Source organism: Sphaeramia orbicularis, chromosome 5 (assembly GCF_902148855.1).
Source record: "Sphaeramia orbicularis chromosome 5, fSphaOr1.1, whole genome shotgun sequence".
In the NCBI taxonomy this organism is placed as follows: Eukaryota; Metazoa; Chordata; class Actinopteri; order Kurtiformes; family Apogonidae; genus Sphaeramia; species Sphaeramia orbicularis.
In genome coordinates this window covers 13379354-13956069 of record NC_043961.1, presented here as the reverse complement: position 1 = coordinate 13956069, position 576716 = coordinate 13379354, and the positions used below count along the sequence as shown (strand labels likewise).

The window sequence follows — 576716 nt, the reverse complement described above, 5'->3', positions numbered from 1 at the left end:
ACATTGTTTGTATACTCTATTTCATTCAATAAAGATTTAATTAAGAAAAAATAAATTTCTGTGGGTTCATCACATGATACCATCACAGATTTGAGGTCAGAGCAGTGCCTTGCATTGTGGGCTGCTCACGAAAACGACACGCTGACTTCTGTTGTCTTTTGTAGTTTTACCCAAAAATCGAAATTGAAATCGAAAATCGAGTTTTTAGAGGAAAAAATCGGGATTTTTTTTTTTTTTTTTGCCAAAATTGTGCTGCCCTATTATTATTATTACTGAATGTTTTCGGAGATGCTTGAAATGCAAATTGATTCATGGGCCTGCGTGTTATCTTAGCTAAGTTGCCGTTTGTTGATCCACGGTTAAGACGAAACTGTGACAGTTCCAACATGGTCAGGGTTAGGATTAGTGGTTATGGATATGTTAACGGGAGATCTTGGCGTACATTGACACGCAATCAAATGGCCTTGAATAACACGCAAAATTATGAAAATGCGCAGATATAGCTCACCAAATGCCCTAGGAACTGGTGTGACAAACACAATTTAATGAGATCAGTCTGGACAGTTCTGACCTTGTTTGTCAGATTCTAAACAGATCTTTAGTTCAGCTACTGACAATACAAATAGTCTAGAAAACTGAGGTGATTTGTGGTTTTACGGTGGCTGTTTTCAGTCTGAAAACAGAACGAAGCTAACAGAGGTAAACTAACAGAGCTATAATGTAAACTATCAGTTAATGCAGCACATGAAGATTATAAGACAGTGTTATTTTGAGCGACTGTTAAAATTAGCATCTGAATTTTAGTTTGAAGAAGAAAGTTTACCTAAGATACTTAATGAGCTTTACACTTTATTCACTGATTGATACAGTCTGTGGATACATAGCGTTGATTCATAGGTGGTTTTGGTCCTAAGTGGGTTCTGGTTCCAGACTTTCACCTCAAACTCATAATCAATGCTACATGAAACCACCTCAAATATATATGGTACCAATATACAGTTCTGATAAATGATCTAAAATGAATAGTGTAAATAAAATAATGTCATTTTGTTCTGTTGGTAGCATTTTTTAACACCCAGGAATCTGGGGCTCTGTAAAGCAGGGGTGTGGGGGGGGCTGAACATGACAAATTCATGGGGCCCATAGAGCAGTGGAGGTGGTCCAGTGGATACAGGTTAGAAGTTGTGAAAATTTCGTGTAAGATCCGCTGGAAAATAGAGGTGTAGAAGCCAAGACTCAAACGTTGAAAGCATGTTAAGTTTCACTTTCACTTCACACCAGCGTTAATTACATTAGTTATGGACCACCACCCCACCCCCTGCTCCGACAAATCCATATGATACTGAATTTTCTAAAGGGCCCACATCGTTTAGCTTTCATGGAGTCCACAATTGCTAGTGGCGCCTAAGCTAGGAATACACCAACAACCTACTAGAAGGTTATGTGTTTGGTTAGACTGTTAAAATAAGTGTCTGACATTTAGATTTAAGAAGAAAACGTATTTATGCCATAATACAGATATGTGGAAACAATAGACTTTTTTTTATTTTTTTCACTCAAGTGTTTTTTTTTAAATTTTATAACCACATAGTCACCAAAAACAACAAAAAATGAACAAACAAAACTTGCTTGGGTACACAACACGACACTACATTCGCATTATTAAGTCCTTCCACCATTCCGGGTTCGGTAATCAGTCCATTTATTCCATTTTTTGTCAGTTTGTGCTTCTTGTAGTCGCAGTTTGTGAGTTATTTTTTCCGTTGTATATATATTCCTTCAGTAATTGTGATCCACTGGTCCTTTGTTGGTGGTTCTGTCTTTCTCCAGTTCCTTGTAAACGAAACAATGGACTTTATACTTCATTCAGTGACTGATGCATAGAGTTGATTTGTCAGTGCTTCACTTTCTCAGATCCTCGATGTTCAAATAGATTTACGGGCCTGTGTGAACGGTCGAAGGCTTTGTGTTTTCTGTTCATTTCGCCGTCCATCTCTGCAGTTTTACATTGAGATGAAGACTTTGGCAAACAGCGCCGTCTCTCACACTTTTCCAGCCGACTAAAGGGGTGTATTTGTTTGGCCGTGGCCTTTCCCCCGCTGGCAAACACTGCTGCTGTCACCGAGGGTTCCTGAACCTCGCTGAGCTCTGAATACAGACAGGCCTGCCGATCGGAACAGCTCAGTCAGCACTTATTCCTGCAGCGCAAAGAGACTCTGTCCCTGAGGCTCCAACCCCCACCCCCACCCCCACCCCCACATCCTACTAACCCCCCTTCTTCCACCTCCTCCTCACCCCCAAGTATTCTCTAATAGCACTCCACTTGATGTGTGAGAAGCGCAGCTTGTGGTAGACCACAAAGCATTGAATCATTGTTTGCTGATAAAACACTCAACACAGTGAATGCGTACAGGGAGTCCATCTCCAGAGTGCCAGCAATGACTGCAGATGAGACACAGTAGCCTACGCCGGTCGATTTCATTACAGGCAGATATAATGGCAACGTGTTTACTAGAGAGATGGCAACTTTACCGGATACAATTTCCCAGGCTTCATTTCATATTCCTTAAGCCACCACTGGCGGGGGGTTATCAGCAAATAGGATTGGAGAGGATTTGGGTTCATGACTATAAAAGGATAATCGTGCGGCTTCTGTAAGACGTCTCTGGGAGTGGCTCAGGTTTTAGTAATTGGACTGGCCCTCTGAAAGAGATGTGCAAATATGAGAGGTGAATGTTTGATGCATCACTCTTATTTCTCCCTTGCTTCGTGAAAGAAACGGTAGTCGGTAGTCTCTGCTGCTCTGAGGTAAATAAAGCTTTAAAGCAAAAAAATACAAAAAAAAAAAAAGCTAGCTAGGACCGTATTTCATTTTACTACATCATTATGGACAAAAGAAATTCAGCTTCATGGTTAAAAAGAAGGAGAAAAAAAAAAATGCAATGCAACACCAGGCTCCCAGACTATCATGGTGATGAGGGAGAAGGGGGTTCAACAATTACCTATCAACAAGAGATGTGCACTCAGATAAAAATAGCATACAATACACGCCAAGCTTGTTCTGCTGACTGAGAACCTACAGGCAAAACAGGCTGAAGTGAAGACTGTCAAATTAAGCACCAAATTATGCATTAGACAGCAAAGGCATGGCTGGTGACTGGTGCGCTGTAGAGCAGCACAGGTGCTCCATGAGCCGAGGTTGGAAGGTTGTCTGCTGCTGTAATGGAGCCTGACAACTCAAAAGAGAAAGAGGAAGAGAAAAGTAAATCTTTGTACCTTTCACATCCTGCACGCCGGTAAATGAGCTTAGTTCACTGTTTCCAGCCACTGCACTGTTTGGCTTTTTTCACAGATACGGACGGGAAGGATACGAGTTAAGGCTGAACTCTGATTTACTGCTCACATCTGACTATTTTTGTTTTGTTTTTTCAAATTATTCCTTTAACCCTGTAAAGCCTGAACCATTAAATCATTGACAGAAAATTCCAGTTCTCTGAAACTGGAGCCTGGAAGAACCACCCCCCCCCCCCCCCCCCCCCCAAAAAAAAAAAAAAAATGTGTTTAACCCTTTCATGCATACTGGTCTCTACAGTGGACAGTTATTGTACAGATGTTCTCTTGTATATTCACAGGTTTTGTTGTTTTAGTTCCATATCAGCCAACACAGTGAACACTATGCACCATCCCAAACACTGCAATTCATACCATTACTGCAATTTTGCTGTTCTTGATTAACCTGATCTGCAGTAACATGTTTTAGTGTAAATCAGTTGCTAATTGCAATTAGACTATAAGAAAAACAGTTTTCTTACACATTTTTTGGCATATTATCTCCATGAAGTGATCAACATCTAGACATATCAGATTAGCTGCATTGAAAATGTTTTATTTCATAACTGTCACACAGTACATCACCTTCTGATATACATGTTTCTTTGTTTCATGGTTTTTTTTAACTCCACGAAAAATACGTTAATTAAAAAAATTTCAATCGCATTGTTTTTTTCATGCCTACAGAGGAATAAAAACAATCAGTCTAAAAAATCTTGACTAAGGTTCTCATAATTCATGCATGAAAGGGTTAAATATCAATTTCCATGTATAAGTTTCAATTTTGTATCATATTTGATACACCGGGTCTCACTGCTCAAATATTATTATTTTTGAACAAACCAACAAATTGGTAATTCCTTTTCAAAATTCCCAAAGTTCTTCCTCCTTCCTCATTAATGACAGTCTTGTAGTGTCACTGGAAAGGCCTCTGTTGAACAAATTCCTCCCCCTGGTGGATTATCTGTGTATTGCATGCATCTAATTGTACACATCAGGGTTTTTTTAAGAAAAAAAATATCACACTGATCCTGTAGAGGGCTTCAAAACTCATGAATCAAATATGATACATTTGGCATTACAGGGTTAGATGGGGCCAATATCTGATTGCATTATACTGAACTGAATCATGTCCACAAGAGCAGAGGAGTTCAGTGTTCAGATCATTCAGAACAGCACTAGCTAGTATTAGCCTAGAGATGTGTTGACTAATGTCAACTAGGGCTGGGCGATAAAACGATAACAATGTACATCACGAAATAACTTTTCCTCAATAGAAATATGAGACATTCTTGATACAATTTTGATACAATTCATTCGTCCATGCTTTGACAGACATAAGAACAGCCAATCGTAATTAAGTAGCACTGCACCAAACCAATTACACTAGAGTCATGTCAAGTTAGGTTGACCCACACAGCACAGGTGTAAGAGCAGCTGCAGCACACACGCTAATGTTTGGGCTGCAGCAGGAGATCATGAGTGATAATAATAATGATAATAATAATAATAATAATAATAATGATAATGATAATAATAATAATAATAATACGAATAATGATAATAATAATAATGATGATGATGATAATAATGATGATAATAAGAATAATAATAGCTTTATTTATATAGTACCTTTTAAAAACGAAGTTTCCAAAGTGTTTTGACAGACGAAGCAGAAGGGCACAACAGCAGGATACAAGATGCAAGTAAAGACACTAAAACAGAAGCAACACAATGAAAGAGATATGTACAGCAAACGCAAAAACACGACACTTTGAATAAATTAAGTGAATTGGAGTAAAGAGGGCAGGGATAACGTAACATGATGCTGTCAAATCAATACAAAAATGAAGAAACGAGATAAAACAACATCACGTATGAGAATATAAATTAATAACCAAACAAGATAAAATTCAAATTAAAAAAATTAAGATTAAAAAGGGGACAGACATCACATGAAGGCAAGTCTATAAAAATGTTTTTTAAGAAGTGATTTAGAAGAGTGTTCCCCTGGGGAGAAATTATGACAAAGAACTCGGGCGACCAGGTTACTGAAAAGTAGGGTGTGAACCGTTTCGGACGTACATGTGGAAAGCTTATATAATGCGTACAGATAACACGCCAATAATTAAAAGTGGCGTTTATATTTACACGAATCATGATATCACGATGACATTTGGGAGGTTGATGCTGCATCAATGACTTCAGAAGCACATCTTTAAGTTGAAACCAGTAGGGTTTTCCAGGTATGATGTATGATATAATGACATACAGATACAGTCTACTCTCGTTATACCGCCAACTTCTGTTCACGGCCAAATTGGCGGTATAGCGAAAATGGCGTTACAACAGGTTGCGTCCATAATGTGCATGTCTTTACTATATGATGTCTGTGCTGCCTCCGTTAACCCGTTCTAATTGCGTTTCTAAATAAATCTTGATTCTGTTATGTTGTAAGGGATCATTTAAAGTGGGGAAACATTTTAAGCATTATTATACCGTGTCGGGAAATGACACCCCATCATCTTGAGGCTTTGGCTTAATCCCACGTCCTCTTCCCGACATCCTGACCTACTGAGTGTTCTGCGATAAATGAACGGTGGCCGTTCCATAGACCTACTCGTACCTTGTCGCGATCAGCGTCTGGCGCGTTTGTTTCAGTGCATTGTTAAAATTTATGTGTACTCGATGGCAATCACGCTGGCGGTATAACGGTCGGGAAATCAATGGTATAAGTGTTGTTTGTGCATGGAACTGGGCTGGCGGATGGCGATAGGCGGAAATGGCGGTAGCTAATGGAATAATGCATTGGGGATTTTTGTGCAATGGTTTGGGTCGGCGGTGAGCGAAAATGGCGGTATAACGGCGGGCAGTTTAACGAGAGTAGACTGTATCTGAATCATCGTATAATACTGACAGGGTGGGGAAGCAAAATTTACAATATTTTGAGGCAGGGATTGAAAGACAGTGTATGACCAATTAGTTTATTGAAAGTCATGAGAATTTATTTGCCACAAGAAAATTGACATAATAGAAAATGTTTTTATTCTATGTGTCCTCCTTCTTTCTCAATAACTGCCTTCACACGCTTCCTGAAACTTGCGCAAGTGTTCCTCAAATATTCGGGTGACACTCCAACTATTTTTGAAATCTCCTTTGGTGTGACGAGTGCATTCAGCAAATCACACACTCTTTGACGTTTGCTTTCCTGATTACTCATATGGGCAAAAGTTTCTGAAAAGGTATGGATAATAGTGTTAGGTATGATTATGACATCAATATATGTTTGGTTTCAAAACAATTGACGTAGTGCCTGCTGAGAAAAAAACAACTAAATGTTCATTGTAAATTTTGCTTCCCCATCCTGTAAAACCATACAAAATAATCAACAAAATGGGAAAAAAAAAAAAGATCAAAAAATTGAACAAAAAACAAACAATATTGACAAATGAAAAAAAAGAACAAAATTATCCAAAAATTGAACAAAAACGAACAATATAAATCAACAAATTAAAACTAAAAAATGAACAAAATCATCAACAAAATGAAAAAATAAAAACAAAAAAGAACTAAATTATCCAAAAATTTAACAAAAAACTAACAAAGTAATCAACAAAATGAAAAAAAAAAAACAAAACAAAAAACAAAATTGTACCAAAATGTAACAAAAAACATAAAACAATCAACAATACGACGAGTGCATTCAGCAAATCACACACTCTTTGACGTTTGCTTTCCTGATTACTCATATGGGCAAAAGTTTCTGAAAAGGTATGGATAATAGTGTTAGGTATGATTATGACATCAATATATGTTTGGTTTCAAAACAATTGACGTAGTGCCTGCTGAGAAAAAAACAACTAAATGTTCATTGTAAATTTTGCTTCCCCATCCTGTAAAACCATACAAAATAATCAACAAAATGGGAAAAAAAAAAAAGATCAAAAAATTGAACAAAAAACAAACAATATTGACAAATGAAAAAAAAGAACAAAATTATCCAAAAATTGAACAAAAACGAACAATATAAATCAACAAATTAAAACTAAAAATGAACAAAATCATCAACAAAATGAAAAAATAAAAACAAAAAAAAACTAAATTATCCAAAAATTTAACAAAAAACTAACAAAGTAATCAACAAAATGAAAAAAAAAAAACAAAACAAAAAACAAAATTGTACCAAAATGTAACAAAAAAACATAAAACAATCAACAATACGACGAGTGCATTCAGCAAATCACACACTCTTTGACGTTTGCTTTCCTGATTACTCATATGGGCAAAAGTTTCTGAAAAGGTATGGATAATAGTGTTAGGTATGATTATGACATCAATATATGTTTGGTTTCAAAACAATTGACGTAGTGCCTGCTGAGAAAAAAACAACTAAATGTTCATTGTAAATTTTGCTTCCCCATCCTGTAAAACCATACAAAATAATCAACAAAATGGGAAAAAAAAAAAGATCAAAAAATTGAACAAAAAACAAACAATATTGACAAATGAAAAAAAAGAACAAAATTATCCAAAAATTGAACAAAAACGAACAATATAAATCAACAAATTAAAACTAAAAAATGAACAAAATCATCAACAAAATGAAAAAATAAAAACAAAAAAAGAACTAAATTATCCAAAAATTTAACAAAAAACTAACAAAGTAATCAACAAAATGAAAAAAAAAAAAACAAAACAAAAAACAAAATTGTACCAAAATGTAACAAAAAAACATAAAACAATCAACAATACGACGAGTGCATTCAGCAAATCACACACTCTTTGACGTTTGCTTTCCTGATTACTCATATGGGCAAAAGTTTCTGAAAAGGTCTGGATAATAGTGTTAGGTATGATTATGACATCAATATATGTTTGGTTTCAAAACAATTGACGTAGTGCCTGCTGAGAAAAAACAACTAAATGTTCATTGTAAATTTTGCTTCCCCATCCTGTAAAACCATACAAAATAATCAACAAAATGGGAAAAAAAAAGATCAAAAAATTGAACAAAAAACAAACAATATTGACAAATGAAAAAAAAGAACAAAATTATCCAAAAATTGAACAAAAACGAACAATATAAATCAACAAATTAAAACTAAAAAATGAACAAAATCAACAAAATGAAAAAATAAAAACAAAAAAAGAACTAAATTATCCAAAAATTTAACAAAAAACTAACAAAGTAATCAACAAAATGAAAAAAAAAAACCAAAACAAAAAACAAAATTGTACCAAAATGTAACAAAAAAACATAAAACAATCAACAATACGACGAGTGCATTCAGCAAATCACACACTCTTTGACGTTTGCTTTCCTGATTACTCATATGGGCAAAAGTTTCTGAAAAGGTCTGGATAATAGTGTTAGGTATGATTATGACATCAATATATGTTTGGTTTCAAAACAATTGACGTAGTGCCTGCTGAGAAAAAAACAACTAAATGTTCATTGTAAATTTTGCTTCCCCATCCTGTAAAACCATACAAAATAATCAACAAAATGGGAAAAAAAAAGATCAAAAAATTGAACAAAAAACAAACAATATAAATCAACAAATTAAAACTAAAAAATGAACAAAATCAACAAAATGAAAAAATAAAAACAAAAAAAGAACTAAATTATCCAAAAATTTAACAAAAAACTAACAAAGTAATCAACAAAATGAAAAAAAAAAAACAAAACAAAAAACAAAATTGTACCAAAATGTAACAAAAAAACATAAAACAATCAACAATACGACGAGTGCATTCAGCAAATCACACACTCTTTGACGTTTGCTTTCCTGATTACTCATATGGGCAAAAGTTTCTGAAAAGGTATGGATAATAGTGTTAGGTATGATTATGACATCAATATATATTTGGTTTCAAAACAATTGACGTAGTGCCTGCTGAGAAAAAACAACTAAATGTTCATTGTAAATTTTGCTTCCCCACCCTGTATTATATCTAAATGAAATCATAAAATGCACATAGAAAAAGTCCAGTTACTCTGGTCCATAACCGTCACAATATCCCTTTTTGTCCAAATCATGCAGACTGTGGTTTACATGTTTTTTTCCACACAATAGAAGTGAAATGACAGGAAGCGTTTATTTAAACCAGGCACAAACCTCACAACAGTACTCAACACTGAGTTTGACATCCAGCATTTCAATGTTGACAGCATTTTCCCCGCTGGCAAACAAGCGCTGTACAGTAATGTTAGAGCGCTTTTCTGATTTCAGGAGGAAAATGTTGTTGATTTTCCAGCACTGAAAGGTGTTTTTGTCTGACGACGTGCCCACCTGCCTTGGCCCGGTTGCCTGGTTGCAGTCAGGCATGTCAGACTCAGGCTGCTACCAGCGATGCCCATAGATTTGATTGTCAGAAGAGACGGCGGAAATTCAAACAAAAGTTTTAAAAAAAAGCCTAAATGCATACGATGGAATGAAAAGAGTCTGTATATATGTGGAGACGGCCGTTTGGAAGACTTCCACTTACATCTGCTTTTAGCTGCGCTTTGTCTCTGAGATAAATCTGCCAAAAGATGTAAAGCAGTAGAATTAAAGTCAAGTACAGATCATCGTCTTCACTGCACACACTTGTTAACGCGTAGCGTGTAACGTGGTTGCTCCGAGAATAAGTCCGGATTCTTTTCGGTCTCATTTTTAGAAATTTATTTTTGACTTGATCTGACCACAAACTAAAACTCAGCTGAGGATCCACACACCAAGCAGGAAAATGGATCCACACATTCTAACGCACATCACTTTTATAATCCTTGTAAACTGATCTGCAAACTATGGGCTGACCCCCTTGTGCTAGGTGGGTTGGGTCACAGAAAATGGGCGGGGCTTACCTGACTGAAGCAGGGGTGTCAGACTCAGTCTAGTTCAGGGGCCACATTCAGCTAAGTTCACCTGAAGTGGGTCCAACCAGTCAAATAACAACATAATAATATTATATTTCCTTATCGTATTTCCTTCCTTCCTTCCTTCCTTCCTATTTCCTTCCTTTCTTCGTATTCCCTTCCTTCCTTCCCTCCTATTTCTGTCGTGCCTTTCTTCCTATTTCTTTCTATTTCCTTCCATCATATTTCCTTCCTTCCTTTCTGCCTATTTCCTTCCTTTCTTCCTTCGAATTTCCTTCCTTCCTTTGTATTTCCCTCCTTCCTTCCTATGTCCTCCCTTCCTTCATATTTCCTTCCTTCGTATTTCCCTCCTTCCTTCCTATTTCCTTCCTTTCTTCATATTTCCTTCCTTTGTTTTTCTTTCCTTCCTATCTCCTTCCTTCCTATTTTATTGCTTCCTTTGTATTTCCCTCCTTCCTTCATATTTCCTTCCTTCCTTCCTTTCTTCCTATTTCTTTCCTTCCTTCCTTCCTTCAAATTTCCTTCCCTCCTATTTCCTTCTTTCCTTTCTTCCTATTGCTTTCCTTCCTTCCTTCCTTCCTTCCTATTTCCTTGCTTCCTTTGTATTTCCCTCCTTCCTTCCTTCCTTCCTTCCTATTTCTTTCCTTCCTTCGTATTTCCTTCTTTTCTTCGTATTTCCTTCCTTCCCTCCTATTTCCTTCCTTCCTTTCTTCCTATTGCTTTCCTTCCTTCCTTCCTATTTCCTTGCTTCCTTTGTATTTCCCTCCTTCCTTCCTTTCTTCCTATTGCTTTCCTTCCTTCGTATTTCCTTCCTTCCTTCCTTCGAATTTCCTTCCTTTCTTCCTATTTCCTTCCTTCCTTTCTTGCTATTTCTTTCCTTCCTTCCTATTTCCTTCCTTCCTTCCTTCCTTCCCTCCTATTTCCTTCCTTCCTTTCTTCCTATTGCTTTCCTTCCTTCCTTCCTTCCTTTGGTGTGGTACACCTTGAATATGTCACCAGTTCATTGCAGGGCGCCTGTTTTTAATCGACACGCTTGTAAATGACTGTTCTAACAGCCTAATTTGATTCTGACATCAGTCCCATTAATGGTATTTATTATTCTCCTTAAAACAAAACCGTCCGTCAAAGTATCACAGCTTGTCAAACTCAGTGCAGCCAGTTTTTACCCCTTCCTTTTTAGCACACTGAAATACAATATTATCCTTAAAAAACCATTTAGAAGTGTCATAATGTTCCACCTTTTGATGTTAATGACTGGGAATTACACTGTTTAAGAAGCAAATGTGGTAAAAGAGACAGAGGAGGGAGATTTGAAGAACAACCAAATATTCACCATAAATACGTAGTTTTTCAGTTCAACAGTGGTTTAACTGTCAAATATCAACCTCGCCTACACTGGTATGTCTGTTTTTAGTCAAAATACATGAGTTAATTTGGCAGCCCTTTGTAGATAATAAGTAAGTAGGCAGCCCCTGTGTTGTTTTTTTTTTAATTTTTTTTACTGTGTGTGTACATGTGAGTGCAGGCATAGTGTTCTTGTTCTGACATCACATATATTGGATACTGTCATGACATTGTATAATGCCATTTTTATATTGTCATTGTTCTCATTTCAATAAAAAAGAGTTTAACCCTTTAATGCATACTGGTCACTGCAGTGGAAAGCTATTCTTCTCTTGTTAAATTCATGGGTTTTGTTGTTTTAGTTTCATATCATCCAACACAGTGGACACTTCTGCACCATCCCATACACTGCAATTCATACCATTACTGTAACTTTGCTGTTCTTGATAAACCTGATCTGCAGTCATATGTTTTAGTGTAAATCAATTGTTAATTGTTATTAGACTGTAATTAAGTTTTCTTAAGCAAAAAGCTGTTTTTTGGGGGTTTTTTTTGCATATCATTTCTTTGAAGAGAGTAATAACTAGTATTAGAGTATGTTAAAATGTGACAAAACATCAGATTAGCTATGTGAGAAATGTTATTATTTCATAGTTTTCACACAGTATATTGCTTTCTGATGATGGGTTTTAAATACATGTTGCTTTGCTTCAAAAATTAAACGCATGGTGTTTAGCTGAGTGAACATTTGTGTAACTCCATGAAAAATAGGTTCATTTAAAAAAAAAAAAAAAATTGCATTGTTTTTTCATGCCTAAAGAGGAATAAAAGCCATCAGGAAAAAAAAAAATGACTAAGTTTCTCATAATTCCCACATGAAAGGGTTAAAAAAAAAAAAAAAAAGCATACAGCTGTTTATACATGTTTGCATACACTCAAATGTCCCCACATGCTGAACATCAATTGAAATAAAATACTTGTCCAGAAAAATAAAAATAAAAAATACGTAAGTTACTCCTTCAGCTGAATCACATTTTATTTCCTACCTCTATATTAAAAACTATGTCTTTTAATTAGAGCTGTCAAAATTAACACAGATTAATCTATCATCATGATTAATCTGGTTAAAAATATTAATGCAGTTAACCCATCTGCAACACAGAATGACTCTGAACGTCTCTGGAAACACATTTCGGGTAATTTGTCCAAGTAGGGTTAGTGTCGAGCATGCGCAAATGGTCCGTTGATCCAGTAGTGACAGGCAGCAGAACCAACCCATAAAGATGGAAGATGTTAAACAGTACGTTGGCCCTCAGGATGGAAATATGAGGACAAAAAAACCAAGACGGAACAGTTGTTTACAGTTGTTTTGTTGAAACTGTTGAAGGTGTTTAACCCTTTCATGCATAGTGGTCACTACAGTGGACAGCTATTCTCCAGCTGTTCTCTTGTATATTCATGGGTTTTATTGTTTTAGTTCCATACCAGCCAACACAGTGGACACTTATGCATCATCCCATACAGTGTATTTCATACCGTTACTGTAACTATGCTGTTCTTGATAAACCTGATCTGCAGTGACATGTTTTAGTGTAAATCAACAAACAAAACAGTTTTTTTTTTTTTTTTTTGCAAATTATCTCCATGAAATGAAAAATAACTAGTATTAGAGTATGTTAAAATGTAGGAAAACATCTGATTAGCAACATTAAAAATGTTTTTATTGCATACTTTTCTGTATCGCTTTCTGACATTAGGTTTTAAATACATGTTTCTTTGTTTGAAAAATTAAATGCATGGGGTCCGGCTGAGTGGACAGTTTTGAAACTCCTTCCAAAAATAAATAAATAAATAAATAAATCACATGTTTTTTTCATGCCTATACAGCAATAAAAACACACAAATATTGTGACCAAGGTTCTCATAATTGCATGAAAGGGTTAATGAACACATTAAATGCATATGACATGGGGGCTAAAAATTCAAACCAGATGTAGACTAATGTTATGGAGCAAGTTTGGAAGCACTTTGGGTCTATTTTAAAAATAAATACTTACTGTGATAAAAAGAGAAACAATTTTTCAGATAAAACACATTTTTATATTATTTTGCATTATATTTAAGACAAAAATCTGTATGTAACACGATAAAAAGGACACGAAAATTACACGCTACTTTTTTTTTTTTTTTAAATATCTTTTTATTCTCTCACAGGTACATTTTGGGAATTGAACCAATTATGCAAGGCAGAGTGTTTCACAAAAATGACCGCTGTTGCAAAATGATTCATGATTTATTTGTGTTTAAATGGGCAGGTTCTGCGTGTAATGCAAGTGGACACGATAGGTTGCGTACAAAACCTGGAATGAGACCGAGATTCATAAAAAAACCCATGTCTGGATTAGAAAAACCACTAGGATTGACAAATTTAACACAGTGTCTTTATTTATGGTGGTATAGAAGACCATTTACAGCCACGTTTTCCAAATCTAATGCACCGACACATAGGTAGCTTTTCATGTCCCAATTTTGGCCCCAATATTTGATTAAAAATGTATTAATTTTGGGATGGTTCAGAGCAAGAGTATGATTTTTTTTTGCTTTGATCCGAGGTCATCATTAGGTACATCCTGTGGGGAAATATGTCAAAATTTCTCTTTTATTAATGGGTCTGAAAAGCTGGAAAAGTGCCAGATACCAAAATGTACCCAGTTTCATAGAAGCAACCATATATATTCCCTTTTTTTTTTTTTTTTTTTTTAAATCTGTTTGCTCATACAAAATGAATCATGATTAATATACAATAAAAATGAACCATATTTAATTATGATTAATCGAAATTAATCCCCAGTAACCCTGTGATTAATCTGATTACAAATTTTAATCGTTCGACAGCCCTACTTTCAATTCCAGCAGCTCTACTGATTGATCTCCATCTTGCCCTAAAGAGTCTTCAATCTGCCTTTTGCTGATCTCAAAGCAGCAGCAGCTCCTCTCAGTGTGATAAATGACCTGCTGTTGGTAACTAAGGTGAAAAATCCTGTTTTAGTTCTCTCAGATCTCAGTGCAGGTTTTGACACGGACAATCACTCACTGCTGCTTTTGTGGTTGGCGTCTCAGCCGTTGCTTTAGGCAGCTTCAGTTGGATCTGCAGCCTTGAACTTTGATGCTTCTGGAAGGTTCAGGTCATCGCCGTGGTCTCCTTCGTGGATGTACGCCGGGTTCACTTACACAGTAACTCGCAACGTTATCACATTTAACTCTTTTTACAGTCTTTATAGTAACTGGACGGTTTTTACAGGGATATAAAACATTTGTGTTTAGTGTTTGTGCTGGATGGAAAGAGCAAGAAAGAAGCAGTGAAAGAGAAAAAGCTAAATGTTAGATCCTGATTCTGTAAAAGATGATACTTTGCGAAAATGTTCTAGAGCAGGGGTGTCGAACTCATTTTCTTTCAGGTTCCACATTCAGTGCAATTTGATCTCCAGTCTGTCAGACCAGTAAAATAATAACACAATAACCTATAAATCATGTCATCTCCAAACGTATCTCTCTGGTTTAAAGTGAAAAATAGTAAAAATTTATTCTGAAAATATTTATGTCTACGAATTATCATTTTAAAAAATTTTAATAACATGAACGACCTGACATTTTTTCTGAAATTAACCTTTTCATGCATGAATTATGAGAACCTTAATCAAGATTTTTTTTCCTGAGTGTTTTTATTCCTCTTTAGGCATGAAAAAAACAATGTGATTGAGTTTTTTTTTTTTTTTTTTTTTTTTTTTTTTTATGAACCTATTTTTCATGGAGTTACAAAAATGTCCACTCAGCTGAACACCATGCGTTTAATTTTTGAAGCAAAGAAACATGTATTTACTGTCATACAGTGTGAAAACTTTGAAATAAATGTTTTTTTAATGTTGCTAATCTGATGTTTTCTCACATTTTAACATACTATAATAGCAGTTATTACTCACTCAAATAATACGCAAAAAACAACAAAACACAACAACTTAAAAAAACAAACAAACTGTTAATTACAGTCTAATAACAACTAGCAATTGATTTACACTCAAATATGTTGCTGCAGATCAGGTTTATCAAGAACAGGAATGTTAAAGTAATAGTATGAATTGCAGTCTATTATGGGATGGTGCATAAGTACCCACTGTGTTGGTTGATATGCAAGTAAAACAACAACATCCATGAATATACAAGAGAACAGCTGTAGAATAACTGTCCACTGTAGTGACCACTGTGCATGAAAGGGTTAAAGAAAAATAAGTGCAATTTTAACAATATTTGGCCTCAGTTTATCATTTACACATGTGCATTACAACATACAGATCGCAGTCAATCAGATTTTTTTGCTTGAATTACGCAAAAAAAAAAAAAAAAAAAAATCTGCCAATGAAACAAGTGAAAATTATCTTGGTAAGATTTCTTGAAATAAGATTTTCAAGATCTATTGTTTAAAAATAAGTTCTTATATTTCACTGAAAAGTTACTCTTTAGGTGATTATGTCTTATTGTAAGTGTGATGAGATATTTTGACTAGAAATGAGAAAAATACACTTGGTAAAATTTGGATTTTTTCCAGTGTGAGTGTTTCAAATAAAATTATCATAGTGTTAATCTGTGGACTGGACCGTAATAGATGCTTCTATGTCTACTTACACTGGGTTACAAAAAAATGTTTTTTGCAAGTTGTCTCTGGTTTTTTCAACTGAATTAGGACCATTTTGCACCGCTAAATCCAAAAATGACATCTGTTTTTCTCAATCAGGTCAAGTTTTTTTTGCTAATTTGATTTTGAAAAATTTGATCTTCTCACAAAATATAATAATTAATACCAAAATAAGATTGGTAAGCACACTTAATGAAACTTGTGACTTGATTCCTGTTAGGTACAATGGTGTATTCACCACAGATGTAGCAGAATACGTCAGGCTTATTTTTGCAAGATCTTCCAGTCGAAGCCATTTCATTCACCTGTAATATTAAAAAAAACCATTAATCATAAATTGGCAAAAGTAACATCTTCAGAACTCGTTTATTGCAAGAAATATGAAAGAATTTTGTATCATATGATGTGAAAATGCCCACAAATGTAAGCAAAAATGTTAAAAAGCCAATATGTAGCATAGTTCAGAAAGTTGACCTGATTGAGCAAAATTAATGTGATTTTTGGATTCAGCACACCAAAATGATCCTAAATCAGCTCAAAAAACTTAAACAATAAATTTGTTGTTGACCAGTTCTATTGATTAAGTAGGACAGAAACCGGCCAACACCGCCACACCAAGAGATCAATTCCACCAGAAAATCCTGCAGAGGCAAGAAAAAGTATGCAAACCCATTAAAATTTCCCACTTTTCTGCATGAAATGGCCATAAAATGTGATCTGACCTGCATCTAATTCACCAGTATAGACGAACAGAATGTGCTTAACCTAATATCACACAGATATTCTTATAATATTTGATGTCTTTATTGAACACACCCATTAAACAGTCACACTCCTGCTGGAAATTAAAAACTGGTTGAACCTTCTCTGGCAGCAATAACCTTAAGTCTTGTTTTTGGTAGCTGCTGATCAGATATGCACAATGCCCAGGGACATTTTGGATCATTTTTGTTTGTGATATTAGGTTAATAACACTCTGTTTGTCTATACTGGTGAATTAGATGCAGATCAGATCCCATTTTATGACCAATTCATGCATAAACTGGGAAATTTTAAAGGATTCTTATACTTTTTCCTGCGACTGTATGTGTGTATTTTTAAGTTTTGTCTCTCAGACTGAACTATGCACTAAGTCAGGGGTGTCAAACTCATTTTAGTTCAGGGGCCACATTAAGCCCAAATTGATCTCAAGTGGGCCGGACCAGTAAAACAATAGCATAATAACCTGTAAATAATGACAACTCCAATTTTTTTCTCTTTGTTTTAGTGCTGTCAAAATTAAATCATGAAAATATGTACATTTACAAACTATCCAAACAAAAATGATGTGAATAACCTAAAAAAAAACTTAGATTTGTCGAGGAAAAATAAGTGCAATTTTAACAATATTACACCTCAACTTCCCGTTTATATATGTGTATTATCGGCTGGATCTACAAAAGGCACACAATATTTAATAACAGGAAGTATAATGTTAAAATTGTACGTACAAAATTTCAGGTTTTTCCCATTTTATTGTTGTTTGTAAATGTTAATATTTTCAGAATTTAATGTAAGTTTTTACACTAAAACAAAGAGAAAATTATGGAGTTGTCATTATTCATAGGTGTAATGTAATATTATGTTTTTCACAATAACCTAAGAAAACTTGGAGTCATTATTTATCGGTTATTATGCTATTATTTTAGTTGAGATCACATTGTCCTGTAATTGGAACCTGAACTAAAACAAGTTCAACATCCTTGATTGTTAATATCTGAAATGTAATTTTTGCAAATTCATCCCACGGGCCGGACTGGAACCTTTGGCGGGCGGATTTGGTCCCCGGGCCACATGTTTGACACCTGTGCACTAAGTGAAAAGAGCAGAAAGAGGACAGAGCTATAGAATGTAGTCACTTTGTTCTTATATTGTTCAACCCACGCTGCATGGTGTTGTTATTTATTAGAAATGTCTTGAACACAGTAAAACAAGAGAAAAAAAGGAAGGATAAGGCAGAAGGTGGGATCTCTGCAGATAAATACACTGTAAAACACTGACAGAGGGTTACATGTGATGACTGATGATTATTATTGCCAGAGTCTAGTTGGTAGTTGTAAACATTTTCATCGCATAATTTTTCTTTTTTCGCTCTAAAACACAGGTGTCAAACATGAGGCCCGTGGGCCAAAACCGGCCCTCCAAAAGTTCCAATCTGGCCCACGGCATGATTTTATGGAGTGTAAAAATTACACTGAGGATATGAACAGTCAAGGGTGTTGAACTGGTTTTAGCCCAATGTGATCTAAAGTAAAATAACAGTCTAATAACCTTTACAATAAAATGTGAACCTGAAAATTAAGAACAATTTTAACAATATTCTGTCTGTTACTAAATGTTTTGTGGATTTGTAGATCCGATTTGTAAGTTGTGTTAATAAGCTGACACATAATATTGTAGACCTTATTTTAGTTCCACATTTCAGACTTCAAAATTTCAACAATATTATGTTTGTGTAACATTGTGTGTAATGCATATGTACAAGTGATAAGTTGAGGCATAATATTGTTCAAATTTAGCTTATATTTCTTAAGAAATTACATTTTTTTCTGGTTATTCACAACTTTTTGGTGAAAAGATAGTTTGTAAATGTAAATATTTTCATGATTTAATGTTTTTATTGCACTAAAATGAAGAGAAAAACTTGGAGTTGTCATTATTTATAGGTTTTTATGCTATTATTTTAATGGTTTGACCCGCTTGAGGTCAAATTGGGCTAAATGTGACCCCTGAACTAAAATGAGTTTGACACCCCTGCTTTAAAACAAAGAAGAAAGTTTGGAGTTGACATTATTTATATATTATTATGTTAGGGTTTCACTGGTCCGGCCCACTTCAGATCAAATTTAGCTGAATGTAGCCCCTGAACTAAAATGAGTTTGACACCCCTGGTTTATAACATATTATTAAATATACCAATGAACATCATATCTGCTACAGATGGTTGAAAAACCTCATCAGCTGTTAAAATATCATAATAAATAAATAAATATATGCACATATTGAGAACTGTTCAAATAAAACTTATTTTTTTGTTTAAAAAGGATATATCACATATCTGTGCTTTGCAGAAAACTATGCATGAATTGCAGGTTCTACTCAGATTCCCCAAAGCCCACCGTCAAATATTTATGAAATAAATATTCAAAAATATTCCTAAATATTTTAAGGAAGGCTTTGGGGTGTGTCTACAAAAATTCCATCATCCATAGAAAACTCAGAGTAGAACCTTTAACCGCCAACAACAAATGTTCCCATGTGTAAACCAGATATACAGATAATATCAGAGATAAAGGACTGAAACTGTCACTGACAATTCTCACAATTAATGAAGTAGTTTTTTTATAATAGAAAATGTAAGAAAATGATGAGAGATCACAGTCATTCATCAATTACATGATATTCAATGAAAGTGTCACAAAGGAAAAAAGAGACCAAAAATAATACTCACACATATGACTCTTCAAAAATTATATTGATGAAGAGCACAAATATTCAGTCGTCTCTGCTCTACACCACACGAGCATTTTTTTTTTACCTCCTATTGTTAAATAGAAAAAGAATAATGAAGTGAAATAACTCCTGGCTTGGAAATCGTTGTATGACAATGACAATAAACACTAAATACCACTGTAATTACAGCAATCATAATGATGATAACAATAACAATGATAATAGTAATAACAATAATTAAGATAATGACAATGGAAATAATAATGATAATAATAATAACTAATAGAATCTTAACATTAATTTAAAGCTTGTAGGACTTTCTTTCCTTTTGATCTGAAGTGTTATCAAGATGAACAATTGTCATGAAAAATGTCAAATTAATATTTCAAGTTTAAAGACTGGGTTTTTTTTTTTTTAGGAACCCAGATGTTTACTTGCAGTTGAAAATGATTATTTATGGTTAGAATGTAGATGTAGAACATAATATTAGAACAAACTATTATAATGGCAAAAAAAAAAAAACTTATAATGGCAACCCCCCCCCCCCCCCCCCCCCAAACAAAACAAAACAAAACAAAACAAAAACAGCATTAAGCATTATCAAAATCTGAAGCATAGCATATTGTTAAGCAATAATGAAAAGTAAACAAAAGTATTCCTGAAGATGAAATGAATTTTTTATTTCAGTGATAATTAATGCAACGTAGAATTCTATTTTGACGTGTCATTAGGGTAGTGGTGCAGTGGCGTGATGGTTAGCACTTCATCCTCTCAGCAGACGGTTTCCCATTTCCCCCACCATTAAAAACAGGTAAATACAGGTTAATTCTCATATAAGACTGTGATTAAGGTACCGATGAAGTTCTGGAGTTGGTCCCTGAACGCCTTCCATGGCAGATTACTGCTCCTTATGTGTGCTATGTGCTGATACTAGGCTAATCGTTAGCCTCATGGCATAATTACCTAAGGCAATGTCTCCCAACCTTTTTGGGCCACGGCACATATTTAACATAAGAAAAATCACAAGGCACACCACCAAACAAAAATGTCACAAAAGTATATTTATTGAAATATAATGCAAATCTAGTCTCTGTTTACTTACTCAGTGTGAAATCTGGGCCTTTTTAGTTGAACACAAAGCTGATATTCTTGCAGGAATTGAAGAAAGATACACATGAAGATCTTCCTCAGCAGCTCGGAGTCTCTCCTTTTTTCATCTTTATATCAGTCATCCTTGAAAAGTCCACCTCACATAGATACAGTAGGTTCTGGAGAAAGGGAACAGAAATGAAATAGTGTTGTGTGCCAGACTGGGGAACTCTTTGGCAGCAGTCACCGGACACTTTCTTGGGGGGGCGGCAATTTTCCCTTGACCCTGAAATTGCACGAATATGACTTACCTAATGGAAAAGTGACAATTTTGGCAAAACTCATTTTCCGATTAAAAGTTTTTGCGCTGGCAAGAGGTGGTTTTTCAGGCATAGCGCAAATGGTATATCACACAAAACTGCGATGGAAAGACTTTTTTCCACAACTAGAGTTATGTGAATTAAAAAAAAAAAAAGACGGATGTTGACGAACGTTACAAGTGAAGAAGAGTTTTGACATGACATGGTATGTGTGGACACACCAGGAAACCCAATCATTTTTTAATTTAGTATGGGATAGAGGGGTGATATATAATACAAATGAATATATCTGTAAATCAACACCATATTTATGTTCATCGCCATGTTTATGGAATGATTTCTTGTGTCATCTCACGATAATAAACAAATCATCGTATTTGTGATTTAATAGAAAAAACGACATTTAGTTAATATCGGTAAAGTTTTGTGTAGATGTCCGATGGAAAAGCCACTATTGTCGTGGGCATTTGAAAGAGAAAGCTGAGAGGGGTGTATCAGCAATGCCTCGGACGGACCCCCCAGCTTATGGATTGAGGTCCGTCGTATAATAGTATAATAGAGGCATATCTGCTCCACCCCAACCCGATCTGCGAGTCCCATGGGTAACCTGCCGATCAGCACATCGCTAGTGAGGGGGGCTTTATCAACAGATCAACTGGTTCACTTTCACTTTGCAAAGGGAAACTGTTGTTGTAGAATGGATCATTGGCGCGTGCAATTGTATGTATTTATATCACGCCGCCAATCAGGTGAAACTGGATAATCTTCCACAGCACACCTGATGATTTCTGGCTGGTAGGGAAACACTGACCTAAGGCATATTTTTTCCAGCTCATGGCCAATGATGCAAAATTAAGCAGCAGTGTTAAGAGAGTAAAGTCACAGATATCACAATTTGAGCAAAAATATGACTTGGATAATTATGCTGCGTTCCAGGCCGGTTTTTGAGCCCGTAAGTCACAACTTCTAACCTCGTCTCACGATTTCGTAGCGTTCCAGGCAAGTCACACCAAACTGCCTGAGCGCAAAGAAGTATGGTAGTTAGATGTAAACAAACCAGCATGGTAAGTTATGCTCATTTCCAATCATTTCTATCACCAAAGGTGCTTGTTCTTTGCTTATTTGAGGGAAACAGAGGAGTAAAAATGGCGCATAAGGCAAGAGAAGCTGTTCTACCTGTTTTGTTATTTGGATATTTGGATATGTATTTGGTATTCATTTATTCTTGCGCTCAATGGACTGAAAACTAGCTAACGCTGGAGTAGTTGCTGATTATGCAGAACATTTGCGGATAAAACAAGTCAGAGCAATACCTTGTTTTGATAAACAAAAACACCGCATCCGTGGGGGCTGCCATTGTTGTTTCATGGGCTACGTGATGTCAGAGCTCGGAACTGGGAGTACATCGACTTAGTACAAGTTAACGGATGGGAATTTCGGGGTTTGACTGCCATTCCAGTGCATTTTCACCAGTAGAGGGTTGGAAAATCAGGAGTTACAGGTGGCCTGGAATGCGGCATTATACTGTGAAGCTAACATAATGCTAATGCTAGGTACCGTGTGTTAGGATGGATTTGGAGAATGTAGAGACTGATTTTCCCTACGGGGATGATAAAATGAATTAACCTTAACCTTATTATGGTCTCGTAGCCCAGCCTCCTGTTAGCAATGAAACACCTGAAGTCAATGTGTCCCAAAACTTTTGTGCATATACCGTATGTAAAACTGCATTATGCGTTTGTGCACAAGAAACAAAACAAAAGGTTATATTTCATTTAATATTATCATTTAAAAAAAGCCTTTGAGCCCTTATCAGAAAGTACTTAACCTTCATTTTAATTATGAAACATTTGGATGTTAGGCATTTAATCGGAAGTTTTTATTTCTTTAACTAATGGAAAAAAATTTTATGCAGATTTAGAAGCTCAAGTCTTAAGCACATTGGCATTGTGCAAATTTGCAAAAGGAGAGAGAAGAAAATCCTGCAAAAAAAAAAAAAAAAAATGACTTCCTTCCCTAGTTATTATTCTTTGTGATTCCTGAGGACAGTGGAAAACAATTCAATCCAAGGGAGAATTGAGTGGGTCTGTGGGTTCTTTCCACATTTATTTATGAGCACTCCAAAGAACTTAACAATGTGCTCTATTGAATATAAAAATGTGAGCCTCTCATTAAAATGTTTACACTAAAAGTCACTGCAAACTCTGTTGAAGAACAATCCTGTGAGCTTCAGATGTTATCAGCAGTCGGTTCAACGGTTTCCAGTCATTGTGTCTTTGCTTGTGTAGGAACTGACATTGCAGAGAGCGAGAAAGCCGTTCTGTATTTATCGAAAAACCCCGCCTTCGTGCTCCAATCAATACTCGGATTTATGAGCGAGTCTGTGACATATTTTCACTCTCACCTCTAGGCTGGGAGGTAAGGGCATTTTAATTGGCGAAATCTATTCCAGTGATTAGACATAATTCACATTGGGTATTGTTTAATTCACTTGTAATTAAAGAGCCGAATAAAGAGACAGGGCTGTTTTAATTAATAAACTCTCAGATCCCTCACATGTAGATAAAATCAGAGCCACATTTTTCCATTTATAATCCATAGACGTAAGTGAGATACCGCAACTTGTCCTAATGGCGATAACATTTATTCTGACGAGACACGAAGCCTTTGGACCTGAGATCATGCGCGATACTGTCAAGTGAGATGATTGGATATCAGTCACATAATGAAATTGTCTATGTGGTTAATTAAAATTAGACAAATGTACTATTATGCTGCAATCTAGACACAGATCCTGCCCCCCCCCCCCCCTTTACAAGCTGGTATGTACATGAATTTTAATGCAAAGGCTAAACCTGTGCAGATGGAGCGCTATCGGATCGACTGGGCCAACGCTGGAGGTGGTGCAGCTCACGCCGTAATTAGATCTCAGCAAGGTGTAAATGCAGTCTATGCTGTGGGAGAATATTTTGTTGAAATACCTATTTGTCCAGATCGCAGTAAAGGTCATACATCTCCTCATCTTCCTGGATTCCCATCAACAACCTGCACATAAAACCTTCCCAGTAAAGGGGAGAATAGAACCCAAATAGTATAGTTTGTTGGACACTTGAGGAAACGTTCTAGATGAGGTTCTCATGATTAGCTTAATGCCACTTGTAGCTTGTCAAATTTCTCCTTTTGGCACTGATTACCTTTATATAATAGCTTTACAAATCCTTCAGGGGGATTTGGACAGTGACCCACCCCTCTTGTCAACACACAATACCTCCCAACGACCCTACCCCCAGGGACACGCCCTCTCTACGACCCTAACACTTAAGGTCATTAGCATATGGGTTAACACCTACACAGACTACTCCCCCTGCAGGTTGATAAGTCCAGTTTCGGCTGCTGATCTGGCATTTTATAGAAGACCGGATCGTATTTAGTGACTATGGGGCCGTTTACACGGCGTCGGATTCAGTCGACTCCGGGAAGATTTCATCGCGGATTAGCCTTCTGTTAACATGGAAACGGTGCCTAGAGTGCCTGAATCCGGAAACTTTTGATACCAGGGTCCAGGGTGGAACGTTATCGATACGCTCCGCATTTCAGCTCCGTGTTAACGCGAGTTGGAGCGTTCCGGGGTAAAATATGACGTCACCGCATGCGCGCGCAGCCAAGAACCGCCAGTTAACCCACTCCAGGCCAGTTGGTGGCGGTAATGCGCCTCCAAGCTGGCCGGTTTCAGAACAACATACGTGCTGCTAACTGTGCTCAGCTCGTCTGTCCAGACAAAGAAGTCCTGCGTCTTTGTACGACCACTCGCCATTGTTGTTTGTAAATAGTGTTGTCCGCCTCTTCTTCTCCTCATTTAAAGGCTGTCTAAACCGGAAATCGTTTGTGCGCAGGCATGTGTTTTACCGCCACTGTTTTACTACAGCTCTACATCGCCAGCTACTGGTCTGGCATGGCCACTACAGCGTATTCAGCCGTCCTCGCGGACTCATGTTAACGCAGATCGTTATCATAGCGGCTTCGTCTTAACGCGGAATGATTTTATAACGCAAAGGAGAAATCTTTGCGGAGTGTTGCCGTGTAAATGTACCCTATATCTGATCTGGGCCCAGTTCTGGGAGGGTAAACAAATATTCTGTCCCCTCAAATTAAAGTTTCTGAAGGTAGGGAAAAGGAACATGAGCTGCAAAACAGCGGGAGGTTTAGAGGAATTAGTAAAGTGTCTATAAGTTTCACTTTCACTTTAACCCATTCATGCATGAATTATGAGAACCTTAATCAAGATTTTTTTTTTTTTTCCTGAGTGTTTTTATTCCTTTTAGGCATGAAAAAAACAATGTCACTGAAATTTTTTATAAACCTATTTTTCATGGAGTTACAAAAATGTGTTTAACCCTTTCATGCATGAATTATGAGAACCTTAATCAACATTTATTTCCTGAGTGTTTTTATTCCTTTTTAGGCATGAAAAAAACAATGCAAATGAAAATTTTCTTTTGAACCTGTTTTCATGGAGTTCCAAAAGTGTCTGCTTGACACCACGCGTTTAATTTTTGAAGCAAAAAAACATGGATTTATTGATATATCGTGTGAAAACTATGAAATAAAACATTTTTAATGCTGCTAATCTGCTGTTTTCTCACATTTTAACAAACTCAAATACTAGTCATTACTCACTTCATGGAAATAATAGGCAAAAAAACTCCAACTTTTTTGTTAAAAAAAAACAGTTAATTGTCGTTTAGTAACAATAACAAGCAATTGATTTTTTTTTTTTTTTTTTTTTTAGTTCAAATATGCAACAAGACAAAGTAATCTTACTTAGTCTTTAGAAATAAAACAGGTAGTAAGAAGTCATGGAAGAAAACAAAAAAACAAAACTTATACATGTGCATGACTTCATTTGCACATTCGAAAAGGAGTGGGAGGAAGTCTAATTTATTTAATCCCACCCCTTCAACACTCAAACATGTTACTGCAGATCCAGTTTATCTAGAACAGCAAAGTTACACTAATGGTATGAATTACAGTGTATGGGATGATGGATAAGTCTCCACCGTGTCGGCTGATATGGAGCTAAAACAACAAAATCCATAAATATACAAGAGAAGAGCTTTGAATAGCTGTCCACTGCAGTGACCAGTATGCATGAAAGAGTTAATATTTGAAGCAAAGAAACATGCATTTACTGACAAACTGTGTGAAAACTATGAAGTAAAAAAAAATTAATGCTGCTAATCTGATGTTTTCTCACATTTTAACAAACTAAAATACTTGTTATTACTCAGATACTATGCAAAAAAAACTTCTTGTTTTTAAAAAAAAATAGCTGTTAATTACAGTCTAATAACAATTAGCAGTTGATTTACACTCAAACATGTTACTGCAGATCAGGTTTATCTAGAACAGCAAAGTTACAGTAATGCTATGAATTGTAATATTTGGGATGATGCATAAGCGTCCACTGTGTTGATTGATATGCAAGTAGAACAACAAAATCCATGAATACATAAGAGAACAGCTGTAGAATAGCTGTCCACTGTAGTGACCACTATGCATGAAAGGGTTAAGGTCTGGTAGTGATGCACAGGTCGGGTTTTTTTCAACCTTTTGTGGATTTATTTGACCCAACCCAACCTGCCCCACAAATAAACTGACATCTTTTGACCCGCCCCAACCTGCGAGTAACCTGCTGATCTGCGCATCACTAACGTATGGCATGGAACGCACCCCCATATAAAACCTGGACGGACCTGTCCATAGAAGCACTGCAGCAGTGGCAAAAATACGGCCCGCGGGCCAAAACCGGCCCACCAAAGGTTCTAATTTGTCCCACAGTATGAATTTGGAAAGTGCAAAAATTCTACTAAAGTTATTAAGAATCAAAGGTGTTATCCTTGTTTTAGTTCAGGTTCCACATTCAGCCCAGTTGTGATCTCAAGCTGGGGCACTGATAAGGCGGGGGGGGGGACATGACAAATTCATGGGGCCCAGTATTTGATGGGGGTCCAGTGGATACAGGTTAGAAGTTGTGAAAATTTGTGTAAGATCCACTGTATAAAAGAGGTATAGAAGTGGAAGGTGAATGTTGAAAGCATGTTAATTTTCAGTTTTTTCTTCACGCCTAAGTGACGGTGTTTATGGACTGCACCCCCACCCCACCCCACCACAGTCAATTACTTTAGGGTCCACAATGATTACACTTTCATGGGGCCCATAATTGGAAGCGGCGCCCCTCATCTCAAGTAAAATAATAGCATAATAACCTATAAATAATGACCCCAAATTTAAATCAAAATTTCATTGTAAAAAGTCGGTATCGGATCGGCACCGGATCGAATCGGCACCAGATCAAATTGGCAATACAAATACTAAAAAAAAAAATCAGATCAGAGGCAAAAAAAAATCCAGATCGGGACATCACTAGTTCTTTACTACTGAAGAAGTCTTTTGAATGAGGGCCGAAATGTTTTTAAAGGAGCTAAACCAGTCCAGGTCAACCAAGAAGAACTACCAAGAAGAACCATAACCTGGGCAAATGAGAACCTACACAGACAAATCCGATAATGGACTGAAGCATCTAAACCAGGGTTTTTCAATTATCGCATTTCTGAAGTGTATGTAAAGGCATTGAATCTGATTATTACAATGATCTGATTACTCCCAGTTATCGGACTTTGATGGTCATGTAAACAGGCTCAGTGATAATTCTGCCGGTAACTCTAGACACATGTTCCAGGTGTAAACACACACCAGGCTTTGGGGTCTTTGGATAAAAACCCTGAGGCTGAAGCTGTTTGAATGGAGTCCTATGGGAGAAGTGGATCTGTTTCTTCAACAAATGGTTCCATAACAATCAGATGACCTCTGTGGTGACCTTTAACATCTAATCCGTACACTAGCAGATTATGACACCACCTGATAAGAACCAAAGTGAGGAAAACTATTGATTTGTGAGATAAGTGACAGTTTTTGGCAAAGGGGAAGAAGAATGTCTGCATTAGTGCGAACAGGGCAGGAATCAGGTGATATGCAGTGGAAACGTGATGTTCTCAGTGTGATTCTCTGTAAATTCAGATGTATTTTCACTCACTCTAAACTCATGTGCACTCTATTTGTTTGCACCACCTTGAGCTTTGACTGTGATGCATTTGCTGTGGTATTGTTTATGCCATTCAATGCTAATACAATGTCATAGTAGATGGGTAATATTTATTTCTGTCCGTATTTGCATTCATTGTCGCTCAAGGTCTTCTATTGAAGGACTGCTGTGTAAAGTCTTCACCATCACATCCCATAGATTCTCAATGAGGTTCAGATCTGGACTCCATGTGTTAAATGGATCTGATGCTGACAAATTGTAGGTGTTTTTTTTATATCTTGGAACATGAGGGTGTCATCCGCAAAGAAAATCTCCACTGATGTTCAGACCTGGTCATTCAGTTTATTCAGGTTCAGCTCATTTTATGGACACAAAACATTACTGAACCTAGACCAGACCTACTGATCCAACCCCAGATCATAACTCCGCCCCCACAGGCTTGGACTGTAGGCACTAGGCATGATGGGTAATCACTTCATCCACCTCTGGAACAGGGTCAGTCTGGACTCATCAGACCACATGACCTTTAGCCACTGAAACACTAGTCAAGCTTTATTTTCTCTATAAACTGAAAGTTGTTTAAGAAACGAGAAGCTCCTCAATGCATCAGTTACAGGGTTAATGATCTGAAACATATCAATCACTGCAGTAATTATCCAAAGGAAGGATGTAAACAATTTGCTTCGTGGTTTGCATGTAGTCTATTTAATTCCAGTTTGCAGTTGCAGTTAATTCAAATTTAGGCACAAAATCTTTTAAGGTTGTAAATTTTATGTGTTCTTAAGTGTACGTCCACAGTGTTTAGCCTATTTATTGATTTTATTTATTTATTTAACCATTATTTTATCATGTAGGTCAATTGAGAATCAGTTCTTATTAACAATGACAACCTGGCCAAGAGGCAGCATAGTGTTAATGATAATGTTAATGATAGCGTTCATCATTATTCCATCATATATAACCTCAGCTGATTCCATCTAACATTTGTCGCTGTCTCATTCTGTTCTTAGGGTTGTTTTTTTATGTGTTATGTATTTATTCCTCATGAATTTTTAGTCATAATTTATTATTTTTTCATTAGTCTTATGTATTCAGTAGTTAATTTTCCACTGACCCTCAAATTGCGCGAATATAACTTGCACATAACAATTTGCCTAGCGGCAATTTCACTAAAACCATCTTTTTTGATTAAAAGTTTTTGTGCTGGCAAGAGGTGGTTTTTTGGGTGTAGTGAAATTGATATATCATGCAAAACTGCAATGGAAAGACCTTTTTCCGCAACTAGAGTTACATGAATAAAAAAAAAAAAAATGGACGTTGACAATGATGACCTGGTCAAGAGGCAGCATAGTGTTAATGATAGTTTTTATCATTATTCCATCATATATAACCTCAGCTGATTCCTTCTAAGGTTTGTCACTGTTTGTTTCTGCTAGGGTTGTTTTTATGAATTTTTTGTGTGTTATGTATTTATTCCTTTTTAGGTTTTTGTCATAATTTATTTTTATGTTAATCTTATGCATTCGTTCCTTAGACATTTTTCTATTGACCCTCAAATTGCGCAAATGTAACTTGCGCATAAAAATTTGCCCACTGGAAAAATGACAATTTTCAATTAAAAGTTTTTGCGCTGGCCAGAGGTGGTTTTTCAGGCCTAGCGAAATTGGTATATCACCCAAAACTGCAATGGAAAGACCTTTTTCCGCAACTAGAGTCACATGGATAAAAAAAACCCCAAAAAACGGATGTTGACAATGATGACCTGGTCAAGAGGCAGCATAGTGTTAATGATAGTTTTTATCATTATTCCATCATATATAACCTCAGCTGATTCCTTCTAAGGTTTGTCACTATTTCTTTCAGCTAGGGTTGTTTTTATGAATTTTTTGTGTGTTATGTATTTATTCCTTTTTAGGTTTTTGTCATAATTTATTTTTATATTAATCTTATGCATTCATTCATTAGTCACTTTTCTATTGACCCTCAAATTGCGCAAATGTAACTTGCGCATAAAAATTTGCCTACTGGAAAAATGACAGTTTTCAATTAAAAGTTTTTGCGCTAGCCAGAGGTGGTTTTTCGGGCGTAGCAAAACTGGTATATCACGCAAAACTGCAATGGAAAGACCTTTTTCCGCAACTAGAGTCACATGAATAAAAAAACAAACAAACAAAAAAAAAAAACGGATGTTGACAATGATGACCTGGTCAAGAGGAAGCGTAGTATTAATGATAGTGTTAATGATAGTTTTCATCGTTATTCCATCATATATAACCTCAGCTGATTCCTTCTAAGGTTTGTCACTATTTCTTTCAGCTAGGGTTGTTTTTATGAATTTTTTGTGTGTTATGTATTTATTCCTTTTTAGGTTTTTGTCATAATTTATTTTTATATTAATCTTATGCATTCGTTCCTTAGTCATTTTTCTATTGACCCTCAAATTGCGCAAATGTAACTTGCGCATAAAGATGTGCCTACTGGAAAAATGACAATTTTCAATTAAAAGTTTTTGGGCTGGCCAGAGGTGGTTTTTAGGGTCTAGCGAAATTGGTATATCACGCAAAACTGCAATGGAAAGACCTTTTTCTGCAACTAGAGTAACATAAATAATAATTTTTTTTAAAAATACGGATGTTGACGGACGTCACATGCGAAGAAGAAGAGTTTTAAAAGAAACATGGTGCAGTATGTGTGGACACACCAGGAAACTGAATAATTTTTTAAATTTAGTACAAGATAGAGGGATAATATATAATAATAATAATGAATATATCTGTAAATCAACACAAAATTTACGTTCGTTGCCATGTTTATGGAATGACTTTTCGTGTCATCTCGTGATGATAAATAAACAAATCATCGCATTTGTAATTTAATGGAAAAACCGACATTACACACTTCTGTTTTTTCGACATTTCGTAAATATGGGTCAAATTTTGCACGTGTCCAATGGAAAAGCCACTAGTGTTGATTATGTTTTAGCTCGGTAGATTTTGGTCTAATCATAATTTATTTTAGGTTATTTTGGTTATTAGGGTTGTTTTATGAATTTTTTATGTGCTATGTATTTATTCCTTATTACATTTCAGTCGTCATTTATTTTCTTTTTATCTTAATCTTGTGCACTTATTGTTGATTATGGTTTAACTCAGTAGTTTTTAGTCGAATCATATTTTTTTCAATATATTGTTCTGAACTGGTGCAATGTGCTGCATTTGCACTCATAGACTTGTTCGCCCTCTGTTTTATATGTGGATAATTGTACTGTCTGCACATATTGTTCTGCAGAAGCTCCTCACTGGGTTAAAAAAACTGAAACACATTAATCCCTGCGGTAAATATCCAGCAGAAGGATCCGAACTATTGGCTGAGGTTAAATCCATGTTGTGACTATTTTCATGCAGTCTAGTTATAGTTGGTTAGTTACGGTGCTGTCTTATTTTGACTCTAATCATCAGTGATCTCCTCACTCTAACCAGGTTGTTTTCCTCCTAAATTTACCCGAACTTTAAGCACGACACACACTATCTCATTTTAGAGCATTCCCTCTGCTGTCACAATCCAGTAGCTGTGTCTGAATGTTTCTGCTGGAGTAAACAAGACCCTAATTTGCTCAAACCTTCCGAGTATTTTTACCCACGTAGAGACGATTACACCGAGGGCAGACATAACAATAAGTTATTAATACCGAGTGTAAATGCAGCCTGTGTTCTTATCCGTCTAATGTATCCAGATACAGATTGTGCGATAATACTGTGGATAAATGGCAATCTGCCTAAGTAAACACAAAAATGAGAAAAACATGCAAACGAAGAAAACTGGGAACACAAAGCCATTAGCAGCCGCTGCGGAATCAGACGAATCTCAGTTGATTTATATTTATGTGCTTTTTAAAAAGTCCTGACAGCATTCTGTGCACGTTAAATACAATTTTACTTTGAAATAGAGGGAATCAGAGCAATATCATCATTGTCCCTGATCTTATCACAGAAACAGCTCCGTTATGAGCCTTCACTGATTTATATTTATGTGATTCTCAAATGCTTCTGACTGTGTCCTTAAAACACAAGCTGGAACTGTACTTCAGAGAAAAGCAGAAGAGATTTGCCATTACCTTTGAAAATTGATTTTTTTTTTTTTTTTTTCCTCTTTTGGCTGTAAATAATTTAATATGAGATAAGCCTCTGGGTTTGAGGCAGGTCTCGATATCCCTCCTGCCTGAAGAAATGCTGCTCATTTCGCCCCATCGCAGCAACAAAGCTTCTCCAGACACTGATGGCGGTCACATTAAAATGCTCGGGGAGGTTTTAAATCTAGCAAGTCTGGGGGAAAAAAAACACTAAATCAATCTGTTGATGATTAACTACTAAACATTTTCTATTGCGCTGAAGTGAGCAATGGGCGCCCGGCAAAAGAACTTGTTTGTTAATCCATTCTCTCCGCTGAAAAGAAACCTTTTATATTACAAAGACAGATCATGCAAAGTCGATTTTTATTGTTTAGGCAGCTATTGTATATGTTATTTTTCCTTGAAGCACCATCGCAAATTGTGTTTGCCAGATGAATCGAGCCGGTTTCTCGGATAAATGAGGTAGGGCACGGTTATTAGGTGGCCGTGACCTATTAATTGTGTTACTCAACGGAATTGACTATCCATGTTAAAGTAATACCTTTCATTACATCATCATTGCTGATTTAAATGATTACTGTCAACACGGTCAAGCCTTTTTCCTCCAACTACTGCATCTCTATTAGGTCTATGTAATACTCCAGGGAATGCCTTTTCTAATCGCATGTATCACCGGCGGCAGCACAAATTTGTCATGCAAGGAGAAGCATAAGCCCACTGTTCAGGCATTATGCTGCCAGCTCCGGCATGCATTAGCAGGACCGCTATTCCATAAATATTAGCTTTGCTGCACATTTTCGGCTCGAGTGATTCTGTACATATTAAGAGGTGACAAACAGATGGGATGCGAGTCAAAAAAGAGGTCGGCTTTGGGTTGTCAAATCAATTGCGGGAGAAGTTATAATGCCGCCTTTGCTAAATGATCCCTTAATCAAACACAGAAACGGAATCTTTTCTGTTTTGAGCATCTGAAGGGAAGAATTCAATCCGTCACAAAAGCTGCATATTATCCTCAATAAGCAAGCTGCGGTGGATAATTTGAAATCAGATTTCTTCGAATTACTGCAGCAGGTTTGTTAGAATTAAAATTGCGTTTGGTTGTTGTATTGTTAGAACTTTGGCAAGTCGAATCTGAAGTTGTAGTAATAATAATAATCATAATAATAGTAACAATAGCAGCAACTGTGTGTACTTTTCAAGCTACGATGATAAAAATGTTTTGTAGAGGAAAAGAAATAAAGGCCAATTACACGTATCTCAGGAACACCTGCAGTACAAAACACACCCAAACAACTTTAAACACAAAGATAAAAATCCATTAAAAAAAAAGTGCCTAAAAGATATAAAAGCAAATTCTAGCAGAGAGGCGTGATAACATGACAAAGCTCTAGTGTGTAGCAACAAAACAACTATTAGTCAGAAAAGGCAAGTCAATAAAAATGTGTTTTGAAGCCATGTGTAAAAGCACAAACAGTTCCAACAGACTGAATACTCGCCTCGCGCCTCATCAACATATGACTTCAACCTGAGAAATAAAAAAAAAAGGCCGTCAGCCCTGGATGTAACCTGAAGTAAAATGTTCAACAAACCCTTTACCCATTCCGTGCAAAGTCTAATGCGTAACTTTAAAGTGGTAATATTTTCTAAGCGACTAGGTGATGTGGGAATAAATGTGGAAATATGTGATCCAGCTGCAGAATTTTACCCAAAATACAAAGCCTTGAATGTGGAATCAGATTAGTGTGAAGTTACAATGAGGGAAAAGATATAAAAGCATAAACCGTTCATTAAAAAAAAAAAACATCAGTGTTCCGTTGGAGAGAAGTCGTCTGATGTTGGAAGTGTTCCGTGGTTTGGTGAAATCATGCCTGAATGAATTAATTTCAGTTTTTATTTGGACTGAAAATGACAAATAACGCCTCAGTTACCAAACCCTACATAAAGAGCAGTAATAATGAGAAATGCACTAGAGAGGGGATACAAAGAAACAAAGCAGCTCCATTTTGGTTTCACAATCTCAACTTACCTCAATGCTAGAGATCGGTACCATTCACTAATGCTCTGGAATAGTGGTAAAGTAATTTGGGTTGTTTGTCCAGTTCTAAAAAGGAGTGATATTTTGCTTTTTTAAATGGAATTATGCATTTTCAGACATTTCCCTGTGGTCTACATAAACTGTAAATGCTCTGCTTGGGTCTGAATTCTTCATTAACCGTTTCATGCATAAATTATGAGAACCTTAACCAAGATTTTTTTTTTCTTCAGTGCTTTCATTCGTCTTTAGGCATAACAAAAAGAAAAAAAAAAGATTTTTCTATGAACCTGTTTTTCATGGAGTTACAAAAATGTCCTCTCAGCTGGACACCATGCGTTTAATTTTAGAAGCAAAGAAACATGTATTTACTGATTTACTGTGAGAAAACTATGCAATAAAAACATTTTTAATGCTGCTAAACCTGATATTTTCTCACATTTTAACATACCTTGTTGAGCCGCATTATGTAATAAATTCCTATTATGTAATAAAAGTTCAAAATGTAATAAGAATGTCACGTCATCTTGTAATAAAGCCACATTATGTAATAAACTGACGCATTTTGTAATAAACTACCTCAGTGCATTATGTAGTAAATTTTTTTTCGCATTATGTAGTAAGTTATTACAGTTTGAGAACTTTATGACAAAATGCACTTGACACATTTTTATTTTCAGGAAAATGTAATGTGCTAAATTAATCTTTAAACTGTGTGGTTAAAGTTCTGATTACATTACCTGTAGCTCCTGTGACTAATTTCTTCTAAATTGCTCTGAAATTATATTAATTTGGATTGTTATTACAAAATGAACCATGTTATTACATTTTTAAAAAAATAAAAATGTGTCAAGTGTATTTTGTAATAAATTTTTCAAATTGTAATAACTTACTGCATAATGTGAAAAAATTTACTATATAATGCGTTGACGTAGTTTATTACAAAATTTGTCAGTTTATTACGTAATGTGGCTTTATTTCAAGATGATGTGACATTCGTATTACATTTTGAACTTTTATTACATAATGGGAATTTATTACATAATGTGGCTCAACATACCTGCATGGAGATAATATGCAAAAAAAACAACTTTTATTAAAAAAACAAACAAACAAAAAAAAAACCCTGTTAATTGCAGTCTAATAACAATTAGCATTAGCATGTAAATTTGCATAAACAGTAAAGTTACAGTAAGCGTAAGCGTCCACTGTTTCAGCCGATATGGAACTAAAACAACAAATTCTTTATTCTGCTATTTTGGTTTTAATTATTCTTCTGTTTGGTCCACTGCGGTTGTTTTAAAGTGCTTTACAAATAAAGTTGGATTGGATAAATATGCATGATCCCTATTAAATAAACCAATAAATAATACAAAATAAATAGATAGAACAACTGTCCACTGTGTTGACCACTATGCATGAAAGGGTTAATTCAACTCCACAGGTCCATCTTCAACCCTATTTCTGAGTAATGACACCAGAAAGGTTGTTTTGAGTGCTGGCCCTTTAAATGCACATGACCCCACCCCCTCCAGGTTGTTGACTGTGCTGCTCAGTCCCGTTCAGCCACTTGTGTTCGTTAATACCACCACCAACTGAACATTTTAAGTAATTGGTGTTAAGTTTGGACATATTTTCAGTTTTTACTACAACTGCTGCTAAAAAATTGGTAAAAAATTTGTGACTCCTAGGATTTAGGAAAACTTGTATCGACCAAGTCAAGAGTGAGCTTTTCTCCAACCAAAAATTATTAAATTTGCACTTCCTCATGCTTATTTTTTGCTTGCAAGCCACCCCTTAAAGGAGTGATATTTTGCTTTTTTAAATGGAATTCTGCATTTTCAAACATTTCCCTGTGGTCGACATAAACTGTAAATGCTCTGCTTGGGTCTGAATTCTTCATTAATTCAACTCCACAGGTCCATCTTCAACCCTATTTCTGAAGAATGACACCAGAAAGGTGGTTTTGAGCGCTGGCCCTTTAAATGCACATGAGCCACTTCAGGCCCCGCCCCCTCCAGGTTGTTGGCTGTGCTGCTCTGTCCCATTCAACCAACAACTGAACATTTTAGGTAATCGGCTCAAAGTTTGGACATCTTTTTGGCATGGACTACAACCGCTGCTGCTGATAAACAATTATATCGTACTCTGAGAAATGTTCGTCGGAAGTCTTGACCTTTTATGTGCAAATGTCGTGATGTAACAAATTAAGAAGGAATTCAAACAGGTTGTAGAAATCCACTCGATTTTTGCCGGAATGAATATAAAGATAGTTTTGCAGCACCTGGAGGGTTCAAATTCAAACTTTATGAACTATTAGGGTCCAAATACACAAATAAATGAACCAAAGACTAATAAAAGTGGGTTTAGCAAAATATGACCCCTTTAAATGAATCACGTTAGTCTTCTGAAGCACTAAGAACAGGATGCAAAATGGTGGCGAGAGAGAAGAACATGAGGAAGTGCATCACATGACTGAAATGACTATAAATTTCTAGCCTGGTCAGCCATCCATCTTTCCCAATGAGAAATCCATCTGGATTCGTGGGGCTTGAATCCAAATATGAAGGCGGGACTAACAAACGCCGAGTAAACCAATCACAAATGAGACGCATGTGGTGTTATTATGCAATAAGCAGATCCCTAATGTCAACCAAAAACCCAGCATGTTTCCATCACATCGTGCGGTGGTGGTGGTGGTTGAGTAGAAACTTTGGTGAATGATTACTGTCACTTCTGTCAGAGAAAGTTGAGAACACAGGATGCAATCTGTAATTCAGTCCTTATTTTTGAATCAAGTAAACAACTGACAAGAGCTGAAAAGAGATTTACGGACTTGGAACTGACTTTGACTTGCGACAAAAAGAAGTTGGTGCATATGACGCATTGCGAAATACCCAGATTTGTGATTGGTCAGAATAGAATAGATAGTGCAAATTTTCCAGCGACTGGTCAAATTCCAGACTGTTTCCTCAGTAGTGAATACGCTGAGAAAACCAGATGGCTGACCAGGCTAATAAATCACTATAAAAAGACTATAAAATGACATCCAGTTCTGTGTAAAAGTCCAATTCCAACATTCTGTTTGTTGGTTTATTCCAGTTCTAATGTCCACACATATGCATGTGTCTCTGTATTTAGATCCAATCTGACATATGTGAAGTATGAACAGCAGAGAAAACTACACTTTCAGGGTGAAAAAACAGCGTCTATAAACCAAAGTGGTCATATTTACTGTGACCTCCCTTTGTTTTTGACATGCCTTTAACCCTTTTGTTCAGACAATATGAGATTTATGCCATTAATTTTGTGATGTTTTATACCAGCGAGAAACTGAACTAAAATGATTACAAAATTAAATAATAATCAACATGAAGCAAAAATGACCAAAATAATCAATTAAAAGAACAAAAATAATAAACAAAAGTTGGTTTATTACAGTTCTAATGTCCACACATATGCATCTATCTGTATTTAGATCCAACCTGATATATGTGAAGTATGAACAGTAGGAAAAACTACAGTTTCGGGGTAAAAACTGTTTCTATAACACTGGGTTACAAAAAAATGTTTTTTGCAAGTTGTCTAGGTTTTTTCAACTGAATTAGGACCATTTTGCACCGCTAAATCCAAAAATGACATCTGTTTTTCTCAATCAGGTCAGGTTTTTTTGCTAATTTGATTTTGAAAAATTTGATCTTCTCACAAAATATAATAATTAATACCAAAATAAGATTGGTAAGCACACTTTATGAAACTTGTGACTTGATTCCTGTTAGGTACAATGGTGTATTCACCGCAGATGTAGCAGAATACGTCAGGCTTATTTTTGCAAGATCTTCCAGTCGAAGCCATTTCATTCACCTGTAATATTAAAAAAAAACATTAATCATAAATTGGCAAAAGTAAAATCTTCAGAACTCGTTTATTGCAAGAAATATGAAAGAATTTTGTATCATATGATGTGAAAATGCCCATAAATATAAGCAAAAATGTTAAAAAGCCAATGTGTAGCATAGTTCAGAAAGTTGACCTGATTGAGCAAAATTTATGTGATTTTTGGATTCAGGACACCAAAATGATCCTAAATCAGCTCAAAAAACTTAAACAATAAATTTGTTGTTGACCAGTGTAATATTTCATAGCTATAATCAGTCTTTTTACCACCCAATGTAAGATCTTTTTTTTTCTTACACCCAAAAAATCATGGGGGTTAGTCGGAATTAAAGGAGTGATATTTTGCTTTTTTTTTTTTTTTTTTTTTTAATAGAATTATGAGGAAGTCGTCTGATGTTGGAAATGTTCTGTGGTTTGGTGAAATCAATCCTGAATGAATGAATTTCTGTTTTTATTTGGACTGAAGAAACAAAGCAGCACCAGTTTGGTTTCTCAATCTCAAACTGCACTACAAAGAAAAAGTTAAGGATATTTTTAATTTTTCGGCAATTTTTTTCAGTTGGGATTCTTGCATACACTCTTGCACTTTTTTACTTTTTTAGTGTGAACTGAATTGAAACACATTTTTTTAATGACCAGACATAGTTTTATTTACAAATGTCAAAAATAGCCAAAAAAAAAAGACCAAAAAAAGGAAATATTCTTAACTTTTTTTTTGTAGTGTACCTCAATGCTAGAGATCGGAACCATCCACTAATGCTCTGGAATAGTGGTAAAATAATTTGGGATGTTTGTCCAGCTCTTTAAAGAAGTGATATTTTGCTTTTTGCTTTTTTTTTTTTTTTTTTTTAATGGAACGGAGCTAACAGAGCTAAGCTAACAGAGCTATAATGTAAACTATCAGCTGATGCAGCACGTGAAGATTATAAGACAGTGTTATTTTGAGCGACTGTTAAAATAAGCGTCTGAGATTTAGTTTGAAGAAGGAAACTTAATGATGCCTAATGAGCTTTATACTTTATTCAGTGACTGATACAGTCTGTGGATACAGTGTTGATTCTTTTGTTGGTTTTGATCCTAAGTGTGTTCTGGTACCAGACTTTCACTTAAAACTCAATATCAGTGCTACATAAAACCACTTTAAAGTTGTGATATTTTGCTTTTTTACATGTAATTATGTATTTTTAAACATTTCCCTGTGGTCTACATAAACTGTAAATGCTCTGCTTAGGTCTGAATTCTTCATTAATTCAACTCCACAGGTCCATCTTCAACCCTATTTCTGAGTAATGACACCAGAAAGGTGGTTTTGAGCACTGGCCCTTTAAATGCACATGACCCCACCCCTTTCCAGGTTGTTGACCGTGCTTTCTGTCCAGTTCAGTTACTTCAGTTCATGAATACAACAAACAACTGAAGATTTTAGGTCAGGGTCAAAACACGGTACTCGAAATCTCTCTGACGGGACATTTTCGAGACAATTTGACAGATTAGTGTTACTAAATGACCCACATTTTTACTTTTAAATTAATTTTTGCTTTAGTTAGACCATAAGGGATTATTCAAAACAAGAAGCTACTTTATATTGAAATAAATGTTGGAATGGCAATCAACTGAAGTTCACTTTCTTACGGAATATTACTGTGTTTTGACCCACAATCAGCTCAAATTTTGTACATATTTACAGTTTTTACTACAACCGCTGCTGCTGATAAACAATTACGGTGTACTCGGAGAAATGTTTGTTGGAAGTCTTGACCTTATATGCAAATGTTGTGACATAACTAGTTATAAAACATAACAAATTAAGAAGGAATTGAAACAGGTTGTAGAAATCCACTTGATTTTTGAACATTTTAGGTAATCAGTTCAAGGTTTGGACATATTTTCAGTATGGACTACAACCTCTGCTGCTGCTAAACAATTATGTCGTACTCTGATAAATGTTCGTCAGAAGTCTTGACATTACATGTGCAAATGTCGTGATGTAACAAATTAAGAAGGAATTAAAACGGGTTGTAGAAATCCCATAATTTTTTTGCCAAAATGAATATAAAGGTAGCTTTGCAGCACCTGGAGGGTTCAAATTCAAACTTTATGATCTATTAGGGTCCAAATACACAGATAAATGAACCAAAGACTAAAAAAAGTGGGTTTAGCAAAATATGACCCCTTTAAAACTAGATACAGCAAAAACTGTTGAATAACTACAACATATTTGCAGAAATCAGACATTTTGAGTGTTTGTTGCAGATTTATCCTTGGACCACAGCACACATTCTTACATGAATAGTTTCTCCTTGGTGCCGTGGTTACGATACACACCATTTTACAGTCTCCATCCACACTAGGATTTTGGCAAAGTTTCAGAAATGATCTCTAAATATTCTAACACTCTTGAGAGATGTATCACATGACAGGAGTAGGTGGCAAAGGCTGCTTGGCACAGGAACGATCACAAATTGCTCAAATAACAGCCAACCTGCTGTGAATGTAATCAGTAGCATCATGTAAAAAGCAGCTAAACAAAAGCAGAACACAAGAACTAACTGCTGCAGTTGAATTAACCACTGGTTTGTAAATGGATCTATGGCTGGATTTCAGCAACAATGTCTTTCTTGTTTCCAAAAATGTGAGGTTGAATCGGGGAAGGATATGGGTGCTGGGTGATGGGTCCAATCAGATGTAAATCAGGGTTCCCACGGGGTCCTAAAAAGTCTTGAATTTACAAATCTGCATTTAATATCTTAAGAAAAGTCTTTAAAAGATATTACGTTTTATATTGTAGGTCTTAAGTTATGATGTTGCTGTAAACTTGTTCACTGTGTTTTGTTTAAATGTGTTTGTTAAATGTCCAAGAAAGTAACATTAGTTGATTCACTTCCACCCGTTCCAACCCGACAATTTACATCGAAATTAGGAACCAATTATCGCACAGATGATCACAGAACATTAAGCCCAACACACGTGCAACCATTAGTCCCGTGCACGTCGCCCAAGAAAGCTGATTTCAGGAACTTTAAAGGGGTCATATTTATCTAAACCCACTTTTATTAGTCTTTGGTTCATTTATTTGTGTATTTGGACCCTAACAGTTCATAAAGTTTAAATTTGAACCCTCCAGGTGCTGCAAAGCTATCTTTATATTCATTTTGGCAAAAATCGAGTGGATTTCTACATCCTGTTTTAATTCCTTCTTAATTTGTTAAGTTTTCTAACTAGTTACGTCACGACATTTGCACATATACGGGCAAGATTTCTGACGAACATTTCTCGGAGTACACCATAACTGTTTATCAGCAGCAGCGGTTGTAGTCCATACTGAAAATATGTCCAAACTTTGAGGCGATTACCTAAAATGTTCAGTTGTTGGTTGAACGGGACAGAGCAGCACAGCCAACAACCTGGAGGGGGTGGGGCATGAAGTGGCTCATGTGCATTTAAAGGGCCAGCGCTTAAAACCACCTTTCTGGTGTCATTACTCAGAAATAGGGTTGAAGATGGACCTGTGGAGTTGAATTCATGAAGAATTCAGACCCAAGCAGAGCATTTACAGTTTATGTAGACCACAGGGAAATGTTTGAAAATGCAGAATTCCATTTAAAAAAGCAAAATATCACTCCTTTAAGGGATGGCTTGCAAGCAAAAAGTAAGCATGAGGAAGTGCGAATTTAATAATGTTTGGTTGGAGAAAAGCTCACTCTTGACTTGGTTGATATGAGTTTTCCTAAATCCTAGGAGTCACAAATTTTTACCAGTATGGCCATGAAATAGGCTGTGAAATGGGCATTAAATTCTGTTCCTAGTCTTAAAAAGACATACATTTATCTTGTAGAAACCAGTAGAAACCTTGGTAAATGCAGGTATACAGGGTGCGATTTGTTGGGGGGATCAGCCCCCTCCCCTCTGGTTTTTACATCCCTACTTCTGCTCAATGAATTTCATCCTCGTGGGGGATAGCCAAGCAATTGAAATAACAGGCAGGTTATGACAGTTTTCTTACATCTATATCCTACATTCCTGGCACTAACGTTCACCTGAACCGAACTGTCGGCAGTCTCAGAATTCGCAACATCCTCATGCACTGGGGCACCAGAAAGGGGGGGTAAATGTGACAAATTCATGGGGCCCAGCATTTGTGTGTCCAGTGGATACAGGTTAGAAGTTGTGAAAATTTCATGTAAGCTCTGCTGTATAATAGAAGCATAGATCCCAAGAGCTGGATGTTTAAAGTATGTAAAATTTCACTTTCATTTCACACCAGCGTTAGTTATGTTAGTTATGGACCGTACCCCCACATATATAACTGCTCCCCCCCCCCCCCTTTTTTTTTTGACAAATCGCACCCTGCAGGTATATATGACATCATTACGGTTTTGTCTGTCCACATTCTAATGCAGCCCTAGAGTTTCAACACTAAAACACGATCAGCTGTTTTTCCAAAAGTCTCCTTTTTCAGGAGTTTAAATATGCAGGAGTAATGTTGACGCTGGGGGGAAATTCATCTAAAGCTATTAGTTTTAAAGCAACAGTATAAACAGTATATTAGTGTGGACAAAGCCTGAAATGTGGGGTTTGTACATTAACACTGGTGTTCTAAATTACTAATGTCATTTTACTGTGAAGGAGCAGAAAATTCATTATGTAGGTTGATACAAATTTCGGAAATTATAGTAATGATAGCATTTGTTTCTTTTTTAAAGTGAGTTTTTCTGTATTTTCTGTGTGTGCTCTGATTTACTACTGGATCACTTTGAGGCTCATACACAGTGTGAAAGAGGATAAATGAGGTAAATATTGTGTTCCGGCTGTTGTGGTAGAAGAGTTTTAATAGTTTTAAAAGGAAAAAATGCAAATCCTTTCTAGAACCTTTATGCACTCCAGACATGATTCAAGATTAGAGAATGTTTATTGTCATTAAGTGCTCATAACGAAATTTTTCTTAGAGGTAGTTCTCGGCTAGATGCAATAAAAAGAGAAAATATAACAAAAACACTCAAGAATATGTAGAGACACTAAAAAAATAGTGCATCAAGACTTTGTACAATGTAAAAGAAAGAAACGTAAAATACAGTATGTACAGTCCTGTGAAACATGGACACAGGGGAAAACAGTACCCTCATCTCCTTTAATGCATGGAATAAATTTGTGTTTTGAGTCATTCTGCAGAAAAAAGTGTGATTAAACAATAAGTCAAAGAACTGTTTGTGGCTGGTCGCTGTTTATGCAGGACCAAATAACTTCTGGCTATTTGTGGCAGCTCACTGCTCCTAATGTGTGTGGACTATGTGCTAATGCTAATTGCTAATGCTAGGCACTGTGTGGGTATTAGGATGGGTAAAATCAGTGCTGTAGTCCAGGGTATACTGCGATATACGAAGTATACCTACTTATTTTTCAGTCAGCATTGCGTATACCCACTTCTAATTCCCCCTGATGTGCACCATTCAGTTGTATCTGAGCCAAATTGCCCATGTTTTCCCCTTGGATGGTGCCGCCCTACTCTGCCTCTAATTAGCTAGTACTTGGTACCTTCACTGATTAGATTGGCTAACTTTAGGCATGAGGACTGATGAGCCAATCAGAGGCAAAGTAGAGCGGTGCCAAGGAAAATATTGCCAACTTTGCGCCAGAGCCAGTGCTCTGCTTAGCGCTGTTTACCTCTGGAACCTGATTGGACACCTCAGATGCCAGTGCCACCCCAGTTGATTGACAGGTCACTGCACGTCTCGTTGAAAGATGCACGATTACAGGAAATGCAAACAAGAAAGGCAGAATAAATGTCTTTCAAATGAGCAACACATACTGAGAGAACCTGCTTCCATGGAATACATAATTCTGAGGAAAGTTTTAAGGTGGTTTCAGAATGAGTCACTGTTTTAATCTACTGACCATATGACTGCATATTTAGAGAAGAAATATTGTCGCCATTAGTTCAACTATGTGAGTAGGCTAACATTATGAAAGGTTACTGTTATCCTATGTTTGTCTCATGTTCTCTCAATACATTTACCTTCATGCAGCTGCTTGTGTGACCAGTAAAACCTACAAACTGCTCCTGATCAAGTCATGATAATTTTATAATAGTGAGCAAATACTACTGATGGATTTTTGGGCAAACTAAATAGTGCAGTCTGACATGTCACACAATATCAAATATGCCAGATAGTGAAACCAGCAGCAGTTTTAATTTTAGAAAATGTTGAAAGTAATGTGATTCATATTGATCACTTATCAGTTTTGAATTAAATGTGAGACAAGTGAACATTGTGCCAAAGGTGAAAAAGTCAGGTGTTCCTCATATATCTCAAGGGTGAAGTTGACCTTTTATATATCAGATATAAAATGTCATCACTACTGGACATGAGTGTGAATTTGAATTCTAGATTTATGACCAGAAATGTATTTTATTAAGTCACGGGCAACCTTGACCTTTGGTTTATCAAGTAGGACTGAACATTGTGCCAAAGAAGCTAATGAGGCTTAGGACACACTGACAGTGAAATTTTGCAGAGTTAAATTTCATGACTAAAATTAGAAAGAACAGAAAGAGAGTGAAAACCTCAGGCAGATAAGTAACAAGTAACATACAGTACATACAGCAAGCAACTGTGGGCCCCGTGAAAGGTAAATGTTGTGGGCCTTTTATAAAATTCAATATCTTGTCAGTTTGTTGGAGTGGGGCGTGGGGTAGGGCGGTATGTACGTGGGAAAGGGGCAGCAGTTATATACGTGGGGGTGTGGTCAGGGGCGCTGCTACCAGTTATGGGCCCCATGCAAGCATAACACTGGTCAACAACAAATTTATTGTTTAAGTTTTTTGAGCTGATTTAGGATCATTTTGGTGTGCTGAATCCAAAAATCACATTAATTTTGCTCAATCAGGTCAACTTTCTGAACTATGCTACATATTGGCTTTTTAACATTTTTGCTTACATTTATGGGCATTTTCACATCATATGATACAAAATTCTTTCATATTTCTTGCAATAAATGAGTTCTGAAGATTTTACTTTTGCCAATTTATGATTAATGGTTTTTTTAATATTACAGGTGAATGAAATGGCTTCGACTAGAAGATCTTGCAAAAATAAGCCCGATGTATTCTGCTACATCTGCGGTGAATACACCATTGTACCTAACAGGAATCCTGTTAGAAAATAATTTTTTTTCTCTTAAAACCTATTTTGGGTGAGAACTATATAAAAAATCAACTGATAAAGTCACAAAAATGTAATCAATTTTGTGAGAAGATCAAATTTTTCAAAATCAAATTAGCAAAAAAACCTGACCTGATTGAGAAAAACAGATGTTATTTTTGGATTTAGCGGTGCAAAACGGTCCGAATTCAGTTGAAAAAACCTAGACAACTTGCAAAAAACATTTTTTTGTAACCCAGTGTAATCATTGTGGACCTTACAGAAATTGCCTATCTTATCAATCTGGCGAAGCTGGGGGGTATGTACGTGGAGGTGCGGTTCATAAACAATGTCACTTACGATACTGTGAAGACGAAACTTAACATGCTTAACCTTCGTCTCCTGACTTCTACACCTCTCTTACACAGCAGATCATACACAAAATTTTCACAACTTCTATCTCCACTGGGCCCCTCCACTGCTCTATGGGCCCCCCACAATTACTGGACTCCATGAATTTTTCATGTTTACACCCCCTTATCGGCACCCAAGTGTGCGGTCCATAACTAACGTAACTAACGCTGGCGTGAAGGGAACGTGATCCTTAACATGCTTTCAACGTCCAACTCTCGGCTTCTATTCTATTATACAGCGGATCTTAGAGGAAATTTTCACAACTTCTAACCTATATCCACTGGACCCCCTCCACTGCTCTATGAGCCCCCCAGAAATGCTGGGCCCCATGAACCTTAATGTTAGGCAGATCTATGACCATAACTCGGATCACTTGTACAACCCAGTTATACAATTTTTTACATAATTGCCAAAAATCAGTTATTGCATTCTGGAGGATAATTGTCTAAATATACCTTTGAGACCTAGATTTGATTATTACATTGGACAGAAGTCTGGGGACCAAATCTTGAGAACATCCACCATAGATACCAAGGTCTACAGACTAAAGATGCCAGTCTGGTCCATGTAATTGATGACAAGATAATAATTAACCTCTGTCTAATTAACTGTATCCTTCCTCCTGATCTTGCAGAGCACTCTCCTGATGTTAGTCTTATGTTTGAGAAGACTGGATTTCTGGATCATATTTGGTGAGTTTAGTTATGTTTACTTTTGGTTTTGATGTTGGAGAAGAAAAGAGATTAAAAAAAAAAAACATAAAAAAATACAAGGTGTGTTTGGTCCATGATTCAGCTTCATGACTATAGAGCTGCTGTAAATGGACCTTGACTGTTGTAACGCCTCAAACTGTCACTTCTCCCAAGAAAATGACCATTTCGTCAATGTAAGATCTAATTATGTGGTTTAATTTGCTGGTCTATGGATAAGATGTTGAAGATAATAACAGTGGTCGACTGATTGTGTTAGAACCAATAGTTTCTCTCATAAACCAGGACGTGGTTATGCCTGGGAGTTTGCGTATTTAGTCAGAAAGTCATGTGAGCATGACCTCTGACCCATCAACAGCAAACTTCTTTTTGGCACTAGATCTGTACACAACACATGTGTTTGGTTAATTAATGAGCGTTGTGGTTTACAGATGATGAACGACCTCTATTTTTGCAGCAATGTGAGGTCACTTCCCAGTCTAGGACCTTTTCTGGCTGTCATTCTTCATCTCTTGCCAACCTTTCCTGTTCCTTCCAACACTTTTCTTTTTCAAAAATCTGAAAAAAAAAACCCAGATTAATGTTGACAATGGACATCTGTAGGAATGTAGAGAACTTCCAGATCTTAACTTTTGACCTTGAGTGGCCAAAATGTTACCATCTGTTGTCGCACACATATAAAAAAAACAACCATCACCAACATCAGACAAACTGATGTTCAGGATGATTTGTCAAATACTATAGACGTTGAACTGCAATAGACGAAAGATTGTAAAAACTTCATCTCCTTGGCAGAGGTAAAAATACGTCATGTAGAGAAATAATTGTTGAAGGTCACACGACCCTTTGAAAGAAAATCGATGACATCAGATAGGAGGGTCTAGGTGAATTTGCACAAATGACCTGACAGTTCACGGCCTCTGGGCATGTTTTCAGCAGCTCTTTTTACCATTTCTGTGGAAATCTCTGAATTTCAGTTGCACATCCTCAAAAAGTACAGATGTTAAACATAATACAAGGACCAGGCAGTACATTTCTGAGGTGCATTTCTCCACAAATATACTTAAGGGTGGTGAACGCGGTCAGATGTTGTTTTTGTTAGACTTCAATGCCAACTCCTATTTGTTAGCATCCTCTGAATCAAAGATTGAGGCTGTTTTTATCCAACTGATATGGGTCTTAGTTTGTCACATTTCACAAGCTGCTCAGTGTTTTTATTTTAGTCTGTTGTTGCTGCTGTAAATGTGGCAAGGAATAGCAAAAGGAATAACATAGTGATACATAAATCAGGCAAGAATAGACTGAGTTCTTTAAGTGTACGTCAACAGTTGACACTGTAATGAAGTGAAGAAAAAAACTAGATATTAATGGTGTCAGCAATGTGACGGACTTGTCAGCATTACAAGAGTTGTTTCGGCAACATCTTTTACAGCTCCTTTGATAAAAAGCTACATAAAATCAACCATTTACAAATGACAACAGACATTAGCTTGTCTTATTATTCATTGTGTTCTGCGTTGTGGGCTGCACACTTAGTTTCATTGTGTTCCCATTGCACTGTATGGACTCATGCAAATTCATAATATATCAGTGTAATTCACAGAAAACAGATGGAAATTCCAATAACGTTTTTCAATGTCAGGTCTGTACAAGTCAAATCCAGAAATTAACATTCAGAACACAGTCCAGGTTGGAGTCAAGCCAGCAGGATGCATATAGAAGAAAAGACTCCAGGAGGTAGACAAGTTCCTCAAATCTCACACTGGTGTCATTAAAAGCAGTATTATCTACCAAATGCAGACTCCATGGACCCTTTGACTTGTCAAATTAAGAAAAGCGTATGTGGAAAAAATAAAATTAACCAAGACTCGAATGTCCTAGGTCAGGGATTCATAGCACACAATGGCACCCCTACCTTGAGCTAGCAATAATGCTTCCATTGTGTACATACAGTGTGTTACCACCGGTAGTTCAACCATCCTAATGATGAATAATAGTATAGCGGACTTTTAATTTTAACTTTTTTTTTTTTATCCCACAGAGTTTTCATTTCACATTCTCTCCAGCTGAACTTGACCAACTTGAGTCGGGTCTGTTTTTATATCATGTAGCCACAAAACATTGCTCCGAAAGATCTTTGCCCTTTTGCTCATTTGGAATTCATTCATCATATTGTATGGCATTCTGTGTTGGAATAGCTTTTCTTTTTTTAGTTCACCGCTTATCAGCATAAGCTATGACCTGTTGTGAAAACATTGTGTCTGGTGTTGTCTTTGTTAGCTATTTCTTCATCTTCTCTGACGAAACTATTGGTCGGATTCATTTCAAATTTTATATGTATCTTCCTTGGGACAATGTCTACAAAGTTTTGAGAAATGTTGAATTTTTGAAACATTAAAAATTTGCCTCTACTTATAATGGGCCATATTTTGATGGCTTATAACATGTAGATGGTTAGAGATATCAATATAGTTACTATTGAACACTGATAGGAAGTCATTTATGGACTTAGATTTAATTAGTTGGGTACTCCTCCACCTTGCAACCTTGCAAATTCAACTTGTTATTGATTCTTGATAGAACATGCTAGTGAGATATAGCGACATTGGTCCTATTCTCTTTTTTTTTTTTTTCTCAGGCAAAAATGTTGTTGCTGAAAAAATTATTAGACCATCAAAAATCATGAAAAACAATGTTATACAATCCAATACTAACTCCTGTGTGTATCATGTGACTAAAACAGACAGAAAAGAAAACATGGAATGTCTAAAAGCACTGTTTTTGTCAGTACAATGCCATAGATATTGATGTAAGAACTGAAGTGATTTGGTTATGGTGATTTTGGAAAACATGGAAAATGGATAGATATCAGCTCTGAAATTAAACAATTTTGAGCTATTTTTGTTGTTATCATTATATTTGTCCAAACAAATGTACCTTTAGTTGTACCAGGTATTGAAATGAACAAGAAACTAAAGAAAACAAGGGGTGGTCTAATAATTCTTTCCCCGACTGCAGGCTAATTCCTGTAGTTGTATGTCAAATCTGTGGCTAATGGGCGCAGAATTCCTCATCAACCACTAACCGGATCAGGTGGTCAGTGAACATGGTACCACGCTGACAACAGTGTCATATCTGTGAATGTCTTTAAATATTCATTTTATCGTGTGATACAGAGCAAAGAGACAGTTCATCTCCAACACAGACCCCTGCTGCTTTGGTTTCACGTCCGCTCTGACTCTGACTTTTTTTTTTTTTTTCTCCATCTTTAGTTTAGACAGACCGGAGGCTATCTCAGGCCTGTTTTCTTTTATTATGTGGGTCACAACATTCTGATATAGGAACTTCTTGTTGTTCTAGAACACGGGTGTCAAACCACTCCCCCAAATGGTCCAGTCCAGCCTGCAAGATGAATTTGACGCTAACAACATTAAACATCAAGGGTGTCAAACTCATTTAAGTTCCTGATGTGATCGTAACTAAAATAATAGCATATTAACTTATAAGTGATGTCAAACCCAAATTTTGTCCTTGGTTGAATGTGAAAAACGTCAAATGATGATTATGAATATAATTACATTTTTCACTCTAAAATGTGAGCAACCTGAAATTTTCGGGGGAAAAAAATGCTATTTTAAAAATATTCTGCCTCTTATTAAATGTTTTGTGTATTTGTAGATCCACTATGAGCTCCAGGTTGTCAATAACAAGCCGAGACATAATGTTGTTGAAATTGCAATCATTTTTTTGTGTACATTTCAGGTTGTACGTAGTAGTTAAAGTTATTCACATAATTAACATATTTTCTCATTATGTAATTTTACTTGTTTTTCACTCTAAAACAATTATTATTTATTGGTTACTATGCCTATTATTTCACTGGTCCAGCCCACATCAGATCACGTTGGACTGTATGTGGCCCCTAATGTAAAATGAGTGACACCCCTGTTGTAGAACCACTTTTTTAGCTGTTGAATTACAAAGACCTGATATGAGATTAGGCACCAGCTTCAAACTAGAGTGGGAAGGGTCTCAGTTGAAAAAGATATTACAGTGAACCCTCTAAGAATGTGATTAATTTTCAAATCTATCACCTATTAATAGGAGAGTTTGCACAATTCAACAAGAAATGTTCAACCTGATTCAGGATAAGTCACCCTTTGGAGAATACACAGATCAATGAAATGGTTTCCTTAAACAAATGCAATGGTTCACATAGTTGAGAAGGCCTTGGTTGGAACCCACTTCATTTCATTAGCTCCGATAGATCATAGAGCCGATTGTGAAGGCGCTGTGTCCGGCGTCATCTTTTTCATTTTCGTCTTCATTAGCAGTCTCTTCAAACATCTTCTCCAGCGAAACTTCTGGTTGGATTCATTGTAAATGTCATAGTTGACTTCCTTGGGACAAAGTGTTTGTTTACAGTTATGAGAATTTTTGAATTTTTGACATATTTTTGAAATACTGAACATTTGCATTTACTTATAACAGTCCATATTTTGATGGCTTATAACATGTATATAGTTACAGATATCAGTATAGTTACTATCGAGCACTAATAGAAAGTCATATGTGGTTGTTCATTTCCGTTTCTGGTCAGTTTCAGTTCCTTTGACCTTGAGCGACCTTAAAGGGTCAAAATAATGGGTCACCAATGTCTAGATTTCAACAATCTTCTCCGCAAACTATTTGTCGGATTCATTTCAAATATCTTATGTAGCTTCCTTGGGACAATGTCTACAAAAGTTGTTCACAGTTTTGAGAAATTTGGATTTGTGCATTTCTGACAAATACTTGAAATATTAAAAGAATGCCTTTACTTATAGTGATCCATATTTTGATGATTAAAAACATGTAAATGGTTACAGATATCAGTATAGTGACTATTGATCACTGATAGAAGTCATATTTGGACTTTGATTGAATTAGTTGAGTTCTCCTCCAGTGAAAGTACCACCCACTTCTACTGGGAGATTGATCTCCTGCATCAAAAGACCACAGGACTCTAACATAGAGACAGAACCTGACAACCTCACAAATTCAAGTTGGTATTGATTCTTGGTAGAACATGCTGTTGAGATACAGGGCCACTGGTCCCATTTTATTTAGATGTGTTTTTTTGGGGGGGTTTTTTGCTTTGCCTTCCAGTCATTTCAGTTCATCGTCATTTCATATTCTGATGAAAATCACCAGCAGATGTCCGACTGATAAATATATAAACTAGTGGGAGGTGTGAAGGCCTGAGCTTGGGTTCTGTCACCACAGATGTATCCTCATTCAGTCTCAGGGACCTGTTTTTGGCAGAGGTTGAATGGTGCTTGGAGGGTTTTGGGAGTAGGAGTTCTTAAGTCTCAGATGAGAGTCAGAGAGAGAGGGAGAGAGAGAGAGGGAGAGAGGAGAGCTCATATCACTGTGCTGGCAATTAATCCTTGTGAGCTGAGCCTCCACATATACAGTGCACTGCTCCTGTGTTGTACCCTCTAATTTACAGGCTGAGAGACAGCAGGTGTTCAGGACAAAGTAAACAGAGGGGAAGTTGGAGGGAGGGATCGTTCGACCTGTTCCAGTCTGCTATTATGTGCCTCCCTGCTGGACTGAAAACAAGGAGGCACTTCTCTTGGTATGCAAAACCTGTTTAGCCTTCCCTGTCTAAGTATTAGGCCGGGGCCCAAGGTCACGCATCCAGGGTATAGGCTTCGTAAATGTTGTTCTACCCCCGAGGCGTCAGCCAGCAAGAAAATTAACACACACTTTGTGTTTTTAGTGTGTTCCTGTGGGAGAAATGGCCGCCTGCCACAGTCATCCTGACTTGATCTCGGCAGCTGAACACTCCATTATTCAAAACAACAGTTTACCCTCTCCCCAAAGTTCTTTTGCGGTGTAAATAACCTTTTGTCTAATTTAAAGCTCTGTGTGTAAACCTGGCACAGTAACAGTACCATTAATACATGGTTGAAATTCTAGTTCCTCTTTACAGGCAAGTGTGAGCTGCTTTGTAATTGCACTTCTTTGTGAATTATGAAACCCCAAATGGTAGCATTTTTAAATATCTGTCGAAGAACTTTTTTTTTTTTTTTTTTTTTTTTTTCAGTGCAAATTTGCACAGTTGGAAAAGACAACTTCCAAAGCTTTGTAAAGCATGATGAATTTGACCAGTTACCACAAAGCATAAAGTACTGTTGCAGCTGATAGAGGCGACTGTCCCTTTACGACTGTGGGTGTTGGGTAAAATACAGTTTTAGGCCTAATAAATGTCCATACTTCATACACCTTGAATAACACCAGAGATGATCAGTGTAATAGTTTAACAAAATCTGAACTATCTACATCATAATGGAACCATAGAGACAACATTTTCAGGATGTTTAGTCTGGACCAAAGTCAGGGATGTAACCGTTTCTAAGGCCTTACCAGTCAACATCTGAACCTTCATGCAAATTACATTAAAAACTGATTAAAAACATTAACGCCCATAATACCATTTAATTATATTGTTCTTTTGAACCTTTTCTGCACTTCAGTAGCTGGGTTTCCATTACAGTTTTCATCAAAATAAAAGTGATATTTCTATAATTTCGACAAAATACTTGTAGGTGTTTCCATTGAAGTGTTTGGCTTCTGATGTGTAATTCTACTAAAGTCCCATCCGACATGCCCTAATTCTCGTAAAATACTGTATAGTTCTTGCAAGATGCTCGTTTAAGGAAGATGGATGCCCTGAGTTTCCTTCCAAAGCTCCACGATGTTAGCACCGTAGTATTGGTTCATCTACTGCTATTACAGTGAGTGTCTTAAACAAAAGAAGAAGGGAACGTAGAATCGTTCCAAGGTAAACTCGTTAATTCAGGCAGTGGCCACGCAAAATGGATTCTGGGAGAGAATTGTACATTAGGAATTAACCAACGAGTTGTGGATCCAGAATTTCCCAATGACCTGGGCAGCGTTTAATGAACTGTGTGATGCTATTGAACCTCTCATGGAACCAGACTTGTCCTGCCCTCAGGAAGCAGTTCCTCCACTAAAGCCAGTGTCCATTGTCCTGTACAAACTGCAACCACCTGTTATGAGTACAGGGTCATAGGGGAGACCTTTGGCCTGAGCAAAACCACTGTGACCAGATGGGTGAAAATGCACAAAATATGTTTCCATTACTCTTTTACACTATACTTCTATATCGAAACATCTCAAAAACCACCTCATGAAAGCATAAACATTTTTTTTGGGACCTTTGACAGTTTTTGCAACATTTCAGTGTTTCCATTACCAGTTTTCAATTGTTCATTTCTGAGGGTAATGGAAACCCAGCTAGTAACAATGCGATGGTTATATCTCCACGTAACACCCATGACAGGCCACACAAAGGTATGTTTTATTTTTACAAGTCAAGCCTTTTCATTATGACTAGTCTTTAAAGGTTCATGAGGATTATTTGAAGTGTTGATATGTGAGATGTTGTCCGATATATCCCATTATAAACCGATAAAGACCCAAACATCCTCCGTTGACCAAAACCATCTACTGATGGACAATGTTCAACAAGAAAAGCACTCAGAGCGCGCAGACCTCCGCCAAGACAGATCTGCCTCCAGTGCGTGTGTGTTTGTTGTTGGTAAGATAACTCAAAAAGTTATGGACGGATTATCATGAAATTTTCAGGAAATGTCAATAGTGGCACAAGGAAGAAATGATTAAATTTTGGTGATGATTGGGCCTAGAGGTCATTTCTTCCTTGTGCCAGTAGCAAGGAACTTAAAATCATAAAAGACAGACATATTGAGAAACATACAGAAAATGGCACAAGGCAAGCCCCCCCCCCCCCCCCGATTGGGCCCACCCCCAATCACCACCAAAATTTAATCATTTCTTCCTTGTGCCAGTATCAACATTTCCTGAAAATTTCCTGAAAATCCATCCATAACTTTTTGAGGTATCTTGCAAACAAACAAACAAGCACGCACACAAAGCAAAGCGATCACAATACCTCCTGGTGGAAGTAATAACTGTTGATCAACTAAACCTATCAATACATGTAAATAATTGGTATAAAATACAGTTTGTCATCTTTTCATGGTCATCAGATATGACCCATTTGGACGTTCAGAGGCTCTGTAGTTACCATGGAAACACTGTCATCTTCTACAACATTGATTCACCAGTAAAACCCATGGAGTTGGATCCATGACGGTAGATGGAGACAATTGTTTTTGTGTTCAGTTATTGATATCTTTGCTGAAAAAGTCACTTATTTCAGTTTTCTCTGTTTCTGATAGAACCTTCAACTTTACTATGAGCTTTTAACATTTACATGATAATTAAATTAAATATAGGAAAATATCTGATTTTCACTGGGGAAAAAAATCAAAATAAAGGAGCTAATTTTATAATAAATGGTGGTAAGTCACATAAGAAATGTTAAATAGAGTGATAAATTCATTTTGGAACTTACACAAAAGTAGCACTGGGTCTTTATGGGTTTAAGTGTAACGTCTACAGTTGATGGTGGTTTTGGAGAAGCACACAGAAGTACCAGCATGGAAGTGAAGGAATGTGCAGGTGTAGATGAGGAAAGCATGACAAAAGCAGCAATTTAACCTTCCAGGACGCAGGCGTTGCTGGTCTTTTGTTGCCTTTATTGGTAACTAACACTTTCAATAATGCAGTGGTTGAAAAAGCAATGGACTGAATGGAGAGCGCAAGCACCCACTGTGTGGAAAAAAGCCATGAAATAGAAAAATAAAACATTATTGGATTATTTTTTAAAGTGATTTTGTTCTAAAATACACATAAACTTTCCCACACCATGGGAATGATCCCAAAGGAAACATGCTTCCTCCTTTGTCTTTCCTTCTTGAGAACGCTTCCTCAAAGTCCAGGATCCTTCTTTCATGGTCACTTCCTTCCGTGATGCTTCCTTCATAGGCAAGGCACCAGTCCTCGCTTCTTACCTTTCAATGCATTCGTGAAGGGAACAGTCTCAAGATCAGAAAAGCCCCCACCCCCACCCCCTGTTCAGTGGCTTAGTAACATATTGACCCACATGACAGTAGCATTTATTACAAAACCAATAAACACATTTACAAGGGGAAGAATAAAGGTGAAGCAGTGTGTATGTTCTGCTACAACACGGAGCAAAATGAGCTGAACTTTACCTCAAATTTACAGTTCAGTGAAAAAGTCATGCATTTTATAGACTCTATATTGAGATAAAACCAGGATATTTGAGAAATATATTGACGGCATTAAATAGATGGAAATCACAAGAAACCGTGTTCATCTCCCTCTGCACGTCTTGAATTCTTTTGTGCAGAACATATGAGATTTACTGCATTAATCTGCTGTTTTATGCCAGGTTTCATTCAACCCTTTTTCTCCTATTGAAGACATTTCTTTTTGCACATAAAGAATTCCTGCATTTTTGTTGATATTTTTTTTAAATGGGTAATCTAAGATATACATTTTATGAGTTCATTTCAAAAGTGCAAAAAACAACAAAGCTAAAGGTGACCTCAGACTTTTCATAGAACTGTAGATATTTCAAACCAAATTGAAAATATTTTGTTATGATTGAATACTTAATTCCTTCTTATTGCCCTGTTTGACTTCATGCTATTTACATCAGGAGTACTGTACCTTCTTTGAATCATTTTAAGAAGTATTTCATTTCATTACTCTCTTTTATTATGATTATATATATTCTGTACGTTCCTCAATATGTCTGTCTTTTATGATTTTAAGTTCCTTGTGCCTTTTGACCCTGCCTCCTGCAGAGGAGGCAAGGGGTATTGTTTGGTTCAGTTTGCTTGTTTCTTTGTTAACACTCTGGCAGCAAAACTATTGATTGAATTCATACCAAATTGGGTTTATAAATTGCCAGTGACCCGGAATAGATGTGATTACATTTTGGGAAAAGTAGGTCAAAGTTCCAATTTTTTTATGAATTAAAAAAATTCCAAAAAAAAAAAGAAATCCTTTTTTTTTATACTGGCTGAAATTTCAAATGTCTATAAAAACATCAATTTTGATTCAATTTACTTCAAACTTGGCACATATATAGAGGCAATTAATATGCTGACATCAGTACACGCATAGACATGATGACATCAGCTGGATCGATGCCAAAATAAGATACAATACGTGCGAGGGGCGGGGTTTATTGTGCCTGGCACCACTTGTTTTATTTATTTATTTATTTGTAATGGCTGGAACCTGTCAGAAACTTGTAGAGATGTGTGTATATGTGCTTTTCCCAGAGTTTTGTCTCTCAGGCAGAAATTCAGAAATCCATCTAAAAGTAAAGAGCAGCTTTGTTTTTTTTTTTGTTTCACCTGCACTGAGTTCACAACCCTGAGAAACATCCCAAACACAGCAAAACAAGAACAAAATACAAAGGGCAGTGTCTGTAAATGCCCCACCATATACTTTATTAATTATTATTGAATATTGATTATTAATGGATTTGTTTTTTTTTTTGTTTTTTTTTTAAAGGAAAATGTTCTGAAAAATGATCTAAAGAGTTGAATAGCTTTTGAACCACTAATACTATCAATTCATGCAAATAATTCAGATAAAAATACATTATCAAGTCATTTCACTGTAATGTTTAACCATCAAAGACCTAAACAGCCACCAGTGACCAACAGCATCCACTGAGCCATAGCATTTAATAACTTCTAAACCAATAATCCTATCAATCCATGTAAATAATTGGTGTAAAATACAGTTTGTCATCTTTTCATGGTCATCAGATATGACCCATTTGGACGTTCAGAGGCTCTGTAGTAACCATGGAAACACCGTCATCTTCTACAACATTGATTCACCAGTAAAACCCATGGAGTTTGATAAATGAGGCTTCTTTCATGCTCAATTAAAGATATGTTTTTCTAAAAAATACACTTTTTCTTTAATTTTCTCTATTTTGATAGAAAAACTTATGAATTAACTCTGTGCTTTTATGAACATCAAGATTCAGTCATCCATTAATTTTCTGAAACCGCTTAATCCTCGAGAGGGTCGCAGGGTGAACATGAACAAAATCAGTAAATTAAAGATGTGAAAACACTTGATTTTCACTAAAAAGCAAGTGCAGAGGATAAAATTGTAATAAATTACATAACCCATAAAGACCCAAACAGCCACCGGCGACCAAAACCATCTACTGATCTAAAATATTTAATAACTTCTGAACCAATAAACCTATCAATACATGTAAAGAATTGGTATAAAATACAGTTTGTCATCTTTTCATGGTCATCAGATATGACCCATTTGGACGTTCAGAAGCTCTGTAGTTACCGTGGAAACACTGTCATCTTCTACAACATTGATTCACCAGTAAAACCCATGGAGTTGGATCAATGACAGTGGATGCAGACACTGGGTTTATGTTCAGTTAGTGGTAGATTTTGCTGAAAAAGTCACTTTTTCTTCAGTGTTCTTTCAGGCGACCCCATTTGAATTCCAGGTGACCCCATGAGGGGTTGCAACCCCAGGGTTCAAAAACACTGCCCTAACCCTAACCCTAACTGCTAATCATGCTAATCATACTAATCGCTAACTGCTAACTCTGAACCTAACTGCTAATCGTGCTAGCCGTTAATCGCGGTAATTGCATGTTATTTTACGCAGCATAAATATACACGCTGAAAGCTTATAATGCGTACAAATAACACGCCAATTAAAAGTGGTATGTTATCTGTATGTAATTCATGATATCGCATTGCTTTTGTGGTCGTTGTGGATGAGGCACTTTATTTTCTCAGATGGTAAAGCTGCCCATTCTTCTCGGTAAAACACCTTCAGTTCCTTTAAGATTTTGGGTTCTCTTATATGAACTGCATGTTTGAGACCTCCCCAAAGTGGCTCAATGACACTGAGGTCAGGACACTGAGATGAACACTCTTTCACCTTAATTTTTTTCTACTATACACTCTCCTTGCAGTCAAAACATCTTCCATGGTCAGTAGGGCTGGACTGGACTGGACTGGACTGGACTGAACTGAAAGGACAGAATGACCCACTGGAGTCTCTTTACCTTTGCATACACATTCCACAAGTACATATCACATACATGCATCTTCTCTACCCCAACCATCATCACGTCTGCTGTCTGCCTTTAATGTTCATACTGTCCCCCAATTTCCTTTCAAATCCATGAAAAAATTCCAGCATGTGTCCACCACTGTACTGTGTGAAAACTGTATGATGTCTTATATTTGTGCTTTGCATTATCTTCTGTTCTTCACTGCAATTTTTCGAAGAAAAGGGTTTGTGGCAGCGCTCTAGTAGGAGCAGCGGCCCGATGTCCCTAATCATTGAACTCAGTTTCGCTTGATGTACTTTGTACTGTCAAATGACAATAAAGGCAGTTCTATTCTATTCTATTCTATTCTATTCTATTCTATTCTATTCTATAGCCAGTGACAGGTGGACTTGGCCTTGTGTTTTGGGTCATTGTCATGTTGGAACATCCAAGACAGTTCCATGTGCAGTTACAACAAAAATTGCTTCTCAAATATGTTTAATTTAAGTCTGTGTTATTGTATCTTTTTGCCTCATGTACCTGATGTGCTGATACTGTCTAAATTCTACACTGTCTGTATCTATGGAATTACCTTAGGTCGTTCTTAAAGCAAGGGTTAGGCTTTTAGCATAGGCAGAAATAGGGATTATTTTCATAATAAATTGTACTGTTTTGCGTATTGTCTTGGGCCCCCGTTTATAAGCTCTGGACAGCTTCTGGGATTACCCTTTTTACAAAATCATATCTTGCTGGAAATTATGAATATAACTTGTGTACATATTTTAAATGATTTGTTAATAAATGTGAACTGATGTGCGTTCTGTCAGGGATGTAAACTTAAGAGCACAACTGTACATGATCAGTGACTTAAATTTAGGAAAACAGGCAAGGCAAGGCAGATTTATTTGTATAACACAATTCATACACAGGGCAATTCACAGTGCTTTACAAAAATGGTAAAGAGACAGATTAAAAATACACAATTACAATTAAAACATAATCAATAAAACATAAATAATAATCAATTAAAACAAAGTAAAAGAGAAGAGTGCAGATGGAACCCTTTCAGTTGTTCTATGCACAGTTGAACACAACTGTTTTCAGCCTGGACTTAAACATTGTCACAGTAGAGGCCTGTCTGACGTCATCAGGAAGACTGTTCCCGAGTTTAGCTGCAGCTTCACCCTGTTTAGTCCTGACTCTGGGCACCAGCAAAAGACCTGTACCTGAGGTTCTCAGGGTCCGAGATGGTTCATATGGGACCAACATGTCACAGATGTACTTAGGTGCTAGACCATGGACAGACTTGTGGACCAGCAGAGCTCTTTTAAAGTCTATTCTCTGAGCCACAGGAAGCCAGTGCACAGATCTGAGCACAGGACAAATATGGTCGTACTTCCTGGTTGTAGTCAGGACTCAAGCAGCAGCGTTCTGGATGTACTGCAGCTGTTTTACAGCTCATTTACAGAGTCCAGTGAGAAGGCCATTACAGTAGTCTAACCTTCCATCCATCCATTATCTTCCGCTTATCCGGGGCCGGGTCGTGGGGGTAACAGTCGAAGCAGGGATGCCCAGACTTCCCTCTCCCCAGACTCCTCCTCCAGCTCTTCCGGGGGTACCCCGAGGCGTTCCCAGGCCAGCCGAGAGACATAGTCTCTCCAACGTGTCCTGGGTCTTCCCCGAGGTCTCCTCCCGGTGGGACATGCCCGGAACACCTCCCCAGGGAGGCGTCCAGGAGGCATCCGAAGCAGATGCCCGAGCCACCTCAGCTGGCCCCTCTCGATGTGGAGGAGCAGCGGCTCTACTCCGAGCTCCTCCCTGGTGACTGAGCTCCTCACCCTATCCCTAAGGGTGCGCCCAGCCACCCTGCGGAGGAAACTCATTTCGACCGCTTGTATCCGGGATCTTGTCCTTTCAGTCATGACCCAAAGCTCATGACCATAGGTGAGGGTAGGAACGTAGACTGACCGGTAAATCAAGAGCTTTGCCTCTCGGCTCAGCTCCTTCTTCACCACAACCGACCGGTACAGCGACTGCATCACTGCAGCTGCTGCACCGATCCGTCTGTCAATCTGATGCTCCATCCTTCCCTCACTCGTAGTCCTGTAACCTGCTAGAGATAAATGCATGGATAAGTCTGTCTAAGTCTGGTTTAGACAGTAAACCTTTGATTCTGGCAATGTTTTTAAGATGGTAAAATACATGGTTGTCACTGAAACAACACAAAATACAGAGGATAATATTCTAATAAATAGAGATAAATCCCTGAAAAAAGGTTACATCAATAGAAAAATTAATTTGGGAAGAGCCACAAAAGCAGCATTAGGTCTTTTTATGGGTTGAATTTATTTTGGAAATCACCACAAAAATGGTTTTAAATCCTTAAGGGTGAAATAATGGGATAAAATTCTTTCCCAAAGTGCTGTTTAATGGGAAAGTAAAGTGGTGAAAACATCCCAAATGTAGCGCACACTTAAATTGATATTGATGTCCTTTACATTGGCCTGTTTTAAGTGGCTACTATACCCCCGCTCTGCTTCTGTGCCAGTACTCTTTTCTGTTTTCCAAAGTGGGGTCATGTGGATGACCATCCACTGCAGGTTTTTTACCGAATATTGACAACTACCTCACACAACCCCACTCCGAAAAATCAGACCTAACATTTTAATGTGTAAAACCTATCGCACCCCACTTTATTTTAAAACACGCTGAACTGGAGGAAATCTAGAACATTAAAGCCCATTTACTGGATGCGTCGTCTACTTCGGCTTGGTCGTACACGGAGCAGAGCGCTGGTGTTGCAGCCTCACTTAGAGTAGCAGCGTAATTAGCATACTGTCAGATGTCATCCCGTCGGCCTCCAGACTCGCTGCAATGACCTTTAGCACTGTTTGAACTTTCTCTCACTGTTAAATATACATATTCTACATTGCTGCATGCACATTTCTTCCGACACACTTTGGCTGACATTTCATGCGATTGCTCAGACGTCCATGTGACATTTTTTTTTCTTCTTCTTTATCTTATTTCAGGAAACATACCAGCCTTTGTTGGCATTTCCTCTCCAAGATGCAGTACAAGTGTTTGTTAGCATTTGAGGATTTATTACAGGGATGAGAATTTTACCTTTATATACATTTACAATTTCCAAGTGTTTATATATGTGCGCCCATATTAACCTTATACCACATAATTATACATACAAATAATATTTTTGCACGCTTATTTTTGTATATTTCTTTTACTTATCATATTGATAATATTTGTGTAATTCATAATGCACAAATTGCTGTTCTGTTTTTAAGAGTGTTTTAATGTGTATATTTGACTTATATATGTAAAGATAGATAGATAGATAGATAGATAGATAGATAGATAGATAGATAGATAGATAGATAGATAGATAGATAGATAGATAGATAGATAGATAGATAGATAGATAGATAGATAGATAGATAGATAGATAGATAGATGACCAAAAAAAACCACCTGTTTATGTGTGGAGTGGCTTTAAAAATATCACAAGGGCAGTAATTGGAATCACACACTGTGCACCATGTTCTGCAAACATCATATGGTACATGGTGTTTCCTACAGTAGAACAGAGTGACATTCATGAAAATGAACCGTGTTCTGCAGAGTTCCATGAGCACCAGGTTTATCAGTGACACAACCATCATTTAGAAGCTGTTTACGGATGATAATGTTTATGGATGTTAAGGTGTACGGATGTTAATGTTTATGGTTGTTAATGTTATGTTTAATGTTGGAATATTAATGAAACTGTTGAATTTGATCATAGGAATGCCAGCTGCTAATCTGGTTAGCTCCTGTGCTCATTTCAATGTGTCACTAAGGATGTAACGATATGAAAATTTCATATCACGGTTATTGTGACCAACATTATCACAGTTATCATTATTATCGTGATATTGTTGAAATTGTGCTCAAAATGTTCAAAAAGTACTTACACACACTGAAATAATTTAACCGAGTTGTATTTTGAAAAATAAATTAATTAATTTAATTAAATAATAGCCACAACATACTTTCTGTTGGTAGAAACATTAAAATATTAACATGTAAACAATCAAATATACAAATGTGCATTAAAGATGTCACCTTATGGCCACTGTTTGACCATTTTCCATATCAAGTTTGAGTTGTTTTAGTTTCTCTTTCATAGATAGATAGATAGATAGATAGATAGATAGATAGATAGATAGATAGATAGATAGATAGAACTGGAAAAAAATATATAGTATTGATTTTTTTTTTTCTTCTTGTATTTTTCTCTTTTATTGAAAAGCACAGGTTATCACATGACCCTCAATTACAATCTGACAAAAAAGGTAAAAAATAATACATATTAAAATAATATAATTATTGTAGTATAAGATTGTATTGACTAGTCTGGTTGACTAGATAGATAGATAGATAGATAGATAGATAGATAGATAGATAGATAGATAGATAGATAGATAGATGTACTTTATTAATTTCCCCAAGGGGAAATTCAAAATAAAAAATACGGTCATCACTCCACAAAAACAGTCATCCACATTAACAATCAATAAATAAATAAATGCAGAATATAAGTACTAAGAATAAATTAGATTAAAAAGAAAGTAGAATTAATTATTATTGTGTTTTCTACCTATCACATAAAAGTATAAAAACATTAAAAAAAAAACAACATAAAATCCCCCCGAGGACAGAAGTGTTCTATACTCAATATTGATATATATTTTTGTCTATTAATTTTTTTTTTTTTTTTTTTTTATACTTGCACAGAGCATCTGTAACACAAACAATTTCCCCTTGGATTAATAAAGTATTCTGAGTGTGATTTAGACTGACCCACTATGGTGATGTAAACACTAGATAGAACATCCACCTCCACTAAAAACGCATGGACCATACAAGCCTAAAAATCCACATTTTGCTTTCGTGTAGTGTTTGACTGGAGATGTCAAATCGTATCATAAAGCACCAAGAATGCTTTCCAGACCAGCAGCTCTTTTTCTTGTCCACTCAACAATAGCCTCATTGTCATTTCCATCCATTGATGTGGAGGCCACTGACTGTCCAAAGGGATCTTCAGTAAGCTATGACCAGAACAATGGCTGAATGGGAGCATGGGGTTCAGCCAGACTATGGGGGCTACAGGCCCGAGCAGTGTCGAAGAGGCTGTAGCAGATGGTATGAATAGGTTTATAAATGCTTGAGTAGGCTGTCAAAATGATGCGATCTGGCATTTAACTATTTGTGATGTATAGAAGGAAAAATATGATGTGATAACCAAGGACAGGGCGATCTATTCTGTGGCACTGAGCAGGAAAAAGCCGACCTAAAAGTGTGGATTTGTTGGGAATAATGGCTTTTACAGCGCTCTCAGATAAAGCATCTCATTTAGTAGATGTCGTAAGTTGTGATCAGTGGAGACTTGTGTACATTTTTTTCTTCCCGGAGATGCCTTTGAGATATGAAACCCCTGCCAGAATGCGCTCTCAAGGATCTGCACGCCTCCTCTTAAGCAAACATTTGCATTCGCCACACATCTGTTAGTGTATCAAATTGTGCAAAGTGCACTTCTCGAAAAAGGGGGGAAAAAAAAAGAAAAAAAAAAAGAAAAACTGTCAAGGTTGATTTTCCAGCACAAGGCTGTAAAACACTACTTTGACCTCAGTCCACTTAAAATAAAGTTCAACCAGACCATCCATTTACGAAGTAAGCCGAGCACTCTTGTCTGCTTCCAGCGCCTGGAATTTATCAATTATCATCTCATAAGAGCTTGTGCTAACATGCCTTTTCAATATAAATTGAAGCATTATGGATATTAAAATTCATGTTTAATGAGTTGATACTTTATGCGGCTACAGTGTAATATTTTGTGTTCAATGCAAATTAAGGAAATAATACATTTCAAGGTCATTTAAATGCAACATTCAATTAATGTGGGTTGTATGACAGCGGAATATTAAATTTCCTCCCACTGCAGGGTGTTTTTAAGCACTAGAGATGACATATTGTAAAAAATGACAGGGTTACTGTTTACTTGGATGACCTCGACAAAAAAAAAAAAATGTTATAGTTGTGGTGTCCGAAGCTTTAGCGCTTGTCCTTTTGTCTGAGTTAATTGGGTGTCACGGCCCCTAGACAACAGATTTGTCGTTTTTTTAGACAAACGCTTCATCTGGAGCATGATTTGGGTTGTGCCGCCTGAGCGGTGACATGGCCTCGACTGGTGTGTCAGCGTCTAAGCGGCCCCGCATCCCCTCCGGCGCTGCCAAACCCCCGAACACGCACAAAATTCATCCCACAAAGCAGCTGCACCTTTTACCCAGCCGTCACTCTGTCGAATACCCAATAGCCAGACTGAGACTTAAAGTAGTTTCTGGGCTCTTAAACCCACAGAGAGGCATTCAAATCAGGTGTGTGTATACGCTATGAATATGAACACAGAGAGTGACTGAGGAGGAGTAGATGAAAAACAGAGCCGTAGATAGTGATGAAATGGAACCTGGAGAGGACGGGCTTCGGAAATGCCGTCGGAGCATCTGAGAAATGTTTGCGAGGGGCTCAACAGAAGCCGATAAATATGAATTAAATGAAAGTGAACTCCCACGGTGCAATGTGTCATCGTGTTTATAGAAAATGGAGTGATGCGCCTTAAAGAAAAGTGTCTCTCCACATGCATTCTCAAGGACTGGACCATTTTGCAGTGTTTTGGATTGCTTACCGAAAGGAAACTGTCAAAATACAGACAAATATAAAAGACTATGATGGTTTGTATTGGTGCTGACATAAGTTTGAAATAAAGAATAGCTCGTGGCAATGAAAAGTGTCGTTGTAAATCTTTGTGTAAGTCATACAAACGGTTTTCCGCTCTGAACAACACCCACTTCAGCTTCTCAGTTTTCATTCACAGCTCAAGGATTAGACGACATGTAGTGGTTCTGACAGAAAAACACAGTTTCACAACAGGCAGCGAAGTTGGAATCCAAAACTTAAAGCTATACCGTATGATGTGGCATTTTTACACTTTTCTTTTGTCATCTTAAAATGCTCCCAATAAGTGTGTGTCAAACTAAAATGTAAAAGAAATCCACCAGGTATTGAAACTCAAAAATGTTTAATTCTCATATATTTCTGATAAAAGTCTGACCAATCATTGTAGTCGGTCCGAATAAAATAATTGGCCGAACCTGTCTGAGCCTCCTGTCAATCATCCATTACGGCCGTCCAGCATCCGATCCATTATCACCGTCTCACATCCGATATGTGTCCCTCTGAATCTGACGCTTCACTGGCGCTGCTTCTCCTGTCACTGACCACAGTCTACTGTCTAGGATGTGTTTGGATAGAACTGACATGCACATGTGGAAGGGAAGAAACGGATTTATGAACAGAAACGACAGCTGAGGGGCACAAACGGGAGTCTGATGAATGAAGGATGGAGATAAAAGTCCGGAAGTCAGCTGTACTGGACTGAACAGGTCTGCATAAAGCTCAGCTTTTATGACGGTGGGACTCATACAGGTACATGTACATGGTGTCACACATGTAAGATGATGTAGGATGATAATTGTATGGACTATGAAACTTCAAATGTCCACGGAAAATTCACGGAGGCCGCGTGTTCACAGTGCGCGCGCCCATCCCCTGGGCACTGCAGTGAAGACACTGACCCAGTACTGCACAGACCAGGTCTACTGATGGAACAGGAGCCGCGGGCCCATGGCAGGTGGATGATTCATCTGATTACTGAGGGAGGGGTCTGCGGACACGCCAAAACGGACCGGACGTCCGCCTCTGCTTCCTCCTCCGTTTCCATCGCGCATCAGATGAGAGGAGGAGAGAGGAGGAGGAGCCTCAGTGCTCAGGCAGAGGGAAGTGGGCGGGGCTTTGGAGGGAGGTGGGTTGTTCATGTTCAAACTTTTACTAAGTGCTGTGAGAAATGCCACATCGGTAGGTATAGCTTTAAAGGACAAACTCATTCTTAATAGTGAGATTATTCTGATTCAAGTACCGACAATGTATGACACTGGTCTACTTTTTTTGGGTTTTTTTTTTTAATTATCTGCCTCAGAGATTAAATGTCACGTATTTTAATGAGATTAACAGGAAAACAAATGACAAAAGTGCTGTTTGCTGATGTTTTCAAGGTTTATGATAAAGTGTTATTACACATATATATTGGTTGTACATTTATGGGTCTGATCAAGTGGTAACACGTGAACATATTTTGTCATGTAAGCAGAGTAACTTATACGCATGTATTATACATATTTGAGTAGGTATTTATAAGCACTTTAACACTATGTACAACAAAATTTGGGGAGATACAATTTTTAGGTGAAAAATGTCAAATTACTGCTCGGTAACATGTGGACTTGAAATGGACATGGATTTTTTAAGCTTTATGCAGACATTCAAAACATGCGATTCCCAACAGAAATTGATATCAAGTAGAACAAAACCTTTTAATATATTGTGTTCAACAATGCAGAAAATAAATTTGGAGTAAAATAATGAGAAGTCTCTGTTTTATTAACATGAGAATGTGGTAACACGTGGACAGGTTGCCATAGTAACACATGGACGACTCTTTACTTTATGCATCACCCAAAATATTAATTGTAGTTTCTTAACACTACCTGACATGACAATATATGGGGAACAATTGTTTTGTTACGGTTCTATTGTTTCTGGAAAAAACTTAATTTGAAAATAAAGTATTTTCTATTTACTTATAAAATGTGCCCTAATTCTGTCCTGGGTTTTAACTATTTAATAATAAAAAAGGAAACATCACAAAACACTTAAAAGGTCATGAAAATTAACAGAGATTTAGCAATTCAATTATGCATCCACCTTAATTATTGATAGGGCTGTGTATCGGCAAGAATCTGACAACACGATACAGATCGCAATACTAGGATCACGATACGATATATCACGATATATTACAATACTGTTAAAAAAGGCTATTTTTTGTGGTTTTCTTTCTTTTTTAAAAGAGTATATCCTGGAAAAATGGAATTACACCAGAAATATGTACAAATACTAAACCCATTTTTATTTGATCCCAACAGGATCTAATGCTATATCACAAAATGTTCCTGTGTTCAAACTCAATTATGTTTTACAGACAATACAGTTTAAGATCCTATTCTAATGTTCATATTCTATTAGTTCAGAACTAACATCAGAACATTATTGTTGTGCAATCCCAACAAAGGAACTAACATTATTTAATAAAAGAGTGTTAAATAATAACAAATAAAATATAAACAAAAAAGAAAAACAAAACAAAAATGGACATCCACAATATCTGCATTTGAATAAATACCTAAACATATCGATACAGTACTTTTTAATATCGATACTGTATTGTGAAATGAAATATTGCGATATACTGCAGAACTGATATTTTCTTACACCCCTAATTATTGAAATGTTATTGATACAGGTGAAACTGGCCCTGTATTTACTTGGTATTGGATCGATACCAAAATATGCAGTATCGCACACCACTACTTTTTCAATGTAACCAGTGTATGAATTTACGAACTTCATCATTCAAAATTTTAATTTCTCAAAGTGATAGACAGTCTTTTGCTTGTTTTTTTTGTTAATTTAATGTAGCCTATAGCAGAAGGTTCGGAACTTCTCCTGTACTGTGTAACTGTGTATTTTAAAAAGGATAACAGTTCCATAAAATAGAGATCTTTAGCTAAAAAAATGAGCCCACTTGATAAATGATGAGTGCAAAAAATTACTTTTTCATGTTGATGTTCACTTTCACTTGATCGGACCCTTATACAATAGATTTAGAAATCTCCCACTAGACAGAACCTGTAAAATGAATGTATTATAATGTGCAGACAGTGTTTTGAAGTAGATATAGTAGATCTGAGACTAATATTTCTTTTTGAGTTAAACCCATTCTCTCATTAATTCTTGATATTCACATTTTGACCCCAGGCTGTATCTTGGAAACTGTAGCCAACCAGCATTTTTGACTGGATTTTTCATTATCAGTGACTCACATGTGATAAAATTGCACAAATTTTATTCTGGAAGCATTTTACTTGTAGACCAGTGTTATTTTATTATCCACAAATCCTATGGACAGACTATCACCAGCATCTGTGTTGTAGTCCTTCACTCATAAACTCAACACTCGGCCGCATCATCGCACTTGGTGACATGTTTCTTCCAACAAAATCTAAAAACAATTTTACCATTTGACACTTAACCCTTCATAGGGCACTCATTGAAAAACTCTGAAATTCCAAATGTCAACCTTAGTGTGTTATTGGACATCGTCATCTACCTCCTCGTCAGTTGCCATGACAACAGTCTCTCTCCTATTACCATAAAACATCCCAGCAGCACTTGCTAAAAAGTAAACACATGCAATAAAACAACTGTTATAAGGTCATAAACGGACAAAAATAACTCATATTCACTGTTTACAGCTTCAAAATTTCTATAAAATCTCTCTGAATCACTGCATATTGTTATAAAAACCAACATGCTTCTGGACCTCACTGAAGCACAGGATTGACCCTGTACTTAATGTTTGCGGAAATTACCAAAAATAGTCACTTGCTCGATAAAGGGTTAACCTGTTTAATCCCACTGGCAACAATTGCTCTATGGTTATTTAACTGTTTTAAGAGACTGTGAAATACAGTAATTGCATTGTTGTCATTGTCAGTTCCTTCCAGTTTGCATTGCCACAGTATGTCTATATATTTAATAAAGTTCTGAACACACTTGTGACTAGGGACGGGTACCAAATTCAGTACTTTTATTGGTACCAAGCAGTGGTGTAGCGGTCCCTAAAGAAGTGGGAATACTCACAATTTTTGCCTTTTTAGCTTACCAGCCGACAGGCCGGAAGCTATTGTCGTCATGAGATGTCCGGCGGCGTCATCAGTGTCTGTCGTCCGTTACAAAAATTTCAATCGTCTTCTTCTCCGAAACTACAATTCCGATTGACTTCAAACTTGGTATACAGCTTCTTTATGATGATGTCAACAAAAGTTAGTGAAATTATTTGGATCTGGATCTGATTCTGGATCTGGTGCGACTTTGAAAAATTTCCCTGTTATAAGAGATAGGAAGTGGATCGATGCAATAACTCAGTAAATATAAATGATATCCAGTGTAAATTTCTACAGTCCAGCCCTGATGGGGAGATGACCAAAACATAATGGCCACATGCTGATCAGGATCTTCTTCTGGATCCGGGAACTTACGGAAAATTTAACATGGGCTCTTATGGGGAAAAAATTTCAATCGTCTTTTTCTCCCAAACTCCAGTTCTGATTGACTTCAAACTTGGTATACAGCTTCTTTATGATGATGTCAACACAAGGTATTGAAATTATTTCAATCCAGATCTGATTCTGGATTTGGTGTGACTTTGACAAATTTTCCCATTATAACAGATAGGAAGTGAATTGATCCAATAAATCAGTAAGTATCAATGATATCAAGTTGGAATTTGAATTTTTTTACAGATCTGATTGGAATATGACCAAAACATGGACTATTTCTGTAATATAATAAATACACAGAACTGGGTGATAATAAATGGCATTTGGATACATTTCCCAAAGCTTTTAATTTGGCCGGTAACCTACAGGGCCGTTGGTCCTTTTTTTTTTTTTTTTTTGATGCCACCTCTTCTTCCCCTTTGATGCTGGCTGTAGGTGAGGAGCCGCCGGCCGCTGCAGGTGCATTGATGGTGCCTGGCGCCGGAGTCATAGCCTTTGGGCCTTTCCAATATTGTACACTCCTCAGCCTTCAGGTGTAGATTAGGTTTGACTAAGTGTTTCCAGGTCGAAACATGGTCGCCGCATGACGACAATAGCTTACGGCCTGTCGGCCGGTAAGCCAAAAAGCCATTAACATTTTTTTTAAAGGAGGTAAAAATGGACAGAATAAATAAGTGTAGGTATTGAATTTAAAGTGTATATGTAAGTTTATGTACAATAGCAGTGGTAGACTTACATATACATTTTATATTCGATTATAGTTTATTCTTCATTCTGTATTTGTTGTGGTTGAATGCTAAAATTAGGAACAAATGTATTGTTTGATTCTTGTATTAAGTTAGTGATAAAGGTGTAAATGCACTTGAGGGGTAGGATTAAATAAGTTTATACATCTTTCTTCTCCTTTTCGACTATGCAAAATTCAGACTTGCACGTACTTGAAGATAGATTCTGTTAATTTAAATGTCATTTTGTTTTTGTCTTATTTTGCTTTGTTTTGTTTTATTTTGTTTCTTTCCATGTTCGAAATAAATTAATAAATAAAATGAGATAGACCACACTTCCAGATGCTGTTTGCTGTCGTCTGTCAAGTGTTAAAGTGCAAAGGTTTATAAGCATTTGACAAAAACACAAAGTCAATAACAGGAAAGGTCAATTGTTACATAAGTGGATGGTTTTACGTTTCACATACGCATGCATCGTCTTTTACAGTAAACGTATATTGACCTCCACAGGTGGTACGTTAAATTCAAAACCTTAACATTTTTGAAATTTCCTCTGCCATTAGAATTCACTATAAAGACTGATGGCTTTTGACAAGGAAATGGAAAAGTAAAACAGAACTTACACCAGCAACTTGTATAACAATCGACCTTCCCTGCTATTGACTTAGTGCTTTTGTCAAATACTTAAAAAACATCACACTTCAACACTTGACAGACGACAGCAAGCAACATCTGGAAGTGTGGTCTGTCTCATATTTGTGAAAATATACTTGCTTTAACTCCGATTGAGTGATTTCTGTGTATTCATTCAAATTGTGTTCAGAGTGCTAGAAAGCTTCAATGACAACAATGAGCCGGCATTGGACATTAGAAAATCTATTTTAATTTGTATTATTGTGTGGACATACTTCTCTGGCTACATTTAAAGGAATGATATTTTACTTTTTTAAATGGAATTATGCATTTTCAAACATTTCCCTGTTGTCTACATAAACTGTAAATGTTCTACTTGGGTCTGAATTCTTCATTAATTCAACTCCACAGGTCCATCTTCAACCCAATTTCTGAGTAATGACACCAGAAAGGTGGTTTCGAGCACTGGCCCTTTAAATGCACATGACTCCGCCCCCTCCAGGTTATTGGCTGTGCTGCTCTGTCCCGTTCAACCAACAACTGAACATTTTAGGTAATCTGCTTGAAGTTTGGACATATTTTCAGTATGGACTACAACCGCTGCTGATGATAAAGAATTATATCGTACTCTGAGAAATGTTCGTCGGAAGTCTTGACCTTATATGTGCAAATGTCGTGATGTAACTAGTTATAGACGCAACAAATTAAGAAAGAATTAAAACAGGTTGTAGAAATCCACTCGATTTTTACCAAATTGAATATAAAGATAGCTTTGCGTCTCAAAGAGGAAGGATTTAATTGGCATCCACAGGGTAAACAGGCATACTGACAGAATATTGGCATCTGAATACAAGTTGCATATGGCGACAGGTGTTTTTATAGTTTCTTCAGAGTTGTATATGCTACATAAGTTGCAGATAAGTCCATGGCTGAGTTGACGCAGCTGTGTTCTGAAAGGGCATTGACCCAATTTGCACAGTACTTGGTGTTATGTAGATTAGATGTATGCAGAACCCAGTGGCGGCTGCTTGTCCTTCAGACAGGGGAAGCTCATTGTCGGCTTACATAAAAAAAATTGTCAGGTTATTTAAACATAAATTCAGCCTTCCGTTCCTTTTTGAGAAAATGCTCAGTGACCTTATTGCACCAAGTAGGCGTCTTTTCCAGGGACTGGACCAGTGTCCTCTGAATGTCCAGCAGAGGTAGGCTGCTCAGACGGCCTTGGCCCATTGTGTAGCGAGTGTAAGACTTCAGCCTTTTTAAACAAGAGATGCTCCATTCACTCCGACCTAGCCGACAGTTTGATTGATTTAACTATCTACAAAACGACACTAAACTCGAACAAGAAATGATTAAATTATGGAACTGAAACAAGAAAACGCTGAAATTATGTTAAATTGAAACAAGGAAGTACAATGAGTGTGTTTTATTTACAGTGCAAGAAATGAACGAGTAATTTCGTAGTGATTTCTCTCCCCATTTCACAGCAGAATGTGTGACGGTATTAAACTGAACTGTGTCAGTGAAGGAGCAGATCTCAAAACAGCTGTCAATCAAACGGGATTCAGCCTTTCGACTGATCCTCCAATCAGCACGTGGGATTTGGGTGTCCAGCCCAGCCGAGCTCCGCCCACAGCTCCATTCACACCCAGAGACGCCTGGCGTCTGGGGGTGGGACAACATTGTGGTATTTATCCAATTACCGTCCAGTTTTGAGGCAATGAAAAAAAGTGTTCCACTCAGTCCCATTGAAGCCCAGAGACGCCCGGCGTCTACGGACAAATACACTAAGCAGAGATCGAATGAGAAAACAGCGCAACGGGAATGTATGAGAAGTGAACAACATCAAGTCTGCTGATTTGTGATAAAGCTGATTCTGAACGAACTCGTCTGTGAGATGAATGTGTTCTAACATATTTGTAGTCAATGAAATGTCAACACAACCGAACAGATTTAACCATTTCATTTTCGTAATTTTAGGGGAAGCCAGGCTTCCCTTGCAGTCTGTGAGAAATCGCCACTGGCAGAACCTCAGATTATCTGTCACAGCTTGTATGAACTTTATACAGAGTATGAGTGTGTCCGAAGGTCACATGTAGTATAATATGGCTAAATAATGACATAATAAAAGCATAGATCCACACACCTGGAGGGTTCAGATTCAAACTTTATAAACTATTAGGGTCCAAATACACAAATAAATGAACCAAAGACTAATAAAAGTGGGCTTAGCAAAATATGACCCCTTTAAAGTCATATTTTCTTCTGTTACTGTAGTTTTACTCTAGTTTTATCGACACAGTTATTATGAAAATGTTTTATTCTTGTTTTAATTGCATCTGTTCTTGCCTTTTGTTTTGTCTGCTGGCATGGGTCACTTTGTTTGAAACAGAAAAATTATTTCCAGGGCATTGTAAATGTGTGCAGCAAAACTGTTGACACACCTCTAAACAATCAACTTGAACAAAGCCCGATCAATCCCAATTTTAGTTGCAGATACAGCCTACCGTAATGCAAAACAAACAGGTTGAGAAAGTGACTTACTCCCGCTGCTATCAGCCTGAATGACACAGTGTAATTTGGAATTGTGTCAGTATTTGTTGGCTGATGGCTGATGTTGGTTGCTGTTTATTTATTTACTGCTGACTGTGAAACAAATTGCTCCTTGGGGGACAGTAAAGATCCCTTGAATTACATTTTCTCAGTCCAGATAACAAACCTTAGTTCACTGTAGCTTATCTTTCACCAATGTCAGACAAAAATATTAAACAAAACATCTTTACGAGAACATCCAGCAGTGATCCTCAGGCCCTGCAGAGACTGTGGCAACATCCGTCAAGTGGACTGCTCTAATGTAAGATTTATTTATTTATATATATTTAACCAGGAAGTTCCATTACGATTAGAAATCGCTTTTGCAAGGGAGACCTGGCCAAGGTAGCAGCCATATAAAGTCAAAACTATATAAAACACATACATGATACACAATGAACAATTAACCCTTTAACGCCAAATGTGTAATATTTCATACATGAGTTTTGAAGCCCTCTACATGATCAGTGTGATTTTTTTTATCTTGGAAAACCTGATGTATACAATTAGATACATGCAATACACAGATAAGCCACAAGGGGGGATGAATTCTTTCACCAGAGGCCTTTCCAGTGACACTACGAGACTGTCATTAATGAGGAAGGAAGTAGAACTTTGACAATTTTGAAAAGGAATTACCAAATTCTTAGACATGTTTGTGTTATATTATGTTTTTGTTTGTTCAAAAATAATAATATTTGAGTAGTGAGACCCGATGTATCAGATATGATACAAAATTGTAGAAGTTGACATTTTGTTTTAAGGTTCAAAGGGAATATTTTTTCACTATTTGGTCAAAATGGACAAACTATGTTAAATTTGTAATGGATATGAACTGAATACATCGGTAATGTGAAAACATTTTTATGGTATACATTTCTGTTCAGGTTAATGTAAACATACACACCTTCATGTGTTTTTATCTTTTGATGAAGTAGCGGAGTACACCCTCTCCTCCAGCCCACTTTTCTTTATTTTTTTATTTGTTCTATATTCGACTAAAAATCTTGGATTAGCATTTTCTTTCAAATTCAAATTTGATGTGTGGATATTGAATTGTACCCATAATGGAAGTTTTGTATAATTTGCTTTTCCATATAAACAAAGGATGAAAAAAAAAAAAGATAAAAAATTGAAACTCATACATGGAAATTGATATTTAAATTTATTTATTTTTTGGTTGTTCAGAAGGACCAGTAAAGGCTCCGGTTTCAAAGAACTGGAATTTTCTGTCATTGATTTAATGGTTCAGGCTTTACAGGGTTAAACAGAACAACTATTCAGCCACAATGGCCTAAAGAAAAACACTGACATTCCTAATTCACAGCATTCTCCATGATACTTTTAAAATCATTAACAGAGATGAATGTTTGTAGTTTAAGGGCCTGATTTATTAAAGGTTTGTGCATGTAAAAACGTGTGCAAACTTAACTGCACTTGCAAAAACATGTTGAAGCTTAGCTACTAACAGCATGCACTGATTTTTCAAATGGGCAAAATAGCTCGTGCGACCCATTTAGTGTGTTTGCCTTCATGAATATGCAAAATATGGACCAGAACGGGCAAAATTATTGGGAGGTGCAAATATTTATTTAGCACGTGGAATGTGATTTACCAAACCTGAAACTGGTTGCGGTGGCTGATTTTGCTTCTATATTTAGCACATCTGAAAGGCAGGTTTGAACTGGCACAGCTCCGCATAAAACTGGCTGCAGTTGATGTGGCGAGGAGGCGGCATAGGCATAACCAACGGCAACGCAGAGAAGCAATCTGTTCAGCTCGTGTCAACATTTATGGAATGACAGAAGGAAAAATTATTGAGACGTATAGTGTACCCAACAATGCCATTTTAGAACTTCTAGATGAACTAAGGGATGATTTGGGTCCAGTCGTAAGGAGGAGTCATGCAATACCTTCTATGACCAAACTCCTCAGAATCTTACATTTCCTTGCGTCTGGATCATTCCAGCGTACTGTTGCCATTAGCGTATCCCAGTGCAGTTTTTCCACCGTGCTGTCTCCATGACGACAACCAGTAGCGCATGCAAAGTCTTCATTTAAATAGGGTGGTCTCCAAGACTTTGCACCTGTTGTCATTTGCGCAGGCAATGTTAGTGTGCATTTTTTAGTAAGAAGTAAGCAAATTTACACCCGTTATTTGCGATCTTTAGAAATCAGGCCTTAAGACTTTTTTGAAGATTATTCCATGACCGTGGTGCATGGTGGGAAAATGTTGTTTTGCCAAAGTCTGTCAGAACTCGAGGAACAATCAAGAGCAGTCGCTTGGAGGTATGTAGATGGAAACTACTAGTGCAAACAGAACGAAGGGTACTGAGGGATTCTGGGAGTTTACCCAGCAGAGCATCATAGATGAACATAAACCAGTGTCATGTACAAATAATAGATAGATAGATAGATAGATAGATGGGTAGATGGATAGATAGATAGATAGATAGATAGATAGATAGATAGATAGATAGATAGATAGATAGATAGATAGATAGATAGATAGATAGATAGATAGATAGATAGATAGACAGAGAGAGAGAGAGAGAGAGAGAGAGAGAGAGATAGGTAGATAGATGGGGAGAGAGAGAGATAGAGAGAGATAGATGGGTAGATAGATAGAAAGAGAGATAGATAGAGAGAGAGAGAGATGGGTAGATAGAGAGAGAGAGATGGGTAGATAGATGGGTAGATAGATAGATAGATAGATAGATAGATAGATAGATAGATAGATAGATAGATAGACTTTATTGATCCCAAAACCAGGAAATTGTAGTGCAGCATGACAGACAGCAAAAATAGAATATAAGATCAACATAGAATAAATAAATAAAAGAATAAATAAAGACCAAACACACTATATAGAATAAATTAAAAGTATATATATTTTTTACAAAATGGTAGAAAAACTGTAACGTGCAACAGTAAACTGCAAAAAAAAACTAGCCCTCTGATAAATGAATTACCTACAATAGATGTGAATACACTCGAGATGAATTAAGATCTGATTGCTCAAACCATATTCAGGTATTCTGAGGGTGAATTAGCTTGCATTCTATTAGCAGTGTGAACACAAACGTGTGCTGGGTCACGCTAAAGGACTGCCTACTCAACAGATGTCCGTGACATATTCTGTTGCATTCAGTCCATTCAAATCAGATCACTTTATTTGTCCCGGAGGAAAAGGGTCCTTATAAATAAAAAGAAAAAAAAACATGCACCAAAGAGCCTCTAAAGAGAAAATCATGTCGATAAAGCCCAGAAGGAGTGCAGAGAGCAGGTGTAGGCCAAAACAACAGCTCCAAGACCCTTTAGAGGAGGTGGCTTTGGTACGCCTCCAAATGAACTCTGGAGTAGTTGCTTTGTGATGGGAATGCGATCCAACCTCAATCCAATCAGATCCGACCAAAAGTAGAAGGTGAACTCTGCGAGTTTGAGCTGAGTGCTGCTCCAGCCAGGTGCACTTTGCAAACTGTAGCAGCTTGTGTTGCAGTGGAAGACGCCAGCTGGAACCTGTTTGACTCACAGAAGTCTGTAGTAGTTAGAACGCCAGACTTTTCTTCCTGTATTTTATTTCTTGTTCCCACTCCACACAGATATTTAACCAATGAGCAGAATCATTGTTCTAATGTGGTTTCTAGTCATGGATTTTGGTTTGTTTGGACTGTTTATTATATACACTATATGGACAAAAGTATGTGGACACGTTGAATTGCGGTGTTTTTGTTTTTTTCTAACGGGTGCATTGGTTAGTTTGGTTTAAATTATCTTTGCTGCTAAAGTGCTTCAGAGATGGTTTTTACTTAATTTCTCTCAACATTGATTAGATTTTTTTTAATCCATGACTATGATTTTAAATGTTTTACCTCTAAATTTCTAAAATATTTTTCGTGCTCTGACTGTAAATAATAATTTTCCACCACAACTAACCATCTACTTTCTTCACATCTCACTGAGGAAGAAAAATCTCTCATTAAACTTTAAGGAAATATTGATGTTTCTAAACTATATGGACAAAAATATTGGTACACATCATGTCTACAGCTGTAAGACGTCCTGTTCATGATGATTTGAGATAAAAACAGCAATAACACTGGTCTACAAGGAAAATGCTTCCAGAATAAAAGTAATGAAATTTTACCACATGAGAGTCACTGATAAAGAAAAATCAAGTCAAAAATGCTGGTTGGCTGAACTTTCCAAGATACAGCCTTGGGTCAAAATGTGAAATTCAAGAATTAACGAGATAATGGGTTTGACTCAAAAGGAGTATTTGTCTCAGAGCTACAACATCTACTTCAAAACACTGTCTGCACATTAGAATACATTCACTTTACAGGTTCTATTTAGTGGAAGATTTATAAAACTATTATATAAATGTACATAAACCAATATATATGTGTAATAACACTTAATCATATACCCTGAAAACATCAGCAAACCGGCACTTTTGTCATTTATTTTCCAATAAATCTTATTAAAATACGAAACATTTAGCACATTTAATCATTTCTAAAAAAAAAATGTAGACCAGTGTAATTCACCATCTCTGAGGCATTTTGGAAGCAAAGCCAACAATTTAAATTAGTGTTGTCAAACAATTAAAATTTGTAATCAGATTAATCACAGGGTTGCTGTGGATTAATTTCAATTAATCATGATTAAATATCATGATTTTTAGTCTATATTAATCACGTTTTATTTGGCATGAGCATGCAGACTCAAGATAGAAGGGAATATATATGTACTTAATGTGTTTATTAAACACCTTCAACAGTTTCAACAAAACAACTTGAAACAACTGTTCTGTCTTGGGGTTTTTTTGTCCTCATACTTCCATCCAGAGGACCAACGTGCTGTTTAGTGTCTTCCGTTTTTTTTGGGTTGGTTTTGCTGCCTGTCACTACCAGATTAACTGCCCATTTGTTCATGTGTGACGTTAACTCTACTTGGACAAACTGCCCGAAATGTGTTGGCAGAGACGTTCAGAGTCATTCTGCACTGCAGATGGGTTAATTGTGTTAAACTTTTTAATCAAATTAGCCATGATGATGGATTAATCTGCGTTAACGTGTTTATTTTGACAGCCCTCATTTAAACCAAATTAACCAATGCAATCAATCAATTAAAGTTTATTTGTATAGCACTTTACAGCAACACGAAGACCAAAGTGCTTTACATCTAAAAGCATGAGTAAATTTTAAGATAGAAACAGTTTAGTCGAATACCATAAATATGCATAAAAGAATAAGACACAACACAGTGATAAAAAAGACCACAGATTAAAACCTAATTGCATCTCAGTGCTAAGGGTTAAAAGCCGGTCTAAACAGGTGAGTCTTTAACCTGGACTTGAATTGAGGCAGGTCAGTGAGGACTCACAAGTCAGGAGGCAGTGAGTTCCATAGTTCTGGAGCTGCAACAGCAAATGCACAATCACCCCATTGTTTATATCGGTACCTGGGGACATTCAGAACCATCTGAGAGGACGATCAGAGGGCTCTTCTGGGATGGTAAACTGTTAAAATGTCAGATAAATATGGAGACCATTTAAAGCATTAAAAATCAACATTAAAAATTTTAAATCAATGCGATGGCGGACTGGGAGCCAGTGGAGAGAAGAGCAGATGGGGGTGATGGGGTTGTATCTGGAGGAGTTGGTCAAGAAATGCAATGCAATGATATTTATCCCATTATAAAACTATATTATGACATTTGTTGTAATTGTTTTGTGTCCCAGACCCCTGTTAGAAAAGAAACACCTGAATTTAGTGTGTCCACATACTTTTGTCCATATAGTGCAGGGGTGTCAAACTCATTTTAGTTGAGGGGCCACATACAGCCTAATATGATGTAAAGTGGGCCGGACCAGGAAAATAATATAAATAACAGGATAAGAACTTATAAATAATATCAACTCCAAAGTTTTCTCTGTTTTTGAGTGAAGAAAGTAAAATTCCGTAATGAAAATGTTTACATCTACGACCTGTACTTGAGCATAACATGAACAAATATGAACCTGGAAATTCTTAAGAAAAATAAGTGCAATCTTAACAATATTATGCCTTAGTTTATCATTTATACATAGGCATTACAACTTACAGATCACAGTGGATCTACTACAAATACACAAAACATTTAGTAACAGGCAGAATATTGGTACAATTCCACATGCTTCTCTTAAGACATTTCAGGTTATTCATATTTGTTCCAAGGTTATTATCGTTAACGATAACTAACGAAATGACGAAAACTAGAATTGAACAAACATTTTCGTTAACTGAAATAAATAAAAACGATAATTAAAATAAAAAAAACAATAACTAACTGAAACGGTATTGTGTGCTTACAAAACTAACTAAAACGTATAAAAGTTATGGATAAAATTCCCTTCGTTTTTGTTTTTGTCAGTGTCGGATTGATACGAAATCGATTTATTTCGCTCTAGCAATTTTAGCTAGCGGCACCATACAACATTTCACGGTCCGTCACTTGTGGTTTCCAGTCGTCTTCTGGTCCCCTCTCTACCTGGAAACATGAGGACTAAAGTTAGGAGAAAGCAGCAGAGTCCTGTCTGGGATTTATTTGAATATGACGGAGAAGAAGAGAAAAGATACGACAAAACTAAAATTAATGCTGAAAGTAAACTAAAACTAAGCATTTAGAAAAAAAATGAAAACTAACAAAACTAGCAAACCTGCTCTAAAAACGAATTAAAGCAAACTGAATTAGAGAAAAAAAAGTCAAAACTAAATAAAACTAAACTATAATGAAAAATCCAAAACTATTAGAACCTTGATTTGTTCAGGTTATTCATGTTTTGCTTGTAAAAGGCTAGTCTGTAAATGTAAACATTTTTGTGTACTTTTTTTTTTTGCAGTTTTAATTACACTGGTCTACAATTTTTTAGAAATTATTTGCTTCAGACATTAAATGTGCTAAGTGTTACGTATTTTAATAAGATTAATTGGAAAATAAATGACAAAAGTGCCGAATTGCTGATGTTTTCAAGGTATATGATTAAGTGTTATTACACATATATACAGGGTGGGGAAGCAAAATTTACAATATTTTGAGGCAGGGATTGAAAGACAGTGTATGACCAATTAGTTTATTGAAAGTCATGAGAATTTATTTGCCACAAGAAAATTTCCATAATAGAAAATGTTTTTATTCTATGTGTCCTCCTTCTTTCTCAATAACTGCCTTCACACGCTTCCTGAAACTTGTGCAAGTGTTCCTCAAATATTCGGGTGACAGCTTCTCCCGTTCTTCTTTAATAGTATCTTCCAGACTTTCTCGTAATAGTTTTGCTCATAGTCATTCTCTTCTTTCCATTATAAACAGTCTTTATGGACACTCCAACTATTTTTGAAATCTCCTTTGGTGTGACAAGTGCATTCAGCAAATCACACACTCTTTGACGTTTGCTTTCCTGATTACTCATATGGACAAAAGTTTGTGAAAAGGTATGGATAATAGTGTTAGGTATGATTATGACATCAATATATGTGTGGTTTCAAAACAATTGACGAAGTGCCTGCTGAGAAAAAACAACTAAATGTTCATTGTAAATTTTGCTTCCCCACCCTGTACCCATGTACATTTATATAATAGTTTTATAAATCTTCCACTAAATAGAACCTGTAAAGTGAATGTATTCTAATGTGCAGACAGTGTTTTGAAGTAGATCTTGTAGCTCTGAGACAAATATTCCTTTTGAGTCAAACCCATTCTCTCGTTAATTCTTGAATTTCACATTTTGACCCAAGGCTGTATCTTGGAAAGTTCAGCCAACCAGCATTTTTGACTTGATTTTTCTTTATCAGTGACTCTCATGTGGTAAAATTTTATTACTTTTATTCTGGAAGCATTTTCCTTGCAGACCAGTGTTATTCATAGGTTATTATGATAGTATTTTACTGGTCTGACCCACTTTAGGTTGAACTGACCTAAAATTATTTGGACATCCTTGATTGTAAATATCTTAAGTGTAATTTCTACATTTCACAAATTCATCGTACAGGCCAGATTGGACTGTTTGTGGGGCCGGTTTTGGCCCCCGGGCCGTATGTTTGACACCTGTGATATAGTGTATAAAAATAAATCAACCAAGAGGAAATTGCTCGGAATTGAAAAATGAGCAAATGAACACCCAATGATCAGAATTTCACACATTAAAAACAGGTCCGTGTAGGTTAATCCTCTAAGTCTCCGAAAGCCTTCAGAGAACCTCCAAGCACATGTATAAAACAGCCTGAGAATCCAATGTGAAGGTACAGTGTGTCCGACTGGTGTGCATTTCCACGGCTTATTCTCTGTGACACAAAATGCTAAAAAATCCCTGACCCTAATTAACTTCAGTTAAATGAGGAATGAAATTAATCATAAGGCATGAAATTGAAGCTAAATGTTCTGTCCGTATATATATTCTCAAGACAATGACGCCAACTTTTGTTTTATTTTCCTTTTCAGCTACGACTTTTCCAACCGAAATACCCATTTGCTGGTTCAGCTTTAAATAGTTTTGTTATGCTTTATTGTGTCACACTCGTGGCAAGAGTGCTTAGTGTCCCCTTTTATTCACTACGGAAATGTTTCCAATTAGATTTCAAATGCCATCGCAACTCTTGTCTCCCCAGGCATTATGTGAATAGAAGTCTCGCAGGGCTGCAGATATTATATCTCATTACTGACAGTGCTGGTCACCTGGGACTCCAATCAGAATATCTGAACACTTAAGCAATTGGCTTCTCTTACAGCCTCGGTGAGATTGATTGGGTTTGGGCTCCCTGAGCACCACTATAATGTCAAACACATAATGCATCATCCAGACAAGGAAACATTCAATCTTTTGCTATAATTCAGCTAATGATTTTTTTTTTTTTTTATCCAAGCAGGATGCAAACAGGAATAGCAAAGGAAGTTTAATTTGCAGATGGTTTCCTAATTTGGATAATCATATCATATGTGAATAGGATAGATGTGGGGTAGCAGCAGACCAGAACCGTCGAAAGAAAAGGAGCGACATGGGGTAAGGGAGTTAATGATCTGAAAGGAGGAACTAAAATCCCAACTGGAGCTTAATACCCCGGATTAGTTATCTGATTATAATTTAAAAAGGCGCTCAGTATTCTTTAATGGGATGGAATTTTAAAGGGTGTCCAGAACGCTGCATCGCCAATCGTTGCCATAAATGGTGATAGTTAAAGGGAGTACAGAAGGTTGGCAGAGGGCAGGCTGGTTGGTTTGTGTTTGTCCAAGCCGTCTGTGGAAACCGAAGCCATATTATCTCGGTTACAGCCTGTTCTGTTTCTATCGCCGTCTCTCACCAGAGAGGGGAGAAAAAAAAAAAACAACCAACTCTAAGTGCATGCTAAAAATTGTACACTTTTCTCTTCTTCGCTTTCCATTCGTAGCTGATGTAGACCCGACTTTTGCACTTGAACGGTCAGTTTGGTCGGTGTTTGATTTCTAAATGTGAGTTTAGTTGATGTCAGTGGTTTCCGACCTTTCTGGCTTTTGACCCTTTTAAAGCGACGCAGTTACGACCTCGTGTTGCAGGTTACACCGAGTCGGAAGAGCTTGATCCAGACAGTGGTACCTCCTTATATAGATAGTTTTAACAGTATTATAAAAGTTAACTGTCAAACATTTCACTTTATGAATATAAAGCCCCCCCATCGAGATTTACTCTGGTAAATTGAATTTTATTTTGATTTTTCCATCTTTTGACACTTGTGATTTATCGTCTTCTGTTGGGTTTGGTCTGGGCGTCTTTTTTTTTTAATTGAATAAAATAAGAAGATACTTTGGCTTAGCGTCTTAGCGTCACTTGTTCCATTGGCAGATTTTTTTTTTGCTTAATTAAATTTTTTTTTTTGCTTAATTCAAGCAAAAAATCTGCCAATGGAACAAGTGAAAATGATCTTGGTATCTTTCTTTAAATAAGACTTTCAAGATCTGTTGTCTAAAAAGAAGTTCTTATACTGTATCTCACTGAAAAGTTACTCTGTAGGTGATTATGTCTTATTTTAAGTGTGATGAGATATTTGGACTAGAATGAGAAAAATGCACTTGGTAGGATTTAGATTTTTGCAGCGTATATTTAAAGGTTATTATATCAAAACAGAAAAAACTGAAGAAAATGTGACTTTTTCAGTAAAATCTATCATTTACTGAACATAAAAACAACTGTCTCCAACCTCTGTCATTAATCCAACGCCATGGGTTTTACTCGTGAATCAATGTTGTAGAAGATGACGGTGTTCCCACGGTAACTACGGAGCCTCTGAACGTCCAAATGGGTCATATGTGATGACCATGAAAAGATGACAAACTGTATTTTACACCAATTATTTACATGGATTGATAGGACTAATGGATGAACAGTTATTAAACAGTTTAGATCAGTAGATGTTTTGGGTTAAATGAGGCAAAAAAACAAAACAAAACCCGGCATTATCTACTTTTTATTTTGTAATATTTTCCACAGATTTGTCTATTTATTGGCTTTTGTAATAAATTTGTTAAATTATAGAGAGACTTTTATGGACACCCTGTAGATCAGATATTGTCACGGAAACAAATTCTGTAAAAATAGCTGTGAATTTTTGGAAAGAGCTGAATTATGCATTTAGAGCTGATATAATCTGGTTTTAATGAAGCACTTAATGAAACACAGTAGTTGGCAAAGTGCAAAAAACAACAAATGAACCAGTCTTTCTAGTGTTTCTTTTACATCGTGTGCAATATTCAGCCTCAAATCATACCCAACTACTTAAGTTAAAGCTAACATCTATAACTTGAATATATGTCTATATTTTTAACCTTTATTTAACCAGGAAAAAAAGATCCCACTGATATTAAAAACCTCTTTTCCAAGGGAGTCCTGACCAAGAGGCAGTGTGAAGTACAACACACAATTACAAGATACACTTACAACGCACTCTAACTTTAAAAGTAAATTAAAAATGCTTTGTTTGCTAACTGTGTTCGTCGTTCAAATTAACTGTGTGTTGTGAACACGCCTCCTCTGGTCCTTTCTGTGAACCTCGCTGCCGTTTTCTAACTTTGATCACAGAAAAAAACTCCATTTCATTCCTTTTAAATAACTCTCTGATAACATTGAAAATGCCATAGAGTGACATGTCGAGCACCAAACCCTGACAGGTCTAGAAAAAGTAGCTAGCGTAGGGTCAATTGCCTATTAACATATGTGTCGATTAAGTTTTAGTACAGCAAGCGGAATATATCATAGGCGTTATTCATAACCAAGCATTATGTTCAAAAACCTTTCATGCATTCAGAGGACTCGTCACTGTAGAGGAATGCAAAATATCTCAATTATTGTATGTGGTTGTCTAAAATGTCACACATTCCACAGTTCTCAATATACATCGTCCCTTTAAAGCCTCATCCACAACTGGCAAAAAAAAAAAAAAAAAAATCAGATTAAACGCCACATGCTCCAGCGTAATGCAACAGCAGCCTCCATTCTGAAGGCAATTTCCAACCTTCATTCTGACAAATAATGCAAATGGTTGAAAAAACATATATTGTATCGTGTTCATGGCCGCAGTTTATGCAAAACCATTCTGAAAGAACACGAAGGAGTGAAACGCGTACTGAGATTTCTGAACTTTTCATCACCTTTAAGTGATAAAATAAGTGTGATATTTCCTTCATCTGAACCCAAAACTTTATAATTCAACCACAGACAGGATGCAGGAGGCAGACTCTAAATAGTGTTGGGTAAATCATTTTTTGGCAGATGCTGTTTGTACTTGTGAGTCCATAGCCAACTGTGCTATTTACACCTGGGTGTTACATACTGTTGGATGATATTTGCACCTGAATACAAAGCCTCCGCTCAGAAAGTTTTCCTGACCTCTGGGTTCTACATATTATAGTTGTGATGTGGTTTTGTTCCATACTCTGCACCAGGGTGCCATTTGTCAAAAAAAACAGATGGAGGGGGCAGTTATATGCATGGGGGTGCAGTCCATAACGAACTTAATTAACACTGGCATGAAACAAAAATGAAACTTTACATACCCCACCCCCCCACCCCCTCTTTACAGTGCCCCAGTGCATGGAGATGTTGGCGAATTGGCGAACATCTGGGCGAATTCTGGGACTGCCGACAGTTCGGTTCATGGGGGTGCAGTCCATAACGAACTTAATTAACAGTGGCATGAAACAACAATGAAACTTTACATACCCCCCCCACCCCACCCCCTCTTTACAGTGCCCCAGTGCATGGAGATGTTGGCGAATTCTGGGACTGCCGACAGTTCGGTTCAGGTGAACGTTAGTGCTAATAATGTAGGATATGGGTGGAAGACGACTGTCACAACCTGCCTGTTATTTACATTGGTTGGTTGCCCCCCCGAGGATGAAATTCATTGAACAGAAGTAGGGATGTAAAAACCAGAGAGGGGGGCTGATCCCCCCCCCCCAAAAAAAAAAATTGCACCCTGCTCTGCACAACAACCAAAGGTTTTTGTTTTTTGTTTGTTTTTTTATATTGGCATTGTCTTTCAGATGTGGTTTACTTCCTGATTATACTTTTTCCCATAACCTTTATTTAACCCTTTCATACATGAATTATGAGAACCTTAACCAAGATTTATTTTTCCTAAGTGTTTTTATTCCTCTTCAGGCATGAAAAAAAAAACAACAAAAAAACAATGCGATTGAAATTTTTTATGACCCTATTTTTCATGGAGTTGCAAAAATGTCCACTCAGCTGGACACCATGCATTTAATTTTTGAAGCAAAGAAACATGTATTTACTGATACATTTGTGAAACTATGAAATAGTTTTTTTTTTACATGCTGCTAATCTGATGTTTTGTCACATTTTAATATACTAATATTAGTTATTACTCACGTTATGGAGATAATATGCAAAAAATTCAAACTTTTTAGGAAAAATGGTTAATTACAGTCTAATAACAATAACAAGCAATTCATTTACACTCAAACATGTTAGTGCAGATCAACTTTATCAACAACAGCAAAGTTACAGTGATGGCATGAATTGCAGTCTGTGGGGATGATGTATAGGCGTCCTCTGTGTTGACTGATATGCAACTAAAATAATAAAATCCATGAATATACAAGAGAACAGCTGGAGAATAACTGTCCACTGTAGTGACCTCTATGCATGAAAGGGTTAAGCAACACCAAGTGACAAGGAAACTTATGTGCAATAATATACAATATTTACATTAAGTCATCATTATAAAAAAATCAAATATAAAATAAATGTATTATTATAATGTGGGGGGAGGGAGGAGGTTGGGGGTTAGGAACCCAAACCAACTATTTTTATTACCCAAATATCACCAAAACGTTCTAATGTTCAAAACTAGCAAAGGAGCTTTGGTGTCTGGAAACAACCGGAATAGAGAACTTTCATTAATGAAGACCATGTTATTTACGCCGCAAAAATCCAAATCTTACCAAGTGTATTTTTCTCATTTCTAGTCAAAATATCTCATCACACTTAAAATAAGACATAATCACCTAAAGAGTAACTTTTCAGTGAGATATAAGAACTGATTTTTAGACAATAGATCTCGAAAATTTTATTTCAAGAAATCTTGCTAAGATAATTTTCACTTGTTCCATTGGCAGATTTTTTTTTTTGCTTCATTCAAAATTTTTTGGCTTAATTCAAGTTGATATCAGTGGTTTATGACCTTTCTGGCTTTTGACCCTTTTAAAGCGATGCAGTTATGACCCTGTGTCGCAGGTTACACCAAGTCGAAAGCGCTTGATCCAGACAGTGGTACGTCTTTATTTCGATAGTTTTAACAGTATTATAAAAGTTAACTGTCAAACCTTTCGCTCTATGAATATAAAGCTCCCCATCTAGATTTACTCTGGTAAATTGAATTTTATTTCATTTTTGCTATCTGTTGACACTTGTGATTTATCGTCTTCTGTTGGGTTTGGTCTGGGCATCTTTTTTTTTAATTTAATAAAACAAGAAGATACTTTGGCTTAGCGTCTTAGCGCCACATGTTCCATTGGCAGATTTTTTTTGCTTAATTCAAGATTTTTTTGCTTAATTCAAGCAAAACTAGAAAAGCACTCTGAGAGCGCAGACCTCCGCCAAGGCAGATCAGTGCCCCCCCCCCCCCCCCCCCCCCCCGATCACCACCAAAATTTAATCATTTGTTCCTTGTGCCAGTATCAATATTTCCTGAAATTTTCATCCAAATCTGTCCATAACCTTTTGAAAGATCCAGATCAGTCTTTGCCATTTGATAGAACACCCCATTGTAAATCCCTGAGTCAAATTGCATGAGATTTGCACAATTCCCCCATATTGTGATTTCCACCATAAATATTAGTCCCATATTTATTTTACCTATATTTTAAGATTCCTTGACCATGAAAACATACCATTAGCAACTGGATTCATAATTATATCCTTATTAGTTCAGTAGTTATTCACGAAAATCACATTTCTCGTAATGGCGGTTTTCTTCTGGATCTAGCTCCTTAAGTATTAAAGCTACATGAAATCCGGTGGCATACTCCCGATGCGGAACTGACTGAGCTACACGATGGCGCTTGTCAGAAATTTCTACCTTTAATATTAAAGGCACAGTAGGCCAAAAAGTAAGGGCATCCTCATTTTTTATATAAATTGAGATAAAATCCGCCTTCTGGATCAGATCCGGATCAGCCTTTGAAATGTGATAGAGGACCCCATTGTCAATTCCTGAGTTAAATTTCATGAGTTTTGGTCAATAATTAAGCGAGATATTGGGAAACGAAAATTTTGGCCCCATTTACCACAATGTTAACGAAAATTTCAAAGTGATCCAGAATCCAGGATTTCTTCCAGATCACCCCCAAAAGTTAATCATTTCTTCCTTATCCCATTTCCAACAAACCCTGAAAATTTCATCAAAATCTGTCCATAACTTTTTGAGTTATGTTGCACACTAACGGACAGACAAACAGACAAACAAACAAACCCTGGCAAAAACATAACCTCCTTGGCGGAGGTAAAAATCTGCCAATGGAACAAGTGAAAATTTTCTTTCTAAGATTTCTTGAAATAAGATTTTTGAGATCTATTGTCTCGAAATAAGTTCTTACATCTCACTGAAAAGTTACTCTGTAGGTGATTATGTCTTATTTTAAGTGTGATGAAATATTTTAAGTTTTGCAGTGTACAGTCTTACAGGAGTCTCATGTCGTCATGTTTTTGAAGGTTCATGCTAGGGGTGTCAGACATGCAGCCCACAGACCAAAACCGGTCCACCAGAGGTTCCAATCTGGCCCATGGGATGAATTCACAAAGTGCAAAAATTACACTGAAGATATTAACAATCAAGAGTGTTATAAATAATGACTCTAAATTTTCTTCTTGATTTAATGTGAAAAAAAGACATTATGCTTATAAATAATGACAACCCCGAGTTTTTCTCTGCAAAAAATAACATTAACTTATGAAAATATTTACATTAACAAACTATCCTTTAACAAATAAAATGTGAATAAGAAATATGAACAACCTGAAATGTCTAACAAATTTTTTTGTTTTATTTTAACAATATTCTGCATGTTAATAAATGTTTTGTGTCTTTGCAGATCTGATCTGTAATACACATGTATAAATGATAAGGTGAGGTGTAATATTGTTAAAATTGCAGTTACTTTTCTTAAGAAATTTCAGTTTTTTCCAGATTATTCGCATCTTTTTTGTTTGGATAGTGTGTAAATGTTAATATTTTCATAATTTAATGTTATTTTTTTGCGATACAACAAAGAAAAGAATTTGGAATTGCCATATTATAGGCTATTATGTTATTATTGTACTGGTCCAACCCAGTTCAGATCAAACTGGGCTGGATGTGGAACCTGAACTAAAATGGCTTTGACATCCCTGGTTCATGCTGCACCTTATTCGCCATTTCAAGCTACAAAAGCAGAAAAGAAAAAGACCACCAGATTTTAAAGATTCACACCTTTGTTCTGTAGCCCCCGGCTCTCCTTGCAAATACGAGGTAAAAATAGATGACCTGATGCCGCTTGACACAGCTGTGGTAAAGTGAAGCCACTTGGCAGAATCAGGACAGCCATTGGTAATTTGAGCTGTCCATCAGGTGTTTAACCCTCTACCGTGACCGGGTAGATGTTCAGCCTGACAACAGAGTCCAGACAAGGAGGTGGAAGTCCTATTTCCTCTCAGACTAATTGACCCTTCGCTAAGTCCTGCCCCCATGGTTACAGTTGCTAGGCCTGGCAAGCTTTCTCTTGTGGTTCATTCCCGCTGGCACGTAAACACGGATTTCTCACCGTCTTGACGATTCATAGACAGAACAGATGTACATAGGAACAATGTTCTTGCATCACAGGTTAAGTCAATGTGTTGTTTTATTTAAGCTAGCTTTCAGTTATGACTCCCTGTAGTCTGGGGCGTTGATAAGGGGGGGGGTAAACATGACAAATTTATGGGGCCCAGTAGTTGAGGGGGGGCCCATAGAGCGGTGGAGGGGGCACAATGGATATAGAAGTTATTGAAATTTTGTGTAAGATCCGCTGCATAAGAGAGGTGTTCAAGTCAGGAGGAGAACATTGAAACAATGTTAAGTTTTGTTTTTGTTTTCACAGTATCATCAGTGACGCTGTTTATGGATTGCACCCCCACGTACCACCCCCCCACCTCCCCGGTCCCACAGAATGAGAGAATAGTCCATTTCTTTAGGGTCCAGAATGATTATGCTTTCATGGGGCCCATAATTGGTAGCAGCGCCCCTGCCTATAGTTTTCGGTATCTGATATGTTTTAGCCCGTTGCTAAATGCTATGTTTTCCACCTGTTTATAGCACATTAGGATATTGTTCCCACATTGTTGGTTTAGCCTCAAGTGGTACATAACTACCTAATGCTGCGTTTCCACTACGTGGAACCAGCTTGGCTCGGCTCGGCTCGATATTCCTGGAGACCGTTTCCATTACAAGATACTACTGACTTTACAGTACCTGGACGTCATAGCAATGCGGCGCGTTATTTCCGTGTTGTCTGTTCAGAGAGTTGCTGATAAACTCGCTCGTTGTGTGTTGTCTCATCTGAATTTTTACGTTGGCCACTAAAGACTGAACCTCCTCAACCGACCATGGTGTAGTTTTGGGCTGTTATCATGTGGATTAATGTACCACTATATTTACTGTCTACTTCTGCATCTGTTTTTTGTAAAACGGCGGGTCATAGAGAAAACTGTCTGACCAATCAGTGGTCTGCAGTGTTTACACGTCACGTTTTAGTATCTGGTCCCAAGTCCTGGAACCTCGGCGGAGGTGGTACCAAAAAATTAGTACTGGGTACCAGATTCCAGGTCCTTTTTTGTAATGGAAACGCAAAAAGCTGAGTCGAGTCGGGCCGATACCACGCAGTGGAAAAAGGGTATTAGTCAATGTTGAAACATTAGTAACTTTTAATCAATATTCTGCTATGGCAGCGGTGACCAACCCTGGTCCTGAAGAGCTACTATTTTCTTGCCAGTCTTATGGTTTTTAGGCATTTTCCTCCTTTGTGCTATAATTTATAACTTATTTCAAAGCTTTAGATATCTCCAGGAGGTATTTTTGATTACCGACTTTACAGAGCTCTTTACAGTGCGTCCATATTGGTTCTGCCGCACTCAGAAGTTCTGTGTCATTCATTTTTAAAATGAACCAAATAAATGATTTCAAATCCAGACTCATGATCCAACCCCATCTTGTCAGCTTGTTTGTATCTCCGGTGACTGTATCTTTTAATTGGAGAAAGAGGCAAAGCGGACAATCCAAACTGTGGACTAGCAGGGTCTTCTCAGACGGCATTATTACTGGTCTGTCTGTTCTGTTTTAAAAAATATGCCAAGTAAGGTAATATTCAGAACATTAAAAAGCCAGATTTTCTTTTTAAGCGAACTGAAGTCCTGACCAGTATAGAGTTATGAGAGATTGTAGGTCTACTCACATTTGTATTTAATGTCCATTATTTATCCTTCACCTTGAACAAAGACTTCCAAATCCACGTTGGTCACTATTAGTCTCGATGCCAGGTGAAGTTTGTGCTGTGTCCCAATGATTACGCATCAGCTCCTCCTGAAGATTCTCCCATTCTTTGGTCTTGACATTAATTCCCATCTTTCTGAGGACCGGGGCTGCCTCCATGAGGGTCGTGAAGGTTTTGACACCAGAATCCAGGAAAATCTTCAGTGACTGGGCTTTCACCTTCTTCTCCTGCAACTGTTTTATCACCTCCCGCACCTGCTTACGCTTCGTCTGCGCATCTGCAGTGTAGTCCTGGTCAAAAAAGATCGCTGGTCTCGAAATGTCACCTCGCTCTTTTTCCAAGCTAGTTGGGTAATCTTGTGTTTTGTCTGTAGTCGGAGAATCTGACTATTATAGACCTCGGGGGCTGGAGTTTTTAGGTTTCATATTCAGTGAGCGGTGCACCTTCTTCACACATAAGTCCAAGTCCTCTGGTAAATCAAGAAAGGACTGCACCAGTTTGTCTTTATAGTCCATTATATTGTCCTTCTTTTCCCCCTCTTTTACTCCAAAAATGTATAACATTTCTCCTTGCTCTGGACTCAAGATCCTCACACCGGACCATCAGCTTAACTTCTCCGTGAAGCAGGTAGTGGATAGCTTTCTCATATCGGATCGATTTTGTCCTTCGTGTCACTCACTCTATCCTCAACTTCGGGAGTCTGTTGATTTAGCTTGTTTGTGTGCTCCAGCATGTCATACAGGGTAGATTCAGCTCTACATAGTGAAGCCTCCAAGTCCTCCTTCTGTAGGTCCTTAAGTTCAACAAGCATGTTAGTATTTAAGTGCATTTGGATACAGATTCAAACAGTTTACATCGTCACTAAGTTTAGTGATTCCAGTAAATCGGAGAAAATCTGTACATTTGATGAACTTCTTACTCAGTGTCGACAGGAGTGATGATCAGAGGAGCAGAGTTTTTACCGCCATCACACGTACGTGGACTGAAGAATGGGAGGAGTTTATCATTGAAGCAGCAGCCAGTGAAGGAGTAGATGAGAACTGAAGAACCTACGTCATAAAAGGAGACCAGACCCTCCTCATAATCCACAAACACCCCCACCTTCTGAGGACCAGACTTCACAGACAGACGGACAAGAGGATCAGCACAAGCTATGTACAGATTTCCATTTGTCAAACAGATGGTCCAGTATCCGCTCTGAGGTCTCAGTGTCAACCTTCCTTTCCTGTTGATGGACTTTCTGACCACTCCTAAATACCATTGAGTCTTTCCTTTGACCTGGACCTCGTAGTAGAACCTGCCTGAAGAGAAACTCTGCTTCGCTAAGATGCAAGGCCAAAAAGAGAATCTCTGTGGTTTGTCTGGGAGGTTCTTCCATTTATCCCTATAATGAACCTGTTTTCCATCATCAGACAGGATGAGACCAGGATGTGCTGTATCTGGATCCAGAGTCAGATCCACCTCATACTGTTGGACTCTCTTCAGCTCAGCTTCAACCACCGTCTTCATGTCTTCTGTGAGTTTATTCTCCAGCTGAGACACAGCTCTCACCACAGTCCCCTCATATGATGGTGGACGGATGCTGACCTTTGTCCAGGTCCTCATGGATGGAGCAGCTTTGACACATGTGAATCTCTGGACAAAGTGGAAGTGGTCTTTAGAGTCTAAGAGTTGCTCCACCTCAGTGCTTCTCTTCTTCAGCTCACAGATTTCCTGTTTCAGCTCTTTGACGAAGCCTTCAGCCTGTTTCTCGGTGGTCCTTTGCTTTTCTTGGATCTTCTCTTTGAACTGGTTCAGACTTCTCTGAACAGAGTCTATCAGAGCAGTGAAGACCTCAACACCTTCTGCAGTCTCTCTGTCTGCAGCGTTGTTACTGAGCTCCACTGACCGTTGGATCTCCTGAATCTTCAGTTGTCTCTCCTGGATCATCTGATGAATTTTAGCCTCTGTCTTCTTCAGCTCTGCCTTCTGTTCTTCATGTTCATCTTTCAGAGGAACAAACTCATGGTTCTTGTGGTCTAAAACAGGACAGAGCACACAGATACATGTGTGGTCGGTTTTACAGAACAGCTCCAGAGGTTTATCATGTTTCCTACACATCCTGTCTTCCAGGTTCTCCACAGGGGGGATCAGCTGATGTCTTTTCAGTCCTGGAACTATCAGATGAGGTTCCAGATGAGTCCGACAGTAGGAGATCAGACACACCAGGCAGGACTTCTGGGCCTTCAGTTTGGTTTCAGTGCAGACGTCACAGGGAACTTCTCCTGGTTTAGCAGCTTGTTGGTCTGAGCTGTAGATGTTTGGTTCATGTTGAACTTCAAGTCTGAACTGAGCCACCATCTCTTTGATGAAAGTGTTGATCTTCAGCTGAGGTTTTATGTAGAATTCCTCGTTACACATGGGACACTTATATGGGACATTAACCCTCCAGTGTTCAGAGATGCAGGTTTTGCAGAAGTTGTGTCCACATGGTGTGCTGACTGGATCAGTGAAGACATCCAGACAGATGGAACACAGGAACTGATCTTCAGATCGGACACAACTGGCAGCAGCCATATCTATGGACCACAAGAACAGATATAACACTGAAATATTTTAATTATATAATCAGTGTTTATCATCATGTGATCATTTACAATAAGCAGACTCATAAACGTCCGGTAACACTTTACTTGAAGGTCTAGTTTTTAATGCATTAAGCACACATTCATAAGACAGTATAACACATTTATAATGCATTATAAAAGTCATTACAACAGTTTATGATCATGTAAAACAACTTATACCAAGGTTAATAAAGTATTATAAGTGTAGGCATAAAGTATTATAAATTCAGCTTTCATAGTGTTTTATACATTCATATCAAAGTGACAACAGTGTGAGTAAAGTGTAAGTCAAAAATTATACATCCAAGTGTTCTTACTAATTCTTTATTTTGCAAAAACAGAACATTAAAAGAACAGAGACAGTACATAGAAGTGTTACATGTTGCTTTGTACATAAATAAAAAATTATGTGGCAGCTCTAAATCTTTAATTCAAACACATATTTTTTTTTTTTTTTTTTTTTTTTTTTTTTAATATGAAATCCCTAAAATAGATGGGTATAGGGACCAGTGATAAAACCTAATAGAAGTTCCCCACCTAAAAAACTAAATTCCTTCACACTGCTTTGGTATGGATGTATAAAACATATGAAAGCTGAATTTATAATGCATTAGACCTACACTTATAATACTTTATTAACCTTGGTATAAGTTGTTGTACATGATCATAAACTGTTGTAATGACTTTTATAATGTATTATAAATGCATTATAATGTCTTATGAACGTGCGCTTAATGCATTATAAACTAGACCTTCAAGTAAAGTGTTACCAAACGTGCTTTATGGTCTTCAGATAAGTGTGACTGGTCAGTCACATGACTCTACAGCTGTGATAAAAATCCATGACATCAGTCCAATAGTTTAACTTTGAAATGTTCAGGAAGTTCATTAAAGTGTAACTGTAGAAAATGTTAGTGGTAACCATGGGCGTCATTAGACCAGAGCATTGGGGGCTTAAGCCCTGAATGTTTTGGCAGTAGCCCCGGACCTCTGAGGTTTTTTGTGTTGTTTTTAAATAAACATATGAGTAAATACATGTCCCCTTCATCATCGGTGCCTGCAGCTGTAAGGCCAGGGTACTGAGTAAAGTCTGAGAGAGAGAGAGAGAGAGAGAGAGAGAGAGAGAGAGAGAGAGAGGTACTCACATGGTAGTCACGGAACACCCCCACCCCCCAGTCACAAATTAGTTTTTTAAGCCCTGGATGTTTTCAAGTCTTAATGATGCCCATGGTGGTAACAAAAGCAGGAAGAGACGTAGAACCAAAGTCCAGACCATCTAAAGGACATGGACTGTAATTACATAGTAATAATATAATAATAAACCTATGTAAATACTGTTGGTTTATCCATGTGGTTCAGTGACAGGTGTGATGTTCGTAGGAACATGTGTTTTACTTTGAAGTCCAACTGCATATACTGGAAGTGGATGTGTTATGAGTTACAGTTGACGTTAGGAGAAGCTCATTGGGAAGTTTCCACTGGAAAGCAGTGAATAAAGAAACACTGAGTCTACTGAACAACTCTGGTGATTTTCTGCAGTGATTAGGACAAGCAGACATGACAACAGGAACCATTTCAGGAGAGATGTGTGAAATGAATAGAGTTCTGTTAGTGTGTTTGGAGTTGAAGTATGAAGTTGGACTCACTGCTGTTTGTAGAGACTCTGCTGAGACTGGAAACAGATCTGATGAAGTGGGTTTAAGGTTTGTTCAACAGTTCCACAAACACGTCTGCAGCTCCGCTTACACTGGGAACAACTTTCACTTTCATTTCTGGGAAATGATCCCTGCCCTTAGGCCGTAAGGTGAACGCCGTATCGTTTCATCCCGTTCCGACATATGGGGCACTACAATCGTTTTACTCATTTACAAAGATAGATTGTTCCTGAGGTAAATGTCAAAAGTTCTCCATTTGCAATCCTGCAGTTTTTTTTTTTTTTTAAATCAGTGTTTGAAGTTGGTACTACTTAACTTTATTCGCGCAGTGCTATTGTTATCATGCGTGCTGCGGTTTGAGTCACGTGTAACCTGCTGGTCCAATCAGAAAGCGCAAAACATCCAAGATCGCTGCGACCAGGAAGCGAGCTTCCTGTAGTTCGGAGGAGGAAAATGAAACGAAAAGTGTTAAAAAGCCAGCAAAAATATGGAATATGCACCTCATATGCATAAAAAAAGAAAAAATACAGGATTTTTCGGCCAAACGATGGGAAACGTTTAGAAACTGTGTCGAACGATGGCTTTATTTGAGTGGTGAGAGCAGGACTATAACTGAAACTTATAAACACTGTCACTACTGACTTTGACAATGTTCCAGAAGATGCTGGGTTTCATGCAACATGCTACAGACGATTCATTGATTAAAAAAAAAAAAAAAAAAAAAAAAAAAAAAAGCGATTGGATTCCGCGGAGAAACATACAAGAGAGAATCCAGATGTCAGTGAATCACAGGGAGGCGAGTCTGTGCAAACAGAGGATGCCGACTGCACCGCAGGATCAACAAGTGAAACTCCGAGGAAGAAATGACGGTCCAGGATGGGTCTGCCTACTGTTTCATCTGGTCCTGTTCTGTCTGCCTTATGCATAATATGAAAAAAGTGGATAAATACATCACCGTGTCTGGCAAACGCACAAAGGATCATCTTTCACTGGCACAGATGTTATCAGCAGGTGTGTAAAAAATTAAATAAAAAATTCTGTCTCTCACACTGTATTATTAGTAAGTTTATTCTATTCTCTACTTTTACTTCTGCTATTACTACTGCTACTGCTATTACTACTACTGCTAGTGCTATTACTGATCATAACTCATTCTCTCTCTCACACACAATGCTGCTTGCAGCTTTGTGAAACTAGGTGTGTGTGTGTTTCAGAAATAAGCCACCTTCAATGTCAGCTACAAGATCTTCTGTGAGCAGATCATCAGGCAAAGAATTATTATTGTTGTGAACCACCACCACCAAACATTCATACACCAGAGTGGCACTGAGTGAAGTGTCTTGCCCAAGACCACAACGGACTAACTAGGACAGAGTGGGATTTGAACTGCCGTCCCTTCGGTTATTGGACGACCTGCTCTACCATCTGAGCCATGGCCAACCAGAGTCTTACTGACAATGTCTCATTATTGCTCCTTGCTAGTTTGCCCTATCCATGCCTCCACCATGTGATGCTCTACACCAACACTGCAAAAGGGCAAACTACCAAACAGCAATAATGAGACATTGTCTGAAAGGTATTATGTGTGCACCCTCACCCATTGGTAGTGGATGGCACATTGAGGATGGGGAGTTAACAGTGACCTGGATGACTAAAAATCCTGCTCCTCAAAGTGTTTTGCAGTTCGTCCACCGCACTTGCAAGCAAGGCAAATGTGATACAGACAGGTGTTCCTGTATGTCAGCAAGACTGTCTTGCACTGATTTGTGTAGGTGGCAGCACTGTGTAAATGTTCAGAAGGAAACAGAAGATAGAGCTACATGGGATGATGTTTCTGACAGTGATGGAATGATTAGACATGTTATAGAACCATAAAATATCCTCTAAAAAAGCATCCACTGAACAAAAATAAAAGTTTACAGTGTACTGTGTAAAAAACCAGACCGAGATCTGTTAAAAAACATGTATTGTTACATGACAAACGTATCATTGTTAAAAGAAGAAAAGAAACCCTGCAACTGTAAACACTGTAAAAGTCAAGCAATGCTGTTACATTGATGTATGTGTGTTTGTGTGTGGCAAAATTCACCATGTGTAATATGTGAAATTAGTAGAAGCTTTTTTCCACAAATTTCCCAGATTTCATGGTCTAAATTCACATTGCATGGTAATAATTCATCAAGACTTGTCTAAAATGTTAATATGTATAAATATCAATTTGTGAGAGTTTTTGTATTGCTAAAATGAATGTTGATAAATAAAACAAGTAAATCTAGCATCACAGAATTTTCATTTTTTAATTTTATATTCATATAGATTAATGGTTTGTGACAAAAAAACTGCAGGATATTTTGCGGAGAACTTTTAACCCAAAGTCCATGAGGGTACAGTCTAAACAAAAATGCATTTAAAAAGTAGTGCCCAGACATGGGAACGAAAATCATTTTCTAGCCACTTTTCATGGTTCACCTTATGGCCTGTGGAATGTGGCTCTGCCTCTGACCTGCTTCCTGGTTGATGTGACGGTGAAATCCAAGTGTGTGTTGTTGTAACTCCAGGTCCCAGTTTAGCATCTGAATCAGTTATTTTGCCCATTAATTTGTGTGACTCTGAAATACCGGCATAAAATCTATCACATTTTTTATAAAAGACAGGAAAATGAGTTTAAGTGCATCTTCAGAGCCCACACCGTTGCGTCGGCAGGGGTATTTTCTGACACCCGGCACCTAGTAGCATGTGGCCTAGCTCAGTGGTGGTTCACCTAAAATAGAAATCTCCTCTTAAAAATATAGCTACAGGGGCATTAAAGGAACTGTAGTTGCTATCTTGCTGTGCACACTTACTCCTGAGGCAGGTCTGCCTAGGGAGGACAAAATGTTTTCAGGTTCCACGGAGGCATCCGCCAAAATGGATGCATTATTTCTCAGCTTCGGTTTAAGCTGCGGCTGTGTACCTGTCAGGAAGCATGTGGTCGCTAAACTTTTATACAAAGAAGAAAAAAAAAAAGACTTCTGATTTTTATTTTACATGAAGAGGGAGATTATCTTTGCCACTTTAAATAAGACAAAACAGGCAAGATTATTAAAAAATTTACAGTTTTATTCTCATGCATTATGGATGAGGCACTTCAGAGAGGTGAAATCTCTATCTGTGCACTGGTCAGGTTGCAAATTCAGCATCAAAGAGGTCTTTATTTTCTCCCCAAATTCCAAGGTTACTGCTCCAGTATGTGACCTACATTCTAAACACTTCACACAATAATGGCTTATGTCAAAGCTCGGATACGTACACAGAGCTTTGCACTGAGGGGGAAAACATAAGCTTGATATTTTAATGAAACCAAGGCACATGGTACTGCGGGTTAGCAAAAAAAAACCCCAAAAAACAAAAAAAAACAAAAACAAAAAAAAACAAAACCAGCAGGTTTCTTATATTGTGGTGTATTCACTCAGCCTCTCTTTGTCTGTTTTCACCCACTGTGTTACTGCTAATAATTAGTGCAGTGCAGACATTATGCAGACACCTACAGGAAATGAAGATGAGTCTACTTCAGCCTCATTAAATATGTATATTTACCTTTAATTAGGAGGTATTCCTTTGCACGTACAAACCCCCCCCGTTCTGTTTTTACAGTGCACCTGCTTTCAGAGGTTGTATGGAGAGCTGCTGACTGGGTTGAAGCAAATAGACTGTCAACACTCCTCACAGAGACCCTCCATTAGGCTGTCTCTTTCAGCAGCACACACCCCCGAGGCTATGAAGCATTCTGCTCTCTTTCTGCCACACACTGCCTCTCCTTCTTTGTCCATCTAAAGAAACAACCCCTTCACCCTCTGTAGCTCTGTCACTGTCTCTTTATTGCTTCGGCTTTTCCTGGAACAATATTGCCTGCCTGTTTCCTTTTCTAAATAATGTCAGTAAAGTCCGACGCGCCGCCGTATCGGGGCTAGAAACGTACTGATCTACATTTGGCTGATATATTTTAAAGCGTCGTATCTCCGCTGCATGCAGGGATAGGCTGAATAAATCAAACTCTACAAGGCGGTTATATGCCACGCTATGTATTTGGATAATACAGAAGTGATAGGGAGTTGGTGGTGGTGGTGTTGGTGGGGGGGTATGATAGGGGAATGCAAAGAAGTAACATTTTGCAAATACACTTTAACCCTCTGGTGTCCTGCCCATAGAGGCCCATCCTCAAAACTGACCGAGTGTAATGTGCACAGTGCTGTAGTAAGGTCCAAATATTTTTCATATACAGTGGTCCCCTGTTTATCGCAGGGGTTACGCTCTAAAAATAACCCACAATAGGCGAAATCCGTGAAGTAGTCAGCTTTATTTTTTTTACAATTATTAGATGTGTTTTAAGGCTGTGAAACCCCTCACCACACACTTTCTACACTTTTCTCAGACAGGCATTAACTTCTACCTTCCTTCAGCATGTCCAGAAGTCCAACTTTTTGTGCGATGGTTAGCATCTTCCTCTGCCTTTCGGGTGCGACCGCATGCAGGTGCCTTTGTCGGTGCAGAACATTTCGTCGACATTGGGTTTTGTCGGCGAGAAAACTTGCAAACGTACAGCACTTCAGAGTCACACTGCTAGCGATGAAACATTTATGTAAATTTGGCAAGAAGAACGCATTCTGTACTGTACAGGAGACACGGCGCAGAGGAGATTGATTGACAATAGTCTACAGCAGGGATGCACCGATACCACTTTTTTCCAGACCGAGTACGAGTACTTACATTTGAGTACTTGCCGATACCGAGTACTGATATGAGTACTTAATAATCCCATTCCGGTTCTTAGTTCCTTTTGTAAATGTGCTTTATTGTCGTTGTCATTAGTCTGACTGGAACAAAGTGCTGCTACTGACATTTAATGTGTTGGAATGAGCATTTCTCAATTAATCCACCAGGGGGCACCGCTCTGAATTAACCATACTGGACAAATACCACGAAGAAGAGTAAAGTTTTTTGAGAAGAAAGTCAGTAATAACAAACATGGAGACGACAGAGATAACGCTAATGTGATACTAATATTGCAGCGTTTTCACTGGGAAGGTTTAACAGCTTAGCTTCAGCAGGAAGAGAAAAGAGAAATGAGCGATAAGTTTTGTTTTCACTTCTGTTGGCGGCGGTCCACACCGCTCCGTACACCCGCTGGTATTTTCATTTTGTTTACGCATCCGCGAGCGCCTGGAAAATGGATGGAATGTACGCAGAGGATGGACAGAACGCTGCGTCCGTATCTGTAACGTTACTTGCAGTCAGCGTTACTTTTATCACCGTCATTTATTTTGAAAAATCTCCACACTCAAAACACATTATTCCTCCTCCTCGTACCTGCTGCACTGAACTGTGAATGTCACACGGCCGTAAGTGGTATCAGTGCATTTGTATCGGATTACTTTTACGAGTACGAGTACACACTGAGTATCGGAGCCGATGCCGATACTCGTATCGGTATCGGTGCATCCCTAGTCTACAGTCCCTTAGCCAATCAGAACGCAGAACACAATGCGCGTTCATACGCATATGCAAAATTGCACAAAAAAAAAAAATCCGCGAAACAGCGAGGCCGTGAAAGGTGAACGGCGTTATAGTGAGGGACAACTGTAATTTGTTTTCAACTTTTAACCCCACCCACCAAAGGAGAGGCAAGGCATTGTTTTTGGTTTGTTTGTTTGTTAATAGTCTAGCAGCAAAACTACAGGTTGAATTCATACCAAACTGGGTTTCTGGATTGCCACAGACCCAGAATAGATCTGATTACATTTTGGGAAAAGTAGGCCAAAGATAAAAAAAAAAAAAAAAATCATAAATTTTGAACCCATAAGGACCAGTGTGACATTTGTGTCAGTTCCCAAATGAATTTTCTCCATATTTAACCATCCATAAGTGGTTTGTCACCATTTATTGTACTATTATCTTCTGTATTTTGTGTTTTTTCAATGGAAATCAGGTATTTGCTGCTCAAATTTGATTTAATCTACATAGTTTCAGTGATGCCACATACAGGTGCCTATTGATAACCTTGTTTTGAATAATAACAAATACTTATTTTGCCGAATGCTGTGTTGTGTTTGTTTATTTCAAGCATTCATGGAATACATGCAAATTCAAAATTAAAATAAATAAATAAATAAATAAATCATTCATTTATACTCGAAAAGGAGTGCTAATTGTTTTGTTATTGTTATGTTATTAGGTTTATTGTTACTGTTATATCTTTGTTTTGTGTTAAAAAAAAAAAAAAAAAAAGAAAAAGAAAATTGACTAATAAGGAATAAGTGTCAAAAAAAGAAAATCCGGTATTTCCCCAACATTTAGTTGACTGATCATGTAGAGATGCATAAAAGCTCAGATTAAAGTTGAGGATTATTATATCAAAAATAGAGAAAACTGAAGAAAAAGTGACTTTTTCAGCAAAATCTCTCATTAATTTAACTTCAAACCAGTGTTTCCATCCACTGTCATTGATCCAACTCCATAGGTTTTACTGATGAATCAATGTTGTAGAAGATGACAATGTTTCCACGGTAACTACATCCAAATGGGTCATATCTGATGACCATGAAAAGATGAATAACTGTATTTTACACCAATTATTTTCATGTATTGATAGGATTAGTGATTGACAGGTATTAAATAGTTTAGATCAGTAGATGACTTTGGTAGATGGTGGATGTTTGGGTCTTTATGGGTTAAAATCTTTTTTTTTTTTTTTCCCGATTTACTTTCAATGGACAAAATTTCAAAAGTTATAAAAACATCAATTCAGTTTCAGTTTACCTCAATCTTGGCACATATATAGAGACAATTGATATGCTGACATCACCACATGCATAGACATGATGACATCAGCTGGATCGATGCCAAAATCAGCTACAATATGTGCAAGGGGCGGGGTTTGTTGTACCTGGCAACAGTTTATGGGCGGGGGCGTATTTCATGAACTTGAGCCATAAACAAAAATGCTAAATACTCAATAACAGTGACATTTTTAACCCTTTAAATGCCATGTTTGTAGTTTAAATGAACCATATTTTTGATGCAAAAAAAAATCACAAAAGACATTTTTTTTAGTGTAGTAATTTTCCATTGTTTATAATGGGCTGATTTTAGAGACTGGGTCAGAATTTTAAAACTCATGCAAAAATGAACAGCTTTTGAATCCTGACCTAAAACAAATTATGAAAAATAATGTGACCTTTTATAACATGAAATGCAAAGTGTACATAATATACTCACTTGGATACCGGATGGTTCATACAAATAAAAACCATACCGTAAAAAAATATACTGATCAGCCTGACACTGGGGTTCAAACACTGTCCTCAAGCTGTTGTTGGAAATGTACATCTGAGCTCCAGCTTCTTCTACTTCTTCTTTTCCTCCTCCTTCTATTTCTTCTCCTCCTCATTCTGCTTCTTCGTCTTCTCCCCCTCCTCATTCTCCTTCTTCTCCTCCTCCTTCTTATATTTCTTCTCCTCCTCCTCCTTCTACATTTTCTTCTTCTCTTCCTTCTTCTTATATTTCTTCTTCTTCTCCTCCTCCTCCTTCTACATTTTCTTCTTCTCTTCCTTCTTCTTATATTTCTTCTTCTTCTCTTCCTCCTCTTCTACTTCTCCTCCATCTTCTTCGGCTTCTCCTTCTTCTCCTTCTTCTTTTCATCTTCTCTTCCTTCTCCTACTACTTCTTCTTCTTCTCCTCCTTCTTCTTCTTTGTCTTCTTCTCCTCTTCCTCTTACTTCTTCTCCTTCTTTGTCATCTTCTTCTCTTCCTTCTACTTCTTCTTCTTCTCCTCCTTATTCTTCTTTGTCATCTTCTTCTCTTCCTCCTACTACTTCTTCTCATCCTCCTCCTACATTTTCTTCTTCTCTTCCTCCTTATATTTCTTCTTCTTCTCCTCCTCCTCTTCTACTTCTTCTCCTCCATCTTCTTCGGCTTCTCCTCCTCCTCCTTCTTCTCCTTCTTCTTCTTTTCATCTTCTTCTCTTCCTTCTCCTACTACTTCTTCTTCTCCTCCCCCTCCTTCTTCTTCTTCTTTGTCTTCTTCTCCTCTTCCTCCTACTTCTTCTCCTTCTTTGTCATCTTCTTCTCTTCCTTCTACTTCTTCTTCTTCTCCTCCTCCTCCTTATTCTTCTTTGTCATCTTCTTCTCTTCCTCCTACTACTTCTTCTTCTCATCCTCCTTCTACATTTTCTTCTTCTCTTCCTCCTTCTTATATTTCTTCTTCTTCTCCTCCTCCTCTTCTACTTCTTCTCCATCTTCTTCAGCTTCTCCTCCTTCTCCTTCTTTGTCATCTTCTTCTCTTCCTTCTCCTACTACTTCTTCTCCTCCTCCTCCTCCTCCTCCTTCTTCTTCTTATTTGTCTTCTTCTCCTTTTCCTCCTACTTCTTCTCCTTCTTTGTCATCTTCTTCTCTTCCTCCTACTTCTTCTTCTTCTCCTCCTCCTTATTCTTCTTTGTCATCTTCTTCTTTTCCTCCTACTTCTTCTCCTCATCCTCCTCTCCTCCATCATCTCCCTCTTCTCAGATAAATGTCACCTATTGCATCAGTGCAGTTTTTACTTTAGTTTGTTTGTTTTTTGTTTGGGACTAAAACAGCTCAGACTGATAAGGTTTTATTTGTTCAAACTGATGTGTTGTGGTTTATGAGCAGGTCTTAAAAAGTATTACATTTTGAAATGTTTAATAAAGAATGGAAAAACATTTCTGTCATAGTTGAACTTTAGCGTTTGCTCAAAGGCACATAATCTTGTAAGATATGAAATACATGAGGAAAACATATAAATAACTTGGTCTGATTTGGTTAACAAGTCTGTACTGGAACGATTCTAGTTCTTGTTTGTTTGTATCTATGCACTTTTGTGATTGTCATATGTTTTGAAAACTGTTGTCAGTAAACATTTACTGTGAATTATGCTTTCAGTCATACCAGGGTTGTACAAAATTCTGAATTTCAGAATTTAATTCAATTCAGTGAATGTTATTTTATTCATTTTTGCTCAATTTAAATTTTATTTAGTTAATTTTGTTGATTAATTAAGTTAATTTTTACTTAATGACTTTGTTTTTTAGTTTGTGCATCATTTTGCTTTTTTCTGATCAGTTTGTTTGGTATAAAAGCTGTTTTTTATCCTGAAACTGCAGTTTTTTTCTGCTGTTCATATTTCACATACATCAGACTTTATCTAAATACAGAGACAAATGCATATGTGTGGATACTAGAACTTTAATAAATAAACAAACAGAATGTTGGACAAGTTGGACTTCTACACAGGACTGTATCTATAATACATATGCAATACATCACACTGATGCCAGATATTGATATTTTTCTGAAAACAAGCAGATGCTCCGATTCTGCTGCCAATTTGACGTAAGCAGAGTCGCTACTTTTTGGATCAATGGTTGTACAAGTTGAATTTAGTGTTTCTGAGCTAAAGTCTATGCAAACTATTTTTGTACATGGCTTCATCTTGGTTGTCATATTCTATAAAACTGATGGTTCAATGTAGTGAATGCATTCATAATTCCTGTTGGTATGTGTGGGTATCATATGAGACTGTTACAGTTTGTAAAGTGCTGCAGAATTGCTGTATTGTGACACCTGTTTTTAAGGGGAGTGTATTGTAATATGTTGCTTATTGTAAACTTGTTGCTCTTTTAATTGCTGTTTAAAACAAATGAACTAGTTACACATCTTTGAGGTTTTTCTTTTAATATTCCAGCCAAAGGAATGTTTATTTTCTTTTTTTTTTTGTAATTTTTTATTTTTTACCTCCGCCAAGGAGGTTATATTTTTGCTGGCGTTGGTTTGTTTGTCTGTCTGTCTGTCCGTGTGCAAGATAACGCAAAAAGTTATGGACGGATTTGGATGAAAATTTCAGGAAATGTTGATACTGGCACAAGGAACAAATGATGAAATTTTGGTGGTGATGGGGGAGGGGGGGGCAATGATCTGCCTTGGCAGAGGTCTGCGCTCTCTGAGTGCTTTTCTAGTATTCATTTTAATTTTCAGCTTGCAAAAATAAACAAATAAATTCAACATTACACAACAAAACATGTACAGAACACCTACATAATACACAGAATACACCCCTCTGCCCCCCCCCCCCCCCCCCCCCCCCCTCCTTGTGGGACACACAGTCTGGTTTTGGGTCTTACAAATAAAGTACAAATTCAAACAACTGAATAAACACAGTATTAATCAGCATTACAAACTGGACATATGCAGTTACCATAGATGAAAATCTCAAAAGTCATGACAACAGTTTCTGAACATCTTCTGCAGCGTTTTTCCACATCTCCAACATTCTAAGCTTAGCATTACTAATACGGGCTGATGACCGCTCCATATAGATCACCTCGAGAAGGGCTTGTAGCCAATATTTCACTGATAACTGGTGGGTTGAGAGCCACCTCAAAACTAGAATTGTTTTTGCTGCCGTCGGCCAAAGGAACTTATAAATCCTTGAGGCTACGTTCAGACAGCAGGTCTTAATGCACAATTTAGATTTTTTGGTGCAATCCGATTTTTTTGTGTGTGCTTGTTCATATTACACATTAAATGCTACTTCTATCAGTTTTGAGTATGAACTGATTGCGACCCTGAAGTGACCTGCATGTGCAAATTAGGTCCTGATGTAACACATGACCACGCAGACATGTACTGTGTTTATGGAAGGAAGTATATTTTTCCGCCGCTCCTCCTCCTGGGATGCAGAATTGTGACGTTTGTCGCATTTCAGTGATGTAAAAGTTGGATAAATGCGACCTGACCGTTCAGACTGAAGTCGCATTGCAAACTAGAAGCACTTGGAGAGCGCAGACCTCTGCCAAGGCAGATCAGTGCCCCCCCCCCCCCCCCCCAATGTTTGTCTGTCTGTCTATCTGTCTGTCTGTCCGTGTGCAAGATAACTCAAAAACTTATGGACAGACTTGGATGAAAATTTCAGGACATGTTGATACTGGCACAACGAACAAATTATTAAATTTTGGTGGTGATCAGGGGTGGAGTGGGGGGGTCACTGATCTGCCTTGGTGGAGGTCTGCGCTCTCTTTTCTAGAAAAGCACTCGTAGAGCGCAAACCTCCGCCAAGGCAGATCAGTGCCCACCCCCGATCACCACCAAAATGTTTTCATTTGTTCCTTGTGCCAGTATCAACATGTCCTGAAATTTTCATCAAAATCCGTCCGTAACTTTTTGAGTTATCTAGCACACAGACAGACAGACAGACAAACCAACACCGACAAAAACATAACCTCCTTGGCAGAGGTAAATATCAGATACATATCAGATTGAGGACCACATATGAAAGTGGCCTGGGTCGGCTTTGAAAATATCAGATTTGTGCTGTTCAGACTGTCTTTAACAAACCGGATACAGGTCACATATGGGTAAAAAAATTGGATTTGAGCCACATTTACCTGCAGTCTGAATGTAGCCTTAGACCAGCTTTTTTATTCTACTTAAATGAACCAACTGTAACACACACAATAATTTCACCCTGGGATTAATAAAGTATTCTCATTCTGATCACACTGTGCTATAAATGTTCATGCAGTTATGTGAGGAACACCTAATATAAAGTATACTCATTATACATATACATAAATGTACAGGGTGGGGAAGCAAAATTTACAATGAACATTTAGTTGTTTTTTCTCAGCAGGCACTTCGTCAGTTGTTTTGAAACCAAACATATATTGATGTCATAATCATACCTAACACTATTATCCATACCTTTTCAGAAACTTTTGCCCATATGAGTAATCAGGAAAGCAAACGTCAAAGAGTGTGTGATTTGCTGAATGCACTCGTCACACCAAAGGAGATTTCAAAAATAGTTGGAGTGTCCATAAAGACTGTTTATAATGGAAAGAAGAGAATGACTATGAGCAAAACTATTACGAGAAAGTCTGGAAGATACTATTAAAGAAGAATGGGAGAAGTTGTCACCCCAATATTTGAGGAACACTTGCGCAAGTTTCAGGAAGCGTGTGAAGGCAGTTATTGAGAAAGAAGGACACATAGAATAAAAACATTTTCTATTATGTACATTTTTTTGTGGCAAATAAATTCTCATGACTTTCAATAAACTAATTGGTCATACACTGTCTTTCAATCCCTGCCTCAAAATATTGTAAATTTTGCTTCCCCACCCTGTACATTTAACAACATTTAGTGTGGGTAAATCATTTGGACTTCCCTGGTTTAGAACAGTCTCTGCCTTTACCGTTGCAGCTGGACGTCACTGTGTCTGAAGTCAAATTATAGTATAAGTACAGTCAACCATAAACCTTAAAGAGAGAAGACAGACTTAAACGTCCTTTAATTCAACTCTTTCAGGTCATCTGGGAGCTTTTTTTTTGCTGCTGCTTTGTAATAAATCACATTTACTGCCTGTACAGAACTCAGGTACCAACAATGAAACGTGGGCTTTCAAAGCACCTGCATCATGGCTGTTGATCGATATCGTTATACCTGGTGACACGCTGCAATTAAATTGTTTCTGACTTGTATCAGCTATATCTGTTGGGCAGTCAGCAAAGCGCGCTGGCGTCGAACAAAAGCACAAGTAACAAATGCACCACTTGAAACCTGAACAAATCAAAGCTTAAAATAGAAGACTTTCTGCTGGAGTACCTTACATTTGTCTGCCTTTGACTTTCAAACACTTTTCCTGTTTAGAGCCGAAGGCGAGGGCCGCCTTAATCCTTTTTTGTGATAGAAGGGAAAACAATCTGATGCATAAATCACACAAAGCAATGCATACTAGTTAACACTGTTCACACTGGCACATTTGCACATTTTTATAGTTTTAAATGTTTACCCTTTCATACAGTATATCTCTAATTTGTACATATTTCAACTGCTCACTGCTTTATATCTTATATTTTTCTAATACATGTCTGTCATATTGTGTTGCTGCATAATGTGAAATTTTGTACACATTAAGAAGTTATTTTATTTATTTATTTTTTTAAATTTTGTTTTAATATTTTATGGTTGTTATCATTGTACCTTATTTACCTTTTATGTATATTATTGTATATTTTATCCTTTTATCTTCTATGCCACAAAAATGAGACCTGGGAAACTATATGTTGTTCTATTATGTACCATTGATCGAATGACAACAAAGCTGAGTCTGATTTAGATGTAAATGCACTGTCGCTGACACAGACCACCTGCAATTTCATTACACAACTGGTGAAATGGCAATAAAACCCTATTCTATTCTATTCTATTCTATTCTGTTCTGTTCTGTTCTGTTCTGTTGCATTCTGTTGTGTTCTTTTCTATTCTATTCAATTCTATTCTATTCTGCTCTATTCTGTTCTATTCTGTTCTTTTCTATTCTATTCTGTTCTATTCTGTTCTTTTCTATTCTGTTCTATTCTATTCTATTTTTTCTGTTCTTTTCTATTCTATTCTGTTCTACTCTATTCTATTCTGTTCTCTTCTGTTTTATTCTATTCTTTTCTGCTCTTTTCTATTCTATTCTGTTCTGTTGCATTCTGTTGTGTTCTTTTCTATTCTATTCAATTCTATTCTATTCTTCTCTACTCTGTTCTATTCTATTCTCTTCTTTTCTGTTCTATTCTGTTCTTTTCTATTCTGTTCTATTCTATTTTTTCTGTTCTATTCTATTCTATTCTATTCTGTTCTCTTCTGTTTTATTCTATTCTATTCTGCTCGTTTCTATTCTGTTCTGTTCTTTTCTATTCTATTCTGCTCTATTCTATTCTACTCTATTCTATTCTGTTCTATTCTGCTCTATTCTATTCTGTTCTATTCTATTCTGCTCTATTCTATTCTGTTCTGTTCTATTCTATTCTATTCTATTCTATTCTATTCTGTTCTATTCTATTCTATTCTATTCTATTCTATTCTGTTCTGTTCTGTTCTGTTCTGTTCTGTTCTGTTCTGTTCTGTTCTGTTCTATTCTGTTCTATTCTATTCTGCTCTATTCTATTCTGTTTTGTTCTATTCTATTCTATTCTATTCTGCTCTATTCTATTCTGTTCTGTTCTATTCTATTCTATTCTGTTCTATTCTATTCTATTCTGCTCTATTCTGTTCTGTTCTATTCTATTCTATTCTATTCTATTCTGTTCTGTTCTAATCTGCTGTATTCTATTCTGTTCTATTCTATTCTATTCTATTCTGTTGTGTTCTATTCTATTCTATTCTGTTCTGTTCTGTTCTAATCTGCTGTATTCTATTCTGTTCTATTCTATTCTATTCTATTCTATTCTATTCTATTCTATTCTAATCTGCTGTATTCTATTCTGTTCTGTTCTGTTCTATTCTATTCTATTCTATTCTATTCTATTCTATTCTATTCTATTCTGTTCTGTTCTGTTCTGTTCTGTTCTATTCTATTCTATTCTATTCTATTCTATTCTGTTCTGTTCTATTCTATTCTGTTGTATTCTATTCTATTCTATTCTGTTGTGTTCTATTCTATTCTGTTCTGTTGGGTGTACGGTTAAACATGATGCCTATGTTTTCAGTGCATTCATACTTTAAATATGATCAAATATACCTTTGTAGAATATTTTCCATCTTCAGCGTACTGTATCTTTTTTTGTTTCCCATCTGTACTGATCGCTCAAAAGAGAACAAGGTATAAAAAAGCCGGTATAATCTGTATTTTTTTTTGTGCCTTGAAGCTGTGTACCAAGAACTCCTGTGTGATCAGTTCAGGAATTTCAAGGACTCTTTTTGATTACCCAACTGCAGGTCTGAGAGAAAGCGCTCAGAGATCACAGTCCCGACAGCACTGCAGAGCTGCTATTCTTACTCAGGCATTGAGCCAAAGCCGGGAAGAACAGCTCCACATGCAACGTGATATCATGACTCGTGTAAATATACATGACACTTTTAATTGGTGTGTTATCTGTACGCATTTTAAGTAGTTATGTCCCGATCTGGATGTTTTTTGTGCTTCCGATCTGATTTTTTTTAGGGGATTAGTTTTGCCGATACCGATCCGATACCATCTTTTTACAATGAAATTTGGATTTAAATATAGGTTATTATACTATTATTTTACTTGAGATCACAATTGAGCTGAATGTGGAACCTGAACTAAAACAAGTGTGACACCTTCAACTCTTAATATCTTCAAACAATTATGTCATACTCTGAGAAATATTCGTCGGAAGTCTTGACCTTATATGTGCAAATGTCTTGGCGTAACTAGTTCTAGACGTAACAAATTAAGCAAGAATCGAAACAGGTTGTAGAACTCCACTCAGTTTTAGCCAAAATGAATATAAAGATAGCTTTGCAGCACCTGGAGGGTTCAAAATCAAACTTAATGAACTATTAGGGTCCAAATACACAAATAAATGAACCAAAGACTAATAAAAGTTCGTTTAGCAAAATATGACCCCTTTAAAACTCACTTAGCGAGACAAGGAAGATCAAAAAGAAAGGTTTATGCAACAGTTTTTGCTGTTTTCCAATTACTGGTTTTATATCAATGAAGCTTCTGCTAGGGCAGTGTTTCTCAAACTGTGGGGTGGGCCCCCTAAGGGAGGGGCGCGAAGGCTTGCCGGGGGGGGGGGGCCATGGGGTCACTCCAGGGTGTTTTTTTTTTGTTTTGTTTTTTTTTTTTCAGGCTACAACATGTAGCAGGTGGAACTAATGTTTTAGCGTTGGAGCACCCTGGACTCATTTTAGGAACGTACAAGAAACAAATCTACTGCCATGGTGATCTGTCACTAGACTAGACAAAGAGTTTAGGTTTGGAGAATGGACAAGGACTGGACTGGAAAAGACAAATGTGCAAAGTTTGTGTTTTTGCACAGTTTGTACAGTTTGCACTTAAATGTTCTGAGATGTGAAATGCAATGCAAACGGGCTCATTGACCCACTGATATTGTTAAAATGTTTGTCTTTGTTACCAAAATTTGTTTGTTGTTCTAAAAAAAAAGGAACTGTATTGTCATAGTTGTAGATAATTGCGCATTTCCAATTTTTATTTGGAAAAATATTGTCTCAGGGAGCAGTCTGGTTGAGTTTATTTATATTGTTCACACAAAAATCTACGTTACTTTTAATTTGCACAACAAATAATTGAAGGAAAAGCTAAAACTATTGTTACAGTATTGATGTTTCTTTCAATAAAAGTTATAAGTGCACCACTGTTACAATGTTGTTGGGGTTGAGGGGGGGACTAGAGATTTTTTGTCCTCCAAAGGGGGGCCTGACAGAAAAATATTGAGAACCACTGTGCTAGGGCAACACGGTGGTGCAGTGGTTAGCACTCGTGCCTCACAGCAAGAAGGTCCTGGGTTCGATTCCAACATCAGTCGATGGGGGGTGGGACCTTTCTGTGTGGAGTTTGCATGTTCTCCCCGTGTCTGCGTGGGTTCTCTCCGGGTACTCCAGCTTCCTCCCACCATCCAAAGACATGCACTGATAGGTTAATTGGTTAATCTAAATTGCCCATAGATGTGAGAGTGATTGTTTGTTTCTATATGTTCAGCCCTGCGATGAACTGGAGACATGTCCAGGGTGTACCCCACCTTTGCCCGTAAGTAGCTGGGATAGGCTTGGCGACCACTGTGACCCTAGTGAGGATAAAGCGGGTTCAGAAAATGAATGAATGAAGCTTCTGCTATTGGCTAATCCAGTGTTTTTCAACCTTGGGGTTGGGAACCCATGTGGGGTCACCTGGAATTCAAATGGGGTTGCCTGAAATTTCTAGTAATTGATAAAAGAAAAAAAAAACCTTGCCAGTAAAAAATATATGGTGAGTTGAGAGAGACAATCCCAATCCATAAAAGACATGACAAACTGTGAAGCTGAAACTGCAGCACTGTGGTTCTGTTTATCTGTCAAATGTTCATTGTGGTCAGTTTCAGATGCTGCAGCTCTTTCATAATTCATAGTTTGAGTTCTTGTTTGTTCAGTATTAATTGTCAGCCTTGTAAATCCAAGCTGGACTGACTGTACATATCCTGACCAAGGAAAATAAAATTCTCACTTTGTGCAGTGATCTACACCTGGCTTTACTGCCTCCGTCCAGAATGATATACATTACACAGACTAAATGTAGTCTAAAATTAATATTTATTTGCAACATAGTATAGCAAACTATTACATGATCAAAATCAAATTAATTTTAGCAAAAGAAAAAAAGTCTCAGTTTTGAATGTCTGGGGTCGCCAGAAATTTGTGATATTAAAATGGGGTCACAAGTCAAAAAAAGGTTGGAAACCACTGCTTTAGAATAATTTATGCACTTTCCAAATTCATACTGTGGGACAAATTAAAACCATTGGCAGGCCGGGTTTGGCCCGTGGGCCGTATGTTTGTCACTGCTGTAGCGTGTCTATGGACAGGTCTGTTCAGGTATTATATGGGGATGTGTTCCGTACCGTATGTTTGTGATGTGCAGATCGTGGGTCGGGTTGGGGCAGGTCAAAAGAATGTCAGTTTATTTGCAGGGCGGTTTGGATCAAGGGAAATAATTCCACAAAAGCCCCAAAATCGTTCATCTTTACCGTGCGTATCTCATAATGAGTTCGCACAGACCTTAAAGTGAAAGTGAAACTTATAGACACTTTACTAATTCCTCTAAGCCTCCTGCTGTTGCGCAGCTTTTCCCTACCTTCGCAAACTTTTATTTGAAGGGGCAGGACGTTTGTTTACCAACTCAGAACCAGGCCTGAATTGGCCCGATCTAATCCGATCCGATCTTCTAAAAAATGCCAGATCGGCAGCCGATGCAATCTATAGATCGGATCGGGACATCCTTAATTATAAGCTTTCAGCGTGTGTGTTCATGCCGTTACTAGCCCCCTGTCCAAGCGCAATGAATGTGTCAAATACCATGTACTGAGGGTTTGGGTTATGTGAACCGGAGATCTTGGCGTAAATTGACACGTGATCAAATGGCGCTGAATAACATGAGAAAGGTTGAAAATGCGTAGGTATAGCACGCCAAATGCCATAAGAACTGGTCTAGAAACAACTCTTCGTTACTCTAACATTTCTGGGATTTCAGGAACAAATTATACATGAAAATGTTGGAAAAACTCTTTTCTTTCAAAGACTATTCACATTTTAATCTTAAAATGTTTCGTTTTTGATCTACGGGCCTCTAAGGGCACAGAGTACTGTTTTTTCTCTCATTCATTCCAATGTTAAATTTCTGTCACTCACATGTTTGACGAACTCCACTTTCCACAATCACTGCTTATTCAGTTCTGACTGTTTTCCACATTTTTTACATTGATACATTCAGAAGATTCACCATAAGCCTCCCTTTCAACAACTTTTGAGATAGGATGTATGTTTATAGGTTGACAGCAGTTTGTCTGAGAGGTGGTTTCATCCATAAAAAGCCATGTTAGAAACTCTACAAACAACTCTTCATAACTCTCACATTTCTGGGATTTAAGCAACAAATTATATATCAAATTGTTGGAAAAAATCTTTGCTTTCAAACACTACTCACATTTTAATCTTAAAATGTCAAATGGCTTGAATAACATGCGAAAGGTCAAAAATGCATAGGGTAAAATGAACACCCTTCAAGCGCCAGTGGTGGGTAAAACAAAAACACCCACCCACCAGTGGCCTCTAATTTCACCTCAGCTGATCCACTGTCGGTTTGTTTTATTATGAAGTGAGCTTCACCTCTGTTTACAGTCGTATTCGAACAGCATTCTAGAAGAATATCTGTGGTCTGTGAAGTTCATTTCATTTAGACTCAATCCAGTTGATGTGTTTTGATTCTTCTCCTTTTTCCTGTGGGTTAAACAGAACATTCCTGTTAAAGCTGTGAGACAGATATTTGGCTTACTCAGTCAATGTCAAACGTTGCACTTTTGCATATTTTTATTACATGATGATGCAGCAGTCACCTTGAAATGAAATATAACTCAATAAAACAGCAATAATCTCAACTGATCTGTACATAACTGTATTATTTAAGAGATGCTTAACTCTTTCCCCGCCAGAGCATTTTCCAGTGAGTTGGTAGCCAGCGCCAGCCTTTTTGGTCATTTTCACTAATCTTTGGAGGCTGACTGAAAAGGTTGTGTTAGGAGTATGTGAACACTGAATACATCAAACGAAAGAACAGAACTTCAACTTTTAAACACAAAAAACTATTTTATTCTATCTTCATTTGTTCGTGAGATATAAACATTTGAATATTGGTAATTTTCAGGAAAAAACAGAATTTTGAGCAAAAAACTGAGAAAATTGCTTTTTTTTTCAAAGATATTGATTTTCAAGATAAAATTGATTTCCTATTTACATTTTTGACTCTTTCTTATTTACCAACAGTAACACTGTCTTCAAAATCACAAAATAAACTAATAATAACAACAATAATAATAACAAACAGCCCTAAGATATCCCATCATTCCACAAAATATTAGAGGAATCTACACCAAACTTTAGACCAAACATCTTCTAAAGCACCAGGTTCCTTCTAAACTTTACACATTTACATACATCAGTTATAAGTCTTCCACATATTAGTTTGGCTTTTTGATATAAACACTTCAATATTCCTCATTTTCAAGAAAAAAAGAAACAAATGCACTAAATACTGTAGATTTCTGGCCTTTCCTTGGCTGCATCACGTCCTCCTGTTGGACCACCTGCTGTGTTTGATCTGGAAATAATTATATAGACATCTAGTTATTTATCTACGCATATATGAATATATGTATGTATTTATTTCATACTAAAGCCAAATAAAACAGTGTCTTACCTGTGTCCCTGCTGACATTATACAGCTGAATCTGTTCCATGTCCTCAGTCTGAATCTGAACTCACTGTAACAGATGAACACTAGCTGTCCTTTGTCTTGTCCCACGTCTGTGTGTCTGTCTTCTCCTTGAATGTCCACTAGAAATGTCTCTTTTCTCTTCCTCCTGTCTGTCATTGTCTCTGTGTCTTTCTCCGTTCCTGTCTCTAAATGGTTCTTCTGCAGCTCCATCATATATTGAATTGTCGGACTCTGTCTCCATAATCATCTTTAAGGCTTTTAAAACTACGTGCGGTTCCTGCAGAGTCGGCATTTTCTCATTCAGAGTGACTGGCGCTGTATGCGTTGCCATGGGATACGGTGATTCCAGTGCGAAAACGTTAAACCCGGTCCTTCATTTTTCCCAAAAAGCTGCTTAATTGTTTGTTTTTGGACTAAGGAAAGTAATTCACACGATCCGCAACAGCTTCAACTACAGTATAACAGTGAAAACACGGAGTGACGGAATATCTCGTCAATGGTGGGGAAAGAGTTAAGTTGGATTTTCATAATAAAAAGTTATTGTAATTATTTTAAGTCATATGAGGCATGACTTTTTTACTTAGCTGGTGCACCCCATTTTTGGAGGTCACTAGCCAATGGTACAGGGTGGGGAAGCAAAATTTACAATGAACATTTAGTTGTTTTTTCTCAGCAGGCACTACATCAGTTGTTTTGAAACCAAACATATATTGATGTCATAATCATACCTAACACTATTATCCATACCTTTTCAGAAACTTTTGCCCATATGAGTAATCAGGAAAGCTAACGTCAAAGAGTGTGTGATTTGCTGAATGCACTCGTCACACCGAAGGAGATTTCAAAAATAGTTGGAGTGTCCATAAAGACTGTTTATAATGGAAAGAAGAGAATGACTATGAGCAAAACTATTACGAGAAAGTCTGGAAGTGGAGGAAGCAACAAAAAACGTACCAAAGCTTTTATTAAAGCTCTCAAATCCAAAATCCTAAAGGATCCAACCAAATCCATGAGAAAAATGGCAATTGAACTTGAGGTAGACAACAAGACCGTTAGAAATGCAGTAAAATATGATTTGAAGTTAAAATCTTACACAAGAACACCAAAACACTTGTTGACAACAGCAACAAATCCAACTTTAGCAGTTTTTGGGAATCATGTTTATGGCCGCCTTCTAGCCCAGATCTAAACCCTCTGGATTCTGCTATTTGGGGCGTTTTAGAACATGCTACCAATAGAACATCACACAGCAATGTCCACTTTCTTAAAGATACTATTAAAGAAGAATGGGAGAAGTTGTCACCCGAATATTTGAGGAACACTTGCGCAAGTTTCAGGAAGCGTGTGAAGGCAGTTGTTGAGAAAGAAGGAGGACACATAGAATAAAAACATTTTCTATTATGTCAGTTTTCTTGTGGCAAATAAATTCTCATGACTTTCAATAAACTAATTGGTCATACACTGTCTTTCAATCCCTGCCTCAAAATATTGTACATTTTGCTTCCCCACCCTGTAGATGAGGTAAAAAGGTATTTTTTTCATCCTGGGTGTAATGCACCAAATGCCTTAAGAACTGATGTAAGATACAACTGCATTTATTGAGATCAGTCTGCTACATGAGAGTCCCTACGGTTTAAGCTCATTTACAAGCATCACTCCAAAGAAATGCGTCATCATAGTAGCTGTTGTACTTGCCTAATTTGTTAGAAAAAAGGGAATCTCAATGGAAAATCCGAAAAGGAATTTACTTCCAGCTACAGAAACACATCTACAATCGAAGTGTGAAATATGATGGAACTGGTGTTATCTTTCCAGATCAATGCATTAATTAAAACAACATCCCAAAAATAGAACGTGATGGCAGTCTCCGAGGTTTAGCACTTTAAACCGAAGTTAGATTCTTTTAGCCAATTTAATTTTCACCCCGTGCAAACCGCCATGAGCGTTATCCAGATTTATGTAAACAATCAGTGTAAGAGCTTCATTTTATGGCACAAATGCCAAGACTTTATAGAAGCAAGTAAATCAACATAATCGACTGGAACAGAACCCATTGAGTCCTACAGTAAATTCCTCCTTTATTCCTCATTTTCCCTGTTTGTCTTCCTGATCTGTGCTGTCTCCTGTCATGGCTTCCCTCCCACTTCCACAGCCACAGTGCTCGTCTTCTTCCCTAATTTATGAGGCAGCACACGTCCAACAAGAGGTGGGTCCGACTAAAATGACTCCTGAAATATCCATCACCGCAAATTACATCTTTGGTAGTGCTGATTCCCTCTTTGAGGCTAATGAAGTTATATGCCCCTGCACAACTACCAAGACGCCTGCTAATGTCTTTTAATTTGCGAAGATAATTACAACAAGGTTCCACTTGAAAATCCATACATGCCAACAAACGGAGCCAAAATCAACCAATCTGGGGTGGCAATCCACCAGGGTAATTATTTCTCTCTTAAATCCTCTAATGTATCGATACATCTCCAGGGACTAATGGCACCGATCAAGTGATTTGTGCAATAATAAAGCAGTCAAGGTTGACACGACATGTGTACATGATATAAAATATGCATTTGTGTGAAATTGCTTATGAATACTAATGTGCTTAGCATCACTTCATTCACTACCATGTTTAGAAAATACCAACATTTGCATTCAGTGCCTACAGGTCCTGGAAAATGAGGCTATGTCCCGACGTTACACAACCAGCCCGTGATGAAACCAGAGCGTGTTGCGGCTGTTGTTGTCTTCAGGTTAAAGATGCACGTGCATGTTGGCTCATATGCATGCAAGGCGAGTGAAGGAACAATGGAGGAGCAGGCTGTGGGAGACTTAGCGGCAAGGAGAGTCTAGACGTAATGACTTTAATAACGTACAATGTTCATTAAAACATAGCTCAGAGCCTCTCCGGAGGTGTCATTCCTGTCAGATTAGTGGTGCTGAGATATGGCTGGTGCTGAGCGGAAGCAGCACATATGGTCTGTTCGCCTGACAACACTGTGACCCACAACAGATGTGCTGTTTTTCTCTCCCCTGGTGTTAGAATCAGCTTCTTTGTCACACCTGTGTTTTCCACTCAAGCCACACAGTAACATCAACCACGACACTGTCAGATGTGCCCTCGGAGGCGACAAAGGATTCTGGGTAACCACAAAATACATTTAACCCATAAAGACCCAAACATCCACTGGCAACCAAAATCATGCACTGATGTACCATACCAAACCAAACCATACCATACCAAACCATACCATACCATACCATACCATACCACACCAAACCATACCATACCATGCCATACCATGCCATGCCATACCATACCATACCATACCATACCAAACCATACCATACCATACCATACCATACCAAACCATACCATACCATACCATACCAAACCATACCATACCATGCCATGCCATGCCATACCATACCAAACCATACCATACCATACCAAACCAAACCATACCAAACCATACCATGCCATACCATACCATACCAAACCGTACCGTACCATACCGTACCATACCAAACCATATTATACCATACCATACCATACCATACCATACCATACCATACCATACCATACCATACCATACCATACCATACATACCATACCATACCATACCAAACCAAACCAAACCATACCATACCATACCATACCATACCATACCATACCATACCAAACCAAACCAAACCATACCATACCATACCATACCAAACCAAACCATACCATGCCATACCAAACCATACCATACCATACCATACCATACCATACCATGCCATGCCATACCATACCATACCAAACCAAACCAAACCATACCATACCATGCCATACCATACCATACCAAACCGTACCGTACCGTACCATACCAAACCATATTATACCATATTATACCATACCATACCATACCATACCATACCATACCATACATACCATACCATACCATACCATACCATACCATACCATACCATACCAAACCATACCAAACCATACCATACCATACCATACCATACCATACCATGCCATACCATACCATACCAAACCGTACCGCACCGTACCATACCGTACCATACCAAACCATATTATACCATATTATACCATACCATACCATACCATACCATACATACCATACCATACCATACCATACTTATATCAGTAGTAACTTTAACCCTTTCATGCACGAATTATGAGAACCTTAATCAAATTTTTTTTTCCTGAGTGTTTTTATTACTCTTCAGGCATGAAAAAAACAATCTGATTGAAAATTTTCCTCTGAAAAAAATAAATAAATAAATAAATAAATAAAATAAAAATAATAATAAAATAAATAAATAAAAAATAAAAATGAAAAAAAAATTCTTATGAGCGTATTTTTCATGGAGTTGCAGAAATGTCCACCCAGCTGGACACCACCCGTTTAATTTTTGACGCACAGAAACATGTATTTACTGATAAATTGTGTGAAAACTATGGGGCGGGCTTGTGATTCTGGGGGTTTATGCTACATAATGTTACCAATTCATGCCAGAAAAGATATGTATTGTCTTAAAACTTTAATAAAGATATGTGTAAAACAAAAACAAAAAAAAAAGAAAAGAACAACAAAATCCATGAATATACAAGAGAACAGCTGTAGAATAGCTGTCCACTGGAGTGACCACTATGCATGAAAGGGTTAAAGAATGCATAGTTTCCTAGGTGTTTGCATGCTGAGGTACGAGGCTGTGACTTTGGAAATAATCATCACAACATGCTTTTAACTGAGCTGTGTTTTTACTAAGGCTATACATGCAAATGAGACCGAGCTCCGCTAAATAAGATTTGATGCCGGGCTGTTTTGATGCCTGTTGCATGTGTGTGGAAATGATAAGTTAAAGCTGCAGTGTTTGATAGTTGTTGTGTTTTTTTTTTTTGGCATCATTGGGCAAAAATCTCAGAATTCCCTTTCAGCATAGAGTAAGAGTTCAGGGGCTGTGACAGGAAGCAGGAATTCACCCTCCTTCTGTGGACTCTGTTTTCAGCCCGGAGATAATCTACCCTGTGATTGGAGGCTTTGTCTAATCCCAGGTGATTTCAGACAGGTATTGGCTTTAATACGTGATCGACAGCTGGAATTGCTGATTGATAATCAGATTCAGTGAAGTGTGACTCTACTGCTCTACTCCAGCTAACACAGGGATGTCAAAATTCTTTTAGTTCAGGGGTCACACACAGCCTAATATGGTATAAAGTGGGCCGGACTAGTAAAATAATATAAATGATAGGATAAGAACTGATAAATAATGTCAACTCTGAAGTTTTCTCTGTGTTTTTGAGTGAAAAAAATCTAATTCTGTAATGAAAATATTTACATCTACGAACCGTACTTGAACATAACATGAACAAATATGAACAACCTGAAAATGATTTTTAAAAAATAAGTGCAGTTTTAATAATATTGTGCCTAGTTTGTCATTTATACATCACATTTTACAGGTCACAGTGGATCTAGAAATACACAAAACATTTAAGAACAGGCAGAATATTTTGTAAAATTAGACATACTACTCTTAAGACATTTCAGGATGTTCATATTTGTTCAGGTTATTCACATTTTTTAGAAAAGGCTAGTCTTTAAATGTAAACATTTTTGTGTAATTTTACTTTTTTTAAACTAAAACAAAGAGAAAAATTTGCAGTTTTTATTATTTATAAGTTATTCTTATAGCATTTTACTGGTCTGACCCACTTTAGATTGAATTGGCCTAAAATGATATTAACACCCTTGATTGTTAATATCTTCAGTGTAATTTCTGCATTTCACAAATTCATCCCACAGGCCGGATTGGACAGTTTGGCGGGGCAGTTTTGGCCCTCGGGCTGCATGTTTGACACCTGTGATCTAACAGAAACTCAGAACAGTGGTTCAAATGTCTTTATATTCAGTGGTTTTATTTGGAGATGTGTACAGTCTGTGTAGGATTTAGTGACACCTAGTGGTGAGGGTGCAAATTGCAAAGAATGCATATATAGAGTTACACTTTTTCTTTTGTAGCAATTTATTTTGAATTAGTTATTAATTAAACCTTTATTTTTATTACAAGCCAAACGAGTAATTTCTTTGAAATGAAAAGATATTCAAGGACCCACAGCGAACCAATGGATTAACCCTCCGGTATCTGGGTGCACCTTTTAGGCACACGTTGCACTTCGTGTTAAAAAACTTCATATTATTTTTCACAATTTAAATAAGGTAAGAATTCAAAAGTTATTCATTTTTGCATGATCTTTTAAATTTTGGCCACCAACTAAAATTTGCACATTGTAAACAAAAGAAAATTACCAGACTAGCATCTGTCTCCCAAGTGTACCTAAAACGCACTATTTCTTCCATTAGAACCACTGTTTTTGATCCGAAAGCCATTAAGGCATAAATCCTGCTTTTACTGATATCTGGGCTTCATTTGAGAGGTGAGGGTCTAAATTAATTTATTAACGTTGTTAATGTTGCTGTTAATCATTGACATATGCCAGGCTGCAAAATTCAAATAATATGTGATCCAATTTTTATGTAGTATTTTGAAAAAAAATCATATTTTGTGTTTTTTGCACCAAAAAATGTAGTGACATCATGATGAAAAGAGATCAGTTAAAGGGTTAAAAAAATCTAAAATGAATGATTATTTGATATGTATGATTAGGGCTGACCTTGATTTACAAAAATAAAATCAAATTAGAGCAGAAAAATAAATCAATATATAATATTTAATAGTTTGATTTAAAGGTGTGCATTTTACGTACACTTGGTGACAGATGCGAGTATTTTTGAACATTTGACCTAGCCCCAAAAATAATAATGCAAATTAACCAATGTTGGAGTTAATCATTGACATATGCCAGGCTGCAAAAATCAAATAATATGTGATCCAATTTTTATGTAGTATTTCGAAAAAAAAAAAAAAGATTTTTTTTGTGTTTTTTGCATCCAAAAAAATGGTTTGTTTACATTACAAACACGGCATTTAAAGGGTTAAAAAATGTGACAATTATTGAGTATTTGGTATTTTTATTTACAGCTCAAGTTGATGAAATAGAAAAGAGTATAAAAGAATTAAAAACAAACTGTATGAAAAAATTTTTTGACATTATTCCACAAGTGTGCCAAAATGGCACACTTGGTGCTTAGTAAGGGCCTCGGTGGACGGGATACCGGAGGGTTAAAGAAATGTCTTCAAACCTTGCACTGGAAAAGCTGACATACCTGGCTAAAGGAAAGATCAAAGACTTTTATAAGATCTGGACACCTTTTTTGCAATTTTTAAAGGACTTGTCTGCATAGTCAATTAAGTTTTGTCTTTCAAGTATGTACGACTACATATTGGTATCCCAGTACATACACATACACCTGCTGACATGATTATACCTTCACCATTTTCATAAACATTTGTGCACATTTTCCTGCAGTGCATACTTACACATGTTAATAATGAAACACACAGATGTTGAGATATATGTGTATTTTTCAGGAGAATAATAAGGTGTTGTCCTATTGGGGTGTCACATCTTCTAGGATAGTTGTCCATTTTAGCCAATAATTAGTAAATTGTCCAAATTAAGGTTCAACATTTTTATCTGTTTTTAATATAACAATTTTTTATTTTAATTGAGAGATTTTATTAATATCTAAATAGCCTGTACATTAAATACAAGAAAATTCCAGATTTTCGCTATTACAATAAATGTTGATAAATTACTGAAGAAAGGTTAAATGTAGAACAAAAATGCCAGGTCTTTAAGGGTGAAGGTTTCTATGAAAAGGTTTTATATCAACAATGAGATTGTTTCCATGCTGCCTGTTAGTGCAACAGGTCGGAATGAAATGAATAAGTCACATTTTCTCCAGTTTTCTCTGTTTTGATATAATAACCTTTGAATTTACGTTGAGCTTTCCGGAACATTGACGTGATCAGTGAATTAATGATAAGAAAAAACCTGATTTTCACTGAAAAATGCAAAACACAGAGACTAATATGATAATAAATAGTGATAAATCACTTAGGAAAGGTTAAACATAGAGACAAAAACAGTTCTAGGTCGTTAAGGGTTAAATTGCCATCCCATCCTTGATCAGACACAGACAAATGATTTCTAGAAGACCATGACATTTTCTAAAAGCCGTCCAACAACATTTACACATTGAGAGAATCTGCGTTTTTTAGCGAGGTGAAGAAGATCTTACTTTTATTATTTTTAAGGTTATTCATCTTTTTTTAAAACCACCATCAAACAAAATGTGCTATTCATCGCTTAGAGCACTCTTTCGAAAAAAATAAATTAGATATTAAAGCATCAGTAGTTGTTTTGAAGAGATCAAACTGGTGATTTCTACCGTAATTACTTTCTCTTTGTCCGATACATAAGTACATTGGGTGTGTGTGTGTTTTAGATTTAGGCCACAAAGGCTGCTCAAGTGCCTGAAAATACCATAATAAGTATATTATTTTTGTGAGAAAAACTATTCAAAGATATTACTTTTTTTTTTTCTTTTATAAATGTTTTATAAAAACATACAAGCACCATTGGGGTTTCAGTAAATAATCAGTCATTTCTAAGAGACGAGGCTTTAACACTTTATTGGGCAAGTGGCTGTTTTTGGTAATTTCCACACACATTTACATTACAAGACAGTGACAGCACCAGTTCCAGTGAGTCTACAATCTCAGGTCCAATGTGGTCTACAGGGTCTGTAAGGTCCACCTTTTATGAACTGTGGGTGTACCTGCTTTTTTGGTACCATGAAGTAATGTTTCCCTTAGAAATGTTGGCAGCAGTGGTGCTGTGCCCGTAACCTAGCAACACTGGGGGGTGGGGGTGGGGTGTCTATGGTCATTTTGCAAAATAAGGCTTTAAATTGTGACTTCTTGTGAGTTTTGTGGAAAGAAATTGACAAATTGCAACTTACCAATCAACAGGTTCAAGTTATCTTGAACTAGTTACCTCATTTAAGCACCATTTTGTATTGATTTTCAGCCTTAATTATAACAAAAAGACACTAGGAAAAAAAGAATGGTATGCCACTGGTAAAGATTTATTTAAAGGAGTGATATTTTGCTTTTTGAAATGGAACTATGCATTTTCAAACCTTTCCCTGTGGTCTACATAAACTGTAAATGCTCTGCTTGGGTCTGAATTCTTCATTAACCTGTTTAACCCTGACCATATTTTCAGGGGAAAAACGCCTAAAAAGACATACCCAAAGTAAATGAAGAATTACTTCACAATAATAAGGTTCATATGGATGTTCTTGGTGTCTATGGACATTTAGAGACCTCACAGAATCTATTCCCATTGTCTAAAATATTGTATCTATTACTATCCCTGAGTGAAGTGTAACAAACTAAAGAGAAATTAGAATTTTTTTTCCTCGCCTGTTTTTTTTCGGCTAGATTGACGATGATATGCATAAATTACTTGTTCATTTCGGAGATTTTTAATAGCGTATATTTCACCCCACAAAGATTAAAAATCATGTTTGAACATTAAAGTTTGCACCAAAATACACTTTTGATGTACTTTTATTAACATTAGGGTCTAAACTTTGAGCAAACGTTGAAAAAAAACATCCATTGACCTGATTTATTATATTTTTATAGTAGATGAATATTAATATAATTTTTTCGGCCCACGGGCAGGCTGATAGGGCTAAAGGGGTTAATTCAACTCCACAGGTCCATCTTCAACCCTATTTCTGAGTAATGACACCAGAAAGGTGATTTTGAGCGCTGGCCCTTTAAATGCACCTGAGCCACTTCAAGCCCCACCCCCTCCAGGTTGTTGGCTGTGCTGCTCTGTCCCGTTCAACCAACAACTGAACCTTTTAGGTAATCTGCTTGAAGTTTGAACATATTTTCTGTATGGACTACAACCGCTGCTGCTGATAAACAATTATGTCGTACTCTGAGAAATGTTCGTCGGAAGTCTTGACCTTATATGTGCAAATGTTGTGATGTAACTAGTTATAATATGTAACAAATTAAGAAGGAATTGAATCAGGTTGTAGAAATCCACTTGATTTTTGCCAAAATGAATATAAAGAGAGTTTTGCAGCACCTGGAGGGTTCAAATTCAAACTGTATGAACTATTAGGGTCCAAATACACAAATAAATGAACCAAAGACTAATAAAAGTAGGTTTAGCAAAATATGAGCCCTTTAAACCAGTTTTGTCCCTTGAGTCTTACCGTGGATGTAGTAGGACTGATGCATGATGGGATAGGTTGTAGGAGAAAAACCACATGTCCACAAGTGAATGTACGAACGGCTGAGATGTCACCGAACTCTCTAAAGATAGTTTTTATTTAATGCAACAGAACATTACAACTCGGTTTCTCTGCCATTTTCCACACTCACGTTTTCTTGGTTTATTTTTCCACTTATGACCTGGATCAACTTGGTGACATCCACTCATGTCGTCACGGTTCGCTTAGAAAAAACAAATTTTTGGTTCCCAAACACTCCGACTTTTGGTGTGAACACGTCAGCCAGTTTGAGATTAGGTGTGGGAACCGGCACCGGCATGGTTGTCTGTCGGCCTGAAAACGCTGCTACAGTATGCATCTGGTTCTACAATGTTTCTTTTCCATTCTATATGGATTCCAGATTGCTTGCTTCTGTAGTATAGGCAGAGAGGGGTGGGAGGGAGGAGGTTGAGTTATGACGCCTAAAGCAATAGCCAAATTGGTAAACTAGCGGCTAACAATTTGTAATAAAATTTAGCACGTCAAGATAGCACAGAATGATTTACTTTTATTTTTAAAGTTGGAAAAGATTAAGTTTTCTGTTCATGGAAAAATTAATTTGTTTTATTAACAATGGAATCCTTTTTTCTCTACTGTCAACAAGACTGTCCTACTGTCTCCTATGTCCTTTTGACAGAGAAATGTGTAGTTAGTATACATTATATTAACTCCTAATCAGCTCTGAGCATTGTAAAGAGAACTTGATAATATTATTTATCTTGTTTTTTTTTTGGTTGTTGTGTTTTGTTTTGTTTTGTTTTGTTTTGTCTTCTGTTTTTTTTATTATCTCTTCTTTTGGGGTTTAATAGGTTTGTAGTATAATTTGTTTGTTATTTTTTTAATATTGTGTCTGTGTGGTTCCTTATGTATAAGTATATGTTCATGTAAATGTATAAAAAAAAAAAAAAAAAAAAAATAGCACATCATTTTACTTCAAAGTCAGTGTTTTTTGTTTTTGTTTTTTTGCAGCGGCGTGGTGCCACTGCTGAATGCATATAGTGGAAACCCTGCATGAAGTAATGGTGCTAATGTAAGTAACGATGCTCAAAGGGATAATGTGGATGTGGACAGGTGAGTGGATCAGCACTTATGTTGGTCTAATGTTCTAAAAGTCATGTTCTAATATACTAAAATACATGTTCCTTTCTCATTACATGTATTTTTTTTTCTAATTTATTACATTTTTTATATATACTTCTTGGATATTTATTTTTCGCCACATATGGACAAGGAACCAAATACGATAACTTCACTGACCTTGATATTCTACATGACCATAAAAAATTTCAAACTATTTCACAAAAGTCATAAAGTCTTGTTATATCCTGCGGTAACACACTAAGGCACAGGTGTCAAACATGCGGCCCGGGGGCCAAAACCGGCCCGCCGAAGGTTCCGATCCGGCCCGAGGCATGATTTTATGGAGTGCAAAAATGACACTGAAGATATTAACAGTGAAAGGTTTTAGCCTAATGTGATCTAAAGAAAAATAATAGTCTAACCCTTTCATGCATGAATTATGAGAACCTTAGTCAAGATTTTTTTCCTTAGTGTTTTTATTCCTCTTTAGGCATTAAAAAACGATGTAATTGAATTTTTTTATGAAGCTACTTTTCGTGGAGTTGCGAAAATGTCCACTCAGCTGGACACCATGCATTTAATTTTTGAAGCAAAGAAACATGTATTTACTGGTATACTGTGTGAAAACTATGAAATAAAAACATTTTAATGCTGCTAATCTGATGTTTTCTCACATTTTAACATACTCTAATACTGGTCATTACTCATTTCATGGAGATAATATGCAAAAAAATAAAAAATAAAAAAAGTTGTTAATTATAGTCTAATAACAATAACAAGCAACTGATTTATGCTCAAACATGTTAGATCAGGTTTATCAAGAACAGCAAAGTTACGTTAATGTTATCAATTGCAGTGTATGGGATGATGCATAAGCGTCCAATATGTTGGCTGATATAGAACTAAAACAAAAAAAAAATCCATAAATATACAATCGTACAGCTGTAGAATAGCTGTCCACTGTAGTGACCACTATGCATGAAAGGGTTAATAACCCTTACAATAAAATGTGAACAACCTGAAAATTAATTACAATTTTAACAATATTCTGTCTGTTACTAAACGTTTTGTGGATCCGATTTGTAAGTTGTGTTCGTAAGTTTACACATAATATTGTAGACATTCTTATTTTAGTTACACGTTCCAAACTTCAAAATTTCAACAATATTATGTTTGTGTAACATTGTGTGTAATGCACATGTACAAGTGAAAAGTTGAGGCATAATATTGTTAAAATTTAGCTTATTTTTCTTAATTTTTTTCTGATAATTCACATCTTTTTTGTGAAAAGATAGTTTGTAAATGTAAATATTTTCATAATTCAAAGTTTTTTAGTGCACTAAAATGAAGAGAAAAACTGGGAGTTGTCATTATTTATAGGTTTTTATGCTATTATTTTAATGGTTTGGCCCGCTTGAGATCGAATTAGGCTGAATGTGGCCTCCTGAACTAAAATGAGTTTGACGCCCCTGCACTAAGGTATTTCAACGAGTGCCCTATAAAGGGTTAAATTTGGGCAGGTTTTCTGGTTTCACCCTCCAATAAAAATCATACGTTTCCACAGCGTGACAGTCCTCAAGCAGCTTTCTCTCCCACCATGCTTGAGTGTATGCGAGTGGTGATTTAAAAGGTTACCCGTCCATTTCTGCCAACACCATATGAAGCATCCACCTGATAAGCTGCGGGTAATTTCAAAGCAATTTCTTTTGGAGAATGTAAAGCACCAGATTATGTTCAATACAGACATGTGACTATCGCGACGTTGCTTCCCCGAAACGGCACAGCTTGAAAATTCGGTAATGTCGGCCAGTACATGCGACTTTCATTATTGCACCTTCCTCCAGAGAGTCTCCATCATCACTCCATATGTGTGTCACAGGTATCAAGAAAAAAAAAGGACCACATGTGGAGCATGACATATAGCACCTACCAGCGCCAACAGAGGGGTAGATTTCAGTCCAATGGCGGAATATTGGCCTGGAGGTAATACATGTCTAGTTTTTATGGATATAAGTGTGTATCTTAAGTAGCAGCTGCCTGCTCTTGCAAATCCTTCTGCTTGATTTAAATGTCAATACCTCCTTCATATGTGCACAAGCGTGAATCTGTATGGATGGAGTGGGCAGCGGTGACATCACGGGGGGCACGGGGTGAATGGATCTCGACGGGCTGTCGCCGCAGCAGAAGAGGCAGCGATAGGCTGGTCGCGGTAACAGCGAGGTCTATAGACTTTAATGTACATCCCCTGGTGAAAAGCCATCTGGAGGTAGCAGGGTGCCTATGGATTAATCACTTTCTCAGCTATACGCCCTGCATTTGCATCCTTGGTGGTCCCCCCGACTGATGAAACCTTGAACTACTCGCTTCTGTTTTTCAGAATCTGATGTCGGCAAAGAAGAGGCTTCGTTTTTTTTTTTTTTTTTTTTCTTCTTCTTCTTCTTTTTTTTTTGCAGTAAATAGAAGAGACAGAAACTGGGACGGTTAATGGATGACCTGGGGTCCACACAGATAGATTAATCTAAAGGGAGAAGGAGGGGGGAGGGGGGGAGAGAGAGCACCAGGGAGGATGCCACTCTATTGGGGTGTTGTCTCGTGAAGCAGCCAGAGACCTGAGATTTACGACGTCTTGTTAGAAGCGTGTGGATAAATGATTGTTACCCTGTGTATGTGGGACATACTTGTTGGGTTTGCTCAAATCCACCAGACAGAGGCACAAACACACCAAGCCCCGCCTTTATTCTGCAAAAATAACCCCACAGTGGAAGACAAGCGTTCTTAAATATGACTAAACTTTCCTGTATGAAGCATGAAATAACCTGCCAGTGGGCTAAGCAATGTGTAATTTGTTTGGATTTATCAAAACTGGAATAAAAATGTAGCCATTAAAGAAAGAAAAAAGGCCAACACTTCCTCATATAGCCGACAGAATAAAATAAACAAAAAACACAGTCACTCTTCAAACACCATCGACTGCTATAAAAGGACACATTATTGGTGTGAAAATGGATTGAAATTGCAAAGGTTTAGGCAACAAATAACGTGGTGAGTGTAAAGAAAAGAGCATTAAGGTTAAAAATATAAATAATTGTACAACTAAACATAGTATTTACCATCACATACTGGACATAAGGTTGATTATAGGATGTATTTGCTATTGCGTCAGTGGTTTTGCGGTGTGAATATAAATATTGCATCATTTATTTTCGTCCGAACTTGCATGACCTTTTTGCAAAGATCTTAGAAGAGTCAAACTGCTGTGTTAATTCCTCCCCATCAAATCCTAAATATTCTCAGTGGTGTTCAGGTCTGGATTCTGTGGTGTCCAATCCATGTGTTAAATGATGTTTCGTGCTCCTGAACGTGGGGTGCCGTTAGCAGTTGTAAATGTTAGCGGTGGGCGGATCAATCCAAATGCTGATAGTAACGATACCAAGTCGATATCAGTATCAGATCGATACTTTAGTTTGAGTTTTTCTCTTGTAAGAATGGCATGAAAGAAGAGCGCCATGTGGTTATATTTTCAGGCCGAAAATGAGACAACAGCAAGCGGAATAATTTGTAAAAAGGCTATAAGGTACAGGTAATTTTGATTAAATTTTTCTATTGCAGTTTCTTAACACTACCCTGAAAAAAATTCTTAGTTTAATTAGTTTTTCAGTGATCATTTTGTGCACTTTGGTAATTTAAGAAAAAAATTCCACACATGCCAGTGTATGGGGAAAAATGTTTTGTTACAGATCTATTGTTTATTTAAAAAAAAAAAAAAACAGAATTTGATAATAAAGTATTTTCTATTTACTTATAAACTTTTTCCTAATTCTGTCCTGGGTTTTAACTATTTCATAAAAAAGGAAACATCACAAAACACTCAAAGGTCATGAAAACTTATTGAGATTTAGCAATTCGATGATGCATCCACCTTAATCATTGAAACGTATCGGTATCAATATCGGCGATACTGGCTCTGTATTTACTCGGTATCGGATCGACACCACTAGTAAATTTGTCATCGGAGCGGGGGTGTGTGTACGTGGTGTAGGGGCAGGAGGTATATATGTGGGGGAGAATTCCATAAGTGCCTTAACAACTGTAACGCGTGAAACTTAAATTTGGACGTGTGACTCTCGGCTTCTACGCCTTTCTTTTACTCCGCAGCTTAAACAAAATTTTCACAACTTCTAACCTTCTAATGCCACCACCCCCCCCCCCCCCCCCCTCCCCCCTTACAGCCCCCCAGTCCTGAACAACTTCTTATTAATCTGATCCTGTTGAATCCTGGTATTTTCATTTTAGAATATGAAGGTTTCATCAGCAAAGAATAAATCCACATATTGTTCAGACCTGGTCATCTAGTATATTCAGGTTCAGCTGGACTCATTATATGGAACCTAGACCTGACCCACTGAACCAACCCCAGATCATTACACTGCCCCCACAGGCTTGTACTGTAGGCACTAGGCATGATGGGTAATCACTCCATCACTCTGGAACAGGGTTAATCTGGACTCATCAGACCACATGACCCAATGGTCCAATTTTATTCTCTCTATAAACTGATAGTTGTTTAAGAAATGAGAATCCCCTCATGGATCAGGTAAAGAACTAAAACATATTAATCACCTCAGTAACAACTGTTGCCAGGTACAACAAACCCCGCCCCTCACATGTATTGTATCTTATTTTGGCGCCGATCCAGCTGATGTCAGCATGTCAACTGCCTCTATATGTGTGCCTAGTTTGAAGTAAATTGAAACTAAAAGGATGTTTTTTATAGACATTTTAAATTTAGTTCATTGTAAGTAAATGGGAGAAAAAAAAATCATTAAAAATTTGAACTTTGACCTACTTTTCCCATAATTTAACCACATGTATTTGGTGATGTTGGCAACCTATAAACCCAATTAGGTATGAATTCAACTAATAGTTTTGCTGCTACAGACATGTGAACTTTTGCCTATTATAAATAAATGGTAAAATAAAAGATTTTTAAAAATTCATAAAAAAATGTAACTTTGACCTACTGTTCCCAAAATGTAATCAGGGATCACTGGCAATCTATAAACCCAATCTGGTGTGAATTCAACCAATAGTTTTGCTGCTAGAGTGTTAACAAACAAACAAAGAAACAAACTGAACCAAAAACAACACCCCTTGCCTTTCCTTCGGGGGGGAGGGGTAATAATCCAATGGAAGGATCTAAACATGATTAGAAAAGTTGTCGGTGTTTAATTCCAGTTTGCAGTTGCAGTTAATTAAAATTCCGGCACAAAATCTTCGAAGGTTTTACATTTTAAATCAGTTCTTTCTAAGTCCCTTCTGTTCTTAGGGTTGTTTTTATGGATTTTATGTATGTTATGCACTTATTTCTGATTAGGTTTAAGCTCAGCTGGTTTTAATTTAGCAATGATTTATTGTATTTTTCTATTCGTCTTATTCGTTCATTGTTGTGTTAGCTCGGTTGGTTTTAGTCTAATCATAATTTATTCTATATATTTTTCGGAACAGGTGCAATAATTTAAGTGCAATATGCTGCATTTGCACTCATAGAGGTGTTCACCATCTGTTTTGTGTATTTGTGTGTAACTGTAATGTCTGCACATATTGTTCTGCTGTCGTCCAACACTCTGCCCAAGACAAATTTCCCCTTGGGGACCATAAAGTATATTTAATTGATTTGATTTAATGACGTCACTTGACCAATGACATTTTATTGTAATAATGCACTTATACGTATTGTCTAACTATGCAAATGCCAGTTGTTTTGAATAGTATTGTCATTTAGAGGTAATGAAAGCAGTAATGTAGGATTTGATGCTTTATAATTTGAGTTGCATAGGTAAAATAAGGGCAACAGTCCCGTTTTTCTGCTGGAATATGAGGTAAACTGTTGTTAACCCTTAGGGGTCCATGTTCACATCTCCGTGACTGAATCACATGACATTTTCAACATGTTGTATTGTAGCATTGGAAATCGGTAGACCACTGGGGATAATTGCAATTGAAAGTGCAGACTTGAACACTCTCCCACTTTTTATTTGATGTTGATAGAGCAAATACAGCCGGAAATATGATGTTTTGAACTCGGAGCAAACAAATGTGAGTAAAAGTATGAAAATGTGGTGGGGCTGGCAGGATATTTCTGACCATATCTTTATTATTTTTTGTTCTTTTTCAAAATGGAAAAAACTGGCCCAATCTGCAGATTCTAATCCACAGACTGCTTTAGCATTACAGGTAGGGGTGAGGATGACCCCCACCTGAACCAGATGCAGAAACCGGGAGGAGCGGGTGGGGTAGGGTGAGAAAAACGGAGAAAACGGCTATGTAAACATATGCTTTTATGTCAAATATTTAAGTATAGTTTTAATTTCTTACAATTTTGATTTTATATATCTAATATCTGGAACCACTATCACTTTTAAAGTCTTTGAAAAGGTTCGTTAAGCATCTTTGTGTTATTTATGCAATAAATTATATACATTTTTCAAATCAGATTTTAGATTTTTTGTGTGTTTTTTGTCCTTTTGTGTTGATACAGTAGGTTAAAGTGAAAAAAATAATAGGCAGATGATATAGATCAGGGGTGTCAAACTCATTTTAGTTCAGGGGCCACATTCAGCTGAATCTGATCTGCAGTGGGCCAAACCAGTAAAATAATAACATAATAATATATAAATAATGTCAAGTCCAAAGTTTTCTATATGTTTTAGAGTGAAAAAAGTAAATTTACATGATGAAAAGGTTTACATCTACGAACTATCCTTTCAAAAGGTGTGAATAACATGAACAAACTGAAATAATAAGTATCATTTTAACAATATTCTGCCTCAGTTTATCATTTACACATGTACATTATAACTTACAGATCACAGTGGATCTACAAACTCACAAAAACATTTGATAACAGGCAGAATATTGGTAAAATTGTACTTACTTCTCTTAACACATTTCAGGTTATTCACATTTTTTTGTGAAATTATACTTTTGTTTTAGTGTAAATACATGAAAATATTTACACTTACAAAGAGAAAAGTTTGGAGTTGTCATTATTTATATGTTATTATGATCGTATTTTACTGAATCCTGCCTGCTTGAGACTGAATTAGTCTGAATGTGGAACCTGAACTAAAAGGATTGTTAATATCTTAGTGTAATTTTTGCATTTCACAAATTCATCCCAAGGGCCAAACTGGACCCTTTGGTGGGCCGGATTTGGCCCTCGGGCCGTATGTTTGACACCTGTGATATAAATGAAGTTGAGCTGGAAAAAAAGAAAGAAAGCAGACATGGGTATAGTAAACATTTCTTTATATAGTATATAAAGGCAAAATCAAAAGTATGAAAAAATGTCCAAAATAGGCTCAGACCACCAAGGGTTAAATCTGTCTTGATGAAATAGTTGATGAGATTATTAAGACACCGTTAGATATATTTCTTTCAAATTATTGCTCGACAAGTTTTTGTTCCTTTTTATAGAAGAGAAACTAGACTCATTTTCCAGACACAAGGCTCTTTTTGTACCCTCTTGAAATTCCTTTTTTTTTTCAACATTTCACTGAAAGCTTTGACTCTTCAGTGCAATCATCCTCTTCCTTGAGCAGAAACAGGTGGTCTGTTGTTTGGGAAAGAAACAGGAGTAAGCTGTGTTTGTTTGAAGTATTAATTTCCATCAAAGTATCCCTCTTAACATATTCTCCACCATCAGTTTGATCATAAACGGTGCCAAGCTTAAAGTAGTCTGCTGGATCATAGGAGAATTATCAGCCTCTATGCTTCAGTGAAAGTAAGGAATAAATAGCAATTAGTGTGTTTTTGCAGAGCAGCCATACTTAGAGGGTGGTTTCCAAAATCAATAACCTTGTTAACTGAGCGGCAGCAGTGCACTGTTGCACCTCACTGGGCTTGAAATTAGCAATTGGTGGCATGTGCGCAGTCACGATGGAGAAAATAGATAGAAGAAATCTATTCACACTGTGACACAGATTAACAGTGTCACATTGTGGATGAAAAGAGTGGCCGAAGCACGTAGCCGGAGTAGAACCGAGATGAGAAACTGACAGAAAAATACATTTTAAAGCAGAGTTTGCTGTTGCGGGCATTTGCAGTTTTTGCCTGTGGATAGCAACATTAGCAAAAGCTAAATGTCAAGAAAACAAGGGCAGTAATGGTGGCCCAGAGGTCTTTGTAGAACAAGTGTAAAACAACAGAATCCTGGGCATGAATCCAGTCGAAGACATTTACCACATCTCGTTTGCCTCATAGTCTCCACAGATACTGAAAGAATCAAAGTAAAGCCGTCAACAAAACATCGCACTCGAGTAAAAGACGTTCGGGTCAAGGAACTGACACCGTACAACAAATGGTTATTCAGGTATATACGCAGGAAAATACTCCGCTGTTTGATGGAGCTCCCGGTGAATCGGAGCATTGATAAGGACTGTGTCAGGAGCTAATCTCCCACGATGAATACAGACGTGAACATTAAACGCTCGTACCAGTGAACGAACGCCACAAAAGAGACGGTGGAGGAAGTTACAGCGACAAACAGATGGTGCGAGCCAGACCAGAGTAGCAGCAGGAGTGAACTCTTACAATGCCCATGTGGTGGAGCTCCATGTTAAATGCTTTAAATGTGGCTTTTAAATGTGTAACGGGGCTGGATTTCTGTTTACAGCACTCACCATTTTTTACGACTCAATGTAAATGCAGATTGAACGGTGGTCGTCGAACTCCTAGAAGTCTAGAAATAATGCGACCCAAGTCGACAGATGTAGCGCCATCCTGGTCTACAGTCGCTCTGCCTCAAATGAAACACTATAAACAGTGTCGGGAAGATAATTAAAGCATGACAAGGCCCGGTCGTAGTGTTGAGATGTGAAAATCCCTCGGTATCTGTTCAGACTCCAGTTAATGCTTTGCCGTGAACATAAAATAATAAAGGGAGGCGTCTCTTCTTGTTTTCCTTTTTTCTAGGGTTCAGTTGGCAGCATTTTTCATTAAATTCAAGGTCAACTAATAAAAATAAGACTTCAACATGAAATGAATGTTGTCAAGCTAATGGACCTGTATATGTTAAATCCAAGATACCTATTTGTTTCCAGTCGGAATCATTTTGATGTATCACAAAACAATGGATTAACCCAGTGGTTTCAACCCTTTTGGCTCGTGACCCCATTTTAAACATCACAAATTTGTGGCGACCCCGGACATTCAAACGGAGACATTTTTTTGCTAAAAATTAATTTGGTTTTGATCATGTAATAGTTTGCTATACTATGTTGCAAATAAATGTTAATTTTAGACGACATTTAGTCTATATAATATAAATTATTATGGACGGAGCCAGTAAAGCCAGGTGTAGATTACTGCACAAAGAGAGAATTTGATTTTCCTTGGTCAGGATATGTACAGTCAGTTCAGCTGTGATTTACAAGGCTGACAATTAATACTGAACAAACAAGAACTCAAACTATGAATTATGAAAAAGCTGCAGCATCTGAAACTGAGCACAATGAACATTTGACAGATAAACAGAACCACAGTGCTTCAGTTTCAGCTTCAGTTTGTCATGTCTTTTATGGATTGGGATTGTCTCCGTCAACTCATTATATATTTTTTTTATTAGTAAGGGAGTTTTTTTTGTTGTGTTTTTTTTTTTATAAATTACTAGAAATTTCAGGCGACTCCATGTGGGATCCTGACCCCAAGGTTGAAAAACACTGGATTAGCCAATAACAGAAGCTTCATTCATATAAAACCAATAGTCAGAAAACAGCAAAAGCTGTTGCATGAACCTTTCTTTTTGATCTTCCTTGTCTCGTTAAGTTAGTTTTAAAGGGGTCATATTTTGCTAAACCCACTTTTATTACCTCCGCTAGGAGGTATTGTGATCACTTTGCTTTGTGTGTTTGTTAGCAAATTTACAGGAAAACTATTCCAACCATCTTTACCAAATTTTACCCACAGATAGGCCTAGGCCCTGGGATGAACACATTAAAGTTTGGGCCAAGTAGACCAAAGTTCAAGGTCACAGCAAGGTCACAAAATCTCAAATTTTCCTATCTCTCATCACTGAGCAATTTTTGAAAATTCATAAAAATAATTCTTGTATCTGGCACAAAATTGTCCACATCCACTGTGGAATGTGAACTCTGTGGACATATCAATTGAACATTGAAAATCCCATTTACGACACATTTTTCATTATAACTCAACAAATATTGATTAGAATTTAATATAACTTGACATACACATGACTGGTACCAAGCTTCAACTTTTTCTGCTGTATGGAACAACCTTGAAACTGTTTAATATAAAAAGAAATAGTCGATCCACACATGCACACCATTTGGGGTGCTTGGTGGAGGTTTGCGTTCTCTGAACACTTGTTAGTCTTTGGAACATTTATTTGTGTATTTGGACCCTAATAGTTCATAAAGTTTGAATTTGAACCCTCCAGGTGCTGCAAAGCTATCTTTATATTCATTGCAGCCAAAATCAAGTGAATTTCTACAACCTGTTTCAATTTGTTACGTCTATAACTAGTTATGTCATGACATTTGCACATTTAAGGTCAAGACTTCCGACGAACATTTCTCCGAGTACGACATAATTGTTTGTCAGCAGCAGTGGTTGTAGTAAAAACTGAAAATATGTCCAAACTTCGAGTTGATTTCCTAAAATGTTCAGTTGTTGGTTGAACGGGACAGAGCAGCACAGCCAACAACCTGGAGGGGGCGGGGCCTGAAGTGGCTCATTTGCATTTAAAGGGCCAGCGCTCAAAATGACCTTTCTGGTGTCATTACTCAGAAATAGGGTTGAAGATGGACCTGTGGAGTTGAATTAATGAAGAATTCAGACCCAAGGATAGCATTTACAGTTTATGTAGACCACAGGGACATGTTTGAAAAGGCATAATTCCATTAAAAAAAGCAAAATATCACTCCTTTAATTTGTCAGTGAGGTGTGGAAATCCCTTGGCGTTTCAGGAAACCACTTAACACTTTGCAGCAAACAGGAAATAAGGTGATGCTTCTTCCTTTTTTTCTTTTCAGGGCTCAGTTTAATGCAGCAGCATTTTTCATTAAATGCAAGCAACTAAATATAAGACGTCAACAGGAATAAAAGGTCAAAATAATGGACCTTGAGAGCCAATGCAAATAGCATTTGCACAAAATACGTGAACATTCCCACACTGTATGACCTCAAGGCTCAATCAATCTGTATGAAGTTACCAAAATAAATGTTGAATTGTTATAATGTAATAATGCTTCTAGTGTTAAAATGATGTCAAATACACTTTTTTTAGACCTTTAACATCTGTTATGTCTTTGCATCTCTTACCTCTCCTTTGCATTTCACATATGGATGAACACTTATAAATGAACCCTCGTATCATGTATTTGTTATGTATTTGTTTGATGCCCACCTTCACTTCCATATCCTCCACCTCTCTGATTGGACAAGCATCTGACTCCCGTGGACCAATCAGGCTTCAGGAATTGCCAACGGTTTTTGAAGTTTCAGTCAGTGTGGCTGTGATCTGCATCCCTCTGGGTCGCTTCTTTGTGTGTTTTGTGGCAGTGAATTAGTGAAATCTTTCAGGGATGGTTTTGCTCTTTGTACAAACTGAAACTCTCTTTGTATTTGGAGCGTTGGCTGTTGGAGTCTGGGCCAGGTCGCCTCTGCACCACAGAGCATGTTTTTGTTGTTTAATTTCCTTTGTTCGTCTCACAGTTTAGAGGTGCTACTGTCTGTTGCTCATCTTTTTGGTTAGCATTTATAGGTGTAGTTGGAATATCTGATAAAAGATGAGTGATTTTTAACTCTGAGCAGCATCTGTTGGCCTTTTTGGCTTCCATTATCCTCCTGTTGCTGTTTGTCTTTTGTCAAAACTTGATTGGTTCATTCACTTTGTGCATTTTTTCACCTATTACTGCATACATCTTTTGCTTTAAAGGGGTCATATTTTGCTAAACCCACTTTATTAGTCTTTGGTTCATTTATTTGTGTATTTGGACCCTAATAGTTCATAAAGTTTGAATTTGAACCCTCCAGTTGCTGCAAAACTATCTTTATATTCATTTTGGCAAAAATCGAGTGGATTTCTACAACCTGTTTTAATTCCTGCTTGATTTGTTACATCTATAACGAGTTATGTCACAACATTTGCACATATAAGGTCAAGACTTCTGATGACCATTTCTCCGAGTACGATGTAATTGTTTGTCAGCAGCAGCGGTTGTAGTCCATACTGAAAATATGTCCAAACTTCGAGTCGATTACCTAAAATGTTCAGTTGTTGGTTGAATGGGACAGAGCAGCTCAGTCGACAACCTGGAGGGGGCGGGGCCTGAAGTGGCTCATGTGCATTTAAAGGACCAACACTCAAAACCACCTTTCTGGTGTCATTACTCAGAAATAGGGTTGAAGATGGACCTGTGGAGTTGAATTAATGAAGAATTCAGACCCAAGCAGAGCATTTACAGTTTATATAGACCACAGGGAAAGGTTTGAAAATGCATAATTCCATTTAAAAAAGCAAAATATCACTCCTTTAATCATCACTTATATTGGGTTTCTTCCTCTTTTCCATAGTAAACTGGGGTTGTATCACATTTTCGAAACAAGTGGTACCAGGCACAACAAACCCCACCCCTTGCACGTATTGTAGCTTATTTTGGCATCGATCCAGCTGATGTCATCATGTCTATGCATGTGCTGATGTCAGCATATCAATTGCCTCTATATATGTGCCAAGTTTGAAGTAAATTGAAACAAATTTGATGTTTTTATAGACATTTGAAATTTTGCCCATTGTAAGTAAATGGGGAAAAAAAGATATTAAAAATTCATAAAAAATGTAAACTTTAATCTACTTTTCCCAAATGTAATCACATCTATTCTGGGTCACTGGCAATCTATAAACCAAATTTGGTATTAATTCAACCAATAGGTTTACTGCTACAGACATGTGAAATTTTTCCCATTACAAGTAAGTGGGAAAAAAAAACATTTAAAAATTCTTTAAAAAATTAAAACTTTTCTCTAATTGCCCCAGAGGTGCTTTCTCATAGACTGCAAGGGAAGCTCAGTTTCCCCTAAAATTATGAAAATTAAATGGTCAAATATGTTTCATTGACTACAAATGTCTTACAACACGTTCATCTCACAGACGAGTTCATTCAGAATCAGCTTTATCACAAATCAACAGACTCGATGTTGTTCACTTCTCATACATTCTTGTTGCGCTGTTTCCTCATTCGGTCTCTGCTCAGTGCATTTGCCCGTAGACGCTCAGCGTCCATGCACTTCAATGGGACTGAGTGGAACAGTTTTTTTCACTGACTCTAAACTGGACGGTAATTGGATAAATGCCTTGATATTGTCCCCCCCCCGGACGCTTGGCGTCTCTGGGGGTGAATGGAGCTGTGGGCGGAGCTCGGCTGGGGTGGACGCTGGGCTTCCACGTGCTGATTGGAGGATGAGTCAAAAGGCTGAATCCCGTTTGATTGACAGCTATTTTCAGATCTACTCCTTCACTGACACAGTTCAGTTTAATACCGTCGCACATTCTGCTGTGAAATCGAAAGAAACCACGACGAAATTACTTGTTCATTTCTTGCACTATAAATAAAACACACTCATTGGACTTCCTTGTTTCAATGTAACATAATTTCAACGTTTTCTTGTTTCAGTTCCATAATTTAATCATTTCTTGTTCGAGTTTAATATCGTTTTGTAGATAGTTAAATCAATCTTACTGTTGGCTGGGTCAGAGTGAACTAGCTATCAAGTCCCTGGAAGAGACGCCTACTTGGTACGATAAGGTCACTTATCATTTACTTAAAAAGGAACGGAGGGACGAATTTATGTTTAAATAACTTGACAATTTTTTTGATGTAAGCCGACAATGAGCTTCCCCTGTCTGAAAGACGAGCAGCCGCCACTGAATTGCCCGTATCCTCTTCAACTGGAAATCAGACAAACCACCATCTTTCCTGCAATGGGTGAAGGAGGTACTTTCCCTGCTCTCACTGGAAAAGCTTAGATACAGAATAGATAAAAGTGTAGGGATTTCACTTTAACGTGGAACCCTTTTGTAAATTTCATTCAAGGCATCCCCTTACAGTAGACGTCTTCATACCTTCTCTTTTTTTTCATTTCTGTCCTCATTTTTGCAGTAACCCTTGGTATCATAGAACTGTTTACAAAAAACAGACTATTAAAGCAACCATTACACATCAGACTGTAGTCTTTATTTATTTTTTCCTGATAAAAGACAGTCTAACTGTGTGCCCCCTTTTAATTTAATTTAATTTAATTTTATTTAATTTAATTTAATTTTATTTTATTTTTCTTTCGGAGCCTTTGGCTGCATGGGTGGGGTTTGATGTTTGTGTTGTTCTTCCTTGGACTAGTTCATATGTCCTATGCTGATGTGGATGCGTATTTGAAAATTGAAAAATAAAGTCTTAAAAAAAAAAAAAAAATTGAAACGTTGACCTACTTTTCCCAAAATGTAATGACATATATTCTGGGTCACTGGCAATCTATAAACCCAATTTGGTATGAATTTGACCAGCAGTTTTGCTGTTAGAGTGTTAACAAACAAACAAACCTTACCAATAATGGATGCTTCACTGGGTCAAAAACATCTTTTATTGTATTCATTTATGGATCTTTTATCTTGTTTTAACGCTCTAAAACGCATTGGTTAATGTGGGTTGTTGTGCTATATGACTAAAGGTTGATTGATTGATTGTAGATGTGTATAAAGGAATCAGGTGCCCATTAGGGATGATTTCAGAATGCATAAAAAACTAGTCTGTTGCAAAAAAAATCAATAATCAAGGTTTGGAAAGTAAGGAAGGCAAAACTATAACAAGCCATAAACCAGTTCAAGCCACTCCGATACAAAATATGGCTTTTATTACCCATGTGGACACCATCACCAATGCAAAACTTTGTGTCCAAACCCTAAGTCTGGTAAAGCAGCTTTACAGAAATAAAACCGTTATTTATGATTTATAATTTATGTATTTCTACAGAATTGAATTGCTGTTTTTCACCAGTATGTTTATTACATGTAACTTTCACTCCACACTGTAGAAATGTTCCAAAATGAACATGTTCTTGACATTTCGGCCTCTCATCCATCCATCCATCCAAACAAAGTTTTCAGTTTAAAAGTTCTTATTTTTATTCTTGACACCTTCCAAAGTAAAGAGTTTTAAAAGCTCCATTGTATTTGTTTCCGTATGGATGGAGAGATTCAGAGACAATAATGTAACGCCCCAATTCGTGCAGGTCCATTACTGCATTGTGCAATGGCCATGTACCTGAAACAGCAACGACAACAATGTCAGATGTATACATATACCACCCCCTTAACCCGTAAAGACCCAAACGTCCATCGCCAACCAAAACCATCTACTGATCTAAACTGTTTAATACCTGCTGATCCATTAATCCTATCAATACATGTAAATAATTTGTGTAAAATGCAGTTTGTCATCTTTTCATGGTCATCAGATATGACCCATTTGGATGTTCAGAGGCTCCGTAGTTACCATGGAAACATCATCATCTTCTACAACACTGATTCACCAGTAAAACCCATAGAGTTGACAAATAAAAGTGTATTAAGGTGCATGTTTTCATGCTCCGTTAATGACAATTTTGCTGAAAAATCACTTTTTCTCCAGTTTTCTCAATTTTTGATATAATAGCCCTCAGCTTTACCCTGAGCTTTAAGGAACATCCACACCATGGTCAAGGTCAGGTTTATTTCTATAGCACATTTACAACAACATAAATTGTCCAAAGTGCTGTACAAGGATATTGGAAAAAATACAAAATAAAAATATATGGATATAAAAGATAAGGTATGTTAAAACTGATAAAACAGGTAGCCAATCATAAGATAAATAGTCTCTAAAAATACAACCAGAACACGTCACACACTTATATTAAAAGCAAGTGCAAATAGATGTGTCTTTAAAAGAGATTTAAAATGTTCAATAGTCTGTGCACATGTGATATGTAGGGGCTGAGAGTTCCTTTACAACATTTTTGCCCATTCTGTTTTGTTCCTCCACCCCTTATTTGTAATTAAACACCTATTAATCTGCAATTAGTACCATGTGGTGTAATGGCAACATTTGATCATTCTATGTATCCAAAGGACAAGAATAAATGGGAAGAAAAAGAAAGATGAATGAATATTCATGCATGCATTACTTAAATGTATGTGATGTACTCATTTATTACATTTGTGGGAAGTTATTACAATTTTGGAAACTGAAGATTTTTACCGTCCCACAAATGTAATAAATCACCACAAAAGTAATAATTATTACATTTGTGGGAAAGTTATTACATTTGTGCGATTATTATGTTAAAAGCTGCAAATTTTTATTATATGTTTGCAGTTTATTACATTTGTGGGGTTAACAGTGATAATGCTAAATATATATATATATATATATATATATATATATATATATATATATATATATATATATATATATATACATACATACTACATACATACACTCAGTGGTGTAGTGGTGCCTAGAGAAGTGGGTATACTCTCAATTTTTGCCTTTTTTTTTTTTTTTGCTTGATGGGAATTTCCCCCTGTGGGACTACTAAAGGCATATTTTATCTTATCTTTTTTTTTTTTTTTTTTTTTTTTTTTTAAGTAGTCCAGAAAAACACCCTGTTTTAGAAACAGTAACATGTCAGACTACTCTGTTTAGTTTACCCAAAAATCCATCAGTAGTATTTACTCACTATTATAAAATGATCATGATTTGATCAGGAGCAGTTTGTAGGTTTTACTGGTCACACAAGCAGCTGCAGAATGTAAATGTATTCAACATGAGGAAAACATAGGATAATGTTAGCCTTTCAAAACGTTAGCCTACTCACACACTTTAACTACTGGCGACAAAATCTCTTCTCTAAATGTGCTGTCATATGACCAGTAGTTTAAATCAATGACTCATTCTGAAACCACCTTAAAACTTACCTCATAATTATGTATTCCATTAAAGTACATTCTCTCAATATGTGTCACCCACTTGAAAGATGTTTATTCTGCCTTTCTTGTTCACATTTCCAATAATTGTGCATCTTCCAACAAGACATGCGGTGACCTGTCAGTCAACTGGGGTGGCACTGGCACCTGAGGTGTCCAATCATGTTCCAGAGTTGGCCAGTGCTCGTTAGCAATATTTTCCTGGGCATGACCCGCCCTACTCTGCCTCTGATTGGCTCATCATACCACATGCCTAAAGTTAACCAATGTAATCAGTGAAGGCAGTGAGCACTAGCCAATTAGAGGCAGAGTAGGGCGGGTCACGGCTTCACTATACTAAGGAGAAAAAATGGCAATTTGGCTCAGATACTACTGAATGGTGCACATTAGGGGGATTTAAAAGTGGGTATACGCAATGATGACTGAAAAATAAGTACGTATACCCTGGACTACACCTCTGCATATTCTAATAGAGTGGTTCTCAACCTTTTTTCAGTGATGTACCCCCTGTGAAATATTTTTTCAGCCAAGTACCTCCTAACCAGCGCAAAGCATTTTTGATTGAAAAAAACGACTTAAAACAGAGTGCTATGTCATCAGTGTCTGATTTATTAAACTTTGGAACTCCATTTGTAGTGGTCTCTCTTGAACTATTTGGAAATAAAAAGATATAACTAAAAAAAGAAAGAAAGAATTAACTTAATTATAAATAAAAATTTGTGCACATAAAAATAATTATCAACATAAAGTGTCCTCCTTTGGGATCATAGTAAAGATCTGTTCTCAAAAGCATAACCTAACTTAACCTAACCTAACCTAACCTAACCTAACCTAACCTAACATAACATAACATAACATAACATAACATAACATAACATAACATAACATAACATAACATAACATAACATAACATAACATAACATAACATACTAGAAGCACTCGGAGAGCGCAGACCTCCACCAAGGCTGATCAGTGCCCCCCCCGATCACCACCAAAATTTAATCATTTCTTCCTTATCTCATTTCCAACAAACCCTGAAAATTTCATCAAAATCTGTCCATAACTTTTTGAGTTATGTTGCACACTAACGGACAGACAAACAAACAAACCCTGGCAAAAACATAACCTCCTTGGCGGAGGTAAACATAAAATAACATAACATAACATAACATAACATAACATAACATAAGATAATAATCTTCAAGATACAGTCGGAATTTGCCGACTCTGGTTTGGCCTTGTTTGGCACTTGTCCCTCCGTGTTTTTAAAAGAATTACGCTTCAACCACGACTCCATTGTTTGAGTTTTCAAGTGATTGACAGGTGATGCTAGGTGGCATATGACAGGTTGGGTCGAACCATTCTGGTATGGGGGAGACTCTGGGTTTTTAGGATGATGAAACTGAACAGTCTATTGAATAAAAAAAAAACATTTTATGAACTTATATATTTTCCTGAAATATTTAATTAATTTAATATTTTTCTTTTTTTTTTTTTTTTTTTACTTTTATTGAAGAAAACAAAATAAAACAAAAAAACAATGTACAGAGTAACAACGTTTGTCCTGAGATTGGGCCCAAGATTACAATATAAAATACTTGGTTACAATGAAGAAAAGGAGACAGAGAGAAAAAAAACAAAACAATCCAGGCTTAAATATCCATTCCAAAAAGACTGAATACTGGTCTCCATCTTCTTTCAAAGGTCGGAGTCTTCAGCTGTAGCTGTGCTGTTAACTGTTCCATTAGACAAACTTGTTTAATTTTTTGTATCCATTGTCCAATTGTAGGTGATTCAGGTTTCAGCCATAACATTGTTATCATTTTTCTCGCAGTCATCAGAAGAAGATGTAGTATGAATTTTTGGTCGTGGGACAGACCATCAGGGAATATGTCCAGTAAAAATAATAATGGGTCCATAGAGAGGTTCACTTTAAGTAAACTATCCAATATGCCTTTTACATTAGTCCAGAAGTGTTTCACAATGGGGCACTCCCAAAATATGTGTGTCTGATCACCAACAAATAATTATTTTTTAAGGATTTTTGTATGGATGCTACTTTTTAAATATATTTTAAAATCTCACATACCCCCTGGAGTGCCTTCACGTACCCCCAGGGGTATGCGTACCCCCATTTGAGAACCACTGTTCTAATACTGGCGATGAACTGGCGACTTGTCCAGGGTGTACCCCGCCTTCGCCCCTATGTAGCTGGGATAGGCTCCAAGCGACCCCCGTGACCCTAGTGAGGATAAAGCGGGTTCAGAAAATGAATGAATGAATGTTCTAATACATACTTTCTCAAGTGACAAATCATTTAAGAAAGTTACATTTAAAAAGTTAAATAGAGAGAAAAATTCATTTGGGAACTTCCACAAAAGTAACACTGGGTCTTTAAGGGTTAAAGGTTAGTCGGGCATTGGAATTACAGGTTTACAATTGAACTCTGAACTTCATCAACAGGCCTCTGCATCTTTTAAAGCTAATATTCCAGCGACTGTTGTTTTAACATCAACCAGCAGCAACGAATTGTTTCAGCATTTGTTGTTGTTCTTCCATCCTCACGTGTGCAGGCGTATTTGTTCAAACCAGGGTCATGTGAACAGATTTTTCTCGAGATGGAAATTCTCCACATTAGCGTCGACTGAGCGTAAGAGGTGGTGATCCGACATCAACTACATTCAGGAAGTTCCATCTGAATAGACGCGTAATTAAATTCATTTTAGTTAAGTAGTTTACTATATAATTAAATTCACAACATTTATGATTATGATAGTCTGGGTTAAACTCGCTGCTGTGTGGGTGTTTGCATATTTCTGTGTTCATCACCCGCCATATGAGTCTATAAAATATCTTTCAATGAAATCTGTCAACCTTCTGCTGCTTCTCCAAAGAGGAAACATACATGAGGGTGTCTTACTCAATATATAAGGCATTCCAAAACACCACTAATGGCATATCCGAAGCTATTTCACTGATAAAAAGACGGTGAAAAAACTACCTAAAGGCCCGTCTTTGATGTGTGACAGTTCTGTACAGTACAGTTCTACATGATTAGAGATTATTTCAGACATGCATGCGCAGCGTAAAACGCACAATTCATCTAAAAGGGATTGATATTCTATGTAAATTGCTCCATTTAAATCAGTATTTTTGCCTTTAAAAAAGTTTTAAACTTAAAACTACCCGTATGATAAATGCCTCTTTTTTTATCTCTTCTCAGGAGAACTTCAGCCGAAAGGAAAAAGAGCAGATGAAAACAGGGTAGAAATAGCCAGACAGAAGCTTACGGTGCCTCAGAAAAGCCTTGCGGGGACTTTGAAAAGGCGGACTGGTGCATAACAAACATGAGGTAAAGATGGAGCGGAAAAATCATGACAAGATAAGTATAAGGCTGAGAGCTTTCTTTGGCTGTCAGCAGCAGCTCCTCATACAATGTACTTTATTAGCAGAGCAGCTTGCAATCAAGGAAGAGTGTATGATGGTGAATAAAAAAAAAAAAAACTCTGGAAATGGAAAGTAGATCAAATCAGCCAAGAAGAGATGGAGAGCTTGCAGCAGGATGAGATGTTAACGTAAATGACATCTCAATCACTGTCTGTTTCCGCCTTCTTGATCTGCCGCTCCATAGGCTCCTCCATGGAAGCAGTATCTACTCTAAGTCCACTAATTAAACTATGATTAGGTTCCACTAATCAAACTCCTTCGGATTCCTAGATGTTCTGCAAAGTCAATTACATCATATCTATAAATTTGACTTTCTCATTACATTTTTTCCCCTTGCAGTTTTTAAATTAAAGCGAGAGCCGAGCGCATTGAGTCGGGCTTAATCAAGTGGAAACTACCAAAGCCCCGTGACTCTGCAGTAGGCAATCTCCCTGAGCCTCTCGGCCTATTGCTATGAGCCAAAGCTTCATCAGGCCTATGAGCGCTGTGTCATATCTGCATTACAGCTGATGGAAGTCGCAGCTCCACTTTGCAAATACCCCCGCTGTCTGACTAATGAACTAGGTGAGACCCAATCCACCAGTTCTGCGACTGGCGCAAACAAATGAGCGAAAAAGACATCTCGGCGCTTTCCGCGAGCGTGATGTATCTTCAGCGATGGGAAAACTGTATGAATGATTTAAACTCGCATCTGTAGTGGCGCATCAGCTGTCAACCGTCAAGAGATGAAAGCCGGGATTGGCTCACAGAACTTGATCAGAGAGAGTAGTATCTGGGTGTTCTGGGACGGAGAGATTGGAGGCGAGCGTGGAGACCAGCTGTCACACTAACTGCTGGCACCGCCGAGCGTGGCGATAGGAGGCAGAGGGATACTGTGACAAGAGGAGGAAAGAATCTAGTGTCTCAGCGTACCTCCAGTCTCCCCAACCCAGGGTGTTTCAGATCCGCTTGCAAATAACCAACAATCGATAAGGTTTCAGTCTGAGAGTTTGGACGTTTTTTTTTCTTTCTCTTTTGTAATAATGAAAAATCAGACCAATATCCCTGTATCTCATCAGCATGTTCTATCAAGAATCAATAAGTTGAATTTGTCAGGTTGCCAGGTTCTGGTGCTATGTTAGAGTCCCGTGGCCTTGATGCAGGAGATCAATCTCCCAATAGAAGTTGGGTGGTACTTTCTAGGGGTGCAATGGTACACATCGTACTGTTGTACCATTCTGTACGCCCCTCACGGTTTGGTACGAGCTCATTAAGGGAGTGATATTTTGAATTTTTTTAATGGAATTATGCATTTTCAAACATTTCTCTATGGTCTACATGAACTGTAAATGCTATGCTTGCTTTTTTCTTTTTTTTTTTTTAATGGAATTATGCAGAAACGTGGGTAAAAACCCTGAGAAACCACCTCTCAAACAAACTGCTGTCAATCTATAACTGTTCATTCTATCTCAAAAATTGTTGAAGTTGAGACTTGTGGTGAATCTTCTGAACGTATCGATCTAAAAAATTTAGAAAAAAAGTTAGAACTGAATGAGCAGTGATTGTGGAAAGTGGAGTTAGTCAAACATGTTAGTGACAGAAATTTAACATTGGAGTGAATGAGAAAAAAAGTGGCACTGTGCACTTACAGGCTCATAGATTGAAAACAAAATGTTCTAAAGGACTGAAATTTTGCTTTTTTTAAATGAAATTATGCATTTTCAAACATTTCCCTGTGGTCTACATAAACTGTAAATGCTATGCTTTTTTTTTTTTTTTTTTTTTTTAATGGAATTATGCGGAAACGTGGGTAAAAACCCTGAGAAACCACCTCTCAGACAAACTGCTGTCAATCTATAACTGTTCATTCTATATCAAAAATTGTTGAAGATGAGACTTGTGGTGAATCTTCTGAACGTATTGATCTAAAAAATTTGGAAAAAAGTTAGAACTGAATAAGCTGTGATTGTGAAAAGTGGAGGTAGTCAAATATGTTAGTGACAGAAATTTAACATTGGAGTGAAGGAGAGAAAGAGCAGCACTGCGCTTAGAGGCTTGTAGATTGAAAACGAAACCTTTGAAAGGAGTGATATTTTACTTTTTTAACTGAAATTATGCATTTTCAAACATTTCCCTGTGGTCTACATAAACTGTAAATGCTGTGCTTGCTTTTTTTTAAAAAAATGGAATTATGCGGAAACGTGGGTAAAAACCCTGAGAAACCACCTCTCAAACAAACTTCTGTCAATCTATAACTGTTCATTCTATCTCAAAAATTGTTGAAGTTGAGACTTGTGGTGAATCTTCTGAACGTATCGATCTAAAAAATTTGGGAAAAAAAGTTAGAACTGAATGAGCAGTGATTGTGGAAAGTGGAGGTAGTCAAATATGTTAGTGACAGAAATTTAACATTGGAGTGAATGAGAAAAAAAGTGGCACTGTGCACTTACAGGCTCATAGATTGAAAACAAAACGTTCTAAAGGACTGAAATTTTGCTTTTTTAAAATGAAATTATGCATTTTCAAACATTTCCCTTTGGTCTACATAAACTGTAAATGCTATGCTTGCTTTTTTTTTTTTTTTTTTTTAATGGAATTATGCGGAAACGTGGGTAAAAACCCTGAGAAACCACCTCTCAGACAAACTGCTGTCAATCTATAACTGTTCATTCTATCTCAAAAATTGTTGAAGATGAGACTTGTGGTGAATCTTCTGAACGTATTGATCTAAAAAATTTGGAAAAAAGTTAGAACTGAATAAGCTGTGATTGTGGAAAGTGGAGTTAGTCAAATATGTTAGTGACAGAAATTTAACATTGGAGTGAATGAGAAAAAAAGTGGCACTGTGCACTTACAGGCTCATAGATTGAAAACAAAACGTTCTAAAGGACTGAAATTTTGCTTTTTTTAAATGAAATTATGCATTTTCAAACATTTCCCTTTGGTCTACATAAACTGTAAATGCTATGCTTGCTTTTTTTTTTTTTTTTTTTTTTAATGGAATTATGCGGAAACGTGGGTAAAAACTCTGAGAAACCACCTCTCAGACAAACTGCTGTCAATCTATAACTGTTCATTCTATCTCAAAAATTGTTGAAGATGAGACTTGTGGTGAATCTTCTGAACGTATTGATCTAAAAAATTTGGAAAAAAGTTAGAACTGAATAAGCTGTGATTGTGGAAAGTGGAGTTAGTCAAATATGTTAGTGACAGAAATTTAACATTGGAGTGAATGAGAGAAAGAGCAGCACTGCGCTTAGAGGCTTGTAGATTGAAAACGAAACCTTTTAAAGGAGTGATATTTTACTTTTTTAAATGAAATTATGCATTTTCAAACATTTCCCTGTGGTCTACATAAACTGTAAATGCTGTGCTTGCTTTTTTTAAAAAATGGAATGATGCGGAAACGTGGGTAAAAACCCTGAGAAACCACCTCTCAGACAAACTGCTGTCAATCTATAACTGTTCATTCTATATCAAAAATTGTTGAAGATGAGACTTGTGGTGAATCTTCTGAACGTATTGATCTAAAAAATTTGGAAAAAAGTTAGAACTGAATAAGCTGTGATTGTGAAAAGTGGAGGTAGTCAAATATGTTAGTGACAGAAATTTAACATTGGAGTGAAGGAGAGAAAGAGCAGCACTGCGCTTAGAGGCTTGTAGATTGAAAACGAAACCTTTGAAAGGAGTGATATTTTACTTTTTTAACTGAAATTATGCATTTTCAAACATTTCCCTGTGGTCTACATAAACTGTAAATGCTGTGCTTGCTTTTTTTTAAAAAATGGAATTATGCGGAAACGTGGGTAAAAACCCTGAGAAACCACCTCTCAAACAAACTTCTGTCAATCTATAACTGTTCATTCTATCTCAAAAATTGTTGAAGTTGAGACTTGTGGTGAATCTTCTGAACGTATCGATCTAAAAAATTTGGAAAAAAAAGTTAGAACTGAATGAGCAGTGATTGTGGAAAGTGGAGTTAGTCAAATATGTTAGTGACAGAAATTTAACATTGGAGTGAATGAGAAAAAAAGTGGCACTGTGCACTTACAGGCTCATAGATTGAAAACAAAACGTTCTAAAGGACTGAAATTTTGCTTTTTTAAAATGAAATTATGCATTTTCAAACATTTCCCTTTGGTCTACATAAACTGTAAATGCTATGCTTGCTTTTTTTTTTTTTTTTTTTTTTAATGGAATTATGCGGAAACGTGGGTAAAAACTCTGAGAAACCACCTCTCAGACAAACTGCTGTCAATCTATAACTGTTCATTCTATCTCAAAAATTGTTGAAGATGAGACTTGTGGTGAATCTTCTGAACGTATTGATCTAAAAAATTTGGAAAAAAGTTAGAACTGAATAAGCTGTGATTGTGGAAAGTGGAGTTAGTCAAATATGTTAGTGACAGAAATTTAACATTGGAGTGAATGAGAGAAAGAGCAGCACTGCGCTTAGAGGCTTGTAGATTGAAAACGAAACCTTTGAAAGGAGTGATATTTTACTTTTTTAAATGAAATTATGCATTTTCAAACATTTCCCTGTGGTCTACATAAACTGTAAATGCTGTGCTTGCTTTTTTTAAAAAATGGAATTATGCGGAAACGTGGGTAAAAACCCTGAGAAACCACCTCTCAAACAAACTTCTGTCAATCTATAACTGTTCATTCTATCTCAAAAATTGTTGAAGTTGAGACTTGTGGTGAATCTTCTGAACGTATCGATCTAAAAAATTTGGAAAAAAAAGTTAGAACTGAATGAGCAGTGATTGTGGAAAGTGGAGTTAGTCAAATATGTTAGTGACAGAAATTTAACATTGGAGTGAATGAGAAAAAAAGTGGCACTGTGCACTTACAGGCTCATAGATTGAAAACAAAACATTCTAAAGGACTGAAATTTTGCTTTTTTTAAATGAAATTATGCATTTTCAAACATTTCCCTTTGGTCTACATAAACTGTAAATGCTATGCTTGCTTTTTTTTTTTTTTTTTTTAATGGAATTATGCGGAAACGTGGGTAAAAACCCTGAGAAACCACCTCTCAGACAAACTGCTGTCAATCTATAACTGTTCATTCTATCTCAAAAATTGTTGAAGATGAGACTTGTGGTGAATCTTCTGAACGTATTGATCTAAAAAATTTGGAAAAAAGTTAGAACTGAATAAGCTGTGATTGTGAAAAGTGGAGGTAGTCAAATATGTTAGTGACAGAAATTTAACATTGGAGTGAATGAGAGAAAGAGCAGCACTGCGCTTAGAGGCTTGTAGATTGAAAACGAAACCTTTGAAAGGAGTGATATTTTACTTTTTTAAATGAAATTATGCATTTTCAAACATTTCCCTGTGGTCTACATAAACTGTAAATGCTGTGCTTGCTTTTTTTTAAAAAATGGAATTATGCGGAAATGTGGGTAAAAACCCTGAGAAACCACCTCTCAAACAAACTTCTGTCAATCTATAACTGTTCATTCTATCTCAAAAATTGTTGAAGTTGAGACTTGTGGTGAATCTTCTGAACGTATCGATCTAAAAAATTTGGAAAAAAAAGTTAGAACTGAATGAGCAGTGATTGTGGAAAGTGGAGTTAGTCAAATATGTTAGTGACAGAAATTTAACATTGGAGTGAATGAGAAAAAAAGTGGCACTGTGCACTTACAGGCTCATAGATTGAAAACAAAATGTTCTAAAGGACTGAAATTTTGCTTTTTTTAAATGAAATTATGCATTTTCAAACATTTCCCTTTGGTCTACATAAACTGTAAATGCTATGCTTGCTTTTTTTTTTTTTTTTTTTTTTTAATGGAATTATGCGGAAACGTGGGTAAAAACCCTGAGAAACCACCTCTCAGACAAACTGCTGTCAATCTATAACTGTTCATTCTATCTCAAAAATTGTTGAAGATGAGACTTGTGGTGAATCTTCTGAACGTATTGATCTAAAAAACTTGGAAAAAAGTTAGAACTGAATAAGCTGTGATTGTGGAAAGTGGAGTTAGTCAAATATGTTAGTGACAGAAATTTAACATTGGAGTGAATGAGAGAAAGAGCAGCACTGCGCTTAGAGGCTTGTAGATTGAAAACGAAACCTTTTAAAGGAGTGATATTTTACTTTTTTAACTGAAATTATGCATTTTCAAACATTTCCCTGTGGTCTACATAAACTGTAAATGCTGTGCTTGCTTTTTTTAAAAAATGGAATTATGCGGAAACGTGGGTAAAAACCCTGAGAAACCACCTCTCAAACAAACTTCTGTCAATCTATAACTGTTCATTCTATCTCAAAAATTGTTGAAGTTGAGACTTGTGGTGAATCTTCTGAACGTATCGATCTAAAAAATTTGGGAAAAAAAGTTAGAACTGAATGAGCAGTGATTGTGGAAAGTGGAATTAGTCAAACATGTTAGTGATAGAAATTTAACATTGGAGTGAATGAGAAAAAAAGTGGCACTGTGCACTTACAGGCTCATAGATTGAAAACAAAACGTTCGAAAGGTCTGAAATTTTGCTTTTTTTAAATGAAATTATGCATTTTCAAACATTTCCCTGTGGTCTACATAAACTGTAAATGCTATGCTTGCTTTTTTTTTTTTTTTTTTTTTAATGGAATTATGCGGAAACGTGGGTAAAAACCCTGAGAAACCACCTCTCAGACAAACTGCTGTCAATCTATAACTGTTCATTCTATCTCAAAAATTGTTGAAGATGAGACTTGTGGTGAATCTTCTGAACGTATTGATCTAAAAAATTTGGAAAAAAGTTAGAACTGAATAAGCTGTGATTGTGGAAAGTGGAGGTAGTCAAATATGTTAGTGACAGAAATTTAACATTGGAGTGAATGAGAGAAAGAGCAGCACTGCGCTTAGAGGCTTGTAGATTGAAAACGAAACCTTTGAAAGGAGTGATATTTTACTTTTTTAAATGAAATTATGCATTTTCAAACATTTCCCTGTGGTCTACATAAACTGTAAATGCTGTGCTTGCTTTTTTTTAAAAAATGGAATTATGCGGAAATGTGGGTAAAAACCCTGAGAAACCACCTCTCAAACAAACTTCTGTCAATCTATAACTGTTCATTCTATCTCAAAAATTGTTGAAGATGAGACTTGTGGTGAATCTTCTGAATGTATTGATCTAAAAAATTTGGAAAAAAGTTAGAACTGAATAAGCTGTGATTGTGGAAAGTGGAGGTAGTCAAATATGTTAGTGACAGAAATTTAACATTGGAGTGAATGAGAGAAAGAGCAGCACTGCGCTTAGAGGCTTGTAGATTGAAAACGAAACCTTTTAAAGGAGTGATATTTTACTTTTTTAAATGGAATTCTGCATTTTAAAACATTTCCCTGTGGTCTGTCAACCTATAACTGTTCATTCTATCTCAAAAATTGCAGAAGGTGGGACTTGTGGTGAATCTTCTGAATGTATCAATCTAAACAATTTTGAAATAAAGTCACAACTGAATAAGCTGTGATTGTGGAAAGTGAAGTTAGTCAAACATGTTAGTGACAGAAATTTAACATTGGAGTGAATGAGAAAAAAAGTGGCACTGTGCACTTACAGGCTCGTAGATGGAAAACAAAACGTTTTAAAGGACTGAAATTTTGCTTTTTTAAATGGAATTATGCCTTTTAAAACATTTCCCTGTAGTCTACATAAACTGTAAATGCTCTGCTTGGGTCTGAATTCTTCATTAACCCTTTCATGCATAGTGGTCACTACAGTGGACAGCTATTCTACAGCTGTTCTCTTGTATATTCATGGATTTTGTTGTTCTTTTCGTTGTTGTTTTTTTTATTTGTTTGGGTTTTTTTTTTTTTTTACACATATCTTTATTAAAGTTTTAAGACACTACATGTCTTTTCTGACATGAATTGGTAACATTATGTAGATCTCTCCTGAGGATAAACCCCCAGAATCACAAACCTTCCCCACAGTTTTCACACAATTTATCAGTAAATACATGTTTCTGTATGTCAAAAATTAAACGTGTCCAGCTGAATCGATATTTTTGCAACTTCATGAAAAATAGGTTCATAAGAATTTTTTTGTCATTATTACTTTTTTAAATGTATTTTTAATTAATTAATTTATTTTTTTAAATTTATTTTTCAGAAGAAAATTTTCTATCACATGTCTTTTTTTCATGCCTAAAGAGGAATAAAAACACTCAGGAAAAATTTTTGATTAAGGTTCTCATAATTCGTGCATGAAAGGGTTAATTCAACTCCACAGGTCCATCTTCAACCCTATTTCTGAGTTGTTTGCTTTGCTGCTCTGTCCTGTTCAACCAACAACTGAACATTTTAGATAATCAGCTCAAAGTTTGGACACATTTTCAGTATGGACTACAACCGCTGCTGCTGATAAACAATTATGTCGTACTCAGAAAAATGTTCATCGAAAGTCTTGACCTTGTACACGACCAGTCAAAAGCTTGGACTCACCTTCTCATTTAAATAGCATGAGATGGACCACAGATGGCCAACAAGTGCTCAGCATCACTGGAAACTCTTTCAAGACTTTTGGAAAACTTTTCAAATGCAAAGCAGCACTAAAATCCAAATGTAGCTATTTTGAAGAATCTAAAATATAAAACATGCTTTGAGTTATGTCACACTTTTTTAAAATGCATAATTCCATATGTGTTGATTCATAGTTTTGACGCCTTCAGTGAGAATCTACAGTGTAAATTAGTCATGAAAATAAAGAAAAACCAAGTGAGTCCAAGCTTTTGACCAGTAGTGCATGTGCAAATGTTGTGACGTAACTAGTTATAAAACGTAACAAATTAAGAAGGAATTAAAACGAGTTGTAGAAGTCCACTCGATTTTTGCTAAAATGAATATAAAGATAGTTTTGCAGCACCTGGAGGGTTCAAATTCAAACTTTATGAACTGTTAGGGTCCAAATACACAAATAAATGAACCAAAGTGGGTTTAGGAAAATATGATCCCTTTAACCTGTTTGACCCTGACCATATTTTCAGGGGTAAAACGCCTAAAAAGACATACCCAAAGTAAATGAAGAATTACTTCACAATAATAAGGTTCATACGGATGTTCTTGGTGTCTATGGACATTTACAGACCTCACAGAATCTATTCCCATTGTCTAAAATATTGTATCTATTACTATGCCTGAGTAAACTGTAACAAACTAAAAGAGAAATTAGAATTTTTTTATCCTTGCCTGTTTTTTTTCGGCTGGATTGACGATGATATGCATAAATTAATTGTTCGTGTCGGAGATTTTTAATAGCGTATATTTCACCCCACAAAGATTAAAAATCATGTTTGAACATTAAAGTTTGCTCTAAAATACACTTTTGATGTACTTTTATTAACATTAGGGTCTAAACTTTGAGCAAAAGTTGAAAAAAACATCCATTATCCTGATTAATTATATTTTTATAGTAGATGAATATTAATATAATTTTTTAGGCCTGCGGGCAAGCTGATAGGGCTAAAGGGGTTAAAACTCACTTTACGAGAGAGCTAAATATGACCCCTGTTACGCTCGGTCTAGGGGTTGCCGAGACGCAACATGACATGAGACTCCCCTCCCTCCATGTCCCTTAACAAACAGGAGCAAATTAACAAAATGACCAGCAACCACAGCACTGCAATATGAAATATTTATTTACAAAAAAAAAAGAAAAATTAAATCAGGTAAGGGAATCATAATATTCTACAAAAACAAACAAAGGAAACCAAAATACATCAATCTTACCTAACCAAACTTAAAGAAAAAGATTCCCTCCTTGTATTGCTGGTTTTACAAAGTTCGAACAAAAATCACAAAAGCTGGTCTGCACAGAGGGGGAGATGGAATGAGAGGAGTCTCTGGAGGAATGAAGATCTGGCCCTTAAATTTCCCAGTTCCTCTGTGAGGCACCAATCAGAAGCAGCCAGCACACCAATACCACTCCTGCAGCTCATCCTCAATCAGCTGCTATCTGTTGGAGGGAAAAAAAAAACAGAACACACCCACACACAAGGAAGAGAACAAAAAACTACAAAAATACAACAAAACAACAAATGACACAGCCCATTACAGAATAAAAAAAATACTAACCCTTAACACCCCTTTCAAGAAAGTTCTTTGCAGTAGTTTTCTGTAATCCTGCTGGATTATACAGACGAAAGGGAGCGATCACATAACCTTCTCAGCAAAGTCAATTATAAAATAAATATAATACCAATCTGTTCGATTTGCATCTTCTCACTGTGATGGAAGGCTGTTTTTTTTGGCATATTTCCAGACAACAGCGGTCAGCAGAGCGTTGTTTTTGATTGGCTGTCTTGTTTGAACCCCTCCTCTTCTTATCTGACAGTCAAATCAATGTTCGCCGCTCGAAACAACCAGAGTCTGGCCATGCTTGGCTGCAGCCAGACGGCCACGGCGAGGAGGGAGGCGGTGTCACTGGACAAGGGTTAGAAATGCAACAGTGTGTTCCATCTGGAATCAGAAACAGGCTCTAACGTTACAGAAGGGACTATGTGTGGAAATAGTGACAACACATACATTCTTATTGTTGTTAATGTCAGACTTGAGGAACATCTACAGCAGGCATGTCAGTCATTTTAGTTTAGGTGGCACATACATCCCAATATGACAAGGGTGTCAAACTCATCTTAGTTCAGGGGCCACATTCAGCTAAATTTGATCTGAAGTGGGTCAGACCAGAAAAATAACATAATAATATATAAATGTCAACTCCAAATTTTTCTCTATGTTTTAGAGCGAAAAAAGTAAATTTACATTATGAAAAGGTTTACATCTACAAACTATCCTTTCAAAAGATGTGAATAACATGAACAAACTGAAAAAAATAAGTATAATTTTAACAATGTTATGCCTCAGTTTATCATTTACACATGTACAGTACATTATAACTTACAGATCACAGTGGGTCTACGAATACACACAACATTTAGTAAGAGGCAGAATATTGTTAAAATCGTACTTTCTTTTAAGACATTTCAGGTTGTTTATATTTGTTCAGGTTATTCACATTTTTTTGCGAAATTATGCTTTGTTTTAGTGTAAATGCATGAAAATATTTACATTTACAAAGAGAAAAATTAGGAGTTGTCATTATTTATGTTATTATGATAGTTTTTTACTGGTCCTGCCCTCTTTAGATCATATTGGTCTGAATGTGGAACCTGAACTAAAAGTATTGGTAATATCTTAGTGTAATTTTTGCCTGTCACAGATTCATCCCAAGGGCCGGACCGGACCCTTTGGCGGGCCGAATTTGGCCCCCGGGCCGCATGTTTGAAACATGTGCAATGTGATCTCAACTGGGCCAGTGAGAAAAGTCTAATTACAAAAGGAAAATGTTTACATCTATAAACTATCCTTTAAAAAAATGGGAATAACAGTCACAACTACAAACTACCTGACATTTCTTAAGAAAAATTAGTCCAATTTGAACAATATTATGCCTCAGCTTCTCTTGTGTACATGTACAGAAGATGGGAGTTTTGCTTACCGAAAGATGAACTGTTGTGACTGGTCCAATCAAGCAATCAATCAAAACACAGGAGAGGCGGGAGAAGTAAGCGCTAAGTGGCTAACGGTTCTTGCTAGGGTCATCATCATTGTGGATAGAAGGCCCTGGGTTCTTCATTGCGGGAAGGTAAGTTTATTTTCCAGTGAAATAATAATGTGGAATAAAATAGCGTGGAAGTGCTCAGTTAATAGGAAAAGTGAAGATCATGCAGAGCTGTGTTTAAGCTAACTGTATCAGCATTAGTAGGCATTAGGCCTGTAACGGTACACGTACCAAGCCGTTTCGGTACACAGCTGTACCGAAACAGCACAGTATGTTGTGAAAAAGAAAAAGGAACTTAAGACGTCGTTCGATGCGGAACTTTAAGTCCGTGCAAGTTCTACACGGACATATTGAAGGCGAGGCAAGGCAAGTTTATTTGTATAGCACATTTCAGCAACAAGGCAATTCAACGAGCTTCACACAGAACATTGAAATACAACGACAGGGAAAAAGAAACACATTTAAAACATTATAAAAGAAACACGTAAAAGGTGATTAAAAACATGAAGAAAACAAGACATTAAATCAAAAAAAATAAAATAAAATAAAATGAAATAAAATAAAAACACATATTAAAGTAAGAGTTGCAGTGCAGAGTTTCGAAAGAGAAAATACAATTTAAAAAGTCAAAAGCCTTTAAGTCAAAGGCAGCAGTGAACAGGTGAGTCTTTAACCTGGACTTAAAAGAACTCAGACTCTCAGCAGACCTGATATTTTCTGGTAGTTTGTTCCAGATATATGGAGCATAGAAACTGAACGCTGATTCTCCATGTTTAGTTCTGACTTTGGGAACACAGAGCAGACCTGCACCAGATGACCTGAGTGGTCTGGATGGTTCATACTGGACTAGAAGGTCTCTGATGTACTTTGGGCCTAAACCATTCAGTGCTTTATATGCTAGCAAGAGAATTTTAAAGTCTATTCTCTGAGAGACAGGGAGCCAGTGTAGAGACCTCAGAACTGGACTGATGTGGTCCACTCTCTTGGTCTTAGTGAGGACACGAGCAGCAGCATTCTGGATCAGCTGCAGTCGTCGGATAGACTTTTTACACAAGTACAAGAAGTGTCCTAAACAGTTTATTCTCTGTCCTAAACTAAATAATTTGGTTAATTTTGTTGTCAGTGTTTCTCTTCAGTTTGTTTAAACAGAATACCAGTTTACCCTCCTGTTAATGTTGCACTTCATGTGGAATTTTTTTGTTGTTATTTTTATGCAGAACGTGAACTGACAGAACTGTGATTTGATTTTTGTTGTTTGTTCAAAACTACCTTTCAGGGAAAAGTGCAATACTAACATTTAAAATACATTTAGTAATATTAATAATTTATTTTATTTTCTATTTGATTTATAGCAGCAGAAAAGTTATATTATTCCTGTTTTACTATATTCTGTTACGTCAAAAAATTGGGGGAAAAATGTTCAGAAATTCATAAATGTATTGAAGACATTTTGAGGGTTTTTCTTTTTTCCTGTACCAAACCAAAAAAAAAAAGAACCGTGGCTTTCAAAACTGAAAACGTACCGAACTGAAAATTTTGTGTACCATTACAGGCCTAGTAGGCATGGTACTGAGTAAAGAAAATGGATACACACACCAAAATTTGCTATCATTTCCCGTAAAAATAACCAATTTTGAAAAATTTCACAAAAGTAATAAAGTCTTGTTATGACCTCCAATAACACACTAATGTTGAAGTTTAGAGTACTTCTATGAGTGTATTATTAAGGGTAAATAACAGCAGAACATTGTTAAAACTGCACCTTTTTTCCAAAGAAATTTCAGATTAGTCATGGATGTTTAGATTACTCTTTTTTTTTTCTTTTTTTTTTTTGAGGAAAAAATAGTTTGTAAATGTAAATATTTTCATTTAATTTTACTGTTTTACACTAAAACAAAGACAAAAATTTGCAGTTGTCATTAATTTTAGGGTACTATGATAGTATTTTACCACTTGAGAACTAATTCATTGAACTAAATCATTCTGACACCCTTGACTGTTAATAATTTAAGTGTAATTTTTGCATTTTACAAATTCATCCCACGGCCTGGATTGGACTCTTCGGAAAACAGGCCATATATTTGACACCCCTGATCTACAGATATGTTAATGTACCACAATCAATGCATGAAATAAAGTCAGAAAAGTGATCAAATAGTTACTGATTACATTTTACTCAGAAACCATTTACAATTGTGAAGCCACCTTCTCAAACATGGGTCCTAGCTATATTTAGTCTGGAACAGATATGGAGGAGCTTCAGACAGAAGCCTAAGGTCTGCAGAATGTGAATCCAGCCAAACAGCCTCTCAGTCACATCCAAATCCCCCTTTCATTCCACCAAACCGTGGTTCATGCCTTGCAGACAGGCGCTGACGCTGCCACCGGTTTAGAAGTAGGAGATAGATAATGTTGCAGATGCATCATGTCACTAACAACAGACTGCATCAAAATGTAACGTGACATTTATCAGAACGGCCAAGAAGATGCCACAAACAGCAGGGCAGCTTTTTCACATTTTGGCATTTCCACTAAATCTTCCAATGTGAAACTTCAAAATGCTCATCAAGTATGTTCAAGGAAAGACATTTTTTGTCATTTGTTCCATCTAATGCTGCACAGCTGGCCATGTTTTGTAAATTATTGGAACGTTAATAAGCTTTCAGAGCTGACAGAAGCTTTGATAAATTGCTGACATTCCAAACTAAGCTTGAGGTCTGTGAATCCAGTCAAACACACCTACTGATTCAGACTCATTATACTGAACTGATTAAAACTGCACAGACAGAACCAGATACTGCCTCTGGTTTAGGTCAAGAGGGTGAAAGATGTTGGAGCCCAGAAGAGACTGCAGTATTAAAGAACTTCAGATCGGGTTTGAACTGGGCTGTCAAAATTAACCCTGTAAAGCCTGAATCATTAAATCATTGACAGAAAATTCCAGTTCTTTGAAGCTGAAGCCTTTATTGGTCCTACTGAACAACCCTTTTTTTTTTTTTTTTTTTTCAAATATCAATTTCCATGTTTGAGTTTCTATTTTGTGTCATATTTGATACATCTGGTCTCAATGCTCAAATATTATTATTATTGAGCAAACAAAAACATAATATAACACAAACATTTCTAACAAATTGGTAATTCCTTTTCCAAATTGTCACAGTTCTTCCTCCTTCCTCATTAATGACAGTCTTGTAGTGTCACTGGAAAGGCCTCTGGTGAACGAATTCCTCCCCCCTGGTGGATTATCTGTGTATTGCATGTATCTAATTGTATACACCAGGTTTTTAAAGAAAAAAAATATCAGACTGATCATGTAGAGGGCTTCGAAACTCATGTATCAAATAACATAAATTTGGCATTAAAGGGTTAATGCGTTAACTTAGATTAATCCATCATCATAATTAATCTGATTAAAAATTTTAACACAATTAACCCATCTGCAACACAGAATGACTCTGAACGTCTCTGCCAACACATTTCAGTCAGTTTGTCCAAGTAGAATTAGCATCACACATGCGCAAATGGTCAGTTGATCCGGTAGTGACAGGCAGCAGAACCAACCCATGAAGATGGAAGACACTAAACAGTACGTTGGCCCTCTGGATGGAAATATGAGGACAAAAAAACCAAGAGAGAACAGTTGTTTACAGTTGTTTTATTGAAACTGTTGAAGGTGTTTAATAAACATGTTAAGTGCATATATATTCCCTTCTTTCTTGAGTCTGTTTGCTCAATTAAAATGAAACACGATTAATATAGATTAGAAATGTATGATATTTAATTGTGATTAATCTAAATGAATCCACAGCAACCCTGTGATTAATCTGATTAAAAAATTTAATTGTTTGAGAGCACTAGTTTAAATTGTTATCTTGGTTTCCAAAATGCCTCCGAGATGGTGAAATATTGATGTTTTTTTCTCAAATCATCACGAACAGGACATCTTACAGCTGTAGACATGATGTGTCCCAATACTTTTGTCCATATAGTTTAAGGAAATATTGATGATTCAAAAGTTTAATGAGAGAGTTTGACAGAACTAGTTTTAACCCATAAATACCCAGTGCTACTTTTATGTCAGTTCCCAAATGAGTATTTATCTGCATCTAACCTTTCTTTGTTTAGCAATTTATCATTATTTATTATAATATTATCTTGTGGGTTTTCCAATTTTGTGAAAAAACTTGATTTTCAATGAAAAATATTCACTATTTCACACTTTTTCATGTAATTTGCTGATCATGTAGATGCTCATAAAAGCTCAAATTAAAGTTGAGGGTTGTTAAAGTTGAAGGTTATTATATCAGAAACAGACAAAAATGAAGATAAAGTGACTCTTTCATCAAAATCTATCATTAACTGAACATTAAAACAAGAGTGTCCATCCACTGTCATTTATCAATCTCCATGGGTTTTACTGGTGAATCAGTGCTGTAGAAGATGACTGTTCACTATGGAGCCTCCAGTTATTTACATATATTGATAGCATTAGTACACAGGTGTCAAACATGCGGCCCGGGGGCCAAATCTGGCCCGCCAAAGTGTCCAGTCCGGCCCTTGGGATGAATTTGTGAAATGCAAAAATTACATTAAGATATTAACAGTCCTTTTAGTTCAGGTTCCACATTCAGAGCAATTCAATCTCAAAAGGGCAGAACCAGTAAAATACTATCATAATAACATAGAAATAATGACAACTCCAAATTTTTCTGTTTGTAAATGTAAATATTTTCATGTATTTACACTAAAACAAAGTATAACTTTGCAAAAAATTTGAATAACCTGAACAAATATGAACAACCTGAAATGTCTTAAGAGAAGTACAATTTTAACAATATTCTGCCTGTTATTAAATGTTTTGTGTATTTGTAGATCCACTGTGATCTGTAAGTTATAATGTACATGTGTAAATGATAAACTGAAGCATAATATTGTTAAAATTACACTTATTTTTTCAGTTTGTTCATGTTATTCACATCTTTTGAAAAGATAGTTTGTAGATGTAAACCTTTTCATAATATAAATTTACTCTTTTTGCTCTAAAACAGAGAAAAGTTTGGAGTTGACATTATTTGTATATTATCATGTTATAATTTTACTGGCTCGGCCCACTGCAGATCAAATGTAGCTGAATGTGGCCCCTGAACTAAAATGAGTTTGACACCCCTGCATTAGTGGATCAGAAAATATAAAACAGTTTAGATCAGTAGGTGGTTTGGTTGTGGCTGTTTGGGTCTTTATGGGTTAAAGTGTTGATCTCTTCATGGTGTTATTTTTACTCTGTCTTATTCTGTGCCCTGTCCACACTAACAGATATTTTTCTCAACAGATATTTTCTTCCTCCATTTTTTTTTTTTTTTTTTTTTTTTAGAAAACTGCTGTCCTCAACACAACTTCCATTTTACTCCTTGTCAACATGACAACATGAAATTGAGTCCAAACTGGTCCAAATGCCCAGAGAAACCATAGTTAGTGTTATCCAACCTGTGGACACTGTGGAGATAAACCAGATAAAACTTGGAAAAATTGGTTGCCGTGGCGTCTTTGTTGTGTATCTGTTCTAATGTTGGTGTTGACTTGGTCGTGCTTTGTCTCCACCTCACAAACTCTTGGTCTTCTCAAAGTTTTGATTGACTCTGGTCTCGGTCACAACTGTAAAACCAAGGTCATGTGGAGAAGGAGAGAAGGAAAACATCCATTTAGAAAAATAACCGTATTAGTGTGGACAAGGCACAATATTCTGGTGAACTTTTTGGTTCATTTGTTGACATAATTACTGTGGCTTCAAAACTTAAAACATTATTTTAAGCATTATTTATTTATTTATTTGCCAATTCCTGATTCGTCTTTCCACCGGCTGCCTCATCGTACTACTTACCAGTTAACCCTCATAGACCTACACATTAGTGATGTAGTTCTCGAGACTGGTCTTGGTCTTGAGACTTGTCTCAAAACCAACTTTTTGTGGTCTTGGTCTTGTCACAGACTCAACTCATTTGGTCTTGGTCTTGTCTTGGTCTCGGACATAGCATTCTCAATGGGATTTGTACAAAAACCACATCATCCCAGAATAGTATCATTATTTATTTATTACGCTCCCTCTTCAAATGCAACCAGTCTGATGCATCTATTTTAAAAACATGTTACATTGTATACATTTTCTCAACCGACAATGCCAGCCCTCCACAGTCCACTAGTGATGTAATTCTCGAGAATGGTCTTGGTCTCGAGATCAGTTTTTTGTGGTCTTGGTCTTGTCATGGACTCAACTCATTTGGTCTCGGTCTTGTCTTTGTCTTGATACTCTCCGGTCTCAGCAATGTCTTGGTCTCAGTACCCTATTCTCTCGACAGTGTCTTTGTTTTGATACCCTCCAGTCTCGGTAGTGTCTTCATCTCAATACCCTCCAGTCTCAACAGTGTCTTTGTTCTGATACTTTCTGGTCTCAGCGGTGTCTTGGTCTGAATAGCCTCCGGTCTCGATACCCTCTGGTCTCGGTCATGTTTTCGTCTCGATACCCTCCAGTCTTAACAGTGTCTTGGTCTTGATACCCTCCAGTCTCAGTGGTGTTTTGGTCTTGGTCTAGCCAGTCTTGACTACAACACTTCTACACATCTGCTAGAAACCACAGCCATGTACTGATCTACGATGTTTAATAATTCAAGTAAAATGCAGTTTGTCATCTTTTCACGGTCATCAGATATGACCCATTTTGATGTGAACATGGAAACACTATCATCGTCTACAACACTGATTCACCAGTAAATCCCATGGAGTTGGATCAATGACAGTGGATAGAGATGCTTGTTTTCATGTTCAGTTAATGGTATATTTTTCTGAAAAATCACTGTTTCTTCAGTTTCCTCTGTTTTGATTTAATAACCTTTGAATTTACGTCTTCATGATCACTAAATGAAAAATAGAAAAATACCTGATATCCACTAAAAAAAATGCAATATGCAGAGGATATTATTTAAAAAATGATGATAAATCAATTTGGTTAAATATAGAGACAAAAACAGTTCTAGGCTTTTAAGGGTTATGTTGCAGCCCATAAAAACAAGCATCTCCAACCACAGTGGAGGGGGACTGTTGAGCCGCATTATGTAATAAATTCCCATTATGTAATAAAAGTTCAAAATGTAATAAGAATGTCACGTCATCTTGTAATAAAGCCGCATTATGTAATAAGTTGATGCATTTTGTAATAAACTATGTCAACGCATTTTGACACTTTTTTTTTTTTTTTTTTAAATGTAATAATATGGTTCATTATGTAATAACTATCCAAATTAATATAATTTCAGAGCAATTTAGAAGAAATTAGTCACAGGAGCTACAGGTAATGTAATCAGAACTTTAACCACACAGTTTAAAGATGAAAATAAAAATGTGTCAAGTGCATTTTGTAATTTCTCAAATTGTAATAACTTACTACATGATGCGAAAAAATTCACTATATAATGCATTGAGGTAATTTATTAAAAAATGCGTCAATTTATTACATAATGCGACTTTATTACAAGATGACGTGACATTCTTATTACATTTTGGACTTTTATTACATAATGGGAATTAATTACATAATGCAGCTCAACAGGGACACTTGTTTTTATGTTCAGTTAATGACATATTTGGCTAAAAACTGCGCTTTTTCCTCCTCTTACCCCTCCGTTTGTAGTGTGGTCCTGAAATATCGACGTTTCAAGGGCTATACAACCCTCCGCCTTAGCCCTTCCCCTCCGTCTAATTGAGAATCGGGACAACACCACCCCTTCATGTGTAAGTGCAAAACAGAGGAGTATGGGTAAGGAAGAGGGCCAAGGGGGGAATTGGGATTCAGCCAAAGTCTTATACATTCTGGTCCGGGTCACGCCTTGGTCTTGATTTAGGTGGTCTTCACTACAACACTACATGCAATGAGAGATAAGGAGGAATCTCATCCATGTCCTCAGAGCCTCTGATCAAAGAGCATTGGCATCCCATCATCTGGCCACAGCAGTGGAAGTCCTGCATTTTTTAATAGTCTGTAACAGTCCAAGTCTGCGCGCTTTCTCTTAAGACTCGCAGCAGAGCCAATAATCATAAGAACGTTTAGCTCTACTCATTTTTTTTTTTTCTTTTTAATTTGCATCAGTTTTGACACAATATCCTCAAGGGTGCATTGAGGATGAAGCACGGTAGTTCAAAGACAGAAATTGGCGAGGGGAAACGCATCATCATCCACTGTAGGTCTCTGACTGTCAGTGTAAACATGTTTATGGACCCTGCATTACAAGCTAATATTAGAAAACACTGAATATGTGAGGATAAAAGTGGGCAGCTTTATATGAGGGTTTATAGTTGTGAATTTATATTTTGTGGAGAAAAACAGCCACCATCTGCTAGCTTAAAAAAAAACCCGTGGCAGTACAAAGTTAGCGGTTAGCAAGAGCAGCTGTAGTTAGCTTGAAAAAATGCCAGATACAATTTAGGGACAAGACTGAAGGCAGAGGGAAGATACACGTACATAAAGTTTTCCACCCCTGCTGGTACATGAGCTGCTTAGGTTTACATCCCAAACACTTCACTGTAACATTAGTATACGCTCCTCTGCGCAGGAAGAGTTTTAAAGGTTTAAGACAATGTAATAGATATTAAAGATCCAATAGAATAGCACAGAATAATATATAATTCACTGGTTTAACTGGTGACGTGACTGAGATTACTTTTTTTTTTTTCAACAAGAGGCAGTGGTGGCATAAAGGGGGGTAAACGTGTCAAATTCATGGGGCCCAGCATTTCTGGGGGGCCCATAAATAAGTGGAGGGGGTCCAGTGGATTTTTCTGTAAGATCCGCTGTATAATAGAGGCACAGAAGCTGAGAGTCTGATGTTGAAAGCATGTTAAGTTTCACTTTTGCTTCACGCCAGCGTTAGGTATGGTAGTTACGGACTGCACCCCTACTTATATGCTGTGCCCCCCCCACCCCCCCCACAGATTGACAAGATACTGAATTTTATGAAGGGCCCACAATGTTTACCTTTCACGAGGCCCACAATTGCTACTGATGCCCCAGTCAAGAGGCAACTAGCAACAGCTGAAACTGTCAATTGTCACTTTTACGCAGAGATCCTGAAAAAAAAGACGAGATGGTGATCCCACCTTTTTTCCATAATATAGATACTGAATATTCAAGACCAAAAAAGCATGTTTGACTAGATGTAAAATAGTTGAAGGTTCATGTCTGTAATCTCAAAAAGTTTTGTTATGGACATTTAGAGTTATTTCTGATAACAAATATACTAAAAACTTCAAGTCTGTTTTTTTTTTTCTTTTTCTTTTAGACTAAAACACAGTTTTAAGCATTTATTATTTATAATAATGATAATTAATGGCCAGATTTTGAAAGTTAAGTTTTATCCTGAAAGCAAAGGTGCAAAAGAATGGGCAAAAGAAACATTTCTGACATTTTAATTGCAAAGAAAACATGAAGACACCCAGACAGCCTGTTAGGCAGACTTAAAAGGGTTAATGTGCTTTTAAAGCATGGAGAAGTTCTGATCTATGCCATTTGGGTGATTTACTGATGTGATTAACACCTCATTCACCTGCTGAGATGGAATTGGAGCTTCTGTTTATTGAATAAAACATATTTTCCCCTCAAATAACTATAACGGTGACATGGTGGTGCAGTGGTTAGCACTGTTACCTCGTAGCACCAGCAGATCATCTTTGTGTAGAGTTTGCCTGTTTCCCCATATCTGTGTTTGTTCTCTGTTGGTACTCTGACCACCACCCACTTTCCAAAGACAAGTATTTAATACGTTGATTGATAAATTTAAATCACCCATTGATGTGTTTGTGAGATTGAATGATTGTTGGTCTGTGTATGAGAACCCTGTGAGGAATTAGTGACACGTCCACGTCCCTCGTTCACCCAAAGGTAACTGGGCTAGACTCCAGTATCTCTGTGATCCTCTGAAGGATGAAGCAGTCCAGAAAATAAATGAATAGACATTCATGATGAGGCTGTGAGTAATACGTTCCATTGTGAAAACAGCCAAATGATTTTGTTTCCAAAGTTTCACCATGTGAACGTGTCATGAAATAAGCATTTGCTCATCCATCATCTCTTGTGGTTCTTCTGTTCCACTTCATATTTGTCCAAATATTGTCATTTCTGGCCTGAGATAAGTAGAGATGGCGAGGCTTCAAAACATAACACATAAGTGACACAATAGCAGTTACATTTCATCGCTTTTGGGCAGAAACCTCATAAGTCATTTCATTTATTCATTCATCTTCTGAACCTCTGGAGCCGATCCAGTGGAGCTCCACGCAGATGCAGTAGCAACAGGCAATGAAGCCATTTCTGTGTTTGTTGCCACTGTAGCCATAGTGTGGCTGCATGGAGCTCCGATTTCCACAATGCATGTCGCCACAACTTTCCGAAAATGCCCGAGTGACCTTCCAGCTCTGTTTGTAAACAAATGGATTGTTTAAGGTGGAGTACACTTCAAAATTGTTCACTGTGAGGAAGAGATTCAGTTATTTAATCACAGACAGACTTACAGATTTGTGATACTTAGGCTGTGACGCAGGTTTTACAGATTTGATGAAAGTCATATGCAGCTTTAAATCCATGAAAAGTGTTGAAAACAGCTTGTGACTTCGCTGCCAGTCAAAAATTTGGAGTCACCTGGTTTGTCTTTATTTTCATGACTATTTACAGTGTAGAGTCTCACTGAAGGCATTGAACTATGAATGAACACTTGGAATTAAGTAGATTAAAAAAAAGTGTGACAAACTCAAAACATGTTTTATATTTTAGATTCTTCAAAATAGCCACCTTTTGCTTTGACTATTGCTTTGCACATTCTTGGCATTCTCCTGATGAGGTAGTCATCTGACATGATTTCCAACAGTCTTGAAGGAGTTCCCAGTGATGCTGAGCACTTGTGGTCCATCTCATGTCATTTAAAGGAGTGATATTTTTCTTTTTTTAAATGGAATTCTGCATTTTCAAACATTTCCCTGTGGTCTACATAAACTGTAAATGCTCTGCTTGGGTCTGAATTCTTCATTAATTCAACTCCACAGGTCCATCTTCAACCCTATTTCTGAGTAATGACACCAGAAAGGTGGTTTTGAGCGCTGGCCCTTTAAATGCACATGAGCCAGTTCAGGCCCCGCCCCCTCCAGGTTGTTGGCTGTGCTGCTCTGTCCCGTTCAACCAACAACTGAACATTTTAGTTAATCGCCTCAATGTTTGAACATATTTTCAGTATGGACTTCAACCGCTGCTGCTGATAAACAATTATGTCGTACTCGGAGAAATGTTTGTTGTAAGTCTTGACCTTATATGTGCAAATTTTGAGACGTAGCTAGTTATAAAACGTAACAAATTAAGCATGAATTAAAACAGGTTGTAGAAATCCACTTGATTTTTGCCAAAAATGAATATAAAGATAGCTTTGCAGCACCTGGAGGGTTCAAATTCAAACTTTATGAACTATTAGGGTCCAAATACACAAATAAATGAACCAAAGACTAATAAAAGTGGATTTAGCAAAATATGACCCCTTTAAATGAGAAGGTGTGTCCAAACCTTGGACTGGTAGTACATCTCTTAACTCAATTCATTTATTTAGAATATACATAATTTTTGGACATAAGAGGTTTCTGGCTGACAGCGACGATTTGCTTAATTTATGTTCATTTCAATAGTCCATGATCTCTACACAGAGAGCTAAACATTTACCCAACTTTCACCAAAGCATTTGATTTTATACTTTATTTTTTGGCGAAAAATACAGGTTCAAATTTCTCTCATCAACAAATAATTTGCATTTTAGGCTACAAAAAAAGACCTACCCTAACCCTGAAAAACACTTTCTAAAATGAAGATTTGTTCAACTCCTTATGGTTCATGTGTATTCATGTGGAAAACAGAGATTAGAAAATGATGTCATCACAACATATGTTCATTTTTGCTTGCATATATGAAATACTTTAAATATACATGAAATATACTGTTTCCATTAACATTTTCCAATACCAAACTTCAAAATGCTCCATTTCGATACATTTATGGACACATCCTGGGTCATTTGTACCCAATGTTGTACTGATGGTGTATTTGTAAATTATTGATCCTTTAACCCTTTAAAAACAGCAGTAAGTCTAGATGCACTTTACTTCACTTAACAGGTTTTATATTGGCATTTTTAGTGATATCTAATGACTTTTATATGTTTTAGTCTGTTTTATCCCATTTAAGTGAGAAGGTGTGTCCAAACCTTTTTAGAATACAGGGTGGGGAAGCAAAATTTACAATGAACATTTAGTTGTTTTTTCTCAGCAGGCACTACGTCAATTGTTTTGAAACCAAACATATATTGATGTCATAATCATACCTAACACTATTGTCCATACCTTTTCAGAAACTCTTGCCCATATGAGTAATCAGGAAAGCAAACGTCAAAGAGTGTGTGATTTGCTGAATGCACTCGTCACACCAAAGGAAATTTCAGAAATAGTTGGAGTGTCCATAAAGACTGTTTATAATGGAAAGAAGAGAATGACTATGAGCAAAACTATTACGAGAAAGTCTGGAAGATACTATTAAAGAAGAATGGGAGAAGTTGTCACCCGAATATTTGAGGAACACTTGCACAAGTTTCAGGAAGCGTCTGAAGGCAGTTATTGAGAAAGAAGGAGGACACATAGAATAAAAACATTTTCTATGATGTCAATTTTCTTGTGGCAAATAAATTCTCATGACTTTCAATAAACTAACTGGTCATACACTGTCTTTCAATCCCTGCCTCAAAATATTGTAAATTTTGCTTCCCCACCCTGTATACAACATTTTTCCAGTTTCCTGAAAAATAACCGGTTTGGACATAAGAGGTTTCCAGCAGACAGCGACGATTTGCTTAATTTATCTTCATTTAAATACTCCATGATGTCTACACAGAGAGCTAAACATTTCCCTAACTTTCACCAAAGTGTTTGTTTTTATACTTTATTTCATGGTGAAAAATGCAGGTTCAAATTTATGCAGTAGACAAACACTAATTTGTTTCTGACAGTGTTCAAGCTGAATCCGTCTACAACATCACACATCTGTACACACTGTTTTTTATTTCTGCAAATTAAAACACATCTGCAAAATGTACAAAATCACAGCCTCAGAGAATAAATATGTTAAAAAAAAAAAAAAAAACACATTCAGTGTGGTGTGGTTAAGGAGGCTGCAGTAAATACATCCCAGTTTGCATTTGTTTTGTATGAATACATAAACTCGACTGTGCAGAGAAATGGGTTTTATGACAGACCTGATCAATAGGAAATGTAAGATTTATTGCGGTGAATGCTATTGCAAACAACTTTTTTACTTTCCTCCTCAGAGGTAAGGGTTGTACACACACTCTGGATTTCACCTGTCATGAATTCGTCTTTTACTAAGCGTGATTTTTAGCACGTCTTAACCGTTAAACCTGTTTGTTGTGAACCGAGCAGAGGCAGTAACCTTGGTATGGTAAGCTAATGCAACAAAATACAAATCCCAGCCTGGTGAAATATTTTTGTAAGAAGCTGAAAATGAGCTTTGTGCTCTTATCTGAATGGATCAGCTGCTCAGATGTCGGATCTTTCTCCAACAAATTGGCCCTCAGATATCCTCTTGGTACTACTGTCAATCCGCCGTTGATCTCCTTATGTTGTCGGAGCGAATCGAGGGGAACAGGAAACATGGCTTCGTAAATCTGTCTTTGATAGAGTTTGGTCAACAAAATAAGGAGCTGTTGATTACCATTTGCAGGATTTTATTAATGTGAGCAGTAATAATCCTCTGAATTTGTCATTTTCTCTTTACTTACGGAGCATCAGGGTGTCACTGGGATCAAATATGGCTTATAATAAGTACACACTATGAAGCATTAGTTAAGCATTAACAAATACCAAATTCATTATTTATAAAGGAGTTTGCTGACATGAATACTCATTAGTATATGGTTTATAAGCACAGTTCTAAATGTTTTACTAATCATTCATAATCATTCATCATTCAATCATGCAGTTTGTTTGATAATCCCATGTGCTGTGTCTGTCCTTTGTGAGAATAACTGAGACTTTTGTGAGTCCTTAGGCCAGTGTTTTCAAACTTTGGGGTGGGGACCCCACGTGGGTTCGCCTGGAATTCAAATTGGGTCACCTGAAATTTCTAGTAATTGATGAAATTAAAAAAAAAAAAAAAAAAAGACTTAATAATAAAAAATAGGTGGCGAGTTGAGAGAGACAATCACCAGACCAAAAAAAAAAAAAAAAAGACAAACTGTGAAGTTGAAACTGAAGCACCGTGGTACTGTTTTTCTGTCAAATGTTCATTGTGGTCGGTTTCAGATGCTGCAGCTCTTTCATAACACTGGTCAACAACAAATTTATTGTTTAAGTTTTTTGAGCTGATTTAGGATCATTTTGGTGTGCTGAATCCAAAAATCACATTAATTTTGCTCAACCAGGTCAACTTTCTGAACTATGCTACATATTGGCTTTTTAACATTTTTGCTTACATTTATGGGCATTTTCACATCATATGATACAAAATTCTTTCATATTTCTTACAATAAACGAGTTCTGAAGATTTTACTTTTGCCAATTTATGATTATTGTTTTTTTTAATATTACAGGTGAATGAAATGGCTTCGACTAGAAGATCTTGCAAAAATAAGCCTGACGTATTCTGCTACATCTGCGTGAATACACCATTGTACCTAACAGGAATCGAGTCACAAGTTTCATAAAGTGTGCTTACCAATCTTATTTTGGTATTAATTATTATATTTTGTGAGAAGATCAAATTTTTCAAAATTAAATTAGCAAAAAAACCTGACCTAATTGAGAAAAAACAGATGTAATTTTTGGATTTAGCGGTGCAAAATGGTCCTAATTCAGTTGAAAAAGCCTAGACAACTTGCAAAAAACATTTTTTTGTAACCCAGTGTAATTCATAGTTTAAGTTCTTGTTTGTTCAGTATTAATTGTCAGCCTTGTAAATCCAAGCTGGACTGACTGTACATATCCTGACCAAAGGAAAATCAAATTTTCACTTTGTGCAGTAATCTACACCTGGCTTTTCTTCCTCCGTCCATAATAATATACATTATATAGACTAAATGTCATCTAAAATTAACCTGTATTTGAAGCAGAGGATAGAAAACTATTACATGATCAAAAACGAATGAATTTTAGCAAAAAAAAAAATGTTTGGGGTCGCCAGAAATTTGTGATGTTAAAATGGAGTCAGGAGCCAAAAAAGGTCGGGAACCACTGCCTTAGGTATTGCCAACCTTTAAATCTCATTTGTAAATGCTTTAGATGGCATAGATAGTTCACACTTTAGATGAAATAATGAATTCCTGTATTAATAACTGTTTATAGGACATCTAAATTAATGTGTGAGTTAGTATAAAATACCCACTAAAATATTCACCAACCATTCGTACATGTCTGAATAGTGTATGTGCAAGCATACATGCACATCATAACTTGTTTGTATGAATGGATGATTTTTTTTTTTTTTTTTTACATCAATCATTGTACTTAGAATGGACTTTGTACGTTATTTGTAATAAACATAAAAACCAAAAAAGGAATAGGCTAGAAATAACAGCTTATTTTTTTGCCTATCCTTTTCACCTCATACACTGCTTACAACAACTTAAACGTGTACAGCATCGAGCATTCACACCATAATAAAAATAAATAAATAAATTCAAAAATCAACAACAAAAAACATATCTACCGTCTCAATTCAATATTTCTGAATAATTTTAAGCTTAAGGCACTTTTTTTGTTACTTCACCAAAAGAGTGAATAATTTAAGTGCATCATAAAGTCCATTCCATAATTTCATTGTAAGTGATGCAGTACTAAATTTTTAAATGCTGAATCCATAATTTATAAAGTATGAAAATACAGTCATTAAGCACATCATAGATGAGCTTATTAATGATGAGTAAAACATTTATAACTGTGCTTATAAACCATATACTAATGACTATTCATGTCAGAAATATCGATAAAAATGATGAATTCAGTGATTTTAAAATGGGGTCACGAGCCAAAAAAGGTTGGAAATCACTGCCTTAGGCATTGCCAACCTTTAAATCTCATTTGCAAATGCTTTAGATGGCATAGCTAGTGCACACTTTAGATGAGCTCACACCATATACTTAATTAATGAGTAGTAAGTGCTTTATAACTACCTGAAATAATGAATTCCTGTGTTAATAACTGTTGATAGGACATCCATTGGAAAAGAAATGTGTGAGTTAGTATAAAATACCGACTAAAATATTCACTAACCATTCGTACATGTCTGAATAGTGTGTGTGCAAGCGTACATGCACATCATAACTTGTTTGTATGAATGGATGAGTGAATGAATTTATTTTTGGTTTTACATCAATCATTGTACTTAGTATGTTATTCGTAATAAACATAAAAACCAAAAAAGGAATAGGCTAGAAATAACAGCTTATTTTTTTGCCTATCCTTTTCACCTCATACACTGCTTACATCAACTTAAACGTGTACAGCATCGAGCATTCACACCATAATAAAAATAAAAAAATAAATTAAAATATTAACAACAACAAAAAACATATCTACCATCTCAATTCAATATTTCTGAATAATTTTAAGCTTAAGGCACTTTTTTTTCCTACTTCACCGAAAGAGTGAATAATTTAAGTGCATCATAAGGTCCATTCCATAATTTCATTGTAAGTGATGCAACACTAAATTTTTAAATGCTGAATCCATAATTTATAAAGTATGAAAATACAGTCATTAAGCACATCATAGATGAGCTTATTAATGATGAGTAAAACATTTATAACTGTGCTTATAAACCATATACTAATGAGTATTCATGTCAGAAATATGCTTTATAAATGATGAATTCAGTATTTGTTAATCCATAACTATTGTTCTTATTAATGATGAGTAAAACATTTATAACTGTGCTTATAAACCATATATTAATGAGTATTCATGTTAGAAGTATCCTTTATAAATGAGGAATACAGTATTTGTTAATGCATAACTAATGTTCTTATTAATGAGTAAAACATTTATAACTGTGCTTATAAACCATATATTAATGAGTATTCATGTTAGAAGTATCCTTTATAAATGAGGAATACAGTATTTGTTAATGCATAACTAATGTTCTTATTAATGATGAGTAAAACATTTATAACTGTGCTTATAAACCATATACTAATGAGTATTCATGTCAGAAATATGCTTTATAAATGATGAATTCAGTATTTGTTAATGCTTAACTAATGCTTCATAGTGTGTACTTATTATAAAGTGTTACTCAGAGTTTTAATACTTTTTTTCTCTGAGGTGCACTGGTTCTGTCAGTTCTCTCACATCACCGCTTTATACTTGATGCAAAAAGTCTTTTTGTGTTTTTACCTTCCGTTTCAGACAGCAAACAAACCAAACAGGACAACTTTAGAGGACGTTTAGGTTTTTGTAGGATATCAAGAAAGAATCAATGCAAATCCTGTTCCAGGCTAGAAATGGACAAGGTTATCTGAGACTGGATGAGAGCGGTGACGCTACCTGTCACATTTCTGATATCCCCGAGGGGTTACACGCTGACGTAATGTAAACAAACAGGTGAATGACAGCGGCCAAGAAAATGGTGTCAACTTCTGTCCGCAGCTGTCAAAGTGAGATTTCCATGAAAGCTGAGGTCGTTCAACGCTGAGCTGCGCAATAAAAACACCACTTCTACCCGAAGCACCAGACACAAGAACAATCTAGAGCAGTGGTTCCCAACCTTTTTTGGCTCCTGACCCCATTTTAACATCACAAATTTCTGCCAACCCAAGACGTTCAAAACAGACTTTTTTTTTTTTTTTTTTCTTTTTATTCACTTTTTATCGACATTCTGTGTCAGTGTTGACAAAGATATTCATTTTAAATGTCATCAACATTATATTAATCTGAATGTCCCATTTTTTAACAATGAAACAAACAAAAAGAACATAAACAAGTAGGGAGTGAATTACAGTTATTACATTTACTATATCTAATTTTCTATACAAAAATAAAAGCATCAAAGTCCGGTCTGCGTGGCATGATGTATTCCATCCATTTCTTCCACCGTGTAACAAACAAGTCCTTCTTATAGTTCACCTCTGCAGTAAGTCTCTCCATCTTATACAGGGTGGGGAAGCAAAATTTACAATGAACATTTAGTTGTTTTTTCTCAGCAGGCACTACATCAATTGTTTTGAAACCAAACATATATTGATGTCATAATCATACCGAACACTATTATCCATACCTTTTCAGAAACTTTTGCCCATATGAGTAATCAGGAAAGCAAACGTCAAAGAGTGTGTGATTTGCTGAATGCACTCGTCGTATTGTTGATTGTTTTATGTTTTTTTGTTACATTTTGGTACAATTTTGTTTTTTGTTTTGGTTTTTTTTTTTCATTTTGTTGCTTACTTTGTTAGTTTTTTGTTACATTTTTGGATAATTTAGTTCTTTTTTTGTTTTTATTTTTTCATTTTGTTGATGATTTTGTTCATTTTTTGGTCAATTGTTGGATAATTTTGTTCTTTTTTTAGTTTTAATTTGTTGATTTATATTGTTTGTTTTTGTTCAATTTTTAGATAATTTTGTTCTTTTTTTTCATTTGTCAATATTGTTTGTTTTTTGTTCAAATTTTTGATCTTTTTTTCCATTTTGTTGATTATTTTGTATGGTTTTACAGGATGGGGAAGCAAAATTTACAACGAACATTTAGTTGTTTTTTTTCTCAGCAGGCACTACGTCAATTGTTCTGAAACCAAACATATATTGATGTCATAATCATACCTAACACTATTATCCATACCTTTTCAGAAACTTTTGCCCATATGAGTAATCAGGAAAGCAAACGTCAAAGAGTGTGTGATTTGCTGAATGCATTCGTCACACCAAAGGAGATTTCAAAAATAGTTGGAGTGTCCATAAAGACTGTTTATAATGGAAAGAAGAGAATGACTATGAGCAAAACTATTACGAGAAAGTCTGGAAGATACTATTAAAGAAGAATGGGAGAAGTTGTCACCCGAATATTTGAGGAACACTTGCGCAAGTTTCAGGAAGCGTGTGAAGGCAGTTATTGAGAAAGAAGGAGGACACATAGAATAAAAACATTTTCTATTATGGAAATTTTCTTGTGGCAAATAAATTCTCATGACTTTCAATAAACTAATTGGTCATACACTGTCTTTCAATCCCTGCCTCAAAATATTGTAAATTTTGCTTCCCCACCCTGTAAATGTCCACTGTAATGTCCATCCACATGCTCAGCGTTGGGCTGTCCGATGAAAGCCATTTTCTTGTGGTGGCTTTTTTGGCCGCTATTAGTAGGATATTAAATACATATTTGTCTCTCTTTGGCCATCCTTCCGGTATAAGTCCAAAAAATAAAGATTTACATTCAAAGGATAAGTGGCTCCCGATAATTTCTTGTGTTTCCTTATGTATTTCCTTCCAGTAATGTTCGATAACAGAACAATTCCAGAAGAGTTTTTTTTTTTTTTTTTCATTATTTTTATTTCAATTTTCTGTTTTCCATTCAACAAAACAGTGTCTTCTAAATACTAGACACAAAACAAAACATACACGACAGCTCTTACATAAGAAATAAAACACAAAAACATACCTTCATACAGAAGATGGTAAATTGGTAAGATATTCTAGGGCGATCAGTTCAAAAATTATTTTACACCAACCACAGACAGAAGGAATCTTGTCACTGACCAACTGCAAGACAATATTTTTCCTTGCTGCAAAATGTTAGAATATTATACAGTCTTTTGCCGACTGCTGTTTTCACATATTTACTTGGAAGACACAGGATGAAGGACAAGGGGACATTTATTTTAATTTGATTTTTAATCATTTAATAGTTTGCTATACTATGTTGCAAATAAATGTTAATTTTAGACGACATTTAGGCTATATAATGTATACTATAAACAGTGTCGGGAAGATAATTAAAGCATGACAAGGCCCGGTCATAGTGTTGAGATGTGAAAATCCCTCGGTATCTGTTCAGACTCCAGTTAATGCTTTGCGGTGAATATAAAATAATAAAGCTTTTTTCTAGGGTTCAGTTGGTAGCATTTTTCATTAAATTCAAGGTCAACTAATGAAAATAAGACTTCAACATGAAATAAATGTTGTCAAGCTAATGGACCTGTACATGTTAAACCCAAGATACCTGTTTGTTTCCAGTCGAAAGCATTTCAATGTAACACAAAACAATGGATTAACCCAGTGGCTCCCAACCTTTTTTAGCTCCTGATCCCATTTAACATCACAAATTTCTGGTGACCCCAGATATTCAAAATGTAGACTTTTTTTTTTTTTTGGTAAAATTAATTTGTTTTTGATCATGTAATAGTTTGCTATATTATGTTGCAAATAAACGTTAATTTTAGACTACATTTAGTCTATATAATGTATGTTATTATGGACAGAGGCAGAAAAGCCAGGTGTAGATTACTGCACAAAGGGAGAATTTGATTTTCCTTGGTCAGGATATGTACAGTCAGTCCAGCTTGGATTTACAAGGCTGACAATTAATACTGAACAAACAAGAACTCAAACTATGAATTATGAAAGAGCTGCAGCATCTGAAACTGACCACAATGAACATTTGACAGATAAATAGAACCACAGTGCTTCAGTTTCAGCTTCAGTTTATCATGTCTTTTATGGATTGGGATTGCCTTTGTCAACTCAAAACATAATTTTTTTTAGTAAGTTTTTTTTGTTTGTTTGGTTTTTTTTATCAATTACTAGAAATTTCAGGTGACCCCATTTGAATTCCAGGCAAATTCCCGACCCCAAGGTTGAAAACACTGGGTTAGGGTTAGAGGTTTAGGGGTTAGGGTTATACGAACTGTGAGTAAGTAAATTTTATTTATAGAGCACTTTTCACAGACAGAGTCACCCAGTGCTTTACAGTGCAAAATACAAATAAAATACAATTAAAATACCATTAAAAATACAATAAAATGCTTGTTTTTTTTTTTTTACATCAGTTGTGCCAATTTTAACAACTTCACTTTTAACAACTGGAGATCTCGGCGTAAATTAACACCCAATCAAATGGCGCTGAACATTTAAAAGGTCAAAAATGCGTAGGTATAGTACACAAAATGGATTAAGAACTGGAGTGACATACGACGCAATTTCATGAGATCAGTCTGGGTATTTTCTGGGTATTTTCCTGTTGTCTTTTCTTTGGTGGCCATAAAATGCTATTATTGCTTTGTTATTTGTTGTATCCTACTTTCATGTAAACCTTGGTGCATTTCTTGAAATACATTTGTAGAAAAAATGAATAATAGACACTTTTAAAACATTTATTTCCTAAATTACAGTCCCGATCCCAAGGTTGAAAAACACTGGGTTAGGACTAGAGGTTAGGGGTTAGGGTTATATGAACTGTGAGTAAGTAAATTTGATTTATAGAGCACTTCACAGACAGTCACCAAGAGCTTTACAGTGCGAAATACAAATAAAATACAATTAAAATACCATTAAAAATACAAAAAAAAAAAGCTTGATTTTTTTTTTTTTTTTTTTACATCAATTGTACCGATTTTAACAACTTTACTTTTAACAACTGTAGATCTTGGTGTAAATTAACACCCAATCAAATGGCGCTGAACGCTTAAAAGGTCAAAAATGGAACTGGACTGGCATACGACACAATTTCGTGAGATTACTCTGGGTATTTTCTGGGTATATTTTCCTGTTGTCTTTTCTTTGATAGCTGTAAAATCCTATTATTGCTCTGTCATTTGTCGTATCCTACTTTTATTGTAAACCTTGGTGCATTTGTTGAAATACAGTCATGGAAAAAATGAATAATAGACACTTTTAAAACATTTATTTCCTAAATTACAGTTCCGACCCCAAAGGTTGAAAAACACTGGGTTAGGACTAGAGGTTAGGGGTTAGGGTTATATGAACTGTGAGTAAGTAAGAAAGTAAATTTTATTTGTAGAGCACTTTTCAGTCACAAAGTGCTTTACAATGTGAAATACAAACAAAATACAATTAAAATACCATTAAAAATACAGTCTACTCTCGTTAAAACCGCCTGCCGTTATACCGCCATTTTCGCTCACCGCCGACCAAAACCATTGCACAAAAATCCCCAATGCATTATTCCATTAGCTACCGCCATTTCCGCCTATCGCCATCCGCCAGCCCAGTTCCGTGCACAAACAACACTTATACCATTGATTTCCCGACTGTTATACCACCAGCGTGATTGCCATCAAGTACACATAAATTTTAACAATGCACTGAAACAAACGTGCCAGACGCTGATCGCGACAAGCTACGAGTAGGTCTACGGAACGGCCACCGTTCATTTATCGCAGAACACTCAGTAGGTCAGGATGTCGGGAAGAGGACGTGGGATTAAGCCAAAGCCTCAAGATGATGGGGTGTCATTTCCTGACACGGTATAATAATGCTTAAAATGTTTCCCCACTTTAAATGATCCCTTACAACATAACAGAATCAAGATTTATTTAGAAACGCAATTAGAACGGGTTAACGGAGGCAGCATAGACATCATATAGTAAAGACATGCACATTATGGACGCACCCCGTTGTAACGCCATTTTCGCTATACCGCCAATTTGGCCGTGAACGGAAGTTGGCGGTATAACAAGAGTAGACTGTACAATAAAATGCTTGGGGGTTTTTTTGTTGTTTTTTTTTACATCAATTGTACCAATTTTAACAACTTCACTTTTAACAACTGGAGATCTTGGTGTAAATTAACACCCAATCAAATGGCGCTGAACGCTTAAAAGGTCAAAAATGGAACTGGACTGGCATACGACACAATTTCGTGAGATTACTCTGGGTATTTTCTGGGTATATTTTCCTGTTGTCTTTTCTTTGATAGCTGTAAAATCCTATTATTGCTCTGTCATTTGTCGTATCCTACTTTTATTGTAAACCTTGGTGCATTTGTTGAAATACAGTCATGGAAAAAATGAATAATAGACACTTTTAAAACATTTATTTCCTAAATTACAGTTCCGACCCCAAAGGTTGAAAAACACTGGGTTAGGACTAGAGTTTAGGGGTTAGGGTTATATGAACTGTGAGTAAGTAAGAAAGTAAATTTTATTTGTAGAGCACTTTTCAGTCACAAAGTGCTTTACAATGTGAAATACAAACAAAATACAATTAAAATACCATTAAAAATACAGTCTACTCTCGTTAAACCGCCTGCCGTTATACCGCCATTTTCGCTCACCGCCGACCAAAACCATTGCACAAAAATCCCCAATGCATTATTCCATTAGCTACCGCCATTTCCGCCTATCGCCATCCGCCAGCCCAGTTCCGTGCACAAACAACACTTATACCATTGATTTCCCGACTGTTATACCACCAGCGTGATTGCCATCGAGTACACATAAATTTTAACAATGCACTGAAACAAACGTGCCAGACGCTGATCGCGACAAGCTACGAGTAGGTCTACGGAACGGCCACCGTTCATTTATCGCAGAACACTCAGTAGGTCAGGATGTCGGGAAGAGGACGTGGGATTAAGCCAAAGCCTCAAGATGATGGGGTGTCATTTCCTGACACGGTATAATAATGCTTAAAATGTTTCCCCACTTTAAATGATCCCTTACAACATAACAGAATCAAGATTTATTTAGAAACGCAATTAGAACGGGTTAACGGAGGCAGCACAGACATCATATAGTAAAGACATGCACATTATGGACGCACCCCGTTGTAACGCCATTTTCGCTATACCGCCAATTTGGCCGTGAACGGAAGTTGGCGGTATAACGAGAGTAGACTGTACAATAAAATGCTTGGGGGTTTTTTTGTTGTTTTTTTTTACATCAATTGTACCAATTTTAACAACTTCACTTTTAACAACTGGAGATCTTGGTGTAAATTAACACCCAATCAAATGGCACTGAACACTTAAAAGGTATCCTACTTTTATTGTAAACCTTGGTGCATTTGTTCAAATACAGTCATGGAAAAAAATGAATAATAGACACTTTTAAAACACTTACTTCCTAAATTACAGTCCCGACCCCAAAGGTTGAAAAACACTGGGCTAGAGCTTTCACCATAAGGGCTTTAAACACCAAACCAGTTTACCCAGCAGCCCACGGCCCTCGTGCCTCCCTGCCCCCCCAACTCTAAATGCAATTTCATCTCAACAGCCCTGAAAGATTAATACAATGGGGCTACCTTCGTCCTCTCAGGAAGCAGAGTAGTCAGCCGAGTGGAATGTGGTCTGGCACTAGAAACACTTTTTTCCCTCGATTTCAAAAGATTTTCTTTCTCCGTACTCCAATTGAGAGTTTCATTTCAGAAATGTGCTGTTCTGGTTAACAGTCATTTGGCCTGCTGTGTTATTTCTCCATGGAGAGCTGCAGCCTGCTAGGGGGTATCTATATCTTCTAATAGAATTACTGCTGTTTCCAAATACTGTTCTGTTTGTCTGCCAATCACTGAGCTGTCTGCAAAGGCAATACAGGCCAGATGAGAGATAAATTCAACACCGCAGCCAACGCAGTCTCACAGAAATTACATTTATGTGCAACTAAACTGTAACTGCTAATATATTCTATTATGGATGCCGTGCCAGCAGCGTTACATAACATGGTAATGAAACGTTGGCCGTCGAACATTCGCTATGTTAGATCTGTGTGTGTCCTTTTACTTCGTGTTAGTGTTGGAGGATGTCGGCGCCCCCTTTCTACTGCCAGTATCACCCCAACTATGCAAGGCTGCTTCTTTTTTGGCATTTCTAGTCTGTTGACAGTAGGTACACTGCAAAAACCCAAATCTTACCAAGTGTTTTTTCTCATTTCTAGTCAAAATATCTCATCACACGTCAAATTAGACATAATCACCTGAAGAGTAACTTTTCAGTGAGATATAAGAACTGATTTTTAAACAATAGATCTAACCAATATAGTTTTCACTTGTTCCATTGGCAGATTTTTTTGTTTTGTTTTGCTTGAATGAAGTAAAAAAAAAAAAGTTGAATTGAGCAAAAAAATCTGCCAATGGAACATGTGAAAACTATATAGCGCCGCTAGTTTTATTAATTGTTTTTTGTTTTCCTTTTTTTTCAATAGATCTTGAAAATCTAAAATCTAACCAATATAATTTTCACTTGTTTCATTGGCAGATTTTTATTTTTATTTTTGCTTGAATGAAGCAAAAAATAAAAAAAAATCTTGAATTAAGCAAAAAAAATCTGCCAATGGAACAAGTGAAAATTATCTTACCGATTTTTTGATATAAGATTTTCAAGTGCTGTTGGTTTCTTAATAGTTTTGTTTTTTGTTTTTTTTTTCTCAATAGATCTTGAAAATCTAAAATTTAACAACATAATTTTCACTTGTTCCATTGGCAGATTTTTATTTTTATTTTTGCTTGAATGAAGCAAAAAAATAAATAAATAAATAAATTTTGAATTAAGCAAAAAAATTGCCAATGGAACAAGTGAAAATTATCTTGGTAAGATTTCTTGAAATAAGATTTTCAAGATCTGCTGGTTTCTTAATTAAAAAAAAAAAAAAAAAAAAAATATATATATATATATATATATATATATATATATATATATATATATATATATATATTTATATATATATTTATATATATATATATATTTTTTTTTTTTTTCAATAGATCTTGAAAATCTAAAATCTAACCAATATAATTTTCACTTGTTCCATTGGCAGATTTTTTTGTTTTGCTTTGCTTGAATCACATACTTAACAATGTATGGTGAATGTTTTATTTTTGTATTTGTGTATAAATAACACATTTTATATTCATGCACTTTGTCCAAGTGAGTGTCGGTTCATTTACAGGGGCACTTGTCTTTTTATTACTCTTATTCATGTAATTTTTCATTGTTTTTTTTTTACCTTGTACTGTCTTTTATCTATTTTTATGCAGAGCTCTTGCAACTCATTTTCCAATGCAATTTTTCTGCAAATGGCAAATAAACTGATTCTGATTGTAAAGCAAAAAAATATTGAATTAAGCAATAAAATCTGCCAATGGAACAAGTGAAAATAATCTTGGTAAGATTTCTTGAAATAAGATTTTCAAGATCTGCTGGTTTCTTAATTAAAAAAAAAAAAAAAACGTTTTTTTTTTTTTTTTCTTTTCTCAATAGATCTTGAAAATCTAAAATCTAACCAATATGATTTTCACTTGTTCCATTGGCAGATTTTTTTGTTTTGTTTTGCTTGAATCACATACTTAACAATGTATGGTGTATGTTTTATTTTTGTATTTGTGTATAAATAACACATTTTATATTCATGCACTTTGTCCAAGTGAGTGTCAGTTCATTTATGGGGGCACTTGTCTTTTTATTACTCTTATTCATGTAATTTTTCTTTTTTTTTTTTCTTTTTTTTTTTTCACCTTGTGCTGTCTTTTATCTATTTTTATGCAGAGCTCTTGCAACTCATTTTCCAATGCAGTTTTTCTGCAAATGGCAAATAAACTGATTCTGATTGTAAAGCAAAAAAATCTTGAATTAAGCAATAAAATCTGCCAATGGAACAAGTGAAAATAATCTTGGTAAGATTTCTTGAAATAAGATTTTCAAGATCTATTGTCTAAAAATAAGTTCTTATATCTCACTGAAAAGTTACTCTTTAGGTGATTATGTCTTATTTTAAATGTGATGAGATATTTTGACAAGAAATGAGAAAAATACACCTTGTAAGATTTCGATTTTTGCAATTTACCACAAAGAATTGGAAAGAGCATGTTAACTGGGTGACTAGAAAAATAAATCATTTGGCACTACAACAAAAGTTAGTCATCATGTTGATTTAAAACGTACACTTGCTTTATATTAGTTTAATTTATCCATATCTGTCTCATTTTAATATAGTGTGGGCAAGCACTTTCCCATCAACTTTAAATAAAATATTGATCTTCCAAAAGCCGTTCGTTTGAATTGCAACCCATTCACAAAATGAGTGCTCTGGCTTTCATGGACACAGTCGACACAGTCTGTACGTAAAAATGACAAAACAGACTCTGACACAAGCGGCATGTAAACACATGTTAGTTTTACATAATGAATGTTCAATTCTGCCAATGTAAATTAAAATATCTGCTGGCATTGCATTTAGGTTTAGGCAGCGAAGACACTAGGTTATGTTTAGGGGAAAATAGAATGTTATTGTTTCAAACATAAGAGTCTGCATACTTGGAGGAAATTAAATTGGACTCAGGATTATATCTGTATACCAGTGACTGGCCTCTGCCTCTCTTTCTTTGAATAAGGACTGGATAGTTAATTAATGAATTAGCTGTTACACACATCTGAACCTTTGTTTTTGTGTTTCACATAACTGAAAACTGCAAAATAATATAAGTATATATTAAAAAAACAAACATAAGAGTGTGCAGAGATGTGACTTTATTCAGATGTTTTAACCAACTCAATCTTTTTCTAACCTTAAAGCTACGTATGACTTTCATCACCAATTTTTCATCAAATCTGTAAAACCCCAGTCATAGCCTAAGTGTCATGAATCCATTAGTCTTTCCGTGATTGCACACCTGAATCTGTTCTCTCATGGTGAACAGTTTCGAAGTGTCCTCCACCATAAACCTAATCAAATCTAATCTAATTTTATTTATATAGCACCAAATCATAACAAAAGGTATCTCATGACACTTTACATATAAAGCCATTCGAAACCAGACACAATCCATTTGTTTACAAACAGAGCCGGTAGGTCAGTCGGCATTTTCGGAAATTTATCGCGACATGCTTTGGGGGAAGCAGAGCTGCAGTAGCAAGAGGCAATGAAGCCATTTCTGTGTTTGTTGCTGCTGTGACCATAACGCAGCTGCGTGGAACTCCACTTCCCACAATGCACGTCATGACAAATTTCTGAAAATACCTGAGTGACCAACCAGCTCTGTTTGTGAATAGAATAGAATAGAATAGAATAGAATAGAATAGAATAGAATAGAATAGAATAGAATAGAATACAGGGTGGGGAAGCAAAATTTACAACGAACATTTAGTTGTTTTTTTTCTCAGCAGGCACTACGTCAATTGTTTTGAAACCAAACATATATTGATGTCATAATCATACCTAACACTATTATCCATACCTTTTCAGAAACTTTTGCCCATATGAGTAATCAGGAAAGCAAACGTCAAAGAGTGTGTGATTTGCTGAATGCACTCGTCACACCAAAGGAGATTTCAAAAATAGTTGGAGTGTCCATAAAGACTGTTTATAATGGAAAGAAGAGAATGACTATGAGCAAAACTATTACAAGAAAGTCTGGAAGATACTATTAAAGAAGAATGGGAGAAGTTGTCACCCGAATATTTGAGGAACACTTGCGCAAGTTTCAGGAAGTGTGTGAAGGCAGTTATTGAGAAAGAAGGAGGACACATAGAATAAAAACATTTTCTATGATGTCAATGTTCTTGTGGCAAATAAATTCTCATGACTTTCAATAAACTAATTGGTCATACACTGTCTTTCAATCCCTGCCTCAAAATATTGTAAATTTTGCTTCCCCACCCTGTATAATAGAATAGAATACAACACAATACAATACAGCTGAAGCGTCAAACAGTCAGTGTGTTATGATGGAGTACACTTTGAAATATTTCACCATGAGGGAAGAGATTCAGGTGCGTAATCACGGAAAGACTTACAAATTCCTGATATTTAGGCTATGACTCGAGTTTTACAGATTTGATGAAAAATTGCTGACAAAAGTCTCCCTCAGCTTTAACCACCGTACTCATGTTAGTCCAAATGCTAACTGTCTTCTCTTATTCCATCCAAACCTCTTATCCTTTTCCGTTCGGGGAAGGCAAAAGAAATCGCAGATCCTTCAATGGGAAATAACATCGCAATGAAATAAAGATGCCGATTATATCCTGCCACAGGCATCGTGTTTATAATTGGATTTGCAATTTAGCTGCATACGAGTGTAATTTCTGCGAGGCAGGGTCGCAGCAGCCATATGTAGTGTTGTGTACGTCTGCTTAACTTCTATAGCTCCATTATGTTGTTATTACTACAGCGGGATTATTTCCTTCTACAGTGTCTCAGTTAATTTACATACAAAAGAACCAGTCCCCCGAGAAGCGGCGGCAACAAGCTGTTCTTCTTTTCCGAGCAGGACTGTAAACATTAACTCTCTTCAGAACCTTTCGTAGCCCAGAACCCTTTCCTTTCACACCTCATATATGTGCTCTTATTTGCTGTATCACAACACAAACAACAAAAAGCTCCAATCCAATTTCATATGTGTCTATCACAGTCAGAACATTTCCACCGGCACTGCTGGCGCCTCCTAAATTTGCAACGGCAGTAGGTCATGGGAAAGCACGGGGAAGGAGAGCCCAAGGAGAGTCACCGGGGGACAGACGAGGCAGCTTCATGTTGGTGTTTCTAGGCCAATGATGCATGACCTCTGTTTCACACCCTGCTGATTGTTTACTGGGCTTACATGCACATACTTGAGCAGTGATGATCCCGTCTGCCACACCGAGTACTTTCACTGCCCTCCAGTGGCTCTCTAATAATAGTACGTCTATGTCACACACACAAACACACACACACACACACACACACACCCAGCATGCCACCGCCCTAACCAATTCCATCAGTGCTTGCTTGCACAAATGTTCCTCGAGCTGAAATGACAGGATCCGCAGAGAAGATCTAATAAATGTTTACTTACTCTACTGCTATCATCATTTCAGTTTATCTCATTTGGTGTCCCTAAGGCACTACATAAATTACTTTGAATGCAATTATGGAAGTAACCAATTACAGTCCTTGTAATTTCATCGTACAGTGTACAAATAAGCAGCACAACCCTCCATTTATTACTTGAAACCTTATTTTTTAAGACCCAATTGAATGTGGGGAGAGATCTCAGCAAAGCAAAACCAGATGTGGTTCGGAGGGTTTTCTCCGAGCCAAACCGTATGGAATGTACACTTTTTTTTTTCTTTTTCTCTCTCTCTTTTTTTTTTTTTCTTTGTGAGAGTCAGTGTGGTGAGGACAGGGTCGAGGGGTTGAGGAGTTCATTATTGTGATGGGTCGACACGAGGAGCAGCTGAGTCGTGAGGTCACACGCGGCGCTCTGTGCGATCGGCGGCGAACGGCCAGGCTGAGGGTGTGTGGTGTGTGTGTGTGTGTGTGTGTGTCTGGGGGTGGGGTGGGGGGAAGGGGAGGGGAGGGGGGGATCGGTCAGGCAGCAGGGGGCGTTATTGTGTTGCCAGACTAACACTCAGAACACAGGAGTCCTCTATCATCTCTGGCCTCTAACTCTCCCCCCTTGTATCACGGCCAATCAGATTGGGACGGGGATTGAAAATAACACTACACACTGGCGGAGATGACTGGCTCGGCGCTCTTTGAAGCTTGTTTGTTCTAATTTGGCATCTGAATTACACTGGGATTTTCAATTTGGCTACAAAGGAATTGAGCTAAGCTTCCTGTCTCTGGACAAAGAACAGACAATCCTGCAGGAAAGTTCTTTTAGGTCAACTTAACCATATCCTCTACACATCTATAAATAGAGAAATCATGTGAAACATTGACTAAATACACCATTTGATTTAATGATGGTGGTCACACACACACACACACAGAGGCAAGCAAAGCCAACCTATAAATGCAGCTGAGGCCGAACATTATACTTCGGTTGCCAAAACAAGATTATCTGGTTAGGAGTTCAAATCACCAACCCGGTGATTAAAAGATCTATTCAACATTTCCAACAGAGGCTGGAGTTGCCACAGATGAAAACACGCAATTTCATTTCAAAAGACTTTTCAGCTCAGCCTCAAACAGTTGACAGACTCGTCTAATGGTACGTTCTGTTTTTCAATCTCAAACGTAAAGGTTTCACACATTCTGTTTGTGTGCTTTCTTTGTTCCACTCTGCCCCTGTTTGAGATTTCGTTGACCTTCTTATTATAGGCATGTTGTACGGCGCGTTCTGGAAAATGTCAAGGCCCTCCCCTTCACTGATGTAAGAATTACCAGGTGTTGACCCAGAATCCATTATCTCCTATTAGAGCCTGTCTTTCTGTTCTCTTTGGAGAGCATGTGCATGCGTGCAAGCACTTTGGGTGATGGTTTTTGTCAGTGCACTCCGAAATGAAAAGAAGATGCATGTATTATTTTTATTGTATGTAACGTTTCCATCGATTTCGATGAATAGAATTTCAACTCATGTCATCCATATTTGTCCGTGAAACAGTTTAGAATGAGGCAGCGATAATAACCCTAGAGTTGTAAAAATGTAACTTTTATTTTACACATGTGCACAATTAGATTAGATTACATTACATTACATTACATTACATTACATTAGGTTCAATGATATTAGGTTAAATTATGTTAGATTAGGTTTAATTAGATTACATTACATTACATTAGGTTAAATTAGATCAGGTTAAATTAGATTAGATTAGATAAAATTGGATTATATTAGATTAGATTAGGTTTGGTTAAATTAGATTAGATTAGATTACATTACATTAGGTTAAATTAGATTAGATTAGATTAGGTTAAATTAGGTTAAATTAGATTACATTACATTAGGTTCAATGATATTAGGTTAAATTAGATTACATTAGGTTAGGTTTAATTAGATTACATTACATTAAGTTAAATTAGATTACGTTAAATTAGATTAGATTAGATTAAAGTAGATAAAATTGGATTATATTAGATTAGGTTTGGTTAAATTAGATTAGATTACATTACATTACATTAGGTTAAATTTGATTAGATTAGGTTAAATTAGATTAGATTAGATTAGGTTTGGTTGAAATAGATTAAATTAGGTTAGGTTTAATTAGATTACATTAGGTTAAATTAGATTAGATTAGATAAAATTGGATTATATTATATTATATTAGGTTTGGTTAAATTAGATTCCATTCCATTACATTAGGTTAAATTTGATTAGATTAGGTTAAATTAGATTAGATTAGATAAGATTAGGTTTGGTTGAAATAGATTAAGTTAGGTTAAATTAGATTACATTAGGTTAAATTAGATTGGATTAGATTACATTAGATTAGGTGAAATTACATTACATTACATTAGGTCAAATTACATTAGATTACATTACATTACATTAGGTTAGGTTAAATTTGATTAGGCTAGATTAGATTAGGTTTGGTTAAATTAGATTACATTACATTACATTAGGTTAAATTACATTAGATTAGGTTAAATTAGACAGAACTTTGGTCAGAACCCTCAGAAAATTGAGGTTCCAATAGCAGCACAAACACTGGATATACACGCAAGAAATACCAGAAAGAAATAATAAAACAATAACTTTAAAAAAGAAAAAACAGCATTGAAAAAAACACAGGCACATTGGAAAATACAAGTAGAAACAACAAGTAGCAAAGCGGTAATAATAAAGTAATAACAACAATACACACACACAATACACTCTCACAAAGTGAGAGGGCCTTACCTTTCGGCTCGGTCCCTAATAATAAGTGGTGCCAGGTACAACAAACCCCGCCCCTCATACATACTGTATCTTATTTTGGCATCGATCCAGCTGATGTCAGCAGATCGATTGCCTCTATATATGTGGCAAGTTTGAAGTAAATTGAAACAAAACTGATGTTTTTATAGACATGTGAAATTATGCCCATTATAAGTAAATGGGAGAAAAAAATAGATTTTAAAAAAGTAATAAAAAATTTGAACTTTGACCTACTTTTCCCAAAATGTAATCAGTTGTATTCTGAGTCACTGGCAATCTATAAAGCAAATTTGGTATGAATTTAACCAATAGTTTTGCTGCTAGAGTGTTAACAAACAAACAAACCAAAAACAATACCTCTTGCCTTCCCTTTGGGGGTTGGGGTAATAATAATAATAATAATAATAATAATAATAATAATAAATAGCTAATTATGTTTTTGTACATATATATATATATATATATATATATATATATATATATATATATATATATATATATATATATATATATATGCATGTATGTATAGTTTAATAATCACAGGATAAAAGTTATTATAAGGTAATAACAGTAATAGTGGTCATAATAACATTAGTAATAATAATAATAATAATAATAATAATAGTAAAGGTTTCATTAGTCCAACAGTAAATACAATTTGTCTCTTAAAAACAGGTTCTCCTTGATAAATGATGGATCCAAATAGAAAAAAATTAATTACATAAATGGTCGTTTCAAGTGGAAATGTTGGTTTTTCACAGATGAATCTGCATTTCCTGGTGTCCAGTTCCCATGGCGGCTCTTTTGCTGATTTGCGTCCAAATGTTTGATATGAAATCCATCTCAGAACCGTTTCAATCTAATGGAGTTTCCCCCCCTGAAGAATTCTTCTTTTTGCACCTGGTGTCTGTCAAGCGGAGCCAACACAAAAGGCCAGTTGAGGCGTATCCTTTAAGAGGGTCATGTGTTCAGATTTCCTTTCACTTTTTTCTCCCCTTGAACTTCTAAAGGATGTGCGTGAGCTTAAACGTCTCAGCCAGAGAGGGTCAAAACATGAAAACCAGCGGTTGGGGCGTCCTCCTGTTCCAGCCGTTCAACAGACCGTTCAGCGCAGGCCGTTTGTGTTTCCTGTGTGTGTTTGTCTTTCCTCCTTTAACTGCTCCATTTAAATGGGTCCTATGACGGGTTCATCGTCTCTGCGTGGAGGAGAATCATACAAATGCAGTGTGAGAAGATGTGTCGATTAAAGGGATGCACAGAGGCACGTGTGTTTGATCCTCATACATTTGAAATTAAATATTCAATATGGAACATTCACACATGTGCTCTAGTGAAGTTTGTGCTGATTCTGTCGTTTAATGACGTTCCTCAGGTTCATGACCTCCTCAGATGAACACTGCAGAACATCTGCACTGAGGTCTGAGCAGGAGGCACGGCTTATGTTCTGTTATTTAACCGGGAGTTGGTGGTGTTCTTCTCCTCCTCCTCCTTCTTCACCTCCTTCTTCTTCTTTTTCTCCTCCTTCTTCTTCTCCTCCTTCTTCTTCTACTCCTCCTTCTGCTCCTCCTCCTTCTTCTGCTCCTTCTTCTTCTTCTCCTCCTCCTTCTGCTCCTCCTCCTTCTTATGCTCCTTCTCCTCCTTCTTTTTCTCCTCCTCCTTCTTCTCCTCCTCCTTCTTCTTCTCCTCCTTCTCCTCCTCCTCCTCCTTCTGCTCCTTCTCCTCCTTCTGCTCCTTCTTCTCCTTCTTCTTCTCCTCCTCCTTCTTCTCCTTCTTCTCCTCCTCCTCCTTCTGCTCCTTCTTCTTCTCCTCCTCCTCCTTCTGCTCCTTCTTCTCCTCCCTCACTTCCTCCTCCTTCTTCTTCTTTCCCTTCTCCTCCTTCTTCTCCTCCTCCTCCATCTGCTCCTTCTCCTCCTCCCTCACTTCCTCCTCCTTCTTCTTCTCCTCCTTCTTCTTCTCCTCCTCCTTCTGCTCCTCCTCCTCCTTCTTTTTCTTCCTCACCTCCTCCTTCTTCTCCTCTTTCTCCTCCTCCTTCACCTCCTCCTTCTTCTTCTCCTCCTTCTCCTCCTTCTCCTTCTTCTTCTCCTTCTACTTCTCTTCCTTCTCCTCCTTCACCTCCTCCTTCTCTACCTTCTTCTCCTTCTCCTCCTTCTTCTCCTCCTTCTTCTTCTCCTTCACCCTCTCCTTCTCCTCCTCTTTCTTCTTCTCCTTCTTCTCCTCCTCCTTCTTCTTCTCCTTCTTCTTCTCCTCCACCTCCTCCTTCTTCTTCTCCTCCTTCTCCTTCTTCTTCTCCTCCTCCTCCTCCTTCTTCTTCTCCTTCTTCTCTTCCTTCTCCTCCTTCTTCTTCTTTTCCTTCTCCTCCTCCTTCTTCTCTTCCTTCTCCTTCTTCACCTCCTCCTTCTTCTCCTTCTCCTCCTCCTCCTTCACTTCCTCCTCCTTCTCTTTCTCCTCCTCCTTCTCCATCCCCTCCTTCTTCTTCTTCTCCTCCCCCTCCTTCTTTTTCTCCTTTTCCTCCTTCACCTCCTCCTTCTTTTTCTCCTTCTCCTCCTACTTCTCCTTCTTCTTTTTCTACTTCTCTTCCTCCTCCTCCTTCACCTCCTCCTTCTCTACCTTATTTTCCTTCTTCTCCTTCTCCTCCTCCTTCTACTTCTCTTCCTCCTTCACCTCCTCCTTCTCTACTTTCTTCTCCTTCTCCTCCTTCTTCTCCTTCTTCTCCTCCTTCTTCTCCTTCACCTCCTCCTTCTCCTCCTCTTTCTTCTTCTCCTCCTCCTCCTTCTCCTCCTCCTTCTTCTTCTCCTTCTTCTCTTCCTTCTCCTTCTTTTCTTTCTTCTTTTCCGTCTCCTCCTTCTCCTTCTTCACCTCCTCCTTCTTCTCCTTCTCCTCCTTCACTTCCTTCTCCTCCTCCTTCTCTTTCTCCTCCTCCTTCTCCATCTCCTCCTTCTTCTTCTCCTCCCCCCTCCTTCTTTTTCTCCTTTTCCTCCTTCACCTCCTCCTTCTTTTTCTCCTTCTCCTCCTCCTTCTCCTTCTTCTTTAAGACAGCTAAGTGCAATAATTTAACCAGGACTAAAAATGAAGTGAACATGGCCTTATTGAAGCATCAATCAAATGACCATATTTGGACAGTTTGGTGGAGCTGGGGAACAGAGAATAGAATAGAATAGAATAGAATAGAATAGAATAGAATAGAATAGAATAGAATAGAATAGAATAGAATAGAATAGAATAGGTGTTACTGTCATTCCACCAGATGCAGTGCTGGGTAAAGTTATGCAGAGACAAATGTACTGACACGGTAAAAGAACTTGATGGAACCTTCTGTTCATGTAAGTTTTCAGCTACAGTACAGCTGTATGTCTGTGAAACAGTTGTTTATTCATTGAAAACATGTACCTTATTAGTGCTGCAACAATTTATACTAGGACCATATGTGCATTTACTACAAATGTCAAAATAATCCAAATGAGACCAGATCGACTCCCCGAAAAAATATCATTAGTAATTCTAGAGTGATGTTCAGGCTTTGTGAAACCAGAATCTTACAATTAAAGACACTTCCTGGTTTGCTTTACTCTTCAGCTTTGCCTGAAGCACAACATATGCCACTTTTACACTGACGGTATCATGTTTGCATCTCCATTGCATCAGGTACTGAAAGATGATATTTCTAGTATAAAATTTGTGGCGATTACAAGTAAAATCAGACAAATTAGCGCCAGCATCAGTCGGCTTTTTGTGTGGAGTTTGAATGTTCTCCCAGTGACTGCGTAGGGTCCTCCCACCGTCTACACATGCATGTCAGTAGGTTAATAGGTCACTGTGTAGGTGTAGGTGTGAATGTGAGACTGAACGGTTGTTTGTCTGTATGTGACGACTTGGTGACGCGTCCAGGCTGTACCTCACCTCCACCTGTTCAAAGACTCAAAGTGTTTTATTGTCATGTGTACAGTGAAAAAACAACTTTCCCTGTACAAAGAAAATTGTACTTTGTTGTCCACACTGAATGCCAAGAGAATTTAAGATGTATAAAAATAGAAATAGAATCATTTAACTAAGAAATTAAAACAAAAAAGTGGCATTTAATCCATAAAGACCCAGTGCTACTTTTATGTCAGTTCCTAAATGAATTTTTCTCTCAATTTAATCTTTCTTAAGTGATTTATCACTATTTATTATAATATTTTCCTTTGTATTTTGCATTTCTTTAACCTCCTGAGACCCAGGAAATGTCAGCAAAGTACAAGCTTTTTTTGTTTTTTATTAAATAAGTGGCTATATTGGATACATCATGATGCAACAGTTTTTTCAGATGCAGTTTTTAAATTTTTTATGGAATGTCCTTTGTGGTGGACAGTTTTCTTCTCTTTTCTTTTTTTTTTATATAAAGTTGTGAAAGTCTTGTCCACAAATGTGGACAGAAAACCCATAGCTGGGTCTTAGGAGGTTAAGAAAAATCAGGTATTTTCCCACATTTACTTTACTGATTACACTGGTCTACAATTTTTTAGAAATGATTTGCTTCAGAGATTAAATGTGCTAAATGTTAGGTATTTTAATAAGATTAATTGGAGAATAAATGACAAAAGTGCCGGTTTGCTGATGTTTTCAAGGTATATGATTAAGTGTTATTACACATATATATTGGTTTATGTACATTTCTATAATAGTTTTATAAATCTTCCACTAAATAGAACCTGGAAAGTGAATGTATTCTAATGTGCAGACGGTGTTTTGAAGTAGATCTTGTAGCTCTGAGACAAATATTCCTTTTGAGTCAAACCCATTCTCTCATTAATTCTTGAATTTCACATTTTGACCCAAGGCTGTATCTTGGAAAGTTCAGCCAACCAGCATTTTTGACTTGATTTTTCTTTATCAGTGACTCTCATGTGGTAAAATTTCATTACTTTTATTCTGGAAGCATTTTCCTTGTAGACCAGTGTTATGTAGATGTTCATTAAAGCTCAGATTAAAGCAAATTGCCATAATATTAGAAACAGAGCTAGAAAACCACAGACCTGTATCAACATTACCTGAAAATTTCATCATTATCCTTCCATAACTTTTTGAGTTATCTTGCTAACAGACAAACAAACCAACAAACCCCCCCCCCCCACCTCCAATCACCACTAAAATTTAATCATTTTTTCTTTGTGCCAGTATCAACATTTCCTGAAAATTTCATCAGGTTGTAGAAATCCACTCGATTTTTGCCAAAATGAAACTTTTTGAACTATTAGGGTCCAAATACACGAATAATGCTGCGTTTCCACTACCTGGTACCGGCTCGACGACTTGACTCGCCCTTTATGCATTTCCATTATGAAAAAGGACCTGGAATCTGGTATCCGGTACTAGTTTTTTGGTGTCACCTTTACCGAGGTTCCCAGACTGAGGAACAGATACTAAAACGTGAAATCTGAACACTGCAGACCACTGATTGGTCAGAGAGTTGTCTCTGTGACCCGCTGTTTTACAAAAAACGGATGTGGAAGTTTACAGTAAATATAGCGGTACTTTAATCCACATGACAGCCCGCAAATCTACACCATGGTCCGTCGAGGAGATTCAGTCTTTGGTGGCCGATGTAAAAATTCAGCATGAGCTTGACGAGACAACACGCAACGAGCGAGTTTATCAACAACTCTCTGAGCAGACGACACGGAAGTAACACGCTGCATCACTATGACATCCAGGTACTCTAAAGTCGGTAGTATCCTGTAATGGAAACGGTCTCCAGGAATAGGACCTGGTACCCGAGTCGAGCCAAGCCGAACCGGTTCCATGTAGCGGAAACACGGCATATGACCTGCTGTTTTACAAAAAACAGATGAGGAAGTTGATGGTAAATATAGCGGTAGGTTAAACCACATGATGACAGCCCGAAAAACTACACCATGGTCGGTCAAGGAGATTCAGTCTTTGGTGGCCGATGTAAAAATTCAGTATGAGTTTGATGAGACAACACACTACGAGCGAGTTTATCAACAACTCTGAGCAGACGACACGGAAGTAAGGTGCCGCATCGCTATGATGCCCAGGTAAGCTAAAGTCAGTAGTATCCTGTAATGGAAATGGTCTCCAGGAATAGGACTTGGTACCAGAGTCAGGTTGAGCCAGTTCCATGTAGTGGAAACGCGGCATATGACCCACCACTTTACAAAAAACAGATGCGGAAGTTGACAGTAAATATAGCAGTAGGTTAATCCACATGATGACAGCCGGAAAAACTACACCATGGTCGGCCGAGGAGATTCAGTCTTTGGTGGCCAATGTAAAAATTCAGCATGAGTTTGACGAGACAACACGCAACAAGCGAGTTTATCAGCAACTCTGAGCAGACGACATAGAAGTAAACGCGCCGCATCGCTATGACGTCCAGGTACTGTAAAGTCAGTAGTATCCTGTAATGGAAATGGTCTCCAGAAAAAGGACCTGGTACCAGAGTCGAGTCGAGCCAAGTTGAGTCGAGTCGAGCCGGTCCCATGTAGTGGAAATGCGGCATATGACCTGCTGTTTTACAAAAAACAGATGCGGAAGTTGACAGTAAATAAAGCAGTAGGGTAATCCACATGATGACAGCCCGCAAAACTACACCATGGTTGGTCAAGGAGATTCAGTCTTTGCTGGCCGACGTAAAAATTCAACATGAGCTTGACGAGACAACACGCAACAAGCGAGGTTATCAGCAACTCTGAGCAGACAACACGAAAGTAAGGCGCCGCATTGCTATGATGTCCAGGTAAGCTAAAGTCAGTAGTATCCTGTAATTGAAATGGTCTCCAGGAATAGGACTTGGTACCAGAGTTAGGTTGAGCCAGTTCCATGTAGTGGAAACGCGGCATATGACCCGCCGTTTTACAAAAAACAGATGTAGAAGTTGACAGTAAATATAGCAGTAGGTTAATCCACATGATGACAGCCGGAAAAACTACACCATGGTCGGCCGAGGAGATTCAGTCTTTGGTGGCCAATGTAAAAATTCAGCATGAGTTTGACGAGACAACACGCAACAAGCGAGTTTATCAGCAACTCTGAGCAGACGACATAGAAGTAAACGCGCCGCATCACTATGACGACCAGGTACTCTAAAGTTGGTAGTATCCTGTAATGGAAACCATCTCCAGGAGTAGGACCTGGTAGCCAAGTCGAGTTGAGCCGGTTCCACGAAACACGTAGTGGAAACGCGGCATAAATGTACCAAAGACTAATAAAAGTGGGTTTAGCAAAATATAACCCCTTTCATTTATTATCCCCAAAAAGGAAATATGGTCTAATTTTATCCATCCTAACGCACGTAGCACCTAGAATTAGCGATTAGCATTAGCAATTCGCACATTAGGAGCAGTGACCTTTTAGCTGTGAGGTGGAAGTGCTAACGCAGTACAACACCTTCAGTGGAAATGAAGTGTACTGGCACCAAATGGAGCCAAGTCGACCAAAAATACTCCAGTAGATTCCAACATAAACAAGTGAGCACATGAGCAAGAACATTAACTCATGTGTACCGACTTCTGCTCCTAGATCCAATTACAGCAATTGCCTTAACGTTCACCCAATAAGTGTTACATAATCCAGAAATCCTGAGTTGACCTAGTGATTATTTCTTATCCCATCACGCATCTTCAAATGAACAGCGTCTTTATACTTACTTCATTAACTGTGTGTAACCTTTCACAGTAATTGCCCTCAAACAAGTGAGAACAAGTGACATTAATGAGCTGGGGTCATGCTTCAACACTGGATCTGTGTGTTTGTCTGCCTCTCCTTCCTCTTTTCAGCTAATTGTTGTCATCGCTGTTCTCATCATTACCGTCCTCATTATCCCAATCAGCACCTGTAATCACCACCACCACCATCATCATCACCACCTCAGTCACCGAGGTCTAATTATCATCATAAGAGTAATCGTTATGACTTTGTTATTAGTGTCGGTATCTGCTTAATGGAAGTTTGAGCTTCAACCTCATAATCTCTTTAAGCAACAACAGTTTCAAAAAAAAAAAAAAATATGAGTTTAGATTTACGTGGAATGATCATGGAGCCAGTCTTGCAATTAGCGATTGAAAGTAAGCAAATAGAAGATAATGTTCTGTCATTAGCATCGGTAATTGGGGAGGTTTCCCTGTGATTTAACTGCGCAGAACTGATGTAAACGTGAAGAAACGACAAATATCTGGCTTGCTTCCAGCGAAGCTTTTATTTTATTTTATTTATTTATTTATTTATTTGCACATCATAAGACAGCCAGAGAAAATAAAAAAGGATAGAAGCCAAAAAAGGCTTATGCGAATACCTCCCCAGAAATAAACAATACACAGGCAAAAAAAAAAAACAAAAAAAAAGAGAAAAAGCAATTAAAAATACAATATAACTGAAGTAAAACAATAAAAATACAAATCGAATTACAAATCATCAAATACAAATCAAATGACATACAGCCTTACATTTGTTTGTAAATTCTTTTTCAGATGCTTTTTCAATAATGATAAAGAAGATGTTGATTGAAGTTCAGGTCGTAGATTATTCCAAAAATGTGGTCCATGATATTTTAGAGAATACTGACTAACAGAAGTTCGTCAGTACGGAAGATAAAATTTGCTTGATTATCGTGTAGGATAATTGTGAATAACAGAAGATAACATAAAGAAATTCTGGAAAACTTTAGGAAGGACATGAGTTAAGTGAACATATTTGTACATGAAGACACAGGTCTGGTAAACATTCACATCAAAAACTGAGAGAAGTTTCTTTTTTTTAAAAAAGAGGAGCAGATGAGTCGAGTCTCTTAGAAAAGCTGATCATTCTTAAAAATTTCTTTGGAATTTGGAGAATCTTATGGATTGTATTTTCCTAGCCTCCTTCACTTTCCAGCTGAGAGGCCGCTTGTCAAATAACCAGGCCCAGATAAGACTGAACACGTGTTTGTCAACTCCAATTTGACTCATGATATGAATGAATGAATGAATGAATGAATGTTTTATTTCAGTTATGTACAAAACATACATATTAAAAAACAAACAAACATAAAATTAACACAATTATTAACTGAAAAAGGAAGAAGCTGAAGCCAGAGGCTTATTTCTGCTTCTCCTATTCCCATCCTTTCTCCAACTCCACACCTGAAGTTACAGCAGATTAAACATTAACACAAATTAGTTTACATTCGGTTTCTTAAGTCACTTTGAAATCATATTACTTTCAGAACCCTTGAGAATTTGACAAGTTAAAGCTTTTTTGAAACTCGACAGCGAGCTACACAATTTCACTTCATCCTTCACTTTGTTCCATAATTTGACACCAGTAACAGAAACACAGTGATATTTAACATTTGTTCTTACTTTACATGTTTCAAAGACAAACATCCCTCTTAAATTATAATTCCCTTCTCTTAACTTAAAAATTTTCTGAATACAAACAGGAAGATTTTTACTTTTAGCATGGAACATAAATTCCATTGTTTTTAAATATACAATATCAAAAAATTTTAGTAAACCAGATTCTACAAAAAGTGGATTACTTGATTGAAGATAACCAGCTTTGTTTATGACTCTAATAGCTTTTTTTTGGAGTTTAATTATCAGGTCTATATTAGTTTTACACACATTGCCCCATATTTCCACACAGTACAACATACTGTATATGGCATTACAAGTGAACAATACAATATATGCAAACATTTTTTGTTTAACAAATCTCGAGTTTTATAAAGAATTGCAACAGTCTTGGACATTTTACGCCTATTAAATGCTGCCTTTAAAAATCACTGATCAGTTATATCAGGGGTCTCAAACATGCGGCCCGGGGGCCAAATACAGCCCGCCAAAGGTTCCAGTCCGGCCCTTGTGATGAATTTGCAAAGTGCAAAAATTCCACAGTAAAAATCAATAAAATAACAAAAGACACAAGGAAAAATTACCAAAATAATCAACTAAAAGAACCATACAATCACGAAATTGAACAAAAAACAATAATATAACAAGCAACATAAGTAAAAATGACCAAAATAATCAACTAAAAGAACAAAATAATCAAGAATTTATTTTAGTTCAGGTTCCACACACAGACCAATATGATCTCAAGTAAAATAACAGCAGAATAACCTACAGAATATGACGACTCCATATTTTCTTCTCAGTTTGATGTGAAAAAAAAAAAAAAAATCTTACATTATGCCTATAAATAATGACAACTTCAAATATTTGTCTTTGTTTTAGTGCAAAAAATAACAGTAAATTATGAAAATATTTACATTTACAAACTATCCTGTAACAATAAAATGTGACTAACCTGAACAAATATGAACAACCTGAAATTTCTAAAGAAAATTAAGCACAATTTGAACAATTTTCTGCCTGTTACTAAGTGTTTAGTGTCTTTGTAGATCCAATCCGTAATGCACATGTGTAAATGATAAGTTGAGGCAGAATATTGTTAAAATTGCGGATTTTTTCCCTTAAGAAATTTCAGTTTTTTCGGGTTATTAACTTTTTTTCTTTTTTTTTTTTTTTTTTTTTGGATCGTTTCTAAAAGTTCCACAGTCAAGGCTGTCGAACTCATTTTAGTTCCGGTTCCACATACAGACCAATGTGATCTACAGTAAAATAACAGCATAATAACCTACAGAAAATAATGACTCCATATTTTCTTCTCAGTTTGATGTGAAAAAAAATATTACATTATGCCTATAAATAATGACAACTTCAAATTTTTATCTTTGTTTTAGTGCAAAAAATAACTTTAAATTATGAAAATATTTACATTTACAAACTATCCTAAAACAATAAAACGTGAATAACCTGAACAAATATGAACAACCTGAAATGTCTAAAGAAAATTAAGCACAATGTTAACCATTTTCTACCTGTTACTGAGTGTTTAATGTCTTTATAGATCTGATCCATAATGCACATGTAAAAATGATAAGTTGAGGCAGAATATTGTTAAAACTGCCCTTATTTTTCTTTAGAAATTTCTTTTTCTTTTTTTCTTTTTTTTTTCAGGTTATTCACATTTTTTTTAATTTAGTTTCTAAAAGTTCCACAGTCAAGGCTGTCAAACTCATTTTAGTTCAGGTTCTACACACAGACCAATATGATCTACAGTAAAATAAAAGCATAATAACCTACAAAAAATAGATTTTCTTCTCACTTTGATGTGAAAAAAATAATACTACATTATGCCTATAAATAATACAAACTTCAAATTTTTGTCTTTGTTTTAGTGCAAAAAATAGCAGTAAATCATGAAAATATTTACACTTACAAACTATCCTGTAACACATGAATAACCTGAACAAATATGAACAACCTTAAATGTCTAAAGAAAATTAAGCACAATTTTAATAATTTTCTGCTGTATCTTTATAGATCTGATCCATAATGCACATGTATAAATGATACGTTGAGGCGTAATATTGTTAAAATTGCACTTATTTTCCCTAAGAAATTCCAGTTTTTTCAGGTTATTCACATCTTTTTTGTTTGGATAGTTTATAAAAGTAAGTATTTTCATAATTTAATGGGGTTTTTTTTTTGCACTAAAACAAAGACAACAATTTTGAGTAGTCATTATTTTACTGGTTCGGCCCACTTGAGATCAAACCGGGCTGAATGTGGCCCCTGAAAGAAAATGAGTTTGAGACCCCTGACTTATGTATTTATAGCAGCCCTGCAGCAAGTAAGGAGTACCAGGTTTTTATGATTCCTACATATGCTGTTCAGACATGTTACTATTTTCTGCCTCGGAACTGGACGTGTGCATTAAGAGATTCCAGCATTCCTTACAATCCTCCCTTCTTCCCTCCTCCACTTTTATGGAGTCCGCCTTCCTGTTCTCTTAGAGCTTTTCGGGCCCAGACTCAGGTCAGAAAGAGATGGATGTTGTGTAATGAGTGTAATTGCGCTAATCCTTCCGTTTTCACAGCACTTTAATTTGTTCATGCTGTTACCTAATCTTTATTGGGCCATAATTTGTATTCTGTATATGATTACATTTCCTCTTCCAGTGGTTTTGGCAATTATGGGGCTTGTGTTCTCATGCTGGCTTGTGCAATACTTGTTGTTCGACTTGTAAATAATAACATGAATGCGAAAAACCTGTGCAGGGAAGCCATGTTAACAAGAAAAAGCGGTTCATCCAGATGTTCTTTTTTTTTTTTTTTTTTTTTTTTTTTTTTGCTGCTATAAACCTAAGCTGACGTGACTGGGACGTTTAATTGAGTCATGACTTTCAATTATTTCGGTGCCTGCTTGTCTAAGACTGGCTGATTTTTCACTCGCTAGCGTTAGCGTTCAACAGGCCGGCAGAAGGAATATTAGGTATGTAATTTAGTGGTTAGCGGACTTCTTCTGGGCTGAGATGACAGAGAGAATGCTTTTAGGTCGGTTGTTTATTTTGAGAGCTTTCCAGGAGGGAGAGAAAGAGCTCTGTCACAATCTGGGCGCATTGGCTGATAAGCTCCACTTTACATTGTGTCTTTTCTCCTTTCACCCTCCTTCATCTGATAGGAGAGTCTCAGATGTGTAAACAAAGCCTGGATGGTGTCAGTCCCATGCTGCTGGAATCTGAATGATGCACAAGGACGTCTTTGAGCTCAGCTGTTTGTAATAACAAAGTAGAAATACTTCATTATTGTACTTAAAGGTGGGGTAGGAGATGTTTTCCTGGAGCATTTTTTTTACTATACGGCCTGATCACAATCAAGGTGTACAAGTATATTTACCTCCGCCACAAGGAGGTTATGTTTTTGCCAGGGTTTGTTTGTTTGTCTGTTTGTTTGTCTGTCCGTTAGTGTGCAACATAACTCAAAAAGTTATGGACAGATTTTGATGAAATTTTCAGGGTTTGTTGGAAATGGGATAAGGAAGAAATGATTAACTTTTGGGGGTGATCCGGAAGAAATCCTGGATTCTGGATCACTTTGAAATTTTCGTTAACATTGTGGTAAATGGGGCCAAAATTTTCGTTTCCCAATATCTCGCTTAATTATTGACCAAAATTCATGAAATTTAACTCAGGAATTGACAATGGGGTCCTCTCACATTTCAAAGGCTGATCCGGATCTGATCCAGAAGGCGGATTTTATCTCAATTTATATAAAAAATGGGGGTGCCCTTACTTTTTGGCCTACTGTGCCTTTAATATTAAAGGTAGAAATTTCTGACAAGCGCCATCGTGTCGCTCAGTCAGTTCCGCATCGGGAGTATGCCACCGGATTTCATGTAGCTTTAATACTTAAGGAGCTAGATCCAGAAGAAAACCACCATTACGAGAAATGTGATTTTCGTGAATAACTACTGAACTAATAAGGATATAATTATGAATCCAGTTGCTAATGGTATGTTTTCATGGTCAAGGAATCTTAAAATATAGGTAAAATAAATATGGGACTAATATTTATGGTGGAAATCACAATATGGGGGAATTGTGCAAATCTCATGCAATTTGACACAGGGATTTACAATGGGGTGTTCTATCAAATGGCAAAGACTGATCCGGATCTTTCAAAAAGTTATGGACAGATTTGGATGAAAATTTCAGGAAATATTGATACTGGCACAAGGAACAAATGATTAAATTTTGGTGGTGATCGGCGGGGTGGGGCACTGATCTGCCTTGGCGGAGGTCTGCGCTCTCAGAGTGCTTTTCTAGTTGCATCAGTTATTAATCAGTATTGCAAAAAACCATTCCTAAAATATTTCTTCGGCCATCTTATTACTAGATCTTTCAATCCTCCAAATTTGAAGAAAATCAGATAAAAACTGATAAAATGGCGACCCAATGAGCGCGAAAATGTGCACAATTTTATCGTTATAAGAGAGCAAAATTATTGTACATAATGTTTTGTAACAGAACAAATAATTCCTACTCAACTCCTGTGTCTTTTTTATTACAAAATACACACATCACATTGCTTTTCATTTATTGATCATTTTTGTTGAACAGCTGTTTGATTATCAATTCTTATTTTCAGTATTAAGACAATCATTTTGTTCTGAAAACCCTTCTTTTACATCCCTTTAATTGTAATAATAGAATGGGAACCTGTTATTTAAGTATTATTATGACTAAATATGCACAACTAGACAGATTTTGGTATGCTCCCTGGCTGCAGAAAATTTGGTAACAATGTGGCGAACGGATGTTTACGTCGAACCGCATGTTTTCAATGGCACATTGTTCACCAAAATTCATGTAGTGTCCGTACACCAATATACTTCCATCAATAATACAGTGTATATGCCTTATAGATAGATTGTTATAACTTGTTCACCAATGTTTATTTCCTCCTGTACCAGGAAGACTTAGTTACAGATCTAACAGAGGTGCGACCATGTGGTAAGCCAGATTTCCATTCCAGTCTTGTAGAGTCCATACACCAAGTAGTGTCCGTACACCATATTCAAAATATGTGGGTCTAATTTGATTGTTTCTGACAATATATGGAATTTTTCAGCATGCATGCTTTGGACATGACATCTATGCAATAAACAATGAATGGTTATGCTGAGTGCTGAAACATTTGTATATCTTTGTAGGCATTAAATATGGAGGCTATTAGGCTGGAGTGTTTGTACACCCAATAATTTCTGATTTGACAGGGGAACAAGCCTGCAAAATTTTTAGTAGACACCATAATACAAAAATATTTTGGACTTTAAAAGAGAAATATCAGACAAATAAAATGGACTGTCTGATTTTTTGATAGAGCATTATTATTTTTTTATCTATATGTGCACCCTTTCTGGTACCCTTGATTGTATATTGTTTAAAATCCCCTTCACACCCCGATTACAACCAATTAATGAAATGCTCTAAAACAAAAATAAAATAATGTAGTCACCTGTGGAACGGACAGGACTGAAAAAACACCATCCAATCATTTTGAGCGCCCACTCGAAATGATTGAACGGTGATATGTCTATCAAACTCAACTGCCATTTGTCCCTCCCCCCTCTGCGCATACCTCTCTTCATGCACAAATCATGCATTCTCTGAGGCTTGGAACAACGGTACAGGAAGCAAGGTTCTAATAGTTTTGGATTTTTCAGTATAGTTTAGTTTTATTTAGTTTTGAGATTTTTTTTCTCTAATTCAGTTAGTTTTAATTCGTTTTTAGAGCAGGTTTGCTAGTTTTTATTAGTTTTTGTTATTTTCTAAATGCTTAGTTGTAGTTTAGTTTTAGTTTCTTTATATCTTTTATCTTCTTCACCGTCAAATTCAGATAAATCCCAGACAGGACTCTGCTGTTTTCTCCCAACTTTAGTCTCCATGTTTCCAGGTAGAGTGGGGACCAGAAGACGACTAAACAACAAATGACAAGAAGCGACGGACCATTAAATATCACATGGTGCCAGCAGCTAAAATTGCTTGAGGGAAATAAATCGATTTTATATCAATCCGACATTGACAAAGATGAAAACGAAGGAAATTTTATCCATCATTTTTATACGTTTTAGTTAGTTTTGTAAGCACACAATATAGTTTCAGTTAGTTATCGTTTTTTTTCTTTTAATTATAGTTTTTATTTATTTTCAGTTAACGAAAATGTTTTTACAATTCTAGTTTTGGTCATTTCGTTAGTTTTCATTAACGATAATAACCTTGACAGGAAGCAAAGTCAGAGCCAGAGCTTGGCCACATTAGTTATATTAGGATGGAAAGTTCACCGGCAAACTGTTTTGTAACTAACATAAATCAGTAGGAAATGTAGTGTTAGTCAGATAGGTATGAACTGGGGCTGTTCTGTAAGAGTGGAGGTGTTGGAGGAGACTGAATGAGTCTTAAGTTTCACTTTCAATTGTACCCCCCCCCCAAACCGGGCCGGCTTCATTTGTTGTTATTATTTGTACATACTGGAAATGTTTTATTTTCTGTGCAGAGATGGAAATATAAAAGACAGTTAGAGTAAACACACCCGTTTGTACTCTTTTATTCCCTCACCCAATGAAAATCCATAAGGAATCGGATCGATAAGCAAAATCAATAATGGAATCGGAATCGTTAAATTCTTATTGATTCCCATCCCTACTGGCACCCCTTAAAAATCAATATAACAAAATAATATGAAAATAAATAAATTAAAGTTTCAAACTCAAACTGTCACATTATGTTTTTGCCTGGTTAAATAAGTATTGTTTCATTCTTGGCAAAAAATGTAGTTTTACTTTCTACTTTTGTACTTTATTACAATTGAGAAGTTGTACTATTTTATTTTTACTTAAGGAAAGGAGTTGAATCAGTACTTCTACTTTTACCAGAGTATTTTTTACACAAGTAGCTGTACTTCTTTTATTATTTTTATTTATTTATTTATTTATTTAATCCTTTCATGCATGGTGGTCACTACAGTGGACAGTTATTCTACTGCTGTTCTCTTGTATATCCACAGGTTTTGTTGTTTTAGTTCCATATCAGCCAGCACAGTGGATACGCATGCACCATCCCAAACACTGACATTCAGACCATTACTGTAACTTTCCTGTTCTTGATAAAACTGATCTGCACTATCATATTTGGGTGTAAATCAATTGCTAATTGTTACTAGACTGTAATTAACTTTTTTTTTTTTTTTTTTTTTTTTTAACAAAAAGGTTTTTTTCATATTATTTGAGTGAATAATAACTAGCATAAAATGTGAGAAAACATCAGATCAGTGGCATAAAAAATGTTTTTTATTTCATAGTTTTCACACAGTATATCAGTAAATACATGTTTCTTTGCTTCAAAAATTAAAATAATTAAATGGTGTCCAGCTAAGTGGACATTTTTGTTACTCCATGAAAAATAGGTTCATAAAAAAATTTCAATCACATTGTTTTTTTCCATGCCTAAAGTTGACTAAAAACACTCAGGGAAAAAATCTTGATTAATGTTCTCATAATTCATACATGAAAGGGTTAATTAATTTAATTTTATATTTTATATTTTATTTCTAACTTGTCTTGTCCAGCATCATAACAGCAGAATGGTAGTCTGGCTGCCTTTTGCTGCTGAACAAATTTGCATTGCCAAGGGAAACTTGATAAATTATATGAGGTTCCCCTTGATATTCTTAGTAAGTAGCTGTACTTACTACTACTACTACTACTACTACTACAACTACTACTACTTACTTCTACTAAAGTACAGAATGTGAGTACTTTTGCCACCTCTGTCTGTAATGCACCTCTGGGTTCTGAAATATTTTGCAGCGCGAGTAGCAGCGACAGCGAGACTCCTGTAGGATATAGTTTTGGTTAGTCAATACCTTTGCTGCAACATCATGAGGAAGCCAGAGCAGCAGTGAGGGTGTAGTAGATGTGCCCTGTTAGACTCATTATCATCAGAGGCACATTTTTCCCCAGCCACACTGGCTTCTGGACCGCTAATCTACTCCATCTGATTCTCTGACTCCTCATTTCCCTGCTGATTCTCAGAGGAAAGTCCCTCCACCGCTATCTGCAAGGTCTAATTTAGCTGTCTTTGCTCTGACCAATCTGTGTTCACATGCAAGCAGCTCAGGAGAAGTGACTGGAGATTCAGATACGAACCAGTTACTCCCAAATTGTAATCCATTACAGGTTACTTGTTACTGTTATTAAACCCATAAAGACCCAGTGCTAATTTTTTATCAGTTCCCAAATTAATTTTTCTCTCTATTAAACCATACTTAAAGGAGTGATATTTTGCTTTTTTAAAATATAATTATGCATTTTAAAACATTTCCCTGTGGTCTACATAAACTGTAAATGCTCTGCTTGGGTTTGAATTCTTCATTAATTCAACTCCACAGGTCCATCTTCAACCCTATTTCTGAGTAATGACACCAGAAAGGTGGTTTTGAGCGCTGGCCCTTTAAATGCACATGAGCTACTTCATGCCCCGCCCCCTCCAGGTTGTTGGCTGTGTTGCTCTGTCCCGTTCAACCAACAGCTGAATATTTTAGGTAATCGGCTTGAAGTTTGGACATATTTTCAGTTTTTACTACAACCGCTGCTGCTGATAAACAATTATGTCGTACTCGGAGAAATGTTCGTCGGAAGTCTTGATCTTACATGTGCAAATGTCGTGACGTAACTTGTTATAAAATGTAACAAATTAAGAAGGAAATGAAATGGGTTGTAGAAATCCACTCGATTTTTGTCAAAATTAATATAAAGATAGTTTTGCAGTTAGGGTCCAAATACACAAATAAATGAACTAAAGACTAATAAAAGTGGGTTTAGCAAAATATGACCCCTATAAGAAATTTATCACCAATTTTTTAATGTTGGGGGTCGCCAGAAATTTGTGATGTTAAAATGGGGTCACGAGCCAAAAAAGGTTGGGAACCACTGGTGTATTGGGATCCGAGAAATGCGACCAATGTTCACTCTCCCATAACTTAGCTCTACTAAAACATCGCAGTATTTAAAATTTACCCTGAAAAGCCATTAGCTTTAGGTGCATTTGCATTAGCATTTTTCAGTTTGAAGTAAAATTTACAAAGAAGGACAAAGTAAAATTCAATGACCATATTAATAATCATCAGTAAATTACCTGAAGTTTGCTAGTAAAACAAACATATATCCGCAAATAAAGTTTACTTGACAATCGCCCTTGTAAATTTACTTAACCCCTGTTACTGAAAATCGACTAGTAAAGCCTTACACTACTGCACAGGTGTCAAACATGTGGCCTGGGGGCCAAAACTGGCCCACCAAAGGTTCCAATCCGGTCCACGGGATGAATTTGCGAAGTGCAAGTTAGGGCATCAAACTCAAAAATAATATCCTAATAACCTATAAATAATGACAACACCAATTTTTTCTCTTTGATTTCATGCAAAAAAACATTAAATTATGAAAATGTTTACGTTAACGAACTATCCTTTAACAATAAAATGTGAATAACCTGAACAAATATGAACAACTGGAAATATCGAAAGAAAATTAAGTTCAATTTTAACAATTTTCTGCCTGTTACTAAATGTTTTGTGCCTTTGTAGATCAGATCTGTAATGCACATGTACAAATGTTAAGTCGAGGCAGAATATTGATAAAATTGTACTTATATTTCTTTACAAATTTCATTTTTTTGTCAGGTTATTCACATCCTTTTTGTTTGGACAGTTTGTAAACATAAATATTGGCATAATTTAATGCCATTTTTTGCACTAAAACCATTTGGAGTTGTCATTATTTATTGGTTATCATGTTATTATTGTACTGGTCCAGCCCACTTCAGATTAAATTGGGCTGAATGTGGCCCCCGGAAGAAAATGAGTTTGACACCCTTGCACTACTGCATTACAGCAAAAACTTTTTTTTTTTTATTTAACCTTTATTTAACCAGGAAAAGGATCCCATTGAGATTAAGAACCTCTTTTTCAAGGGAGTCCTGGCCAAGAGACAGCATGAAACACAACACATAGTTACAACATACAATTACCTCATACAGTTACAACAAACAATAATATACAGGACAAGTAATCTGTTACTGTAATGCATTACTGTTGTAGGGCATTACTCCCAACACGGATAGGAACTGACTTGACCTGGATGCCAAAGTACACGCTGTCGGGTGAAGTAACAGCTGCAAATCTTCTTATATTAAGCCTCCTTTGGTCCTAAAACCCTACAAAGGGTTTCTAGTAAATAAGACTGTTCAGCTTGTGAAGAATGCTGTTTGTTTTTCAACTCAAATGTGTATTCATATATTGTATGAAACACAGATTTGATACAGATAGCAGATTAAGGCCAGCCTCCTAATGCAGCTTATTTTATTACGTAAATTCTGCATGTACCGAACACACTCGCCGGTGGCAGTTTGAGAGGTCAGAAAGTGAGCGAGGACACAGGCCAGGTGGCGTCTGAGAAAGAACAGTCATCCTTTTGGTGATTTACATCACGAGACGAGTTGCGTGACAGAACGAATCAACACCGACGCAGCCTCCGAAGTCAAGGACGGAGGAATTTTTTTGGAGCCCATCTGAGCGGCTCTGTCGTCACGGTGGCTTTTATTTCCTCTCCAGACTCATCAAAGTGCACTGACCTGCAGTAAAACATGTCAGGACGGACTAAACCGAAGAGACGTTTTTGGGCCACGGTCAGTACCTTCGCCGCGTCGTCTCAGTCGGTGTGACCCGCGGTGCAATCGCATTCAAGACAATAAGAGTTAAACACAACATCAAAGTAACCGAATCTCAGGCTGCATTAGTGTTTGAGCGTTTTGACAAGGAACAGGACGAACCCGTGTCTGACATGACAACGCTGGCATTGAGCCAGAACAGAAGGGAAGAGATGGAGTCCAGTCCAGTCCAGATCCATTTCAACGTGGCTACGATCCCAGATGCTAAGAAGAGCGTACAGTACCTGCATTTGCACTCAACATGTCTGTAACGCTTTGGTTCAGACAATATGAGATTTATGGAGTTAATTTCCTCAGTCATCAGTCAACGTGAAGCAAAAATGAACAAAATTATTCAACAAAATGAACAAAAGTGAATAAAATAATCAACAAAATAAACAAAAGTGGATAAAATAATCAACAAAATGAACAAAAGTGAATGAAACAACCAATAAAATGAACAAAAGTGGATAAAATAATCAACAAAATGAACAAAAGTGAATGAAACAACCAATAAAATGAACAAAAGTGGATAAAATAATCAACAAAATGAACAAAAGTGAATGAAACAACCAATAAAATGAACAAAAGTGGCTAAAATAATCAAAAAAACGAACAAAAGTGGATAAAATAATCAACAAAATGAACAAAAGTGGATAAAATAATCAACAAAATGAACAAAAGTGGATAAAATACTCAACAAAATGAACAAAAGTGAATAAAATAATCAACAAAATAAACAAAAGTGGATACAATAATCAACAAAATGAACAAAAGTGAATGAAACAACCAATAAAATGAACAAAAGTGGAAAAAATAATCAACAAAATGAACAAAAGTGAATGAAACAACCAATAAAATGAACAAAAGTGGATAAAATAATCAACAAAATGAACAAAAGTGAATGAAACAACCAATAAAATGAACAAAAGTGGATAAAATAATCAACAAAATGAACAAAAGTGAAAAAAATAATTAAAATGAACAAAAGTGAATAAAATAATCAACAAAATGAACAAAAGTGAATGAAACAGCCAATAAAAGGATCAAAAGTGGATAAAATAATCAACAAAATGAACAAAAGTGGATAAAATAATCAACAAAATGAACAAAAGTGGATAAAATAATCAACAAAATGAACAAAAGTGAATGAAACAACCAATAAAATGAACAAAAGTGGATAAAATAATCAACAAAATGAACAAAAGTGGAAAAAAAAATCAACAAAATGAACAAAAGTGGAAAAAAATAATTAACAAAATGAACAAAAGTGAATAAAATAATCAACAAAATGAACAAAAGTGAATGAAACAACCAATAAAATGAACAAAAGTGGAAAAAATAATCAACAAAATGAACAAAAGTGAATGAAACAACCAATAAAATGAACAAAAGTGGATAAAATAATCAACAAAATGAACAAAAGTGAATGAAACAACCAATAAAATGAACAAAAGTGGATAAAATAATCAACAAAATGAACAAAAGTGAAAAAAATAATTAAAATGAACAAAAGTGAATAAAATAATCAACAAAATGAACAAAAGTGAATGAAACAGCCAATAAAAGGATCAAAAGTGGATAAAATAATCAACAAAATGAACAAAAGTGGATAAAATAATCAATAAAATGAACAAAAGTGGATAAAATAATCAACAAAATGAACAAAAGTGAAAAAAATAATCAACAAAATGAACAAAAGTGGAAAAAAATAATTAACAAAATGAACAAAAGTGAATAAAATAATCAACAAAATGAACAAAAGTGAATGAAACAACCAATAAAATGAACAAAAGTGGATAAAATAATCAACAAAATGAACAAAAGTGAATGAAACAACCAATAAAATGAACAAAAGTGGATAAAATAATCAACAAAATGAACAAAAGTGAATGAAACAACCAATAAAATGAACAAAAGTGGATAAAATAATCAACAAAATGAACAAAAGTGAATGAAACAACCAATAAAATGAACAAAGTGGATAAAATAATCAACAAAATGAACAAAAGTGAATGAAACAACCAATAAAATGAACAAAAGTGGATAAAATAATCAACAAAATGAACAAAAGTGAATGAAACAACCAATAAAATGAACAAAAGTGGATAAAATAATCAACAAAATGAACAAAACTGAAAAAAATAATTAAAATGAACAAAAGTGAATAAAATAATCAACAAAATGAACAAAAGTGGATAAAATAATCAACAAAATGAACAAAAGTGGATAAAATAATCAACAAAATGAACAAAAGTGGATAAAATAATCAACAAAATGAACAAAAGTGAATGAAACAACCAATAAAATGAACAAAAGTGGATAAAATAATCAACAAAATGAACAAAAGTGAAAAAAATAATCAACAAAATGAACAAAAGTGGATAAAATAATCAACAAAATGAACAAAACTGAAAAAAATAATTAAAATGAACAAAAGTGAAAAAAATAATTAACAAAATGAACAAAAGTGAATAAAATAATCAACAAAATGAACAAAAGTGAATGAAACAGCCAATAAAATGAACAAAAGTGGATAAAATAATCAACAAAATGAACAAAAGTGAAAAAAATAATCAACAAAATGAACAAAAGTGGAAAAAAATAATTAACAAAATGAACAAAAGTGAAAAAAATAATCAACAAAATGAACAAAAGTGGATAAAATAATCAACAAAATGAACAAAAGTGAATGAAACAACCAATAAAAGGATCAAAAGTGGATAAAATAATCAACAAAATGAACAAAAGTGAATGAAACAACCAATAAAATGAAAAAAAGTGGATAAAATAATCAACAAAATGAACAAAAGTGAATAAAATGATCAACAAAATGAACAAAAGCAAATATAATCAAGAAATTGAACAAAAATCAATAAAATAACAAGCAACATAAGTAAAAATGGCCAAAATAATCAACCAAAAATGTTCCCAAATGCTAAGAAGACCGTGTAGTACCTTCATTTCCACTCAATGTGTTTTTAACGCTTTTGTTCAGACAATATGAAGTTTATGGGATTCATCTCCTGAATCATCAATCAATGTGAAGCAAAAATGAACGAAACTAATCAACAAAATGAACAAAAGTGTGAAATAATCAACATAATGAACAAAAATGAACAGATACAATCAAGTAATTGAACAAAAATCAATAAAAAAACAACCAACCTAAGTAAAAATGACTAAAATAATCAACAAAAGTCCAGTTCCATCCTCCTGTTTGTTGGTTTATTCCAGTTCTAACGTCCACACATTTGTATTTTTCTCTGTATTTAGATCCACTCTCATATATGCGAAGTCCTTTGTAAACAAAATGAGCTCAGAAAGTCACATGACTCGACTTGTTGCCTTGCCTAGAAGTTGAAGTGTGATGGAAACCTGTGTGTTGATGCTAAACAGGAGCAGATGCTGTAGTTCTTGGTCTGGGCTCTGCCACAGGAAGCAGACCCATGCTGGTGTTAAGCCCAGGGGGATCACCTCACCTGACGGCGCTAAACCTGCCTGGGCAGCGTCAACACCCGCAGCATCTGGACTCTGACGGCCCAGGCTTTAAAGGACGCTCGCTCCTTTTTTTAGACCCGATATCCTGCTGAATGCGGATCAAAGCCGCCCAGAGCTTTTACCAAACGTGACAGATTTTGCGAGCACTTTGTCTAGTTCTGTAATCAGTATCATTATGTGGATGAAATGAGTGCCATAATAACCTGCTGCACCCGCAGTACTTCAGCGCTCAGCAGGTCGCCTCTGCTGCTCCCAGCCTTTGTGGGAGTTGTTTGTGGAACATCTGACATGACTCATATTCATGATGTTTTAAAGCAACTGTTTGTCTTTCAGGTTCCACTTTCAGCCCAGTTTGAGCTCAACTGGGCCAGACCAGTAAAATAATAACACCATAACCGATAAATAATAATAACTCCAAAAAGGTCACGTTAAATTATGAAATATTTACATTTACAAACTATCCAAATAAAAAAGATGTAAATAACCTAAAAAAAAAAACTTCAGTGTCTTAAGTCGAGGCATAATATTGTTAAAATTTCACTTATTTTTCTTATTATTTCTACTCGTGCATTACAGATCAGATCTACAAAGACACAAAACATTTAGTAACAGGTAGAATATCGTTAAAATTATGCTTAATTTTCTTTAGACATTTCAGGTTATTAACATTTTATTGTTAAAGGACAGTACAGGTAATGTATAAGTAATATATAGGATACATACAGGTAATATGTAGGATATATACAGGAAATACCAGACATATACAGGTAATATATAGGTTATATATAGGATATATTTAAGTATTATAGGATATATACTTGTAATATAGAATATATAACAATACAGGATATATACAGGTAATATAGGACATATACAGGTAATATATAGGATATATACAGGAAAGATAGGATATATACACATAATATATAGGTAATATATAGGATATATACAGGTGATTTAGGATATACACAGGTAATATATCGGTAACATATAGGATATATACAGGCAATATAAGATATATACACATAATATATAGATAATATATAGGGTATATACAGGCAATATAGGATACAGTATATACAGTAAAATATAGGATATAAACAGGTAATATATAGGATATATACAGGAAATATTGGCTACATACAGGTAATATATAGGGAATATATAGGATGTATATAGGTAATATAAGATATATACTTGTAATATAGAATATATACAGGCAATACAGGATATATACAGGTAATATAGGACATATACAGGTAATGTATAGGATGTATATAGGTAATATAGGATATATACAGGTAATATAGGATATATACTTGTAATATAGAATATATACAGGCAATACAGGATATATACCGGTAATATAGGACATATACAGGTAATATACAGTATATATACAGGAAATATAGGATGTATACACATAATATATAGGTAATATATAGGATATATACAGGCAATATAGGATATATACAGTAAAATATAGGATATCTACAAGTAATATTGGATATATACAGGCAATATATAGGTAATATATAGGATACATACAGGCAATATATAGGATATATACAGGTAACATATAGGATATATACAGGTAATATATAGGATATATACAAGTAATATAGGATATATACAGGTAATACATAGGATATATACAAGTAATATATAAGTTATATATGAGCAATATATAGGATATATAGGGGCAATATATAGGATTTATACAGGTATTATAGTATATATACAGACAATATATAGCATAGCAAATTGGCTAAGAGTGTGGTTTCGACTAACTTGATGAGTAAAGTGTCATGATAAAACTTTTGTTATGATTTGGTGCTATAAAAATAAAATTTGATTGATTGGTTGAGCATATATACAGGTAATATATAGCATATGTATACAGGTAAGATTAAGAAAAAAGGTTCATGGGTTGTGAATATTGAATATTGCACTTAATATCTTCAGTGTAATTTTTACATTTTGTAAATTCATCCCATGGGCCTGATGGGACTCTTTGGTGGGCCGGTTTTGGCCCACATGTTTGACCCCCCTGTATTAAGTGTTATTTATATAATGTTTAGTGGTATACATCCACAGTATAGCATCACTGTCAATAATAGCAATATGACAAAACTGACCATTAGAACAAATGCAGACATAAAGTAAGACTGGAAATAATTAAAAATACCACACATAACTGATAAATAATTATAATTCTAGTGGAAAAACACCAGTTATGGTCCAAAACACAATGATAACCCACAGACAGACACACTGACTATTATTTCATCCCTCTTTAGATGCTTTAGACCTTTTCCTGACCCTTTTTCTAACCCACAGTTGTTTCTGAATCTACTCCAGTTTCAGTTTTTTTGTTTCCAGAAGTCTGATCCTGTCATTTAGACATGAGACTGTGTTTATCTGTCAGAAATGTTCTCTAAGAGTCTGAAACTTTACAAGACAGCCAAAACAAAGCCCTTAAGTTAATGTATAATCAAACAGGACTACAGCCGGTCTGCAGGCATGTTAATGACTGTGTGAAAGCCTGATGTGGCACATGAATGTCGCAGCAGCTTCACCTCATGTTTACAGAACCACAAAAGTCACAGTTTTACACTTTCTGCTTTTTTAAAAAAAATTTTTGTTGCATTAAATTATTATTTTGGGCTATGCATATATCTTCTGGTTTTGCCCCAAAACAGAACCCTTTTGGGATAAAGTAAAGTCTGTGATAAATGAGGTACGAGGATATATGGTTACCAAGAATTGTTGCACCTTATATTTGGGAAATATAAGTACAGTTGTACACAAAGAAGAGAATTACTTGGTCAAAATTCTTCTCCAGGCCATAACAAGAAACTGGTTTACTACGGATACACTTAGATACAAACAATGGTTAGATATAGTACAGGAAATGTGGATGATGGAAAAAATGACTTGTACTTTAGGATTAAAAAAGACGAGTTTGATAGAAAATGGGACAAATGGATTGGATTTAAAAACAAAGACATCAGCGCTGAAATGGTCATGTGATGCCCTTATTAATGTGTGGGTGGAGCCTTAATTTTTAAAATGTTTCTAATTTTATGAATGGTAGTATTTTATATCTTACCCAGAGACAACAGTTGAAAAATAGCTTTTTTGCTAATACTGGCACATTTACAGAAATGTTCAGTAATGTGTACTGTCTCTGCTAAATAAACAAACAAACAAACAAACAAATAAATAAATAAAAAAAATAATAAATACATTTTCCTTTAATTGTATTTATTTCTGGATATATTTAGTTGAATGGTATAACCCTCAACTGGCCTTGCTGTACTGTTTGTTGTATTTTATGTTCATGAACATATGAAAAAGAAAAAGAAAAAAAAGTTATTTTGGGTGAAAACAGCCTGCCACAGTATTTTTGTGTTATTTTTTTGGAAATATTATATTATTTTTTTCAGTAACAGCAGGACTTAATACTAACAGAATAATTCTTCCATCCATCATCTTTTCTCCCATCTCACTGACAAGGACAAGGAAAATGTTTTTCATAAAGGAAAACAGAAATCAATTACAACTTAAAACTTACTGTTACAGCTTTTTTCTGTTCTGTTAATATGATCAAATGAGTAAAAAAAAAAAAAAAAAAAAAAAATCTAAAACCAACATCAACACTTGACTCAGGCTGAACTTTACTTTGTAATTTTCATGTGAACACTTTGTGATGTTCCAGGATGTAATTTTTCTTTGTACATTTACAGAACTGTAAGAAAGTTTTAGGCAGCGTTTAGTTTGATTTTTTCAGGGTTCTGAAGTATTGAAACACTGCGACACAAAAATCCAAACTAAACAGCCTCTACAGGTAAAGTCAGTATTTAGTGGAACCTCCATTTGGATTCAGTCAATCTTCAACTCTCTTGGGTCGACAATTTTTACCTCGCCCCCCAAAGGGAAGGGAAGGGGTATTATTTTTAGTTCGATTTGTTTGTTTCTTTGTTTACACTCTAGAAGCAAAACTATTGGTTGAATTCAAACCAAATTGGGTTTATAGATTGCTAGTGACCCAGAATAGATCTCATTACATTTTGGGAAAAATAGGTCAAAGTTTAAAGTTTTTATGAATTTTTAAAATCTTTTTTCCCCCCTTTTACTTATAATGGGCGGAATTTCAAATGTCTGTAGCAGCAAAACTATTGCTTGAATTCATACAAAATTTGGTTTATAGATTGCCAGTGACCCAGAATAGATGTGGTTACATTTGGGAAAAGTAGGTCAAAGTTAATTTTTTTTTACAAATTATTACAAATATTTTTCTTCTCCCATTTATTTATAATGGACAAAATTTCACGTCTATAAAAATATAAATTTTGTTTAAATTTTCTTCAAACTTGGCACATATATAGAGGCAATTGATATGCTGACATCAGCTGGATCAATAACAAAATAAGATACAATATGTGCGAGGGGCGGGGTTTGTTCCTGGAACCACTTGTTTTTAAATATTACTTGTAATTTTTCATATATTGATGTTTATAACATGTGAATGATTAGCGATATCAATATAGTTACTATTGAGCACTGATAGGAAGACATATATGGACTTTGATTTGGGTTCATGACCTTTGACCTTGAGTGACTTTGAAGGGTCACACTCAAGGTCACAATGTCTAGATTTTAAAAATTGTCTTTAAAAATGTTTATATGTAGCCTCCTTGAGGCAATGTCTACAAAGTTTGTTCACAGTTTGGACAAATTTAGATTTTTGCATTTTTGATGAATTTTTGAAATATTAAAAATGTGCCTTTACTGATAATCGTTCATATTTTGGTGGTTTATAACATGTAAATAGTTACAGATATCAATATAGTTACTATTGAGCACTGATAGGAAGTCATATATGAAGTTTCATTTGAGTTCATGACCTTTGACTTTGAGTGACCCTGAAGGGTCAAATTCAAGGTCACCAATGTCTAGATTTCAACAGTCTTCTTCTCCAAAACTATTGGTTGGATTTACTTAACACAAATGTATGTAGCCTCCTTGGGACAATATCTACAAAGTTTGTTCATAATTTTAACAAACTTAGATTTTTGCATTTTTGACTAATTTTTGAAATACTAGAAATGTGCCTTTCCTTCTAATGGTCCATATTTTGATGGTTTATAACATGTAAATGGTTACAGATATCAATATAGTTCCTATTGATAACTGATAGAAGTCATATATGGACTTTAATTAAATTAGTTGAGTTTATTTTCCAGTGAAACTACCACCCAGTTCTATTGTCAGATTGATCTGAATCCAGACCACAGGACTCTAACATAGAACAGAACCTGACAACCTCACAAATTCAACTTGTTATTGATTTTTGATAGAACATGCCACTGGGATACAGGGACATTGGAACTATTTTTAATCACATCCTGTGATGTTTTGAACCTAAAACTTTATTTCCACCTGAACACGCACAACCACGGAAACATCCACATAAATAAAAGGCAAAAACACATGAGAAAATATCCGTTTCTCCAGATACTGGCTACGTGTATACATGACATTACACTTGGGTTAACAAGGGGTTTATCATCATCTAATGAAAGGTTAAAGGATGACTAAAGAATGTGGTGTTGAGACGTTTCCCACAAATAAAAGTCAGCCTGAGTGCACAGTAAATGTTTAAAGACCCTTAAAAATATTCTAATGTTACTCATTTTAGCAATTCAACCCAATATTTGTTACAATATTCTTGACTTACAGATCAGCTGACTGAGACCAGTGCAGCTGAATGACCCTGTGTGTGGCTAAAAAGATAAAAAACACATCAAAAGAGTTTTTACTTTATCATTTAATTTTGGCATTATATTGTCATAAATCAAATACCCTCAATCTTTCAACAAAATGGGATTTTATTTGAACAGCGAGTGCTTCATTCTCCAGGATGAAGCAAAGAACTGGTGTCGGATCAAAGACGGATACTTCTAAAAACCGTCTTAAAGTCCACCCTTTGCAGTTATTCTATTTTAGCTCTGCCAAAACGCCAAATGAGACACTTTGGCCAGAGAGAAAGACGAGGCATTAGAGAACATCTGCTAGAGATTACTCCTTCAGGGTGTTGATCATGAGTGGCATTTATAAAATCAAGACAACGATCAAAAGCAATCACAATAGCCATGTGTCTGATTTAGTTTTTTTGGTGACACTCCAGTCTGATATTTTTATTTGTCTAGATTTGTCTCCAGCACTTTCAGAAATGTTACTCACAACCAAGCACAACCAAACTTTTACTTCCGTCATCACTATAAATCCTGGCTTTTACAGGCGTTATGAGCGCTGATTGAAGGCCTCTAAAGTAAGACGTTCTCATACAGACATGCTGAAGATATAAAATTAACTTATTTTCCAACTTATTACTGCTATAAATTTATTTTGCCCACATGGCTCACGTCCAAGTTGGGCGCTGTTGTCCACCACCTCGACAAGCAATTCCTTCAACGCTCGTTCTCAAAGCTACATCTGTTTCTCATCGTCTCTGCTTCCTCTCTTCTGACACAGGAGATTGTTTGCATTTATGATATACGCTACATACTGTGTGTGTTATGTGTATGGGAGGGGCTGGGGGGGGGCGGCGGCGGGGGGGGCATCTGAAATAGAAAAATAAGGAAACTTCTGAAACTGAGCTGAAAAGATCAACCGGAGTGTTTAACCCTTTAATTGCTAAAGTTGCAATATTGCTACAACCAACATAACTGAATGAAAGAGACCATAATAGCTCCAGATAGAATTGTGAATCTTGTTACCACCTCCCACCAGTAGGTGGCGGACATGTGCTCCTTCAATCCTAACACCATTTCAGGGCATGTTTCTATTCAAATTGAAGAAGAAAATCCAGTTTAATCCTGTAAAACCTGAACGATTAAATCAATAGTCGCTTTTCCATTGGACATCTGCACAAAACTCTACTGACATTTACTAAATGTCGAAAAAACAGAAGTGCGTAATGTTGGTTTTTCCATTAAATCACAAATGTGATGATTTGATTATTTAGTATCGCGAGATGACACGAGAAGTTGTTCCATAAACATGGTGACTAATGTAAATATGATGTTGATTTACAGATATTAATTATTATTATATATTACCCCTCTGTCTTGTACTAAATTAAAAAAACGATTGGGTTTCCTGGTGTGTCCACACATTCTACAACATGTTTCTTCTTGTTCTTCGCTTGTTGTAACATACATCAACATCTGGTTTTTTTACTTCACCTGACTCTAGTTGTGAAAAAAGGTCTTTCCATTGCAGTTTATCGTGATATACCATTTGTGCTATGCCAGAAAAACCACCTCTTGCCAATTCAAAAACTTTTAATCGAAAACTGAGACTTTTGGTGAAATTGTCATTTTTCCATTAGGTAAATTTTTATGTGCAAGTTATATTTGCGCAATCTGATGGTCCATAGAAAAGCGACTATTGACAGAAAATTCCAGTTCTTTGAAACTGGAGCCTTTATTGGTCCTTCTGAACAACCCAAAAATTTTAAAAAAAATTTAAATATCCATTTCCATGTATGAGTTTCAATTTTGTGTCATATTTGATACATCAGGTCTCAATGCTCAAATGTTATTTTTGAACAAACAAAAACATAATATAACACAAACATGTCTAACAAATTGATAATTCCTTTTCTAAATGGTTCCAGTTCTTCCTCCTTCCTCATTAATGACCCTGTAAAGCCTGAACCATTAAATGACTGACAGAAAATTCCAGTTCTTTGAAACTGGAGCCTTTATTGGTCCTTCTGAACAACAAAAATTTTTTGATTTTTTCAAATATCAATTTTCATGTATGAGTTTCAATTTTGTATCATATTTGATACATCAGGTCTCAATGCTCAAATATAATTTTTTGAACAAACAGAAACATAATATAACACAAACATGTCTAACAATGGTAATTCCTTTTCCAAATTGCCAAAGTTCTTCCTCCTTCCTCATTAATGACAGTCTTGTAGTGTCACTGGAAAGGCCTCTGGTGAATGAATTCCTCCCCCCTGGTGGATTATCTGTGTATTGCATGTATCTAATTGTATACATCAGGGTTTTCAAGAAAAAAATATCATACTGATCATGTAGAGGGCTTCAAAACTCATGTATCAAATATGATACATTTGGCGTTATAGGGTTAAAGGCGTGATCCCCAGCTCATTTAGTAAGTATGTAAAGTTGATTTAGATTTAGTTTGGACTGATTTGTCTACTCTGCTGCTTGGATAAAAAGATAGTAAAACATACTACATTTTACTTTCTACTAATGTCTTGTTCATTCATTTTAAGGATAAGATGACAAAAAAACAACAAAAACACAAAGAAAACTTCTATGTCAATATGTTCAAGTTCAATTTTATCGAAAGATACACAATCCAATATGGCCACCGCCCTGTGACCCCACAATATGCAAATTAGATAAGTAAATTTACTCCCATCATAAATTTTAGGTCATACCCAATATTTTTCTCATTCGCAGTATGACTTTATCGCTAACCACTTCAAAGAAACAGGTTTTTGGAACCTTGATATGAAAATTGAATATTTTTCATATTATATTTTTTTAACCAATCAAATGAAATAAGAGGCAGATTGTGACAGTTTTCTTACACCTATATCCTACATTACTGGCACTAACGTTCATCTGAACTGTAACTGTTGTCTCAGAATTCGCGAGCATCCCCATCCACTGGGGCACCAGTAGATACAGGTTAAAAGTTTTGAACATTTCGTGTAAGATCCACTGTACGATAGAGGAACAGAACCTGGGAGTCGGACGTTGAAAGAATGTAAAGTTTCACTTTCGTTTCGCACAAGCGTTAGTTATGTTAGTTATGGACGACACCCCCAAGTATATAACTAATGCCGCCCCACCCGCTCCAACAAAAAAAAAAAAAAAAAAAAACATCCCCCCCTCTGTTTTTTTGGCAAATCACACCCTGAACATAATGAACATTTACAATAAACCTCTAACTGCAAATAACTGCAAATGTGTGTCCTGTTGATTACTCGCCTTTATAACGTCAGAAATTTTACATTTGCATAAAAAAATCCTGGCATTTTTTTCCTACATTCCAACTCTTCACAGAAAAAAAAATCCATTCCGAAGTAGAACTCACATTTTTTTTATTTGCCTTTTCCAAGGATTTCTGATTGTTCAGGCTTTTTTCCTTTTTTTCCAGTTGATATTTTTTGGGGGGAAAAAAATGAAAAACTGTCTCCAAAAAAAACAAAACAAAAAACAAAAAAAAAAAAAACAGAAGCCAGAGAAGCACGGCTGTTATCTGTGAGACAAAACCTGGAGCTGCTCCACTCTCAAAACTGGAGGACTCAGAGTGTTTGTTTGAATCCTCACTTCAAACCAAGCTGTACTTTCTTGCAGTGATAATAGTAATGGAAGAGGATGTGTTTGCTTTCTTGCTAAATTATGGCAGCTACTAGCGCGCTCTTCAAAGCTCTCACATCCTTATTTAGCATTTGCATCATCACTAAGGCCTTGTTTCTATTCATGGACGCTGACACTTTGCAGGATATTAAGTCTGCAGCGTCCGAGGTCATGAACACACGGACACTGTGAATGAATTCACTTAAGGTGCAAAGATCAGAGAAATCCTTCATACATGAGAGCTATTGAGCGACATTTTTTTCAGTAAATACAAAAGCACTTGAGTTTATATTGTTAAAAATTGAAAAATATCTAATTTTCTCTTCAAAACACAAAATGCAGAGGATCATATAATAAATGGTGATCAATCGCTTAAGAAAAGTTAAATCTAGAAAAAAACAAAACTGTTTTGGAATTGTCGCAAAAGTAACACTGGGCCTTTATGGGTTAAATTACAGTCATTTATTGCGTGATATGAGGCCTCGTTGTTAATCCATAAAGATCCAGTACTACTATTGTGACTGTTCCAATATGAATTTTTCTGTAGCATTAACCTTTCTTAAGAAATTTATCACCGTTTATTATAATATCATCCTCTGTATTTTGCATTTTCTTCATTGAAAATCATGTATTTTCTGGGATTAAATTTACTGATCATGTAGATATTCATAAAAGCTCATTAACCCTAGAATGCCAAACGTATCATATTTGATACATGAGTTTTGATGCCCGCTACATGATCAGTGTGATATTTTTTTCTTGAAAAAAAAAATTTAAAATTGAACTTGAACATATTTACATAGAAGTTTTCTTTGTGTTTTTGTGTTTTGTTTTGTTTTTGTGATCCTATCCGTAAAATAAATGAACTTAAACATTAGTAGAAAGTAAAATGTAGTGTGTTTTATTAGCTTTTTTATCCAAGCAGCAGAATAGCCAAATCTGTCCTAATCTATCCAAATGAAAACATCAACTTTACGTACTTACTAAACCAGTTGGGGACCCCGCCTTTAACCCTATAACACCAAACATATCATTTTTGATACATGAGTTTTGAACCCCTGTACATGATCAGTGTGACATTTTTTTTCTTGAAAACCCTGATGTATACAATTAGATACATGCAATACACAGATAATCCACCAGGGGGAGGAATTCATTCACCAGAGGCCTTTCCAGTGACACTACAAGACTGTCATGAATGAGGAAGGAGGAAGAACTTTGGTAATTTGGAAAAGGAATTACCATTGTTAGACATGTTTGTGTTATATTATGTTTCTGTTTGTTCAATAAATAATATTTGAGCATTGAGACCTGCTGTATCAAGTATGATACAAAATTGAAACTCATACATGAAAATTGATATTTGAAAAAATCAAAATTTTTTGTTGTTCAGAAGGACCAATAAAGGCTCCAGTTTCAAAGAACTGGAATTTTCTGTGAGTCATTTAATGGTTCAGGCTTTACTTGGTTAAATCAGAGACAGAGAAAACTGAAGAAAAATGACTTTTAGCTAAGATATAAATAACTGAACATAAAAACAAGTGTGTCCATCCACTCTCATTGGTCCAACTCCATGTGTTTTACTGGTGAATCAATGTTGTAGAAGATGACAGTGTTTCCATGGTAACTACGGAGCCTCTGAACATCCAAATTCAACAGGTATTAAACAGTTTAGATCAGTAGGTGGTTTTGGTCGTCAGTGGCTGTTTGGTTCTTTTGGGGTTAATCCAACTCTCTTTTCGTGTATGTTTTGTGCTTTGTTCATCCAGTCCGAGTTGGACAATGAGGCCGAACATTACTCATCATTCCTATCAGCGACACCTCTCCAGAGCAGAAATGTCTCATTAGACAGGCCAAGACCTGACTGATGACTTTTTTGTTCCCAGATCTCTCGTACCTGACAAGCTGTTGTCATGGCAGAGGAGCCGACGTGCCTCAAACATCCCGCATGCATCTGTGTTTGGATACCGTACCGTCAGCGCTCAGATAAGACATTTGATTTTCTGGCCTGGGAACAAGCGAGTGTTGATATTTCTTAAAACCCTGCAGTGATAAGGATTTGCAATAATAGGAAGCAGCCACAAGAAAACGGCGTTACATTCCACACCAGCCTCGCCGTTTTCTCCGGAGCTTGATGTTTAATATGTCGTCCCGAGGCTTCGATTTTGTGAAGTGATTTAGATCTGGAGGGGAAATTAGGCTTTTGACATGAAAGCTCCTCTCCTGAGTATGCAAATAGCAGCCTAAGCTCAAGGACATAAATATGGATCTGCTTCCATTCAGGTTCTAATGTGAAGTTTTCTGTAAAGGAAGTCGCACATTACATGAAAAGAAGTTCGGAATATAAAGGATATAGAAAGGATTCCGTCTTCCCTCTGAAAAATCTGAAGTTAATACGGAAATGAGCAAAGTATCAAATATTAAACCTTAGTTTGAGGGTACATGAAAAGATTTGACTTATCTTTATTCACATAGTATTTATGCTGTATTTCCACCTTTTTAAGGGTTAGAAGTGCATTTCTCAAGATTTCTTTTGCTGTTTTTCCCTGTACGGCTACTACTGTGCGTTTGTTTGATTTGCACGTGTTGCTTTGAAGCTGCGTAGCTGTTTTATTCAGCACCACAAAAATATTTTTAATCACCCTTTTACCGATCCATGTTGCCATCTATCATATAGCAAATACAAGTCGACTTTATTTATAAAGCACTTTAAAAACAACACCGTTGGGCAAAGTGCTGTAGATAGACATAAAAACAATAAAACACATAAAAGAATGAACGAAAACAAAAAAGCTTAATTAAATATTAAAACAATTGAAGCTACCCTCTCACACAGAGTTAAAAGTCAAAGAGAAAAATATGTTTTAAGAGAGGATTTAAAAACAGAAACGGAGTTGGACTTACAATACAAAGCAATACAATACAATGAAATACAAAACAATAGAGTACAATAGCTATGATCCAAATTAGTGACATTAGGCATAATTTGCATAATAGTAATTAAACAGATGTTCCAATCTCAGGTATGTAGATTATTTTATTACCCCGCCCCCCCGAAGGGGAGGCAAGGGGTATTGTTTTTGGATTGGTTTGTTTGTTTGTTTGTTTGTTTGTTTGTTTGTTTGTTTGTTTGTTAACACTCTAGCAGCAAAACTATTGGTTGAATTCATACTATCTTGGGTTTATAGATTGCCAGTGATGCAAAACAGATCTTATTACATTTTGGGAACAGTAGATCAAAGTTCAATTTTTTTATGAATTTAATTTTTTTTTTTTTCCCCATTTACTTACGTATAATAGGCAAAATTTCAAATGTCTGTAGCAGCAAAACAATTAATTGAATTCAGACCAAATTGGGTTTTTAGATTGCCAGTGATGCAGAATAGATCTTATTACACTGTGAGAACAGTAGGTCAAAGTTTAAATTTTTGAGAATTTTTTCAATCGTTTTTTCCCCCATTTACTTATAATGGGCGAAATTTCAAATGTCTGTAGCAGCAAAACTATTGGTTGAATTCATACCAAACTGGGTTTATAGATAATGGGCGACATTTCACATGTCTATAAAAACATCCATTTGGTTTCAATTTACTCCAAACTTGCCACTTATATAGAAGTAATTGATCTGCTGACATCAGCACATGCATAGATGTGATGACATCAGCTGGATCGATGCCAAAATAAGCTACAATACATGCGAGGGGCGGGGTTTGTTGTGCCTGGAACCACTTGTTGATGCTGTTATTTATTAGTTCCTCCACTCAACAATCCAAATATAACAAAAATGATTAAAAATATATATATATCTGTAAAATGTCATGAAATTAACCAACATTGTTACAGAAACAGGGCGTTGAAATTGATCCATGAACGTCAGGTATCATAGATAACAGGGAACATGTGCATATTTACAAAGAGTGTTGAGCAGCACGTCATTACAGAAACAGTGGAATACTGAAGTGAATTCACAATAATAGTCTACAAGAGGTTAAATTATAATTTGAGGGTAGATGAAAAATTGTACTTCGCATAATATTTATTCTGTTTTTCCACTTTTTTAAGTTTAGAAGTGCATTTCTAAAGGTATTTTTTACCATTTTTCCTTGCACAGCTACCACCGTGCATTTGTTTGATTCTCTTGTGTTGCTTTGAAGCTACATAGCTGTTTTATTCAGCACCACAAAAACATTTTTAATCACCCTTTTACTGATTCATGTTGCCATCCATCAGCTCCAGCTCTGAAACACACTCACATGTCTCCATTATTTGCCTTCGCTCCCCTGACTGTCACCTGAGTTCATGAAACCTTCTAAATGAAAAGAAGTTTATATAAAAGAATAGAAAGGAAATAGAAAGGATTTCATCTTTACTTTTGTCTTTACTTAAAGTTAATACTGAAACAAGCAAAGTACGTGTCAAATATTGACCCTTTACTGCCTAAAATTATTTACAATTATAGAAAAAAAAAAGATGTTGTTGCTGTCAAGCATATGATAAATTAGGTGGAGGTTGTTAATGTGAAGATATACATACAATAGCTATGATGGACATTAGCGACAATAGGCATAATTAGCATAACTTTTCCAGTTACTTTTCCAGTCTCAGGTATGTAGATTATTTTATTACCCCAATCCCCCCCGAAAGGGAGGCAAGGGGTAATGTTGTTGGTTTGGTTTGTTTGTTTCTTTGTTTGTTAACACTCTAGCAGCAAAATTATTCGTTGAATTCATACCAAATTTAGTTATAGATTGCCAGTGATGCAGAATAGATCTGATTACATTTTGGGAACAGTAGGTCAAAGTTAAAATTTTTTATGAATTTTTAATTTTTTTTTTTTTTTTCACATTTACTTATAATAGGCAAAATTTTACATGTCTGTAGCAGCAAAATTATTAGTTGAATTCATACCAAATTTTGTTTATAGATTGCCAGTGATGCAGAATAGGTCTCATTACATTTTGGAACAGTAGGTGAAAGTTCAAATTTTTTATGATTTTTTAAAATCTTTTTTCTTTTTTTCTTTTTTTTTCACATTTACTTATAATGGGCAAAATTTCACATGTCTGTAGCAGCAAAAGTATTGGTTCAATTCATATCAAATTTGGTTTATAGATTGCCAGTGATGCAGAATAGATGTCATTACATTTTGGGAAAAACAGGTCAAAGTTAAAATGTTTTCTGAATTTTATAAATCTTATTTTTTTTTCCCATTTGCTTATTAAGGGGTGAAATTTCAAATGTCTATAAAACCATCAATTTGGTTTCAATTTACTTCAAACTTGGCACATATATTGTGGCTGTTGATTAGCTGACATCAGCTGGATTGATGCAAAAATAAGCTACAATACTTGGCGCGGGGTTTGTTGATGCTGCTATTGATCAGTTCCTCCAGTCAACAATCCAATTATAACAGAAACGATCCAAAATTCAGTAGAATGTCATGAAATTAACGCTGTGACTTAAACAGGATGTTAAAATGGATCCATGTTGAACAGCATGTCATTACAAAAACAGTGGAATATTGACACAAATTCATGACAGTAGTCTACAAGGGGTTCAATCATAATTTAAGGGTACATGAAAAAATCGTACTTATCTTTATTCGTATAATATGTATGCTGTTTTTCCATCTTTTTAAAGTTTAGACGACTACCACCGTGCATTTGTTGGATAGCAGCATAGTCGCTGTTGCTGCATAGTCGAGTTATTCAGCACTGCAAAAACATTTTTAATCACCCTTTTACTGATCCACGTTGCCATCCATCATCTCCAACTCTGCAACATGCACACATGTCTCCATTATTTGCCTTGGGTCCCCTGGCTGTTCCCCTCAGCACGGCTAAATGAGGTTAACTTTGAATGGGGCGATGCAAAGAGAAAGGCTCCCTTTGAACATCACTTGTACATCATCTCCAAACCCAGCAGCAGGCGAGGCAATAGGTCACAACATCTAGGAAGAAAACGCAACAGGGGAAGCCTCAGATGTAGCTTTGATACACTCTTAAGAACGCAGCACGAGCAGAAGAATGCTCTCCCCAGAGCAGAGATCCCATTTCCACATAATCTGGGTCTGTTAGCGGGGGTCCACGGCCCTCCACCACACTTCCTCAGAACAACAGAGAGCTTTACTGACCCATCCGTCAGTCCTGTTTACATTCCGTCTTGTAAACCCTCAACTAACTTTGTCTGTTAACTGCCCTGCTCGCCTTTGAAACCTATTGCAACGATGGCATCCGACCCCAAACCCCCCACCCCCCACCCCCCACCCCTCCCTAAGCTCTTTGTTTATGTATTCCATAGTTGTTCCAGATGTTGGAAATGATTGAGAGTCAGTGTTCTGAAAAATCGCTTGCAGCTCAGTTATGTGGGGAGCTTTCATCAATGACACAGATCATTACGGTTTCACTTCGCTACTGTGTCAATGGCAGGAGCGTCGACTAAAAAGCCCAAAATGTTAAATCAGATAATGATGATAGATAGACGCACATCACACTGGCTCTACCCCGCTGTCAGCAAATTTAAGACACCTAATGGTATTCGTTATTGTGAGGAGTTAAAAGTGATTCTCGGGGGTAATTCTTGAAAGACGTTGCAGCTCTGACCACATCAGAGCGACACAGGGATGATTTAAAGGCTCTGCCGTCCCCTTTGTCGTGTGTCCTTAAAGCAGATAATTTAGACCAAAGACGCAGTCATGTTACTCAAAGGCAGCGACAACCCCTGTCTGTTCTTTTAATGTTACCTTAGAGAAACCAAACGTGCACGGTTGAGCCTCCGGACAGGAGGAATTGAAGCAAGAATGGAAAATGAAACAGAAGTCTACTGAAAGACCACCCGAGAACAAAAAAACAAACTCCCAGATTTACACATTGTCACGAATTCAACTGCTCAAATGCGCATGAGTCGTTTTCTAATGTATGCACCAAAACAGATCTGTGTATAAACATCAGTGCATTTAGTTTTCCATGCGTCTACGAGGGGCGACTGAAAAGTTTTGAGCCTAACATGGAAAGGATTAAAATATGAAGACCGAATTTGGTCCATGAAATCTTTCACATATCTTAATCCTATCCACTAAATTTCTTGGTCATAGCAATCTTTTTCCCTGTTTTACAGGTCCCTGAACTTTCTATGTCAAGTGTTTCCTGAAAAATGGACAAACTTGAGTATCAGGCTGTCATCAAGTACGCATACGACCTTTACCTTCTTTGGGGTTGGTGACATGGGATGTTTCCATCGTTTTGACTGCTCCTTGGTCTCAGGCTGATAGTGATGGACCCAAGTCTCATCCATAGTCACAAATCAGCCCCATACTCAAGTTTGTCCATTTTTCAGGAAACACTTGATACAGGCAGTTCGGGGACCTGTAAAACAGGGAAAAAGACCGCTATGACCAAGAAATTTAGTGGATAGGATTAAAATATGTGAAAGATTTCATGGACCAGATTTGGTCGTCATATCTTAATCCTTTCCATGTTAGGCTCAAAATTTTTCAGTCGCCCCTCGTATCGCACAGGAATGAGCATTTGGTATCAATCCACCAGGGGGCGTTGCTCTGAATTAACATCCTAGCCAAATACCAAGAAGAAGAGTATTTTTAGTATTTATTTATTTAGTTACAGGACAGTGTGTATTGGCATTAGTTGCGTGCACCAGATTTTGCAGAGAAGCTAATTTCCGTCTGTTGACCAACATAATAAAACATCACATGAATTACGAAAGTACTGATACACTGGAATAAAACTGTTAAACAATGAGAGACATAGGAAAATATGCCCAGGCTGGACGGTTACAGCCAAATACAGAAAAAGGGGCTGACATTCTAAAAGTATAATAACATTTTCCAAGAATGACAATGAAATATGAAAGAGAGAAAAAAAAGAAGAAGAAATAAATAAAATAGGCTAATTGTACAATAGCAAACAAGACATGGAAAGAAGTGCAAGGCTAAGAACTATTGAGCTAAAAACATCTGTGGAGTAGAAAAAGAAGAAGAACGTCAATAATAATAAAAAATGGCAATGACAGAGGAAGTATTAACAATGTAGAAATTTAGAAGTATTGGTTACTTATGATGGTAGTTTCTCACCAAAAGAGTTGTTCTTCAAAAACTTCATCACTTTTTTTTTTTAAAGAATTGATTCACCAGATTTCAACACTGCCCCCTATGGATCACAGTGGTACTGCAACATATTCTCCATTTGGTTCTTATCAGTAAGCTTCCAGAAGATGGACAGAAATACAGACAAAGTTAATAGAGAGTATGGATGGTTTTGTTCATATCCGTTAGCGTATTCAGTTCGACTGTCTTGCCATCTTCGGCCTTTGGCGACGTTGGACTCTTCCACTAAAGGCTCTGGCGTTTGGTCTCCAGGTCGTACTCGAAGATCCATGACTCATCGCCGGTGATGACTCTTCCTGGCAGGTCTAGTTTGGTTTCAAGACGCTCCAGGATGTCCTGACGCACTTGTATGCGTCAATCCTTCTGGTCATCGTTTATCTGTTATAAAAGCATGTGGAAAAAAGTTCAATGGCTGCAGAGAGCTGAGATCACAGTTATATACTGTAGTTAGTAGTTTGGATTTGAAATACAGGGTGTCCCAAAAAAAAAAATGTAGACACACTTTAAATAATTGTAAAGTAAGTGTTTATTAAAATTCATTTAATTTTCAAAATGCCATTACAGCTAGTTTTTGGTTGGAAATAGTGATACTGTTTTGGATTCTACTTGTGTTTTTCCAAATTATCAATGTCTGTGAGTAAAAGAGAAGAGTCTCGGTTTAGTTTCGGTGTTTATCCCTGTGAACCCGTTTACATGAACACTAAAACTCCATATATCTGATTTCTGGAGTTATCAGATTATATGAGGTGTGTCTGAAAAGTTCTTGGACTGGTGTCACAAAAGATATACAGGGTGTCCCACAAAAATGTAGACACACTTTAAATAATTGTAAAGTAGGTGTTTATTAAAATTCATTTAATTTTCAAAATGTAATTGAATTTACAAACATCATTTTATTGTTGTATCTCCACCTGCTCCCAAACTGATGTCCGCTCTGGTCCAGACACTGCTGACAACGCTAAGCAATGGAATCACACACATTACCGAACATTTCCCTTTGGTATTTGCGTGCATTCACGTTCAATGGCTGCTCTCAGTTCAGCGACTGTTGCATAGTTCTCATAGCATAGACTTTATCTTTTAGGTATCCCCACAAAAAAACAAGTCTAGTACTGTGAGGTCTGGTGAACTTACCAAACAGGTGGATTGGACAGAGGGGTTTGGTTGAATACCCTCTGCGTTCACCAAAAAATTGGTGTAAAATACAGTTTGTCATCTTTTCATTGTCATCAGATATGACCCATTTGGATGTTCAGAGGCTCCGTAGTTACCATGGAAACACGGTCATCTTCTACAACACTGATTCACCAGTAAAACCCATGGAGTTGGATCAATGACAGTGGATGGACACACTGGGTTTATGTTCAGTTAATGAGAGATTTGACTGAAAAAGGCTCTTTTTCTTCAGTTTTCTCTGTTACTCATATAATGACCCTCTACTGAAACCTGACCTTCAATGAACATCTACAAGATCAGTAAATTCAATATGAGAAAATAACTGAATAACATTGAAAAATGCAAAAATACAGAGGGTAATATAATAAATGTTGAATCACTCAAGAAAGATTAAATAGATAGAAAAATTAATTTGGGAACTGACACAAAAGTAGCACTGGGTCTTTATGGGTTAAGACCAGACACTGATGGCAGTTAATTTATCGACAATCCCATAGGGCCACTGGGAAAAAAAATAAAGAAATAAAGTAATTAAAGTCCAGTATATGTATTTTTATTATTATTATGAGAAAAAAGTCAGAATTCTGACTTTTTTCAATGAGAATTCTGACTTTAGTCTCAGAATTCTGACTTTAAATTAAGAATTCTGACTTTTTTTCCACAGAATTCTGACTTTAATTTATCGACAATCCCATACTTGGTGGCTACAGAAGAGGATTAGGGCCACTGGGGAAAAAAAAATTAAAGTCCAATATATTATTATTATTATTATTATTAGAAAAAAAGTCAGAATTCTGACTTTTTTTCCCTCAGAATTCTGACTTTAAACTCAGAATTCTGGCTTTAGTCTCAGAATTCTGACTTTTCTCATAATAATAATAAAAAAATATATATTGGACCTTAATTTTAATTTAATTTTTTTCCAATGGCCCTAATGTTCTTCCATTGGTGTCAAATATCACTATCTATATCATCAATTCTTTATAAAGTGCTGTTTCTTCATCCAAACCATTATCTGTTTGCAATGAATTAAATAAATTTTAATAAACACCTACTTTACAATTCTTTAAAGTGTGTTTACTTTTTTGTGGGACACCTGTATATCTTTTGTGACACCAGTCCTGGAACTTTTTGGACACACCTCGTATAATCTGATAACTCCAGAAATCAGATATATGGAGTTTTAGTGTTCATCTAAACGGGTTCACTGGGATAAACACCAAATCTAAACCTAAACACTTCTCTTCTACTCAACGACATCAATAATTTGGAAAAACACAAGTAGAATCCACAACATCATCACTATTTCCACCCAAAAACTACCTGTGATGGCTAAACAGTGCTGCTTTTCTTGCGCTCTACTCCATTTCTCTTAATACGACCCAAAGGTACACGAGCTTTCATCAATCAGACGCATGGAAAGAGCACAGCAACAACAACATCTAAGCCACCTTAGCTGTGAATTGTGGGATATTTTTAATGGACCGCAGCCTTTTAAAGATAGTCTTGCTTCTTACCTTCATTTCTCACCTACACTCCACGCTTCACATAATAGATAAGGACACACTGAGGAGGAAGCAAGGACTCCATTCCAACAGAAGTTTACTTTCTGTGATCTCTGGGGGCGTGACGTCTTCGTTTTAACATTATCCTTGTGTTCATTAAACGTGGTGTGATTTATTATCAGAAAACAGGCTGCGACTGCTGTAAAACTAATGCTACCACTGCAAAAGAATGGCTGACAAGCATATTTTAGACAGAAATAAGATAAAACTTTCAGGATATCAAGGGCAATAATAGGTTTGAAACTAGCAGAACATAAATGGAAAACATTAGCCTCAAGTCATACACTATGTAGACAAAAGTATGTGGACATTCAGGTGTTTCTTTTCTTTTTTTTTTTTTTTTTTTTTTTTTTTTTAATTAAAAAAAAAAGAAAGAAAAAAAAAAAAACAGGTGTTTCTTTTCTAACGGGCCGGGATACAAAACAATAACACTGTTCTACAATGTCGTAGAAAACATCTGCTTCAAATATTAAATGTGCCGAATCTTACACACTTTGATAAGACGAATCAGAAAACAAATGACTAAAGTGTTGGTTAGCTCATGTTTTTAATATATATGATGGTCTGTTACAACACATATGTAGGTTTATGTACATTTATACAATAGATTTCTAGATGTTCCACTAGATAGAACCTGTAAAGCAGGGGTGTCAAACATGCAGCCCGGGGACCAAATGTGGCCCGCCAAAGGGTCCAGTTCGGGCCCTGGGATGTTTTTGCCAAGTGCAAAAATTCTACAGTCTTGAATTGAATTAAGCAAAAAAAAATTTAGCTTGAATTAAGGAAAAAAATCTTGAATTAAGCAAAAAAAAAAAAAAAATCTTTAAGTAAAAAAAAAATCTTCAGTTAAGCCAAAAAAAGATCTCAAATTTAGCAAAAAATATTGAATGAAGCCCGAAAAAAATCTTCAATTAAGTAAAAAAAAATCTTCAACTAAGCCAAAAAGAATCTTCAGTTAAGTAAAAAAAATCTTCAATTAAGCCAAAAAAAGATCTCAAATTTAGCAAAAAAAAATATTGAATTAAGCAAAAAAAAAATCTTCAATTAAGTAAAAAAAAAAATCTTGAATTAAGCCAAAAAAATCTTTAATTAAGTTAAAAAAAAATCTTGAATTAAGCCAAAAAAAAAAAAAAAAAATCTTCAATTAAGTAAAAAAAATCTTCAGCTAAGTAAAAAAAAAAATCTTGAATTAAGCCCAAAAAAATCTAGAATTAACAACTTAATTGTTTTTTTCTTGGTTTTAGTGCAAAAAAATAACATTAAATTATGAAAATATTTACATTTACAAACTATCCTGTAACACTAAAATGTGAATAACCTGAACAAATATGAACAACCTGAAATGTCTAAAGAAAATTAAGCACAATTTTAACTATTTTTCTGCCTGTTCCTCAGTGTTTAGTGTCTTTGTAGATCTGATCCATAATGCACATGTAGAAATGAGAAGTTGAGGAATAACATTGTTAAAGTTGCACTAAATTTTCTTATGTTTTTTAATTTAAATTTCAGTTTTTTCTTTTCTTTTTTTTTTTTTTTGGATAGTTTATGAAAGTAAGTATTTTCATAATTTAATGTTGTTTTTTTACACTAAGAAAAAGACAAAAATTTGGAGTTGTCATTATTTACAGATTATTATGTTATTATTTTTCTGGTCCGGCCCACTGCACATCAAATTTAGCTGAATATGGCCCCTGAACTAAAATGAGTTTGACACCGCTGATGTAAAGTGAATGTATTGTCATGTGCAGACACTGTTTTAGGTAGCTCTGTAGCTCTGAGACAAACATTCTTTTTCAATAAAACTCATTCTCTCATTGATTCTCATAATTTCACATTTCGGCCTAAAACTGTATCTTACAAACTACAACCAACTAGCACTTTTGACTTAATTTTTCTTTATTAGTGACACAAATTTGATAAAGTTTAACTGCTTTTATTCTGGAAGCATTTTACTTGTAGACCAGTGTAATGACAAATATCATAATATAGTTTTATATTGGGATAAATATCATTGTTTGAGTCTGTACACATGGGTACTGTTTTTTTTTGTGTGTTTTTTGTTTGTTTGTTTGTTTGCTTGTTTTTTGTGTGTTTGTTAATTTGTTTATGTTTTCTTTGATTGCTCTTGTTGTTCACTTTGTCTTATTGTTTATTTTATAATTTATTTATTTATTTGTATCTTTATTTAGGCGGGACGGTGCACATTCATGAACACATTTATACATTCCATTTCAGTATAAACATGTAAATATGCCAGAGTTAGCGTCAGTGCTAATTTTCGTCTGCAGTCCCCACTTATAAATAATAAATTAAGAACAGTGATCCATGCAATACAAAGCAATACAGTGGAATAAGTGCAGTACAGAGCAAGACAGTGTAATACATTACAAAACAGTACAGTTCAATATACTACAATATAGTACAACATGACATTTGTGTCTACGTGTCAAAGATTAAAATAAACATTCAGCTGTCCCATTAAAGTGCTAGTGTTGACAAGTTTGGTTGATTTACTTTATTGATTTTTCATATATTCTGCTGATAGGAAGCTAAATGATAGACTGTTGTGTGGAGAAGGGGTGGGATTAAATAAGTTATACAGGGGTTGGACAAAATAATGGAAACACCTTAAAAAATCAACAAAATATAATTTAATATGGTGTAGGTCCGCCTTTTGCAGCAATTACAGCCTCAATTCTCCGAGGTATTGATTCATACAACTTGTGAATTGTTTCCAAAGGAATTTGAAGCCATTCTTCAGTTAGAATACCCTCCAACTCTTTTAGAGACGATGGCGGTGGAAATCGACGTCTTACTTGAATCTCTAAAACTGACCATAAATGCTCAATAATGTTGAGGTCTGGGGACTGTGCCGGCCATACGAGATGCTCAACTTCATTAGAATGTTCCTCATGCCATTCTTTAACAATTCTAGCTGTATGGATTGGGGCATTATCATCTTGAGGTGAAGGTGTTTCCATTATTTTGTCCAACCCCTGTACTTCCTTTCACTCCTTTTTGAAAGTGCAAATGAAGTCATACTTTGTTTTCATGTATATGTATAGGTTTTTGTTTGTTTTGTTTTCTTATATTATGTTTCATTTATAAGGACTAGTTGGATTACTGTGTTTTCTTGCATATTCAGACTAAACTAAACAAAACTACACTAAACTAAACTAAAATTGTATTGGTTAGTTTGGTTTAAATTGTTATCTTTGCTTCCAAAATGCCTCCGAGATGGTTTTTACTTTTCTTTTTTTTTTTTCTTTTTTTTTTTTTGCTATCCGTGTCTATGATTTTAAATGTTCTTCCTCTAAATTTCTAAAATATTTTTCATGCTTTGACTGTAAATAATACTTTTCGACCACAACTAACCATCAACTTTCTTCACATCTCACAGAGGAAGAAAAATCTAACATTAAACTTTAAGGAAATATTGATGTTTATAAACTATATGGACCAAAGTATTGGGACACATCATGTCTATAGCTGTAAGAGCTCCTGTTCATGATGATTTGAGAAAAAAACATCAATATTTCCTTTAACTTTAATGGGAGAATTTTCTTCCTCGGTCGGATGTGAAGAAAGTAGATGGTTAGTTGGGGTAGAAAATTCTTATTTACAGTCAAAGTTTAGAGTTTATCATAGTCTTGGATTAAAAAAGAACAAAAGATATAAACATCAATATGATATTTGTCTCAATATAAAACGATATTATGACATTTGTCGTTATTGTTTTGTATCCCAGACCCGTTAGAAAAAAAAACACCTGAATTCTACATGTCCACATACTTTTGTCCATTTAGTATATGAGTTAGCAATAATGCCACAAGGCTAACGATATTAATGTTTTTTTATTTGTTTCTCACAAGCAGCAACAAACTAGTCCATGTGACAGCACAAGACAATGCATTTTTTGTTTAATACCGACGACGATTTCACGAGAACGATCAAAAACGAGCCTTGTCTGACATTTGTCCTCATTTATTGTCACATTATTTTGTTAATAACGGTACTGCCTCGACAGAGATGCCATTCATTCATCGTGAAATAATCCTTGATGTGACTGGAACGTACCGAGGAGGATTTTTAGTTGTTGTGAATTTGCATCTGAAATGACGCTGAAAGACAGACTGTCGTGAATGAAAAATAAAAGTCAGTTCGGTCTTTTGTAGTTCATCTGGCATCTGTGTGGTTTGAAGGGAAAAAAAAGAAAAGCACCAGGCGTACGTCTGTTAAAGACACAGATAATGACAGTCAGACCACCGTGGTGATATGCTTGGTGGGATTTGTTCCAGTTTTTCTCCAGTTGCATTTTTTAGGCAAAGCCACTCTTTTGGAATTTTACCTCCTGAACCCACACAGACCCAATTCTAGTTTTTTATCAGTTCTTGTGTCAAACTTTCTACATGACATTACAGCAGCATTTCCTCCAATTATAGGCTTCGAAAAAGTCAGCAGTATTCACTAAACAATTAAAATGATACTTCAGATAAATAAATAGATAAGCTACTTAGGTTTAGGTACAAAAAAACCTGGTGAGGTTTACAAACAGATAATGGTTTGGATGAAGAAAAAATACTTTATAAAGAATTGATTATATAGATAGTGATATTTGACACCAATGGAAGAGGATTAGGGCCACTGGAAAAAATTTAAATTAAGGTCCAACATATAGTTTTTGAATTATTATGATGAGAAAAGTCAGAATTCTGAGTTTAAAGGAAGAATTCTGTGGAAAAAAGTTAGAATTCTGAATTTAAAGTCAGAATTCTGAGGAAAAAAGTCAGAATTCTGAATTTAAAGTCAGAATTCTGAGGAAAAAAGTCAGAATTCTGAATTTAAAGTCAAAATTCTGAGACTAAAGTCAGAATTCTCAGGGGAAAAAGTCAGAATTCTGAATTTAAAGTCAGAATTCTGTGGGAAAAAAAGTCAGAATTCTGAATTTAAAGTCAGAATTCTGAGACTAAAGTCAGAATTCTCAGGGAAAAAAGTCAAATTCTGAATTTAAAGACAGAATTCTGTGGAAAAAAAAAGTCAGAATTCTGAATTTAAAGTCAGAATTCTGAGGGAAAAAGTCAGAAATCTGAATTTAAAGTCATAATTCTGTGGAGAAAAAAAAGTCGGAATTCTGAATTTAAAGTCATAATTCTGACTTTTTTTCTCATAATAATAATAATAATAATAATAATAATAATAATAATATTGGACATTTCTTTTTTTTTTTTTCCAGTGGTCCTAATCCTCTTCCATAGCCACCAAGAATGGGATTGTCGATAAATTAACTGCCATCAGTGTCTGGTCTTAACCCATAAAGACCCAGTGCTACTTTTGTGTCAGTTCCCAAATTAATTTTTCTATCTATTTAATCTTTCTTCAGTGATTCAACATTTATTATATTACCCTCTGTATTTTTGCATTTTTCAGTGTTATTCAGTTATTTTCTCATATTGAATTTACTGATCTTGTAGATCGAATAGATTGAAGGTCAGATTTCAGTAGAGGGTCATTATATCAGTAACAGAGAAAACTGAAGAAAAAGAGCCTTTTTCAGTCAAATCTATCATTAACTGAACATAGACCCAGTGTGTCCATTCACTGTCATTGATCCAACTCCATGGGTTTTACTGGTGAATCAATGTTGTAGAAGATGACAGTGTTTCCACCTTAACCACGGAGCCTCTGAACGTCCAAATGGGTCATATCTGATGACCATGAAAAGATGACAAACTGTATTCTACACCAATTATTGACATGTATTGATAGGATTAGTGGATCAACAAATATTAAACAGTTTAGATCAGTAGATGGTTTTGGTTTTTGAGGGTTATCAGACTAAACACAGGGTTCTGGATGTTATGAAATAATGAACTCACTTCGTTTTTCAAGTATTTTGCTCATTTTCTCCTCACTTTAGAAGAATTTGTTCACTTTTATGCCGTATTTCAAGGGTGTTTGGTTCATTTTTTTCTTACATTTCTAGCATTTTGCTCATTTTATTCAGATTTTACAACTTTTTATACATTTTATAATGTAAATAAAGTCAATAAAATTGCATTTTACACCAATTATTAACATGGATTAATAGAAGTAATGGATCAACAGGTATTAAACAGTTTAGATCAGTAGATGGTTTTGGTTTTTGAGGGTTATCAGACTAAATACAGGGTTCTGGATGTTATGAAATGATTAACTCACATTATTTTTCAAGTATTTTGTTCATTTTCTCTTCACGTTAGAGGAATTTGTTCACTTTTGTGCCTTTAGGCCATATTTCAAGGGTTTTTGATTCTTTTTTTTTTTTCTTATTTTCCTCGCATTTTGCTAAATTTTTCCTCATTTTCCAACATTTTATAGATTTGATCCTTCAAATAAATGAAGTAAAACTGTATTTTACACCCATTATTTACATGTATTGATAGGATTAGTGGATCAACAGGTATTAAACAGTTTTGATCAGTAGATGGTTTTGGTTTTTGAGGGTTATCAGACTAAACACAGGGTTCTGAATGTTATGAAATGATTAACTCACATTATTTTTCAAGTATTTTTTTCATATTCTCCTCACTTTAGAAGAATTTGTTCTCTTGTATGCCTTTAGGCCATATTTCAAGGGTTTTTGATTCATTTTTTTCTTATTTTCCTCACATTTTGCCAATTTTTTTTTCTCATTTTACAACATTTTGTAGATTTGATTCCACAAATAAATGAGGTAAAACTGTATTTTACACCAGTTATTTATATGTATTGATAGGATTAGGGGATCAGCAGGTATTAAACAGTTTAGATCAGTAAATTAATGTAGTTGTCAGTGGATGTTTGGGTCTTTATGGGTTAACACAGTAGAAACAGACCTGTGCACTAATGGTTCATAAAATGGGAAATCAGGTTAAGTTCTTATCAGTTTGATGGATTTCTTTTCTACCATTAAGGGAATTTCAGATTGAATATTCTGTTAAGAGTTATTTTAGGGAGACCGTTCTCTGAGCGCCGTAGAAGTCCACTATTTCACATGAGACGAGTTATCACATTTATTATGACTTTGGCTCTAATTAATCCTGCAGCCACCAAGTGTGGTAGTATTAGTGGATGAAATATGACCTATTTTCTGCCTCCCAGTCCAGCCTCTAACTAAGTCATTCTTTAGATAAATAGCTTCTCAGAGCAGGCTCCCCTTTTTGTGGTACATGTAGCAGCTCCTTTTTTTTTTTCTCTCCCTCCCCTCTGTGACAACTTTGATGGTCAATTATATTTAATAAACAGTTAGGGCACAGAAATAAATCAATTTCAGGAGTGCCTAATCCTCCTTCTCAAGCAGACTGTGAAGCCACAAGTCCTGGAAAGATGTTTGAAAATGAACAGTAATGGAACACACATGTCATGCAGAAGAGGTCTCTCCGTGGAAGCCCGGATCTGTGCCTTCATCGCCCGCCGCCAGATCCTTCAGCGAGCGGCGAACACGAGCTGAAACACTGTTCTTCACCCGTTTAGTATATTTTTCTAGCGGATTTGCGGAGGATATTAGTCCGCACTTTTGAACAAATGTCATGCGTTCATCAAGGACCTTTTAATTATGGATCACCCCGGGGCTTAACACATGACAGGGCCTACATTTCAGCAAACAGATGCCGAGATCCACATGTGTGGTTGGGATAGTTTACAAACTCTGGGGCCGGAGGTTTGGTGCTTTCACCAGTCTGGTTAACCCAGGGTACATGTGAGAGACACTCCAGACACGACTGGTGAAGTTTCACGAACACAGACACGACGTTTCAGCAAATATGTCATTTAGAAATCATTTTTTGGAACATTCTACTTCAGACCATGGTTATTATCATTAATGAAAACTAACGAAATGATGAAAACTAGAATTGTAAAAACATTTTCGTTAACTGAAATAAATACAAACTATAATGAATCCTTTCATGCATTAATTATGAGAACCTTAGTCAATATTTTTTTCTTGACTGACTTTTTTTCCTCTTTAGGCATGAAAAAAACAATGCAATTGAATTTTTTTTTACGACCCTGTTACAAAAATGTCCACTCAGCTGGACACCATGCATTTAATTTTTGAAGCGAAGATACATGTATTTGAAACCCATCCTAAGAAAGTGATATACTGTGTCCATCCATCCATTATCCACCGCTTATCCGGGGCCGGGTCGCGGGGGTAACAGTCTAAGCAGGGATGCCCAGACTTCCCTCTCCCCAGACACCTCCTCCAGCTCTTCCGGGGGGACCCCGAGGCGTTCCCAGGCCAGCCAAGAGACATAGTCTCTCCAACGTGTCCTGGGTCTTCCCCGAGGTCTCCTCCCGGTGGGACATGCCCGGAACACCTCCCCAGGGAGGCATCCAGGAGGCATCCGAAACAGATGCCCGAGCCACCTCAGCTGGCCCCTCTCGACGCGGAGGATCAGCGGCTCTACTCCGAGCTCCTCCCTGGTGACTGAGCTCCTCACCCTATCCCTAAGGGTGCGCCCAGCCACCCTGCGGAGGAAACTCATTTCGACCGCTTGTATCCGGGATCTTGTCCTTTCGGTCATGACCCAAAGCTCATGACCATAGGTGAGGGTAGGAACGTAGACTGACCTGTAAATCAAGAGCTTCGCCTCTCGGCTCAGCTCCTTCTTTACCACAACCGACCGGTACAACGACCGCATCACTGCAGACGCTGCACCGATCCGTCTGTCAATCTCACGCTCCATCCTTCCCTCACTCGTGAACAAGACCCCGAGATACTTAAACTCCTCCACTTGGGGCAAAGACTCCCCACCGACCCGGAGAGGGCAGACCACCTTTTTCCGGTCAAAAACCATGGCCTCGGATTTGGAGGTGCTGATCCTCATCCCGCTCGCTTCACACTTGGCTGCAAACCGCCCCAGGGCACGCTGAAGGTCCAGGTTCGATGAGGCCAACAGGACAACGTCATCTGCAAAAAGCAGAGATGAAATCCTGTGATCCCCAAACTGGACCCCCTCCGGCCCTTGGCTGCACCTAGAAATTCTGTCCATAAAAATTATGAACAGAACCGGTGACAAAGGGCGATATACTGTGTGAAAAACATAAAATAAAAACATTTTTAATGCCACTAATGCCATTTTCTCACATGTTAACATACTCTAATACTAGTTGTTACTCAATTCATGGAGATAATATGCAAAAAAGAAAACTTTTGTTCCAGAAAACTGTTAATTACAGTCTAATAGCCTAATAATTAGCAATTGATTTACACTCAGACATGTTACTGCGGATTAGGTATATCTACAACAACAAAGTTACAGTAATGGTATGAAATGCAGTGTTTGGGATGATCCATAAGCGTCCACTGTGTTGGCTGATATGGAACTAAAACAACAAAATACATGAAGATACAAGAGAACAGCTGGAGAAGAACTGTCCACTGTAGTGATCAGTATGCATGAAAGGGTTAAAAGAAAACAATGATAACTAACTGAAACTGTATTGTGTGTTTACAAAACTAAAACAGATAAAAATTATGGATAAAATTCCCTTCGTTTTCGACTTTGTCAATGTCGGATTGATATGAAATTGATTTATTTCACTCCAGCACTTTTAGGTAGCGGCACCATACGACACTTCACAGTCTGTCACTTCTCGTCACTTATCGTTTAGAGTCGTCTTTTCGTCCCCACCCTACCTGGAAACGTGGAGACTAAAGTTTGGAGAAAGCAGCAGGTTCCTGTACGGGATTTATTTGAATATGACGGCGAAGAAGATAAAAGATACGACGAAACTAAAATTAATACTAAAACTAAGCATTTAGAAAAAAATGAAAACTACTAAAAACTAGCAAACCTGCTCTAAAAATTAATTAAAACTAACTGAATTAGAGAAAAAAAAGTCAAAACTAAATAAAACTAAACTATAATAAAAAAATCCAAAGCTATTATAACCTTGCTTTAGACCTGGGCATTCAACGGCCCTGATAGCTGACCCTGACTAGCCCACATGAGGTCACTGGTAAATTAAAAGTCAATGCAAATATACAGTCGGGGAAAAAATCTTTAGACCATCAAAAGTCAGCAATTGAATTTTTTACCAAAAAATTTTATCACCCCAAATTTTATTATACATAATGTTAAAGTGCTTATAAATACCTGCTTAAATACAGTCACAGAAAAATTATTAGACCATCAAAACTCAGCAATTAAATTTTTCACCTAAAAATTTTATCTCCCCAAAATTTTTTTTACATAGCGTTAAAGCCCTTATAAATACCTGCTTAAATACAGTCGCAGAAAAAATTATTAGACTATCAAACGTCAGCAGTTGAATTTTTCACCTAAAAATTTTATCTCCCATCTAATAGTTCCAAAAGTTTGAATTTGAACCCTCCAGGTGCTGCAAAGCTATCTTTATATTCATTTTGGCAAAAATCAAGTGGATTTCTACAACCTGTTTTAATTCCTTCTTAATTTTTTACTTCTATAACTAGCTACGTCTCCACATTTGGTGACATTTACACATATAAGGTCAAGACTTCTGACAAACATTTCTCAGAGTACGACATAATTGTTTATCATCAGCAGTGGTTGTAGTCCATACTGAAAATGTGTCCAAACTTCGAGTCAATTACCTAAAATGTTCAGTTGTTGGTTGAACAGGGCAGAGCAGCCCAGCCAACGACCTGGAGGGGGCGGGGCCTGAAGTGGCTCATGTGCATTTAAAGGGCCAGCGCTCAAAACCACCTTTCTGGTGTCATTACTCAGAAATAGGGTTGAAGGTGGACCTGTGGAGTTGAATTAATGAAGAATTCAGACCCAAGCAGAGCATTTACAGTTTATGTAGACCACAGGGAAATGTTTGAAAATGCAGAATTCCATTTAAAAAAAGCAAAATATCACTCCTTTAAGTTATGTTGCAATTGATTGATTGATTGATGTTTTTTTTTTTTTAATATGAATGTCAAAACAAATTAAATGTTAAATTTGTTCACTGTATTGGATCATTTTCACTTGTTCCATTGGCAGATTTTCTTTGCTTGAATTAAGCAAAAAAAAAAAAAAAAAAAAAAAAAAAAAAATATATATATATATATATATATATATATATATATATTGAATTAACCAAAAAAAAATTCTTGACTTAAGCAAAAAAATCTGCCGATGGAGAAAGTGAAAATTATTGTGGTAAGATTTCCTGAAATAAAATTTTCCAGATCTGTTGTCTAAAAATAAGTTCATATATCTCACTAAAAAGTTATTCTTAAGGTGATTATGTCTTTTTTTAAGTGTGATGAGATATTTTGACTAGAAATGAGAAAAATACACTTGGTAAGATTTAGATTTTTCCAGTGAAATGTCTTGGAATCAAGGCGTTGGAATAAATAAATACATTTTCCTAAATTTTAGGCGTCACAAATTCTTGCCAGTACAGTCCTGAAATGGACATTAAATCCCGTTCTAAATAGTCGTAAAAAGATCTTAAATAGTTTTTATGTAAGTTGTATAAACCTGTTGGAACCCTGTGAATGGACGCACACACACTCCAACATTCAATCAGCAGAAGCACTGAAACAGTTTACCCTCTATACTTTTATTTATTCATTAGCTCTTAAACCATCTGATTCAAAAACCATTACGCTTCTTGGCCACGAGGCATTTCACAGAGTGAAGCCGGTCTATCTGATACGCACACTGAACTCGTATTGATTTGTCTGTTTTGTGTAGTCGATAGTCCATCACTAAGCAACAGTGGACGGTTGAGGCGTCGTTCCGTTGAAGCTGGGGCCGTTCCAGAAGGTTAATAATGAGGTTTTGACCACGAGGACTCCACATCGTTCCTGCATGGCCTCTGTGGTTTGATGCTGAAGTGGTTTCTGTGAGCACCAGCAAATTAAAGAAGAGCCGGGGGAGGACGACTCTGGACCCGGCAGCTGCCAAATCTCAAACACTAATTGCAGGGCAGTGTGTGCATATGTTGTAGAATGGTATGCACCACAGGAAACAGATTTTCTGCTTATTCTTTAATTTTTCTGCACAGTTTATGATCTCCAAAAATTGGTGCTGTACAGGAAATGGAAAAACAAAAGGGCAAGGACCTCAGTCCCAAAATGAAGCTGATGCAGGAGGTTACTAGATTCCACTTTCTTTGAGCGCTTTTAAGTCCAAACTGAGACTTATTGAGGCCAACTTCATAACTTGCACTTGTTTTTTTCAATCTGCTCAGAAATGTGTTTTTTTTAACCCGGCCTCCGAACGGGAGGCAAGGATTATTGGTTTTGGTTTCTTTCTTTCTTTGTTTTTTAACACTTCAGCAGCAAAACTTTTAGTTGAATTCATACCAAATTGGGGTTATAGATTGCCAATGACCCAGAATTGAGCTCATTACATTTTGGGAACAGTAGGTCAAAGTTAAACATTTTGTATAAATTTTTTAAATCTTTCTTTTTTCCCATTTACTTATAATGAGCAAAATATCAAATGTCTGCAGCAGAAAAACTATTACTTGAATTCTCACCAAATTCCTTTATAGATTGCCTGTGACCCAGAATAAATGTCATTACATTTTGGGGAAAAATAAGTCAAAGTTTACATTTTTTTAATGAATTTTTAATTTTTTTTTCTCATGTACTTATAATGGGCAAAATTTCAAAGTCTGTATCAGCAAAACTATTACTTGAATTCAAACCAAATTTGCTTTATAGATTGCCTGTGAACCAGCATAAATGTCATTACATTTTAGGAAAAATAGGTCAAAGTTTCACATTTGTAGGAATTTTTAAAATGTTTTTTTTTTTTTTCCCCCATTTTTTTATAATTGGGCAAAATTTCAAATGTCTGTAGCAGCAAAACTATTGGTTGAATTCCAACCAAATTGGGCTTATAGATTGCCTGTGACCCAGAATAGATCTGATTACATTTTTTGGAACAGCAGGTGAAAGTTAAAATTTTTTCAGAATTTTTCAAATCTTTTTTTTTTTTTTTTTTCTATTTACTTATAATGGGCAAAAGTTCACATGTCTGCAGCAGCAAAACTATTACTTGAATTCTACCAAATTTGGTTTATAGATTGCCTGTGACCCAGAATAAATGTCATTACATTTTGGGAAAAATATGTCAGTGTCAATTTTTTATGAATCGTTCAAATCTTTTTTTTTTTTTTTTTCCCATTTACTTAAAATGTGTGAAAAATCAGATGTCTGTAGCACCAAAAATATCAGTTGAATTCATACTAAATTGGGTTATAGATTGCCAGTGACCAAGAATAGATGTTATTACATTTTTGGAAAAGTAGGTCAAAGTTAAATTTTTTTCTGAATTTTTACTTTTTTTTTCTTTTTTTTTCCCCATTTACTTATAATGGGCGAAAGTTCAAATGTCTGCAGCAGCAAAACTATTACTTGAATTCTTACCAGATTTAGTTTATAGATTGTCTGTCACCCAGAATAAATGTCATTACATTTTGGGAAAAATATGTCAGTGTAAATTTTTTAGGAATCTTTCAAATCTTTTTTTTTCCCCATTTACTTAAAATGTGTGAAAATTCAGATGTCTGTAGCAGCAAAACTATGGGTTGAATTCATACTAACTTGGGTTTATAGATTGCCAGTGACCCATAATCAGTGTGATTATATTTTGGGAAAAGTAGATCAAAGTTCAGATTTTTTATATATTTTTTACCTCTTTTTTTTCACCCATTTACTTATAATAGGCAAGATTTTACATGTCTACATAAACTTTTTTTTTTTTTTTCAATTTACTCCCAACTTGGCACATATATCAAGGCAGTTGATATGCTGACATCAACACACGCATCGACATGATGACATCAGCTGGATCGATGTCAAAATAAGCTACAATACGTGCGAGGGGTGGGGTTTGTTGTGCCTGGAACCACTTATTAATGCTATTATTGATAAGTTCCTCCAGTCAACAATCCAAAATATAACTAAACTGTATCCAAAAATATGTAAAATATCATGAAATTATCACCGTGACTTAAACAGGATGTTAAAATTGATCCATGAATGAATGCTTAACTGCATCTCATTCCAAAAACAGTGGAACAATAAGGCGAATTCATGACAGACAGACAGACATAATGACATCAACTTGATCAATGGCAAAAGAAGCTACAGTACATGCGAGGGGTGGGGTTTGTTGGTCCTGACACTACTTATTTAAAATGTATTGTGCGTTTCTTTTAATATGGACGTAAATGTATATTGTGCACCACATTTTTTCTAGCGTAGTGTTCTATCTAATAAAAAATCTCATATAAAGGGAAATTGAGTTAGATATTCTCAACCAGTACCAAGCCTGGGGCAGTTTCTCTTTTTACTCTGGTCTTATTTAATCCCATCTTCATCAATATGTACCTAGTTTTGTGTTGGATGCACTCTGTCTGACTTTGATCGTTTCACCAACACCTTTAAAAAGTGCAGGTTCATATGTTAATTGATCTGAATCCAGAAGTGATTTATTAAAAACTGCACTGGTGCAACATTAAGCTTTGATCTTCTTTTCTTTTTCTTCCGGCATGTTTCAACACTCACAACAATAATTTACTATTTATAACCTCTCGTGTGTCCCTGGATGTGTGTTAATAATCTAAATGACCTAATTACAGTCCCACCAGGTAAATCCTCTGTGTTGTGAGAAAACACTGATTTGCATCCTGCAGGTATATTAGGCAAACTCCAGTTTCCCACAGGAAGACGAACGTGTTTAAGTACTGCTTATACTAAACTAATACCTAATAATGAGTCCCTTTCAATTGGGTGTGTGAACGTTGGCTTCATGTAAGTGTCCGGAATTACAAGTAAGATGAACTCTGCAGTGAATCATCCAAAGCCACAGGTCTGGAATCGCTGGAAAAACATCATCTTTAGTTGTAGCGCACACGATATCTTGCTTTATTTGCATAGAAAACATAATTCTATCACTTACAGATGTGTCTTCTATATAAATTTGGGTCCGCTCATGTATTAATATTGACATACTTCAACAAAATAGTTTCCTTTTAATATTTTATAGTGATTTTTATTTTATTTTTTGCAGCATCGAAGCAGTTGTGGTGGAATAATCATACAAATTGTGTCTGATGGGAATATTAAATTAGCTTTTTGGAATATTACATTATCTCCTTTGTCATTAAATATTTATCTTTTTAACCTCATGTAGACATTGGATATTTGGAAGACTATAGTATTACTGCAAATACATGTACTCCAAACTAAACCCATCTATTTGATACTTCTACAGAATGTTGATCTTTGCTTTTATTTATTATGGTCATGACTTTATGAAATCCATGTTTTTAGCATAAACACTGAAAAGAAATATATTCTTAAAGCAGAACACGCTAAAATATCCAGACTTTTACACCTACGTTTCCCATAATGCACCTAAGAGATTCATTTTATGAAATCTACTCTGAAATTGCACACTTTCGCATAGAAAAACAGCAAAAAATATGAGTTTTTTAAAAAGAAGCAACCGTTTTTAATCTGATCAATACAGAAAAGGATTAGCGCCATTGGAAAAAAAAACACTAAGGTCCACTATATAAAGTCAGGATTCTGAGAAAAAAAGTCAGTATTCTGAGAAGAAAGTTAGAATTCTGTGGAAAAAAAGTCAGAATTCTGAGATTAAAGTCAGGATTCTGAGAAAAAAGAAAAGTTAGGATTCTGAGAAAAAAGTCAGAATTCTGAGATAAAGTCAGGATTCTGAAAAAAAGTCAGGATTCTGAGGGGAAAAAAAGTCAGGATTCTGAGAAAAAAAGTCCGAATTCTGAGATTAAAGTCAGGATTCTGAGGGGGAAAAAAAGTCAGGATTCTGACAAAAAAGTCAGGATTCTGAGAAAAAAAAAAGTCAGGATTCTGAGAAAAAAATCAGAATGTTCAAGAATCAAGCCCGTTTGTCAGTCTTATTTTTATTTCTTAACTTTTATTTAACCAGGAAAAACCTAGTTGGGAATAAAAATATCAAGAGTGTCCTGGCCGAGACAGCAGTCGTAGAGGATGGACGAACGGATGCATGGATGGATGGATGGATGGATGGATGGACAGACTTATACATACATCTTCTTTGGGAGGACTTCTATAAAACTGGGTCATGTCTTTATGATCCTGGGCCCCAGTTCCAGACCAGTTCAGAACTGACCCCTTTGGACCTTTTTCTGAAATTGTATCTAAACTTTAACCACTTGATTTACAACTTATTTATGCCAAGTCGAAAATCTGATTTGTTGAGAAGCCACTTCATCAGCCATTACCTAATTTGCTGTGAATTATAGAAATGTAAAATGTCAAATTCACCACAGATGTTATCGTTCCAGTAGTTCACAGTCGACGGATTTAAACAGATTTGGAAGCAAGAACGAGGAGCTGTTTTAATTTGTAAAACTTTGCTCAAAGTCAGATTCATACTTTTCTTGTGGTTTCACTGTGTTCTCATGAGCAAAGATACAGACATAGTTCTTTATAACCAAAAAAAAAAAATCTAGTCTGGCCACAACACTGGGAAGCATGACATCATGGGCTAACTTAAAGCTACGCTGGAGAACATCCAGATAAAAGTGGCAGGATATGCAAGCCAGTTAAGCCCCATCTGGTGTGAGGACTGTGTACGCAGCCTCAGAGCTTTATTATATGTGGCATGAAAGGATTATAGCACAACGGTTTATTTAGTTTCCCTTTAAGATCACTGATTTGGACCTGCTGCAGAGTCAACATTTGACCTGAAGGGCCGACGGGGCAGCCAGATGGACAGCTCACACTCTGCGCCCACTGTGTATGAAAGCACTAATTCACTGTATCTCTGAGATGAGGAGCATCAAAAAACTGGAAGTGCAGATAAAGCCCATCAGGATCAGCTAACATCACAACAGCACCGATAATCTGAATGTATGAATAACACAGTTACAATAAAAAAACACAGAGAAGTCAGATGGAACTTTTATTTCAGGCTCAACAAATGTAAAAAGTTCAAAGTCTGAAACTCAGAAGAGTGCAGATCGTTTCCTCTATAGTCGTTATCAAGCTCATTACATGCTCGTAATTTCCATTTGGAAAACAAAACCACTGAGGTGTGTCCAAATGGTGTCTTACGAAAGTGTTGTTGATTCGAAGCTGCAGACACGGTTTTGAAGAAAAAAAAAAAAAAATCTGGATTTAATAAGCATCAGAGTAACTCAAGCTGCCACTCTCAAAGTCTCTAATGATCTCCCGATGGACTTGTGATTCTGTGAACAGTGTTAATTTTGCTTGAGCTGAGCTCAGCATTCTACCTGTCTGTTATGATTTCGATAGATGTACCTGTCAAATCTCTTTCAATTAGGCTTCCTCAACTGAAGAAAAAGGGAAAAAAAAACAGCATGTATGTTCAGCAGGAAGAAGTTTCACATCTTTTATTAGTAAAAGTTAGGCCGTGTTTCAATACTTTCTTACAAGTAAAGGTTCTGCACGACAAAATCCAAAGTAAACGTGTACTAACAGTAGTAGTTAACTCTGTAAAGTCTGAACCATTAAATTATTGACAGAAAATTCCAGTTCTTTGAAACTGGAGCTTTTATTGGTCCTTCTGAATAACACAAACATTTTTTTTAAATATCAGTTTCCATGTACAAGTTTCAATTTTGTATCATATTTGACACATCAGGTCTCAATGCACAAGTATTGTTATTTTTGAACAAACAAGAACATAATATAACACAAACATGCCAAACAAATTGGTAATTCCTTTTCAAAATTGTCAAAGTTCTGCCTCCTTCCTCATTTATCACCGTCTCGTAGTGTCACTGGAAAGGCCTCTGGAGAACGAATTCCTCCCATCTGGTGGATTATCTGTGTATTGCATGTATCTAATTGTATACATCAGGTTTTTCAAGAAAAAATATCCTACTGATCATGTAAAGGGCTTCAAAACTCATGGATCAAATATGATACATTAGGCGTTATAGGGTTAAAGGGTCAATGTGTACAATTTGTGCTCATCATGTGTGACATGTTGGAACTTTATGTTAGCTAATTCTGTTATTATGCCAAAAAAAAAAACACCATATGGACAAAAGTGTTGAGACACGTAGAATTCAGGTGTTTCTTTTCGAACAAAACCATAATGACAAATATCATAATATAGTTTTATATTGGGATAAATATCATTGCTTTAGTTAGTTTGGTTTCAATTGTTATCTTTGGTTCCAAAATGCTTCAGAGATGGTTTTGACTTCATTTCTGTCAACAGTGATTTGGATTAGGATCACCCTAACCAGTAGTAATGTCAATTTCTTTTCATAAATGTCTTTTTTTTTTTTTTACCCTTTTAAAAAAAAATCCTTCAAAGGCCATAATTGTAATGTAAGCAAACCATATTTTTTGAACCAAAAAACTGAAAAAAAATTTGTCAGTGATAAACAGTAATATTGGTTAATATGTATATTATTTTTTGTGCTAGGTCAAATGTTAAATGCTGAAATGTGTCAATGTGCATTTTTTACTCACTTGGTAGAAGGTGTTAATGTAGGAATTTTTCATTGTTTACAATGTGCTGATTTTAGTAGATGAATCAGAATTTTAAAAAATCATACAAAAATGAGCAACTTTTGAATTGTGACCTAAAACCAAATGTGAAAAATAATATGACCTTTTATAACAGGAGGTGCAAAGTGTGCATAATATGCTCACCTGGTTATCGGAAGGTTAAGAACATACATTGTTTATGCGTCAGTTCATTATGTTGACGATCATTGGACAGTTTTGGTTCCTCTCCAGTCCTCAGTAACAGAAGTAAATGAAGTATTTCAAAACAAATCCATTCAAGTACCTCCAGACTCTACTAGTTCCTTCCTACTGTTGTGTTCGTTACATTCAAACTAACGTCTACTGTCACGCTTCAACAATAGTCCATTTTCATTTCTCTCACAGATAGAATTCTATTCTATTTGTTTGTAATATTCATATCTGTTCCAGTTTATTTTTCTGCTTTTCCAATTATGTGCAGAACAGCTTTTATTTGGCATTTTATTGTTTGTAAGGCTTATCAATATGAACTCCACAGTGCACATTTTCCCAATAATATGTCATTACAGCAGGAGAAAACGATACACAATGTGTTTAGAGACAAACCAGGACGAGCTTCAAGGTCAATATTTTCATATTCTTCCTCTAAACACAGAAGTTATTCAAGCATTGCTCATTTGTGTCTGACAAGTAGGTCAGAAACTGGAATGCTAAATAGGATACTTGTGTTTTGTACAAGGAATTAACATATTTTTGCAAATAATATTTTTACACTAAAGATACCGCATGTTATTTTGGGCCCAGCCCACACTCTGTTCTGTGAGATTTATCTCACATCACGATCCACGGCAGAACAGCCAGCATCGAAAATAGCCAAATAAAACAGGGTGGTGGATGTTTTTTTTTTTTTTTTTGGACAGTGTTTACAGGAAGTCTGTCTTCAGCTGTGGAGTGGAGGTGTGTTTGTTTTCACACCGCTCCAAAGAACATAAGCAGAGCCGGTATCTTCATTCCCATCTGATGGAGCAGGTAGAGCAGCAGCAGGCGGAGGCTGATCCTGGACCAAATGAAGCCCAGGTATTTGCCTCTGAGGCATGTGAAGTAGGACAGAGACACCAGTCCAGGGGAGGGAGAGGGAGGAAGAGGGAGGAAGAGGGAGGAAGAGGTCGATCAGAACACACCGAGTGTTTTTAAAGAACTAGCAATGAAAATATACACATTTACTTTTTTTTTTTTTTTGACACATAGTTTTTACTAGTTATTTAACATTTCGTCATACTGAACTTAAACTAGAAAAGCACTCAGCACACACTGACCTCCGCCAAGGCAGACCCCCCCCCATCACCACCAAAATGCAATCATTTGTTCCTTGTGCCAGTATCAACATTTCCTGAAAATTTCAGCAAAACCCTTCCTTAACTTTTTGAGTTATCATACAAACAGACAAACAAACAAACAAACAAACCCCTATGAAAACATAACTTAATAATAGTAATGATAATTTAGGTTACAGTTACGAAATAGCAGTCATGTTACCTAATTAATTACATTTTTAGAGCAGCAGTTTATATAGCATTTCACAGGACTGGAGAATACATGAAAAATGAGGCGAGTTCATCATTTTGTGTAAATAATTGGTGTAAAATGCAGTTTTATTTCATTTATTCACATTATAAAATGTACAAAAAGTTGTAAAATAAGAATAAAATGAGCAAAATGGTAGAAACATAAGGCAAGGCAAGTTTATTTGTATAGCACATTTCAGCAACAAGGCAATTCAAGGTGCTTCACACAGGACACTGAAATAAAAGAAACAAAAAGAAACACATATAAAACATTATAAAAGAAACATATAAAAGGTGATTAAAAACAGCAAGTAAGAAAACGACACAAAATCAAAAAAAAATAAAAAATAAAATAAAAATGAAAACACACACATATTAAAGTAAAAGTTGCAGTGCAGAGTTTCAAAGAGAATATAAAATTTAAAAAGTCAAAAGCCTTTTAGTCAGCGGCAGCAGTGAACAGGTGAGTCTTTAACCTGGACTTAAAAGAACTCAGACTCTCAGCAGACCTGATATTTTCTGGTAGTTTGTTCCAGATATACGGAGCATAGAAACTGAACGCTGATTCTCCATGTTTAGTTCCGACTTTGGGAACACAGAGCAGACCTGCACCAGATGACCTGAGTGGTCTGGATGGTTCATACTGGACTAGAAGGTCTCTGATGTATTTTGGGCCTAAACCATTCAGTGCTTTATATGCTAGTAAGAGAATTTTAAAGTATATTCTCTGAGAGACAGGGAGCCAGTGTAGAGACCTCAGAACTGGACTGATGTGGTCCACTATCTTGGTCTTAGTGAGGACATGAGAAAAAATATGAACCAAAAACCCTTGAAATATGACATAAAAGTGAACAAATCCTTCTAAAGTGAGGAAAAAATGAGCAAAATACTTGAAAAATGAAGTGACTTCATCATTTCAAAACATCCAGAACCCTGTATTTAGTCTGATAACCCTCAAAAACCATGTCATCTAAAATTAACATTTATTTGCAACATAGTATACCAAACTATTACATGATAAAAAAAACACACTGATTTTAGTAAAAAAAAAAAAAAGTCTGTTTTGAATGTCTGGGGTCGCCAGAAATTTGTGATGTTAAAATGGGGTCACGAGTCAAAAACGGTTGGAAACTACTGAGTTAAACAAAGAATTAAGAAAAGAACAGAGGGACTGATTAGCAGCTCACCTAAACTCTGCCTGTAATCACTGTTCTGTTAATCACTAATCGCTAATCACTGGTCACTACAGTGGACAGTTACTCTACAGCTGTTCTCTTGTATATTCATGGGTTTTGTTGTTTTAGTTCCATATCAGCCAACACAGTGGACACTTATGCATCATCTCATAAACTGCAATTCATACCATTATTGTAACTTTGCTGTTCTTGATTGGTTCTTGAGTGGAAATCAATTGTCAATATTTATTTTTTGCATATTATCTCCGTGAAGTGAGTAATAACTAGTATTAGAATATATTAAAATGTGAGAAAGCATCAGATTAGCTGCATTAAACATGGTTTCCTTTCACTGTTTTCATATCACTTTATGATATTGGGTTTTAAATACACGTTTCTTTGCTTCAAGAATAAAATTCATGGTGTAACTCCATGAAAAACAGGTTGATTTAAAAAAAAATTCAATCACATTGTTTTTTTTCATGCCTAAAGAGGAATAAAAACACTCAGGAAAAAAAAAAAAAAATCTTGATTAAGGTTCTCATAATTCATGCATGAAAGGGTTAAAGCTGCGTTTATGGACTTCACATGACGGCTAACACGGCAGAAAAACATAAGCAATCACTTGATTATGTGTGTGTTTGCGTTTAACGTCTAAAAATACTTGATTTGAGCGACTGTTGAACTGTTGGGGCTGAGTGGAAGCCACACCAGTGCTCCCCATAAGGCAAAGCAATAACTATGACCTCAGTCTGTTATTTTGGTAATGGCTAATTAGAAGGGGCTTGTTTCCGATTAGCTCCTAATGTGACTTACACAGACCATTGCCTTGTTTCCGTGTATATTGAGTTATCCGTGGGTGAACCCGGGCTGTCGCTGCTCGGACTGTTCCAATCAGCCTGTTTGTTTTTGTCTCTGATCACATACACAATAATGACAGCGCCGCCCCATTATTCTTGCTTTGTTAATCCCAGTATTCATCACTTAATGTACATTTTCCATCTTACTAATGACTCCTGTGAAATTCCCACGAGACGACCGCTGATAAATGGAAGAACGGCTTTGATTAACCTGTGAAGAGGCGACGCTTCCCGCTGAGCGAATCCACGCCGTAAACTCCCCACACCTCGTTCCTATAATAGAGACTAACATAAGCCTCGTCCTGTAGTATCTGATAAAATTATGCAGAATTATTATACATTACAGACTGCTGGGGATGGATTAATATGATTTATGTTCATTACAGTTGGAGTTGGCATAGTTTTCCTGCACAGTAGGTGTTTCTACATGACATTACAGCAGCATTTCCTCCAATTATAGGCGTTGAAAATGTCACTTACTGTATATCCATAAATTTATACTTCAGATGAATAAAAAAAAAAAAAAAAAAAAGCCTATTTTTAGGTTTAGGTGCAAAACAACTTGGTGGTTTGAGAACAGATAATGGTTTGGATGAAAAAAGTACTTTATAAAGAATTATCTGATTATATAAATAGTGATATTTAACAAAGAGTATGGCATTGTCAATAAATTAACTGTCATCAGTGTCCAAGGCTACATTTGTGTCAGTTCCCAAATGAATTTTTCTCTATATTTAACCTTTCTGAAGTAATTTATCACCATTTATTACAATATTATCTTCTGTATTTTGCGTTTTTTTTGTTTTTTTTTGTTTGTTTGTTTTAGTGAAAATCAGGTAGGATAGGATTAGTGGATCAGCAGGTATTAAACAGTTTAGATCAGTGGATGGTTTTGGTTTTTGAGGGTTATCAGACCTAATACAGGTTTCTGGATGTTATGAAATAATGAACTCTCTTAATTTTTTCAAGTATTTTGCTCATTTTCTCAAGGATTTGTTCGCTTTTATGCCATATTTCAAGGGTTTTGGTTCATTTTTTCCTTATTTTTCAAGCATTTTTGCTTTTTTTGTTTCATTTTACATGTTTTAGTACATTGTACTCTTTGAATAAATGAGATAAAACTGCATTTTACACCAATTATTTAAATGTTTTGACAGAATAAGTGGTTGAAAAGATATTCAACACTTTATATCAGTAGTTGTTTAGGTCTCTGAGGGTCTGCCTTCGCATTTTACACCAATTATTTACATGTATTGATAGGATTAGTGGTTGAACAGATATTGAACAGTTTAGATCAGTAGATGGTTTTGGTGTTTGAGGGTTATCAGACTAAATACAGGGTTCTGGATGTTATGAAATAGTGAAATTGCTTCATTTTTCAAGTATTTTGCTCATTTTCTTCTCACTTTAGAAGGATTTGTTCACTTTTAAGATATATTTCAAGGGTTTTTGGTTCATTTTTTTTTCTTATTTTTCTAGTATTTTGCTCATTTTATTCTCATTTTAAAACTTTTTGTACATTTTATGCAATGAATAAATACAGTAAGACTGCATTTTACACCAATTATTTACATGTATTGATAGGATTAGTGGATCAACAGGTATTAAACAGTTTAGATCAGTAGATGGTTTTGTTTTTTTGAAGGTTTTCAGACTAAATACAGGGTTCTGGATGTTATGAAATCATGAACTCGCCTCATTTTTCAAGTATTTTGCTCATTTTCTCCTCACTTTAGAAGAATTTGTTCACGTTTATGCCATATTTCAAGGGTTTTTGGTTCATTTTTTCCTTACTTTTCTAGCATTTTGCTCCTTTATTCTCATTGTACAACTTTTTGTACATTGTATCCTATGAATAAATACAGTAAGACTACATTTTACGCCAATTATTGACATGTATTGATAGGATTAGTGGATCAACAGGTATTAAACAGTTTAAATCAGTAGATGGTTTTGGTTTTTGAGGGTTATCAGACTAAATACAGGGTTCTGGATGTTATGAAATTATGAACTCTCTTCATTTTTCAAGTATTTTACTCATTTTCTCCTTACTTTAGAAGGATTTGTTCACTTTTATGCCATATTTCAAGCGTTTTTTTTTTTTGTGGGTTTTTTTGTTAATTTTTTTCCTTATTTTTCTAGCATTTTGCTCATTTTATTCTCATTTTAAAACTTTTTGTACATTTTATCCAATGAATAAATACAGTAAGACTACATTTTACACCAGTTATTTACAAGTATTGATAGGATTAGTGGATCGACAGGTATTTAACAGTTTAGATCAGTAGATGGTTTTGGTCAATCGCAGGTGCTTGGGTCTTAAAGGGTTAACATGGAGGTGTGGCTGAATAATGCAGTGAGGAAAATGACTGATATCCAACATAGTTTTTTTTTCCATACCATGGAACTTTTATCCAGAATTGATCTGTACTGTGAACTTTGGGTGCTTTCAGATTTAAATTACTCTGATCTAAACTTGAAGGTGTGAAATCTCTGGAGCCAGGTCTGGTCTGAGTCAGAATGAAGCTGAACTATGGTTTCATTTTCACATACAGTGTGAAAACACCTTTTTGTTTGGTTCACACTTACATACCAGTTACAGGAAGTCACAAAAAGGTATCGCTGTCAATGTATAAATAAAGAAAAAATAAACAGAAGAAGGAAGAATTCAGTCAAATGTTCAACATGCCCATGTCATAACACCTGGTCTAAAAAACATCTGAATGTTGAGTTTGAGGACATGAAAGTCACACAGATAATGACGACAGGACGTAGAAATAAAAAAAAATAATAATAATAATAACAGGCAAAAAAAAATACATATACTATAGAACTGTGAACACAATAATACACAATAAAAACTATATATATATATATATATATATATATATATATATATATATATATATATTTATATTTATATGTATATATATAAAGCCTAGATATGTAAAGCCCTTGAGATCTGATTTTGCTGAGATGAATGCATGAATATGAACCCAAAATCCTCTGAAGGAAATATGTTTTTGGGTTTTTATTTATCTTTATTTATACATTGATTCTTTACTTTGAGATCCTGTATGCCAGAACCATGATGAGCTGCTGTAAATGTTTTTGTTTTGTTTTTTACACCCACTCTCTGGATGTGTATAGTTTGTGTATTTGTTTGGTTTTTCAATGTATGAAAAAAATCTGAATTCTTGCAACAAAAAGAAAATTATATATATATATATATATATATATATATATATATATATATATATATATATATGTGTGTGTGTGTGTGTGTGTGTGTGTGTGTGTGTGTGTGTGTGTGTGTGTGTGTGTGTGTGTGTGTGTATACAGACCAAGTACTATATAAGTGAGGGGATCTTACCAAATATAAAATATATCTCAAAAGTGACCAAAATAACACAAATGGATGTTGAAATGACATGAAACACTATTCAGTTCAGTTGCAAAAGGAAACATCTACAATGTACTTTTCTATGTTTAATCATTGCAAATGTTTTATTTACAACAAAACCTAGTTTTGACATTTGTAATGTTAAAATATTGTGTTTTTACACAAATGCAACATTTCCTTTCCCATTTATAAATAAAACCCAGTGGATATACACCACTCATTGCTAAATAGAGCTATATTATTAGATTGTTATTTTAAAAATGTTTTATATGTGATTAAAATCATATCTGAGAGCACTGTGTATTCCATTACAGTTGTTAACCCATAAAGACCCAAACATCCACCAGCAACTAAAACCATCTACTGATCTAAACTGTTTAATACCTGATGATCCACTAATTCTATCAATACATGTAAATAATTGGTGTAAAATACAGTTTGTCATCTTTTCATGGTCATCAGATATGACCCATTTGGACGTTCAGAGGCTCCGTAGTTACCGTGGAAACACTGTCATCTTCTACAACATTGATTCACCAGTAAAACCCATGGAGTTGGATCAATGACAGTGGATGGACACACTAGGTTTATGTTCAGTTAACGAGAGATTTTGCTGAAAAAGTCACTTTTTCTTCAGTTTTCTCCGTTTTTGATATAATAACCTCCAACTATAATGTGCGCTTTAATGAACATCTACATGATCAGTGACTTAAATATAGGAAAATACCTGATTTTTACTGTAAAAACATAATATATACGGTTGAATAATGATTGATTTTTTAGGAATATTTAAGATATATCACACTGGGTTTATGTTCAGTTATTCTTGCTGAGAAAGTAAATTTTTCTTCAGTTTTCTCAGTTTCTGATATAATAACCTCCAACTATAATCTGAGCTTTAATGAACATCTACATGATCAGTGAATTAAATAAGGAAAATACTTGATTTTCAGTGAAAAAATAAGCAAAATACAGAGGATAATATAATAAATGGTGACAAATCACTGAGGAAAGGTTAAATCAGGGGTGTCCAAACTTTTTTTTAAAGAGGGCCAGATCTGATAATGTGGACATTGCCAGGGGCCAGTGGTCCCTTTGGACATTTTTTAAACAGTAAAAATTACATATAAATGCGCTGTTCTACAACAATTTTATTTTCATTGTCACAATATCATTTTTTTAAATGGCAATATAACCAAATCTAAGCCACTCAGGTGTGAACAAATTAAAAAAAAAAAAAAAAAAAAAAACATTTCTGCCTTCCTTTCACATCTGGAGTCACATAACATAGAACAAACTGTGTGGAGTATCTTAAACATCCAAGCTGATAAAAATCTTAACCCCACATTCATTTTAAACATGACTTATATGAGTAATCATTACTCATATATTACTCAGTAATGCAAAGTCTGTTAACATTTAAGATGAAAACATATGACTCTTACTCTTGTCTTTCACAAAATCATTCAGAAAGTAATATTTGTGTCACATCTACAAGTACATAACACCAGCAGTTAGAGGCAACTAACCTGGCAACTTGGTATCCTGCCTTGGTGGTGAATTCACTGAACTCAGAGGTTCAAATGAAGAGTCACTGTTGAGTTTAAAGCAGCTTGAATTTGCTTCATTTTTTCGGAACTCTCACTCCCTGCTAGCTTGTCGTATGCGTTAGCATGTTTTGTCTGCTAGTGTCTCTTTACATTGAATTCCTTAAACAAGGCAACAGTCTCTTGACAAATTAGGCAAACACAATCGCCTTGATTTTCAGTGAAAAAAAATTGTAATTCCCATCTCTCCTGGAAGCAGCGGCCCTCACTGTCAACTTTCGTTTTTTTATTTACAGGCGCCATGGTTAGAAATTAGCGAAAAGGGTTCACGGCAAAGTCACAGAGCCAGATAGAGTAAGAGTGGTGCTGCCACCGAGAGGTGAAAGGAGAAACTGCATTTTGAACCTTTTATGATTCATGTACTCTGTTCAACGGTCCAAGCGGGCCATAAATAATACATTCTAAAACCCAAGCTGTGGGCCGTATAAAATCTGACCGCGGGCCGTGATTGGCCCCCGGGCCGGACTTTGGACATGCCTGGGTTAAATATATAGAGAAATTTCATTTAGAAACTGACAGAAAATAAGCTCTGGACACTGTTGACAGTTAATTTATTGACAATCCTATACTTTTTGTCAAATATCACTATTTATATAACCATATATTTCTTTATAAAGTACTCTTTTCATCCAAACCATTATTTTTTCCCATAAAATCAATGTTTGCCTCAAGTTGTTTTACGCTTAAACCTAAAAATAGGTTATTTGTTTATTCATCTGAAGTATAATTTTAATTATTTTCTGCATATCAGTGACATTTTCTAAACTTTATGAACATCTATATGATGAGTGAATTAAATATAACCTAATTTTTTGTGAAAAAATGGAAAATACTGAGGATAATATGATGATAAATGGTGATAAATCACTTAAGAAAGATTAAATCGAGTGAAAAAATCATTTGAGAAAGTAGCTCTGGGTCTTTATGTGTTACAGATACACTGAAACTGAACATAAAATCAATGTTTGCCTCATATTATATGTGCAAAGTGTTCATTTCAGACTGAACAAGTGTTAGCGGTGCAGAACAAAAAAAATTCCATCATTAAATTCAGTTTTATCTTCAGTTCTGTTTCTGAAAAATGCTCTTAATTGTCATGAGTCTTTCAGTTTGTAATACTGGCAGGTTTCACGTCAAAAAATCTCTAAGCGTCAACTTTATGAGGAACCAAATGTTAATCCAGACCCACCATATTTGTAATTTTTATTGCTTTGTACACAGACAGACTGGGACAAAGTGGAGCCAAAATAACACTTTATATTTCTGTCAGGAACACTGTGGCTGGGAGATGATCAATATTTAAGAACACAAACTCTGAATCAGTTTTATTCTCAGCTTTCAGGCATTACGGTGTTTAAATATAAGCAATTGAATTAGCTCCTGGCAGAATGTCTAATAAAAGCAGATAAATGTCGACAGTGTTCAGCGAGTGTATTCAGAATAGTCTGTGTTTGCAGAGGATACATTAAAATTGCATGTTCCACTTGAAACAGAATAGTATCTGCATGTGTCGGGCTGCATCATCTCTGAGTTCTCTACAGGCGGACGGCGCTGTCGAGTTCAGCCGCCGTCACCGACATATGATGTGACACAAATGGAGGTGTAGTGGCCGTCGAGCAGCCAGCGCACCCGGTTTAGTGGTGGACATGTGGAATAGAAATGGGACTTTATGTAGTGCCTGTTTCGGTTCAGTTCCATTCACCGTCTGCAGGAACCGGTGAAACTAAAGTGAAACAACTGACAGAAGTCTGATTTTAACCCATAAAGACCCAAACAGCCACCGTCGACCAAAACCATCTACTGATCTAAACTGTTTAATATCTGTTGATCCACTAATCCTGCCGATATGTATAAATAATTGGTGTGAAATGCAGTTTTATCTCATTTATTCATAGGATACAATGTACAAAAATATGTAACATGAGAAAAAAAGAGCAAAAATGCTGGAAAAATAAGGAAAAAATGAACCAAACACCCTTGAAATATGGCTCAAAGGTGAACAAATCCTTCTAAAGAGAGGAGAAAATGAGCAAAACACTTAATAAATGAAGCGAGTTTATCATTTCATAACATCCAGAACCCTGTATTTAGTCCGATAACCCTCAAAAACCAAAACCATCTACTGATCTAAACTGTTTGATACCTGTTGATCCACTAATCCTATCAATACATGTCAATAATTGGTGTAAAATGCAGGCTTACTTTATTTTTATCATAGGATAATGTACAAAAAGTTGTAAAATCAGAGTAAAATGAGCAAAATGCTAGAAAAAAAAAGGAATAACATGAACTAAAAACCCTTGAAATATGGCTTAAAAGTGAGCAAATCCTTCTAAAGTGAGGAGAAAATGAGCAAAATACTTGAAAAATGAGGCGAGTTTATGATTTCATAATATCCAAAACCCTGTATTTAGTCTGATAACCCTCAAAACCCAAAACGGTCTACTGATTTAAACTATTTAATACCTGTTGATCCACTAATCCTATCAATAAATGTAAATAATTGGTGTAAAATGTAGTCTTACTTCATTTTATCATAGGATACAACGTATAAAAAGTTGTAAAATCAGAATAAAATGAGCAAAATCCTAGAGAAATGAGGAAAAAATTTACCAAAAACCCTTGAAATATTGCATAAAAGTGAACAAATCCTTCTAAAGTGAGGAGAAAATGAGCAAAATACTTGAAGTAATTAAGCGAGTTCATCCTTTCATAATATCCACAACCCTGTATTTAGTCTGATAACCCTCAAAAAACCAAAACCATCTACTGATCTGAACTGTTTAATACCTGTTGATCCACTAATCCTATCAATACATGTCAATAATTGGTGTAAAATACAGTTTCACCTCATTTATTCATAGGATACAATGTGCAAAAAGTTGTAAAATGAGATTAAAGTGAGCCAAATGCCAGAAAAATAAGGAAAAAATTAACCAAAAACCTTTGAAATGTGGCTTAAAAGATAACAACTCATTCTAAAGTGATGAGAAAATGAGCAAAATACATGAAAAATGAGGCCAGTTCATCTGATAACCCTCAAAAACTCAAACCATCTACTGATCTAAACTGTTTAGTGTCTTTTCAACTACTAATCCTGTCAATAACTGGTGTAAAATGAGGAAAAAAAGAGCAAAAATGCTTGAAAAATAAGGAAAAAATGAACCAAAAACCCTTGAAATATGGCATAAAAGCGAACAAATCCTTGAGAAAATGAGCAAAATACTTGAAAAAAAAAAAGCGAGTTCATAACTTCAGAATATCCACAACCCTGTATTTAGTCCGATAACCTTCAAAAAACCAAAACCATCTACTGATCTAAACTGTTTAATACCTGTTGATCCACTACTCCTATCAATACATGTCAACAATTGGTGTAAAATACAGTTTGACCTCATTTATTCAAAGGATACAATGTGCAAAAAGTTGTAAAATGAGATTAAAGTGAGCCAAATGCCAGAAAAATAAGGACAAAATGAACCAAAAACCTTTGAAATATGGCTTAAAAGATAACAACTCCGTCTAAAGCGATGAGAAAATGAGCAAAATACATGAAAAATGAGGCCACTTCATCTGATAACCCTCAAAAACTAAAACCATCTACTGATCTAAACTGTTTAGTGTCTTTTCAACTACTAATCCTGTCAATAATTGGTGTAAAATGAGGAAAAAAAGAGCAAAAATGCTTGAAAAATAAGGGGAAAAATGAACCAAAAACTCTTTAAATATGGCTTAAAAGTGAACAAATCCTTCTAAAGTGAGGAGAAAATGAGCAAAACACTTGAAAAATGAAGAGAGTTCATCATTTCATAACATCCATAACCCTGTATTTAGTCTGATAACCCTCAAAAACCAAAACCATCCACTGATCTAAACTGTTTAATACCTGGTGATCCACTAATCCTATCAAAATATGTAAATAATTAGTGTAAAATGCTAAGGCAGTAAAACAATGTACAAAAAGATGTAAAGTAAGAGTAAAATGAGCAAAACACTAGAAAAATACAGAAAAAATGAATTAAAAACCTTTGAAATATGGCTTAAAAGTGAAAAAATCCTTCCAAAGTGAGGAGAAAATGAGCAAAATACTAGAAAAATGAAGAGAGTTCATAATTTCATAACATCCAGAACCCTGTATTTAGTCTGATAACCCTCAAACACCAAAACCATCTACTGATCTAAACTGTTCAATATCTGTTCAACCACTAATCCTATCAATACATGTCAATAATTAGTGTAAAATGCGAAGGCAGACCCTCAGAGACCTAAACAACTACTGATATAAAGTGTTGAATATCTTTTCAACCACTTACTCTGTCAAAACATTTAAATAACTGGTCTAAAATGCAGTTTTATCTCATTTATTCAAAGAACACAATGTACTAAAACATGTAAAATGAGACAAAAAAAAAGCAAAAAGGCTTGAAAAATAAGGAAAAAATGAACCAAAACCCTTGAAATGTGGCATGAAAGTAACAAATCCTTGAGAAAAGGAGCAAAATACTTGGAAAAAAAACAAGAGAGTTCATCATTTCATAACATCCAGAACCCTGTATTTAGTCTGATAACCCTCAAACACCAAAACCATCTACTGATCTAAACTGTTTAATACTTGCTGATCTATTAATCCTAGACATACATGTCAATAATTAGTGTAAAATGCAGTCTTACTTCATGTTATCATAGGATACAATGTACAAAAAGTTGTAAAGTAAGAGTAAAATGAGCAAAACACTAGAAAAATACAGAAAAAATGAATTAAAAACCTTTGAAATATGGCTTAAAAGTGAAAAAATCCTTCCAAAGTGAGGAGAAAATGAGCAAAATACTAGAAAAATGAAGAGAGTTCATAATTTCATAACATCCAGAACCCTGTATTTAGTCTGATAACCCTCAAACACCAAAACCATCTACTGATCTAAACTGTTCAATATCTGTTCAACCACTAATCCTATCAATACATGTAAATGATTAGTGTAAAATGCGAAGGCAGACCCTCAGAGACCCAAACAACTACTGATATAAAGTGTTGAATATCTTTTCAACCACTTATTCTGTCAAAACATTTAAATAATTGGTCTAAAATGCAGTTTTATCTCATTTATTCAAAGAACACAATGTACTAAAACATGTAAAATGAGACAAAAAAAAAGCAAAAAGGCTTGAAAAATAAGGAAAAAATGAACCAAAACCCTTGAAATATGGCATGAAAGTAACAAATCCTTGAGAAAAGGAGCAAAATACTTGGAAAAAAAACAAGAGAGTTCATCATTTCATAACATCCAGAACCCTGTATTTAGTCTGATAACCCTCAAACACCAAAACCATCTACTGATCTAAACTGTTTAATACCTGCTGATCTATTAATCCTAGACATACATGTCAATAATTAGTGTAAAATGCAGTCTTACTTCATCTTATCATAGGATACAATGTACAAAAAGTTGTAAAGTAAGAGTAAAATGAGCAAAACACTAGAAAAATACAGAAAAAATGAATTAAAAACCTTTGAAATATGGCTTAAAAGTGAACAAATCCTTCCAAAGTGAGGAGAAAATGAGCAAAATACTAGAAAAATGAAGAGAGTTCATAATTTCATAACATCCAGAACCCTGTATTTAGTCTGATAACCCTCAAACACCAAAACCATCTACTGATCTAAACTGTTCAATATCTGTTCAACCACTAATCCTATCAATACATGTAAATAATTAGTGTAAAATGCGAAGGCAGACCCTCAAAGACCTAAACAACTACTGATATAAAGTGTTGAATATCTTTTCAACCACTTATTCTGTCAAAACATTTAAATAATTGGTGTAAAATGCAGTTTTATCTCATTTATTCAAAGAATACAATGTACTAAAACATGTAAAATGAGACAAAAAAGCAAAAATGCTTGAAAAATAAGGAAAAAATGAACCAAAACCCTTGAAATATGGCATAAAGCAAACAAATCCTTGAGAAAAGGAGCAAAATACTTGGAAAAAAAAAAAGCGAGTTCATCATTTCATAACATCCAGAACCCTGTATTTAGTCTGATAACCCTCAAACACCAAAACCATCTACTGATCTAAACTGTTTAATACTTGCTGATCTATTAATCCTAGACATACATGTAAATAATTAGTGTAAAATGCAGTCTTACTTCATGTTATCATAGGATACAATGTACAAAAAGTTGTAAAGTAAGAGTAAAATGAGCAAAACACTAGAAAAATAAAGAAAAAATGAATTAAAAACCTTTGAAATATGGCTTAAAAGTGAAAAAATCCTTCCAAAGTGAGGAGAAAATGAGCAAAATACTAGAAAAATGAAGAGAGTTCATAATTTCATAACATCCAGAACCCTGTATTTAGTCTGATAACCCTCAAACACCAAAACCATCTACTGATCTAAACTGTTCAATATCTGTTCAACCACTAATCCTATCAATACATGTAAATGATTAGTGTAAAATGCGAAGGCAGACCCTCAGAGACCCAAACAACTACTGATATAAAGTGTTGAATATCTTTTCAACCACTTATTCTGTCAAAACATTTAAATAATTGGTCTAAAATGCAGTTTTATCTCATTTATTCAAAGAACACAATGTACTAAAACATGTAAAATGAGACAAAAAAAAAGCAAAAAGGCTTGAAAAATAAGGAAAAAATGAACCAAAACCCTTGAAATATGGCATGAAAGTAACAAATCCTTGAGAAAAGGAGCAAAATACTTGGAAAAAAAACAAGAGAGTTCATCATTTCATAACATCCAGAACCCTGTATTTAGTCTGATAACCCTCAAACACCAAAACCATCTACTGATCTAAACTGTTTAATACTTGCTGATCTATTAATCCTAGACATACATGTAAATAATTAGTGTAAAATGCAGTCTTACTTCATGTTATCATAGGATACAATGTACAAAAAGTTGTAAAGTAAGAGTAAAATGAGCAAAACACTAGAAAAATACAGAAAAAATGAATTAAAAACCTTTGAAATATGGCTTAAAAGTGAAAAAATCCTTCCAAAGTGAGGAGAAAATGAGCAAAATACTAGAAAAATGAAGAGAGTTCATAATTTCATAACATCCAGAACCCTGTATTTAGTCTGATAACCCTCAAACACCAAAACCATCTACTGATCTAAACTGTTCAATATCTGTTCAACCACTAATCCTATCAATACATGTAAATGATTAGTGTAAAATGCGAAGGCAGACCCTCAGAGACCCAAACAACTACTGATATAAAGTGTTGAATATCTTTTCAACCACTTATTCTGTCAAAACATTTAAATAATTGGTCTAAAATGCAGTTTTATCTCATTTATTCAAAGAACACAATGTACTAAAACATGTAAAATGAGACAAAAAAAAAGCAAAAAGGCTTGAAAAATAAGGAAAAAATGAACCAAAACCCTTGAAATATGGCATGAAAGTAACAAATCCTTGAGAAAAGGAGCAAAATACTTGGAAAAAAAACAAGAGAGTTCATCATTTCATAACATCCAGAACCCTGTATTTAGTCTGATAACCCTCAAACACCAAAACCATCTACTGATCTAAACTGTTTAATACCTGCTGATCTATTAATCCTAGACATACATGTCAATAATTAGTGTAAAATGCAGTCTTACTTCATCTTATCATAGGATACAATGTACAAAAAGTTGTAAAGTAAGAGTAAAATGAGCAAAACACTAGAAAAATACAGAAAAAATGAATTAAAAACCTTTGAAATATGGCTTAAAAGTGAAAAAATCCTTCTAAAGTGAGGAGAAAATGAGCAAAATACTAGAAAAATGAAGAGAGTTCATAATTTCATAACATCCAGAACCCTGTATTTAGTCTGATAACCCTCAAACACCAAAACCATCTACTGATCTAAACTGTTCAATATCTGTTCAACCACTAATCCTATCAATACATGTAAATAATTAGTGTAAAATGCGAAGGCAGACCCTCAGAGACCTAAACAACTACTGATATAAAGTGTTGAATATCTTTTCAACCACTTATTCTGTCAAAACATTTAAATAATTGGTGTAAAATGCAGTTTTATCTCATTTATTCAAAGAATACAATGTACTAAAACATGTAAAATGAGACAAAAAAGCAAAAATGCTTGAAAAATAAGGAAAAAATGAACCAAAACCCTTGAAATATGGCATAAAAGCAAACAAATCCTTGAGAAAATGAGCAAAATACTTGGAAAAAAACAAGAGAGTTCATAATTTCATAACATCCAGAACCCTGTATTTAGTCTGATAACCCTCAAACACCAAAACCATCTACTGATCTAAACTGTTCAATATCTGTTCAACCACTAATCCTATCAATACATGTAAATAATTAGTGTAAAATGCGAAGGCAGACCCTCAGAGACCTAAACAACTACTGATATAAAGTGTTGAATATCTTTTCAACCACTTACTCTGTCAAAACATTTAAATAATTGGTCTAAAATGCAGTTTTATCTCATTTATTCAAAGAACACAATGTACTAAAACATGTAAAATGAGACAAAAAAAAAGCAAAAAGGCTTGAAAAATAAGGAAAAAATGAACCAAAACCCTTGAAATATGGCATGAAAGCGAACAAATCCTTGAGAAAAGGAGCAAAATACTTGGAAAAAAAAAAGCGAGTTCATCATTTCATAACATCCAGAACCCTGTATTTAGTCTGATAACCCTCAAACACCAAAACCATCTACTGATCTAAACTGTTTAATACCTGCTGATCTATTAATCCTAGACATACATGTCAATAATTAGTGTAAAATGCAGTCTTACTTCATCTTATCATAGGATACAATGTACAAAAAGTTGTAAAGTAAGAGTAAAATGAGCAAAACACTAGAAAAATACAGAAAAAATGAATTAAAAACCTTTGAAATATGGCTTAAAAGTGAAAAAATCCTTCTAAAGTGAGGAGAAAATGAGCAAAATACTAGAAAAATGAAGAGAGTTCATAATTTCATAACATCCAGAACCCTGTATTTAGTCTGATAACCCTCAAACACCAAAACCATCTACTGATCTAAACTGTTCAATATCTGTTCAACCACTAATCCTATCAATACATGTAAATAATTAGTGTAAAATGCGAAGGCAGACCCTCAGAGACCTAAACAACTACTGATATAAAGTGTTGAATATCTTTTCAACCACTTACTCTGTCAAAACATTTAAATAATTGGTGTAAAATGCAGTTTTATCTCATTTATTCAAAGAACACAATGTACTAAAACATGTAAAATGAGACAAAGAAAGCAAAAAGGCTTGAAAAATAAGGAAAAAATGAACCAAAACCCTTGAAATATGGCATAAAAGCAAACAAATCCTTGAGAAAATGAGCAAAATACTTGGGAAAAAAAAGCGAGTTCATAATTTCATAACATCCAGAACCCTGTATTTAGTCTGATAACCCTCAAACACCAAAACCATCTACTGATCTAAACTGTTTAATACTTGCTGAGCTATTAATCCTAGACATACATGTAAATAATTAGTGTAAAATGCAGTCTTAGTTCATCTTATCATAGGATACAATGTACAAAAAGATGTAAAGTAAGAGTAAAATGAGCAAAACACTAGAAAAATACAGAAAAAAATGAACTAAAAACCTTTGAAATATGGCTTAAAAGTGAAAAAATCCTAATAAAGTGAGGAGAAAATGAGCAAAATACTTGAAAAATTAGGTGAGTTTATCATTTCATAACATCCAGAACCCTGTATTTAGTCTGATAACCCTCAAACACCAAAACCATCTACTGATCTAAACTGTTTAATACCTGTTCAACCACTAATCCTATCAATACATGTAAATGATCGGTGTAAAATACAGTTTGTCATCTTTTCATGGTCGTCAGATATGACCCATTTGAACATTCAGGGGCTCCGTAGTTACCATGGAAACACCGTCATCTTCTACAACATTGATTCACCAGTAAAACCCATGGAGTTGGATCAATGAGAGTGAAGGGAAATGCTTTTTTTAATGTTAAGTTAATGATCGATTTTGCTGAAAAAGTCACTTTTTCTTCATTTTTTTTCTCTTTTGGATATAATAACCCCCAACTTTAATCTGAGCTTTTATGAACATCTACATGATCAGTGACAAGAATATAAGAAAATACCTGATTTTTACTGTAAAAACATAATATTTACGGCTGAATAATGATTGAATTTTTAGGAATATCACACATTCAGAATGAGCACCACAGACATGTCAGGGTTTAAAGGGTTAATAAATATAGGAAAACACCTGAGGTTTTACTGTAAAAACACAAAATACAGAAGATAACACTGGGTTACAAAAAAAATTTTTTTTGCAAGTTGTCTAGGTTTTTTCAACAGAATTAGGACCATTTTGCACCGCTAACTCCAAAAATGACATCTGTTTTTCTCAATCAGGTCAGGTTTTTTTGCTAATTTGATTTTGAAAAATTTGATCTTCTCACAAAATTGATTACATTTTTGTGACTTTATCAGTTGATTTTTTATATAGTTCTCACCCAAAATAGGTTTTAAGAGAAAAAAAAAAATCATTTTCTGACAGGATTCCTGTTAGGTACAATGGTGTATTCACAGCAGATGTAGCAGAATACGTCAGGCTTATTTTTGCAAGATCTTCTAGTCGAAGCCATTTCATTCACCTGTAATATTTAAAAAAAAACGTTAATCATAAATTGGCAAAAGTAAAATCTTCAGAACTCATTTATTGCAAGAAATATGAAAGAATTTTGTATCATATGATGTGAAAATGGCCATAAATGTAAGCAAAAATGTTAAAAAGCCAACATGTAGCATAGTTCAGAAAGTTGACCTGATTGAGCAAAATTAATGTGATTTTTGGATTCAGCACACCAAAATTATCCTAAATCAGCTCAAAACACTTAAACAATAAATTTGTTGTTGACCAGTGTAATATAATAAATGATGATAAATCACGTAAGAAAAGTTAAATATAGAGAAAACAAAACTATTTTGGAGCTGCCACATAAATAGTATTGGGTGTTTATGGGTTAAATCTGTGTCAGAGCTTTGATTTGTCTCATGTTTGGGGCCTGCAGTTAACAGTAATTAATATTCCATCAACTCGTGTCCCTCAGCGAACAGAAATGAGCCAAAGCTAACATCTCAGCGGGTTTTTGAAGTGTGAACTCTGCTTGGTGGTTGACCCGTCAGCATTGTAGTCACAGCTTTCTGGATCACAGTAACTGTTCTCATTATCAGGAAGCTTTCAGCGTAGCAGCTTTTATCTGCAGCTCCAGCGTTGCTGTCACCCTTCTGCAGGTGTCGGAGTGTGAGCGAAAAAACAGAATCTCCAACACCGCATGTTGGAGATAAACTGGATGTAGCAGCCAGGTTCCATCAGACAACGAAACAACACAGAACAATGCAGCCTGTTGAAGGAAAGGCGTGGAGGTGGAAGACTGTGTAGGTTCTCATTTACCAAGGTCATCTTTCTTCTTGGTAGTTGTTCTTGGTAGTTGTTCTTAGTAGTTCTTGGTTGTTCTTCTTGGCAGTTGTTCTTGGTAGTTCTTGGTGGTTGTTCTTGGTAGTTCTTGGTAGTTGTTCCTGGTAGTTCTTGGTTGTTCTTCTTGATAGTTCTTGGTAGTTGTTCTTGGTAGTTCTTGGTAGTTCTTAGTAGTTGTTCTTGGTACTTCTTGGTTGTTGTTCTTCTTGGTAGTTGTTCTTGGTAGTTGTTCTTGGTAGTTACTCTTGGTAGTTCTTCTTGGTAGTTCTTGGTAGTTGTTCTTCTTGGTAGTTGTTCTTGGTAGTTCTTGGTGGTTGTTCTTGGTAGTTCTTGGTAGTTGTTCTTAGTAGTTCTTGGTTGTTCTTCTTGGTAGTTGTTCTTGGTAGTTCTTGGTTGTTCTTCTTGGTAGTTGTTCTTGGTAGTTCTTGGTGGTTGTTCTTGGTAGTTCTTGGTAGTTGTTCCTGGTAGTTGTTCTTGGTAGTTCTTGGTTGTTCTTCTTGGTAGTTCTTGGTAGTTGTTCTTGGTAGTTCTTGGTAGTTCTTAGTAGTTGTTCTTACTAGTTGTTCTTCTTGGTAGTTGTTCTTGGTAGTTCTTCTTGGTAGTTACTCTTGGTAGTTGTTCTTGGTAGTTGTTCTTGGTTGTTGTTCTTGGTAGTTACTCTTGGTAGTTACTCTTAGTAGTTCTTGGTAGTTCTTCTTGGTAGCTCTTGGTAGTTGTTCTTGGTAGCTGTTCTTGGTAGTTGTTCTTGGTTGTTGTTCTTGGTAGTTACTCTTGGTAGTTCTTCTTGGTAGTTCTTGGTAGTTGTTCTTGGTTGTTGTTCTTGGTAGTTCTTGGTAGTTGTTCTTGGTATTTCTTTTTGGTTGATCTCCTTGGTAGTTCTTCTAAGTTGTTCTTTTTGGTAGTTATTTTTGGTTGTTCTTCTTGGCAGTTGTTCTTGGTCGTTCTTCTTGGTTGTTCTTCTCGGTAGTTGTTCTTGGTCGTTCTTCTTGGTTGTTCTTCTCGGTAGTTGTTCTTGGTCATTCTTCTTGGTAGTAAATCACCTAAGATAGGTGAACAGCTGGTTCCAGGCACAACAAACTCAGCCCCTCACACGTATTGTAGCTTATTTTGGCATCGATCCAGCTCATGCCATCATGTCTATGCATGTGCTGATGTCAGTATATCAATTGCCTCTATATATTTGCCAAGTTTAGAGTAAACTGAAACAAAATTGATGTTTTTATAGACATTTGAAATTTCACTCATTTTAAGGAAATGGGAGAAAAAAAAGATTTTAAAAAATTTAAACTTTTTAACTACTTTTCCCAAAATATAATGCCATCTATTCTGGGTCACTGGCAATCTATAAACCAAATTTGGTATGAATTCAACCAATAGTTTTGCTGCTAGAGTGTTAACAAACAAAGAAAGAAACTAGAAAAGCACTTGGAGAGCGCAGACCTCCACCAAGGCAGTCTGCCTCCACCCCCACCCCCACCCCCCATCACCACCAAAATGTTATCATTTGTTCCTGGTGCCAGTATCAACATTTCCTGAAAATTTCATCCAAATCTGTTCATAAGTTTCTGAGTTATCTTAGTAACAGACAGACAAACAGACAAACAAATAGGCAAATCGAACCACAAACAATACCCCTTGCCTTTCCTTTTGGGGGGTGGGGGGGGCTGGGTAATTATAGAGAAAATGTAATTTGGGAACTGGCACAGAAGTAGCTCTGGGTCTTTTATGGGTTGAGGTCATAATTTATTAACACCATTAAATCATAATTGTTGACTGTTATTACAAATTCATCTGCAAAAGCAGACACTGTTCATAAAAATGCTGTAAAATCACTTCCTTTTTCAAGTCGTTTCTGCTGAATTACCTGGCTTTTAACCACACTTTTGCCTTTGTTAAAACTTGTGTGGATTTATCGTCTTGGGAGAACAGGATGCTGTATCTCAACACCATTCATTAGACACTGACGGGACTATGAATGTATTTATCAGATTCAGTTGAGTTTGATCTGTAGTTTGATATTTCTTGGAGTGAAAAGCAATCGTGTTGGCTTCAAACAAAGGATGACAGTTGCATTAAAACAGTAAAATGTATAGAGACTGTGAACACCCACAGTTAATATCATCAATCTGTCAATTTGTTGTGCAAATGCTGGGATGGAAATGTACCAGAAGCGAGATCATGACCACAGATTCTTTTTATCTTTGTGGTATCTTCATTAAAAGTTGCTGTGGGCTGTACAGACCAATCCAAAGGAGGCTTTAAAAATTAGATGTAGCCTGTTAAATGTTAAATGTGCTTCATGAGGATACGAATCAAGACTATTAATCTGTGCATGGGACGTCTTTAAACTTCTTCTTTAAGCTTTTTTTTTTTCTTCTTCTTTTCTTCTTCCTTTTTTTTTTTTTTAAATAAGCCGCAAAGATATGGCAACTATACTCTGAATGTTATTTATGGAGCCACATGGGAACCAAGCTCCCAGAAAAAAAAGAAAAAAAAAAATCAGCAGCACTTCACAGGCTTCAGAAAGGAACTTTTGATTGGAGATCCTCAAGTGCCTTCCTCCTCTCCTCCCCCCTGCAGAGGGACTCATCTGTTCCTAATATTACACACTTGTGCCTTGGAAACCTCTGTAACTAATGCATTATGCTAGTCCGAGTGAAAAATGCCGCAGGCTTTAAACAAGATCTATCACGGATCACACTCTGTTGGTTTCAGGTAGATTATTACACGCAAAATGCATGATTATTCATTATCATCAGGAGGTTATTGATCGTCAGACTTATAAATATTACATTAGGTTTTCTGCTGATCATCACTCATAAACATTTTTTACATCGGTTACTCAAAATGCAGCTTATTTACAACACCTAAATAAGCTGAATATTGTTTCAAATAGTCCGTAAAAACATGGTCATCCCCAGCTTTACCATGTAATTTTTGCTGTAGAAGGTTCTCAGTGAAAACAATAACAAAAAACGTAGAAATAGATGGTATCGTGAAGTAGTGTGGGATCGTGGTTGTTACTAGTACTGCTGCTGAACATCTAATTGGGACATGAATAACTATGGATTTCTCTGAATTTGGGAATGTTTTACATAATGTAACTGCACAACTCAATAAAATATCTCAGAAAAATAAGTCAGGTAAGTCAATTTTTGGTCTTTTTAATTTGTCAGAAAACAATTCTTTTGGTCTGTCTTCACATTGGTCTTATGGTTTTAGAAATAATAACCAATGAAAAGTGTTGATCGCGTCTTTTAAAGGGGTCATATTTTGCTAAATCCAATTTTATTAGTCTTCGGTTCATTTATTTGTGTATTTGTATTTGTGTATCTTTATTTTCATTTTGGCAAAAATAGAGTGGATTCCTACCAAGGTTATTATCGTTAACGAAAACTAACAAAATGGCGAAAACTAGAATTGTAAAAATATTTTCGTGAACTGAAATAAATAAAAACTATAATTAAAAGAAAAAAACGATAACTAACTGAAACTGTATTGTGTGCTAACAAAACTAACTAAAACGTATGAAAATTATAGATAAAATTCCCTTCGTTTTTGTCTTTTTCAATGTCGGATTGATATGAAATCGATGTATTTCGTTCTAGCAATTTTAGCTAGCGGCACCATCACGGTCCGTCACTTCTGGTCACTTGTGGTTTAGAGTCGTCTTCTGGTCCCCACTCTACCTGGAAATATGGAGACTAAAGTTGGGAGAAAGCAGCAGAGTCCTGTACGGGATTTATTTGAATTCAACGGCAAAGGAGATAAAAGATACAACAAAACTAAAATTAATACTAAAACTAAGGATTTAGAAAAAAATGAAAACCAATAAAAACTAGCAAACCTGCTCTAAAAATGAAAAAAAAAAACTAACTGAACTGGAGAAAAAAAAAGTCAAAATTAAATAAAACTAAACTATAATGAAAAATCCAAAACTATTATAACCTTGATTTCTACAACCTGTTTTAATTCCGTCTTAATTTGTTGTGTCTATAAGTAGTTACGTCACAATATTTGCACATATAAGGTCAAGACTTCCGATGAACATTTCTGAGTATGACACATTTTTTTGTCAGCAGCAGCGGTTGTCATAAAAACTGAAAATATGTCCAAAATTTGAGCCAGTTACTGAAAATGTTCAGTTTTTGGTTTAACGGGACAGAGCAGCACAGCCAACGACCTGGAGGGGGCGGGGTCATTTGCATTTAAAGGGCCAGTGCTCAAAACAACCTTTCTGGTGTCATTTCTCAGAAATAGGGTTGAAGATGGACCTGTGGAGTTGAATGAATGAAGAATTCAGACCCAAGCAGAGCATTTACAGTTTATGTAGACCACAGGGAAATGTTTGAAAATGCATAATTACATTTAAAAAAGCAAAATATCACTCCTTTAACTCCATTCATTTATTTACAATATACATTGTTTTTCCAGTTTCCTGAAAAATTACCATTTTGGACCTAGGAGGTTTCAACAGCGACGATATTCAGTACTGTTAGATGTTATATTACGATACAGAAATATTACGAAATACTACAAGACAAAAACACCTCAAAATATCACCTCAAAGTTAAATGCTGGATAAATAAAGAATAAATAATTCTGCAACATCTCTCAGCAATTGTCACAACATTTATCGTAACCACTCTAGACTTTAAAGGTTCAATGTGTAAGATTCATATTAATGTTCTTCAATTAAGTTTGTGTTTTGCTTTGAGCTCATCATTTGTTAACATTAGCTAAGTCCATTTCTATGCTACGGGTGGATAAAGCTACAAAGTGGGGTTATTTAGACAAAATAACGTGATGTCATAAAATTGCGTAAATATACACGCCGCTTTTAATTGACGTGTTATCTGTACGCATTATAAGCTTTCTGCGTGTGTGTCCACGCCGCGTTAAATAACATGTACTGAAGGTTAGGCTTATGTGAACCGGAGATCTTGGCATAAATTAACACGTGATCAAATGGCGTTGGATAACACGTGAAAGGACGAAAATGCGTACATATAACACACCAGATGCCATAAGAACTGACGTGAACTACAGTGTGATTTCATGAGATCAGTCTGACGAAATGGAAAAGAGGAACTGAAGAACTCTGGTGTGAATGTAAGAAAAAAAAAAAGACCCAAGTCAAGCCGTCCACCTATTAGCCTCTGCTGATTCAGGTTGTAGGGCAACAGCTGAAGCATGAATTCCCAGACCCCCGTCCTCCTCCAGCTCCTCCGAGGCTCTTCCCAGACCAGATGAAAGCTTGAACCCTCCAGCCTTCCCTGGGTCTGCACTGGGGAATGAACATGCCCTTGGACATGCCTGAAACACCTCTTCAGGGAGTCATCCAGAGGCATCCGAACCAGATGAACCACGTCCACTGACTCCTCTGGATGTGGAGGAGCAGCAGCTGCCCCCCCACCCACCCACCCCCGATGACTCAACTCCTTCAACCCTGTGAAAGACACTCATTTCTTCCACTTGTATCTGTGACATCATTCTTTTAGTCACAACCAACAAGTCATGACCTCAGGTGAGCGCAGGAATGTAGACTGAACGGTAAATCCACCATGATGGACAATATGACGCAGCCTTCGATCATTTCAACTGACCTCTAGCACCATCCGCCCATTAGTTGTGAACAAAACCCCCAATTAGTCTCCAGGCTGTTGGTTAAGGCAGTCCTGAAGGTTAGGTTAAAGGTTAATGCACTTCATTATCCCAGTGGGGAGATTCAGTCTCTGCATTTTCTCCTAATGCACACACAGTACTCAGCATTAGCATTAGCACTTAGCACATGAGGAACAGTGAGCTGCCATTGATGGCGCTTGAGGACTAACTCCAGATCTTCTTCCAGTGTGTTCACACTAGAAAAAAATTGGGTTTGGAACCTGAAAAATTGGTTCTCAGCTGAAATTAAACAAGAGTTGGTTCTTCTTTGTCAACCATGACATCATTAGTGGGTGTATCAAATATGAAGTTGTGATGAGAAGCAGGAAGTAGAGGAAGACAATGGAGAAAGGTAGAGTAACTTCCTCCCACCTTTGTTCCACTTTTAAAACTGGTGTCAACATGAGTAGATTCACCAGAAAACACCAAGGTTCTGAGACTCCTACTTGTATCTTTCTACCACTTGTATCTTATAGTCATGACCAAAAATTCATGACCACAGGTGAGCTCCGGAATTTTATTTTTTATTTTCTTAATTTAACTTTTATTTAACCAGGTAAGACAGATTAAGAAAATATTTTTATTTACAACTGTGTGCTCACAGAAGGCAGGGCCTTTTGAAATGAATGTAGATTGAACAGTAAATTCACCATGATAGCCGACATAATCAAACTTTCGATCATTACAACCGACCGCTAGTGCCATCCTTCCCTTACTTGTGAAAAAAAAATCCTAATTAGTCCACAGGCTGTTGGTTGAGGCAGTCCTGAAGGTTAGGTTAAAGGTTAATACACTTCATTATCCCAGTGGGGAAATTCAGTCTCTGCATTTTCTCCTAATGCACACACAGTACCTAGCATTAGCATTAGCATTAGCATTAGCACTTGACTACCATTGATGGTGCTTGGGGGCCAACTCCAGATCTTCTTCCAATGTGTTCACACCAGAAAAAAAAATGCGTTTGGAACCTGAAAAGGTGGTTCTCAGTTGAAACCAAACAGAAGTAGGTTCTTCCTTGTCAACCATGACATCATCAGTGAGTGTATCATATATGAAGTTCTGATGACAAGCAGGAAGTAGAGGAAGACAATGGAGAAAGGTGGAGTAACTTCCTCCCACCTTGTGGGGCAGCCACGGCTCAGATGGTAGAGCGATAAGGTCCAGACTTTCGACGAACATTTCTCAGAGTACGTCATAATTGTTTGTCAGCAGCAGCGGTTGTAGTAAAAACTGAAAATATGTCCAAACTTGGAATCGATTACCTAAAATGTTCAGTTGTTGATTGAATGGGACAGAGCAGCACAGCCAACGACCTGGAGGGGGCGGGGCCTGAAGTGGCTCATTTGCATTTAAAGGGCCAGCGCTCAAAACCACCTTTCTAGTGTCATTACTCAGAAATAGGGTTGAAGATGGACCTGTGGAGTTGAATTAATGAAGAATTCAGACCCAAGCAGAGCATTTACAGTTTATGTAGACCACAGGGAAATGTTTGAAAATGCAGAATTACATTTAAAAAAGCAAAATATCACTCCTTTTTCCTCCATTTTTTTTTAAAGCAAAATATCACTTCTTTTAAAGTGGTGTCAGTATGGGCAGATTCACCAGAAAAGACCAAGGTTTTGAGACTCCAGAACGACACCAGAACCAGAACTAGATCTGTGTCTGACTGAAAGCACTAACTCAATATAAGTCCTAATAATATAGAAATGAATGACATACTGTAGATCAGGAGATGCTGTTTATAGCAAAACACTCAGCAGGAGGATGGACTTTAGGTTTCATGTCTGGTTTCATACTGTGTTTATTTGACTGTTTTCTTTCTTCTTTTCCTCCTGACCCTTTGTCCTTTGTTTTATCCTTAACCAAACTGTAACCACAGCAATGTCTGACTGTCTGTTCAACTGCCCCGAGGGTCAGAACGAATGCCCTGACTAAGTGTTGTTACAGTATGTGATGAGTTAGAGGTGAGAATGTGTTGGACTGGTTTTCGTCCCGTAAATACACAACTTTTAACAAAAGCCAGAGTGTGGTTGAAAGCCAGGTCATTCAACATAAACGACTTGTAAAAGGAAGTGATTTTACAGCATTTTAATGAACAGTGTCTGCTATTATAGCTGAATTTGTAATAACCAGTCAACAGTCATCATTTAATAGTGTTAATAAATCATGACCTCAAGCCATAAAGACCCAGAACTACTTCTGTGGCAGTTCCCAAATGAATTTTTCCTCTGTATTTAACCTTTCTTAAGTGATTTATCACCATTTATTATAATAGTATCCTATGTGTTTTGCATTTTTTCAATGAAAATTAGGTATTTTCCTATATCACCATGTAGATGTTCATAAAAACACAGATTCAAGTTGATTGTCGTAATATTAGGAACAGAGAAAAATGAAGAAACATGACTTTTTCTACAAAATCTGTCATTTAATTCAGTATGAACCCAGTGTGTCCATCCACTGTCACTGATCCAACTCCATGGGTTTTACTGGTGAATCAGTGTTGTAGAAGATGATGGTGTTTCCATGGCAACTATGGAGCCTCTGAACGTCCAAATGGGTCATATCTGATAACCATGAAAAGATGACAAACTGTATTTTACACCAATTATTTACATGGATTGATAGAATTAGTGGAATATTTAATAGTTTAGATCAGTAGATGGTTTTGGTTTTTGAGGGTTATCAGACTAAATACAGGGTTCTGGATGTTATGAAATGATGAACTCGCCTCATTTTTCAAGGATTTTATCATTTTCTCCTCACTTTAGAAGGATTTGCTCACTTTTATGCCATATTTCAAAGGTTTTTAGTTCATTTTTTTCTTATTTTTGTGGCATTTTGCTCATTTTATTCCCATTTTACAAATTTTTGTACTTTTATCTTATAAGTACATGAGGTAAAACTGCATTTTACACCAATTATTTACATATATTGATAGGATTAGTGGATCAACAGGTATTAAACAGTTTAGATCAGTAGATGGTTTTGGTTTTTGAGGGTTATCAGACTAAATACAGGGTTCTGGATGTTATGAAATTATGAACTTGCCTCTTTTTTCAAGGATTTTATCATTTTCTCCTCACTTTAGAAGGCTTTGCTCAATTTTAAGCCATATTTCAAGGGTTTTTAGTTTATTTTTTTCTAATTTTTGCAGCATTTTGCTTATTTGATTCCCATTTTACAAATTTTTGTACTTTTATCCTATAAGTACATGAGGTAAAACTGCATTTTACACCAATTATTGACATGTATTGATCGGATTAGTGGATCAACAGGTATTAAACATTTTAGATCAGTGGATGGTTTTAGTTGCCAGTGGATGTTTGGGTCTTTATGAGTTAAAACAGTAGAAACAGACCTGTGCACTAATGATTCATAAAATGGGAAATCAAGTGAAGTTCTTATCAGTTTGATGGATTTCTTTTGGAAAGATGGCAAACTGCATTTTACACCAATTATTTACACGTATTGATAGGATTAGTGGATCAACAGGTATTAAACAGTTTAGATCAGTAGATGGTTTTGGTCATCGGCTGCTAGGTTAACCCTTTCATGCATTAATTGTGAGAACCTTAGTCAAGATTTTTTTCTTCAGTGTTTTTATTCCTCCTTAGGCATGAAAAAAACAATGCGATTGAGTTTTTTTTTTTCTATGGAGTTACAAAAATATCCATGCATTTAATTTTTGAAGTAAAGAAACGTGTTTAAAACCCAATGTCAGAAAGTGATATGAAAACAATGAAATAAAAACATTTTTAATGCTGCTAATCTGATGTCTTCTCATATTTTAACATATTTAATGCCAGTAATTACTCACTTCATGGAGATAATATGTAAAAAAAAAAAACTTCTTGTCCAACAAATAACAATTGATTTACACTTAAACATGTTAGTGCAGATCAGGTTTATCAAGAACAGCAAAGTTACAGTAATGGTATGAATGTCACTGTATGGGACGGTGCATAAGTGTCCACTGTGTTGGCTGATATGGAACTAAAACAACAAAACCCATGAATATACAAGAGAACAGCTGGAGAATAACTGTCCACTGGAGTGGCCTATGCATGAAAGGGTTAAACACACGTTTCTTTGCTTCAAAAATTAAATGTATGTTGTCCAGCTGAGTAGACATTTTTGTAACTCCTTAAAAAAATAGGTTAATTTGAAAAAAATTGAATCACATTGGGGGTTTTTTCATGCCTTAAGAGGAATAAAAACACTCAGGAAAAAAATCTTGACTAATGTTCTCATAATTCATGCATCAAAGGGTTAAAAGAAAAATGATGCAGTATGTGTGGACACACCAGGAAACCCAATCATTTTTTAATTTAGTATGAGATAGAGGGGTAATATATAGTAATAATGAATATATCTGTAAATCAACACCATATTTATGTTCGTCATCATGTTTATGGAATGACTTCTTGTGTCATCTCGCGATAATAAATAAACAAATCATTGCATTTGTGATTTAATGGAAAAGCCGACATTACGCACTTCTGTTTTTTCAACATTTAGTAAATATCGGTAAAGTTTTGCGCAGATGTCCAATGGAAAAGCGACCACTAAAAGCTGATCCAAGTCATTCTAGTTTTCATTGCTTGTTGTTTTTCTTTAACACTTTTAAAAAAAATTTCGACTTCTTTTTTTTTTCTCCCAGGAACTGTTACACTATAACTATTTATGTATTGCAACACCACATCAGACCACAAAAAGGCTGGAAAACATGCTAAACAGCCATAACTACTAGCTAAGCAGCACTTAACATAAAACAATCCAGAACATACGGTACATGCTCGTTCATGTACAACCCAAACGAACGAAGCAGGAGGCAGATGTTCTCACAGAATCATTATCATAACGAATGTGAGAAAGCAGCAGCAGCAGTGGGAAAACCAATAAAACATGTAATAATCACCATAATTATTATTTTGCTTAGGTCCAGAAGGGCAGCCAACCAGGGCAAAGGTGGAGCGGGTGTAAACTCCGCCTGCACGTCGCTGCCATGCACATTTAATTAGCCACTGTATGTGACTGCAGATTTAGGTCAGATTTTGGTCTTAGTTCGTATAAAACAGGGATTTTCTCTCCTTGTGCAGTTTGACTGTTGGGAAAATCTGGGTTCCACTGACCCACATCCTGCCTCGAACCTCCCTGGGAGAACTCATAACAGTCTGCTGCCTGTGCGAAGAGGCCAAATATTTATTGGCTTTTTCTTCACACACACACACACACACACACACACACACACACACACACACACACACACACACACACACGGCACTTTGAGATAATGATCTTTTTAGAAACGGGAGATATTTTGCACGTCGCTATCACGCAGTCGATCGGTTTAGCTGCTGCACTTGATTATCAAGTCAAGTTTGTGTGCGGTATAACATGTTAACAACATGATGTGGTGCACAGAAAGTAGACTAGAGGGAAACCCCATAGAGTGGAAGAGAGGAAAGTAGAAAAGAATGAAAGAATGGAAGGTGGAATATGTGTTGTGGAGGTTTTATATTAGAATACATCCTTTCTTTCTTTCTTTCTTTCTTTCTTTCTCTTTCTTTTTTTCCTTTTTGTTTTTCTTTCTTTCTGTCTCTCTTTCTTTCTCTCTGTTTCCTTCTTTCTCTCTTTTTCTTTCATTCTTTCTTTCTTTCTCTCTTTTTCTTTCTTTCTTTCTTTCTCTGTTTCTTTCTTTCTTTTTATTTCATTCTTTCTCTTTTTCTTTCTTTCTTACCTACTTTCTTTCTTTTCCTACCTTCCTTCCTTCCTTCCTTTCTTTCTTTCTTTCTTTCTTTTCAGTCTAATCACATGGACTTAATAGCCAATACAACGTTAAGTTATTTTTATTTTTTCATTTGGGAAAATACTTTACAACACAGTAAAAGAGGAAAAAATACTAAGCACATTTTTATATCATGTCTGAAAAATCACCAATGGTAAAACATTGACATTTCATACAAACACATTCCATATAGGTTCTCTGTTTAGAAAAACAAAACAAAACAAAACAACTCTTCTTATCCCTGCAAAGCCTGAACCATTAAATCATTGACAGAAAATTCCAGTTCTTTGAAACTGGAGCCTTTATTGGTCCTTCTGAACAACACCCCCCAAAAATTTTCAAATATCAATTACCATGCATGAGTTTCAATTTTGTATCATATTTGATACATGAGGTCTCAATACTCAAATATTATTATTTTTGAACAAAGAAAAACACAATATAACACAAACATGTCTAACAAATTGGTAATTCCTTTTCAAAATTGTCAAAGTTCTGCCTCCTTCCTCATTAGTGACAGTCTTGTATTGTCACTGGAAAGGCCTCTGGTGAATGAATTCTTCCCCCTGGTGGATTATCTGTGTATTGCATGTATCTAATTGTATACATCAGGTTTTCCAAAAAAAAAAAATCACACTGATCATGTAGAGGGCTTCAAAACTCATGTATCAAATATGATACGTTTGGCGTTATAGGGTTCTGAAATGTGCAACATAGTAAAGTGCATGTGCTAGAGATCATTTATGAGCTATTGCTTGTTTAAAACAATATATAGTATATAATATATAGTATAGAACAGCAGTAGAACAATGTCAGTGTCCATTTAGTGGAATTTTGACATTGTCCACCCATCCTCCCTCCCTCCCTTCCTTCCGTCCTTCAGTTTACTGTTGAATGAATCAAAGGTTCAGATGTAATTCCATTGTAAATTGTTGTTAGTCATTTTGACCCACCTATGAAAGCTTGGGGTAGTAAAACAAAAACTACAATTACATTGAATCTATAAAAGGTAAAATAAAACATTAAATGGTGTGATGTCAATAACGTGTTTTGGAGGAATACCTGGAATTGGAAATAATTACAACTTTTTGTTACAAAGATATTACAAAGAAACGACCCCACTGGGTCATTTTGACCCACTTATGCATCAAAGGGTTAAAGTGATATGTTGCTTTTTTAAATGGAATTCTGCATTTTCAAACATTTCCCTGTGGTCTACATAAACTCTAAATGCTCTGCATGGGTCTGAATTCATTAATTCAACTCCACAGGTCCATCTTCAACCCTATTTCTGAGTAATGACACCAGAAAGGTGGTTTTGAGCGCTGGCCCTTTAAATGCACATGACCCCGCCCCCTCCAGGTTGTTGGCTGTGCTGCTCTGTCCTGTTCAACCAACAACTGAACATTTTCAGTAATCGACTCAAATTTTGGACATATTTTCAGTTTTTACTACAACCACTGCGGCTGATAAATAATTATGTCGTACTCGGAGAAATGTTCGTTGGAATTCTTGACCTTATTTGCAAATGTTGTGACGCAGTTAGTTAAAAAATGTAACAAATTAAGCAGAAATTAAAACAGGTTGTAGAAATCCTCTTGATTTTTGCTGGAATCAATATAAAGATAGCTTTGCAGCACCTGGAGGGTTCAAATTCAAACTGTATGAACTATTTGGGTCCAAATACACAAATAAATGAACCAAAAACTAATAAAAGTGGGTTTAGCAAAATATGACCCCTTCAAAAGATGCAGTCCAAACTTTTCATTGGTTAAATAATTCTAAAATCATGAGGTCAATGTGAAGACTGACCAAAAAAAAAGAGCAAAAATGGACTTAGAAGGTTTCTGTCTGACAACAACAACATATTTTATTGACTTGTGCAGTTACATTATATAAAACATTTCACAATTCTGAGCAATTCATAGTTATTCATGTCAAAATAGGACCCCTTTAAAGCAGACACATTTACACTTTACAGCAAAATATGGCACTTCACACCCACAGTGAGTGAAATCATCCAATAACAGTTTAATTATTGACCTTTGTGTTCTGAGGTGTTTCAGATGCACCACTGCTCGCATCGCTGTTGCGTAATCTGCACCGATGGGCGTTCGTGTTTACGCCTGTGAGGATGTTGTGATGGTTGAGCTGCTGTTCTCTGTCATAACAGATCGACGGGGCCAGAGGAGTCGTTCGGTTCACACCATCTGTCCGCCGTCTCCCGCTAACAGAGGTGAGCGTAGCGGTTTCGGCTTCAGCCCGGAGCCCAAACCGTCCGTAAGGTCACCCTCAGACCTTTCCCAAACAGCCTTTAAAGTTACTCATTCACTCAAGGCGCCGGAGCAACAAAACTCCAACTCCCCTCGTGAAAGGCACAATAAGTCACTGATGTTTGTAAGAAAAACAAACCGCGCTATTGCCGTATAAATCATTGGGGGGTTAGACTGAGTTTTGACAATATTACCGACTCCCTAGGGATTTGCAGGCACATGGGGAAACCACAGCGAGATGGATAGTGTATTCCTTTTGTAAGTACATCGTGTTTCAGAGCTACATGAAAAGACATCCTGAAGAGCAATAACTCATCTTTGCAGTTTCCCACATGGCCCTCACGTCTTTGACATATCTAAAGAAGAGCGGTGATGATTGCTAAATGGCCCGACTCCAAAGGCGAACAAAAAAACACCCTCATCACACATGCTGAAACCGAGATCTGTCTGTTGCGTTACAACAAAAGCTTCGACTGAGACGGTTCAACAATGAAGCCAGAAACACCCGTCATCTGTCACTCAGTCTGCAAACTGTTATTAGTGGATTTATCATGTGACGGATAAAGAGTTTGGAGTGAAAACAAGAGAGAGATGAGAAATCTAAAAAGACTTTATGTCACATTATTCCAACAAACCCTAATTTTACTCAATGTAACAGTAAAATATATGTTCTTTAATAAGTGTCATCATTACTTTTATTTATTTGGATTAACATGAATATATGTCACTAAACATAATAACTAAAACATCCATTAACTTGTCTTTTGTGAACATGATTTCTGTCTGTATCAGTTAGCAGCGGTGAAAACTACATCTCCCATGATCCCTTGCTATTTCACAGCTGCATTTTTTTTATTTATTTATTTTATTTTATTTTTTTTTTTTTGGGAAATGATCCCTAGTGTCACAAATTACATACAGTTCTGTAAATCCTAGTCAACAAATGTGGGGGGAAAATACTCACATCTGCTACCTAACAATTTCATGCATGAATTATGAAAAAAAGGATCTAGATTTTTTTTTTATTATTGACTTTATTACTCAAAATTAGGCTGAAATTGAAATGCATTTTGAATTTTTTCAAAAAATATGGGTTTATTAAGAAGATATTTAACGCCCCGCGATCCATGAAAGTTCAAGTTTTGGCTTTTTTTAAAGTAAATAATTGCCTGTATTGGAATATCATGATGCAACAGTTCTTTTTAGATGAATTTTTGAAAATTATGGAATGTCCTTTGTGGTAGACAGTTTTTTTTTTTTTGTTGTTGTTTTTTTGTATAAAGCTGTGAAACTGCAGAAGAGGATTAGGGCCACCAGGGAAAAAAAATTAAAAATGAAGGTCCAATATATTTTTTTAATTATTATTATCAGAATTCTGAGATTAAAGTCAGAATTCTAAGAGAGAAGTCAGAATTCTGAGAAAAAAGTTTGACTTTTTTTCTCTCAGAATCTTTAATCTCAGAAATCTGACCTTTTTCCTCATAGTTCTGATTTTAAAGTCAGAATTTTGAGTTTAAAGTTAGAATTCTGAGAAAAAAGTCAAACTTTGTCTCTTACCTATGATGCAACAGTTCTTTTTAGATGATTTTTTTTTTTTTAATTATGAAATGTCCTTTATGGTGGACAGTTTTTTTTTGTTTTTTTTTTTGTTTTTGTTTTTTTTTTGTATAAAGCTGTGAAACAAGTCAAACTTTTTCTCAGAATTTTGATTTTAATCTCAGAATAATAATTTAAATATATATTGGACCTTAATTTTTTTTTTCCAGCGGCCCTACTCATCTTCTGTAGTGAAACTCTTGTCCACAAACATAGACAGAAAACCAATAGCTGGTTCTTAGGAGGTTAACTTTATGAGATCACAGAGCAGTCCAAATTCTAAAACTAAAATGACCCTTTTTTCATTGTTTTGCTTAGGATCTATAGACACTGCCCCCATGTGGTTCGGAGAATATTGCCCTTGTAACCCTTTGGAAAGTGAGCTTCAACTATGGGTCCATAAATGTGGACATCATGCATGAAAGGGTAAATAATGAAAAAAAAAAAAATTCTCTCTCTATATATATATATCACACCTTTGAAATACTCAGATACAAGTAAAAATCCTGAATTTACTGGAATAAAAGTGTTAAAACTGTGAAAAGTAAAGGGTTTTTTGTCACTTACAAATGCCTAAATGCTATAGTTCATCAATCTGAAATCAATTTTGGACACTTTATATACTAGAGGATCATGAGTAGTCCAGTACTGTACCATAGCATTAAAGCATATCATATGTTTTTTTTATATATCAGCAGTGGAGTAAAAGTACTGTACATTAAATCCCAGTGAAATGTAAGGGAGTAAAGTAGCATAAAATGGAAATACTTAAAGGTGGAATATATATTTAACAGATGTTATATTAGAATAAATCCTTTCCTTATCCCTGTGTTTGATAATTGGTCCTATTTTAGTACAAATCCTCTTTTTTATCCACTTGTGTTTGTCCTGTTTCAGTTCTTGCGTTACACTGTTAATACAAACTCAGACTATTTCAGATTACAGGCCTTCTAGTGTTTATTTTAAGGAGGAACATTTGTACTTTACTGCATGTTACAGCAAAATACGGTTTTAAGTCTATGCACATCACACCCACAGCGACTGAAACCATCCAGTAATAGTTTATATAAGTGTTCCAGAAGAAGAAAGTGTTGAAAATAGAATGTGTTTATTTTGTTTCTTTCCGAAATTAAAGTGCTATAAGTGAACTTGTGTTTTTCAGCTTAAATTTAACCATTAAAGACCAACAACTATTTTTGTGGCAACTTCCAAATGATTTTTTTTTCTTTACTAAGTGATTTTTCATCATTTATTATTTTATCATTTGCTGTATTTCACACTTCTCAGGAAAAATGTGGTGTTTTTCTTTTTTTCTGCATAATTTATTGACCATGTAAACATTCATATATTAGTATTAGTAATTTATATTAGAGTAAAGAAAACTGGAGAAAAAGTGTCTTTTTCAGCAAAATACATCATTAATTGAACATAAAAAGCGTCTACAACCACTTTCATGGGTTTTACTAGTGATTTCTACATTAATTATAGAGAACGTCCAACTGCATTTTACCTGAATTATTTACATGTATTGATAGGATTAATAGATCATCAGATATTAAACATTTTAGATCAGTAGATGCATTTAGTCTGTGTTCAGTGTATATTCTTTGTGATCTCTCACTTTTAAAGCATTTTGGACTTTTAAATAAACAATTACTTATTTATATTTAGCTGTACATTACATTATTATCATATTTTTCCATGCTTTTCTTCCTCACACCATTGCACAGTAAAAAAAAAAGTGTCCATTTAACTCTTTGAGAGATGAATTTAATTCTGTTTCAGATAACATTTGATCCAACTCAAAAATTAGAGTAAAATTTACTCTAGTCTAGTCTACTCAGTGTCAAATTTTCAGAGTTAATTCGACTCAATTCAGTGTAAGCATTATCAGTGAATTGTGTAAAAATATTTAACACTGTGGTGTTTTCACACTATTAAGAGTAATATGATTGCACTTTATAAAGCTGTTTTTACTCAAAATTTAATTTAAAAATGACTCTTTAGTGTTTAAATTTTTTCTGCAGTGTTATTTTCTTCATCAGAAACTTTTTTCTATGAAAATAACCAAATGAAATTAAAAGTACAATTTATCACACTACAATATGAATCCAATGACAATAATATAGATGTTAAAGAGAGATGGGAACTGGAAGCAAATGTATTATAACGAATGATGATTGGGAAGAAACGTTCAAATCTGGACACAAACTAACTAACAGTCCAACATGGAGGGAGTTTGAATGGAAAGTGAAGATGCGTTACTTTAACACTCCATTTGTCACTGCAAAATAAAACATCAGATTTATGTTGGAGGAATTGTGGAATGGTGGGTGACTTCACTCATATTTTGGGATTGCCCACAGATCAAAGATTTTTGGAAGTGTGTGAAAACAGAAATAAAAAGATTTCTTGGTATTGACCTACATCTTGATTTAACCCTGTATATACTTGGAATATTACCTGAAGATCTGATAGACAGAGATTGTAGCTTTTTATTGAAAGTCTTACTCATAATAGCAAAGAAAATGATCACAATTAACTGGCTGAAACCACACCCCCAACATAACGCAATGGATAGACAAAGTAAAAAAGGTTGTTATTATGGAAAAAAACTACTGCAAGGTTACAACTGAAACTAGAAAAATTTGAGAAAAGATGGAAACCAATAATTCAAGTGATACAAGAGCTCTAATTACCTCTTTGTTTTTAATATTGCTTTTTTTTGTGTGTCACTCAATTATTTTATTCTATTTCTTTTCCTCAGTAGCACCTGTTTTGGTTTTGCAAATACATTTATTTGTGCTGGTGGAATATTAGAAGTCAGATTTCAAGAATGTTGTTGGTATCTGTGTAAAATATATATGACCTTGACATGTTTTTGACCTATATGTAAAAGGCGTAGTATAAGTAGTTATGAGTGAAAGTAATGTGATATGGATCGAGTGATTTATAGACTGAGGCTGGTGTGATTTTTGTACATCTCCATGTGTTTTATATGGGTGGAATAAATAAAAAGTTCAAAAAAAAAAAAAGTACAATTTATCTACACTGGCAGCATTGTACCCGTGGTGCCATTGTATGATAGCATGAGAGGCTTAAAGTACCCAGCATACCTTACAACATTTGAATACGGACAGAAAAGTGTGCCTAGTAGATAGTCAGGTAATGTTTCTATTCATTTGGCGAGTTTGGTGGTGATCGGGCCTGTGAAGGCTGAGGAAAACCCGTACAAACGCCCTCCTGTGCTGCAAAATCAATCAAGCGGACATCGATGGGACGCCAGGCGGACTGATACAGAACATGCATTATACAGTAGGATAGGATTTGATGCCCCCCCACCCCTGCTGCCTCACCTTGCCATCACAGCACTGTTGCCACTTTTTTTTTCCCCTCTACATCTCTTCTTTCTTAGTCTCTTTGAATCCCTGCTGGAAGTAAAGTACAAGTACATACAAACTGTACTCCAGCGCAGTACTTGGTAAAAGTCTAAGGTGAATTCCAAACCCACATATCTGCAAATGCTGTTTGGAGCTGCAGGTCTGGTCGCAGCATTTCCATCCAGTCTGTCCTGATCCTTCACTCACAGTTTAGGTTGGAGGACCTGGATTAAGTCTTATCTCCAGAGGGACGGGGGTCTGGGTTTGGGCCGGACCCAACATGGCCTCGTCTGAAGCCCCCCCCGCTGCTGTTGTCACTTCATGGAAAACATTCCTACAGTAACCGTTCCCATCCACGGCAGATATCGTATCTGTTTGGATCATAAACCCCCCCCCCCCCCCCCCAACCTCAGTGTGTCATTCTGACTCCTGCTCTGTATGAAAACAACCATGTCTCTGTTTTTACTGTATGTGGAATGGAGTTACCTACCAGCGACCTTACCCCCCCTTGTCTGAACATGTAAAATGTTGGGATGTTGGGATTCGAACCCCAGTCTCATGCATCCTAGATGTTATTCACTGAGCTATCTGTCCACATGTACCATGAACTGTAAATATGTGCACCCCAAGGCTCTAGCTCTTATATTGGGGGCAGGGTCTACTGCACACATGACATTTATCATGAGCGTCTACACGGTAAAGGGAGGTAAAAGTAAACTGAAGTGTAATCACGAAGAGACAACTGTCTAATCAAGCAGCATTTGGGTCTGCATGAAATGAAATCTATCTATCTATCTATCTATCTATCTATCTATCTATCTATCTATCTATCTATCTATCTATCTATCTATCTATCTATCTATCTATCTATCTATCGTTTAATAATCACAGGATAAAAGTTAAAATAAGGTGATAACAGTAATAGTAATTTATAATAATAATAACAGTAATATAATAACAACAACAATAATAATAATAATAATAATAATAATATAAGAAGAAGAAGAAAAAGAAGAGGAAGAAAAAGAAGAAGAATACTTGAATTTCCCTCGGGATTACTTAAGTATCTATCTATCTATCTATCTATCTATCTATCTATCTATCTATCTATCTATCTATCTATCTATCTATCTATCTATCTATCTATCTATCTATCTATCTATCTATCTATCTATCTATCTATCTATCTATCATCTACCTACCTACCAAGGTTATTATTGTTAACGAAAACTAACGAAATGACGAAAACTAGAATTGAAAAAACATTTTTGTTAACTGAAATAAAAAAAACTATAATTAAAACAAAAAACAATAACTAACTGAAATGGTATTGTGTGCTTACAAAACTAACTAAAACGTATAAAAATGATGGATAAAATTCCTTTCGTTTTCATCTGTCAATGTCCTGTCTGGGATTTATTTGAATACAACAGCGAGGAAGATACAAGACACGACAAAACTAAAACTAATACTGAAACTAAACTAAAACTAAGCATTTAGAAAAAAAAAAGAAAACTAATAAAAATTACCAAACCTGCTTTAAAAACAAATTAAAACTAACTGAATAAGAGGAAAAAAAGTCAAAACTAAATAAAACTAAACTATAATGAAAAATCCCAAACTATTATAACCTTGCTACCTTTCTTTCTTTCTTTCTTTCTTTCTTTCTTTCTTTCTTTCTTTCTTTCTTTCTTTCTTTCTCTCTATTCATAGAACTGCATGGACTGAATAGTAAATATCTTGAAAACACCCAGTGATTGAATGAATCACACACAGTTGTCAAACGTCGGCCTATACCTCTACCATATCTTGTTTCTAATTCTAAATTATTTGGAATGTAATGAAAGTCAATGCCATACCTTATTAAAGCCAACTCTGCTTTGGTGACATGGTCCATGCTCATTTTTAAAGGGGTCATATTTTGCTAAACCCACTTTTATTAGTCTTTGGTTCATTTATTTGTGTATTTGGACCCTAATAGTTCATAAAGTTTGAATTTGAACCCTCCAGGTGCTGCAAAGCTATCTTTCTATTCATTTTGGCAAAAATCAAGTGGATTTCTACAACCTGTTTCAAATCCTGCTTAATTTGTTGCATCTATAACTTGTTACATCACGACATTTGCACATATAAGGTCAAGACTTTCAACGAACATTTCTTAGAGTGCGACATAATTGTTTAGCGGTTGTAGTAAAAACGGAAAATATGTCCAAACTTCGATCTGATTACCTAAAATGTTCAGTTGTTGGTTGAACAGGACAGAGCAGCACAGCCAACAACCTGCAAGGGGCGGGGCCTGAAGTGGCTCATTTGCGTTAAAACCTGACCATATTTTCAGGGGAAAAACGCCTAAAAAGACATACCCAAAGTAAATGAAGAATTACTTCACAATAATAAGGTTCATATGGATGTTCTTGGTGTCTATGGACATTTAGAGACCTCACAGAATCTATTCCCATTGTCTAAAATATTGTATCTATTACTATGCCTGAGTAAACTGTAACAAACTAAAAGAGAAATTAGAATTTTTTATCCTCGCCTGTTTTTTTTTCGGCTGGACTGACGATATGCATAAATTAATTGTTCGTGTTGGAGATTTTTAATAGCGTATATTTCACCCCACAAAGATTAAAAATCATGTTTGAACATTAAAGTTTGAACTAAAATACACTTTTGATGTACTTTTATTAACATTAGGGTCTAAACTTTGAGCAAAAGTTGAAAAAAACATCCATTGTCCTGATTTATTATATTTTTATAGTAGATGAATATTAACCCTTTCATGCACGAATTATGAGAACCTTAATCAAAATTTTTTCCTGAGTGTTTTTATTCCTCTTTAGGCATGAAAAAAAACCAATGCGATTAAAAATTTTCTCCTGAAAAATAAATAATAATAGTTTTTAAAAAATAACAATAATAATTTTTAAAAAAATTAAAAAATACACTAAAAATAATAATGAAAAAAAAAAAATTCTTATGAACCTATTTTTCATGAAGTTGCAAAAATGTCCACTCAGCTGCACACCACACGTTTAATTATTAACGCACAAAAACATGTATTTACTGATAAATTGTGAGAAAACTATGGGGAGGGCTTGTGATTCTGGGGATTTATGCTCAGGAGAGATCTACATAATGTTACCAGTTCATGCCAAAAAAGATATGTAGTGTCTTAAAACTTTAATAAAGATATGTGTAAAAAACAACAACAACAACAACGAAAAGAACAATAAAATCCATGAATATACAAGAGAACAGCTTTAGAATAGCTGTCCACTGTAGTGACCAGTGTGCATGAAAGGGTTAATATAATTTTTTAGCCCTATGGGCCCACCCACGGGCTGATAGGGCTAAAGGGGTTATTAAAGGGCCAGTGTTCAAAACCACCTTTCTGGTGTCATTACTCAGAAATAGGGTTGAAGATGGACCTGTGGAGTTGAATTAATGAAGAATTCAGACCCAAGCAGAGCATTTACAGTTTATGTAGACCACAGGGAAATGTTTGAAATGTATAATTCCATTAAAAAAAGCTAAATATCACTGTTTTAAATCCTCCCGGCGCGGGGGTCACACATGCAATACGTGATCAAAACATCACACCTTGGTTGCGGAACAAGAGGTGTTCCTTCTACGTAGTATTCTACCTTTATCATAGCTCTGTTACTACCTCCAGAGGTGTTACAGAGGTGGGACCAAATGATCCACCATTTTATTGACACAGATTTCGTTCCGGAATAAAGGTGAAATATTCCTGTAACACAAATGCTGTGTAAAAAGGGCTTATGTTTGCATGTGTAGTTTAGATTCTCTAAAACTATGATTCTCCCCAAACCTTAGTATCCATAAAAACAACCATATCTGTGTTTTTACAGTTTGTGTATTTATTCTTACTCCATTTTGAGAGCAAACATTTCTCCGACTGAAACAGACCAAACAATGGACTCTCACAGTAAACAGCGATACAGACACACACCGGGTGTTTGTTCTCGGACTGAAATAATAAACACACTTTGGCCCGGAGGTCGAAGAACACCACAGGGAGGTTGCCGGTTTGATTCTGCCCCTCTGATCACTATATTCCACTACACCGTGCCTTTTAAATACCCGGAAATAAAGGGATTTTAAAGCTAAATGATGCCTCGAGGTGTATAAATTTTATAGGCGTACGGTGTCATGCACAGCTGATGCGCATCACACGGATAAAAACATTCGATTTACTTTGTCAAAACTCAACGAGGAGGCAGGAGATAAAGCGAACAGCAGTCCTTTCTCTGCCTGGTTTCGTTCATTCATTTTCCACATCTGTTTAAACATTTTATGATACACCATTTATAAGAACATTAACCCTTTCATGCACAGTGTTCACTCCAGTGGACAGTTCTTCTCCAGCTGTTGTCTTGTATATTCATGGATTTTGTTGTTTGTTTTGTTGTTTGTGGACACTGACGCACCATCCCATACACTGACATTCATACTATTACTGTAACTTTGCTGTTCTTGATAAGCCTGATCTAGAGTAACATGTTTAAGTGTAAATCAAGTGCTTGTTATTGTTATAAGTCTGTAATTGACAATTTGGGTTTTTTTTTTTTTTTTAAGTTTTTTTTTTTTTTTTTCATGTAGAAATGATAAGTTACTACTCAAAAATCACCAAATTCACCCAAAAATTACCCTAAAACCAACTAAAAATGACTCAAAAACCACCTATAAATCAGCCAAAAATGACCCCAAAACCACCTAAAAATCATGCAATAAACCACCTGAAAATCACCCAAAAATTACCCAAAAACCACCTCAAAATCACTCCAAAATGACCTCAAAACCACCTAAAAATTAGTCAAAAAAACCACCAAAAAACCACCCAAAAATGACCCCAAAACCACCTAAAAATTACTCCAAAAAAACCACCTAAAAACCACCCAAAAATTACCCCAAAACCACCTAAAAATTACTCAAAAAAAAAAACCCACCTAAAAACCACCCAAAAATGACCCCAAAACCACCTAAAAATTACTCAAAAAAACCCACCTAAAAACCACCCAAAAATGACCCAAAAACACCTAAAAACCACGTAAACACCACCTAAAAGTCATGCTATAAACCACCCAAAAATTACCCAAAAACCACCTCAAAATCACTCCAAAATGACCTCAAAACCACCTAAAAATTAGTCAAAAACCACCTTTTTTTTTTTTGCATATTATCTCCATGAAGTGAGTACTGACTGGTAATTAGCATGTTCAAATGTGAGAAAACTTCAGATTAGTAGCATTAAAAATGTCTGCTAAAGGTTCATACTGTCTTCCACATATAATTTTTGTAGATAATTCATTAATCAGACAAACTAGTAAAGCAGGTAACCAAACAACTACCCCTGTCTGACAAAAGAATTACCAAGAATAAGCATTCGAAATGTTTTTATTTCATAGTTTTCACACAGTATATCAGTAAATACATGTTTCTTTGCTTCAACAATGAAATGCATGGTGTCCAGCTGAGTGGAGATTTTTGCAACTCCATGAAAAAAAGGTTCATAAGAAAATTTTCTTTAGGCATGTTTTTTTTTTCATGCCTAAAGAGGAATAAAAGAACTCAGGAAAAAAAAAAATCTTGATTAAGGTTCTCATAATTCATGCATGAAAGGGTTAAAGGTTATTTGAAAAAAGTTCTAGCTGCCATTTTTAAGTATACCTGCTACGGAGACATATGTGATCATAATGTAAGTACGAACCAGCTTGTGTATACACTACAAGGACCTCTGACTTTTTCTGCAATCACCAAATTCACCCAAAAATTACCCTGAAACCAATTAAAAATGACTCAAAAACCACCTATAAATCAGCCAAAAATGACCCCAAAACCACCTAAAAATTACTAAAAAAAACCCACCTAAAAACCACCCAAAAATGACCCAAAAAACACCTAAAAACCATGTAAACACCACCTAAAAATCATGCAATAAACCACCTAAAAATCACCCAAAAATTACCCAAAAACCACCTCAAAATCACTCCAAAATGACCTCAAAACCACCTAAAAATTAGTCAAAAAAAACCACCTAAAAACCACCCAAAAATGACCCCAAAACCACCTAAAAATTACTCCAAAAAAACCACCTAAAAACCACCCAAAAATTACCCCAAAACCACCTAAAAATTACTCAAAAAAAAACCCCACCTAAAAACCACCCAAAAATTACCCCAAAACCACCTAAAAATTACTCAAAAAAACCCCACCTAAAAACCACCCAAAAATGACCCAAAAAACACCTAAAAACCACATAAACACCACCTAAAAATCATGCAATAAACCACCTAAAAACCACCCAAAAATGACCCCAAAACCACCTAAAAATTAGTCATAAAAACCACCCAAAAATGACCCCAAAACCACCTAAAAATTACTCAAAAAAAAACCCACCTAAAAATCACCCAAAAATTACCCAAAAACCACCTCAAAATCACTCCAAAATGACCTCAAAACCACCTAAAAATTAGTCAAAAACCACCTTTTTTTTTTTTTTTTTGCATATTATCTCCATGAAGTGAGTACTGACTGGTAATTAGCATGTTCAAATGTGAGAAAACTTCAGATTAGTAGCATTAAAAATGTCTGCTAAAGGTTCATACTGTCTTCCACATTTAATTTTTGTAGATAATTCATTAATCAGACAAACTAGTAAAGCAGGTAAACAAACAACTACCCCTGTCTGACAAAAGAATTACCTAGAATAAGCATTCGAAATGTTTTTATTTCATAGTTTTCACACGGTATATCAGTAAATACATGTTTCTTTGCTTCAACAATGAAATGCATGGTGTCCAGCTGAGTGGAGATTTTTGCAACTCCATGAAAAAAAGGTTCATAAGAAAATTTTCTTTAGGCATGTTTTTTTTTTTCATGCCTAAAGAGGAATAAAAGAACTCAGGAAAAAAAAATCTTGATTAAGGTTCTCATAATTCATGCATGAAAGGGTTAAAGGTTATTTGAAAAAAGTTCTAGCCGCCATCTTTAACCCTCCAGTATCCGGGTGCGCCTTTTAGGCACACTTTGCACTTCATTTTAAAAAACTTAATATTATTTTTCACAATTTAAATAAGGTTAGAATTCAAAAGTTGTTCATTTTTGCATGATCTTTGAAATTCTGGCCACCAACTAAAATTTTCACATTGTGAACAAAAGAAAATTACAAGACTAGCATCTGTCTCCCAAGTGTGCCTAAAACGCACTATTTCTTCCATTTGATATGTATGATTAGGGCTGACCTTGATTTACAAAAATAAAATAAAATCAGAGCAGAAAAATAAATCAATATATAATATTTAATTGTTGGATTTATAGGTGTGCATTTTTGGCACACTTGGTGACAGATGCTAGTATTTTTGAACATTTGACCTAGCGCCAAAAATAATAATGCAAATTAACCAATGTTGGAGTTAATCAGTGACATAAGCGTCTTTGAGTACTTAGAAAAGTGCTATATAAAACTGATGTATTATTATTATTATTATTATTATTATTATTATTATTATTATATGCCAGGATGAAAAAAATCAAATAATATGTGATTAACTTTTTATGTAGTATATTGAAAAAAAATATTTTTTTGAGTTTTTGCATCCAAAAAAATGGTTTGTTTACATTACAAACACGGCATTGAAAGGGTTAAAAAATGTGACAATTATTGAGTATTTGGTATTTTTATTTACGACTCAAGTTGATGAAATAGAAAAAAAGTGTAAAAGAATTAAAAACAAACTGTATGATTTTTTTTTTTTTACATTATTCCACAAGTGTGCCAAAAAAGCACACTTGGTGCTTAGTAAGGGCCTTACTGGACGGGATACCGGAGGGTTAAGGTTCTCATAATTCATGCATGAAAGGGTTAAAGGTTATTTGAAAGAAGTTCTAGCCGCCATCTTTAAGTATACCTGCTACGGAGACATATGTGATCATAATGTAAGTACGAACCAGCTTGTGTATACACTACAAGGACCTTTGACGTTTTCTGCACGGGGAGTTGAACCTCCACTCGGTCTAAGACATCCCATAACATCAGTGTAGGATTACCGCACAGCTCCGACTCTCTCTGTCACACTTTGTCCATGAAGTCTTTGAAAAGCCCTTGTTTTTAGTTCTGGATAATGCACATATGGAAAGGTTTTATTGAGCATGGCATTGCATAAAACTGGATTTCCGCAAGAGAGGCAACCAGTAAGAATGGGTATCTAATCAAGGCAGGGTCAGAACCGACAGCCGCTGTGTGTACTGGCAGCAGAAGTGAAGGAAAGCTGCTTCTTCTGCTTCTACTTCACTGAGCACATACTGTGTAGAGTTTCAGTGACACACTCGCAGATACAGGCAGTGCTATAGGGCCTCCTGCTGGGCCTGAAAATGTGCTCAAATCCAAGTCATGGAGTGGAAAAGCACAGTAATATCATGGCTTGTTTGCAGTAAGAGCCGTCTTGAAACACAAACACGACAGAGCTGCCTCAAATATTCACATCCATTACCACACACCATGATCCTGGGTTAGTTTTTCATTTTCACTTTTTTTTTTTTTTTTTACTTTTATCTCATCTCCTCGTCACTCACAGTGTGTTGAAACTTGTGTCTCGCTTGTGGTTGTACTAGTAATGTCCTTCCAAAGTTACCTGTTTTCACAAGTGTCGTGCATGCCTGAACGCTCACCCACCGTGTTGTAAATATCTAACTGTCAAGTCACCTTGTCTTACATTTATGTGTGCAGCCAAATGGAATTTGTCAGTGTGTCATTTAGGAATAATAAGGTGGGGGATCTGCATTTCTGAGCTCCTTAAATCTACTTATTCTGCATTTAACACAAGTAAGTAAGGAAGTAACTTTTATTTATGGAGCACTTTTCACAGACAGAGTCCCAAAGAGCTTTACAGTGCAAAATACAAGTAAAATAGCATTAAAAATACAATTAAAATGCGATAAATACATAAAGTGCAATCGGTTGTAGCAGCCCTGAGTCAGTTTGGTATTAATATGCTTGCTTGAACACGAGTGTCTTAAGATGTTTTTAAAAGTTTAAGAGTCCATGGACTGTAGTAAACACTGAATATTTTGCACTGGCTCATGTTGAAATGTACTTATGCACTTTATCATTCTGTTTATTTATCCGTAGCACTTACATCTGCATACGACACAGTACATAGTGTAAATCAAGGCTGAACGATATAGACAAAATTTCATATCTCGATATTCATGCCAGATATATCGATACGATATGACTACAGGTTCGGTGAAAACCAAGCATTTTTCAGAAAAACACAAACATCATAATACAAAAGAATGTGGAAAGTGCAGTTTTATTTATAAGAACTAACTGCCAGTCATCAACATTAACATAAAGTACAAATAGATAAATTACAAATCAAACATTTTACTGCAGAAAATGTTTTTTTTTTACCGCAGAAATCTATATCGTTTATATCGTTGCTTTTTCAATATTAATATCTTGAATGTTCATATCTAGATATAGATACCATAACAATATATCTTTCAGCCCTAGTGTAAATATTATTAATACTGTATATTCTGTGCTGCCTACACTGCTGCTAGTGCATCTCTGGCTAGATGCTAAATTGTATTTTGTTGCCATGTACATATACATATGTAATGGCAATAAATTGAGCCTGAATCTCAATGAAAAATTAAAAAAAGAAAAATGGGGAAAAGAAGAGTTCTCTATGTTTGTATGTGTAGTTTAGATTGTCCAAAAACCATGATTCTACTTAAATTTTCCTCCTGACACCCAGAAATACTATTTATCCTCTGTGTTGGACAAGAGTTTCGCAGCTTTACTTGAAAAAAAACAAACAAACAACAAAAACAAAAACAAACACTGTCCACTGCAAATGACATTCCATAAAAAATGTATCTGAAAAAACAAAAACAAAAACCTGTTGCATCATGTTGCTTCCAATCAAAGCAATTAAGGGGTGGGATTAAATAAGTTATACTTCCTCCCACTGCTTTTCGAATGTGCAAATGAAGTCATGTATATGTATAAGTTGTTGTTGTTGGGTTTTTTTTTTTTTTGTTTCTTCCATGACTTCTTACTACCTGTTTTATTTCTAAGGACTAAGTAAGATTACTTTGTCTTGTTGCATATTCAAAATAAACTAAATTTAAAAAAAAAATAAAATAAATAAATAAATAAATAAATAAATAAATAATAATAATAATAATAATGTAAAAAATCCCCAAAACTTGTATTTCCTGGGTCTCAGAAGGCTATGAGTGTTTAAACTGTGATGTGTATAAAACTGTAATATTTTGACAGAACACAGAGGGGCACATGCGCAGTCAGTAGAGTAGTTACGGTAGAAAATTCCTCCACACTTTCGCCCTAGGAATGGTAACTTCACAGACCGTCGGAAAGGCTGGCACCAGCTGTGAGAGCGTGAAGGACGTAACTTACAAAGAGTATGAAAAGAAGCTTAAAAGTTCATTTTTAGTGAGTATTTTTTTGGTAATAAGATGTTAGGATGAACTAGTCTGAGCTAAACCTGCCTGTTGTTGATTTAAACATATTTTTGTTTGTCGATTCGGAACTACAGGATAAACTTTGACTTCTTTTAAATCCTTTAAATTAATCTAAGTTGTATTATTTAGTGTATAGTTTTGATTCGGACGCTTCAAACTAAACTTTATTCACTTTTCACTTAAAATTCATCCGAGAAAGTTTTTCCAACTTTCCCCCGTCGCTTTATACGAGCGGTCTTTGAACGCATCAAAAGTCTCGGTCAATTAGTAGAGTTTAGTGAGTGGAGTCTGTAGTGCGTCTCAGAACCTCCACCAATGATCCGCTAAAACACCCCACAGCTCCGACTCAGATCTGCGGGGGTGGGGAGTCCACAAGTTTGGATTCGGACTTCTTCTTCTTCTTTTTTTTTTTTTTTCCCTTTTTTTTTTTTTTTTTTTTTTTTTTTTCATAAACAAAACTATGGGATTCGAGTTGGACCGCTTTAAGGGGACCGTGGACCCGGATTTTAAATGCAACTTGTGTAATAAAGTCCTGGAGGACCCTTTGACTACTCCGTGCGGTCATGTCTTCTGCTCCGGCTGCGTCCTTCCCTGGGTAGTCCAACAGAGCAGCTGCCCCGTCAAATGTCAACGGATCTCCGCCAAAGAGCTGAACCACGTCCTGCCTCTGAAAAACCTCATACTGAAGCTGGAGATTAAATGTGACAACCACACCAGAGGCTGCGATGCGGTGGTGAAGCTGCAGCATCTGGCCGAACACGCCGAGATGTGCGACTATTCCCCGGCCAAGTGTAGGAATAAAGGATGCGACTTGGAGCTCAACCTGCGGGACATGGACGCGCATATGCGGGAGACGTGCGAGCATAGGCCGATGGGGATGTGCGAGAGCGGCTGCGGGTTGATGCTCACCTTTAAGGAGCATAAGTTAAAGAGTCACTGCTGTCTCCGAGCCCTGAAGGCGCACAATGTAGCCCTGCAGAGCAAAATCATCAGCCTGGATAGAGAGTTCAAGAAGCAGACCATTAAAGCCAATAAGAGGGAGAAGGCTCTGCTGGCACAACTGTCTGCGGTGCACGGGGAGCTGCAGATGACAGCACTCAAGTATCAGAAGAAATTCACCGAGTACAGCGACAGAATCGACTCCCTCACCAAAACTGTGGCTTTCTCCTGCAAGGTAAGCACCAAACTTTTTTTTTTTTTTTTTTTACCCCCCACCCCCCACTCTTTCTTCTGTAATCCAGTCTGTCACCCACAGCTGCTTCAAGAAAACCAGTTTCATGGTTTTACTGGAAGGCCAACTTGAAGACTTTTAACCCATAAAGATCCAGAGATACTTTTGGGGCACTTCCACACTACTTTTTTAAAATCTGTATTTAGCTTTTTTTTTTTTTTTTTTTAACCTCCTAAGATCCAGCTATGGGTTTTCTGTTCATATTTGTGCACAAGTTTCACAACTTTATACAAAAAAAAAAAGAAAAGAAAAGTAAAGAAAAGTGTCCACCACAAAGGACATTCTGTAAAAATTTTAAAAACTGCATCTGAAAAAACTGTTGCATCATGATGTTTCCAATATAGGCACTTATTTAATTAAAAAAAAAAAAAACAAAAAAAAACAAGCTTGTACTTTGCTGACATTTCCTGGGTCTCAGGAGGTTAAGTGATTTATCATCATTTATTATTATATTATCCTCTGTATTTTCCAGTTCTTCTGGTATTTTCCTATATCCTCCTGAGACCCAGTAATGCATTATTGTCCTCTACAGGGGACAAGAGTCTGAAACCTTTACTTGAAAACAAACAAACAAACAAACAAACAAACACAAAACAAGGACCAAAATGCTGCCCACTGCAAAGGATATTCTATTTAAAAAATGTATGTGAAAAAACTGTTGCATCATGCTGTTTCCAATATAGGCACTTATTTAATTTAAAAAAAAAAAAAAAAAAAACTTGTACTTTGCTGACATTTCTGGGTCTTAGGAGGTTAAACTATATTTAACTTTTCTTAAGTGGTTTATCATCATTTATTATTATATTTACCTCCGCCAAGGAGGTTATGTTTTTGCCAGGGTTTGTTTGTTTGTTTGTTTGTTTGTTTGTCTGTCCGTTAGTGTGCAACATAACTCAAAAAGTTATGGACAGATTTTGATGAAATTTTCAGGGTTTGTTGGAAATGGGATAAGGAAGAAATGATTAAATTTTGGTGGTGATCGGGGGTGGGGGGGCCCACGGGGGAGCCCATTTCCAACAAACCCTGAAAATTTCATCAAAATCTGTCCATAACTTTTTGAGTTATGTTGCACACTAACGGACAGACAAACAGACAGACAAACAAACAAACAAACCCTGGCAAAAACATAACCTCCTTGGCGTGGGGGGGGGCCACAGGGGGGGCCACTGATCAGCCTTGGCGGAGGTCTGCGCTCTCCGTGTGCTTCTAGTGTCATCTGTATTTTGCAGTTTTTCTGATATTGTCCTATATCCCCCTGAGACCCAGCAATGCATTATTGTCCTCTACAGGGGACAAGAGTCTCAAACCTTTACTTGAAACAAACAAACAAACAAACACAAAACAAGGACAAAAACACTGCCCACTGCAAAGGATATTCTATTTAAAAAATGTACGTGAAAAAACTGTTGCATCATGCTGTTTCCAATATAGGCACTTATTTAATTAAAAAAAAAAGAAAAAAAACCTTGTACTTTGCTGACATTTCTGGGTCTTAGGAGGTTAAACTATATTTAACTTTTCTTAAGTGGTTTATCATCATTTATTATTATATTATCATCTGTATTTTGCAGTTTTTCTGGTATTTTCTATATCCTCCTGAGACCCAGCAGTGCATTATTGTCCTCTGCAGGGGACAAGAGTCTCAAACCTTTACTTGAAAACAAACAAACAAACAAACAAACAAACAAACAAACAAACACAAAACAAGGGCAAAAATGCTGCCCACTGCAAAGGATATTCTATTTAAAAGATTTACATGAAAAAACTGTTGCATCATGCCGTTTCCAATATAGGCACTTATTTAACATAACCAAAAAAAGCTTGTACTTTGCTGACATTTCCTGGGTCTTAGGAGGTTAAGTGATTTATCATCATTTATTATTATATTATCATCTGTATTTTGCAGTTTTTCAGTGAAAATCTGGTATTTTCCTGTATCCCCCTGAAACCCAGCAATGCATTATTGTCCTCTGCAGGGGACAAGAGTCTCAAACCTTTACTTGAAAACAAACAAACAAGCAAACAAACAAACAAACAAACACAAAACAAGGGCAAAAATGCTGCCCACTGCAAAGGATATTCTATTTAAAAGATTTACATGAAAAAACTGTTGCATCATGCTGTTTCCAATCAAGACAATTATTTAATATAGAGAAGCTGAATCCTTCCCTTTCCTGGGTCTAGGAGGATATTTAATTCACTAATCACACCATACCATACTAACTTTATTTATAAAGCACTTTAAGAACTTTACAGCTGGCCAAAATTCCATACATGAATCATAAAACAAGGAAATAAAGTAAAAACAGTGATAACACAGGTTGCAAAGCAGGCTAAGAACAACAAAATACAACCATCATAAAAACAAAGACCAGTTAAAATCTGATAAAAACAGCATAGGAAATATTTAAAAAATCACGATCATGTAAAAGCTCAGGTTAAAGTTGGAGGTTATTAGATCAGAACCAGAGAAAACTCAAGAAAAGGCGACTTTTGAAGCAAAATATGTCAACTCAGTGTAAAAAAACAAGCATCTCCATCCACTGTCATCGATCCAACTCCATGGGTTTTACTGGTGAATCAATGTTATAGAAGATGACGGTGTTTCCATGGTAACTACGGAGCCTCTGAGCGTCCAAATGGGTCATATCTGATGACCATGAAAAGATGACAAACTGTATTTTACACCAATTATTTACATGTATTGATAGGATTAAAGAATCAACAGGTATTAAACAGTTTAGATCAGTAGATGGTTTTAGTCACCGGTGGAGGTTTGGGTCTTTATGGGTAAGTGATTTATCACCATTTATTGTAATATTATCCTCTGTATTTTACATTTTTTAGGGGAAAATCATGTATTTTCTTATATTTAATTCCCTGATCATGTAGATGTTCATAAAAAGCACAGATTAAAAGTGAAGGTTATTATATCAGAAACAGAGAAAATTGGAAAAAAGTGGCTTTTTCTGCAAAATCTATCATTAACTGAACATAAACCCAGTGTGTCCATTCATGGGTTTTACTGGTGCATCAATGTTGTAGAAGATGACGGTGTTTCCACGGTAACTACAGAGCCTCTGAACGTCCAAATGGGTCATATCTGATCACCATGAAAAGATGACAAACTGTATTTTACACTAATTGTTGACATGTATTGATAGGATTAGTGGTTTTGAAGTTATTTAACATTTTAGATCAGTGGATGACTTTGGGTCTTTATGGGTTAAACACCTCAGACAAGATGTTGCATTCAGTTTCTGTTCTTATATGAGTTGTTTTTACATGTTGAAATCCAGTCAAATTCCACCTGAGATGTTCAAGGTTTTAGTTTCCTAGCCGGGGTTTGTTTCTGTGCTGTCTTTGCTTTGAGACATGGATGTCAGCTGTGCTCCTGACCAGCTGGCAGTCAGTGGGGGAGGGCCAAATATTTACTGCACTTCTGTACACAACAAGAGCCAGGTTCCACTTATATTGCCTCCTTGGAGCATGCTTGTTTGAGCCTCTCTGTCATCAGAGTTCACTCTTCAGTTCTTCTTTTCTCTGAGTCGTAGTCATAATAAGTCATGTTCACAGAGGCGGCTGAGACCAAACTGTCAGACGGTCCTCGAACTACTCACCAAAACTTTAACACTCTTAGACTGCAGGCAAAAGTGGCCCAAATCCGACTTTTTTACCTATATGTGACCAGTATCTGATCTGTTAAAGACAGTTTGAACAGCACAAATCTGACTTTTTTCAAATCCGACCCAGGCCACCTACCGTATATATGGGGTCCTAATTCCGATACTTATCCAATATTTTGCAATGCGACTTCAGTTTGAACGGCCAGGTTGCATTTATCCGATCTTTATGTCATTGAGATGTATGTCATCAGAGTTCACTCTTCAGTTCTTTTCCCTGAGTCGTAGTCATAATAAATCATGTTCACGGACGCAGCTGAGACCAAACTGTCAGACGGTCCTCGAACTACTCACCAAAACTTTAAAACTCTTAGACTGCAGGCAAAAGTGGCCCAAATCCGACTTTTTTACCTATATGTGACCAGTATCTGATCTGTTAAAGACAGTTTGAACAGCACAAATCCGACTTTTTTCAAATCCGACCCAGGCCACTTTCATACATGGTCCTAAATCTGATTCATATCTGATATTTTGCAATGCGACTTCAGTTTGAACGGCCTGGTCGCATTTATCCGACCTTTACGTCATTGAAATGTATGTCATCAGAGTTCACTCTTCAGTTCTTTTCCCTGAGTCGTAGTCATAATAAATCATGTTCACGGACGCAGCTGAGAGCAAACTGTCAGAGATGGTCCTCGAACTACTCACCAAAACTTTAAAACTCTTAGACTGCAGGCAAAAGTGGCCCAAATCCGACTTTTTTACCTGTATGTGACCAGTATCCGGTCTGTTAAAGACAGTTTGAACAGCACAAATCTGATTTTTTTTTCAAATCCAACCCAGGCCACTTTCATACATGGTCCTAAATCCGATATGTATCTGATATTTTGCAATGCGACTTCAGTTTGAATGGCCTGGTCGCATTTATCCGACCTTTACGTCATTGAAATGTGTGTCATCAGAGTTCACTCTTCAGTTCTTTTCCCTGAGTCGTAGTCATAATAAATCATGTTCACGGACGCAGCTGAGAGCAAACTGTCAGAGATGGTCCTTGAACTACTCACCAGAACTTTAAAACTCTTAGGCTACGTTCAAGACTGCAGGAAAATGTGGCTCAAATCTGATTTTTTACCCATATGTGACCTCTATCCAATCTGTTAAAGACAGTTTGAACAGCACAAATCCGACTTTTTTCAAATCTGACCCAGGCCACCTTCATATATGGTCCTAAATCCGATATGTATCTGATATTTTGCAATGCGACTTCAGTCTGAACGGCCAGGTTGCATTTATCCGATCTTTATGTCATTGAGATGTGTGTCATCAGAGTTCACTCTTCAGTTCTTTTCCCTGAGTCGTAGTCATAATAAATCATGTTCATGGACGCAGCTGAGACCAAACTGTCAGAGATGGTCCTCGAACTACTCACCAAAACTTTAACACTCTTAGACTGCAGGCAAAATGTGGCCCAAATCCGACTTTTTTACCTATATGTGACCAGTATCCGGTCTGTTAAAGACAGTTTGAACAGCACAAATCTGATTTTTTTTTTCAAATCCAACCCAGGCCACTTTCATGCATGGTCCTAAATCTGATTCATATCTGATATTTTGCAATGCGACTTCAGTTTGAATGGCCTGGTCGCATTTATCCGACCTTTACGTCATTGAAATGTGTGTCATCAGAGTTCACTCTTCAGTTCTTTTCCCTGAGTCGTAGTCATAATAAATCATGTTCACGGACGCAGCTGAGACCAAACTGTCAGAGATGGTCCTCGAACTACTCACCAAAACTTTAACACTCTTAGGCTATGTTCAAGACTGCAGGAAAATGTGGCTCAAATCTGATTTTTTTACCTATATGTGACCAGTGTCCGGTCTGGTAAAGACAGTTTGAACAGCACAAATCCGACTTTTTTCAAACCTTTCGTATGTGGTCCTAAATCTGATATGTATCTGATATTTTGCAATGCGACTTCAGTATGAATGGCAAGGTCGCATTTTTCCGACCTCATTGAAATGCGACAGACATCACAATTCTGCGTCCCAGGAGGAGGGGTAGTGGGAAAAATATATTTACTTCCATCAGGGTCACATTCAGTTCATATTAAAAACTGATAGAAGTTGCATTTAATGTGTAATATACACCAGCACACAAAAAAATCGGATTTCACCAAACAATCCGACTTGTGCATTAAGACCTGCTGTCTGAACGTAGCCTTATACTTCTTTATCGGGTGTTTGTGCAGGTCTTGAAAGTCTTAAAAAGTATGGGATTTTGAAGCACTGTTTTCCAGACCTTGAAAAGCCTGGAATTGAGTCTGAAAGTCTTTATAAAGTAAAAAGTTTCTGTCAGAGTTGAATTTTAGAGTCTGCTCAAAGGCATATAATCTTCTAAGATACGAAATACATGAGGAAAAAACATAAAAAACCTTGATATAATTTCACTAACCACTGGTTACTGGAATGATTCTAGTGAAACTTATTTGTGATATCCATACACTTTTGTGGTTTTTGTATGTTTTGAAAATGTTTCTGCAAGTATAAAAGTTTATAAAGTCAAGGTCTGGGGGAAAAAAAAGTAGCAGTTTTGAAAAAATCTGAAAAAGTCTGGAATTTTTATTTGGATAAAGAGCAAACACTCTGTCCCTGTCATATTCTTATACTTGTTTAATGGGTTGTACCTCATTGTAATGTTTAACCCTTTATAGTTCACTCATAGAAATACTCTGGAATCCAACATTTCTACTTTAGTGTGTTATTGGAGGACATAACCAGACTTTGTTACTTACCTCCACCAAGGAAAGGTGGTGATTGTGTTTTCATCTGGGTTTTTTTGTGGTTTTCATATGTTTCGAAAATGTTTCTGGAAGTGTAAAAGTTTATAAAGTCAAGGTCTTGGGGAAAAAAAAGTAGCAGTTTTGAAAAAGTCTGGCATTTTTATTTAGATGAAGAGCAAGTACCCTGTCATATTCTTATACTTGTTTAATGGGTTGTTTCTCATTGTAATGTTTAACCCTTTATAGTTCACTCATAGAAGTACTCTGGAATCCAAAATTTCTACTTTAGTGTTTTATTGGAGGACATGACCAGACTTTGTTGCCTTCGCCAAGGAAAGGCGGAGATTGTGTTTTCATCTGAGTTTGTGTGTCTGTCTGTGAGAAAGATAACTAAAAAGTTATGGACGGATTTGGATGAAATTTTCAGGAAATGTTGAGACTGGCACAAGGAACATATGATTACATTTTGGTGGTGATCAGGGGGGTGGACTGATCTGCCTTAGCGGAGGTCTGTGCTCTCTGAGTGCTTTTCCAGTTACTTTTGTGATTTTTTTTTTTTTTTTCAAAATGTTTTATTGTTTTGCAGAAAATCAGGGCCAATGAAGTTACCATATTTGGTTCCTTACCCATAAGTGGCCAAAAAAAAAAAAAAGTAAATGTAGAAAATACAGGCAAAACACATGTAAGGTAAAAGGAACATGTATTTTAGAACATTAGACCAGCATAAGTACTGATCCAGACACATGTCCACATCCACATTATCCCTTTGAACATCATTCCTTACATTAGTACCATTTATAGGGCACTCAGAGGAATACTCAAAATTCCAACATTAGTGTGTTATTGGAGGACATAACGAGACTTGATTACTTTTGAAAAAAATTTCAATGTTTTTTTATTTTTATGTAGAAAAATCAAGGTTAATGACGTTACAATAGTTGGTTCCTTATACATAAGTGCCAAAAATATATATATATCCAAGTAGTCTATATAAAAAATACAAGAAAAACATATTTAAAGTAAAATGAGCATGTATTTTAGAACATTAGACCCACATAAGTGCAGATCCAGACCCCTGTCCACATCCACATTCTCCCTTTGAACATCATTCCTTACACTAGTACCATTACTTCATGGTACCTAACAAAGCAGGTCCACTCACTGTTCATGCAGAGGTGGACCTTACAGACCCTGTAGACCACATTGGACCTGATAATGTTGACTCACTGTAACTGTTACTGTCACTGTCTAGCAATGTTTGTGGAAATAACCAAAAAAAAATAGTCCCTTGCCCGATAAAGGGTTAACTTCAAAACTCACTTCATTCCTAACAGGAGAGGGCATCTGCATTATACAACAGTTAAAAAAAAACAACAACAAAAACCCACAGATGACAATACAAATACATATGGTCAAGTGCTCATAGAGACTCACTGATCTGGACTCAGATAAAAATAAAATATAAGATAAATTAAGATACCAGGACAAATAAAATGGGTCTTTAAGTAAGAAAAACCTAAGTGTGAGGCCTGGTGTAATGAGAAGAAGGCATGTTTTATGACTCAAATCTAAAGCCTAATGCCTCCTGTAAAGACCAATTATCAACATCATAAAGGATGCAGGAGTTCATAGCTCAGATAATGAATTAAATTAGTGTATGGTGGCTGCACGGCTGCTCTGATCAGCACAGGGGAGTGGTCAAAACGTAATCGGCCTTAGGTATGAAAAAAAAGAAAAAGAACAAGAGCAGGAGATTTTGATTCCGTCTAATTTGCTCAGATTAGACACCCACCACTGACGCTGTTATGTAAGAAAATCCGGATGAATGGGCTCTTTATTGGATGTTGTGTTCTTTTAATTTTACACCTTTTTACTACCTCATTGGCTTCCACTCACACAGCTCAACATCTTGTTTAAGTGACACCTTTAACTGTAATTTTCGGTTTTCTTTTCTTTCCTGCTTGCTGATGTGTTCGTTATGTGCTCGGTTCCCAGTAAAATGTGTTCCGGTAGACTGGGAAATTGTGCATCAAACGCACCGATGCGAGGAAATGGTGAAATCGCTCATGCTGGTATTTTAAAAAAAAAGAAGCTTGCTGTGCCTGTACACACAGCTGGTTATCGTAGGTCATTTAAGAGTGGAAGCTCAGTATTAATGCAGATATTCTGTGCATTCAGGGTGTTTTCATTGACAAGAGGAGGATGGAGTTCAGATAAACCCTGAGATTAACCCTCAAAGACACCGCCTTCCTGACCCATAGGGAGTTAAAATGGAGTTCCTGGGCTTTTCCAGTGGAACCACATCTGTCTTATCTGAACTTTCAGAGGCTGTTTTGTGAATGTGTTTGAGCTGAAACAGTGAACTGCATGGATTTATCCTTATGTCTTAATTTGAGTGGATCAACAGCTGGAACTGTTTTAGGAAAGATTGTAGACAAAAGGTCATTGGGAAGTCATTTAGAAGTTTAACTTATGGAAGGAGGTGAAACTGAAGGAACTGGTCTCTTTAAAGGAGTGATATTTTGCTTCTTTTTTTTTTTTTTAAATGGAATTATGCATTTTCAAACATTTCCCTGTGGTCTACATAAACTGTAAATGCTCTGCTTGGGTCTGAATTCTTCATTAATTCAACTCCACAGGTCCATCTTCAACCCTATTTCTGAGTAATGACACCAGAAAGGTGGTTTTGAGTGCTGGCCCTTTAAATGCAAATGAGCCCCTTCAGGCCCATTTTCAGTATGGACTACAACTGCTGCTGATAAACAATTATGTTGTACTCGGAGAAATGTTTGTCGGAAGTCTTGACCTTATATGTATAAATGTTGTGACGTAGCTAGTGATGAAACATAACAAATCAAGCAGGAATTCAAACAGGTTGTAGAAATTCACTCAATTTTTGAATCTAAAGATAGCTTTGCAGCACCTGGAGGGTTCAAATTCAAACTTTATGAACTATTAGGGTCCAAATAGACAAATAAATGAACCAAAGACTAATAAAAGTGGGTTTAGCAAAATATGACCCCTTTAAGAAACACAAGTTTACAACTGAACAACACCTTCACCTTCACCAAGTAGTTACAGATGTAACAAATTAAGTAGAAATTAAAACGGGTTGTAGAAATCCAATTGATTTTTGCCAAAATGAATATAAAGATAACTTTGCAGCAACTTTTTACAACTATTAGGGTCCAAATACACAAATAAATGTACCAAAGACTAATAAAAGTGGGTTTAGCAAAGTATTACCCCTTTAATTAATAATACCTAAATGTAAATTTGGTCTCATTTGATCCATCCTAATGCACATAGCACCTAGAATTAGCGATTAGCATTAGCACTTAGCACATTAAGAGCAGTGACTATTTAGGTGTGAGGTGGAAGTGCTAACGCAGTACAACACCTTCAGTGGAAATGAAGTGTACTGGTACCCAATCGAGCCAAGTCGAGTAAAAATATTCTAGTAGATTTCAACATTTCAACAAATTAAGGAGGAATAAAAACAGGTTGTAGAAATCCACTCGATTTTTGCCAAAATGAATATAAAGATAGCTTTGCAGCAGCTGGAGGGTTCAAATTCAAACTTTTTGAATTATTAGCGTCCCCAAATACACAAATAAATGAACCAAAGACTAATAAAAGTGGGTTTAGCAAAGTATTACCCCTTTAATTAATAATCCCTAAATGTAAATTTGGTCTCATTTGATCCATCCTAATGCACATAGCACCTCGAATTAGCGATTAGCATTAGCACTTAGCACATTAGGAGCAGTGACTATTTAGCTGTGAGGTGGAAGTGCTAACGCAGTACAACACCTTCAGTGGAAATGAAGTGTACTGGTACCCAATCGAGCCAAGTCGAGTAAAAATATTCTAGTAGATTTCAACATTTCAACAAATTAAGGAGGAATAAAAACAGGTTGTAGAAATCCACTTGATTTTTGCCAAAATAAATATAAAGATAGCTTTGCAGCAGCTGGAGGGTTCAAATTCAAACTTTTTGAATTATTAGCGTCCCCAAATACACAAATAAATGAACCAAAGACTAATAAAAGTGGGTTTAGCAAAGTATTACCCCTTTAAATACCTTCAAAGTGATTCTAAATGGATGGGAAAAGGATAAATGATGGATGTTTTTATAAGTGATTGAACTGGATTCTGCTTTGAGATGCGTTTAAGGAACATTGTTGTTATACTTTTAGTACCTTTTACATTATTGATGATGTATATGTATGTTGTTAGTTTTAGTGTTTTATGTATGGTTTTAGAATGGACTTTTATTCTGTTTTATGTATATTTTTAGTATGGATGTATGCCTAGGATTTCTGTTTTGCAAATTTACTAAAGGTTCACAGTGTAAATACTATGATTTTACAGCAATTTTTCCATTAATATCTGGTTAATTCATCTATTCTTGTGGACCTTTTTCATTAACACCCACTAGCTTCTTCTTGAATCTACTTTTTAGGATTTTCCATCAGCTACCAGGTACTTTTTTGGTACCTGGGGTTCCGATGAGCTGAGTTGAGCCAGAAATGTGACGCCATGAGAATGTAGGCCATTAGCTGTGTTTACATGGACACAAATAACTGAATTATAAGCCTGACCGGAGCAAAAATGCTTCACGTAAACACACCGATAGGAAGATTCTGAACTATGAATACTCCTGCTGTTCAAAATTTCCTTCTGATTGAGGCCAGCGGGTTATGATCAAGTGTTGACCTGATTAGTATGCATGGAAACAGTAAAAATTATCTTTGTCCGTGTCTGTAGCATCAGCCATATTTCACAAAACTATTCCTGCTTTAACAACAGCTGGTGGAAGAGGAAAGTCACAAACACTTAGAGGGAGGAGAAATTAAAATCGACGGCAATAAAAAGTGAAATATACACATGTGGTGGTGTTTGTTTACATCAGAAGTCACTGCTGCTGCTTCTTCTGTTGTTGTTTCCAGAATGTCAGACAATTCTGTGCATGTCAGAATAATTTATCCCGTTCTGACGTGTTCGGATGATCCATGTAAAAGTACGTCATAATCGGGTCGGCTTTGTCAGGATCCGTGTAAACAATGAAGTTCTTACCTGAATTATGACCAAATTGAAGAGACTTTGCGTACGTAAACAGCTACTGAGTGGATGAGTCATGAGAGTGACTCCATGTCCATGTTTCTGCTGTTGTGTTTGTGTCGCATACAGATGATGTCATGGGAGTTTGGATCATCCTTGTTAGGATGACCTCTCCCACATTGAGGTGGTACTCAGCTGTAATGGAAAATGACTGAAATATAGTAGAGACGAGTAGAGGCGAGTACAGCTAAAACTACACAACAAACAAGAAGTTAAGGATATTTAAATTTTTTTTGGGCATTTTTTTTGTTGTTTTTGCCATTTGTAAATAAAACTATGTCTGGTCATTAAAAAATGTGTTTCAATTCAATTCACGCACAAAAAAAGTAAAAAGCGCTGTGCAAGAATCCCAACTGACAAACTGAAAAAAAATAGCCCAAAAATGAAAAACGTCCTTAACTTTTTTTTGTTAGTGTTGTTAGAGAAAGTTGTTAGCCTAATAGCATAACTGCTTAAGTCATATTTTTGGCCAAATTGTGATATCTGCATAAAACGAAGCAGCAGGGTTAGAATAGAATAGAATAGAATAGAATAGAATCCTATACATAAAAGGGAAGTGGACTCTGTCTCAGGAATCACATAAAATCCAGAAAGGGCTGACTACTGTAGTTTATCATACTTATGTAGTGTAATTTACAGTCTATAAGCCGCTACTTTTTTCACACGCTGTGAACCCACAGCTCAAACAATGATGCGGCTAATTTATGTTTCACGGGCTAACGATTTTATTTTGGTCTGGCTGTCGAAGAAGGAAATAGAGCTGCTGCACCTAAGCTTGGCATCAATGAATCAATGGTGGGATGTTGGAGACGGCAGCAAGAAGCGTGGGTGTGGCTTGTAGTCAGGTTCGGCCAATCGTCTGGAAAGTACGGTATTTTTGGTCAAGGAAGAGACTAGCGAAAATGGCAAGTTGATAGGACCAATATTTTGGAAGATATTAGTAATTTTGGAATACAATGGCCTCCCAATGGCCAGTCACGTTGCTATGACAGAATCATAGAATCATAGAATTGAAGTGGTTTACCTAGCAACAGATAAACAACAGGGTCATGTTGTCATGGTGTCAAATTTCATGTGCAGAAACAGACATGCCAGCTGAGAGGTTATTCAACCGAAAATACCAGTGGAATTTACCAAGAAAGGAAAGGAATGAACTGTATCAGAGGATCTAGAACCTATGGTTCTCCATGGGTCAACGCACAAATAGAATAGAATAGAATAGAATAGAATAGAAGAGAAGAGAAGAGAAGAGAAGAGAAGAGAAGAGAAGAGAAGAGAAGAGAAGAGAAGAGAAGAGAATTTCTGTAAAATAGCTTGAGTCTGGTTTAGACCAGCTCTATATGTAACGTTCCATGAGATAACTTTCATTATGATTTGTTGCTGTATAAATAAAATTGGATTGATTGGCTAGAATAGAATAGAATAGAATAGAATAGAATAGAATAGAATAGATCTTTATTGTCACTGTCACAGGAACAATGAAAATTCATTTAGCAGCAAAAACATTTAGTGCAAAAAAGGACTGTATAAAAAATATCACACAAAATATCACACAAATACTGAAAAAATGTAAGCAATGTCCAAAACTACAAGATAAAATATTAAATATACATGTACTGCTAAAGTACTACAACAAATGCTACTACAGTACTACAAAAACTACTGAAATATACAAAAAGCTATGGACGTTTTTAATTTTTGGGCTATTTTTTTCAGTTGGGATTCTTGCACAGCGCTTTTTACTTTTTTGTGTGTGAATTGAATGGAAACACATTGTTTTAATGACCAAACATAGTTATATTTACAAATGGCAAAAACAACAAAAAAAGACAAAAGAGAAATATCCTTAACTTTGTTTATAGTGTATATACAAGGATGTATATACAGGTAAGATTAAAAAAAAAGGTGCATGTGCTGTGAGTATTGCACTGAGGTAGGGTAACTATTGCACTGGATATTAGACTGGGGGTGATGGTTGTTCAGTCAGTGTGTTTGTTTGGGGTGGGGGGGGGCATATTTAACCACTTGTGGGTAAAAACTGTGCTTGAGTCTGTTTTGTTTCACAGATATCACAATTTGGCCAAAAATGTGACTTTAGCAATTATGCTATGAGGCTAACGAAGTGTAAACATGTGACTGGAGGTTCTCCTGGATCAGATAACCTTTGACACCTGATGCTGAGTGATTGTAAAGGTTTAAAAAAAAAATAGAAAAGCCAAATGCATCAGTACAGGTCATGTGCCACTAAGCTGTTCTAGGTCTCTGAGGGTTAAACACAAGACGCTTGAGTTTCCGGAAATAATCCAGAGCAGTTCATCATCAGTCGAAGTTGGTGGTTGGGGAAGCTTTTCTGATTTCACACACCCTCTTTCACCGAGTCTATTCGAGCGGAGATCAGGATTGTTTTGGTGCAGAACCTCAACGCACACATGACAGTATGCAACAGAGCGTCACCAGTGGGATTAGATGAGGGAGGCGGGCGACTCGCACAAACTGCTGGAGCCTCGTTGTGTTGTTACAGTTCACTTCTTATCAGATTTTATAAAATGTATGGCCTATAAAGCTTTTCATAGGGGATATTTGACTTGTCATATCACCAAAAGCCGAGCCGATGACACTATTTCATTAAATCAACTGCAGTAAACCAGCATGCGCTCTGTATGCATCACCTTAATGAAGCGTATCTGTTACTCACTGTTGTTTCTCGGCTCAAAACGTCCATGTTGAGAGCGGTGTATTGCGGATTTGTTGTGACATTTATTCCTCAAATCACTGTCAGCGAGGGAATACAGCCCCATCATTTCCTGCAATGGTTGATGGGTAACCTACTTTGTTGTTTTTTTTTTTTTTTTTTTTTTTTGCGTCTCTGGCTTTCGAATACCAGATAGAGCAGGGGTCTCAAACTCATTTTCTTTCAGGGGCTACATTCAGCTCGATATGATCTCAAGTGGGCCGGACCAGTAAAATAATAGCATAATAACCTATAAATAATGACAACTCCAAATTTTTGTTTTTGTTTTAGTGCAAAAAAAAAACAAAAACAAGTAATTTATGAAAATATTTACTTTTAGAAACTATCCAAAAAAATGTGAATAACGTGAAAAAAACAGAAATTTCTTAAGAAAAATAAGTGGTTGTTCATATTTGTTCAGATTATTCAAATGTTATTGTTATAGGATAGTTTGTAAATGTAAATATTTTCATGATTTATTGTTATTTTTTGCACTAAAATTTGAAGTTTGTATTATTTATAGGCATAATGTAATATTTTTTTCACATCAAAGCGAGAAGAAAATATAGAAGAAAATCTATTTTTTTATAGGTTATTATGCTGTTATTTTACTTGAGCTCTTATTTTTCTGTATGTGGAAGAAGAACTAAAATGAGTTCAGTAGCCTTGACTGTGGAACTTCTACAAACTGTCCCCAAAAAAATGTGAATAACCTGAAAAAACTGAAATTTCTTAAGAAAAATAAGTGCAATTTTAACAATATTCTGCCTCAACTTATCATTTTTACATGTGCATTATGGATTGGATCTATAAAGAAACTAAACACTTAGTAACAGGCCGAAAATTGTTAAAATTGTGCTTAATTTTCTTTAGACATTTCAGGTTGTTCATATTTGTTCAGGTTGTTCACATTTTACTGTTACAGGATAGTTTGTAAATGTAAATATTTTCATGATTTACTGTTATTTTTTGCACTAAAACAAAGACAAAAATTTGAAGTTTGTATTATTTATAGGCATAATGTAAAATTATTTTTCTCACATCAAAGCGAGAAGAAAATATGGAGTCATTATTTTTTGTGGGTTATTATGCTGTTATTTTACTGTAGATCATATTGGTCTGTATGTGGAACCGGAACTAAAATGAGTTCAACAGCCTTGACTGTGGAACTTTTAGCAACCATCCAAAAAAAAAAAGTGAATAACCTGAAAAAAATGAAATTTCTTAAGAAAAATAAGTGTACTTTTAACAGTATTCTGCCTCAACTTATCAATTCTACATGTGCATTATGGATCAGATCTACAAAGACACTAAACACTTAGTAACAGGCAGAAAATTGTTAAAATTGTGCTTAATTTTCTTTAGACATTTCAGTTTGTTCATATTTGTTCAGGTTAGTCACATTTTATTGTAACAGGATAGTTTGTAAATGTAAATATTTTCATGATTTAATGTTATTTTTTGCACTAAAACAAAGACAAACATTTGAAGTTTGTATTATTTATAGGCATAATGTAGTATTATTTTTTCCACATCAAAACGAGAAGAAAATATGGGAGAAAATCTATTTTTTGTAGGTTATTATGCTATTATTGTACTTTAGATCATATTGGTCTGTATGTGGAAACTGAACTAAAATGAGTTCAAGAGCCTTGACTGTGGAACTTTTAGAACCTATCCAAGAAAAATGTGAATAACCTGAAAAAAATGAAATTTCTCAAGAAAAATAAGTGTACTTTTTACAGTATTCTGCCTCAACTTATCATTTTTACATGTGCATTATAGATTGGATTTACTAAGACACTAAACACTCAGTAACAGGCAGAAAATTGTTAAATTTGTGCTTAATTTTCTTTAGACATTTCAGGTTGTTCATATTTGTTCAGATTATTGACATTTTATTGTTACAGGATAGTTTGTAAATGTAAATATTTTCATGATTCAATGTTATTTTTTGCACTAAAACAAAGACAAACATTTGAAGTTTGTATTATTTATAGGCATAATGTAGTATTATTTTTTCTACATCAAACCGAGAAGAAAATATGGAAGAAAATCTATTTTTTGTCAGTTATTATGCTGTTATTTTACTGTAGATCATATTGGTCTGTATGTGGAAACTGAACTAAAATGAGTTCAACAGCCTTGACTGTGGAACTTTTGCACTTTGCAAATTCATCCCACGGACCGGACTAGAACCTTCGGCGGGCCGTATTTGGCCCCCGGGCCGTATGTTTGAGCCCCTGAGATAGAAGATGAGAATTTTCCTCTTTTAATTCCCAGGCAGTGACATGACGGATGACCCCGGACAGGAAGTTTCCAGTCTGAGTCCTTGCGCTTTTTGAGTCTGTGAGCCGGAAAAGAGCAATAAAACAAAACTACAAACAAAGGCAGGATCAGATGAGTTCAGTTCTGCTTCTGGTTTCCTTCAGACTTGCTGGAATTGCTGTCACATTTGCCCATTTCTGCTTAGATCTCCGTTCTGAACCCAGCTCCTTTTTTAGGTCTAATGGATGACAGTGTTTGCGCTACTTGATACGATAAAGAGCATCTATCAAAATCACAAGACTTCAAACACGTCGGGCCTTCATTGAATTTAGTTAGGGTAATCAGGAGCTCAATCTGATTAGACTAATTGTGTTCTAATTTTAAAGCATGAATTGATGTGATAATTTAACTGTAATGTAACCCATTAGTTATCTCAAACACATGGGTGTCAACTGAACATGACAGAGATCACATTCATTAAAGCTCCTCAGAAGTAAAGAAGAGGAAGAAGGGGATTCTCTGAGAGGTTTTTAAATCTCATAGTAGGGCTGGGCGATATGGAAAAAAACCAAAAAAGCCATGTCATGATAATGTTTTTCATATCAGATGGTATCGATATGTATCACGATATAAATCAGAGAGAGAGAGAGAGACAGAGAGAGAAACAGAGAGACAGAGATAGACACAGAGAGACAGAGAGAGACACAGAGAGGGAGAGAGAGAGACACACACACAGAGAGAGAAACAGAGAGAGAGAGAGATAGACACAGAGAGAGACAGAGAGAGAGAGACACGGAGAGAGAGACAGAGAGGGAGAGACACACACACAGAGAGAGAGACACAGAGAGAGAGAGACACGGAGAGAGAGACAGAGAGACACAGAGAGGGACAGAGAGAGACACACACACAGAGAGAGAGAAACAGAGAGAGAGAGAGAGAGAGAGAGGGGGAGAGACACAGAGAGAGAGAGAGACACAGAGAGGGAGAGAGAGACTCACACACAGAGAGAGAGAAACAGAGAGAGAGACACGGAGAGAGAGGCAGAGAGAAACAGAGACAGAGAGAGAGAGAGAGAGAGATAGACACAGAGAGAGAGACACGGAGAGAGAGACAGAGAGGGAGAGACACACACACAGAGAGAGAGAAACAGAGAGAGAGAGAGAGACAGAGAGAGAGACAGAGAGACAGAGAGAGAGAGAGAGAGAGACACAGAGAGGGAGAGAGAGAGACACAGAGAGGGAGAGAGAGACACGGAGAGAGAGAGAGAGACACGGAGAGAGAGAGAGAGACACGGAGAGAGACAGAGAGAGAGAGAGAGAGACACGGAGAGAGACAGAGAGACAGAGAGAGAGAGAGACAGAGAGGGAGAGAGAGAGACACAGAGAGGGAGAGAGAGACACAGAGAGGGAGAGAGAGACACGGAGAGAGAGAGAGAGAGAGAGACACAGAGAGACACAGAGAGGGAGAGAGAGAGACACAGAGAGAGAGAGAGAAACAGAGAGAGAGAGACACGGAGAGAGAGAGAGACAGAAACACACAGAGAGAGAGAGACACGGAGAGAGAAAGAGAGAGAGACATAGAGAGAGAGAGAGACAGAGAGAGAGAGACAGAGACACACAGAGAGAGAGAGAGACAGAGAGAGAGAGAGACAGAAAGAGAGAGAGAGACAGAGAGAGAGAGAGAGGAGACACAGAGAGAGAGACACAGAGAGAGAGAGACATGGAAAGAGAAAGAGAGAGAGAGAGAGAGAGAGAGAGAGAGATGTAGTCTGGAGTTGAAAGTACTGTCGAGAAAGTGCGAGACAGATTCAATTATTGGAATCAAGGGAAAAAAAAAAGTCCTTCAAGAAAAAAACAATGCTTTTGGATATTTGACATAACATAAACACCATACCCACCCCATCCCTCCCCCCATCCTACCAATTCCCAGGTGATCGGTCGTATTTTCTCCAAACATTAGTGTGTGTGTGTGTGTGTTGTGTGCGTCAGCCTAACTTGTCGTGGCTCTAGCGTGATTGGTTCGGTGCGGTGCTACTTAATTATGATTGGCTGTTCTCACATCTGTCAAAACATGGACGAATGAATTCTATCGAAATTGTTTCGAACACGTCTCATATTTCTATCCAGGAAAAGTTATATCGTGATATATATCATTATTGTTTTATCACCCAGCCCTTTCTGATAATAAGAGTTCACATGCTGTAGTTTATGGAGATGTGGAAATACATAATGGTCCAATTGTGAGGCCAGTGAAGCTTCAGTGCAGAAGGATTTATGGTTTGTTGTTGTCATGTTTCCGCACTGTGGTGGGTCGAACAGACAGTGGGATTGAAAAGATGCAGCTGTAGATGGTTCTAGTCTGGTGTTGAAAGCACTGTCATAAGATTTATCCAACTACTTCTATGAAATGGTGAAAAATTTGGCGGAAAATTAATAGAGAAGATTAGGAAAATAGCAGATGGAAAATTGTTGTGCATTGAAATGGAGTGTTGGATCATGAGGCCGATGAAGAATCACATGTCTACTAGTTTAAAGTAAGAGGGAACATGTTTCTTGAGCTGTAAACGTACAGGCATGACTGTATGTGATAATACACATAAAAGTGACAAAAGATGTAAAAATCTGCATTTTATTGCTTCTGTTTGAGCCTTCCCTTCAGTATCATTTTAATATAACTTCAGTCCTGTGGGGTACCAGAGCCTAGACCGGTCTACCAATGGATGTGTCGTCAGTTTATCACAGTATGAACAGCCATTCACTCTCACATTCTCATCTATGGGTGATTTAGATTGACCAGTTAACCTCTTAATTAACCTATTAACTGCTGCTGGAATTGAACTCAGGCTATGAGGCTATAATGCTAACTACTGCACCACCGTATAGCACCTTTAGTCCGACTTAATATCATGAACTTCGCAGTGTCCTCAATGTCCTTGAATCGCATTGAGCCAAATGAATTTAATCCATTTTTCCAACTGATCAAAATGAAGCTTTTAAATGCTCTGTTTAGAACCACCAGACTCACACGAAGACAGAAGTTTTCCATTGACTCTCAAATTGTGCGACTATAAATTTCGCATAAGAATTTACTTAATGACAAGAGGTGTTTTTTTTGGGTGTAGCGCAATTGGTATATCACACAAAACTGCAATGGAAAGACCTTTTTCTGCAACTAGTCACATGAATAAAGATTTTTGTACAAAATCTATCTTCAACTGAACGTAAACCAAGTCTTTTTCCACAACTAGAGTCACATGAATAAAAAACCAAATTTTTCTACAAAATCTATCTTTAACTGAACGTAAACCAAGTCTTTTTCCACAACTAGAGTCACATGAATAAAAAACCAAATTTTTCTACAAAATCTATCTTTAACTGAACGTAAACCAAGTCTTTTTCTGCAACTAGTCACATGAATTAAAAAAAAAGAATTTTTCTACAAAATCTATCTTTAACTGAACATAAACCAAGTCTTTTTCCGCAAACTAGAGTCACATGAATAAAAAAAAAACTGATTTTTCTACAAAATCTATCTTTAACTGAACATAAACCCAGTGTGTCCATCCACTGTCATTGATCCAACTCAATGGGTTTTACTGGTGAATCAATGTTGTAGAAGATGACAGTGTTTCCATGGTAACAACAGAGCCTCTGAATGTCCAAATGGGTCACATCTGATGACCATGAAAAGACGAAAAACTGCATTTTACACCAATTATTTACATGTAGGAATAGATCTGTAAAGCTAAACGATATTTACGTTCGTCACCATGTTTATGGACTGACTTCTCGTGTTATCTCAAAATAATAAATAAACAAATCATTGCATTTGTGATTTAATGGAAAAACCGACTTTACGCACTTCTGTTTTTTTGACATTTAGTAAATATCGGTAAAGTTTTGCACAGATGTCCAATGGAAAAACTACTAGTGATTTGTCTTTGTAACACCACTGCCTCCATCTGAAATAACATGTTAAAACACTACAGTATCACATAAAACAGGCTTCAGAACAACTCCTTTTGTCTTGGAAATATGGTAGGTTTAAGAGCACTTCAGGGCTTTAGGAAAAGACTGCATGAAGGTGAGAAAAAGTGGCAAAAATATTCTAAATGTAGCCTACACTTATATGGATATTGATTTGTAGGTGGGTGTTTATCAGCCGGTAAAACCAGAACAAAAACTCTACCTATCTCTTTCAGAGCTACATGTGGTTCTGTATGAGCATCTTTGTTATTTTCTGTCCCTGAACTACTCTCATCTCACATCCGCACCTGGATGTTCTGACTCTATCGCCTCCGTTTCTGATTTTACAGCCACTTTCAGAAGACTCGGAACAGCCTGAGGTTCCACCTTAACTTTCAAACTCCATTCCTTCAGTCTGTTTACGTCATCGTTCACATGCCGACATCGCTCGGTCACTGAGTTTGCGCCTCTCGATGACTGGCCTGTAGTTTTTTTTTGAATCGATACTTTCCGTTTTTGTTCTGCGTCGCCGTCCTTCTACTATAATTAGATACAGTTTGTCAAGTAGCAGGCTGGGAAGCAGTTTGACGGAGGACAGACTCGGAAAGTGTGACTGGTGCTGAGGTGAAGACTCATCATGTGCGAGCCAAGTCGCCATCGAACAGCAGACGTAGCATTCTCCGCCGGTCCGCTCTCCGTTTTTTCCATTAGGTTAATATTAAACATTTGTTTACTTGACATTGCTTCCATGTGTTCCTTCCAGTGACGTCTCCCTGTGATCGTGTTTAGCATTTTTGGTGGTGAGGACACTTTATTTTAATCACCTGGGCATACCTAATGTTTTAGTAACTGCACAACCTCCTGAAGAGATTCACTTTGTTTCCTTATGGATTGAGGCTAGAGCGTTCACAGATGTGCAAAAAAACACGCCTTAATTACTCTGAGATCATTTTAATGGCTCTGGAAATGTGAGAACACCTTAGAAATCTGTTCCAAGGCTGGAAGCAGATCCAGGATCAGTGAAGTTGGGGGAATATTTGTCTTATCTTGTCTAATTATTACTATTATTAATATTATTATAAATCATTATGACGATAACTGTCATCACCTTATTCTAACTTTTATCCTGTGATTATTTAACGATAGAGACAGACAGACAGACAGACAGACAGACAGACAGACAGATAGATACTTTCATAATCCCGAGGGAAATTCATGTATTCTTCTTCTTTTTCTTCTTCTTCTTCTTATATATTACTGTTATTATTATTATATATTACTATTACTGTTATCACCTTATTTGAACTTTTATCCTATGATTATTTAACGATAGATAGATAGATAGATAGATAGATAGATAGATAGATAGATAGATAGATAGATAGATAGATAGATAGATAGACAGACAGACAGATAGATAGATCGATCGATCGATCGATCGATAGATAGATAGATAGATACTTAAGTAATCCAGAGGGAAATTCAAGTATTCTTCTTCTTCTTTATCTTCTTCTTCTTTTTCTTCTTCTTCTTATATATTATTGTTATTATTATTATTATTATTATTATTATTATTATTATATTACTGTTATTATTATAAATTACTTACTGTTATCACCTTATTTTAACTTTTATCCTGTGATTATTAAACGATAGATAGATAGATAGATAGATAGATAGATAGATAGATAGATAGATAGATAGATAGATAGATAGATAGATAGATAGATAGATAGATAGATAGATAGATAGATAGATAGATAGATAGATAGATAGATAGATACTTAAGTAATCCAGAGGGAAATTCAAGTATTCTTCTTCTTCTTTATCTTCTTCTTCTTTTTCTTCTTCTTCTTATATATTATTATTATTATTATTATTATTATTATATTACTGTTATTATTATAAATTACTTACTGTTATCACCTTATTTTAACTTTTATCCTGTGATTATTAAACGATAGATAGATAGATAGATAGATAGATAGATAGATAGATAGATAGATAGATAGATAGATAGATAGATAGATAGATAGATAGATAGATAGATAGATAGATAGATAGATAGATAGATAGATAGATAGAAAAAGTATTGCTACCTGAAGGTCTGGATAGAAAGGCAGATAAATACCTCTGGAATATATTATTCACCTCTGCCTTAAAGTCTATAATCATCAGTTGGATGAAAGCAGAACCTCCCTCATATAATACATGGATTCAAAAAGTTTGGGATATTTACCAAATGGAGCAGATAACATTCTTATTCAGGCTTCAGAAAACCACCTTTACTAAAAAATGGGAACCTATGTTATCTTTGTTGCTGACATAATATTTATTGGTGATGCAAAACTCCATGTTGTTAATCAACGTGTTGGCATCCTGACTCTAAGATTTATATCTACAGCCTTATTTTTGGAAGCGGACATTGTTTGTTTGCTGTGATTGTTATTGGTTTCTTTAATTTCCATCCTATGTTGCCTGTGGAAGTTTGTGGGAATACACATATAGCTGAGAAAAAGGAAAAGAAACTAACTGAACTGTATTTAAATATATACATTGTATTGTACTAAAAAAAAAAAAGAAAATCTAATAAAAACTAAGCTTAAAAAAAAGTATTGCTAAAGAACTTACTCTAAAAAAACTTCCTGTAGAATACTGTAAACAAAAGACTTCTAATTTAAAAATCTGTCGAAAACTAAATGTATTGTCAGTGGACAGTATTTACACATTTCAGGGCACAGTGATTTAAAGTGAAACAGTGATTTGAAGTCATCGAAAGTGATCTAAAGTGATTTGACAGGTCGGTGTAGTCAAACTACATAAGGTGCATAAATCCTTTAATATACATATATACAGGGTGCAATTTGTTGGGGGTGGTGGGGGCAGTGTTTTTACATCCCTACTCCTGCTCAGTGAATTTTATCCTTCATCCTTTTTTCTCATTGGCTTTTAATCAATGAGTGACATGTTTCCTTTTTTATATTTTTTATGCTGTTTTTATCAGATTTGAATTTGTCTTTGTTTTTTATGATGGTTGTATTTTGTTGTTCTTAGCCCGCTTTGCACCCTCTGTTATCGCTGTTTTTATTTACTTATTTAATGCCTTGTTTTGTGTTTTGTGTACGGCACTTTGGCAGGTGTAAAGTTCTTAAAGTGCATTATAAATGAAGTTGGTATGGTATGGTGTGGTATGGTGTGGTGTGGTATGGTATGGTATTCTTGGGGGGGGGGGGGGGGGCAACCAACCAATTGCTGTATAATAGAGGAATAGAACCTGGGAGTTGGAGGTTGAAAGATGTAAAGTGTCACTTTTGTTTCATGCTAGTGTTAGTTACGTTACTTATGGACTGCACCCCCACATATATAACTGCCCCCACCCCCCTCTGACAAAAAAAACCAAAAAACATCCCCACCTCTGTTTTTTTGTGAAATCGCACCCTGCATATACATATATACAACATAATTAGCTATTTATTACACTGGTCAACAACAAATTTATTGTTTAAGTTTTTTGAGCTGATTTAGGATCATTTTGGTGTGCTGAATCCAAAAATCACAGTAATTTTGCTCAATCAGGTCAACTTTCTGAATTATGCTACATATTGGCTTTTTAACATTTTTGCTTACATTTATGGGCATTTTCACATCATATGATACAAAATTCTTTCATATTTCTTGCAATAAACGAGTTCTGAAGATTTTACTTTTTCCAATTTATGATTAATGGTTTTTTAATATTACAGGTGAATGAAATGGCTTCGACTAGAAGATCTTGCAAAAAATAAGCCTGACGTATTCTGCTACAACTGTGGTGAATACATAACTAGAAGCACTCGGAGAGCGCAGACCTCCGCCAAGGCTGATCAGTGGCCCCCCCCGTGGGCCCCCCCACCCCCGATCACCACCAAAATTTAATCATTTCTTCCTTATCCCATTTCCAACAAACCCTGAAAATTTCATCCAAATCTGTCCATAACTTTTTGAGTTATGTTGCACACTAACGGACAGACAAACAAACAAACAAACAAACAAACAGACAAACAAACCCTGGCAAAAACATAACCTCCTTGGCGGAGGTAAAAATCAACTGATAAAGTCACAAAAATGTAATCAATTTTGAGAGAAGATCAAATTTTTCAAAATCAAATTAGCAAAAAAACCTGACCTGATTGAGAAAAACAGATGTCATTTTTGGATTTAGCGGTGCAAAATGGTCCTAATTCAGTTGAAAAAACCTAGACAACTTGCAAAAAACATTTATTGTAACCCAGTGTTATCATTGTTGATATGTTATTATTATTATTACTTTATTATTACCACTTTACTACTTGTTGTTTCTACTAATACTTTACAATGTGCAATTCCCTATTGTTCAGTACTGTTTTTCTTTCATATAGTTGTTGTTTTGCTCTTTTCTTGTGGTATTTCTTGTGTGTACATTTGTTGTTGTGCTGCTCATGGAACCTCAGTTTCCGGATGCCTCTGCCCCAAAGGATCAGTAAAATTCTATCTAATCTAATCTAATTTAATCTATCGCTTATATCACTTCAAAGTCGTCTTCGGTTTTGGCTTAATGTCCAACTGTCCTCCTGTTGACAGTTACAGGCCGTGGACGCTATAATTTGAAAGCATGTGTCGCTAATGTTGCCGTGACACAGAGCAGCAGCGCACATTCCTACGTAGCTGGACATGCACATGATGGTCTCTGCAGCCTATAAGGACACTGTACACGCCAATAATATCTGCTTTATATTTAGTCCCTCTGTGTCGCAGCATACTGGAGTGGCAGCTGAATTGATGTTACTTGTAACTCCCATGAAAGTCCCTGTAAGAGAAACAGATTAAGAGCTGACGCTGCGAGTTTCCCAGAGTTCTTCATGTCATGTTGCCACTGAGTAAGAGGTCTGCTGCTGGATTATTTTACATAGGACAACAGTTTGTGGGTGGGAGGGGGTCTTGGCTCCTCTTTGAACTGGTCAGTCTGTGGTCTTTGGACTTTGGTTATGTGTCTGAGCAGGGGAGTGTGAAAGAGGGGGATGTTCACCCTCCCCCACCCCCCGAATAAAAACATGTAAGAAGCATATGATATTTATTTCAGTATCATTTTACTCATAGACATTATCTGAAATCTAAACAGACTAACCTTAAAGCTTTACTGGATTATATTTTATATTTTATTATATTCTCAATTCAATCACTTGGTTCCTGTATTTGGAGTTTTTTATACATTCACATAAAAATAAACATGTCTACCATGTGTTGATACAGAAAATACACAAAAAAAAAAACACCAGAATGCAGGAGATGAGGTGTTTCACATTCCCCCTTTACATGTTCAGTTGTTATTGGCAATTGGACTGTGATTTTTGGAGTGTTTTTTTTTTATAAAAGTTAGCTTCTTTTCACAGGTGGGATTGAACTTTTTATCCCCATTTCCTATAAAACAGGCTGCAGATTTGCTTTGTTCTCACATTATTTAACATTTCTCAATAATATTCGTATTATATTGATGATTACACCAACAAATTGACTAGGTTTTGAAGTATGATTGTTAGCCTTTTAGCACTTTAGCTGTTATAGCTAATACTAGCTTCCACAAACTAGCTCCCTTATTCCCACTGATCTTAGAGGTTGAGAGTCTGAGGTTTTTAGGTGATAAGTGTGAAAAAAAAAACTTGATTATTTACTGAACTAAACCCGTAGATGCCAGCTACTCTATCCAGTAGCCATCTGTAATTTACAAATTACTGAGCTACCAGCTAACTAAAAGCTAATTGCTAATAGCTTGCTAATAATATTGAACCTTTTGCACTTTTTGTTTCTTTATCAGTACACATCTAACATAAGAACCAACATTCAGACAGCATATTTAAAAACACATCATATAATCTTCTTGTGTTTTCTCAGCTAATGCTAATTGTCTTTAACTCAGTGCTGTTACCGCTAACTGCTCCCGCTAGCTTTTCATCCCTCATTTCCTAAAACAGGCTACTGATTCTCTATATTCTATATATCGCTAAATTACACTGAAGATTTCTCAATAATATTAAGATTATATTGATGATTACAGCAATAAATTGAGGTTTTGACATCTGATTTGTCAGCCCTCATGTTTAAGTTAATGTTAGCTTCCAAAAAACTAGCTCCTTCATCTTCACTGTCTAATCCCGGAGGTCAAAAGTCGAACATTTTCAGGTGATGAATGTAAAAAAAAACTTAGTTGTTCACTGAACTTCAACACTTGATTCCAGCAGCCATCTGTAGTTAAATAACCAAGTTGCCAACTAGCTAATCGCAAATAATGTGATAAGGATATTGAGACATTGTAGCAACTCTTTTACCATGAAGTTTTTTTTTTTCTATTTGTTTACACAAGAAGCAACATTCAGACAGCATATTAACAACACATCATATATTCTTCTTGTGTTTTCTCAGCTAATGCTAATTGTCTTTAACTCAGTACAGTTACTGCTAACTGCTGCCGCTAGCTTTCATTCCCTCATTTCCTAAAACAGGCTACTGATTCTCTATATTCTATATATACCTATATTACACTGAACCTTTCTCAATAATATTAACATTATATTGATGATTACTGCAATAAATTGAAGTTTTGATATCGGATTTGTCAGCCCTCATGTTTAAGCTAATGTTAGCTTCCAGAAAACTAGCTCCTTCATCTTCACTGTCTAATCCCGGAGGTCAAAAGTCTAATATTTTTAGGTGATGATTGTAAAAAAAACTTAGTTGTTCACTGAACTTAAACACTTGATTCCAGCAGCCATCTGTAGTTAAATAACCAAGTTGCCAACTAGCTAATCGCAAATAATGTGATAAGGATATTGAGACATTGTAGCAACTCTTTTACCATGAAGTTTTTTTTTTTCTATTTGTTTACACAAGAAGCAACATTCAGACAGCATATTAACAACACATCATATATTCTTCTTGTGTTTTCTCAGCTAATGCTAATTGTCTTTAACTCAGTACAGTTACTGCTAACTGCTGCCGCTAGCTTTCATTCCCTCATTTCCTAAAACAGGCTACTGATTCTCTATATTCTATATATACCTATATTACACTGAACCTTTCTCAATAATATTAACATTATATTGATGATTACTGCAATAAATTGAAGTTTTGATATCGGATTTGTCAGCCCTCATGTTTAAGCTAATGTTAGCTTCCAGAAAACTAGCTCCTTCATCTTCACTGTCTAATCCCGGAGGTCAAAAGTCTAATATTTTTAGGTGATGATTGTAAAAAAAACTTAGTTGTTCACTGAACTTAAACACTTGATTCCAGCAGCCATCTGTAGTTAAATAACCAAGTTGCCAACTAGCTAATGGCTAATAATGTGATAAGGATATTGAGACATTTTAGCAACTCTTTTACCACGAAGTATTTTTTTTTCTGTTTGTTTATACAAGAAGCAACATTCAGACAGCATATTAACAACACATCATATATTCTTCTTGTGTTTTCTCAGCTAATGCTAATTGTCTTTAACTCAGTACTGTTACTGCTAACTGCTGCCACTAGCTTTCATTCCCTCATTTCCTAAAACAGGCTACTGATTCTCTATTCTCTCATGTTTAAGCTAATGTTAGCTTCCAGAAAACTAGCTCCGTCATACTGTCTAACCCCAGAGGTCAAAAGTCGAACATATTTAGGTGATAAGTGTAAACAAAAAAAAACAAAAAAACAACTGAATTACTCACTGAACTTAACTGCAGTTACCAACTAGCTAATCGCTAATAGTGTCATAAGGATATTGAGATATTGTAGCAACTCTTTTACCACGAAGAATTTTTTTGTTTGTTTGTTTATACAAGAAACAACATTCAGGCAGCATATTTACAGCACATCAGTTATTCTTTTTGTGTTTTTCTCAGCTAATGCTAATTATCTATAGCTGAGTAATGTTGCCAGAGACAGCTGCCACTATATCTTGCAAACCGAATGTTTAGATGCAATGTTTATCTCCTCCAGCTTGTTGAAGAACTGTTAATTATGTACGTAATAATTTGCATTAGTTTTGCAAATGCAGCCTCAGACTAACAGTTCTGAAAATGAGCCGTTAAGCCTGGGTGATGATCCGTTAAATCCAAAGTTTCGCTCTGCGACTTGAACATCAGCCCTCGATGTGCAGAGGAAGATGAGGAGAGAGGAAGGGGGTAATAGGGTCAATAATTTATAGCCCGCTCAATCACACTACGGCACACGTTGAGTTAATAATGGATCGTTTTGAATAACCTGCTGCCCTTGTCTCCTGTCTTTCCTCTGTCTGTCTGTAGGAAAGCGAGACTAAAAGCATGACGGTTGTTCTTCTCCGTGAGGGCGGATCTCTGGGTTTTAACATCATAGGAGGAAGGCCATGCGCGGTAGGTTAAAAGCAGAGCGTCTTGGAGGTTTCACCCCCCTGTCCTTAACCCCCCCACCCCACCCCGGTGTTCAGCCAAGTGTCATATGGCAACCCAGGAATGAATAGCACATACTTAAAGCACCACAAACTTTCTCTGTCTTGACACAACTTCGTCAGTTTTCTAGTGTTTGCTAGTCTGTGGATAGATGAACCGCATCTATCAAGTTTTATTGTGTTTATATATTGGTCTGGTTAAGCGGATTTGGCATTACAGATTAAAAAAACTATAATTACTTTTATGAGAGTTAAATCTAGGTTTTTGGTTTTGACCATAGTTGTTTTGTCTCTAATTGAGGGGATTTTGGTGGTGAGGTAAACACAGAGGAGAGAAAAGGGTCTTTTATCCCAGTCTGAACCTTTCGCTGCCACTTTATTTTCTGCCTCTGGGCTCTGATGTGCAAGTCATTAATGATGCCACAGCCTCCATCTCAACACTGGTGAATACTCCATCTTCCATACATGGAGACTTTGTGCAGCGCAGGTTCTTTTGAAATGGTGTTCCCCCGTATCTGTTTCACCAGGACTGTACTCGACTGTTGCAAGGCTGTTTTCCACAGCCACAGTGACGCACTTTGTGTAGTCGCACAGATTATCACAGTAAAACTATTTAAAGCAAGCTATAAAAAGATCCACTCATAAAAAAAGCGGCGTATTTTACCAGAGCCCACGGTTTCGTAGATTTGTGACCTTTCCTGCCCTCGTGACAGAACCGTGTATCAAACTGAACCGCGAGAGATGATACTTGGCCTCAGAACAACTGTCTGCCTGAGACACTATTCATTAAAATGGAAATACCTAATATCCACATGGCCTTTGACACATGTGTTTGATGTGGATGTTGTTCTGGGATGGTTTGGTACGAGCCATCAGCTGCCAGGGTTCGGTTTCTGGAAGGAATAGTTTGTCTGTACCTCGAAAGAAAGTACAGAGAAGAAAGGAGGCTGCAAGGACTAATATATCAGAGTTTGCAGTGTGACTCTAAAGCAGTGTGTGACTGTCATCACAAATTTATTTAAAAATTTTTAAAACCCGATTGATAGCCTAATTATCATTAATCCATTAGTCCAGTGGCTTCTAACCTTTTTTGGCTCGTTACCCCATTTTAACATCACAAATTTCTGGCGACCCCAGACATTCAAAACAGAGACATTTTTTTGCTGAAATGTATTTGTTTATGATCATGTAATAGTTTGCTATACTATTTTGCAAATAAGCATTAATTCTAGATGACATTTAGTCTATATAATGTATATTATTATGGATAGAGACAGAAAAACCAGGTGTAGATTACTGCACAAAGTGAGAATTTTATTTTCCTTGGTCAGGGTTAGGGATGTAACAATATGAAAATTTCATATCACGGTTATTATGACCAAAATTATCACGGTTATCATTATTATCGCGATATTGTTACCTCCACTAGGAGGTATTTTGACCACTTTGCTTTGTGTGCGTGCGTGCATACGTGTTTGTTTGATTGTTAGCGAGATAGCTCAAAAACTTATGGACGGATTTTCAGTAAATTTTCAGGAAATGTTGATACTGGCACAAGGAAGAAATCATTAAATTTTGGTGTTGATCGGGGGGGGATCTGACTTGGCAGAGGTCTGCGCTCTCCGAGTGCTTTTCTTGTTGAAATTATGCTCAAAATGTTCAAAAAGTACTTATTCACACATTGAAATAATTCAAGCAAGTTGTATTTTGAAAAATAAATATTTAAATAAAATTAAATAATAGCCACAATGTACTTTCTGTTGGCAGAAACATAGCAGAAAATGTTAACATGTAAACAATCAAATGTACAAATGTGCATTAAAGATGTCACCTTATGGACACTGTTGGACCATTTTCCATATCAAGTTTGAGTTGTTTGAGTTTCTTTTTCAGAGATAGATAGATAGATAGATAGATAGATAGATAGATAGATAGATAGATAGATAGATAGATAGATAGATAGATAGATAGATAGATAGATAGATAGATAGATAGATAGATAGATAGATAGATAGATAGATAGATAGATAGATAGATAGATAGCACCTGGAATGCTGCTGCTTCTCCAGGAAAGAGCAATACCATTAGTTTTCAAAGTGTGGTAATCAAACACAGTTATGATAATTACAATTTAAACGGTAATACTAACTGTCTGGAATTTTACTACGGTTTATCGTTATACCGGTAATCGTTACATCCCTAGTCAGGATATTTAATAGAAAACTCATTTAAACGGTAATTTGAATAGTAATTTTTTAATCTCCTGAGTAAAAATTGCACATGGATAAGCCTTGTTAACTTGGCTATAGCTACCTCTGTTGTAAAGATCTGTGGAAACAACCAAAATTAGACCCTGAAAGTGCTCAAAATACACTATATGGACAAAAGTGTTGGGCCGTGTTGAACTCAGGTGTTTCAGGATACAAAACAATAATGACACATGTCATAATATAATTTTATATTGGGATAAATATCATTGCATTGGTTAGTTTGGTTTAAATTATCTTTGCTTCCAAAATGCCTCAGAGATAGTTTTTACTTAATTTCTCAAAATTGTTGTTTGTTTTTTTATTATTTTTTTTTATTTTAATCAATTGACAGCAGCGAGAAGAGTAATATTTAATGGAAAACTCACTTAAATGGTAATTCATATAGTAATTTTTTAATCTCCTAAGTGAAAATTGCACCAGGATAAGCCTTGTTAACTTGGCTATAGCTACCTCTATTGTAAAGATCTTTGGAAACAATCAAAATTACACCCTGAAAGTGCTGAAAAGAATGATTCAGCTTGTTTCTGAGTCAGAAGTAAACACAGAAGAGGTTAAATATAGAGGAATGTGTGCACCAGCTGAGCGGATCCCTGTCACATCCTTATCCTTATCCTTATCCTTATCCTCACATACCTGCCGATTTGTTTACGTGTGTGACGACCTACATATCTACCATACCACGCACTTTTTATGGGAAATACAGCAGGTTGAAAGCGTTAGCCTTTAACTCTGACTCTGCCAGGTCATGGTCATGGTGTTAAATGCAGACCATCTCGTGTTCTTCCATGTTCGCAGTTAACATTTAGACCCTTTGCAAAAAAAAAACAAAAACAAAAAACACGATTCAACACCATGCACTTACAAATGTATAAAAACGTTCCAGCAGCACAGTCTGCACTCACTGTCAGGGATAAACAAGTGTAAGGAGGAGAGAAACTCTTTTTTTTTATTGCATGCTCTGCTGCGGAAACACACATAGTACTTTGTGTGATATTGTGCGGAGATATGCTGATTAAGTCTGGGCTGACTTTTGCATATGTTTAACATCTGTTCTATTAGATATCTGAACTGTATTTACTGAATTCAATGTAAAATAAAAGCTGAAAGAAATAAAAATGTCTTGTAGAATCACTTGGATTTTTGATGGTCATCCATATTTATGTTTATTCATTAAGATCACGGGTGTCAAATTCATTTTAGTTCAGGGGCCACATATAGTCTAATATGATAAAAACTGGGCCGGACCAGGAAAATAATACAAATAATAGGATTAGAACTTATAAATAATGTCAACTCCAAAATTTTCTCTGTTTATGAGTGAAAAAAGTAAAATTCCGTAATGAAAATGTTTGCATCTACGACCTGTACTTGAACATAACATGAACAAATATGAACCTGGAAATTCTTTTGAAAAATAAGTGCATTGTTAATAATATTACGCCTTAATTGATCATTTATACATAGGCATTACAACTTACAGATCACAGTAGATCTGCTACAAATACATAGAACATTTAGTAACAGGCAGAATATTGTTAAAATTCCACATTTCAGACATTTTTGTAAAACGCCAATCTGTAAATGTAACTATTTTTGTGTAATTTAATTTTTTTAACACTAAAACAAAGAGGAGTATTTGCAGTTTTCATAATTTATAGGTTATTATGATAGTAGGTAAGCCCTGCGATGAACTGGCGACTTGTCTAGGGTGTACCCCGCCTTCGCCCCTATGTAGCTGGGATAGGCTCCAAGCGACCCCCGTGACCCTAGTGAGGATAAAGCAGGTTCAGAAAATGAATGAATGAATGATAGTATTTTACTGGTCTGATCCACTTTAGATTGAATTGATCTAAAATTATTTTAACACCATTGACTGTTAATATCTTCAGTGTAATTTTTGCATTTCACAAATTCATCCCACGGGTCGGATTGGACCCTTTGGCCCCAGGGCTGCATGTTTGGCACCTATGACTTAGATATTTAATACTTTAACTTGTCTCGTCATTATTACATCAGCCTATAAAAATCTACTATTGGTCAATTTCTAAATGCTTTGCACTAACCAACTAATTGTGGTGGTGTCTAAAAATGTGCTTTAGAATAATGTTTTAAAAAAAAAATGCATTAAATTGACATTATTTCTTCCTCCAGTGTTGTTGATGGTGTTTCTCTGAGGTTATGATTCTGTAATATATGGTTTCTTTTGTGTGAGCTTCGTGGTCAACATTAAGCTTGAGTAATGACAAATACTACCAATAATACCCAAAAATCTAGTAGTATACAGGTATTGTATGCTTATTTTCTACAAGTGTTAGCCCGCTTCCCGAAGGGTAGGCAAGGGGTATTGTTTTTGGTTCGGTTTATTTGTTTGTTTGTTTGTTAACACTTTAGCAGCAAAACTACTGGTTGAATTCATACTAAATTGGGTTTATAGATTGCCAGTGATCCAGAATAGATCTGATTAAATTTTTTGGAAAAGTAGGTCAAAGTTAAAATTTTTTAGGAATTTTTAAAATCTTTTTTTTTTGTTCCATTTCCTGAGCCCAGGCAATGTAATTATAATTTAAGGGGAACTGAAATCTACAAGAAAATGAAGTGTAGAACAAACATAAAAAGCCAGTGTATCTCTGTTAGAGGGGTACATCTGTGGAATAATCTGGAGCAAAACTTAAAAATGTCTTCTTCAATCTGTGCATTTAAAAGGATGTATAAATCCACTATAATAACAAAATATAGAACATTAGAAGTACGCATAAAATAAGATATTATAGTTAATTGGTTATCATGATAAGAAGATACTATCATATTTATTGATTATTGTATTTGGAGTAAATATTTGAGGTGGATATGTATATTACAGTTTATACTGAAAACGGTTGATTATTGCAAATCTGATTGTGTATGAGGTGACAAAAAAAACAGTGTATATGAATGTTTTTTATGGATGTTTTGTGTTATTGTAAAAAATATACAGAGGAAAATGTGTGTTAACAAAGCAAAGGAGGCGGATCTAGTTTGATTATTCGTTTGTAAAAAGGGGGTGGGAGTCAATAAGTTATACTTCTTCCCACTCCTTTTCGAGCGCAAAAAAATTGTATTTATTTATTTATTTGTTTTGACCATGTTGTATGATTCTTTGTTATCTGATGATTCTATGTGCTCGAAATAAACTACTACCACTACTACTACTACTTACTCCTGAGATGTATGATCACATATAATCTGAACAGTGTGTTGGTATTATTCTCTCGACATTAACCACCGTTTCCTCCGCAGGACGACAACGACAGCACTTCAAACGAAGGGATCTTTGTATCCAAGATCGTGGAGAAAGGTCCGGCGGATAAGGAGGGTGGACTTCAAATCCACGACAGAGTAATAGAGGTACGTAGCCTGGAAATAAAAGGGGAACTGTTAAGTTTATGTAATGTAGTCATTGAGCTAGTTTATGTGTCAGTGCTGTCTGTGGTATGAAAATGACGACAGCGAGGAGGAAGGAAAACCATCACTCATTATTTATGTTCCACTGACCTACGAATGTGAAACTCCAGCTGAAATCAGCAAACCGTTTCCCTTATAACATAATTACTGAAGTCATATACTATGTGGACATGTTGAATTCAGGTGTTTCTTTTCTAACAGGGGTCTGGGATATAAAACACTAACAACAAATGTCATAATATAGTTTTATATTGGGATAAATATCATTGCATTGGTTAGTTTGGTTTAAATTGTTTTCTTTGCTTCCAAAATTTCCTTGCGCTAATATGATGACAATAAAATTTCTACCTGTCTATCATCTATCTAAAATGCCCCAGAGATGGTTTTGACTTAATTTCTCTCAACATTGATTTTTTTTTTTTATCCATGACTATGATTTTAAATGTTCTACCTCTAAATTTCTAAAATATTTCTCATCCTCTGACTGTAAATAATAATTTTCTACCACAACTAATCATCTACTTTCTTCACATTTCACTGAGGAAGAAAAATCTCCCATTAAACTTTAAGGAAATATTGATGTTTATAAACTGTATGGACAAAAATATTGGGACACATCATGTTTACAGATGTAAGATGTCCTGTTCATGAGGATTTGAGATAAAAACATCAATATTTCCTTGAAGTTTAATGGGAGATTTTTCTTCCCAAGTGACAAGTGAAGAAAGTAGATGATTAGTTGTGGTAGAAAATTATTATTTACAGCCAGAGCATGAACAGTATTTTAAAAATTTAAAGGTAGAATATTTAAAATGATAGTCATAGATGAAAAAAAAAACAACAACAACAAACAAAATCAATGTTGAGAAATGAAGTAAAATCCATCTCTGAGGCATTTTGGAAGCAAAGATAACAATTTAAACCAAACTAACCAATACAATGATATTTATTCCGATATAAAACTATCTTATGACATATGTCATTATTGTTTTGTATCCTGAAACACCTGAATTCGACGTGGCCCAACATTTTTGCCCATATAGTGTATTTTGAGCACTTTCAGGGTTTAATTGTGATTGTTTCTCAGAGTTTATCGTAGTCTTCTATTACAAAAAAACATAATAATACAAATAATCAATATATTTATCCCAGTATAAAACTATATTATAACATTTGTCATTATTGTTTTGTATCCCAGACCCCTGTTAAAAAAGAAACACCTGAATTCAACGTGTCCCAAGACTTTTGTCTATGTAGTATAATGACTTAGGCAATTATGCTATGAGGCTAACGATATGTGAGCATTGGCATTTTGGGCTTTGATTGCAAAGCGAGTAAAATAAAACGCTGTAGACAGCTAAAGCTCCAACATATACTTCTACCAATCAACACTGAGGCGCAGACTTTGTAAGTGGGGCATCACTGCAGATGGATGGAGATAAACCTGAGGCGAGGCTGTCTGTCTTTGGTTTGGCAGAGTGAGAAAGAGCCCAGTGTTTGCTTCCTCACTGACAAATCCCTCATGACAAAGCTGCCGTGTAGCATCCTCCTCTCGCCTTTAAACAGAATCTTGTGTGGAAAGGCCAGCTCACCCCGAGGTCAACTTGAGGGATGTGTTGAAAAACTCCACATCACAAAGGTTGCTTTTATAGGAACAGTTGTCAAGCAGAATCTCACACAATGGCAGCATTGAAACGGAGAGGTTTGTGTGGATTACAAGTGTGTATTGCCGCGTGCTGCAAGATGACAAATATGGTTTGTCGAAGGCTTTATTGTCAAACCTCAGTGAAATTGCCCCCTAGCATCACGACCAGCGCGGAGATGTTTGCGGAAAGTGTTTACAAGAAAAAGAAGACTCCGACATCTGGACTCCGTTGATGGTTGCATCCTGTCAGTCCTCTAGTCAAATGCTAAGTGCTTACAAAAAATGCTGCCACAAGTCGTCTGGCACAAGCCTCGCGTTGTGGTTCTAAATATTATGGTTGCGAATAAGGCAACACCATAACTTAAATTTGACATGTGGGTCTTCACTTGTCGCTTCTTCAAGTCCACGCACACACACAGTTGGCTCAAAGATCTCCGCAACTTGAGATTTGTCATGAGATCCCCCAAACAAAGGCAAAGACGAACCGGCAATTCACAAGGATCCTGGTGACCGGAGGCCAAAACGGGACTCCAAGTGGGCCACTAGCTGATGTGCTAAGAGATTAGCTCATGTGTCAGTCGTCTTTGTGCATATCTTGTATCTGTTTTTTATGACTTAGCATGCATGTGTTGGGGAATCATGTTAATAGGCTAGATGTTGTCGGATTTAGTTACTTCTTGTAGGACTTTGGTATTAAGGTAACCATTCAGGCCCTAATGGCTCTAAAATAAAAGAGAGTACAGATTTTGCTTTAGGTTAATCCCGCACTTGTGTTGTTTTTTCAACAATTATGGGGGTTGAAGTCACGGAATCTCGCCGTGTGAGGTGAAAACCTGAGCAGAGCAGGACGTGAAGAGCCTTAGGAGGTTGCGAAGGACCCTATTAAGTGACCTTTTCTTTTCAGGAGGGGAGGGATTACTCCACAAAACAGAAAAAAAAACAGCAAATAAATCATTCATCCATTGAAATCGAAATGTATACAGTTCAGAATTGTTGTTCCTCGGTGGCGCTTTTCATCGACTCCGAAACCCGATAGTGACGTCGGTTCAGATTTCGCAGACTCCCTTTTTTGTTATCTGGTTAAAACAAAAAGTCCCATGTCATGCTTTTCCCGTTGACAATGCGAAATGCAGAGTCATGACGACATGTTTCCAATTGTGCGGGCTGCAGCTTTAACCTGAGGTGATGAGGTCTGTGGTAAATGAAAGGAATCTAACACCGAGCGCCCCAGGGCAGTTTCATGTAGTGTGTTTTAAAGTGAGTTGGTCGGACAGCGGTTTGGAACGCTGTCCTATTTATCATCCCGTGTGGGAAAAGATTGCGCTCCAAAAGGAGACAAATCTGGTTTCACGTCACACGACTCGGGTGGTGTTTTTTATTGACAGTTTGACTCCAGTGGGTTTCACACATCAGATCCAAGACCCAAACATCCACCATCGACCAAAACCATCTACTGATTTAACCTGTTTAATACCTGTTGGTCCACTAATTCTATCAATAAATGTGAATAACTGGTGTAAAATACAGTTTCTCATCTTTTCATGGTCATCATATCTGTATGGTCAGATATACAGTATGTATGTGGGTAATTTTTTACGAAATTGTGTTTTATTTATTTTAACAACTTTGTACGGTGACCTTGAGTGTCCTGAAAGGTGCCTATAAATAAAATGTATTATTATTATTATTATTATTATTATTATTATTATTATTATTATTATTATTATCAGATATGACCCATTTGGACTTTTCAGAGGCTCTGTAGTTACCATGGAAACACCATCATCTTCTATAACCTTTATTCACCAATAAAACCCATGGAGTTGGATCAGTAATAGAGGATGGAAACCCTTTGCTTTTGTTTTTTGTTTTTTTTTTGTTTATTTTTGCTGAAAAAGTCACACTGGAAAAAATCCTGATCTTACCGAGTGTATTTTTCTCATTTCTAGTCAAACTATCTTATCACACTTCAAATAAGACATAATCACCCAAAGAGCCATCTGTAAGTGAAATATAAGAACTGATTTTTAGACAATAGATCTTGAAAATCTTATTTCAAGAAATCTTACAAAGATAATTTTCACTTGTTCCATTGGCAGATTTTTTGCTTAAATTAAGCAAAAAAAAAAAAAAAAAAAAGTCTTGAATTCAGCAAAAAAAAATCTGCCAATGGAACAAGTGAAAATGATCTTGGTAAAATTTCTTGAAATAAGATTTTCCAGATCTATTGTCTAAAAATAAGTTCTAATATCTCACTGAAAAGTTACTCTTTAGGTGATTATGTCTTGTTTTAAGTGTGATGAGATATTTTGACTAGAAATGAGAAAAATACTCTTGGTAAAATTTGGATTTTGGCAGTGCACTTTTTCTTCAGTTTTCTCTATTTTAATATAATAACCTTCAACTCTAATCTGAAAATACCAGATTTTCACTTAAAAATGGAAACCACAGAGGATAATATTATAATAAATGGAGATAAATCAATTAAGAAAGGTTAAATCAAGAGAAAAAATTCATTTGTGAGCTGCCACAAAAGTCCCACCGGGTCTTTATGGGTTAATACAGGGAGGATATTTTCAAAAATACACCTGTTAGTGAATTGATGGGTGTTTGAGAAAATAATCATTGGTGCTTTTAGGAACAGTTGAGACAAAAATGTGTTAAAATCAGCAGCAACAGAGTTTTGGCAGTTGTTTTTAAGTCTTTAAATTATCATGATTAATGTTCTGTTAATATCATAGTTTATGCACAAATAAGTTGATATTCAAAAGACATTTACAGTGACACAAAGCAATGAATAATATAGAAATATATTTTTGTAGGTATATATATATTTTTTTTACACCTGAAGTTGTCGTGAAACTGACAGTGAAAACCTGATCTAACTAGATCTTTAGCAGACCTAGATCTTCTTTTCAGTAAAGGGTGATTGAAAGGCTGAAACTTGAGACTTTTTGCTTTTAACACAAATATCTGCTCCAGTGTTTCCTCTAAGAAGGAAAGGTTTTGAGTTCACTTTTCTGCATCAGTTACAGTTTGACTGGATGGAACCAGCTGCGTATATGAGCCTTTTCCTTTATTACTTTCTCTCTTTATGCTGTTTAGTTTTATAATGGCTAAATTGAGTTTAGTTCGCTTAAGACGTGATGAAATTAGAAAAGAATTTAAGGAAATATTGTGATAACGAATGTATTTAATGGGATTAAGAAGGTTTTACAGAATAACCTCTGGTTTCTTCATGACATATGAGCATTTATTGTTTGATTCAGACGCAAGTTAGACCTAGAACTAGTTCTGTGAAGACTTCCAAAAGAATTTTCTTTACAATTTACACCTTTTAACCTTTTAACTTTATCACCATTATTCTATTATTATCCTCTGTATTTTGCATTTTTCTGCATAAATCAGGTAGTTTGCTATATTTAGTTCACTGATCATGTAGATGTTCATAAAAACTCAAGAGTAAATGTAAAGGTTATGATATTAAAACCACAGGGACATGTTTTAAAATGTGTAATTCCATTTAAAAAGCAAAATATCACTCCATTAATTGAAAATTAGGCATTTTCCTGTATTTAATTCACTGATCATGTAGAGGTTCTTAAAAGCTCCAAATAAAGTTGAGGGTTATTATATCAAAAAAAAGAGAGGAAGTGACTTTTTCAGCAAAATATATAATTAAATGAGCATGAAAACAAGTGTGTCCATCCACTGTCATTGATCCAACTCCATTGGTTTTACTGGTGAATCAATGTTGTAGAAGATGACGGTTTTTCGATGGTAACTACGGAGCCTTTGAACATCCAAATGGGTCATATCTGATGACCATGAAAAGATGACAAACTGTATATTACACCAATTATTTACATGGATTGATAGGATTAGTGGATCAACAGGTATTAAACAGTTTAGATCAGTAGTTTTTTTTTGGTCGTTAGAATTAAATAGAACATTTTAACAGGTGATTTTGAACAGCATTATTGATTTTAACGTGCACAGATGAGACATTAATGCATAGAAATGACCTCCTGGTACATAGAACTGTGCATATCCTTCATGGGAGATGTAGCGTCATAAATGATGCAATAAGACGACAGGTGACCTGACAGCTGAGAGGAGGCGTCGTCTATTTAACGACAGTCTTAGACCACAACTAATACCGACATAAAGTACACGAGCCGATAGAATATAGAAAATACTGCAACTTTTACCGTGTGAATACATCTCACAGCTTGTACTTTTGCACTTTTATGAGCTGCAGAGTTGAGTCGGTTCTACACGTACCTTTTTTTTTTTCTTTTTTTACACAAGTATCTGTATGTCTGTTTGAGTAAAGAATGCGTGTACTTTTAACACCTCTGCAGACAGGCAGAGGCGAGCTCAGAGTTAAAGGTTAAAGGCTCCGCTGTGTTCACCAGCTCGTTGCCAACTTTGTCTTGTCTGCTGTTCGGTGCAGAGCATCGGCTTTTTTTTTTTTTTTTTTTTTTTTTTTTTTTTTTTGCCTTTTTCCAAAAATGTCTGCCTGCCACATCAGGAAAGAAAGATATTCAAGAGTTACAGCAACTCATAAGGAGCGCATAGAAAGTAGAAACCTATGGGTTTATCTCATGTCATAATACTAGGGGTGTAACGGTACAGAAACATGTCAGTTCGGTATGTTTTCAGTACGGGGGTCTTCGGTTTCATACATTTTGGATACGTTTTCGGTACAGGGGTCTTTGGTTTCATACATTTTGGATACGTTTTCGGTACAGGGGTCTTTGGTTCGATACGTTTTCGGTACAGGGGTCTTCAGTTCAATACGTTTTCGGTACAGGGGTCTTCAGTTCGATACGTTTTCGGTACAGGGGTCTTCAGTTCGATACGTTTTCGGTACAGGGGGCTTCAGTTCGATATGTTTTCGGTACGGGGTCTTAGGTTCGATACGTTTTCAGTACAGGGGTCTTTGGCTCGATACATTTTCGGTACAGGGGTCTTCGGTTCGATACGTTTTTGGTACAGGGGTCTTCGGTTCGATACATTTTCGGTACAGGGGTCTTCGGTTCGATACGTTTTCGGTACAGAGGTCTTCGGTTCAATATGTTTTTGGTACGGGGGTCTTCGGTTCGATGCGTTTTCGGTACGGGGGTCTTCAGTTCAATACATTTTCGGTACAGGGGGCTTCAGTTCGATACGTTTTTGGTACAGGGGTCTTCAGTTTGATACATTTTCGGTACAGGGGGCTTCAGTTCGATATGTTTTCGGTACAGGGTCTTAGGTTCGATACATTTTCAGTACAGGGGTCTTCGGCTCGATACATTTTCGGTACAGGGGTCTTCGGTTCGATACGTTTTTGGTACAGGGGTGTTCAGTTCAATACATTTTGGATATGTTTTTGGTGCAGGGGTCTTCGGTTCGATACGTTTTTGGTACAGGGGTCTTCGGTTCGATACATTTTCGGTACAGGGGTCTTCGGTTCGATACGTTTTCGGTACAGGGGTCTTCGGTTCGATACGTTTTCAGTACAGAGGTCTTCGGTTCAATATGTTTTCGGTACGGGGGTCTTCGGTTCGATGCGTTTTCGGTACGGGGGTCTTCGGTTCGATACGTTTTTGGTACGAGGGTCTTCGGTTCGATACGTTTTTGGTACGGGGGTCTTCGGTTCGATACGTTTTTGGTACAGGGGTCTTCGGTTTGATACGTTTTTGGTACGAGGGTCTTCGGTTCGATACGTTTTTGGTACGGAGGTCTTCGGTTTGATACATTTTCAGTACAGGGGTCTTCGGTTCGATACGTTTTCAGTACAGAGGTCTTCGATTCAATATGTTTTCGGTACGGGGGTCTTCGGTTCGATGCGTTTTCGGTACGGGGGTCTTCGGTTCGATACGTTTTTGGTACGAGGGTCTTCGGTTCGATACGTTTTTGGTACGGGGGTCTTCGGTTCGATACGTTTTTGGTACAGGGGTCTTCGGTTTGATACGTTTTTGGTACGAGGGTCTTCGGTTCGATACGTTTTTGGTACGGAGGTCTTCGGTTTGATACGTTTTTGGTACGAGGGTCTTCGGTTCGATACGTTTTTGGTACGGAGGTCTTCGGTTTGATATGTTTTCGGTACAGGGGTCTTCAGTTTGATACGTTTTCGGTACATTTTGCTTGAATTAAGCAAAAACATCTTGAATTAAACAAAAAAATCTGCTAATGGAACAAGTGAAAATTATCTTGGTAAGATTTCTTAAAATCAGATTTTCCAGATCTATTGTCTAAAAATAAGTTCTTATATCTCATTGAAAAATTATTCTTTAGGTGATTATGTCTTATTTTAAGTGTGATGAGATATTTTGACTAGAAATGAAAAAAATACACTTGGTAAAATTTAGATTTTTGCAGTGTGATGACCAAAAGCACCCACTGATCTAAAAGGTGCAAGAATTGTTGATCCACTAATCCTGTGAATACAATATGTGTTGAAATCACCTGTTAAAATATTCTATTTAGCCCTGAAAGACCAAAAGCATCTACTAATCTAAACTGTTTGATACTTGTTGATCCGTTAATCCTATCAATCCATATAAATAATTGGTGTAAAATACAGTTTGTCATCTTTTCATGGTCATCAGATATGACCCATTTGGACGTTCAGAGGCTCCGTAGTTACCGTGGAAACACCGTCATCTTCTACAACACTGCTTCACCAGTAAAACCCATGGAGTTTGATACATTTCAGTGGATGGAGACACTGGGTTTATGTTCAGTTAATGACATATTTGGTTGAAAAGATAATTTTTCTTCAGCTTTGATATAATCTTTGAAATTACTCTGAGCTTTTATACATCATTATGCAGGTTTTCTACATGATCAGTACATTAAATATAGGAAAATACCTGATTTTCATGGGGAAAAAAATCAAAATGTAGAGGATAATATTAGAATAGATGGTGATGAATCACTTAGGAAAGGTTAAATGTGGAGAAAAATCAATTATTGAGGTATGTATATGAAAGACTGGTTGATATAAGACCAGAACAGTAACAGATACCTCCATCATGAATATATTTTCTATGTTTAGATCAATTCAGTCAAAAGCAGAAGCATTTATGTACTGAAACCAGGTTACATGAATACTGTAAGAATAGTGACAGACAGACAGTGGAGCTTTGAGTCAAAGGGTAAAAGCTCGTCTATGTTCCTCAGCTTGTTGCTAACTTTGCCTGTTTGCAGCCGAGTATGTGAATTCAGCAGATTTTTACTTTTTTTTTCTGTAAATGACTGCCTATTGCATTGAGAAAGAATAGCACTGATTAGGGAAATGCAGGTGTTACAGCAGTAAGAGTCTTAAAATATACATAGAATACCATGAAAGTGGAAAATCTGCAGTAAAATGAAGAGTATTGACTGTATATCATCTTCTTTCTTCCCCAGCTTTACTGTTATTCTATACTGTCTCTGTAATAAAGGCTGAAATACCCATAAAAATACAAAATAAGGCAGTAAAATGAAGCAGTGGGGGTTTATTCTGTAATAGTGGTACTTGGTGGTTCAACTGATCATGGGTTTTTAAAGATTGATATAATAATGATAGTTAGATAGGAGCAGAATAATCAACCGGTATCTTTCTCTTCCCTAGAAAAAAAAAGAAGAAAAAAATCAGAAATCCTACATCAGTTTCTACATAACTGTTGACTTTTACATCAAGCTTAAAGTAATTAATCGAAAAAATGTGGTGGTGAGTATTAAACTAAGCCTGAAAAATTCAGATGGGACTGATTTTTATGTTTTGATCGATTATTTTCCTTCGAAGGCTGCGATAAAAATGAAAAAGCTGAATATTATTGCAGCCAAGTTCAGGGTTTATCTATAGTTTGTAAAACGCTCCATCTACACTGATTAATGGGTCAATATGTAGTGAAAAGGATAATAAAGTGTGGTTAAAGGAGGTGAAATGCTCCAGAGAAAAACCTGGTGTTTTCTTTATCTGAGGTTGTATCAATGGAATAATAAAGCAGGGGTGTCAAACATGTGGTCCGTGGGCCAAAACTGGGCCGCCAATAGTTCCATTGGATGAATGTGCAAAGTGCAAAAACTACACTGAAGATATTAACAGTTGTTTTAGTTCAAGTTCACATACAGATCTACAGGGGTTGGACAAAATAATGGAAACACCTTAAAAAAATCAACAAAATATAATTTAATATGGTGTAGGTCCACCTTTTGCGGCAATTACAGCCTCAATTCTCTGAGGTATTGATTCATACAACTTGTGAATTGTTTCCAAAGGAATTTTAAGCCATTCTTCAGTTAGAATACCCTCCAACTCTTTTAGAGACGATGGCGGTGGAAATCGACGTCTTACTTGAATCTCTAAAACTGACCATAAATGATCACTAATGTTGAGGTCTGGGGACTGTGCCGGCCATACGAGATGCTCAACTTCATTAGAATGTTCCTCATGCCATTCTTTAACAATTCTAGCTGTATGGATTGGGGCATTATCATCTTGAGGTGAAGGTGTTTCCATTATTTTGTCCAACCCCTGTATGTGATCTAAAGTAATTAATCCTATAATAACCTATAAATACTGAATCTTTTAAAGGTTTAATGTGAATAAAATATTACATTATGCCTAAAAATCAGGGGTGTCAAACTCATTTTAGTTCAGGGGCCACATGTAGCTAAATTTGATCTGAAGTGGGTTGAACCAGTAAAATAACATAATAATATATAAATAATGTCAACTCCAAACTTTTCTCTATGGTTCAGAGCAAAAAAAATAAATTTACATTATGAAAAGGTTTACATCTACAAACTATCCGTTCAAAAGGTGTGAATAACATGAACAAACTGAAAAAATAAGTGTAATTTGAATAATATTCTGCTTCAGTTTATCATTTACACATGAACATTATAACTTACAGATCACGGAGGGTCTACAAATAGACAAAACATTTAGTAACAGGCAGAATATTGTTGAAATTGTACAACAATCTCTTAAGAAATTTCAGGTTGTTTACATTTTTTGCGAAATGATACTTTGTTTTAGTGTAAATACATGAAAATATTTACATTTACAAAGAGAAAAATTTGGAGTTGTCATTACTTATATGTTATTATGATAGTATTTTACTGGTCCTGCCCACTTGAGATTGAATTGTTCTGAATGTGGAACCTGAACTAAAAGGATTGATAATATCTTCAGTGTAATTTTTGCATTTCACAAATTCATCCCAAGGGCCGGACTGGACCCTTTGGAGGGCCAGATTTGGCCCCCGGGCCGCATGTTTGACATCTGTGACATAAATAACGACAAATTCCAAATTTTTCTCTTTGTTTTAGTACAAAAAAAAAACATTAAATTGTAAAAATATTTACATTAACAAACTATGTTTTAACAATAAGATATGAATAACTTAAACCAATATGAAGAGCCTTAAATGTGTAAAGAAAATTAAGTACAATTTTAACAATATTTTGTCTGTTATTGAATGTTTTGTGCCTTTCTAGAACTGATCTGTAATGCACATGTAGATATGATAAATTGAGGCAGAATATTGATAAAATTGCACTTATTTTTCTTAAGAAATGTCAGGTTTTTTTTCAGGTTATTTCCATTTTTTTGGTGGATAGTTTGTAGTTTTCATAATTATATAAATATAATGGTTTTTACCCCAAATGCTACTGGATCCGCCGCTGGATATCCTTGGTGTTTTGGCGATAACTAAGACAGATTTGGTTGGATTTCTTCTCCCTTCATAACCAACATAGGAGACCCCTACTGGAAGAACCCTATCGATTTCAGCTTCTCTATGAGTATTATAAGTCATCCAAATGGGGACGCTTTAGTTGAAAATAAGTTTTTTGGACATAAATCAAGCAATAATTGGCCAATTGAGATAAAATTCGGTTCATAGTGATCGTCCTACAAATCATCCAGAGTTCATATGGGGGCATTTTCATTCACTAGGTGGAGTTTTGAGGGCAAAGTTGGTTCTCTGACCATTATTCTGCTACTATCAGGTCGATGTGGCTCAAACTGAGTTCATATCGACTGTCTAATAATTATCGTGGATAGATTTATATATAGCAGAGGGTTGGGGGGATTTCGGGGATATACCCTTGCTGTCGCTCCCTGACAGCAAGTAGTAAGCCTTTAGCATTTAGTGTATCTGTGTAGGTTCTCATTTGTCCAGGTCATCGTTCTTCTTGGTAGGTCTTCTCGATTCAACTGGACTGGTTTAGCTCTTGTTTAACCCTTTCATGCATGAATTATGAGAACCTTTGTCGAGATTTTATTCCGAGTGTTTTTATTCTTCTTTAGGCATGAAAAAAACAATGCGATTGAATTTTTTTAGTGAACCTATTTTTTTATGAAGGTACATTTGTTTCTTTATTGCTCTAACCATAAGGAAAAAAATTCAATTAAAAAAAATTGCAATAAAAAAAAAGCTTTTCAATCAAAGAAAAAAAAGTGTTGAATGCAAAAAAAAAAATGTAAGATCCAAAAAATTGCATTTGAACACTTTTTTGCTTTGATTGATTTTTTTTTTTTTTTTTTTTTTTTTTTAAGTGAAGTGAAATTGTTTTTTTTTTTTTTTTTGTTTTTTTTGTGTGTGTGTGGGGGGGTGTTGATTGAAGATATTTGTTTTTGGTTTGTACTTGTAGCATAGTAAATGTACTGTGATTCATTCCCCTACTAGAAAACAAAGTCAAATTAAGAAATTTTGGGTGATTTAACTGGTAAAATATTCAATAAAACAATCAGAAATATAATTAAAAGTAACAAAATAAGACAAATGCAAAAGATATTTAAGATTCAAAAAATTGCGTTTGAACAATTTTTAACTTTGATTGAGTAGGGGTTTATTTCTTGAGGTGAATTTTTTTTTATTGAAATTTTTCTTTTTTTTTTTTAAATTTATTTATTTTTTTGTTTGTTTGTTTTGTTAAAGCAATAAAGAAACAAATCTACCTTCATAATTTTTCGTGGAGTTCTAAAAATGTCCACTCCGCTGGACACCGTCTGTTTAATTTTTGAAGCAAAGAATGCAAATAGCAGAAAGTGATATACTGTGTGAAAACTATCAAATCAAAACATTTTTTATGCAGCTAATCTGATGTTTTCTCATATTTTATCATATTCCCAATTTTTATTAGCAATTGATTTACACTCAAACATGTCACTATAGATCAGGTTTATCTAGAACAGCAAAGTTACAGTAATGGTATGAATGTCAGTGTATGGGATGGTGCATGAGCGTCCACTGTGTTGGCTGATATGGAACTAAAACAACAAAACCCATGAATATACAAGAGAACAGCTGGAGAATAGCTGTCCACTGTAGTGACCACTATGTATGAAAGGGTTAATATATTTTTTTTTTGCACTAAAACACAAAAATTTGTTATTATTTTACTGGTCTGGCCCAATAGAGACCAAATTAGACTGAATGTGGACCCTGACACCCCTACAATTCAGTAAAGTTAAAGCTAAAATGGTGACGTTTCCATTTTCTCAGTTTGTTGCTGCAGAAAAACCACTTGTCGATGCAAAGATGACTCATAAATATGCCCGTGTGTGTTTTGGTCACTTCCATCTTTGTTGTCTATTCCAGTGGAAATGGAAATCTTCTGTCACATGTGAAATGCCTGCAAAAGCGATAATGTTGAGCAGCGTTCATAAGTCGTAGCCTAACCCGCCGTGGGGCCGGTGTGTACAGTAACAGGACAATCACATTACATGGAGCAGTGAAAAGCACGTTGACCCGCGGAGGCAGAGAAACCACAGCGCTGTCGAGCTGTTTTCTCTTCCTGTAGCAGAGGTGTTAGTTCCAGTAAGTCTATATGGATGTATCGTGTACATGACGATCCACGGCTCGTCTTTCTATAACAGGCTCTTAGCGGGGGAGTGCGATAGCAGATGGCTGTCCTCTAACTACAGCTACAGCCCGCTATGAATCAGCACATGAATGCCTCCTTGTTCAGCCAGACATTTTTCTCATAAAATCCTCGTGTTGTGTTTGCTTTCGCCAGCCCCCTCTCGAAACGCTCCGGCTCTGGATCTGGACGCTTTCGCCGCCGGGATTTGATAAATAAGTTGTGATTCAGTTTCACGGTGGGATGGCTGTGGTATGAAGGCCTGTGCTCTGCAGCCCCTGGCCCCGAAGCCTGTTTTCAGATAACGGATCGATTGTCTACTTACATCTGATTTAGAAAACCCCAGTGTTTACCCTGTTAATGTTGTTTTCTAAAGTATCACTTGAGGTTGAGCAACACTGGAGCTCTGAGTTGTGTATTTTCCTGACAAAAATGACCTTCCAGTCACAGCTGGGCTGCAAAATCATAATTTTATATCATATCGCAGTATAATTTGTCGATTATATTCCGATTATTTTCATTGAAAATGTGATTGCCAATTATTTTTGTTTCATGTTGATTTCTTTTTTCAGTTTGTGTGTCATTTTGCATATTTGTATTCAGTTTGTTTACAGAAGCTGTTTTTACCCTGAAATTTACTTTTTCCTGCTGTTCATACTTCACATATGTCAGATTAGATCTAAATACAGAGACAAATGCATATGTGTGGACATTAGAACTGTAATTAACCAACAAACAGAATGTTGGACCAGGACTTTTACACAGGATTGAATAAAAATAAGCAACAGTCAGAACAAAACAATAAAACATCACAATTTTGACACTGTAAACAAGATAACCTAATGCAAAATGAACAAGAAATTGATCAAAAATGAATAAAATAGCAAACCACATAATAAAAAATACACAAAACAGCCAAAAAAGTAACAAAAATGAACAAAAATAATCACCAGAATTAACAAAATAAACATGAAATTGACCAAAAATTAAAAAAAAAAAAAAAAAAAAAAACACATCAAAAATACACAAAATAGCCAAAAAAAAAACTTACAAAAATGAACAAAATAATCACTAAAAATTGGTTAATTACAGTTCTAATGTCCACACATATGCATTTGTCCCTGTATTTAGGTCCAGTCTGATGTATGTGAAGTGTGAACAGCAGGAAAAACAAAATTTCCAGGTAAAAACATCTTCTGTACCAAACAAAGAGAATAAAAACATGCAAGATGTTGCACAAACTGAAAAAAGAAATCAACACGAAGCAAAAATGAACAAAAATATTCGACAAAATGAACAATATACTCAAGAAATTAACAAAAAATTACAAAAATAACAAAACCAAATAATCCAAAATATACAATATAGCCAAAAATGAACAAAAATAATCGACAAAATGAGCAAAATAAACAAGAAATTGACCAAAAATGAAAAAAATAACAAAACCAAATACTCAAAAATACATAAAATAGCAAAAAAAAGTAACAGAAGTGAACAAAATAATCAACAAAAGTTGTTTTATTCCAGTTCTAATGTCTACACATATGCATTTGTCTCTGTATTTGGATCCAATCTGACATATGTGAAGTATGAACAGCAGGAAAAACAAAATTTCAGTGTAAAAACAGCTTCTGTTCCAAACAAACTGAATAAAAATATTCAAAATGATGCACAAACTTAAAAAAAAAAAAAAAAAAAACATGAAGCAAAAATGAACAAAAATATTCAACAAAATAAACAAGAAATTGACCGAAAGTGGATAAAATAACAAACTAAATAATCAAAAATACACAACTAGGCAAAAAAAAGTAACAAAAATGTCTATATTTAGATCCAATTGGATGTATGTGAAGTATGAACAACAGAAAAACTACAGTTTCAGGGTAGAACCAGCTCTTTTGAACCTTGGACCAAAATCGATGTAATGGGTTTTGTATATGGTTAGCCTCATAGCGTAATTGCCTAAGTCGTATTTTTTGGCCACATTGTGATATCTGTGTAAATTTAATCTCCTAACACTGCTGACTCATTATTCATCACTGGCTATGACCTTAGGCAATTATGCTCCGAGGCTAACGATGTGTAGGTTGTCATATTTGCCCTTTTCTGTCATCGGTACATGGTTAATTTGACCTGTTCTGTAGGTCATTATCTAACGGAATAGTCACAGTCATATTTCTGTATGGTCCTCACATGTTCTTGTTCATGCCCTGTTTTATTTCACTTCCACAGAAGAATGCAAAGAAGAATTTTGGTTCTATTATGGACCTCCTCACCTCATAAGCATTACTGGATTAAACTACTGCTGTCACTGTAAACAGACTGACACGTACACTTTACATTCTGCTGTAGTTTATTCTGTATACCACTTATTTACTCTTATTCCTATTCCTAGTCTTAGTCTGAGTCTTATTCTTAATCCTAGTTTTATTCCCATTCCTAGTCTTTGTCTTATTCCTACTCCTAGTCTTAGTTTGAGTCCTATTCCTATTCCTATTCTTAGTCTTATTCTTAATCCTAGTTTTATTCCTATTCCTAGTCTTAGTTTTAGTCTTAGTCCTATTCCTATTCCTATTCCTATTCCTATTCCTATTCTTATTCCTATTCCTAGTTTTATTCTTAATCCTAGTCTTATTCCTATTCCTAGTCTTAGTTAAAGTCTTATTCCTGTTCTTAGTTTTATTCTTAATATTAGTCTTATCCCTATTCCTAATCTTAGTCTTATTCCTATTCTTAGTCTTAATCCTAGTCTTAGTCTTAGTCCTATTCCTAGTATTAATCCTAGTTTTAGTCTTAGTCCTATCCCTAGTCTTAGTCCTATTCTTAGTTTTAGGCTTATTCCTAGTCTTAGTCTTATCCTTATTCCTATTCCTAGTCTTAGTTTTGGTTTTAGTCCTATTCCTTGTTTTAGTTTTAGTCTTAGTCTTATTCCTATTCCTAGTCTTATTCCTATTCCTAGTCTTAGTTTTAGTCTTGGTTTTATTCGTAGTCTTAGTCTCATCCTTATTCCTATTCCTAGTCTTAATTTTAGTCTTAGTCTTATTCCTAGTCTTAGTCGTAGGTTTAGTCTTAGTCTTATTCCTATTGCTAGTCTTATCCTTATTCCTATTCCTAGTCTTAGTCTTAATCCTATACCTATTCCTAGTCTTAGACTTAGGTTTAGTCTTAGTCTTATTCCTATTGCTAGTCTTATCCTTATTCCTATTCCTAGTCTTAGTCTTAATCCTATTCCTATTCCTATTCCTAGTCTTAGTCTTAGGTTTAGTCTTAGTCTTATCCCTATTGCTAGTCTTATCCTTATTCCTATTCCTAGTCTTAGTCTTAATCCTATTCCTATTCTTAGTCTTAGTCCTATTCCTAGTCTTAGCCTTAGTCCTGTTCCTAGTCTTAATCCTATTCCTATTCCTATCCTTATTCCTATTCCTAGTCTTAGTCTTAATCCTATTCTTAGTCTTAGTCCTATTCCTAGTCTTAGTCTTAATCCTATTCCTATTCCTTTTCCTATTCTTAGTCTTAGTCCTATTCCTAGTCTTAGTCTTAGGTTTAGTCTTAGTCTTATCCCTATTGCTAGTCTTATCCTTATTCCTATTCCTATTCTTAGTCTTAGTCCTATTCCTAGTCTTAGTCTTAATCCTATTCCTATTCCTTTTCCTATTCTTAGTCTTAGTCCTATTCCTAGTCTTAGTCTTAGTCTTAGGTTTAGTCTTAGTCTTAGTCTTATCCCTATTGCTAGTCTTATCCTTATTCCTATTCCTATTCCTAGTCTTAGTCTTAATCCTATTCCTATTCCTATTCCTAGTCTTAGTCCTGTTCCTAGTCTTATATTCCTATGCTTATTCTTATTCTATTTTTAGCTCTTTTTTTTTAACTCATGCCATTTAACAAGGTCACAAACGTTACCTCAGTTCTCTGTTTGTCTTGTGCATGTAGTGAGTTGACAAAAAAAAAAAAAAGTGAATAACAGCCTTTTAACTTATTTATTTTTTCTCAGTAAGTATTTAATGATCAAACCAGAGACTATAGGTGTATTTTATTTTCCATCATATTCATCTCTTGTCAGTGGTCTTCACTCAGGACCAAAAATCCGCCTTAAACTTCCGACAAATAAAGGTTCAATTACGATCACTATCTCTACGGACTGACATTGAAGTGTTTGCGTTGACACCGTTTTAGTTCGGATCGCTCGGCCTCCTTCCGTTCTCTTTTAACCTCGTTGCGTTGCTTGGCTTAAACCGATGTGACAACCCCGGAGTGAGTGTGTGTGAGCCGCGAGGGCCGAGGGGAAGTTTTGTGTGTGGGCTGGTGAGTGTGAAAATAGGAAGAGAATGGAGACGCCTGGGCTGCCGTAGTAAATGTTGCCTTGTAAATCCCCGGCAAACATTCTTAGGTCACACAGGGTGAACGACAACAACTACTTTAAAATAAACTGACATTAGGAGATGCCAGAGCTCATATAGACAATCGCACGTGTGTTTTTGGGACGGAGGGTTGGAGGCTGTGAGGTGGTGTCAGGACAATGTTTAGACAATTCCATCAACACACTACACGATGTGGACAAAAGTATGTGGACACTTTGAATTCAGGGTTTGTGTGTTTTTTTCTAACGGGTCAATAATGATAAATGTCATAATATACAGGGTGGGGAAGCAAAATTTACAATATTTTGAGGCAGGGATTGAAAGACAGTGTATGACCAATTAGTTTATTGAAAGTCATGAGAATTTATTTGCCACAAGAAAATTGACATAATAGAAATTTTTTTTATTCTATGTGTCCTCCTTCTTTCTCAATAACTGCCTTCACACGCTTCCTGAAACTTGCGCAAGTGTTCCTCAAATATTCGGGTGACAACTTCTCCCATTCTTCTTTAATAGTATCTTCCAGACTTTCTCGTAATAGTTTTGCTCATAGTCATTCTCTTCTTTACATTCTAAACAGTCTTTATGGACACGCCAACTATTTTTGAAATCTCCTTTGGTGTGACGAGTGCATTCAGCAAATCACACACTCTTTGACGTTTGCTTTCCTGATTACTCATATGGGCAAAAGTTTCTGAAAAGGTATGGATAATAGTGTTAGGTATGATTATGACATCAATATATGTTTGGTTTCAAAACAATTGACGTAGTGCCTGCTGAGAAAAAGCAACTAAATGTTCTTTGTAAATTTTGCTTCCCCTCCCTGTACACTACAAACAAAAAATTAAGGATATTTAATTTTTTTTTGTCTTCTTTTTTTTTTTTGTCTTTTTTGCCATTTGTAAATAAAACTATGTCTGGTCATTAAAAAAATGTGTTTCAATTCATTTCACATGCAAGAAAGTAGAAAGCACTGTGCAAGAATCCCAACCAAAAAATATAGGCCAAAAATTAAAAATATCCTTAACTTTTTGTTTGTAGTGTAGTTTTATATTGGGATAAATGTCATTGCAGGGTTTAAATTGTTATCTTTGCTTCAAAAATGTGTCAGAGGTACTAACTCTCTTCCCTCAAGTTTTTCTTTTTTTTTTTTTCTGTGCTACTCTTATGTTCATAGTTTTATACTTGAATATCTAAATACTAAATGCTCACGTGCACTGTTAGGCTCCTTCTTTTCTTTTTTTTTCTTTGTATTAGGATTTTAAATGCTACTATGTGTGTATTTATGCATAATTTTCTTTGCCTTATTTCCTAGAATTGTATTTGACTATGCATACAAACTTGTTGACATCATTATTATCATCCATTTTTTACTTACTTATTTACATTACTCTTTTTTTCTCTTCCTTTTTCTTCCTTTCAGTGAGCATTATTGATACCCTTTAAAAAAAAAAGAGAGAGATAGAACAGTGTACTGTTCTGAATAAAAATTTGAATTAAAAATAGGCGTCAGAGATGGATTTTTACTTAATTTCTCTCAACAATGACTTTTTTTTTTTTTTAAATCCAAGACTATGATAAACTCTAAACTCTGACCTGTAAATAATCATTTTCCATCTACTTTCTTCACATCTCACTGAGGAAGAAAAATCTCCCGTTAAACTTTAAGGAAATATTGATGTTTTTATCTCAAATCATCATGAACAGGACATCTTACAGCTGTAGACATGATGTGTCCCAATATTTTTGTCCATATACTTTATAAACATATGTTACAACACCACTATATCCATGTAGCGTAGTTATTGTTAAATTATAATCCCATAAACTTGCATATTTAAATTTTTTGTCTCCAGTCTGTGTTTTAACTTGATGACATGATGCGTCCCAATATTTTTGTCCATGTAGTTTATGAGCATCAATATTTCCTTAAAATTTAATGAGAGATTTTTCTTCTTTAGTGACATGTGAAGAAAGTAGATGGTTAGTTGTGGTAGAAAATGATTATTTACAGTCAGAGCCTGGAAAATATTTTAGAAATTTAGAGGTAGAACATTTAAAATCATAGTCATGGATTAAAAAAAAAAAAAAAGACAAAAAAAAAACAATCAATGTTGAGAGAAATTAAGTCAAAACCAGCTCTGAGGCATTTCAGAAGCAAAGATAACAATTTAAACCAAACTAACCAATGAAATGCAATGACATTTATCCCAATATAAAACACAGAACATTTAAATTCATCCAAAAAATGTATGTTTTGTTTTTTTTTGTTTTTTTGATTATTATTATTAATTTTATTTTATTTACCCTTTATTTTCAACCAGGAAAACATGTGTCGTGGCTAAGACAGCAGCAGAAGTTATAGACAAAACAGATTTCATCCATACATCCACACTAAACTAATAACATTTGTATAAAACACCATCAAAAAATCAAAAAGTACTTGGATTATAATCAAAAAAGTTCCTTAAATGCATCTGAATGTTGAGAGAAATTAAGTCAAAACCAACTCTGAGGTATTTTAGAAGCAAAGATAACAATTGAAACCAAACTAACCAATGCAATGATATTTATCCCAATATAATACATAGAACATTTAAAATTATTTTTAAAAATTAATGGTTTTTTAGTTTAATTTTATTTTATTTAACTGTTTTTTAACCAGGAAAAAGTGCCGTGGCCAGGACAGCAGCAGAAGTTACAGACAATAGAGATTTAATCCATATATTCACACTAAACTAATAACATACATATAAAACACCATCAGAGAATCAAAAGGTATTTAAGTTATAATCAACAATGTTCCTTAAAAGTATCTCAATGTTGAGAGAAATTAAGTCAAAACCATCTCTGAGGTATTTTAGAAGCAAAGATAACAATTTAAACCAAACTAACTAATGCAATGATATTTATCCCAATATAACACATAGAACATTTAAAATCATAATTTTTTTATTTTTCATTTTTTTAAAATTAATTTTATTTTATTTAACCTTTTATTTAACCGGGAAAAAAGTGTCAAGACAGCAGCAGAAGTTACAGACAATAGAGATTTTATCCATACATCCACATTAAACTAATAACATATGTATAAAACACCATCAAAGAATCAAAAAGTACTTGGATTATAATAAAAAAAGTTCCTTAAATGCATCTGAATGTTGAGAGAAATTAAGTCAAAACCATCTCTGAGGCATTTTAGAAGCAAAGATAACAATTTAAACCAAACTAACTAATGCAATGATATTTATCCCAATATAACACATAGAAAATTAAAAATTATAAAAAAATAAATAAATAAAAAATTTAATTAATTTTATTTTATTTAACCATTTATTTAACTGGGAAAAAAAGTGTCAAGACAGCAGCAGAAGTTACAGACAATAGAGATTTCATCCATACATCCACATTAAACTAATAACACATGTATAAAACACCATCAAAGAATCAAAAAGTACTTAAATTATAATAAAAAAATTTCCTTAAATGCATCTGAATGTTGAGAGAAATTAAGTCAAAACCAGCTCTGAGGCATTTTGGACACAAACATAACAATTTAAATCAAACTAACCAATGAAATGCAATGGTATTTATCCCAATATAAAACTATATTATTACATTTGTCATTATTGACCCCTGTTGAGCCGCATTATGTAACAAATTCCCATTTTGTAATAGTAATAAAAGTTCAAAATGTAATAAGAATGTTACATCATCTTGTAATGAAGCCGCATTATGTAATAAACTGACAAATTTTGTAATAAACTATGCCAACGCATTATGTAGTAAATTTTTTCACATAATGTAGGAAGTTATTACAATTTGAGAAATTTATTACAAAATGCACTTGACCCATTTTTTATTTAAAAAAATGTAATAACATGATTCATTATGTAATAACAATCCAAATTAATATCATTTCAGAGCAATTTAGAAGAAATTAGTCACAGGAGCTACAGGTAATGTAATCAGAACTTTAACCACACAGTTTAAAGATTAATTTAGCACATTACATTTTCCTGAAAATAAAAATGTGTCAAGTGCATTTTGTAATAAATTTCTCAAATTGTAATAACTTAATACATAATGCGAAAAAATTTACTACATAACGCATTGAGGTAGTTTATTACAAAATTTGTCAGTTTATTACATAATGCGGCTTTATTACAAGATGACGTGACAGTCTTATTACATTTTGAACTTTTATTACATAATGGGAATTTATTACATTTTGAACTTTTGTCACATAATGGGAATTTATTAGATTTTGAACTTTTGTCACATAATGGGAATTTATTAGATTTTGAACTTTTGTCACATAATGGGAATTTATTACATAATGCAGCTCAATACCCCTGATAGAAAAGAAACACCTAAATTCAACATGTCCCAATACTTTTGTCCACTATACATACACATACTTAAAGGTTGAATATCACATACAGGCCTCTCTATGTTGAACCAGAGCCGTTTATGATGCAAGATCGACCGCCTCTTAGCTGTTCATTTCACCTGTTTCAGATGCATAATGTATTTTTTTATGATTAGCTTGAGGACGAGTAATGGGGGGGGGGCGCGGTGGGAAAATGCTAGGGGTGATAATCAAGCATGTGTGAAATGCAAAATAGTCCCTGCCCTAAATACGGAGCCCTTTTTGGCACGAGGATGTAAAACCCGAGCACCCATCCTGAGACCGACTACATACGAGTGAACTTTATTATATCTGACACACCCTTTTGGCTTTGAGACAAATGTTAATTACGTTCTGTGGGTTAAAAAGTCTAAAAATAGCCCCCGTTCATCCATTAGCGCTCTGAAATATGCCACGGTGACACTTGCTAGAACGGCACATGTGCTATTTCGTACTTGTCACTTGCTGAATGAGTTGCGAGGTTACCCACAGTGAACCACTAAACACCTTCAACCTCTCTGCAGTTACTTAAGTATCAAGTCGCCAGTTCCAGAGACGCTTAAACCAGTCATCCAGCACTTAGCGGACACTGACACGAACGGGAAGGGTCTGAGGTGGAGGCAGGCGCCAACGTTCAAACACTAATCCAACTTTATTTCTGCCCTCTGGGGTAACGAGGATATAAGACACTGAAGAGCCCCCGGGCTAAAAGTACTGACGACATAAAAAAAAAAAAAAAAAAAAAAAAAAAAAAAAGGTCTGTTAAAAATATTTATAGGGTGGATTTAGCTAAACAAATACAACATGTTTATATGATGAACTGGGATTATCCACAAATGTGACTTCAGTAGTTCAGTTTTAACACCAGGGTCTGAAACTGAAGCAACATGAGAACCTGCCTAACCCTAACCCTAACATGAGAACCTGCCTAACCCTAACCCTAACATGAGAACCTGCCTAACCCTAACCCTAACCCTAACATGAGAACCTGCCTAACCCTAACCCTAACCCTAACATGAGAACCTGCCTAACCCTAACCCTAACATGAGAACCTGCCTAACCCTAACCCTAACCCTAACATGAGAACCTGCCTAACCCTAACCCTAACCCTAACATGAGAACCTGCCTAACCCTAACCCTAACATGAGAACCTGCCTAACCCTAACCCTAACCCTAACATGAGAACCTGCCTAACCCTAACCCTAACATGAGAACCTGCCTAACCCTAACCCTAACCCTAACATGAGAACCTGCCTAACCCTAACCCTAACATGAGAACCTGCCTAACCCTAACCCTAACATGAGAACCTGCCTAACCCTAACCCTTAGCCTAACCCTAACCCTAACCCTAGCATGAGAACCCACATGGACTTTATGATGCAAAGATCTGTGTCAGTTTTTCCGATTAGTTTAGATTAGATTAGATTAGATTAGATTAGATTAGATTAGATTAGATTAGATTAGATTGGACTATATTGGATTGGATTGGATTGGACTGGACTACATAAAAGTAGATTAGATTTAGCTGGATTGGACTGGATTAGATTGGACTGGACTGGCCTACACTAGATTAGATTAGATTAGATTAAATTAGATTAGATTGGACTGGACTGAACTACATAAAATTAAATTAAATTAAATTAAATTAAATTAAATTAGATTAGATTAGATTAGATTAGATTAGATTAGATTAGATTGGATTGGACTATATTGGACTATAATGGATTGGATTGGACTGGACTACATAAAAGTAGATTAGATTAGGTTAGATTATTTTAGATTAGATTAGATTAGATTAGATTGGACTGTATTGGACTGGACTGGACTGATTTGACTAGTTTGGACTAGATTAGATTAGATTAGATTGGACTGGATTGAACTGGACTACACTAGATTCGATTCGATTGGACTGGCCTACACTAGATTAGATGAGATTAGATTAGATTAGATTGGACTGAACTGGACTACACTATATTAGATTAGATTAGATTAGATTAGATTAGATTGGACTGAACTGGACTACACTATATTAGATTAGATTAGATTAGATTAGATTGGACTGAACTGGACTACACTATATTAGATTAGATTAGATTAGATTGGACTGTATTGGATTGGACTGGACTGATTTGACTAGTTTGGACTAGATTAGATTAGATTGGACTAGATTGAACTGGACTACACTAGATTCGATTCGATTGGACTGGCCTACACTAGATTAGATTAGATTAGATTAGATTGGACTGAACTGGACTACACTATATTAGATTAGATTAGATTAGATTAGATTGGACTGAACTGGACTACACTATATTAGATTAGATTAGATTAGATTGGACTGTATTGGATTGGACTGGACTGATTTGACTAGTTTGGACTAGATTAGATTAGATTGGACTAGATTGAACTGGACTACACTAGATTCGATTCGATTGGACTGGCCTACACTAGATTAGATTAGATTAGATTAGATTAGATTGGACTGAACTGGACTACACTATATTAGATTGGATTGAATTAGATTAGATTAGATTAGATTAGATTAGATTAGATTAGATTAGATTAGATTAGATTAGATTAGACAGAACTTTGTTGATCCCGTGGGCAGAACCCTCAGGACTTCAGTAGTGAATCGACTGCAGAACTCTCACTGTGTTGTCTCTGAATGAAACCTTCTACGCTGTGGTTCTTTCTCTTATCCCTGGTTTTCTGAGCGCATGTAAAGCTGTAGAATCTGACAGCGCATTTCCTGCTCATGTCGCTGAAGGTGTGCTTAAAGTGTCATCGGCTCTCACGTAACAAAATGTGTGTTCGAAGAGAACCGGAGTGTCGCTGGCAGCACATGGCGTCCTGAGGCGGGACATGTGCCAAACGTTCCTCAGGCGTTATTTCTGACCCGCGGGGCAATGAGGAACAGACATAGAAGTTATTTCCCTAAGGAGGATCACATGTTTTTTGGCATTCGGAGGCAAGAAGCAGGCCTTTGTCAGTCCCTTTATTGGATTGCGGCCCCTGTGCAGGCAGCGTGTTTATTCCCCAGACGGCCCAGCACAATGCGGCCCTGCTTTGTTGCTCTTGTCTGGGCCTTAGACGGGATGAATCCAGCCCAGGATCAACAGGGCAGGACTAGCAGCGATCCGCATTCCTGTGCCCCGTGGTCCGGCCGAGGCAGGAGCAGGACATTAAATCAAATCTAACTTTAAAGAGGCCATAATCAGCTTCTGCTGGCGGCCGCTGCCCAACGCAAAGCTGGTTTTAAGAAGCGAGGACAAGCACATCTTTGTTTTCTGCTTCATATGAGGAAAAAAAAAAAAAAAACAGAATGTGGATGTTTTAACGCGTCATCTCGGTCTGGAGATGGGGTGAGGTGAGCTCACGCCTCAGTCGATCCAGAAGGAGGCTGTTGTGTCAGTTTTTAAACACATGCAGATAATTGTACTTTCCGCTCTGCTTAGGTCCTCAAAAACCAGCCGACACGTGATGATTTTTTTTTTTAATCTCACCAGTTGATAGACCATGAGATATTGTGAAGGCGTTGAGTCCGGTGTCGTCATCGTCTTTGTTAATGTCTTCGTCAATGTCTTCATTGATGTCTTTGTCGATGTAATCGTTGATGTAATCATCAACGTTTTCATCGTTGTCTTTGGCGTTGTCTTCATTGCTGTCTTAGTCGTTGCCTTAGTCGTTGTCTTTGTCGATGTTTTCGTTGTTGTCTTCGTCATTGTTTTCATCGCTGTCTTAGTCGTCTTTGTCGTTGTCTTCGTCATTGTCGTAGTTGTTGTCTTAGTCGTTGTCTTAGTCATTGTTTTCGTCGATGTCTTTGTTGTTGTCTTTGTCAATGTTTTCGTTGTTGTCTTCGCCATTGTTTTCACAGCTGTCTTAGTTGTCTTTGTCGTTGTCTTTGTCGTTCTTAGTCATTGTCTTAGTCGTGGTCTTAGTCGTTGTCTTAGTCGTCTTAGTTGTTGTCTTCATCTGTGTTTTCGTCGGTGTCTTAGTTGTTGTCTTTGTCGTCATCTTCATCACTGTCTTAGTCGTTGTCTTCGTCATTATCTTCGTTGTTTTCTTTGTTAGCAGTTTCTTCAAACATCTTCTCCAACAAAACTAATGGTTGAATTCATTTCAGATTTTTTTATGTAACTTCTTTGGGACAATGTCAAGTTTAAAGTTTCTTCACAGTTTTGAGAAATTTTTGCATTTTAAAATACTTTTTTTCAATATTAAAAATGTGCTTTTATATATAATGGTCCGTATTTTGATGGTTTATAACATGTACATGGTTTCAGATATCAGTATAGTTACTATTGAACACTGATAGGAAGTCATATACGGACTTTCGTTTGGGTCTATGACCTTTGACCTTTAGTGACCTTGAAGGGTCAAACTCCAGGTCACCATTGTCTAGATTTCAACAATCTTCTGTTTTGACACTACTGGTCGGATTTGTTTGAAATTTTATATGTATCTTCGTTGGGACGATGTCTACAAAGTTTGTTCACAGCTTTGACAAATTTGGATGTTTTAATTTTTGACAAATTTTTCGAAATATTAAAAATCTACCTTTACTTTTAATGCTCCATATTTTGATGGCTTACAACATGTAAATGGTTACAGATATCAGTATAGTTCCTATTGATCACTGATAGAAGTCATATTTGAACTTTGAATTAGTTTAATTGGGGCGGCTGTGGCTCAGGTGGTAGAGTGGGTCATCCAATAACCGAAGGGTTGGCGGTTCAAATCCCGCTCTGCCAAATCCCGCTCTGTCCTAGTCAGTCACCCTCCCTGCCTCCAGTGCCACTCACACTGGTGTATGAATGTTTGGTGGTGGTCGGAGGGGCTGTAGGCGCAAATTGGCAGCCACGCTTCCATCAGTCTGCCCCAGGGCAACTGTGGATACAAATGTAGTTTACCACCACCAGAGTGTGAATGTGAGAGCGAATGAATAATGGGTCAATAATGTAAAATGCTTTGGGTGTCTAGAACAGCGCTATATAAATCCAATCCATTATTATTATTATTAGCAGTAGTAGTACTAGTAGTAGTTGAAGTATTAATTCCCCTCCAGTGAAAGCACCACCCACTTCTGTTGAGAGTTTGATCTCCTGCATCCAGACCACAGAACATTAACATAGTACAGAACCTGACAACCTCACAAATTCAACTTGTTATTGATGCCGTTGAGCTACAGGGACATTAGGCCTTTTTTTTTTTTTTTTTTTTTCTACTGGAGTCGTACAGTCTGGGTTTACAGTAAATGTTCTTTCTCTGCTCTAACTTGGTCTTGTTCGGGGCTAGTGGGGTAATTTACGACTCCTAAAATGTTTAAAGGAGGCAGAAATAGACAGGTGTAATTAAGGCTAATTTTCCTGCCAGTCAATCACTGCCTCTGCGTAAATGGATCAGTAACAATCGGCTCAGGTTGCTCTGCCAGCTGCTCCTCACGTCAGCCTTTGACCCCCGAGCGCAGACTGCCCACCGACTCCTAATTAACTACCCTCAATTAAACCCTAATAGGCTGATTAACAGACCCTTGTTGTGCTGTAATGGCCCGTCGTTTCCTCGCCGTGCTCCTCTGAAATGCATCCTGACTGAAGCATGTTAATCACTGCCCACTCCTTCTCAGACTCCCACTCTATCTCCGTCCCTGCCCATGTCGCTGCCTCTCGCTCACTTTACAGAACGCCGTCAGCCCGGGCAGACTCGACGCCAATACGTATTAACCATCTGTTGAGACAAACCACCTCTTTTGGGCTGTAGATACTTCATGAATAGACGGATAATCACAATCCAAAAGTTAAATCTGAAACACTTCTCATAGAAAATGATCCAGTTATGACTTAACAATAAGCTTGGCCAAAAAAACAAACAAAAAACAAACAAAAAAAAACATCCCACACACACAATATTTAACTGGACCAACTTAAGCTTTAATTACATGCCAATGCATTGTTACAATAAATGCCATTTCAATCCAAAATTGCATTAATTTTCAGTCCAGATCTTGTGTTGATGGTGTATCTTTTGGGTTTCTGTAAATTGGCTTGAGAGTCTGGTTTCAACTGGCTCTATATGTAAAGCATCATGAGATAACTTTTGTTATGATTAGGTGCTATATAAATAAAATTTGATTGATTGATTGATTGATTGATTGAGTCAGACCATTGTTTAAAGTCTAGTCCGTCACATCCCATAGATCCTCAATGTGGTTCTGGACTGGACTCTCTAGAAACTTGTTGCAGCTAAAACATATTAATCACTGCAATAATTATCCAATAGAAAGATTTAACCCTTTCATGCATAGTGGTCACTCCAGTGGACAGTTATTCTCCAGCTGTTCTCTTGTATATTCATGGGTTTTGGTGTTTTAGTTCCATATCAGCCAACACTGTGGACACTTATGCATCATCCCATACACTGCAATTCATACCATTACTGTAACTTTACTGTTCTTGATAAACCTGATCTGGAGTAACATGTTTTAGTGTAAATCAATTGTTATTTGTCAGACAAAAAGTTTTGTTTTTTTTTTTTTTTTTTTTTTTTTTTTTGCATGTTATCTCCATGACGTGAGTTATAACTAGCATTATAATATGTTGAAATGTGAGAAAACATCAAATTAGCAGCATTAAAATGTTTTTTATTTCATTGTTTTCATCTCACTTTCTGATATTGGGTTTATGTTTCTTTACTTCAAAAATTAAATGCATGGGTATTTTCGTATTTCCATGTGGAAAAAAAACTTGATCGGAATTTTTTTTTTCACGCCTAAGGAGGAATAAAAACACTCAATAAAAAAAATGTTGACTACTAATAATAATTTGTGCATGAAGGGGTTAAACTATTATTGTTTAGTGGTCAGGTATTGTGTATATATAGTGGGGGATTGTCAGCAAAGACAAATACCAATGGAAAATATTTTTAAAAAGTACTGTTTTAACCCTTTATAGGTAAGTGTTTGAGTAAAATTTTGGAGTTTTCCTGAAAGTAATGACAACATTTTACAGAAAATGATGATCTCAGCATATCAATTACCTCTATATTTGTGCCAAGTTTGAAGTAAATTGAAACAAAGTTGATGTTTTTATAGATATTTGACATTTTGCCCATGATAACTTAATGGGAGAAGAAAAAAAGCTAAAAAAAAAAAAAAAATTGTATGAAACTTTGACCTACTCTTTCCAAAATATAATGAGATTTATTCTGGGTCACTGGCGATCTATAAACCCAATTTGGTATGAATTCAACCAATAGTTTAGCTGCTAGAGTGAACAAACAACCAAATCGAACCACAAACAATACCCCTTGCCTCCCCTTCAGAAGGCGTGGTAAAAATAGAATTTTAGGAAAGTAAAAAAATATGGGTTTTATTTTGAACGGATGGATGGCTAATTTTACTTCAGCAAACTGGGTCTAAAAGTAGTCTTGTCAAACATTTTTCAGTATTATTTTTTATTTATGAACCTTTATTTAACCAGGAAAAAAGTCACTGAGATTAAAAACCTCAGGAGTGTCCTGGCTAAGACAACAGCAGCAGAAGTTACAAACGGTACAGATTTCATCCATACATCCACTCTATAAAATATACATAAAACACATTATAAAACTTAGTTCTAAAACCATAGATAAAACACTAAACTAGAAACATACCTATAAAACACCAGTAGAAAAGAAACAATATCTAACCTTCCTTCTCCTGAGAAATCCCGGTTAATATTTGGATTGTGGATTCAAGCAGTGACACTAAAACTAAGGTTTGTTTATTATCCCAGCAGAGAAACAACTCACTGTAAGAGTCATCGCTTTTCCATTGGACAATAACGCAAAACTTTACCAATATTTACTAAATGTCGAAAAAACAGAAGTGCGGAATGCCAATTTTTCTATTAAATCACAAATGCAATGATTTGTTTATTTATCGTGAGATGGCTTAAGAAGTCATACCATAAACATGGTGACGAACGTAAATATGGTGTTGATTTACAGATATATTCATTATTATTATATATTGCCCCTCTGTCCTATATCTTCTACTAAATTAAAAAATGATTCAGTTTCCTGGTGTGTCTGCGCATACCGCGCCATGTTTCTTTTAAAACTCGTCTTCTTCGCTTGTTGCAACGTCCGTCAGCATTCATTTTTTTGTTCATGTGACTGTAGTTGTGGAAAAAAGTCTTTCCATTGCAGTTTTGCGTGATATACCAATTGCACTACGCCCAAAAAACCACTTCTTTCCAGTGCAAAAACTTAATGAAAAAATGAGAGTTTTAGTGAAATTTTCCATTAGGTACATTTTTATGCGCAATTTGAGGGTCAAAGGAAGCTGATTTGTGACACCATTTACACAACCATCCAGTCTAAAAAGTCGGTCTCATTGTTTTCAATAAGTCCAATTTACCTGCTTGCAAAATGTCTTCCTCCCGTTGGCAGATTTTATTGCTTAACACAAGGCAACTAGAATGTTCTGTTTCTTTCCAGTGTATTTTTTGTAGCGGGTGTTCATATCATTTCTTCTAAAACAACACTATATTGATGCTGTCACTTGAGGAGAGCTCAGAAATCAATATTTGGTAGAATAGCCCAGATTTTCTATCAGCCTTCATGTGTCTTGGCACGTTCTCCAGCAGTTTTTCTCGTTGCTGTCGGCCGTTTCGTGCCACTCCTGGGGCAAAAATGCAGGCAGCTCCATTTTGTTTGATGGCTCATGACCGTCCATCCATCTTCCACTTGATCACGTTCCAGAGGTTTTCAACAAGACTCAGGTCTGGAGATTTGGGAGTGGTTTCTTAATTTCCACAACTGTATCAAAACTAAAATAAAATGTGACCATATATAAACTTTAATGCTTAATTTACATCCTAAAGAGTAAACACATGACACACAACTGGTCCATTTGTACCATTTTTATCATGAAAAAGAAAAGTTTTAAGTAAAAACAAGGGATGAAATAAAGCAATACATACAGTTATTGCAATATAATAGGAATTTTAATGATAATTATCAGGCTTCTGGGTTTGTTTTGTTTATATTCTCATGTAAAATGCTTAGACTCTGCCAGTGTACTTTAATTTCAATCATATTTTGACATGAGACAAACATTTTATCATTAGAATAGCGTTAAATGTTGTGAAATGTTCCGATCATAAAGTTTAAACCCAGAAATAACCGTCTTTTTTGTCATTTTGTCCCTTTTTTTTGTCAGAAACAAGGCATATTTTTATCTGTGACTCTCTCCCCACATTCAAATCCAGACTCAAAACTCGCCTTTTCAGAATAGCCAACCCCTCATAAGCTCTACTCTCCATTGTACAACTTCATTTTTATATATAGTAATTATTTGTTTTAATCTGTGTATTTCTTTGTCTTTTATGGGTTGTTTGTTTTATCTTGTTGCACAGTGTCCTTGGGTGTCTTGAAAGGCGCTTATAAATAAAATGTTATTATTATTATTATTATTATTATTATTATTATTATTATTATTATTATTATTATCTTATTACATCTTTCACATTTTTTCCCATTTTTTTTTCTCTTATTTTCCATTGATTTTCTGTTAATGTGTAGCTTCATTTTTTTTTTCTTTTTCTTTTTTATATCTTTCAAGAATAATTTAAAGCCATAGACAGCTTCTTGCTTCCTTGAAGTTTGACTCAGGACCAAAAATCAGCCTTAAAAACTGTCATGAAAAATAAGTTGACATTTACTGTGATTGTTTTTATATCGACTGACATAAAAAAAACGTTTATTGCCGTTACATTCTTGATCGTATTTCAGCACTTGGAGGACGTTTATATCCATATTATTGTACGGAACAGGTCAGTGTTTAGTATTTGGCAGACATTCTCTTATTTCCTCTGTAACTTTAAGCAGGAACACGCTTCATTGCTTTTATTACATTTTTCTGATAATCACATCTATGGAAAAATTCCTGCAACTGCACCAAAAATAGGACTTCTTTTTTTTTTTTTTTAGCTTTTTTTTTTAGCTTTTTTTTTTGCATCTGAGCCCATCGCAGCTGGAACCTCATGAGAAAGGGAAAAAAAAAAAAAAAAAAAGGAAACAGTGGCAAAATCCTGAAATCATCAACTTAATGAACGTGTTGACAGTTTTCACTAGATTTATCCTGCATTGTGTACACCGCACTTTAAAACGCTGTGTTACCACATTGAAAACGCTGTAAATCTTCGTGCCACAGTGCAGCCAGAAATCATGACAGCTTTTCTTCCTCATTTCGGTTTGAGCTGAAGGAGCCGTCAGCAGAAATGTCTGTGTACAGTAAATAGTTTACCACTGTATTTTATTTATTCATTTATTTTTTTTCCCAGTAAAGTAAAAGCGCTTAACTAGACTCTGCTCGGGCTGTGTTGAGGTAGTGTTCTCCACTTAGAGCTGATGGATAGGAGCATTATGGGGAACATAAAACTAAAAGGGTGTGCGGGGGGAGGGGGGGGTGGGGTGTTGAGGGAATGCTTCTTTGCAGGGAAATCAATTTAGTCTGGTATCAGCCTGCCAACTCTTAGTGGCAGACTTAAGAATAAATCACAAGATCCTGACAAGTACAGCTTTGTTTGTCAAATTGTAATTGTTCCATTTAATTAGAATCTTACTTTTTCACTTGAACCGAGTCTGTAGGTTTACGCTTTTTGACGCAACTGGATTCTCGTGAGCCCGTTTTATGACCAAGTGCCAGTGTTATGATGTTACACGCTGGGAGTTTCCTGTTTTATTATAACACAAATTCCACGTCTCACTTTTTTGGCGGCAGACGCTGTGACACGTCGATACGTTTCTATGGAAATGGCAATAGGCTGACAGTGGTTTAACCCATAAAGACCCAAACATCCAGCAAAATGATTTACTGATATAAAATGTTGATCTATTTATCCTATAAATGCATGTAAATAATCGGTGTAAAATACAGTTTGTCGTCTTTTCACGGTCGTCAGATATGACCCATTTGGACGTTCAGAGGCTCTGTAGTTACTATGGGAACACAGTCATCTTCTACAACATTGATTCACCAGTAAAACCCATAGAGTTGGATCAATGACAGTGGATGGAGACATTTGGTTTTATGTTCAATTAATGATATATTTTACTGAAAAAGTCACTTTTTCTCTGTTTTTGATATAATAACCCTCAACTTTAATTGGAGCTTTTATGAACATCTACATGATCAGTGAATTAAACATAGGAAAATACCTGATTTTCACTTAAAGGAGTGATATTTTGCACTTTCTTAAATGTAATTATGCATTTTCAAACATTTCCCTGTGGTCTACATAAACTGTAAATGCTCTGCTTGGGTCTGAATTCTTCATTAATTCAACTCCACAGGTCCATCTTCAGCCCTATTTCTGAGTAATGACACCAGAAAGGTGGTTTTGAGCACTGGGCCTTTAAATGCACATGAGCCACTTCATGCCCCACCCCCTCCAGGTTGTTGACTGTGCTTTCTGTCCCGTTCAGCTAATTGTGTTCGTTAATACAACCAACAACTGAACATTTTAGGTAATCTGCTCAAACTTTGGACATATTTTCATTTTTTACTACAGTCGCTGTTGCTGACAAACAATTATGTCATACTCTGAGAAATGTTGGTCGGAAGTCTTGACCTTATATGTGCAAATGTTGTGATGTAACTAGTTATTAAATGTAACAAATTAACTAGGAATTAAAACAGGTTGTAGAAATCCACTGGATTTTTGCTGGAATGAATATAAAGATAGCTTTGCAGCACCTGGAGGGTTCAAATTCAAACTTTATGAGCTATTAGGGTCCAAATACACAAATAAATGAACCAAAGACTAATAAAAGTGGGTTTAGCAAAATATGACCCCTTTATGAGAAGCCAAATACTGAGCATAATAATAGAATAAATGGTGATAAATGACTTTACCCTGTAATGCCAAATGTATCATCTTCAATACATGAGTTTTGAAGCCCTCTACGTGATCAGTGTGATATTTTTTTTCTTGAAAAACCTGATGTATACAATTAGATACATGTAATACACAGATAATCCACCAGGGGGGAGGAATTCATTCACCAGAGGCCTTTCCAGTGACACTACAAGACTGTCACTAATGAGGAAAGAGGCAGAACTTTGGCAATTTTGTAAAGGAATTACCAATTTGTTAGACATGTTTGTGTTATATTATGTTTTTGTTTGTTTGAAAATAATCATATTTGAGCATTGAGACCCGATGGATCAAATATGAGACAAAATTGAAACTCATTTTTTTTATTTTGATGATTTTTATTTTTTTTATTTGTTTTTGTTTTGTTTGTTTGTTTTGTTTTTTTAATTAGACAGTTGTTGTATCTATTCTGTACTGATTACTTGTCAATATTGGATTTACATTAAAGATCGTCTTGTTTTGGGTAGGGTGGGATTGTGGGAGGGATAAAAAGAAAAATGAGAGAATGGAAGTCCTCTTTATCACATTGCACTGTCATGCCTGTGAAATGACTTCCAGTAAAGAAAATTAATTAAAAGGAAAAAAGAATCAGGTTGATAAGATAAGATAAGATAAGATAAGATAAGATAAGATAAGATAAGATATTCCTTTATTGATCCCACAATGGGGAAATTCACAGTGTTATCAGCAGCAAACATACACATAAACATACACAGACGCGTAAAACAAACAGTCATATAAATTTGAATTTAAAAAGTGTTTAAAAGGAGAGTGCAAATACGGTTTGATATGAATGTAGTGCAAATGGTTATAAATAAAAAAAAATATATAAATACGGATTTGAATATATACAGATTTGGACACTTGCGGTTTTAGATATATAAATATGGTGCCTATGACAACATTGGGATGGACAACATAAATGGAATGGAAGGACCAATAAAGGCTCCAGTTTTATAGAACTGGAATTTTCTTTCAATGATTTAATGGTTCAGGCTTTACAGGGTTAAGAAAAGTAAAAAATAGAGAAAAAATAATTTGGGAACTGACACAAAAGCAGCGCTGGGTCTTTATGGGTTAAACATGGTCTGTGTGGCACTCTGTGATCCAGCATCGGTGCTTCAGTAGATTATAGGCTATAGATTTCCCTCATTTATCAAAATGCCAGAGTACGCTTGTCTTCCCCTCATATGGAACCATTACCAGTTGTTGTTTCGGTATGATGATGATGATGATGATGATGATGATGATGATGATGAAGAAGTGGACCTTTTTTTTCCCACAGTACTGTATGACTTTAACCCATAAAGACCCAGTGCTACTTTTGTGGCAGTTCCCGAATGAATGTTTCTCTATTTTTTACCTTTCTAAACTAATTTATCATCATTTATTCTAATATTATGCTCTGTATTTAGCATTTTTGAGTATAAATCATGTATTTCCCTATATTCAATTCACTGATCATGTAGATGTCCATAAAGTTCAGATTAAACTTGAGGGTTATTATATCAAAAACAGAGAAAACTGAAGAAAACATGACTTTTTTTAGTAAAATATATCATTAACTGAATATAAACCCAGTGCCTCCATCCACTGTCATTGATCCAACTCCATGGGTTTTACTGGTGAATCAATGTTGTAGAAGATGACGGTGTTTCCACGTTCACTACAGAGCCTCTGAACGTCCAAATAGGTCATATCTGATGACCACGAAAAGATGCAAAGCTGTATTTTACACCGATTATTTACATGTATTGATAGGATTAATGGGTCAACACTTATTAAACGTTTTAGATCAGTAGATGGTTTTGGTTGCTGGTGGATATTTGGGTCTTTATGGGTTAATCTGGTCCTGCTGTTAATCATACAGTAGGCTGACAACACTGGCGCAACAGAAAAGTTGGTAACACTTTACTTGAAGGTCTAGTTTATAATGCAGTAAGCGCACATTCATAAGACATTATAATGCATTTATAATGCATTATTAAAGTCATTACAACAGTTTATGATCATGTACAACAACTTATACCAAGGTTAATGAAGTATTATAAGTGTAGGCATAATGTATTATAAATTCAGCTTTCATAATGTTTTATACATCCATACCAAAGCAGTGTGAAGGAATTTATTTTTTTAGGTGGGAACATTTGTTAGGTTTTGTCACTGGTCCCTATACCCATCTATTTTAGGGATTTCATATTTATTAAAAAAAATAAAAATAAAAAAATAAAAAAATAAAAAACAGTATGTGTTTGAAATAACAAAGATTTAGAGCTGCTACTTTTTTTTTTTTTAAATTTATGTATAAAGCAACATGTAACACTTCTATTTCCTGTCTCTGTTCTTTTAATGTTTTGTTTTTGCAAAATAAAGAGTTATTAAGAACACTTTGATATATAATTTTTGACTTACACTTTCCTTAGAGCCAGCACATACTGCTCATACGTCATCATACCTGTGTTATGATATCATACAATTGCTAATAACCTTATACAGTGTTGTCACTTTACTAAAAGCTCTTAAAGTCCTCCTGTAACTTATTATTGATGTTTATAAGGCATTATTCAGTTTCAGAAACTACATGTCAGAGCAGTTCTCTGTGTCTTTATAAGTGGCTACAGTTATGATGGTTAGAATGTGTTATGTAACCCAGGACCTGAGATTCTTCCTTCAAACATTGTTGTCACTTTAGTATGGATGTATGAAACATTATGAAAGCTGAATTTATAATACATTATGCCCACACGTATAATACTTTATTAACCTTGGTATAAGTTGTTGTACATGATCATAAACTGTTGTAATGACTTTTATAATGCATTATAATGTCTTATGAATGTGCGCTTAATGCATTATAAACTAGACCTTCAAGTAAAGTGTTACCGAAAAGTTTATTAAAAAAATCCACCCTTTTCACCCTTTTTATGCCTCTATAACTTGTAAGGTCTCAATATATTCTTGTAACCCCTGTCAGGAATCTAAATGCATCTAGAGATGAAGAGGGCGCAACACCGGTCATCATGGACAGCTGAGTGAAAAATAAAACAGTCTAGACTAAGAGTTAATGCTTTCAATGTCAGTGGCGGCCGCTCGTTTGTATTCAGGTGCCTTCCGTGGCGGGCGAGGTGAGGGGATACGCCTCAGAGTACCGCCTCCGCTGCAGCCGAGCCGCTGATGACGGCCGCACACTGTATGATGAATGTGGCACGGCGAGCTATGCAGTGCATTCAGCAGCCCCGTGCACTCCATCTCAACTTAATATGAATGAATCCGACCAGCGCGGCACAATTGCCTCACGACTGTCAGATCAAGCTGTCACTAAACGGGCACGGCATTGCAAATCAAATTCCACCAATTGAATTTCAGATTAATCACCCGAGACGTATCTGCACAGGGCCGCGTACGTGGAATGTATACGCTGACATGTTTTCGTAACATAAACCAATCTAGTGTGGAACATGGATCCAGTTACCTGCAGACACATTTGGATGTCTGTGTTATTTGTCTTGTGCAAATGCATACAGCAGAAGATAATTCCCTTTTTTTTTCATTAAAATGCACTTTAAGGATGTGTGTATTTTCATTTCTTTGGTTTTTAATTCCATGCCATGTGAGATACACTTATAGAAATGTTGTATTTACTGACTAATTGAACCAGTGGTGTGGAAATATACAGTATATGTAAGCTTCCCACGTTAAGTTATATTGGTGTTTTTATCTAACTCCATTTCTTGGCCTGTATCTGGTTCCTGTATCCATGGTAACAACAGCACGCTAATTTCAGTCATGGTCTTAGGTGTGTTTTTAGCTGAAAATTCTCAAAATGCTCCAACCTGGGTTCTTCAATGCCTCTCTTCTAAAGAGTGTAAGAAAATATCAGCTCTGCAATATATTGCGATATTTCATTTCACAGTTCTGTATCGATGTTAAAAAGTACTGTATCGATATTTTTTGGTATTTGTTCAAAGGTTCATTTTTGTTTCATTTTTCTTTTTTGTTTATATTTTATTTATTATTATTTAACACATTTTATTAAATATTGTTAGTTTGTTGGGATTGCAGAAAAATAATTTTATGATGTTATCGATTCTGCAATATATCACGATATTTTATTTCACAATACTGTATCGATAGTAAAAAGTACTTTATCGATATTTTAGGTATTTATTCCAATGCAGATATTGTGGAGGTTCATTTTAGTTTTTTAGTTTTTCTTTTTTGTTTATATTTATTTTATTTATTATTATTTAACACTTGTTTATTAAATAATGTTAGTTCCTCCTGTTGGGATTGCACAAAAATAATGTTATGATGTTAGTTCTGAACTAATAGAATATGAACATTTGAACAGGTTCTTAAACTTTAATTAATATCAAACATAATTTAAGTTTTAACACAGGGAAATTTTGTGATATAGTATTAGATCCTGTTCTGATCAAATAAAAATGTGTTTAGTATTTGTGCATATTTCTCGTGTAATTCAATTCTTCAAGAAAATAATCATTTAAAAAAAAAAAAAAAAATTGCCTTTTTAACAGTATCATGATATATCGTGATATATCGTATCGTGATCTTAGTATTGTGATTTGATCTGCGTACGTGGAATGTATACGCTGACATGTTTTCGTAACATAAACCAGTCTAGTGTGGAACATGGATCCAGTTACCTGCAGACACATTTGGATGTCTGTGTTATTTGTCTTGTGCAAATGCATACAGCAGAAGATAATTCCCTTTTTTTTTCATTAAAATGCACTTTAAGGATGTGTGTATTTTCATTTCTGTGATTTTCAATTCCATGCCATGTGAGATACACTTATAGAAATGCTGTATTTACTGACTAATTGAACCATTGGTGTGGAAATATACAGTATATATAAGCTTCCCACGTTAAGTTATATTGGTCTTTGTATCTAACCATTTTTTGGCCTGTTTCTGGTTCCTGTATCCATGGTAACAAAAGCACGCTAATTTCAGTTTTGTCTCGAGTTTGTTTTCACTGAAAATTCTCAAAATGCTCCAACCTGGGTTCTTAAATGCCTCTCTTCTGCAGCACTAGTTAAAAGATTAAAGGCTAGCTTGTTTTACTATCCCTGTAGGGAAATTCAGTCTCTGCCATTTACCCATCTTAAAGGTAGGGTAGGAGATGTTTTCCTGGAGCATTTTTTACTATATTGCTTAAAATCCCTTTCACACCCCATTGCAACTAATTATTTAAATGCTCTAACACAAAAATAAAAAAAATAAAATAAAAAATTTAGTCACCTGTGGAACGGATAGGAGTGTGAAAAAAAAAAAAAAACATCCAATCATTTTAACCGACCCATCAAAATGGTTGAATGTTGATATGTCTATCAAACTCAACTGTCATTTGTCCCTCCCCCCTCTGCGCATACCCCTCTTCGTTGTCAGAGGCTTAAAGCGCTTGTACAGAAAACGAAGCCAGAGCCAGAGCTTGGCTATATTAGCTATACTAGGAAGGAAAGTTCACCAGCAAGCAGTTTTATCACTAACATAAATCACTAGGAAATGTAACGTTAGTCAGCTAGGTATGAATTGGGGCTGTTCTGCCAACAAACATAATAGTGAAACTGTTCCGGTACTCTGGAGGCGTGGCTTTGGGGGGGAGTCTGAAGAAAGGGGTTTGGTCTTTTGAATTGTGTATTTTCAAAATGTAGCTCGCTCAAACCATTTTTCCAGGATCTCCTACCCTATCTTTAATGCACACACAGTACCTAGCATTAGCATTAGCATTAGTACATAGCATATATTAGGAGCAGTTGTACACAGGTTAATATACCTCTTTGTAATGTACATATTTACTTGTATTTCATGCATACATTAAATTAACTAATGTCCACAACACCACTCAGACTCCCACATAAACTCCTTCTAAGCCTACAAGCTAGAGCAAATCTTATATGTGGAACTCTTAAAACAGGGATGTCAAACTCATTTTAGTTCAGGGGCCACATTCACCCCAATGTGATCTGAAGTTAGCCGGACCAGTAAAATAATAACAGTGAAAAAAGTAAAATTACATAGTTTCCTTAAAAATGTGAATAACGTGAACAACTTGAAATGTCTTAAGAAAAACAACTGCAGTTTTAACAATATTCTGCCTCAGTTTATCATTTACACATGTACGTTACAATTTATGTTACGATTACAAATACACAAAACATTTAGTAACAGGTATAATATTGATAAAATGGTATTTCCTTTTCTCAAGACATTTCACATTGTTCATATTTCTTCAGGTTATTCACATTTTTTGTAAAAGGATAGTTTGTTAATGTAATTATTTTCATGTAATTTTACTGTTTTTATAGTAAAACAAAGATAAAATCTGCAGTTGTCGTTATTTATAGGTCATTATGATAGTATTTTTCTGGTCTGACCCAATTGAGATCTAATTGGTTTATATGTGTATGTATGGAACCTGAAATAACATGATTTTTACACTACTGATTAATATCTTCAGTGTAATTTTTGCATTTCACAAATTCATCCCACGGGCCAGATTGGACCCTTTGGCAGGCCAGATTTGGCCCCCCAGCCGCATGTTTGACACCTGTGCCTTAAAATTTCTATAAATGAGCCTTTTTTTTTTTTTTTTAGATTATATACAGGTGTCGGCCACTTTATTAGGTACATCTGTTCAAAGTTGTATTTTAACACAAACACTGGATGGTCCAATCACACAGCAGCAACTCAGAAAAGGTCATTTAACTGACCTTGACCCGCTTGTTCGTCTGAGTATTTCACACAGTGCGGATTTATTGGGATTTCCACTTACGACCATCTGTGTGGTTTACAGAAAATGGTCTGAAAGAGAAAATACCCAGTGAGCGGCAGTTCTCGGAGTGAAAATGCCTTGTTGATGCCAGAGGTCAGAGGAGAATGGTCAGACTGGTTTGAGCTGATGGAAAGGCAACAGTGACTGAAATATCCGCTGGTTTGAACCGGAGTGTGCAGAAGAGCATCTCTGCAAGCTCTCTGAAAAATAGCAGCAAGTGTATACACTCACCGGCCACTTCATTAGGTACACCTGATACTAGCTATAGTCGTGGAAAAAATGATTAAACCACCCTTATTTTCTTCAGTTTCTTGTTCATTTTAATGCCCGGTACAACTAAAGGTACATTTGTTTGGACAAATATAATGATAACAACAAAAATAGCTCATAAGAGTTTAATTTCAGAGCTGATATCTATCCATTTTCCATGTTTTCTTGATAATAACCAAAATCACTTCAGTTCTTACATCAATATCTATGGCAAAAACAGTGCTTTTAGGTATTCCATGTTTTCTTTTCTGTCTGTTGTAGTCACATGATACACGCAGGAGTTAGTACTTGATTGCATAACCATTATTTGTGATGACTTTTTATGGTCTAATAATTTTTTCCGTGACTGTAGGTGTATCTAATAAAGTGGCCAGTAAGTGTGGGTTATGTTTTTTTTAATTAGTAGTGCACTAAAGTTAATGAAATGATTCCAACAGGGATGAAAATCAGACAAATCTGGGATTTTATTCCACGTAACTGCCAGATTTATATGGATGCCTCTCATGCCCTCATATGATTATTGACGTAATGTAAATGTACCTCATCATTCTGCATGAAATGGGAATAAAATCTAACGCATCTTTTGTTTGCAGTTGAGCTGAAATCCCCCACAGTCTCACACTGCAACATCTGCTGTTACCTCTTTTATCATTGCTCTCAGATACTCCTAATTGCAGAAATTACAAATTGAGTATTTAATTAGAAATGCCATTTAAGGACCTGTGTTTTGTTGTGTTTGTCTTGCTCAGATGTTCTACCTCCTGTGCCTTTTTTTTTTTTTTCAGCTTCAGCGTACTCCAATTCAGTTAACCCTTAGGGGTCCACAGTCACAGCTCCATGACTGAATCACATGACATTTTCAACACGTCGTAGCATAGGAAGTCGTTCACGTAGACCACTGGGGTCGATTGCATTTGAAAGTGGGGACTTGAAACACTCTCCCACTTTTTATTTGATGTTGATAGAGCAAAAACAACCGTGGATATGACATTTTAAAGCCGGAGCAAACAAGCGATATAGCGTTATTATAGCGATATAAAACAAGCGTTTTATTTCTTATCATATCTTTGTCATTTTTTGTCCTTTTGCAAAACGGAAAAACTGTCTGAATCTGCTAATTTTAATCCACAGACTGCATTAGCATTACAGGTAAGGGTGAGGATGACCCCCACCTGAACCGGATGTGGAAATCGGATGGACCGGGGGTGGACAGTGGGGGTGAGAAAACTGGAAAAACCGCCTGTGTAAAGATATGCTTTTATGTCAAATGTTTGAGTATAGTTTTAATTTATTGCAATTTTGATTTTATATACCTAATATCTGGAACCAATATTCACTTTTAAAGTCTTTGAAAAGGTTCGTTAAGCATCTTTGTGTTATTTATTCAATAAGTTATAGAGATTTTTCAAATCAGACTTTATATTTTTGTGTGTTTTTTGGCCTTTTTGTGTTGATATATTAGATTAAAGTGAAATTAGAAGCACTCGGAGAGCGCAGACTTCCGCCAAGGCTGATCAGTGGCCCCCCCCCGTGGGCCCCCCCACGCCAAGGAGGTTATGTTTTTGCCAGGGTTTGTTTGTTTGTCTGTCCGTTAGTGTGCAACATAACTCAAAAAGTTATGGACAGATTTTGATGAAATTTTCAGGGTTTGTTGGAAATGGGCCCCCCCGTGGGCCCCCCCACCCCCGATCACCACCAAAATTTAATCATTTCTTCCTTATCCCATTTCCAACAAACCCTGAAAATTTCATCCAAATCTGTCCATAACTTTTTGAGTTATGTTGCACACTAACGGACAGACAAACAAACAGACAAACAAACAAACAAACCCTGGCAAAAACATAACCTCCTTGGCGGAGGTAAAAATAATAAGCAGATGATATAGATGAAGTTGTGCTGAAAAAAACGAAACCAAACATGGCTATAGTTAACATTTCTTTTTATAGTATATAAAGGCAAAATCAGAAGTACTCAAAAATGGTCAAAATAGGTTCAGACCCTTAAGGGTTAAACACAAACTTCACACAAACACACATATAAGCAGGAATTCACCTTATTGACTCTTTATATTGGTAGAATACATTAACATTACACTTGATAGATGGTTATAAATGGCAAATATTGTGAGTCTGTGATCTGCATTGTAGGCTAGAAGAACATATTTATCAAGTTTCCCATTTTTTTTTGGCAGGAAAATACAGGAACATGACAAACAAACGGCATCAAACTAGAATACTCTACTGCAGTTTGGTTTTATTTTCATTAATGGCGAGACAGTTGTTCATATTCAGTATTGGATTTTATATTTTGTGTGTTTTCTGGCCTTTTGTGTTGATATATTAGGTTAAAGTGAAAAAATAATAAGCAGATGATATAGATGAAGTTATGCTGAAAAAAACGAAACCAAACATGGCGATAGTTAACATTTCTTTTTATAGTATATAAAGGTACAATCAGAAGTACTCAAAAATGGTCAAAATAGGTTCAGACCCTTAAGGGTTAAACACAAACTTCACATAAACACACATATAAGCAGGAATTCACCTTATTGACTCTTTACATTGGTAGAATACATTAACATTACACTTGATAGATGGTTATAAATGGCAAATATTGTGAGTCTGTGATCTGCATTGTAGGCTAGAAGAACATATTTATCAAGTTTCCCATTTTTTTTTGGCAGGAAAATACAGGAACATGACAAACAAACGGCATCAAACTAGAATACTCTACTGCAGTTTGGTTTTATTTTCATTAATGGCGAGACAGTTGTTCATATTCAGTATTGGATTTTATATTTTGTGTGTTTTCTGGCCTTTTGTGTTGATATATTAGGTTAAAGTGAAAAAATAATAAGCAGATGATATAGATGAAGTTATGCTGAAAAAAACGAAACCAAACATGGCGATAGTTAACATTTCTTTTTATAGTATATAAAGGTACAATCAGAAGTACTCAAAAATGGTCAAAATAGGTTCAGACCCTTAAGGGTTAAACACAAACTTCACATAAACACACATATAAGCAGGAATTCACCTTATTGACTCTTTACATTGGTAGAATACATTAACATTACACTTGATAGATGGTTATAAATGGCAAATATTGTGAGTCTGTGATCTGCATTGTAGGCTAGAAGAACATATTATCAAGTTTCCCATTTTTTTTTGGCAGGAAAATACAGGAACATGACAAACAAACGGCATCAAACTAGAATACTCTACTGCAGTTTGGTTTTATTTTCATTAATGGCGAGACAGTTGTTCATATTCAGTATTGGATTTTATATTTTGTGTGTTTTCTGGCCTTTTGTGTTGATATATTAGGTTAAAGTGAAAAAATAATAGGCAGATGATATAGATGAAGTTGTGCTGAAAAAAAAACAGATACCAAACATGGGTATAGTAAATATTTCTTTATGTAGTATACAACGGCAAAATCAAAAGTATTCAAAAACAGCCAAAATAGGCTCAGATCCCCGAGGGTTAAATATTAAACATGCCCTCAGCTGCTTAAAGTAAAAAGAACTAGCATGATTGCTCCCAGACGTATTGAACTTGACTATCTAAAGTATTGATCTGACCTGGACAATAGAAGCCTGCAGCCACTGCGATCGCTGATACTGCCAACAGATGTTAGGTTTCATTTTCCGTGGCTCCATTAGGACTTAACAGATGCAAAACACACAGGGTTGACATCACCGTACATAATTGTCCCTCCTGTGCGTGACAGATGTTGGGTAATATCTGAGCTAACTGGACTACATCAACACACAGTTTCTTGAAAGAACTTCAGCGCATGAGCTTTAACTTGACATATTTACGTGTAGGGCTGTGAAGAATCTGGCGATACGATACAAATCACAATACTAGGATCACGATATATCATGATACTGTTATAAAGGCGATTTTGTGTTTGTTTCTTTTTTGCCTTCATTGGCAGCTCATTGCTGCGAATGTATGCTACGTGCTAATGCTAATGCTAGGTTCTGTGTGTGCATAAGATGGGTAAAATGCAGAGAGTGAATTTCCCTACAGGGATAATAAAACAAGTTAACCTTTAATTTTTTAATGAGTGTTGCAGAAGAGAGTAGGGGTGTGTATTGTCAAGAATCTGGCGATACGATACATGCACAATACTAGGATCACGATATATCATGATGCTGTTAAAAAGGCAATTTTTTTTGTTTATTTTTCTATTTTTTAATTAATATTTCCTGGAAGAATTGAATTACAGCAAAAATATGCACAAATACTAAACACATTTTTATTTGATCAGAACAGGATCTAATGCTATATCACAAAATTTTCCTGTGTTAAAACTTAAATTAGGATTTACAGACATTACAGTTTAAGATCCTGTTCAAATGTTCATATTCTATTTGTTCAGAACTAACATCAGAACATCATTTTTGTGCAATCCCAACAAAGGAACTAACATTATTTAATAAGAGTGTTAAATAATAATGAAAAAGTAAAAAAGAAAACCAAAACAACAATAATGAACCCCCACAATATCTGCATTTGAATAAATACCTAAAAATATCCATACAGTACTTTTTAATATCGATACAATATTATGAAATGAAATATCGCGATATATTGCAGAACCGATAACATTGTAACATTATTTTTGAGCAATCCCTACAAAGGAACTAACATTTTTTTTTATAAAAAAGAGTGTTAAACAATAATAAAAAACAAAAAAACAAAAATGAAGCTCCAAAATATCTGCATTTGAATAAATACCTAAAAATATCGATACAGTACTTTTTAATATCGGTACAGTATTGTGAAATGAAATATCGCAATGTATTGCAGAACCGATAACATCATAACATTATTTTTTTTGCAATCCCAACAAAGGAACTAACATTATTTAATAAGAGTGTTAAATGATAATAAAAAAGTAAAACAAAAAAAAAAATAAACCTCCACAATATCTGCATTTGAATAAATACCTAAAAATATCCATACAGTACTTTCTAATATCGAAACAGTATTGTGAAATGAAATATCGTGATATACTGCAAAACCTATATTTTCTTACACCCCTGTTTACGTATAGTCGCCCCGCAGTTCAGACTGGATATGCACACCTGCTCTGCTTCAGTTTGGTGTTTTCTGTGGAGCGAACAGTGTCAGCTGCTGGTAGTGTTTCCCACTTCTTTGGTACGACAGGCTCACAGCTGGTCTGGCAGCGTAGAAGCCTGGTGTCTCTTATCTAAATGTTTTCTTCTACCAACTGATCCTAATGACACTGCTCGTTTTTAGAGTTGCCACAGCTTCCATTCTCCCCGCTCAGTCTCTTGAGAACGTTTCAAGCCACCACCACCACCACCCCCCTCCATTCAACCAGCCAACTAGTGGAACTGGTGGGCGCTGCGCTGCCTTTTCTCATGCAAATGTGTGCAAATAGAAAACATTGTTCATCAGCGTGGCTCTCCGTCTCTGTTACGCCGCTTTGCTCTGGCCTTTCTCTTGTTCCCCTGAGAGAGATGTTCCCTTTCAAGTGTTACCTCTCTGTCTCATTCAAGACTTCCTCTTCCTTTTTTTGACAAACAGCCCAGAGAAATGGCCAGAGCCGGCTCATTGAACAAGCTTTTCAGGGACGGGGAGGAAGAGAGAGAGAGGAAAAAAAAACAAAAAAAAAACAGAAAGAGAGAGATGTTCTGCAGACGCCTCCCTCCAACATCCAGCTCATGTCTTATTTTTTCCCTTCCCCTCAGAGGATGAGTTATTCTATAGTGGGAAGTAAAGTGTTCTTTCTCCCAATACTCCCTTTTCCCTGAGAATATACAGGTGCTCTACTTGTAAGTGCACACTTCCCACTCTTCCACCTGTATATGTGCAGTGATGTATCCCATATGTTCTGGATTATTCAAAGACAAGAAGAACAAAGTCAAAGAGTTTCTCAATGGGGAGAGTGTGTGCACATACCATGAAAGCTACAGTATATAGTAACATCCCAGCATTGAAGTCCACACCTATTTTCTATTCATACGTTTTATCAAATGTTTCCAACAATGTTTAAAGTCAGAGAAATGTGTAATTTTATGACAGATTAGATTAGAATAGACTACACTTTTTTAAAAATATATTTTATATATTGAGCATCATTAGTCGCTTTTCCATTGACCCTCCAATTGTGTGAATAGAACTTGCGCATAAAAATTTACCTGATGGAAAAATGGAAAAATTTCGCCAAAACTCTTGTTTTTCGATTAAAAGTTTTTGCACTGGCAAGAGGTGGTGTTTCAGGCGTAGTGCAATTGGTATATCATGCAAAACTGTAATGGAAAGACCTTTTTCCACAACTAGAGTCACATCAATTGAAAAAAAAAAATGGATGATGGATGTTACAACAAGCGAAAAAGAAGAGTTTTAAAAGACACATGCCGTTGTATGCTTAACCCTTTCATGCATGAATTATGAGAACCTCAGTCGAGATTTTTTTTCCTGAGTGCTTTTATTCCTCTTTAGGCATTAAAAAAACAATGCAATTGATTTTTATTTATTTATTTATTTATTTATTTAATGGACCTATTTTTCATGGAGTTACAAAAATGTCCACTCAGCTGGACACCATGCATTTAATTTCTGAGGCAAAAAAACACGTGTATTTAAAACCCATCATTAGAAAGTGAAAAGTATTAAATAAAAACATTTTTCATGCTGCTAATCTGATGTTTTCTAACATTTTAACATACTCTAATACAAGTTATTACTCACTTCATGGAGATCATATGCAAAAAAAAAACTTTGATTACGAAAACTTTAAAATTACAGTTAAATAACAATTACCTATTGATTTACACTAAAACATATTTCTGCAGATCAGGTTTATAAAGAACAGCAAAGTTACAGTAATGGTATGAATTGCAGTGTATGTGACGGTGTGGCATTAGATGATACGAAACTAAAACAACAAAACCCATGAATATACAAAAGAACAGCTGGAGAACAGCTGTCCATTGTAGTGTGTGTGATCTTTCTCTGATTCCTCACCTGAATCTCTTGCATTACGGTGAATAATTTCGAAGTGCCATCCACCATAAACAAACCCCATGCGTTTACATTCTGAGCTGGGAAACGGAGGCTCGCGCTGCCACTGCAGGGAGGTTCCGCCTCCGTTTCCCACAATGCACGTCACGACAAAAAAATTCCGAAGATGCCCGAGTTACTTCCTGGCTGCAAGAGATTCAGGTGAGTAATCACAGAAAGACTTACAGATTCATGATACTTAGGCTACGACTGAGGTTTGACAGATTTGATGAAAAATTCATTACGAAAGTCTCCCACACCTTTAAGTTTTAGTGTATTAGTATTGTTGTAGGCACGGACCGCCACTCCTGGTCTGTGGATCTGTGCATACCTCCGTGCCATAACTGGCATAAACCGTAAGTGCAACAACATACTTTGACCATCCGACTCTTCTTCTTCTTTGCCTTTGTCGTAGCCCAAACATTAGCGTGTGCTGCTGCTGCTCTTACACCTGTGTCGTGTGCATCAACCTAACTTGCCGTGGCTCTAGCGTGATTGGTTCGGTGCGGCGCTACTTCATTATGATTGGCTGTTCTCTCGTCTGTCAAAACAGGGACAAATGAGTTCTATCAAAACTGTATCGAGCATGTCTCATATTTCTATCAAGTAAAAGTTATATCGCCATATATATCGTTACCGTTTTATCGCCCAGCCCTACATTAAACATAATGTGAATAAAATATTACCATGAGGCTGGCTGATCAAAGGGTGTTAGATGGTGATCAGTCATTATTTGGCATGTGACGTACTTTTCAGAGGGATTAGACGTAGAAAAAGATGTAAAACAGGGCCTTCAAAACTTTCCCTACTAGTTAATGTTGTTTTAAATGGCCTGTTTATTTGCATATTTACGACTGATACCATCACTTATATCAAAGACCCTGAAGGGTTTGGTTTGCAGCATCTCTGTCTGTAACACAAGTTGTTTATTTCAGGATGTTCATAGTGATACTTCAGCCTCTGTCGGCACTAGTGTGTTGGTCGTAGTCTGCTTTAACTTTTAAATTTCTGTTTTTTTGTTTTTTTTTTTACTGCTGTTGAAAAAATGATGAGGAAGAATTGCTGTCCGTCACCTCCAGGTCCGACCTCTGAACTGTGACATGTACTGTAATGAGTCTGATTTACACAGATGTTTTAGAATCATGCTAGAATGAAAACGGAATATAATCTAGATAAATCGAAACAGTATCTACATAAAAACACTGCAGCTCTATGAGTCTGGTCCTTCACCTGATACTGACAAAATATTGGAAGAATTGTGAGTTTCTAGTCGAATACAACGACAAAAAACCATGACACACAGCAAAAGCCTCCAAACACCACAGAAAACTAGAGGAAAACTTTGGCTGTAACTTAGCTGTATTTTATAAGAAGTGAAGAACGTGTGATTCAGATCTCTGGTTGCAATTTTATCTCAAAAGTTTGGCATAGGATCTTTTGGCCAGATCTCCCAGCCCTGCATTACCAGAACAGGCAGAAACAGACATGATCGGTTTTCCTTTGGCAGTGATGCAGAAAACAACAGCTCCCATGATCCCTGGTATTCCATGATATCATCAAACTACATCTTTTGTGAAAGATTTTAATGAGAGGTGAAATTCCAGTAGCACGTTGAAAGACGTTACAATAATTGAGTCAGTATTTAGCGTCTATTTAATCTTAAAGTTTGTGAATACTTATTCACCCTTTATTGGGCAAGTGACTATTTTTGGTAATTTCCATTGACCCTCAAATTGCGCAAATATAACTTGAGCAAAAAAGTTTACGTAATGGAAAAATGACAATTTCGCCAAAAGTCTCATTTTTCGATGAAAAGTTTTTTGTGAATACCTATTAACTCTTTATTGGGTAAGTGACTATTTTTGGTCATTTCCATTGACTTTCAAATCGCGCAAATATAACTTGCGCATGAAAGTTTACCTGATGGAAAAATGACAATTTCGCCAAAACTCTCACTTTTTGATGAGAAGTTTTTTTGAATATCTATTAGTCCTTTATCAGACAAGTGACTATTTTTGGTAATTTCCACATGCATTACAAGACAGTGACAGCAACTGTTACAGTAGTCGCTTTTCCATTGACCCCCAAATTGCATGAATATTACTTGTGCATAAAAATTTTCCTAATGGAAAAACGATAATTTTGCAAAAACTCTTGTTTTTCAATGAAAAGTTTTTGCTCTGGCAAGAGGTGGTTTTTCAGGCATAGTGCAAATGGTATATCACACCAAACTGCAATGGAAAGACCTTTTTCCACAATTAGTCATGTAAATTAAAAAAGACAGATGTTGACAGATATTACAACAGCGGTATGTGTGGACACACCAGGAAACCGAATCACTTTTTAATTTAGTACAGGATAGAGGGGTAATGTATATCAACATGATATTTACATTTGTCGCCTTGTTTATGGAATGACTTCTTGTGTCATCTCGCAATGATAAATAAACAAATCATCGCATTTGTGATTTAATTGAAAAACCGGCCCTGCAATGAACTGGCAACTTGTCCAGGGTGTACCCCGCCTTCGCCCCTATGTAGCTGGGATAGGCTCCAAGCGACCCCTGTGACCCTAGTGAGGATAAAGCGGGTTCAGAAAATGAATGAATGAATGAATGGAAAAACCGACATTACGCACTTCTGTTTTTTTGACATTTAGTAAATATTGGTAAAGTTTTGCACAGATGTCCCATGGAAAAGCAACTAGTGAGTCAACAATCTCAGGTCCAATGTAGTCTCCAGGGTCTGTAAGGTCCACCTCTGCATGAACAGTGAGTGTACCTGCTTTGTTAGGTACCATGAAGTAATGGTACTAATGTAAGGAATGATGTTCAAAGGGAGAATGTGGATGTGGACAGGGGTCTGGATCTGCACTGATGTTGGTCTAATGTTCAAAAATACATGTTCCTTTCACTTTACATGTGTTTTTCTTGTATCTTTTACATATACTTCTTGGATATATACAGGGTGGGGAAGCAAAATTTACAATATTTTGAGGCAGGGATTGAAAGACAGTGTATGACCAATTAGTTTATTGAAAGTTATGAGAATTTATTTTGCCACAAGAAAATTGACATAATAGAAAATGTTTTTATTCTATGTGTCCTCCTTCTTTCTCAATAACTGCCTTCACACGCTTCCTGAAACTTGCGCAAGTGTTCCTCAAATATTCGGGTGACAACTTCTCCCATTCTTCTTTAATAGTATCTTCCAGACATTCTCGTAATAGTTTTGCTCATAGTCATTCTCTTCTTTCCATTATAAACAGTCTTTATGGACACTCCAACTATTTTTGAAATCTCCTTTGGTGTGACGAGTCCATTCAGCAAATCACACACTCTTTGACGTTTGCTTTCCTGATTACTCATATGGGCAAAAGTTTCTGAAAAGGTATGGATAATAGTGTTAGGTATGATTATGACATCAATATATGTTTGGTTTCAAAACAATTGATGTAGTGCCTGCTGAGAAAAAACAACTAAATGTGCAGTGTAAATTTTGCTTCCCCACTCTGTATATGTATATATTTTTGTCACTTATGGGTAAGGAACCAGCCTTGATTTTTCTACATAAAATTTCTCAAAAGTAATAAAGTCTTGTTATGTCCTCCAATAACACACTACTATTGGAATTTTGAGTATTCCTATGAGTGCCTTTTAAAGGGTTAATAACTTGCATCTCCGCTGATCCACAGTGCACTTAGTTGTCAACTAAATTCAGAACACCTTGTACCTGGGGTTGAATAGTTTGTGTCCACAAATTCCTGTAGATTATGACATACGATAGCACTTCGGCAGAGAAAATAACAAGCAGGCTCTGGAGAAGCCCAGGACCACCGGCCGAGAGCAGGGAACCCGGTGCCAAGGTCAACGCTAAGGTGTCAATAAAGATACCTCTGGTCCTGGTGAACAGAGGGGCGCTTTGATTAAGACCTCTGCAAGAATATGTAGCATTTTAATCAGCGAGAAGCATGCCAGCGGACGCACAGGGCAGCCATTTTGTCTGCATCTTGGACTTAGATCCAAGCAGATTTTTCCGTTCATATTCTTGCAAAGTGCTCGGCCCGAGTGCGTGATTGATATGTGCAGGTGGTAAAGGATATCCCCCTGAGTCAAAGTTCCCAGCTAACTTGAAAGAGAATATTTTCCCCTCCTTGCCATCTTATGAAAACAGTAGTCTCAAAGCAGAAAGTCGGAGCAAGCCAGGAAAAAGAAAAGAAGTGTAATTTAACGTCTAATGTCTCTAACGTCATGCCTATCTTGGCCGGACAATAGGCCTTTGTGAGTCCGTTGTAAGCACTTTTTAATGCTCGTAAAACTATAAGCCCAGCTGCCTTGGGCTTACTCTTAAATACAAGGAAATTAAGCCTTTTGTCACTGTGCTTTCCACACTGCTCTTCTGCTACGGTGTACCCTTAAAATAAATTGAGGAGGGGGTGTGTGCATGCCAAGAGGTAAGATGGAAAATTATTGCAAGGTTAAGCAGGCGGCCTTTTCTCTGCGCCGAGTGCTGAGGTGTTCCAGTTTATATATGCATCAGCGAGAGTCCACATTAGTTTAAAAGGGTTTTTTATGACATCGGAGTCAGATGTGATCAAGTACCTTTAACCCATGAAGACCCAGTGCTACGTCTGTGGAAGTTCCCATATGATTTTTTCCTCTGAATTCAACCTTTCTGAAGTGATTCATAACTGTTTATTGTAACATTACCCTCTGTGTTTGGCATTGTTTTGGTAAAAATCATGTCTTTTCTTATGTTTAATTCACTGATTATGTAGATGTTGATAAAAGCATCAGATTAAAGTTGAGGGTCTATCTATCTATCTATCTATCTATCTATCTATCTATCTATCTATCTATCTATCTATCTATCTATCTATCTATCTATCTATCTATCTATCTATCTATCTATCTATCTATCTATCTATCTATCTACAGGGTGGGGAAGCAAAATTTACAATATTTTGAGGCAGGGATTGAAAGACAGTGTATGACCAATTAGTTTATTGAAAGTCATGAGAATTTATTTGCAACAAGAAAATTGACATAATAGAAAATGTTTTTATTCTATATGTCCTCCTTCTTTCTCAATAACTGCCTTCACACGCTTCCTGAAACTTGCGCAAGTGTTCCTCAAATATTCGGGTGACAACTTCTCCCATTCTTCTTTAATAATATCTTTAAGAAAGTCAACATTGCTGTGTGATGTTCTATTGGTAGCATGTTCTAAAATGCCTCAAATAGCAGAATCCAGAGGGTTTAGATCTGGGCTAGAAGGCGGCCATAAACATGATTCCCAAAAATTGCTAAAGTTGGATTTGTTGCTGTTGTCAACAAGTGTTTTGGTGTTCTTGTGTAAGATTTTAACTTCAAATCATATTTTACTGCATTTCTAATGGTCTTGTTGTCTACCTCAAGTTCAATTGCCATTTTTCTCATGGATTTGGTTGGATCCTTTAGGATTTTGGATTTGAGAGCTTTAATAAAAGCTTTGGTACGTTTTTTGTTGCTTCCTCCACTTCCAGACTTTCTCGTAATAGTTTTGCTCATAGTCATTCTCTTCTTTCCATTATAAACAGTCTTTATGGACACTCCAACTATTTTTGAAATCTCCTTTGGTGTGACGAGTGCATTCGGCAAATCACACACTCTTTGACGTTTGCTTTCCTGATTACTCATATGGGCAAAAGTTTCTGAAAAGGTATGGATAATAGTGTTAGGTATGATTATGACATCAATATATGTTTGGTTTCAAAACAATTGACGTAGTGCCTGCTGAGAAAAAACAACTAAATGTTCATTGTAAATTTTGCTTCCCCACCCTGTATCTATCTTCAGTTTTCTGTGTTTCTGATACAGAACGGAGATAGACGTATATATCATTAACAGAACATAAACCCAGTGTGTCCATCCCCTGTCATTAGTCGCTTTTCCATTGGACATCTGTGCAAAACTTTACCGATATTTACTAAATCTAGAAAAAACAGAAGTGTGTAACCTTTTTTTCATTAAATCACAAATGCGATGATTTGTTTATTTATTATTGCGAGATGACACAAGAAGTCATTCCATAAACATGGACAGAAATGTAAATATGGTGTTAATTTACAGATATATTAATTATTATTATATATTACCCTTCTATCGCCGAACAGATAATTTCTAAAAAAAAAAATAAAAAAAAAATTGTAGGCCAGTGTTCTATGTAAGATGATTTTCAGTGAATTGTAGCATGTGTAGTATTTGGAAAATTGTATTTTTACGTATTGTTAGCCCCATAGCATAATTGCCTTAGTCATATTTTTGGCCAAATTGTGATATCTGCATAAAATGAAGCAGCAGTGTTAGGAGAGTAAAGTTACGCAGATATCACAATTTGGCCAAAAATATTTGACTTAGGCAATTATTCTATGACCCTAACAATAGTAGCTTTTCCACTGGGCATAGGTTGGACAAAACTTTACCGATGTTTACTAAATGTTGAAAAAACAGAAGTGCATAATGTTGGTTTTTCCATTAAATCAAAAATGCGATGATTTGTTTATTCATTATCGCAAGATGACACGAGGAGTCATTCCATAAACATGGCGACGAACGTAAATATGATGTTGATTTACAGATATATTCATTATTATTATATACAGTATTACCCCTCTATCTTGTACTAAATTTAAAAAAAATATTTGATTTCCTGGTGTGTCCACACATACCGCGACATGTTTCTTTTAAAACTCTTCTTTGCTTGTTTCAACGTCCATCAACATCTGTTTTTTTTTTTTTATATTCACGTGACTCTAGTTGCAGAAAAAGGTCTTTCCATTGTAGTTTTGCACAATATACCATTTGTGCTACGCCCGAAAAACCACCTCTTGCCAGCGCAAAAAAAGAGAGTTTTAGTGAAATTGTCATTTTTCCATTGGGTAAATTTTTATGCACAAATTATATTCACACAATTTGAGGGTTAATGGAAAAGCAACTGTTGATCCAACTTCATTAGTTTTACTGTTGAATCAATGTCGTAGAAGATGACAGTGTTTCCACGGTAACTACGGAGCCTCTGAACGTCCAAATGGGTCATATCTGATGACCATGAAAAGATGACGAACTGTATTTTACAAGTTTTTTTTACATCTATTGATAGAATTAATGGATCAACAGGTATTAAACAGTTTAGATCAGTAGATGCTTCTTGTCTCTGGTAGATGTTTGGGTCTTCATGGGTTAATAAAGATCAAAGAGCGCAGGGTTTAGGTCTTCATTTTAGAGTTTCAATGGCTCAAAAAGAGACATCTGCAGCATCCAGCTCTAAAGAAAAGTTAAGGCGGGATTTGCTTTTCCACCTTGAACTCCTGATCCGAGCTTTGCTAAGCCACGGCTGCCACCATCTTTTAGACGCGACCTAGATTCACACCAGATATCTCTTTCTCTTTTTGTTTTCTTATCATATGCCACCATCTAGCCTTATTCTGCTAGGACACGCACTCCTGGCGATAACAGAACAAAAAACAACATGGAAAATATGAGCGCTCAGGAACTTAGGAATCCAGGCACCTGAAGCGGCACTGATGTAGATAAAGCAGAATTAGGCCGTACATAAGGGGATCAGCATCTTTGTGTTCGGCTTTGAAGTCCCCTTTGCATTTCACTGCAATCCGAAGTGTCTTTACAGGTTTTCTGATGTTATTTTGCTAAAGAGAAAAATGCTGTTCTTCATCCAAAACTATTTAAGTAGACTAACGTACAGGCCTTCATAGGGAATGAACTCATTTTAGTTGAGGGGCCACATTAAGCCAAATTTGATCTGAAGTGGGCCGGACCAGTGAAATAATAAGATAATATAAATATAGAAATAATGTCAACTCCAAAATTTCTGCTATGTTTTAGAGTGGAAAAAGTAAAATAACATGATGAGAATGTTGAAATCCACCAACTATCCTTTGAAACAATGTAAATAACATGAACAAACTGAAATTTCACAAAGTGCTTTACAGTGCGAAATACAAATAAAATACCATTAAAATACAATAAAATTCAATTAAAATACATTTAAAATAGGATAAATACATAAAGTGCAACCAGTTCATAGCAGCCCTGATAAAAATGTTTACATCGACCAACTATCCTTTAAAATAATGTAAATAACATGAACAAACTGAAATTTCACAAAATGCTTTACAGTGCAAAATACAAATAAAATAACATTAAAAATAAAATAAAGTTAAATTAAAGTACAATTAAAATAGGATAAATACATAAAGTGCAACCAGTTCATAGCAGCCCTTATAAAAATGTTTACATCTACCAACTATCCTTTAAAACAATGTAAATAACATGAACAAACTGAAATTTCTTAAGAAAACTAAGTGCAATTTTAACAGTATTATGTTTCAGTTTATCATTTACACATGTAAATTAAGTAAGTAAGTAAGTAAGAGAATTGTAATTATAGAGCACTTTTCACAGTCACAAAGTGCTTTACAGTGTGAAATACAAATAAAATACAATTAAAAATACAATAAAATACAATTAAAATATGATGAATACATAAAGTGCAACAAAACAAAATTCAATACCATTGAAAATACAATGAAATACAATTAAAATATGATAAATACATAAAGTACAATCAGTCTGTAGCAGCCCTGATGAAATGTTCACAGCAACCAACTACCCTTTAAAATAATGTAAATAACATGAACAAACTGAAATTTCTTAAGAAAACTAAGTGCAATTTTAACAATGTTATGTCTCAGTTTATCATTTACACATGCACATTAAGTAAGTACATTTTATTTATAGTGGACTTTTCAGTCGCAAAGTGCTTTACAGTGCAAAATACAAATAAAATACAATTAAAATACCATTGAAAATACAATAAAATACAATTGAAATATGATAAATACATAAAGTGTAATCAGTTTGTAGCAGCCCTGGGTCAGTTAGGAAATTGAAAAGCCTGCCTGAACAGGAGTGTCTTGAGATGTTTTTTTAAAAGTCTTTACAGAGTCCATGGACCGTAGGTGTAAAGGGACATCATTCCAAAGATGCGATGCTACAGCTTTAAAAAAAAAAAAAAAAAATTCAACTTACAAATCACAGTGGATCAACAAATACACAAAACATTTAATAACAGGCAGAATATTGGTGAACTTGCACTTTAGGCATTTCACAATGTTCATATTTGTTCAGGTTATTCGCATTTTTGTGACATGATACCTTGCTTTAGTGTAAATACAGTAAAATGACATGAAAATTTGGAGTTTTGAGTATTTATAGGTTATTATGATTGGGTTTTCCTGATCCGACCCACTTGAGATTAGATTAGTCTATATGTGGAACCTGAACTAAAATGATTCATATGTTGAGTCATTTCACAAATTCATCCCACGGGCCAGTCTGGACCCTTCGGTGGGCCGGATTTGGTCCCCGAGCCGCATGTTTGAGACCTGTGGAATAGAGAGTCTATGAAAGAACAAGGCTGGTTTTAACACTGTGGCCTCTCTCTAGCCATGCTATATCAGGCCAACAGCTGCTGTCTCTCAGCAAAGGCATGCTGACTGCCGAGGCTTGGCTTCCACACACCGGATCTTACACAAGGCCCTTTATTTTTGGACTTATGACTTTGAAAAAAAAAAAAAAAAAAAAAAAAAAACAGACACGCATACACATACAACTCTTGACTCTATCTCGGATTTTATTAGTCGAAGAAATAAAAACATTTTTCCACATATGGTATGAAACCTTGGGTGTCAGGAGAAGCTATATCATTTGCTGAACTGCATAGCTGCTGTTTCAGCCAAGAGTGGAAGATTTAAACAAGGTATCACAGGTAAAGGGTGTGCGTTGTACTCCACGACTCAAATTCCTTGAATCAGAGCCAAAGAAATGTAAACCCTCTCCCAGCTGTCCTTTGGCACATCAAGACAAGGCCTTTATCTGATTTTCTGCGAGTTTGAGTCGGTGCTGGAAGAACGGCACGAACTGCAGCTCAGCCTGTGCACTGACAACACGGGACAAATACCCCCTGGAAACTACCACCCAGAATAACCTACATCTGTAACTGCGGCTTCTCCGGGTCATATTTTGCTGTTTTCTGACACGCCGCAACAACTTGCAGTCGCTCCTGGAAAGCTACTAGAATTGATGGTTAGAATAATATTTTCTCACATTATTACTGCGTGTTAAAGTACTGCAAGTCTGGCTATTTATTTATTTTTTGTACATGCAGGCATAGGTTAAGGCAGGCTTTCTCAAATAGGGGTATGCATAACCCCAGGCAGGGGTACTTAGAAGAAGCCCAGGGGGTATTTTTTTGGAAAAATACATTAACCCATAAAGACCCAGTTCTACTTTTGTGTCTGTTCCCAAATAAATTTCTTTATATATTTAACCTTTCTTAAGTGATTTATCACCAGTTTTTCTAATACTATCCTCTGTATTTTGCGTTTCTTCAGTGAAAATCAGTTATATGTGCCATTTTTTTATGTAGATATTTTAAAGTTTAATTTTAGATGTATATTTTACTTATTTTGAAATTAGCCGTAGTTTTAGTCGATTTTAATGCATTCATTTATTTATTAGTTATTTATTCCATTGATATGGCATATAAGGGTCCTCAGAAACCAGTTTCGTTCTTTCTTTGTGATGGAATGACAAATAAACTCCTTTGAATCCCCTTATTTCCCTATATTCCTAATACTAATACTAACACCATGCTCTTAAGTGAATGTGCAATAACCTACTGTACCTCCCAGTATTTTAATTAAATATGCAATATTATTACCTGCTCTACCTCCCAGTACTTTTAATTCAAATATGCAATAACTTGTTACCTCTCAGTACTCTTATTATTACTGTTTTTTTTTTATTTTTTATTTTTTTATATATATATATATATATTTATAATACTCTACTTCACGAATGTGTATTTGTGCTTGTTTGTGTAATAACAGTTTTTTATATGTTCTAGCTGTGTTTATGTTTTGTATTTGTCTTTTTTGTCATAACTTTATCTTTTTCTAACTCCGTGACTCAGGGAAACACACAAGAATTCCAATGTACCTATACTGCTGTGTATCTGTGCAAATAGCGAATAAATTCTATTCTATTCTATTCTATTCTATTCTATTCTATTCTATTCTATTCTATTCTATTCTATTCTATTCTATTTTATTCTATTCTATTCTATTCTATTTTGTTCTATTCTGTTCTGTTCTTTTGTTCTATTCTATTCTATTTTGTTCTATTGTGTTCTGTTCTGTTCTTTTGTTCTATTCTATTCTATTCTGTTCTGTTCTGTTCTGTTCTTTTGTTCTATTCTATTCTGTTGTGTTGTGTTGTGTTCTATTCTATTCTATTCTATTCTATTTTGTTCTATTCTGATCTGTTCTGTTCTTTTGTTCTATTCTATTCTGTTCTGTTTTATTCTATTCTATTCTATTCTATTTTGTTCTATTCTGTTCTGTTCTGTTCTTTTGTTCTATTCTATTCTATTTTGTTCTATTGTGTTCTGTTCTGTTCTTTTGTTCTATTCTATTCTATTCTATTCTGTTCTGTTCTGTTCTTTTGTTCTATTCTATTCTGATGTGTTGTGTTGTGTTCTATTCTATTCTATTCTGTTCTATTCTATTTTGTTCTATTCTGATCTGTTCTGTTCTTTTGTTCTATTCTATTCTGTTCTGTTCTGTTTTATTCTATTCTATTCTATTCTGTTCGGTTCTGTTCTGTTCGGTTCTATTTTGTTCTGTTCTGTTCTTTTGTTCTATTCTATTCTGTTCCATTGTGTTGTGTTGTGTTCTATTCTATTCTATTCTATTATCTTCTGTTCTATTCTGTTCTGTTCTGTTCTATTCTATTCTGTTCGGTTCTGTTCGGTTCGGTTCTATTCTGTTCTGTTCTTTTGTTCTATTCTATTCTGTTGTGTTGTGTTGTGTTCTATTCTATTCTATTCTATTCTGTTCTGTTCTATTCTATTCTATTCTGTTCTATTCTATTCTATTCTGTTCTGTTCTGTTCTATTCTGTTGTTCTATTCTGTTCTGTTCTATTCTGTTGTTCTATTCTATTCTGTTCTGTTCTATTCTGTTGTTCTATTCTACTCTGTTCTATTCTATTCTATTCTATTCTATTCTATTCTATTCTATTCTTTTGTTCTGTTCTATTCTATTCTGTTCTATTCTATTCTGTTCTGTTCTGTTCTATTCTGTTGTTCTATTCTATTCTGTTCTGTTCTATTCTATTCTATTCTATTCTATTCTATTCTATTCTATTCTATTCTATTCTATTCTATTCCACTGATCATGTAGATGTTCATTAAAGCTCTGGTTAAAGTTGAGGGTTATTTTATCAGAAACAGAGGAAACTGTGTGGATGGAACCAGCTGCAGATAGGAGCCTTTTCCTTTATTACTTTCTCTCTTCATGCTGTTTAGTTTTATAACGGCTAAATTGAGTTCAGTTCACTTAAGACATGATGAAATCAGATAAGAATTGAAGAGAATATTGTGATAACGAGTGTATTTAATGGGATTAAGAAGGTTTTTACATGACTTTGAGCATTTATTGTTTGATTCAGACGCAAATTAGACCCAGAACTATTTCCGTGGCGACCTCCAAATTAACTTTCTTTACATTTAACCCTTTAACCTTAAGCACCTTACTGCCATTATTCTAACTATCCTCTGTATTTTGCATTTTTCAGTGTAAATCAGGTATTTTGCTATTTTTAATTCACTCATCATGTAGATATTCATAAAAACTCGGAGTAAATGTAAAGATTATTTTATTAAAACAGAGAAAACAAGAAAATCTCTCATTAACTGAACATAAACCCAGTGTGTCCATCCACTGTCATTGATCCAACTCCATGGGTTTTAATGGTGAATCAATGTTGTAGAAGATGACGGTGTTTCCACGGTAACTACGGACCCTCTGAACGTCCAAATGGGTCATATCTGATGACCATGAAAAGATGAAAAACTGTATTTTACACCAAATATTTACATGGATTGATAGGATTAGTGGATCAACAGGTATTAAACATTTTATATCAGTAAAATGATTTTGGTCGACGGTGGATATCTGGGTCTTTATGGGTTAAATAAGTCATCAGGTACTGGATACAAAATAAATAATGAGTGTTAATGGTGAAATATAAAACACAATAAATACATTCATATAATAGTTTTATTGTCAATCATTTTGTTTAAGCTTTGATAACATTTTAAGAACATTTTTATTTTATGTTGTTCAAGATGAGGTTATTTGAGTAATGAAGTTTTTAAATTTATTAATTATATTCGGCACACAAAATTTACTTATAAAAATTGGTTATTTTTTTATATTTTAAAGTTAAATATATGTTGTTTACAAAGTGGAGAAAATAAAAACACACCTTTGGCACAGGAATGTGTTTACACTGTAAGACCGGATAAGTTAAGTTTACTTAAAAAAATTGAGTAAACCGGTTACCTAAAAAAATTTAAGTAATGAGTAATGAAAACTTGAGTGTATTAAACTTAAATGCTCGATTTGAATGGAATTGCTATTTTAAGTACAACACACTAAATGCCAAGTTAATTTAACTCAAAATTTGTTGCAATGTCAATTGCTTCGGATAGTCACTAATTTAATATCATCAGTGCATTGGACTCATTCTGAGTTGATTTAAATTAAAATCTTCTACAATATAAATTGCTTTATGAAATTATTCAACTTAATATATTGCAGTGTGGATGGAAGTTAAGCAGGAAGATAGCTCAGTGTAATTTACCAGTACAGAAAGTGCTATTATTTTGGCATGGTATAAAAAGTTTTAATAAACAAGTTTTATCTTAAATGAACAGTAAATCCATTGTTCTTCCTCTGGCTCTGACTCATGGTGCAGCTCTACAAAAATACAAAAACAAACACAAAAAGGCCAATAAACACTGACATACACACATTAAGTCCAAATTAAAACTAACACCACAACCCCACTGAACCCCTGCACAGAAAAATAATACATTTTCAACAACATACCTAATACCCACAATGCAATGCGGAGATAAAAAGGTGTTGTCATGACTAAAACTTTGTCATTTAAATCCATTCAACTTAAACTTTTTTGTACTTTCGACTATGTCTACAAATTAGTAGAATATACTGAACATTTTATAGTAATGGAATAAAACTTAAATCATTTAAGTGCATTGTAATTAAAGCATTTTAGTAAATACAAAGTCCGGGCTTATAGTGTAGCTTCATTTTTTCAATCAAATATCTGGACGCGAGAGTTGGGGGTACTTGGCTAAAATATACAGGGTGGGGAAGCAAAATTTACAATGAACATTTAGTTGTTTTTTCTCAGCAGGCACTACATCAATTGTTTTGAAACCAAACATATATTGACGTCATAATCATACCTAACACTATTATCCATACCTTTTCAGAAACTTTTGCCCATATGAGTAATCAGGAAAGCAAACGTCAAAGAGTGTGTGATTTGCTGAATGCACTCGTCACACCAAAGGAGATTTCAAAAATAGTTGGAGTGTCCATAAAGACTGTTTAGAATGGAAAGAAGAGAATGACTATGAGCAAAACTATTACGAGAAAGTCTGGAAGATACTATTAAAGAAGAATGGGAGAAGTTGTCACCCGAATATTTGAGGAACACTTGCGCAAGTTTCAGGAAGCATGTGACGGCAGTTATTGAGAAAGAAGGAGGACACATAGAATAAAAACATTTTCTATTATGTCAGTTTTCTTGTGGCAAATAAATTCTCATGACTTTCAATAAACTAATTGGTCATACACTGTCTTTCAATCCCTGCCCCAAAATATTGTAAATTTTGCTTCCCCACCCTGTATATTCAGGGGGTAGTCCACTGTAAAAAGTTTGAGAACTACTGCTCTGGGTGATATTTTGCTGTTTTCTGACACGCCGCAACACTTTGCAGTCACTCCTGGAAAGCAACTAGAATTGATGGTTACAATAATATTTTCAAACGTTATTACTGCGTGTTAAAGTCGCTGTGAAAATAAGTACTGCAAGTCTTTTTTTTTTTTGGTACATGCAGGCATAGGTTAAGGAAAATGAAAGCTCCTCTGTCTCATCTGGACCTCCTCCCAGTCCCTTACCTCCAAGCAGTCGATTTTGCTCCTGCAGACAAACCACAACCGCAGCAAAAAATAACTGACATACTGTCCCGCTCCAGAAAAGCATTTAACCTATTGCAAGAAACATTTCCACCTCCAGAACTGGTGTAATTTAAACAATAATTAGGAAATGTTCGTGGCGCGGACTTAGACCCTCAAGTTCACGTTTCAGGTAGGGTTAGAACGCGAAGTGGTTCCAGACTGTTAATGTCTGTCACAGCAGAGTCCAAGCCCTGTGATTATTTTGGTGCAAAGGTCCAAATAAACCCGTGTGGGTCGTGACCTCGCTGATCTGAACCAAATGTTCAAGGGCTTTGCAACCTTTGTCAAAAAAAAAAGAAACCTCACGGAGCAGCAGAGCGGCGGCTTGAGGTGAACGACAACGCAGATGTTTTTTTTTTTTTTTTTCCTGTTTTCCCACAGACTCAGACCTCTCAAACTTAGAGGTTTCTAACGACAGTTCCACCAGTATAGAACGAGACCTGACTTTATCTGCACTTATGTTTATTTACACAACAGCATTTGTGCGGAAGTCACCCGGCAGGTTTTTATACAAATATACAAAATCCTTGCTTGAGCCGGCTTTTTGAAGGGCCCTTCAAAATGCGTCTAGACCAAGGGTGTCAAACATGTGGCCCGGGGGCCAAAACCGGCCCGCCAAAGGGTACAATCTGGCCCGCGGGATGAATTAGTGAAATTAAAAAATTACACCGAAGATATTAACCCTTTCATGCATGAATTGTGAGAACCTTAGTCAAGATTTTTTTTCTTCAGTGTTTTTATTCCCCCTTAGGCATGAAAAAAACAATGCGATCGAGTTTTTTTTTTCTATGGAGTTACAAAAATATCCATGCATTTAATTTTTGAAGTAAAGAAATGTGTTTAAAACCCAATATCAGAAAGTGATATGAAAACAATGAAATAAAACCATTTTTAATGTTGCTAATCTGATGTCTTCTCACATTTTAACATATTCTAATGCTAGTAATTATTCACTTCATGGAGATAATATGCAAAAAAGAAACCTTCTTGTCTAACAAATAATTGATTTACACTTAAACATGTTAGTGCAGATCAGGTTTATCAAGAACAGCAAAGTTACAGTAATGGTATGAATGTCAGTGTTTGGGATGATGCATAAGTGTCCACTGTGTTGGCTGATATGGAACTAAAACATCAAAACCCATGAATATACAAGAGAACAGCTGGAGAAGAACTGTCCACTGTAGTGACCTATGCATGAAAGGGTTAACAATCAAGGATGTCAAAATAATTTTAGTTCAGTTCCATCTAAAGTGGGTCAGACCAGTAAAATACTATCGTAATAAAGTATAAATAACGAAAACCACTTATTTTTCTGTTTTATGGAAAAAAAAAAAGTAAAATTACACAAAAATGTTAACATTTACAGACTAGCATGTTGAACCGCATTATGTAATAAAGTCCTATTATGTAATAAAAGTGCAAAATGTAATAAATTCCCATTATGTAATAAAAGTTCAAAATGTAATAAATTCCCATTATGTAATAAAAGTTCAAAATGTAATAAATTCCCATTATGTAATAAAAGTTCAAAATGTAATAAGAATGTCACGTCTTCTTGTAATAAAGCCGCATTATGTAATAAACTGACGCATTTTGTAATAAACTACCTCAATGCATTATGTAGTAAATTTTTTCGCATTATGTAGTAAGTTATTACAATTTGAGAAATTTATTTCAAAATGCACTTGACACATTTTTATTTTCAGGAAAATGTAATGTGCTAAATTAATCTTTAAACTGTGTGGTTAAAGTTCTGATTACATTACCTGTAGCTCCTGTGACTTAATTTCTTCTAAATTGCTCTGAAATGATATTAATTTGGATTTTTACCTCATGAACCATGTTATTACATTTTTTAAAATAATGTGTCAAGTGCATTTTGTAATAAATTTCTCAAATTGTAATAACTTACTACATAATGTGAAAAAATTTACTACATAATGCATTGACGTAGTTTATTACAAAATGCGTGAGTTTATTACATAATGCGGCTTTATTACAAGATGACGTGACATTCTTATTACATTTTGAACTTTTATTACATAATGGGAATTTATTACATAATGTGGCTCAACATAGCCTTTTACAACAAATGTGAAAAACCTGAACAAATATGAACAGCCTGAAATGTCTTAAGAGATTTAAGAGTAATTTTCCCAATATTCTGACTATTATTAAATGTTTTGTGCATTTGTAGATCCACTGTGATCTGTACGTTGTAATGAGCATGTTAAAATGAGAAGCTGAGGCCAAATAATGGCATAAATTGTTAAAATTGCACTTTTTTTTCTTAATAAATTTCATTCTAGTCATGGTTCATGTTTTTCCATACAAAGTAAAATTACCAGTGTTTATATAACACTTAAAGAGTTAATTTTAACACTACCTCAGTGAACATATGGTCCCTATCTACAAAGTGTAAAATTTACACTGAACATAGTGTTACATTTCCAGAGTCAACTTTAGTCTAGTAAGAGTTAATATTTTACACTACACTAATTAGTGTCAATCAAGTTTTACACTATGTGAGAAGTAACACCCATAGTGTTATTCACATTCAACACTGAAGAGTTAAGTGTTAAGAAATAACTTTTCCAGTGTTAAACCTACTTAACACTACATGTTGATAAATAAATTACTCCAAAGAGTGTTGATTTCTAACTGCCTCCTACCAGTGTTACATGTGATGTACTATAGTTCCAGTGTCTGCAGGGGTGAAAAAAAGATACAATTATTTCTGTACCCACTTTATTCTAAGTAAAAATGAAATATTGCGATTAAAAGTAACTATAAAATGACAAGTAAAATGAAAGCCGCTGACCCGATATCATGTTTTCCATTTGAAATTCGGCATTTGAAAACACGTACCCAACATTGACGACGACGACGTAACTATATTCTTGCACACAGAATCTGCTCGGATGAAATAACAAAAGCAAGAGTTTATTTACACAAACTTACAAACGCAGTTTTTCGATGCGAGGAAGATGGCGACGCCAGAGTCCAACTTCTCACTCAGTTTGAGCACAGAGGTAGGTGGGCGGGGCTTTTCAGAGTCATTATTTTTTAACACTGAAAGATATCTTGCTCTTATTGGTGTTGAATTAACTTTGAGAGAGTCCATTTACTTTTAACACTGAATATATGACACTGACAGTGTAAAACCTCTGTAAACTCCAATTATTTTCACCGACACTGGAAGTTATCATGTTAAATTTTACTCTGTCCATTGTTGGAATAACTCCGAAACAATTAAAATACTTTGACACCGCATTTTTTACACTGGCAAATTTACTGTGTATTTTTTAAAAGAGTTTGTAGATGTAGAAATTTAATAATATAATCTTACGTTTTTCACTCTGAAACAGAAATTAGATATACAAATTTTGGAACTGATATTATTTACAGAGTGGGGAAGCAAAATTTACAATATTTTGGGGCAGGGATTGAAAGACAGTGTATGACCAATTAGTTTATTGAAAGTCATGAGAATTTATTTGCCACAAGAAAACTGACATAATAGAAAATGTTTTTATTCTATGTGTCCTCCTTCTTTCTCAATAACTGCCTTCACACGCTTCCTGAAACTTGCGCAAGTGTTCCTGAAATATTCGGGTGACAACTTCTCCCATTCTTCTTTAATAGTATCTTTAAGAAAGTCGACATTGCTGTGTGATGTTCTATTGGTAGCATGTTCTAAAATGCCTCAAATAGCAGAATCCAGAGGTTTTAGATCTGGGCTAGAAGGCGGCCATAAACATGATTCCCAAAAATTACTCAAGTTGGATTTGTTGCTGTTGTCAACAAGTGTTTTGGTGTTCTTTTGTAAGATTTTAACTTGAAATCATATTTTACTGCATTTCTAACGGTCTTGTTGTCTACCTCAAGTTCAATTGCCATTTTTCTCATGGATTTGGTTGGATCCTTTAGGATTCTGGATTTGAGAGCTTTGATAAAAGCTTTGGTACGTTTTTTGTTGCTTCCTCCACTTCCAGACTTTCTCGTAATAGTTTTGCTCATAGTCATTCTCTTCTTTCCATTCTAAACAGTCTTTATGGACACTCCAACTATTTTTGAAATCTCCTTTGGTGTGACGAGTGCATTCAGCAAATCACACACTCTTTGACGTTTGCTTTTCTGATTACTCATATGGGCAAAAGTTTCTGAAAAGGTATGGATAATAGTGTTAGGTATGATTATGACATCAATATATGTTTGGTTTCAAAACAATTGACGTAGTGCCTGCTGAGAAAAAACAACTAAATGTTCATTGTAAATTTTGCTTCCCCACCCTGTATGTATTATTATGTTGTTATTTTGATGATCCGGCCCACTGCAGGTTATATTGGGCTTTATGTGGCCCCTGAACTAACATGAGTTTGACACCCCTGGTCTAGACAAACGCCTTTCTCATCGATCAATCATGTTAAAGAAGTGGATTCACTCTTCGTCTCCCCCGTGGCTGCGTTAAAACTGTAGACGTCAGCGTTTCGGTGACACATCCATTCAAGTGGGCAAACGGTTCATTATGACGAGATTTTCTTTTGAAGGACGAGTGATTCGCAGTGAAAGTCAACACTTTTCAAACGCGTTCAAAGACTAAAGGACTCAGGCGAGCGTTTCTCGGACTATCTCGGCACTTTCTACCATCCAACAATTTACATGGCCCTCAAAATCTAGTCAATATTTATGTAAGCGTGTACATTAGGGCCAGGCAGACGGAGCTCTGATCAAACGGTTCTTTCATCTATGACCTTCCTCTGACTCGACTCACAGAAGCCTTCGAACCAGGCTGGGGGTAATCAGATGTCAGACTGGGTGTTCGCCAGGGAATTGAGCGCAGCTTTCATACATGAGGGCCGAGGCTTTTTGCACATCCCCCCCAACCCCCACCCCACCCCCCGTGGCCTACCTATCCGACCGGCCTCGACTTCTCACTTCACTCTGACACATTGCAGTGACAGAAGTTAAATTCCACTCTTTGTAGAGCACCTAACGAGGAATGAAGGACAGAACGAGCAGGGAAGAAAGGGCCCGGGATGGAAGCGTTTCAATCCACTGAGAACAGATAATTCCACCCAGATTCTTTACAGCGTATCTTAGCGCGGCCATGAAATGTTTCTAAATCAATTATTCAACTGGATCATGTGCAGCCTCGCATATGATGCCTGTAAGTATGTGTTGGCAGTTAAACCTGACTTTAGTCCTTTTCCTGTACTGCTTTAACTGGAACAATCCATTTACGTAACCATAACACGCCTAAGAATAGCTCCGTCATGGCCGAAAAAAAAAACAACAAATCTTTACCTTTTTATGTTGTAAAGACCGTGCCAACGTGATGAGGTCAAGGGCTATAAAATGGCCACCGGTGGTTCTGTTATGGCAAAGAAAGGCGAACTTTATGATGTTACACCAAGTCGTACTTACAGGTTTTAACTTTGCTTTAAGAATTGCTAAGAAATGTTTTCTCAGATGTTTTTGCGCTCATTTGTCTGGCAGTAAAAACATCCATAAATGGCCGCTGTGGTTATTTGTCTTCGTCCTGTTTGAGCCTCGCTTGGCTGTGTTTTGCAGCCCATGAATTAAATTACATGATGCAGAAACTCTAGGGGGCCAGACTGGAGACTCCACTCACTCAGCGGTGAAAGGGGGCGGCGAAATAACTCTCCTGGTTTGTCTTTTTTTCCGAGAGGACCGTGTGCCATCGTGCTGAAATGACAAGTAGCCGCCGTTGACTCTGAACGGCCGGCGTACGCTCTCTCCTTCGGTGTCTTCAGCTGTTTTCTCAGATGGTTCTCTCCTCATCTTGAGCACACATTTCCTTTCTCTTCCTCTCCAGACTTCTGATTAATCAAGTATGACTCTCCCAGGAAAAAATGTAACCCGGTGGTTTTGATGCTTCGCTTCTTGTCGGTGTGTCCAAATATGGAACGTTTTAGAGCTAAATATTAAGTCTGGACTCGTGGGGGAAAAATGAATGTCATCCTTTTCGAGTGTCCGTCGTGAATAGTGTCATTGTAATATTACATTCTGATTTTTTTTTTTTTGTTGTGAAGCTAAAGAGTTGTTTAGGCTTTACATACATGCAGTTTTTAACCCATAAAGACCCAGGGCTACTTTTGTGGCAGTTCCCAAATTAATTTTTCTCTATATTTAACCTTTCTAAAGTGATTTATCACCATTTTTTGTAATATTATATTCTTTATTTTGCATTTCTTCAGTGAAAATCAGATATTTCCTACATTTAATTAGATATTCATTAACCTCCTGAGACTGAGGAAAGTACAAGTTTTGGCTTTTTTTTTTTTTACATCAAATAATTGTCTTTAATGGAAACACCACGATGCAACAGTTTTTTCAGATGCATTTTTAAAAATTTCATGGAATATCCTTTGCCGTGGACAGCGTTTTTTGTTTTTTTGTTGGTTTTTTTTTTTTTTTTAGTTTTTTTTAGTTTTTTTAATAAAGGTGTGAAACTCTGGTCCCCTACAAAGGACAAAAATGCATTGCAGGGTCTCAGGAGGTTAAAGTTCCAATTAAAATGTATTTATTTGTTTAGCAAGGACAGTACAGATTAATGAACATTGCTGTAACTGTGCCAGTATTAGCAAAATAGCTATTTTTCAACTGTTGTCCCTGGGTAAGATGTAAAGTACCAGCATTCATAAAATTGGAAATTAAAAAAAAAAGTTGAAGGTTATTATATCAGAAACAGAGAAAACTGAAGAAAAAGTGAGTTTTTCAGCAAAGATATCAATAACTGAACATAAACCCAGTGTTTCCATCCACTGTCATTGATCCAACTCCATGGGTTTTACTGGTGAATCAATGTTGTAGAAGATGATGGTGTTTCCATGGTAACTACGAAGCCTCTGAACGTCCAAATGGGTCATATCTGATGACCGTGAAAAGATGACAAACTGTATTTTACACCAATTATTTACACGTATAGATAGGATTAATGAATCAACAGGTATTAAACAGTTTAGATCAGTAGATGGTTTAGGTCATCAGTGGATGTTTGGGTTTTTATGGGTTAACTTCTTCTTGCTTAATGAAGTGCAGTGTTGTGTGATTTTCACAGCATGAGGTTGTGGGTAAGCACCTCAGACCCTTCCAAGTTCATTTATTCTCATTTATTTATAGGATTTATGAGAGTCGTGCGAGGAAGTAACTAAAAAAAAGTTTATTTGTGGAGAAACAACACTCGGCCGCATATCATTTACATCACTTAAACAAGTTGTAAAGTAATCTTCAACTTGCATCACCTGGCTGTAGCGTCGCCCTCGTTTTCCCTTTTGTCGCGTCTCCAGAGGAAACAGTAACACAGGCTTTCACAGCTGACTGAACTGTTTGTCCAGCTCCTACACAGGGAGAGAAAACGCACACTCCCCTCATCACAAGAACAAGAGTCATCCAGCTGGAACCAGAGGAAGATCGCTCTCCCACAAAACACATGATTCACTTTAGTCAATTAGCCTGCGCCTTCAACAAAGCTTTTTATGCTTTCACAAAAAAAAAAAAAAGAGAGAAAAAATATTGTGCCTTTGTGCTTCTCATTCCAGAGGCTAAATCTGTAAATTGTAAACAAACGTGTCTTTAAGGAAAAGCCTCGAGGCCTTGAGGAAAGAATGAAGCAGTGGACTCGTCAGGAGAAAGTGATTAACAAGAGTCAAAGCTCAGAAGACAAAACATCAAGCTCGAATGAAGCAGCACATTGGATGAATTTTAACTTAACTGCATAAACAGATCAAACTTGCCCAAAAACATGAGAAGAACACAAATCATTCTCTCTTAATCCTTCATACGCTGTCATCGTTTCATTCTTGTGGATCCTTAAAACATCTTGAAGGTTCAATATGTAAGATTTGCACATGGTTGTAAAGGCATAATTGTTTTAAGTGTATTGGAGCCGGCTGTTTTACCACGTTAATTATCTCCATTTCTAAGCTTGTGACTTGACTCTTCTGCTCTTCTACAGTGGTACCGACTACAATAGACTTAAATTAAATCAGTATAACAGCAAAGAAATGACCGGCTTCCAGCACCTCATAGATCAGTGTTTTTCAACCTTGGGGTCAGGATCCCACGTAGGGTCGCCTGGAATTCAAATGGGGTCGCCTGAAATTTCTAGTAATTGATTAAAAAAAAAAAAAAAATGCTAATAAAGAATAGATGGTGAGTTGAGCGACACAATCCCAATCCATAGAAGACAGGACAAACTGTGGGTCTGAAACTGAAGCACTGTGGTTCTGTTTATCTGTCAAATGTTCATTGTGGTCAGTTTCAGATGCTGCAGCTCTTTCATAATTCATAGTTTGAGTTCTTGTTTGTTCAGTATTAATTGTCAGCCTTGTAAATCCAAGCTGGACTGACTGTACATATCCTGACCAAGGAAAATCAAATTCTCACTTTGTGCAGTAATCTACACCTGGCTTTTCTGCCTCCATCCATAATAATATACATTATATTGACTAAATATGGTATAAAATTTACATTTATTTGCAACATAGTATAGTAAACTAATACATGATCAAAACCAACTTAATTTTAGCCAAAAAAAAAAGTCAGTTTTAAATGTCTGGGGTCGCCAGAAATTTGTGATGTTAAAAAAAAAAAAAAGGTTGGAAACCACTGACAGATTCAAACACAAACTTCCCATAAGCACACATATAAGCAGGAATTCACCATATTCTCTTTTTCAAATTTTTATTTTCATTTTCATTCCTACTTAACAAATAAACTCCAACAGAGGTATTTCAGGTTATACAATATTACTGGAATGGATTCTCAGAGCAAGAATACCAACAGTGAGCCCAAGACAGAAGAAGGAATTCACCTTATTTACTCTTTACATTGGTAGAATACATTAACATTAGACTTGATAAATGGTTGTAAATGGTAAATCTTGCGTGGCTGTGATCTGTATTGCAACCTAGAAGAACATTTTTATCAAATTTCCCATTTTTTTGGCAGGAAAATATAAGAACATGACAAACAAACAGGGCATCAAACAAGAATACTCTACTGCAGTTTGGTTTTATTTTCATTAATGGCGAGGCGGTTGTTATGGTCGGTGTGTTGTGAATATCTGTTATTTGTATTCAGTATCACTCAGTAATGCTGGGGGGTAGTAACAAATATTTGGAAGAGGTAAAAGCAGACACTTTAGTCATCAGAGATCTTCCATCTGTCAGAAATGAAGTATGTTGGACTGTGAAAGTAATAAAAACCACAAAAAAAAAAGTAAGAAAGACCTCAACAAATCCATCCACCAACGACATTAACTTTCATATTTAATGGTTTGTTGTGTATCTCTATTACATTTGTCCATTAGTTTGTCCCCATTTGACTGAAATTGCGATATCTCAGGAACAGTTTGGGACAAACTCTTGCAAACTAGGGCTGCACTGATCCGACTTTTTCAGTTCCGATGCCAATACCGATGCTTGGGCCTTGTGTATCGGTCCGTACCTGATACTGATTTAATGTCATGGTTGATTTAGAGCAGAGGTTCTCAACCAGGGCAGGGGGTGGCGCATTGGGGGGGGTCAGAAGTGACTTCGTCGTGCAGGCAGACAGGTGAGTGAGTTCGCAACAACACAACAGTATAAATCACTCGGCACCCCCCCACCCCCCCAACCCAGTCATGGACCTCAATCCATGCACGGGGGGGCATATCGTCCAGCACATTGTCCCCCCGGGTCACAGATTTGGTTTCAGGGGGCAGCAGGTAGTCAATGATAAGGTAAGGGGAGCTCATGTTCATGTCCTCCACATATAGGTCCGTCGCGTTACTTTTAGAATTACGTTCGGCATGCATGATGTAGCATGTGTCGCAAAAATGTAAAGGGGAAGGACTGTTCTTACGGATCGGTTGCTTTTACTGATCCCCAATCCAGCTAAAATATTGATATTGGGGCCGATATCCGATCCCAATATCGGATCAGTGCAACTTTATCTCAAACGGCAAAAAAATTTGGGATAAATATTCAAGTAGATGAAGACAAATACTGGGTGGCCATAACTCAAGGTAGCTGTAGCCTCGTGTCTGTCCATTTTTGGGCCTTTTCTTTCTTTTTTTTTTTTTTTCTTTTTTTAACACATACCTTGATTGAATTTTTAACACATTATATCGATGGCCAAAAATCAAAACCTCCTATCTGCAAATTTTTAGATTTTTAGTTTTCACATTAAATGGTGAGAACAAGGATGACTCCACATTTTCAGTCTATCTGCAAGATAGACTGAAAATGATTTCTTATTATGATTTCTTAAAGACCATACTATAATAAAACTAAACCATCAGTCAATCAAATTTTATTTATATAGCACCAAATCATAACAAAAGTTATGTCATGACACTTTGCATATAGAGTTGGTCAAAACCAGACTCTAAGCCAATTTACAGAAACCCAACAGAATCCTCCAGGATCCAGGGTTTTTTTTTTGTTTCCTGAAAGAAGTGATTTTTTCAGATAAGAGGTTTTGTATTTTGGCCATCGATATATCTTTTCTGACATGAATTGGTAACATTGTGTGGGTCTCCCTTGAGCAAAAAACCCCCAAAACCACAATAATTTGACTGTAGGTATGGTATTATTTTTTGTCTTCAAGGTGCATCTATGTTGGATTCATTGATTAAATTGAGAGCTAAAAACTAAAAAAAAAAACAGAGAGAATGCAGTTGTTTTCAGTTGGCACCCATCCTTTTCTTTACCTTTGTAACATGTTTTTTTTTTTTTTTTTTAGCTTGTGTGAATAATGCTGAATTGTTGGAGGAGGAAGCAACATGAGCTCTGGCAGGTTGCTCCGGTTGCTGGCTGAAGATGTTGGCTTGTTTTGTTAGTCAAGAATGCATGCAGGTTTTCTGAGGTGCAATACTTCCGCTGTTAAGGATGGTGCTAAATGGGCGACGTTGTACGCTGATTAACAAGTGTGACATCACCAGCTTGTCAAGTCTGTACAAAGATTGTGTTGAGGTAGTGAAAGGAGCTTTGTATAATGTAAAATAAGACTGGACAAAGGAGGGGATGGTGTACGTCTAGTCACTGTAGAGAGCGCTTGAGAAAACATCCCTGTACACTTTCCCATCTGGAACACACAGAACAGCTACACGACCATATTGGTGCAAGAAAATATGGAGGAGACAAAGCTGGGAGTGGAATTTGAGCCCAGTCTTGGTGAATTCAGAGGCTGTAGCTCCTGGAGGCCGTCTGCTGGTCCGAGGGGCAGATCCCTCTGGTTCTGCTTATCTAAGCACATCCAGCCCGGTCCAGTTTTTGACCCACTGCTCACTTTCCGCCCCGATGTTTCCTCCTTTGAGCTGGATGTGTGGTCCATCGTGAGTGTGGTGAAAGGCTGCCAGCACAGGGACCACCAAAGTGAAGGTAAGGGCCCGGTGGCCTCTGCCGGCAGGGGAAACCAGGCCGACCTGCACCGGGGGTCAAAGGTCACAAGACAAAACTCTGTCTTCTATCGGCTTTTATTTAGCAGCGATCACCAGTGTTATCATGTGGAGGAAGTCTTATATAATAAATAATGTTACCACCTTAATAAAACACTAGTGGTATTTCCAGAGCTGCAGGTATGGATCTTTATGGTATTCTTTGTATATTATGTAGTATTAACCTTTTCATGCACGAATTACGAGAGCCTTAATCAAGATTTTTTTCCTGAGTGTTTTTATTCCATTAGGCATTAAAAAAAACAATGCAATTGAAAACATTTTTATGAACCTATTTTTCATGGAGTTGCAAAAATGTCCACTCAGCTGGACACCATAGATTTAATTTTTGAAGAAAAGACAAGTATTTACTGACATACTGTGTGAAAACTATCAAATAATAACATTTTTAATACAGATAATCTGATGTTTTCTCACATTTTGTCATACTCTAATACTAGTCAGTACTCACTTCATGGAGAAAATATGCAAAAAATAAATATTAACAATTGATTTCCACACAAGAACCAATCAAGAACAGCATAGTTACAATAATGGTATGAACTGCAGTTTATGAGATGATGCATTTGTGTCCACTGTGTTGGTTGATATGGAACTAAAACAACAAAACCCATGAATATACAGGGTGGGGAAGCAAAATTTACAATATTTTGAGGCAGGGATTGAAAGACAGTGTATGACCAATTAGTTTATTGAGAGTCATGAGAATTTATTTGCCACAAGAAAATTGACATAATAGAAAATGTTTTTATTCTATGTGTACTCCTTTCTCAATAACTGCCTTCACACGCTTCCTGAAACTTGCACAAGTGTTCCTCAAATATTCGGGTGACAACTTCTCCCATTCTTCTTTAATAGTATCTTCCAGACGTTCTCGTAGTAGTTTTGCTCATAGTCATTCTCTTCTTTCCATTATAAACAGTCTTTATGGACACTCCAACTATTTTTGAAATCTCCTTTGGTGTGACGAGTGCATTCAGCAAATCACACACTCTTTGACGTTTGCTTTCCTGATTACTCATATGGGCAAAAGTTTCTGAAAAGGTATGGATAATAGTGTTAGGTATGATTATGACATCAATATATGTTTGGTTTCAGAACAATTGACGTAGTGTCTGCTGAGAAAAAACAACTAAATGTTCATTGTAAATTTTGCTTCCCCACCCTGTACAAGACTAAAGCTGTAGAGTAACTGTCCACTGTAGTGACCACTATGCATGAAAGGGTTAAATAAACTATCATTGTACCAATACTTCCACTTGTGATGGGTCACATCTGATAGGACGTACCTTATTGTTCCTGTTATGGACTCCGTAGGTTCATGTTTTACCCTGAGGAAGGCTTCAGTTAACACAAGTACACACAAGTACCATGTTACTCATCCCATTGTATTGTCCTCCGATGATACTACACAGGGTTTTCTGTATTGTACTAATACACATTATCTACCTCGTATTTCGAAGCCTAATAGAAAGAGGAAGAATCGAGTGTGTGTTTAGAGACTCTGTGTTCTACCTGAGGATCAAAGCTCCCCCTCAGACTGAAGGACATGGAGTGGATCATGTAAAATTCAGACCGCTCACAGATCATTCCGAGGGGTTGATGTTCTTTCCTCCCTGTTATTTTCATTGCGGTCTTTGTAATTTCAGCCAGTTTGGGTTTAGATTGTACCGATAGACTCCCACACCATGCCTGGATTCCATATTTTATCAGACTCTCCAGTGCTGCCTGATAAAACATAAGCATAAATTTTTGCTTCACGCCATAAAATCTGAGCCTCCTCCAGAACCGTAACCTCTGTTCAAGTCCAGAGCAGAGGTTATCTAAATAAGGCTGCCAGGTGAGCATGATATCAATCTGGCGGCCTAACTGTAACTAAAGCTACGTTAATACAATTCAGATTTTATGCATAAATCAGATTTTGTGTGTGTGATTGTTCACATTATAAATTAACCCATAAAGACCCAGTGCTACTTATGTGGCACTTCCAAAATTGTTTTTAACTTTTCTTAAGTAATTTAGTCTATATTATCCTCTATTTACAGTAAAAAAAAAAAAACAGGTATTGTCCTATATTTAATTCACTGATCATGTAAATGTTCATAAAAGCTCAGATTAAAGTTGAGGGTTATTATATCAGAAACAGAGAAAATTGAAGAAAAAGTGACTTTTTCAGCAAAATCTATCATTAACTGAACATAAACCAAGTGTGTCCATCCACTGTCATTGATCCAACTCCATGGGTTTTGTTTTAAATATGACTTAGGCAATTATTTAATGAGGCTAACCATAGTCGCTTTTCCACTGGACAAAACTTTACCGATATTTACTAAATGTCGAAAAAACCGAAGTGCGTAATGTTGGTTTTCCATCAAATCACAAATGCGATGATTTGTTTGTTTATTATCACAAGATGACATGAGAAGTCATTCCATAAACATAACAGCAAACGTAAATATTTATTACAGATTTACAGATATATTCATTATTGTAATATATTACCCCTCTATCCTGTACTAAATTTATACAAAATTCCATTTCCTGGTGTGTCCACATGTTCATCAACATCTGTTTTTTTTTATTCACACAACTCTAGTTGCGCAAAAAGGTCTTTCCATTGCAGTTTTTTTTACGATATACCAATTGCGCTACGCCTGAAAACCATCTCTTGCCAGCAAAAAAACTTTTAATAAAAAAATCAGTTTTGCCGAAATTGTCGTTTTTCCATTAGGTAAATTTTTATGTGCAAGTTATATTAGCACAATTTGAGGGTCAATGGTAAAGCGACTAATATCATTCTTTACATCAGGTAACAGTCTTCGTCTTCCATTGTTGCTGCGTTTACACATTACTGTCACCAAACTAGAATAGCGAGCGTCTTGGCCACTTCTTCGCGTATCACATCCTGTAATTTGTGCAGCTTTGAAGACATTTTTAGAGTTAAGGTAACAACATGGTCAAACTTGTTTGTTTACGTCTTCATTTTTCTGTTTGCACCAATGAGAGAAAAAAAAAAGCCTCTTTACACACAAATCTGTGCAAAAAGCTTTTGGTCAAAAATGTTTCTTCATTCAATTTGATGTTTTTATTTATACTCCAGCAACTCAGCAATGTTTTTGCCTCCAATTTGTGTTGATGAATGTTACTCCTCAGTAGAAAACACCACGAGTTTCTCTGTATTTCAATGTCAGTTTGCTTTGGCTGATATTTGGGGGGGTTTTTTGTATGTTGTTTGGGCTTTTTTTGTGTTAGGCAGTCAGACAAAATCCCTATCCTGTTTGGTTCTTGTGGGTGAGAAAACTGTAGAAAACACTTATGTAAAGATATGCTTTTATGTCAAATAGTTTTAATTTATTACAATTTTAATTTCTATACCTAGTATTTGGAACCAATATTCACTTTTAAAGTCTTTTGAAAAGGTTCGTTAAGCATCTTTGTGTTATTTATGCAATAATTTATATACATTTTTCAAATCAGATTTTATATTTTTTGTGTGTTTTTTGGCCTTTTGTGTTGATACAGTAGGTTAAAGTGAAAAAATAATAGGCAGATGAGATATATGAAAAAAGATACCAAACATGGATATAGTAAAAAAAAAATTTATATAGTATATAAAGACAAAATCAAAAGTACTCAAAAACAGCCAAAATAGGCTCAAACCCCTAAGGGTTAAATTATATGAGTATACATAAGCGAGAAATCAGAAAAGGGTTTTAAATAATGGTATAGAAAGAAGCTTAGGGGAAAAGGAAAAAAAAACATTTAATAATTCCAAATACAATAATTGTGACCAGATTTGTGTTGATGAATGTTACTCCTCAACAGAAAACAACATAAGTTTCTCTGTATTTCAATGTCAGTTTGTTTTGGCTGATATTTGGTTGTTTTTTTATGTTGTTTGGGCTTTTTTGTGTTAGGCAGTCAGAAAAAATCCTATCCTGTTTGGTTCTTGTGGGTGAGAAAACCGTAGAAAACACTTATGTAAAGATACGCTTTTATGTCAAATATTTGAGTATAGTTTTAATTTATTACAATTTTAATTTTATATACCTAATATTTGGAACCAATATTCCCTTTTAAAGTCTTTTGAAAAGGTTCATTAAGCATCTTTGTGTTTATGCAATAAATTATCTACATTTTTCAAGTCAGATTTTATATATTTTGTGTGTTTTTTGGCATTTTGTGTTGATATAGTAGGTTAAAGTGAAAAAATAATAGGCAGATGAGATATATGAAAAAAGATACCAAATATGGATGTAGTTAAAAAAAAAAAAAATTTATATTGTATATAAAGACAAAATCAAAAGTACTCAAAAACGGCCAAAGTAGGCTCAAACCCCTAAGGGTTAAATTATATGAGTATACATAAGCGAGAAATCAGAAAAGGGTTTTAAATAATGGTATAGAAAGAAGCTTAGGGAAAAAATAATAATAATAATAATTCCAAATACAATAATTGTAACCAGATTTGTGTTGATGAATGTTACTCCTCAACAGAAAACAACATAAGTTTCTCTGTATTTCAATGTCAGTTTGTTTTGGCTGATATTTGGTTGTTTTTTTATGTTGTTTGGGCTTTTTTGTGTTAGGCAGTCAGAAAAAATCCTATCCTGTTTGGTTCTTGTGGGTGAGAAAACCGTAGAAAACACTTATGTAAAGATACGCTTTTATGTCAAATATTTGAGTAGAGTTTTAATTTATTACAATTTTAATTTTATATACCTAATATTTGGAATCATTATTCACTTTTAAAGTCTTTTGAAAAGGTTCGTTAAGCATCTTTGTGTTTATGCAATAAATTATCTACATTTTTCAAGTCAGATTTTATATATTTTGTGTGTTTTTTTGGCGTTTTGTGTTAATATATTAGGTTAAAGTGAAAAAATAATAGGCAGATGAGATATAAGTTGTGCTAAAAAAAAAAAAAAAATCCTTAACATGGGTATAGTAAACATTTCTGCATATAGTACATGAAGACAAAATCAAAAGTACTCAAAAATGGCCAAAGTAGGCTCAGACCCCTAGGGGTTAAATGACATGAGTGTATGAATATTAAGCTTAAGGGAAAAAGAAAAAAAAAAGACGCAAAATCAATAATCCCAAATACATAATAGTGACGGAATTTATGCTGCACCACAAGTTTCTCTTTCAGTTCGCTTTGGCTGGTATGTGGTTGTTTTTTTGTATGTAGTGTTGACTTTTTTTGTGTTAGGCAGTCAGAAAAAAACACCCTATCCCTGCTCGGTTCTTGTGTTCCCGTAGTTCATCCACGTGGCAGTAAAGCATGAGATACAATCACACAGGGACCCATTCATCATATAATTGCTCCATAGTATTTTAAACCTCCATAAGGTACCTTTATCTGTACTGGAGGCATTAAATCATCTCATCGACCTTAATCAAATCTGTGTCTGCAGAAAGAAGCAAACCCAGTTAATACAAGCATTTCAGATAAGCTGCATATCACGTTTACAGCCCCAGGCCTACATTGGATTCCTGTGATAATATGCATGCTTGTACATTTTCCTGATTATTGATTACTAACATGTCAGCGGTGCACTTGGCAATGTTGCTCACGCTCCATGACAGATCTGCAGCCATATTCGTTTTCTTCCAGCTCACTTGCTGAATCATCCAGCCTCCGCATCTCTGGGTTTGGAGCAGCTGGGAGGCTCGCATGTCGCAAACGCATTATTAATGTGTGTGAGTAAAGCAAGACTAACACTGCCAATAGAGATCTCTGTTACAACTATCTCCATATCCTTGATCTGTCGGTTGGATCTCTTTATAGTTGTGAGTAATGAGTCTTAAGACTAATGGCTGTTGTGAAATAATGTCATATTCTTTTTGCCTTTCCAAGCATCAGTTCCTAAACTTAGATAAGCTGTAATGTGTTCATATTTCATCAGAGTTTCTGTTATGTTCAAATGATATGAAAGTCTAGAATTTTTTTTTTATTATTTTGGACAAAAACCCCATGGCATGATGTAAAAGGAGGAGTTTAATATTTTACAAGATTCCTTAAAGAGATTTTTGTCAGAACTACAGCCCATTTTTCATTCCAGTTTTATTTACTAGTTTTCCTCTCAAAGCATTTTTAGCACCACAACAATGTTGGGTGCATTAAACAGCTGCACACAAGACGCTAGTTTTGGAATAATTTCAGTTTTGGAATACTTGATGTGTGCAGTAATTAATCTCTTTTATGCTGCATTTCCATTACGTGGAACCGGCTCGGCTTGACTCGGATACCAGATATCAGTGGTGTAGTCCAGGGTATACAGAGTATACCCACTTATTTTTCAGTCATCATTGCGTATACCCACTTCTAAATCCCCCCCCCGATGTGCACCATTCAGTAGTATCTAAACCAAATTGCCCATGTTTTCCCCATGGATGTTGAAGCCATGACCCGCCCTACTCTGCCTCTAATTGGCTAGTACTCTCTGCTTTCACTGATTAGATTGGTTAACTTTAGGCATGAGGACTGATGAGCCAATCAGAGGCAGAGTAGGGCGGGTCATGCTGAGGAAACTATTGCTAACTAGCGCTGACCACCTCTGGAACCGGATTGGACATCCCAGTTGATTGACAGGCCACAGCACCTCTCTTTGAAAGATACGTGATTATTGGAAATGCAAACGAAAAAGGCAGAATAAACATCTTTCAAATGAGTGACACATATTGAAAGAACCTACTTTCATGGAATACATAATTCTGAGGTAAGTTTTACAGTGGTTTGCAAATAAGTCACTGTTTTAAACTACTGGTCATATGACTGCACATTTAGAAAAGAGATTTTGTCACCAATAGTTAAACTGTGTGAGTAGGCTAACGTTACGAATGGCTAACATTATGAAAGGCTAACGTTATGAAAGGCTAACGTTATCCTATGTTTGGCTCATGTTGAATCCATTTACATTCATGCAGCTGCTTGTGTGACCAGTAATACCTACAAACTGCTCCTAAACAAGTCATGACACTTTTATAATACTGAGTAAATGCGACTGATGGATTTTGGGTAAACTGAATAGAGTAGTCTTATATGTCACTGTTTCTAAAATGGTGTTTTTTTGGACTTAAAAAAAAAAAAAAGAAGAAGAAGACAAAAATTGAGAGGATACCCACTTCTCCAGGGACCACTACACCACTGCCAGGTACTATTCCTGGAGACCGTTTCCATTACAGGATACTACCAACTTTACAGTACCTGGTTGTCATAGCAATGCGGCGCGTTACTTCCGTGTTGTCTGTTCAGAGAATTGCTGATAAACTCGCTTACTGTGTGTTGTCTCGTCAAGCTCATGTTGAATTTTTACATCTGAATCTCCTCGACCGACCATGGTGTAGTTTTGCGGACTGTCATCATGTGGATTAAAGTACCGCTATATTTACCGTCAACTTCCGCATCTGTTTTTTGTAAAACGGTGGGTCACAGACACAACTCTTTGACCAATCAGTGGTCTGCAGTGTTTACACGTCACGTTTTAGTATCTGGTCTCCAGTCTTGGAACCTCGGCGGAGATGATACCAAAAAACTATTACCAGGTACCAGATTCCAGGTCCTTTTTTGTAATGGAAACACAAAAAGGCCGAGTTGAGTTGAGTCGAGTCGAGCCGGTACCACATAGGCATTAGTGTTATCTCTGTTTTTTTTTTCCCCAGACAATAAAAGAAAATCACTGTTTTGTCACTAATGCTGCGTTTCCATTACGTGGAACCGCCCCGACTCGACTCGACTTGGATACCAGGTACTATTCCTTGAGACCGTTTCCATTACAGGATACTACCGACTTTACAGTACCTGGACGTCATAGCAATGCGGCGCATTACTTCCATGTCGTCTGCTCAGAGAGTCTCTGATAAACTCGCTTGCTGCGTGTTGTCTCGTCAAGCTCATGCTGAATTTTTACTTCGGCCGCCAAAGACTGAATCTCCTCGACCGACCATGGGTTGGCACCATGTGGATTAACCTACCGCTATATTTACTGTCAACTTTTGCATCTGTTTTTTGTAAAACAGCGGGTCACAGAGACAACTCTCTGACCAATCAGTGGTCTGCAGTGTTTACATGTCAAGTTTTAGTATCTGGTCCCCAGTCTTGGAACCTCGGCGGAGGTGATACCAAAAAACTAGCACCGGGTACCAGATTCCGGGTCGTTCTTTGTAACGGAAACGCAAAAAGGCCAAGTTGAGTCGAGCCGGTACCACGAAGGCATTAGTGTTATCTCTTTTTTTTTTTTTCTCCCCCAGATAATAAAAGAAAATCACAGAAAATTGGGGTCGTTACTAGCTGCTGACTGTGCGTGTCAGCCTGCATGTTCTCCCAAAATCAAGTCATCAGTCCCCGGCTCATATTGGCCACAGTGATGACACAGGCCCATATGACACCACACCGGCCTCTGATATGCTTTTTGTCCACAGAACAAGAGAGTGTCATTCCACACATTCCTGAGCGGAGCCTCTGTTCTCTCAGGATGACCTTCAACTTATCTCTCCATCAGAGCATGTCTGAGGGGAGGAGGAGGAGTGGAGGGACCAGAGAGGGGGGGTTTAGGGGTGAGGGATATTATCACACACATGCACTCACAAAGAACTGGTTTAGCCTGTTGGCAAGCGCAGAAAACCCACAGGACTGGCTCATAGTGTTATTTAGCCTGACTCCTTTTGTGTCTGTATCTGTGAGGAATTAATTCCTCTTTGTGTGTGGTTTGTGTCTGAGTTTTGTAAAGTGCAGGCATTTTTCTCTTTGGATGCTATATTTTAGGGATTTTAGGCTTTGTGTCTAGGGTTCAATTTGCATTTAGTTTTGCTGTAGAAGAGGGAATTAATTTACTTTAATACAGCAGCTCAGTTGCATTCAATCAATATGTCAAATATCCTGGGATGCATCCTAAAAAGAGACCTCATAAAGGGGTGCACTGCATGCTTTGTAAAACTTAAATTACCTCCCACGGGAACTCGGAAAAGTTGCCCCAGTCCAGACGCTAATGGCTAGCATGGAAATATCACATGTGCAAGTGGTAATCCGGTTGCTTACTTGTATATGGGCCTATATTTACTCATTTATCATTTATTTATCAGGGACAATGCAGTGAAACATTGTGGACATACAGAACATCTGATGTTCTGTGCAAAGATTATATAGCAATTAACTTATTTGCAACTCCCCTCCCTGGTCTCTGAGCAACATAAGCCACTTTTATACAGAGATCCCATCTTTTTTGCACCATTGACTGATTCCCACAGTCAAGCCAAAGATGCAGCAGAGGTGAGACAGGCTGGACTTTTACACAGTGGACCTGCGTTCCGGAATCAAAGGGGCAGCAAGGGGTGTTTTATTCATTAAAATGCTTTTTTTTTTCTTGACAAAGATCTCCTGCTGCAGTCGTCTTTAATTAATTCCACTCACTAGACTGTAACATAACATTGTGACTCAGTGCTTGATAAAGTTTACCAGTTTAGCCCATGTTCACACAAAACCGCATCTTTTCCTATCCGATCTTTTTCTTTGTCTTTTTCCAAAAATTCTGTTGGGTTTCTTTAAATTGGCCTAGAGTCTGGTTTTGACCAACTCTATATATAAAGTGTCATGAAATAACTTCTGTTGTGATCTGGCGCTATATAAATAAAATTTGATTGATTGATTTGATTGGTTTTCCCCTGTAAGTCGCTTTGGAAAAAAGCGTCTGCCAAATGCATAAATGTAAAATGTAATGTAAATGTAAAAAGTGGTGTGTGAACATGGAGTCATTTCAGTAAATATCTGCATCCACATGAAACCACTGAAAATGATTGAAAACAATGTAGTACAAATGCCAGGCCTGTATGTGGCGTTGTACTGCTCTCACAAAAAACAGAGAAGAAAACATGGAGCATGCACATGAAGCTTGTTTGGTTCTACCGGGTCTGGTCCAATATTTCCTTCTGGTTGCCCCTCTCTGTGGTAGTTCGAAGAGCATGTACTGAATATTGTTAGCTATTGTTGTTGTTGCTCGTTATTATGATAGAGTAGCCAAAGATTTTGATTCAATATTTACAATAAGCTCAATAGCTGTCGTAGCATGAGTACTATTCTGTAGTCCGCCGTTGTTGTTGTTGTTGTTGTTGCTGTTGCTGTTATGAAGTGGCGCCTTGCTTCCGGGATGAAAAGTTAGAGAGGTGCAGCTATAACATCATTGTTTTAGAAAAGTTGTGGTTTGGTTGTACAGATGAAGACATGAAACTGGCATTTTCAAATTTATCCCCTCTGAGACCTGGTTTCAAAAAGTTGCGGTTTCAGTGAAAGAAAACACCGGTTTCGTATGGACAAAAGGTCTATCTGATACAAAACTTTTGTGGATACGACAGGGCCTGAACACAGCCTTACTCTGTCAGTAGGCTAACATTTAGCATTAGCTGGTAGTTCCACCCCTTTTGTCCAAATATAGTCATTTCTGGCCCCAAAATGCCAACATGGCAAATCACAAACTTGTGGCTTCAAAACAGCTGCTCAGAAACCAGTGGGTGACTTCATGGTTCCTCCATCAACTACTGTATACAGACTATGGTTCTGAATCCATAGAAGCCACTCATACTCAGCAGAACATTTTATGTCCAAAAAATAAGTGTAAAGGTTACCAGTATAAGTTGTTATTATTATTTATTGGTAAGTTAACCAATGGATAAATCAGTGAATCAGAAAACAACATTAACCAATAGATTAAACAGCAAAAAATAGTAATTACTTGCAGCTTTATTCACATCCTGATGTAATATTAATGTCCAAATATGGCTGATTTTGGCTCCAGTGAATCAGTTTCTCCTTTTTCCTTCTGGTGTCTCTTGTCGCTCCACACAGGAAGTCGACTTGAGAAGTTGGAAATGGTTGCCAAGCTTGTCTCCACTCCACAGTAATATCACTGCTCAGTCCCCTCTCGTATAAGATGGTCCTGACAGTTACTGCATGTACTGTTGTAGATCAGATTCCGGCGGTTTTCGAGAGCTCCGCGCACTCACGCACACGTCCGACTGGATAGGAAACAGCCCCGGCGTTCCCGCTCCAGCCCCTCAACTTCAAGCTTCCACTTTCCTATTCAAAATGTCAGCTTCACTTTATTAAGTCATTTCAAGCCCATAGGTTCCAAGAACAGCACTAAATCTGTCATTCGTCTGCAATGTGGGCCAAGAAAGCATTGAGCTCAGTTGCGAGAATATTACCTCTTGTCACGGTAATGTAGTCATTTTAAGGGAGTGAATCAAGGTGGGGGACTGCTGCTGGCCCGGGTTCGACGCTTCCATCTAATCTGGTAGCTGTTTTCTGCTCGCTATCACTTATAGGCTGTTTTTACTGCCTGCTTGACCAGACATCACAACAGGATTTACTGCTGCTGGATTACCTCTGATCAAACCAGAACAAAAGACGAGAAACATTTATGCAACTTAGGAATTCTAATGAGAAACACCAGCCTTTGTCTGAACTGTTATTGCCGCTAAAATACAAAGCAGTCGCAGTTGAAGCAGGATATCAGGTGGTGCTTAGCTGTGCGTTCTTGTTGTCTCACACTTCTACTCTATCCGAAAGATTGAATTACTTTACACTCCCAGGAACAGCATGTCTGCAAAAACAAAGTTAGCAAGGAGCAATTTTGCCTTCATGAGTTCATGTTTAGCATATGCAGGGGATAACAGCTGTGCAGTTGTGAAGGAAAAAAGAAATGCTTTACACATCATTAGCCGCCTCGATGGATTCAGATTTCTTTCTCCGACGTGCACATGTACTTACCAGCAATAACTGATGAGAAATGAATGGTATTTATTACTTCCATGTAAGTACCTTTTGTGCACATGTGTATAGACCAGGAGTGTCAAGGTCATTTTAGTTCAGGGGCCACATACGGTCCAACATGATCTGAAATGGGCTGGCCAAGTACAATAATAACAAAAAAAATCCTATAATCAAATAAATATATGAAAATCTTTACAAAGTTACCTTAAAAGTCTGAATAACATGAACAACCTGAAATCTCTTAAAGGGGTCATATTTTGCTAAACCCACATTTGTTAGTCTTTGGTACATTTATTTGTGTATGTGGACCCTAATAGTTAAAAAAAGTTTGAATTTGAACCCTCCAGGTGCTGCAAAACTATCATAATATTCATTCCGGCAAAAAATTTACTGGATTTCTACAACCTGTTTGAATTCCCTCTTAATTTTTTAAGTTTTGTAAATAGTTACGTCAACATTTGCACATATAAGGTCAAGACTTCAGACGAAAATACATGAAATTTATCAATATTATACTTTAGTTTATCATTTACATTCCAATTTTTCAGATCATAGTGGATCTACAAATACACAAAAGATTTAAGAACAGGAAGAATATTGTTAACACTATCGCACTGACCCCTGGGGAACCAAAGGTTCTAGACGTAGTACATACTAAACTTACCTTTGATCCAGTTCATTCCTTTACTTTCTTGGTAAATTCCACTGGCATTTTCAGTTGAATAACCTCTCAGCTGGCATGTCTGTTTCTACACATGAAATTTGACACAATGGCAACGTGGCCCTACTGTTTATCTGTTGCTAGGTAACCCACTTCAATTCTATGATTCCAGGCATAGCAACAGGATTGGTCATTAGGAGGCCATTGTATTCCAGAAATACTAATATCTCTCAAAATATTGGTCCTGTCAATTTGCAGTTTTTGCTAGTCTCTTCCTTGACCAAAAATACGTAAGTATGCCAAACTGCAGTAGTCAACTCTATCCGGATTTTGTGTGATGTCCGACACACACACACACACACACACACGGAGTCCATTTCCCTTTTATGAGATAGGATAGCACTTACTTCCCTTAAGATATTGTAGGTTGCTCATATTTGTTCGGGATATTCACATTTTTTGGTACTCCAGCTTTCTCCTATCATCCAAACCCACGCACTAGTGGGTTAATTGGTTAATCTAAATTGCCCATAGGTGTGAATGTGAGAGTGATTCGTTGCTCGTCGTTATTACCTCCGCCAAGGAGGTTATGTTTTTGCCAGGGTTTGTTTGTTTGTTTGTCTGTCTGTTTGTTTGTTTGTCTGTCCGTTAGTGTGCAACATAACTCAAAAAGTTATGGACAGATTTGGATGAAATTTTCAGGGTTTGTTGGAAATGGGATAAGGAAGAAATGATTAAATTTTGGTGGTGATCGGGGGTGGGGGGCCCACGGGGGGGGCCACTGATCAGCCTTGGCGGAGGTCTGCGCTCTCCGAGTGCTTCTAGTTGAAAATGAGTCAGTTCTCAACTAAATAAATTTGAAAAGAAAATGTAATTTAACTTTTCTACAGTAAAACAAAGAGAAAAACTTGTAGTTGTCATTATTTCTAGGTTATTTTGATCGTGTTTTACTGGTCTGACACACTTGAGATCGAATTGGTCTGTACAGGGGCACTGATGGGGGCGGGGGGGTGTAAACATGACAAATTCATGGGTCCCAGTGTTTGTGGGGGGGCCCATAGAGCAGTGCAGGGGGTGCAGTGGATATAGAAGTTGTTAAAATTTCATGTAAGATCCACTGTAGAAGAGAGGTGTAGAAGTCGGGAGTTGAATGGTGAAATAATGTAAAGTTTCGCTAGCGTAAGTGACGTTATTCATGGACCACCCCCACCCCCCCGGTCCGACAGATAGAAAAGATAGTCAGTTTCTGTAATGATTATGCTTTCATGGAGCCCATAATTGGTAGCGGCTTCCCTGGGTCTGTATGTGGAACCTGAACTGAAATGATTGTTGATATCTTCAGTGTCATTTTTACATTTCACAAACTCATCCCAGAGGCCGGATTGGACCCTCTGCCGGGCTGCTTTTAGCCCGCGGGCTGTTTGTTTGCCACCTGTGATGTAAACTGTAAGTGCAGCCATTTCTGCTCGTGTACATGCATGGTTCTATGAAAGAGGCTCTAAGTAAAGCCCTAGAGACTTTTCACATAACTCCCCTTATTGCCCTGTAAAGCCTGATAGCCTGGACGCCACAGGGCTAATTGGAGAATGTGTGTCTATGTACTTGGCTACAGCTGAGGTCGCAGGGTGTCATAACCCAGCTAATCAACATCAACTGCTTGCAAATTACCAACACATGCTGCCTAGTTAGAGCAGGGTGTGGGCTGAGCCGGAGGTGGGGACGGACTGATGAGCATTCTTCAAACTGCGAGTGTTTGGCTGAAACGCAATCAATAGCTTTTATGTTTTGATTGCGAGCTTGTTATCACGCCTCCTTTTCTTTGTACCTGTTGTAAGTATTGTATTCCAGTGTTTAGAAACCCAACAATGAGAAACTTATAGATTTATTTGTTTCCTCAAAACATAGGGGGCTTTAAAGGCTCACGTCTTTGATTCTGCGAGATCTGCCGCAGTGCAGATAAAAAGCCTTTTCGTCTCAGCGGAGAAGCGAAGAGGCCCGTTGCCATTTAACATTATGCAGAGATGAGTCCCAGCGCACATTACACATTTGTCAAAACCATGAACAGCTAGTAGCTCGGAGCTCTCTGGGTACTGCTCTGCCTACTGAAAACTGCCCAGATGGCTACTTCACTAAGACCAGAAATTCTGATTTGGAGGTGACTCAGCACTCAAGTTCCACATAAACCCCAGTGTGGATTTTAGCGCACTTTACACCGCTGCAATATATGGCGTAAAGAGAGGCTGGTTGTATGTAGCACAATGCTCAGCAGTGGTGGACCTACTGAAACCACACGGTCCCCAGACTGCTGCTCCACTGCTATCCTAATTAGCTCCTCATAGTTTCAGTCATGATTTAGGTCTGGACCAAAAATCCCCCTGTTTCCCCACCGGAGACCATAAATCTGCTTAAAGCCGCCCCAGTCAGAGCACGGGCAGCTCGCCGAGGCCTGTGTACTGTAGCGGTGTTCATGTCCGCACAGATGAACCATTCTAATTTCATTAACAGACTACGTATACAGCCCCTGTTTCTGCGCCCGTCTGCCAATATGGCTGGAAACAACGCAAATGAAATATTGTATCTTCTCAGCAGTGCCGTTGATTTAGAGTGCTTCTGATTTAGGTCTTGCAGCAGGCGGCCATGTTAAACTTGGCAGTCCAGGTCTGGTGCTGAGCTGTGCTGGGCTGTGCTGGGCTGGGGGAGTGGCCCACTGAGTTAAAGCTTGCCTCAGCATCCAGCTGGAGCTGAGCTCATCTGCCTGGCCCGAGTCAGGCCTGAACGAAGAAGCAGATGATGTGTGAGGAAGTGTGTGTGGGATCGGACTTAGCGGAGGTATATTTACAGACATCATTAATATCTCCCTGCCCTGTGTGGTCACATTATTGGAGTTCGACATCATCAGTCAGATCAGGGAGAGCGATGTTTAGTGGCTCTAGTTATGACCTAAATCTCTTTTAGTGTTTTTAAAACTGTCCCTTCAATTCCGGCTCATACCTATAAAACATCGCACACTTAGCGCTGCTGCTGCTGCTGCTGCATGCGGACGTTATTGCTGACATCTTAATCCCACCCTTGACAAATCAGTCGGTCTTTATTGAAAAAAAAAGCATAAAAGCAGGCAAAGAAATCAATTTCCTATCAGCGTTTACTATAAATGATGAACATGCTAATACTGTCGAGCATAATGTAATGTGGATTATATGCATTCGAGCTCCTACTGTGAGTTTAAAGTGGTTTTGAAAGAAGTATTTACTCAGAATAAGACGCTTACTTCGCCAAAGAAAAGACATGTTCCAGTCAAATTTGATCGAACCACACCCAAAGCCACTAAGAAGTAGGTTAACGGAAATCTCTCTAAACTGCTGTTCTCTCTAAAGTTTATTCAGCAACTCAGTACATTTCCAAACCAAATGTAATATTAATGTAATTTGTCCCTAGTCAACGATCCATTACTTCCAGTATTTCTTTAATGGGCAGAAGGTGGTTGTGGTGGATGGTGAATATAGAAAATCCAGGATTTTGCCACCAGGGACTGGAGTTTATATTCCAGCGCATGTAGCGTTTTAAGTTTAGGCCATAAAACACTTTTCTAGGGTTAAGAAAAGATCATGGTTTGGTTTAAATATTAAGAAATGCATAGTTAGGAGGATTTTTTTTTTGTAGGGATGCACTAATGCTGGGATTTTAGGCCAATATTGATGCTTAAATGATAAACAGAGCACATGCTAGGGTTGTTTTTTTATATATATATTTATCTTTTAACTCCATTTTGATTTGTAGGGATGCACCAGTGCTGAGATTTTAGGCCAAAATTGATGCTTAAAAGGATAAACAGGGCTGATACTAGGGTTTTCTAATGTCTTTTAACTCTATTTTGATTTGTAGGGATGCACCAGTGCTGACATTTTCAGCCAGTATTGATGCTTAAAAGGATAAACAGGGCTGATATTCTGGTTTTTAGTGTCTTTTCACTCAATTTTGATTTGTAGGGGTGCACCAGTGCTGGGATTTTAGACCAATGTTAATGTTTTAAAGGATAAACAGGGCTGATACTAGGGTTTTTAATGTCTTTTAACTCTATTTTGATGCTGTTTTGTGGCTAACCTCTTATTTACCAAGTGCTAACACCCTAAACTTGCAGCATACATCTATGAATTTGACTTAAATTAAATTATCTTCCAATGTCTGCAATTAGCGGTCATCAGAAACTCACACAGTCAACACAAAATTCAAACCAATGGTGATTCAAATACGTCTATATTCACTTTTAGCAACAATTTACAGAAACAGTAGAGTGGAGTGTGGTTGGAGACGCTGTTGCAGATGTTTCTTGTATTAAACCAAACCCTGGTATCTTTCCTTAATCCTGACCAACTGCTGTCAGTGCCTAAACCCAACCATAAAAATTCTAAAAAATTTACATTTGTTTCTAATTTTTGCCGAAACCAAACGATAAAACTCCTTACTCGGTTACATATGAGCATGTTTTTTAAGTGACATGGTTAGAAAGTGGCACGAGTGGATAAAACACATGAGCACATGTCTAGAAGCACTGATATAGAATAGAATAGAATAGAATAGAATAGAATAGAATAGAATAGAGCAGGATAGAATGGACTAGAATCGAATCGAATAGAATAGAAAAGAATAGAGCAGGATAGAATGGACTAGAATAGAATAGAATGGACTAGAACAGAATAGAATAGAATAGAATGGACTAGAATAGACTAGAATAGAATAGAGCAGGATAGAATGGACTAGAATAGAATAGAATCGGATAGAATAGAATAGAGCATGATAGAATAGAATAGAATAGAATAGAATAGAATAGAATAGAATAGAATAGAATAGAATAGAATAGAATAGAATAGAATTGAGTAGGATAGACTAGGATAAAACAGAATAGAATAGAATAGAATAGAATAGAATGGACTAGAATGGACTAGAATAGAATAGAATAGAATAGAATAGAATAGAATAGAATAGAATAAATAGGATAGAATAGGATAAAATCGAGTAGAATAGAAAAGAATAGAATAGAATAGAATAAAGTAGAGTAGAATAGAATACAATAGAATAGAATTTAAAAAAAACTACTCGTCAACTCAACTTTATTTATAACTTTATTTATAAAACCAAGCCTGCCTCAGCCAGACTCCTAATAACCCAGTTCACAGAAACCCAACAGAATCTATTCTCATTCTGCAAGAGTGTACCCCAGTTGTATTTTTTCTTATGTCTGTGTTTTGTTACTAATAACAGCATTCAGATACTACCAGTCATAATGGACCCAGTGAAGTCCAGAGTGCATTAAATAGAGTGAAGTTGAATTAAACTGCACATAAAGTCAACTTGTATTTGTAAAAGGGAGACTATGTTCTTCATGCTTTCAGTGGTTAAATGCTCCTGCTTAAAGACTTGACAGTAATATGACATTTATATTACATTTGTGACATCTGGCTGCTGTGCTGCGTTCACGGTCCAGACGCCGGTGGGACAACTCGCTATCAGTGCCTGCCCACTAACAGGTGCCAGTGCTATTCTCAATCCACACTGCTCCATCATGATCAGTCTGGCATGTTACAGCAGAGGGTTAGACCAATGCCTGGGTGTGTTTTTGTCATCTCCAGACGTCAGTTATCTTTTCCAGATCCTGCAATTACAAGTCCGCCGCCGGTTCGCACGCTCTGGCATCGATACCTCGCCTCGAAAGGGGAGTAGTATATCAGCTTTTAATTTGGCATGAGTGAAACCGATCTGTTTTATCACCACGCCTGGGTGGCACGAAGTGTCAAAGTAATCAACGGCGGTAGAAACTAATAGCATTGATGAGCACAGGGCCGTGTAACTTCATCTGCAGCCGCTGCATGCCTTCATGTGGATTTGCAGTGATAAGCACCTGCATAAGCTGGTGCTGAGTGCATTAAAAACACTCACACATCCCCATCCTAGTCTTCTCAATGCCCATACTCTGACTGCTGGGACTTTTTTTTGTTTTTTTTATTATTATGCCAGAGGTCCAGAATGTTGGCGGTATGACCAGAATGATCAACACAGATTGTTTTTTAGTCTTTTTTTTTTTTTTTTTGTACTTGATTCAGATTCAGAAAACTTTAGTTATCACATACGGGCAATTCATTTGCAGCTTACCACAGAGATCAGCCCACATCCAAAGTGCAATGTGACAAACATAAATAAATAAATCAGTGCACAAATACAGATCATTGTAAGCAACTACAACTAATGCATTTAAATTATCAACAATAAATAATCAATAAATACCAATGCAGACTAAAAGACCCTATTGGTTCTGCTAACATAAAAAAAAAATAAATAAAAAAAATGAAACAATAAAAACTAGAAGCACTTGGAGAGCGCAGACCTCCGCCAAGGCTGATCAGTGGCCCCCCCTGTGGGCTCCCCCGACGCCAAGGAGGTTATGTTTTTGCCAGGGTTTGTTTGTTTGCTTGTTTGTTTGTCTGTCTGTCTGTTTGTCTGTCCATTAGTGTGCAACATAACTCAAAAAGTTATGGACAGATTTTGATGAAAATTTTCAGGATTTGTTGGAAATGGGCCCCCCCACCCCCGATCACCACCAAAATTTAATCATTTCTTCCTTATCCCATTTCCAACAAACCCTGAAAATTTCATCCAAATCTGTCCATAACTTTTTGAGTTATGTTGCACACTAACGGACAGACAGACAGACAAACAAACAAACAAACAAATCCTGGCAAAAACATAACCTCCTTGGCGGAGGTAATAAACATGTCATTGTGCTGTTCCTTGGTGGACACAGATAATTCAGTTTGGGTTCATGCATTTTGTCTGTTCAGAGCTACCGTAGTTGTTAAACTGCCAAAGATGTCTTGTCAGTTTGGTTACAGTTAAAGACCAGTTGCCTGTTTTTTGGCCCTACAAAAACATCTGTCCGTAAGTATTGTTATATATTAAGATGTTAAAACACTGTACTTAGTCAGTTGAGGCTCCTTGTGTTGCTTAATACTTTTATTTATATGCATCAACGGAAGACGCTAATAGCGTTAGCATACATATGGAATTTTCCATGTATTTTAGCATCGTGCTAATCGCTGTCATTAACTGCCGTTTTTTTTTTTTTCTCTTTTGTTTGTTTTGTGGAACTGTAGCTCACTATAAGGGAATGTTGTGTATGAATTACATATACAAAGCGCTGATAGATTGTGTTTTAATGTTCTACACGTTTTTTGCTCATAAAAAATGCAAGTATACATGATTGTAACATACATTTTGTTTTTGTATGTACAGTTTTACAGTCATCAAGTAAATATCCAAAACAGCAAGAAGCTTCCTGGATGTTTTTCTTTGAAGAACTGTTAGCTCTTTGTACAGCTAGTTTACAAACACTAGTGAAGACAGAATACACATAAAGTGACTGAAATGACTGCTGTCAGAGTTTAAAAGTGTGATAGCTGAAGGAATACAAGATTTTGAATATCTGTGTATATTACTTATTTTTTTCTTTTGGTGTTCTGTTTGCCCATTTGATATGTGTGTGTGTTTGTGTGGATGTATTTGTGGGGATGCCACCTGGATTGGGGGGGGGGGGGGGGGGGGGGGCAAGTTCACAAATGTTGTAAGAAATTACTTAATGATGTCACTAGTCACTTTTCCATTGGACATCTGCGCAAAACTGCACCACATCCAAAAAACCACCTCTTGCCAGCGCAAAAACTTTTAATCGAAAAATGAGACTTTTGGTGAAATTGTCGCTTTCCCATTAGGTAAATTTTTATGCACAAGTTATTTTGTGCAATTTGAGGGTCAATGGAAAAGTGACTATTGATCCAACTCCATTGGTTTTACTGGTGAAATAATGTTGTAGAAGATGACGGTGTTTCCACGGTAACTACAGAGCCTCTGAACATCCAAATGGGTCATATCTGATGACAAACTATTTTACATCAGTTATTTACATGTATTGATCAGATTAGTGGATTAACAGGTATTAAACAGTTTAGATTAGTAAATGCTTCTGGTCGCTGGTGAATGTTTGGGTCTTTATGGGTTAATAAAGACCAAAGAGCGCAGGGTTTAGGTCTTCATTTTAGAGTTTCAGTGGCTCAAAAACAGACATCTGCAGCATCCAGCTCTAAAGAAAAGTTAAGGTGGGATTTGCTTTTCCACCTTGAGCTCCTGGCAAAATTGTCATTTTTGCATTAGGTAAATTTTTATGCGCAAGTTATATTCGCACAGTTTGAGGGTCAATGGAAAAATAACAAATGTTGTTATGGAAAAATGATCAATAAAAAACACTCATACATCCAAAATTCAGTGCAGCGCCTCATAAACAGCCTTTATTAATAGACAGCACTTTCAGAAGCACTTTCAGTATTCTATTTGCAGGGGAAGCGGCCAAGAAGTATTCTGGGTAGATTGCCTCCCAAAACACTGGTATGCTGTTCACTCCATAGCACAGACATAAACCTTCTCCCCCGCCGCCCAACTATATGTTTATCCTGAATTAGGTCATTTGTATCCTTACACCTTGGAGGCCTCCTTTTAGCAGCCAGGCAGAAAGTGTGAGAGGGCTCTGTCTAAACGTTTGAAGTGTTTTCTCTTTGCTGATTGTTTTACAGTCAAAGACACAGTGTGTGGTAGCGCTCTCCTATCATACCTATGTGTTTGTTTATGTGATACCCCACGACTGGCGCTCTGCTCACATCCAAACATCCTGCATTTGACATGGGGTTTTAATTATGAAAAGTTGTCGCGGCCTTTTGTATGCGCGCCCTGTTTTGCAGCTGGGTTTGTATGCGCGTGCCTCTCAGCCGGCTGGGGTGTATATATAAATGTGTGTGTGTGGTTTTGCTCTTAAAGGTCCACATTCATCCAGTGAGGCCCAGTAGTGGCCGGGAGCTCGCCAAGTGTACAACAGAGCGCCTCTTGTGTGATTGGACTGAAGCTGCGTCAGCTCCTTTGGGAGAAACGTTAAAAAATGTCCCAGTCAAGAATCCAGTTTCTGTATGCAACATTTAGCCTAACCTAAGCCTGGATTCTGACGGTACTGAATCAATCATGAGCAATTTGAATGACGTCTGTGCAGCTCGGCTAAAACCAAATAGCTGTACTTGTTTGCGAGGACTTAAAGAGACTTTTACTAGTCGCTTTTCCATTGACCCTTAAATTGCGCAAATATAACTTGCGCATAAAAATTTACCTAATGGAAAAATGACAATTTTGCCAAAAGTCTCATTTTTCAATTAAAAGTTTTTGCGCTGGCAAGAGGTGGTTTTTCGGGCGTAGTGCAAGTGGTATATCACACAAAACTACAATGGAAAGACCTATTTTCGCAACTAGAGTCAGGTGAATTAAGAAACCGGATGTTGACAGACGTTACAAAAAGCGAAGAAGAAGAAGAAACATGTCGTGGTATGTGTGGACACACCAGGAAACCCAATCATTTTTTAAATTTAGTACGAGATAGAGGGGTTAATATATAATAATAATGAATATATCTGTAAATCAACACCATATTTACGTTCATCGCCGTGTTATGGAATGAAGCCGCATCAGCTCCTTTGGGAGAAACGTTAAAAAATGTCCCAGACAAGAATCCAGTTTCTGTATGCAACATTTAGCCTAACCTAAGCCTGGATTCTGACGGTACTGAATCAATCATGAGCAATTTGAATGACGTCTGTGCAGCTCGGGTAAAACCAAATAGCTGTACTTGTTTGCGAGGACTTAAAGAGACTTTTACTAGTCGCTTTTCCATTGACCCTTAAATTGCGCAAATATACCTTGCGCATAAAAATTTACCTAATGGAAAAATGACAATTTTGCCAAAAGTCTCATTTTTCGATTAAAAGTTTTTGTGCTGGCAAGAGGTGGTTTTTCAGGTGTAGCGCAAATGGTATGTCACGCAAAACTGCAACGGAAAGACCTTTTTTCGCAACTTTAGTCAGGTGAATTAAAAAAATGGATGTTGACGAACGTTACAACAAGCGAAGAAGAGGAAGAAACATGTCGCGGTATGTGTGGACACAACAGGAAACCCAATCATCTTTTAATTTAGTACGAGATAGAGGGGTAATATATAATAATGATGAATATATCTGTAAACCAACACCATATTTACGTTCGTTGCCATGTTTATGGAAGGATTTCTCGTGTCATGTCGTGATAATAAATAAACAAATCATCGCATTTTTGATTTAATGGAAAAACTGACAATACGCACTTGGGTTTTTTCGACATTTAGTAAATATCGGTAAAGTTTTGCGCAGATGTCCAATGGAAAAGCGACTAGTGATTGTCAGGTTGCTATTTTAATCTAATTTAGGTCATTATCCGTGTAAACACGACCTGATTAAAAACACCTCTCCTTTTTTTTCTGCATCTTTGATATTCCCTGGGCACATAAATTATTAAAAACGGTCTTTCCATTGCAGTTTTGCGTGATATACCATTTGCGATACGCCTGAAAAACCACCTCTTGCCAGTGCAAAAACTTTTAATCGAAAAATGAGACTTTTGGCGAAATTGTCATTTTTCCATTAGGTACATTTTTTAGCTCAAGTTATATTTGCGCAATTTGAGGGTCAGTGGAAAAGTGACTACAGTTCCTCAAACCTGTCCTCCTCTTCATCCCCTGCCTCAGGAAATGACAGAACGGATCATCCTAAGTGATAAAATGTACCATCGGTCCTGCGGTTGATTAGATTTAGCTAATCTGACGTCTCACTGAAATTATTTACATATTTTGTGGAAGCTCCAAAAATCTGGGGCTCATTCTTAAAGGCTTTCGCCAGAAGTTGTCATTGATCTCCTTTCATTAGCTTAAACAAGAACATTTTGTTATTGCACTAGGAACGCGGGTTGTCACCACTTGCCGTGTAGTTATAAAACTGCAGATAGTATGAAGAAATCTAATTATTTATGCGCCTGGGGAATATCACAAAAAAGATGCAGGAAAAAAAAGGAGTGGTGTTTTTAATCAGGTCGTGTTTACACTGATAATGACCTAAATAAGATTAAAACAGCAACCTGACAATCACTGTAATTGCCTCAAAGATTGCCTTGACATACCGCTTTAATTTCTTATAAACTGTGATGCTGTAAACATCATATTCTTAACAAACTCATCCATAACATACACACTGGTTGTAGCTGAGGAGTGCATCAATTTAATGTAGATTGTGTGCAAACAAAATCATTCATTTAGCTTGATTTAATTTAGTGTTCTCCCAAGTAAAATGAGGCGGTTTTTGTTTAGTTTTTTTTTCCTATCTCGAGTTCTTTCAGCAGAAACTTTATCTAACTTTATCTGAAATGTCTGGCATCATGCTGCTCCGTCAGTCTGCTGCTGCTATATCTTAATTTGGTAAGATGGCTGAACTCGGAGGGAGAGACGTGAAAGCAGTAGGGGAGACTGGTGAACAAAAGCAAGAGGAAAACAAACATAGAGGGGGAAAAAGTAAGCAATGCACTTCTCTCTCCATTTTTAGGCCAAAGAAAGACATGAGCTCGCTGCGAGAAAACCTCCTATATCATCTCAAATACTGCTCGGGCCGGTTTTAAGCCTTTCGTCAATGCAAACTTATTTTTAGAACTTCTTTTGTCAAGTGACATTTCTTAATACTAGTGGAGTCATCTGCTCCTTTTTGCCTTGTTTCCAGCTCCCTTGGTACCAGAAAATCCCTGAAATATGAGGCTCTGCGTTGGGCATAAGGGAGCTGTTTGACCCTATTCACAAAACTTTTCAAAGTAATGTTTTAATTCAGGAAAAATTGACTCTGTGAGACACTGTCGCAGCGCATATCATGTTTGAATTTTCCACAAATTGATGTTTAATTCTGGGAAAAATGTTCCTCAGATTTTAATCAGATTATGATAAAATGCAAAGCAGAAGTTAGAGAATATCAAGGAGACTCTGAGCCTCTTTACCTCCACATTAATACTCATTATCATTATTATCTGATTTCTGGAGTTAACAGGTGATTCATGTGATCATGTAAACAGCATAATCTGAAGTCATAATTAATAGAAGTCATATTTTTGGCCAAATTGTGAATCTTTTTAACCCGTAAAGACCCAAACATCCACCGTCGACCAAAAGCATCGACTGATCTAAACTGTTTAATACCTGCTGATCCACTAATTATATCAATCCATGTAAATAGTTGGTGTAAAATACAGTTTGTTGTCTTTTCATGGTCATCAGATATGACCCATTTGGACGTTCAAAGGCTCCACAGTGAATGTGGAAACACTGTCATCTTCTACAACATTGATTCACCAGTAAAACCCATAGACTTGGATCAATGACAGTGGATGGAGACGCTGGGTTTATGTTCAGTTAATGATAGATTTGACTGAAAAAGTCACTTTTTTCTTAAGTTTTCTCAGTTTTTGATGTAATAACCCTTAAATGTGATCTCATCATGATGATCAAAGTACATCATCAGTAAATTAAATATAGGAAAATACCAGATTTTCACATCCCCCCCCCCCAAAAAAAAATAAAATAAAATAAAATGGATAATATTATGATACATGGAGGATAAATTGCTTAAAGTTGCATATGACTTTCTTAACCAATTTTTCATCAAATCAATAAAGCCCCAGTCATAGCCGAAGTATCAGGAATCCATAAGTCTTTTGGTGATTACACACTTGAATCTCTTCCCGCATGGTGAACAATTTCGAAGTGTACTCCACCATAAACAATCCAATTTATTTACAAAGGTCACTCGGGCATTTTCACACTTTTACTCATTATCATTATTATCTGATTTCTGGAGTTAACAGATGATTCATGTAATCATGTAAACAGCATAATCTAATGTCATAATTAATAGAAGTCATATTCTTGGTGAAATTGTGAATCTCCTTAACCCATAAAGATCTAAACATCCACTGTCGACCAAAAGCATCTACTGATCTAAACTGTTAATCCACTAATCCTATCAATCCATGTAGATAATTGGTGTAAAATACAATTTGTCATCTTCTCATGGTCATCACATCTGACCCATTTGGACGTTCAGAGGCTCCGTAGTGAACATGAAAACACCGTCATCTATTTCCTATATTTAATTGACTGATTATGACGATAAAGCTCAGATTAAAGTCAAAGGTTATTGTATCAAAACAAAAAAAAATGAAGAAAAGGTGAGTTTTTCTGTAAAATATACCATTAACTGGACATAAAACAACTCTCTCCATTCACTGTCATTGATCCAACTCCATGGGTTTTACTGGTGAATCAATGTTGTAGAAGATGACGGTGTTTTCACATCACAATTTGGCCAAAAATATGTTTTAATATATAAATACGTTTTAATCTGATTTCTCATAATCAGATTACTGTTAAAACGTATCAGATAATCCTGTTTACATGATAACTTGAATGAGATGATAACTCCAGAAATCAGATAATGATCGGAGTATTGGTGTACATGTAAAATGGAAGCGACATAGTCAAGTATTAGTGGAAGACAATAACAGGAAGTTTGATTTTACCATCACTATGTACGTATGTACTCCAAAAAAAATCCAATAATGGACTGAAATGTCTAAACTAGTGCTTTTCCATTATCGCATTTTACTGATTATTACCATTATCTGATTCCTCCCAGTTATCAGATTTGTATGGTCATGTAAACAGACTGTCTAACTGATTCTGCAGTTTCTTTTTTATTTACTTTTTTTTGTTTTTTGTCATTGTTGCTGTTTTTCCCATTCTTCTTCCCCCGGGTCCCTCTAGGTTTGATTTGTATTATATCTCTCAAATCCGCAGCTTGCTACGATGGCATAACTCTTCATGATGGCTGGATTTGGGCTAAAGCTGCTGTCAGAACAGGATATCTCGCTAATGTGTTGAGCAGGCCTCTGTCCCAGCACAAGAGAGGGAAAAGAAAGACGAGGCCGAGAGAGTGGGTGGACAAAAAGACGAGGGATGGAGTCGAAAAAGACACATTTAGGAATACAACGGGAAGGTCTTTCTTAAAGCGACAGGAGATGAACCCTTTGGAGATACTGATGCTTTGATCAGCGTAGATTATTCTGGGACTGCGAGGCTATTTATTCTCCCTCCTTCCTCTGCCTCTTTGTGTCTCTGTTGAGAAGTGAAACTGGCCTGTGCACAGCTGCAACCACAGCTGTGTGACGGTCCACAGCAGACCCCACTCTTTATCAGCCTGATTGGTCACATCTGGCATCGTTACTTCCACCTTGGGGATGCAGGAGGAGGAGGAGGAGGAAGCACAGGGGGGTGAACAGAGGTGGATCAAGGTTGTGCTGTTCTGTTTGGGGGGCTGCGGTTCTGGATGTCAGGCTGCAGCTAAAGACAACATGGCTGTGTTTGTTTGTTTGTTTGCTTGGCTGAGCCTCTTGGTTTTATTGCCCTCTGAGCCCTAGAGACCTTCCAGCACTAGACTGATTATCTTTACTGCATCATTATGCTTTTTTTGACCTCTTTAAGAGTTTAATGTACAACATTTATGGCGAATTGTTGAGTGTTCCCTTAAGGTATGGCTCAGAGTTTTGGTGCCAGTATCAAAAGCTTTCAGTAAATGGACTAATATTCCATTTGGACTGCAACAAAAGGATGTTTTATTGTATTGTCAGGACTTGGCTCCGACAGTGGAAGGTGGATAATATTAAACGTCTCAAATGGAATAACTGACTTTGAAGGAAAATACAAGCTCAAATAAGAACAATTACTCTGACCTAGATTTGTTATGCTTAGTCTGATGTGAAGGCGTCCAGATTTATTCAGTCATTCAGCAGTTATATGGTTTGTACCGAGACGAAAGATTTACTCTGTTTTCCGAAACCAAAGTTTTTAGAAGCTGACCTCGAGGGTCTTGACCTGCTGGAGTAGACAGATAGCCTCTTTAATCTCATTAGCCATAAATAGATCTATTAAAAACACTTCTTTCTTTTTTTTTTGGCTAATCTACGTTTGTTTTTACAGCAGAAAATGAATGCCCTGTCCACATTAACGCAGATATTTTCTTTGTTTAAAAAAAACTGAACGATTCTGTCCACACTACAGCTCTACTGGTCCAGAGTCTCAGACAAACGAAAGTCGGCCTAGTTGTTGTCCAACCTGTGGATAATACTGAACTCAGAGGCTTTAATCTGTCATGAAGGTTTAGTTCAGTTGTAAACTAGTGTTTCTTAAAGGGGTCATATTTAGCTAAACCCACTTTTATTAGTCTTTGGTTCATTTATTTGTGTATTTGGACCCTAATAGTTCATAAAGTTTGAATTTGAACCCTTCAGGTGCTGCAAAGCTATCTTTATATTCCTTCCGGCAAAAAATCGAGTGGATTTCTACAACCTGGTGCAAATCCTACTTAATTTGTTACATTTTATAACTAGTTACGTTACATTTGCACGTATAAAGTCAAGGTCTTAAGACTTCTGACGAACCTTTCTCCGAGTTGAATTAATGAAGAATTCAGACCCAAGCAGAGCATTTACAGTTTATGTAGACCACAGGGAAATGTTTTAAATGCATAATTCCATTTAAAAAAGCAAAATATCACTCCTTGAAGTGTTAGTTTTAGTCTGATCTGGTCTGTCTCCCAAAGTTATCGGTGCTAACCTCCATCTACTTCAGCTCATACACCTGGATTTGATGTTTCAGGTGCAGCTTCATTACACAAACTCATAATAGACATGAACAAAATGGGGTTAGACTTCATCCTTCAACATTCTCTACATTTTTACAACCTAAAACACTGTTTACATGTGGACAAGATGCCCAAACATAGAGGAACATCTCAGTTTTGTAAATATCTGCATTAATGTAGATAGACCATGAAGTAGAAACATAATTATGTCTTATTAATGATAAGCAAAGCCAGATTTAATCATTTGCGTTTTACATAAGCCAGTGCTATATTCGTGTGTATGTTTAGTCTCTTTGGTCTTTTGAGTTGACCAGAGTTTAGAAAATCTCTTTGACTAAAACATTGTTTACATGTGGACAAGAGTGTCAAATATAGAGAAAAATAGGCAGGGCATGAAATGTTATTCTCTCTCTTGAACACTCCTAAACATCGACAACTATGTCTTTTGTTAAAATATATTTCAGGGTTTTTGTGTGCAACAAAGGACAAAATGAAAAATGTCTGATTTTAGTATTAGTATCAACACTCAGGTTTGTATCAACACTACTAGTCAAAAACCTGCCCTGATAGCCATCGTTATGGCTCATTTTTCATTGTTGTGGTTTGTTAGGTAAGGTATTTTCAAGGTACGAGAAATGACAACTTGTAGAAACTTTGAAACTCTAACCATCTTAGGCAAAATCTGGCAGCTTTCTGTGGGAGACTGGTACCATTTCCATGAAATATGATGCAAGAATAACAAAAGCAAGAGACTACTGGCTTTGTTTTTACAAGAACTGACTTTCCTTTGACATAATCCTCTGACAGAGATGTCTCTCATCCTCTTTCATGCAAAAGTTTTTTTTCATTTCTCAAGATGTCTCGCCACACCTCACTCTTTCTGAGGCGCGGAGCCTTTATTTTCCGTCATCTTCGTTTCCTTTTTTTCCCTCCTGTAGTTGAACTCGGCCCCCGCAGTGCAGTGCCAGCAGCTTGTTGCTACTGCAGAGCAAGTGTCTGGAAGTCACTGTCATTGCAAAGCTGCCTAAAAGCAGTAATAACGAAGCCGGTGACAAATGAGATCAAGACTGTGCGGAACATGTGCGGTAGTGTGTTACATGGAGGCTAAGTAACAAAGGGGTTTCTAAACCTCGGAACGCTATGTAGCCGGCGCTAATTCCCTGCACATGTGTTGCGTAGTATCCCTCCGGCTCTGCAGCGGTGGAGTTGTGATCCAGATGCAGATACGAGGCTCTGAACTGAGCTGACCTCACTGTGGCACAAGGATCTGCATCAGGGCCTCGTGCCTGGTTCTGTGATCACTGTGAAAGTGTTACTGGCAGTGGCAGCGTCCGTGATATGGATAAAAGCACGCCACCTACGCAAACTGTGACTAAACATCAGCTATTAGAGCTCCATGTGCGGTAGTGAGCTCCGTCTGCAGATCTCCTTGTCTTTTCTCTTAGAGGACATGAAGTTACCCCCCCACACACACCTCCCTCCTCCCCCCCTCCCCCATCCGAGGAACCAGTTTCCTGCCATGCCTCCATGCTGAAATCAGATCCCAGCATCGCTCAGGCCTTGTTTTTCTTGGCAACGGCCGCACACAGACACTCACACAGAACTGAGGCTCCCGACCATTTCCACCCACCATCACTAACTCTCTGTTTTCCCTCGCTCCCTTGCTCCCTCTCTGCTCTCGTCTTCATAAATTTACAAGGAAACCAGCCTTTATCTGCTTTCCACCTAAACCGTTTTCCACACCACCGCGGTGTAAATGTTTAATTGATAAAGCTGTGCTCAGGGAAGGCATTGAAAGTGATCTAATGTAGATGGATGCAAGGTTTGTATGTTTCTTCAGACATTTTGGAGCTGTAATATGAGCCCAACCCATTCAGCCAGCACATATTTTAATGACATTTAAACATCTCCAGATGTAATTTGAAATAGGTCCAAATAAATTCCTCATGAGGCATTAGGAAGATAATTTTCTGTGAGTAGCGGAGTGATGCAACATGTTGTAGAGATACAGTAAATTAGCTTTTTCTGTCTGATATTGAAAATCCAAAACAAAAAGTCTTGTCTTTGCCGTGCAGGGCAGCATTCCACTGAGTTCATATGCAGGACTTTTTTCCCCCTTCCTCCGGTTTGGAGCTTTACTATTCCCTCGGCTTGGCCCAACTGAGCCTAACTTGACAGAATGTGAGTGATGCAAAGTAAGCGTATTGTTTTCCAGCGCAGCTCTGTGGCTTGTGGGAACAGGGTTGTAAAGAGGCTTTGAATGACAGAAGCGTGCACTCTGGTCAGTCTGCTCATTGTCGTCTGCTGTTTACATGCCTTTGGCCCTCGCACCACTGCCATGGCCCGGGGCAGTTTAACTGCAACCCCATGAGTTATGCCGTCTGTTGAAAAGGTGCTCTGTCTCAGGGCCTGGTGGTGTAGAGCAGTGCTGAGTATGTGTGCTTTTCATGGATGGGTACACAAGCCTTGAATTCCCCCCGCCTGTCTGCTTGTGTTTGTGTGGTTATGTGTGTGTACGCACATATGTAAGGGGGGTGGAGTGCTACAACAACAAACTGCGCTCATCAGTGACATTAAACAGTCCCATATTTCAGGAAGAAAGCAAACAGAACCGGTTGTTGCACCGCGTTTGTACTTACTACAATTGCATGCAAGCCAGCCAAGCCCTTCAAGGACCCCCCCCCCCCCCCCCCTCCATGAGGACATTGAATCCAGAGTTCATTGATGGAAGTTGGGTTATCTCCACCTCCCTCTGCCTCTCACACCTACCTACAGCAGAGAGCAGCTGAAACCCATATGATTATCAGATATTAAATCAGAAACTGACCCTAAGCTTGGATTCTATCTAGTCCTCATGCAGGATTTTCCACCGAGGTGCTAGTGAGGGTGGGGTTGGGGGTAAAGAAAGATGAGGCGAGACCCTCCCTCGGCTGCTCCACCACGTCACCGCTCTTCCCACCCATCCATCGGACTTATCACACAATTACAGCTGTTTAAATACATAGACAAGCCTTGTAATGTGGCTGGCATACATTGACCACAGCCCCCCACCCCCCACCCCCTCCTCCTCCTCCCACGCCCCCCCACTAGTCTTCCCGGAGCCATCACGTGTCTATGCCTCTGCTCATTACGCAAGGATTCAGCCTCAGCTTCAGTTTTTTTTTTTTTTTTCCTCTCTGCATATTTTTGTCTCCTCTCCTTAATTTGATTTCAGACTCGGCGGATGTTACAGTTTGATCTTTACACATCACAATGTCTTGTTGTTCTTGCGTGTTGTAAAAATGTTCTTGTTTTCCCAGCTTTCCCATGGCTAGTAATTAGAGGCGTGTGATGTGTGGGCTAATAGAGGGGAGAGGGAGTTGTTGAGGTGGGTCTGGGATGTGATGGGGATGCGGTATAGGGGCTGTCTTCCCTTCAACCCCCCCTCCTTTGCCCCTCCTCCTCTCCCTCTCCGAGCGAAACCCCCACCCAAGCAAACCCGCCCCTGGTGTACATCTCTCCAGCCAAGGCCAAATTAAAAGCCTTTGCAACTTGCATTCACATTCAATTAAAAGCTCCCCTCTGCGGCCGCGGAGAAACAGCTGCAGAGACTCCTCGCTGTCTGTTCTCCTCAGTTGTTGTTGCCGTGGCTTGCAGAGAAGGTCGCGGCTCGCCTCCCGTCGGAGGTTTACACCCCTCCGACACACACACATCAGACACTGTGAGAGAGAAATGAGAGCCAAAATCACATCCAAATGTTTACGTGACAGGCGGTGTCCCTGTTTCAGCGCTCCCTTATCGCCCCGGCATAATAAGACGCAATTACAGAAAAGATAGCACGACGTGGACAACAAGCCAGCAAGAAAGGGAAGTGAGTAATAGCTTGTAAACAGATACTCTCCGGCCCATATTCTTTGATGGAAAAAGATGTGTACCTCAAAGACCTGAATGAGCCCGTCTGCAATTATGCACTATTTGCTGATTTGAACGCTGGTCAGACTTTCCACATAAGAAGCTCCGATAAGACAGCCTACTATTATTACTTCAGCTTCAACTGTTGTTTACACACTGCACAGACAAATTAAGTTTCTTTGTAGATGTGTTTGGGTATAACTGTCAAGAGGATTTAGAGCAAACCTTTGAAATGTCACAAAAATGAAAATGCGAAATGAGCATCGTAATGGTTTGGAGAGAATAAAGCAGGATGCAGAGTGTTGGTGGAGGTAGAACTGTATGCTACAGAAACAAAAACTGGTTATTTTCGAAATTAAAGCAGTGATATTTTGCTTTTTTAAAATGGAATTGTGCATTTTAAAACATTTCCCTGTGGTCTACATAAACTCATCATCATATCTTATCGTGCCAATGCCGAATCCATTCCTGGGCAGCGTTATTTGCTTCCCGAAGGTCTTGGTCGGAGCAATGAAGACCCAACGGGCACCAATGCAAGATTTGTTCCATTGATTGGACCGCTGCACCACAGGGGCATTCAGTGCTGGTGGTGAATCTCCTCTTGTGGCAGTTGTCATTAGTTCGGCCAACCTTTACTCTTGCCCTATTCAGTGCAACCCAATCTCTCTTAAACTTTAAAGGAGTGATATTTTACTTTTTTATATGGAATTATGCATTTTTAAACATTTCCCTGTGGTCTACATAAACTGTAAATGCTCTGCTTGGGTCTGAATTCTTCATTAATTCAACTCCACAGGTCCATCTTCAACCCTATTTCTGAGTAATGACACCAGAAAGGTTGTTTTGAGCGCTGGCCCTTTAATGCCAATGAGCCACTTCAGGCCCCGCCCCCCTCTAGGTTGTTGACCGTGTTTCTCTGTCCCATTCAATCAATAATGTAATATTTTAGGTAACCGGCTCGAAGTTCTGACATATTTTCAGTATGGACGACAACCACTGCTGCTGATAAACAATTGTATCGTACTCGGAGAAATGTTCATCGGAAGTCTTGACCTTATATGTGCAAATATCGTGATGTAACTAGTTATAGACGTAACAAATTAAGCAGGAATTAAAACAGGTTGTAGAAATCCACTCGATTTTTGCCAAAATTAATATAAAGATAGCTTTGCAGCACCTGGAGGGTTCAAATTCAAACTTTATGAACTGTTAGGGTCCAAATACACAAATAAATGAACCAAAGACTAATAAATGTCGGTTTAGCAAAATATGACCCCTTTAAGCAGAAAGAAGCAAGAGTCACCTCAGACATCAATGACAGACAAATGGGTAGCGGTATTAAGGGTTTTTCTTATGCAAAAATATCCAAAAAAAGACGCCAAAAATAGCCTCTACTGCTTCTGTTTTGGCGTCGTCTTTGTCTGTTGAAGCAACATCTGATTCGTCGTGTGAGTTCAATGTTTTCTGTGTTAGAATTTATCTCCCAAGACCAGCAGAAAGTACAAGTTTCTGCCTTTTTGTGTGAAAAAATTGTCTTGAGTAAAAACAGCGTAACGCAACATTCTTTTCTCAGATACATTTTTAATTATGTTCTTTTCAATTAATGTCCTTTGGAATGGAAAACTTTGTGTTTTCTTTCAAAAACACTAACATACATGGTCAAAAAACTTATATCTCTGTCTTATGAGGTTAAGTCTTTTTACTTCGAGTATTTATTTTCCAGATTTTACCTAAAACGCCACCATTTTCTCATGCAATCCTTCTCTCAAAAACAAAGGGTCCACTGGTTATTAGCCTGGACAATCATCTGACTCAAATATTCAGCATCTATTTAAGCTATTGTTGTTTTTTAATCCAATATCCAATTAAATAAATTGAATAAAAAATGCACTACTTTGGCTTTGTTCCTGCCTTTCTTTGCGATCTTTAGTGAGACCCTGCACACAGTGTAATCCAATTGGTAACATCTCATGACATTGATGCAGATAACCTTTATAAAATGAGAAAAGTATGATTATAAATTCTATTTATAATCCCTCCAGTTCATTGTGAAAGTCTTTTATACTGTACTTTATTCAGTTTAAAGCCTCATCATTATGGTTTCTTTGTTTTTACCGCAAATGTTCCACTTCCAAACATCAGTTATCAGCTCCCTTGATTACTAATAAATGGCATCTGTGTCAACGGTGAAAAAAAAAAAAAAATCGTAGTGGTTGATCCCCAACAAAAATATGCTGATGGAAACCCGGCTGTTGTAATCTGTCAGTGCTACATTATGTCTTTGCGGCGTTGTCAGAGCGAACACACAGAACGATTGGCGGCGAAACAACCCTGTGTTTATATACACAGTGGAAATTTAGTCGGTGGTCTCCAACTTAAGAGCATAATGTATACAATATGTTAAGATTGTGATTTGTAGGTAGGAGATATGCTTGAAATTTTAAACCAAGTCACGAGAGTTAAACACCACAAACGCTAAGAGAAAGATCCAACTGTCCGGTCCTCTAGTCACAGGTAATACATTTCGTTCCAGAAAATACTCGCATTGAAAGTGGTAGATGTTATGGATGGGGTCCTTAAATCACAAGTCTCTTTCATGCATCAAGTGGAGTTTAATGTTGGGTGGCCACGTCTCACTGTCGGAGAGGTGAGGGGGGATGATAATGTGGTCGTCAGCGATGGCGTCCAACCAGACACTGTCCGGCTGGTTGTGAGGGCGAGGGCCGAGGCGTCGCGTCTGATCCGGACTAAATTTAAACCTGTGGAGAGACGAGTCTAGCCAGCGGCCGGCCTCATTCCTGGCCCTGATCGTCCACGCCAAGGAAAGAGAGAGAGAGGGAGGGAGGGGCGGGGGGGGGGGGGGCAGGGCCTTTCAAGTCTGGTCCGTCCTCCTCCTTCACTTACTTCATCTGTTTTCGTATCTGCTTTGAAATCATACTTTACAACCTATGTTCTCCAGACTCCAGAAACAGATGATAAACGATAGATAGATAGATAGATAGATAGATAGATAGATAGATAGATAGATAGATAGATAGATAGATAGATAGATAGATAGATAGATAGATAGATAGATAGATAGATAGATAGATAGATAGATAACAATTCGTAAAGCAGGGGTGTCAAACATGCGGCCCGTGGGCTGAAACTGGCCCACCAAAGGGTCCAATCCGGCCCATGGTATTAACTTTATGAAATGTAAAAATTACACTGAAAATATTAAGAATCAATAATGTTAAAATCATTTTAATACCATACTTTACAACTTATATTCTCCAGACTCCAGAAACGAATGAAAAACTGTGTATATATTAGAATTCTTAGTGCAGGGGTGTCAAATATGTGGTCCGTGGGCTGAAACCGGCCCACCAAAGGGTCCAGTCTGTCCTGTGGGACAAAGTTGTGGAATGCAACACTGAAAATACGAAGAATCAATGATGTTCGAATCATTTTAATTCCATACTTTACAGCTTATATTCACCAGACTCCAGAAATGTATGAAAAAGTAGATAGATAGACAGACAGACAGACAGACAGATAGACAGACAAAGGGTCCAATCTGGCCCATGGGGTGAACTTGTGGAATACAGCAATTACTCTGAATATAATAAGAATCAATGATGTTAAAATCAGTTTAATTCAAGGGTCACATTCAGACTAATTCAATGTCAACTGGACCAGACCTGTAACCTATAAATAATGACAACTCCAGATGTTTGTCTTTGTTTTAGTGTAAAAAAGTAAAATTACATGAAATTGTTTACATTTACAAACTAACCTTTCACAAAAACTGTTACTAACCTGAACAAATATGAACAACTTGAAATGTTTTATAAGAAGTAAGTGTAATTTGACCAATATTCTGCCTGTTATTAAATGTTTTTGAGTATTTGTAGATCCACTGTGATGTGCAAGTTGTAATGCACATGTGTAAATGATAAGATGAGGCATAATATTGTTGAAATTGCACTTAGTTTTCTTAATAAATTTCCAGTTCACATTTTTTTAAAGGGTACTTTATCAGTGTAAACATTGCCATCTTCTAATCTGCTGTTTTTCATTATTATTCTACTTTGCTGTATTATTTTACTAGCCAGTACATGGCCCCTGAACTGTAATGAGTTTGACAGCCCTGGTTTAAAGCTTTGTTGGGGTGAAAAACTGCACGTTGGTGGGATTAAGCTCTTTGAGGACTGCGTTTTTGGCTCAGGAACATTTTAAATTTTTAACTAATTACCCGCACTAGTTCCCATCACATACATCTGGCTCATTCCAGCTGCTGATGGATCTAACATGACACTGTGAACGCTGTCGGGGAGGATGTTTCCTAGAAAACGACGAATGCAAAGAGTTTCAGTTTCGGCTCCTGCATTGTTTTTTTTATAGGACTTATGGTAAATAAGTTATGACCCTTTGGATAAAAACATGTGAAGGCTTTTGGAGAGCAAATGAATGAACTGCAGCTTGTGTTTTATCTTGTCTGTATTTTTAATTTGGAGTCATTTGATATTCATCTGACCCCGGTCCATGCATACAGTCCCGTCGTACTGAGCATCTTTGAGGTTATGATAATAACACTGTGTTGTCTTAAAGCTGAAAGGCTGAGGCTTAGTCGTTCCTTATCTGTTCCCTTAATGCTTTGGCGTCTCACATCATGTAATAGATGAGAGAGTTTGGACGGTCTCGATGGAAGGTTGGAGAAACTTCAAAAACGCACGCAGATGTTCAGAAACAGCGCTGCTATTATGCTACATTTGTCTACTTTGTTTTATTGCCGCCCAGAGAATCAGTCAGCAGTTTATGTGACAATGGAAAAAGAGCTTTGTGCGGATGTGGGACTGATTCTCAAATGTAGCAGATCTGAATCCCACATGGCTCGAGAAGCATCGGCCGGGATCTGAACGGACCTGAACGGACCTCAAAAGCCAGACAGTTCCGAGACAGACCGAGATATGTTTCCACTCTAGCCCGGTCCACCACCTTCCTTTCTTCCTTCCTTCCCTCCCTGCTCTTTCCTTCCTTCCTTTCATCCCTCCGTCTTTCCGTCCTGTCTTCTCTCTGGCTTCATTCTTCTCCTCCCTGTAATCAGGCTCTTTGAAGTGGGCCGAGGAGGGGGATTAGAGTGGGACCTGCAGGGTCTTTGACCTGGGGTGAGTCGGGGACGAGTAATTAGACAGAGAATTAAGAGGAAACCCAGCCCCTCTGCCTCTGTCTGTCTCATACATTGCACGCCTGCTGCATTGAAACACCGCTGTTGCTTGGCTTGGCTTTTTACAGTTTTCTGTAAAATACTTTCTGAGGGGTAACGTTTTACTACTAGCCTTTTATTGCTATTAAACATCAGAGGAAAATTCAAAGGAAAAGAGGAAACTTGTTCCCTAAAGTCCAACAATCAGAATCCCCTTTATTCGCCAAGTATGTAAACATATGAAGAGTGTCCCTAAAGTCTGGATAGATAGATAGATAGATAGATAGATAGATAGATAGATAGATAGATAGATAGATAGATAGATAGATAGATAGATAGATAGATAGATAGATAGATAGATAGATAGATAGATAGATAGATAGATAGATAGATAGATAGACTTTTAGGAAATCTCATTAACTATGTAATTTGTTTTTTGTTTTTTTTGTGGAAAGCTCTTGTTGGAGCCATTTTTAGCTTACCAACCGACAGGCTGTAAGCTATTGTTGTCATGCGGCGTCCGGCGGCATCATCGTCGTTTGTCATCGTCTGTCGTCGTCTGTCGTCCGTTACAAAAATTTCAATTGTCTTCTTCTCTGAAACTACAATTCTGATTGACTTCAAACTTGGTATACAGCTTCTTTATGATGATGTCAACAAAAGTTAGTGAAACTATTTGGATCCGGATCTGATTCTGGATTTGGTGCGACTTTGAAAAATGTCCCCATTATAAGAGATAGGAAGTGGATCGATGCAATAACTCAGTAAATATAAATGATATCCAGTGTAAATTTCTACAGTCCAGCCCTGATGGGGAGATGACCAAAACATAATGGCCACATGCTGATCAGGATCTTCTTCTGGATCCAGGAACTTACAGAAAATTTAACATGGGCTCTTATGGGGAAAAAATTTCAATCGTCTTCTCCAAAACTACAGTTCTGATTGACTTCAAACTTGGTATACAGCTTCTTTATGATGATGTCAACACAGGGTATTGAAATTATTTCGATTCAGATCTGATTCTGGATTTGGTGCAACTTTGAAAAATTTTCCCATTATAAGAAATAGGAAGTGGATTGATCCAATTAATCAGTATCAATGATATCAAGTTGGAATTTGAATTTTTTACAGATTTGATTGGAATATGACCAAAACACGGGCTATTTCTGTAATATAATAAATACACATAACTAGGTGATAATAAATGGCATCTGGATACATTTCCCAAAGTTTTTAATTTGGCCGGTAAGCTACAGGGCCATTGGTCCTATTTTTCTTTGATATAACTGGTGAGACTTATCTCGCCATGTTGAGAGATCAATTAATGCCCCAACTTGAGAGGCTAGGTGAAGGACTTCCTAATTGGTTCCAACAGGATGGAAGCCCTGCCCATTTTGCCATGATGGTAAGAAATTTGCTGCATGACAATGTCCCTAACTGGAAGACGTGGTCATGTGGAGTGGTCTCCTTGTTCCCCAGACCTTAGCCTTCTTGACTTCTTTTTGGCAAAAATGCATATTTTCAATTGGAATATTACCAAGTAACATCTTCAATATGATTTCCATCAGTTGTGATAAAAAGGTTGATGCACTTCGCAAGATTCACGTGAACTCAATCCAATGCCTCCACTTTGCCATCGATTTTAGCACAGTCACTCTTTATGCGTTCAGTCAAATGCAATTTTCATTGAGCTCACTTTCTCCTTCAGCATAAACCAGAAAACAAAGTCAAGGGGGCTGAGGTCTGGTGAACAAGGAGACCACTCCACATGACTACGTCTTCCAATCCAGTTAGGGAAATTGTCATTCAGCCAGTCTTTTACCACTATGGTGAAATGGGTGGAGCTTCCATCCTGTTGGAACCGCTCGGGAAGTCCTTCACCTGGCCTGTTGGGGTGTTAACTGGTTTCTCAACATGGCAAGATAAGTCTCACCAGTTACACGTTCATTATAGAAAATGGCCCCAACACATGAGCTTTCCACAGAAAAAGTACAGTAAATGAGATTTCCTGTGTCCAGACTTTAGACACACCCTGTATAAGGAATTCTTTGTGGTAGATGTTTTCTTTAGTAAATTAGAAACACAAGATATAGTAAAAAATGTAAGAAAAGTAAAAGAAAAGAAACTATATACACAAGGGAACAGTATCAACTTCTGTACAACGCATGACCGCAATTTATAGATAATTCATTTAACTTTTGGAGGTGCTATCCAGTTTTATAAGAGTCTGAGGAATCTTTGTAGTCATATCTTTAGACTGGGAGAGATTACAGCCCAACTAAATAACATATCTGAAAGCAGCAGATGGTTTTGCACACAAGTGCCATATCTTCTTGTAAAGCTGTCAAGACAAACTTGTTCGCAAACAGTTTCCTAATTAGATAGCACACGCATAGGAACATTTAGATGTATTCCGAGTTGTTTTTCCAGCCACTTGATAATTGGAAATCTAATGTTAGCCGTTTTGTCTCAACTAACACCTAAGGGAAATATTGCAGTTTTTTTTTTGCAGCTATAGTGGTCCCATTATATCCTCCAGGCAGTCGCTAACTGTGTGTCTACGGGTCAGCGCAGGGCAGTTTGTCTTCGATGGCTGCCTCCTGCCGATGCTGGAAATGAAGTTGATGAGACTGAACCTGGACAGTGGTCATAAAGAAATGAAATAAAGACCTGAAAGAGACTAATGCTTCAGAAGGAATGAGACCATTTGATGATGAACCTGTGTGGGTTTATTTTGACTCTTGACGACTTTGACACTCAGCCATTTGACCCGTCATTAAAATAAACAGATTTAATGGTGGAGTTTGTAAGATTCGTCCATGCCTGTGTGAAGTTTTTGCTGTTTTCTTTTTTCTTGTTAGAAGCTGAATATGTCTAAATGTCAGCTAACACCATTTCTAACTTAATGACTCTCGGTTCTGTAGATCTACGACGAACAGAAAATCCCAATGTAGAGAATAGACGGTCCGTTTATCTTATTAGTGCTTTAATGCCTTTTTTCTCCAACGACTGACTCTCAGTACAACACTGACTCCAAATGTCAAGCACAAAAAAGGAGATAATGAACATCTAAACTGGACTTTTTTAATGTATTTTACTAAAACTTTCCAAAACTTCAAGGATAATTCCCAAGCACAGTTAAAGTAAAAAAACAGCAACACTTATAGTATTATCAACAGTCACATTAGGACTACTTTATAGTGTAATAGCAGTTTGAGTAGTTTTTGGTGTACTAGCAATTGGACTACTTTATGCTGTAGTAGCAGTTGGAGTACTTTGGAGTACTTTATGGTGTTGGAGTATTTTATGGTTTAGTAGTTGAAGTACTTTATGGTGTAGGAGCAATAGGAGTACTTTATACTGTAGAAGCAGTTGAAGTACTTTATACTGTAGTAGCAGTTGGAGTACTTTATGCTGTAGTAGCAATTTGGGTACTTTATGATGTAGTAGCAGTTGGAGTACTTCATGATGTAGTAGCAGTTGGAGTACTTCATGATGAAGTAGCAGTTGGAGTACTTTATGAAGTAGTAACAGTTGGAGTACTTTATACGGTAGTAGCAGTTGGAGTACTTTATGATGTAGTAACAGTTGGAGTACTTCATGCTGTAGTAGCAATTGGGGTACTTTAGGATGTAGTAGCAGTTGGAGTGCTTTATACTGTAGTATCAGTTGGAGTACTTTTTGATATAGTATCAGTTGGAGTACTTTTTGGTGTAGTAGCAGTTGGAGTACTTTTTGGTGGAGTATCAGTTGAAGTACTTTTTGGTGTAGCAGTAGTTGGAGTACTTTTTGGTGTAGTATCAGTTGGAGTACTTTATGGTGTAGTATCAGTTGGAGTACTTTTTGGTGCAGTATCAGTTGGAGTACTTTATACTGTAGTATCCATTGGAGTACTTTTTGGTGTAGTATCAGTTGGAGTACTTTTTGGTGTAGTATCAGTTGGAGTACTTTTTGGTGCAGTATCAGTTGGAGTACTTTTTGGTGTAGTATCATTTGGAGTACTTTTCTGGTGTAACTCCGGTCCAGTCCGTCTCTTTAAAAGTATTGGTGCAGACCTCCATCTACTGCAGGTCATACACTGATTTCTACACCTGGATCTGATGTTTCAGCTGAGATGCCATCATCAACGACCTCCACAAACTGGACTTCAGAAAATATCCACTTTTCCAGATTTGATCCTTTGCGTTGTACATAAGCCGCTGCTATATTTGTGTGTGTTTGGTCTCTTTGGTCTTGGTGCAGATCAAGTGCAGAGTGAGAAACGTGGCCCATGAGCCCAGCCAGCTGAGACCAGGCACTGTGTTAATAAACACAGAGCGTCTAGAGCAGCGCCCACACGACCAAATATGGACATCCAGTCACCCTCCTGTCTCTCCGAGGACGAGAGGAATGAACCCAAACCGACTGGAAGACAAGTGACATGAACACCCTGTACTGAAGACACACACTTAACATTCTCTCTCTTCTCTTTTTTTTTTCTCTTCTCTGCAGGTAAGACACATTCCCAGAGCTATAAAGCCCTTTGTGATCTGCCATGTAAGTAAAGTGTCACAGTTTTAGGCTTCTCTATATCCTTCCCCTGATTCGCGCCTTCCTGACATCCCTCCTCTAAGTGTGTGTGTTTATTCAATTTGCGCCTGCGATATCCCCAGGGTACCTGTTGTTGTGACAGGCTCTTGACTGGAGCGCCGTTAGAAGATAGTGTATAAATTGTAATCTGGGAGCTCTCGTTCCTTAGCCTGTGTCATGCTAATAATGCCGCGTGTCAGTCAAAGCTGGCTGCTGATTACAGCCACGAGCCGATGCTATCTGTCCTACTTGTCTATTGTGTGGACGAGCGTCACAAAAGGAACCATTTACTGGTGGCAGTTTGGGGCCAGGAGGACAGTATCGGTGTGTGGTAATAGAGACCGAACCTGTATTGATTTACCTCTGTGCATAAATCTGAAGAGAGTCTTAACCCTTTCTAGGGCGCTCACTGAAATACTCTGAAATTCCAAATTTCAACCTTAGTGTGTTGTTGGAGGACCTAACAAGACTTTACTTTGGGGAAATTTTTCTAATTTTTTTTTATTGTGTCACAACCCGGCTCGCAGGTTATTTGAAAAAGGGAGACAGACAAGGTGGTAAAAGGGAAACGGTGATTTATTAACTCAAAACAAACTAGAAAAGCACTCGGAGAGCGCAGATCAGCCCCACCCCACCCCACCCACCCCCAATTCACCACCAAAATTTAATCATTTGTTCCTTGTGCCAGTATTAACAATTCCTGAAAATTTCATCAAAATCCATCCATAATTTTTTGAGTTCTCTTGCTAACAGACAAACAAACAAATAAAAAATCGGTCCCCCCACCAATCACCACCAAAATTGAATTATTTGTTCCTTGTGCCAGTAGTAACATTTCCTGAAAATTTCATCAAAATCCTTCCAAAACTTTTTGAGTTATCTTGCTAACAAATAAACAAACAAACTGAAAAAGCACTCAGAGATTACACACCTCCGCCAAGGCAGATCACCCCCCCCCCATCACCAGCAAAATTTAATCATTTGTTCCTTGTGCCACTATTAACAATTCCTGAAAATTTCATCAAAATCCGTCCATAACTTTTTGAGTTACCTTGCTAACAAACAAACAAATAAAAAATCAGTCCCCCCCCCCAATCACCACCAAAATTGAATCATTTGTTCCTTGTGCCAGTATCAACATTTCCTGAAAATTTCATCAAAATCCTTCCAAAATTTTTTGAGTTATCTTGCACACAGACAGACAAACCAACGCTGGCAAAAACATAACCTCCTTGGCGGAGGTAACAAAAAGACAAACCGCGATGAAAACATAACCTGGTAACAACTAAATATGTGACAACAAAGAAAGCCAGTCAGGAGGAGCAGGGCCAGATGGACCAGACCAGGACAGGTCAGACCGGAGCAGAGAGACCAGAGAGACCAAGTCAGAGAGCAGACCCCAGAGAGTGAATGTCCATGTTCAGCTGTTTAACCCTTTATAGTCCACTCATAGAAATACTCTGAAATTCTAAATTTCACTCTTAGTGTGTTATTGGAGGACATATCAAGACTTTATTACTTTTGTAAATTTTTTATTATGTAGAAAATCAAGGTTAATGAAGTTACAAAATGTGGTTCCTCACCCGTAAGTGGGGGAAAAAAAGCCAAGAATCATATATATATAAAAAATAAAAGAAAAACACAGGAACATGTATTTAAGAACATTAGAACATCACTTTTAGAACATTAGACCAACATAAGTGCAGATCCAGGCCCCTGTCCACATCCACATTATCCCTTTGAACATCATTCCTTACATTAGTACCATTACTTCATGGTACCTAACAAAGCAGGTCCACTCACTGTTCATGCAGAGGTAGACCTTACAGACTATGGAGACCACATTGGACCTGAGATTGTTGACTCACTGTCCTCACTGGAGCTGTTGCTGTCATTGTCTTGTAATGCATGCAGAAATGACCAAAAACAGTCACTTGATAAAGAGTTAAACAGGCAACTGTGACTGATAAGTACGTCCACCTGAAAAATAAACCTGACAGTTCCCCTAGTGCCCAAAAGGTGCGGGGCAGTCTCAATTGTTATGTAGAAAATCAAGGTTAATGAAGTTACCATATTTGGTTCCTTTCCTATAAGTGGCAAAAAAATAAATAAATCAAAGTGCAACCAAAAACCCCAAATTTGAGCAACTTATAACAAGCAACAACACTTGTAGACGTACTATTAACTTAATATTCCAGTGTTGAGAATCAGTCTCGTTCTTAAAATATGTAAAAATAATATTCTCTCTGCGGGGATATTATGTAAACCATTGTCTTTGCATGTTAATGCCTAACTAAAGCTCTGTATCAGATGGAATATTTCATAAAGACAAGGTTAGACATGTTTTCTAAAAATAAGATTACCTTGCAAATGAAAAATGTGTGAGACAAGATTATTTTTCATTTCAGACAAAGAAGATGAGTCATTCCCCAGAAACTTGGCTATTTTTTACTTCTTTAAAATTCTTTTATTGCTTTATAAGACTCTGAAGCTCAAGAGAAAAAGAAAATCTGGCAGTTAATGAAAAAAATCCACCTTGATCTGTACATTTTCCTTAAAAAAAAAAAGGATTTGTCAGCAGTGTTAAACCGTTTTTTATGTCGAATTTGAGAGTATAAGAGTCTGAAGACTTGAAGCACACCTACACACATTCACAAAGTTCCCCCAGTAAACCCACAACTCCTGCTTACATAACCCACCTGCCTTAGCCCGACCTCAGCCACATCCTGGGAGCAATGGGGGGGTAGTTGGGGGGTGACAAGCGGCTGGTGAAGATAACACTGTTTACTCTTAGACTGAGGGGAAAATGTTGACATTCTGCGCATAGGCAACAAGGGAACATCAGCTGATTGCGTATTTTTTTGGTACCACAATTCAGGGACATATGAAGAGATATTTGTTTCAGTGTCCAATGTTTGTTTTTGTTAATTTAGTTTATTATCATTATTATTATTATTATTATTATTATTATTATTATTATTATTATTATTATTATTACTTGCTCACAACTGTTACTTATTACTTACTTATATGTCATTGTTACAACCACTATTACTGTGATTGCTGTATTCAATTTATTACTATTTCATTTATATTATTATTATTAGTAGTAGTAGTAGTAGTAGTAGTGTCTATTGCATAATAATAATAATAATAATAATAATAATAATAATAATAATACTCTGCAGTGCAAATGTTGAAAAGCAACATTGAATTTTAACTCCAACACCAAAGCTACCATTCAGAGCCTTTTGGATTATTATTATTTTGTTATTATTTACTATGACTACTTTTATTACTTATTTCTACTTGTACTTCTAATGTGCAGCTCCCTTTTGTTTTACTACTGTTTTTATAGTTATTAGTAGTAACATTTTATTTTCCTTTTTATCTTCTAGTTCTTCTTATATGTGTACATACAGTGTTGTGCTGCTGCTGGAGCCTTAATTTCCCAGAGGCTCTGCCCAAGGAATCAATAAAGTTCAATCTAATCTAATCTAAAAAGAAAGTAAAAAAAAAAAAAAAAACCTCAATGTGACACCTCTAGCTTGGGCTTTGGAGTTAAACTCACTGCTGCTTTTCAACGTTTGCACTGCGGAGCATGAACACTGGCGAGACTTAACATCTCCGAACAGTAGTCTGGCCAGTTAAGACGCAAGAATGACGTAGTGGTGTATAAGCCACGAAGGTAAATCCCGGTTAAGCCGTCTCTGCACAACCTCAACAGCAGTGGCGGAAATTACGGTTTCGCCACAACGCGTCTTTTCTTTCAGGCTAAGCTTCCAAGTAATAGAGTAAGAGCAAACCACTTGTACTGTAGGGAGCATTTTTGACATTTTGACCCCCTGATCTCACCACATTGAGAATGCAGGGACATTTCTTCGTGACCAAATTCTATCCTTGTAAAGCCTGTGTTCGCTGACATCATGACTGTTTCGGCCATTAAGTTTACCTTTCATGAGAAGAAACAGCTGCGTCACCCAGAGACCGCTATGAGGGTATATTTCGGTTCCTCGGTTAAATACAACATTTGAAATTGGTTCTCTTGGAGGGCCAGCCAACCCGACCGATGGGATCGGGGAACAGAGCATGTTGTGCAGTCTCACATTCAACCTCATTTCCCTTCCAAACCTTCATCCACTTTGGCCAGACCACACATCCTTTAACGTTGATAGTTCTGCTGGCTTGCTCATATTCTCCCTTTACACTGAGCCACACAGTCATGACCTCAGATAGGGATCGCATTCAGCCTCGCTTGGCTGCTAAATACCCTCAATTGCGTTTAGGGTTTATAACCAAGCAGACCATGAGTACCCCTCAGTATTTATAAACAGTAATGATCACATTTGCTCAATGAAATGGTCTGAAATTAGTATTTCTCTGGAAGGTCAACAGAAAGATCCCTGTCAAAAAAAGACCAAATTTGCACTGCATGTTCTACACTCGGTCGTTTGGTGTGGGCCAGACAGCCAGTAAAAAAGCTCACGGGTTGAGCGTTAGGTTACAAAGGGCTCCAGCAGCCGTGATAAAACATCATGTGGGCAGCTGGGAGATTGCACAGCCCTTCAGACCCGTCAGCGACTGATAAAACCAGGCCTGTTTCGGGGTGTTTAGCGTGCAGAATATGGGTGGTTAACAAGGTCACAGTGAGATTTAACAGAGTCCCCGTGGTGCAAGTCCAGACCCTGAAAATGAAGGCTAACCTGTAAACTGGCATCTCTATGAACCGCAAAGAGATGAATTGTTTTCAGATAAGAGGGAAGACAAAAAGATGCAAGGAGGAAATCTTAAGGGGGAACTGATAAACTTCTTCATTCACTGTGTTTACATGCACCAAATATTCTACTTTTTTTTCCTCTTTTCTGAAAAACCCAATATTCCTGCCATACTGTTTACATGGCAAATGAAAATGAATAGTCCTCGTAAACTCCTGTTCACACACAGTCATGATACTGCTTTTAACGATGCACTAATATATCATTTATCACGTCAAAAGATGGAAACGCAACCAGACTTTTCCACTAGTATCAAATTTGTTCAACAGTCCAAACTTTTCCATTCCATCAACTCGTCTTGTAAAGGTTGGCATTGCAAAAACCTGCTGAGATCCAAGTCTTTTCATAAAGCGTAAAAGTAGATTTATTTCTCCTCCAGACCAGAAATATGGGTTTTTCTTTTGCTTCTCAACTCCAGCCTGGCAAACTCCTGGCTATAGTCAGTTTGTCTACAACACACAGACGACTGCAAACATCTGGAAAAAGGTCTCATTTGCAATAGTTGTTTATTCACTTGTGTCAAATTTGCAATATGGTCAGGTTTAGAACAATAGTCAGATATTAGTTTGCATGTAAACATAGTGATTCTTCTGTTTGAGATCAGATTTTTCCAGTCAGTCTGCAAATGTACATTGCATAAGCCGGCTACACTATGTTGTGGGTTAAAGGTCTGCTGTATATAACTTGCAGCAGAGGTTGGGATGCCATTCATTTCAGCATTATCAAATTAGAAGCAGGAGGCAGGGTCAGTGATGGAAGAGGAGTGATGTGGCATGTGATTCAGAGAGGTGATAATGAGCCTTGTCTCATCCCTTCACCCTATCGGAGACATCTGCCTTTCTGACTCAGCTTCATTTGTACCAATGGCGACCCAGCAGGCAGCCCTTCCCTTTTCCTCATGAAGACATGTGTTTTTCATCAACCTCTCTGCGTATCCTGCTCAGTTTCACATCTTCTTCTCATTCATTTCTTCATCTCATTGTCTTCTGTTCTGGTGTTTTGAATGCATTTTTTCCTGTCCTCTGCCGAATCTGTATGATCAGCTCAGTATAAAGTAAAGATCCCACTGGGGCATCAGCTTATGACTTTAACAAAGGGTCAAAAAGAAAAAAAAAAAAAAAAAAGAAGAAAATCAGGGATTACAGCTGTGAATCATGATGAGCTCGCAGCTCCAGCTCATCAGGACGAATGATGGCAAAGACTTGGCATCTGTATATCTAAGGGTGGTATCAGTGTGAAATGACAGCAAGTCGTAATTGGCTGGCAGCGTCCTGACAGCCCCGGTTCAAATGCCACTTACCGTACACAACTGCCAAAGCCAGCTTCAAGACTCAGTGAAGCATCACTAGTGAAAGCCTTTTGGAAATGAACGCTGGGTCACTGACATTTATCTGGAAGAAGATTTGAAAATGAGCCAGGCTGTTGTAACCAAGAAATCCAGGGTTTAACAAGAGTGCCAACACAGAGAGCTGTGTAAGTTGCTTTTTAATTTAACCCTATTGGACGGCTGCACAGCTGGAGCCAGCCCCGTTCTCTGGATACAAATCCTCTCCTAGTACATTGTGTAAATCTCCCCAGAGCGACTCACACTCCAGGGTGCATTCCTCATAGCCAGGGCAGGGTTTGGCCATAGAGCACTTTACACTATTTAAAACCCTCAGTCTAGCAGCTGAACTATGGTTTGGATAGACGAGTGTTGCTCAGAGAGAAAAATGTGTTTGTAATTCTGTTGTTTGTATTTAAAGACCAGGAGACCATCCTGTTGGTCATTTTCAGATTAGGCCATAGATTGTGGCATTAAAAGCAATGGGGGAAGCCACTGTGAGGTTCTCAATTGTCTTGCGAACTAAAAGACTTTGGCTGTTTGTGTATTTGTTTTTTGGGCCAAGAATCGACCATTTTTGGACAAGAAGTTGGAGTTGGGCCTGCACGAAGGATGAAAACACAGCTGCTAATTTCCTGAAGAAATGTTCTGTTAAAGCTTTGTAATTTCAGATACTTGAAATTAACACATATTGTTGTGTGAGTTTCCCATAATGTATAAACATAGTAAATCACAGGCCCTCTGGACTAATTAGCAAGCTAGCTGACACATTATGCAAAGCTGATTTAATGCTAACAGTCGCTAATGAAGCTAACATATTCCAACAGGCCAATTTGATGAATGAAACATTTGCAGAAGAAAATCCTTGTTGGTGTTCTTTTATTCAGTTGTGGAAAGTGACAGACTTTTGAGTGACATAGCTAACATATAAATGTTGCAACAGGCAGAACTCATAATAATAAATTCGCACGGATGAAAGTGTGAGAACATAATAATTAGCCAATAGTAATTAAAAGGGAGAGTGGGTTGTCTTAACCACAAATAGACTAGAGCTGTGAAAAAAAGATCTTTCATTCAATATACATAAGCTCAGAAAGTTCAATTTAGCAGGTTAGCTAGAAGCAAATACTTCTATTAGCCTTAAAATCTAATTAAGTATGCAGTAATTTATTACAGCCAACAGCCAATACAGTTATTTAATGGTCTAAATGAAGTGATAGAATGGCTGTCTCCCTCCATTAGTGGAATTACACTTCAATACCTCTACAATGATGTTAAATTCAAGCTTTTTCAGACAAAAAAGTCAAAATGGATGTAGAAGATGCTACGTAATCTGATATTTCTCTAATAAAGTAAAGCTCCAAAGACACTAGTTTCTCATAATACAGATAAATATCATTTTATTTTTTTGGGATCGTACTCGTCCAGTTCATCCCAAAGTCTGTGTTCAAAAGACGTCAAAGCCAACAGAACGTAATAGTATTTGTCAAGACTTCTGTTTTGAAGGATAACTGGTGCAACATCTGTGATTACTGGTGGTAATGACAGCTTTGTTAGAAAAGCTGTTGCTGAAAAATACACAGCTATAAACAGTACCCAAGGAATCTGATATAATAAAGACCTTAAGGATTATAATTGGCATGTACAAATGTGTAGTTAGAGCAGGGTTAAAAGGTGATCGTAGATACTATAAGGTTCTCACAGGGATTCAAATGCAGTGTTGTGTGTGTGTTTATGTTTTCGCATGCACATGTGGTTCGGTGTGTATATGTATGCCGTACAATCCACACACTGCTTGTTAGTGCAATGTCAGACATGTCCATCAGTGACATCCCTCGCCGCTCTGTAGGCGAGCCCGAAGCCACAGCTCTTGATGCATGTTCCACCTCTTTTTCAGTGTGTTTACCTCTTCAACCCCCTTTCTCTCGTCTCTGTGCTCAAGGCTTCTTCGTTTCAATTAGTTTTTCGAGCTTTTTTTTTCCCCCCGCTCATCTTTAGACTCCCTGCTTTCACTGTGAGTAAAACATGATTGTGAAGCATCCCTGGGCTTCATTTAATTTCGTTTAAATCCTTATTTAATGTGTATGTGAGTATGCACTGAGGGAATTCTCCTGACCTCCTCTTCCTGCCAGCTTTTCTGTGCTACAAAGAGGGAAAAAAATGCACAACAGCCCCCGGTTTTTATCAGCTGAGCACTTTTTTTTTTTTTTTTTTGTTTTGGCCACTAAACCTCACCAACCTAAAGTGACCTTCTCTAACTGGCAAACTCGATCAACAGAAACCAAAGTTAAGAACAAGACTTTCCTTGTCACCTTTTGGCTGTTGTCAAGGCCTTTGCTGCCATATAAGAGGTCTAATTCAGTTAGTGAGTGCAAGGCCAGGAAGACTACATAGGCCTGACAGACATAAGGGAAAGTGAGAGGAGAGATAACTCTAGACCGGATGGGTCTTATCCAGATCTTCCTTATCAGTGCTGACCTCTGGGAGACTGTGTGTGGATCTTGACCCTCCAGGGGCTGCTTTTTTTTTTTGGAGGGAATGCCTTTTATTCCCCTGTCTGATCGGACTTCAAAGACTGCACAGGGAGTGGTGGACATCCTTTCTTTCATTACCAAGAGCTTTGTGCTAATCTGCAAGGGTACACCTGATGGCTTTCCCGTCAATGACAAACCAAACGCCACCTTTTTTCTTTTTGCCAGGGGGTAAACGCTGTGTAATCTGGGCATAAGGGAGCCTTAATCCCCAGCATTCAGGTCGTGTACTCCTGCTTCCCTACCTGAAGCTGGGATAGATTCTGGAAGGTTGTTAATTTGTTAATCGGGGCAAGATTATAGCGAAAGCCTAGAAGGGCATTTGGGTTGTCACATGGGGCATTTACTTCCTCCTACCTATGCATGAGGGCATCTCTGACACATGAGAAAACTTGGCACAAAAACTGAATTTCATCGCCAAGTCCTGGAGGTGACGTTTCAATCATAAATGGCAATAAACAAGATCAGAACTAACACTGCTGGGTCCAAGAGGTTTGCAGCAGATTCTAGTCGAAATATCCTGAACACTTGTTTAACTGGATTATTGCTACATTAGCAATGAATAAACATATTTTGTCAAACATTTCTTCAAGACCTTGAGGATCTTAAGGATTGTTGTAAGCCACGAAAGTTCAGTCCAAATCCGTAAAATGTCAAATGGATTCATACTGAACTTCAGCAACCTCACAGAAAAGGATGAAAGAAAAGAAAGCATGAATTATGTACATTTCCATCAAGTCGTTCGAAGCAAAGTGTCGACAGAAAGTGCCACAATAGACTACATTAAACAGAGAAGAAGAAGTGGGGCGTTTTGTTCCTGTTTTCCTTCTGAAATGACTATAATGTGGTGGGTTTTTTCCACTGGTGAGAACACATCTAATCCATGTCTTTTTTTTTTTTTTTTTTTGCACTTTTTGACTCTTTATGTCCAGATGGATGCTGGGGCCATAGTTGTATTCCCATTTACTTTTTTGTCAGTTTTATTTCCAACAATTTTCTTCATTGTTCAGACTACGAAATGTCATAAAAGTTTGACATATGCCGATAGATATTCACCAGAACTGAAGGCAGGGTGTTCAGATGGCATGTGCAAATTAGAGCAGTAATGGGTTGTTTAATGAACTTAAAACTGATTGATGATCATTTTGATTTACTGCTGTTAAAGTCATCAATCAGATGCCAAGTATATGCTCCTTCCTTTTTTCGAAAACGTCTTAATTTGAACCAAAATACAATACGAACACTTGAACCCTGGAAATACTGATCGGTCCGTTCTGACATGTTTTTGACGCGAACAATCAAGAATTGACAGTTTAATTGGTTAGAAAAGTAAATTATGTGTTGCTCTAATGCAGATAAAAATAGAGCTGAGAAATCTTACTTTGGCTCACAATGGACGGCGTCACAGATACTGACAAAATCTTTGACAGCAGGTCGGTGGTGGGAATCTCACAGAAGTTGTAAGTTGTTAAAGAGCAACCTGTAATCGACAGCTGCAGACGCTCCTTCAAAGAATAATAAAGTTGTTGTTTGAATAACACTTGTTTTCCTCGTCAGATCAAGGTTTGCGCGCTGCAGAAAGCAGGTGCTAATTGGCTTCCATTGTAAGGTTTGTCAGGGGACCTTTTGTTATAGGAAAAGAAAGATGAGCAGAAAAACATCAACAACAGCAACAAAAGTGCAAAAGTCAGCATACTTTCTGGGCCTTGCTGACAGTAATGCTCTTTAAAAAGTTATGTTTCTGTTCCCTGTAGGGGATATTTTCTTTTCCTGTGTTAAGCTCTGGGAATACTTGGAGATGCATCAACCATTAGCCTACATGGAACTTTAGTTAAGGCACATCAGGTCACAGACGTTCATTGAATTCAGGAGACTTGGATAAGATTTTCAGACATCTTTTTTTCTTTTTTTTTTTTTTTGAAGTACATTGTAACAGGAAAATGATTTTTCCACTAACTTCATTTCAACACTCTGGTTCTCAGTAGCTTTAATGTAGATTTGCCAAGGGCCACTGGAACACTCATTGTAAGAGGGAGTGTTTGACTTGCGAGTGCAGTGCTGGTGTGAACTGCACTCCCTGCCCCAGGCCTGTTCTCCGCCGCAGAACTCTTTTTCCCTGGGAATCTGTGATAGATAAAGATCGATGTGAGAGACGGAGCCATGCCCCCGTCTCCGACCCCTTCCTCCTGCCCTTCTGCCCCCGTTTCCCTCCTCCTCCTCCTCCAATTCTCCTCCCTCTCTCAAAAATCTCTATTCATCTTTTCACAACCAGCCGTAATTACAGCAGCCTCACCACCACAATGAGCTGTTTACACTGGGACGCTGGCCACTGGCCGCCGTGGCCGGCCCTCTGGTCCCCTGTGGAGAACCAGCGGGATCGGCCGCACAGTTACCGAAACGCAACCGACCTTGTGCCCGCCGGGCTCGACTCGACCTAGGTTCCCACCCAGCCATTTCTACTCCGCCCGAAAGCCCACAGAGCTCCATCAGTCATCATGCAACTCCTCTTTCCAGTGGCAGCACTCTGCAGTTTGGATTTCAAGCCCAGCTGTGGGAAAACCATTTAATTCGTTGAAGGTTTTAGTGTAAAGAGGCAGGTCTCAGAGCCAACAGATCGACCACATGCTGTTTTCTTCTGTGTTCTCTGTGCCGCAGGGTTGAGGCAGAATGAAAGACCATACTCCCTTGTGCTGCTGCCGTGTACAGAGGAGGGATGTTTGTTTACACACAGGCAGCCATGGAGTGCTGTTTAGAGCTACGTAGCTTGCACGGGATCCTACTATTCAGGCTGATGATGTGTTTGTTGGGGCAACAGGCCCCCACCATTCTTCAGCCGTTGTACCCAGGTGCTTCCTGTCTGTCTGCTGGAAAAACTACGAGTGCGACTGTGATGGACTAAGGCAGCCATGAGCCTTACACCATTCCTGCTCCCGCAAAGCCCTATGGGACCAGCAAAAGGGCTTTAAACAATTTTTTCTCGATATATTGTCCTAGTTTCCCACCTCCCACGCAGTTATTCTGGATGCTTGTAATTAAACATACATTTGTCATCATCTTTTGCAGAGGGACTTAAAGCTTTGTGCTCTTTGTTTTATTTTCTGGATTTCTTTCTGCTCAGGTGTGGCCTGTTGCACAAGCAAAACAATCAGATTTCATACTTATTAGCTCTAATGTAGCCTGACAGTGTTTGCTTTTTATTCCATTGTTCTCCAAAGAAGCCCTAGAGTTGTACTTCAGAAATAATCCCAAGACAAAGAAATATTTTGGCAGATATTTTCACAAATGAGAAGGGATTTACAAGTTGCAGTGCCAGCTGTGGCAGTTCTATAAAGGATTTACAAGTTCCCTGAAATATGCATTTTATATGTTACTGGAGCTGTTGTCTGTTAAAGAGCACAGTTCGACCGGCTGGAGCTGCATGCATCTCACAGACTGGGTTTTGTATCTGGACTGAGGCTCAGTTCTGTGAAGCTCATTCTTGACTCCTGTCCAGCTGGCCTTGGGTTTTGTATCTGCAGCAGTGGAGGGTTTGGACTGACCCCTGGTGGCCAACTTTTGCACCTACAACTTCAGTGCCGTTTGAGTCTTTTCAGAGCAAGTTGTCAAAAATGATCAGTCCCAGTGAAAGGAACATGTCACCGGAGGTTGTTGTGAATGCAGAGTTTGATGTTTCGCCACCGCACTTACATTCACTCCCTTGGTTTTACTAGCTGACTCACTTTTCCCTTGTCATGCTTATGTTTTATGTCTTGACACAAAAGCATTTAACCAGCAAGGTCTGATTTATGACTTCTCCGAAAGGTGTAATTTGAGGTTTCTGGTGGAAAGCTGGAAAAAACTAGGTGTCTCTTCACTGTCAAATCATGCGGGGACAGAAGGAGCTGTGATCATTTGCACCCTTCTCCTCCTCTGACAAGGTTCAGGCTTTTCAACCAGTGGTGAAGTGAAGAGGTGACAGAATACATTAACAACACCTCTTCGTATCCTCTTCCTGCTCCATAGCTCCATGAGTCATCTGATGAGTCTACGTGAAAGGACTAAGTGAATGGTGGTAATAACGGACAGACCTGACAGAGGGAAGGGAGTACATTAGTCGCTCATAAAAAGCGCTGATGGCACCCACTGGCGGGCTGCCTCCCTATTGTCAGGTATTTCATTGGTCTCCCCCCAGGGTGTCTCTATGGCGATGGGTGCAGTTAAGGTGGTGTTTATTTCCAGGTACAGCAGTCGGCCCTGTCCGACGCCAGCCGTCTGCTTCTGCTGATAAGGCCGAGACTGGCTGGGAAGACGCAGAGACTCAAGGTTAATACCCACAGTCTGGGAGACGTTTGCTTTTGCTTAAGGGTAAAGTTGTGCAAGAAAAACTTTGTTCCCATTTGTCCGATGGAACAGCAAGTAAATTACTGTATTTTACTACAGCCTTACAGGACAGTTTATGGCAAGGACAGTAGCACTCAGTAACTTGCATAATAAAAATGTCTTTTGTCTGTTTTAAAAGCTTATATTCTTGTAGTTGTAGTGGCCGATCACAAACAGCTCTGGAAAAAATTAAGAGACGGCTCCAAATTTCCAGACCTGGACCCCATTGAAAACCCTAGAAGACGAAGATGGATGGTCACCAGGCATCAAGCAAAGCAGGTTTAGTGTTTCACAGTACTTAGTTTACAGAATCATGGTTTACTAATAATACAAAACTGAGCAAACTTTAACTTTTGTTTCTCATTTATGGTGCACTGTTCACCATAGTTCGTACTTCTTTGTCTTTTCTCATGTTCTTAGTTGTTGTTTTTTTTCAGGGATCAATTTTTTTTTTTTTTTCACTGCTAGCTTTTGTGAACTCTTAAAATCCCAGCCAGGGGTAATATAAAGCACTCAGCAGTGATGTGTAAGACTAGTAGAGAGCATGACACATGGAAGTTGTGACTGAAAATCAGGGTTATTCAAAGAACCGTACACATTAGTAATGTGTTTTCATAGATGAATGTAGCTTTTTTTTTTTTTTTTTGCTTTACTCAGGGATTGAAAAACTTGGATTTCTTTGTTAGTAGTTGCCATTTTCACTCAGTAAATGTTCAATGACAATATTTTTCTTTGTGTTTTGAGACACCTTTGAATATTCAAACCAAAACCATCTTTCCAAAGCTCTGTATGTCAAATGTGTAGTTATTTACAGTAAAAATGCAGTATAATCCTTCTATTCGTCATTGTCTCCAGGCAGCAGACAGGGCAGGACTTTGGGGTCAGAGGGGTCGATGGTCAGCTGATCTCCGGAGTCATCCTGCACCTCTGTGTGAGCGCTGACCGGGGCGGTGATTGGTCCAAGGTCGACTTCGTTCCCCGTTTGTCCCCGTCCTTCAGTCTGTTTAGGACTTTGATCTCTGCCGCCCTGCAGAGGTTCAGCTGATTCTGCACAGCTCCAGTTTGCTTCCTGACCAACAGGCCCTGGTAGTCTGATAGGGCTGCTGAAAATTATAGTTGCACTGGAGCAGCCAACTGTGACCTACTTTAAAGTTGGCTTGCATACTGTAACTTTTATTGACATATATGTGACATTGTGCAGAGAACACTGACATTTAAGACTTGAGTTTTCCACCTGAATGGAATCGAGAGTTTGTTACTTTGGTTCTGTGCCGGGTTTTGATCTGCACATATAGACTTGGAAAGACGGTGCTGGAGCCAGCTGTGGAAACAGAAGATAGCGAGTGAGCCAACAAGGAAGTGAAAGGGATTTGGTGTGCAGGATCTGCACAGCTCTGCAGAGATGGAAGTTTTCATTTCCTCAGGATAGCTCTGGCTGTTTGAACAGGTGGGCCATCCCCCCTGGGGCCGTTAACACTCCGGCCCCTCTCATGTCATGCAGTTTGTGCTCGTCTCTCCCGGGCATTGCATTCTTTACTGCAGAGCTTTGCCGATAGAAGCCTACGGTCAAGAGAGGAAACAGCCCTAGAGCAGATCTGTCCTTCAAGCTTTGTGTTTGCAGAAAAGCCCAAACAGACTCTGCAATAATGCTTTTCCACTCACCCTCCTCCTGTTATTACTGCTCTGAGCAGCTGGGCTAAGAGACATGGAAATGCTTGTTAAAGGGGGGAAAGTGAGCATCTGAACACGCTGATTACAGAGGATGAGTACGGGGGGAGAGCAGTGTGTTTTCGTACATGTTTTGTGCGTTTTCCCCAAGGGCATTGGATGCACCCAGACTGAGTCATGCTAGACTGGAGCCATGGCTCCGGCTCCCTAAGCTCCTTTTTCAGTCTTTTTCCTCTTGCTTCTCCTCCCACCGCCAACTGAACCAGCTGGTCTCCTGCAAACATCCAAACACACACACATATACACACACTGGAGAGGTTCTTGATGGGAGGACAGGAGGAGGGAGGGAGGAGTGATGAAATGCCTGAAGCAGTAGGTGCAGGCAGTGTAAGACCCACATTGAGATTGATGTGCTGCTGTAGAATCTAGCAGGTAAACACCAGTGTGGCCCTTCCTCCCCCACACAACGGCACTCTGGGATTAGGCCACTTGTTGAAGCTGTCTCCACAAATTCTCAGTTTGTTAAAAGCCACATACTCCCCCTGCTCTTCTCACTTCATGTCTGTCTACTTGTTTGTGTTTTCCTCTCTTCCCTTCCCTCCCTTATCCTTATTTCATCTTTTTTCCCCCATTCTGAGAGCATCTGCAAAACTCATTATAGTCACTGTGTTTTACATTTTGGCAACATGAAAGAAAAACAGAAAGCTTTGAACATTGTGAGGCTCTGTAGCAGCACATCATCATGTTGTGTTCTCTCAGACTTTTAAACATGGCCAGTAGGTGGCGATGTGACTCTTCAGACGCTCTGCTTTCATACAGAGCTTCATTTCCTTGGCCTTATTTGATCCCACATCTCCTCAGTGAAAACACTGTCTTGTTACTGCTATGTGTGATTTTTAACAAAGGAGAAAACTGTCTGAGCACTTTCCATCCTTAATTCTCACTTTTTCAGCTGCCAGTCTATTTGGAATAAGATAGATGAATATGTATTTTACTAGAACGCATGAAATACCCCAAGCTTTGAATGTGTCAGTTGTCTCTGAGATAATTGATGCTTTGCAATTCATCTATGAGAAACCCAAGCAGGGGTCAGTCTGGTTTGAGTGTTTTCTTGGACACTTCTTCAAACTTTATACATACAGTTGTGGAAAAAAAAGTTTTCAGACACCCTTAAAATTTTATATTATCTCAAATATTACTGTGGAATGTTTGTGAAACAGTCTTTTTTTGTGTTTGTAAAGGTGTAGCTGCATTAGACAAACGCATACAAATGCATTCTTTTTCTTGACTGTTTTTAACATATCACGTACTGAATGTGTTTCATTATCTTGTTGAAACATCCAGTTTTGACCTCAGTGGAACAGAGCATGTGCAGAAGGAAGCATGAGGGTTTGGAGAATGGAACAATACTTGGCAGAGTTCAATAACTAAAGGGTGATTCTTAATGTACTGTAATTTCCGGTCTATAAGCCACTACTTTTTTCCACACACTGTGAACCTACGGCTCAAAAATGATGTGGCTAATTTGTGTTTTCCGGGCTAATGATTGATCCGGTCATTGAAGAAGAAAATAGAGCTGCTGCACGTAAGTTTGGTATCAATGAATCAATGGTGAGACGTTGGAGATGGGGTGGGTGTGGCTTATAGTCGGGAAAGTACGGTAATATATCGCCAAATGCATGGGGTGTCCAAAAACTTGCTCTTTTTCCTCCACTGTATACAGTAGTTTCACTGTATTCTCCTCAGGCATAGACGGGTTTGGAACAAAGTGAAACGTCTTAGTGTTGAAAGAAGTCAATTTACTCACATCGTCAGCCATTTGAGGGCTGCAGAAATCAACAGCATTGGCAGTTTTTGCTCAGATTTTTGCTCTTTAAGGTGCTTAGCTCGATAGTAAGTCATAACCTGAGCTAAAAGAAACCTTCTAAGATGTGGGGAGGAAAAACTAAAAGGAGAACTGTGATAAAGGTCAAGAGAAAATGTTAGCTATACTGTAGGCTTGTTGACCTGTAGATGAACACTGACTTGTTGACTTGACTCATTCCTCGACTCTTGCTGTTCCGTCTGTGAACAGCGTGACCTGTGGACATAACCCAGAGTAGGACTGTCTCAAATTACTTGACCTCACTGTCGAATAGAGTAGATTTGGTCATCATGGCTCTCTGAGGGTTATTTAGTCTGTGCTCAGGCTGTTACATGTGTTCTCCAAAGGCCCGGCTGTTTGTTGTGGAATGCGACTGAATGTTCACATCAACGAGGGCGAGCGTGAATGTGTTTTTTTTGTATCATCGGCGGTGAATTCTCTCAATCCTAATCTCAGAGCTGCATGTATTGGTGGTGGGCAGCAGCTCGGAGCAGACTGGTGATGTAATTGGGAGTTAATCTCTGCCCTGTTGCTTACAGATCAACTCCTTTAGGGCCACACATGAAAACATTTGCCCGCCTCCTCATTCACAGATCATACAAATCCACACGTCCTCCAGTATCTGCAGCTCTGCCGTCCTCCAGCTCCCGTCTGAACCAATAATCTCATTAGCATAGTGAGAACACGGAGAGGACAAAAAAGCTTCAGATCACCTGAACCCTCAAGAGCAGCGTTAAAGCCAAATGGAGGGAGGAAATCACATTCAAGGCCCGGCTCATGTTGCATAACACAGGGTTGGTAGAACAGCCGCAGAAGCCAGACCGCTGATGTCAGCCGTCAAACTGGCCAATGGGCGTCTTTTTTTTTTTTTTTTTTTTTTTTTTCTTGCCGTCAGCAAAGTATAAAGACATAAAGATGTGAAAACATTTAATTAGTTTGTGGGTTTTGGCACATTACTGACATTTCTGCATTGGAATTATTTACTTGCTAATTGGAAAAGATTATCTGGGATTATTGTACAGTTGAAAAAGTGGTGTGACCTTCAACGTTGAGTCGAGTTTGCACAATTTTTAATTGCGGATCATCTCCGAATCAGTCATTCAAACATTTAGAATTGATTGTTTTCATCTTTTTTTTGTCAACGTGCACTTGCTGATGAAGATGGATAACCTCACAAGAGAAATCCTTAATAATGGAGCATCATCCCCTGAAAAGAGCCCTTGACACTTTCAGGATGCAGGTTGCCATGGTGATAGTCAGAAACAGGTCGTGTTTCCTTGGAGACTGGGGTCCTGCCTGTCTTGTGCATTAGCCTCATTGTTACCGTCCTCTTCAGTGACAGTCTCTCCACCTGGCGTTCTCACACAAAGGAAAATAAACTTTCAGCATCATTAGAGCTGCACTGAACGCACAATTCTCTGTGTGTTTCTTGGCTGTTTTTAACGTCCCCCTTGTTGCATTTCTTATGACTTAGGTTTGAGTTTTGTCAAATGTTGACATGACCTTTGTCTTTCCTTGGCAGTCCTCTGCTTTTTGAGGCATGGCCCTTCAGAGAGCCACTAAGGTTGACTAATGGTTTCCCCTGTTCACCTGTTTCTCCCATTAGGAGCCTCTGGGTGGTGAAGCTAAGGGAAAACAACAGCATCAAAGCAAAAGGCTTAGTGAGACACCATGTCAATCTGTGGTTCTCAATTAGAGACAGGGGAGATATTACCCCGGGATGGCTAAAGACAGCCCACTGAGACCTGGGAGGAAGGGACGAGGAGGGAGAGCTTGGCAAATCTAATCATCCTCCATCCAACATCCTTGTTTTCACTGGTTCTTGGGCATTTGGAGTCAGAAATCAGAGGTTTAGTTTTCACATAGAAGTCATATGCCTCAGGAAAACTATACACTGCTACTAGATATGAGCCAAATATTCGTAAATACAACAATAAAAATAAAAAAATCTTGCATTAAGGTGAAAAAACAAAAAACAAAACTGCCAGTGGGTAAACAAATTTTGCTTGGCTACATTTCTTAAAGCGAGAGGAAGTCTAGGCAGTGGAAGACCATAATGGGCTTTTAAAGGATTTTTCTTCCAGATGAAAATAAAATAAATAAACGAAATACTGGAAATGCTGAAAACTTGAAGCTTTTTTTTGACCTTGAAAAACTTTTTAGCCGAGTTTTTCTCTCTATGTTGTCGTTCCAGTTGTGATGGATTGTGCTCTGTTGTGTTTATGCCAAACTAAACAAGGCCACAGGGGTTTACTTTTCGACTGAAACTGGGATGTAGGTCTTAGTCTGGAGTTCTGGTTTGCACTTTTGATCGGACCTGCAGCTATTAGTCATATTAGTTGGTGCTATTTTGTTCATCCATTATCAGTTTGAGTACATTTAAGAAAAAAAGGCCGAATTCTTTGATTCCATCTTCTTAAATTTGAAATATTTTCTGGTTTCTTTCTTTATTTATGACAGTAAACTGAATGTGTTTGGGCTGTTGACCCATTTGTTGATATAAGGACCTCATCTTGGGCTTTGGAAACATTTTTTCAACATTTTCTGACATTTTTATAGAATTAAGAGTAAATCAGTTAGAACTAGAAAACCACTCTGAGAGCGCAGACCTCCGCCAAGGCAGAGCAGTGTTCATTGTTGTTTGAAATGATGGTTGTGTAAATATGTGTATGTGTCACTTTTTGCAAATAAAAAAATAATAATAATAAAGAATCAATATATTTCATTATTATTAAACTGCCACACACTTTTCCTAATAAAAATCAAGTTCAAATAAAATGTAGGATATAATATCTGAGAGGGCATATCTTGATTGACCCGATCATGTGACCGCGTGCGTTACTACACTTCAACCTGCCCGGACACAGTTGCAGTCAGAAAACCAGACCGAACAGAGAATGGAAAGATTTCTTGGCCCACCTGGCCCCACTAAGACATCTAAGAGAAACTGAGAAGCAGACGCCAAAAAGGTGCATTATATACATTATATAGCCTAAATGTCATCTAAAATTAATGTTTATTTACGACATAGTATAGCAGTGTTTTTCAACATTGGGGTCAGGACCCCACGGGGGGTTGCATGGAATTCAAATGGGGTCGCCTGAAATTTCTAGTAATTGATAAAAATAAATACATTTTTAAAAACCTACTAAAAAAATATATATGATGAGTTGAAAGAGACAATCCCAACACTTAAAAGACATGACAAACTGTGAAGCTGAAACTGAAGCACTGTGGTTCTGTTTATCTGTCAAATGTTCATTGTGGTCAGTTTCAGATGCTGCAGCTCTTTCATAATTCATAGTTTGAGTTCTTGTTTGTTCAGTATTAATTGTCAGCCTTGTAAATCCAAGCTGGACTGACTGTACATATCCTGACCAAGGAAAAAAAATTCTCACTTTGTGCAGTAATCTACACCTGGCTTTTCTGCCTCCGTCCATAATAATATACATTATATAGACTAAATGTTGTCTTAAATTAACATTTATGTGCAACATAGTATAGAAAATTATTACATGATCAAAAATAAATAAATTTTAGCAAAAAAATTGTCTCTGTTTTGACTGTCTGGGGTCGGCAGAAATGTGTGATATTAAAATGGGGTCACGAGCCAAAAAACGTTGGGAACCACTGTAGCCTATTACATGATCAAAAACAAATTAATTTTAGCAAAAAACTTCATTTGAATGTTTGGGGTTATAGAAATTTGTGACGCTAATATGTGGTCACAAGCCAAAAAAGGCTGGAAACTACTCTTATAGACGATTCCACGATCTCTCTGCTTTGTCGAATTGTGGATACGTTCTAATCCTTCACGATCTAATATCGTCATATCGCACGCCCCTACGTATAAGTACACCAGGCTTGTAACTATTCTACTGTCCTGTTCAGTTTTCAGGTGTGTATTATTATAATCAGACTTTCTGGCAGAGTCTCCAACAGCGACTGTTTATCATCCACGGTGCCGGCTTTACATCTTGCTTTTGTATTCAGTGTGAAGCCCTGGGTTTGTTAGTGTTATCCGGCGGCCACGGTCTGTATGATGCGCCGTCTGCAGCCGTTCGCTACCTGCCAGCACACCCAGGCGTGACTGGCACATAATACCACCTCACCTCTACCATTCAGCTGCAAAAATCGATCTCCTTTCCTTGGGTGAGGGACGTCCGCTGGGCTTGGAAGAAGGCTGAATGATGGTGTGTGAGCTGAGAACGGCAGATAAGGAAGTAGTCGGTTGTGGACGGAGAGGAAGGAGTACTTTATAGTGAGGAGCTCTGACAGAGATAGATGAGCTGAAAGAGCTTGGAGTGCGAACCTCAGTGGAGCAGAAAGCTAAGCCTCTTCTGGCACAGAGCGGTGCACGGCTACACTGAACTGCAGCAGGAGAAAAAAACCAAATTGGATTCTTTAAGTTAAACTGTTTTTGAAATGAGATGAAGTGTATATAGTTGTGCAGCTCTGTGCCTGTTGCTGTTTTTAATGAGATCACTTTGAGTACGGGATTTGTTCTGTTACAATGAGCTCATGTTGTTTGTGTAATTACCACCAAACTGCACACTTCACATCTCATTCACACTTTATTCTACAAAAGCGGCCTCAGAAGAGAAGCCAAATATGCTTAAATGTATACGTATCCTTTAATGCTGCGGCGCTTGATTTGTTGTTTTTTGGTGTAATTTGGCAAAAATTCCATAATTGCCTTTCAAGTGGAGGAAAAAGGAGGAAACAAGAATTCTACGCTGTAACAAATTACAGCTCCTGATGCAGGCTCTGGTTAATCACAGGTGTTTTCAGGCAGGTGGGGGCTGTTAAATACATGACGGACAGCTGTAATTACTGACTGATTAAGTACGGTAGAGTCGATAGCAAAATTCTGGGCTGACACTGGTATTTAAAATGATAATTTCATCTCTACGATCTATACGAGAGGGCTTCAAAAACGTTCGTGAAAAAAACGACAGTTGGAAAAAATGGTTTAAGTTATGTTTGTTTTTGTACATACACTCCATTTAGGTCAATACAGTTCTGCAGGCCTTGATACCAGCCTTTAAGTCCATCTGTGCAAAACTGAGAGCTTTAAAGGAGTCATATTTTGTTAAACCCACTTTTATTAGTCTTTGGTTCATTTATTTGTGTATTTGGACCCTAATAGTTTGTAAAGTTTGAATTTGAACCCTCCGAGTGCTGCAAAGCTATCTGTATATTTATTTTGGCAAAAGTCGAGTGGATTTCTACAACCTGTTTTAATTCCTGCTTAATTTGTTACGTTTCATAACTACTTGCATTACAACATTTGCACATATAAGGTCAAGACTTCCAGCAAACATTTCTCCGAGTACGACATAATTGTTTATCAGCAGCAGCGGTTGTAGTCCATATTGAAAATATGTCCAAATTTAGAGACGATTACCTAAAATGTTCAGTTGTTGGTTGAACAGGACAGAGCAGCACAGACAACAACCTGGAGGGGGTGGGGTCATGTGCATTTAAAGGGCCAGTGCTCAAAACCACCTTTCTGGTGTCATTACTCAGAAATAAGGTTGAAGATGGACCTGTGGAGTTGAATTAATGAAGAATTCAGACCCAAGCAGAGTATTTACAGTTTATGTTGACCGCAGGGAAATGTTTTAAAATGCATAATTCCATTTTTTTTTTTTTAAATGCAAAATATCACTCCTTTAAACTATGTCATGCTATGTAGTTTTACCATGAACTTCTTCATTCAGTCAAATTTTATTTATATATCGTCACATCCTAACAAAAGTTATCTCATGACACTTTACATTTAGAGCTGGTCTAAATCAGACTCTTAAGCCAATTTACAAAAACACGACAGAATCCTCCAGGAGTAAACATTTTTTTGAAGCCTCCTCATTTTCACAGTCACGGAAAAAATTATGAGACCATCAAAAGTCATCAAAAACAATGGTTATGCAATCAAGTATTAACTCCTGTGTGTATCATGTGACTAAAACAGACAGAAAAGAAAACATGGAATGCCTAAAAACACTGTTTTTGTCAGTACAGTGCCATAGATATTGATGTAAGAACTGAAGGGATTTTAGTTATTATCAAGAAAACATGGAAATTGGATAGATATCAGCTCTGAAATTAAACTAATATGAGCTATTTTTGTTGATATCACTATATTTGTCCAAACAAATGTAAATGTTTATTGTACCAGGCATTAAAATGAACAAGAAACTAAAGAAAACAAGGGTGGTCTAATAGTTTTTTTCCATGACTGTTGCTAGTACCAGTTGTACCTAATAAAGTGGCCGGTGAGTGTATACGCTGCTGCTGTTTTCCAGAAAGCTTGCAGAGTTGCTCTTCTGCACACCCCAGTTTAAACCAATAGATATTTCATTCACATATTTCAGTCACTGTTGCCCCAGTGCCATAGATATTAATGTAAGAACTGTAGTGATTTTAGTTATTATCAAGAAAACATGGAAAATGGATAGATATCAGCTCTGAAATTAAACTACTATGAGCTATTTTTGTTGTTATCATTATATCTGTTCAAACAAATGTACCTTTAGTTGTACCAGGCATTAAAAGTAACAAGAATTTGAAGAAAACAAGGGGTGGTCTTATAATTTTTTCCATGACTGTATATGAAAAAGCCTTACTTGTATTTTTCAGTTAGAGGCAAAAGCTTTGTTTAGCAATTCACGATGTTGTGTTTATTTTTGCCTTCTACAGACATACTATCCTTTAACATTGTCTTTTGGAGATGTAGCCGTGAAAGACACGCCATACATACAGGACTTAACTGAGTCAGTGTTGAAAAACCTCTGAAACATTGTCTTGGCACCTTCACTTGGAAAGGTATCTGCAGTTTTGTACAAGTTTGGATGAGGAATATGTGAGTAAAGTAAGAGAGTAAAGGCTTGAATTCTCCCAAAATCTCCAAAACAAAACAAAATATTTGAGGAAAGGCCGACTTTACAGGCCCGTTTCAGCCCCGTACACCGGTGCAGCAGCGAGGGGGGGTTTAAGAGCCTTGCTGTTCCCAGACAAGGCCAAGAGTGAAGAGGCACCTTGAAAGGTTATGCTCCGTCTGCAGCAAACTCCTGGAACATGACTTCATTTTAAAGACAACCCAATCCTTTCAATCGCCCCAAATCCTGGCTGCGGTGTTAACACCTCACAAAGAGAACGGTTAAGTCCTTATAATGGGGATGCCACATGCCGATATCATCTTTCAGGAGCTCTGTTTGACCACCACGTTCACTGGTGCACATCCCTGCCTTTTTTTAATCACATGTTTTCAATTACTCTGGGAGTGCACAGCAGCAAGTTGCGCTGTAATTCAATAAAGGCACAAAAGAGGCAGGTCGAGCGGGTGGGACGGCCTGGCATTGTGTTTGGACACATGAGTGACAGGGGTGAGTTTGGGACCTCAGAGCGCACACTGGTTACTTTGTACCTGTCAATCAAACCCCCGACATGAACAGCCGGCTGAGATGCTGCAGGGATGCCTTAAGAGCCCAGTGAGGTGAGAGGTCCTTGACCACAGGGCAGCTCCAATGCCAGCAGGTGACCCCCCCACCAAAAAAAAAACAAAAAAAAAAAAACAGGCCATAACAATAAGAAGAGCAGAGCAGCTGGCGTCTGCGACACAACAGACAAGTGTGAAGGGAAGAAATTCGCACAATAGGTTCCTTTAAGATCTTCATCGGTGCTACATAGACTGTTCTGAGCAGTAAAATAAAATGTCAAATAAAAGACAATGAGCACATGATGATATTATTAGTTAAAGGAGAGATTTTTTTTAAGAATCTGCAAAAATATCGGAACTAATATTTGTTTTTCGGCATTAAACGTTGTCATTTGAATGGTGTGATTTAAATTTACAGTGTTTTTAGGTCCCTTTAAGATCTTCATCGGCGCTACATAGACGGTTCTGAGCAGTAAAATAAAATGCAAAATAAAACAATGAGCACATGATGATGTTATTAGCTGAAGGAGAGATTTTTTTTTTAGAATGTGCAAAAATATTGGAGTTAATGTTTGTTTTCCACCATGAAACATTTTCATTTGAATGGTGTGATTTCAATTTACAATATTTTTTATGTGCTTGATATTATCCAAAGTGTAGTTTTTATTTGTATTGTTAAAATTCCACTTATTTTTCTGAAATACGTTTCGGGTTGTTCATGGTTGTTTAAGTGTTTCACATTTTTTAAAGGATTGTTTGTAGACGTAAACATTTTCATGATGTCGTTTTACTTTTTTCCACTTTAAAACGTTGAGAAAAGTTTGGAGTTGTCATTTATAGGTTATTATTCTATTATTTTACTGGTCTGGCCCACTTGAGATCACTAAGAAGAGAACTAGAATGAGTTAAACATCCATGGTTTTAAAAAAAGTATCTAGATTTTTTTTTTTTTTTTTTAGATTGATTTTATTACTCAAAATTAGGCTAAAATTGAAATGCATTTTGATTTTTTTTTTTTTTTTTAAATATGGTTTTATTACGAAGATATTTAACCTCCTGAGACCCAGGAAAGTACAAGATTTGGCTTTTTTTTATTAAATAATTGCACTTTTTCCTTTTTTCTTTTTTTTCAGTTATTTTTTATTGAATTTTTTACAGCAGTGGTGCAAAAAAATGTCTAAACAACAGGAATTGTTGTTTTTATACAGAAGAGAACATATACAAAACACACATACAACAAAGAAAAGAACAAAAACAAAACAAAAAAACCTCACAAAGCATATGAATTTAAAAAAAAAAAAAACTTATGGAATATCCTTTGCAGTCGACAGTTTTGTTTTTTGGGGGGGTTTTTGTGTAAAGCTGTGAAACTCTTATCTACAAACATGGACAGAAAACCCATAGCTGGGTCTTAGGGGGTTAACTTTATGAGATCCCAGAACAGTCCAAATTCTAAAACTAAAATGATATTTGTTTTTATTATATTGCTTAGGGTCTATAGAGACTGCCCCCATGTGGTTTGGAGAATATTACCTTTAGAACCTTTTGGAACGTGAGCTTAAACTGTGCGTTCATAAATGTGAACGTTGTGCATGAAAGGGTTAACTCCGCACAGAAACACAACATCTGATAATGTTTATGAAGTACATATTTTTAAGAAATTAAGAAATATCTCTCCAAATCCTGAGTTGGCATTTATAAAGAGGTTGAAGTTCTGTTTTGGAACCTAAAATATACCTAAATGTAATCTCTCTAATGTCCAGTTGTCTTTAACTCATGTCTGTCACGTTGGATGGAACCAGTTTAAAGACACATGTCCTAATAAAGTGGGACAAAGGCTAGGTATCCCATTAATGGGGGAATGGGGTTATCCTCTAGCAATATATATCCGACATCTATATCTGTCTCCAGTGTCCCCCTTCTGTCATTCTGAGGGAAACCACCACAGGCTAAGATGTTTTCTAGATCCAGACGTGGACGGTGGAAGCAGACGGGGTCTAAGGGGTGTAATTGTTGCTTTCGGGGAGTGTCGTTGCTCATGAATGCGTGTCCTGTTCTCATTACTAGCCTTGATTACCTTAATCCTCCGTCTGAAGTCAGGCCTCTCACAAGCGCAGAGGGATCTGAGAGGTCAAAGGTCAAACCATCCCCCTGCTCACTTCGAAAATCACTGTCTCCTCATTAAACTCCAGCCTTCTCTCCATCTCTGCCTCCTCGTCCCTCCTCCCTCTGGCCACCGTTCCCTTCCGTCTGTTGCTCTTTTGTTTTTCTCTCCTCAGCTCTTTCTTATGAGAAAACATACCCCCCACACACACCCCTACCCCCCTCACCCCTATCCCCTCTCTCTTTAATGGACTGGGTCCTCTTAGCACCGCTGCAGCATTGTGCTTTGTAAAGGCAGCGTTTGCAGGGTACTTCAATGGAAATGAAGTTGTGACTAGATGAAAATTATAGGTTTGGGTTCCTTAAAAGCCTGCTTCTATTTTTCTCCTGTTCCATTTGGAAGGAAATGGGGTATAAAGAGGGGAGGAAGAAGTGTTGGGAGGGGGTGGGGGTGGGGGGCATTGAATTTGTACTTCTTTTTATTTTCAATCAAACACACTCCGACTGAAAGTGTGTTGGTGGAAACGGTGCTCGAGAAATTATATTTGGGTTAATGATGCTCAGAGCATCAAAAGAGAAACATGCACTTAGGCACATCTTCCACTTTCCGGTTTGATGGGAATTACATTGAGCTACCAGCTGAATCAGAAATGTGTACAACCTCTACCTAATATTGACAGTGTTGTCTTATTGTCCTGACAGCAGAGTCACCATAATTGAAGGTTATAATTACTTTAAAATGGGATGTCCGTCCTGAAGAGGGGTCATTATGTTCTATTGTTTAGGAGTCCAATAGTGTGGGGTATTTGGTGGGTAAACGGGAAAATACCAGCAAGAATCACTCGTCGCTTTTCCGTTGACCCTCAAATTGTGCAAATATAACTTGCGCATAAAAATTTACCTAATGGAAAAACGACAATTTCGCCAAAAGTCTCATGTTTCGATTAAATGTTTTTGCGCTGGCAAGAGGTGGTTTTTCAGGAATAGCGCAAATGATATATCATGCAAAACTGCAATGGAAAGACCTTTTTTGCAACTAGAGTCAGGTGAATTAAAAAACGGATGTTGACGGACGTTACAACAAGCGAAGAAGAAGAAACATGTCGTGGTATGTGTGGACACACCAGGAAACCCAATCATTTTTTAATTTAGTACAAGATAGTGGGGTAATATATAATAATAATGAATATATCTGTAAATCAACACCATATTTACGTTTGTCGCCATGTTTATGGAATGACTTCTCATGTTATCTGGCGATAATAAATAAACAAATCATCGCATTTGTGATTTAATGGAAAAACCGATATTACGCACTTCTGTTTTTTCGACATTTAGTAAATATCAGTAACGTCTTTGCACAGATGTCCAATGGAAAAGCAACTATTGTGTGGATCTTCTTAATATTGTAGCCTTAGGACACCAACTGTTTTAATATTCATGCTTGGAACCGCTTCACACTTAAGCAACAGTCATTTCAGTGCACTTACTGACATATGTCAAAAATTAATTCTCAATTTGTGCTAATGGCATTAGCATTTCTTTGTTAAAAGCCTCAGTGTTTTGGTAGGTACTGGATCGGTAATCGAGAACAGGAGCGTTGTACACACTTGGATTTCCTGGGACTCACTAATTAAATTTTCTCTGGGCAAACCTGGTTTGTATTGTCATGAGCAGATGTGTCATGGGAAGCATTTGAGAGGAGTTTATTGGCAAAATCTAATTCATTACAGACAACTCATGACTTTTCATAATGAGTGATCCTACAAAATTCTGTGCCATTTACACTCCGGCTTAATATCTGTGTCAGTGGTTTTATTTGGCTGTATTTGCCATAAAAAGAGGAATTTTACCAGTGTTCTGCTTCATACATCATCATATAGTTTTATACCTTTCAATTCTATATTGTCTGAAGATGTTTTGTCGAAATTTTGTCAGAATAGACTTTCTTCAGGCAGTACACAGTCTTTCATTGCCTCCCCCTGGGGCGATAGATGAGGACAAAGAGCACAGACAGAAAAGTCGAATTCATCACATCAGTGGTAAATGTGTTGCTCAAAGACATTTTAACTTTCAAAGTCCTAGTCAGAGAGAAAATGAGTCTTGTAGTCTGTCTAATCTTAAAGGTCAGCCTTCATCATCAGACCAGATTGTCTCAGGGATCCAGTGGGATTTCTCAGTTAATGACGGTGTTCACTGTAAAATTTGTCATTTCACACCTCTTGAAAATCTTGGAATGGTTAAAAGTGCCAGTGTTCATCCAAACCAAGCCAAAGATGGAGTTAGATTTACTTTACCACTTTAATCTTGAGATGGTTCTAACATCGGAACTCCCACTGTTTTTCCCTGCCAACGTGAAGAACGGTGAGCCCGGCTTGAAGCTCTTACATCTAGTCCGTTTGGTCGTTTATCCAGTCATACGTGAAGTGGTAGCCATCACTTCGAGTGTCATCTGGAGCCTGACACATCCGAAGACGAGTCGACATCTCACTTTGAAATTGCTCACTGGTTCAGCAAAAAAACAGGGAGGCTGTGAAGCGGTGCTCACTACCCATAAGGCCTCAGAGGTCACTGCGTTAGCCTGACTAATGGGCCAAGGGTCACATAGTAAAGAGATTTACTGACTGGTCAAGTCACCCACTTAGCCTCACAAGCAATTTCATCAAACTCCCGCCGAGCGCTGAAGACAGAAATGTGCGTAAAAATAATATTTCCTTTTCCAGGGTTGTGCGCCATTCATCACAGCTGACTTTAGCTGGTTAAATCTGGCCGTCTGTCTGAGTATTGAGGTATTTGAGTGATGTCAGTCACTTACCTCACAATGACCTCAGCTTTCACTTAGAGTTTTTCATTTGGGAGAGCGCCATAATGTAATGAGACCGAGGGCTGAACGCGGGTGATTGGCCGTAACTCACTCTGGAGACGCTCTTATTCAAACAGGTTGACGTTTTCCCTTCTGTGATGCAACACAGAAACTGAAGTGTACCAGATCATGAAGCCACTATGAACCATTTTTATTGTTTTCATTTCAAATTTTGTTCTTTGTTCTTCAAATAGACTCGAAGATTTCAACCATGTTCAAGAGGTTATAGCTCATTTTAGACTCTTTCTACAGCTCTAGCAGTGATGTTGGTCTTGACAGTTTACACAAAACCATAACCTCAGTTTACTACCTCGTCAGTCTTTGACAAGGACAAGTAAAAGGACTGGGCAAGCACTAAAGATATTAGGAAGGATAGCCCTGCATTTAGAAGATTTGAGCACCTACAACATGTTCGGGTTAAACCGTCAAGTAAATTAAATCAGACATTAAACTAATTCCAGGTATGAATGCCGTTATATGGTGAATGTGGATACCATATTGACCCAGTGTTTAGGTTCATGAGTACCATCAATGTGGAGGCCAGGATTGATTTTAAGGTTGGTTTGATGGTAGTTGTCAATGTTTTTTGTGTTTCAGGCTTTATTTTAAAGGTGAAAGGGATCAGTCAAGAGTCTTCCATGTCTACGTCACCATATTTTTGTTGTATTTTCAACCATAGCATTGGAAATGTTTGATAGAAATGACAGGAATTTGAGAGACACCTTGTAAACAACTTTTCCAGATAATTTCTGTTGTAGAGGATGCTTGGGATGAGAACCACTAAGAAAAAACATTTAGTCAAAGAAAAGAAGTAATAAAAAAAATAAGTATTGCCATTCTTTCCAGTTTGATGGTTAAATGTCAGCATTTCTTCTACATGGTTGAGTTTGATACGGAGGCTTATGAACGTATAAAGTTATTAGATGTTATTATCTTTGCTAAGTTGCTGTTTGTTGATCCATGGTTCATACTACATAGGATCACTAACATATTTTTAAATTAGTTTTTATGTATATTTAACCCTATAAAGCCTGAACCATTAAATCATTGACAGAAAATTCCAATTCTTTGAAACTGGAGCCTTCATTGGTCCTTCTGAAACCCCCCCCCCCCCCCAAAAAAAAAAACAAACATTTTTTTTCAAACAATTTCCATGTATGAGTTTCCATTTTGTATCATATTTGATACATTGGGTCTCAATACTCTATTATTTTTGAACAAACAAAAACATAATATAACAAAGATGTCTAACAAATTAGTAATTCCTTTTCAAAATTGTCAAAGTTCTTCCTCCTTCCTCATTAATGACAGTCTTGTAGTGTCACTGGAAAGGCCTCTGGTGAATGAATTCCTCCCCCCTGGTGGATTATCTGTGTATTGCATGTATCTAATTCTATACATCAGGCTTTTCAAGAAAAAAAATATCACACTGATCCTGTAGAGGGCTTCAAAACTCATGTATCAAATATGATACGTTTGGCGTTATAGGGTTAAATGGAATGTTTTCACTAACTGGTGGAAGGATGAGCGCATGTGATGTTTTTTTCTTTCCCCTTAAACAACACAGAACTGTTCAGTCTTTCTACAGTCTCGGTCCAACACCGTAGAACTGTGTAAACCCCCACCTCTGCACACAGTATCAGTAGTACATGCACCCATGCTTCCTCACTCTGCACCCAGTGTAGCTGGAGGCTGGCGGTGCCAACAGGCTGATGTAGCCACAAGTGATGAAGGCTGGTGGAATTAGCCGCTGACAGGAACTCTGTGTGGACTCCGGCGTTGGCAGCAGATCCCACAGCGGAGCCTCTGAGTGGAGTCACATCATCGAGCCCTGCCCTCGGTACAGGACGGAGGGGGGGGGTGAAATATGAACTCCTTTTAATATCCCGCCTAATAACTGTGTTGACAAGCGGCATGAGTTACCTTCTGCAGGAATGTCGTGGCATTTGGATAATTAGCTGTAAATACTATTTTATTATACCCCGCCATCACAATGTAGCGAAGACGTTTTATAGTAGCAAAGGTTACGTAGCAGTTTTACTAGCACTGTCGAGACCTCTGATAGGTGGTGGTGGCGGTGGCGGTGGCGGTGGCGGTGGCGGCAGCGGTGGCATTAGCCTGGGACCACGCCAGCAGAGAAAGCTACAGAACTAGTCTATGTGCACCAGGACCAATTAATTTCTATTTAAATCCATCTTGTCAGAGCTTGCATCCACTTGGCACAGACCCCGGCTCTGTAAAACCAGGTTTTTTTGCGAGTGGGATGTCTGCTTTTACTTGGCAAAACCTGGCGAAATGATGAATCTTCCCCAGAGAAAAAAAAAAAAAAAAAAGATCAAACTTGGTTGAAAGTGCTACCAAAGTGGCGGTGCCTTATGTGCTGTAATGTTTGTGTAAACCTGTCAGCTTCAATCTGTTTTTGCCAAGTTGAAAAAACAGTAAATGTAATGTAACTAAAGCCAAACATGTGCACTTTATTTTCAGGTTGGTGATAATGAGAAAGATCTTTGAAGAGCTGAAAAAAATGTTTCCACAATATCACTAATTAAATGTCACTGAACCTGTTTACATACACACTAATAAAATGATTATTATCTGATTTCTGGAGTTGTCGGATTATTCCAGTGATCATGTAAACAGAATAATCTGATTACGAGAAACTGGATTAACACACCTCTATACTCTGATGTCTTTATGCATGTATATACAGTATTAATCTGATTTATTTCATTCTTTTTCATCTGAACATATGTAAAAACAATTAAATCATAGAAAATGGAAGTGACATGAGTGGAAGACAATAGTAGGAAGTTTGAGTCTACCATCACTTTGTACGTACATACTATTAACTCTTTAAAACCTGACGTGTCATTGCTGACACACCCTGTACAGATACAGTTTGGATGGCTGGAACTCTTTCACTGTTTGTGTAATTGGAAAAATTTCAACAGTTTCTGAAACGTGAGACATTGCACTTTAAAGATTTTATTTAGTCATTACCATAATTTTACTCATGCCTGTACTAGAACCTGGAGAATTAGCAATTTTAGAAGAATTATAACATGCAGAACATTGTAAATGATTGCTAGATTTTAAAGATCTGGGGGAAAAAAGTGCTCGGGAAAAACGGATTCACTCACAGCATGTTTTCTAACCTTTTAGTTAGTCCATGTAAGAAAAACGTCCAGGTGGACCATTTTAGGCTAGGGGTTTAAAGGGATAACCCTTTATAGTTCACTCATACTCACAAATACTCTGAAATTCAAAATGTCAACCTTAGGGTGTTTTTGGAGGACATAACAAGACTTTATTACTTTTATGAAATTTTTCAAAATTGGTTATTATGTAGAAAATCAATCAATCACATCAATGAAGTTGCCATATTTGGTTCCTTGTTCATAAGTGGCAAAATTAAATAAATCCAAGTATATATCAGAAAATACAAGAAAAACACATTTAAGGTGAAAGGAACATGTATTTTAGAACATTACAGGGTGTCCCATAAGTCTCCATACATAGGAAAAATAAACATTTCTTGACTTAAACCATTTTTATTTATAGAATATGCTCTATATGACTGCCATTTTGTCAGGAACACATTTCAATGCGTGTCTGCTGAAGAACTATAAAGAACAAATATAAAGAAATACATGTTAGAACCATATATGTATGGAATGTATTATGTCTCCTGTGTATGGAGACTTATGGGACACCCTGTAGACCAACATCAGTGCTGATCCAGACCCCTGTCCACATCCACATGATCCCTTTGAACATCATTCCTTACATTAGTACTGTTACTTCATGGTACCTAACAAAGCAGGTCCACTCACTGTTCATGCAGAGGTGGACCTTACAGACCCTGTAGACCACATTGGACTCACTGGAACTATTGTCTTATAATGCATGTGGAAATTGCCAAAAATGGTCACTTGCCCGATAAAGAGTTTTTTTAAAAATCCAATAATTACCTGAATCGTCTAAATCAGAGTTTTTTGATTTTATTATTTCTGAAATGCATGTAAACAGATCAGATCTGACTATTAAAATGATGTGATTAGTCCCAGTTATCTGATTTTCTCTGCTCATGTACACAGGCTCAGTGTGTATTATCAGAGTATTTTAGCATATCAGCCTTGTCAAACATCCTCTCATACTTAAGTAATTACACTGAAGTGATAACGACGGCATTATTAGTTGTTTGAGTCTCCAATTAAACTGTTTCGGTGGCTGTCATTCCTGCTGGCTGGAGTCCCTGTTGGCTCAGGATCTGGCTGGCAGAGTAAATAGGAGTACAAAGCTGACAGCTGTCTGATAAATTATGCACAGCCCAGTGTTTCAGAAGTGGATACACACTCGCAGACACACACCGTATCCCAGCTTGCCCCGGCCCCAGCGGTACACATGAGAAGAACTGGAGACTCATTAAACTCCTCCACACATTTAGTGGGTGCTTGTGCCTCCCTGGACGTCTGGCTGTCTCTGGTGTCCGTCTTCTTCGCACCTACTCTGAACATCCCCGGTGTTAGCGCTCGCTGCCGTTTGCTCATCTGGCGTCTCTATTACGGCAGCTCCTCTCATATCCACTGCAGATTAGAGTCCCGATACGAGGCCTCAAACCAGAGCCAAATGGAGAGGAACTAACGGGATGCCAAAACCAACAGTCTGATCCCGGACTGTGGCGGATCGACTTCTCTCTCCTCGAGCCAAACCTGTTGATTGTCTCATGAAAGTAACATCTAAGCCTCTGAAGGAAGAAATGATCAGAGGAGAAACTCCACAGCAGGAGGAACTCATTTTACCGTAGTTCAGGTTCCACATTCAGGCCAATTGGATCTGAAGTGGGCCAGACCAATAAAATAATAACATAATGACCTATAATGTAATGTAATATTTATAATACAATGCAGTATTTATTCACTATTTATCAAAATATAATTGCACTATTTTTATATAGACTTGGTTCATAGGTATACACACTGTTTTGCTGTGTAGATATGGTTTTTTTCAGTGTTTACTGTGTTTACATTAACTGATTATTCCACCAATGATCACAAAACAGTCAAATTAGCATAAAAAATAGCTCATGTTCATGTGTCAGTTAGACGAGTTTGTCAAATGAAAACCAAATCTATAGGAAAATATTGTTTTTCTGATCAATATCGTCAAACTTCCTCATTCTTCTTCCTCATTCTTCTCTTCCTCATACTTCTTCTTCCTTTCCCCTTCCTCATTCTTCTTCCTCTTCATTTTCTCTTCCTCATTCTTCTTCTCTTCCTCTTCGTCATTCTTCTTCATCTTCTCTTCATCTTGCTCATTCTTCTTCCTCTTCATCTTCTCTTCCTCATTCTTCTCTTCCTCCTTCTCTTCCTCTTGCTCATTCTTCTTCCTCTTCATCTTCTCTTCCTCATTTTTCATCTTCTCTTCCTCATTCTTCTCTTCCTCATTCTTCATCTTCTCTTCCTCATTCCTCTCTTCTTCATTCTTCTTCATCTTCTCTTCCTCTTCATCTTGTTCATTCTTCTTCCTCTTCATTTTCTCCTCCTCATTCTTCTCTTCCTCATTCTTCCTCTTCATCTTCTCTTCCTCATTCTTCATCTTCTCTTCTTTATCTTCTCGTCCTCATTCTTCTCTTCTTCCTCATTCTTCTTCATCCTCTCTTCCTCTTGCTCATCTTCCTCTTGATCTTTTCTTCCTCATTCTTCATCTTCTTTTCCTCATTCTTCTTCCATTTCATCTTCTCTTCCTCTTCCTCATTCTTCATCTTCTCTTCCACATTGTTCTTCATATGTTTCTCTTTTTCAATTCTTCTTCTCTCTTCTTCTCTTCCACATTCTTCTCCATCTCCTTCCTCTTGTTCTTCTTCTACTCCTTGTTCTTATTCCCTCTCTCTTTCTTGTTCTCTTCATCTTCTTCTTCTTCATCATCACCTTCCTCTGCTTCTCCTTTTCCTCCTCTTCCTCCTCCTTTCTTCATCTTCACCACCTCCATGTTTTTCTTCTTCTCTCTCCTTTGCACATGTCAAAAACATCCCATCCTTCTTACATTTTGAGTATTCAAACATGCATCTGATCAGATCATGGCCCGAGCAAGAAAAAACTGCCATGACATCATCTTCAATGTTGGAGAATCTAAATGGAGGGTTTTTTTCAGTCCCATCTCCCATAAAGACAGTGTGGTAATACTGACTAGTGTTCTGTTGTACTTTAACATCACCGTCACTTATCACCTCTGCTCACTTAGAACTTCGATGATAAGATCTGATACTGAAAAAGAACTGTTAATTCACCATCCATCCTCCACTTTCCCCGTAGGACACGTCTTGATGAGCTTGTCCATCCAGCTTAGGGATGCACCGATACCAGTATCAGGTATCGGTCTGATACTGAGCGTGTGTACTTCTACTCGTACTCGATCCAGAGCCGGGGGGGGGGGTTTGTCTGTCTGTCTGTCTGTTTGTTTGTTTGTCTTTTAGCAAGATAACTCAAAAACTTCTGGACGGATTTACATGACATTTTCAGGAAATGCTGATACTTACTGGCACAAGGAACAAATGATAAAATTTTGGTGGTGATAGAGGGTGCTGATTTGCCTTGGGGGAAGTCTGTGCTGTCTGAGTCCTTTTCTAGTTATTGACTTGTTTCTTCGTCTCAAAAAAATGTAGTCTTCTTCGTGATATTTGTCCAGTATGGTTAATGAAGAGCGGTGCCCTCTGGTGGACTGATTGAGAAATGCTCATTCCAATGCATTAAATGTTAGTAGCAGCACCTTGTTCCAGTCAGACTAATGACATCGACAATAAAGCACATTTTCAAAAGGAACTAAGAACTGTAATGGGATTATTAAGTACTCATATCGGTACTCGGTATCGGCAAGTACTGAAATGTAAGTACTTGTACTTGTACTCGGTCTGGAAAAAATTGGTATCTGTGCATCCCTAATTTAGTTATTTCTGGAAAATGGAAAATTGAAGCATCATCCTGTTTATTTGAGTCAATGTTCGTGGTTTCGTCCCACAAAAGAATGAACCGTCGATGACAGCGGAAAGTCCTTTTCTTTTCTTCTGACCTCGAGTCACATGAGATGAACTGACGTGAATACAGTCGTAGAACAATACCACTCAGTACATCCGACCGGCTACATTCTGCCGTCCTACTCACGGATTTACTACAGCCAATTTAGTTTTCCCCTCACTGTATTGGCCCTCATCTTCCAGCTCCCTCATCCTGCCGTCTGGACTGCGCATTAGAGTCCTGCCGGAGGACCTGGACATCATGCTTTTTCCTTGTGCTATCGCTCTCAGTCATCGGTGTCCTGTTTCTTCACATGTTGCCACGTCGTCACCTTCTGTAGATTTTTCCTCTGCACCATATTACCCTGATTTCTCCCTCTCTCGTCACTGGGTTCACACTGAAATTGAAACACTGAACACTTCCCACAATATAGAGATAAATGGCTTGGCGTTTTGCCACAGAGACCGGCTGAAATGTCAGGGTCAGGTTACCTTAATTCCCTGGATCGACGGCAGAATAAGGGTCATGTATATGCAATTACCTCTCAGCCACCTTTGGTATATCAGAGCCTGGCCTCCACACAGACTGCTCAGACTGGAAGTATATGTAGTATAGTTTGTGGTTGTGGATGTTGACACCGTCACGGGCAATATTATGATGTTTTTGCTCAAGAAAAGTGAAGGAATGGTATTAGACACTGAACTATTAATCGTTAAAGACCCAGTGCTACTTTTGTGGCAGTTCCCAAATGAATATTTCTCTATATTTAACCCTGTAATGCTGAATGTATCATATTTGATACATGAGTTTTGAAGCCCTGTACATGATCAGTGTGATATTTTTTTTTCTTGAAAAACCTAATGTATACAATTAGGCCTTTCCAATGACACTAAAAGATTGTCAGAAGGCAGAACTTTGCCAATTTTGAAAAGGCAGGTTTGTGTTATATTTTTTGTTTGTTCAAAAATAAGAATATTTGAGCACTGAGACCTGATGTATCAAATATGATGCAAAATTGAAACTCATCCATGGAGATTGACATTTAAAAACACAATAACTTCAGGTTGTTCAGAAGCACCAATAAAGACTCCAGTTTCATAGAACTGGAATTTTCTGTCAGTGATTTAATGGTTCAGGCTTTACAGGGTTAAAGATCATCAATAACCATCAGATAGAATGAGTAAATCTAATTAGCTCATTAGAATGAACATTATTTTTTAAATTTTTTAATGTATTTATGTATTTTTGTTGCTGATACACTTACTCTTTGCCCAGAACACTCGCTTTATTTTATTTTACCTGTTTATTTTTCCTTGCTTAGTATAGGTTTAATCTTTCTTATGTATTTTATCACCATGTATTATATATTATCCTCTGTATTGTCTGGATAGGCTTAATTGTCATTGCAAAATGCCTTTGTACAGTGCAACAAAATTTGGTTTTACATTCCGTAGGTGCTTAAATAAGATACACACATCAACTAAACATTCAAGAATAAAATATAAGTGTAAAACAATTGAGCAAAAAAGACAATGCAAGTGTAAAAAAAACAAAAACAAAAACCAAACAATAACAAAAACACTCAAGTAAAACAAACAGCCATAAAAAAAATGGGTTTTTTTGTTGTTGGGTTTTTTTTTTGTTTTTTGTTTTTTTTACATATCTGCCATAGTAAACAGCACACACCCACACACACACAAAGTAAGCGAATCCAGTGTCAAATATAGAGAATATACAGTAATGGCTGTAGTGTTAAGTCTTTTAGGTAGACTAGGTAGTGCAATGTCCTGAGTTATAGCGTGCAATTACATTAGAAAGTGATGTAAGTGATTATGTGTTCTGGTTCAGAGCAGCCACGGCTCTGGGATAGAAACTGTTCTTAATACATGTGTATTTTCATGCTGTCGACTGTAGTAGAACTAGAATATGTCTTTTTGATGCTGCTGTAACTCTTCGCATAAACCCACATACATTCTGTCACGTTCCCACCACTTTCCGATGTCAGTAAACGGTCCAAAGTCCTCACATCCCAGACGTATTCGTGTGAGATAAAGCAGCTCAGAGGGGAGGGACGATGACATGTTAGAAAGCTATAAACCACAAAGGGGACGGTGCACGCTGCAGCGATCGCCACCTGATCCCACTGTGGCTCCACTTAAAACCATGACTCCTAAACTGGGCCCAGTGGGACTCCGACACAACACCGAGCCTTCACTATGAATATGAATGACCCAACCAAGCGTAGATCAAATGCACCGGACCCACATGCTTTAAAAAACACCACATAGCTAATTGAGAGGCAATGTGCTAACCTCTGGTCTCTCTTGTTTCCATAAAAAATTATTATTAGAGATTATTATCGCTTGGGTTCGCTGCCGTCGAGGTAGGAACTGTGTCACCGTCTAGACCTGTAATGAATAAAAGCTGAAGAGCGTGTTGAGCCTGAACCTCAGGGACGGAGGAGAAAGGTTTTGTCACCAGAGAGGCCAAGGAATTTAATCTGCTACGACAATATTAACCCCTAAAGACCCAAACAGCCACCAGCAACCAAAACCATCTACTGATCTAAACTGTTTAATACCTGTTGAACCACTAATCCTATCAGTACATGTGAATAATTGGTGTAAAATACAGTTTGTCATCTTTTCATGGTCATCAGATATGACTCATTTGGACTTTCGGAGGCTCCGTAGTTACCGTGGAAACACAGTCATCTTCTACAACATGGATTCACCAGTAAAGCCCATGGAGTTGGATCAATGACAGTGGATGGAGAAGCTTGGTTTATGTTCAGTTAATGAGAGATTTTGTTGAAAAAGTCATGTTTTCGTCATTTTTCTCTGTTTCTAATATAATCTGATCTTTTATGAACATTTACACGATCAGTGAATTAAATATGGAAAAATACTAAATTTTCATTGCAAAAAAAGCCAAATTATTATTATTATTTTATCATTATAACCCTTATTTAACCAGGAAAAAAAGCTCATTGAGATTAAAAATATTTTTGTCAAGAGTGTCCTGACCAATTACACAAAGTTACACAAAATGGAAATCACAGCCATACATCCATATTAAAAATAAACATAAATACAATGAAAGCATACTTTTAGTACCTTCTTAAAGTAATGATGACGTTTTATATGTATAACAACAATGTGCCTTAAAAGCATCTCAAAGCCGAACCCATTTCAATCGATCAGAAAAACATCTACACTCACACTTGTCCTTTTCCCATTAATTTAAAATTACTTTGAATGTATTAAAAGTGACCAATTCCTCTAGTTTAATGTCCTTCTGTAGATTGTTCCAGGCAGTGGGAGCTGAAAATTTTAAAGCTTTCTTTCTCAGTTCTATACATACAAAGGTTAATATGACAATAAATGGTGATAAATAACTTAACCCATAAAGACCCAGTGGCAGTTCCCAAATGATTTTTTTCTGTCTATTTAACCTTTCTTAAGCAATTTATCTCCATGTATCATAATATTATCCTCTCTCTCTCTCTCTCTCTCTCTCTCTCTCCATATATATATATGTATATATATATATATATATATATATACACATTTTTTTTATTTTTTTTTAGCGGAGGGGTAGTGAAAATCAGGTATTTTCCTATATTTTACTAATCATATACTTTTATCATCATGATGAGATTACATTTAGGGTTATTATATCAAAAACAGAGAAAACATAAGAAAAAAGCATCTTTTTCTGTCAAATCTCTCATTAACTGAACATAAACCCACTGTGTCCATCCACTGTCATTGATCCAACTCCATGGGTTTTACCAGTACTAGTGAATCAATGTTGTAGAAGATGACTGTGTTTCCACTGTAACTACGGACCCTCTGAACGTCCAAATGGATCATAGCTGATGACCATGAAAAGATGACAAATTGTATTTTACACCGATTATTTCAACACATTGATGGGATTAGTTGTTTTAAACTTATTAATCATTTTAGATCAGTAGATGGTTTTGGTTGATATTTGGGTCTTTATGGGTTAAGAAAGGTTAAATAAAGAGAAAAATTCATTTGGGAACTGCCACAGTGGTAGAACTGGGTGTTTATGGGTTAAATCTGCGAACACAACAGCGGACAGTGCATAGACACTTCCCATGTTGTTTGCGGTCGATCAGGTCCTCACTTGACTTCTCAGCTCGTGCTAATTATTCCCCACATTTTTTTTTTCGTGCAGCAGCCGCAGTAACCTTTACTGCCGTTGTTCATATCTGAGCACTGTCTCCATTTTGACTCAGTGAATGGGATAATCTCAGTGTGAAAGAAAGATTAGCCGGGCAAGAGCGCTGGCTAAAACTCTCCACTGATCCCAGCCCCAGGCACAACAGTACAGCTAATGGGAGCGTAGAATTTGTTTTCATGCTACATTGGATGGAAGTTTGAGCCCCGAATCCAGACAAGGAAAACCCATAGTGATTATGAATGATTGTTAAGTTCGCACAAAATATCTATGCAGTTTGCCCGAGGCTGCTTTTTGTCGCCGTTACTTCTTATTGCCTCTAGTATCCTATTTTTATTCTTTTTTTTTTAGATTGTGTTAACATTTTGGCTGGTAAAGGTTGTGGGAAACAAGTGAGAATACATTTAACACTATAATACCTAACGTATCATAGTTGATATGTGAGTTTTGAAGCACTCTACATGATCAGTGTGATATTTTATTTCTTGCAAAACCTGATGTATACAATTAGATACATGTAATACACAGATAATCCACCAGAGGGGAGGAAATCGTTCAACAGAGGCCTTTCCAGTGACACTACAAGACTGTCATTAATGAGGAAAGACGCAGAACTTAGGCAATTTTGAAAAGGAATTACCAATTTGTTAGACATGTTTGTTATATTACGTTTTTTGTTTGCACAAAGATAATAATATTTGAGCAATAAGACCTAATGTATCAAATATGATACAAAATTAAAACTCATACATGGAAATTGATATTTAAAAAAAAAAATTGGGTTGTTCAGAAGGACCAATAAAGGCTCCAGTTTCAAAGAACTGGAATTATCTGTCAATGATTTAATGGTTCAGGCTTTACAGAGTTAAAGATCATCAATAACCATCAGATAGAATGAGTAAATCTAATTAGCTGATTATAATCATCTTTATTTTTTAATTTATTAATGTATTCATTTATTTTTGCACCTGATACATATATTCTTTGCAGAGTACTCCCTTTATTTTATTTACCTATTTGCTTAGTGTATAGTTTATTTCTTTTATTTCCTTTTAGTTTAGTTTAAATTGGTCTATTTGTGTAGTTCATTTCCTGTTTTTCATTATAGTTTAGTTTAAATTGTTTTATATCTACAGTTTATTTCCTTTATTTCCTTGTAATTTAGTTTAAGTTGTCTTGTTTGTACAGTTTATTTCTTTATTTCCTTTATTTACATTAGTCGTATGAAGGGAACTCGCAAAGTAAGAATTTCATTGCTCAGTACTGTTGTGTATATGACAGTAAACTTCTTGAATCTTGAAGAAATTGGATGTAAATTCGAGATCAAGAATGCAAAATAGAAGTCTCTTACAATATACGAATAATGTTCTTTTAAAAAAATCCATGCAAGTGTGTTCGATACAGTCAGTCGCCAATAGTAGTTTCATTCCATGCTCTATGTTTTGTTTTCTGTGGCATTTATTAAAATGTACGTAAAACTTCCTTGACATTTGGCTGGAAACCTTCCAGCCCTGTTAATAACGGGACCATCTCGGAGAAACGCCAGAGCTGTGGAAGTGCAGATAGATAGGGATCAGTGGACACATCTGGTGGGAGGAAATACCACTATCACCAGCAGTCAGGGTTCTCCCACAGGACTGTGAAATCTATCCAGGTATGTGGCTTAGGACTCAATTAAATCAATCCTTTTTGTATTTCGCTCCTGATGCGTTGGAAAACTGCCAGGATCAAATCTTAGAGGAGTTTAAAGTGCCTCATGTGAGCGCGTAAGTCAGTCAGGGTGTAGGAGAACTGACATTTGATATCCTCGGCCATGAAAATAAAAAAGTTCCCCTTCTCCAAACCCTGCAAGCCAACAGATTGTGAACGCATTTGTCACCCTTCTCACCCCCGATGGATATTTATCTGTGGTTGGCTGCGTGGCACCAGAGCCAGCATCAGGACCGACGCCAGGTCTGGATGCTGGTCTGCACACACAGGGCAGCCCTCGCCATGTGGGACCCGTAGAACACTGTCACTGCGCATAAGATGGTCCGCTGGGTGACGTTTGTCCGACTGAGCTGGAAAGGGCCAGCATAAATATTTATCTGGTTTACTTGTTGTGCCTGGCTTTGGCTTTGGCTTTTTGGAGAGAAATACACGAGGAAAGAATGCACAGTGTCTGCCTCCGCTGGATTAGTCTACCAGAGGTCGCAGAGTGCTAATTTAACTGGGACACGGAAAAGGACTTATTCTAAAACAAAGCCGCAGAGCTAAGTTTTGGATGTAGAAGTCACAAATATGTCATGCTTAATTCATTGTCAGAACAGACTTTATAATGGAAGTGGATGGAGCCAACATGACATCAGTGGGCCACTGTTTTGAAGCCTTCAATTTACTTTTGGCTTTGGATGTTTGACCATATTTGGACAAAAGGGTGGAGCTAAAGAGAAAGCATGAAGGGTAACGCACTAAAACAGTCTGGTTTCGACCAGCTCTATATTTAAAGTGTCATGGGATAACTTTTGTTGTAATTTGGCACTAAATAAATAAAATTTGATCGGTTGGTTGGTTGGTTGGTTGGTTGGTTGGTTGATTGATTGATTGATTGATAAAATACTGAAACCATCATCTGACCATACTGCCACGTAGGAAAAGCTAATACAACTGTAATTTATAGACTGTTGCAAAGTAATTTCAGCTGTTTCCTAAATGCAAACAATTTGATGTAATATATCTCATTTTAGTGAAATGTCTAAACCATTGACTATATTAATATAGAAACTAATACCAAGGTCGATTGAAAACTAACAGGCTAGCACAGACCAATATAGCCCAACCAAGTCTAACATCATTGTTTAAAATTGGTAATTTTACTCTAACTAGAGTCAGAAATGCTAATACAAAATATTCTTTGGTGCTTTTTAAAGGTTAATCAGAAGAGAATTGGCAACTTCCAGAATATCTGCCATTAAATTTAACTTTCCATTCATTATCTGCTGTGTTATTCACTTACTAGTACTAATTTTTGTAGTAAAACATTTTAATCGCCCTGATTTTGTTCAAGTCAGTGTTACTAAGACAACCACTGCTTCCTTTGGTGTCATTTCTGGTCCTTCCTCCTTTCCCTTCACTAAGATGGCCACCATTGAGGACAATAAGTGTCCAGCGTTCCACATTTAACTTTCTGACCATTTTGGCTTTACATTTAATCTTAATCAGATTAATCACAGGGTTGCTGTGGATTAATTTTGATTATTCATGATTAAATATCATTCATTTTAATCTACATTAATTGCATTTCATTTTGCATGAGCAAACAGACTCAAGAAAGAAGGGAATATATATGCATGTCTATTAAACACCTTCAATAGTTTCAACAAAACAACTGTAAACAACTGTTGCATCTTGTTTTTTTTTTTTGTCCTCATATTTCCATCCAGAGGGCCAACGTGCTGTTTAGTGTCTTCCATCTTTATGGGTTGGTTCTGCTGCTTTTCACTACTGGACCAACTGTCCATTTGTTCATGCGTGACGCTAACTCTACTTGGACAAACTGACCCAAATGCATTGCCAGAGAGTCATTCTGTGCTGCAGATGGGTTAATTAGGTTAAAATTTTTAATCAGATTAATCATGATGGATTAATCCGCGTTAATGCATTAATTTTGACAGCCCTAAAATATAGGTTTGTAATTTGTGATGCAGTGCCAGTACAATGCCACTAAATTAATTCACGTGAACAAGCCTGATTTTATTTTAAAGTAGGTATTAAATCTATGTCATTTCTTCATCCCAGTTGAGCTTTTATTGGAGCTGTAATGTACAAATGGACGACCAGCGCTTATAGTAACGGGTGCAAATAAAGTGAATGAGGCTCTGGTAATAATCTAGTTAATGCTCTTTGAATGCGGGTCAAGTGGAACCATGATTCTTTGCGGTCATCAGTGATATTACGCCTCTGTTTCAAGCCTTTGTCTTTGACCCTCGATTGTCAAAGATGAATCCTTTCTTCTACAGATGCGTGTGGGTCCGGACTGTAAATTAAAAGTCTGGAAATGTTAACAAATCAGTTTTCCGAGCGCCCATTAGTGAAACATATTAGTCTTGTCACAAAATGAAAAGGCTTCCTGTCACTTGTTCTTGGACAAAAGATGTAATGATGCTTGTTAATGGAGAAGACTTCATCAGCTGTCGTCTTTGGTAGAAGCCCCTTCATGAATAGGCAATGAGCAGCTGCTTAATAAACATGAAGGGGGTGTATATAGCCGAGCTCCGGCAGCGGCCTCAGTAAAGCTGGAGGACGTCGGAGAGAGAGGGAGTACGGGAGGCTGAGGAGGGGGGGGAGCAAGAGAGAGAGAGAGGGGGAGAGAGAGAGAGAGAGAGAGAGAGAGAGAGAGAGGGACGAGCTGGGGGTGGGGGGGAGTCAGTCTGACCGTGGAAGGAAAACAGAGTGGACAGAGAGTGGGAAGAAGAAGAACTAAAAGAAGTTATCTGCTGCTTCTGTGTTGCCTGAAGTGGTTGGAGGGGGGGTGGGGGGGTCTGGGTGGTGTGACCTCCTCCACCATGGGATGCAGCCTCTGTACCCTGCAGAAGCCTGAGGAGCAATATAAACTACTGTATGAAGTCTGTCAGGTACGGTGACCAACTTCTTTCCAGCTCTTCTGTTGTACGTGTTTTGGCTGCAGCTACACTTTTAGTTTCACGTTTTGCTGAAGCGTCTCTGAGTTCAGTCTAACTCTGGGGTCAGTGGCCGAGCGGGAGTGGGAGTGGAAGTGGAGTGGAGTCGCCGGCGGTCGACTCCTGCAGCTGAGCAGCCTGAACTCCGGTCGCCGGGGTCAGCCAGAGGTGGCGCGCTCAGCTTAAAGGAGGGGGTGACGAAGAGGTGACGGCTCCCTCAATACGTCTGCCGATCACTGCCCACCTCCTCATTGTCGACTGAATGCTGACTGGTTGTTTTCCGGCTTTAACCCCTGTTTGACTTTCACTAAAGTTTATATTTAACACAGCACTGCTTGTTTTGCACTTTTTTTTCCTGCTAAAGAAAATAGAGGAGGTATGTTAAAGATGCACCGTTAACACACAAGGGGGATGTTGAGCTGATTTCTGCAGGTTTAGTGTTAAAACTATGCAACTACAACTAGTGCTGATGGGATGAATTTGGCTTTTTAACACTTTTTTTTGTAGTTTTTCCTTAAAATATTTTTTAAAAAATAACTTTTTCATATGACATTTGCTTTAAATTTACTTCATGTGTTCAATAGGGACAACGCACATCTCTGTTAGCATTATACAGGATGTAAAGATGCCATGAATTGCTTATTTATATCTACAGTTGTGAAGCAGGTAACAAAACACAACATTACAAGTCACTGAGCAGTTCAAGTGGATTGACAGTAGACAGAAATCACTGAAATCCACTTTCATTGGAGATTTAAAAAGAAAAGTGATGAATTTTTCCTCTCAAATTGACTCAATATTGGAAAAAAATCTCACTAAAAGCTGAAAATTTAAAAAAAAATTTAGATTCCAATAACTTCTGTCATTAAAAATAATTTCTGGGACACATGCATTTGTTGGATTTATGTATAAAGTCTGTTAATATAGAGATTTAAAAAGAAAAGTGACGAATTTTTCCTCTCAAATTGACTCAATATTGGAAAAAAATCTTACTCAAAGCTGAAAATTCAAAAATTTTATGCATAAATTCTGTTAATAAGTGAAACTCTCATGTTATCTCTTTTTTTTTTTTTTTTTTTTTTTTTTTTTTTAGATGCAGGACTCTGTTGAAAATGATCAAAAGCACTTTTCATTTTTCCTTCCAGAATTTCAAAGCGTTTCCCTCCTCTATCTCATCCTCCAGCTTCATGTTTGTGTCCCGTTTGCCCTCAGATGAACTTGCTATGAACTCACTTTCTCCTGCAGAAAACCCCCTCTGTTTGCAAACACCGGCTGATTTCTATATTGTTATTATATTTCTTGCATGTGAGGAGATGAAAACTTCGCTGGCAGATTCTCAGATATTCCTTCTGTTCTTCTGGAAATGTGTGTTTTTTGTCGGCTCCGTGACCGACATGTGGTGCTTGAGAACAAAACCCACAACATGTTGCCGCTTTTTGTTCGTCGTTGGGTTTTGCTTCGGTGTCAGCTTTAATTGAGACAAGACTCCCCGAGTGCTGGTTTATTCATCTGTGAGTGTTTGGATTGAAGTGGCGGTCTGGTCTAATGACTGGAAACACGGGCCCCCTCTGACAGCACACACTGTACGACTCTGTCAGCCTGCGTTGCACGTCTTTGACGACTGGTTTCTGTAACACGCTTTTCTGTTTCTTTTTTCCGCTTTTCTTTTCTTCTATAATGGACCACAGCCAAGTGTTATCCTCCTATCACAGCAAATTACATCTCCATTTACTGCCCAGGGTGTCGGCTGGCTAGTGACTGGTTTAAATGAACATAATGATCAACCTCTCCGTGGATCTCACTCATTATTATTCCCTAAAAAAAACAGCCCCCTCCCATCAAGGGGAGATAACAGGGGGTGTCTGACATTGCGCCTGCAAATGGTTCAGCTTTGATCAGGCCTGTTGGGGGAAAAAAAATGACTAAAAGGTTTTGGTTTGTCTCAAAGAAATGATGGGTGTTGTGCAGTGGTATAATAACTGGATTATGAGTGCTAATATTGGGGTCAGAAAGCCCCCCCTCCTCCCCCTCTCTGTCTTTCCACCCCCAACTGACATTAATAACAGTAAAAACATGGAGCGTTGACGTGTCTTTGTTCCGCTTCCTCTTCGGTCAGGATGTCATCTTTCCTGTCAGCGCTTCAGTCACTGTTGTCAGTTCCTCCGTGGGTCTGAAGGGTTTAACGTCACAGGTCATTTGTTATATCATTGCCATCAGACGAGCCAATCATCTGCCTCCGCTGACAGCTCAGATAACACCTGGCTGATCTTTGGCCCAGCTTGGACAGATGATGGACAGTCTGATTCTGTCCTGACACTGGTGGAAAAGTCATGGAGCGGTTTGTCATTCTGGTCCCGTGTTTGGCCCTGGCTTTGAAAACACAGTTTTTTAGAGATGTGTGTTGCGGTGACACTACATAATTCGTGTATCATTCATTCTTTTCATATTCAATTGAGAATCCACAGTCAGAAAACGAAAAAATTACTCGTTATTCTCGTTGATTCATGTACAAATCAAAAATCAATAAACGACTTTTTCATTCTTTCGATTGTACGCACAAATTAAAAATTGGAAATAAGCAAATGGACTAAATATGGGGTTTTATGTTGACATTTTTGGTATGACCCCGAAAGTTACTGACTTCTTCGTGTGTTACATGAAGTGTCTTCTACTTAGATTGGCTACCATGGCTGCACTGTATTAGACAAAACAACAGTGTCTGGAAGATCCTGACGATTTTTTCAGTTGTCATGTCGTCCACCTTGAGAGTAACGTGTTTGCTGTCTCTGAATAACACAACATTCTCCATGACTGCAGAATGTATAGGGATGGGAATGGAGAACCGGTTCTTTTTGGGAACTGGTTCCCAGTAGCTCGATTCCTTGGAATCGTTTGCCTGCCTGCTTAACGATTCTGCTTATCGATTCCGCCTTCGTTGTGCATGCGTGATGACGTCACACGTACGCTGCATTGTTTTGGTCAGAACGTAGCCAACATGGCGTTGAGGCAGAAACGGTCTAAAAAGACGTCACCAGGTCCACTTACTTGGAATACTGTCAAAGCTTCCATGTCTTCAAAAGGGTGGAATTCCTCCAATATCTTCAAACATTTGTCCACAGCTTGTGAATCATTTACACGTATTGATACTCTACTTAGCAGCGCTTGTGAATGTAGCGGCAGAGTGAACGCCGGGCTGGTTCCAGTGTGGGCAACAAACGTCGTAACTCCTCAAATACAAGTTTCCGAAGCTAGGAAGGGAAAGGAAATGAGGTGCACAACAACGGGGGACAAGCCAAGTTGAACCGGTTCCACATAGTAGAAATGTGGCAATAGAGGAATTAGTAAAGCGTCTTTAGTTTCACTTTCACTGTACCCCACCCCCCACCCCCAACTGGCCCGGCGTCATCTGTTACTATTATTTGTACATATTGTATATGTTATATTTTCTGTGCAGAGATGGAAATGTAAAAGACAGTTAATGCAAACACACCCATTTGTACTCTTGTATTCCCTCACCCAATGAGAATCAATAAGAGAATCGATAAGGAATCGGATCGATAAGCAATATCAATAATGGAATCGGAATTGTTAAATTCTTAACGATTCCCATCCCTAAGAATGCATTAGGCAGAAAACTAGCAAAACTACGATTGTCCAGCTCAACATACGAAGAAGTCAGTAACTTCCGGGTCACACCAAGTCAGATATCAAAAATGTCAACATGAAACCCGACATTTGGTCCGTTTACTTATTTACAATTTTTAATTTGTGTGTACAATTGAAAGAATATAAGACAACTCATTTTTTGATTTTTGATTTGTACATGAATAATGAAATAATGTGTCATTTTTTTGCTTTCAGATTGTGGATTCTCAATTGAATATGAAAAGACCGAATGATACATGGATTCTACATTAGCTGCCTTTGTCGAATATGAGGTTGTAAAAGTAGCGATTTAAGCTAAGATGTTGTCAAAGATAATGAGTTTCAACCCAAAAATGGACTGAATTGGTACCATTTCATTTTCCCAGAATGAATGCTTTATATGTATCTTGAAGTATTTCAATAGATAATGAAATGATGAATTAGGAAAAAGTTTGTATCTTAAGTTGCGGTGTTTTTTGTCTTTTGTTCAAAATTGTGTTTAATGTTGAGTACAAACCCTTTCTATATAAGCTAGAGCTGGTTAATGTCCAAAAATTGATGTTGGTTGTTTATGTTATGGACAAAGTTACGGTTTTAATCAAATGACAAAACATACAGGGCTCGTGACTGTGACTGAATTACGGTCGCATGCACCTGAGAATTTCGGTAGTGCGACTGTTTTTGAGATTACGATCGCACGGTGCGCCAATAAAAAAATGAGCGAAAATTAATATGTGCGCCTAGAATAATGGCTGCAGAAGTAACTCGTCAGCTGAAAGTAAACAAGCTCCACGCCCCACTGACTGAAGCGGAAAATCTAGTCCCCGCCCCCTCGCGTGCGCAGGCGGCATAAACAAAGGGATCAAATAACTCCACCGACGTTTGAAACAATCTCCCGCCAAACCCGGTTAGTAGCACTGGCGTTGTTCCAAGTATTTTCCCATGACGTAATGTATCCTGCAAATCAGATGATCATGTTGCACGAATCAACTTGCTACACGATCAGCTGACCGTAACCAGCGAATCGAGGGGCTAATGAATAAACAACAAGCGGTATCCAGACGTGTACATGATTCGTCAAAAGTTTCTGCGAGCCTGTGGGCGTTGTTTGTGTAAACAGGGAAGATGAAGCGCTCTATTTCAGATTATTTTTTGATGGCTTCTGTTTCAAAAGATTCGTCTTTCTTCTCCAAGAACCAACTAAAGTATATACCACACATTGACAATTGTTTTGCACCTGTGTCAATGTAAGCTTTTTCTTTCATACTCTATTCAAATACTTTATTCTAGGTTGTTAACATTGCTTAAATACATATAGGAATATTACTTGGTATGGCCAAGAGTTTTGCTTGTTCTCCAAATTTTTTATATAATAGTGGTGCGCCTAGATTTTAGCCTGTGCTCCTAACTTTTTAGGGTTAGGAGCACAGTGCTCCTAGGTCAAAAAGTTAATTTTGAGCCCTGACATAAAGAAAAATACTCCTTCTTTGCCAAAACTACATGCCATATGTGACGCTTTATGACTAACTACACTTATGACTAGAGAACTGTAGTCATAAATAATCTGTGTAGGTTCTCATTTGCCCAGGTCATTTTTCTTCTTGATAGTTCTTTTCGGTTCTTGTTAACTCTTTTCAAAAGACCTAAACCAGTCCAGTTGAACTGAGAAGAACTACCAAGAAAAAGTTGTCAATAATATATTACAAGAAACAAACAGATTGCATTGTGACTTTTTGTTGAGAGAGAAAGAAAGAATCTCAGAGGATTGATCACGATTATATGATTTTAGGCATTTTTCACAAATTCCAGTGTGCAAAACCATGACTAATCAAACTGATTTAATATATTGTCCATCCTTAATATAAGTTTTGACAATATCTGTTTAGATTCAGGTGAACTTTATCTTTGGGGAAATTCATGTGCACTTTAGCTGAAGAAAAAATGAACAGAAGTAATAAGTGGATTATTTACAGAATCATCAGGGTATTTTCAGTGGGATCTCCAGTATTTGAACCATTAAGTCACTTGACTGAACTGTTTACTGAAGATCTCTCCAGATATAAGAGCAAAAACATGGCAACATAGAAATTCTTCCTGTCTTACCCCGCAAAAAGATATCACAGCTCTATTTATTCTACTGTTTATTATGGTGATGCCTATTGTTGCCTATAGTGCCACCTTCTGACAACACTGTGCAGCCCATTGTAGATTTGACCCGACTCTGTTTCCGATGACTTTTCAGACCAGACACATCCAGTCAGTCTGACACTCTGATGGTTTAATCATTACACGTGTCGACTCGGATGCACATCCATAGTCTACAGCTGGTTAATGATGGCCAAGTTCAGTTTTCTGGGTTCAGGATGTGTCTGTCGTGTCCTGCCTGGTCTCATTGTGAATGTAAACAGCAGAGCCAGGGGTAATAGCTTACCTGTTACAGCAACACTCTCACCTGTTAAACCCAGTGTAATAAGGGTCATGATTTGCATGTTGGATTTGGTTTTACAGACATGAGAGCTGACCAAGGACATTTCCAAACCTGGAGTTCACACCAACCAACTGCTTTTAATGCTAGAAGAAAACAAATGCGTTGCAGAAAGTCTCCAAAAAAATGTCAAAATTTCCAAACTCGGCCAACCAAAGGGTCCTATCCAGCCTGTGGGAGGAATTTCTGATTTGATCTCAAGTGGGTCGGACCAGTAAAATACTAAAACCTATAAATAATGACAGCTCCAAATTTTTCTTTGTTTTAGTGTGAAAAAACCAAAGTAAAATTACGTGAAAATGTTTACATTTACAAACTATCCTTTAAAGGAGTGATATTTTGCTTTTTTTTTAATGGAATTATACATTTTAAAACATTTCCCTGTGGTCTACATAAACTGTAAATGCTCTGCTTGGGTCTGAATTCTTCATTGATTCAACTCCACAGGTCCATCTTCAACCCTATTTCTGAGTAATGACACCAGAAAGGTCATTTTGAGCGCTGGCCCTTTAAATGCACATGACCCCACCTCCTCCAGGTTGTTGGTTGTGCTGCTCTGTCCCGTTCAACCAACAACTGAATATCTTAAGTAATCATCTCAAAGTTTGGACATATTTTCAGTTTTTACTACAACCACTGAGGCTGACAAACAATTATATCGTACTCGGAGAAATGTTCGTCGGAAGTCTTGACCTTATATGTGCAAATGTCGTGACGTAACTAGTTATAAAATGTAACAAATTCAGAAGAAATTTAAATGGGTAGTAGAAATCCACTTGATTTTTGCCAAAATGAATATAAAGATAGTTTTGCAGCACCTGGAGGGTCCAAATTCAAACTTTATGAACTATTAGGGTCCAAATACACAAATAAATGAACCAAAGACTAATAAAAGAGAGTTTAGCAAAATATGACCCCTTTAACAAAAAATGTGAATAACCTGAACAAATATGAACAACCTGAAATATCTTAAGAGAAAGTGTAATTTTAACAGTATTTTGCCTGTTCAATGTTGTGCGTATTTGTAGATCCACTGTGATCTGTACATTGAAATGCACATGTGCACAATATTAAACTGAGACATAACATTGTTAAAATCGCACATATTTTGCAAAATACATTTCAGTTTCTTCATTGTTGTTCATGTTATTCACATTTTTTAAAGGATAGTTTGTAGATGTAACATTTCCACAATGTAATTTAACTTTTTTTCATTCTAAAACTAGAGAAAAGTTTGGAGTTGACATTATTTATGAATTATGGTGTTATTATTTTACTTCAGATCATAGTTTTGACCCCCCCTGGCCTATAGTAAGTAATCCTGTTCATCATTCACACCACTACCAGAGGTCAGATCACATTTAAAGACTGTGATTTGGACTAAAAAACTCATCTGTGGACTCTGACTCTTTAAGAGAATTATGGTTCTTTTGCATGTTTATTCCAGCCACAGGATCCATCTCTTTGTTATCTTCGTATGTGTTCGTCTCCAGGTAGAGGGGTGGTCTACAGAGACTTCTTTCCCCTTAATCCTAACACAGGCCGATCCTCTTGATTAGCGATCTTGGCTTCATGCCCACTCCACTCTCTACCTGTCGACTCTCTGAGGACTTAATAATCCATGAACACTTGAAATTTTTCCAGTTCATTAAACACGTTAGCCCTAATTCCCATGTTAGAGGCATGAAAAATATGTGTTTGCGCTGTTATAAAAGTCAACAGACTGTGTCTCATTTTCTACCTGGAGGCTTTTCATCAGTCTTGGCAGAATTAGAAACGCTCACTTGAACTTGGGAACGTCAGCAGCTGGTGGTTTTGGAATTGAATTTTGTTTCTTTTTTTTTTTTTTTTTTTTTTTTAGACTATATTAATATCAAACGCTGCACTGAGATGTTAAATTCAGCTGACACAGACGTCTAGATAAGTGATTTCCCTTTCAGTCGTAATCATTAAAAGGCCGAGCGGCGGTGCTGTGCTTTAAACTTGACCCCTCTGACAGCCATGAACCCCTCGGCCCTGTCTTCAAAGCTGAAGGTAAGCACCATGTGGAGATGTAAGCTCTACTGCTTTTGTCAGGGACTTTAAGGTAGAGGTCTTAGAAACTCTGTTTGACAGTCCTAGGGCTCTTAATCTCTCCAGAAGCGCTCTGTAATGGCTGTGGCGCCGTGCTGCGACTCTTACAAGACCCAAAGCTTAATTAGAGCCTCAGCACAAGTTGGCTATTGAGTCCCATCCACCAACTCCTTTTTCTGTCTGTGTCTGTCTTTTTCTGCACCCCCCCCCCCCCCTTCTGGTCCCTGTAGAAGCAGAATCTTAACCCATAAAGACCCAGTGTTATTTTTGTGGCATTTCCCAAATGATTTTTCCTCTGTTTAATCTTTCTGTAAGTGATTTATCACCATCTATATCATAATACTGGAAAGTCTCAGAGCGTGTGTGCGTGTGCATGTGTGTGTGTGTGTGTATCTGTACAGTTCTGAGAAATTGAGACATTTTTAACCCTGTAAAGCTTGAACCATTAAATAATTGACAGAAAATTCCAGTTCTTTGAAACTGGAGCCTTTATTGGTCCTTCTGAACAACCCAAAGGAAAAAAAATCATTTATCAATTTCCATGTATTAGTTTCAGTTTTGTATCATATTTGATACATCAGGTCTCAATGCTCAAATATTATTATTTTTGAACGAACAAAAACATACTATAACACAAACATGTCTAACAAATTGGTAATTCCTTTTCAAAATTGCCAAAGTTCTTCCTCATTAATGACAGTCTTGTAGTGTCACTGGAAAGGCCTCTGTTGAATGTATTCCTCCCCCTGGTGGATTATCTGTGTATTGCATGTATCTAATTGTATACGTCAGGTTTTTCAAGAAAAAAATGTCACATTGATCATGTAGAGGGCTTCAAAACTCATGTATCAAATATGATACGTTTGGTGTTATAAGGTTAAATGGCCAGTTTGGTTCCTACAGTTGAGGAATAGTCCCATCTCCACATTAAATATCACAGCAAGTTGAAAGGACCAGTACTTTGGAAGATATTAGTAATTTCAGAATACAATAGCCTTAAAATTACGTTGCATTGCCCATGATGGTTCGCGGAAAGCGCGGTACCACGCTGCATGATGGGAAATGAAATTAAAAACAGGAACTTACTAACTTCAGTCCCTAGATATCATTATCAATATGACCCGTGGTTCCCCATGAGTCAACGCGCTAGTTTATCATAATATTATACTCTGTATTTTGTGTTTTTTTTCAGTGAAAATCAGGTATTTTCCTATAATTAATTTACTGATTATGTGGATGTTCATAAAAGCTCAGATTAAAGTTGAAGGTTATTCTATCAGAAATAGAGAAAACTGAAGAAAAAATGACTTTTTTATCAAAATATATCATCAACAGAACAAAAACAAGCATCTCCATCCACTGTCATTGATCCAACTCCATGGGTTTTACTGGTGAATCATTGTGGTAGAAGATGACAATGTTTCCATGGTAACTACAAATGGATCATATCTGATGACCATGAAAAGATGACAAACCGTATTTTACAGTAATTATTGACATGTATTGGAAGGATTAGTAGATCTGAAGTTATCAAACATTTTATATCAGTCTATGCTTTTCATTGCTGGTGGTTGTTTGGGTCTTTATGGGTTCAACCAAAAATGACTGATCTGCAGAGCAAACTAAGTTTACAAAGGATCCCGCTGGAGTGTTTCCTATACGGAGCTTTCTGAGCATCTAATTAGCTCCGCTTCTGATTGAAGGCTGCGAAAAATGTCAATTCAAGAAGCCCAGTTGTCAGATGCCAGATGGTCTCAGTATGACACCTCCTGGATGAGACAGACTGAAAAATGAGATGGAAATATTTGTACAAGACAGCTTCTCATCCCCTCAATCCCTTTCGCCCCCGTTCGTCCCCACTGTTGGAGACCGCTGTCATCAAAAAGACTAAGGAGATACAGCTCGGGTCGGGTCTGTAATGAGGCCTGACACAGCCAGCATACAGAGACAAAGCAGGGATCAGCAGCGCCGAGCGAGGCCGCTGAAGCCTGACTCCGTGTGTTTTTAATAACGGCTAAGATCAGCCCTGGTGTGCCGTCACATCTGTTAAACACTGGAGCAGGTGGCGAGCTGCCACAGGGGAGCATTCACAGCAGCCGTGGACTTACTGTCAACACAAAGCAAATGACGAGAGGCTTCGCAGTCAGGACAGAGACGTAACGAGAGCCTGACGGGACCAACACAGCAGATATCGAACAAAGTATCTACTGTGGACGCAGCGTGAAGGATTTTATCAGAAGAGATGAAACAGCATTTTTACACTCAGTTTTAATACAGTCAAAGTCAGACTTATAGGAAGGACTGTGAATGTTTTAACTGAGTCCCCAGAAAATTGGGTGGGTTGGTTGGTCGGTCTGTCAGTCGGTCGGTCAGGTGGTTGGTTGGTTGGTTGGTTGGTCGGTCGGTTGGTTGGGTGGTCGGTTGGTTGGTTGGGTGGTCGGTTGGTTGGTTGGTTGGTTGGTTGGCCGGCCAGCCGGTCGGTAGGTCGGTCGGTTGGTTGGCCGGTCGGTCGGTCGGTCGGTCAGTCGGTCGGGTGGTTGGTTGGTTGGTTGGTGGGTTGGTTGGTCGGTTGCGTGTGTGGGTGGCTGGTTGGTTATTGATTGATTGATCCCCATTAGCTGCTGCACACCACAGCAGCTACTCTTCCTGGGGTCATTAATAACATACGATTGATTGATTGATTGATTGATTGATTGATCATTTGTTTCAAGCATGTCACAGTAGAATGTAAGAAGAAAGGGGAAAAATACAAATAAAAAACCTAATGAATGTACGACATTAAGACAAAAAATAACAGTAGCAATAATTTGTTATATAAGTTTATACAGTACTGCAGAAAAGTCCTGGTCCAACATTCTGTTTGTTGGTTTATTACAGTTCTAACGTCCACACATATGCATTTGTTTGTGTATTTAGATCCAGTCTGATATATGTGAAGTATGAACAACAGGAAAAAACTACAGTTTCAGGGTAAAAACAGCTTCTATAAACCAAAGTGGTCATATTTACTGTGACCTCCACTTTGTATTTAACTTGTTTTTAACCCTTATGTTCAAACAATATGAGATTTATGGCATTGATTTACTGATGTTTTATACCAGGTTTCATTCAACACATGTCAGATGTTTCTAATTGTTGGTGCTGTTTCTTATCATGGGGTCGGAGGTCAAACTAAATAGTGACTTTAATATTTACAACACATTTAGTTCATTTTTTTGAGTCTTTTAAGGCTGCATGTATATTTTTTGTATTTTCTTGTTATATCTAAAGAAAAGAATGAGAAATAAATATGTATGATCATTTCAACCCTGAAAAAAACAACAAAACAGAAGATGGAATAAGACTTTGCATAGTATGTACATACATATACATATATCCACACCTATATACATGAATCTACACTCATACATGTAATTGTATTTGTATATAGATATAGATATATATATAATCATATGAACTGCAAAGGGACTAGTGTTTCCACCCCCATTCCATACTGCCTTTGTCATAAATATAGTGAATACTCAATTATCTGACATAATATAACATATATGGATATAAGCTTTGAATATACATGTATATCTGCATGGATCCTAGTAATGATGCTAAAAATACTCCCTCTTACTCATCATAATCCTTCCAGTTGCATATTATAATATTGTAGTAGTCAGTATATAAGTGATATTACTGACTCACTGTATATTTTGCTGTTATGGATAATTAATACCTCAAATTGACATAATTATTATGTCCCAAGAGACATATATTGCAAAGTAAGCCTCTTTTGTAAAATGAATCAAAAGAATTCCAGAACCACATCTTCCACATAGACTCAGCACAATTTTGACCTATATTAAAACCGCAAACGTGTGTGTGTGTGTGTGTGTGTGTGTGTGTGTGTGTGTGTGTGTGTGTGCTGCTTAGATGAGCCAGCATGGTCTGAACTGTTGCATGGACATACAGTATGAGTAGAGGAGTAAATCCTGTTTACTTTGACCTCATTCATTAACCTGATCACTGCAGTTCATGATTAACAGTAGGTGTCAGTGACTCATTTGTGGATTTAATAGATGAAAACCCTCAGTGAAGGACAAAGCCTGTGTGAGTTACTTCAACTATTGAGCCATTTACTCAGGCTATGGTGCACATGATCAAATTTTTTTACTATTATTTGACAAATATCCTTCTGAATCAGGCCTTATTACTGATGCATTTTCATATTTACGGTTACATATCGTTGAAGTTTTAGGAGCATTGTATTTATGTCATTATTGTACAGTTAGCCTCTTCACTGTTTGTAAAGATGCATGACTGAAGGAAAAGTCTGTTTTTCTGTTCAGATGGAGAACAGCTACTTATAAATATTGTAAAATACTTGGATATGAACACCTTTTTTCTGCACAGACCTTTTCGAGAAGGTACTTGAAGGATTAGAATATGGAAGCTATGTGTGTACGGTCAAACAAGTAGAAAAGTCACTTATTTTCAAGTAAATTAATAGTGCAGTATTAATGTATTTTTCAGAATAAGGGTAAATTGTAGGGTTTTACCGACTACAAAACTGGCCGATATTTAAAATGACATTTTTGGTCAATAGCTGATGCCAATACCAATGTTACTGTTTCTTAACTTTGTTTTTGTTGTTTTCCACTCCTTCTAATAAAGAAATGTTTATTATATGTATAAAAATTGTTGTTTTTTTAAGTGTTTCAACCCTTAATCACATTGTCTTTGAATGAACACGTTCATGAAAACATACAAATTTATTTTAAAAATTATAATATAACCACTGCCACGGATAAAGTGACATCATATGCCAGTCCCGACATTGTTTAGTATCAACAAATATCAGATGATATTAATGTCCAGCTGATATATCGTTGCACCACTTCCAAAAATACAAATATTTGGTGCATGTTAACATACCCAGTCATTAAAGAAGACTCATCATTGTTTATTTATTTTATTTTATTTTACTTCATTTATTTATTTATTTGCACAAAATAAAAACAGCAATGGAAAAAAACAACAACATTTAATCATTCCTTCATCATCATCATTGTAGTAAAATATTAGTGTTTTGCATCTTTGAGTCACTGGTGGTGTGATTTAGTCTTGTCTGGAAGCCACCTGCATAGACAAAGCTCCTATTCCTCTGAAGTGTCTGGGGTTTTATAGCTTTGTTTGATCACTGTTGGGCTAAACCTGACTCAGCTGACTTGAATAAACATCCTCGGCCCTCATGTAGAGTTTACATGTCATCACTGCTCAGCCTTTTGTCTTGGCAAATCACAGTAGGCAGACACTGGACACTGCAAATATGACAGTATCGTCTGCATAATGAGTTTCTCTGATGTATTTAGTGAATGTCCTGGGCCCAATCCCAATTCTCATTTTCACCCCTACACCATACCCCTAACCCTTGGGCCTTGCACTTGGCACTCTGTTGCAAGGGGTAGGGGTTGAAATATTCCCCTATGAAATCAGACAACCCTTCAAGACCTGTTACATCATCAGCAGTCATCGATGGCACTATAAAAAGATGCAACCACTCTTTTTCTTTTTAGTTCTCGGTTCAACTGGACTAGTTTAGCTCTTTTGAAAACGTTTCAAGAGACGAAACGTTTTCAAAAGAGCTAAACTAGTCCAGTTGAACCGTGAAGAATTACCAAGAAGAACGATGGCCTGGGCAAATGAGAACCTACACAGACATGTGACAACTTTGTTTGCGAAAGAATTCACTATTCCGTCAGCTGCTGTAACCGGCTTTGGGCATCTTTTTCCAGCTATCAACCACAAACCGCAGAAATGCATGAAAGAGATGACACATTCAACTTTTTGCTACATTTCTCATAAACAAGCGATCTATAACACATTGAAACAGCATTAATCAGACCATTAAATGATTAAGTTGTTTACGAAGAAAATGTGTACGTACATTTCTGTGTGTCTGTTGTCGCACTGCTGCACTTTTTTGCTGTGTTTACCTCCATCTTATCGATGATTTGATCAAAATTAAGGGAAATTTCTCATACCCCTCCGTTTGTAGTGTGGTCCTAAAAAATCTCAGTTTCAAGGGCCAATCAGCCCTCCCCCTTAGCCCTTAGCCCTTCCCCTCCGACTCATCGAGAATCAAGACACCCCTACCCCTTCACGTGAACTTGCAAAAAAGAGGGGGAGGGCTAAGGGGTGAAAAGGGATTGGGCCTTGGTTAAAAGTTTCATTGTTGTATCGGAACAAACCTTTATACTATAGTGCGGGCAAATGCTGGTGGATTGCTTGTTGCATGTATCCCAAAATAATGTCAAAGCAAGCTTGCACCCAAACGTTCTCCATCAGTAAATCATCGAGCACACACGCTAGAATATAGTGACTTGCATGTGGAAAAACTTGGCAGGACATCCAAGCTTTTCCAAGATTGTGAAAAAAAAAAGCTCTTGTCTTAGTGAAATCGATACAGGTGGTACAAAAGTTCCACCGCTGTTCTTTGCTCATTCTCATTATCGGACGTAAGGTGAAGATGCCATCATTTGTGAGAGATAACATGGCTAATGAAGCGTGATATAACTGAACCTTCATGACTTCCATCTACCTTACACCAAATGACCCAATTACAAGGCATTTATGCTAAACGTCTCCTGGATGTTCATTTCCATCTCCGCACTTTGCAGGAGGAGACGCAAATGAACGAAATCAACTGTCGGACAAGCCAAATGAAGTTCATCGTCTGTTTGAAACACATTTCACACCTTCACTCAGCCTCATTAGACCAGAAAGAAGCAGCAGAAAGCATAGTGGAAGTGATTTGGGTTGTTAATCGATTAAATGTGGATAACACAATGTCCCTAGCTTAAATCTGATTAGCAGAAAGTAAACAGTGGTGTCTCTTTCAGCCAGCATTAAGTTTTTAGCTGTTTGTTCTATAATCCTCAGTAAGCACGCACTCTGCAGTAAATAAAGGCCGCTGTGTTTGCAGGCCTCACACCACGCAGAGTTCTCTGTCAGGCTGGTTTAAAATAACAATATGTGCAGACTTCACTCTGAGAAATGATTGGCCGGTCCTTGAGTTTGATTTCTTTCTGGTGGAAATGGTTAAACATGAAATAAAAGAGGGATTAAGTTTGGTTTTTTAAGCAGAATGACCCACATTCAGGCTGACACTCAAACACTGTAGAGAAAATAAGCCTTGAAGTCTTCATGCTCTCTATCACATCAGCTCCTCTCTGTTCCGAAATACAGACTTTGAAGAATTCGTCTAAGAAGTGTATCCGACCAGAAAAGGAAGGCGAGCGCCCCTGCTCTTGAAGCTCTTTAAAATACTTTTCTATAGAATAAAGTTCCCAGGGTTTCCTGTGCTGTTTCTGAAAGACAGCGATTGCCTGGCAGAGGTTTACACTCTGTTCACCTCACTGCATTTCCCTAAGGAACTGAAACACTGGAGCTTTAATGATGTTCCCATTCTCTTTATTAAAGGATTACGAAGCGATTGAATGGACATATCACAGACTAACGTTACACAACAACGTCCGTGAATTGACTTAATATCCAGCAAACCTTGTTCTTTATGATAATTAGTAGCTGGTAGCTTACTTCTTTAGTGTTCCTTATTTAAAGGTACAATATGTAACATTTTTACACTAAAAAATCCAAAAACAACAAGGCTCATGTTCAATATTTTGTTGACTTGTGTATTTATTTTATGTCAGATCTTTCCAATTATGTTTAAATTTGGTGAAATCTGTGTCCTGTTTCCTCTGCATCATAACCCTTAGCATAAAGGCTCAGATAAAACATCACAGCTGATTCCTGGACTAACAGTAATACGGCAATATTTTACGACTAATATATTTTGTAATGTAATGTTTGCTATTTTACTATCAGATAGCCAACATGATATCATGACTTGCGTAAATAAACATGCCACTTTTAATCGGCATGTAATCTGCACACATTAAAAGCTTTCTGTGTGTATGTTCACACCACGTCAAGAAACACACACTGAGGGTTAGCGGTTAGGGTTATATGAACCGGAGATCTTGGCGTGAATTGACACACAATCAAATGGCATTGAATAACACGCAAAAGGACGAAAATCCATACGTATAGCACACTAAATACCATAAGAACTGGCGTGACTCACAACACAACTTCATGAGATCAGACTCCAGATAACTTAGCATTTAATGTAACATTCAATCAATCATTAAAATTTTATTAACGTCAAATCATAACAAAAGTTATGTCTTGACACTTTACATATATACAGAGTAGGTCAAAACCAGACTTTCAAGCCATTTTATTGAATTGGCTTGTGTGTGTGTGTGTGTGTGTGTATTTGCCAAATGTTAGCATATGTGCTTGTGGCTATTTCATCAGAATTGAATGAAATTGCTTGAATGTACGGTACATCTCTAAATATACTTAGCGCAATTAAAAACGCACAGGTCAGAATAATATGTATATTTGGAGACATATTAAAGTCATTGGTTTGGGGTCACCTTCATATTAAAGAGGGAAGCACTGGTCATTAAAGAATGAATTGCGGCCAAATCGTGACCAACTTAACACATTTATTCAGTGCATTGAATACAGGTACTCAGATACTGAAAGTGTCATCATTCAATACTGGATGTGTCCACCTCTGGCTTCTGCGTTTTTAATGGCATTAAGTAATATAATGCGACTACTGCTTTAATACATTAATTTTTGTGGGAACATGATTTATGACCGAGATTTCAACAAAACCTATGATCCCATGTTTATAACACCATATAACTCAAGCCGTTTTTTTTTTGTTTTTTTTTTGTGGGGGGGGGGAGTATATTGTTTTGATTGCCAGACCCCTAGATGCAGAAACAACACACTGCACATTTAAAAGAATCAAATACATTTACCTGTTTGTCTCCCTTTACGTTGCTCTTTGCCTACTGGGATATACATAGATATATATCATTAAATTACATGCTATTTATTTCTTTCATCTTTGTGAATAAGAATTTGAATGAGGCTGTCTTATTGAAAAAGACGAGGCGGCCTGAGCTCATCTCCTTTCATACAAAGATAATAATAAAAGAGATTGAGTTCACTTCCTGGCAGATGGGCGTTTTTTGCAACCGGTTAACAATTGGCAAATACACAAATCCACACATACACACACACACATATACACACACGTACATCAACATCTCAATCCGCTTCATTTGTGTGGAGGATGATACGGTGCCTCAGTTCACCCCTGCTGGCCCTAATTATTACCCAGAAGGTTCGCATAGCTATCGCATGAAGTGCGGAGCAAATCCTGAACCGTTCCGAAACGGGCAGAGATACAGTTCCCCGACCCTACAGTTGGTTTAGAGGTCAGATGTGATGTTTTAATGAAAGAAAACGGGGAGCGAATAACAAAGCCACAGCTGTGTAAATTCCTCTCCAGACAGGCGTGTGATTTAGACCTAATTAGTATTCCTTTAAGTAGGGCCTTACTGCCCTCTTGTCATTAAAATGGATTTAACAGAAAGCCCTCCCTCAGGATGCACCGGCGATTCTGCACGTCAGTCATCGGCGTGTTTGAGAAACCTGTGATTACATAAAAGTTAGAGTGTTTTCTGACACTCCCCGAGCAGCTGAATTACACTTATGTCGAGGCTCGGGGGTTAACACGGCGTAGCGGCAGAGCTCAGCGGTGGTGGAGCATTGTGTATTGTGTCAGGGGAGTGTTGTGTGTTTTTTCCCAGTGTGCTGCAAAGGGCCACACTGTGTCAGAGGTGAGTGGGCTGAATGGAGGCTGTGGGGACCCCCCTCCACAGCTGGGAGGAGACTCCCCCCATTGATAGAATGCTCGGGGCTCAACAAGAAGAAGGGGCTAAAAGGCTTTGTCTCTGGTTCGCTGCCTTCAAGTAGCCCCGGGATTCCAGGCAACCAGGTCTGACTGGTGAGAAGAATGCACAAAGACACTTGTATTCCACAGCTGATGTACAACAACGTGATGTGCTGTGGGAAACAAACAGGGTCGAAGATGTGAAGAAGTCCGATCCACCAAAAAAACAAAACAAAAAAAAAAGAACCAAACCAAGTGGATGTTTCTTTTTCGTTGTTCTGGTTGAGCTCACTGTCAAGGCTGGTTTTTCTGTTTGTTCTTTTGCATCAGAGGGCAGCGGTCGTAAATCTCAAGGTTACTTTTCACATTAGCATTCCGCGTTACGAGACTTGAACCTTGCTTTTCTCAATGTCGAATTATTCAGAACACACTGCACATAGATGAGCTATTAATTTTTTTTTTTTTTTGGCCAAGTTTTGATGTAGAAGTTTAAGTCCACTGAGATGATCCAATTATCCTGCAGACCCGGGATTAGCATTAATCTGCTCTGGTTATTAGCGTGCACATAGCCTTCTTTGACTTCTGTTATTAGGTTTTCCTGTCTTTTTTGTCCTTCCTGTATACGCTCACACACGCACACACATACACAGTCTTTTGATTCATATATGCAGCTTTATATAGGAATATGGTTTTTATATCGTCTGGGTCAGGTCAGGTTTTGTGCTTATGCTGTGCTCATTCCCTGGAGGTGGTTTGATATTGCAGCTACTCCAGCACAGTTAAGTCTGAAAACTATGCCATGAATTCAAATGAGACGGGCATAGCTGGAGGCAGACGAACCAACCAGCCACATGTTTATCAGAAAATTAATCCTCAGACATGGACTCGCATGTATGTTCGATGTCAGGAAGACTGAGAGAGGACGCTAAAGATTTATGACGCGCCTAATGATCCACGACGCTACGCAGTCCCAATGCAGAGTAACCTCATTCTGTAGAGGTTGGAGGTATGAGTGTTAGTTTGCACTAGAAAAGGAGGAGGATGAGGAGGAGGAGGTATGGAGAGATGAGAAAAGCCCCGGGGCTGAGATGCTATCAAAGCTTTCAGCACATCCACGAATCACAAACCGACAAATTCTGTATGATGTCGGGATCCAAAGTGGAACAGCGGCTGAGTGTCAACGCTGTAAAAGCAGATGTTCCACGTCATGTATAATAGATATAAAAAGATATAAAGATGTAGGCTTATCCGCAGTGATGTCATCTTTAAGTCTGACGTTTTAAAGCCTCGAATTTGGATGTTTTGCAGTCGCCATCTTGGCTTTTTGGTGCCAGAAGTGACCATATTTGGTCAAGAGGGTAGACTAGGGAAAATGTAAGGAGTGACCAAGCTAATGCTATCACCACAAAACCAACAACACTGCTAGCTCAAAAAGAAACAACATTGTTATTTAGCTAATTGGGAAATATTAACACATAAAGTTGGGTTCGATAACAATAAGGGCGATGTTATGGTGTAGTATCACATGGGTTTCCACCAGGTCGTCTGCCCCTCTCCCCCCTTTCACTGCTCCTAATATGCTACGTGCTAATGCTAATGCTAGGTACTGTGTGTGCTACTGTGTGTTTACCTTGAACCTTTACCTAATGTTGCAGAAAACATAAGCACCAACTAGCAAGCTAGGTAGCAAACCATATAATCAACACCCAGAGGTAAAAAGTAACACATTACATTCACGCACGCTACTGTAATTGAGTAGTTTTTGTGAGTAATTTGTAATTTTTTAAGTACTTCTTGAAATTGGTAATTCTTCTTTTACTCAAGTACATTTTGACCCAGGTATTTTACTTTGCTACATTGGAAAACCACCCGTTACTGACTAAAAATGAAATGCAGAAAAAAAAACAATCAGCCTGAATTGAAAGGAAACCGCATGGGTGTGCACGCGCAGAATTACCACCCTTAAACAAATGTCCTGCAGGAGGCTTAGAGGAATTAGTAACTTTTACAACTTTGTACGGTCGTATGATGGGTGTGTACTCATTGTGCGGTACGTATGCACACACAATGCACCCACCCAGCAGCACAGTACAGTGATGCAGTGGTTAGCACTGTTGCCTAACAGTCAGAAGGTCCGAGGTTCGATTCCAACCAGGGACCTTTTTCCCTGTCTTTGTGTAGGTTCTTTCCAGGCAGCTGAGTGTCATTCATTCATTCATTTTCTGAACCCGCTTTATCCTCACTAGGGTTACGGGGGTCACTTGGAGTCTATCCCAGCTACATAGGGGCGAAGGCGGGGTACACCCTGGACAAGTCGCCAGTTCATCGCAGGGCTGAACATATAGAGACAAACAATCACTCTCACATTCAATTCACATTGGGCAATTTAGATTAACCAATTAACCTATTAGTGCATGTCTTTGGATGGTGGGAGGAAGCCGGAGTACCCGGAGAGAACCCACGCAGACACGGGGAGAACATGCAAACTCCACACAGAAAGGTCCCACCCCCATCGACTGGTGTTGGAATCGAACCCAGGGCACGAGTGCTAACCACTGCACCACCGTGTCGCAGCTGAGTGTCAACACTGTAAAAGCAGATGCTCCTCATCATGTACAAAAGATACAGACTTATCCGTAGTGATGTCATCTTTAAGTTTGACATTTTAAAGCCTTGAATTTGGATGTTTCGCAGTCGCCATTTTGGCTTTTTGGTGTCAGAAGTGACCATATTTGGACAAGAGGGTGGACTAGGGAAAGTGTAAGGAGTGACCAAGCTAATTCTACCACCAACTGGCTGAAAACACAAACCAACCATGCTGCTAGCTCAGAAAGGCTATGCTAAACACCACCGTTACTTAGCTAATTTAGCTAATGGGAGTAAATTTGAGCCCTGTTTTTAGGGCTAACACTTAGCCAGCATCAATGGTATAACATTAAATGACACATGACCCTTTTAGCCCTATCGGCCCGCCCGCAGGCCTAAAAAATATATATTAATATTCATCTACTATAAAAATATAATAAATCAGGATAATGGATGTTTCTTTCAACTTTTGCTCAAAGTTTAAACTCTAATGTTAATAAAAGTACATCAAAAGTGTATTTTAGTGCAAACTTTAATGTTCAAACATGATTTTTAATCTTTGTGGGGTGAAATATACGCTATTAAAAATCTCCGACACGAACAATTAATTTATGCATATCATCGTCAATCCAGCTGAAGAAAAACAGGCGAGGATAAAAAATTCTAATTTCTCTTTTAGTTTGTTACAGTTTACTCAGGCATAGTAAGAGATACAATATTTTAGACAATGGGAATAGATTCTGTGAGGTCTCTAAATGTCCATAGACACCAAGAACATCCGTATGAACCTTAGTATTGTGAAGTAATTCTTCATTTACTTTGGGTATGTCTTTTTAGGTGTTTTTCCCCTGAAAATATGGTCAGGGTTTAACAGGTTAAACAGAGGAGACACAGTGGTGCAGTGGTTAGTACTGTCGTCTCACAGTAAGAAGGTCCTGGGTTCAGTTCCAACCAGGGACCTTTCTGTGTCCTCCCCATGTTTGTGTGGGTTCTCTCCGGGGTTCCTCCCACCATCCAAAGACATGCACTGATAGGTTAATTGGTCAACCAAAAAAATTTTGATTGGACTAGATAACTTGTCCAGAGTGTACCCTACCTTCGTCCATAGGTAGCTGGGATAGGCTTCAGTACCCCTCGAGACCCTCGTGAGGATAAAGCAGGTTCAGAAGATGAATGAACGAATGACACTGAAGCATGATTTTCAAGCTGTTGTTGCTCTTTTTTCTAATTATCCGACATGATCTATGCATAAAGGTGAAACTCAGCTACATGAAATTCACTTGTTTCATCACATCTTTTTTGGACAGCATAGATCTGTTTTCCACGTCTGCTTTATTTAATCTGATGATAAACCCTATTGAGGCTTGATCCGTATACAGTCTACGCTCATCTTTCATCAGAGCTCAGAGACCCTTAAGTGGTTCAAACAAACTTAATTAGCCTCTTCTGTGCGACACACCATTACCTTTTGTTTAAATTAATCTTCTCAGGTTAACGCTCGGCACATACTCCACCGTCTCTGACAGGAGGTCAGATTTATCCTCTGCTGAGAAATTACTTAGCTAAATGAGGGCTCCTGTAAGCAGCCTCAGCTAATGACCTTGATTAATTAAAGAGAGACTCTTTCTAATTAAGGTCTTATTCAGCTTGGTCTGACTGTGACCCTGTAAAACAAGCCCAGACAGTAATGACTCATTTCTCAAACACAATATTGCAGATGAGTATTTCATGCAAAGCCTTAATCAGCAGTGATAATGATGACTTTGACATAATTAACATCATCTTCAGTCTGCAGGATCATAAAACCAAATTGAAAGTGTGCTTTTTTTTAATCAGTGTAATGACTCGCCTTCTCTTTTAAGGAGTGATATTTTGCTTTTTTTTTTTTTAATGGAATTAAGCATTTTCAAACATTTCCCTGTGGTCTACATAAACTGTAAATGCTCTGCTTGGGTCTGAATTCTTCATTAATTCAACTCCACAGGTCCACCTTCAACCCTATTTCTGAGTAATGACACCAGAAAGGTGGTTTTGAGCGCTGGCCCTTTAAATGCAAATGAGCCACTTCACGCCCCGCCCCCTCCAGGTTGTTGATTGTGCTTTCTGTCCCATTCAGCCACTTGTGTTCGTTAATACAACCAACAACTGAACATTTTAGGTAATTGACTCAAAGTTTGAACATATTTTCAGTTTTTACTACAACCGCTGCTGCTGATAAACAATTATATCGTACTCGGAGAAATGTTCATCGGAAGTCTTGACCTTATATGTGCAAATGTTCACATGCAAATGTTTGCAACTAGTTGCAAAATGTAACAAATTAAGAAGGAATTAGAACAGGTTGTAGAAATCCACTAAATTTTTGCCAGAATGAATACAAAGATAGCTTTGCTGCACCTGAAGGGTTCAAATTCAAACTCTTTGAACTATTCGGGTCCAAATACACAAATAAATGAACCAAAGACTAATAAAAGTGGGTTTAGCAAAACTTTTACCCCTTTAACCCTATAACACCAAACGTATCATATTTGATACATGAGTTTTGAAGCCCTCTACATGATCAGTGTGATTTTTTTTCTTGAAAAACCTGATGTATACAATTAGATACATGCAATACACAGATAATCCACCAGGGGGGAGGAATTCATTCACCAGTGGCCTTTCCAGTGAAACTACAAGACTGTCATTAATGAGGAAGGAGGAAGAACTTTAAAAATTTTAAAAAGGAATTACCAATTTCTTAGACACGTTTGTGTTATAGTATGTTTTTATTTGTTCAAAAATAGTAATATTTGAGCATTGAGACCCGATGGATCAAATATGATACAAATTTGAAACTCATACATGGAAACTGATATTTTAAAAAAAATTGTCTGTTCAGAAAGACCAATACAGGATCCAGTTTCGAAGAACTGGACTTTTCTGTCAATCATTTAATGGGTCTGGCTTTACAGGGTTAAGTAAAATCCAACCATTTGCTGATTGCTTTCTCTGTGTTTCCTGTTTTTGTCCTTCAGGTCAATGGGAAGGACCTGTCCAAGGCCACCCACGACCAGGCGGTGGAGGCCTTCCGGACCGCCAAGGAGCCCATCATGGTCCAGGTTCTCCGCAGGGCTCCGCACCCCAAACTGCTCAGCCCCACCGCCGACGCCCAGGTGTCGGACACCAGCACCCAGACCGACATCACCCTCCAGCACATCATGGCCCTCACCACGCTGCCGGCTTCTGCACCCCCCATGACGGTGCTGGACGACTACCTGCTCCCAGAGGAGTGAGTGACCAGTGAACCTCACTAAACCAACAAATATAATGTTAGACTAGGACTTTAGTTGATTATTTTTCATTTTTACTCTTTTTTTTGTTATTTATTCATTTTTGTTCATTTTGTTGATTGTTTTTGTTCGTTTTTTCTTTGTGTTTATTTTTATTTTTTTTTATCATTTTTCTTACTTTTGTTCAACTTGTTGCTGGTATAAAACCTCGGATTAATGCAACAAATCTCATATTGTCTGAACAAAAGGATAAAAAATGTGATTGGTCAATAATCTTACAACAATATTATATGAAACACTTGGGTCGGACACAGATCAACTAAGCTTGACAGTGGCTTTAAGACCACACTTTAGTTATTGTATCACACTAAATATGACCACTTTGGTTTAACTGTTTTTACCCTGAAACTGTAAGTTTTCCTGCTGTTCATACTTCACATATAGCAGATTGGATCTAAATACAGAGACAAATACGTGTATGGACATTAGAACTTTACAAAACTAACAAACAGAACAGACTTTAGTTGATTATTTTGTTTATCTTTATCATTATTATTTATTTATATATCTTTTATCTCAAATTTGTTGACATTTTTGTTAATTTTATTAATTTTTGTTCAATTTCCTTATTTTATTTTATTTTTTGTTAATTTTCTTGATTATTTTTGTTAATTTTTGCATTATGTTGATTTTTTGTTTTAATTTGTGCATCATTTTGCTTAGATTTTTACTCTTTTTTTTATTGCAGATGCTGTTTTTACTCCAAAACCATTGTTTTTACTGCTGTACAAATGCATATATGTTGGCATTGGAACTTAAACCAACAGACAGAATGTCTGACGAGGAGTTTTACACAGGACTGTGGTTTTAGAGAAGACTGATCTTTTGTCTTCAGTTCATGTAGGAAGAAAACAGATTCAAATCATAGAATCTCCATAACCTCCACCAAGGCAGATCAGTCCCCCCCATTCACCACCAAAATTTAATCACTTGTTCCTTGTGCCAGTATCAGCATTTGCTGAAAATTTCAAAATCCTTCCATAACTTTTTGAGTTATCTTGCTAACAGACAATCCTAGATGAAAACCTATAATAGTGTAACCTCCTTGGAGGGGGTAAAAATTTTTGGTTTACTTTTTCAGTCGTATGGCTCAGCTCTACTTTTGCTCTGTGGTTGATCAATATTCGTAGCACTATTGCTTCAAAAACACCTGGTTCTGACACAGATCATCTAAGGTCAAAAGTGGCTGTAAAACCACATGTCGCAGCGCTAACAAAAGTCTGAAGCGTGTTTCCATTCCAGTCGTCTAGCTGCAGGGAAACTCCACTTTAAATGAGCCGACGGGGGGGATTCTTCGGTGTCAGAACTCAGCGATGTTGAAAAGGTCGCGTTACTCTCAGGCACAATCAGACCTTTCACCTCCCCAGTTAATTAAGAGAGCAACACCTTATCTCCTTCTGCAGCCTTTCCTGGTGTGATCACACAGAACGTGTCTGAAGTTTGAAGAGAAAATGTCTGGGCCATTATGTCGCTGTCACTCTGCAGGAGGCGCCGTCTCCTCCGGGGCTCAGACTCCCATTAAAATGATGCTTCTGTTCGCTGGCATACGCCCAAACTGCATGTATTGTTTCTGTGAGTCTTTGGCCCTGGAGCTGCAGAGGCCTGCTGCCTTTTCCACTCTGTGGCTGCACCAGCATTTGGCCTTTAATGAGTAATTGTGATTTCTTTAATTGATTTACGAGTCGAATTAATAACACGCCATGTTAAATCGAGGTTAGCCTCCGGGTGTAGCTACGATTTATCTGATTCACGAGTGATTTCTACATTGAGGTCTTATTACTTCCTCTGTACTTGTCATTTAATTTACAAACTCAGAGAAATTACATCCAAATTGACAAATGTGTTAGTGTTATTTTTCTCTTCTCCTTCTTAGCTCACCGGCCATGGGCTGTTGTCATGGCAATGTGTCCAGAATCGTCTTCGTCGTGTTTGTCTTCGTCTTCGTTAGCAATTTATTTTTGGATTCATTTCAAATTTTGTATGTATCTTCTTTGAGACAATGTCTACAAAGTTTGTTCAGAGTTTTGAGAAATTTAGATTCTTTAGTTTTTTAATGAATTTTTTTTAAATATTAAAAATGGGCCTTTACTTATAATGACCCATATTTTGATGCTTAGAACATGTAAATGGTTACAGATATCAATATAGTTATTACTGAGCACTGATAGGAAGTCATATATGGACTTTCATTTGGGCCCATGACCTCTGACCTTGAGTGACCTTGAAGGGTCAAACTCAAGGTCACCAGAGTCTAGAGTTCAACATTTTTTTTTGTCTGAAACTACTGGTTGGATTGTTTTGGGGGTTTTTAACGAAAAAAAAAAAAAGATTAAGTAGCTTCCTTGGGACAATATCAATATTTGTTCACAGTTTTGAGAAACTGTGAATTTTTGCCTTTACTTAGAACATGCCGGTGAGATACAGGGCTATTGGTTTTATTTTTACCTCACCCCCCGAAGGCGAGGCAAGGGGCAAAGGGGTTGTTTGTGGTTCGGTTTGTTTCTTTGTTTAACACTGTAGCAGCAAAACTATTGTTTGAATTCATACTAAACTGGGTTTATAGATTGCCAGTGACCCAGAATAGATGTGGTTACATTTTGGAAGAAGTAGGTCAAAGTTCAAATTTTTTATGAATTTTTCAGATCTTTTTTTTTTTCATTTACTTATAACGGGTGATATTTCAGATGTCTATAGCAGCAAAACTATTGGTTAAATTCATACCAAATTGGGTTTATAGATTGCTAGTGACCCAGAATAGACGTGATTACATTTTGGGAACAGTAGGTCAAAGTTCCACTTTTTTATGAATTTTTTTACATCTTTTTTTTCTCCCATTTACTTACAATGGATGAGATTTCACATGTCTATAAAAACATCAGTTTTGTTTCAATTTAATTCAAACTTGGCACATTTATATCGATATGCTGACATCAGCTGGATCGATGCCAAAATAAGTTACAAAACGTGTGAGGGGCGGGGTTTGTTGTGCCTGGCACCACTTGTTAATGTTGTGCTGTTTATTTTAAGCTCTTTTTCTTTTCGCAGACATAACGCTGGACATACGTACTTCGACCCCAACGATTTCCTGGAGGGAATACAGCAGGACATCGAGCGAGACGAGCTGGAATACGAGGTAAAACTCTCCTGCTTTTCCCTCCGTCTCCTCAATGAAGATCTACATTCAGACGGCGACACATTATTGTTCCATAAGCAGAGCTGACGTAGCCTCGGTGTCTCTGCTCCAGTGGCCTCCAAAGTGACCACCAGTCCTGATAGATCACAGTTATTGATGCCTCGCAGACACTGAGGTACAGGCCAGACAGGAATCGAGCTGCCAGTATGCCCCAGCAGATGCACAACGTGGCATCATTACTTATTAGTGACAAGGCCTAATAAGTCTTCTGGCCTCCTGTGATGGGGTGGGGGGTGGGGGGATGGGGGCTGGGGGGGGCGGCTGGTGGATAATTAGATGGCACAGATAATAGGTTTGCAGTGATGAATCTGAAGATGCACGCTAACAATGCATCATGGACTGATGAAGTGGGGAATTGGGGACGTTCGTGTCTCCGTTGTGTTCCTTCACTGACCTCCCTCGACCCCAAACCCCCCCTCCCCCATTCCAAACCCCCACTGCCTACTGTTGGATATGAATAACATCCATGGGGTAAATATGAGGATGAAAGGTGAAGTTCAGGCCAGAGAATCTACAAAATCTCTGTTTGGCTCAGCTCGTGTCACCTTTCTTTGATAAATATACTTATATTTTAACCTGATACATAACATAAACACAACTGCTCACCATCAGCCTCTACAGTCGCTTCCCTGACTCCATTTTAACCCAGGTCACCTGCATTTTATCCAGTACAGAATTGCATATTAACCCTTTCATGCATGAATTATAAAAACCTTAGTTGAGATTTTTTTTTCCTGAGTGTTTTTATTCTTCTTTAGGCATGAAAAAAAAAAATTGTGAACCTATTTTTCATGGAGTTACAAAAATATCCACTCAGATATGAAGCAAAGAAGCAAAGAATATGAATATGAAGCAAAGAAGCAAAGAAACATATTTAAGATGCAATAACAGAAACAGATATACTGTGTGAAAACTATGAAATAATAACATTTTTCATGCAGCTAATCTGATGTTTTCTCACATTTTAACATACTGTAATACTAGTTATTACTCACTTCATGAAGAATATGCAAAAAAGTAAAAAAAAAAGTAAAAATCATTTTAGTTCAGGTTCCACATACAGACCAGTACGATCTCAAGTTGGTTGGTTCAGTAATTTACTATCATAATAACCTAAAATTAATGAAAACTCCAAATGTTTCTCTTTGTTTTAGTGTAAAAGAGGAAAATTCCATGAAAGTGTTTACATTTGCAAATTATCTTTTGACAAAAATGTGAATCATCTCAACAAATATACACAACCCGAAATGTCTTAAGAGAAATTAGTGCGGTTTTAATAATATTCTACCTGTTACTAAATGTTTAGTGTATTTGTAGAGCCCCTGTGATCTCAACAAATGAACACATTTAAGTTTCTTCATGGTTGTTCATTTTATTCACATCTTTTAAAGGACTGTTTGGAGATGAAAACATTTTCTTAAGGTGTTTTAACTTTTTTTCACTCTAAAACTAGAGAAAATTTTGGAGTCGACATTATTTCTATATTATTATGTTATTATTTTACTGGTCCGACACATTTCAGATCATATTGGGCTAAATTTGGCCTCTGAACTAAAATAAGTTTGACCTCCCTGGACTTATAGTAACTGATCATTTAATGTATTATCATTTCATTCTGCAATCTGCACACCGCTACCAGAGATCAGATCAGATTTAACCCTTTCATGCATGAATTATGGGAACCTTAACGGGTCAAAACACAATAATGTCCAGTCAGAGAGTGAATTTTAATTGATTGCCATGCCAACGTTTATTTCACTATAAAGTACCTCCTTGTTTTGGATGATCCCTTATTGTCCAACTAAAGCAAAAATGAATTTAGAAGTAAAAATGTGGGTCAAATTGTCTCTAAAATGTCCCGTCAGAGATTTTGAATACCATTTTTTGACCCTAATCAAGATATTTTTCTTGAGTCTTTTTATTCCTCTTTAGACATGAAAAAAAACAATGCAACTGAAAAATTTTTTATGAACCCATTTTTCGTGGAGCAAAAATATCCACTCAGCTGGACATCATGCATTTAATTTGTGAAGCAAAGAAACATATATTTACTGATACACTGAGTGGAAACTATGAAATAATTTTGTAAATGCTGCAAATCTGATGTTTTGTTACATTTTAACATACTCTAATATTACTTATTACTCGTTATGGAGATAATATGCACAAAAAAAAAAACTTTTTGTACTAGGAAAAACAGTTAATTGCAGTATAATAACAATAACAAGCAATTGATTTACACTCAAACATGTTAGTGCAGATCAGGTTTATCAAGAACAGCAAAGTTACTGTAATGATATGAATTGCAATATATGGGATGATGCATAGGTGTCCATTATGTTGGCTGATATGGAACTAAAACAATAAAATCCATGATTATACAAGAGGACAGCTGTAGAATAACTGTCTACTGTAGTGACCACTATGCATGAAAGGGTTAAAAACTGATTTGGATGAAGAAACTCATCTCATAGGAGAATCATGGTTCTTTTGCATGTTTATTCTTCAGCCACAGGATCCATCTTTTTTTTATTTTCATATCTGAACGTTTCCAGGTAGAGGACTGAGGGATACTTTGTAGGTGTAAACATATTAATTTTTTTTTTTTTTTTTACTGTTATTATTTTACTGGTCCAGGCCAGTTGAGATCATATTGAGCTGAACTAGAATGAGTTTAACAGCCCTGGTTTAAAGTAACTGGATTAAACTACACCACATTTATTTTGTAGATACTTCCTGTGTTGAAGTATAGCATCCTGTGTCATGTTTGCACTTTTTTTATTAACCCTTTCATGCATGAATTATGAAAACCTTGGTCAAGATATTTTTCCTGAGTGTTTTTATTCTTCTTTTGGCATGAAAAAAACGATGCAATCGAGTTGATGTTTTTTTTTAAGGAGTTACAAAAATGTCCACTCAGCCAGACACCATGCATTTAATTTTTGAAGCAAAGAAACATGTATTTAAAACCCAATATCAGAAAGTGATATGGAAATCTATGCAATAAAAACCTTTTTAATGCAGCTAATCAGATGTTTTCCCACATTTAAACTGTAATACTAGTTATTATTCACTTCATGGAGATAATATGTAAAAAAAAAAAAAAAAAAAAAAAAAAAAAGAAAGATAAATATTTTAAAAAAACCCTGTTTTGTTTGTTGATTTACACTAAAACATGTCAGTGCAGATCAAGTTTATCAAGAATGGCATAGTTACAGTCACGGTATGAATGCCAGTGTATTACGGGATGGCGCATAAGTGTCCACTGTGTTGGCTGATATGCAACTAAAAGAACAAAACCCATGAATATACAAGAGAACAGCTGGAGAAAAACTCTAATGACGTTAATTTTGTCTTCTGTTAATGTAATTATTCTTTTCTTTTTTGTTTCGTTCAGACAAAAGACCTGCTTGATGTTACTGTCAAGCAGGTAACATCTAAAAACTACACCTTGTCAGAACAAAAGAAAAAAGTAAAGTATAGTTAGCTTTGAATAGTTGTCCACTGTAGTGACCACTATGCATGAAAGGGTTAATTTCTTTTCCAGTTTCTGCACAACAAAAAGTCTGCAAATGACTACAAGCTGTATACAGTCAAATTTTACAGCCCTAAAAATCCAAAACAACACGTGAAGAAACGCTCCTGGTAGCAGCAGGATGTCTGTCAAAGTGTTGGAATTCAGTTTCAGCCTGATCCGCTGAAATATTTCATTTATTAGTATTCAGCTCCTGCCCAGTTCTGGGGGTTTAACCCTGGCAGAATCCACCCTTTGCCCTCTAAACCCAGCACCGCTCGTATCTCCATCTGTATCTGTGAGATTACAGGTGTTGACAAGTGAAAAACGGCGCTCGCTCCGTCCACAGTCCACCGCATCATCTCTCATTCTGTCAATGGAACGTTAAGGAAACCGGTGACTCCCCTGCATCCAGCTGAAAGATTCATTACAGTGATTGATGGCTCGCTGTTGCTCTGTGATCCCATTGTGTTGTCTGTCCAGAAAAACATCAGCCAACATACGACCGTTTTCTACTGGGGTTGTTTTATTTGTGTTACCAGGAGGTGGATTTGTACCGAGCCAACATCCAGGACAAGCTGGGCCTGACGATCTGCTACAGGACTGACGATGAAGATGAGGCTGGAATCTACATTAGTGAGGTAGGCGGCGCCCATCTTCATCTTACTCAGTAGTTTGATGCTTATAGTAGCTCTGGACGCTGTTGTTGTTTTGTTTTGTTTTTTTACTACTACTACTAATAATAATACATCAGTTTTATATACCACTTTTCTAAGTACTCAAAGACGCTTTACAATAACTAATTTAGGGTTTTGTTGGGTTTTAGTTGTAGTTATTTAGGGTGTAAACCTTCAATGATTTTCCCTCCATCAATGAAAAGTTCATACAGTGGTGGAAACAAGTGTTTGGACCCTCCATGCATTTGTGATATATTACACTAAGAATCTCCATTCTCCAAACCTATATGCTCCCTGTTGTATATTTTTTTATTTATACAAATAAAATAAGTGCCTGGTTTTGTTATTTTACCTAATTTAAAATGAAAACACAAGAAAAATGTGTCAAAAACAACACATTTCATGAATAGAACATGAGAATGAGTGCAGTCTGAGATCTTTCTCAACAAAATAAAAATAATGAGGGTTATGTGTGGTCCTAAACTCTTCTAAACAACAAAACACTGAAATATTTGGGGTTTTATTTGATAGTGTGAAGCAGATAAACACTACACTGCAAAAAAGCGGTGTTTAAAAACAAGATAAAAACACTAAATCTGAGGAAAAGTGAAATATTTGTCCATGCAGCAAGATAATTTCACTTGAACTCTTAAAATAAGAAATTAACTCTTAAAACAAGATAATGATTTTGTGATTTAGTGCTTGTTTTGATGGAGAAAATGAGTGGGGTCTGAGATCTTTCTCAACAAAATAAAAATAATGAGGGTTATTTGTGGTCTTAAACTCTTCTAAACAACAAAACACTGAAGTATTTGGGGTTTTATTTGATAGTGTGAAGCAGATAAACACTACACTGATGAAAAGGGGGTGTTTAAAAATAAGATCAAAACACTAAATCTGAGGGAAAAGGTCCTCAAAACAAGTGAAATATCTGTCCATGCAGCAAGATAATTTCACTTGACATGATTTCTTGAATTAAGATAGTTAAAGAAATTAAAAATAAGCATGTCTACAGATGTATGAACACTTAAAATAAGAAATTAACTCTTAAAACAAGATAAATTCCAATCCAGTCCAACTTTATTTATAAAGCACTTTAAAACAACCACAGTGGACCAAAGTGCTGCACTGAAGAATAAAAGCACAATAAAAAATTTATAAAAACATACATTTTCTAACACTTCTAAATCAATTTTTTTTATCTTGATAAGAACCAAATGATTTGCAGTTTAAAGAGAAAAAATGTTCATGTTGATCATTACTACTGACTGTTAAATACAGCTGTGGAAAAAAAACATTTGGACCCTCTATGCATTTGTAATATATTACATGAAGAATCACTGTTACTCCTTCCATTCTCTAAACCCATATGCTCCCTTTTGTATATTTTTTACTTATACAAATAAAATAACTGCCTGGTTTTGGTATTTTACCTAATTTAACCCTTTCATGCACGAATTATGAGAACCTTAGTAAAGATTTTTTTCTTCAGTGTTTAGCCATGAAAAAAAACAATGCGATCGAGTTTTTTTTTTTCAGTGGAGTTACAAAAATATCCATGCATTTAATTTTTGGAGTAAAGAAACATATGTTTAAAACCCAATATCAGAAAGTAATATGAAAACAATGAAATAAAAACATTTTTAATGCTGCTAATCTGATGTCTTCTCACATTTTAACATATTCTAATGCTAGTAATTACTCACTTCATGGAGATAATGTGCAAAAAAAACTCTTCTTGTCTAACAAATAACAATTGATTTACACTCAAGCATGTTACTGCAGATCAGGTTTATCAAGAACAGCAAAGTTACAGTAATGATCTGAATTACAGTGTATGGGATGATGCATAAGCGTCCACTGTGTTGGCTGATATGGAACTAAAACAACAAAACCCATTAATATACAAGAGAACAGCTGGAGAAGAACTGTCCACTGGAGTGGCCTATGCATGAAAGGGTTAAAATGAAAACGCTTGAAAAATGTCTCAAAAACAACACATTTCATGAATAGAACATGAAAATGAGTGCAGTCTGAGATCTTTCTCAACAAAATGAAACTAATGAGGGTTATTTGTGGTTTTAAACTCTTCTAAACAACAAAACACTGAAATATTTGGGGTTTTATGGGATAGTGTGAAGCAGATAAACTCTAAAGAGACAAAAGGGTCATGATAATTATTGCTACTGACTGTAAAATACAGCAAAAACATTGTTTTTTGTTCATGCATTTGTGATATATTACATTAAGAATCACTCTTCAGATGCTGAACTCTGCCAACTATTGTTCTGTTCTCCAAACCCACATGCTCCTTCTGCACGTGCTCAGTTCCATTGAGGTCAAAACTGGATATTTCAGCAAAATAATGAAACAAATTCCAGGACATGACATGTTCAAACCTTCAACAATTTAGATTGGCTTTTTTTTTTTTTTCTTTTTAGCAATGAGCAGAATAATCATTTGCATTTGTTTGTGTTTGTCTGATGCAAACACACCTTTTGAAACACAAAAAATTGGCTTAAAAGTGTGGTTTAAACCAGCTGTAATTGTAAAGTGTGATGAGGTAACTTTTGTTATGATGTGACACTATATAAATAAAATTTGATTGACTGATTTTGCAGCAAAGATTGCTTGATAATTTTTGAAATTGTGTAAAATTTTAATGGTGTCCAAACGTACCATACACAGTTTGAATTTAATTGTTTTTTTTTTGTTTGCTTGTTTGTTTTTGCATTAGATTGATCCAAACAGCATTGCTGCTAAAGATGGCCGAATTAGAGAAGGAGACAAAATCATCCAGGTAAGGACTTGACAGTTTTATTTGACCCAGTCATGACTTACTTTCCCCAGTTTTACCTCTTAGACTACGTTCAGACAGCAGGTCTTAAAGCACAATTTGGACTTTTTTGGCGAAATCCGATTTTTTTGTGTGTGCTCATTCATATTACGCATTAAATGTGACTTCTATCAGTTCTGAGTATGAACTGAATGCGACCCTGAGGTGACCCGCATGCACAAAAGAGGTCCTGACGTAATACGTGACCTCGCAGACACACACTGTTTATGGCAGGAAATATGTTTTTCCCGCCGCTCCTCCTCCTCCTGGGACGCAGAATTGTGATGTTTATCGCATTTCAATGACGTAAAGGTCGGATAAACGCGACCTGGCCGTTCAGACTGAAGATACATATCGGATTCAGGACCACATATGAAAGTGGCCTAGGTCAGATTTGTGCTATTCAAACTGTCTTTAACAGATCGGGTACAGGTCACATATCGGCCAAAAAATCGGATTTGAGCCACATTTACCTGCAGTCTGAACGTAGCCTTAGTTTATTCAGTTTGTCTTTATGGCATCATTGTAATCGCTTTTGTAAACTGTAATGAATGTAAGACCAGGTGACTTACGTAGCTGTTGGGTCTTAAAGATCAATGGCGTTGAGATCCAGAACCGAGAGGATGCAGTGGCGCTGCTGACCAGTGAGGGGAACCAGAACATCTCTCTGCTGGTGGCCAGACCGGAGATCCAGGTAAAAAAAAAAAAAAAAGAAAACTGACAATATATGTTAACTCTGTAAAGGTTAACAATAATGTTGCATCTCATGGGAGTGTGAACAGCATAGAATGGTTTGCAGGGTTCCCGCGGGGTCTTAAAAAGTCTTAAAAGTCTTGAATTTACAAATCTGCATTTAATACCTTAAAAAAGTCTTTAAAAGGTATTAAATTTGATATGGTTGGTCTTAGGTTATGTCGCCATAGACTTGTTCGCTGTATTGCGTTTAAATGTGTCTGTTAAATGTCCGAACTACAAAGAAAGTAACATTAGTTGACTCAGTTCCACTCGTTCCGACCCGAATATTTTTACTGAAATTAGGAACCAATCATCGCTAACTTTGCAGAAATTACCACAGAAGTGAAAAGTGTTTTTAGCCCAATAGTTATTGCAATTGCACAGTTAGCTTATTTATCTTATTTATTGATTGATTCTTCTTGCTCCTTTTTTTTTTCTGTTTCTCTTCTGTCCTTCTCGTTCTATCTTTTATATCTTATTCTTGCTCTAGGAAAGTTTGTGTATTTTTGGAATACATTGTATGTATTGAATGTATTTTATGTATTTGGCTGAAGCCGTTTAACCTGAGCAGACTCTCCTAAATCTGTCATGTTTAACAGTTTTCTTCCAGTATATTATGACTTTGTAATCTAAGTGATGTTTGTTATGTTAGCCAGGACAACAGATGGAAAGTAGCTTCTCTGCTAAATCTGGTGCATCCATCTTGTTCTTTGTAATTAATGCCAATACACACTGCCCTGTAACTAAATAAATAAATACAAAAACAAATACAAAAGGAAGCATGGGGAAGTGCAAATTTAATAATACCTGATTGGTGAAAAGATCATCTGAATTTGGTCGACAGAAGTGGAGCGGAACATGTTTGAAGCTTGCTGCACTTTGTACAAGGAGTAAATAAATACATTTTCCTACATTCTAGGAGTCACAGATTTCTGCCAGTATGGTCATGAAATATAGTCGTGGAAAAAATTATTACACCACCCCTTGTTTTCTTCAATTTCTTGTTCATTTTAATGCCTGGTACAACTAAAGGTACATTTGTTTGGACAAATATAATGATAACAAAAATAGCTCATAGTAGTTTCATTTCAGAGCTGATATCTATCCATTTTCCATGTTTTCTTGATAAAAACCAAATTCACTTCAGTTTTTACATTAATATCTATGGCACTGTACTGACAAAAACAGTGCTTTTAGGCATTCCATGTTTTCTTTTGTCTGTTTTAGTCACATGATACACACAGGAGTTAGTACTGGATTGTATAACTATTATTTTTGATGACTTTTGATGGACTCATAATTTTTTCCGCAACTATATCTTTGAAAAATAAGGTTTTTTCAGGTTGTTTTCACACAATTTTGTTTTTGTTTTTTTTTTCGAAGGTCTTTTTATTAATAACAGAACATGAATAAAACATTCACTATACAGGAAGGTGATTTTTGATTTTCTGAACAACATCCACCCATGACACAACACATAACCCTACCGCAACATGAACAGACACAAACAACCACTGAAAAAAATTATGAAAAGACGGAATGAAAATTACAAAAAAAAAAAAAAAAAAACCCAGACATGTTTAAACAGCATAAATAAGTGCAGTATAAAACAAACAAACAAACAAAAAAAAAATGCTGTGAAATGGGCATTAAATTCTGTGGTAAATAGTCTTAAAAAGTCTTAAATTTAACTTGTAGAACCCTGTTGGAACCCTGGTTTAAAAACAGTATCTGAGCTTTAACACCAAAAATCACCATTATACCAGTAGACCCAGGCAGAATTTTCCAAGTAAAAGTTTGTCCGAGTTGAATATTTGAACCTAATGAGGCGTTTCATCCCCACACTGCCTCTCAGCTGGACGAGGGCTGGATGGATGATGACAGGAACGACTTCCTGGATGACCTCCACATGGACATGCTGGAGCAGCAGCACCATCAGGCCATGCAGTTCACCGCCAGCATGCTGCAGCAGGTACACAACAACAACCCAAACACACACAGACACACACCGACACACACATGCACAGCGTGAGCAGACAAACTATCAGTCAGCCTGCACATATGTTCACTTATAGATTACCTTTGTATAGAGTCATTTCCACTGGGGATAACAGCTGTTCACTTGTGTACAGGATATTGATTTATCAGGTTTTCTGATGTCCTATTGATATCTGCTCCATAATTCAGGAGTTGGATTTGTCCATGTTCTCTTAAGCAGATAGAGAATTATAAATTATCTTTAAAAAATGAGTAGGATTTTTACTTTATATTGGTTGCTATATTGTTATATTGTTATTTTATAGATGATTTTTAAAATCAGAACAGAGTCAGAATACTTTATTAATCCCAGGGGGAAATTATTGGGTGTTACAATCACTCCATTCAAGTATAATAAAGAGTAGCAAGAAAGAAATAATTGATACAACAGAAAAAGAAAGAAAGAAAGATACAAACAAAGAAACAAACAAACAAAAATATAGATTAAAACACTAATAAGACACAATTATTAAGAGGTACAGGGTTGAGGGAGGTGTTGGGTATCACTAGGGGTTATAAGGATGTACAAGTGTGTATATATATGTATGTGTGTGTGTGTGTGTATATATATATATATATATATATATTTTTTTTTTTTTTTTTTTTTTTTTTTTTTTTTTCCCTTTTTTTTTTTCTTTTTCTTTTGTATCAATAATTTCTTTCTTGTTACTCTTTATTATACTTGAATGGAATGATTGTAACACCCAATAATTTATGATTCGGATCTAATTTTAAAAACCATGTTTAAAATAACAATATAACGACCAATATAAAGTAAAAATCCTACTCATTTTTTTTTTTTTTAGATAATTTATGATTCTCTGTCTGCTTAAGAGAACATGGAAAAATCAAACTCCACTGAATTATACCTATATCAATAGGTGCTTATGTAAATTATATTATCTTTGTTCATAATATAAAGCCAGAAACCAAATTATTTAATAATAAGTATCTGTCATATTATAGTATATAGTACAGATATGCTTAGACTAGGAGGATTATTACTGTTGTTAATTATTTAAGGAGAAGGGGTGGGAGTTTATAAGTTATGCTTCTTCTCACTCCTTTTCAAATATGTATTATATGTCTTATGTTGATTTATTTTCTTCTGTTTTGACATTCATATTCAAAATGAAATAGATCAGTCAAAATTAGAGCAGCAATTTGTTCCATATGTACTAGACAATATATTATTAATATGGTAAAGAAATACACGCAGTAAGTGCAAAAACATTATTATGTGTAATTCTAATTCTGTGGTTTTAAGGTGGAGTTCAACAGTCTGGTGGACACAGGCAGGAAGGATTTCCTGTGTGGTTCAGTGGTGCATTTGGGTGTAAAAAAAAAAAAAAAAGATGTTAGGTTTCCATAGACAGCTTTGTTGATCATCACATGAGACTTGAAAAAGAATCCAAAGTGAATAGACAAAACCATGGGAATTTATAGGATGGAAAGAATAAACTTCACTGTACATTTGAAGATGGATTATTTTATGCAACACTGGAAGGAGTGGGTGAGAGATGTGAGACCTCTGACTATGAATGTGGACTCAAAACCCTCTAACTGAAGGAAATGTGTTTTTATTTATCTATTTATATATTGATTCTTTACTCTGAAATCTGCCAAAGCAACAATAAACTGCTGTAAATGTTGTTGTTGTTTTCTACACCCACTCTCTGGATGTATGTAGTTCATGTGTATCTGTCTAATTTTTTTTTCAATTTTTGTAAAAACCTAACTTCTTTCAATTAAAAAACAAAGAAAAAGACAAAGGATCCAAAGTAAAACTACAGACAAACGGACAGATGGATCTCTCTCTCTCTAATCCATTTGTTTGTTGTTTTAGAAGAAGCATGAGGAGGATGGAGGCACCACAGACACCGCTACGCTCTTGTCCAACCACCATGAAAAGGACAGCGGTGTCGGTCGCACCGATGAAAGTACCAGAAATGATGAGAGTTCAGAGCAGGAGAACCTCGCCGACGACCAGACCACGGCCTCCAACACGCTGGGCAGCTGCCGAAAGCTGACCTACAGCCAGGACACGCTGGGCAGCACCGACCTGCCCTTCAGCGGAGAGTCCTTCATCTCCGCCGATTACACCGACACTGACTTCCTGGGCATCCCGGCGGACGAGTGCGAGCGCTTCAGGGAGCTTCTGGAGCTGAAGTGCCAGATGGGTCTGGGGGCGCAGGGTCTGTACTGCCAAGGCGTAGGGGGGGCAGAAGGCCAAGACCAGGAGGGTGTGGACAAAGAGCTGGAGCTGCTCAACGAGGAGCTGCGCACCATCGAGCTGGAGTGTCTGAACATCGTCCGAGCTCATAAGATGCAGCAGCTGAGGGATCAATGCCGCGAGTCCTGGATGCTCCACAACAGCGGCTTCCGCAACTACAACACCAGCATCGACGCGCGCCGCCACGAGCTCTCCGACATCACGGAGCTGCCGGAAAAGTCCGACAAGGACAGCTCCAGTGCCTACAACACCGGGGAGAGCTGCCGCAGCACCCCCCTCACACTGGAGTTGTCCCCAGATAACTCACTCCGCCGAGGGGGTGAGAACCAGGGAGCGGCGGGGGCGTCGACCAGCTCCGGCAGCAGGATGTTGAAGCCACTTCTGTCTCCTGTCCAAGAGGCTCCAAGCAGGAGCAGAAGCTCTTCTAAGGACCTGGATGGAGCCCTGCAGTCCGAGACCAAGGAGAGGAAGCTGGGGGAGTCCAGCAAGGCCGGACGGGGCTTCTCACATTCACCGTACAAACACGCTCACATCCCCGCCCACGCCCAGCACTACCAGAGCTACATGCAGCTGATCCAGCAGAAGTCCGCTGTGGAATACGCCCAGAGCCAGATGAGCCTGGTCAGCATGTGCCGGGACCCCATCACCCCCAACGACCTGGAGCCAAAGATGGAGTGGAAAGTGAAGATCCGCAGCGACGGCACACGATACATCACCAAGCGACCGGTCCGGGACAAACTGCTGAGGGAACGAGCCCTGCGCATCCACGAAGAACGCAGCGGGATGACCACGGATGACGATGCCATAAGCGAGCTGAAGATGGGCCGATACTGGAGCAAAGAGGAGAGGAAGCAGCACGCGGTCCGAGCCAAGGAGCAGAGGCAACGACGCGAGTTCATGAAGCAGAGCCGGGCCGACTGTATGAAAGAGCAGGCCGGACCCGAGGACAAAAAGGAGCCCAACATCATCGAACTCAGCCACAAAAAGATGATGAAAAAGAGGAATAAGAAAATATTTGACAACTGGATGACCATCCAGGAACTGCTGACCCATGGTACCAAGTCACCAGATGGGACACGGGTTTATAACTCACTCCTGTCCGTGACCACAGTCTAAGTCCTGTTCAGGTTCAGGTTCAGGTGAAGGTCGGCCGAGGACGGACTGGAGCGTAATGGACTGTACATAGGACACTACCGGTTGGGGTAGAGATTCCTGCCTCGTTCAATGTGGCAACATTTTGTAAATAGAAAATAAGGAAAGCCTTTTCTGGACGAACATTTTCCACCACTGTGGTGAAGAAAAGGTCCTTTAAATGACAGTGGGACTTCCAGATATAAATCGGACATTGGTATGAGGATGATTTGTCAAATTCTTTCAATAACCTTTTCTACCTTTGTGCTTGATCTTTTGAATAATTTGGAAACAAAAGAACACAATATTTTACTCTTGTGGGAGGTTTTGATAGTGTGAAAAGACCGTGTGCCATACATAAACAGCCAGCATTTACACTCTTTTACATTATTTTCTTCGTACTATATATCTTTGTCAGTATTTTACTGTTAGCATACTTAATGCTTTTATGGAAACGATGCTATTTTCCTGCAAGGTAGAACACGTAACCCTTTTCAAAAGGACTTTGTAAATTAAAAATAAACATTTTGTAACAAATCCACTTTTTTAGTTTTATTTTTCTCTAACAGTGCTGATTTCCCAAAGCGAAGAAAACTACCAGTGATGTACCATCTGTTCCATAATGTAGAAACATACCGTGATGTCAGATGTTGTTGCGTTTGTACGTTTGTTTGGAGATGTTTCTCCTGTTGTTGAAACTGAAATGTTTGTTCAAGCACATTGTAGTCGCTTAATCTTTCTTAGGGTTTCATGTATCAACAGAATAACAGCTTAACAAATCCGTAGTTAGCCACACATTTTGATGTCTTGTAAAATGAGAGAAATAATAAATTATTGTTTTATATATGATGAGCTTTCAAATGCTGGTTGAATTTGTCCTTCATTGAAAAGTGAAACAATAAATAAAAATGGTTCAGGTTGGACTTGGATTACGATGTCAAACCAAGGACAAACTTTAATTTAGTTGTTTTTTCCTCCTTTTAAAACCCTTTAACCAATACCAGGACAGGGCTCAGTCGTATTCTGCTGTGTGTGGATGCATTAATCAGCCTCATTTAACCGAACCTTAATTATTCTTCATAGTGGGGCTTAATAGTCAGTGTCATTGTGCATTTATTAACACTTTCCTCTTTATTTCGTCTTAAAACTAGTGATTTAACATGACATTCACAAACACACTTGCTTTTTTCCTCAATATATAAGACTTGTTTATTTTATGTGCTTACATTAATTATATCCCCAAAATAGAGTTTCGGGGATATAATGGTTTTACCCTGACCGCTACTGCCAGATATCCTTCGTGTAAACGCGATATCTAGGACAGATTTGATTGGATTTCTTATCCCTTGGTAGCCAACATAGGGGACCCCTGGTGGAAGAACGCTATCGATTTCAGCTTCTCAGTAGCTGGGTTTCCATTACCCTCAGAAATGCGCAAAATGTAAATTACACAGTAGAAAACCGGTAATGGAAACACAGAAATGTCGCAAAAATGGTCAAAGATCGCAAAAAAAGTTTTTAAACTTTGATGAGGTGGTTTTTGAGACATTTCGATACAGAAGTGTTGCACGAAAGTGTCATGGAAACACATTTTGTGCATTTTCAACCATCTGTGCATGGTGGTTTTGCTCAGGCCAAAGGTCTGACCTTTGACCCTGTACTCAGAACAGGTGGTTGTAGTTTGTACAGGACAAAAGACACTGGCTTTAGTGGAGAAACTGTTTCTGGTGCCATGAGAGGTTCAAAAACATCACACAGTTCATTAAATGTTTCCTGGGTCTTGCAGAAATTATGGATCCACAGCTCGTTGGTGATTTTCTGATGTACAATTCTCTCCCAGAAATCCATTTTGCGTGGCCGTTGCCATAAATAAGGACTTTGCCTTGGGACGATTTTACGTTCTCTTCTTCTTTTGTTTGAGACAGTCACTGCAGTAGATGAACCCACACTACAGTGTCGACACCCTGGAGGTTTGGCATGAAACGCAGCATGTCCATCTTCCTTAAACAAGCATCTTGTGAGAACTGTACAGTATTTTACAAGAATTATGACATGCTGCGAGACAGAACTTTACTAGAATCACACATCAGAAGCCAAACACTCCAATGGAAACACCTTGTACTTTGTCAAAATTGTAGAAATATCACTTTTATCTTGCGGAAAACTGTCATGGAAACCCAGTTTATAAGTATTGTAAGTCATCCAAATGGGGGCACTTTAGTTGAAAATCAGTTTTTTGGACATAAATCAAGCAATAATTGGCTGATTGAGATCAACTTTGGTTCATACTGATAGTCTTACAAATGTTCATTTTCTGGCTACCATCCAGAGTTCATACGGTGTCGTTTTCATTCACCAGGTGGAGTTTTGTGAGAAAAATTGGTACTCTGAGCATTCTTCTGCCCCTATCAGGTCGATGTAGCTCAAACTGAGTTCAGATCAATTGTCTAACAATTATTGTGGATTGATTTATATATCCTCCTGAGACCCAGAAATGCATTTTTGTTCTCTGTAGGGGACAGAAGTTTCACAGTTTTACTTAAAAAGTGTTGTCCATCACAACAGACATTCCATTAAAATAAATAAATAAATAAATAAATAAAAATAATTCAAAAATGTATCTGATAAAACTGTTGCATTTTCCAATCAAGACAATTCTTTAATCTAAAAAAAGCTAAAACTTTCACTTTCCTGGGTGTCAGTAGGATATAGCAGAGGACTGGATGGATTTCGGAGCTAAACCCTTGCTGTCGACACCTGACCACATAAGCCTAGTTTTACATGGGGGTCTCTTGTGCCGTTCTTTTATTGTTGTTGACATCAGCCAATTTATTTCTAAGCTTATGGTGGTTTGTGTTTGCAGCTGTAGAGGACTAAAGCAGCAGTGTTTAAGAATTTGGGACCAAGCCTGAGTTTTTTTATGGAAAAAATGACCCCAGCCTTCTACATAGAGTTGTGAGTGTAGGATGTTTTCATGGTCGACAGAAATGGAGTTAATGTCAAATGTACAACCGGCTCCAGACACAAAACAGACCTGACAAAACTACAGATAAACATGCAAGTGTGTTCAGATCTTATATATTGAACCCGTATTTATTTTATCTTTTAAAAAATTACCAATTCATATATTTAGCACAGTAGCGGCATTGTACCCGTGGTGCCATTGTACGATAGCATGATAAGTAGGACTTGTCTGCCACCACTATCCATTTGTAAACTATCATTTAATCATGCATTGTGCAGGTAATAATTTGAGCCAACATGTGAGGCATGAAGGGAAGAGCATGTATTTGTTTGGCCTGTCAAGCATGATTAAATTCATCCAGCGGTAGTGAACTGCAGCCTTCACATTGTAGCATCGTCTGCTAGCAGTAGAAATTTTATGAACGGCAGCATAAACACTTCCGAAAATGGAGTATGGTGGCAGGGATGAAGAATTCAAAGTAGAGAGAGGCTGAAATCTCCCAGCATACCTCACAACATTTGAATATGGACATACACTGAACAAAAATATAAATGCCACACTTTTGTTTTTGCTCCCATTTTTCATGAGCTGAACTCAAAGATCTAAAACTTTTTCTGTGTACATACAAGGTTTATTTCTCTCAAATATTGTTCACAAATCTGTTTAAATTTGTGTTAGTGAACACTTCTTCTTTGCTGAGATAATCCATCCACCTCACAGGTGTGGCATATCAAGATGCTGATTAGACAGCAGGATTGTTGCACAGGTGTGCCTTAGGCTGGCCACAATAAAAAGCCACTCTAAAATGTGTAGTTTTATCACAGCACAATACCACAGATGTCACAAGTTTTGAGGGAATATGAAATCGGCATGCTGACTTCAGGAATCTCCACCAGAGCTTTTGCCTGTGAATTGAATGTTCATTTCTCTACCATAAACCATCTCCAAAGCTGTTTCAGAGAATTCATGAAGAAGACTGTGCGAGGAAAATGGTGGTCACACCAAATGCTGACTGGTTTTCTGACCCCCCTGGACCACCCAATACAGTAAAACTGCACATTTTAGAGTGGCCTTTTATTGTGGCCAGCCTAAGTCACACCTGTGCAATAATCCTGCTGTCTAATCAGCATCTTGATATGCCAAACCTGTGAGGTGGATGGATTATCTCAGCAAAGGACAAAGGAGAAGTGCTCACTAACACAGATTTAGACAAATTTATGAACAATATTTGAGAGAAATAGGCCTTTTGTGTTCGTAGAAAAAGTTTTAGATCTTTGAGTTCAGCTCATGAAAAATGGGAGCAAAAACAAAAGTGTGGCATTTATATTTTTGTTCAGTGTAAAATTGTGCCTGGTAGATAGTCAGGTAATGTTTCTATTCATTTGGTGAGTTTGGCGGTGATCGGGCCGGTGAAGGCTGAGGAAAATCCGTACAAACGCCCTCCTGTGCTGCGACACCGATGGGACACAGAACGTGTATTATATAGTAGGATGATGCATCTTCAGAAAGAACATGCAAAAGATATCCTCATATTCAACCGATCAGAATCACGATCTGACTGTGACGCTGTTTTCTTTCTATACTGATGCATAATGTTGTATATAAAAAACAAAAACCAACATCACATATGGTTTAATTCAGAGCGGTTTTTCATCATACTCCATTAAAATGTAAATTAACTCATATTTAATGATCGTCTTATTTTCCTCTGAGTTTCATTAAAATGCAAAAGACCGTTTTGAGACCAATTAAAACAGACGTATGCATTTCCACAATCTCAGATCCCAGATGATTCAGTTTAGATTCTAGTTATTCCTCTTTTCTCCTTTTCTTTATGCATTTAAATTCCCATGATGCATTGTTGCTACAGTCCTAGAATCGCTCTCTTGCTTGTGTAATTGGTGTTTGACATGTTGTGAGTGTGTTTCATGTCAGAACCCAAACAGGGCAACAGCGTGTCGGCCTCATATTTACATAAACCCGTCCAATAACTCCAGCTCCTGCCGCTCGGATCTGACGAAGCTGAAGGTTGACGACAAAAATCCTGCTCCTTTGTTGTCGTCTGACGTCCTGACGGAGCTTCCCTCTGGTGGATCCTGCAGTCACGGTTGTTATTAATCATCTTTTTATTGCTCTTCTTCAGTCAGACCAAACACCCCTAGAGTTTGGAACTGAAGTGACGTTAAATCTATTGTTTCGTGTTGTAACTGATGTGAGTGAAGCGACCATGTGGCTGCTTCACATGGGGCTTCCTCCTCATTGAGCTGAAGCTCCAGACTGATGCCATCTGTGTGAGACACCTCCAATCCATATGATCCTTCAATTAACAGATTAAAGCTTCAGTACTGACGACAAACGCAGCTTCATATCACTACTATGCATTATTTTTGTCTATACAGCTAATGTTATGATCCAGTCATTCAACTCCAACTAAGTGGTAACCTAGGTTATAATAGTTTTGGATTTTTCATTATAGTTCACTTTTATTTAGTTTTGACTTTTTTTTCTCTAATTCAGTTTTATTTCGTTTTTAGAGCAGGTTTGCTAGTTTTTATTAGTTTTCATTTTTTTCTAAATGCTTAGTTTTAGTTTAGTTTTAGTGTTAATTTTAGATTTGTCATATCTTTTATCTTCTTCGCCATCATATTCAAATAAATCCCAGACAGGACTCAGCTGCTTTCTCCCAACTTTAGTCTCCATGTTTCCTGGTAGAGTGGGGACCAGACAAGGTTATTATCGTCAACGAAAACTAACGAAATGACGAAAACTAGAATTGTAAAAACATTTTTGTTAACTGAAATAAATAAAAACTGTAATAAAAAGAAAAAAACGATAACTAACTGAAACTGTATTGTGCGTTTACAAAACTAACTAAAACGTATAAAAATTCTGGATTAAATTCCCTTCGTTTTCGTCTTTGTCAATGTCGGATTGATTTAAAATCGATTTATTTCGCTCAAGCAATTTTAGCTAGCGGCACCATATGATATTTAACGGTCCGTCACTTGTGGTTTCCAGTCGTCTTCTCATCCCCACTCTACCTGGAAACATGGAGACTAAAGTTGGGAGAAAGTAGCAGAGTCCTGTCTGGGATTTATTTGAATTCGACGGTGAAGAAGATAAAAGATATAAAAAAAACCAAAAACTAAACTAAAACTAAGCATTTAGAAAATAACGAAAACTAATAAAAACTAGCAAACCTGCTCTAAAAACGAATTAAAACTAACTGAATTAGAGAAAAAAAAAAGTCAAAACTAAATAAAACTAAACTATAATGAAAAATCCAAAACTATTAGAACCTTGGGACCAGAAGACGACTCGAAAACGACAAGTGACCAGAAGTGACGGACCGTGAAGTGCCGTATGGTGCAGTGGCAGCTGCTCGTCTTGCAGACAGGGGAAGCTCATTGTTGGCTTACATCAAAAAAAAAAAAAAAAAAAAAAAATTGTCAAGTTATTTAAACATACATTCGGCCCTCTGTTCCTTTTTAAGAAAATGCTCAGTGACCTTATCGTACTGAGTAGGCGTCTTTTCCAGGGACTGGACCAGTGTCCTCTCTGCTTAGACGGCCTTGGCCCAGTGTGTTGTGGGTGTTGGACTTCAGCCTTTTTAAACTACAGATGCTCCTTTCACTCCGACCTAGCCGACAGTTTGATTGATTTAACTATCTACAAAACGATATTACACTCGAACAAGAAATGATTAAATTATGAAACTGAAACAAGAAAACGCTGAAATTATGTTCAGTTGAAACAAGGAAGTCCAATGAGTGTGTTTTATTTACAGTGCAAGAAATGAACGAGTAATTTCGTAGTGGTTTCTCTCTTGATTTCACAGCAGAATGTGTGACGGTATTAAACTGAACTGTCAGTGAAGGAGTAGATCTCAAAATAGCTGTCAATCAAACGGGATTCAGCCTTTCAACTGGTCCTCCAATCAGCACGTGGGATTCTGTTTTTGATATGATTGCCCTCAAATGTAATCTCAGCATGATGATTAAAGTACGTGATGAGTAAATTAAATATTGGAAAATATCTTATTTTGACTGAAAATGCAAAATAGAGAGGATAATATTAAGATAAATGGTGCTAAATCCCTTAACCCATAAAGACCCAGTGCTACTTTTGTGGCAGTTCCCAAATGAATTTTTTTCTATTTTTAACCTTTCTTTATCGATTTATCACCATTTACTCAAAAATGTAAAATACATAACATAATATTAAAGTGAAAATCAGGTATTTTCCTATATTAAATATTCAGATTACATAGATTTGCATTAAAGCTCAGGTTGAATTTGAGGGTTATTATATCAGAAATCGAGAAAACTGAAGAGAAAGTGACTTTTTCAACATTAACTGAATGTAAACCAAGTGTGTCCACAGCACTACAACTGTCTATTTTGTTCTTATAATTTAATTTTAAGACTCGGAATTATTTTAGCAGTGACTTCCAAATTAATTTTTCCTCTCTAATTAACCTTTCCTAATTGATTTATCACCATTTATTATAAAATCATCCTCTGTATTTTCCATTTTTTTCTGCACAATCTATCATAAACCCAGTGTGTCCATCCACTGTCATTGATCCAACTCCATGGGTTTTACTGGTGAATCAATGTTGTAGAAGATGACGGTGTTTCCATGGTAACTACGGAGCCTCTGAACGTCCAAATGGGTCATATCTGATGACAATGAAAAGATGAATAACTGTATTTTACACCAATTGTTTACATGTATTGATAGAATTAGTGGATCAACAGGTATTAACCCTTTCATGAATTATGAGAACCTTAGTGAATATTTTTTTATTGAGTGTTTTTTTTCCTCTTTAGGCTTGAAAAAAAAAACAATGCAATTGATTTTTTTTTTAATTTTTTTTTTAAATGAACCTATTTTTCATGGAGTTACAAAAATGTCCACTCAGCTGGACACCATGCATTTAAGTTTTGAAGCAAAGAAACATTTATTTAAAAATCATCATCAGAAAGTGATATACTGTGTGAAAACTATGAATTAAAAACACTTGTAATGCGGCTAATTGCTAAATTGCTACAGTTTTCTCACATTTTATCATACTCTAATATTAGTTATTACTCATTTCATGGAGATAATATCCTCCTGACACCCAGGAAATGGACAGTTTTAGCTTTTTTACATTAAAAAATTGTCTTGATTGGAAACTGCATGATGCAACAGTTTTTTTCAGATACATTTTAAAAATTATTTTATTTATTTATTTGATTTTTTTTAATGGAATGTCCTTTGTAATGGACAGCATTTTTAAAGTAAAACTGCCAAACTTTTGTCCCCTATAGAGGGCAAAATGCATTGCTGGGTCTCAGGAGGATATGCAAAAAAACAAAACAAAACAACTTTTTGTTTCAGAAAACTGTTAATGACAGTCTAATAACAAGTAGCAATTAATTTACACTAAAACATGTTACTGCAGATCAGGTTTATCAAGAGCAGCAACATTACAGTAATGGTATGAATTGCAGTGTATTATGGGATGGTGCATAAGCGTCCACTGTGTTGGCTGATATGGAACTAAAACAACAAAACTCATGAATATACAAGAGAACAGCTGGAGAAGAACTGTCCACTGGAGTGACCACTGTGCATGAAAGGGTTAAACAGTTTAGATCAGCTGATGGTTTTGGTCGTCAGTGGATGTTTGGGTTTTTATGGGTTAAAAAAAGGTTAAATAGACAGAAAAAAAATCATTTGGGAACTGACACAAAAGTCGCACTGGGTCTTTACGGGTTTCACTGAATACACACAACACAGAGTGGAGGAGTAGAAATACTTCATTACTGTGCATAAGTGGATCTATTCAGAGTCAGTGCTTCTACTGGTACTGACAATAATCTCTTCTTCTGCTTGGGTGAAGAATGTGCGTACGTTTTACCACCTCCGCTAAAGCTTTTATTTACATGGAAATGCAAAACCAGAACAGGCTGCATATCCTTTAAGAACACTGAGGCACCATCCTCAGTTTGTGTTATTTGTCAGGTCTAATAGCTCATGAATTAATCTCTTGTCTGCGTTTTAGAGTCTGCATCACTTAAGGGGGATGATTATGATAATGAGAGCAGCCGGGGGTGGAAGCTCAGCCTCTTCCTCATGTCTGCTGGAGTAGAATTGATTGCTCCTCCTCAAGCCTGACCGAACCCAAGCCTCGTGATTTATGTCCGAGTACAGGCCTCTGTATACGCTCTTTTAATGGGAGATAACAACATGGAATGCAAGACAAACAAAGAGCTCCCACAATCAGTTTTTGGGACGTTCACCCACCCAACCACCCACCCAACTGCAGAATGCCGGAAGATTAGTTGATCACATGGTCGCTCCGATACCCCCATGTGTTTTTATTATCAGTGTGATTAAAGTGGGGGTCTCGTAGCCGGTCTGACGGTCCGGTGTTGGAGCTGCAGAGTGGGACTCATCAGTTTAAATGTCAGGCCCACATTCCGGTGTACTCATCCATTAACTGATAAGGAGGCGGCCGCTCTGTCTGCTTCTGATGCTGTTTCACTATGGAGACGTGGACGCCAGTGTCCCTCACATCAGCTGGTGAAATTATTTTTGGTGGGGCATAGTGTAACCACATATCACCACTAGGATACACCAAAACACATGCACCACCATTTTAAGATATTAATTACCTCCGCCAAATGTAATGGTAGAGGTAATGTTTTCACTGGGGTTTGTCTGTTGGTTGGTTTGTTTGTTTGTTTGTTAGCAAGATAACGCAAAAAGTTATGGATTTGGATGAAATATTCAGGAAATGTTGATAATCTGTGTATCATTCGTTTTTCAATTTAAAACCAAAAATAAAAAAACAAAAAAATGACTTTTTTTTTTTGGTTTGTTTTTCATTTTCAAAACAACAATGAAAAATGGATAACGGTTCGTTTTTCCATTTCCCGATTTTGTGCTCAAATGAAACATGGAAAAAACACATAACAATCCGTGTATCATTCGTTCATTCGTTTTTCAATTTAAAACCAAAAATGAAAACAAAAAAACCACTCGTTTTTTTGTTTTTCATTTTCAAAACAAGAATGAAAAATGGATAACGGTTCGTTGTGCTATTTCCCGATTTTGTGCTCAAATGAAAAATGGAAAAAAAAACAAAACAGATAACAACCGTTTCATCCGATTTTGTTGTTTTCAATATAGTTAAGTTGTCTGACCCGGAAGTAGTCGTAACTATGGAAAAAATAAACAAACGGAATCATGGCCGGACTGGAGGAATATTTTGCTATAATTAAACTGCTGTTAATCTTGTTAATTCAGAAAAATAGAGCCAAATTTATTTTTTTGTGTGAATGCAATACGCTTCTGTATCAAACAGCTGCTTAATTATAGCAAAATATTCCTCCAGTCCGGCCATGATTCCATTTGTTTATTTTTTCCATAGTTACGACTACTTCCGGGTCAGACAACTTAACTATACCGAAAATAGCAAAATTGGATTAAACGGTCGTTATCCATTTTTTCCATTTTTCATTTGAGCACAAAATCAGGAAATGTAAAAACGAACTGTTATCCATTTTTCATTCTGGTTTTGAAAATGAAAAACAAAAAAATGAGTCATTTTTTTGTTTTTTCATTTTTGGTTTTAAATTGAAAAACGAATGAATGATACACGGATTTGACTCGTTTTTTTGTTTTTCATTTTCAAAACAAGAATGAACAACGGATAATGGTTTGTTTTTCCGTTTCCTGATTTTGTGCTCAAATGAAACATGGAAAAAACGGATAACGACCGTTTCATCCAATTTTGCTATTTTCAATATAGTTCAGTTGTCTGACTTGGAAGTAGTCGTTACTAGGGAAAAAGTAAAAACACGGAATCAGGGCCGGACTGGAGGAATATTTTGCTATAATTAAGCAGCTGTTTGATACAGAGCATATATCATTCACACACAAAAATTAATCTGGCTCTTTTTCTGAATGAATGAGATACTGTTTTGTGAAAAAAATGACATTCGGCTCTGTTTTTCTGAATTAACGAGAAAATTATTGTCATGTAAAATTTACGTCAGATGTGAGCAGGTACTGTACCTCATCCTCCACATCGCAGCCTTGGACAGCTGCCTCTGACATGTGCTGTACAGAGCAGAACACACATTCAACAACTACTTACCAGTAAGTTACAGTAACTACAAGAAAACCAACTTTGTTATCTTGACATAACGAATCAACAAGGTAACGACCATAAAATATTATGTAAATCCATGGCCGTTCTCGGCTTCTGTACTACCAGCACGACCTTCACCCCTGGTCTAAATGCACAGTCCATACTATCAGTGGAAAAGACGCACGTGAGGGACATGTTTGACTTTAACAATTACACTGGGTTACAAAAAAATGTTTTTTGCAAGTTGTCTCGGTTTTTTCAACTGAATTCGGACCATTTTGCACCGCTAAATCCAAAAATGACATCTGTTTTTCTCAATCAGGTCAGGTTTTTTTGCTAATTTGATTTTGAAAAATTTGATCTTCTCACAAAATTGATTACATTTTTGTGACTTTATCAGTTGATTTTTTATATAGTTCTCACCTAAAATAGGTTTTAAGAGAAAAAAAATCATTTTCTAACAGGATTCCTGTTAGGTACAATGGTGTATTCACCGCAGATGTAGCAGAATACGTCAGGCTTATTTTTGCAAGATCTTCTAGTCGAAGCCATTTCATTCACCTGTAATATTAAAAAAAACATTAATCATACACTGAACAAAAATATAAACACACCACTTTTGTTTTTGCTCCCATTTTTCATGAGCTGAACTCAAAGATCTAAAACTTTTTCTATGTACACAAAAGGCCGATTTCTCTCAAATATTGTTCATAAATTTGTCTAAATCTGTGTTAGTGAGCACTTCTCCTTTGTCGTTTGCTGAGATAATCCATCCACCTCACAGGTGTGGCATATCAAGATGCTGATTAGACAGCAGGATTATTGCACAGGTGTGCCTTAGGCTGGCCACAATAAAAGGCCACTCTAAAATGTGCAGTTTTACTGTATTGGGTGGTCCAGGGGGGTCAGAAAACCAGTCAGTATTTGGTGTGACCACCATTTTCCTCGCACAGTCAAAACTTGTGACATCTGTGGTATTGTGCTGTGTGATAAAACTGCACATTTTGGAGTGGCCTTTTATTGTGGCCAGCCTAAGTCACACCTGTGCAATAATCCTGCTGTCTAATCAGCATCTTGATATGCCACACCTGTGAGATGGATGGATTATCTCAGCAAAGAAGAAGTGTTCACTCACACAAATTTAGACAGATTTGTGAACAATATTTGAGAGAAATAAACCTTGTGTGTACACAGAAAAAGTTTTAGATCTTTGAGTTCAGCTCATGAAAAATGGGAGCAAAAACAAAAGTGGTGCATTTATATTTTTATTCAGTGTAAATTGGCAAAAGTAAAATCTTCAGAACTCATTAATTGCAAGAAATATGAAAGAATTTTGTATCATATGATGTGAAAATGCCCATAAATGTAAGCAAAAATGTTAAAAAGCCAATATGTAGCATAGTTCAGAAAGTTGACCTGATTGAGCAAAATTAATGTGATTTTTGGATTCAGCACACCAAAATTATCCTAAATCAGCTCAAAAAACTTAAACAATAAATTAGTTGTTGACCAGTGTTATTTTTGGTGATTCCTATCGTCGTCTTCTTCATGTGAAACAGGTGGCCGGCACCCTCGCGCCCTCTATTGACAAGCCGCCACTGCCATCAGCATATTTACAACTACACCCACCCCCGTCACACTAACAACACAAATGCATCATAACTCCATTCATAGGAAGTCTTTGTGCATCTGACTTTTGCGTGACCTAAATAAGTGTGTTTTTTTTCTTGCTGTATAAACCTGGGAGGCACTGGAATGAAATACTCCAGCCAGTTCAGCAGGTGAGGGGTCTGTGTTAGCACATTTCACGTCTCGGATTAAAGAGAACAAGCTGCAGGATAAACAGAAAGATCTGCTGAAACACACATTCACGCTCCTCATCATATTTGGAAATCAAAGTCAAAAGCAGAAGTGCATGTACTCTGCACGTCCCCCTGAAGCCTGAACGCACCGCTGTCAAACTCATTTTATTCAATATGATCTCAACTGGGCCGGACCAGGAAAATAGTAACAGTGAAAAATGTTAACTCTTTCATGCATGAATTACGAGAACCTTAGTCAAGTTTTTTTTTTTTTTGGAGTGTTTTTATACCTCCTTAGACATTAAAAAAAATTGCGATCGAGTTTTTTTTTTCATAGGGTTACAAAAATGTCCATGCATTTAATTTTTTAAGAAAAGAAACATGTATGTAAAACCCAAAATAAGAAAGTAAAATGAAAACAATGAAAAAACAACATTTTTAAGGCTGCTAATTTGATGTTTTCTCACATTTTAACATACTCTAATGCTAGTTATTACCTCATATAATATGCAAAAAACAACTCTTTTTGTCTAACAAATAACAACTGATTTACACTTAAACATGTTAGTGCAGATCAGGTTTATCAAGAACAGCAAAGTTACAGTAATGGTATGAATTGCAGTGTATTATGGAATGTTGCATAAGTGTCCACTGTGTTGGCTCATATGGAACTAAAACAACAAAACCTTTAAATATACAAGAGAACAACTGGAGAAGAACTGTCCACTGGAGTGACCACAATGCATGAAAGGGTTAAATTACATTATGAGAATGTTTACATCTACAAAGTTCCTTTAAAAATCTGAACAACATTACATGTCTTAAGAAAAATAAGTGCATTTTTTTTACCAATATTCTGCCTCAGTTTATCATTTCCATATGTACATGACAACTTATACATCACAGCGGATCTACAAATACACAAAAGATTTCATAACAGGCAGAATACAGGTAGAATTACACTTATTTTTCTTAAGACATTTCAGATTGTTCATATTTATTCAGTTTACTCACATTTTTTGTGAAAGGATCATTTTCATGTAATTGTACTTTTTTAAACTAAAACAAAAAGAAAATTTTGTAGTTGTCATTATTTATGTTATTGTGTTATTTTACTGGTCTGACCCATTTGAGATCATCTTTGTCTGAATGTGGAACCTGAACTAAAATGGTTTTAACGTCCGCGATAACCTCCACCAGGGGGTATTGTGATGACTTTGCTTTGTGTGTTTGCGTGTGTGCTTGTTTGTTTGTTAGCGAGATAACTGAAAAAGTTATGGATGGATTTTCATGAAATTTTCCGGAAATGTTGATACTGGCACAAGGAAGAAATGATTAAATTTTGGTGGTGATCGGGGGGGGGAGGATCTGTCTTGGTGGAGGTCTGCACTCTCCGAGGGATTTTCTTGTTGTTAATGTCTTTGGTGTATTTTTTGCACTTCACAAATTCATCCTATGGGCCAGATTGAACCCTTTGGTGGGCCGGTTTTGGCCCATGGGCCGTATATTATGTTTTTATAGTATGTTTGACACCTGTGCCTTAATGTCTCCAACCTCAAAATGTTTCAAGAGTTTGTTTGATATACCTGGAATTCTGGCCGTCAAAGAGCTTTGTCCAACCAATTTCTCATTTACCTAACATACAATTTTGGGATTTTTTTTTTTTAAACAAATTTTTGAACATTTCAACTTAGAACATTTGTCCAGCCAGTTTCTTTTGACAAATTCACATGATTCCTTTTCAGATTTCACACACGTTGTTTACATGTGCCTCCCTTTCAATTTCTGCATTTTTACAAATTTTTTTAAAAGTATAAAGTGTTGTGCAACCAAGCTCCCTTTACTTTTTCACTTATTTTACTTCAATTTATATACATTAAAAATTTGAAATCAAAAACAGACAGATTTATTACACATATAGAAGTACTAAGATGACAGAATGTTTGTATCCTGGTTCTAAGCAGCAGGTCAGATGTCAGATTGTACTCCAACAGAACATGGATGGATGGAGGTGCAACTTACAAATAAAATTATACAGACTTGACTTGGTATCTGTTCAGGCGTTAAGTAAATAAATGGTCCAGAGGATTCTGTTTTCAGTGGTTAATATTAAATTAATACATTAATGATCAGGTTCTTATTCAAAACTGATGTAATTGGGGCCGTAGGCGCAAATTGGCAGCCACGCTTCTGTCAGCCTGTCCCAGGGCAGCTGTGGCTACAAATGTAGTTTACCGCCACCAGAGTGTGAATGTGTGAGTGAATGAATAATGGGTCAATAATGTAAAGCGCTTTGGGTGTCTAGAAAAGCGCTATATAAATCCAATCCATTACTATTACTATTATTATTATTATTATTATTATTATTAATAATAATAATAATAATAATAATAATAATAATAATAATTCCTTGTGTGGTTGTTCCATAAAAACCAAATCAAGAAAGTCTTTAAACCAACTAACTGCACTAAAATGATGTAATTTCTTCAATTAAAAAAAAAAAAAAAACAGTACTGACTTTTTTACTGAGAGAAAACCTAGTCTAATTAAACATTGTCGACAGTAGAATGTGGTGTAAAATCTATGTTCAACAAATCTTTGAATGTTGCCGTTCCTCTTGTGTTTTCTGCATCAGCAGTATTTTAACCTCCCACTTTTTAATTAGTGAATCTGAATCCAGATAAAAACTAAAAACTCTGACCTTGACTTGCATGACTGATCAGCGGCTAAAAGTCCTTGGTATTAAAAGCTAAAATAACCTTTCATGATATGAAGAATAGATTTATGCTCATGCGAAGAGTATAAGCACAAAAAATAAATTAACTTAATGGAAAATATTAACTTTCCCCTTGACCTGCAGGAATTTACCCCAAATCTGACCTTTAATGAAAAAAGTCCAGGTGTTTTAGTAAAGGTTTTAATATTGTACATGTGAGTTTATGCTCTTGTGTCTTAACCGACTTCATCTTTAATGCTTTCGACAACGCCGACATCAGACTATTTTATCGTCCCTGAGACAGGTTTGCTGTGAAATCATGTGACAGCCCAGAGCGACATGAGCAAACCGCCAAAGGTAACGAACTATATCACACATAAAGTGAATAATAAAATTGTTGGGCTGCTCCCATTTATCACAATTATAAGACTGAACACCACAGCGGTTTACAGCAGTGATTAATGAAAGTGAGGCGCACTGGAACGTGCTGCGTCAGATAAAATGGGCACAAGCCTGGACCATGAGCTGGTTTAGTGGTAACACTGAATGATTTTTTAGAAATGATTTCCTTCAGAGATTAAATGTGCTAAATGTTACGTATTTTAATAAGATTAATTGAAAAAAATAAATGACAAAAGTGCCGGTTTGCTGATGTTTTCAAGGTATATGATTAAGCGTTATAACACATATATATTGGTTTATGTACATTTATATAATAGTTTTATAAATCTTCCACTAAATAGAACCTGTAAAGTGAATGTATTCTAATGTGCAGACAGTGTTTTGAAGTAGATCTTGTAGCTCTGAGACAAATATTCCTTTTGAATCAAACCCATTCTCTCGTTAATTCTTGAATTTCACATTTTGACCCAAGGCTGTATCTTGGAAAGTTCAGCCAACCAGCATTTTTGACTTGATTTTTCTTTATCAGTGACTCTCATGTGGTAAAATTTCATTACTTTTATTCTGGAAGCATTTTCCTTGTAGACCAGTGTAATAGAAGAGCAATACTCATCAATAGACCTGTGAATACTGACAGTATCATGTCTACTGAAGCTGTAGCGGGGGATTTGAGACCAAATTTGCAGCTAAATGCTATGTTTGGTTTTGCTTTTTTTTTTTTTGTTATTCTGAATTTTCCGCACAGTTTTGTAGTGTTTCAGAGCCTGTCCACACGATTCAATTCAATTTTATTTATAGAGCCCAATATCACAACAAAGTCACCTCACAGGGCTTTACAGAAATTGGTGAATCGATAACAAAAAAAAAAAAAAAGAAATTTGAAAATAAGTCAAGTAATCAGTTGGTAAACGGTCGGTGAAGCAAATGGATCGATGTCCCGGTCATCCCCCATCCTTGCACTGCAAAAATCAGAATCTTACCAAGTGTATTTTTCTCATTTCTAGTCAAAATATTTAATCACACTTAAAATAAGACATAATCACTTAAAGCAGGGGTGTCAAACTCATTTTCTTCCTGGGGCCACATTCAGCCCATTTTAATCTGAAGTGGGCCGGACCAGTACAATAATAGTATGATAGTCAATCAATAATGACAACTCCAAATTGTTTTAGTTCAAAAAAAAAAACATTCAATTATGCCAGTATTGACATTTACAAACGATCCAAACAAAAAGGATGTGAAAATGAAATTTGTTAAGAAATATAAGTACAATTTTATCAATTATGCCTTGACTTATTTTTTATACATACAGGGTGGGGAAGCAAAATTTATAATATTTTGAGGCAGGGATTGAAAGACAGTGTATGACCAATTAGTTTATTGAAAGTCATGAGAATTTATTTGCCACAAAAAACTGACATAATAGAAAATGTTTTTATTCTATGTGTCCTCCTTCTTTCTCAATAACTGCCTTCACACGCTTCCTGAAACTTGCGCAAGTGTTCCTCAAATATTCGGGTGACATCTTCTCCCATTCTTCTTTAATAGTATCTTCCAGACTTTCTCGTAATGGTTTTGCTCATAGTCATTCTCTTCTTTCCATTATAAACAGTCTTTATGGACACTCCAACTATTTTTGAAATCTCCTTTGGTGTGACGAGTGCATTCAGCAAATCACACACTCTTTGACGTTTGCTTTCCTGTTACTCATATGGGCAAAAGTTTCTGAAAAGGTATGGATAATAGTGTTAGGTATGATTATGACATCAATATATGTTTGGTTTCAAAACAATTGACGTAGTGCCTGCTGAGAAAAAACAACTAAATGTTCATTGTAAATTTTGCTTCCCCACCCTGTATGTATTACAGATCAGATCTACAAAGGCACAAAACATTTAGTAACAGGCAGAATATTGTTAAAATTACATTTAATTTTCTTTAGACATTTCAGGTTGTTCATATTTGTTCAGGTTATTCACATTTTATTGTTAAAGGATAGTTTGTTAATGGAAACATTTGCATAATTTAATGTTTTTTGCACTAAATCAGAGAGAAAAAAAATTGGTGTTGTCATTATTTATAGGTTATTATCATATTATTTTTGAGTTTGATGCCATAACTTGCATTTTGCAAATTCATCCCGTTGGCCGGATTGGAACCTTTGGCGGGCCAGTTTTGGCCCCCGGGCCGCATGTTTGATACCTGTGACCTAAAGAGTAACTTGTCAGTGAGATATAAGAACTTATTTTTAGACAATAGATCTTGAAAATCTTATTTCAAGAAATCTTAACAAAATAATTTTCACATTTGTTAATTCCAGTCCCATTGGTAAAAAGCTAGTTTCACAAACTTCAGAAATCTTTTGAGGAGTATTCATATTTGCATCTCAGCGCAGCAAGAGTCATCAAAAACTCAATTTCAGGAAATAAGACTCTAAAATATGATGGATTCCAAACCTTTTTTTTTTTGTGAATATGTAGCTCATTTCATGGAGACTTTACGAAACCACAGGAGAATCTGAGGGCATTAGCCAACAGATTTTATTTGCTAAACTGTATAAATTATGATGTAACCTGTTAGACGTTGACCCAAACAAAAGATAACTTTTATAAATACTTTCCAAACCACCCCAGATTTATAAGAGCCTAAAACTAAACTGCGCCAGAACCAGTTTAACCCTTTCATGCATGAATTATTAAAACCTTAATCAAGATTTTTTTTCCTGAGTGTTTTTATTCCTCTTTAGGCATGAAAAAAACAATGTGATTACATTTTTTTTTGAAAATCAACCTGTTTTTCATGGAGTTACAAAAATGTCCACTCAGCTACACCATGAATTTTATTCTTGAAGCAAAGAAACATGTATTTAAAACCCAATATCATAAAGTGATATGAAAACAGTGAAATGAAACCATGTTTAATGCAGCTAATCTGATGTTTTCTCACATTTTAACATATTCTAACACTAGTTATTACTCACTTCATGGAGATAATATGCAAAAAATAAATATTAACAATTGATTTCCACTCAAGAACCAACCAAGAACAGCAAAGTTACAATAATGGTATGAATTGCAGTTTATGAGATGATGCATAAGTGTCCACTGTTTTGGTTGATATGGAACTAAAACAACAAAACCCATGAAAATACAAGATTAAAGCTGTAGAGCAGGGGTCTCAAATATGCGGCCCGGGGGCCAAATGCGGCCCGCCGAACGTTCCAATCCGGCCCCTGGGATGAATTTACAAAGTGCAAAAGTTCCACAGTCAAGGCTGTTGAACTCATTTTAGTTCAGGTTCCACAGACAGATCAATATGATCTCAAATAAAATAGCATAATAACCAACAAAAAATAATGACTCCATATTTTCTTCTCAATTTGATGTGGAAAAAAAAACAAAAAAAACATTATGCCGATAAATATTGACAATTTAAAATTTGTCTTTGTTTTAGTGCAAAAAATAACATTAAATTATGAAAATATTTACATTTACTAACTATCCTGTAACAATAAAATGTGAACAACCTGAACATATATAAACAACCTGAAATGTCTAAAGAAAATTAAGCACAATTTTAACAATTTTCCGCCTGTTATTAAGTGTTTAGTGTCTTTGTAGATCCGATCCATAATGCACATGTAAAAATGATAAGTTGAGGCATAATATTGTTAAAATTGTACTTTTTTTTCTCAAGAAATTAAATTTTTTTTAGGTTATTCACATCTTTTTTGTTTAGATAGCTTATAAAAGTAAGTATTTTTATAATTTAATGGGGGTTTTTTTGCATTAAAACAAAGACAAAAATTGGTAGTTGTCATTATTTATAGGTCATAATGCTATTATTCTACTGGTCCGGCCCACTGGAGATTAAATCGGGCTGAATGTGGCACCTGAAAGAAAATGAGTTTGAGAACCCTGCTGCAGAGTAACTGTCCACTGTAGTGAGCACTATGCATGAAAGGGTTAATGGCCGTCCTTCCAGCCTGAATCATACTTTGTTTGTCAGAGTGCCTGTAAAATGAGTTAACGTCTCTAAGTTTGTATGTTGGTCTTGTTTTTCTTCACTGACTCACACACACCTTTCTATGCCAAGATGAAACTAAAAGCAAAATGGAAATAAACAGCTCTGCACATTTTAAGAGGCATACCAGTAAAAAAAAAAAAAAAACACAAGGTCTCTGATTTAAAAGTAAAAAATCTGGGTAGTAAAGTCTAGAGTCTCCATTAGCTCAGAGCGACCTTCAGTATGATCTGAGCGTCTGCCGGCATCGTGACCGTCTACAGCCCGACCCGTTCGCCGCTGATGCTTCTGTCCTCCAGTCATTTCTTTTGCGCTTTGACTAAAAAGGTCACGAAAGGCAATAACGAAGCATCTGGAGGAGCTACTGTGTCACTTAACCTTCCCTTTAACCAGACAAAGGCCAAAGAGCGACGTTCAGAGATATCAGTCGAATGTTCTGCTGGAAGGATGAAAGTCTGTTTCTACACATCTGACAGAAAAGAACCAGAAACACTTTCAGCAGTGCTGGGTGATAACACACTTTTATGATTCCATTACTTTTTAGGCATGTATATTCAATACCCGATACTTGTGATTTTTTTTAACCCATAAAGACCCAAACATCCACTATCGACCAAAACCACCTTCTGATCTAAACTGTTTAATACCTGTTGATCCAATAATCCGATCAATCCGTGTAAATAATTGGTGTAAAATACAGTTATTCATCTTTTCATGGTCATCAGATATGACCCATTTGGACGTTCAGAGGCTTCATAGTTACCATGGAAACCGTCATCTTCTACAACATTGATTCACCAGTAAAACCCATGGAGTTAGATCAGTGACAGTGAATGGACACACTGGATGTAAGTTCAATTAATGATAGATTTCACCGAAAAAATGATCTTTTTCTTCAGTTTTCTCTGTTTCTGATATAATAAGCCTCAAATTTAATCTCAGCTTTAATGAACATCTACATAATCTGAACATTAAATACAGGAAAATACCTGATTTTCACTTTAACCCTTTCATGCACGAATTATGAGAACCTTAGTCAAGATTTTTTTCTTCAGTGTTTAGCCATGAAAAAAACAATGCGATCGAGTTTTTTTTTTCTATGGAGTTACAAAAATATCCATGCATTTAATTTTTGAAGTAAAGAAACATGTGTTTAAAACCCAATATCAGAAAGTGATATGAAAACAATGAAATAAAAACCTTTTTAATGCTGCTAATCTGATGTCTTCTCACATTTTAACATATTCTAATGCTAGTAATTACTCACTTCATGGAGATAATATGCAAAAAAAAACCTCCTTGTCTAACAAATAACAATTGATTTACACTCAAACATGTTAGTGCAGATCAGGTTTATCAAGAACAGTAAAGTTACAGTAATGATCTGAATTACAGTGTATGGGATGGTGCATAAATGTCCACTGTGTTGGCTGATATGGAACTAAAACAACAAAACCCATTAATATACAAGAGAACAGCTGGAGAAGAACTGTCCACTGGAGCGGACAGTGCATGCATGCATGAAAGGGTTAATATTATGCTATGTATTTTACATTTTTGAGTAAATGGTGATAAATCGATTAAGAACGGTTAAAAATAGAGAAAAATTCATTTGGGAGCTGCCACAAAAGCAGCACTGGGTCTTTAAAGGGTTAAAGCACAGGTGTCAAACATGCGGCCCGGGGGCCAAATTCGGCCCGCCAAAGGGTCCATTCCGGCCCTTGGGATGAATTTGTGAAATGCTAAAATTCCACTAAAATATTAACAATCATTTTAGTTTAGGTTTCACATTCAAACCAATTCAATCTCAAATGGGTCAGATCAGTAAAATCCTACCCAATAACCTATAAATACTCATAACTCCAAATTTTTCTCCTTGTAAATGTAAATATTTTCATGTATTTGCACTAAAACAAAATATAATTTCACAAAAAATGTGAACAACCTGAAATTTTTTAAGAGAAGTAAGTGCAATTTTAACAATATTCCACCTGTTCATAAATATTTTGTGTATGTGTAGACCTACTGTGATCTGTAAGTTATATATAATGTGCATGTGTAAACAATAAACTGAAGCATAATATTGTTAAAATTACACTTATTTATTCAGTTTGTTCATGTTATTCACAATGTTTGAAAGAATAGTTTGCAAATATAAACATTTTCATGATGTAATTTTACTTTTTTCACTGTAAAACATAGAGAAAAGTTTGGAGTTGACATTATTTATATATTATTCTGTTATTTCACTGGTTCGGCCCACTTCAGATCAAAGTTAGCTGAATGTGGCCCCTGAACTAAAATGAGTTCGACACCCCTGGGTTAAAGGATTTAGCACCATTTATCTTAATATGATCTTCTCTATTTTGCATTTTCAGTCAAAATCTGATATTTTCCTGTCTTTAATTTACTCATCATGCTGAGATTACATTTGAGGCTTATCATACCAAAAACAGAAAACTGAAGAAAACTGCTAGAAAAATGTCAAATTTAACTCTTTACTTCAAACTTGACACATATATCATTTTTACATGTAACAAATGGATGAAAGAGTGGATTGATGCCAAAATATGTTACAATATGTACGAGGGGCGGGGTTTGTTGTGCCTGGCACCACTTGTTAAAATATTGATATTGTGGATTCTCAGTTGAATATGAAAAGAACGAATGATACACAGATTAAAAATGATTAATAACCTCTGATCCACTAATCCTATCAATACATGTAAATAATTAGTGTAAAATGCAGTTTGTCATCTTTTCATGGTCATCAGATATGACCCATTTGGACGTTCAGAGGCTCCATAGTTACCATGGAAACCGTCATCTTCTACAACATTGATTCACCAGTAAAACCCATGAAGTTGGATCAATGACAGTGGATGGACATGCTTTAATCTGAGCTTTTATGAACATCTACATCAGGGGTGTCAAACTCATTTTAGTTCGGTGGCTATATTCAGCTAAATTTGACCTGCAGTGGGCCGGACCACAAAAATAATAACATAATAACCTATAAATAATGACAACTCCCAATTTTTATCTTTGTTTTCAGTGCAAAAAAAACCCCAAACATTAAATTATGAAAATACTTACTTTTATAAACTATCCAAAAGAAAAAAAAAACTGAAATTTAAATTAAAAAGCGTAAGAAAATTTAGTGCAGTTTTAATAATATTATTCCTCCACTTCTCATTTGTCCATGTGCATTATGGATCAGATCTACAAAGACACTAAACACTGAGGAACAGGCAGAAAAATAGTTCAAACTGCTGAATTTTCTTTAGACATTTCAGGTTGTTTATATTTGTTCAGGTTATTCACATTTTAGTGTTACAGGATAGTTTGTAAATGTAAATATTTTCATAATTTAATGTTATTTTTTGCACTAAAACAAAGAAAAAAATAAAGTTGTTAATTCTAGAATTTTTTTGGGCTTAATTCAAGATTTTTTTTTTACTTAATTGAAGATTTTTTTTCGAAATTTGAGATTTTTTTGGGCTTAATTGAAGATTTTTTTACTTAATTGAAGTTGTGTTTTTTTTTTTGTTTTTTTTTTTGCTTAATTCAAGATTTTTTTCCTTAATTCAAGCTCTTTTTTTTTGCTTAATTCAATTCAAGACTGTGGAATTTTTGCACTTGGCAAAAACATCCCAGGGGCTGAACTGAACCCTTTGGCATTTGGCCCCTGGAACGCATGTTTGACACCCCTGGTCTAAAGAAAACTAAGTGCAATTTTAACAATAGTTTGCCTGTTACTAAATGTTTTGTGCCTTCGTAGATCTGTAATGCACATGTAGCCTATAAATGATAAGTCAAGGCATAATATTGGTAAAATTGTTCTTACATTTCTTAACAAATTTCATTTTTTTTTAGGTTATTCACATCCTTTTTGTTTGGATAGTTTGTAAATGTAAATACTGGCATAACTGAATGTTATTTTTTGCACTAAAACCATTTGGAGTTCTCATTATTTATTGGCTATTATGCTATTATTGTACAGGTCCGGCCCACTTCAGATTAAATTGGGCTGAATGTGGCCCCCAGAAGAAAATGAGTTTGACACCCCTGCCTTATAAGATTCACACATGACACAGGCGCTTTTATTTCACGTTTATTAACCCTTTCATGCATGGTGGTCACTACAGTGGACAGTTATTCTATAGATTTTCTCTTGTATATTCATGGGTTTTGTTGTTTTTGTTCCATACCAACGAACACAGTGGACACTAATGCATCATCCCACACACTGACATTACTGTAACTTTCCTTATTTTATCTGAATCAATTACTAATTGTTATTAGACTGTAATTAACAGTTTTGGTTTTTTTTTAATAAACAAAGTTTTTTTTTTTTTTTGCATATTATCTGAGTGAGTGATAACTAGTATTATAGTATGTTAAAATAGGAGAAAACATTAGATTAGCAGCATTAACCTCCTGAGACCCAGGAAAATGAAAATTGTAGCTTTTTTCCATTAAACAGTTGTCTTGATTGGAAACTGCATAATGCAACAGGTTGTTGTTTTTTTTTGTTTGTTTGTTTTTTGTTTTGTTTTTTTCAGATACATTTTTTTAAAAATTATTTTTATTTATTTATTTTTTTTAATGGAATGTTCTTTGCAATGGACAGCTAGTAAAACTGTCAAACTTTTGTCCCCAACAGAGGACAAAAATGCATTGCTGGGTCTCAGGAGGGTAAAAATGTTTTTATTTCATAGTTTTCACACGGTATGTCAGTAAATGCATGTTTCTGAGCTTCAAAAATTAAACACATGGTGTCCAGCTGAGTGGACATTATTGTAACTCCATGAAAAATAGGTTCATAAAAAAAAAAATCAATCAATCAATCATTGTTTTTTTCACGCCTAAAGAGGAATAAAAACACTCAGGAAAAAATCTTGATTAAGGTTCTCATAATTCATGCATGAAAGGGTTAATTAATATCAGTATTTTATTAGCGTAATCGATCCTCAAATGAGTAGTGTGCGAGTACTGATATAGCGATACTCCGACCACTAACTGAGAAACTAATAAAACATTTTTGCATGAAACTCTGTATCCGTTCCTGTGCGCCAAAAGCAACATTTTTTGGTATCGTTTCGTTCCTCCTTTTCGTACACGTTTCCATCAGATGAATTCCGTCCAACTCTTTGAATGCCAAAGACGCACAAATGTCTCCAACTACGTATTTGACCCTTGCATGGTCTTGTTAGCTTCAAAGGGCCCTTAGCTTGTGTTTTGTTTATGGCCCCGCCGAGCCATAACTCACGGCGGTCCGTCCTCCCACAGCTCGTCCCTCTCTGCACAGCTTTTCTCACAGCCGGGCTTCCTGGGTCAGATCGCATGAACTTCTATGGCTCCCCATCCGCAGATTTATTGGTTGACAGCTAATTTATCCATTATACACATTCCAAATTATAGGCTTTGGGCAGCAGGATGGCGGCAAAAGGACAAGGAAGGAGGGAAAGTGGGCTAGAGAGGGAAAGTCCTGAATCCCACCACATCTCCTGCTGGATTCATTGGATTTATCCCCTTCTATCAGTGTTTGTGATCAAAGAGAGCACGGTTTGATAACACCTCCATCATGATGTGTTAAGTACAGAACTGTCACCTATGCCCCAGCTGGAGAAGGAAAGACGTGGAGTTTTAGTTCCAGAGATCGGACACGGAAAATATAGTTATAATGAAAAGTTCTGGAGCCTCTGCTTGAATGGAGGAAAAAAAAAAGTAGTAGAAACTGGATGGAGCAGCTTTTACTTTCACTGTCTGAGCAGCGGAGTCTTTTCAGACCTGGTAAACGAGTGTTCAACGTATGAGATTAGATGACGACAAAAGTGCCGATGAATTACCGTAACGTTTGTGTCATGTTTCCCATACACTTTGGGTGTTTTCACAGTGTGTACCTGAGTCTGTATCCAAGTACACTGGACCCCAAAGTCCGCTTACTTTTTTAAAAAGTTCCATGCGGGAGTACCATACCTGAGTCCAGCTGAGAAGGTTGTTCCGAGTGTGGACTGTGTGGACTCCAGTATGGTATGTTGCAGTGTGAAAGTGATCCATGCCCAAGGCCAGAACTGACCGAATCACCACTCCGACAACGGAAATGACTTAATCACCACAAGACCATAGAAGATGCTCCTGTTGTCCCCAGAAAAAGCCTCGGATCTACGCGGCACGGGCTCGCCTTATTGACCGAACCACTTGGTGATATATCAGGGACAACGATGGTCGCTCTTCTTCACTTTGCCTCAAACAAGCTAACAGATAGACAAGTATTACCTGTCCAGACAAATGAACAGAACAGTCGCTCAGTCCATGATGTAAGGCAGGGCTCTCAAACTCATTTTCTTTCAGGGGCCACATTCAGCCTGATTTGATCTCCAGTGGGGTGGACCAGCAAAATAATAGCATAATAACCTAGAAATAAATGACAACTCCAAATTTTTGTCTTTGTTTTAGTGTAAAAAAATGAATAAATTAATTAATTAATTAAGAAAATACTTACTTTCATAAACTAACCAAAAAAACCTGAAAAAAATGAAATTTAAATGAAAAAAATTAAGATAATGTTGTGCAATTTTTACAATATTCTGCCTCAACTTATCATTAAGACGTGCATTATGGATCGGATCTACAAAGACACTAAACACTTAGTAACAGGCAGAAAATTGTTAAAATTATGCTTAATTTTCTTTAGACATTTCATATTTCTTCAGGTTATTCACATTTTATTGTTACAGGATAGTTAGTAAATGTAAATATTTCCATAATTTAATGTTATGTTTTGCTCTAAAACAAAGACAAAAATTTGAAGTTGTCATTATTTATAGGCAGAATGTAATATTATTTTTCTCACATCAAAGCAAGAAGAAAATATGGAGTCGTTATTTTTTGGAGGTTATTATGCTGTTATTATTTTACTGTAGATCATATTGGTCTGTATGTGGAACCTAAATTAAAATGAGTTCCACAGCCTTGACTGTGGAACTTTTGCACTTCGCAAATTCATTCCATGGGTCTGACTGGAACCTTTGGTAGGCCGCATTTGGCCCCCGGGCCGCATGTTTGCGGCCCCAAACCACTACAGATGGTCCAGAATGCAGCAGCGCGTCTGGTCTTCAATCAGCCTAAAAGGGCACATGTCACCCCCTTACTCATTGAGTTACACTGGCTACCCATAGCTGCCCGCATCAAATTCAAATCTTTAATCCTAGCCTACAAAATTCTCCGTGGGTCTGCTCCTGTCTACTTAGGTGCACTAATAAAAGCTTATGTTGCCCCACGACCACTCCGCTCGTCTGGGGAACGTAGTCTGGTGGTCCCCAGACCTTGTACAAGACAATCCAGGCTCTTTTCATGGGTCGTTCCATGTTGGTGGAACGCTCTACCAAGTGCTACAAGAACAGAGTCATCCCTGCCTATCTTCAAGAAGCTCCTGAAGACCCAGCTCTTCCGAGAGCACCTCCTGTCCTAGCACTTTCAAACATTCCATTTTAAATATTCTAATAAGGTTTTTCCCAGGACAACCACAGATTCTTTCACGATTATCTCTGGACCTGCTGCGGTGGTCCGGCCTCTTCCCTGCCCTCATCATCACCACTCACTTATCCTCAACCGCCTCCATGTGTCTCCCCCTACTCCCCCCTTCTCCCCCTCTCCCCCAGTCCCTATCTCTATCGCTCTCTCTTTTTCCCCTTCTCTACTCTCTCTCTTTAACCCCAACTGGTCAAGGCAGACGGCCATCCTCCAGGAGTCTGGGTCTGCTCGAGGTTTCTGCCTGTTAAAGGGAAGTTTTTCCTCGCCACTGTCACCAGTCACAAGTGTTTGCTCCTGGAGGATTCTGTTGGGTTTCTGTAAATTGACTTAGAGTCTGGTTTTGACCAACTCTATATATAAAATGTCAAGAGATAACTTTCTTGTGATCTGGCGCTATATAAATAAAATTTGATTGATTGAGTGATTTAATTGGTTTTCCCCTGTAAGTCGCTTTGGAAAAAAGCGTCTGCCAAATGCGTAAACATAAACATAAACATAAACATGTTTGAGACCCCCGATGTAAGGGTTTGTCTTCTTCTGACTTCTGTGTTTGTTGGATAGCGACAGAATTCCTTCCACACCGCCACCTACTGTTTCGGCCCTGTAACACCCACTCATACTCGGGCCGTGGTACATGCCTGAGAACACAATATCTGCGGGAAAGGTGTGAACGTATCCAGGTACAGGACGGATCCAGATACCCAGTCTGAAAACACCCTTAGGGAGCAATGTTCAGGGTAGGGCTGGGAGATAAAACAACGAGATAGATAGATAGATAGATAGATAGATAGATAGATAGATAGATAGATAGATAGATAGATAGATAGATAGATAGATAGATAGATAGATAGATAGATAGATAGATAGATAGATAGATAGATAGATAGATAGATAGATAGATAGATAGAAATAAGGTTTCCTCGATAGAAATACGAGACATGCTTGATACAATTTCGATAGAATTCATTCGTCTGTGTTTTGACAGACGTGAGAACAGCCAATCATAAATAAGTAGCACCGCACCGAACCAATCACACTAGAGCCACGTCAAGTTAGGTTGACACACACAACACAGGTGTAAGAGCAGCTGCAGCACACACGCTAATGTTTGGGCTACAGCGAGAAGTAATGAGTGTTCCCTCAGGAAAAAAAAATTTGACTGAAAACTTGGACCACATCTCCAACCTGTGGATCCCTATGGGTCAATGCACTAGTTCAAAATTACGAGTCCACTGTGTTCAAGTGTTTTTGTTGTTGGAGTGAAATGATAAATAACTTATTGCTCAATTTATCGTGACCTGCTACTTGGGTAAAACAGTTTAGGATGTGTTCATTCATGTGCTACTGCATTTTTTTGCAAGTTATGTATGTTAAAAATGTGCAAAAGTCTGCTAACAGCAGAAGAACATGAGTAAAAGCATCGTTTATCATTGGTGATGAACCCCAGGTTGCTCTCAAACATGTTGTAAAGTTTAATTTTATCTCAGCAGCTCGTGTATCAAAAGTTTTCCTAGTTCCACAGGAAAATACGTCAGGGAGTGTTCATGTGGGAGTTTGGAACTAGTATTTACCATAATTCTGTAACACCCAATAATGTCCCCCTGGGTTTAATAAAAGTGTTCTGATGATTCTGAATTCCCATAGCATGTGAAGGCAGGATAAGGAACACCAACACTAAATGAATGTGGACTGAAAAAAAATTAAAAGTGGGTTTGGACAGAAGTAGTCACCACCTAGTAAAGCCTTCAAAACAACAGACAAAAGAAACAAACAAACAAAAAAAAAAACCTCCTTCAAAGTAAAGTAAAGTAAAGTAAATTTTATTTATAGAGCACTTTTCACAGACAGTCACAAAGTGCTTTATCAGTTCAAATCAGAATCAAATTAAGTTTACACAGACCCAACAGAATCCTTCAGGAGCAAACACTTGTGATTGGTGACAGTGGCGAGGAAAAACTTCCCTTTAACAGCAGAAACCTCGAGCAGACCCAGACTCCTGAAGGATGGCTGTCTGCCTTGACCAGTTGGGGTTAAAGCGAGAGAGAGAGAGTAAAGGAGGAGAAAAGAGAGAGCGATAGAGATATAGAGAGACTGGGGGGGGCACATGGAGTACTTTATGATGAATACATAGAGTGTAATCAGTCTGTGGTGGTCCTGGGTCAGGTGGGAGACTAAAAAGCCTTTTTGAACAGGAGGGTTTTGAGGTGTTTCTTAAAGCTCTCTACAGAGTCCATGGACCGTAGGTGTAGAGGCAGGTCATTCCATAGACGTGGTGCCACAGCTTTAAAAGACCTGTCACCGCGTGTGCTAAAACAGGTCCGTGGAACCCACGTGGGTCCGTTCAACCCACAAAGACTACATGGAAATCAAATAATGTGGGGACAAAATCAATCAGAATGTAATGCAGGTCTTATAAGGACAATATGGGGAACTCAAACAGCAGACGTGGACTCCTCAGAGGTCAGAACCAAAGTGAACAGTGAGTCACAGCCTCTTTATATCCACACCCACTCAGGACAATGACCCTCAGCTGTGGTGGATCCACAGGTGCTTCCACTCACACCTGATCGACAGGACCAGCCTGGAACAGGTAGCATTCAACTAGAACCACAGTAGTCTACATTAGGAAAAAAAAATGTCCTAGTATAGTATGACGTAAAAAAAAAAATAAAATAAAAAATAACAGTTGTAGAATATTATGATACAAAAATAGCACATTGTATAATATAAATAAATAATTATAGTCATGGTATCATATAAAATTGGTCATAGTGTGGAATGACATTTAAAAAAAAAGGTCATAGAATAATATTAGTCATAGTACTGTATGATATAAAAAATAGTCATAGTATAGTATTACATATATATTTAAAAGAAAATGGCCTTAGTATAGAGTGGTATGAAAATTGGTTATAGTATAGTGTGAAATAAAAATGTGTCATATTATAGTGTGGTATAAAAAATTGTTGTAGTATACTATGGTATAAACAATGTACGGAAGAGGATTAGAGCCACTGGAAAAAAATGAAATAAAAATTAAGGTCCAATATGTTTTTTTTGTTTTTTTTTTGTTAATCTGAGAAAAAAATCAGAATTTTGACTTTAATCTCAGAATTCTGACTTTTTTTCCAGAATTCTGATTTTTTTTTTTTTTTTTTTTTTTCAGAATTCTGACTTTTTTTTTTTTTTTTTCCAGAAGTCTGTCTTTTTTCCTCAGAATACTGACTTTAATCTCAGAATTCTGACTCTTTGTCTCTGACTAATAATTTTAAAAAAATATATACTGGACCTTATTTTTTAATTTTTTTTCCAATGGCCCTAATTCTCTTCTGTAACAACGGTCATAGTATAGTGTGATACAAATATTGGTCATAGCATAGTATGAAATAATAATTAAAAAAGAAAATAGTTGTAGTATATTATGATATGAAAATGGCCATAGTATAGTATGATATCACAAAAATGGTCATACCATAATAATAATTGTAATATTTAAAAAACTGTTCATAGTTAAGTATAATATAAAAAACTGGTCATAGCTAACTATAATATTAAAAAAAAGTCATAGTATGGTATTATATAAGAAGTGTATAAAAAATGCTCATACTATAGTGTGATATAAAAATGTTCTTCAGAGGATCCTCCAGCTCCAAAAAGAAACTTAACTTGAACTTTCCTCTATCGCAAAACTTTAAGAACAGATCATCTTTAAATCTGTTTGTTTTTTACACTTTCAAAAGTCAAAAGAGGCTTTTGGTCTGATGGTATAAAACCCGTCTCAGCAGCAGAGCCTTTAAAGTACAGCTGTGAACGTGAACAGGTTTAGTTTGACCTGAAGTCTGAACTCCTCTGTTGAACATTCATCTGCTCAGCTTTGTTCCACTGTCGTCATTCCTCTGGCTTTGGCTGTGGCTCTGCACACCTGATAACAATGGGATGCACTGGTAAAATTAAACAGGTTCTCATTCTCAGAGGATCCCCTACAGGGCTGCACTGTGAGAACCAGCGGAGGGAGGAATTAGAATCTCAGCTTGATTCGAGCTATAATTCAAAGACTACACTTCGACACTATTTTAGTTGATGAACTGTAAGAAAGCGCTCAGACTGTTGTCTAATGATGAAAAATGACAGTGAGTCTGATGAAATGAACTGTAGCCTCCAGCTTTTCTGCAGGACTTAGTCTTATCTGGACTTAATTGGATTACGTGAGGCAGTGAATACTTAAACTCACTATAAATGTGAAGGTGTAAAGATGCATCTGTGAGTTTGGTCCAATATCTGTGGAGAATGTGAAAATATTTACCTTCTTATAAAAGAATCTTCATAATGATCATGAATATCACATATTTAATCTCTGTATCTGTAGGAAAACACCTGAAAAGCCTTCAGCTCAAAGGTTTAACATGAAATATGAATGTACTTACAGGCTGGAGTGAAGTTTGTGTTAAAGATTATGTGAATTTAAAAAATGCAGATTACGTGCCTTTCATTTTTATGATGATCAAGGGTTTTTTTCCTTCAAATTATGGCATTTTCAATACAATTCAATAGACTTTTATGGCATTGTCATTAAAGGGCTTTGACAGGGACAAAATGTTTATGATATAAAAATGGTCATAGTTTAGTCAAAAAAAAAAAAAAAAATTCAAATTATATACTTTACCAGTGACATTTTTATGAAGTTTTTTCTTCAAATTCTGGCATTTTCCACTGAAAAAGGTCAAACTGCATATTAAATATGTTTTGGGTACATATTTAATATAAACAAGTATTGTACAGTATCTGTACTGTGTATAAATCTAACAAAATACAGTTGTGACACAAATTGATTCTTGGCATAAATGTGATTTATTTGCCAATGGAGGTCTTTAACAGGAATAAAATGTGCATGATATAAAACTGGTCATAGTATAGTATAAAAAGAACAAAATGCGAGTTATATACCTTTCCATAAACATTTTAACGATGGTTAAAATTTTATTAAATATTTTTCATCAAATTCTGCCATTTTATTTAACATTTTCCGTTGAAAAAGGTTAAAATGCAAATAAATATAGGAAAGTATAGTCACGACACAAATTAATTCTTGGCATAAATGGGATTTATTTGCTGATAGAGGTCTTTGACAGGACAAAAAAAATGTGTATGATATAAAAATGGTCGTCGTATAGTATAAAAAACAAAATGTAAATTAATTTTTTACTTTGAATTCTGGCATTTTCACAAACATTTTCCACTGAAAAATGTCAAAATGCACATTAAATGTGTTTTTGGGTACAAATTATTTTTTCCCCTTTATTTTTCTTTAGTAAATGAACTTTGGGTACATATTTAATATAAACAAGTATTGTATAGCATCTGTACTATGGATAAATATAACAAAATACAGTCATGACACAAATTAATTTTTGTCATAAAAGTGGTTTACTTGATATTAGAGGTCTTTGACAGGAATAAAATGTGTATGATATAAAACTGGTCATAGTATAGTACAAAAAGAACAAAATGCTAGTTGTATACCTTCCCATAAACATTTTTACGATGGTTCAAAGTTTTTTTCATCAAATTCTGGCATTTTCCCTCAACAATTTCCATTGAAAAAGGTCAAAATGCAAATAAATGGAGCAAAATACAATCATGACACAAATGAATTCATGACATAAATGTCTGTGACAGGAATAAAATGTTTATGATATAAAAATGGTCATAGTATAGTATAAAAAAACCAAAATGAAAATTATATACCTTCCCATAAACATTTTTTGAAGGTTAAAACAATGTTTTTTGTCATCAAACTCTGGTATTTTCCTAAACATTTTCCACTGAAACATTTCAAACTGCACATTAAATATGTTTTGGGTACATATTTAATATAAACAAGTATGGTACAGTATATGGATAAATCTAACAAAATACAGTCGTGACATAGATTGATTCTTGGCATAAATGTGATTTATTTGCCAATACAGGTCTTTAACAGGAATAAAATGTGCATGATATAAAAATGGTCATAGTATAGTATTAAAAGAAATGAAAATTCTATACTTTCCCATAAACATTTTTATGAAGATTAAAAAAAATTTCCATCAAATTCTGGCATTTTCTAAACATTTTCCATTGAAAAAGGTCAAAATATAAATAAATAGAACAAAATACAGTAATGACACAAATTAATTCATGACATAAATGTCTGTGACAGGAATAAAATGTTTATGATATAAAAATGGTCATAGTATAGTATAAAAAAAAAAAAAAAAAAAAAGCAAATTATATACCTTCCTATAAACATTTTTTGAAGGTTAGAACAATATTTTTTGTCATCAAACTCTGGTATTTTCCTAAACATTTCCCACTGAAACATTTCAAAATGCACATTAAATATGTTTTGGGTACATATTTAATATAAACAAGTATTGTACAGTATCTGTACTTTGAATAAATCTAACAAAATACAGTCGTGACATAGATTGATTCTTGGCATAAATGTGATTTATTTGCCAATACAGGTCTTTAACAGGAATAAAATGTGCATGATATAAAAATGGTCATAGTATAGTATTAAAAAAATGCAAATTCTATACTTTCCCATAAACATTTTTCTGAAGGTAAAAAAAATTTCCACCAAATTCTGGCATTTTTCTAAACATTTTCCATTGAAAAAGGTCAAAATATAAATAAATAGAACAAAATACAGTCACGACACAAATGATCTCTTGTCATAAATGTCATATTTATGTATTTGACAGTACTGCAATGTGTATGATTGTTCTGGATTGTTCCTCAGACACGTGTGTAAAATTTCCAAACAGCAGTGCAGTTTGTTGAAACTTGCACATATTTACAGACTAAACCAAAAGCCTCAGACCAGCACCATTGAATGCAAACAGCTGGAACACAAACGTATGATAATGGAACCTTTAACGATAAACCCACATACAGTACATGACGTATTCACCTGTTCTCCTCCTATTTCACTTTTACTGTTTACATGCCAACCTCTTCATATTTCCCTCCGTCTCCGTGTGCATTAATAACGTGTGTGTCATGACGTCTGGTTGGTGGTAATTGGGCTGTGAAACCCCTGCAGACCTGCTGAGTTCCTCGTGTTTCCTGCCTATTGATTTAGTCCACAAGCAGCTCTTAATGTGACAAACGCTCTGTTGTTGCAGTGAGTGAACTGCGCTTATGGGATGTGCGTTTTTCTGGCCTCCCGCTGCAGCGCTTTTCAACCAGCCGTGGCATGTTCTCACAAGCTACATTTCACATTTATGTTCCTCCCACTGAAAGGAAAATCAATACAGTTTAAGTGGCCGTCTCCACAGAGTCCATTTCACTTGTTTGGGTTTTAGGGGCTCCGATAAATACCGACCAACTATTTAGACCCCCTGTGAGCAGACCAGGCAGGTGTGTGTTTACTTCTGCCCAACATAAACCCACCTGGCTGTACGTCAGCTGGCCTTCAGTGTGGCCCAACAATCCATTATCACCAGAAAACATCTGAACGCTCCGCCTCCTCGGCCAAACGGTGCTCATACACACAACCACTCCACCGCAGTATCACCACACACACACACACACACACACACACACAATTGATGTAATTGCACCTTTATTAGTCTCCCATTCACACTTTTTACAACCAGGCGCAAAGAGCAGGTCACATCTCTGGAAATGGCCCCTGAAAGCAGCAGGCAGTTATAAACAAGCCCCTTCAGTTCCATTAGACTGAGTGGATGGGGGGAGGAGAGCAGCCCCCGAACACAGCATGTTAGCTAAAGTCAATTAGCCTACTTCATTAGAGTGTAGTAAAGTTGAAAAAAACAGTCTATGGTTCTCATCTTAGTACGGGTAATAATGTTCTAAATGTGTCACTGCTAAAGAATAAGTCATATAAACAACTAGAACTGTAATTAAACCAACGAGGAAAACTCAACCTGTACCTGCGTCTGGACGACCACGGAAAAAAAAAAACTACTGATATC

At 36.6% G+C, this 576716-nt stretch overlaps 2 protein-coding genes across 3 annotated transcripts; one reads left to right on the top strand and one right to left on the bottom strand.

Moving 5' to 3' along the window:
* Positions 1-92752: 92752 nt before the first annotated feature.
* LOC115419789 (E3 ubiquitin-protein ligase TRIM39-like) lies at positions 92753-96186 on the bottom strand. The gene is made up of 2 exons (XM_030134811.1): positions 96102-96186; positions 92753-94407 (listed from the first exon to the last, which is right to left on the bottom strand). Exon 2 carries the CDS (start codon positions 94403-94405, stop codon positions 92765-92767), a length of 1641 nt encoding a protein of 546 aa, XP_029990671.1. The 5' UTR covers positions 94406-94407; positions 96102-96186; the 3' UTR covers positions 92753-92764.
* Positions 96187-304001: 207815 nt separating this feature from the next.
* pdzrn3b (PDZ domain containing RING finger 3b) lies at positions 304002-542057 on the top strand. 2 transcript variants are annotated; one of them, XM_030134537.1, is made up of 11 exons: positions 304002-304729; positions 333574-333660; positions 339242-339349; positions 455968-456012; positions 524471-524724; positions 527831-527918; positions 532035-532133; positions 534907-534969; positions 535598-535699; positions 537596-537712; positions 539624-542057. In XM_030134537.1, the coding sequence occupies exons 1-11, from the start codon at positions 304016-304018 to the stop codon at positions 541124-541126; spliced, it is 3180 nt and encodes a 1059-aa protein (XP_029990397.1). In that variant the 5' UTR covers positions 304002-304015; the 3' UTR covers positions 541127-542057. The 2 variants fall into 2 exon arrangements, with proteins under 2 accessions (XP_029990397.1, XP_029990398.1); XM_030134538.1 differs by lacking the exon at positions 455968-456012.
* The last annotated feature ends 34659 nt before the right edge of the window (positions 542058-576716 follow it).

Excerpts from the sequence above, each read along its gene's own strand:
- LOC115419789 (XM_030134811.1), bottom strand. The coding sequence starts at position 94,405 with ATGGCTGCTGCCAGTTGTGTCCGATCTGAAGATCAGTTCCTGTGTTCC.
- pdzrn3b (XM_030134537.1), top strand. The coding sequence starts at position 304,016 with ATGGGATTCGAGTTGGACCGCTTTAAGGGGACCGTGGACCCGGATTTT. Across the intron at positions 456,013-524,470 it reads AGCCCTTTGTGATCTGCCAT|GTCAATGGGAAGGACCTGTC; the intron begins GTAAGTAAAGTG and ends TTTGTCCTTCAG. Across the intron at positions 527,919-532,034 it reads GAGACGAGCTGGAATACGAG|GAGGTGGATTTGTACCGAGC; the intron begins GTAAAACTCTCC and ends TTGTGTTACCAG.